Source organism: Arvicanthis niloticus, chromosome 1, assembly GCF_011762505.2.
Source record: "Arvicanthis niloticus isolate mArvNil1 chromosome 1, mArvNil1.pat.X, whole genome shotgun sequence".
Lineage (NCBI taxonomy): Eukaryota > Metazoa > Chordata > Mammalia > Rodentia > Muridae > Arvicanthis > Arvicanthis niloticus.
In genome coordinates, this window is record NC_047658.1 from 147,927,673 (window position 1) to 148,397,159 (window position 469,487).

Here is a 469,487-nt window from a genome sequence, read left to right on the forward strand (position 1 = left end):
GCAAAGACAGCCTGGAACTTCTGTTTCACTCCATCTGGAGTAATTTAGGACAAGGCACAGCCCCATCTCAACAATGTGGTTTTTGTTTTTTGTTTGTTTCTGAGACAGGGTCTTACTATGTAGATCTGCCTGCCTCTGCCGGCTCCCGGCCATCACACCCTGGTTTTCAACAGTGAATTTAAGAGTTTAATTTCTTCCATATTCTTTTTCTGTTTTCCCTAAATTCTCTAGTTTTTTTAGAAATGCCTGCTGCCTCCTCACTTGGGCCCAGGTGGTATGTAAAAGCAGAAGGAAGACACCTCTGCCCACGTCCTTTCCTTCACTCGGGCAGAGGGACAGGAAGCAGACATTGTAATTGGCCTTTCCTCGAATCATCTTGGATTCCAAGAACTCTGGGCAAGGAGACCACCCCTAGATAAGGCAGGGTCACACCCAGGAGCAGAAGTTCTTATTTCCTGATAACTTCTCACTTGAATCAGTGAGGACTTTTTGGGACCTTGCTGGGTTGTATCTGGGACAGCAATCAGAAAGACAACAACCAGACAATGACAGTTTAAGTTTGTATTTGTCTAAGCTTAAGTCTAGTTTGTTCCTCCTTACAACATGTCCCTGTTGAAGAACTTGCTCTCTGCTCTTCACCATTTCTTATCTCTTTAGCTGGCCGGCTGGGGATGGTGCCTGGGTCTAGCCTGTTGGGGCTTTTGACATTAAAGCTCTCATTATGGGATGGCAAGGTAGCTCAGTGGGCAAGCCTGACTGCCTGAGTTCTGTTTCTGGATTCCGCAGTGAAAAGAGAAAATAGACTCCCAATAGTCGTCCTCTGCCAGAGTGTTATCCTCTGGGGTCTCTGGTATAGACTTTCATTCATCTTCCAGTCCAGGTGACTAACAGGCTTACCTGGATTAACTTTGGTTTTGTTTTGCTTGAGACAGGTCTCACTGTGTTGCCATGGCTGGCTTAGAACTTGCTATGAAGACCAAGATGGCCTAGAATTCACAGAAATCCACCTGCTTCTGGCTCCCGTGTTGGGATTAAATTGTTTACACGGCACCCAGCTTGGATTAACTCGTAAAGGAGAGGACAACAGTTCCTATTATTATTTCATTATGAGAGAACCTATCTGCAATGGCCTCCAAACCTACTAAAATCTAGCTAACTACCTAACACTAGGAACAATGGGATTTATGCTACAGCCTAGGTGTGGAGTAGGCTATATCCCTCAGGTCTGTGTTAAATATTTTACCATAATTGCACAAGGAATAAGTCACCTAAAAGACATATTTCTTAATGCTTTTTTAATGTGTTAGAGTGATTTGCTTACATGTATATATGTGCACCAGCATGCCAAGGAAGATAGAAGAAGATAATGGGTTTTCCAGGAACTGGATTAATGGGAGTGCTGGGAATTCATCCTGAGTCTTTTGCAAGATCCACAAGTGTTCTTGATAATCTTGGAAGATAAAGAGTTTCTCTGACTTCATCCTGGAATCTTGCCCAATATAGAAAGACAGACTAAGTATTCCTCTGCCACAATAATTCTCAGACTATAAAAAAAAATGTTTCAGTGTGTGTGTGTGTGTGTGTGTGTGTGTGTGTGTGTGTGTGTACAAGTGCTTCTGGGTGTCAGAGGTGTTGGATTTCCCTAAAGATGGAGTTATGAGCAGTTGAAAGCCACCTAATGCTGATAATTGGACTTGGGTCCTCTGGAAAAACAATATACCTTCTTAACTGCTGCGCCATCTCTCCAACCTTAGTTCTCAGGTTTAAGCTAAAGAAAAAAGTTTTGCCAGGCGTTGGTGGCTCACGCCTTTAATCCCAGCACTTGGGAGGCAGAGGCAGGCAGATTTCTGAGTTCGAGGCCAGCCTGGTCTACAGAGTGAGTTCCAGGATAGCTAGGACTACACAGAGAAACCCTGTCTCGAAAAAAACCAAAAAAAAAAAAAAAAAAAAAAAAAAAAAAAAGAAGAAGAAATAAGATGTGTATGGGTGTTTCCCTGTATGTCCAAATATATACCACACATACCTGGTGACAACAGAAGCCAAAAGAGGGCGTCAGAAGCCATGGAGCTGAAGTAACAGCTGGTTGTGAGCTGCCCTGTGGGTACTGGAAACAGACCCTGGGTCCTCTGCAAGAGCACTAAGTAGTCTTAATCTCACCAGGCCCCAAATGAGAGAGAGGTCTTGGTTTTGAGACAGGAGTCTTGCTAGTGTAGCCCTAGCTGGCCTGCAATTCTTAGAGTACAGGGTTCAGAGATATGTGCCATTGTGTCTGACACTTTAAGGATTTGATGAGTTCAAGATATATATATGGGGGCTGGAGAGATTGTTCAGTGGTTATGAGCACTGGATGCTCTTCCAGAGGTCCTGAGTTCAAATCCTAGCAACCACATGATGGCTCATAACCATCTGTAATGGGATCTGATGTCCTTTTCTGGTGTGTCTGTAGATAGCTACATTGTACTCATAAATAAAAGAAATAAATCTTTGCCTAATATCCATTATCGGTGAGTACATACCATGTGTGTTCTTTTTTTTTTTTTTTTTTGACTGAGTTACCTCACTCAGGATGATATTTTCCATTTGCCTGTGAATTTCATGAAGTTGCTGTTTTTAATAGCTGAGTAGTATTCCATTGTATAAATGTACCACATTTTCTGTATCCATTCCTCTGTTGAGGGACATCTGGGTTGTTTCCAGCTTCTGGTTATTATAAATAAGGCTGCTATGAACACAGTGGAGCATGTGTCCTTGTTATATGTTGGAGCATCTTCTAGGTATATGCCCAGGAGAGGTATAGCTGGGTCCTCAGGTAATACTATGTCCAATTTCCTGAGAAACCACCAGTCTGATTTCCAGAGTGATTGTACCAGCTTGCAATCCCACCAGCAATGAAGGAGTGTTCCTCTTTCTCCACATCCTTGCCAGCATCTGCTGTCACCTGAGTTTTTAATATTAGCTATTCTGACTGGTGTGAGGTGGAATCTTAGGATCCTTTTGATATGCATTTCCCTGATAACTAAGGATGTTAAGTGATAAGTGGATATTAGGCAAAGAGTGTGGAATACCCATGATACAACTCATGGACCACACGAAGCTCAAGAGGAAGGAAGACCAAAGAGTGGATGCTTCAGGCCTACTTAAAAGGGGGAACAAAATAATCAAGGGAAGTAAAGGATGGGAGGGACTTGAGAGGAAGAGAGGAGGGGGAGGGGAAAAAGAGGAGCAGAAGCAGGTATGGGAGAAGATGGAAGAGATGTACAGTGTGTAGCAATGGGGGACAGGGAACTGGGGATAGCAACCAGAAAGTCCCAGATGCCAGGAAAGCAAAAGGCTCCCAGGACCCCACAGGCATGATATTAGCTGAAATACTCCACAAAGGGGAGGGAGAACCTGTCCAGGCCATATCCAGAGGTTAGGCATGGCCCCCTGGTTGAGGGTTGGGGCCACCCGCCCATCTTCAAAATTTTAACCCAGAATTGCTCCTGTCTAAGGGAAATACAGAGACAAAGAGTGGAGCAGAGACTGAAGGAAAGGCCATCCAGAGACTGCCCCATGCAGTCTGGGGATCCATCCCACATGCAGACACCAAACCCAGACACTATTGGTGATGCTAAGAAGTACTTGCTGACAGGAGCCTGATACAGCTGTCTCCTGAGAGGCTCTGCCAGATCCTGACCAATACAGATGAGGATGCTTGCAGCTAATCATCGGACTGAGCACAGGAACCCCAATGGAGGAGTTAGGGAAAGGACTGAAAGAGCTGAAGGGGTCTTTCTTATCTGGCATCAATGGGAGGGGAGGCCCTTGGCCCTGTGAAGGCTTGATACCCCAGTGTAGAGGAATGCTAGGGTGGTGAGGCAGAAATGGTGGGTGGGTGGGAGAGCACCCTCATAGAAGCAGGGTAAGAGGAGATGGGATAGGGGGTTTGCAGAGGGGAAACTGGGAAAGGAAATAACATTTGAAATATAAATAAATAAAATATCCAATAAAAAGGAAATAAATCTTTTAAAAGGAATGAATATATATATATATATATATATATATATATATATATATATATATTTTTTTTTTTTCCTACTCCCAACCCCAGACATTCAGACCTTTTTTTTCTCATTCATAACTTTTTAAAGATCTCAGGGTGCTCTCTCTCTGTATAGCCAGAAGAGAGGAGCCCTGCAGGTCTCACTCCTGTAAAGCACCTTCACTTGCCTTCCTTCGCAGTGTAGTAAGGGGGCCATGGGTGCTGGCATGAAACTTTAATCCTAGCACTCTGAGGCCGAGGAGGGAGCTAGCTCAGTTGGTAAGGCGCATGCTCTGCCCTGAGCTTGCCCCCCTGTTTGCTGTGGCCACTGTACTTAGAAAAGGTTCCTCTAAGCTGGTTAAATAGTGGCAGGTCCCACCCCCTAACCCCCACACACCCTAAAAACCACAGTAATTAGCATTCCAGACTTGTTTTCCTAAATTCCTGCCCCAGTCCCCTATAGACCCTCTGACAATGGCTGGCCACAGGAGAGGTCTGCAATCACCTGGCTGGCATTCTTTCCTTTGCTAGTCACCACTGTTTGGTCACTCCTAGCAATGAACAATGTCCACCTTTTACAAAGAAATTTCTCCCAACCCCCTTCTGTCTTCTGCCTGCTCCAGCCTGTAAACAGATGATGGGTGGACTCTGCTTCTTAAAGTGACCCTGTCTGCAGGATTTTCCCAAATAAACTATCTTAAGTCATCATTTCTTTGTCTGTCTTTCTTTCTTGCTGGCCTTGGAATTCCAGAATTCATATAAAAATAACCAGGCATGGTAGGTTGTACTTATGATTCCAGTGCTGGGGTGGTAGAGAGGGGTAGATTACGATGGCTCTCTGACTGGCTAGCATGGCATATTTGGTAAGGTCCAGACCAGTGAGAGCTCTATCTTAACAAACAGGGTGAATGGTGCCTGGGGAAGAACAACCAGCTTTGTCCTCTGTCCTCCACATACACACATGTACCAGCACACATATGTGCACCTGCAAACACATGAACATGTACACAGAGAGAGGGAAAATAAAGTATATTGAAGATTCTGCTCACTCACCTAGAGCAGGGTGTGCAACACAATCTTGCTTAGCTAATTAGTTCAGCCTGGACTCTGAGTCTTTAGGAAAGGTATTTAAAGGGTCAGGGCCAATTAAAAATTGTTCATCAAATAGCCGTGGTACTGAGAGTCTGGGACTCCGGGACATGGTAGCTTACTACAGAGTGTGTGTGTGTGTGTGTGTGTGTGTGTGTGTACATGCACTTGGGCATTGAGTAAGAAGTATGTGCGTGGTTGTGTCTTTTCCCCCCTAGAAGCAAAGCTAGCTTTTCTAGATACTATATGACTCCGTTTATATGAGGTACTAGAACAGTTAATTCAGAGACAGAGAATGAAATAAAAATCACCACAGGCTGGGAGAATGGAGAGCTGGAAGGCAGTGTTTATAATGAGCACGGGGCTTTCGTTTGGGTTAATGGAGAGCTTGTAGAGATGAATAGAAGTGATGTTTACTGAGCCTTGGGAACCTGAGTCGAACTGAACTGCATCGCATGCTTAACAAGGCAGCGTGCCTGGTGAGGTGTTGCTTGCCTTTAATTCTGAAGCTCAGAAGGCAGAGGTGGGTGGATCTGAGAGTTCCAAGTCACCCTGGTCTATGTGGTGAGACCCTGTCTCAAAACAAACAACAAAAAGGAAAATGGTTTTAGACCATTTGGCTAGGGTAGGCCAAGTCTACAAGTTAACCCTAACACTGCTGTACTGGCTAGTTTTATGTCAACTTGACACAAGGTGCAGTCATCTGAGAGGAGGGACCCTCAATTAAGAAAATGCCTCCATAAGATCCAGTTGTAGGGTATTTTCTTAATTACTGCTTTGTTGGGAGCCGACTTTTAGCAGAAAGCGGCTATCAGCTTTGCAGCCATCTTGAGCCATATAACCTGACATGAGACTTGTTTTTCAACAGCCTACAACAGCTGAAGCACATTCTGATATCCCACATATTTTGTTTTGCTGTTTACTGCCCCAGCTGTAAGGCACACGTGGTAGCCACGCCTGCAAGGCATGCAGTTCACATGCTGTCCACATGCTATCCACGTGCTATCCACGCCATACATGCCTGTAAGGCACACGTGGTATCCAAGCCTGCAAGGCACACGGTGCACGTGCTATCTACACTATAGACGCCTGTAAGGCTTACATCATATCAACACCTGTAAGGCACGTGATATCCACACGCCTACAAGGCACGAGGCAAAAGCCTATAAATACCCCAGATTTCCCTTCAATAAGAGAGACTTGATCAGAACCTCTGTCTTGTCTCCATTCTTTGCGTCTCTTCCCCTTAATCCTCTCTCTCTCTCTCTCTCTCTCTCTCTCTCTCTCTCTCTCTCTCTCGACCCTGACCCACAGACCGGAGCGGCAGCTTTGGCCGGGAAACAGTGGCCGCCAAGCATGGAGTGGAGAGGGCCAAAACACTGCTTGATAAGGGAGGACCCAGCCCATTGTATGTGGGGCCTCCCCTGGGCTGATGGTTCTGGGTTCTATAAGAAGACAGGCTGAGCAAGCCATGGGGAACAAGCCAGTAAGCAGCACCCTCCATGGCCTCTGCATCAGCTCTAGCCTCCAGGTTCCTGCCCTGCTTGAATGCCTGTCCTGACTTCCCTTGTAGAGTGAAAAATTATAAAGGCCATTTTATGAAATATGTGTAGATTTTTCGCCTTACAGAACTAGGAACTGAAAATAAGATTTCAGGCCTTCACATTCCAGGTGAAGGACACTTGCTAGATTACATTCCCCAAGCCTCGCCCAAGGCAGGAAGGCATTCCTGACTACAGATAAAGATGCTACCACCTAGGTGGGGCCATAGCCCTATAGCCGGAAAAAGTAAAGATAGTAATCTGAAATGGCAGGATAGGACACAATAGCATGGTGAAAACCACATTTTTGAGAAGAATGAGTGTGCAGAGTGATCTCACATGACTCTAAATCATTTGGGCTAGATTCTCTGAAATGTTCCACTGTTCTTGGTTACCCCTCCCTTGGTCTTCCCAGTGCTATGTTCAAAATTTGTAAAACAACCAATCATGTGTAACTGCGCGAAAATGCAACCATTCATGTGTAAGCTTGCGAAAATGCCTTCCTCCCCCCACCCCATGCTATAAAAGCCCCTTTAACCCACCACTCGGGGCCAAAACCCTGCTCTTGGAGCTAAAGAGCTTGTCGTTTTGACCACCGGCTCCTCCCCTAATAAACCTCTGCTGATTGCATCCAGGTATGGTTTCTTGTGATTTTTGGGTGGCCGCAATGTCCTAAGACTTGAGGAAGGGTCTCTGGAGTTTGGAGCTCTTCACCCTCAGTGATGAACAGTGATATGGAAGTATAAACTGAATGAACCCTGTCCTCCCAACTTGCTTTTGGCCACGGTGCAATAGAAACCCTGACTAAGACAAGTTGGTACCGGGAGAAGTTGAGGCTTAACACGATGAAGAGAGCCTATGAGAGGCTATTGGTGAAAAGACAGCCCAGTTGCCGCAGAAGACCCCAGAGTTTTGGAGATGTAAGTACCATTGAATGACCACCAAGAATAGTGTCGGCAGTAGGGAGTGCAGCGGACTGGAGCCTAGAAGACAAGGTGTGAGTATTGCAAAGGGTGGAGACAGAGAAGTGGCTAACACACCCTTGGAGGAGCACAAAATATCACGAGTGAATCCCAGACACTAGACGTTGGGTTATTTATACTTCTGGAGTCTTGATCTGTTTGTGACTGTGCCCTGAGTTTTCCCTCTTGAGGTAATAACTTATTTATTTTGATTTTACAGGAGCCCACAGTTGAGAGATTTTGAATTTTAAAGATTTTGGATTTTTTTTTAAAAATGCCTATTTTAAAGAAACTGAAAGTTTTAAGTGTTTGATTTTTTTTTCTTTGTTTGTTTTTTATTTTGTTAGATGGGGTTTCTTTGTGAAGTCCTGGCCATCCTGAAACTTGCTCTGTAGACCAGGCTGGCCTCAAATTCACAGAGATCCTCCTGCCTCTGACTTCCTAGTGCTGGGATTAAAGGCACATACCACCACCTTTTCTACATTAGCTGTTGATGGGGGAAGGCTCAGCCCATTGTGGGTGGGGCCACCCCTGGCCTGAGTTCTATAAAGCAGCTAAGTAAGCCATGACAAGAAAGCCTGTAAGCAGCACCCTCAGTGGTCCCTGCATCAGCACCTGCCTCCAGGTTCCTGCTCTGTGTGAGCTTCTGTCCTCACTGCTATTGATGATAAACTGCTATATTGACGTTTTTCCTCCCCAACTTGTTTTTGGTCATGGTGTTTCATCACAGCAATGGTAAAAACTAAAACAAAAAATATAAGATTTTTTTTTAATTATTATTTTCTCCACATGGATGTTTTGCCTGTGTGTATGTGTGTCTCATGCCTGCCTAGTACTGTTGGAGACCAGAAGAGGATGTCGAGTCCCCAGGAACTGGCATCACAGATGGTTGTAAGCTGCCATGTGGTTGCTGGCAATTTGACTCAGATCCTATAGAAGTCCAACTGGTGCTCTTAACCACTGGCGACATCTCTCCAGACCCAGTGAGCATAAGTTTTAACTTGAACGCTCTGTGCAAACATTTTGATGGACAAAGATTCTCTAGGATGAGTGCTTAAAAGAGGAACTTCATGAATGTTTCCTGATTGCTTAACTCAGTTTATCTTCATTTTTGTCTTAAGTCATGATTTTCTTCTATCTTTCTAACAATTGTTTATTAGGGAGTATAGCAGTGTTCAAGGGGTAGTGATACACCTGTGACAAGATGCTTGTGTCTGTTGCCCTGGTAACTAAGGTTGAAGTCTGCCTTTGTCTGGACACTCTTCTGAGCACCAAGAAAAATGAGAGACTCCTTTTACCAGCAAAGCCTCTCCTACTCTGACCCCATCTACCTATGGAATGTCTGGTAGCCTTGGTTAGCCAGCTTTCTTTCTCCTGACAAGAACCTGATTACCAGCACCTGAGGTTCCTGGAGTGGCTCCCCATGCTAATGAGGCATCTCAATACCTTGGCGCCTTCAGCCAATGACTTTGCCCACTCTGGATATCCCTATCTCCTAACCCCAAAACTATATAACCCTTGATTCACCCAGAGGGTGAATTGATCCTTCTCCCCAAATCTGATCCTGGGGTGCCATTATTGTTTGTACTCAGGCTGTCTGAAACCCTGTTCATCTACTCTGCCCGCTTTGTCCTCATGGGCCTGTGGCCAATGACCCCAGGGAGAAGGGAGACCCACATTTGTCTTAGTTACAGGCTTTTAGGCATCATTACAGAACCATGGTTTCTCTCAGAATCCTTCTTCCATGTAACTGTAGGCCTTTCTAAACCTGCCCCAACCCCCGAATAAGGACAGGAAGACTTGTTTGTTTGTGTATTTATTTATTTATGCCTAGGCCTTGTGCTAGGCTTGTTTTCAACTATCTCATATCTTATTATTCCATTTATGCTAATCTAAGTTCTGTCACATGGATGCTTAGTTAATTCTCCTCAGTTTCATACATCTGACTTATTCCAAGTTTGAGTGGCAAATCTTCCCTTGTCTAACTCTTTCCCAGGGTTCCTCTATCCAGATGTCCTGCTTTACCTATTATGCCTTATGCTATAGGCCATAGGCTTTTTTTTTTTTTTTTTTTTTTTTTTTAATCAATCAGAAGATGCCTTAGTTAGGCAAAGAAGGACAGAGACACATCTTCACATGGTGTTTAAAAACATCACTCTAACACTTCCATCTGCCCTTGAAATCCAAGATGTGCTGAGGGTTAGATTGTAAGCTTTAAAATTTCAAAACCTAATTTTAATGGTGATTCTTAAATGCTTTAACCTCCCTTTTAGCCCACCACCCACCAGAGGTAGTAGAAAAGAAAAGATACAGGGGAAATAGACCCGTTTACAAATGGTTCTTTGGAACAAACCCCGTGTGTGTTGTCAGGAAATCAGCAGTTCAGTTCACAGGTCAGCAGTGGCAGCTCGATCCACCCGAAAATACTTCACAAATACACCAGCAGTCCAGTTTGGTAGAGACAGGATAACAAACATGAATCAGCAGTAGTGGCATGACCTAGCAGAGACAGCCAGGCCTCAGAGTCAGCATGAGTCAGCAGGAGGGATTGGGACCCGCAGGGAAGCTAGGAAAAGTTCTCAATTGTGTCTCTCTCAAGGAAGTGAAGATCAGCGGAGACAGGAGACCAGTAAGCATTGCAGAGCTAGCTCTAGCTCTATCAGCAAGCCCCTCTCACAGTCCCTTGAGTCCTATTTATACTCTCTCCAAATATCACATGTCCTTCACAGGTCTTGCCTCAGCACATGAGTCTGTATCAGCTGACATCACAGAAGTGGCAAGAAGCCGCAGCACACCAGAATCCTTCTGGTTTTTTTTGGTGTGTTTCTCTCCATGGAGTCCCAACAAATGGAACTCAACTACAAAACGTAAGGCAGACCAATACATGTGCGTTGTTAGCGAAATAAGAATCCTTCACCACAAGTTCTTTGACATCTGCCTTAGCAAAACATCCTTTCACCTGTGTCTGCTTCAGCAAAACACCCCTTCATGTGTTTGCCCCAGCAAGACACCATTCAACACAAACGACTTTCCAAACACCCTTAAGTTTTCACTCCATTTGATGGTCACAATCTAACTGCTGGCCATTCTCTGCTTACTGATAGATGAGCACCTTCACATCCTTGTTCTAGAGAATGTCCCATCTCTAGCCTCAAGGAGACTTTGGTCCTAAACCTAACTTGGAGCAACACTGGAGGCCCTGGGAGGCCTGGAGGGCTACACAGAATTTAAGGATGGATAGTGAAAAATACCCCTTTCCATACATACTGTGGTGGTTTGAATATGCTTGGCCCAGGCAGGGAGTGGCACTATTAAGTGTGGCCTTGCTGTAGTAGGTGTGGCTTTGTTGGAGGAAGTGTGTCACTGTGGGGCTGGAAGACTTTGAGCCCCTCCTCCTAATTGCCTAAAGACAGTCTTCAAGATGTAGAACTCTCAGCTCCTTCTCCAACACCGAGTCTGCCTGGATGCTCTCATGCTTCCTGCTTTGATGATAATGGACTGAACCTCTGAACCTGTAAGACAGACCCAATTAAATGTTGTCCTTTATAAGAGTTGTTTTGGCCATGGTGTTGAAAGATATTGAAAACTTATGAAAAATATAGAAAGTTTTTATGACCCCCTAGACCTGAGCAAAAGAATGTGGGTTCACTAGTTCCAAGAATGCGGAACTAGATATAAGATTTTAGGCCTTCAGTGCCCCGGGATACATTCCACATTCCGGGAGGAGTACATTATCCCTGAGTCAGAGGACACTTGCTTAATTAACATTCAAGAGAGGAAGGGAAGGACTAATTAACATTCCTTAGACCTCAGGAAAGAGAACCCACCTGCAGGTGGGAAAGGCCCAAAGCAGGAAGACACATTCCCAACCACAAAGAAAGATGCAAGTCATCTGGGTGGTTCCAGGAACTGACTTTCCACTGTTTTTATGTTATGTTTCCTTGGTTACCCCTTCACTTCCCCCGTTTGTGGGTTCACCTATATAAGACTGCCCCTGACCAGGCTGTCTTGTCAATTCCTCTGCCCCTGCATGGGTTATGAATTGACCATCAGTCAACTGATCCTGAAATATACCTCATGCTGTTGCATCAAGAATGGTGTCTTGTGAGTTATTGGGTGGCCACGAATTCCTGAGGCTTGAGGGAGGTCCTTCCTTCGTGTGTGTGTGTGTGTGTGGGGGGGGGTGTCTTACAGTGTCTCTTTCATGGCAATGGAAACCCTAAGACACACAGTTTTCATTGGCCCAACAACCAGGCTCCTGGACGTGTTTCATCAGGGTTTGTTGAATGAATGCAGTGTTATTCATCTGGCTCTCTAGTTCCAGTTCTATTAGCCCCGTTCTTTCCTACTGAGCTCTGGGGGAGGCCAAGCAACAGGGAAAGGATGAGCACAGGATTTGTAGGTCTCTCTAGGGCTCTACAGCTCTATCTACTACTTGCAGATGCAAGTTCTGACCCCACCCAGCACATAGGATTTGGCAAGAAGTTGAAAATTTCCCAGGATGTCAGGTCCTATATTTCCTTTGCCATTTTAGGATTAAGGTTTTATGCCAGGCAGGTACTATGCTAAGTGCTTCATTTCCTCTTTTTCTTTTTAAAAACATGCATTTTATCTATGGGAGTTAGAGGCACTGTGTGCATCTAGAGTTCAGAGGACAACTTGTGGGAGTTAGTGCTCTTCTTCCAGAGATCCAGTGGATCCAGAGATCAAACTCAGGTCACCAGGCTTGGTGGCACGTGGTGTTACCCACTGAGCCGTCTCAGTATCCATGCTGAGTATTTCATTTTATAACACTATTTAACCCTTCCCTCAAGCTATAAAATAGAACATCTCATAAACTGAAAGCCAGATGATTTAAATCCCCGGCTACCTATACTTATTTACCTATAAATGGCAGTATAAGAAATTAAAATTTGGTCTAATGTGCTTTATTAAACAAATATTTTAACTGTACAATAGCAAAGATGATATAGAATGTTTCCTATAATATTCTCCTAGTTTTCCTTTTCTCTAAATACCAAGCCAACCTTGATGCATTGTTATTAACTCAACTCCAGACTACTTTAAATAGCTTCAACCATAAGCAGCCGGACTTCCAGATTAGAATTCACCGTCTCACCGAACTGCTAATTTACTTGTTAAATCCAGGATTCAATCTGGGGTGTCACATTACACCAAAGGGCTAACTGTTGTTGTGGTTGTCCTTCTGGGTAGCCCTGGCTGTCCTGGAACTCACTCTAGAGACCAGGCTAGCCTCAAACTCAGAGATCCATCTGCCTCTGCTTACCAAGTGTTGGCACTAAAAGTGTATACCCCCACCCACTGTTGTGTTTTATAGACTGGCGGAGGTGGATTGCGGTGGGAGGGAGCATTTCAGCCACCCTGCCAAGGTGTCTTCCTGAACAATCAAGCCATGCCACAGGCCTAGTATGGAGAAGGTTTATTGATGGGAAGGGATAAAGGCAGAGAAAGGGGGACAGAGAAGGACAGAAGGAGTGAGGAGAGAAAGGAGAAGAGGGCAGCTGAGAACATAGGGGAGTGGTGGGTGAGGGGCGTTAAGGATTGGTCTTCTAGTATGCCTGGCTTCTAGCTAGTACCTGGCAGGCGGAGATACAAGCTGTTGCTAGGTGACTGTTGGGCGGAGCCTAAAGGAATTGCCCACCACCACCACCACCGCGCTCTAATAACTCTAATAGGCTTTTAAGCACTGCACAAACCTGCTTTCTCTATTTGCTGCTTTATCCTTGTGCCTCCTTTGCACCACACAGAAAGGATAAGAAATCTAGATCCCAGAAGGAGCAGCTGTAAACGGCAACTCTTTCGAACCCTCTCTGTAGTGCATTTTCCAGGGCTAGTTTAGCAGGGCAGCACTGTTACTCTAATGAACAGACTGCTTGCTAGATCAATATAGTTTCCCTTTGTGTGTGTGCGCTAGATGCCAAATCCCTTCTTAAAGAGCCAAGACACCCACCAAGACAAAATTCTGAAACAAATAAAGAGTTAAATTTTCTTTAGCATACCATTCCCCAAATTTCAGTCATCTGTGTCCCATCTTCATGTTTTTATCATTTCTGTAGACAATTTGTACTGATATTCAGCCTTTTATTCTTTAAGTCTGTTCACCTTTAAAAAGACACCTTAAAGGACATTTATGTCATAACAGTAATGGAAGATCAAACTCATGTTCCAAAATTGACAATTTGAAAATTAAAAGCATTATTTAGCCTCAACCCAGAACTTTCTAAATTTGCCTTGGTCAACTCCAGTGGTGAACATTTGAGAGTTTGGGAAATATGGGTTCACAGAAGCTCATTTTCATTATAGCTGTTTATGTCCTGGGGATATTTTGAGAACACTGGTCTAGTTGGCTCACCAGAAGACTGGAGGATAAGGAAGAATGCCTGAGGTTACTAAAGGCAGTAAGAGTAAATGATAGGCAGGCAGGATTTGCAGGTCTCTTGCTTGTGTGTTGGACACTCCTTTTTATATTATCTCATTTAATCTCAGAACAACTCTGTGAGGAGAAATGTGTGTGAGTGTGTGTGTGTGTGTGTGTGTGTGTGTGTGTAAGCGATGTGAATGTGCTAAGGGGAGACCATAGAAGCCAGGAAAGGGTATCAGATCCCTGGAACTGTGCTTATAGAAAGTTATGAGCTGTTCAAGTTAGGTCTAAGTATGAGAGCTAAAGTTATGTTTTAGGTTTAAATGGTTTTGCTTAAGGGATCTATGAAACAAACAAATGCCTCTGACCTGTAAGCCCCACTTGCCCCAGGATAGATAACTTCCTGGAATGCTGATGGCTGTGTTTCCTGTAAGATACTAGGTCATATGTCTTAACTCTATAAATAAGGTTACTTGCCACAACTGCATAGGATGTGCTTGATCACACATGGATGGGAGCTAGACAGGCAGGAAGTGTTTCAGGATTTATGCTTACACCCCATTGGACAAAAGCAGGAAGTTCGTAGCCTTGTGGATTTTGCCTTTATAACCCCTTGGATAATGTGGTTATTTGTTCAGCCTGCCATTCTATAGGTATCCCAGGTATAGACCTGGCCAATGTCTATCTTCCTAGCCAGTATTTAATAAAGCTGTCTTCAGGGGCTGGAGGGATGGCTCAGAGGTTAAGAGCACCGACTGCTCTTCCAGAGGTCTTGAGTTCAATTCTCAGCAACCACATGGTGGCTCACAACTATCTATGATAAGTTCTGATGCCCTTACCTGGGATGAAGGTGTACATGCAGATAGAGGAAGCATATATAAAATAAATTTAAAACTAAGAAAGAAAAGAAAAGTTTAAAATAAAAATAAAGTTGTCTTCAAATTTGGCTCAAAAATTGTGGTAGTGTTTTTAATCTTGCCTGATGAGATGAACATCAAGAACTGACCATGGGTCCCCTGGAACAGCAGCAAACATTTTTTTTTTTCTTTCTGGTTTTACAAGACAGGGTTTCTCTGTATAGTCCTGGCTGTCCTGGGCCATCATCTCTTCAGTCTCAAACTTTGTTGTCTTCCTGGGGGAAAATTAAGTTAGTATTTTTCTTTTCTTCTCTTTTTTTTTCTTTTCTTTTCTTTTCCCCAAGCAGTAACTAGTTCAGAGCGGTTTTTTAATATTTTATTTATTTATTTATTTATTTATTTATATGACAAATACACTGTAGTTGTCTTCAGATGCACCAGAAGAGGGCATCAGATTACATTGCAGATGGTTATGAGCCATCATGTGGTTGCTGAGAATTGAACTCAGGACCTTCGGAAGAGCAGTCAGTACTCTTAACTGCTGAGCCATCTCTCCAGCCCTCAGAGCAGTTTTATCTTGCCATAATTTTGGCTTTTACTTTTTAAAGGGGCTAATCTAAAATTCCCTTAAATTACAACTAAAACAACCCCATCTCTCAGGTGTGAAAGTGTGGACACCTAAGCTCAGTGTCCAAGCAGACCAAGGCCTCTTCACAGGCAAGGTGCTTGCACATCTGTAACACCAGCACAAGGACACAGAGCCAAGAGGATTGAGAATTCAAGATCATCCTGATTTACCTAGAAAAACCCTATAGCAAAAGACCCAAATCAAGAAATAAATACAATCGTTCTCAACCTTCTTCATGCTGCAACCCTTTAATACAGTTTCTCATGTTGTGGTGACCCCACACCCGTAAAATTATTTTTGTTGCTACTTCATAACTGTAAGTTTGCTACTGTTAAGAATGGTGTTGGTATTGAGCTGGAACCCAGTGGCATCATATCTAGGCAACCCCCACATCATTGCCAAAGCAACTGCCAGACATTCCCAAAATCCACCTGGCTACCTCACCTTTACCTGGGAGAGGCTACATCACTGCCCATATAAAACAGGCAGATCCCCCTGACCTCGCTCTCTTCTTACATCTTCTTCTTCTTACATCTTCTCCCCCTACCTTTGCCCTATCTCCTGAATAAACCCCCACCTTGGAACTGTTTGATCTGGTGTGGTCTGTTCTAAGCTGCGAGTGGACATCTAACACTGGTGCATTGGACACATCAAATGGTAATGTAAATATTGGTGTTTTCCAATACTCTCAGGCAACCGCTGTGAAAGGGTCATTTGACCCCAAAGGGGTCTTGATCCACAGGTTGAGAACCACTGCTCAATCTCCCGGTGACCCCCAGGGGTCTGGTTTGCACAGAACTCATCAGTAGCTGTTTCCTTCTATATTCAGTCAAAGAATAAAAGGCTCTTTGCATATTTCCTGAGATCTTTTTCTATTCAGAACAGGCCTATACCAATAAAAATACCAGAACAAGTAACCAATAAAAATCTTGAAGAAAAATACCTGACCTGGCTGTAAGACCTATTATAAAGGTATAGAAATAAGAAACTGTGTACTGGTGCTAAGAAAGACAAATGGATCAGTGAAATATAAACAAAATATGTGTATACACACAGAGACACACATAGCCACACACATATGTGTATATACATACATATATATCATATGATATATATGATAATATATGATATATATGATCATATAAGATAATCTGATTTACTATATTGGTGACCCTTCAGTGCAGTTGGAAAAGGATAACATTGAGTAAACAGTGTTTAGGTAATTGATTGACAGAATAAGAAATATTTGATCTTGACTCTTACGTCATATTACACACACACACATGCACAAACACACAATTAATTGAGGTGGATTATAACTGTAAATGTGGAAAAAGAAGCAATAACATTTTTACAATATATACTTTATTTTGAAGTAAACAAAACATAAAAACTAAAGTCCTTAAACGCTAATGCTAAAACCAAAAAAGAATAAATTAAACTATCTTAAAATTAGGAACAGCTATATTTTATAAAGAGAGGGGGCTGGAAAGATGGTTCAGTGGTTAAGAGCACTGGTTGGTCTTCCAGAGGATCTGGATCCAATTTCCAGCACACACATGGTGATTAACAGGCATCTGTAAGTCCAGTTCTGGGGTATTTACCCTCTTGTGACCTCCATGGGCACCAGGCATGTGATGCATAGAGATATACATACAGGCAAGACACCCATATACATAAAATAATAACAATAATAATAATAACAATAATAATAATAACAACAATAATAGCAACAACAATAAAGCAACATCACAGGAATGAAAAGGTGAGCTACGGACTATAAGAAGATAGTCCAAGTACATGCATCTTTTTTTTTTTAAGACTTATTTATTATGTATACAGTGTTGCACTTACATGTATGCCTGCAGGCCAGAAGAGGGCACCAGACCTCATTATAGATGGTTATGAGCCACTATGTGGTTGCTGGGAATTGAACTCAGGACCTCTGGGAAAGCATCTCTCCAGCCTGAGTACATATGTTTTACTGGAGACTCATAGCCAGGACTGTGGTGGTTTTAATAGGAATGGCCCCCATAGGCTCCTGTGTTTGAATACCTAGTCCTCAGGGCATGGAACTATTTGAGAAGGATTAGAAAAATTGAGAGGCGTGGCTTTGTTGAGGGAAGCTTGACTGGGTATAGGCTTTGAGGTTTCAAAAGCTCACGCCAGGCTCAGCCGTTCTCTCTGCCTCTCTGCCTGTGCACCAGGATGTAGCTCTAAGTTACTTCTCAAGAACCACACCTGCCTATTCGCCATCCTCCCTGCCTTAGTGATAATGGACTAAGACTCTGAAATTGTAAGCAAACCCCAAAGTAAATGTTTTCTGAAAGTTGCCTTGGTCATGTTGTCTCTTTACAGCAATAACACAGTGACAGGATCTGTATTGAAAAACAGAGGAATGCCAGGCAGTGGTAGCGCACGCCTTTAATCCCAGCACTTGGGAGGCAGAGACAGGTGGATTTATGAGTTTGAGGCCAGCCTGGTCTACAGAGTGAGTTCCAGGACAGCCAGGACTATACAGAGAAACCCTGTCTCAAAAAAACAAAAGCAAAAACAAAACACCCCGAAAAACAGAGGAATAAGGAATATATCATGAAATCAAAGACAATTAAATATGATGACAGGCAAAAGATGAGTAGATACCACACCCTAAATAGCTTAAAGAGAAAAGACAAGAAAAGCTTCTGACTCATCACCAGAATGGCTTTAAAATGAAACAAAAGCACGCACAACACCATGCTAACTGTTGACGCTTCCAGAACATGCCTACGTGTTGGCGAAAGGATGGTTTGACACAACATCTGGAAAAACATTCAACCAATCAGCTTAAGCAAAATCTATGCACAGTGTAAGATGGTGCAGTTCTACATTTGGAACTACACTTAGCAGAAGTATGTGTGCTTCATCAAAGGTTTTTACTAGAATATTCACTGGAGCACTGTTTGTATGCTCCGACAGTAGAAACTACCTAAGTGCCCTTTACAGTAAAGAGAGATCAAACTGAGTGCACAATCGGGAGATGGTACCATTTTTTTTTCTGTCTTACGTGTGTGTCTCACCATGGTGGTAATGGAGTAAACTCCTGAATCATAAGTCACCCCAGTTAAATGTGTCCTTATAAGAGTTGCCATGGTCATGGTGAGGAGAGTCACTGGAGCCTCATCTGAGTGTCCAACCTCTCCTCTAGCCAGTTGTTTAAAATTCTGCCCAATCACATGTGGCCTCACACTATACAGGCTGGGAAAGTCTCTGTGGAGGGTGTGGGGGTCAGGGGCAGGATACCGCCACTTATGCAGCTATGGAAAACCACTCTACACACAGGATAAAGACTTTCCAGTGAGGCTGTTTTTGAGTGGCCACATACAGTCAGTAACCCACACCTGTTTTCAGTACATGGCAATCCCAGTTAATTTATTGGTTCTCTAATAAAATTGTCTTCAGTTTGTCACTGGGACTCTATGAAGAGAGGACAGACTTATGGCTTAGTCCCTCCACCGCCCAGGAATATATTTCTTACAATATTATAGCAAATTCTTTTGTTAATGTCATTATGTCTTGTGGTATCAAGAAAGGAAACCAGTAAATTAGATGTTAGAAGGACATATACATGTGGATTGCTGTCTATATGCAGGTGAGGGCAGGCAGAAGATAAGGTGAGAGCCTGTGATTGGACAGGGAAAAGGATGGCAGACTGAGAAGTTTAGAGATGAGTACAGAGGAGAGAGACGGAAAGGAGAGGAAGAGATAAGATCAAACTTATGGGAGAAGAAGAGGATCCAGAACCACCCAGTCCTGGGAGCCATACATACTGGGGATTTCGTAGATAGATGATTAAATAATAAGCAGGGTGCCTTTGCCCCATCTAGGGGTGTAGCTTGTGTTTATATCAATTGAGTTTTGAGTTCATTGTGTGGGCGTTTTGTGGTTTGAGAATTTACTAATATAAATCTGGCTGATAAATTACAAGCCTCTAGAGTTTTGATTTTACTGGGTTACTGGGATTTGTGACCGCTAACCACAGGGGGCAGATGGTTGAGAATGTGAGCAGAATCAGCAGCAAGAGAACTGTGAGATGGACCTAGTCACGCAAGGGTCTAGTCATGAAGGTGGTGAGCTCGCCGGGGCCAGAGAGTTGCTGGTGCTAGTGTGGGTTCGTGTCTTTTATATATTTCACGCAACATATACATGGCTATTGTTTTAGTAAAAAGTGATTTATTATATATGAAGATTAAGATGGCTGGATGATTCCAGAATGAGAAAGAAGACTGGAAATCACTTGCAAGTAATGAAGATGTGAGTGAGCTCCTCAAGGTACAAAAAGGATGAGACTTAGAGATGATGGTATTAAGGTTTCTAATGCCATTGATTAACAATATCAAGGACTGGCTAAGATCTATAAAATCTATGTCTAAAGTTTATTTAGAACTTGTCTGGTTTTTTAAAACAATATATAGTAGTGAAAAGTTCCAGACAACTGATCTTAGTGCAACTGATCTTCTGCGTGGTTAATAACCAACCATAGCTGGGGGTTATTCTAATGTGTTCACCCAACACTCCAAACTCTGCTGAAAGAAGCCAGACCAGTTATCGCCTCGATCCTGTGATGCCATTTGGGTTTTACATCTTTAGAAGGAGGGAGATGGTACGAACAGGAGATAGAAATCTGTTAGGCAATTTAGGGTAAAAAGACCTCAAAGAAAGCCAACCAGTTCCTTTCTTGACTGAAAACCAGAAACATCCTTAGGATTCTTGGTAGTTTCATCCTTCACAGAGGCAAAGATGCCAAAAGATTTAGGGACTTATTTTTTATTTTATTACCATAACTTTAATTGGAACTGTTTTATCCATACAATATATCATGGTCACAGTTTCATCTGTCTCATCTCCTCCCAGATCCTCCCACCTAGCTATGATCTTTGATTTGGGTCCTAGATGATCTGGGGTTATCTCTTTAGTGATGAAAAAGTAGCAATGAAGGCTTCTTAAGAGGAAATTCCTGGTCAAGAAAGCAGAATCTCTGGCCTGGGTGTAGACTCAACATTCCAGTGGGGCCCTTCCAATCTCCTGGCCAAAGAACCAGCCTCAGGGAGGTGGGCTCACCTTAAACCATAATAATGAAATAGATGCAATAATTCATTTTTGTACTAGGAGACTAACTCAGGCTTAGCATTTCAACTGTTACTAAACAGGTATATTCCTGCCATATTGCACTTTCGATTCCAAGGTAGAACAAAGGGAAAAAAGGCAATATCTAAAAGTGTTTGAAGATAAGAACGTTTAGAAATAAAAGGAGGGGGCTGGAGAGATGGTTCAGTGGTTAAGAGCACTGACTGCTCTTCCAGTATATATATATATATATATATATATATATATATATATATATATATATATAATAAATCTTAAAAAAACAAAAAGCATTTTAAACATTTTTTAAAAATGAAAGGAGGGATTTGTATGAAACATTAAGTATGAGTCTTTCCTATCAAATATTACAAAACTGGTGTTTAAGATACAGAATTCAAATCTTATTATCTCCTGCACCTTTTAAGCCTTCTAATATGAATGTCTCAATTCTTCCCACCACCCAGCAAAAACCTTTGTTTGTGCAAAGGGACTAGGACATGCTGATTAAAGAGGCTGAATGGTTTGTTTCCCCTTCCCTTCCTAGGTTCCAAGTCTTTTAGGACCAGTCATACACTAAGGCTGTGAGGTCACAGACCCCAGCCAATGGGGATAAAGACACTGGCGCCACCTAAGTTAGGATAAAAATGAAGTGCACCTCCTTTTTCCGTGTTCACTCTTCTGAGTGAGCCCGATTGATCAAGCATAAAGCTTCTCTTGTCTAAACACTTGGTGCAGTGGTGATGTCTTTCTTGGAGACCCTAAACATATTTCTGACATCATCTCCTTCTTGAGATGAGGTCTCATTCTATAAACTGGCCTGGCCTCAAACTGGCTATCACCTGCCTTCACCTCCTGGGATTACAGACACATGCAACCAAGACCAACTTTATAATGTCTTCTTGGAGAGAACATAATGCAGGTTTACCCATAGTGGTGAATGCCTGACCAAGACTCTCTGTATCCAGTCTCCAGGAGGCCAGCCGACAGACCACTGCATAAGACAACAACCCATGTGCCTTCCACGCCCAGCTCTATCTATCTGTCTGTCTTTCACCTTGAAGTTTCTGGAAATTTCTGACAGCTTCTGTGTCTTGCCTCTTTGGACCCATGAAAATAACCTGATCACAGAATAAATGAAGCTTGTTTTCATCTTTGTTTAATAAGGAGGCACTTTAAAAAAAGATTTATTTTTTTATTTATATGAGTACACTGCAGCTGTCTTCAGACACACACTAGAAGAGTGTATCAGATCCCATTACAGATGGTTGTGAACCACCATATGGTTGCTGGGAATTGAACTCAGGACCTCTGGAAGAGTAGTCAGTGCTCTTAACCGATGAGCTATCTCTCCAGCCCAAAGGAGGCACTTTTTATTTTTTTTTCATTCTATCTATCTATCTATCTATCTATCTATCTATCTATCTATCTATCTATCCAATCCATCCTTCTATTTTTTTGTTTGTTTGTTTGTTTGTTTGTTTGTTTGAGACAGGGTCTTTCTATGTGATCCTGGCTGTCCTGGAATTCTCTATGTAGACCAGGCTAGCCTTGAACTCACAGGGATCCACTGGCTTCTCAAGTGCTGAGATTAAAGGTATACATTGTTAACTTCTAAAGGAAACTCAAATTTCTCAAATTCCAAAGGCAGTCCAAATATTCAGAAATGAGGATTTTTGGCACTTAGACAAAAGCCAGCATTCTTCAGGAACTTGTGAAACTGGTTCCCATCCACGGAAAAAAGAGTTATTTCCCTTACCTCTGAAGAAGGGACCTAGCGATCAGTGGCAACTATTAACATATCAAAGTTCATGGTGGTCTCCTGGCTCCCTCAGTACCTCAAGTAACACATAGACCACTCACACATTTCAAAGTCTACACCCTAGCCCTTCTTACCTCCTCTCTACCTTCCCTCCAGCTCCTCCTGGGTTTCTCCCCACCGGCTACTCATGCTCTTTATAATCCTGCTATTCTGTATTCTCTCTCTCTCTCTCTCTCTCTCTCTCTCTCTCTCTCTCTCTCTCTCTCCCATCTCTGCTCTCACTGTGTATTCTCTGTTCTCTCTCCCCTCCTGCTCTTCCCATTTCTTGCAGATAGCCCTAGCCATGTCAAATACGAGGCCATGTTCAGTCTACAGTTCTTTTTCTCTCTGCTCTGGATTCTTCTAGATACCTCTGGCTGTTCTCTCTCATACCTACAATAAAAATCTTCCCTTTAACTATACCATACAATGGCCATGTCATTAGTTTATACATATACCACTATGCCTTGCCCAAGAAGTTGCTTTTATTAGAAAAAAAATGAAAGTTTTGAAATGTACATTTTACTGAGGTTCAGTGAAGACATTTAAGTATTTTCTGTGATTTTTACCAAACTTTCCTTTTCTTTTTTAAAATAGAATTATTTTTGAAGATATCTTTGTTGTTAGATGCTTCCATTCTGCCTAACTCAGGTGCACTTTAGAGGCTCTCAGATATAACAATTGTAACAGAAATTTTCCATGGAAACAGCTTTTGATTGCTTCTGAGCTATAAATAGCTCTTTCCCGGTTATTCTTTTAAAAGGTATTCCTTTCAGTCATCTGACACAGACTATAGTTTGTTTGTTTTCCCTAAAGGCTAAAAGAAAATACCGTGTATTCAGGCAAATATAGGATTCTAAGGGTTTGTGAAAAAAATATGGTTCTTATAAAGACTTAGAAAATAAGGCACATTTTATTTTTTACTTCAAAAAAAATTAATAGTAATACATAGATAGAACTGGGGGAAGAGTAATATGCCATTAACAGAAAGAAAACCATCTCACTGCATTACTGGTATTATTATTGTTGTTACTGTTATCATTATTATTTTTTAAAAGTTAGTAACTATTAAAAATAGGAGAGTTATTACCAGAATTTAGGAAGGAGAGAGAATAAGAGTTATATAGAGGGAAATAACATTTACTAAAAAGAATGAGAAAGAGCCAGAGACTAGAACAGATTGCTAGAGTTATTTTGACACCAAGCAGAGCAAGCCAGTCAGAAGTGAGAGAGGCCTGTTTGAATCAGTCAGCCTGGACAGGAGTTTGGGACAGAACAGTTGAGTTGAACCAGCCAACAAGAATTCAGAAAAATCCAGAAAGGGTGAGCTTATTCAACAGTAAGTCTGAGAGGCTAAAACCATCTAGATTAGATTGTATGGAAGCTAGAAGCTTCCAGGACTAGGTCTAGGTTAGCTGACTGAGGTAGTAAGCCTTGGAAAGAGTTTCTACAGAAGAATAAGAGTTACTGTTACATATGTATAACTTGACCATCTACTAAGATGAAAGAAAATTTACATACTGGTAAGTATGCTTATTAATTTCTTACATGAAGACTCAAATCTGAGCTGATTATTAATACTGTAGGATGTAGTTCATCTCAAAGTTTCTATAGTTGATCATAGTTTGATTTTATAATCATGAGCACTGAGAGTCTCACTTTACATAAATATTAATAGTAGAAAATGGCAGGTGTATGTGTATGTTTAGAACTATTTCAGAAGTTGTTGGAAATTTTCAAGTAATGATTTTAAGCCTTGTGAAGCCCTGGCTATCCTGGAACTCACTCTGTAGATTAGGCTGGCCTCCAATTCAGATATCTGCCTCAGTCTACCTCCTGAGTGCTGGGATTAAAGGTGTGTACTATCAACTCCTGGCTCATCATGTTTTTATAAGAGCAAAAAACATTTTCACAAATATTTAATTTCACATACATGTATGTGTTTGTGTGTCTGCTGTGCTGGCTGAGCTGAAGAGATGACATCAGATCCCTCTGTTGTTGGAGTTACAGGAGTCATGAGTTTCCTGGTGTGGGTGCTGGGAGCCAAATCACTGAGATCTCTCCAGCCCAGAGAGCAGAAAACTTTTTATGTGCAGTAAAAATAAGGCAATTCACAGAGAATCTGACTGAGGTGTTACACGTTTGCTGACACTGTGTGACATCATGTCATGGAATGCAAAGTGCACATGTGACCTTGCTTTAGGGAAGCTGAGTGATGCAAGATGGCTGAACACTGCTAGAAACAGCTCAGATTTTTACCTTTTGGTATGAGCTTTGTTGCTCCCAAAGTTTGTGTGATATTGTCACTGAATATGGATTCAGTGACAATATCCTGTGTGAGACCCCAGACTACAGTTTAAAACCCAGGAGCTAAGACACAGGTTAGTCAACACAGTGAAACATTTTGAACCAATACTGACAGCCAGTGTGTCCTACATTAGACCGAAATGGCCAGGCCTACACTTAGTCATTGCATCTTAGTGTCTCAGGAAAGGCATGTTCTTGGACAGGTTGGGCCACATTTCCTATAGTAGATGGCGTGTTCTCCCCTGAGGAGGATCTAGGTCGCTTACCTCTGTGTCTAAAACACTGTTATTTGCTTCTGTCCTCTCCTTCTTCAAACCAGCATATTTGTTTATGGATCTTCTCCTATTGAGTTCTCTAAGATCTGTTGAGTTCCTGCTGGGATTCTGATTAGGCTGCCCTAGAATATGTTATCATTCAGTACGGAAGAACTGACATCTACTGAGCAGTGGTTTGGATGATGACCCAAAAGGCTGCACTTTTGAAAAGGAGCTCCAGGCTGCCTAAAGTTAAAAGATTGTTACACATTGAATGAATCAAGTAGATGTGCATATTAGACTTTATGCTGTTGTGGACATTGTCACTAGAGATGTGTGTCTGCATATTGTGTATATGTCTGGCTTTTCACTTACAGTAGGAGGACTTACAAATGTAGATGAGGGAAAGCTTTGCAAGTATCTAGAACTAGAGGGGGATTGATTTCATCACTATAAACTCACGGTTTTAATTACATTTAAAGACAGATGTAGAAATACACACATATGGTACCTATGCACCTATGTATTTGAAAGTTTCAAGAGCTAAGCAGATCTGGCAACAGTGAGCCCTCAGTAGCAATGAACACACCACGAGCCAAGATCCTGACTTCTACATTCTATCCTTCGGCTTCTTGGGGAATTGCTTATTCTTGAGCCAAGGGAAGGTGTTGTGTTTTATAAAACGGCAGTGGCAGTGGTGAGGCAGGAGGGGCTGCCAAGGTGTCCCTCTGAACAATCAAGCCATGTGACAGACCTAGTGTGAAGAAGGTTTATTGGTGGGAAAGGAAGAAGATCTGGAGAAGAAATAGAGGCAGAGAACAGGGGACAGAGAAGAACAGAGAGAGGAAAGAGAAAGGAAAAGGAAGAGAGAGTCCAGGGACATGTAGGAAAAGAGGGAGAGAGTAAATGGAGAGAAATAGAGAGAGAGAGAGAGAGAGAGAGAGAGAGAGAGAGAGAGAGAGAGAGATCCTTCTTAACTCATACCTGGCTGTTGCTAGGTAACTGTTGGGTGGAACCTAGAGGAAACGCTAATAGAAGGGAACATAGAAGGTGAACTTATGTATGCTAGGAAGTAAGGAAACGCTTACAGAATTATGTGTACATACCACAGGGATCCAAAGTTTGTCCTTAAAAGATCTCCCATCGGCCACATACATCTAGGACAAGTTCAAGTATGAAAATAAAGAACCATAGTAACATACTGCAACCCATTGGGAAAAAAAAATAGAAATCTGTTTGAGTCCAGGTTGCAGGCTTGGAGTCAGAGATCTTAGTTAAGGCTCTGGTTCTGGTACTTGGTAGGATGAGATCTCGAACAAGTATTGTGCTAACATTTCCTGGGCAAGAGGAGAACACATGTCTATTTACTCCAGGGTATAATTCTACCAAAGTCCAACTTGGTGAAACAATAAGTTTATTGAGCTTGCTTACAGAGTCTGGGTGAGGGATGACATATAGTAGTGTAGGTAATCCCCAAACAGCTCCATCACTACAAAGTCCCACCCCACTGTGGACGATGACCTCACAGAAGCTGCATCATGGAGTCCCCCCTGTCAGTTATCCCTCTACTTCCCATATATGAATGAACTCCAGCATCTCTCAAGATGGAATCCTAGGTGAAGATCTTGTGATTTTCCCCGCCGTGCCCAATCACCCATCCCTTTACTGGGGAACGCAAACTGCTCATTTCCATTTCTGTAGCTGTGTCTAACACTGTATTGTTCTGTTTATTACTAGCCGTGGTGACCAGGCCAGGTTAATCTCTATAACCAGACTTTCTTGTCCACCAGCAGATGAGTAATGACAGAGACTAATTTTATTATAGCTTAGGCCTTAGCGTAGGCTACCTCCCAGCTAGCTCATCTAACTTAATTACCATGACTACTTCAGTCCAAGTCCTGCCACATGGCCCATTACCTCTTCGTGTCCTGCTGGTACATCCTCTCCCTCCTGATTCTCATTCTCCCAGAGTCTCTTTCTCTGCCTTCCCTTTCCCACCTAGCTATTGGTGTCAGCTCTTGATTAGGCCAATCAGTGAGTAAAGAAGGTGTATGCTGACAAAATACTGAGGCAGGAGATGAGCCATAAGAATAATAATACCCAATTTGGCCGGTACTCACATCTCTGCCTGTACAGAATTAAAAATTGAATAATACAAAGATAATCTTTACACACTGCACCCCAACAACTCTCTACTCCCAAATAGCTTCATTCTAAGAGGAAACAATGTCTTCTAACAAGTCTGCTTAACTCCTGAGTTAAACTAATACTCCTGTACTAGTTCCTTTGCTTGTTGCTCTGACAGAAGCAGCTTGAAAAGAGGAAGAGTTTATCATGGCTCATGGTTCAGAGGATAAAGTTCACTGTGAGGAATGCAGGAAGGTGGGAACAGCTCACAGCTGTGGCAGCAGAAGTATGAGATGGCTGATTACATCACCTCAGTAGCCAGGAAGTGGCAAACTCCTACCCCTCCAGGGTCAGCCTATATGCCTTAAGGCTCACTTCACCCATCTAAACCCAACTTCCTAAAAAAAAACACGCAGCCTGGAAAATCAGCACTACCACAAGTAGTAGTGTGGTAGTGGGGTGGGGAGGTGGGAGGGGGAGTGGAGGGGGTAAGGGAGGGGAAGGCAGGTGTTCAAACACACAAGCCAGTAGGGGGACATTTCTGTTCCTGGTCCCAAAGGCATCGTATAGTCTAACATGTATTAAGTCTAACACCAAAAGTCCTCCTAGTCTTACAGTTCCAACACTTAAATGTCAAAGGCCTCTTCTCAAATTCAAGGCTGTGAGCCCCTGTAGTCCAAAAAGCAAATTACATACATCCACTATTCAATGGCACAGAGAAAACATTTTGATTCCAAGAGAGACGGTTAGGAAGGTAGTATTTTAGTTGGGTTTTTATTGCTGTGATAAAGACCATGCCCCAAAGCAGCCTGGGGACAAACAGGTTTATTTCAGCTTACAGCTTGCAGGCCATTGAGAAGAGAAGTCAGTGCAGGCATGGGGAGGTAGACCTTAAACAGAAGTCATGGAGAACTGCTGCTACCTACCTGACTTGCTTCTCAGGACTCTCAAAGCTTGCCTTTTTTATACCATCTAGGATTGCCTGCCTGCCTAGGGAGTGGCTTGCCTCCGTACTTTGCTGCCCTACAGGGGAGTCTGACAAAGGCATTCATTCAATTGAGTTTTTTTGTTTTTTTGTTTTTTTCCTTGTCAGAGGACCCTAAGTTGTGTCGAACTGACAAAAATTTAACCAGCACAGATAGCAAGATGGAAAGTCTGAACCAAAGAAAGACCATAAAACCCTGAATCTTAGCTGGATATGGTGAAACATGCCTTTAATTCTACCACTCAGGAGGACGGAGGTAAGTTGCTAAGGACTGCCTCAGCTTGTCAAACACCAACCTCATCCAGGTTCCCGAATGAGGGGTGTTTGGGAGCAGTAAAAATGAATCCTGGGTCCAATCTCTCTCTCTCTCTCTTTCTCTCTCTCTCTCTCTCTCTCTCTCTCTCTCTCTCTCTCTCTCTCTCACACACACACACACACACACACACTCTCTCTCTCTCTCTTTGCCCCTCCCCCTCTCCCCTTCTGTGTTTGTGTGTGTTATGCTCTGCTCTAGACAGCTTTTTCTTGCTATTCTAAACACTCTCTGGTCGAGACAGCTCTCTCTGCTAGTAAAAATTTCAAAAGCTATCTGGATAGCTCATGGGTTTTCTGATCAAAGTTAGAATGCCAGAAGAAATTCTAAAAGAGCTGTGTTCACTCTTCAAACAGCCCTCTCCAGATAGCTGCTAGAAAACATTCTAAAAGAACTGTGTCAGCTCTCTAAGTAATTCTTGGGATTTGGAAATACTGTTAGAAAAATTCTTGAAGAGCTATTTTCACCCTCCAGACAGCTCGGTTCTCAGGAGCAAAAACCTAACTCTCTGGAAGGACTGCTACAGCTTTCTGCTAGCTCATCTCAAACAGACCAAACACACAGGTTTTTTTTTTTATTTACATACCAATTTAGTTATTGATTCCAGGTACTCTTTGATTATCCTATGAATCAGAAGTCTGTGAACCCAGCCCCTTAATTCTAAGGAGACAATAAGCACACATTTCCTTTTAACTTTGTAAAAGAATTCAGAGATCTACCTGTTTCATTTAAGCACAGAGGATAAGATATCTGGGTGGGACCCCATCAGGAAATTACAACATCTACACCTGGGCCTGGACTAGTTATGTCCCAGACTGACCTTGAACTCAGGAATCTGCCTGCATTTGAACTTTCCTGTCTTTGTATCTTTCTGATAAATTGGCTCATAGTATAGCTGAATCTGTTCCATTAGATCAGTGAAGCTCCTTATGCAATTTGTATTGCATCTTTATATTTTTTCGTTATTTAGAAATGATATAATTTTTGAACTCATGTTTTTAGAGTTTCCACAGCCTTAAGGGCTGTCCTGAAGGTCCCTGCCTTTGCCATTTTGTTGAGACATCAGCCACAACTTTGCTTTCTGGACTCATGCTGTTTCTGATTATCAAGGAGTCATTCCTGGGAGGAATGTGAAAATATGTACCTTATTGTACAAACAAGCCTGTTTCAGGGGCAGGAACCAAGTCAGTTTGTCCTCACTAAGTCCATGCTCACTGGCAGTAAGTGAACTGAGCTCCAGGCTAGCCTGGTCTACAGAGAAAGTTCTAGGACAGCTAGGATTACAAAGAGAAACCTTGTTTGGGAAATAAACTAACAATTCACAAAACCAAAACCTTGCAGCTTTGGATTGGGCATCTGCAGCTTGTGGTGGTATCACCTGGGTCCCTAAGGGTTTGGGTACCCCCACCTCTCTGGCATGTTCAACATCCTGGGGGCTGCACTGCACCTCAGGTCTCAGCCTTGTAGCTTTATACACGGCGTGCACTGGAGCTCCATGCAGGGAACCTTACCCTAGAGCACATTGCCTGGCCTCAGCAGCTTCCTAGAGACTTGGTGCAAGCCTCCACGACCCTGTCATTAGGTCTAAAGGAGACTCCAACCCCCCAAACTCCAAAAGGCAGTCCAAATATCTAGAAAGAGGCTCAACATGGACGACTGCACTATTGGAGGATTTCTTAGATAAAAGCCATCATTCCTGAGGAACTGAAAAGCTGGTTCCTCTTCTACCAGAAGTCATTTCTTTAACTTCTGGCAGAAAGGACAAATGGCTACCTGTAGTACCTTTTAGAATACCAAAGTATAAGCTGGCCTCCAGGTACCCTTAGTGTCACAATCGTGTGTTACATGAAGTCCATGCTAACACCCTAGCTCTTCTGACCTCCTTCCCTACCCTAAATTCCTTCCAGCTCATGGGCTTCTCTCACCCTAACCCCCAGCTACTCATTCTCCTGGTAAGCCTGCTGTTTTAGCTATTCCTTTGCTCTCTGTGTGTCTTAGTTTGGGTTTTTATCATTGTGAAGAGACACAATGGCTAAGGTAACTTTTATAAAGGAAAACACGTAATTGGAGCTAGGTTTCAGTTCATGGTGGGAAACACGGTGGCACGCAAGCAGACATGGTGATGGGGAAGGAGGTCAGAGTTCTACAACTTGTTCTGCCAGCAGCAGAAGCTACACTGGGTGTAGCTTGAGCATATAAGGCCTTAGAGCCCGCCTCCACGGTGACAGGCTTCCTCCAACAAGGCCCCACTTCTTAATAGTTCCACTCTTTACAGCCAAGCATTGAACCACAGCAGTCTATGGAGGTCATTCCTATTCAAACCACCACACTGTCTCCTTCCTCCCTCCCTCTCTTTCTCTGCTCTACTCCTGCTTCTCTCGGGGCCAGATCTGGTCTGCTGCCCAAGTTCAGTCTACTTTCTCTGCTCTGGACTCTGACAGTTGTGTCCAGCTGTTCTATCTCTCATATCTACAATAAAAAACCTTCCCTTCAACATGACCATGGAGTGGTCATGTTGTCAGTTTATATACCTGTAACTTTGGTATTCTATAGGTTTGCACCATTACTACTGTGCAGACAGCTGGCTCCCTGGGACTACAGTTGAGCAGCCTCTCTGTGCTTGAGAGGTTAGACTTGGGAAAATGTTTTCTTAGATGGTGCTATTGGAGCAAGGCATCCTGGAGCCTCCAATGGGTGGAGGCTACCCTATTATTGAACATTCCTGTGTTCCTGGACAGGGTTGTAGGCTTCCATGTCAGTGTACAATTAAAATTTAACTTGACAACGATCTTCACTCTGCAGATGCTCTCTTTGTTGTTTACAACCAATCAAACCCTGTCCCAATCAAAAGGCACACTCCCACATCTTTCTCCCGAGGATTCTCACCATGAACCTGGCTACTGGAAGTGAGCAATAACTGTGCCACAGACTGATTTAGATGTTGTCTTGAGTTTCCTTTCATCAAACAAATTAGTCCAATATTTTAAATCTGAGCATTTCTCAAATTTTCAGGGTGTAGGCAGATACAGCCAGATTCTTTGCCAGACTATAACACAAATAGCTTCTGGTCCATTTCCCAAAAGAACCCTTATTTTTCTCTGAAACTTCATGGGCAGAGTGAACACTGTAGAGCCACATGGCTCTAGCTTTTCTAGATTGTTTCTTTCATTGCTGTGATGGAGTATGTGACCCAACAACTTAAGAGAAGGTTTATTCTGCTCACAATTAGAGAGAAGAGCACATGACGTACAGTACATCATGGGAAGGAAGGCATGCTGGGAGTATCTCTGTGAGGGCAGATGTTCACGGCAGCTACTTAGTTCGTGGCACCCACGAGGAAGCACAGGGTTCAGGGCAGAAGCTGGGTCAGATTGTAGTCCTCCAGACATGTTGCTATAGCCCTAGATCTGTCAGCTAGGGTATACATCCAAAAGCTTCTACAACATCTCAAACCAGGGCCACCAGCTGAGGACCAAGTGTTCAAACACATGAAGTCTGTGGGAGACATTCACACTCAAACCATAATAATCCATATACTGGAAAGGGTAAAACAAGACCTACTTCACATTCTGAAGAGGCAAGTACTAAACAAACCTCTATTATCATGTTTACAACCAATATTATGGAAACCCACCATATTGTCTTTCAAAAAAAAAAGCACCATGAAGAGTCAATTATAGGTTAGTTCCCAACTTTAAATAAATGAAGTAGAAACAGATTCACAGTGGAGTAGTGGACGTAGCATTATGTTGGGAATTGGAAACGTGTCTCTGGACTAGTGCCTGCTTTTCTTGACCCCACACCTTCTGCTATGCAATCTTACTTGTCTGGGCTTCTGGCTGAAATGAAAGAATGCTTGTTTCAACTTTGAATTAATCTCCAAGAGCCCTTAGAATTCTCTGAATCTGTATGGTTGAGACTTCAAGGGTTCTTGACTTGTGGGCTGTAACCCTGTTGGCCAGCCTCTATCTCCAAAAATATTTAAATTATGATTCATAACAGTGGCAAAATTAGTTATGAAGTAGCAACAACAATAATTTTATGGTTGGGGGTCACCACAGCCTGAGGAACTGTACTAAAGGTTTGCAGCATTAGGAAGGTTGAGAATCACTAAGAGGTTATATTGAGAAACTATTACCTTTGACTTGTTTTAAAACATATGGATGGTGACTTAAAAAATATATATATTTGTGTATATATAAATATACAATATTATATATACAATATAATTTATACATTATATATACTATCTATCTATCTATCTATCTATATATCTATATATAGTATATATGTGTGTGTGTGTGTGTGTGTGTGTGTGTGTTTGTTTGTTTGTTTTTCCGAGACAGGGTTTCTCTGTATAGCCCTGGCTGTCCTGGAACTCACTCTGTAGACCAGGCTGGCCTCGAACTCAGAAATCTGCCTGCCTCTGCCTCCCAGGTGCTGGAATTAAAGGCGTGCACCACCACTACTTTTAAATGGTACATTGCTCACTTATTAAAAACAACAAAAAATTTTATGAAACACCTTCCTCCCAACCACCTCAAAAGTTGCTTAAAATCTACAAGATTGAAACCCACCACCTAGTGGTGACGAAAGGAATTTCATGCTAGCGATAGGGAACCGGATGGTTTCTCACAGCTAGCGTTCATTTCACTTTGATTTTCTCCCCACCTAACCCAGGGTAGTGTTAACCACACCGAAACTCAATTCTGACCTAAGGCTTTATTTAACAGGGGTCTCATTATGTTGCCCAGGCTGGCCTGGAATTTGCAATCCTGCCTCTCAGCCCTCCCAACTGTTGCCATTACCAGGTGTGCACCACCATGCACGACTGATGGTGTAGCTTTAAAGCAATGAAACTGTGGGCTTTGAGAATTGCGGTAATCTAATTGGCTTCGGGGGAAGGTACTCCTATCAAGAGACCCACCTAGTCATTCTCAGGGGCAGTTACACCAGTTCGCATGGCCCAGAGTGCCCTCCCTTCACAGACCCAGAACCTTTGACTTGATACACATCATGGAATCTTTGAGGTAAAGTGATGATTTTGTTTTACCTACAAAAATAATTACTTACATTTAAATATTTAGTAGGAATGCACTCTCCTTAAATTCTAAGGGCGGGAAAGAGGCCGAAGTCGTAGATAACTAGCTTGTATTGGTAGTCATTTCCGTTTTTTCGTTTCCTATTTCCTCCTTGCTCTTTCCCCTCTCTTTCAAATAAATCATGTAATTAATAGTGTTATGTTTAAACAAAACATGGCTCCCTGTGCAAGGTGGTTTTAATTACCCCAGAAGGCACCTGGAAATCTTTTTCTCGTCAAAATGTTGAGTTCTTTCCTGAACTACGGATCTCAGGTATTTTTCAACATATTCTTAAGCTGTCGTTAGAAATTCATTTTCTATTAGCATATTTTTCTCAATTCTCTTAAAACTTTCAACTATGATCCGTCTTGCTAGTAGAGACCCACTAGGCTTTTTATTTGACCTACAACCATTTTCTTGTTTTTTTTTTTTTTTTTGTTTGTTTGTTTTGTTTTTAAATTGGGGCTTATACGAATCCCGGCGAAGTATTCGGATAACTTAAAGCCGAATTATCCACTTCACCTTTGAAAACCTCGGGGCTCAGTGCCTCCAAGGGCATCCGGGCATTTATTCCTATTTCTGCTCCTCCTCGGCGCCCCCAGGAGGGGCGGTTTCGACCGAGAAGTTGCGAGAAGCAAGGGTGCGGAACTTGCAACAGTTGGTGCCGGGCGATAGGCAGGTAGGAAGTGATAGATGGGACTAGTTTAAAACCCAAAAGCCCGGGGGAGGGCCGGGGCCGCCGTGGCTTTGCTGGAGAGCGAGGGCGGCGCCGGAGCGGGCGCCGGCGTAGGAAGGCGCAGTTCCGGGGCTGCCGGGACGTGGGACGCTGGGCTGGAGCGCGGCGACGCCGGGCGGGAGGGGGGAGGAGCGGGCCGCCCCGGGGCCACGGGGAGGTGAGCGCAGCCTTGCCCCCGCGCCGCCCCCGGCGGGAGGCGCGACGCCTAGGCCACGGGTGCGTGCGCGGCCCCGGGCGACGCGGCTGGGCGTGCGCGGGGCCGCGGCGGAGGCAGGGCCGGGCGGGCGGCAGAAGATGGCGAGGGTGTGTAGGCGGCAGCAATGCTCCGTTGAGAGACGCGGCTTTCGGCAAGAACTGGACTCGTGGCGCCACAAGCTCATCCACTGTGTAGGTGAGGCTCTCCACCGGTGCCGGAGCCACTCGGCCGCCGGCCGCCCGTGCGTGGGAGGGAACAGGGCAGCGTCCGCCGCGCTCCGGCCCCGCGCGCCCTCCCGGGCTCGGCCCCCCTCCCCCACCCCCCGGAGCGCGAGCGCGCCGCCGCGGCGCCCCTCCCCTCGGCTCGCGGGGCGGGCTCGGACGCGCGGCCTCTCCTCAGCGGGCGCATTGTGGACGCCCGGGCCGCCGCCGCCGCCAGCGCGCCGGGACGCACGGGGTCGCCCCCACCTGCCCTCAGCCCGCGCCCCTCCCCCACGCCGGCGGCGCGCCCCCGTGCCCGCGGGCACGCGCGGCGGCGCTCGGGCGTGTGCGAGGCGTGAGGTGGAGATGGGGGCGGAGGGAGCCGGAGCTGTCACAGGCCCCGCGTCCGCCTGAGCGAGCCAAGTGGGGTGTCATGGCCGCGGGGGGCAGCGGCTGCACTTCCTCTGCTGGCAGCGGCGGCTGGGGAGTTAGTCCTCGACGCACGGGTCGGTGTGTGCGGATTTGTGTTTGGCTTGCGCGCGGCGGGGAGGCGGGGGTGAGAAGCCGGGCGGGGGTCGCCGCCACCGGCGCGCTTCCCCGGGCGGCGGGAGCGTGGACCGGGGGCGCCCGGGAGGGGCCGGGCGGCGAGCTGCACCTCTCACACTGTGTGTTTTGTCTGTTTTCTCTCCCAAGGTCCCGTTTCCCTCTGTGTGACGGCCGGCGGGACCATAAGGGCTTAACTCACATATTTAACCCCCCTCCAAAAAGTAAGTGGCCCGTGTGGTGTCTGCTCCACCCGCCGCCCCCTTGCCTCTGTCCATCCTTGTGTCTGACTCTAATGTCCCCAGCATTGTTATTTCCCGGTCTCTGCTTCGGTGCGACTGATGTGTGGGGAAATGCCCTCTCGTCGTCCTCTGTCCCCCACGCCCAGTCCTCGGGGAGGCCCGGAATTCCGGCCCCCCATGTCGATGGGGCGAGTTCTAGGGAATCAGGTCTTCCTCAGACGGACCTGGGAGAATCTGTCGGTCCGCTTGGGCCTCAGGTCCCCTGTTTCCCGATGGGGTTTTCGTTGGAAGGAATTATGCAAATCCTGCTTTCTGGTGTCCATTCAGCGGCAATTTCATGCGGTGAGAAGTTCTCTTTGTTGTGCGAGGGGGAGAACAGACACTGATTTAATAGACATATCTGTTGGGGGGGGGAAGGGTGGAGGGGGTGTGGAGAGCCTCAGTTTGGAAGAATTACAGCACTTGGTTAGCTCAGTCTTTGTGTTTGAGCCTTCTGGCTTGACAGGAAGCTCTGCCCTTTACAATGTCCCATAAGGGATGTTTTTGTAATAGATGAAAAAGCAAAACTAAAACTTTAAACAAGTGAAAAATAAGGTAACATTTACTTAGAGCAAATGAGCACTGCCATTTTTGCAGTATTTCATTATGAAAATGTGTATTGCGAATTTATTAAAGACTTACACCGTAATACCAAATGTAATTAATGCAGGCAACAATGCGGTAAGATATTCGATACCACTTTGGTTGTCCAAAGGTTAAAAGTATATATTTTTAAATGTATACTTGAGTAAATAATAAAGATCTGAGCAGTTTTTTTGGAAGGGGTGATGTACCTTTTGAATACAGGTTAAAATTTCCCTCTGGCCAGCAGACCCCTGCCCTGCCCGCCAGGAAGCAGGCTTTCGGCTCTAGCTGTCTTTGCTCTTCTGCTTGTTCTGTTTTTCATGACCTGTCACACATTTGCTACAATGTGACATGGGCTTAAGCACTTAGGAATTATGTTATTTGTCATCGTCAAGTGAAAGTGTACATGGCAGCTTTTGGGAAACATCAAATTGAGGCGTTTTCTGGATTCTTAGTTAATACAAAAGACTGAAACTATTTAGAAGGGTTTTCAGTTTTTTTGTAGTGTTTTACTCTTAGTGATTGATTGTGTCCTGGGGGGCATTTTACTGTTTAAAACACTGTGGAATTGAGAAATGAAACCCTGTAAATTTCCTGTGTGGATATAGCTTTTGTTTAAATTATTTCAGTGCTATTTGCTTTAAAATCCTTGCGTTCTGTGACCTCCGCTTTCTTTTCATTAATTGTATTAGTGGTTGATAACTGCTTCTGGACAAAATGTTTTGTTTTGTGCCTAATAAAATCCTCCTGTAAGCACCCCAATTGACTCTCAAAGTCAGATGCATTCTTTGGAGAATGTTATTGAGTTGGTGATTGATTTTTCTGAGAGTATATTTGGAACTCCAGATTTCCATTTTTAGGTGGTGGTTGGGAGCTTTTAGAATCCCAACTACAGATGGTATTTTAAGTACTAATACTTATTGATAATTGCTCAGCTAAAGTCACTTGGGCATCATATTTTCTCTTTTGTTATATATAATTTTGCTCTCTAAGGGGGAGTGTTTTAAGTGGTGTTATAAGATTTGTGTTATAAAGGGCTGGCAGACTAGTTTAAAAGGAGCTATGCTGTTTGCTATCAGATGCAGTAGCTCTTATTTTACTAGGATTGGTTCTATGTAGGTAACCTTCTGATTCTCTTGGTTGATTATCTTAATATTCTAGGGGTGTTTGGTTTCTAAGTGAAACTTAATTTATAGCAGTCATTGGGTTAAAAATGAAGTTTCAGACATGTCCAGGATTTAATTTTCCTTTTTACTGTTTTTGGCAAGGAGGGAGTAAGGGGTCAGTGGTGTCTGAAGACAAGTTTACTTGAGTCAATATAGATTATCTCTTTAAAGTGCTTGAGGTCAAAAAGTGTTTGACAGTTCTGTTTTTGAAATTTTGGAATGTTTGCAAGGATTTTACTGACTGATCATCCATAATCTAAAAACCTGAAATCCCAGCTGCTCCAAACCCAAACCATTTTGAGCACTTTGGATTAGAACAGACCCTATACTGAGTTCAGACAGAGAACTTGGGAGTGGGTGCTTGTTTACTTTGGCGGTTGTGGAGGGAGTTCACCCAGGTTCCAGGCAATCCCTTCACTCTGTCTGATGTGATACTGCCTATTGGTTGGCTGCACTTAACCTCACTGTATTCTCAAGCTCTTCCTAGTACGGGAAAGGTGTGATTTTTAGCTAGTTCTAGTTTGGCTAAAAAAGAAAAAGGATCAATCTCTTTGATTCATGGGAAAGTATTTCAAGTGACTGTGATTCTGTGAAATGTGTTTACAGCTACAACAATTCTAGAAATGCTAGATATTGCCAGTTTTTAAACCTAATGAGTTAAACAGGATGGCCTTGAATTTTCTAATAGTGAGAATTGATTATTTCGTGTCTATGGGCATTTCTGAGTGAGTACCTGTCTAGTCCCTTAGCACCTGGAGTTTCGTGCTGTTGCTAGGAATGAAGGGCAAAGGAAAGTGATTAATTCACTTAAGGATGTATTGAGCAAACTGCCTTAATAAAAACAGACATTGTGCACAAAAATTGAAGGGGGACTGTTCTGAATTTCAGGAGCTTTTCGTGGAATTTAGCTTTCGGTGCTGTCCTTGCCTGTAATATTAGCACTGGGGGAGCAGAGGCTGTCAGATGAATCTCCCAGATTGAGGACAGTCTGGTATAAAGAATATGACTCTGCCTTTTTCATTTTGATTTGTGTTTTATTTCTTGAGTCGGGGTTTCACTGTGTAGGTCTTACTGTCCTGGAATTCAGGTTAGTCTCAAACTCAGAGATTCACCTGCCTCTGATCCTGTTGTGCTGGAATTAAAGTTGTGACTGGCCACACCTAGCCCTAAAGCTGTTATTTTTGTTAAGAGACTGGTTTTCATGTAACCTAGGCTAGTTTCAGACTTACTGTGTTGCCAAGGCTAACCTTAAATTTCTGATTCTCTTTGCTTCAGTTTTCCAAGTGCTGTGATTACAGCCACCACACCTGCCTTTTTATTTACATGTTTATTTACTTTCAAGTTAAACATCCCTGCTATACATCTTATAACTTGTCTACAAATACCCTCCCACAGGCCCCGCCCCCTTTTTCTGTTCTGTGTACTTGCACGTTGCTTTGGGCATAATTCCATTATAAACCCTTAGCTCATTTTCACATGTTGACATAGGAAGGTACCCCAAGTCCATGTCCTGAGATCGTAAACTGAAATAGAAATCCCATGCAATAAGTTCTCTGTCTGTCTATCTATTTACTTATTTATCTATTTTTGAGACAGGATCTCATATAGTCCAGGCTAGTCTCAAAGTCTGTAGCCTCAAAGTCCTAATCTTCCTGCCTCTATCTCTAGAAAGCCAGGCTTATTGGTGTGTGCTTATGGCAAAATTGACCTTTTTCAAAATGTATAGTTTCTGCTTTCTAACTACTCACAAAGTTGTGTACATACCACCGTTAATTCCAAAATATTTTCACTTCCATAAAGAAACTCTATGCTTATAGTCCCAGCTCTTCTTTGGCTTACATTTTGGCAGCTTCTAATCTGCTTTCTGTTTCTGTGGGTTTGTCTAGCTACGTTTCTTACAGTTGAAATAATGTTCTCTATGGCCTTTATATCTGACTTCTTTTACATACCCTAGAGCTTTTAAGTTTCATCCGGGTTGTAACATGCATCCACAGTTGTATTCCTTTTATGGCCAAACAATAATACTACCTTATAAGGACAGATACATTTTGTGTGGACATTTAGCATGGTTTTTTTGGTTTTGGTTATTACTGTTACAGTACTATGAGAATTTGTGTACAAGTTTTTCTGTGAATATGCATTTTTAGTTTACTTGAGTATGTACATAGGTATAATCGATGGCTCATATGGTGACTATGCTTTAACTTTTTGAGTTTACCATTTTTCAAAGTGTTTGGGGATATTTTACATTCCTGCAACCATCATTCTTTAAATGTTGCAATATTTTTCTAAGTGCACATAACATTTTTTAATTGTTTGGTTTTTTTCCATTCATCTTTTTTCTCCTTAATTTTTTTTTTTTTTAATTTTTGGCTATCCTACTGAGTGTGAATTAGTATTTACATTAGACATTTAGTTAATGTCTAGATGATATTAGACATCTTTTATTTTGTTTATTGGCCATTTGTCTGTCTTTGGGAAAAAGTTTGTTTAGGTCTGTTACTCACTTAGCAGTTTGGTTGTTACTATTGCATTTTAAGAGTTCTTTATGAATTCTGAGTACTAGACCCATGTTAGAATATGTCTTAGAAGTAATTTTTTTTCTCAAAATTATAGGTTAGCATGGAAACAGATGCAGTGTAGTGAAAGCTAATCATGTCTTGTGAGAAGCAGAATGGGTTCAAGCAGTGGACTGACCACGCAGTGAGATGGAAGCGTCCAGTAAGGGAGTGCTTAGATAGTTTTCTGTGAAACAGTAAGATGATTGGTTACTTTATGACATTTTATAACATACAGGTATATATTGCTATCTTAATCTTCTAAATTCCTTCCTTTTTCCCCCAGTGATTGATTTATTTTTATTTTATCTGCATTGGTCATTTGCTTGCATATATGTGTGTCAGAGTGTTGGATCCCCTGGAACTAGAGTTGCAGGTAGTTGTGAGCTGCCATGTGGGTGCTGGGGATGAAGTACTGTCCTTTGGAAGAGCAGTCAGTGTTCTTAGCTGCCGAGCCTTCTCTCCAGCCCTTACTTTCTGCCTTTTAAACGTTAAAACACCACAGACAATATGCTATGCCATGTTATTCAACCACATTGTTCACAGTTGTTTTATTCTTGAGTTTTGGATCAAAAAGTGCCATAAAATTTTGTCTTAACGATACGATACTCTATTTGAGTTTAGTGAGAAAATTCTATATACTCCCCTCCCCCCATTTGTTCTTGTTTTTTTTTTCTTTTCTTTTTTCTTTCTTTTCTTTTCTTTTCTTTTCTTTTCTTTTCTTTTCTTTTCTTTTTAGATGAGATTGCACAGTGTAACTCTGGCTGGCTTCTGTGAGCTCCAGCTCCTGCCTGCCTCCCTAATACAAGGATTAAAGATTTGTAATGCTAGGCCTGGCTCATGCTTTAGAATTTTAATATGTTTTCAATTCTTATTTTATGAAACCAGAACCCTGACTATTTAAATAGTTTATAGGAAATTATGATTATTATTTTTCTGCTAAACTGTTTTTAAAGGATTAAAAATTATGTTGTAACTTAGTTTCTCTGAGAAAAAAAATTATATACTTTTATTGTATGGCTATAGGTGTTTACCTGCATATATGTCTGCATCATATGTGTACAATGCCTATGGAAAGGAGAAGAGAGAGTCAAGACAATACTTGGAATTGAACCCAGGTTCTTTGAAAGAGCAGCCAGGGTTCTCAGCCACCGAGCTATCTTTTCAGCTCCCAGTTTCTCTGATGTTTTAATTAGGTAGCTACAAAGTGCCAGGGGAAATAGTGTTCTCTTGTTCTACTCATAGTGAGACCTTGTCTCAGGTATCTAGTGCTGCAGTTTTTGAGCTTCTAGCAGTCTTCCTGTCTTACCCTCTGGAATGCTGGGATTTTAGTAGGGAACCCTCAGTGCACATGCTCAGCTCATAGCGAGGCCTTAAAGCTGGAGTTGTGCATTGGATGAGGTATGCACCAGAGTTAGACAATATAGATCCTTTGCTTAATGGATTGTGAGGAGCAAGTTAAAAAGGCTAGATAGTAGTGATTGACAGCTTCTAATGATTTTTGTCTTGTTTTTATTTCCTTTGTTTCACATTTCATCTATTTTGTTGAAGAGAAGTACCCACATAGTAGCTCACAAGTGTCTGTGACTGCAATTCCAGAGGTCTGATGCACAGCCAGCTCCTACATGCATGTGGGCCACATCAGCTCACACAGCCCACCCCAGAAATATAATAATAATAATAATAATAATAATAATAATAATAATAATAATGAAAACCATTCTAAAAAGTGGTTAGTGGTTAGGAAACATTTAGTAATATATCTTGCTTTTAGCTTAGCATAAGTACTTGCCTTGTATCTGTTGAAACAATATGTTGTATACTTTTCTTTTTGGTTTTTAAAATAGTCTCACTATGTAGCTTAGGCTGGTCTGGAACTCATTGTGTAGCCCAGGCTTACCTTAACTTAATCCTCTTGTCTCTCCTGCTTCCTATAACAAGAGTAAATCACACCTACCTGGTGTGTGTGTTTTGTGTGTGTGTGTGTGTGTGTGTGTGTGTGTGTGTGTGTGTAATGTGCATTGGTGTATTGCTGCATGTATGTCTGTGAGGGTACCAGATTCATGTGGGTGCTGGGAATTGAACCCCGGTCCTTTGGAAGAAAAAACTATGCTCTTAACTGCTGACCCTCTCTTTAGCCCTCTGGCTAATGTTTTCTTTAATATTAGAATTCTCTAAAGTTAATTTAGCATCTCAGATTTAAGTAAAATAGAACCAAATTCTTTTCAAAGCACTCTTTTTTAATTAACTTGCTTTCATTGTCGTTTGAAACTAATTGCTTTTACTTGTATTTTTGAGGCAAGATTTTGCTGTGTAGCCCAGGCTAGCCTGGAACTCATGATCCTACTGCCTTAACTTTGCTTGTGCTTTGGTCATAGACTTATACCACTATATCTGGTGATTTTTTTTTGTTTAGTTTTTTTTCCTTAAAGGTAATGAATGTGGCACACAGATACACGTGCAGGCAAAAAAAAAAAAAAAAAAAAAAAAAAAAAAAAACATATAAAGTAAAAATTAATTTAAAACATAAAAAACTTATTGCATAATGGGAAGCCATGCTTGATAGGGTATTTGTGTGGAGGTCAGAGGACAACGTGGTGGAGTTGGTTCTCTTTCAACCTTTACATGGGTTCTAGAGATTGAACTCAGGATGCCAGCCTGCTCCACAAGTGACTTTACCTGCTAATTATCTGACTGGTCCAAAAAGCAGGTTTTTATTACCATATTGATGCTGTATAGTAATTGATTCATTTTGTCATTTGTATGTGTAGGTATTGTGCCTGAATGTATATCTGTGCACTGTTTGTGTGTGTGTTACGTGAAGAGGCCAGAAGAAGGTGTCTGATCCCCTGGAACTGTTACAGTTGGATGTGAGCTTCTTATGTGGGTTCTGGGAATTGAACTTGGATCATGCAGAAGAGCTGCCAGCTTTCTTAATCACTGAGCTGTCTCTCTAGTTCCACACTGTGTATATAAAGTAAATTTTTATTTTTTGGGTTTACATCATTAAAAAGCTGACTTAAGTTTAAAGTGTTAAATAATTATTTTATTTAGAGAGAGAGAGAGAGACAGAGACAGAGAGAGAGAGAGAGAGAGAGAGAGAGAGAGAGAGAGAGAGAATGTGTTTATATGTGTCAATGCCACATGTTTATAGCTTCCAGCAGAAGAAGCCTTTGAAGGAAGCTGAGGCTGGAGGATGTTCTACAAGTTTGGGAATGATCACAAAATTAGTTTTTAAGACAAAATAAGTGTTATTTCTTAAGAAGGAAATGGGTATAGTAGACAAAAATCTATAGATAAATTTAAATGTGACTCCAGATCTCCCGATGGATTTGGAGTATACTTTGCTGGGGTTGCAGCTCCTTAGAAGCTGTTGCCTGCCCTAGTGCTGAGACTCATGGCCTGTTTGGATCTCTTCTCTGATTCTAATTCAGTTAAGATGAGGAAATACTTGATGAAGGCTGACTCTGATACTAAAATTGCTATTGCTGTCTTTTTAAAAAGTCAGGAATTTGGATAGAGAGGGAAGACAAATAGACTGAAGTGGAATTTGACTGCACAGTCCCCAGGATGCCAGCGTTTACTGGCAGCCACTACAAACTAGAAAGGAACAGAGAAGAGTCTTGAGAGGGAGCATACCCTCGGCACCTCATCACCAAGTTGTATTCTAGCTTCTGTCATTGCATGTGGAGCTGTTTGTCAGAGCACTTTTCCAGTGGGCACTCTACACCCAACCTATATCCCTAGCCAGTTTAAATTTTCTTCAAAGTCCATTTGTTTGGAATAATAATATTGACAAAGTTCATTCAGTGACTATGTCTTACATTTTTAAGTGTTTTATGGGAATTTTCAATGCCTTTGCAATTTATAGGTTTGACATTTCCAAACGTAGAATATTGGATTTAAACTTCCCCTCCCATAGTAATGTGATTAATCGATTGCATTTATTAAACCCTATACTTCAGAGTTTAAGTTACAGTTTAACTGAAGTTTGTTCTCAGACTTTGACTCCAAAAGAGTATAGCTACTTGTGAACCATCACTGACACAAATGAGGCTCCTACAGTAAATGTGAGCCAAAAGCCAGAGTGTAAAAAAACCAAAAAGGATGTATCTAGGCATTTGGTTGTTGAAATGGTAGTATTTTGGTAAGACTGAGCAGAAAAACTAAAGGCAGCTTAAATAATATTTTTCGGTTTATGTTCATTTTCTGCAGAGAGTTGGTTAATATCTTTAAGGGTGACTGATCCTTAAAAAACCATGCATCTCATGATAAATCCAAGTTTCTAATTTATACATGTATATATGTTTGTTTCTTGATGACAGTGTTTTGCTACATAGTTCAAGTGGAACACAAATTTGTATTTCTCTTGTACCGGCCAGCTTAAAAGTGGGTATTTTCTGTAGCTACTATGATACTTAAAAACTCTGTGGTGTATATATTCGCTTTAAAGTGAACTTAAGGCTTTATTGGAAAGATGGAGTTTGGGGATGTGTCAAAACCCTCCCCAAACCCCACCACTAGGCTCGGTGGTGCAAGACCTTAATCCCAGAGCTCAGGAAACAGAGGCAGATGGGTTTTTGTGACTTCTAAAGCAGCCTACATAATGAGACCCTGCCTCCCCACCCCACTTCCCAATTCTTTTTCCAAATTCACTAGAAGAAAATAATTGTTTCTGTCTTAGATTAGTAATAATGAATTTGATAAAGTTGTTATTCATCTGTACATGCTTGACACTGACACTTTAAGAATTTTAGTGCGCACGCCTTTAATCCCAGCACTTGGGAGGCAGAGGCAGGCGGATTTCTGAGTTCGAGGCCAGCCTGGTCTACAGAGTGAGTTCCAGGACAGCCCGGGCTACACAGAGAAACCCTGTCTCGAAAAACCAAAAAAAAAAAAAAAAAAATTTTAGTAATACGTTTTCAGTTCAAAACCCAAAACTGAAGAACATGTTGAAAAGCCTGTTTCTATCCCCTGTGACTACCAATCCCCGAGACCAACTAGAGTAATATAGTGAGATCCTGTCTTTAGAAAAAATCATGAGAAGAAAAAAATGAAAAGAAACAATTAAGTCTCCTGGGCACTGTCCCTCCAGTTTTTTAGTAGGTGATAGATTCTGAAAGCTGGATCCCTTGATGCTACTGTGGGAAGCCTGAAACATGCTTGTTGGAACATGATCACCCAGGTTGGGTTTTTTTTGAGACGTAAGTTTCAAGAAAGTATGGTCATCCTTGTGTGGTCCCTTTAGGCCACCATGCCTTGCCATGCCTGTGGTCTCAGTTCTAAGGGGAGGCCAAGGTAGGAAGAGCATGAGCTCAGGGTTACAAAGCAAGACCCTGTTTCCACAGAACAAAGCAATGAATTCTTTAGACTGTGTCTGAAAGCTTAGCCATATGTTTACCTGATATTTACTTAATTAGGGTAGTGACTTTTACTTAATGTAGAAGTTGATTTTGTTAGATGGCTTTGCTTTTTATTTAGTGTGTTCTAGTAAGTTGGGTGCCATCTTTGGGGAAGTTTGTTTTTCCTTCTCTAACTAACTAACTAACTCTAACACTATTATTTAACTCTCTTCTATCTGATGTCTGGAAACCACAGGAGAAGTTTAGAGTAAAAATATACAGCAGGAATTAATAATAAGTGTTCCCAGTTAAGAAAGAAGCAGCAGAAAGAAGAGTAGTGACACAGAGGTCAGTACTGTATTTAGAGACCTGGGTTGACAAGGAAGTACCAATTCAGTGACTCACAGGTACTCACCCAAATGTTTCTGTCAACTAAAGGCACTCTGATTCATTAGGGAGTGCTTAAGTAAGGAAGAACATCGTTTGTTTACCTTGGGATCACTAGTTTAGAAGATGATTTGGTTGGATTATGTTTTAATGTAGTCATTGAGCCAAATATTTTATGAGCACCTGTTTACAGGGGTATGGTAATGGTGGCTGAGGGGACAGAGAAAACTGCCAATACTACACAGACTGTAATAAGAGAAATGGGACATTACAAGTGTTCTGAAACAAGACATTCTCTTTGTGTGTATATTATGGGGGTAGATTTATAAAAAGTTTCAGAAAACTGTAATTTGCCAATTAAAAGAGCAGGAGGAGTTGAGTAAACAGGGAGGAGAGGAGGAAGAGGAGAGAAAAGGTATCGAGTAGAAAAATAGTCTTCTAGATAGGCTTTTAGATTACAAAATAAAAAGGAGACCTTGATTTTCATTTTTTTCACTATTTATTGCACTTAAACATGCTTTGAAAAGACTAAACTTCATAAGATTTTTTTAAAAAAAACTGTCTATCTACCTATCAGTCAATCTATCTGAAACGGATTTTTATTGTGTAGCCCTGGTTAGCCTGCAGCTCACTTTGTGAAACAGACTATATACACTCCTATGACCTTCATTCTAGACAAGATACAGTCCGTTTCCAGCCTCATCATAGAAGCTGCCTAGTGTCCTTTTCTAATCCAACCTCTGCTCTCAAAGTGATTGACTCTTGTCAATAGCAGTCTAGCCTGCATTTGTTTTTCTATGAAGTAAATGAAGCAATATGTAATTTTTGGTATGTGTAAGGCCTCTTTTATTTAAATATAATGGTGCTGTTCAGTTTCTTGGTGCAGCCCTGGTTGTCCTAGAAACTGCTTTACAGACCAGGCTGGCTCTTGAACTCGAGATCTGCCTGCTTCTGCCTCCCAAGTGCTGAGATTAAAGGCTAAACATAATGCTTGCATATGATTTGTTTGTTAGTAGTTCATCCACTTTTCTTCAGTGATTTGAACTATAATTCAGATGACATATAATTGTTCTATTTGAAGTATCCAATTCAGTGATTCAGTTGTACAACTATTGCCATAGACATTTTAGGATAGTCATTCTTCCTCCTATATCCCCAACAAGCTGGAAATTACTAATTTTACTTTGTACAGATTCAACTGTTCTGGAGTTTTGTTTTGTGCTTCTCCTACAGAGTACTAGGATTATAAACAAGAGCCACCCCGTCTTACTTAGTTTCTTTTTAATGGTCGACTAGTGCTTCATTGTATAGTTATGTCCGTTTACCCATTCCTATGCTGCTAAATCATTGGGTTGTTGGATGCTGTTGTAAATAAGACTGCTTTAAATATTTCTGTGCAAGTCTCTGTAATCTTAACCTTGGGTAAATACCTAGAAATGAAATTGCTGGGTCAGAGGAAAGAAAGAGGTGATGCCTGTTTTTAAATGAAACATAATAGTTCTTTGTAGAAACCAGAAATTTCCACTTCAGTTCTCTGAGTAGGTTATGTTACTACCTTACATTCTCACTTGGTACTCTTCCTAATTTGAACATACTAATCATTGTGAAAAGTTTTTTGAGCTAAAGTTTTAACTTTCCCATGGCCAATGATAGTTTTATATGCCTTTTGAGCTTTTTAAAATAGAAGTTTCCCACCCCCAAGTTTGTTTTTTGGTTTTGTTTCTGTTTTTGAGAAAATAGCTGGTTAGTCTTTTTGTTTTTCTATTTCAGATCTTTATATAAAGTAGAATCTTAAATGTTGCAGCATTGCTACTTTGTAAAGTTTGCCCCAAAATAATATGTATTACATATAAATTTTGCAGTCATATTTGTCACCAAAGTAGCCCACTGGGATTTTAGTAGACAATTGTATCTGTACTGATTTAGTGTATTAATTTAGGATAGATAATTTTAATACTGAGTTTTCCAACATGATATGGTATAAGAAATGATTGCCTTTAAAAAGCCATTTCTATCTATCTGCCTCTCTCCATCCATTCATCATCCATTTGTCCATCTATCCATCCATCCATGTATTTATTATAGGGTCTCACTATGTAACCCTGGCTGGTATGAAATTTAGCCATGTAGACAAGACTGGCCTCAGAACTCAAGAGATCCCCCTGTCCCTGTCTCCTGAGGGTTGGGTTTAAAGGCATGAACTCCCAGTGGTCAGTTAAGAGTCATTAAATTCTTAATAGGTTGTAGTTTTAGGTAGTACAGAGGCCCTTTGTATTAAGTCAAACTCTACTAAATATAGTTTGCGTTTAGAATTTTTATAGATTTGGTTTTTTTTAAATTTTGTTTTGATGGTGGAAATTGAATTTAGGGCTTGGCATATTCACATTCTAACAGCTGTACTCCAGCCTCAGTTTTTTTTAAATGTATTTATAACTGTATGATTGTATATGATATCAACCTTTTTGATGTAAGGATTTCTGTTTGCTGTATTTAGCATTGTAGTTTTACTTGAAAACAAGTCTGGCATGTAGTGAGTGTTCAGTAAGTACTTGTTCCATAGATAGTTTTTAAATGGATAGAAGTGAGTGTCTCAGTCCTTAAGCAGAAATTCAGATGACATTAAACTGTAAGTTTCATTGAAGGCTAGAGACTTATCTATGCTGTTTATTATTAAGTCTCAGTTAGTGAGTGGTGGGTATCTTATTTAAATCCAGACAGGTTCTTACTAACTTGATTTCAGTGCCTGAATTCCTAAACATTAAAATTTGACTTTGTACCAGAAGTGGGAATAATTAAAAGAAAACATTTATAACTGTAATAAAATTACCTCAGAACCCCCCCCCCCAGAGCTATTTACATATGCTGTAAACCCATTGCATATAAAGACTAAATCACATCTTACAGACTACTCATATCTCAACTATTTTCAATTAAGTGCTATTTGAAATTGTTCTGTCTTCAAATATTAAACTTATTTCAGCTTTTCCCTCTAAAGTAAATTAATTCACTAAAACAATACTATTTCCTTGTCTTTCCTCTAGTTTTTCCACAGTCATTTTTAAAATTGTGTGTGTGTGCGTGTGTTTTGCCTGTAAGTATGTATGTATACCACATCCTGGTGCATAGAGAGGTAAAAGGAGGGTTTCAGAATATCTAGAACCAGAGCTTTGGATGGTTGTGAGCCACCAAATGGGTGCTAAAACTGAACCAGGGTCCTCTCTGAGAACAGCAAGTACTCTTGACTGCTGAGCCATCTCTTAAGCTTTCATTCTATTTAGAGCTAAGGTACCAATGTCTTTTAAGAATCAGGGCAATGAAAACCCTGGCTAGAAATCTGTAAAAGGTTTTGACAGTAGTTTATCTTGTTCTGCTCTCATTGGAAGTACTTTGGAACCAAACCTGGTGCCATAGAGCTAATATCCATGTCTGGGTAGAATAAGATAAGGTTGAGATTTCAAGGCTAGTCTGTGCTACATGTTATATACACCATGCCTTAAAAATTGACCAAACAAAAAACAGAAGTACTGTGAGTTACTGGGAAAAAAATCCTGGATTGAAAGACAAAGCTTTTCATCTGATAGCACATCAGTCAATAATTTGGTTTGCTTTAGAGCCTATTATGACAGTCTTCTTAGAAAACATATAAATTAGGTGACCCTTTTGTTTTCTAATAATGACTTACATAGAAACAAACAGATTGGAACCAAGCTCAGAAACCCTTGAATTTTGCCCTAAGGCAAGTGGCATGAATGAAATCACCATAGTTTGTAGAGAGGGCATATTACTTTCTAGGAGTATGTAATATGCAGGGATAGTTACAGTTTTATCTTTCTCAATTATCAATTTCATTCCATAGTTAAAAAATTAAACCTTTTTAAACGTTTTCATTTTTCAGAATAAGTTCAACTGTTTTTGTTGAGCTGTTGTAGACTGTACCTTGGAATTAGCAGGTGCATTGGTAGCTTCTATCTTGTCATCAGCAATAATTCTGAAGGAAGAGCTGCGATAACATCTTGAGAAATGTAGGCAGGCACTTAACCATATATTTGCTCTCATATAAAAACAGGTGCCAAAAAAGGTTAGTTGTGTTAAGGGATTAAGGCATTTGCATTTCCATGTGAAGGACAGACAAGGATCTGTAAACTACTGTGGCTTTTGTTTGTTTGTTTTTTTTTTGTTTTGTATATTCTTATAAAGATCATCTTATTTAGGCCTATTCTAAGGAGATTTCTATAGTAGGTTACTGATTTTGATCTTGGTTATGAATATCATAATGAATACCATATATAGGTACTGTAGGCTGGGAAGATAATAAGCAAGTATAAGGTAATACCTTACAAACAACAAATGCAATTCTGTTGCCTTCCCAAGTTGCAGCACTCCACAAATACCAAGATAGAATTATGGTTCTCATTATAGATGGTTATGAGCCATCATATGGTTGCTGGGAATTGAACTCTGGACCTCTGGAAGAGCAGTTAGTGCTCTTAATCCCTGAGCCATCTCTCCAGCCCCGAATTACGGTTCTCAATTCATGTCTTTCTCTCTGAAATTTTTAAACATCTAGTTGGATTCTAGATGGACCCAAGTAGTCCTTGCCATGTAGAACCAGCTCCTCTGACAAATAAACCTGAGATGAGAACTGCCTACATTAACTCCATAACTTTCATTCTATAAGTTAAGCAGTCTATAGCTACCTCTTGTGTATCTGTGCCTTGATAAGCAGCCATAACTGAGAGTACATATAGATTTAGATGTGAACTCTATGGGGAGGGCATGTGTGTCACAATTACTGCACTGAGTGTAAAACATTGCTATGCATGCAGAAATTTTGGAGGTGCCTGGTCAGTGTGCCACCAGTATGTAGTGTAGTCTTTGTTACTCTCAGGTTTTAAGTATGTCCAAAGGCTGGGTGCTGTGGCACATACCTGTCTTCCAGCATGTCATCCCATAACCAGGGAGGCTGAAGCAGGAGGGTCACATGTCCAAAACTAGCACAGACTACATAGGGAGACCCTTCTCAAATACGAATGTTCAAAGAATCAAGGTAACATTAAATTGAGGAAAGATTTGAGTAGGGTACAAAGGCAGTAATCTTTGTAAACGAAGGAAAATTGCCACTAATGGCCAAAGGAAATTACTGTAAAACCATAATGGATATGTTGTAGTGAAGGTATTCTAACAGTAATAGCATTAAGAATTACAATGGAGCTGGGTGGTGGTGGTACATGCCTTTAATCTTAGAATTCAGGAGGCAGAGGCAGGCAGATCTCTGAGTTTAAGGCCAGCCTGGGTTACATAGAGAGATCGGAGGCAACTGGGGCCTGTAACAAAAACTGAAGAAAGAAAAAGTTTTAAGCAAAAAAAAAAAAAAAAAACCAAAAACCCTATGGGTTTGTTTGTTTTGTGTGTTTATTTTGAGTTGGTGTCTTTTATTATATAGCTCTGGCTATCTTGAAACTTGTTATGTAAATCAGACTGGCCTCAAACTTAGGTCTGTCTGCCTCACAAGTGCTGAGATTAAAAGCAGGCACCACCACATCCAGTCCTGTTTTTTATTTTTTAAAAAATTATTACTATTGGGTAGTATAAGATGACAATAAGCCCACCACAAATTCCATATATAGAAGTAAGTACTGTTGTTACCATTCTGAACCTAAACCTGGAAGAGTAAACAGGAACAAGGATATATGTAAAGGAATGGTGGGTAGCTTATGAGAAAGATCAGCAGTGATTTTAATAAAAATGGAAATGCATTTAAAAGTACTGTTTGCACTTTTAAAGCAAGTCATAATTTGTATAAATTTAAGAGGAAGGGAAATTGAAAACATTGTTACCTTTTAGTGTTAGTTTACAAGCAATACTGTGTTTGGCCTCTAAGAATATCAGAGTTTGTAAGGAAAAAAATTCTGAGAAAAAAATTCAAGTCAAGTCATTGTGATTTTCTTTGTATGTGAGTGTTTTGCTTATCTTAGTTACTGTTCTCTTGCTATGAGGAGACATTGTGACCAAGGCAACTCTTAAAAAAGAAAGCATTTAATTAGGGACATGCTTACAGTTTAGAGGGTTAGTTGGTGATCATTGTGGCAAGAAGCAGACGTGGCTCTGGAAGCGGAGAGCTACATCCTGATCTGCAGGTAGCAGATACAGACAGACAGACAGACAGACAGACAGACAGACACACACACACACACACACACACACACACGGCTTGGTGCAGGCTTTTGAAACCTCAAAGCCCACTTCCAGTGAGTGATACCGCCTCATCAAGGCCAAATCTCCTTCCCAGATAATTCCACTAATTGATGACCAAGCATTCAGATATAAGAGCCTATGGGCCCCATGTTTATTCAAACCACCACAGCCTGCATGTATGTTCATTATGTTCATGCCCAGTGCCTGTTGGGTCAAAAGAGGACATTGGATCCCCCAGAATTGGAGTTAATAGATGACTGTGAACTACCATGTGGATGCTAATCAGATGTTTTTGTAAGAGCAGCAGCAGGTACTCTTAACTCTCCAGCCTGTGATTTTTTTTTTTTAAATAACTTTGATGTTGGACATTTACCTTGCTATTTACCCTAGGCTGGGTTCCAACTACTGTTGTTCTTGTCTCATCCTGCTTTGTGCTGGGATTCCAGGTGTGTTACACCAGGCACAAGTAACTGATACTTTTTACTTAAAAAATTATGTATGTATGTATGTATGTATGTATGTATGTATTTTGACATCTTGGGAATTGAGCCTATATCATGGTACATACTAAACATACGGTGTGCTACTTCCTAAGCTACATCCCAGCCCAACTTTCTTTTCTTTTCTTTTCCTTTCTTTCTTTCTTTCTTTCTTTCTTTCTTTCTTTCTTTCTTTCTTTCTTTCTTGTTTTTTTGTTTTTTTGTTTTGTTTTTGTTTTTTGAGATAGTTTTCTCTGAGTATCTCTGGCTGTCCTGGAACTCACTCTTGTAGACCAGGCTGGCCTCGAACTCAGAAGTCCGCCTGCCTCTGCCTCCCAAGTGCTAGGACTAAAGGCATGCGCCACCACAACCCGGCCCAACCTCAACTTTCAAGTACAATGCCTGCTTGTTTTCATTATTTCTCCCAACTTACTGAGTTGGTAATGTACCTTAGTCCTATCCATTAAGTGTACTTAGTGCTAAATAAATTGTCCTGACATTTCTGTAGTAAACAATGACTAAAGCATCCTTACGGGTTAAAGGTGGAGAAAGCAATGACACAGTGGAGCCACTAGAAAATGTCCTTATGATTGCTGGTTGGGGGTTTATAAAACTTCTGCTTTCTTGCTGTGAAGAAGAAGGCATAAGCTGTTGCCTAACTCTGGAAGACTTTTGTTGAAATACTTTACTAGATGTGGGCATGACAGGCAGGAGGAATATTTGGAGGGAAGTATGTTGAGACAAAGTCTCAGTGTGTAGCTTTAGCTGATCTAGAATTCACTATGTAGACCAGGTTGGCCTCAAATTCATAGAAATCCACTTGCCTCTATCCCCTAAATGCTGGGATTAAAGACGTGTAACACCGTACTTGGCAAGACCAGGACTATTTACTAGAGACTTGTAGCTTATGTGCTTTAAGACCCTTAGAAGTTTGTTATCTTTAGGGCTGAAGGGTATGATCCGCTCTTAAAAGCACTTGTTACTCTTCTAGAAGACCCAGGTTCAATTTCCAGCACACACATGGTAGCTTACAAGCATCTTTATCTTCTAACCTCTTTGGGCATACATACATACATACATACATACAGGAAAAACACTCTTAATAAAATTTGGTGTCTTTCAGTAGTGATCAGTATGATAAGAGATCTTGCAAGATCTTTGCAGATCCTCAATTTTATAAAACGTTTTTGTCACTTTGTGTACATCATCATTAAAGATTCTTTGTGGTTCCTGCCTATTTTGTTCAGTCTCATCTTTGACACTGACATTATATGTCAGAAATTCTTCATTAGATCCTCTTAATCTTCATGATAAAAATCTAAGCTTTCAGGAATATTTTAGTTTCCTGTTGACTGTTTAATTTATCTGCATGTCTAAATAATCAGTTATAATAGCCCCTAACATTCATATAACCTTTTTAAAGTTCAAAGTTGTCATTTTTTTAAGAAGAGGAAGACTTAGTGGCATTTAAAGGAGGTAAGTTATGAGTATTTGCCATATAGGTGTCCACTGAGTTTATTACTATATGTAAGAAGCAAGGGTGTGAGTAAAGGGGCGTGGATGAAGTGTTCCTTCATTGCTGTCTTACAATGTTCGGTAACCATTTGAGTTTTTACTCTATCCCCCAAGATTGTTAGTGGGTAGCGTTTGTTTTGATTTTTTTTTCCCCATTTACTCTAGGTGTATATAACATCCACTCTGTGTTGGTTATTCCACCATAATGTTCAGATAACAATTTATTCAGTCCTCATAAAAACCTTATAAAATACGTATATTATACTCATACCTGTCTTACATGAAGCATAAAGTAATAAAGAACTTACCTAAGGTCCTACATGTTGAAAATGCAGAGCTCAGAGTTTCAAACCCATGTTGTTTGATTTCAGAAATCAGGTCATTAGTTAGGTCATCCATCCATCCATCCATCCATCCATCCATCTATTGACACATGGTTTTTCGGTTCTGGAACATGCTCTGTAGACCAGGCTGGCCTCAAAGTCTGAAATCCACTTGCTTCTGCCTCCTGAATGTTGGGGTTAAAGGCATATATTTGTCTTTCATAATTTTTTCTGTTTTATCTTCTCATGATATTTTCTTGCTTTTACTACTTTATTATTATGTATTTGCTTGTGTATTTTTGAGAGGAAGGGCATTGAGATCAGAGAACAACATGTAGGAGTCAGTTTTCTATTTCCATCATACAGGTCTTCCTGAATCACCTGACTGGCCTAGTTTAATGTTTATCTTAATTATTTTAGGTAATGAAAATGTTATGTATTTAAGGTGTACAGCATAATGTCTTAAAGGATGTCTGCATTGTGGAATGGCTTAATTTAGAGGTTAATAAATGTGAAATCTGGAGTGGAAATGTAACTCAGTAGAACACTTGACTACCTGCATATAATCACTAAAAAGGAAACTTTCTTTAGCACTTAATCATATAACTCACTTATACAACACTATTTCATACATGGTTGTATGCATCATAGTATTTTTAAAATGTTTACATGTAATACAAGAGCAGAAGTTTTTGTCCCTACATATATAGTGTGAGGTAAGCTAGGGATTCGTGAGCCTGCCTCAAATAAACACACGGATTAAAGGAAGATCAATAGGAAGAGGTTAGATAATGAAATTTATTTGGAAAAATCCACATAGCTCAGCAGCAGATGCTTTACAGATAACCAGTGGTTGATGTAAAACCTGAACAATAGAACAATTGTTAACAACAGTTAAACATTTAGGAAATGTTTAACTTTTAAAATTAAGATACAGAAAAATAAGTAATTCTTTGTGGATAGTTCTGGGACTTTTACTGCATATAAATAAAATCTTTTTTTTAAGGTTTTATTTATTTTATATATATGATGAGTATGCCATAGCTGTCTTCAGACATACCACAAGAGGGCATCAGATTTCATTACAGATGGTTGTGAGCCACCATGTGGTTGCTGGGAATTGAACTCAGGACCTCTGAAAGAGCAGCCAGTGCTCTTAACCGATGAGCCATCTCTCCAGCCCATAAATAAATTCTTGTGTACCAGAGTTAAGATATATAGTAGTATAGGGGCTATATATAGTTGTATAGGTCAGTGATAGAACCCTTGCCTAGTGCCCCCACCCCCAAAGGGTCTTGTGTTTGTAGTTCAGTTTGGCCTGGAACTTCTTTATCCTCCTGCCTCCATCTGTGTACTCAGAGGCATTCTTTTTCAAACAACCCTCTAGCATTTGTTCTAGATCTGTTCTTCATTACTGTAGTTTTATCTTTTTGAGATGTTGTGTAGATAGTATTATTCTATATGTAACTACCTGAAATTTTTTATTGGTTCTATCCATACTTACTCCCAATTCTTTGAAAATTAATGTAGAATTCACCAATTGAATAATTTTCAATTAGATAACCTAGTGGCTTTTAAAAGTATATTCACAGTTATACACAGCGACTGCCACTGTCTATTTGCAAGGTATTTTCTCATTCCCAGAAGATACTCTATACTTATTTTATAGTCATTACCATTTTAATTCCCTGGCATCCACTAGCATCTTTTTTTGTCTATGGATCTGCCTGGTTTGGATGTTACATACAAATGGGATAATGATGATAGGCTGTTTTGTCAGCCGTGTCTGGCTTCCTTGTGTTAAGCACAGTGTTGTTAGAAGTTTGTCTAGGCTGTGTTGTGTTTCACTTTCTTTGTGTGATTTAAGCAGCTTGGGTTACCCGAGGAAAGAGCATTGGCAGGGTGGTTTCAAGGACAGGTATTTATTTCCACACAGTTCTAAGATCATAGTTCAGAAGTGTTAGTTCCTCTTGGAGGCTCTCTCTGTTTCCTCATTGTTTATTACATGGAGTCTTTTCTTTGGCAGAGAGAACAAGGTTGATACATGTGTGCATTTTACCAGGTATCTCTTCTGATGACTTGAATTCTGTTTGGTATAGGGCCTCATCCTTATGACTTAATTTTCATTGCTCCTTTAGAGTTTCCATCTCCAAATATAACGAGAATAAAACTATGGCTTTTACATATGAGTGGGTAGTGGTGGTACTTTTAGTCTTTAACAATTACTTTTATATCTGTGTATAACATTACATTGTGAGGTTATCTTTTATCTGATAGACATCTGAGGGTTTCTACTTTCAACTTATGAATATTTCTGTGAACATTCATATTTAAGTTTCAGTTTGATTTTCTTTTGAGTGTTTACTTCAGTGTAGAATACTGAATCATGTGGTAATATTGTTTCACTTTTGAAAGATAACAACATTTTATATTTATTTGTGTAGGTAGGATATGGGGTGAATGGATGTTTGTGGGTCAGGTGCCACTGTGGGCATGTGAAGTTCAGAGGACAATCCATGGAAATTAGTACTTCTACCCTGTGGGTTCCAGAATCAAATTAAACAGCAGGCTCTTTGACTCACTGAGTCATCTCACTGACCCTGCTATATAGTTATCTGTGTGTATAATGAGCATGTATTTTATCACATCCTCACCTTTCTAACACCCTTCCTCCATTCCTCCTCCTTAATATTCTCCCCTCCTAATTTAATGTCTTTAAAAATCTTGATTTATTTTTATTTATATGTATGTTCATATGTCTGTGTGTATATGCTGCATGTGTGTGGGTGCCCACAGAGATCAGGAGGGTGTTGGATCCCCTGGAACTAGAATTATAGGTGGATGGTTGTGAACTGCCTAACCAATATTGGGTGTTGGGAACCAAATTCTGGTTTTCTGGAAGATCAGAAAACACTCTTAGCTTTGTCATTCCTGCAGCTCCCATAATTTTAGCTTTTTGAGATACCTCTGACACTGATTTTCATAGTGGTTGTACCAATTTACACCTTAGCCAATACTGAATTGAGAGTCCTTGTTACCACAAGCTCTCCCAGCATTTATTGTCCTTTTTTTTTTTTTTTTTTTTTTTTTTTCTTAAGGTTTTTTGAGACAGGGTTTCTCTGTGTAGCCCTGGCTGTCCTGGAACTCACTCTGTAGACCAGGCTGGCCTCGAACTCAGAAATCTGCCTGCCTCTGCCTCCCAAGTGCTGGGATTAAAGACGTGCACCACCACTGCCTGGCTGTCATTTGTTTCTTAATAGTGGCAGTTCTGACAAGGATGAAGTAGAATCTCATAGTAGTTTTAATTTGTACTTCCCCTGATGGCTAATGATGTCAAACACTATAAAATGTTTATTATTTATTTGCATTTCTTTTGAGAACTCTCTGTTCTGGTCCATAGCCTAGTTTTTGATTGGGTTGTTTGTTTTCCTGCTGTTTAGTTTCTGGAGTTTCTTTTATATTCTAGACACTAATCCTCTGTCAGATGTGTAGCTGGCAAGAGTTTCTCCCATCCTGGTGGCTACTTCTTTACTATATTGACAGTCTCCTTAGTTGTGTAGAACCTTTTGATTTTTGAGGGCCATTTACTGATTATTGGCTTTATTTCCTCAGTAGTTACATTTGGAAAGTTCTTGCATATGCTTGTATCTCTTTATTTTGAGGCAAGGTCTCATTGTGTAGCTTTAGTGGACTGCAAACTTACTATGAACATCAAGTGGGCCTTGAACTAACATTGACCCACTTGCCTCTGCTTATCAAAGATTAAAGGTGTGCACCACCATGTCCAGCTTTTTAAAAAATTGTTTATTTTATGTATATGAGTATACTGTAGCTGTCTTCAGATATACCAGAAGAGGGCAACTGATTTCATTACAGATGGTTGTGAGCCACCTTGCAGTTGCTGGGAATTCATCTCTCCAGCCCTGCTAGGTCTGTGTTTGGAAGTGTGTTTCCTACTCTTTCCTCTAGAAGTTTCAGCTTTTATGTTGAGATTCTTAATACATCTGTAGTTGATTTTTGGAGAGTGAGAAAGATCTATTTTCATTCTTTTACATGTAGATTCCAGTTTTCCCAGCATCATTTGTTGAAGATTCTGTTTTTTCTCCAATTTGTATTTTTTTGGCATTCTTGTAAAAAATCAGATAGTTTTGAGCTTAGTGGTTAAAGTACTTACTGCTTGTATGGAGGATTTAAATTTGGTTTTCAACACTCACATCAGATGGCTCACAGCTTCCAGTAACTCCATTCCCTTGGAATCTGACTCCTGACCTCTGTGACGCACATATATTCACATAGGCATATTGATTTTTTCTGAATTTCACTGCTGTTATAATGCTTCCTTTTTATATTTAATTTTATTAATTTAGGTCTTCTCTTTCTTTTAGTTAGTTTGGCTAAGAGTTTGTCTACCATGTTTATCTGTACAAAGAACCCAATTTTCAGGTGGCTGGAGAAATGGCTTAGTGGATAAGAGCATTGCAGAGGATCTGGGTTTGATTTCAAGCACCTATATGGTGACTTGCAACCAAACATAACTCCATCAATGGAAATCAGCTCTTTCTGACCTCCTGGTTACCAGGCATCCACATGGTGCATATACATACATGATGCAAAACCACTCGTGTGTGTGGTGTGTGTGTGTGTGTGTGTGTGTCTTAAAAATAAGAGCCAACTTCGTTTTGTCTATAGACTTGGGACTGCTTTCATTGTATTCCTTAAGTTTTGGTATGTTGTGTTTTCATTTTGTTTGATTCTTAGAATGTTTGTTATTTCCTTCATTTCTTCAGATTGATTCATTATTCAGTAGTATGTTTAATCTTTTTGAGTTTTGTATATATTATATCTAGCATATATCTTTCTGTTGGTTTGTTGTCTTATTCTATTATAATCAAATAGAATACAAGGAATTATTTCTGTTTCCCTGTATTAGTTAAGGTGTATTATGTCCTAATATATGATCTGATTTCCGTTGACTGTTAAGAAAAATGTGTATTTTGCGTGTTTGGATGTAATATTCTGTAGATTTGAACTCCCTTTTGATTTATGACGTTAATGCGGACATTTCTTGGTTTCTTTTTTGTTGAATTGACATGAATCAATGAAAATGAGGTTTTGAAGTCACCTACTGCTGTTGTGTTGGGGTTAATCTGTGACTATATCTAGTAGTATTTGTTTTATGAAATTGGAAACACCTGTGTTTAGGACATATATTTAGAATTATAATGTTCTCTTGATGGATTGTTCCTTTAATATTAACAAAGTGACTTTCTTTGTCTTTTCTCAGTAGTCTTTGTTTGAACTCTATTTTGTCAGATACTAGGATAGCAACCCTTGCTAGTTTTCTAGACTGTTTTTTTCCTCCCTCCCTCCCTCCCTCCCTTTTAAAGATTTATTTATTTATTTTATATATGTGACTACACTGTAACTGCCTTCAGACACACCAGAAGAGGGCATCAGATCCCATTATAGATGGTTGTGAGCCACCATATAGTTGCTGGGAATTGAACTCAGGACCCCTGGAAGAGCACTGTGCCCTTAACCGCTGAGCCATCTCTCTGGCCTTGAACCCATTTTCTTGGAATGCCTTTTCCAGCCCTTCACTCTGTGGTAGTCTGGTTTCTGTGATAAGATTTGTTTCATGGAGACAAAAACAAGTGGATCCTGCTTTTTAAGTATATTCTACTAGCCTATACCTTTAGATTGGGAAATTAACATCATAAACATTCAGTTATTATTGAAAAGTATGTATTGATTTTTTTTTTTTGGTTTTTTTTTTTGGTTTTTTTTTGTTTGTTTGTTTTTGTTTTTTGTTTGTTTGTTTGTTTGTTTGTTTGTTTTTCAAGACAGGGTTTCTCTGTGTAGTCCTGGCTGTCCTGGAACTCACTTTGTAGACCAGGCTGGCCTGGAACTCAGAAATCTGCCTGCCTCTGCCTCCCAAGTGATAGGATTAAAGGCGTGCGCCACCACCGCCCGGCATACTGATTTCTTCTAGTTTGTTGGGGTTCATATTTGATGTTTGTATTTTCTTTCTTCCTCTTGTTTTTAAGTACTATTTAGGCATGATTTGTTCTTTCCTCTAGTCTAGTAAATGGATTTTTTTCCCTCTTCAGTCTGAAGGTTCCTTAAAGTATTTTTTGTAGAGTCAGCTTCATAGACATAATTTTTTAAGCGTATTTTTATCATGAAAAAATGGCATTTCTACTTCTGTGTATCATCCAGTGGTTCTCAACCTTCCTAATGCTGGGACCCTTTAATGCAGTTCCTCATGTTGTAATCCTCCAACCATAAAATTATTTTTGTTGCTACTTCAGTGCTGTAATTCTGCTGTATAGAGAGACCTTGTCTTTACAAACAAACAAACAAACAAACAATCTGGTAGTCCCTAGAAAAATTAAACTTAGGAAGTAGGCAAGAAAGCTGCAAATCAAAGCTAAGCTGTGAGTTCCAGGACAGCTGGAGCTATGTAGAGATACCCTGTCTTTAAATAATCTAGAGGTCCCTAGAAGAGTTAGAGTTAAGAAGCAGACAGGAAAACTGAGAATCAAAGCTGAGCTAGACGTCCTCTCCAGTGGGCCTCCAGTTAGCCTCAAACAAAGCTGTTGAGGAGAGAGTAAAAAATGACTAGGGAAGTGCCATTCTTCATACACCACGCATCTAGGACCAAGAGAGGCCGTGGTGGGGTGCAGGTCAATGGACTACTAGGAAAAGAGTCACAGTGCTCATCCCACACACCACAATCACCAAAGCTGAAGAAACCAATGGTTCCGGCTATCCACTCCGCTACACAGCACCATGTACAACCTCCTGGGTAAGGGGGATAGAAGAACCCCATTTTTCAACTCCACACAGTTGTGCCAGCAATTCACTCCAGAAGTAGTAGTCTTTTGATTTATTTTCTATTACTTAATATTTATTCTTGAATTTATGTCTAATGATGGTTTTGCTTCTCTTTCTGCCGTGTTCAGTTAGATGTTAGGGCTGTTGTGTGTATTTCTCAAGCCCACTTTACTGTAAGGCCTTCTTTGTTGTACTCTGCATCCTTATCTCTCGGACTCTCCCATTCATTTCTACAGTATTTTTTTTTTCTGTATTTCCTTTCCTTTCTTTCTTTTTTTATTGGTTATTTTATTTGTTTACATTTTAAATGTTATCCCCCGGTTTCTTCTTCACAAACCCCTTATTCCATCCCCCTCCCCCTGCTATGAGGGAGCTCCCCTGCCCACCCACCCACTCCCACCCCCTCTCCCTAGCAATTGGCGTTGGCACCTTGGTCCTATGGAAACTATTTCCTTTTCTAAAACTGTATTCTAACTATAACAGTTTTCCCTCCTAGGTATCTCACCCACCTGTTTTCTCTTCTTTTTGAAGATCCAATACTTTATCCTGTATCCTGAAACTATGGACCAGGGCGTTGATAGATTATGTGATGTTAGGGCCTAAGATTTGGGTTCTAAGGTCAGAATGGTGCCTCTAACATGTCATTTGAGCTAGGGTCTCAGGCCTGTTAATAGTATTTATTTTTTTCTTTTTTTTTTTTAAGTTTTAAAAGATGGATTATGTTAAGACATTGGGGACTCTTGGATATTAATTTTCAATATGTATTTTCTAAAAAATGTAGATGTCCACACATAAAACTTCTGAAAACTTTTGACTGCATATAAGCTTTTGATGCTGTATTCTGTGTGTATTCTTGTTCTCATTGCATACTTTTATGGCTACTTGATGTACTAACTTGTTGATTAAGAATGTGTTAATTTTTACTTTTGTCAATTTTTTCTGTTAATCTTTAATTTCATTGCATTATAGTTGAAGAAGATACTTTATATGGTATATGACGTACGTCTTTTTTTCAAATTTATTGAGTTGTTTGTTTTGAAGAATGTTCCTGTACACTTGAGAAGAATATATATTTGGCTGGTTTTTGTTGATGATGTCCGTGCTTTTCTTTGAGGTCTAGTTGATTAAGAGTGACACTGTGGAGTTCGTGTGTATCTTTTTTGCTTAATTGAAAGTGAGACATTGAAGTTATTAGCTGTTTTATTGAGCCACTTCTCCCTTCTGTTTTGTGAAATTTTCCTTCTTATATGCTTCCTCCTTCCTTCTCTCTCTTCTTCCTTTGTGAGACAGGTCTCCCTATGTAGCCCTGGGTAGCCTGGAGCTCACTGTTATGGACCAGGCTGTCCTCAAACACAACAGAGATCTGCCTGCTTCTTTCTCCAAATGTTGGGATTAAAAGTGTGCACTACCATACCTAGCTTTAAGACAAACAAACAAACAAAAAACCTAGATCTATTCATTTAAAAAAAATTTATTCTCTCATATATTACATCCCAACTGCAGTTTCCCCTCTTCCCCAGAACCTTCCCTCCCCATCTCCTAGACAAGAACAGGCCTCCCAGGGACATCAATCAAACATGGCATAATAAGCTACAATAAAATCAGGTATATATAACCATCACATCAAGGCTGGGCAAGACAACCCAGCAGGAGGAATAGGGTCCCACAAGTAGGTAAAAGAGTCAAACAGCCCCTGCTCCCATTGTTAGGAATCTCACAAGAACCCCAGTAACATGCAGAGGACCTAGGTCAGATCATGATAGGCACCCTGAACTCTGAGCTCCTGTGAGTCTGGTTAGTTGATTCTGTGGGTTGAGAAAAACCCTAGCAAAGATCCCTAGTAATGGGGACGTGGAACCTGAACTGGCCATCTTCTGTAACCATGCAAGGCCTCAAGTGGAGGGATTGGGACACCAACCCAGTCACAAAACCTGCAACCTGCAATTTGTCCAGTCTGCAGAGTGTTCTGGGACTGGACCCTAGTATAATCATTATCAGAGAGACCAAAGGGACTTCATCCAGCAGCTGATGGAAGCTGGTACAGAGTCTTATGCCAAACATAAGGGGACCTTGGGGAGCCCTCCTCTCATCCTTTGTAGGTCTCTTATTCTGCCCCCCTTCCTGCCAAAACTCTATATACTATTTCTCTATCATACAGATGTGTAACTACTGTTTTATTTAGTTGCTTTTTAAATTACGGCAAACAGAAGAGGAATACAAAATGCAAATCCTGTTTTATTTGTTAAATACTTTGAATATAGTATTTCTAATATACTTTCAGATTCTGCTTTGGATAATTTACAAATATTTAAGCTATAGAATTTAAGAATATATTTAGTTACCTTACAAATAATATGGAGCTGAGTATATGAATAGTTTTGAAATACCCTAGAGTTATTCTAAAATTAAATGAAATCTCTAATAGTATAAGGCTCCATGTTAGGACTAGAAAGTGAACATTCTTTCTTCTAGTAATGTGAAAGTTTAATATTTACCTCTGTACTTTCAGTCAGGTAGATTCTCATTTTTATTAAAATGAAGGAAATAACTAGCTTGTAGTTCTGTTCTAGTTAACTCCATTACTTCCCAAGAATCATGAGGACTCCTTTTCAACTTGTGCCTGCCTGTTATGTTGTAATTTATACTTCTGGTATCTTTAAGAACAGTTACCCCCCCACACACACACACAATTTATATTTCTGGTATCCTTAAGAAAAATGACTACACATACACCCATATACAGAGAGAAAGAGAGAATGTGAGAGAATATGAGAGCAGGGAAGGAAGGGCTAATGTATGTATGCATGCACACTTTACTATATAAATGGCATTCATATGAATTTCTTGACCTTATATGACTGAGGTCCTCTAAGGGATTGAGACCCATAGATTGTCAACTCCTGGTGTAATTGACTCACCCTTAATCAACTTCAGATTTACATTTAAATGGCTTCTTTCTAAGAATAATTACCAAAGTCAGATATAACATATATTAACAGAACAAATGACTCAGCTGCACTTTAATTTCTAAAGACCTACATTTCTAGCTCCTAGCTATTGAGTATCTGATATTTTGGTCACTTAATACATAGGAATCTCATTCATGGCTCTATATGTAAACTTACAAATATAATTATAAAAATTATTTTGGAAATGTTCTAGCTGCTAAATATATAGTCCTTTTCTCTTGAATTTATTAATAGCACTGTTTTTATTGACCCTTGTTTTTCCTAGTTTGTTTTTAGGTTTATTGTGATCACATTTATTGTATAAAATGTATAGTAGTAAATTGTATAAAAAGAAGTTCTGTTTAAAAAAAAACCTTTCACTTCTAGTTTTGGTTTATAGGAGACTAGGTTGGCCTGGACTAGAAAGACATCTTTCTCCATCAGATATCAGTTGCCCTTTCTGTTCTGTTTACTATTACTTCAAGTCTTCATGCCACATACACAAAATAGAATTGTTATTGTAAAGTTTTATTGTAAAACTTCTTGAGCCACTCAAAACAAATATAAGGATTTAGGTATTAGAGTGAATGGATATATTTGTATTCATTTAATGTATGCATTTATTTGTTAAATGCTTATTGAGAGACGGTAGTTTAATTAGGCAGGTTGATGCTAAGATGTGAATAAGCTTCATTTTCTTTGTTCTTAATCGAATGGCTTAAATACCAATAATAATTTAAAGTGTAGTTCATTGTGCTGGCAAGTTTTATGTCAACTTGACATATCCATTTGGAAAAAAGAAACCTCAGTTGAGAAAGTACTCCCATCAGATTGGCCTGTGGGCAAGTCTGTGGGGGGATTTTATGATTAATGTTGATATGGAGTGCCTAGGTTACTATGGGCAGTGCTAACCCTAGGCAGCTGGTCCTAGATTGTATAAGACAGCGAACTGGATAAGCCATGAAAAGCAAGTCTGTTCCTCAGTGGCATTTGCATCATTTTCTGCCTCCAGGTTCTATCCTTTCCTTCAGTGGTAGACTGTGATTTGAAAGAGTAAGTGAAATGAACCCTTCTTCACCAAGTTGGTTTTGGTTGTGATAATTTAACACAGCAATAGAAACCCTAGACATTCGTTACATATAGAACAAAATCAACATTGGTGAGGATGTTTTAAATTTTGCCCTGGGCCTTGTAAGGTAAGAGTATGATGTAAATAACTAGATTGAAGGAAGAATTTTCTAATCAGAGGACAGAACATGTTTCAGAAGCTGTGGAAGCACTGATGTGTGTGGTGGTGTGAATCAGTGCTGTCCAAGCATAGTTCATGTGTAGACTGAAAGTGATGGTGGCAGGGTCAGATCACAAGTAGCAGGGGCAGACCCAAGATTTTGCAGGTTGTTCAGAAACCTGAAGTTTTCAGTATCAACAGTGGAAAGTCTAGAAAGAATGAAAAGTTTAATCACAGTGTGGTTCAATTCTAGTAGAGAAATAGTAAGACACTAAACTAGGAGTGGTGGCACATACCCTTAATTCTAGCATTTGGGAAGCAGAGGCAGGCTGGCCAGAACTATAAAGTGAGATCCTATATAAAAAACAAGAGATGTTGAAATGGATAGACTGAAAAGGACATGTTTTGCTGTTTTGATTTCAGTTTTCTTTACCTGTCCTAGGTAGTAATAATAGTACTTGTTTCAAATATTCCTCAGAAGATTCTGTTCTGATGGATAATGAAGTAGTTTGAAGCAGTTTGCATTAGACTAGTGGTTCTCAACTTGTGGGTCAAGACCCCTGTGGATCACATATCAGATATCTTACATGTCAGATATCTTACATGTCAGATATTTACATTATGATTCACAACTAGCAGAAATATAGTTATGAAGTAGTAACAAAATAATTTTATAGTTGGGGGTCTGCACAACATAAGGAACTGTGTTAGAGGGTCACAGCATTAGGAAGGTTGAGAACCACTGCATTAGATCAAGTAAGAAAAGAATTAATGATAACTGCTGTTATGGATGGCATTTTAGTTGTTAGGAAAAGGGATAGTAACAGACAAGTCAGGGATGGGAAAGAAAAAATGAATTAGAACTATCTATTAATATTATCATCTTTTTTGGTATGTGTATGTTTGAGTACAGACGTATGCCTGCAATGGCATACACACGGTAATCAAAGAACAGCTTTATTTTCTTCAATTGTGGGGTTTAAAGGGCTGCATGCAGCTAGCAAGTATCTTTTACTATCTTGAAAAAGTGGATTTGAAATAAGATGAATAGAATTCTTAATGTTTGTTTTGGTTTTTCAAGACAGGGTTTCTCTGTGTAGCCCTGGCTGTCCTGGAACTCCTTCTGTAGACCAGGCTGCCTACTACCTAGTGCTGGGATTAAAGGTGCACGCTACCACTGCTGGACTTTGACTGACATTTCTAACCAGTGTGACCTTACAGGGGCATTCATGATGCCATTTTTATACTAAGGAAGAAAGGAAGAGTTGCTAGTGAAGAAAAGGGAAAGATAGTAGAATATTGAGCTTTTTGAGGTATTAAGACAGTTCTCAAGCTTCTTAGTGCTATAACCCGTTAATAAAGTTCCTCATGCTATGGTGACCACCAACCATAACATTATTTTCATTGCTACTTTATAACTGTAATTTTGCTACTGTTTTGAATCATAATATAAATAACTGATATGCAAGATATCTGATATTCTCTCTCTCTCTCTCTCTCTCTCTCTCTCTCTCTCACACACACACACACACACACACACACACACACACACACACACACACACAAAGGGGTCATGACCCATAGGTTGAAAACCACTGAATTATGATATCTTGGTACACAGTATACAGTGGGCTATTGGAAACAAGATCTAGAGCAAGATTCTGAGATTGGTGAGTTGTCAGTATATACACAATAGCTGAAATCTTAATTTTGACTCCTTGATTGTGGTTTTAGGGTTTTGTTTGTTTTTAAACACTGAGTCTGTGAACTCAGGTTGCAATCCTTAGTGGCAAGCCCTTTTACCAGTTGAGCCATCTGGCCACCAAATTTAAAGTATTTTAATGGCAAGGCATATATTTTATTTTTCAAATAATTATTTTACTTTATATGTATGGGTATTTTACCTGCATGTTTGTATGTGTACCACATGTGTGCCAGGTGCCTGAGGAGGTCAGGAAAAAGAGATGAATCCCCTAGAACTGGAGTTACAGGTAGTTTTGAGCTACCACTTGGTACTAGGAACCAGGGTCCTCTGCAAGAATGTGTGTTCTTAACAGATGAGCCAGCTCTCCAGACCCAGTATTTTATTTTTAATATGATGTAATTTTTAAAAAAATATTTGGTAATAACTTTAAGTTTATGTGTATGGTGTTTTGTTTTGCCTGCATATATGCCCAGGCACTTCTTTCTTGCCTGGTGCCTGTGGAGGCTAAAAGAGAGTATTGCATCCCTTGGGACTGGGGTTACAGATGTTTGTGGGTTTTGGGAATCGGACTGGGTCCTCTAGAAGAATAGTCAATGTTGTTAGCCCCTGAACTCTCTCTCCAGCACTATTTTTTTTATTGCTAAGATTAGCACACAAAGTAACAGGCTTCATTGTGGCATTTTATGTAATTATTTGTTCCCATTGTTCTTCCCTATATACCTGTCTTTCATCTTTCCACTCTCAGTCATCCTCCCCTTTCTGTTTTCACATTCTATGTATTCTCTTGATCGACTTCTTCCCTCCCTCTCTCTGTCTTTCCCTCCCGATTCCCTCCCGCTTCCCTCCCTCCATTCTTTCCCCCTATCTCTTCTGCTTTTTTTTGGTCCCTTTTCTAGGTTCACATCCTTTACTAATGTATGTGTGCACCAACTAGGGTCCATATATGAGAAAAACCATGTATTATTTGCCTTTCTGAACCTGGACTAACTCACTTATTTGCAGATTCATCCTACAAGTTTCACAATTTCATTTTTCTTTGCAGGTAAAAAAAAATTTTTTTTCTTGGGCTACATTTCATCCATTTATCAGTGGATGGATATCTAGACTGATTGCATTTTTTTCTTCTTTTATTGTGAATAGAACCACAGTGAACATGGCCATGCAGGCATCTCTGGTAGGATGTAGGCTCCTGGGGGCGTATGTCTGGTTAAGGTAGTTTTATGTTTTGTTGTTTGAAAAACCTCTGTACTGATTTTCATAGATGTTATACCTATTTATTCTCCCATCCCAGGAGTGAATATGGTTCTTTTTTTTTCTGTTAACCTTCTCAGGTTTTTGTTTTTCTTTTTGTTGTTGTTGTTTGGTTTGTTTTGTTTTCTTGTGTTTTTACTTTATTTTTTTAGTATAGCTATTCTCAGTGTAGTGAGATGGAATTTTAGCATTTCAGTTTGCAGAGAATGAACAGTTCATTCTTCTAATTAGTTAGTGGTTGACAGTTTGGTTTGTTTATGTGTGTATGTGTCTTTTAATTTTTGCAGCTCGTTTTATATTCTAGATATTAAGTCCCTGTCTGAAACGTAGCTGGTAGAGTCTGTTCATTTTGTTGATATTTTCTGTGCTATGCAAAACCTTTTTAGTTTTATATAATTTTACTTGTCAAATCTTGAGAGTATTTTCTTGTGCTCCATATAGTATTGGAGTCCTGTGCAGAAAGGTCTTGCCTATGCTTATATTTGAATTATTTTTCCCTAAAAGTTTCAGAATTTGAGGCTTTAAATTAAAGTGTTGAATCCATTTTGAATTAATTTTTGTATACAGATAAAAGCCTTATTTCACTCTGGTATTGAATATGATTTTTTTTTATCAAGTATATATTTTGATACTTTTGTCAAAAAGTAGGTGGCCACAGCTGTGTCATGTTATTTCTGGGACCTCTGTTCTGTTCCAGGTCTATGTGCCTGTTTTTGTACTAGTATATTGTCTTTGTCAGTTAAGGTTGGGTATTGTGATACTCCAGTAGTGTTCTTTCTGGTTAGGATTACATTGGCTATATGTGCTCTTTCTTGCTTCCTTGAGAATTTTTTGACCTTTTTCTCCTTATTTTGTGAACATCGTTGGAATTTTGATGGGGATTGCATTGAATATGTAGATTAGTTTGATACTATAACATAACATATATATTAAGATTTTATTTATGTGTATATTATTTTGTCTGCATGTATCTTAAGTATATTACATGTGTACCTGGTGTATCATATCTTCTGAAACTAAAATCAAATAGATTCAGTCAAATAATTTTAAGCCTCAATGTGAGTGCCAGGAACTGAATCTGGGTCCTCTATAAGAGCATCAAGTACTTCTAACTACTGACCTATCTTTCCAGCACCATTACAGAAACATTCCATGAAGGAATATTTGTATAATCTTACATTTTAATAAAAACCAACCTCATTTATATTGTTGAGAGGTGTTAGATCTTCTGGCTCTTATTATTTAATAGAATATTTTCAAGATTAGTATTTATTTAAAAGGAAACAAGCTGACCTTAATTGGCTATGTATTTGATATGTTCTTACCATCTTATTTTTTTATAATCTACTATTATCCTTTGAAAATAAAGAGATGGTAGAGATTGTGAGATTGTGATTCAGATCAAAGGGAGGCATTTGTGGGAAATTCTAATCTGTCGTGTTTTTTAGAATTATTTGAGGAAATCAGAGCCTAAAAATGAAGCTTGTGAACCTATAGTGTAAGAACCTTGTAGGAAATGGGAAGGCTTCTTTTTAGGCCTTTGGAACATTAACTGTAGTTGGAGAGAAAGATGCAAACATGTGAAAAGAAAGACCAACACACAAGATTTAGGTAGTGCACAACAGTTTTATTTTATAAAATACTTCTGCAGTGCTTGTACATATGACAGAAAAGAGAGAAGTTTGGCATTTTGCTTTTCTGTTTAAAAGGGGCAAGGATCTGAGTTACCTGAGGATGAGGAAGTGGAAGCCAAAGCTCCAGGAAAGCGGTTGATGCCTTGTCGTCTCGCTGTTGCTGCTCAGGTTCTACCTTGGTCCACTGGAGGGTCTCAGTTAATATATTTTGGTTAAGGAAATAAATATTTATTGAGCTGATTAAAGAATACGTTGAAGGAGATTGATACTTTTATTTGGACAAATGTGAGATACAAAGACTTGTTGAAAAAATAGTAGCAAAGAAAAATGGTTATTGAACACAGTGGAAAAACAGAAACAAAACAATCTGAGTGGAATAGTGTTGAGAAAAACCCTACAAAAGGAGATCATTTCAGATTATAAGATGATTTTATTGTTGGACATGGGATTGCAGGGAGGACTTGTTTGTTCTTACACAGTGTAAACTTTAAAGAGGTAATGAAGTACTGTCCTGGTGTTCTAAATCTGTAGACACTGCAAGCTGTAGTGAAGAGACTTGGAGACTGGGTTTAAGACCAGTTGTGATGCTGATTAGAACTTCTTTGCAAGTAGTCAAGTCCACTGAGACAGGTTTTAAAATGTAAGGGTCTACATAAAGTACTTTAAAATCCTAGTGATTGACTGATGGCATTACTAGCCTATTCAGTATTCTTTTTTTTTTTTTCAGTAGCATAAACAAAAGTTTATTGATAGTACAGTAAACATAACTTCAGTCAGCCTTTTCAAGTCCACAGAGTAAAATCTGAAGTACAATTTATATTTTGCGTCAAGTATTACAAACTCTGTCTGTATCAGCTTTGGAATGTTAATTCTGTGTGCTGCTTGTAAGAATAAACTGATTAGTGACCAAATTCTTAATTTTTGTTATTCATCCATTTTTCTTGAGTTTTCTTTCTAATGCTGCCAAAATTTTCAGACTGTTCAGTGGATCTGTAATAAGCTTCCAAAATGAAGGGAAATTCTGTCTTACTCATTGCCTGCAATCTTGGCTTGAGTTCATCTTTTTTAAACCAAAAATAAGGTCCTTAGACACCCACAAGTTCAGTTGCTAAATCCTTTTGAAGATTCCTTGCCAGTGTGTTAGAGTTATCCTGAGGCTAGTGCATGTGCACAGTTGGAGTGAACAGTATTCATGTTTCCAGATTTTTCTTTTTTTCTTTTCCTTTTTTAAAAAAGAAGCTCTGGCAAAGTTCTATTAAAGGAAAACTTTCCCGATTTATTTTTTATTAGTCTGTTCTAGCAGGTTTCTAATTATAAATAACCAGAATCACCTGGAGTCACCTGGGTCAATGACAGCCATTATGCATTCTTTGTAGTATTTTCTTCATGCTGTGCCCAATTCAATATTACTGCCACTGTAGTGAAGGTCACTAGTTTTAGCCAACATGGCAGAGTAGTCTGTTTAAGGTTTCATTAAAGCTGGGCAGTTATCTTGGATAACCAGTTTCAGTCTGCCCTGGCTATCATCCGCAGTATTTATTTCTATTCAAGCATACACTTCCCACTTTCCATAACAAGATGGAGCCTAGCATTGATTGACTCCAGAGACTTTTTTCATCTTCTTTGTAGCCGTCACCTTCCTGCCTTAGGTATGAGATGGTCCCCAATCAAGATCAGCCACTGCGATGCTGGGGAGTGCAGTATTTATTCATTATGGTACTTTGTTGTCATTCTTCCTAGCTTTTCTATGAAATCTTGGTATGAATTTTTTAGTGTCTTTGTTCTTACTTGCCTTTTGTTAATGTCAAGCATAGCATGTGAGGAAATTCAGTGTTGCTATGCAACTGCTAAATTCAATATTTATTGTTAGTAAAACTGAATAGAGTTAATATCCATTGAACAAAGAATAGCAAAATAAGGATTTACAGTGTGCAGTGCATATGTGTAAGGTTCAGTGTGTTGTGGCAAGTGAACAGAAGAGAAATGACTTGTATATATGGTTATTTTTTAGAACACAATTAGTTGAGGCAAAATCTTTTATGACTAAATTGGTTGTGTTGTTGGCTGCTTGTTTATTTTTGTCTGAGTTCATACTCCCCTCCCCCTAATAAAGGCCTTTAGTCGGTAACCTAGTCTGGTGTGAAACTTGCTGTGTAGCATAGTCCTGTGTGGCAGTCCTCTATGTAGCTTCTTGAATGCTGGTTATAAGCATGTATCATATCCAGCAAGCATTCCTCTGCACCCCTCCACCCCTCTACCCTGCTTTTTTTTGTTTGTTTTTGTTTTTTGTTTTGAGACAAGTGTTTCTCTGTGTAGCCCTGGCTGTCCTATATATAGTTCCCTCTGGCCTCACCCAGAGATCTGCCTGCCTTCTGCTTGCAGAGTGCTGGGCCACTCTGTTTTTTGTTCTGTAATTTTTTTCCCTAATGATTATGTATTCCTGAATTTCTTTCTCAATTAACCTATTTCAGATTTTGTCCTTTGTAAGTTTTGAATTATTGTTCCCCAAGCTGTTGCTTCCTTTCCCTCTTTCCACTTTACTAGTATTTCTTGCTGTGTTTACATTTTTCCTTTTTGGAAATTGAGGACAGCCATGGCATGGTGGTACACAGTTGTAACCATTGCACTCTGGAGACTGAGATAAGAGGACCAGAGGATATTATCCTGGGCTGTTTATAGAAACCTGTCTCAAAAATAAGATTTGGCTTACTATGGGAATTTGGAATTTGTTATAATTTTATATAAGCACAAATGAAAATATTAGATTGATCTTTCATATAAGAACTATCAAACCAGCTGGATTTTTAGTTATTTAATGCCTTCTAAGATACTCAAATGCTTTCTGTCATATTATAAAAATAATTCCTTTCTGGAAAATAAGGGGCCTCAAGAGTTGGAGACTTTTTTGAGATTTACTTAAAAGAGCAGAGGTTAGCTGTTACTGAGAATGTATAGTCTCCAGGGTCAGAGATAGATAGTATCTAGCCATTAATTCTGATTATTGCACCACTGCCACCTCTACCTCCACAACTCCTAACTCAAGGCCTTTCTTCCTTTCTAGTGTTTGAAAGAGCAAGAGGACACAGTAACTAATTACATTAGGTAAATAACAAGCAGCTATTTGATTAATGAGTAATTTAATTTTGTTAATACCTTTAGAATAATTTGATGTGAAGAAATAAAATTGAAAAATAATTGCTTTCTAATGATAAATCAAAAAGTTACAGTTTAAAAATAATATAAAAATCAACTCTAATTACAATACAAACTTCAGCAACTACTGTATTGAAAATTAGAGGTTTATAGGAAGTAGGGCTAAGACATTTTAATTACAATATTATTTTTATTATCAGTTTAGCAAGATAGTACTGTTTCCGAAGTCTGTTTTTTACTTTTAATTTTAATTGTATATGTATTTTGCCTACTTCTGTGTCTGTGTACCATGTTCATGCACTGCCTTTGGAGGCCAAAAAGGACATTGGATCCCCTGGGACTGGTGTTACTAAGAGACAATTAAGAGCCTACCTACAGATGCCAGGAATTAAACTCTGGTCCTCTGGAAGAGAAGCTGAGCCATCTCTCTAGCCCCTTAAAGGCCATCTTTTCTGTCCTCTTTTGCTTTCTAAATTCGTTGATATTTCTATGCGTTTGAAAAGTAATAATGTGTAGCAAATGTGCATGACATTAATTCTTTCTAAAGGTCATAGTTAAAGTACATATGGATTCTCAGATCATTTGTAATAAGTATTTGAACTTTATAGTGAAGTCCTTGACATTTTTTTTCTTTTCTTTTTTTTTTTTTTAAAGCCACTGTAGATTTCACTATTCTCGCTTAGGGTTTTTCTCTTTCTTTCATAACAATACACACCAGCAAGACATTTAAACTGTCTTTCATTAAGTACATAACAGTATTTGATGTAATCAATCAGTCAGAACACCTTGTTTTCTTTTTCTTTCACATTGGTAAAGAAAACAGTGTTTTTGAACAGTTTTGTACAGCTATGTGAATTTTTTTCCTCATTTTTCTGTGTACCTAGTGAGTCTTACCTTTAAAAATGGACCAAGTAGTTAATATTTTGTTGTGAAATAATACACAATTTTCCTTCTAAAATATTGTGAGAGGTGAAAAACTGCTCTTGAGAATTTTCTTTAGAAAACTATTAACTTGAGAGAAATTTATGTATCAACTGTTATGCAGAAAAAAAGGGGACTGTTGAGATTATTCTAGAAAGTTTATGGACTTTCCGAAGCATGACACTTCATTGGGAAGGCACTTTTTCAGAATCTAATTTCTGTAAAGTTTTGTAGAAGTAGATACTGTGAACCTCTATTCTTTCATTGGTTGTTTCTAGTTTCTGTTTTGTCTCATGCTTGAATGTACTTTGAATCTTTGTTGTGTTAATCATTTGCAAAAATGCAGATACCCCTTTTAGATTTCTCAGGGACTGTTTCCTGAGCATCCCTTCAGTATTATAACCAGTGATTCTGAGAACCAGATGACAGTATTCAGTGAATATTGTGATGATGGATTTTATTTATTCATTTTTTTTATCCTTTCAGGATTTGAAAGTATTCTTGAAGGGCTGTTTGGATCTGCATTATTAAAAGACCTCAGTTTATTTAAAGGTATTGAAAATATTTCTGGTATTTTATGATCTTTGTGGTTAAACCTTGGTGATTTAGGTCTCTTACTCAGTTTTGTAAGTGTTAAAACTGCGTTCAGAGCCACATGTTTGTGTTTAGTTTATACTGTTAGTATATGAATAGTTAGCACAATTAACTGTGAGCAGCTAGGAATTGAGTGAAGACTTTTCTTTTTAGAGTTTTAAGACAGAAGTGGCCTGGAGGGCATAGTGGAAACAATCTCAGGCTGTGACTGTGAAGGTAGAACACACATTTTTGCATGTGTGAGAAACTGAGTTTCATTAGAATACAAGAATTTAAAGATAAATGTGAAATACCTACTTTTTAATGAGGTTTTCATGAACTATATAATAGTTTTGAAGTTAGCTCTGATTCATTTTCTGAAAAATTGTGTTTATGACTATTAAAACTTGTTTTTCTAACTTTTGCAGAGTGTGAACCTGAAAGCGTTTCTGATTGGGCTTTTGATGAAAATTGTCTGTTCTGTTGCTTGAGAAGAGATAAGGTAAAGGTAACCAAGACGCTTAGGAACATTGTCTAGTTCAGTATTTTAGTTTCTTTAAAAAAAAGTTTTTGAATCATTTTATTGGAGGATTTACAGGAAAAGGAAAATTTGGTTGCTTGTTTATAAAATATTTGATAGTAGCTGGCTTTTCAGTTTAAACTGTTTTTAGTGTGTTGATTAACCTACTAAGAAATCTTATATCCCAACATACATTGTCTTATATATATTTAGGCAGAAGAATTAACTGGGTCTCAAACTGTTATGTTTATCTTAAATATAAAGTGTATGGTAATTCAAGAAATAATCATTTGTGGTACAAAAAGTTAGTAGTTAGTAATTGTGTAGACTTAAGACTTAGTTTCTGTTTTTAAATGTTTCTTTATAATAACTGGCCATGAGTGCTGTTTATCTTCAATTAGAAATTAGCTCAACCTTTGTGTTTTAGTGTTACTACCTTTAGAGAACAAAACAAATTTTTCTTTGGAAACATTTCAGTTACTGAAAACTCAGTGGGTTTACCACCCTACCTTGCTTTCATGGCATCCTGTTTCCCACCATTTCCTGCTGCAAAGTCTAGGAAACATTCTGATTTCTTCTTTCTGCTATAAAATAACTTCAGTTCATTGGCAAACTTGTATCAGTTACTCCTATTGCATTTTTTTTTTTTTTTATCCCCACAGACATCACTGTAGTCTATACCTCTAGAATTATTTCTGGACTCCTGAGATGATTTGTATTGACATGATTTGTATTGAACAAAAAGCCTTTTCCTTTTTTTAATCTTAGGAGTATGTTCCTAAGTACCTCTTCTGTAGCTTGAAAATCTCTTGCTTTTTTTATGCCTATGAATGGTGCACACAAGCTCCTAGTGCTGTTTTCTTTCATACTATTGAAATAAATGTAATTTATACAGTTATTTGTCAGTTGGTAGTATGCCTTGTTTTCTCCCTTTTCTGAAAGTTTTGAGTTCTTGCTTTTATTCCAGTTGCTGAAGGTAGTCATTCTTATCTCTTCTTTGTCTCTCTCTGTGCTACTGTTGTACTGGTTATTGTCAAAAAGTAGCTTTTGGTATCTGAATGCTATCATGTGATAGTTTAAGAACTTCTCACATATATTAGTGGCATCTCTCTCTTTTTGGTTTTTCGAGACAGAGTTTCTCTGTGTATAGCCCTGGCTGTCCTGGAACTCATTCTGTAGACCAGGCTGGCCTGGAACTCAGAAATCCGCCTACTTCTGCCTCTCAAGTGTTGGGATTAAAGGCGTGTGTGCGCCACCACTGCCCGGCTCTTAGTGGCATCTTTTTCTTGTTTTCCCCATGAAAATCGTTCTTACTAATATCCACAATGATATATTTTGTTAAATCAATGAAAAGATTGTTTTGAGATGTATTGGCTTTGAAAGAATACAGAATATTCTTGCCTTCTTGCTCTTGCTCTGTCCTTTGGCTCTCTTCCCCACCTCCTCTCCATGTGCTCTTCTCTCCTCCCCTTCCCTCCCTTCCCACCTTTCCCCCTCCCCTTCTCTCCCTTCCCCTCTTCTCCTCTCCCTCTGCCTCCCTCTCCTCTTCCTCTCCTCCCCTCCCCCTCTCTCTACCTCTACTACCCTTCTAACCCCCCTCCCCATGCCATGAATAAACTATTCTATATTTTTTTTAAAAAGTACAGAACAAAGCAACATTGTCAAGAGTAGCCTGTAAATGGAATGGATGTTTGTTTAAATTTTGTGTGTTTGCATTTATGTGTGTCTATATGGGATGCTAGTTGTTAAGCAAATCATTTAATAGGAATTGTGGTAGAAGAGAAGGAGACACGGTAGTTTTCCTTTTATATTAGAATTGGGAAGAGCCATTCTCTGCTGAGTGATGGATCAGTATGTTACTATAATATGACTGAGAGTTTTCTGTTGATGTATAAGGACAAAATACTGTGTTAATATTCTTAGGAGAAAACAAATAAGACATGAAATAATGTGTCATTTAAAATAACTGTTTTTGTTCATTGTAGTTTTGCAGTTTTTAGTTGAGTTTTTAACTGGAAATTTTTTTTGTGGGGAGGATGATGTATGTATGAGAGTACACATGTGTGCAGGTTTACTCACCTATGCTGTGTACGCATATGGAGACCCAGAGGCCTGACTTTGAATGCCTTACTCTATTACTCTCCATTTTATAATTTGAAAGGTCTCACTGAACCTAGATGTCACTGCTGTCACCCAGATCAGCTGGCCAGTGAGCTTGGACTCCACCTATGTCCCATTGTTTCCTTCCTCAGTGCAGCTGTCTCAGGTGTGCACTGGCCATGCCTGGCTTTTTCATGGGTTCTGGGGATCTGAACTTACTGAGTTATCTCCCCAGATGGAGAACATGGTGCTTGTTTGACAGCTCAGCTGGTTCTAAGAGTCTCATTTCTTCATTGGACACCATTCAGTCTCTTTGATTTTTTTTTTTTTTTTCAAGAGAGTACCAGAAGACATAACCTTTGTTGAATTATATTGAAAATGATTATGCTCTGGGACTCTTTGCAAGCATTTGTAACATCTTTTCTGAAAAAAGATTAGAGTTGAGAAATAACCCCTCTGCTTTGAAACTAACATCTGTAGAATAGAAAAAAATGAAAAGAAAAAAGTGAAAATATGATAATCCTCAACGTGTAACAGTGTCTTGCTTGTTACTGGAGTCTTGAGTTTAGGGTTAGTGATGAGACAATGTAGGCTATGTCTGGAAAAGCAAAGCAATGGCCATTTGAGAAAGAGGTGGATATTTTGTGTTTTGTTTTTTAATTTGAACTAACAGAAATTTTAGTGAATAATAAGGGTAGTAGAATGGATAACAAATACAACTTTTATACTTATATGTAGATAAAAAAATCACAGAGAAGATAGCTATCTTTGGGAAATAGAACTGATAATTCACCTGTAGTTTACAGTGGTCCTTCTTTCTGGAGGAATGTATTCTAAGACCTCTGGTGAATGCCTAAAATCACTGCTGGTATTGAGTCTTGTATGTACACTGTTTCTCCTTCTTCTCCTCCCCCTCCCCCTCCCCCTCCCTTCCCTCTTCTCCCTCTCCCTCTCCTCTTCCTCCTATTCCTCCTCTTCCTCCTTCTCCCTCCTCTTCTTCTTCTCCCTCCTCCTCTTCCTCTTATCCTCTTCCTCCTTCTCCCTCTCTTCTTCTTCCTCCTCCCCCCTTCTTCCTCTCTTCCTTCTTCCTCTCTTCCTCTTCTTCCTCTTCCTCCTTCTCCCTTCTCTTCTTCTTCCTCCTCCTCCTCCCCCTTCCTTCTTCCTCTCTTCCTTCTTCCTCTCTTCCTCCTCTTCTTCCTTCTCCTCCTTCTCCTCCCCCTCTTCCTCCTTCCCCTCTTCCTCCTTCCCCTCTTCCTCCTTCCCCTCTTCTTCCTTCCCCTCTTCTTCCTTCCCCTCTTCTTCCTCTTCTTCCTCCTCCTCTCTCCTCCTCCTCCTCCTTCTTTTGTTGTTGTTTTTTGTTTTGTGTGTGTGTGTGTATGTGTGTGTGTGTATAAAAGCCTATAGTTTATAATTTTGCACAGTAAAAAGTTAACAATAGTAACCAAACTTGTAACAATCAGAACGCTTCCTGTTCATGGCTTCTAGTCATCAATGTAATGCCTTTCCTGCCTCAACTAAATATTCTGATGTGTCATGGCAAAACTAACATACATTTTATTTTTCCTTACAGTTTCACAGATTAACCCGTTACTCTATTGAATTTTTAAAAATTTTTATTCTTTTAAGATTGATTTATTTCATTTTCATATATATCAATGTTTTTACCTGTATGCATATATCAGTGTTTTACTCACATATTTGTCTATGCATCATGTTCATGCCTGGTGCCTGCTAGGGTCAGAAGAGGGCATTGGATTGTCTAAAACTGGAGTTATGGATGGTTGTGAGCTGTCATATGGGTGCTGGGAATTGAACCCAGATCTTCTTGCAAGAGCAAGTGCTCCTAACCACTGCACCGTCTCTCCAGCTACTATTGGTTTCTTAGCAGCCTCAGCATACAATTTTTTAAATTATTATTTTTATTTATTTTAAACTCCAGATTTTACCACCCCCCCCCACCTCCTACTGTTCCATATAGTGTACCTCCTCCCCGTCCCCTTGTCTCCACGAGGATGTTCCCATCCCACCAGACCTCTAAACTCCCTGGGACCTCCAGTCTCTTGAGGGTTAGGTGCATCTTCTCTGACTGAACCCAGATCTGGCAGTCCTCTGCTGTATATGTGTTGGGGGTCTCGTATCAGTTGGTGTATGCTGCATGGTTGGTGGTCCAGTGTCTGAGAGAACTCGGGGGTTCAGGTTAATTGAGTCTGCTGGTCCTCCTACAAGGTCACCCTCCTCAGCTTCTTCCAGTTTCCCCCTAATTCAACCATAAGAGTCAGCAGCTTTTATCCATTGGTTGGGTGCAAATATCTGCATCTGACTCTTTCAGCTGCTTGTTGGGTCTTTTGGAGGGCAGTCATGATAGGTCCCTTTTGTGAGCACTCCACAGCCTCAATAACAGTGTTAAGCCTTGTGCCATCCCCTTGAGCTGGATCCCACTTTGGTCTTGTCACTGCACCTTTTCTTCCTCAGGCTCCTCTCCATTTCCATCCCTGCAGTTCTTTCAGATAGGAACAATTATTGGTCAGAGATTTGACTGTGGGATGGCAACCTCATCCCTCACTTGGTGCCCTGTCTTTCTGCTGGAGATGGGCACTACACGTTCCCTCTCCCCAATGTAGGGCATTTCATCTAAGGTTCTTCCCTTTAAGTCCTGAGAATCTCTCACCTCCCAAGTCTCTGGTACATTCTGGAGGGTCCTCCCCAACCTCCTACCTCCTAATGTTGCTTGTTTCTATTCTTTCTGCTGGCCCTCAGGGCTTCCGTCCTTTATTTAAAGAATAATGTGTATATGTGTGTGTTTGGCATTGGCAGTTGAAACCAGAAGCATTGGCTCTCCTAGAGCTGGAATTACAGGCAGTTGTTAGTCACCTGATTTAGGTGCTAGGAATTGAATTTGAGTACTTCTGAGAAGAGTAATACATATTCTTTACCTTTGGGCCATTTCTCCAGCCCAGCATATGAGTTTTTTATTCTTATTATGACAAGAACTTTGACCTCTTCACTTATATGAAGGATTTCATGGCATATTGGAATTTCTAGCCTCGCTCAATGTTTAGGGGACATTATTTAGTAAAAACAGGCTACCTTTAAACATCACTTTGATAGTATGGCGGTTTATTTGGTAACTAACAGCCATTGTGTGTAGCTTGTATGCTCTGCACCACAGTGAGACAGCTTGAGATTTTACTATACTACCTATAACAGCACACACTTAAAACCTGTGAATTATTCCTCGAATTTTGCAGTTCATTGTTTTGGACTACAATTGACCCTGGATAACTCAAACTGTAGAAAGTAAAACCACCAGTAAGAGAAACTACTTGAGTAAAATACCATAGACATTAGAGAATATTATTTATAGGTGAAGATAGACATCTTTTCAGCATCCTCTTTGCCAGTACCTTTTTGTATGTTACAGTTTAATCCTCAAAAGAGTCCTTTGACTTTGTTTAAAGATATTCAATATTGCAAATAAGAAAATGAAAAGGGTCAGAGATTGTTATAGGCAAAGTTACATAGTTGATATTTTACCTTTGTTTTTGGCATTAACCCAGTTTGTTAACAAAAATAACAATGGAAATAATGATAGTGAGAGGAAGAATTAAGTGGGACTTGGAATTACTTGGGAAGAGGAAGAAAGTAAGAGTAAAAGAGCTGGATGCTGTTTGAAATGACAGTTGTAGCTTTGCTGGACCAGTGAATCGTTAACTTCCTGGCATGTTTGCATCTTTCCCCTTTCTCTGTTTTATCATCACTATTAACTGTGAGGGTGGCTTGCACCCTATATTTATCTTTCATACTTTTTTTGTTGTTGTTGTTTTGTTTTGTTTTGTTTTGTTTTTCTGAGACAGGGTTTCTGTGTGTAGTCCTGGCTGTCCTGGAACTCACTCTGTAGACCAGGCTGGCCTTGAACTCAGAAATTCGCCTGCCTCTGCCTCCCAAGTGCTGGGACTAAAGGCGTGCGCCACCACCACCCAGCCACATACTTTCTAATAGAATCTACTTGTATAATGGAAGAAAATTGTCTACAGCAAATGTTGAGTTGCTATATATTTTGAATACTGCATTAAAACTCAATTTCTGTATAGTTCTTTTGAGAGGTTCTAAAAGGTAGTTGCCTACAGAATGATTCATTTTCTTTCAGATGCCATTGTCTTTCAGTTTATGAGTTTGCAGGTCTGTTTCATTAGGAAGCTCAGAGAACAGGGTGTGTGTGTGTGTGTGTGTGTGTGTGTGTGTGTGTGTGTGTGTGTGGTGGGAAGGGGATACTGGAAGAGTTACCAGTTTTGATAGATAGGGACTGTATTAAACATTTAGATTGTTTGTGGAAATATTAACATCTTTATACTTCGGTATTTGACATACTTCCAGTAGTAAAAATCAACAACTGTACATTGCAGTCATTACACAAAAGTACCAGCTAATGGAAGATAAAGGTATTGAGTAATAATACTCAGTCATGGATCTAATATTCATATGAGGAAGCCGTGAGCAGCTGCCTGAACGTCTCTATTTTAATACTAATGGCAATAATCTTAGAAGTCTTTACAGGTGTTCTAGGGGCTTCTATGAGATTGTTGAGTTTTCAATATACTTTTAAAAATGTTTATATTAATGGCTCTCCATCTCTGAAACCCAGTTCTTGTGGTGTCACTAGTGTTGTACCATTACTTCTTGTGTTTCAGACTTCACATGCTCACTTTTCAGTTGGATTAAACAATCTCTCCCAAATTAAAAAAAGTTCCAGCATCTTTCAGCCTATAAATGTAGTTAACGTACTCAACTTGGTAGTTTACTTAGTCAAACTGAAGATATCATTTATAGCAAAAAAAATTGCATTGAGCACAGTTTATACTTTGTTTATATAAAGAGCAAAAAAGTAAGATTCTCTGTTAGATGATTGACCTTAAAGTATATGAGCATTTAAAGTGGTGGCACCATTTTCTCTAAGACTTACTGGCATTTAAATCAATGAATCCCATCTTGTCCGCTGTTCTAAGCTCATTGCTAGAAATGTCAGGAAGCCATAGTATAGGTAACAGGCAAGGTGGTATAGCTATAGTCTCATGACTCTGGAAGACTTTTCTAACATCATTACTACAAAACTTGTGTGTATACACTTGCTTTTAGTTCCTGTGGTATCAATTTATAACAATTGTAACTACTAAATTTAGATAATCAAGGAGCATAGTAAGCAGGAGTAGCTTTCAGTGTCATCCTTTTATTTTTGAATTACACTTGGGAAACCTGGGCTACTTTATTCTTCCTTGGGAAGAAACTTGTCCTTTGATTTTTTTTTTTTTTCCCATTTCCTTTTCTTACATTCCCTCAACAGAAAATAAGCAGACACTTAAGCCTCCTCCTCCAGCCTTAACTCCCCAGTTGTAGGGTGACAAATGTTAGACTTAAAAAAGAAACACTAAGAAATGTTTGGCCTTACTATTTAAAATTTAACTTCATTAACAGTTTATTGCTGGGAGGATTAGCTTCCATGATGATATAAGATTGTTCCATTGTTTATTTAGTGACATCTTTGCTATTTCAGGAACCTGTGGAGCTATGGTCTGGGAGAAGTTTAACATTTCTATCAGGTCAGCAAAATATGCCCTGACTAAGCCTTACTCACAGGCTACTTTTTAAGTACCATCAAGTTAAAGAGGTAGGCAGCAGAATTTGCATGTGGCTTCTAAGACCTTAAAGTATTTACTATATTATCCTTAATAGAATACATCTAATACGTCTTACTCTTTACTCTTAGTGACACATTTGGAACCCTGAAACTAATTTCAGTAGTTTCAAAATTTTACTAGTTTCAAAACTGAGGTAATGTTTGTATATAATAAAACTAATTCAAAGCATAGGGTTAGTTGACTTTTAGTAAATACTTTCAGTTATATATACATAACCATCAGCATAGTGATGGTTGCTTACCCTGATGTTTCCCACCCCTACCCCCTACTCCCTGTTCCTTTGTAGTTAGTCTTTTCCGCAGACCTCCAGGCTTATGCAATCACTAGAGTTTTCCCTTTCCTAGAATTATATAACCCTGCAATATTCAATCTTATGTTTGACTGGTTTTGGTTAAGATGCGTTTTTAAGATGCCTATTTGTTTTTATGTATAATCTTTTGTTCCTTTATTTTCTTTGTAATTGCATAGATATGCCACAGTTTAGCCATTCATTTTATTAAAAATTATTTTATGTATATGAGTGTCTGCATATGTGTGTATGCCACATATGTGCCTAGTGCCTGTAGAGTCAAAAGAAAGCATCAGATATTTTAGAACTGAAGTTACAGACTGAGCCACAATATGATGCTTGGAACTCAACCTCCACTCTCTGCAAGAACAGCGAGTGCTCTTAACCACTGAGCCATCACTGGCTTCAAGCTGTTCATTTGAATTGTTGTTAGATTATGACTATTGTGACAGTCTTTTTGACTTATAAGTCTATCTTCACGCTGAGTAGTATTGTGTGTTATTGATGTAACTCATTTTTGACACCATATAAGAAAACACCAGTGTTCCACATCTTGCCAGTGTTGGTGTTGTCAATTTTGACATTATCCAGTGGTTATGTAAAGATATTTATCCATTAGTTTTACTTTTTATTTCTTAGATGACCATTTATGCTGATATTTCATTCATATTCTTCATCTCTTCCTGCTTTCTTTCCATTCCTCTCTGTTTATACAGACATACCCTTATATGTATGTATGGTAAAATATTTCTTTGACCTGTTTGCCATTTAAAGAAATTCACTAAGTTCTTTAATGCATTCTTTATAATAAACCTTTTAGTTGAATGTGATATACAGCTATTTTCTCTTAATCTGTAGCTTCTTCTCCCTCCCTCCCTCTTAAAGATTTACTTACTTATTTACCTGTTTACTATGGGAATCAAAATCAGGTCTCCAGGGGTATGTGGAAAGTGCCTTTACCCACTCATTCATCTCCTCAGCCTCCTCAGATATTTTCTAATAGCGACACAACATAGACTTAGATACATTCTATATTTGAAAATATCTTTTGGAGGTTTTTATTGCCATACCACTCCAAAAGCAGTAAAGTATAATATTAGGTGACATATTTTCAAAGATTTCTGTTTTTATTTTTATGTATAGGGGCATCTTGCCTGTATGTGTGCAGTAACCAAGTAGATTAGAAGAGGTCATTAGGTACCCCTGGCCCTGTAGTTACAGACAGTTGTAAACTGTCATGTGGGTGCTGGGAGTCAAACCTGTGTTATCTGGAAGAGTAGCCAATGCTCTTAACTGCTGAGTCATCTCTCCAACCCCCAGTGAAGTTTTTAGTAAAGAGCTTGATGTCTTACTGGACAAGATCTCAGCTGTTCACCGTTTCTTCTTAGCACTACTGCAGCTTCTTGGATGAATGTAAAACAATTGTTGAAAGAGAAGGCAGCGTTTTCCTGAATAGCATAGTGGTTCTATTCCGTCAAAAGCAGATCTATGGGAGCTGATAAAGGTGGATAGGAGGAGAGTTCACTGTGATTTGAAATGAAGTTGAGAGACTAAAACTGTAATGGCCAGGCAGTGTTAAAAACAGAAACATTAAATGAGGATTTGTATTACAGATACCAACTTTATATAACAATATAGTTTTTAAAAGATACAATAATAAATCAATAAAAATGAAACAATGCCTTAATAACTGTGCTCTTAACATTAGTTGGCAATTAAGGATTATTTTATAAATAGACTAAGATTACTGGTTGATCATTTTTGCCTTCAGTAAGTTTATAATATGCAAAATTTAATGCTCCTTACTCAAAGTGGCTGAAATAAAAATTGTTTCTATCTAAATTATTTTAGATTTGTTATTCATTCATTGTTTTTTTTTTAATGTATATGTTTTGCCTGCTTGTGTGTGTGTGTGAATGTGTACCGTTTTCATGCTTGTTACTGGAAGGATCAGAAGACATTGGATACCTTGAAATGAGGGCTATGCATGTTTGTTAATCACCACACAGGTGTTGGAAACTGAACCCAGACCTTTAGAATAGCAACAAATGCTCTTAACCATTGAGCCATCTCTCCAGGTCCCTTTCTCAATTTTTTTAAATTTTATAATTGTAAGCTATGTTACAGCAAAAAACAAGCTGCTTCTGTTGATTCATTTATTTTGATAATCTGTTATAAAGAAATACTACAAATGTGGAACATATTCATTGAAACATTTTCTAAAAATGTTTATATGAAGATTTATTCAGACATTTTCATTATCTAATATAGATTTTATATATTATCCTGATAATAAATCCTAAATTGTCACACTCAGATCACAATGTTTAATACAAAGCAGCCTTGGTTGTTTTTCTAGTATGAGGGAGGCAGAGTCAGGCAAATTTAGTTTAAGATGAGTCTGAGCTACAAAATATTTTACCTGCTTTATAAAAATAAGTATGCCTAGATTTCCAGTACTGATTAGTCTTACCTAACTCATGAAGGAATCTATTTTCAAGTGATTTTGGAGTCATTGTACAATATTAAAATTTCCAGTGGTTCATAATTTTTTTTCTGTGTTCTTAGGAAAAGTAACTGTTATAGTCATCTTACCAAATGTCATGGCTTTCGCAAGATTTCATTTTATGTGTGATAATTCTTTAATGTAAAAAATCATAACCCTTAAAATAGAACAGTAATAGAGTTCACAGACACATTTTTCTGTTTTGGAATTCTGCATGAGAATTCCATTAAGTAAGCAGCTGTAGACACATTAACACAGTAAGGAAAGCCTGCAGGTAAGCATACCATCATTCTAACAAAGAAGCAGTTTTATGTAAACATAGTTTTAAACTTTTTATTGCCGCTGAAGAGATGGCTCAGTGGTTAAGAGCACTGGTTGCTTGGCCAGTGGTCCTGAGTTCAATTCCCAGCAACCACATGGTGACTCACAACCATCTGTAATGGGATCTGATGCCTTCTTCTAGTGTGTATCTGAAGACAGCCACAATGTACTTGTAAATAAAAGTAAATAAATCTTTTTTTAAAACTTTTTATTGAATTTTGGTGAATTTCATATCATGCACCCCAATTTTCCCATTTCTCCATATCCACCCTCCACCTTGCAGCCTCCTCCCAAAAGTAAAATAAAAATAAATATTAAAAAGAAGGAAAGAAAGCCATTCAGCTGTAGAAGCTGAGGGTTTTTGCTCCAACAGCTTTACTTGCAAGTGAGTCATTGGTCTGGTTTGAGGCCTCTGGCTTCTGCTACACTTTCAACAATGGATCCTCACTTTCAATAAGGGACTCCTCTTACCCTGTTAATGCCCTGTGTCGAGGAGATCCTGCAGCTTTGGTTATGCAGGACCAGCCCCTTCATCCATTCCAGCTGTTCCTAGGTGGGGTAGATGTTGCTATAGGCTAACTCAAAGCTGTGTCTCTGGGCCTGGATGGTGTCTGAGCTGTTCAGCCTGCTAGCTCTTCTGCACCTGCTCCACCAGGGCCCGCTCTCCTGCAGTGACAGTACATCAACTATTCATGCTTGCAAAACCCAGAGTTATTACAGCAGTGACGTATGGTTAATTACTCAGTAGTATGTCGTTATGACAACCTAGTGGATTTTGGAGACATAATTAACTGTAGATATGAGCTCACTTACCAGCTTATATCCTAAAGCAAATAACTCCTAGAAGATAGAAATTCTAGTTTAGGCCTTCAGCTTTATTCCTATTTGGTTTTGGCCAAAAGCTTCTTTTTTATATTGAAGTAACCAATGTCTCTTAGTTATTTATAGAACACTATCATGTTTTTTTATTACATTTTGCCATACCGTATATAATGCATGTATTTAAAATACAGATGTGGTAGAGGAATGATAATGGAATGTTTGTTGATTTCCTGTCACCTGGGTATTTAGTTGCATAAACTTTCTTGTTTTTTTTTTTGTGTGTGTGTGTGTGTGTGATGTGTATGTATATACAGCAAGGGACAGTAAGCCATGGTTTATTGTGCATCATTGCTGTAAAAGATGTTTGTTTTTCTACAACTCAGAGATGAGTTTGCCACCTTCTGAGTGCTGGGATTAGAGGCATGCACCAGCACACCTGGCTTGCTGTACATTGTAGACAGGCTGTTTAATCACAGTTGATAACATGTATGATTAAAGTAGAAAACAAAGCAAAATGTATGGTTTTGTTCTACTTTTAATCTTTAGTTATTGTTCTGGATAAAGCAAGTGAAACAACTATTTAAGAATGAAAGTCATTTGTATATGTACTATATGTATGCACACAGTTAGATTTGGAAATGTATATTCATTCACATGTGGGTAGAATAGGTTAATGGAGGTATCTTTTTATTTCCTTCGATACTAAATTTTTTGAGACAGTTTCACTGAAATTGAAGTTCACCATTCTGTTGGATTGGACAGTCTACCAGTAAGCTCTAGGTATCCTCTCTAGTTATGACATTGTGGATCATACATGTCTGGCTTCTTCCTGAGTCCTAAGACTCTAGACTGAGGTCCTTGTGCTTGCATGTCAATCATTTTACTGATTGGACCATCTCCCCACTTCTTACACAGAGACTCAGTTGTTCTTCTAACATAGACCTCAAGAATAGGGAACTCTATAACTCTTCATAGGTATATATGTTACAGTGAAACTTAAAGATACCTAAACCCATTATTAAAAAGCAAAATCTTTTTTGGCAAACAATTCAGGGGAGGCTGATAACTCCTTTTTAGTATCAATTGAAAAAAAAAATAGGTTAAAAAGTTAATGTTAGGCTGGGCAGTGGTGGCATACACCCTTAATCTTAACATTCAGGAGGCAGAGGCAGGCTGATCTCTGAGTTTGAGGTCAGCCTGGTTTACAAAGTGAGAGTTCTAGGACTGCCAGAGCTACACAGAGAAACCCTGACTGGAAAACAAAACCAAAAAACCAAAAAGATTTAAAAAAAAAAAAAAAAAAAAAAAAAAACCTTTCCTGAAATCTAAGTTTCAAATATTAGTAACAGTTTACCCCTGCAAAAGCACCTCATTATTGTTGCAACAGATTTAGCAATTTATGCCCCAGTATGTAGCAAAAACAGGAGAGGAGTCAACTAAGAGCCACTGGAGGAGAACAGACTGATGTGTGGCATAAATGCAGGCAGAGAACAGGTAAGTGGAAGAGAGCCAGACTGGATAGAGATACTGCATAGTCATAACATAGTCATCTAAGAAATGGCACCAGAACCTACTTACCTAAATTGGATGACATGATTTACTCTTGCAATTTCAACACTTTGGAGGTGAAAGAAGGAGAATCATATGTTGGGGGGGGGGGGAGCCTGGGTAAATACTGAGCCCCTGCTTCATCCGTGGGGAAAACCAGAATGTTATGAGTCATTTAGACCGAGCAAACATAATATATATCAAGCCACATTCATTACTCGTGCTTCCTAGGTACTTTGATGTTCTTCACGTGCTAAATAGAGTTAACATAGTGATCTAGAAATTATCTCTTAACTGTGTAGCTAAGAAAATGAAAATAGACATCCATACAGAAACTTGGGCAGTTAATTCTCTTGTTCTTCATGTGATAGTGGAAGAATAGAAATTGTCCAAATAGTTGTCCACTCTTAAATGAGTGGTGTAGCCATAAAATGGAATGTTCATTTAGCAATAAAAGAAAATACCTCGCCGGCCATGATATAGATGAACCTTATATTCTAGGGGAAAATGTCACACCCTTCCCCCGAAAAAATATATGGCTTCATTTAGATGAAAGATCACAGTATGCATATCTTCAGAGGTAAAATAAAGTATAACTGGCTGTTTAGGGCCAGGTGCAGGCAGTGGAATGGAGGCTTGAGTGTTAATGGGATACAAATATTCACATTGTGATGTTAACAATTTATAGATGTGAATAAAATCTATCAGGTTTTACATTTGGTGGGTGAGTTATACCTGGTGAAAGTATTGGTTGAAACAAATAGAAATGATGAGTAATTACACTGGGAAAATCATAGAATGTGGTTGTAAACAGTGGGTATACTTTAAGTCTTTGAAATGTGTGGGTTATAATGTGCTCTCAATTCTTATGTACATTTTATTTTGCAAAGCATGACCTACTGTCTTGTTTAGAAAGTTTTTATAAGTAGACTGTGGTATATTAAATGCCTGAGTTTATACACTACAGTGATGTGGAGGACATGTGAGCACGGGCCTTAAAGGATGCTTAGAAAGTGTACTGTGCATTCTGTGGTGCCCATCATTGTTCCAGCCTCCTGTTTATCTGTGAGAGGGAAGGATAAAAATAAGTGCAGAACATATCATCTAACCGCAGTGCACTCCTGCAGACCGGAAGTGAGGTTGGAGGCTTCTGGGATGAGTTAATTGCAGCAGTGGAAACTTTTATTCTCTGTCTTACTCTGTGTATATGTATATTCAAGCACAGACACTGTAACTAAAAATACTGAAGTGTTCTTGGAACAGGAGGTATGTGGTTTCAGTTCATTCTCATAGTGCCAGCTTTGACTTACTTATCAATATAATAATCCAGTAAAGATCTGAGAGCCACCATTACAGTACAGTTACCTAGAAACAGAATTTAAGTTTTAAATATTTAAACCAATTTTAAAAATTTAAGTATAAATATATTATACTAGTTTGTTCTTTTGGCTCATATGACTTGCCTTTATGCATCTGTGCTTTGGATTTTTGGATTGGGAGAGGTTTCTGTACAAACATTTTACACAATATTTTTGCAGGGACATTTAGTCGGTCTGGATGAGCCAGCTTCCGGAGCTGGGCAAGAAGCTTTGCTTAAACAAGAGCACGCAAAAGTCACTCGACTCCAGAGACAAGCAGAAGAGTTCCTCAATGCAGTCTTTTATAGAAAAGGTTGGTTTCAGCGGCAAACAACACAGTGTCTGCTTGTCATATATTAATCTCCTTAATTTCAATGTCATTTTAAGTTACTTTTCAAATATTTTTGTCTTCTTTTATCACATTAAATTGGGAATAATGTTAAGATAGCCCATTGTCCTCTTTAATTCTAAACTGGGGCTGAGTTTAGTTAAATAGTTCAGAGATTTATTTTGAAACTTTGCAGTTCATTAGATACATTTTAGATATATAAAATGCTACTTAATAACTATAAGAATTAAATCCTTAATAACTATAAAACCAGCTCAGTAAATTGAAACTTTGACCTGTAATTTTATTTGAAGTGAAAATGTAGTTGAATCTTATAGTTGTATTTGTTTTTGTAAGCATTGATATCTTTTAAAATATATTTATTTTTATTTTATATGTGTATTTTGCTTGCATGTATATATGTGCACCATGTATCAGATCCACTGCAACTGGAATTAGGGTAGGTGTGAGCCATCATGTGGGTGCTGGGAAAATCCAGCCCATTGACATAAATTCATTTCTGAAATTTTTAAAACTTATTTCATAGAAAACTGTACACTAAAATAAACTTTCTTGTTTACATTTTGTGTCAAATTTAATAGTTCCCTCTAGGATTTCCAACACATCATTTTCCTTAAAGAAAGCTTGTTTTATATTGGTTTTAAAAAGCTAAAAGATCTCTCTACCAGTCTTGACCAACCAGTGGTTCTCAAACCAAACCATGTAGCCAAGGATAGCTATGAATGTGGTCTTAACACAAAATTGCTTAGGACATTATGATATTTTTTTAAATGTTTGCAATTGACATGATAACATTATGTTGCAATGCCAGAAAGAAGCATGCATCTTGAGGCTTAGGGATTCTTCTTAGGGACAGCTAATTTTCTGTTTTCATTTTATTTTACATGTGAATGTTTTTTTGGCGTGCGTGCATGCATGCATGCGTGTGTTTGTCTGCATAGTGCTCTTGAAGGTTAGATGAGGGTATTGGATACCCTGGAAATGGAGTTATAGATACTTGTGAGCTACCATGTGGATTCTGGAAAATCCCAGTCCCTTGAGTCTTAACCACTGAGCCGTCTTTCCATCTCTTCCCCACCTCCTTTCTTTGTTGTTGTTGTTATTGTCATCATTCTTGCCCATCCCTACCCCCACTCCCACACAAGGTGATGTACCTCTGGCTGTCCTGAAACTCACAAAGATCCTCTTGCTTCTGCCTCCCAAGTGCTGGGATTAAAGGCAGGCATCACTGTACCCCACTTCAATTCTTTTCTTTATCCACATAACCTCTTTATGATCTTGTTTTAATTAGTAAAGAGTCTATCTATCTATCTATCTATATCTAATCTATCATCTATCCACCCACCCACTCACCCACCTGATTTGTTTGTCATTTGAGATAGGGTCTTGCTTTGTAGCACACTGGGTAACCTAGATTTACAGGAGATCCTCTTCCCTCTGCCTCCCAAATGCTGAGATTAAAAGCTGTGTGATGACTATGTTAATAAATTCTTCCTGAATGAATTTCTGTTCCTTAATTACACATTTCCCTCTTCTGCTAGGGTAGAAGCAATTATGATAATTTCTAAAAACATTTCCTATAAGTTAGGCATAGTAGTACACACTTGTAATGCATGCAGTTGGGAAGCAGGGATGGGCGGTTCTGAAAGGAATAAAAGGAGTTACTTATACTACTGATGATTGGTATAGGTAACCTTCAGCCAACTCAGAAGAGCCCCTTTCCTGCACTGTACCACACTTCCAATGCCTTCATACCATTCATTCCCCAAGATGCCCTTGTTCCCTCTCAAGGTTGACAATATACCAGAAGTGGAATAAGATTCTAATGTTTGAAAAAAATTAAATAATTTTTATTTTAAAAATTTAAAAAGGCTGGGCAGTGGTGGCACACTCCTTTGATCCCAGCACTTGGGAGGCAGAGGCAGGCAGATTTCTGAGTTCAGGGCCAGCCTGGTCTACATAGTGAGTTCCAGGACAGCCAGGACTACACACAGAAACCCTGTCTCGAAAAACAAAAAACAAACAAACAAACAAAAAGATTCTAATGTTTGGTTACTATTGGATATCAGCTGTGTGATCAATGTTTTCAGAACATTAGTGAGGTGAGATGTCTTGTAAACTTATGGTATTCCTTAACCAAGTTTGTTGTTTGAGGGAAAACACATGCTTTTGTATTTTCAATGGTTTTTTTTTTTATTCATTAGATCCCTAGGAAAATCAGATTTCTAAGTGTACCAGCACTTCCCTTTAGTACTCATTGGCATGCTAACCTATATCTTCCAGATGAGTCTTTCAGATTTACTTTATCAGAGTAAGTGCCTGGAATTACAACATTATGTATTATAAAAAGGTGATCTCATGAGATTTGTGAATATTTGATTATTTTCATAAAGGATTTCACATGGCTGGGTGTGGCATCACACTTCTCTAATCTCTTAGTTCTGCCAGCCTCAGCAGCATAATGAGTTCCCTGCCAGGCAAGGCTACATAGTTGAGACCCGGTCTGAAAAAATGGTGGGGGGGGTTGACATTTAAGACACTACCTAGGACCTCATTACCCAGAACATGGACAGTTGGTCTCCACCAGCATATAGACAGACAGTGTCCTTGGTCTGTGTGTTGTCTTAGTAAACTTTTAAACTAATGCTAGGAACTAGCCTTCTCTCCTGTACATTTTCTACCTGCTCTTTGGTTAGGGTATTGATGGTCAAGCACAGCCGGTTCTCTCAGTGACGGTCTAGCCTACTTAGCTCCATGCCTTTGTCCTAGAAGACATACTTGTGTTACAATTCATATTCTCTCTCTCTCTCTCTCTCTCTCTCTCTCTCTCTCTCTCTCTCTCTCTCTTTCTCTTTCTCTTTCTCTTTTTAAGATTTTTTTATTTCATTTATATGAGTACACTGTGGCTGTCTTCAGACACACCAGAAGAGGGCATCAGATCTCATTACAGATGGTTGTGAACCACCATGTGGTGGCCGGCAAATGAATTCAGGACCTCTGGAAGAGCAAGCAGCCTGTGCTCTTAACCACTGAGCCATCTCTTCAGCCCCTGTGTTACAGTTCTTACATGCTGTTGGGTTCATAATGTTTACAGTAGGAATTCTTACCTTAAAATTGGTTGCAGGATTTCAAGAGATTGGATTTGTATGCTACTTGAGTTTGTATATTGGTTGTACAGTGGTGAGAGGTTGCTTTGGAATTTAAAGTTCTTTCTCTTTGCTTTATATCTCAATATTGTTACTTTATAGGTGTTTTATTAATCTTGATGAAAATATCTCTGAAGTAGACATTTGTGTGCTGTAATGCCAAAAGCAGGCAGTATCCAGGGAGATGATACAAAGTTTTTCTGAAGAGAGAGTTGTCTGTATAACTGAGGTTAGTTTTCTCTGTCCTAAATGCTAAACAGTGTGAAAGTGTTTGAGGTTTCACGTTTTGGAATCTTTGTGTGGACTTTACCAATTGAGAGCCCTAATCTGACAATTCAGAATTCAAACATTTTGGAGTCTTGTATCAATACTTGAAAGATTGGAATTTCAGAGCACTTTGGTTTCAGATTTTCACATTTGGTGTGTGTAGCTTTTAATTCCAGTGCTTGGATATAGTTTGTCCAAGGGTTGTAAATTTTAAATAATAAGGTTGTGTATTTTAAATAATTATGTGGAGTTTGGTACAACTAAGTAGATACATGTCATAAAAGCAGACTTTGTGATTGGGCCTATGTAACAAGTTCTTACTAAAAAGAGCACTATTCCTCTCACAGACATAATCACACTCTTTCTCAGTCTGCTTTGCTACCTGTGTTAAAAGTGGGGTAATTCTGCCATTAATCCCAGCATTTGGGAGACAAAGGCAAGTGGATCTCTGTGTGTTCCAAGCCAGGCTGGTTTACATAGGTAGCTTCAGGGCACACAGGGCTAAATAGAGAGAGAGAGAGAGAGAAATGAGGCGTTGGGGGTCTCTCAAAGATTTATTTAATAATTTCTTAAATAGTATTTGCATTTTGAAATATATCACTGGCTGTGCTCTAAAAGTTGGGTTGGTTGGTTGGTTTTTTTCCCCTTCCCCTTTTCCTTTCGAGACAGGGTCTTAAAGTTCACTACATAGACCAGTGTGGCCTCCAATTTTCAGAGAACTGCTTGCCTCTAACTCAGCTACTGTGATAAAAGGTGTGCCTCCACATTCAGTTGTGCTGTGCTGTAACGGTTACATGTTTTTCTATATGCTCTCTCTCTCCCAGCTGCATCTTATAATAATTGCTTTTACTTGACCCAGTTGAGAATTTTTCCCTAGACATGACCATGATTACAGATTTTTTAAAGTAAATCAAACAATGAATGCATTCAAGAAACTCTTAGAAGATAGAGAACTTTAAATGGCAGCAACAGCAGTCATACACATTGAATATTTTGTCTCATGATTGTGGTGTTCATTTAATAAAAGAAACAAGATACAATACTGACTTTTAAACCTCCAAGGTAGAACTTAATAGTTCTTATTACTCATCACAAAGCTCTTTAAACACAGACTCCCATAAATTACTGTATTTTGCTACAGATTTGGAAACTTTCAAATTTTTATTACGCATTCTTCTGCTTTCCAGGAGGTAAAAACATACCATTAATATATTTAAGTTTTATGTATTTTTCCATATGGAGATTATATGTTATGTAGGAGAAATAGGTCTTTCTATAACTATATTAAAACTGTAAAGAAAATTCAGAACCAGATATGATGGTACATGCCTTTAATTCTGGATGCTATAAGTAGGAAGATGACTGAGTTCCAGACCATCTTGGTTTACACAATGAGTTTCAGGCCAACCAAGGCTAAATAGTGAAACTCTGTTTCAAAAAACAAACAAACAAATAAGATTACCAGTGTAGGGGAGGGGCTGGAGAGAGGGCTTAGCAGTTAAGAGCACTGGCTGCTTCTGCAGAGGAATTGTGCTTAGATCTTGGCATATTCATAGCCACTCACAAATACTTGTAACTCCAGTTCCAGGAGACCTGCTGCTTTCTCTGACCTACACAGACACCAGGCATGGGTAGTAATTTAAATTACACAAATTTATATTTGTATTAATGTCCATTTAACATGCACATATGTAGGTACTTCCACACATTAAATGAGAGTCAGAAAGGCTGTCTAAGTGGTGTAATAGGTAAGGGCACATTTGCCATTGAGCCTGACAACCCAGGTTGAATCCCCAGGACTCTCATGATGAAAGGAGAGAAGTGACTCTTGCAGGTTGTCCTCTGACCTCCAAATGTAACATAACACCAGCAGGCACACACATGAAAATTGAGTGGATAAAAGTATTTTAAAAGGCACTCTATGGCTCAAATTTTATTAAAACATGAAAAACATTGCAGTTGGTTATACAAATCTTTCTCTTTATTAAATATCTTTAAAAAAAAAAAAACCCTAATTGCAACACTGAGTCTGTATTTATAGAGGAAATGTAGAGTTATATTTCCAAATTATTATGAACATTTATTTGCTTTTTCTAGCTAATTTTAACAAATAAGGAAACTAAAGCCGTTTGAGAACTCTTATAAAGGCCTTTGAGAGGCCTTGGAGAATTAAATGTACCAATAGAACATTAAGGTCAGGAGCAGAGTTACAAAGAAGTTTTATTAGTAATTACCTGTACAAATTTAGGTCACATTTCTCTTGTTTTAAAGGTATTAGTTGGTAATTGATTTGATTGTTGTATTTATTACTCAAATAAATTGGACAGACACTTTACACCAGACAAGATTTAGGAATATAGTAATCAACAGATGCAATCTCTAGGTAATTATAGAAATGTGAAGATAACAGGTTTACACAGATCCTTTCCCTTTCATCCTAACTCTATTTTAACTTATCCTTTGCAGTTCTGAGTCAGTGGTTTCCTGTATTCTTTGTTTTGAATGAACATTGTTTAGATGTTGATTACTTAGGTGTTTATTTCACTAATTTCCTAGCTGTTCTCTAAAGGTTGGCAGGTTATATTTAAAGAACTCATGGAAAATACGTGGTCTTGAGCTTTGGAAATGTGGTGTTTAAACTCTTAGCTATGAGTTCTAAAACTGATTCACAAACCAATAGTGGCTAACACCATTTCTCAAGGCCACCCTCAAGCTGCTCAGTCTGAAACTCTGGGGACAATACCCAACAATCTGTCTTTACATGGATCTTGAAATTAAATCCTGGATCCTAAAGTTAAATGTCTTTTCATAAATGTCTTTCATGCCTTGCTATTCCTTTACTCATTAACAAGAAGTAAATTAAGCAGTCATAAATTCAGTAACCCGTACTTGAGGAATGTAAGGACTAGTTAAGGGGAAATCAAGGGAAAACTTGACGTTTTCTACACATGTTGACAGTATCTGTTTGCTAAGAGAAGGCTTAGGTATTTCCATATCAGGTAAGTGATTTTACCCATAAAATACCATTCTATATCCTTTTATTTAATTTTGTAATCCTAGCGGGTAAATTGTTTAGAAATACATGAACATTTTATTTTCAGTATCTACAATTGCTTACCAATTAAGACTATAAATCAAATGAGGAACGAATGCAGTTGTTAGGATACTAGATTTTTAAGGAAAACTAAATTTTATGTTTTCTTAAAAGCTGTCTTTTTTTCTTTTCCTTAGTTTATTGTCCCACTTTAAAAGTAAATAAATCTTTGTTTACAGACAGTCCCTGGGGCTCCGACCCCAATATTCCCTTAGTGGCCCGTGAGATCATGCAGCGAATGATCCAACAATTTGCTGCTGAATATACCTCAAAAAATAGCTCTACTCAGGACCCCAGCCAGCCCAATAGCACAAAGAACCAAAGCCTGCCGAAAGCATCTCCAGTCACCACCTCTCCCACGGCTGCAACTACTCAGAACCCTGTGCTCAGCAAACTGCTCATGGCTGACCAAGACTCACCTCTGGACCTTACTGTCAGAAAGTCTCAGTCAGAACCTAGCGAACAAGGTATGGTTGATGTCATGGTCTTCTCTACCCAATCAGAAGACTTTAATTTGGGGAGGAAAAGTAGGGAACCAACAACAAGAATAGGCTAGAAAACAATGTGGTTCTAGCTGGTCATGATTATATGCTCTTGTGTGTCCCAACTGCATGAGCCGAGACAGGTGGATCACTTGGGGTCAAGGCCAACCTGGGCAATGTATCGAGGCCTATCTCTTAAAAATAAAAATCACATCTTTCTTAAATTGTTCTGACTATTGAGTGATAGAGAAATAATTAGTACATAGCAGTTGTGATAGATACACTGTACAGGAAAGTTAGGGAAAATTACTAAACTTTAACATGAGGGCAGTATAAAGCTGTTTCACTTTCTAAAATAATATGTCAGATTCTTAAAACTGTAAAAGGCAAGTTTCTCCATTTATCATAAACATTCTACTATTAATTAGCACCTATCTGAGAAATACTCTTTGCATGGAAGGTACAAATGAGATAAGTAAAAATAGGTATTATAATTTCAAAAAAGTATTAGGCCAGGTGCAGTGGTGCACACCTTTAATCCCAGCATTTGGGAGGCACAGGCAGGCAGATCTCTGAGTTTAAGACCAGCCTCGTCTACTAGGCCAGCAAGGGCTACATAATGAGACCTATGTTTAAAAATCAAAGTAAATAATATTATAAATAAAAAACAACATTGTTTAGGTTGTTGGGTGTAATAAATATACATGTACTAAATTAAGGAAATAACTTGAAGATGTTTCTAAGATAAGTATTATTGAGGATCCAAGTCAGTGGAAGCATTAAGAGGTTATGAATTTTGTTCAGATGTTTCTTGAGTCTCTGAAGTGTATTTTAAACAGATTAAGTCCCTGCTGCTTTGTGTTCGCACAAAGTGCTGTCAGCATTTTTGCAACTGAGGCACTTTTGAACTTCTACAAGTGATTATAATTGGTGGTGTCTTAGGGAAAGACTATTGTTTGTCTTCAAAACTTAAGAATATGCTATGTATGGGTTTATTGGTAAGAAATAAATTTTGATGAACTAAATTTTTAAAAATAATTTCTTCAAAAGAACCTCTTTCTTCTTTCAAGTAATGAATGAAGATGTCCCTATGTATGAAGGTGTATTTGAGTATGCTTTCTCCCTTTTCACATACTGGAGGCCTCTTACCCTTCTCTCTGTTGATACTGGCAGTGCACCTTTGGTTACTGTATTTACAAAGTTGTATCTTCTTGTTTTGTTTGTTTGTTTGTTTGTTTGATTCTTTGTTTTGGAGACAGGGTTTCTCTGAGTAGCCCAGGCAGTTAGAACTCACTCTGTAGACCAGGCTGGGATTATAGGCATGTGCTACCACTGCCCAGCATTTTGCTGTTTTATTGAGGATTTTGTTGTTGTTTTTACTACATAATGGCATTTTTCACTAAAAACCTCTTGGCTCTAGATACTGTATCAAAAGCTTCAGATTTATAAAAGAGTAGCAATGTAGAAGTGTATGCATAGTGTTAGTAATGGAGTTAGATAATTTATAGTGACTGTCTTGGGTTAGAAATAGTCTAAGCATTTACTTTTTAGATCTCCAGTTGGGTATTAGATGTCTAATAGGTTGCTACTTGGTTCTTTAAACAACAATTGGGTTTATAGACATTTTAATGACTTCTAAAAACAAAACTTTACATGAAGCTAGGTCTTTAATTTTACATGTTTAGCTACATATTTACTTGTAACACCTAGAAATGGGAAGTTGCAGTGTCCTCAGATGTACATTGTAAGTAGATTCTGTCCAGGATTTATTTTTGGCATAGACACTAAGACCTTCATGCTGCTCAATTAGAAATCAAATCAGAAGCTCTTAGTTATCTTTCTTCACTCTATGGAATGGAAGCTTTGAAAATTGTCACTTATAGCTATCTATAAAGGGAAATTAACTTTGAAAACAAGAAAATCTTTAATTTTAGACAGTAATAACACAAGTTTGTGATTCATCTCATTTTTGGGCTATACGTCTATGCTTTTATAATACTAAGATGTTTCCCACTAAATTGAAACACTGTTTTTAAAATATTTTAATTTTTTAAAAAGCCTTTTTCTTAAACAAAATTTAACAATTGAAATTTAAATTTTTAGGATCTTAAGAGACTTAATTCAAGCATATATATTTTTGATATCAAAAGAATAGTTAAAGTACAAACAAATTAGCCTTCAGATTATCTTGTATATACATGAAATGTAATCAGATCATTTAAAAACAATTTTCTGATTATAAATTTTCCATATTAAAGTTTCATGTGCTTTGAAGTTTTAAATTTGTTTATATATGTTTTTAAAAATATATTCATACATTTGAATAAAGGATTAGGAAATGAAGTATAATAATTCTAGTACAGAACTCATGTTATATAACTGGTGTTTCCAATGTCTCAATATATCTTAGCATCTTCTAAAATGTTTTACCTTTCTTTTGACCTGTTAAGAAGAAATTTTGCCCTGAGAAATACATGTATATTACATGTAAAACATTACAATATGCTTTGCTAAATTTATGTTTCTTTGGGAGAAATCTACTTTGATTATTTTGAATTTAATACTTTAATGATATAAATATTGCTTAGGCTTATTTCCTAATTTTTAGTATATCTGGTTCACATTTGTTTCAGTTCTTAAGTTCTCAGGTATTTCTTTGTGTCTCTACAGACGGTGTACTTGATTTATCTACTAAGAAAAGTCCATGTGCTAGCAGCACTTCCCTGAGCCATTCTCCAGGCTGCTCCAGTACTCAAGGGAACGGGTAAGGGAAAACATTTACAGACTTCCACAGTTTTATATAAATAACTCATCAAAGGCTAATCAGCCAATTCCCTTGAGTATTTTAAAAATTTACCATTTAGATTAACAGTCTTACAGGTGAGTCATTCATAAAATGGCTCAGTCCATCAGTGATGGAGAAGTGTATTTTTGCAGTCTAAAATTGGCTAGTATAGATCAATCCTGCCAGTTCAGTCAGCACATGTAGTAAAATTCATGAGTGTCACGAGAACACATCTTGGGGCCTTTCGTCAGTGTTTTGGAGTGTGGAACCTGTGCTACACAATTACAGTGTGTAAAAGTGAGGACTGTAGTCTCTGTGTTCAAGTTGTTGAATGAAAAGTGGGCTCTGGTGTTCCATTTGGTATTTCTAGTAAGGGGTGTGTTATGTGTGTTTATTTTTGTTTGTTTGGGTTTGGTTTTTGGCTTTATTGGCTGTCGATTTGAACTGCAGTTGTAATTCCATGGCAGTTCAGAAAATATAATTGTGGGGGGTTTTTTGTTGTTATTGTTTTTAATAGAATATTATGGGTAGATGAATAAAACCATTTTATGCTGTCAAACATTATATACTCAGTCTGATAACTCTTAACCCCACAGTGAGTTCTTGACCAGTTACTTTATAGTGTAAGAATTACCTAATTCTCATGACATGTATCTAGTAACCATTTTGATAAAGCAGATCTCAATAAATATTTAGCACCATATTAGAAACCTGCAACATCACCTGATACGAAAGATTATTTTGAGCTTAAATTTGTTAATAGTGTATTCCTTTAACTTTCTAAGACTGTTGATATGGGGAGGTTTTTAAACACTAAAGAAATAAATGGGCACTAAGTGGACTAATTCTTTCACCCTAATCTTAATTATCTTCAAATTGAAGGATTCTTTTTCTGACTTCTTTAAAAGGTTCCCTTTATTTTCCCCTAAATCCCATTGTTTTCTTCCCTTCTCACACTATTCAGTTTAAAAACATTAACTTGTTTTCTCATTGTTAAATATAAACTCTTCTCAGGATTTTATTGTGTATATATTAAATATAAGCCAGCATGATCCCACGTTATTTGGGTCCCTTTAGTTTACATAAATGATTCCCATGTTTAAGATTCACCTTAAACCTGGCTGCCAGATCATGTTCTATATTGTTTAAACTGCTGTGTGCCTTCCTCTGAATGGAAAGTGTTTTCTACTTGGTTTTGTTTTATGGAAGATAAATTCATCAGCAGTACTGCCCGTCTTTCAGTTGAGTATTCAGTGTTACTGTGTTAATGGTGGCAATAGTCTGTAAAATCTGGGGGAATATAGTTTGTTGATCATTTATTTGTGTAAAATTACACTTTGGGGCCTGACTGATAGAATTATTTCTCTTGGGAATGCTTTGCCAGCTACCAATCTTAAGATCAATAACCTTTCTCTTATAAAAATTAAAACTTTATGAATTAGGGTCTGGGGAGATGACTCAGCTGCTGAAGAGTCTGCCACACATGCATGAAGACCTGAGTTTGGATTCCCATCACCCACAGGTGGCAGGGCTGCCAACTATGTCTATAATCCCATAGCGGGTGGTAGTGGGCAGAAACAGAAGGATCCCTGGTGGTCCTTGGTCATCCTGCCTATCAAATCTGTGAGCTCCAGGTTCACTAAGAAAAAAGTCTCCCCCATACACCGGGAAGAACAAAAAGGACAAAATGACCAAGGAAGGAAGACATCTGATATACACAGTACCCCCAAAAACAACAGCAAAATCTTAATGAGTAACTATAAGTAACTGACTTCAAACATTATTTCAACATAAACATACGGTATTTTAAGGAGAAAGATTTTTCTTAAAGAAGACTGACTACCAAGTTATTTATACGTCTGGTTATATGACTTTGAGTATAACTTAACAAAATTTGGGGGAAAATAAAAAGTTACTTGGAGGAATTGTGGTATCTGTGTCTCCGCCTACAACCAGTAGGGTTTTAATGAAGAAGTGTGGTAAGTTACAATGCAGTGGATTTTGATTCCTCTTTGATTTCTTTCCCCTTCTCGGGACTGGTTGCCATATCTAAGCTTTTCCCAAGCATACATGAAATGTTACTTGGAGTTGTTTAAGTTTTAAAGATAAACATGAACTTGTCTGTGGGTTACATGAGCGATCATTGGGGTGTCACCAGTGTGAATGCTGCCAGCTTCTTAGATAGTTATGTGTGTTGAATGCATTGCATTAAAAGAAATAATTTGGCTTACTCTTTTATTACTGTGCTTGTTTAGTGGTAACGTCACATTGGTCAACAATTCTGTATAGATAATGGAGACACTAATGATTACTTTGTAATTAATGGTTAAGGTGCTATTTTCAAACAGTTGCGCGAAACTTTTTCTCCGAAAATTTGTGAACCCAACCAGAGACTGCCAACAGGTTTAATTTTTCTTTGCCCCCCCCCAAAAAAAAAAAAAAACTCATGGGTTTTTTTTTTGTTTGTTTTGTTTTGATTTTTCCTTTTTCTCCCTTTTTTCTTTTTGTGATCAAGTTTTTAAACTAACTGCTGAGACCATGTGTTTTTTTTTTAATTTTAGAGAAAAATAAATAAATAACACAAAGTGATGTTACCCAAGCAAGGCCTTCTAATAAAGGAGTGGTCCCCTCACCCGCCCCTCCCTTCCTGTGCAAGTCCTGCTCACATCAGTTTCCTTCCATCCAATTAGGCGACCTGGGAGACCCAGCCAGTACCGCCCAGATGGACTTCGGAGTGGTGATGGGGTACCTCCAAGAAGCTTACAGGATGGAACCAGGGAAGGTTTTGGACACTCCACATCACTCAAAGTTCCACTGGCTCGATCCCTGCAAATTAGTGAAGAACTACTGAGCAGAAACCAATTGTCCACAGCTGCCAGCCTTGGTCCTTCTGGATTACAGAATCATGGACAGCACTTAATATTATCCAGGGAAGCCTCTTGGGCAAAACCTCATTATGAATTCAACCTCAACCGTATGAAGTTCAGGGGAAATGGTGCACTCAGCAACATCAGTGACCTGCCTTTTCTTGCAGAAAATTCTGCCTTTCCAAAAATGGCACATCAAACAAAACAAGATGGAAAAAGGGACATGAGCCATTCGTCTCCTGTAGATTTAAAGATACCACAAGTTCGAGGAATGGATCTTTCTTGGGAGTCTCGCACTGGTGATCAATATAGCTATAGCTCTTTGGTAATGGGTTCACAAACGGAGAGCGCGCTTAGTAAAAAATTAAGGGCTATTCTTCCAAAACAAAATAGAAAAAGCATGTTAGATGCTGGACCTGATTCTTGGGGCTCAGATGCTGAGCAGTCTACCTCTGGACAGCCATATCCCACATCGGATCAAGAAGGAGACCCTGGCTCCAAGCAGCCTCGGAAGAAGAGAGGGCGTTACAGACAGTACAACAGTGAGATACTGGAGGAAGCCATCTCGGTGGTTATGAGTGGAAAAATGAGTGTTTCCAAAGCTCAGAGTATTTATGGGATTCCCCACAGTACACTGGAGTACAAAGTAAAGGAGAGGCTGGGCACTTTGAAAAACCCTCCAAAGAAAAAGATGAAATTAATGAGGTCGGAGGGGCCAGATGTTTCTGTAAAGATTGAATTAGATCCCCAGGGAGAGGCAGCACAAAGTGCAAATGAATCAAAAACTGAGTAGGAATATTGTAGAGTGCCAATTACTGTACAAACTGGGTGAGCACTACTGCATCATTGTTAGCTGTCCCTGCTGCACCTGACTTCATTACTGTGACACTTGCTTCTTTGCAGGTTTTGCATTGACTTGTTCACAGAGGTGAAAGGTGCATTCTGAATTTGCATATTTTAAATTTCCATGTGCAGTATGGCTCGGAATATTGTTTGGCCTTTTGCATGTTTCTCTACACAGAGAATTGAGTTACCTCACAAAGATCAGATACATGGAAGTGGACTCCTTGCCTGTAGAGCCTGCATGCTTTCCTTTATTCTCTTTCTCTCTCTCTCTCTCTCTCTCTTTTTTTTTTTAAGTTATGTTTGCCTTTACTTTAAAAAAAAAAAAAGTAAGGAGAAGGGGAAAAAACCCTGTTTGGAATTCACCTCTGTCATTGGGAGCTTTATCGTTACAAATTGAAAAGCCATCTTACAAAAATGTTGACATTATTCTTACATGATTCAACTAATTGAAGGGTTAAACTAAAAAAAAAAAAGGTGAACCTTTGAGTTTAAGATATTTGGTTACTTGATAAATATTTGGGTCATTTATAATTATGCTTTATCATTTTCTTTTCATTATTAAATTTATCTACTAAATTAGCAATGTCTTAGTGCTCACCCAGAGGCGAGGCGTGGAGATGTGCACACACTACCTTCAAAATGTTTCAGTTCATTGCTTGGAACACTACCTTTGCTGTAATTTCATTTGAGATTTTCTAAGGGTAGAATTTGCTCTCACCAACAAGTGAGATTATAGCCTTATCTCATGGAGGACGGGCTCCCTTCTTACTCAGGAGCAGTCAGGGTACATTTCATAAACAATGGAGGATGCCTCATTTTAGCAAGCTTCGGTTTCTTTATATTTTTCAGTGGTTTTATAGAAGTGGTCATATATTAACCAACAACTGAGTATTGTTTCAGCCATTAGTTCTAAGGAATCTAAGCTGTGCTTCCTGGGAGTCAGAGCACAGAGAGCAATGTGCATTAGTAATGTGGTGTGGCTAAAATGCTGCTTACACTTCAGCCTTGAGAATTTCTATATAGATGAAGGATCTATGCTTTTGTTAAGAAGAAAAATCGCAATCCCAAGGTGACCTAATATGATTAGGTTGCATATTGATTCTGTTAATAGTTCAGTTGGTAGTTTAGCTTGCTTGAGTTTCTGTTTAACTAATTCAGATACTGCTACAAGATTGGGAGAGGTTGGATTTTAGATTTTAGTTCATTTTGTTTAGCTGAACTCTCCCACCCTTCCCCCACTCCCCCTTATTCTTATGGCATCCTACATAATCTCCCCTTCCTGGCCTTTTCTGGTTGTTTAGCACACATTTCAGGCCCTTTCTGATCATGTTTGTGTAAGCACTCCTTAAAGAACATCTTACGCTTTGTTTGAGATGGGCACATGAAGTTGCAGTGATTTAAGTTTGGAAGATTTGTTTTTGACAGATAATTGCAAGAATTCCTGATAAGTAAAGCCAGTGGAATTTAATCTTTACAATGATCAGATTAAAATGACTATTTTGTGCAAAGCAAAACCCACACCACTTGAACCCTATATGCTAATCTTCTGAGAAAGGAGATTAGGCCCTTCTAAATGCTTAGCCAAACCCCCAAATCATTGCCATTTCTGAGTAAAATAAAATGAGCAGCCACTGTTCCTTAGGCTAAAATTGGTGATTTCAGGAGAGTACTAACAACTTGGGATATGTCCATATAGTCCGCAGGCACAAGTTCCTGACTGAAAACTTTGAACCCATTAATTCAGTTAGGTAAAAGACAGATTTTACTTACAGCCTCTGTGTTCAAAGGTTAGGCACACCATTGCTGCTGTTAAAATTAAGGCACTACTCATTTTTGACATAGGTTGGGTGTGGATTCCTCTTTTGATTTGGTTATTTTGTAAAGCAATTTAATCAGTGGATGACTGCCTGTTTCTTGGCTTTTTAGTCTCAACAGACAAAGAGTTTGGTAATATTAATATGACTGCAATATTTCCTAGCCTAGCTGGAAGTTGCAATAAAAACACAATATGAGATGCATGATTTTCATCTGCAGTTGAAGGAAGTTGTGTGAGGCTTGCTGAAAGCAAAAGGCTAAGCTTATGAAGGAAAACCTCCTTTGTTCCCTCTCAGTTTGTTAGCACACAGTTCATTGCAGGCATGGTTCCTTTTTGTGCAGTGCTTGGGACACTCAGTAGCCCAAAATTGCTGCAAAAAGATCCTTTGAGAAGTTAATTCGTGCTTTTATTCCCTCTCAGAAAGACATCATTAAAGGCCCATCTAAAAAAAGAATCTGGCCCTAAAGGTTGAACTTTTGTACTTTTACTCTTCAGAGAGGTTTAATCCTTGTGGTAGTTTGTAGTGGTGTATGAGTTGAGTTATGTAACTTTTGTCATTGTAGTGTAATGGGAGTGACCATTTTACTAACATAACTATTTTCTATGTGTGTTTCAGTGGATGACAATCGAGCAGCAGAAGAATGGTGTGCCTACCCTTTAATGCTGCAGTTTAAATAAGAGAACTTGTATTGTGTCATTTCAGACTGTAGGCTGAGTTGTAAATAGTGAAAATTGAGTACTTCTATTATTTGTTTTGGTTAGAAAGTGAATTTTAAAAACAAACCAAACTCTAAACTTCTCAGATTAAAGTCCTGAGACCTGAAGATTGTAATATTCATGTCTGTGAAGCTTTTTAACATTACACTTGAGATCAGTCATGACTTGATATTCAGGTAAATTTTCTTTTCCAAGAAGCTTTTGAATAAGCATATTTTCTCCAAAGGTTGGTTGGTTGGCTGGTTTCTCTCTTTCCTTCTCTCTTTTTTTCTTTTCTTTCTTTTGCCATTGTGTTATTTTGTTTGAGTATAGATTGTTTTAAAGCACTAATTGCATTACATTGGTAACTGCAATATAAAATAGCCATTATTGTTTTGTGAAGCATGGTTGAAATTAGATAGTGGCCCCTTTTAAAATTCATGAGCCTCTCAAAAAAACTAAAAAAAAATACAAAAGCTGCTGAATATTTCAAAAGATATATATTTTACCTTATTGTAGGTTTGTAAAGTTAGTTTGTAATATTCAGGTGCACTTTTAATGTTAAACTTTGTGTTCAGAGTTCCATTATACTGCATATTTCTTGGAGGTGGCTATCAGTCTTCATACCACAGTGATCCCTTAATATTTGATTTCTCTCTTGATTTGCCACTATGCTGTATGGCACTTTCAGTGTAGATATTCTAGTTTGGAGGCGTCCTCATAAATGTGTGATGGAGATTGGTCTACTTGCATGCTTAATTTCTGCTAATCAGAGTTTTGCATGGCCCAGACAACAGTTGACCATTTTTATGGTATGGGAAAGTATAGTTCATAACTGCCTGTCACAAAAGCCGTTTTTCTCATATTTTCCAGTAAGGCGAATGATGACATTATTCAAATTACATAACATTATTTGAATTAATAGTAGGAAATAATATATTTATAATAAATCCTTGCTTTTTAGTGAGAGAACATTAACATCACGCAGTAGATAAGCTACAGTACTGTGAAATCAAAAAACTCTAGACAGTTCTAGGTGAGATACAGTTGGGATGGTATTTTATTAGCATTCTTATTTCTGAAAGAGCAGAATCAGCAGGCATGATCCAATATAGTGTATTACTTTGCTTTGTTCAGTAGGTTTTCACAGGACTGAATTGTATTGTGTTGAGCTGTACACTTTTACTCTGCTCCCTAAGTACCATGAAGGACAAGTTCTCTCTTTCAGGAAAAAATATTTATATTTGTGTATAATACTTTTTAATATAAGTTTGTTGTTATTCTGAAGTTTAGATGTTGCTTGGTAAAACTTTGCTACAGCAGATCATGAATATGAGCAAGGCTTTGTGTATAGTAAGGTCCTATGTGAGTTAACTACTGTTCAGTTCTGGTGAGCAAGCTCAGAGGTGTGAAGTGTGTATTAGCTTTATTTGGTACAGTTTTACTTTACAACATTGAAGTGCTTTAGAACTCTGGTTATCTTATATACATCATTACCTCAACCAGTTGGCATTTCTATTCCCCAGTGTTTTACCTTAGCTGTAATATGAGCTGTATGGGATCAGATAGCAAATGTTATGTGGCACAAGGAGGTGTTTGGTTCCCAATTTTCTGGAGAGAACTCTTAAGTCAGACTTAAAATGACTACCTGCTACAACCCGTATCCTAACTCGTTCTGTCATTAGGCAGCCTCTGAGCTGCTAGTGTGCTCCCTGCCTGCCCTAAGTTAAGCACATGTTGCCAGACCTGGTTCCAAGGCTTTCTGATCCTTTTACATTTTATTGCCCCTGATGGTGAAGCTTAGACTTATTTGGTTATATTCATAAAACAAATTGTCAGGTCAGTGTCAGAACCTGAAATTATTTTGAGCTGTCAAAGCATATGTATGTATGACAATTAGTGTTACATTAACAGCTATTATATCCTAGTAGCTTTCATTTTGAGGCAAATTTCTAAATCTGTAATTGTTTATTTAACCAAATGCTTGAGGTTGTTTTCACATCTCCATTCTTGTATTTATTCAGGTTGCTGTCATTGGAGATAGAATATAGGTTGGATAGGTTGGATGGCCACTTGATATTCTACTAGCTGATCAAAAGTTATAGACTAAATGTTGGCCTTCAGGAAGATGGAAGATATCACAGATTGTTTTTCTCATTCCCATTCCATTAGAATTTTCATTAATATGCTGGTCAATCCAATATTATTCAGACCTTGATGGCTTTAGCCAAATAGTTCATTTAGGAGACTATTGAACAATATTAATTTTTTTTTGTTGGTTGGTTGTTTTTTTTTTAAGTCTACTGAAAAATACACACACACACACACACTTGTGGTACAAGACATACAGACCTCCATACTCCTTATTTTGGAGTAATTCTGTTCTTGAGACTTGATTTGTAAACATGATGACAAGGGAAAATGGAGGAGATGCTCTCCATACCTCTTTTACTCTAGTTTGTACACTCACTTTTTAGAGAAGCAAACTTAGCCCTATGGCATTAACACTGTGGCTGAGTTTTCTGTTACAAAGGATTTTGGAGCAGGGGATAGAACATAGCATCCTATGTTATAAACAGGTATAAACTTTAGAGAAAAGGATAAAGATCAGTTGCTCCCAGCTGTATTAAATAAACCAAGAGTGAGTCTCAAGACACTGTATTAAAATTTGATCATGTGCATTTGATAGGACAATTTTTTACATTTTTTAAAATGAGAATTAAATCTAATGTTTATTTGGCAGACAGTAAACAAGAGTTAATTTTACAATTATTTGGGAGGTAATTTTAAGATTTCCAGTTCATTTAGAGCTGTATCTATAAAAAAAGCATGAAAAGCAAGCACTTTTAGTAAACCATAGATTTATTGGATGTAGCAAATATTCATAATATTTAACCTTTATTGTTTGAATGTGAAAATGAACTCTTTACTCCTTGAACTGTCATTGAACAGACTCAAGATATTTTCAACACTGGAAATGACCCTACACACATACCAAATAAATAATCTAAAGCAGTGAGACATTGAAGATTCATACCTCTTAAACTTAGATTTGTCTTGAAAAACAGTTTGTGAACCTGTAACCAGTATTAGTGCAGGCTTGGGTTCCTTGTTCTGCATAATTGCACCCTTTCTCAGGTATGTCCTGAAAACATAAATTTTTAAATCTCTTTGGAGATTAGATTCTCAGTGGATAGTGTGTAAGGGGTGGGGGTGGGGGGCTGGGAGTAGGTTGGACACAGGATACTGACACAGTAGAGCAGGGATTTTTAACATTCAGTAGCCAAATAGAATTTCAGTCTAGAATATTTTTACCCCCACAGAATGAACAAAACAGTTCCTATTTGATAAGCAACCAGTGCTACACTCCTGAGTCTTTGATTCGGTGACTTTCCTGCTTGATGGAAGGGTATATGTATAGCAAACCTCACTACGGTTCGGAAAGCACTTCCCCCCACTCCTGCAGTTCTACAGAAGGGATAAGTCAGCACTTTTCTGTTAAAACACTAAAGTCTTAATTTACCTTCAGAGTCTTAGGTACTGTAAGTTTTACGATGATTATTTTAAAAACCGTAGCTACATGATATGGGGTCAAATCACATTTATATAAATAATTGTTATTTTAACAAAGGACAATAGCATTTTGTATCTTTCTAGTACTTCTAAGTAGTTGCCTCACTTTCCCCGGTTCATTTAAGCACTTCTGGCTTAGGAATTTGGAATCTGAGAGGAAGCGAGGGGGAAATTCCCCAAATGAAACATGTTATCAGACCATTTTAGAAATGTAAATCACTAAGGAAATGGGTAGAGATTCTCTCCCTTCTAAGTCTTCAGGGAATGAGCAGTATTTAGAGTCTTTGGCTGAAATTCAAGCCTTTTTACTGTGTAGATTTTTAATACTAATTCACTGACACGCTTTTTACATCAGAGGACTGATACGGATGGATCTTATGGTTTTAAGTTGTGGAAGGGTATATTTCTAAAACCAAGGGGGGGGGTTGATTAACTAGGTTAGTATTACCAGCATTAGTGAGTTTAAGAAATCTTAGTATGTAATAGCGAAGTGTTTGATTAAAAGTCTAATCCTATATTGATAGTCAAAATTAGTTACATTCTCATATCTAGGAAAGATAGTCATTGGATATTGATATGCTGTGCTGTCAGGAAAAAAAAAAAAAACAGAAGAAACCTTTATCTGACTCCCACGTGTGCGTGTTCTGATGGGATGTATACTTAATAGTGGCTTGTTGCTGCTTTGGGGGAAAACGCATAAACTACATGGAGCGTCCGAGTATAATTCTCTATGACCTCCACTTTAAACTGTCAGACATTGGTATTTTATCAGTCCACACTGTTAAATAAAGCTAATGTTCTTAGAAAATCAACTTGTACACACTGTTGAAAAACCCTCAGGGACAGTTTTCACACTTTCCTCACTCAATTCAGGTACTTTGATGCTACTCTTAAACCTAACAGTGACTTGTATTTTTCTGTTTTGCTTTATTTCAACGTGCTGGTAGCACATCTTTGATGAATGTCAACTTAAAAACTCAGTTCAGGTATCCAGGTATAACTCAGCCAAACAGATTTTAAAGCTGCGTATCTTTCCAGCACACGGTGCCTCACACTCTTATAGTGGCATTCTATAGATTCAGTTATAACTACTGAGCAGATAACATGGGGGTTCCTGTTAACAGTGTATTTTTTTAAACATGCATACATGTATAGCCACCACACACACACTTAGACTATATATTTTTAAATGCCACTAATAGCCAGCACAATGAAAATAAGTGACATTCCTAGCTGCTTCTGTAAACTGTAACAGATGCAGTTCCTTCTTAATGTGGCTCTTGTTTCTTCATCATAACTACTACTAAATTCAAGCACTGGTCCTTGGGTGTCTGACCTCTACATTCTATTTATGCAATGTCTTCAGAGAATCTGTGCACTGGCCACTGTGATGGAACCATTGGGCCATAAGTGCTTTGAGTTTATCAGTAGTGAACCTGCCAAAGTTGGTATTTTAACATGAAGTATGTAAAATGTCAAAAAAAAAAAAAAAAAAAAAAAGAGCAGAGGTCTAGGTCTGCATACAGCAGGAAGTTTTATCTCAGTGTATTTTACAGCCTCAGAGACCTCAGTGACAAATTCCTTCTGATGGGGACTTGTCTTTTAAACACTTGTTTTCCACAGTGCTACCTGTGGTTAACAAAATAACTCACCCCTCTGCTTTACTATTTGATATCTTACATCCAAAAGAAACTCTAAAACCCATAGCCTTTGAAGACATGGAAAATGGCATTTTTCAGATTTCTAGAAGTTCAGTGTCATGCAACAAAACAGGAACCCCCAGTACTCTATGGACCTCATTTCAATATACTGTTTACAGTTTGACGGAATTGTATAATTTAATATTTCTCTTGTACTGTAGTTAATATTTATTTACAGATTTTTTTGTACTGTGTGATTTGAAGTTTTTGTTCTTGCTATAATCATTTGTTTATGTAGTAGAGCACTTATGATCACAATAAGTTTTTGGGTTTGATTGCACTACATTAAATTTTTTTAATGCAGTTCTGATTTTGACTGGACTAAAATAAGCTGTGTCTTAATGTATGTGATGAGTACTTAAATTTTAATCCATGTGGTTCCCCTTCCTTTTTTTTTTAAATTTTTTCTTTTTTTGCATTGTATGTCAGAAGCACTACTTCTTTTGTGCATGTGTAAGACTTAATGGTTCCATTGTATTATTTGACCATGACATTTTGGAGAAACATTCCCAGCTGTAATGTTGTGTATGGTAGTTCTCACTGGATGCTAGACTTTAAAAACCACTATTCTTCTAATAAATTTTGTTGTGAAAACCTGTTTTTAAAGTTTGGTTTCTGCTGCTTAAGATTTCAGTGCTTTAAACAGTTTACAGAAAGGGTAAAGTACTGTGAGGTGCACATGGCAGTCCGAGTCTGACGCTTTCCAGATGAAGCTTTTCATTTAGATCAACTGGAGATGCTGCTGCAGAATTCTAGGTTATTATTCTAATGCAAACACTACCTTGCCCCTCAAGTGCTTACTGGCTTGATACTATCCCTGGACTGTATACTCATTTTATTGAATTGTTTACTTAAAATTAATCTTTTCAGCTAACCAAGGTATCACAATGCCATCTTCTGCTTAAAAGTCAGTTTTTCATAATTAAAGTAAAACTACTTAGTAGGATTGGTTACCATAACAGAAATACTTGATAACTTCTGTTTGCTCTTAAGGCACAAATAGTAAAGCATCCTTGTCAACTGGTAAAGTTTGTTACGGTACTTCTGATTGTCGGGAGGCTGCTGCTGGACATGCTGTGGTGTGTGGAAGCTGGGGGTGGAAAGCCGTATGCTATATAGTCTTGTTGTAAAGTAGAAGAGCTGGATTATTTATTCTAAAGATTAGAAATGGGAGCGAAATATTCTAGGAAGCTTTTTTTCAACCTCATGTTGAATATAAGCAAAAAATTTACATTCGTAGATGATGATGTCTACAGTTATTTATTTTGTCTGAGACAGATTGGCTATATAGCTATGTCTTTTCAGTTAGGCGTTTGTGAAAATAAGGTTTCTGGTTGATAATGCAGGTGTCTGTTGTCTTCATTTTTCCTGTTCACTTATGTGTTTGTAGAATATTCTTCTGGAAACTAATTATTCATAAATTTCAGGGCTTGTTTCTTGTCATTTCTTGCTACTACCCACTGTAAACTGGCCCAATCAATGTGACAAGACTTTAGACAGCTCATGTGTAAACTTGTGCCTCAGTAGCCTGTCTTCAAGCTTGTGTTTGGCTTTTGAACTTTGGTGGCCCGGGTTTTAAAACTTTCTTTTAAACCAGAATTTCTTTGATTGTGCTTATGTTTGAGGGTAGTTTGGCAACCTGGTGTCTTAACAGGGACAGGAAGCAGAGAAACTCTAATAGCAGAACAGGAGTTGCGTAGGGGAAGTGCAGTGGAAGCAGTGTGTGGCATATCCCGAGTTGTATTTTCTTAAGGCTGAATTTTATTCTTCAAACATTTTCAAATATAAAAACATGCCTAGGTCATGTAATTCCAGACCTTGTAATGAGTGAGGTGTAGTAGATAAGTGCTCTTGTTAATAGTCATTATTTGCTTCCAAAGTAAGCACTGTAACAGCTTACAGGCTGTTGCATTTCCTGTAGTGTATGCTTGAGTGGAGTGGGCAGTGAACTTCAGATAGTGTTTACAGCTGAAGTAAGAGTTTAGAGATCAGTGAGACATAGACAGCAGAAAATGTAAAGAAAAAAGAAAGTGTACCACAGCGTAAGCCACTGTTTGATCAGTGTTCACATAGGATCCAGAAAGTCAGCAAATGAGAGAACTCTGTACTGGTAGGGCTGGGCTTGTGGTGAGCCTTTGCATCCTGTAACTCGGCCCTCAGTTGATTTGTGTAAGTTAAAAGAAGCCCCTGAGTTTTAGATCCCAAGTCTGAGGGTTTTATAAACATCTAAGAATTTTATAGTGCTTACCAATTACTATTTCATTTAAATGTTCAACCACGTTTTACCAGAAACATACTTGTATTTTTATCTGTGAGATGAAGATGTTTGAAAGGCTTTTAGGCCTTTTTTTTCAACCTTGAATCTTGTACAAAATTTTAATTACATGCCAAATAATTAGTTTGAGTATTGAGAAATAAGTAGCAACCCTTTATAGAGTAATTAGGCCTTAGAAACTAGTTACATCATTGCAGTATTTTCTAAATGAAAATAAATATTAAAATAGATTTCAATGTCTCATGTTCAGAACTAATCCACTGTGTTAAGTGTTTGTTGTGTAGTATAAGTGAATGAGATAGTTCTTTTGCAAGAATAATCAGACACTCTCTTTTTTTATTCTAAGTTGTTACTTAAGTTGTTATTTAAGTTGTTTTATTCCAGTTTTTTTGCTGGGTGCTGGTTAATTCTGCCTTCAATATTCAGATATAACATAGACCGGGGATGGGGGTGGGTTCATAGGTAATATTCAATTTTAGTCAATTAACTTCTTAAGAATATATAGAATTGAGTCCTACACCAGACTACTGTGAAAATTTATACATGTAAAATTTAAGTATATTCTGTTTTCAAAGTGTCTTGCAGGAGCCCTCATTCCCCCACCCCTACCCCCATGCTCCCACCCCCACTACCCTTGTAATTGTAATTCAAAAGTTTAAGCTGGTGTGGTAGCATAGTCTTTAACTCCAGTACTTAGGAGGCAAGAGGATCATGAATTCAAAGCTAGTTGGGACTACAAAATTAGACTATCTCAAAATGTGGGAAATTTGTCATCCTATCTATTTTCTTTTCCATTTTATTTATGTGTGTGGGTGTTCATTTTGCCTGCCTGATGCTATAGAAGCCAGAAGAGGGCATCCAGTCTCCTAAAACTAGAATTAGGGTTCCAAACTGCTGTGTAGGAGCTGGGAAATGAACCCAAGGTCTTCTGGGAAAGCAATCAATGCCCTTAACCATCCTTGCTTTCTTCCTTTCTATTCTTTTCTTTCTTTTGTGTGTTTTGGTTCAGTGATGTTTTAATTGCATGTATGTCTGTGGGGGGATCAAATCCTCCCCTGGAACTGGCATTACAGACAGTTGCGAGTTGCCATTGGGGTAGTGGGGATTGAACCCTGGTCCTCTGAAAGAACAGCCAATGCTTCTTAACTGTTGGGCCATCTGTCCAGCCCCCTTTTAACCATTTTTCAAGTGTGTAGTTTTGTACAGTTAAGTAAGACAATTATACAACCACAAGAGGCTTGGTTAACTTACTGACTAAATGGGACTCTTGGTACCATTCTAATCTTTCATTCTTGAAAACGTGACTGTTGCAAAATTTAAGGGATTTAGCCTTGTTTATGCCCTTAATCCAATTCCAAGTCAGTTCACTTAACATACTCTGGCAGCATGACTCACAATCTAAGATTCTCAATAATGAAGGGTTTTACCATTAGATTCGGCTAAACTAAATCTCAATATCGGCTTGACTCAAGAAAACATATCAGTTTAGGAAGTCAATAACTCTGATTATTAAAACATAGAACTTGGATGCAGAATAAAGATTAAAAATGGAAGCCTTTTAAAGGCCTGATAAACCTAATTAGATAGAACAAAGTGTGGAGGTATCCCAAGTCTAAGAAACAAGTTGATGGGCTGGCCCAGTTTTAAAGTCCTAGCCTTCTCTTCTATTGCTATATGGTTCTAATAAGTTAGCAAGTCTCTGTTTCCATCCTCTGTAAAAAGGGCTGTAGTACCTGGCATATGTAGTTGCTGTGGAGCCTAAACTAGACACTTCAGGTAAAGTAGCACCAAGGTCAGTTAGTTCTTACTGGGCACATGCCAGTGCCCAGTAAATTACAAGTAAATCCTTAGGAGGTGTCATAATTTACTGTAAACTTAGAAAATCAGATTGTTGTGTCCCGTGACGGTCATTAAAGGTTTGAAGATGGACAATCTTATTTTAACCCTAATTGACTACAGCTGAAACCTGAAAAAGTGCTTTTCTGCATTTTGTGGTCATGTGTAAGGAAAATTAATGAAACCAACCATTCCTTGTTTGTTCATTTACTTGTTTGCTTTAACTAAATCAAAATAGAGCAAGTGTCAAAGTAGAAGACTACAGTTTAAAATTTAAGTATAGAGAACTAGAAAGAAAGGTCATCAGTTAAGAGCACTGGCTGATCTTCTAGAGGACCAGGGTTCAATTCTTAGCACCCACATAGCAGCTCAAAACATCTCTAACTCCAGTCTCAGGATCCAGTGCCCTCTTCTGGCCCCTGAAGGCACCAAGCACACACATGTGCACATACATAACATATTTTCAGGCAAGTACGCATAAACTAATAATTTTTTTAATATTAAGCATATTGTCTCTGTTCTATTGCTATGAAAAGACACTATTACCATGTCAACTCTTATTTAAAAAGCATTTAATTGAGCCCTGGTTACAATTTCAGAGGTTAAGTCCATTATCAGCATGGCAGGAAACATGGTGGCATGCAGGCAGATGTGCTAGAGAGGTATCTAAGACTCCTACATCTAGATTGGCAGGCAGCAGGAAGAGAGTGAGACAGACAGACAGTAGAACTGGATTGGGCTTTTGAAAGCCCATGCCCAGTGATACACTTCCCCCAACAAGGTCACACCTCTTAATCCCTCTCAAGTAGTGCCACTCCATTTAAAGCCTGTGGGAACCATTTTTATTCAAACTATCATACATATATAAAATTAAACTATATTTAAATATATAAAAATGTACCTCTTTTCAAGGCTAAAATTTCATATACTTTGGATCTAAGTTTTTTTTTTTTTTAAGTAGGTAGTAGTGTAACTAACACTCTTAAGAACTGTGTGGGAGTGTCCATTTAATAATCAAAACGAGTTTTCTCACAGGCACGGTGGTGTAAGTCTCCACAGGGCTAGAGATTTGGATGCAGGTGCATCACAAGTTCAAACTGTTGTGGGTTACAGAGCAGACTACCCCTTCCCCCAAATAAAAAACAAAACCTTTAATCTTTTCAGTGGAAGAATTTTGTGGGGTTTGCTGCCTAGTTAATGTGACTATAGTTAACTTTTTAATTATATGGCGGTTCTGTGTATTGCAAACTGACAAATGGCTTAACAGTATACACTACATTACCTGTTAGGTTGGCTTAAGATACCGTGATAAAAGCTGGCAGTGTAGCTTTTGTAAAGAGATACAGATTTAAAGGAAAGTAACCGTGAGAACTGATGGTTTGATGTTAAGAACTGGGCCATCTGTGCAAATTAGAGTGTTTAAAACTAGATGTTGTCGCATTAGCCTCTTGCAGACTGGTTGTATATATATCCTTGTCTGTCTGCCTGCCTGCCTGCCTGCCTGCCTGCCTGCCTGCCTGCCTGCCTGCCTGCCTGCCTGCGTGTGGAGGTGAGAGGGGGCAGGTATTAGGGGTCATGAAACTGATATTTCATACATATCTGTGTGAGCGGACTTGGATACTGGTGTCTTAGTATAGTATCTCTGTCTTGGCTTAACATAGAGATCCTGTACTGGCTTTAAAATCATCACATGCCTCTGCTTTCAAACCAGTGCACTAGCATGCACCCATGTGCTTTGTCAGAGACTTCAGAATGTCCTCTTTCACAGGTTTTTATACGTTTTTCTATAACGTTGAGGTGTGAAAACTATATATTTTACATTATATGAAGTTATTTGATAAATGTTTATATTATATAATATTCAAATAGGGTAAGCATATACATCTCAAACATGATTCCTTTTAGAAAACACTCTAAATCTTTTCTCTCTCTTTCTAATATGAGTATATTTTATGGTCTATATTTACCCTACTGTGCAATAAGATGCCTGAATTTATTTCCCGTATTTCTTGTAATTAAAACCCCTTTCTTCTGTTGGGTTGATTGAATATATTTTCATTGAAAGCTCCTTCTTGATCTTTCTGATTGTCTGTCAAAAGTGTTTTTTCTTCCCCTTTGAGTTTTGTTGGGAAATACATTAGGAAAATCATTTTCGCTACATGGTCAACTTAATTTTGTTAGTTTATTCATTGCTTCATGCATGCAGTGGGTTTCCCTAGACTATAATCAGTGAAGTTACCAAGTTAGAATAGATCTTGACCTACAAAAGCCTTATAGTCCAGGAGGTGGAAATGGGTTGAAGACTGTTAGCTCACAGGACCAGTGCTTTTCAATAAAAGGTGGAGACAAGGTGAGTGAAGAGCTGCAATCACTCTGACAGGGAGATGGGCTGAAGGGTAGAGAGTAAAGCAATGGAAGTTGGCAGAAATTCACTGACAAACATGACAAGACCTGGTTTGGGCTTTAGAACACATGTGCAGAATAGGAAGTGGTGCCTAAAATAAACTGATGGCACAGAGATGGCAGGGGGTCTCCCAAGAAAGCCAACCTACAAAACAGAACTCAGTAGTGTGTTGGAAGCAAGGGAATTGATAGCAGTACTGATAGATGTTTAGTAAGGTCTCTTCAGCTTTATGTCTGCATGGGAATGTGTACATTTAGTTATGTTTATGCCTTCCACTGTTTCTAAGTAAGAACAAGTGTGAATCTACTTAGCTCACCCCACCATGACATCCTTACACACTTTACACCACCCCTCAGCACTGGGCTTGGGTGTTTCTGAATAAAGGCTGGTGCAGAATAGTAATTACAGGAAGACCCCAGAGGAGAAAAAGTAGATGTAAAACCACACTGGCTTTGTGAAGTGTCACTAGCCTGCAATCCACCTACTCAGACAGGTGGGAGTCCTCCAGCCCAAGCAAGGGCAACATAGCAAGTCTCCATCTCTTAAGGAAGCAAAATATGGGCTTGAAGCAATGGTTCAGTTAAGAATACTGGCTACTCTCCCAGAGGAGAGTTCCTCTCTCCTCTCCCAGAGGAGAACACCTATATAACTTGTCATAACTTCTTTTAAGTACATTCCCACCAAATCTGACACCCTCTTCGGGCCTCTGTGGGCACCAGGCATGCACTTGCTGTTTAGACATATGTGCAGACAAAACACCCATATTCATAAAATAAGCTTTTTAAAAATTGATTATCTCTATTCCATTTTGTACCTAAACATTTCCTTTTTCCTTCTCTAACATCCATGAAGTAAACAATTGAGAATATTAAATCTTAAGCATCTTTAAGTAATTACTTAGGCATTGTGTATTATGTGCATCTTAAGTAACTTACTGTCTGCCATCAAAGGCATTAAGCTTTAGGATCCACCACAGACATGTGTTCTAAAATTTAAAATTTCAGTGGTAGAAACTTAACCTCAAGGGAACATGAGAAAGTTAAGAAATAAGAGGTTTCATAGGAACCATGGCAAAGGTCAGGATGTCATACAGTCATTTGATTTGGTGTATCATCGGGTATTGTCAGAAGCATAGCAGTTCATTTCTTGAGCAGAAACAGTTATGTTACAGAGATTTCATGGAGACTGATGCTCTTTGTTTCTGTCAGCTCCTCTCAGCTATTTCAGTGTGGCCATCCTTCTGCCCATGCTGCCCTGCAAATCAGTGATTTTCTTTTAACCTTGAGATTATGATTATCACAAATGAAGTACATACCTAATCGTTGCCCTGTGTCTGATAGTGGACTTCTTTGCTTGGGCCATTCCAGGTCTTTGAACAGTTGTCTAATGTTTATCACTCTTAAAGGAGCAGGCGGTATTCTAAGGTTGGTTCTCCTTCCCTTGGAGAAGGGAGAAGTTCTTCCCGTGTCTGTATTTTGCCTAAGATGACTTAAACTAAAGGGCAGTTCCCTAAAGAACAATTTGATTTTCACTTCAGAAGAAGAAAGGCGAGGTAGAAAGTGCTTTAGCCTCTCTGGCTCATCCTGTTCTCTCTCTCTCTCTCCTGCCATGGTGACCTTACCCCCCAGAGTTCCAGCTCTGTAGGGCTCAGGATGTATGACGATTCTCAGCTCAAGTCTGCCCTGGCCAGAGGTCTGTCTGTGCCTGAAATGTAAACTGGATGATTTCCTAATGTCTGCTTCAGAGTTCCTCAGGAGTTCTTATAGTGAGAGCTTAGTTGGTGTTCTTAACCAAGTTAGTGTTCAGTTCCAGCACCCAGTGCTGTAACTTCCAGGAGCTGTTTTAAATTTATGCTACCCAGTCTAAAATTTCATCCTTTGCATCCTTTGAATTTCCTTTTGTCTAATGAACACCAAGTATAGTATGTTTGATCTCGAGATGTCTTGCCTGGGATGATTGAGTGACAAGCAAAAGTGAGTTTGGCAGGGAGGCCTTGAGAATTGGTTGGGATGTCCAGTTTGGGAGGCCATCACACTGCTGGGGAAAAGGTTGGCCCTTTCACTGTGCTACCATGGCTCGTACCTTTTGTTCACCATGTGCCAAATAAGCCAAAGCATAAAGAGTAAATTTGAATCTTATTTGTAGTTGTATTTTATTATAATGTAATAAATCAGACTTGTCAAAATTTAGAAAACATGTAAAAACAAACAGGAAAAGCAGGGGTTGAGTATATGTGCCTCAAAATTACTGCCTATCATTTGAGATCTGTTCTGAACCCAACCTCATAGCGAGGATATACAGCCCTGAAATACAGGAGGGCCGACGCAGTGCTTCATGTCTAGCACTAGCCCCTCCCCTTTGTCGCATTAATTCATATAACAGGTGACATTTTCTCTTCCCTGCCTTGAGCACATTTGGCTAAGAACCCAGTCAATGGAGACGGTGGCCTCTCGATTGGTATCACTGATGTCAGCCATTGCTCTCTGGGGTTGCCATTACCAGTGGTGACTCCCAGAGAATTGCTCCCACGGTGGGCAGAGATCTGCCCTAGATTGGTCACCCACCATACACAATCACCACCCTTCATGAGTCTGTCCCAAGAAGGGGTTAGTTAATTTTCCAATCTTTAGTATTCTCTTCCTCTAAAATTTTGTCTAAATTGAGATCCTTTGGCTTTCAGCCACCTAGAAAACATGGATTAAGCTGCTTTCCTTGTCATTTTCTGTCACTTTTACATGTACTTTGGGTTATGGGGTGGTGGAATGTGTCATGCACAGAACTCTGTAGTGGGTCTTCTCTACTGCTATTCATTTTGATTTTTGAAATTCAGCCTCTCAAACCTAGAACTCACCAATTTGACTAGAACAGTGTTTCTCAACCTCCTTAATCCTGTCACTCTTTAATGCAGTTCCTTCTGTTGTGGCAATCCCTGACCGTAATGTTATTTTGTTGCTACTTCATAACTATAGCTTTGCTACTGTAATGAATTGTAATGTTAATATTTTATACTCAGGATATCCGATATGTAGCCTCTAAAAGGGTCACGACCCACAGGTCAAGAACCACTGGACTAGACTGTCTGTTCAGTTTGCCCCACGGGTCCTTTTGTTCTTACCTCCCCAGACTGAGATTGTAAGAACTTCCATGTTCCGCTTCTTTATGAGGAGCTGGGGATCGAATTCATGCCCTCACACTTCCCTGGCAAACACTTGACTGGCTGAGCTAGCTCCCCAGTTCCGCTTCCATTATTTCTGCTAGCCAGTTCTATGGAGAGGAAACTTGAGTGTTAATGACTTGGAGGTGCAACTGTGCACAGTTTGGTTGTATGAAGAAACATTTGCATGTCCATGCTCACTTTTACTAGACAAAGTTCTGTCATACCCTTTGAGTCATTCCTTCGTTAGAGATTGATAAATTCGAGATAATCGTGAGAAGATAATGCTTTCCTTCAAGTGCCATGAAACTTGAAAGGTCACTCAGGCCCATCACAGCTCAGGGGTCTCTGGGACCTGTTCCTGAGGTACATGGTTTCTTCAGCAATAAGGACTTGCTCTGAGGAGCAACCAAGGACAACAGCAATAGGCTGTATGATTTGGGAGTCTCCTGGACAGCCCTAGCCACTGTTCAAAAGAGGGGTTCTCATGGGTATTGTGGTTTTTTTTTTAAGGTGGTCCTTGACTCTTATAGGCAGCACCATTGACCCAGTGAGAAAAGTTCATTAATATTATATATGTATAAAATTGTGTGTATTATAGTTTTTTTAAAAGATAGTTAAATTTCTTGCAACTTTTTCAGGCATCCTTATTACTTTACCCTTCCCCCTCTGCATTTACTTCCCTCCCCTAAGAGCCACTCTTCCATCCCCCTCTCAGATTGTTCATACCCTCCTAAGCCCCTCTCTATTGCTCCCAGCCTCCCAACCTGTCAGCAGGCTCACTATATCCTGAAAAAGATCTAGACCAGGAATGATTCTTTCCAGTTACCACCTAGCAAGTGTACAACCCGTACATCTTGATAGGGGACTAAGCATTCGGTTTTATATTTTGTTTAAAGAAACAAGCCAAATTGAATACTCTAGCCATAGTCTGCTTTGTCTAAAGCCTTCCTTCTCCTCTATATTCTCAAACTAACTTTTGCTGCTCCTAACATTAGCTGCCTTGTGCTTACTGTTGGTCTTGTTCTTTCAAGAAAAACATATTTTGGTCATCAATGATACTAATTTGCCTGGGCAGCAGTCTTTGGATGGTTACACACTAACTGCTGGAGAAAGAACCTGGATCTGTTACTCCTCAATTCTAGATTCTTACACTTGACATTTAGCTTCCTGCTGCATTTTGATCTGGTTTTGTTTTGTTTTGTTTTGTTTTTTAGTGGAAAATAACCTGAGCATTGACTGGCCACCATTTATATTAGCCACAGGAATGTAAGTATTGCAGTATTGACTAAATAGGAGAGTTCAGCTATGCCTAACCTCTGATCTGGAAAACATTGAGTAAATCATTAAAGATAGGGTTGTGAAGCAACCCATTGCTTTTAAACTGGGCCTTTTACAGTTTTTATGAATATTATCTTATCCTTTACCACACCCTTCTGAATAAGGCATTGAGCTAAAGGTAGAAAGACTGTGATCAAGGTCACATAGACCATTTCTCACCAAGGAGATAAACCCAGGACCAATTCCAAGAGCTGCAAGTCAGGCTCCCCTCTTTTATAGCCTCTCTCCAGTTTACCAATCCCTGTGATCTTACTGTGCTTTGGTGGTGGTATTCTGCTTGCTAAATGATTCACTTACCTATTCCAGGGAGGCCTCCTGTTGAGCAGACGTAATGTGATTTCGCCATAATATGAAGTCAGATAGGATTACAAAGTCTGCAGTATAGTTTCTTGTAAAGATTCTATTTAGTCAGGTGTCCAGAACATATATGATATAGACTAATCACTGAGCTAAAATGCCAGGCTCTTCAGAGTCAGAGTGAGGAGATTCTCTGCAAGACAGAATCTCTGTTCTGTTCAATTAGCAAATTGCCTAGGAATAACCAGAGTTCGTGCTAGTGCTATATTTGGGCTCTGTCAAAGATGCAGGGAAACTCATGCCAAGCAAAAGTACATCTTCGTAGCCATTTAAATCTGACTGACACCATTTTTTAAAGCCAAATATGAAAATGCAGCAATATAATTAAATACCAGGATGTTTAACTCTAAACGTTAAATAGCTGAATGGTAAGAAATTTAAAAATCATCTAAATTAGGTTTCTCTTTAAAACCTTTTTGAGTGTGGGGAGTAAGTAGTAATTTGGAGTCGCAGCCAAAAGTAGTTTTATAGCTGTAATTGTAAAGTTAGCTATTTAATGATAGCTGGGCAAAGGTTAGTGTTAATGTGCAGTCCCACGGCCCCGAGGACGCTACTTATGCCAGGCTCCTGCCTATGCATCCAAATTGCCTGCAGAGCATGTCAGGTTCGGAGCTTTGAAGCATCTCCACTAAGAACACATCATTCGCTATCCCCACCATCATCTGTGTCCTGATGGGGATGCAACGCTGGAAAATGAGTAGTACTCAAGCCTAGCCTCAGTATACAGAAAGTTTCCAGTCACTCTGAGAAACAAACAGAAACCTTGACTGCTTTCGCCAGAGTGTGCTCCCACATTCATGATTCGAGCACAGTAGAGGCAGAGGCAGCCTTGCTGCTGTGGCATTGGGTGAGCTAGCTGGGCAGTGCCACAGCTTACCCTGGTAGTATGGGTGAGGGAGAGCTAGTAGGCTGACCAACACAGCTGCCACCTAGGCCCAGCTCCAGGGCTTTGAGTTGGCCCACTTCAATGTCCACCCCAGCTATGAACTGCTGAAGCATGTGAAGGGGTCAGCCCTGCAGATCCAGAGCTGCAGGATCTCCCTGACACAGACAACAGGGTACCCGAGAGGCGCCCTGGTGAGGATGGAGCATTGATTGAGTAGCAGAAGCCAGAGGTCTTGAACCAGACCAGTGACTCGCTGCAGTGAACATTTGCAAGTAAAGATGTGTAGACAGAGGGTGTACTGTGGAACACACTGTGACATACTGCAACTTCTGCAATGGGATTTTTGTTTTCTTGGGGAAGGGGAGGTTGTAAGGATAGATGATAGATACAAAGAGGCAGGGAGATGAGTGGGATTGGAGTGTATGGTGTGAAATTCAAAAAGAATAAAAAGTTAAAAAAAAAAAAAAAAAAAAAGGCAGAAGCAGGCAGATCAGAGAGGATGGACGCAAGTTCAGCCTAGCCAGGACTACACAGTGAGACTCTGTCTCAGAAAACAAAAACCTTCCACATTAGAAACACAGAAACCAAAACTGTTTAGGCCCTGCTTTTGTGTAGACTCTCAATATTACTGCCACTCAGTCTCAGTGTACAGGTGAAACTAAGGTTCTGAGAGATTGGTTAACTTTCTGATTATCCTATTCATGTCAGAATAGGAGTCGAATCAGATGTCTCCTTTCCCAGCTCCTGTGTCCTTTACTGTAACTCTACCACCAGTGGGAGGTGGAAAGACAGGTGACACAGGCCATCTGTGGCAAGCCTTTCTATAAAGACATGTCCTGGCTGTGAGATAAAAGTCAAAGAGGGAAGAGTAAGCCGGAAGACTTATCAATACTTGCTCAGCACACATGAAGCTATCGTCTGTGTTCTGTCATGTTTCACATACCATCAAATAATAGTCTCCTAAAGGTCTGTAAACCAGAGGGGCTGAGAAGAGTGTGTATGTGAGAAGTTGTATCAAACACTGGGCTCTTTTCATGTTGGCTCGGTAAATGCATCTAGAAGGACTGAGCAACCCATGAGATCCCTGCAGGCAATGCGTGTGCTCTGCCTTAAATCTAGTATTGGTCTCTCCCACTCCTTGACTTTGTGACTTAAACTCCAACAAAGCTTCACAATGTGGAGATAGCTTGCATGCAGAGCAGCTTATGTAACTGTGAAATGTTTCCTGGTAATATTCTGGGGGAGCTTGTGGTGGGCTAGTGTGAGGATGTTTCTGCCTTGCACTGATAGTCCGCCACTGTGAAAATCCTTTCTGTTTGTGTCCTGTTCTGGAGCACCGTTGGTGGCTCTCCAGCCAATTGTTCTTTCTGAGGAATTGTCTTAAAGTCATTGAGTTCTCTGAGTACTTCTAATTTGATGTCTGATGTCTGGAACGCAGTTGTGTGAATTTTTGTCATGTTATAAACTGAAACTAGTGGTGGTTTTAACACTGTTGCCTAGACCTAAACTAAAGGACAGGTTGAACACCCCTGATCCAAAATCCTTGGGAGAAGACATGTTTTGAATTTTGGCTTTCTTCAGATTTTGAAATGTTTGCATATATTTAATGATGTCTCTATCTCAGGAATGAGGCCCAGGTCTGATGTCAGAAGTCATTTATGGTCCAGGCCCACTGTGTCCATACAGTCTAAAAGTAATCTTGCATAGTATCTTCAGTAATCTTGCACTTAACAGTGGCATGGTGTGTGATTTTCTACTTGTGACACCATGACACTTGAAAAGTTTCACATTTTGGGGCGTTACAGATTTTTGAATAAAGGATTACTCCGTACTGACCATACGGAGTTAATAATGTGGCAAAATTTGATTTTCAGTGTTTCTTCTAAAATAATTATTTCTGAGTTTTTTAAGTGTAAGAAGTATGAAGTAGGGTTTGGAATATAGCTCAGTAGTAGTGTACTTCCCTAGCCTGTGCCAGGCCCTTTTTGATTTCTTTGCACCATAAACATAAAAACATAGGAGAGATACCAAATTTTTAAGAATATTATAGGCTGGCTTTGCAATCTAATTATATATTCTTTGTTGAACTAAAGCATATAACAGACTTGAAAGTAAATGACAGTTTTCACCAGCATGCCCTCTCTTTACAATATAAATAGCATCTGATACAGTTCAGTTCATACTATAGAAACAGTTCATTGGAAATGCACATACTAATGTCTTCTTTTTTCTGTTTTTGTCTAGAGAGGATTCAACAGAAGCACCCGTAGTTGATTCTAATCATCAGTCAAAATCTCCACTGGAGAAGTTTATGGTCAAGCTGTGCACTCATCATCAGAAGCAATTCATCCGCATCCTGAGTGATCTGTACACTGAATCTCAGCCAGGTTCTGAGGTCCTGCAGCCTTTGGATTCCACAGTGATGGATGTCTCCGCTTGCAATTCGGGTTGTGCCCAGCTGAGTGGCAGAGAAAATGAAAAGGATGATGCGTGTCTCGAAGGGGGTTCTCCTGCTTCTGTAAAGTTGTTCTTAGACTCATCAAGTTCTCCTAGCTCCCTGAATGTGACTGAAGAAACCATGAAGGAACCACCTCCTGAGACAGACTGTGTAGATGGGAGAGAGAATGCCCTAAGCACTGTCCAGAAAGATTCCTCTGAACCTCCAGACGCTCAACATAACCCCACAGGCTCTACAGACAGTTCCACCTTAGGATGCCTCAGTACATTGGGTTCTTCCTCTTCTAACTCCCCCCATGGTTCTAAAAGCTTAGAGGGGCAAACCACTGGCCAGGAGCAAGACACAAGCATGCAACCCTGTGAGGATGCTGAAGACAGTGCCCCAGTGTCAGTTCAAAGTCTGGCTGCAGTGGAGGTGGTGCCTGAGAATACTGAAGAGGGTGGTAGCTGTATTGTTGCTCAAAGAAACTCATTCAAAGCTTTATCAGAAGAGACGTGGGACTCAGGGTTTATGGGAAACTCATCTAGTACTGCAGACAAAGAGAATGCTTTACAGTGTAGCTCAAAAACATCCTTACACCAGGATTTAGAGACAGATGAACAAGATGCAAGGCCAAAGCAAGAGAACCATCTTCATTCACTAGGTAGAAACAAAGTGGGTTTCCAGACATACCCCAGAGACAAGGGCCATTTTGATCATTCCAAAGGTGATTGGTTAGCTCCCAGCCCCGTGCCAACTGTACACAGAGCATCCAATGGTCACTCACAAAGCAAGATGATATCGACCTCCATCAAGACCGCTCGGAAAAGTAAGAGGGCATCGGGGTTGAGGATAAACGATTATGACAACCAGTGTGACGTTGTTTATATCAGTCAACCAATAACAGAATGCCACTTCGAGAATCAAAGATCCATGCTGTCTTCTCGGAAAACAGCCCGAAAGAGTACCCGGGGATACTTTTTCAATGGTGATTGCTGTGAGCTGCCAACTGTTCGCACACTGGCCAGAAATGTATGTGCCCAAGAAAAAGGAAGCTGCTCACTGATAGCATCAGAGGCAGTGGTGACTCCGAAGCAGACTCTTACAGTTCCCACCTCAAAGGACACAGTAGGTGTGCAGCTTCCCTCAGTAGGCTTGCAGCTTCCCACAGTAGGTTCACAACTTCCTACAGCAGATGTCCAGCTTCCCACAGTAGGTGCACAACTTCCTACAGCAGATATGCAGCTTCCCACAGTAGGTTCACAACTTCCTACAGCAGATGTCCAGCTTCCCTCAGTAGGTGCACAACTTCCTACAGCAGATGTTCAACTTCCCACAGTAGGTTCACAACTTCCTACAGCAGATGTCCAGCTTCCCTCAGTAGATGAACAACTTCCTATAGTAGATGTCCAGCTTCCCACAGTAGGTTCACAACTTTGTACAGTGGATGTCCAGCTTCCCACAGTGGGTGCACAACTTCCTACAGTGGATGTCCAGCTTCCCACAGTGGGTGCACAACTTCCTACAGTGGATGTCCAGCTTCCCACAGTGGATGTGCACCTTCCCAAAGTAGGTGAGCAACTTCTGGAGGAAGATACCTGTGACAATTCTAGGAAAGAAAGAACCTCCCTTGAGGAAGGGGACGAAGACACATCATCAGCGAAGGAGCATCAGGAGCCAGAGGTTTGCCTCACCATGAGTGAACAGGATCCTGGTAGCTCCCCTAGACCAGGAGAGACCACAGCCTCTAGCCCAGCACATCTTCTGCCTGCTCTCCTCCCTAATGAGGATGTATCTGATGTGCCAGAAGGCAGCATTGTGGCCTCACCTCCCACAGAAAGTGAACTATCTTTCCATGAGCAAGACCAGCCACCAGCCTTGCAGCTAGGTCCAGAGGAAATGCAGACACAGGAGTGCCACCTGGTTCTGACAGCTGGAAGCATCCCCTTTACCTCCAGGGAGGACAGTAAAGACCTCCTCTGTAGACCTCAGTCTTCTCCTGAAGCAGCCATCAGAGAGGAGAGTTCTCCATGCTCAGAAGATGAAAGTCTTGCTGCAGCCTTAGATCCTCCCCTAGGTCTAGAACTGTCTGAGCATGACCACAGCACCAGCACTGAGGCTGAGACCGGAGACGTCCCTGGGGAGACACTGTTGCTAGATGATTCACTGCCCCTCCTGGAGAGCAGCATTGTTGCTAATGAGAACCCAAGCGAGATGGAAGGAGGTGAGGCAGCAAGTGGGATAGGACACCTGGAGGCCCATGACAACAATATGCAATACTCAACAGAAAATGATCCGAGTGAGCCAAACTCTGACTCACCTGAAGAGAATGTGGATAAGAAGAAAAAGGCTAAAAAGCTCCCCGCGGCCTCTGACAGGTGCCTAAGAAGTCAGCTTGTAGATTCTTCCTCTGCTGACAGGTACCCAGGAAGCCAGGGTTTGGATTCATCCGCTGCTTGTTCTGAAATTAAGGTTTCTAAAAATCCTGCTGTAAAGCATTCTAAAAGAGAAGGGGACTCTGGTGGAGTGATATCCGAGGGTCCAGTGATTGACAGCATCCATACAGACAATCTGGAGGACACTGAAGACCCTGATGTTGGTGAACATTCCTCTGATGAAGAGACCAAGCAGGAGGCTGAAGGAGTTGGCGTCATTACAAGGCAGACTGTTAAAAACATGCTGGCAAAGGAAGTTAAAAGGGAAGAGGGAGGGACTTCCCCACACAGTGGCCCAGCCACTGTTGGCCAGCCATTGCTTGGGAACAACCTGGAAGCTCATGTCTGGTCCAAAACAGACGAGAAAGATGCCCATGTTCCCTCAGAAGGCATTCCTTGCAAGAGGGACCCAGAGCAGGTAAAAGAGAGCCCAGGACACATTGCCACACAGGACAGGGAGGCCGTGGGGAGTGAGGTAGACACTGAGGATACCCACCGTAAAGATGATGCTGGTCTTGCTCCATGTAGCTCAGCTGGGATATCATCCAGTCAGGGTAGTGATGCTGCTGGGCCACCGAAATGTGTTACAAGGCCTAAAAGACTGCCTTCTTCTACCTACAACCTGAGACACACTCACTGTGTGGATGCCTTGGACACTATGAAACCGACTTCAGAAAAGCAAGTCACACAAGTAAACCCAGCACCAAAGGAAAGCGGAGCTTCTGAGCGTGCAGAGCCCTTAGATGAGGAAGAGTCAGACGTGGTGGAGGAGCAGCCCAAGTTCGTGGGATGGTGTGCAGAGGAAGAGACCCAAGAGCTGATCGCCAGCTTCAACGCCCAGTACCTGAGAGTTCAGAAGGGCTGGATCCAGTTGGAGAAAGAAGCTCAGCCAACAGCAAGGGCAAGGAGCAAGTCTGACAAGCTGAAGGAGATTTGGAAGAGCAAGAAGAGGTCCCGGAAGTGTAGAGGGCCACTGGAGGTACAGAAGTTCTCTCCTGTTCAGATGCTGTTTATGACAAACTTCAAGCTGTCTAACATCTGTAAGTGGTTCCTAGAGACCACAGAGACTCGATCTCTGGTCATTGTGAAGAAACTGAATACCCGTCTTCCAGGAGACATCCCCCTTGTTAAACACCCTCTTCAGAAGTACCCTCCTTCCACCATGTACCCTAGTTCACTACAGGCAGAGCGCTTGAAAAAACACTTAAAGAAATTCCCTGGAGCCATTCCTGCTAAGAATAATTGGAAGACACAAAAGCTATGGGCTAAATTACAAGAGAATCCTGACCAGGTAGACCCAGAGGCTGGCAGTGACATCAGCCTTGGCCCTAACAGTGAAGGCAGTGTGGAGGAAGTCAGGGAAAGTAGACATAGCCATCCTCCCACCAACTTGCCTACTCCAGCCAGCACCCGGATCCTTAGAAAGTATTCCAATATTCGAGGAAAGCTCAGAGCACAGCGCCTGGACAGCTCACTGGGTGGGGCTTCTGAAATTAAGCAGGGCCGCAAGAGTGTGTGCATCAACCCGCTAATGTCCCCCAAGCTCGCCCTCCAGGTGGGTGCAGATGGGTTTCCTGTCAACCCCAAGAGGGCTGAAAGAAGCAAGGGGAGAAGAGGGAAGCAGATGCAGGAAACTTTGCTTAAAATAGAAGGTCAGAACAAGCGCAAAAGAGCAGAAGGCTCCGGTACTCAAGATGGTAAGGACAAGGGGCCGGCAACAAAAGCCAGCAGAGGCCTTTCTGCCAAGAAGCTAGCTGCAAAGGACAGAGCCAACCAACTACCCAAGAAGATGACCTTGAAAGAAAATAAAGTGAGAATCTATAGAAAGGGTCCTGGGAGGAGCTGCCCATCATCCAGGAAAGAAAAGGAGAATGCGAACAGAAGACCTGGCCATCCCACAGCAGCCTCCGAAGCTCTGACCAGGCCTTCGAAACAAAGGGGTGCAAAAGAAGCCTCTACAAAGACCCCAAAGGCCGGGAGGAGAAACCGAAAGCTGAGCAGTGGGAGGGGCCGAGCCAGACCTTTGGCAAAAAGTCCAGAGAACCGGACTGCCCCGAGAAAAAGAAAGCTCAAGACCAAACTGGACTCTTCCCTGGGCAAACGGAGGCGGTTAGAAGCCAAGTGATGGCTGGGTAGCCACTGAGAGGAACGAGCCCAGGAAACCAACCTTTCATTGTGCATTAACAGAATCTGTTTTTATAAGCTTATCAAGCCTTTTTCGTAGTTATGGGGAATGCCAGTTTGAGATGTCAGAAAATGCATCTTAGCTGGAGAAGGGAACTTGTAGAGTTCTTCTCTGGGGCTAAGGAAGTTGTATGTTATTTTCTGGTTGTTCCTTGGGTTTTAAACTTGGAACCAAGCAGTTTTTGTTTTAAGAAGTACAGTGCCTTATTTATCCTTTAAGTTTAAAAATTTACAAAAGCTAAGAAGCTGATGTATGTGACTAAAGGCTTGTATTTTATACTTGACGCACAAGCACTTGTTCTGTCACTGAGGAGGCTGCCACCACACTTGCACCAGCGAGCCAGTGAGCGAGCAAGCGAGCAGGAAGCCGTCAGCAGCTGCCTGTGCGCCCTGGACAGGTGCAGACCGCAGCACAACTCCCTCTCTGTCTTGTTTGGGTTTTATTTGATTGATATTTGAAAGCTGAACCAAATCATTTCTATGGTATGTGGAAAATGCAGGGGATTTATAATTATTATATTTCTGTTACTTTTCTTCCAAAACTCATATTGTTGATCACCCCTTCATCTTTTTATTTTTTAAATCATTTCAGATCATGTTCTTAAATTTGTGTGCCCATGGGTCAAAGATATGCTACAGTTTCTTTTGTTGTTTTTTTTTTTGTTTTGTTTTGTTGTTTTGTTGTCCCAAACTATGTTACTACTAACATGCCGGTAGTTTGACCATTAGGATGAGTGACTCTTGTTTTCTTTCTTACACAAAGTATCCCTGCTCATTGGAAGTTGAGATGTTCTTTCTGGCAGTGGAAAAGCTTAGCCATGTGCATATGCATCTTACATGTACTTGGTCGCTACCCACAAGTGTCTTCTGGTACTAGTTTCACAGTAAAGCTCTTCCTTCTCCACGCATTGTATCAGTGAGCTGAGTAGTTAGCAATGGTCAGAATGTTTGAAGGTCATTCAGAGTCTCCATGCGCATTTCTAATCAGACTTCCACATCAGACTTGAGAGAGGTGTGAGCAGTAGCCTGGAAACCAGGCACACAGGCAACTGAAAGAAGCTGCCCAAAATCTTAGTGGAGCCACTCCCCACACACAGACGAGTGAAGTTCAGTGGGACTCTCTGATGTCAGTGCCTGGAGTAGGTGTCTATTCAAATTGATAGTTCCATTTTCGTGGCTAAACACTTGCAGAGTTACCCCTCCCCCTACCATGTCATTCTGTCCCATGGCTCAGAAATGAGGACTGCAATAATTCAAAGTGATGTTTGCCTTTCCTTGGTGGAGCCCGACATGGCCCCTTTGGCTTTACTTGGTGCCTACAGCATTGCTCCATGGTAACAGTGTGTATGACATTTCCATTGGGCCAGTCAGCAAGCCCTGGGGCGCTAAAGCCTCAGTCAGCTTTGATGTGTTCTCTCACCAAAATAGGCTGCTGTGGGACAGCTGCTGCCCTGTTCTTATTATTAAAAGTTTCTAGATTGTTTTAAACTTTTTAGATCAACCCAGATGGGCTCCTTTTATATGCAAATCATAATAAAACAGGCCTTCTATCTATTTTGCTATTGTTAAAGGTTTGCTGCAGATAACGGAAACTTCTGATAATTTTATAGGACTGGAGCATTTGATTCATGAGAAGTTGAGAATGATGTTGAATTTCACAGATAATGAAAGTCATCAGTTTTTATTTTAATGTCACCTCTGTGTCCCATGCGCTTCCTCCTCCCCCTCCCTTTCCCCATTCCCTGTTTTATTATTATTATTATATTATATTATTATTATATTTGACCTTGACCATTTGAAAGCTACCTATTGTGATGAGACTGCTGTGTGTGCTGCCAACTCTCTCTCAGCATTGGGTTGCACAGAAGCATTAACATGTTTTGAATAGGTTCATTGAATCTTAAAAGATGGTTTTAAGACTTAAAAGAACTTTTGCTGTAGTTGTCACTGGATATTGTTGTTGTAGTGACTTACACAGCCGAGGCTTACTAATGTCAGGTGTACCAATACTTGTATACATGAGGTGCCCTTGGCTGCCTGGAGAGTCCTTTTAAGGTACTTGGGTTAGGTTAGGGGAGGGGTGAGTGCTAAGTTGGTGGGCTGCTTTCAGTTCCAAGTTTATAATTGCTTTCCTGATGGTGTTTTTAGTTTTAAAAGTTTACTTTGAGATAGGCTGCATTTGAAGAAGCTGTGTGGAAGTGTTTATTATATAATCACCTAACTATGATGTAAGCATCTTGAAAATCAGCTTACACTTGATAATAGTAACTGCATTTATTTATATTTATACAGTCTACAAAATTAGCACATTCAAGTTAAGTACTCTCATTTTTGCTGATCTGGTTAATTTTGTTAATAGAAGAAAGGAAACCAAAGCAAAAGCGACAGCAGCTCTAGGCCTTTACACCCAGAGCATGCTGGGATATTATCCCCTCAGCATCTCCAGGTTTGGCCTTGACTCCAGTCTCTTTGTTTTCCTCCCTTCCTGTAGCCATTTTCTAATATGACTTGCCACCATTTGCAGTGCACTCTGTCCCACAGTTTTGATGCTAAGTCTGAAAGGCATTCTGCTTCTGGCCCTCCCTACACTCAGTAAAGTGGCTGTCATAAGGCTGGAGCTGGGGTTGATCCCAGAGGACTGGTTCCCTCTGTTTAGAACCTGGAAGATGCCCCAGAAACTATCTGAGAAGCTCTGTGTAGCTTCCCTAGAACTCAGCCTTCTTTGGGAGATCCATTTTATTTCTTATTGGGTTCCTTGGGATGGGCCTGCTCTCTTGATGGGGGTTCAGAGTTTTATTCTGACACTTCCTCAGATATGTTACAATCTTTCAGTGTGCTCTGAAGGCCCCAAACCTTTCTCTGTTCTGGGAACTTCCTGCACAGGAATGTTACCTGAGTCTATTGATCCACAGTTGCTAGTCCTGGGATTCCCTGGGTCTTGCTGGTCTTGTTTTTTGTTTGGGTGGGGTTCTTAATTGAAGATTTTCCATTGTCCTCTCTTATCCACAGTTGAATTGTGGGGTTTATGCCTCATCATTCTGTAATGGCTTAGAGAGAAGAGTTATTCATCCCTTTCCCCAGGGACCCAGTGCATCACCCAGCACAGGTGAATTTCCCACCATGCACCTAAGTCATCAAGTATCACTGCAAGACAGACACTGTGAGCCAACATTTGGCCTGTTTCCAGCCTTATGACAGCCTCTGCAGTGAAGGCACAGCTGCCAATCATTGATTAGTGACCTAAGAGTCCCATAGGAAGTGACAGCGTGCTGCATGATGCAAACCAGAGATGCCACGGTGTTGCCATCAGCAAGTCTGTGCTTGTCACAATACCAGAAACAGACTGAACAATCCAAGAAGCTGCCCCGTAGCCAAGGGGCCACCTCCATCCCTGTGGCTTCAGATCAGCTAGTTCAGGCCTCCTCTTAGCTTAAACAAGCAGTCACAGACATGCAAACTGGGCTGTCTACTCCTGGGTATAAATTAAGTTTTGTTGGCACATACCATGCTCTTTTGCTTACGGGTTGTCTGTGAAGTAGATAGACTAAATACCTGGAGAAGGGGCCATGAAGCCCACAAAGCCTGAAATAACTAAATTTACATCTTTGAAATGACCTCTGCTTGAGAAAATAACTGCTTTTAGGGATAAATCTTCATTCTTCTTCTGTTTCCTGGCTCCCATATCAGTTCTGTCCTATGCACATGCTGTGTGCTTTTGCTGTAAAAGGCATGTCATTGAGACAGCTCCCAAGTGAGCTCTGAACAAGAAGTGCATCTCCTTTTAAATCCTTCACCTCAGGCCCACCATGAGGCACCATAGCCTGTAGACCAGAACCCCTGAGCAAGATGTCCCTGGATTTCTAAGATTCTGTGGCCTGGCCCCTGTCCTACTCCCACAGTTTATAATCGTAGAACTGCCTCTGGTTTTACTCCTTTACTAAAATAAGCCAAGACTATCTCTGATGAGACTAGCTGGGGGTACTTCTAGTGGGCATTTAGTTGTGGGGAAGTCACACAGCATGGAAGCAGAAGTCTTGTGACAACCAAAGCACTGTTTGTAATGTGTTACCATTGATCTGTTTTCAGTCACACACTTTCAAAGTAATTTTATTAGAGGCAAGCTAACAAATTAGTAGTTTTTGAACTGCTTTAGAAAAGAAAGAAATGTTTCACCTGAGTATGACTAGGGAGTTAGAGATTATATCTGTGTATCAGAGTATGTCAGCTTCCAAGGTGTGAGTCCTCCCCAACCCCAAACTCAAATGTAAATTTCTATTCTGCATTCCAGAATGAGGTGAGTGTCATGTCAAAAATTTAAAAGTGGGGACCTTGTACTCTAATTAGTAGAGAGTGCTGAATACTGAACTCTGGGCCTGATGTAAGTGAGGGAAACATTCTGTCCCTGAGCTGTCCCCTGCCCAAAATCTTGCCTATTGTTCTATATCTTCTAATGGCTGGTTATCCGCTGAGATGTTGGGATGCCTGAACTATGAAGTGTCTATACCCAGAGCAGTCCTTGTATTCACACAGCAGGTACTTTCACCTACGTCTGCTCCCAGATCCATCTCAAGGAAAAGATATTTTTAAAAGCTTAAACACAGCAGAACTGGGGAACTAGCCTTTTGACACCACTTTCAAAAATAATCCAACCTTGAAAATTCTGAAGACTCCTGTCATGTACAAGGGATGCATTGCAGGGCTAGTTACCTTATAGCACCCCATTGTTCTGCACCCAAGGGTCCACCAAAGGGACAGTGTGCAAAGGCTGTCCTCAGTCATGCTTTTGTCCTTGGATTTGAGCCAGTGGCGGGTTAGTTTCTGGCAGTACCTTCTCCCCACCCAGTTCCAGTTGTCCTTTCCCAGGCTTTCAGTGTGTTGGCCTCAGCTTGTCACCTGACTTGCAGATTGGCAGCTGCACAGTCACAAGGAGACCCTGAAGCTTTCACACCCAATAGGCCCATCCTGTCTGATGGGGTGCAGTTTAAACCACCCGAAAGCGTAAACCACCTGCCTGAAGCAGCGACCCAGTGCACATGGTATGAGAGTACACCAGAGGTTGGACAAGTGGCTTTTCACTATTTGAACTGGATAAGCAGAAGTAACAGAACCACTAACAGACAATGATCCACGCTGCCTAGAATGCTTACTGCCTGACCTTTTAGGTCAGTGTACTGATCTTTCCAAAAGCCATTATGAAATTGTGTGGACAGTTAGGCACACTGGTTTTTTTTTTCCCCCACCTAGGCCAGCATTGCAACAGTCCTTAATGGGTTTGTGGCATCTTGCATGTCTGTCTCAACACACAGTAGCCATTGTACATCATTCCTGATAGTGCTTGTAAGGAAGAAAAAGATGTCTTTGCTCATTAGACACTTGCTGATGAGTTGTGGATATACCATATCAGCTAGGGTATAGTTTAAAGTGTAGCTTTGTAACCTAAGAATGCAATCAGTCATTGTTCTTACAAGTCACCTCGAACTTGACTGACAGAGACATTCCACCAGCAGTGTGTGACAGACACATGCTGATCTCCAGTGAACGAGCAGCCTCCAGCCGTGCCTCTCTCAAAGCACAGGAACTGGTAGTGTTTCACACTGATAGCCCTCCGTTCTCTCCTGTACATGTGATGTGTGCAGGTTTACAGTTCTAAGATTTGGTCGGCATCTGTGGACAAAAGTGACTGATCTTTGTGTGTTTGAACCCTGAGTCCAGGCCATGCTTTTATTATATGTTGTCCATGCACCAGCAGCTTTAGGCCCGGCAAGTCCAGGGCCCTCTTGCCTGCCAGGGAAGGCCAGGCTTGTTCAGGCCTGAAGCAGCTCCTCATCTGGGGAGCCATTCTTGGTACATTGCCTTTCTTCTCCCCTCCTGCCTATGCCACTGGCCCCCTTCCAGGTGGCATCTTCTCTGGGACACCCCCCCGCCCCCTTGCAAAGTGCTTCGCTGAACATATCGTATGAGAAGAATTTCTCTCTTCATTACTAGATTCTCACAGTGTTTAGTGGGCTGGGTCTGAATGCCATTCAGTGCTCGCCTTTTCCCCACTTCAGTTGGTACCATGATGTACATCTCGGGTTGTGTTGTAGTTAGAGCTGTGTGTTGTGCTTGGAAGCATTTGTAGTAAAGATACTACAGAAATAAGATTTGCATAATTTTGTATATTTATACCACAGGTAGGAATTACTGCTAGAGCCACTGTATCTTAGGGTAATTGATTTCACTTTGTGGCTTCTGCCTTCTTAGTAGTTCTAGGAGACTGTATTAGTGAGTGGTTTCAAATATATAGAGTACATATTTATACACACCACTGTAGAGTTTATTTTACTGTGTAAATAGTGGTATTTTCCTGTTCAAATGCTTCTATACAAAGTATTTATTTTAACAAAAGTAGTTAACTGTCAAAAGGGCTTTCCAAAAACTGTTCTTGCCATCTCTTCCCCCAGCTCCCATGCTCAGCTATCAAACACCTAAACATCCCAGTAAAGGCAGGAGGCTGTAACCTTAAAACCCTTGGGTAGACACAACATGGACTGGGAATCTTAATGCTGCTCCAAATGGTCCATCCCAGACCAAAGTGGAGCTTGAAGGGGTGTGGCTCTGCTCAGCCCAGGATACCAGTGTCCCCCATAGCCACTCACCTATGCACCTATGCACCATTGATCTCTTCAGCCCTTCACTTCTATGGTTGTAGTCCTGTGGCCAGCAGCCTTATGCCTATGCAATGAGGAGAAGCCATGATGGTTGCCAGTATGAGCTTCTCGCCTGGCCCGGCCCTCAGGATTTATGAGAGTCACAACCTTGACACACCCAGAAGAGTCACCTGTCACCTCCTGCATATTGACAAAACTTGGGAACACCTTGGCTTTCCTCCTCTCCCTTTCTCATCAAGCATCTGTGCAGATGTGGCCCCTCCCACCCATCTGTAACCCATGGTTCAAAATGCATTCAGCTTTGTTCTCAGGAGTCCTGGTCTGCAATCCAGAGCACCCTTGATGTCATAAAGCCAATGCTCTGTGGTCATGCATGGCCCTTTCCCCCTGTGCTTCATCCCTGGGGCACCCCATCTGTCACTATGTCACTCTTCTGGAATGGCTGGGTTGGCCTGCAGCTTCAGGACTCTAGGGTACTTGGAGACCAGGTATGTAGGGATTACTGTCATTGATTTGAACTGTAGTTTGCATATTTCCTTATGGCCTCCCTTCGTTTTTTCTGGACAAGGAAAGCACGTCTGTAGTAATGCTGGAGAATGTTTTCTAAGATGTTGTTTGTAAGCAAATCTGATTCTGAGACGAAATGTGAATGGGTAACTGGATGCCAGGGAATTTAGCACTGAACTAGACAGTCAAAACTTTTTAACCTTTGCAGAAAGTAGATTCTGTTCTCATCGAAATGTTCACAAGATGTAATGCTGTAAATAATTTTCTAAAAAAATATTTATTACATGTTCTGTATACAAACTCACATTCTGAGTGATGTTGGTTTGCATTGTATTGTAGATTATATTTTGAGTAGTGGACTTCTTTCATAACACAGTTAGTTCACTCATGGAGAAAGAAACAAAACCAGTAGGTTGAGATCTGTTTGGGGCATTTGATCTGTAGTGGACCATCCAATCCAAGCTTTAACCGCCCCTCTTCTCCCCTGGTTGTGTTCTATATATTATATATATACAGGTGTACAGTACAGGTCAGTGCTTGGGTCTGCAGCGCAGATTTCCAGGTGTTCTTTCTGATGTGTTCCCATAGCAATATGACCCCAGGTGCTGACCAGTCCTGTCATCTCAGAGGATCGGGTCGGGGGACAGCTCTTGCGATGCCTCTTGCCTTTCCTAAGAGGCTGCTTTACTTGAACTGATGCTTCTGTTTCTTCTGCATGCTCCCATGTCACAAAACTATAGCAGTGTGTGGAAGCTCTCCCAGCACCAGACACATCACAAGTGGACATGCCAATCAAAGGTTAATGACTTCCCAGGAATTTTACCTTCCAGAACAGACGGAGCAAAGCTCAATTGGCCGTAGAATAAGTGTAAGGAGTTTTTACCAGAGAAACATATGTGGCCTCCTGTATTCGCTCCTCCCCCTGCTCTGTCTGACTCACCTTCGGAAGCCAGCCTATATCCTGCCTTCTGCCTCTATGCCTAGGCTCAAGATGTCCATGGCCCCTAGAGTCTGGCTAGGTTCTTAATGTGCCCAACTCTGTTGAGCAGCCTTTCCTGTGACCGTCCTAAGCTTACGGAAAAGGAAGACCCCACACCCAGGTACCCACCGTAGAAGTGATGTAGTTTTTTAGGCTTTTGGAATATGTCTTTTTTTGTATTTCTGATGGTGTTTGGAATTTTTCACTAGTGTTTTTTAGATTGAAGTGGGCGCATTAAGGTAAACTTTCCACTGCTGAGCCCAAAAGCGTGCAGAGGAGAGAACTTGCCCTGCACTGTGTTGCTGGGGAGGTGACTACTTACGGTGAGAGGGTGGGGGGAGGGTTTTGTAGATGATATGGGGTTGAAATAGAAATTCTGGCCAGAGGTTTCCTAAGCCTTTGATATTTTGTAATGAAAATCCTCCATGTTAACCTTGCTTAATCTCGATGTAAGCCTGCTGTTTACCCTCAGGGAACAAGTGGTTTTCAAAATTGAGCTCCTCCAAGGTCCTAGACCAGTACCTGTGTGTGCTGGTCATCCCTGTGATCTCATGGCATTATTTTCCCGTATGCATTATGATATTAAGAAGTTCAGCCCCACCCTGTATGAAAAGCACAGCCCAGTGCCCTAATTTAGGCTTGTGTCGTTGCCTGTGAGGGGCCTGGGGGCGGTCCTAGGAGGCCCGTGCCGTTTAACTGAAGCTCAGGTGTGCATTGGATTGTGCTTCTATTTGGCCACAACCCTTCAGAATGAGTTTGGGGAAGGGGGAGCTGAGTCTCCACCGTTCCTGAAGTTTTTACCAGTCCCTCCTGGTGGTGTTGCCGAGGTCAATCTTGTAGGTGTTTGGATGTGCTCCTTTTTGCTGTCTTGTGAGTCGTAGCCAGTGCTCCAGATGCCCAAGGGTGGGGCCTCTGGAGGGTTCAGCCCTCCCGGACCCCAGCACCTTTCAAACTAGTGAGAAGAATCTGCAAGTGGCCACCTGGCAGGACAGCACGTGCCACTTGGGCCTGGATTCCACTGTTAGTGAGTGTAGGAAAATACTGTGTCTTTAATGGATGAAAATTCAATGTATGCTGTGAATTTGTTGGTTTGAAACATTGAAAATTTTTCATTAGACAATGTTTACATACCTCACCTGAAGAACCTTTGAGAGTGTATATATGAAATTTTAAAATATATTAAGTTGCTTTAAAACAGTATGTATAGCTATAAAAGTTGGAGTTATTTTAACTTTGAGTAAGTACCAAGTCTCTTAAATATTGAAATCTCGTAGACTTTCTGGCTTCTGTGTTTTGCTTTTCCTGTTGGACCACATAGATAACTGTGTTTTTGTTCTTGATAAAGGGGGCCCACACCGCGAAGTCCAGGCTTGGAAGGATTTTTCTGGTTTGGGTTTGAGGGAATGGGGTGTGAAGCTAGAGGGTGTGGGGGGAGGGATTTCTCTAACGTTGACATCTGTTCTGTGAGCTTTCTCAAGGCGCTTATTTTATTGCAGCATATTAAAGTTCTTTGATATTAAAGTGTGTTTGCGTAGTCACTGGAGAGGGGGAGGGGACAATACAGCACAACCTCCTGCCCCACTAATGTGCAGCTGAAAGCAGACTGGGCCAGCCATGGGGCTGGGCACTACCCTAAATGATGAGTGATACTTTAAGTTATGCCTTATTACTTCAGGGGACAGAAAATATAATGGAAGCATTGTGGGATTCACTGGACAGGACAGGAAAGGTGTCAGTGTTCATCCTGAGGGTAAGGAACAAGCCAGCCCAGCCAAGTGCTATCCAGTTCTGTGACCCCAGCTAGAATGCGACAGAAAACAAACCTTGCATTTGCCAGGGCTGCTTCTGTGATCTAACTTGTTGGATCTACTGGAAATGGGTCTGTTCAAAGTCATGGTTGACCCATGAGACCCAAGGAGCCAGTCCATCTCATGGCTGTGTATAACAATAGAGACTTTCCAGCAGCCCCAGGGTTGCTTTAACACTGAAGTTGTGAATTTCCCATCTACAGATGTGCTTATTTAGCTCAGGATTTAAAAAAAAAAAAAAAAAAAAAAAAAAAAAGTTTAAAGCTATAAGTTTTTCATTACAAAGTTTAGAGTTTCTAGTTTTGCGGGTGGAGGGGGGTTGTTTGTTTTGTTTTTGGTTTGTGATGGTGTTTTGCTTGAAGCTAACAAATTTAGGTCATGGTGAAAACCAGCTGGTACAGATAGACTGCAAAGTGTTCTTTAGGTGCCACCTTTTCTAGCAGTGAGAGTTTCCGATTGCCCCTGTTGGCACTTACTGCTTTAATTAGAAGTGACAATAGAAATGTTGGGCCAAGGAGCACTGACCACTGGCTTACCTCCTTCCCAGACACTTAAGCCTATGACCCTGCTGGCTTTCACTTTCTCTACCCTCCTCTGCCCCACTCTCTAACATGCCCTTCCTCTCCAAACCCCAGCTGTTGTGAAGGCACCAAAGTTACCATCCTTGTCCCCTTTCAGGGTGGCCATGCACTCTTAGAATGGGGCGTTGTGACATCACTACATCCTTATGTGAGATCAGGTCATGGCCCTGGCATCAGTGGAGGGCTTGTCACTTCCTTTTACCTTTGGTGACCTGTGGGGGCTGGGGGAATCTTAGAAATATAGATCCTGTTATTCATCTCTTATGTGCAGTGTTCTGGTCTAGTGTATGTTTCCCCCTTCCTCCACTGGCCTGGGTACAGGGGCTTTCTAGGATTGATTATCTGAGACTGCATGCTACTTTGTAATCTGTCACCTGGATGCTCCAAGACCCTTGGAGTCTGATTAAATGTGTGAGTGACTCTCTAGGCAAATACTCAAAACATTATCGTCACTTAAACCCTTGGCAGGAGAAGAGAGTGGGCCTCCCCAGTTTGTCACACACCCCTTTCCTTCAGCATGAACAAGCCTTGCCACATCAGGGTTAGCAGACATCCTGGCTGTGAGGACTGCGGCCAGTGTGGTAGTCCTGGTGGCAGCAGGCTTGTTTTAATGAAGAAAGAGACCAGGCAGGCAGAAAGTCCATGAATCAATGTCATGTTCACATGGAAGACAGCAGACAATACTGACATATTCTAAAACAATACTTCCAGGGGAAAGGACAGGTACAGCTCCCTCAGGGACTGTTTGAAGCCAGTTTCTAAGAGTTGACCCAAACAAGACTACAGAAACCCCAAACAAAAGGTCACAACCACATAGCATCTGAAAATCAAAACAGGACACTGGAAGTTGACTTTAACATATAAAAATACTATAACAAAATGAAATACAAATATATATTAGAATCTGTAAGTATTCTGTATAAAGAGATACTTTCATGGTTAGGCTAACAGCAGGCAAAGAGAAAACAAAGATGGCCTTTTCCATTTCTTAGCATGGTCACAGGGCCTGGAGTAGTGCTGCCCATGTAGCAGTTCCTTGAGGACTTGCCCTGTTGGGTCTCTGCTGTGCATGTCTAATGGAAATAGCCAGTGATGACCACAAAGCAAACTGAAGATCTTTACCAAAAGGGAACACAATGTGGAGATGAGTTCTAAGGGGGCTGGTCTCAGAGTCACCCTCTTACCTGACCTTACAAGTCCGAGTGTGGCCAGGTGATGGGAGTCATAGACCAGGCCCTTGGCTTGCAAGGTACTGACTAAGTCACAGGTAAAGTTGAGCCTGGGGCTCATGGCTCTCTGGGAGCCATCAAATTAGCCTCTCACCTCCCATCCCAAGGCCTTAGGGAAAGGTGGCATCACCTGCTAGTCCATGCCTGTCAAGCCCAGGAATTGGCTTCTCCAGGCCAATAGGGGGTGATGGTGTCTGGGGAAGGAAACTTGCACAGAGCTAAAGGAGGCCAGAACACCTTTACTTCTAGAAAGGAATGTCATGCTACATGTCTAAGCTTTTCTGCCCTCTGCAGACCAGTGCAGCTGCTTACCAGGGTACCACAGTGACCTGGAAGCCTGGAGTAAGAGAAAGATGCTGTGCAGAGTTGTTTAAAGCCCTTAGAGGTTTGGGCCACTGTCCTCTTAGAGAGCTGTGGTCTGTGTGCTATGGCCCTAGCTGAGGGCCATAAGAAAATGGAGTCCTAGCCCTGACAAGGAGTGTATACCCAGTCATGACAGTTAACCAGTCGATTAGGGCTGGGCTCTCTTTCTATCCCAAAGTCTCAGTGACTGAGAGCCATTGTGATAGGAGATGGCAAGTTCTCAAGTCACAGGAGGCGTATGCCCTCACCAGCACCAGAGGCTCCTCCTGGTGTCCACATAGGCAGTGACAGGCCTAAGGCCACCCTCTGTACGTACATTCCCAGTTAGAAGCAGTGGAGCAGGGGACATGCTCACACCTATGGCCCACAAAGATATCCCCCTCTGTCTACACACCCAGACCAGGGCTACAGCCTCTCCAGGAGGAGTGAGAAAGTTCTCCCTTCAGAAACTCCATTAGACGCAAACCTCATCTTTCTATACTTGGCCCTACATGGAAGAGAAGTATCGGGTATCCATGTCTCTGTCGGCTTCAAACAGCCTTCACTGCAAATCCCCAGAGTGAGCCTGGGCCATCCTGATGAACATCCATGATGTTCAGCAATTAGTTCACATTGGGGCTGCACACCCACAGAACCCACTCCAGGTTAGGTACATAAAATACCTGCTAATGAAGTTAATGGAAACGGATCTCCTAACGCTTCAGGCCTCCCCTCCTGAGACCAGAGTGGCAGTCTACTATGGTTCCTATCTACCTTTCTGCTTCACTGCTGCAGACCTAAGACCTGAAATGAGCAGAGTCACATGCAGGGACTCAGCATCTGTGTTGTCTGGCCTCTTCTGTATCCTATGGCCTCACTACAATGCTCCAAACCAGGCCTAAGTTGAGACTGCCCTGGGCTTGCCCAGCTCCTCCTCAGACCCCATCCCTCCTCTACCAGAGGTACCAGCAGCTTTTCTCTGGGAAACCTGGGTCCAATGCCCCTTTTGTGGCCAGTGATGTCTATTCAGCTGGAGTCAAGATCCTCTGCCCTCTTTGGTGGGGCCTGCCACCCCAAGTGCAAGAACCCTCTCATAGGAGCTATTGTCATCCTATACTTCAAGATTTAGAGGCCTGGCCCTATGCAAACCCCACCCCACCCCAACTTTTTTCACAGGCTGTGGGAGCAATGGGTCACAAGACTTGAGGAAGGAGCAGTCCCTTCTTCATGACAGGAGGCCTTACCCTAGAGAGTGACCTGGTGCCAGTAGACATGGCTGCAGAAGCTAGGCCGGCACCTCCTGGATATGCTTGTCCTCGGAGGAGCCAGAGGCTCCTGGGACATAAACTGTTTCAGGTCAGCCAGAGTCACAGGCCAAAGGAGAAGCAAGTGGAAACAGGGTTAGCATCTCCCCCTCCTTCAGTCCCAAGTAGCTGGCTGAGGAGTGCCACCATCCTGCCACAGTTTGTGGCCTGACCTCACACACACATTCATTCAACAAATATTTATTAAGCGCCTAGCTGTGCAAGGCACTTTGAGAGAGGGCACGGCAGCCTGGGCCTTGCTCCTCTGCCCCGGCAGTGCAGTCCGCTGGAAAGGCAGCTCAGAGTCCCCGTGCCCACCAGGACCCAGGCGCTATCCTGGTGATGCCCGCCCCAGCCCAGATGCTAGTGTGCCACCCGCACGTTACTCGCACCGGGCACAGCCGCACTTGGTGGGCTTCTCCACCTCCTCAGCAAACGAGGTCCCATCGCTGCACTCGAAGGTGAGCTTCCTCCGCTTCAGCCGCAAGCCCTGGCAGCAGCCCTGGCCCGGGCACGCGCCCCGGCATTCCACCCATGACAGTGGGCGCGTGGTCTGGCAGATGGCATAGCCCCTCTGGACCCGGTGAAAGTCCCGGACAGGGTCCCCCCGGCACTCGGACTCTGGATGGGACAAACACCAAGACACAGCCTCAGGGCACACCGTGGGAAGCAGGCTGGGGGGACAGGGCAGCATCCTAGGAGGGCTCCTCTGGGAGGGCTCTCTCATCCCTCTGTCCTCCCCCTCTCTGCATGCACTTGTGCTGTGCTTCCTCCCGGAACTACAGTGTGATTGGGGAAGAAGGAAGCAGCTAGCTGCCCAGGCCCTCCAGGCCAGAATTGCTGCCAAATGAGGTGATTCCCACCGTGCAGATGTGCAAGAGCTGAGGCCTGGGGGCGATAGCATTGTGGAAGTATTCCTCTATGAAGAGGGTGACCCACTGACCCTATGGTACCCAAGGCTGAATTTCTCCAGCTTCCCTCTTCTCAGCCTCTGCAGTCTGGAGTCTAACCAAAGCATCTTGGTGAAGGGGCCCAGAGAAAGCCTGGGAAGAAATCCCTCATCTTCAGACATCCTGCTACACCCGGGTCCAATGCTGATAGGACAAGATGCTCAAACCTGGCCAGGAGCTGTTACTGGGCATACCTGGACGTTCTCCTCAATAGGGAGACCTCAGCCAACAAGGGAACTGCAAGGCAGGCTGGGCCCAGGAGATAGAAAATGTGAAGCTCTGTTCATAGAGGGCAGGGGCACCAAAAGCCCGGTGGTCCCACAAGTACCAGAGGGGAGAGGAGGGGGATGAGGATGAGAAGGCTTGCTGGGGTTCGAGGATGATAACATGAAGCTGCTATGGCAGAATGGTGGGGAGGGACCCTGCAGAGGGCAATCAGGAGGGGGCTCCCTGACCTTGCTCACATCGCTCGCCTGAAAAGCCTGGGCTGCACACACAGTGTGCCCCTTTGGTGGCCGAGGCCTGGCAGTGACCATGCAGGCACTGCAAGCCACCACAGGGCTCTGTCACAGCCCCGACCTGGTTGCACAGAGCCCCCGAGTACCCATCCTGGCACTGGCAGCTGTAGGCAAGAGCATCGAGGGGCACGCATTTCCCATGGACACACCTGGAAGTGACAGAGAAGAGAACCGTGAGGACAGGCTAGCCCATGAGCCAGCCAGAGGAGGTCCCACCCCTTCTAGCCTTGCACTTGATTCTGTTCCCAAGATTTAAAGGCGCAAGGCAAAAATATGACTCTATGCTTGTCCTTTTCTAGTTGATCAAAGCTTAAAGCCAAATAATAATAATAGTAGCAGTAGTAACAGTAGTAATACTGCCACCATTATTCATTATAAACAATTATTACTAGTAATTAATAATCAATGAATTATCAGTAATAAAATTAATAATTTAATTTTATAATAATTTTATAATAAATATGATATTTTATAATATTATAAATTATTATAATATTTTATAATAAATATAATATTAATTTTATATAAAATTAATTATTAATGATTAACTAATGTCAGTCCACACACTCCAATTTAAAGATTTAAAGATATGCCTGGTGAGGCAGTGCTTGCCATAAGTAAGTAGGACTTTCAGAAAAAGGACAGATGGGTGAAGGGGATGGCTCTCTTGGTCCATCCCAGGCTTACTTGTGGCCATGGCAGGGGCCATCCACTGGCTGGTCACAGTGCAGGCCCCCCCAGCCAGCCTCACAGTGGCACACAGGCCCTGGGGTGGCATTGGGCTGGCAAATGCCATGTAGGCAGTAGAGCTTGCGGCAGGGCTCACAGCCTGGCACCACGCCCGGCTTCATCTGCGTCTTGGTAAAGTCCTGCAGTTCATTGTTGATGTACAGGTTCCGGATGCAACCGTGGAAGCTGGTGCCGTTAAGGATCTGCCACAGGCGGAAGGCAGCTGAATTCACGTCCACGGGCATCCCTGAGGTGAAAGGAAGAAACAGTAGGCTAAGTTGGGACTAGACCACGACTGTTGGACAGATCTGCAGTGTCTCCTCTTGCCCTTTGAGCTCTATGCTATCTCTGTGGAGACCCTTTGCCACCCTGGAGTACCAGACTCCTTTCCAGGAAGACATGGGAAGTCTACTTCCTCTGTGACCAGAGCTGGGAGTGAGGCTAGGCGTAGCCAGTTGAGCCACAAGACTCTCGGATGCTTTTTCCCAGTGTCTAGCTCTCTTCCCTTGGGATTCCTTCCTTTCCTCTGAGGCATTTGTTTTCATTCCTGGAGACCCCCAACCGAAACAAAAAACTTTGCCACCCACTTTCAAGCTAGTGGCTTTGTAGCAGCCCTGTGGCAGAGGTTGCCTGCCCCTGACACGCTCAGCAGCTCATCTGAAAAGACTCAATTGATAGGAACAGAATTGGGATCTCAGAGGGGGCCTGGAACTTCCCAGGCTGAGACAATGTGAGAATGATCACAGGTGGTGAACAGGGGTTTCCTGGCCTTCAGCATCTGTAGGGACTCTGTGCTGAGTCTCTCAAAGTGTTTCTGGCCCTTGACTAGACTAGAAATGGAATAAGACACAAGAAATTCCTTCTGGGCCAGAGCCACGAAGGATACCTGTGGTATGGAAGACAGCTAGAAAGACTGATCCCCCCATCCCAGGCCTGTTGAGCATCCTTCTTGGTTAATCTGGATTATCCAGAATGCAGCTAGACCCCAGCCAAGGCAGCAGAATCTACCAAAGTAACCATTCAGTAGGACCACCTCATCCTTTGGCATCTCCCTGACCCTAGCACCAGCTCTCCTGGTCAGCCTCTGACCATAAAGGACAGGCAGTCCCTGCCTGGGGACGCTATCACCACAGCTCAGTGGAGAGGCTTGAAGAGGGATATATGGCAGGTCCTCACCTCCCACATAGAGGGGGGCCTCGCTGTTGAGCGTGTAGTGCTTGCCAAAGTTGTCCATGGTCATGGGGCTGCCGCCATCGATGGAGAGGTTCACCATCTGGTCAAAGGTGACCAGCTCAACCGTGTGGAACTGCCCGTCGTTGATTGTTTCAGCACTGGAAGGAGATAGGAGGGGGGATCCCCGACCCCAGGGAGTGGGCCTCAGGAAGACCCCTAGCTAAGCACATCTCAGAAGCATCATCAACCTGGTCACTGCTTCCCAAGGAGACAAACCTTCAGGAAGAAAACCTATGGTCTGATGCTTCCTACTGCCCCTTCCTGAGGCCCAGGGAAGGCTGAAACATTTGGAGAGAGCTTCTTCTCCAGTGAGGGGATGCCTCTCAGATGAGGTAGGGTGGGGAAAGATGGTGCCAAGAAGCCTCAACTCCGAGTGGGCTGGACTCAGGAAACCAAGTGGCCTTTCTCCTTGGTCAGCCAAGTTTCTGTAGTTCCAACAACTTCTTGGTCCAGGAGCCCCATCTTGGAATACCCAAACAAGGAAGGCTGACAGCCTGAGAAATCCTTACCTGTAGATAGCAGAGCTGGGGTAGCTGCCTGGGTCATAGCTAACACGGACATGACCCTGGTACAGCTCGACTGCAATGTGGTCATTATCCCCATTGTAGAGCAGGATCCCATTGTCCTCTGCTGTGGAGACCTGGGAGGCAAAGGCATGTTCTCTCCCATGCCACCCCTCACAGAGGCAGCACAGTTAGGTGAGTGAACAGAGAGGACTCATGGTTGGAAGGGTGATGTCATATGAAAAGCATGCCCTCCCCCTCTCTCTGTCTGACCAGCCTCCCAGAGACCCCAGTCTCCAAGAGACGTAGGCCAGCAGCTCCAGGCTCACTTGTCATTCACTACAGATTGACCAGCACCAGGCAGCAAAGCAGACAGGCTAGCTGGACCTGGAGAGCATTTGCCCAACAATAGGTAAAAGACCAGTTGCCCAGTGGGAAAGAGACAGTGCACGGCCACCACAGTCTATAACAACCACCTCCTTGATGTGGGAGCACCCTCTGGTCCTCAAGGAACTGGCTACAAAGGGAGGGGACCGTAGAGGGGACCTTCATGGGAAGGTTCCCCCTGCTAGAGCTATGCAATGCTGGAAGGAGCTGTATGGGAAACAGGGACTGGGGGTGGTTGAAGATTCAGGTATTTGGGAGGGAGGTCCCCGTGGCTATAGGAAAGACAGTTGCTTCTTTCTAACTAGCTCCTGCTCCCTGTATTCTTCTGGTAAATATCCCAATTCCACTCTGTAGAGTGCGCCCATAGGTCAAGGCTAGACAAAGCACACTAGCTTATTCCCTTGGACTCAGTGATTGGTCAAGATTCAAATAGGTATACAACAAAAACATGGTCAATCAGAGAGCTTCCCCTGAGACCATTGGATGTTGAATTAGAATTCAGGCAAAGAAAAGTCTTTTAAGGGATGACAATGACTCCTTCTGAAGATGTTAGAATAGCCTGAGCTGTGACTGGGACTGGGGCTGGGACCTGGGCTGGGGCCGGGGCTGGGGCTGGGCGAGCTTTGCCTTGCTGAGTGGATAGGCTGCCTGCTCTCTTGCTGAGGGCAGTGTGAGAGAAGAGAACTGAGCTTGTCTGAGAAGCTGGGGAAGAGAGGGAACAAAGGGAAGGAGAGGTGATTGGGTGTTTGTGGCCAAGAATGGAATTTGAGGCAGAGGGGTCAAGAGTTTACACTGTCTACTGGATGAAATACTGTAAAATCTGATTCCCTATTCCTCTGACACACAGTCAGCAAAACAGCCAGATTTTCATCATTTGTTGACGTAGAACCTGAGTTTTCCCCCTCAACATCATGATGTTCTGAGATGATACCAAAGTTACAAAATGGGCATTTAAGGGACCCCAAAACTGTTGGTTAGAGACAAGCTCAGAATTCCCTCTGACCACATGAAGCAATCCTGTCTGTGGCACTAGAGGCCAGAGCTGAGCAGAAGGTATGGTAAAGCCTGTGGTCAAGGCCTCTGGCAGGTTTTCTGGATCCTGTCACTCTGCAGTTGTCCCAGAGATGACTGAGAGACCTTTACAAGTCATTCTTCAGACTCACTCATCCTAATCCCAGGACCATAGCGACTCACATGGGTTCCTTGGGGTTCCCATGGACAGGGGTGACATTCTGACTTGAACAGGGGTGGCCTGCACCCTGACTGCCCATGAGTAACCAGGTCCCAAGGCACACACCTGAAGAGTGATGTTGGCCCGAGGCCAGTTCTGCAGGTCAGTGAATTGCAGGTAAGTGTCGCGGTCCACAAAGTTGACACTAAGCAGCTTCTCACATTCAGGACCACCGAAGCCTGGCAGGCACTGGCATACGGGTCGGCTGCCCTGGTCTACACAGTTGGCTCCATTCTGACACTCTGTCCCCTCACAGGAGCTCCTGGGGGCAGGCGGGATCTCACAGAGCTGGCCACTGAGAGGAAAAGACCCAGGTCAGAGAGGACAGAGCCAAATGAAGCAGAGGGAATCTCTCCCCAGTGTGATTCAGAGTTGCACTAACCACCCCAGGAAAATGATCCATTAAAGTGACAGAAGATGGCTTCTGTGAATGTTGCTGTCCAAAGGAGCTGATTCCAGCAGGACCCCCTGGTGTAGCAGCTGAGGTACCACCCGGGCACTTCCCAGAAAAGGAAGTCCCGCCTCGGCCACTTTTTAACAAGACCTTAGATGATTGGCATGCACATTGAAACTGAAGATACACTCCCTTTTCATGCCAACAACTCTTCAAGGCAGCTTTTACAATATAGACAAAAAAAATAAAAACCCAAAACCAAAACAAACAAACAAACAAAAAACCTCTAACTTAAACAGCGGTGGTGGTGAGATCCTGAATTGACAGATATAAAAACAATTAACTGGGGGTGTGGCTGGAAGATAGAGCATTTGTTCAGTGCACATGGCCATGGGCTCTAACAATGCCCAACACAAGAGGCAGGGGACAGTTAGAAGAAGAAATATGAACAACTGTGTGTCAGCTTATAGCTGAAATTGACTCACTGACTCAAGAATATAAATATAAGTGCTAACAAACATGTAAGGAAATTGAACTAGTGACCAGAAAGTTGCCCAGGCCAAAGGGTTTCACTAATGAATTCTATCAAACATTTAAAAGAATAATTAATACTCATTTTCTCCCACAAACTCTTCTTAGAAGTAGACAATAAAGGAATACTTCCTCATTCTGAGACCCTGGCACCTAAGTTAGACAAGAACACTGCAAGAAAAAAAAAAATATGCCAAAGCACTTAGGAACACAGGCAAAAGGTCCTCAACAAACTAGCAGCCAATCAAATGGATAATAACCATTACTGTATAACGTAACCATTTAAGTTTGACCTCTGGAGTGCAGAGTTGGTTTAACACCTGAAGCCAATCAATGTACAACATTATAGTAACATGTTAAAGATCAGAGTTAACGAATTAAAAATAGAAGGGAGGTCTGTCAGCTTAATGAAGAACAGCCAGAAACACACACAACCAACATCACTCTTAATGGCCAAGGTTGGGTGTTGCCCTGTATAATCAGAAGGAAGCCAAGAATATCTGCTCTCACAAAGCTTCATTTAGCAGTACCCTGGAGGGTCTGTCCAGAGCAGTTAGGAGAAAAAGGGAGAAAATATGTACCTAGATTAAAACAGAAGAAGAAAAGTACTCTACACATTCTCCTGTAGAAAAAAAAAATCCTTAAAAACCGACTGAAACACTCTTGGAACTAATAAAGAATTCAGCAAGATTCAAAACTGATGCATACACAACAAATGAAATGATGGAGGACTGAAGAAATGGCTCAGTGGTTAAAGGCACGTGTTGCTATCGCAGGGGACCTGAGTTCAACTCCCAGCACCCACATGGTTGCTCACGACCACTTACACCTACACAGTTCCAGGGGATCTGATGCCCTCTTCTGGCCTCTGTGGCCACTGCGTGCATGTGATGTACACATATATGCAGGTAAACACTTGTACATGTAAATAAAATAAAAAACTTTTTCAAAAACCAATTCTATTAACAATATTATTTAAAAATTAAAATTAGGAAATCATTAAGTGTGGGTAGCTAGAGACATGGCTCAGTGGTTTAAGGGCACTGGATGCTCTTCCAGAAGACCCAGGCTGGATTCTCAGCACACACAAGGCGGCTCACAATCACCTGTAACTCCAGTCCCAGGGGCTCTAACACCTCTCTGGCCTCTGAGAGCACATACTTGGTGCATAGACATATTTGCAGGCAAAACATGCATACATATAAAATAATAATGAAAAAGTGTTTCAAAATAAGTGTGAAACATGTATTTTAAAGACAACACACACAAAAAGATGAAAGAAGTTATAGTAGTCTTCATATGCAGAACGGCAATTCAGGGTCAAGGCTGGGGGAATGGGGAAATCCGGTACTGCTTTGTTAAAATGCCACTGCTTCCCGAACTGCTCTGTAGAGTCAAAAGCACTCCTACCAAGATCCCAAATTATTTCTTTTATTCAAAAATTGACTAGCTAACCCCAAAATTCATATAAATTCAACGAACCCAGAATAGCCAAAACAACCTTGAAACATGACAACCCAGGAGAGCTTACATCTTCCAATTTTAAAACTCATCATGAGACTACAGTAATAAAGACTGGGTGCCGCTGGCAAACTGATGGCCATACAGGACCCGTACCCTGACAAGGAAGCCATCGAGTTTTCACAAGATAGCCAAGACAATTAAATGAGATAGGGAGGAGGGAAGAGACTTTTCAACGGACAGTGCGGAGACAAACTCCTTCCTCCCCGTCCTTCAACAAGCAGGTCTGGAGCCCTGGTTCTAAGTGGTTGTTTAACTCTCCCATGTTTGTGTAGTTGAGCCTGGTTGACTCACACCTATAACTCCAGCACTTAGCTCCCAGAATGGGACTGTCACTCACCCAAGCGCTAGAGGGACCCTTGCCAATCCCACCCAAGGCAGGGGAGTTGCTCACGGTGAGGCAAGGGGCTCACCTGTAGCCCTCAGCACAGAGGCAGGTGTAGCTGTTGATTCCATCCACACACTGGGCCCCGTTCTGACACTGGTGGTCCTTGCAGTCATCCTGATTTTCGCTGCAGTTGTCACCCGTGTAACCTGGCACACACTCACACCTATGGTGGACAGGGAGCGGGATCAGTTCACGCTAGAACTCAGTGGCCAGGGCCATGCCGCCTGTACATTTGACAGAGAACCCCTGCAGTCTTTTCTATCATGAGCCGAGGAGAGCTGTATGGATGTGGGGGAACCTGGGCTGGGAGAGAAACGCCTGGCAGCAAGAAGAAAGTGGGAATCTTGTCTTGGATGTCCACCATCACTTCCAGCTACACATCTGAGGTCAGCCTCTGGCCTGTTCTTGACTTGCCCTGCTCTGTTGTCTCCTAGGACCCACCCACAGCACGCAGCCTCATGTCGCAGATCTGGCTATTCTTCTATGTTCAGCCTCTGCAACTCTGCTGGGCCCAGATTCCCACCATTTAGCAAGATCCACCCTCAAAGAAGATCTTGACACAGACAAGCCTTAAACTTCCAGGCTCTCACTGAGCCTCAAGGCCAAGCCTCTGACTAACTATAAAGCACACATCATCCAGCCCCTTCTCACCCCTACAACATTGTCTGTTCTCTTCACACCAAGCTAATCCCATCAGGGAACAACTCTGCCTTTACTCCTGTTCATTCTAGAACACCTTTGCTCTCCCCCTGAGTGGTTCAGCAAGGCCAATTCCTTCCCTTTCCCCAGGAAACACTCTAGCCCTTACCAACTCCAACCCCCAGGTAAGCAGACCGTGCTCTTGCCTGGAGTTCTCATTTCAAACCTAGTGTTTCTTAGGCTGGAAGAAATATCACTCAGCCCAATATACATATGCACATAGACAGAACTAAGTTTCATATTACAATGTTTGTCCCAACCACATAAAACAGCACACTGCTCTTTGTGATATTTTCCTCTCTCTCTCTCTCTCTCTCTCTCTCTCTCTCTCTCGATTGATTTGTTTTATGTATGTGAGTATAATGCCACTCTCTTCAAACACAACAGAGGACAGCATCAGATCCCATTACAGATGGTTGTGAGCCACAATGTGGTTGCTGGGAATTGAACTCAGGACCTCTGGAAGAGCAGTCAGTGCTCTTAACCACTGAGCCATCTCTCTAGCCCCTCTGTTTTCTCTTTTAATGTTAATCTTGACCTACCCCACAGATGGGTCCTGAGTTTCAACATGAAAGAATGCTGTGGTAATCAAGCCTATTAAACATGCCTGTTCCCTCTCTTATTCAAGGTCCTCCTACCAAATGCTCGGGTCCAGCACAAACGCCAGGCACAGCTGGGTATCCCTCTCTTCCATCCTTCCACCAGTACAGGGAATTGAGAGTGTAGGTATCACACAGCCTGTGGGCTATAGCGGGACCCAGGGCTGAACGTTCTGCCCGTCTTCTGAGGATGAGGGATAGCACAGCAATTCCTTACTAGCCAGTACAAGCCTGCCTCATCTTGCTGTCTAAGCGTCCTCACCTCAGAGGATGGTCTCTTGCAGCCAGCGTCCCACCCTTCCCTGGTTAGTCTTGCTACCCCCACTCCTATCCCTGTGACCTACTGAGGTGTACTTTACCTCTCCTGTTTTCACAGAGGCCTTGCTACAGTCTAGTGCCCAAGTGTAGCTGGGCCCCAACAGTCCACTGATACTACTGGCTACACAGCAGGCTTCTTTCCAGTCTCTACCCATGGCCTTAGCCCCAATCCTAGCTTAGGAAGCCTTACCCTGACTTTGTTTGACTCTTTGTTGACTTTCACAAGTGGGAGGAGGGCTGTTCTAGGAATGAAACTGTATTTAAGGGAATGGCATTTTCAAAAGCCCATGTAACCTTCATGCAGCGGCTTCTATGTGACAAGTTAATACAGTTAATACAGTGGTTCCTTGCTCTGGAGCTGGATGGGTATTGGAATTCGGAGCTTTGTGGCCACAAGTAGGCCATAGTCTACATATGGAAGTTGAGACAGCCTAGTAAACAAGTCCACACTCTACCCGTATCCACCCTTTGAAGGCTGGCGAGTGTGAGCAGCCTCCCATCAGCCTTTCTTTCAGGTGAGGTGTTGTTCTGGAAGCGCTCTCTAGTTTTGTGAGCTTTGTGAATTTTGTGATGGGGTGAGAGGTTGTGAACCAGGCATGACTGGCTGTGGGTGGGACACGGCTCTCAAGCTCAGTACCTTCCAATTAAGCACCTTCTCATTTATCCTCACCAGCACCTCGAGAGGATGCTAGAGCCACACCCAGTTCACAATGAGAAAAATGGGCTCGGTCCAGCCATCGTCTGCTCAGGGCCAAGCTGTAGCAAGTCTCAATCCCAGGACTACATGACCAGAGCTGTGCCAACAGCCACCCTCTGATGGCTCTCAGGAATCCAGAATGCCAGGGCCACAACCACCAACAGATGAGGGGTAGGAAAGAAGAGAGGATGCCAAGACTAGGCTGGGGTCCCTGGCAGTGGGCAGACTGACCTGGGCCCATCCGGAGTGCCAACACATTGGGCCTCATGCTGACACGGGTTCAGATCCGGGGAGCAGAAGTCCACCAGCTGCTCACAGGCCCTTCCTAGGGGAAGAAGGAGCAAGAGGCAGGAGATGCCAAGCTCCATGGAGCCCATGCAGACACTGGCATGCCTGAAGGATTGGGACTACCTTGAACCCCAAAATCCTTACCTGTGTACTGCAGGGGGCACCGACATGTGTAATTCCCCATGCCATCGACACAGACACCTCCGTTGACACAGGCATGCTTCACACAGTCATCTGTGTTCACTCCACAGGTCGGCCCTTCAAAGCCAGAAGGACAGGAGCACCTGTGGTAGGGGACAGAGGATGGAGCGGAACTGGAAAAGCCTAAGGCCACTGGTCAGAATCCTGATTCCACACAGTTTGAGGTTTGAGTTTCTGCTCTAGACCAGGCCCTTGCCAGAGGGCGAACAGGTTAGAGGGTAACAAGACCAGCCCTGCCCTCAAGGAATCCTCTGGCTTGCAGTCTGGTGGGGGAGACAAATAGAAGAAGTGTAATCATGATGGTGGAGGCTCTGAAGCCAGGCATGGGCGAAGACCACCTAACCCCTCCTCACCAGGGCATGGTCAGGCAGGCTTCCTGGCGGAGGTGATTGGCTACCCTCAGCAAGCGTCCCAACAGGGGAGGGGAGGCATCGGGCACAGAGGGATGGGTGAAGTCTGAAGTGAGAAGGTAGGTCCTGCTCACTTACACCGCTCAAGTCTTTGAGGACACAGACTTCAGGGACAGAGAAAGAATGGAGCTGGGCTGAGTAGTCGCTGGGTTGTAGAAGGTTCTTGAAGTTGGTGATTTACAAACCAGGGGTAGTCATTAGCTTAAGACATGTGAGGTTTCCCAAGGGTCAGAGAGAATGAGCTGAGGAACTTCCAGCCAGCTCTTCAAATGCCTGTAAACCTCCTCAAACATCTCCAGGACTTGGAGACAGCAGGGTAGCTGCTCTCCTGTCATGCTCAGGTACCACTCTGCCTAAGCAGGAGGAGGGGCTGTGTCTCCAGGTGCCAAGGAAGGCAGCAAGTAGACAATTAAAAATAATTGACAGGAGACTCGGGGAACTGAGTCTCTCTAACTGAACAGAAACACTGCTGCCACCTGCTCACTCTGGAGATTTTGTCCTATAAACTGGAAGGGTTTCCAATAGCTGAGTGGCAGGTCTATGATGAATCTACTAATCCTGACAGTGGAGTTATGCGAACAGACCTCCCCAGAATAAAATATATATGCAAACAAAACAGCAGAGCAGCTGCTGTCTCCTGTCATACTCAGACCATCTGCGGACACAGGGATCAGCTGACAAAGAATACAGTCACACACCCATAAAAAAGTTCATTCTCAGAACACGTTACCTTACAGGTACTAACTGTTAAATTTACAACAGTTACATTGTTTTGTATGTCATTAGTCATCTTACTGATAAGTGAGATACAAGAAACTTTTTTTGTAATTATATTTATTTGGTTGGTTTTGTGTGTAAGGGTGTTTTGTCTGTATGTCTGTATATGTACCAGATACAAGCCTGGTTCCCTTTGAGGCTAGAAAAAAACATACGGTCCCCTGAGACTGGAGTCATAGATGGTTGTGAGCCACCATGTGGGTGGTGGAACTCAAACCCAGGTCCTCTGAAGAGCAGCCAGTGTTCTTACCCACCGAGCCATCTCTCTATGCTCCAAAGTAATTTTAATAAAATAAAATCTGTGAGATAGGCTCTCCCTATTTAGCTCAAGCTGGCTTCAAATTCACAATCTTTCTGCCTCAGACTCCTGCACCAAATCTAGCCAAAAGAAACTTCTAATTAGGAGCTAATGGTGACAAGAAATGGGGAAGGACATTAAACTTTAGCCATTAAGCTCTTGTTGGTGGCAGATGCTCCTGACATACAGTCATTTCATTGCTATGGAGGAGCTTGCCGGTGGCATCTTAAAAAGGCACGCAAAGTGCAGTATCAGAGGCTGTAATCGAAGCACTCGGGAGGCCAAAGGGAAGCATAGCTGAGAACTCCAGGACAGCCTTGGCTATACAATAGATCCTGTCTCCAAAAAAATATAATGAGTAAAAAATAAAACGGCACATCATTGCTATGGTCAACAGATACCACTGGAGGATGGGGATAGCTTGGTTAACCTAGTTGTTTTACTTTAAAATGGCAATAATATTTATGATATCTATGATACTGTCTCCTTTACATGAAAAAATAAACTTACAGTAAAAAAAAAAAAAAAATGTAGCTGTTGGCCTAAGGTTTGTGCAGGTGGTATTTATATCTTTTCTGGAGGGTGAGGCGAGTGAAGAGGCCTGAAGGTTATGACACAACCATCTTCTGGAGTTTGTTTTTAAGCTAGGGTGACAGGATATTTATGCAGAAAGTCCCAACTGGCCAAACCTAAAGGCAAAAGGCAGGTACAAAGGAGGTCTCCCCTTCTACCTGATGCTATAGGCTGCCTGGCTGCTAGGGCCACACCACCTGTCCCCTTTGCCCTGAAGGGACATCCCAGCCCTGTGCAGGAGCTGAGGAATGGACCAGGGAGGAAGCTTAGCTGCCTGGCCCTGAGGAGGGCCTGCCTATTGTAAGGATGCGTTTCCAAGGCAACGCTGGAGGAGAGGCACTTAGCGCTTTATTTTTTACATCTGGTAATTTGGGTCTGCAGAGGCAGGTTTGGCCATTTCCGCCCATAGATTCAACATCATTTTCTGAAGAGCCAATTTGTTCGGTAGGCAATTTATCTCCAGCAACTAAGTACTGTGTTCCTCAGAAAAGCTCTGGGAGCCCAGGGATGGGGGCTGGGGCTTCCTGGGTAAAGCAGGCTAGTGGGGGGGGGGGATATGACATCTGCTCTGGAGGGATTCAGAAATGCTCCATGGTGAGTGAAGCTATACCCAGAGCATGGAAAATGCCGCTCATGGTGGGATCCCTCCCTACGGTGGTCAGAGTGACCAGGATGTGGCTTCACCTTTGGTCATCTCAGAGCTGGAACACAGGGCTGGCTAAGGCCTGTGTGGGTCCTGGCACAGTCTCTAGAGACTTGTTCAGCTTAAAGTGGGGGCTCAGGAGGGTGTGTGGAAGTTTAAAGGAGTCTTAGCTGTTTCTAACCATTTCCTGGCACTACCATGGCATGTATATATACTCTTGGCTGTAGGTTCCCAGCACACAGAAAGACACTCCTGGTACCTTCACCAGGAGGCAGCCTCTAGCTCAGGCTCTCTCCTGAGAACCTGTGCCGTCTGGTGCCTGCTGTCCTCCGGGGGTTCTGCTCTCACCTCTTCCAGATGAGAGGGAGCTTAGAGAACCGGTGACCATAATTTAGAGCACAGGTCTGTTCCATCTGTCTACCCTCATCTCCAGCATGAGGAAGCTTGGCTGCTGGGCCCAGCAGTGGTCCCCAACCCCACCTCAGGCTCCTGGAACTCACGTGAAGCCAGCATCCTCGCCCTCCTGAGCATGGCAGGTTCCCCCATTTCCACATGGGTTGCTGGAACAGCTGTCCAGGGACACCTCACAGTTTCGGCCCTGAAGGGAAAGTCAGCGATGAGGACTCCAGGGAGAGCCTAGGAGGTTAGCATGATCTAAGACAACGACTTCAGCGGCTCTGCTTGTCTGCCACGGGGCTGCCTGTTCCTTCTTTCATTCACTCATCCATCCATCAATATGCCCATCTGTCTACAGGCTGGCTTGCCAGTGATAGGTCCACTCACACATCAGTTCTGAGCCAGGCCTGAAAACAACAGACCCAGCCATGCCAGGCCTGCCTCACAGCAGAGAGAACCCTGTCCCTCCAGCTGCAGCCTCCACTTACCTTGTAGCCACTGGGACAGGTACACCTGTATACCTCAAGAGGGTCATTGCGGCAGGTGCCCTGATTCTGGCAAGGGCTGGACAAGCAGGGATCACACTTGGCCTGAACTGCCAGACTGGGGGGACCTATGGGAACATGGAGAAAATTATCAGAGAAAGGATATGTGTGCAAGTGTGAGGTGCTACCCTGAGAGGTCCAGTCCTATGGAGGAATACCCTCCCAGGAGACAGGCCTCACCATGAGTTTGCAAGGGTATCATGCTACATCTCCCAGCCCAGTCCAGCTTTCTGGCTGCAGAGCCTAGTTTACTAAAGGGTGACTGGAAGCCCCTGGCTCACATATAGCTATGAGAACCATATGAACGGGTATGCAGGGCTCAGTAGGTGGAAACTGTACACCCTGGTTAGGGCCAGCCTAAGAGGCAGAGAGTAGCAAAACCATGATTGTTCACTGTTCCTGACTCTGCCCTTCTTCACGCCCTCAGAGGTGGTCACTCCAGCCTGCAGCCTACTCAGCAGACAGGGCTCTATGTGCCTGGGTTTAGCTCTGCAGGAAGCCTATGGGGATGGAGTCTACATGCCTTGAGGTTCTAAAGAGAAGTCTAAAGTCTAAGTCTAAAGAGAAGAGAACCTTCCCAGTTAACCTTCTAAGCCACACAGGCTCCTCTCCAGACCTCAGTCACTAGAAAGAATAGAGCAGCCTAGCAGCAATGAGACCTGGGTGTCAACAGTGAGGGACATCAAGGTTTTGTAAGAATGAATAGGGAAACTTGGTCACTCAATTCAGGTTCCCCCTGAAACCTCCTTCTAGAAGAGGTAACATATCAGTTCTGCTGACGAGGCATTCACTTGAATAGAAAACCAAAACCAAGACAAAACAAAAATGCTTTGCATGGAGCAGAAGGCTTCTGGACAGATTTCCAGGCACAGAGGTGTCTGTTTCTTAACCCAGCTCTAGTATGTGAGTGAACTCAGTTAGTGAACATGCATCAGTCTCTTCCCTCATGTTTGTGTACCTTTCCAGATGTTGTCATATTTCGGTTAAAAGGTACATAAAAAATACATCTCAGCTCCACCCTGCCAACTAGTAAATGCCATTCACGCACTGGCATAGATCGGTTAGCTCCTAGTAGCTGCTACAGAGTGGGCCCTTGGAACTATTGCTGTTGTGGCAGCTTCCTGCACACAGGGTGGCCTGGGCCTCCTCATTAACCTACAGCTGTCAGTTTCATTTCCTATGGCAGTCTCTGGGCTTGCAGAGGGCAAGGGCCATGCCCTGAGGTCCCTAGGGTCCTCCCCTAGCTTCCCCTGCAAACAAAGCTGAGCCCAGGCAGCCGCTCAGCTGCCAGTCTTTGCTTCACAAGGTGCTGCAGGGCCTCAGGGGCTTGTTCTGTCAATCAGTCAGTCAATCAGTCCATAAACAAGTCTCTGTAGATGCTGGAGGCAGGGAGCCTCAGTGCAGACCACCAATCACACCCTGATTCTGTGTGCTGCAAATGTCCGGGAAGCGGGAAGCACCAGCTGGTCCTGTGGCCCCACCAGGGACAGAGGAGTGTTCCAGCTGTTTGTCCAGCACCGTGCCTATCTTAGGGGAAGTCTGGATGCCTGTATCGCCAGGAGCCTGGGAGCCTCAAAACTGCTATTTTGATTTTTCTTACATAACCACGGGGAAGAGTCTAAGCCTTAAAGGCCTGGGATTTTTCTGCCTAGTTTTTTTGTTTGTTTGTTTGTTTGTTTGTCCAACGTCAAGACTGGTAGGCAGCCATCCTAATCAGCAGAGCCTCAAATCTATCATCTGACTCTCCTAGCAATGGGATCTAGGGACCCAGGAGTTTCTTGAAGACCCTACTGGGTGAGTCCTGTGGTCCCTGATACCCACCACCCCTTCTCTCATGCCCCTGGGCTCACCTTGGCATTCAAATTTCTTGGCAGGTGTGGTGAGCAACAATTTGCCCTCCATCTCTGGGGGTCCAGCACAGCGGGCGATGCCAGGTTCCTTGTAGCCAGTCTTCACCCAGCTGGAGAGCCATCGGAGGTGACAGTCGCAGTACAGGGGGTTGGCACCGATGGCCCTGGGACAGGCAGCAGAGAAAAGCAGGCATTCCGATTTCAGAGGCTTTGAGTCACTGAGGATGCAGGTCCCAGGTCACCTTCTAGCCCCATTTTAAGCCCTTTGTGTGCCTTGACTTACCTAGTCCTCACTATGCCCTGTCTCCATGTCTGCATACAGAGAGACTTAGGAAGACTGAGCAACCCGCTTAGGTCAAAGGAAGGGGGAAATTTAGGTTTGGAGCCATGCTGTCAGTGGCAGAGGCTCTATACTCAGAGACTCCACAGGCATGGGGGAGGAGTAGCCAGCATCTACCCCTGCCCAGAAATGGCCGCTGCTCCTGCCTTTGCACATCCAATGCTGTCATTGGACACAATGACACGCAAGCTTCTTGAAATTTTAAGATAGTGGAACTGAGCATCTCATAGAATATGTAATTTCCCTGGGGCCACACAGCGGCAAAGAGCAGCCTCTGGGTCTAACCCCTGAACTGCCTGACCTGGATGCCCATCCACTTTTGTTTTTCTTTTCCTTTTCAGTTAAGCAAAGACTGTGTGCACACATTCTTATTTGCAAGGTCCCTTTCAAATGCTGCAGGTCACTTTGAATGATAAGTGCCATAGAAACATGCTAGCGAGTGAGCAAGTGCGAGTACACACACACACACACACACACACACACACACACACGTACACACTGGTTTTTGTTTGGTTTGGGTTTTGGTTTTTGGAGAAAATGTTTCACTATGTAGTCTTGGCTGTCCTGAAACTTGTGTAGAATCTGCTCCTGCATCCCAAGTGCAAAGATTAAAGCGGAGCCACTGAGCTAACTCAAGTTTTGGGTTTGTTTGTTTTTCAGGGCATAGTGCAGTGTTACTGCAGGGAGGGGAAACTGGTATAACTCTAATTCAGATGTTTTAGGCCCAGAAATAGTTTCTGGAAGTTTCTCCCACAGATACATCTACAGATGCATATACAGACACGTGTGATGGTGTGGTTTGTCAAAGAAAGCCTGGTGGTCTGAACACTCCCAAAACGCATGTTGAGATTCTTCATCTAAAACAGGTTAAGTTCAGGAGGGCACTGGGCTTATTCCCCCAGAAGTGGGCCACCTGTGGCAAGAGTGAATGCCTGGTGCCTCACTGACACACACGGGTGTCACGTGACCGCTCAGTGCTGCCTCTGCCACGTTGTCACACGTGTGTCTGGACTCGCAGTCTGCAGAAGCAGGGTTGAAACAAACTCTTCCCACAGTCGTTTTTCCAGTCTGCAGCTGCAGACAATGAACCAGGACCTGGCAACTGCAGCTGTTCGTCATCAAGTAACTGCTTAAATAAACTAAGCCATGTTCACAGTATGCAAGCATCCTCCACAGAGGGACACAGGTGGCACAGTTACCAAATTCGTGTGTGCGTGTGGCCTTCCAGCCCTTCCCACATGGATGCATATGGTTCCTATCTACCGTGCATCACACGAAAGCAGCTTGCTTCTTGTCAGCAGACAGCAGGGCTTGGAAACCTTCCAGGCCAGCATAGAGGAATCTGCCTCATTTTGCCAAAGTGCTTCACAGCATCTCTGGGAAAAACAGACACCCTGTGATTTAATGAGTGTTTCCCCTGTTGCCGGACACTCTGGCCGTTGAGACGGCTGTGAACACTCTTTTACCCACGGCTTTGTGAGGTGTGAGCATTCCTCTAGAACAGATGCTTATGAAGGGGATCCAGGTGACAAGAGTGGATGTCACATGACTGGGCTGCCCCAGCAGGCTGTGTCAGCTTCCATGGGCCAGCATCCAGGGTCACGCCTGGGCCCTCACATCTATACCTACCTGAGTACTGCCAGCCCTGTACCAATCCTATGGCAAGCTCAGACTCATTCCCCGTTCGCACAAGAGGCATAAAGACAGGATGTGAGTGTAAGGGAAAGAGGGGGCTAGAGAGTTCTTCCTTTCAATAAACAGGTCAGCTCCTGCAGCACCATCAGTATCAACCGATTAAAAAAACCCCAAGGTTGTGTGAGGTTAACAAGAAGGGAGGGGTGTGTTCATCAGGTCACTGGATACCCAGCCGCTTCCCACCTGTTCTTGACTGCAGAGTAAGTGAACCCCAAGACGGGTACAGCCCAATAGAAGTGGTTATGGCTCTGGATGGGAATCTCCCAAAATAGCGCAGCTGACACCGTGTGCTCTTATAAAACAGGCTGAGCAAGACTTGGACTTCAGCCTACCACAGCTGCTCCCTGCCCGGGTGACCTTGGGCAGCTCCCTTAGCATCTCACTTTATGATTCAATAAAGAGCCTGCGATCAAGAGGGGAAGAGAGACAAGCGCCGATAACCTAGAATGGGTGCCAAGGGAATCGGTACAGCTCGAGGAAGGAGGGCAGGTGCAACCTTGATGTGTATTTAATTTTCTATCCTCGTGTGCTGACAGCATCCATCCTGGCTAATGGGCCGAGCAAGACACAACCCCCTTCCCATATCAGTGCCAGCACTGACACAGAGGAAGGTCGGAGGCAAACTTCAGTGTGTAAAAACAGACTCCTTAAGATTACAGGAAGTATATATTACAGATATAATAGTCTATTTGAAATATTTATATTTGCCATATTATTTTTCAAGTTGCTAAAAAGTACAGTATATCATAATCATGCCATTTAAAGGCTGAATATAGAACCTATAGTGAACTCTAAGGAGTACAAGTCAGCCATAAACAGGGTCGTGGTAGAAAAAGCGCTCAAAGCATCTGAGGTCATCCAGAGCATAGGGCCCTTGATGTGACTCAGAGCCTCAAAAACAGACCACAAACACCAGCAGAGCTGCACCCAGGATGTAAATGTCCTTTCCCAGTTCATTCCCCCAAACCACAGGGCCAAAGTCTCCCACAAGCCACTCAGAAGCACCCTGGCTTATCTCACACGTGGTTACTTGTTTCTGTCCTGAGCAGAGGTCAGTACCTCACTCAACATTTTAAGCTTCCATTTGCCCAAGGCTGGGTCTTCCCAGTTGAGGACCACCACCCCCTAGTAGCTCCTACACCTCCCTTTCTCCTGGGAACCATCTTGCCCAATGGAAGCCAATGTGAACCACGACTTATACGTTTTTTTTCTTTTCCTTCCTTCATTCTTTCTTTCTGTTTTTTGTTTTTGTTGTTGTTGTTTGAGACAGGGTTTCTTTGTGTGGCCCTGGCTGTCCTGGAACTCACTCTGTAGACCAGGCTAGCCTCAAACTCAGAGATCCACCTGCCTCTGTCTCCTGAATTCTAGGATTAAAGGCACATTCCAGCATGCCTGGCATAACTTACACATTTTAATCAAAAGCTTTTTAAAAAAATAAAAAATAAAATCAGAAGGCTGTAGTAGGAAGACCATAGATTTCAAGTCAGTCTGGCTATGTTGTATGATCCAGTCTTAAAATATTAACTAATTAGTTAAACTTTTTTTTTTACAAAGTAAAGACAACTAAGAATTTATTGGGAAGTGGAGAGCTGGTAGGACCAAGGGAGACATAGCTGGGAGGCAGGGGGTTGGGGTGGGGGGGAGCAGCCAGGTTCTCTTCCAGCTCAAAGAACTGTGGGTTGGGAACACACTCTGGTGAGATTATAAATAGCCCGTGTTGTTGGTCTTTGGTGCAACTTGGGTATACTGAAACATTAGCTGTCTGGTCTACTTATGCCAACTCTATTAATGGCGCCTACCCTGAAACAGCCTTTCCTGTCTGAAGCCAGGATCATTCTCAAGCCATGAAACCCTCTACCTGCCCAACCTGCTCATGCGTTTGTTTCTATGTGTGCAGTGCTGTCTTCATTCCATGCACCCAGAGGCTGCAAAAGCGGTTCCTTTGAAACGGGAGCCATTAACTCCAGAGCTAGACCAGACACTAGCCAGCCAAAGCACTAGCTGGGTCAGTCGGCATTAACTGAGTGAGGCCTGCCAAGCCCACGAGAAGGGCACAAACCTTCAGCGCAAAGGAATGCCGGAAGAAAGCTATCATCCACCCTAAAATAGAATTAACTTCATTTGAGTATATTCCCTTCCAGCCTGCCTGCCTTCCTTCCTTCCTTCCTTCCTTACTCCATCCTTCCCTCCCTCTCTCCTTCCTTTCTTCCTTCCTCTTCCTTCTCTCCTTCCTTCCTTCCTTCCTTCCTTCCTTCCTTCCTTCCTTCCTTCCTTCTTTCCATTGAGACAAGCTCCCATTAGGTAGCCCCAGTTGACATGTAACTTGCTGGGAGTACAGGTGTACTATGCATAGCCCCACCAATTTTTATGTTCATATTTGCATCACATTAATTATTCTGCATGTCATCGAATATAGATGACAGTGTCATACGGTCATTAACTACTCACTGTTGTTTCATATGGGCATGGTGTGGTGTAATAAATCATTTCTGCTGGATTTCCATGCCCACTTCTCAATGAACACTGAAATACAGCTTTCTGTTCTGTAGCAGAGTAAAGGCAGCAAAATGCAGGGTTGTAGCAATGAAGGATAGCATTGAGGAACTATGGCATGAGTCACAACAGAGACATCAGTCTGCAGGTTAGACACATAAGCTGGCACATGTCTTCTGATGGATACATGGGAGATGCTATAGTCTGGACCCTGGCCTCGCCTCTTCCTTTCTTCCCAATTATCATGAGGTCAAAAACTTCCTCATCCACATGTTACCAACATGGTGTGCAACCTTACTTACCACAGGCCCAAAAGCAACATAGCTCACCAAGTAGGAACTGAATTCTCTAGAGCTGTGAGGCAAAATGAATATTTCTTATTTCAAAGTTGATTGTCTCAGGCATGTTGCTATGGTAATAGAGAGCTGACTAACATTAGTGGATGGGCCGCTAACAGATGAATGACCTGAACTGATTTCTTATGGAATAGACCTGGCCTCAGGTTTGATAGCACCTCCCCCCACCCCCAAAGACACCTATAGGATCAATGTTGGTTTTTACAGCTTCAGGTTTGTTCGTTAGGACATGTGCTATCTGAACCTGGAAGAGAAAGTAGGGGGCAGCCTTGAACTCATTGGCACTGGAGAAGACTTCCTGAACAGAACACTGTTAGCACAGGCACTGAGATCAACAGTTAACACATGGGACCTGAAAAGCTTCTGTAAGGCAATGAACACCAGCATCCGGACAAAGTGGCAACCCACAAAATGGAAAGAGAGTGTCACCAACTACACATCTGATAGAAGGCTAATATGCAAAATATACAAAGAACCAAAATAAACCAACTCAATTAAAAAATGGAGTGCAGATCTTAACAGAGAATTCCCAATAAAGGAATTGCAAATGGCCGAGAAACACTTAAAGAAATGTTCAGCATCCTGAGTCATCCAGTAAATGCCAATCAAAACGATTTGAGATTCCATCTTACACCTGTCAGAATGGCTAAGATCAATAAAACAACTGACAGCTCCTGCTGGCGAGGATGTGGAGCAAGGGGACCACTGCTGGTGGGAATGGAAACTCGTACAGCCGCTGTGAGATCAATACGGCAGTTCCTCAAGAAGATGGAAATCAATATACCTCAAGATCCACCTATACCACTCTTGGGCATGTGCTGAAAGGACCACTCATCCCACCACAAGGGCACTTGCTCAACTATGTCCACTGCTGCTCTATTCTTAACAGCCAGGAAGTGGAAACAACCTAGATGCCCCTCAACAGATGAAAGGATTAGGAAAATGTAGTAAATTTACACAGTAATATATTATTCAGCCATTCGAAAGAATGAAATAAGATCATGAAATTTGCTGGGAAATGGGTGGAACTAGAAAAAAAAATCATTTTGAGTGAGGTAACCCAGACCCAGAAAGACAAATATGGTATGTATTTTCTTATGTGTGCCTAATAGCTGTTCAGCCAAAGAGAAACAAACTGCAATCCACAGAACCACAGAGATTACGGATAGTGTAGGGACTAGGAGAAGACAGACAGATCTCCCTAGGAAATGGAAATAGAATATGTAGTTATGGATAGGGGGACAGAGACTACAACAAGAGGATCAAGTTGGGACAGGGAAGAACTGGGGACATCTAAGATGGTTGAGGGGACACTGATCTAAGTATGCTGCCCGCTCAAGCCCTGGGTGTGGAATGGGCTCAGAGATAAAGAGCCAAAGCAATCCAGCCACAGTCCGTGTGCATGCCACAGCCAAAGGTACCAAGAAGTACTAGGAAGGTGTCTTTTCTGCACAGACCCAATCTCTAGGGTGAGGACAACCCTCCTCAGCCCTGGACTTATCTATTTCTTCATTGTTTTATATATAATACATAAAAATAAGCACCCGGTCATTTTTAATGTATTTGTTCCCAGCCCCAGGTAACCGTCTCCGCTACCCATTTCCAAAGTGTTTGTATCACTTCAAACAGAAACTCTGCACTCCGGGACATTAATTCTCTTTCTAGTCCTGTGTGATGTGTGCGAGTATATGCATGTGTGCGCCTCTGAGTGTTTGTATGCACATCTGTGTGTGCATGTGCATCTGGAGGCCAGAGAACACCCTGTGTGTTGTTTCTCAGGTCCACACACTTTTCCTTTGAGGCAGGGCCTCTCACTGGCCTGGAATTCACCAAGCAGACAAGGCTGGCCAGCTGGCTAGTGAGCCCCAGGGATCTGCTTATCTCTGCCTCTCAGCTATAGGATCACAAGTACATCCTTCCAGGTCCAGATTGTTACGTGAGTTCTGGGCGTCAAACTGTGGTCCTCACGCTAGCACAGCAAACACTTTACTGACTGAGCCATCTCGCCAACCATATACTTTTAAAGAATCATCATGGCACTTCCAGCTGTAGGGCTTTGGGAAGCAACTCTATGCTATTCTATGCTCTTTGGGAGATACAGTTCTGGTGCTCATCCCCGTGGGCTGAGGTGAGACATGTGATGTGAGGATAGTCTAAAGCATGGGCACTGGGGGGAGCCACCCCCTCACCAGTCGGGAAGCTTCAGGCAAACATCTCCCTTCCTGTCTCTAGCCCTAGTTCCTCGTGTGTAAAACAAGGAAATACTGCTGGGGGTTGTGGGGTCATTATGGGGCAGGGGGTGTCACACTGGCAGGTGACAGCTCAAGCAACCAATTAAATGTTTGCTATCACCTCTAAGGTCCTATTCTCCCTCAGAGTCCTGTGGACTACTGAGGGTATAAGAGGTCAAGCAGGTACCTGGGCAAAGCTCCCAAACTCAATATCAGGATAAAGGCAACACGTTCTGGTGGTTTGAGAAGCGGGGTCTCCTTTAGACTCCAGGTTCTGCTTAAATTCAACAAGGCTCAGAGAACTGGGATGGCAGTACTTACAGGTGAGACAGAGATGTCACGTCTGCAAAGATGCCCTCTTGGAGGGTGGAGACATCATTGCCGTGCAAAGACCTGAGGAGAGAAGATGCTACTGAATGCGGGTCCAGGGACAGAGTGGGGTGCCTGAAGAAGGACCATCCTAGCCCCTGCTGAATGGACATAAGTGTCTGCTTGTGGGGAGACAGTCCCCAGCCCAACAACCCTACTCTGCTGCCCCAGAGGTGGAAAAGGAGTCCTCAGAGTCCAGGTAGGCTGTGCTAGGCCCCTGTACTTTGGGAAGACTGATTTTTCCATTTAAATAGTTCAAGTACTGAGTTTATATCATAAATAAGACATGTAGGCATATAGGCCCTCTCTTAGCCTGGAGACAGAGGCAGGATAGGCTGTTTGTAAGATTAACATAGCCATCTACAAATTAGGACTGGAGCCATCATAACAGACACAACAGAATGTTTTGGTCAAAACTTCACTGTGAGAACTCATAGAAGAGGTTCACAGATCTCTGGAAACAAACATTTTAAATCTGAACGGAAGTCTCTTGTGCAAACAAAAGACTCCTGTATCTTAGGCACCCCTCCCCTATCATAAACAGTTACACAAATTCATCTCAGGGTGATGGTCGCCTCTTGGCTCATTTCTCACTCATGGCATGGCTTTTTATAAAGGATCTGAATGAATATTCTCAGTTCTCATTATTGGATATAGCTGGCCCTGCTGGGGCTCCAGACCTGGGACTATTTCTGCTCACCAGGGGCGTGGGGTAGGTAGGTCTTGGGTAATGAGGTAGGTCTCCGAGAAGAGTGAGTTGGGGGAGACTTACAACAGGCGCAGTGAACGGAGTCCTTGGAAGGCCAGAGGAGGGATGCACTGGAGGGTGTTGTAGCTGAGGATCCTGCAGGGAGAAAGGAGGCAGCTAGGGCAGAGATGAAGGACCATTCCTAACCCATTTTATGGGGTGAGCAAGCTGAGACCTTGAGGCCTAGATCATGTTATTAAGTTAATTAACACACAGTATTTGTATTAGGGTGGTGTTTCTAGAGCCCACATGCTAACCCACAAAAGATTCTACATAAATGAACCCGCCAAGGACAGACAGGCAGGTTGGTGAGGGAGCTGATTCTGTGACAGATGTGCAGACTGGATAGCACACCATTGGCAGCAGGGGAAGGAACCACCAACATGTGGAAGGAGCTCAGAGTAACTGTGCCGACTCACCAAAGTGAGTCTCTTTATATGAAACTCTGGCCACAAAGCCTACCCTGGGGCCAGCCGAGGGCAGAGGAGGGGGTGGGTCCTCAGAGCTTCAGGTTGAGGTGAGGGCTTCCTGGTGCTGTGGTTGTGGAAAAGTTGCCAAACTCTATACCCTTTTTGAGACAGGGTCTTGCTATGCAGTCCTAGCTAGCCTTGAACTTGTGGCAATCTCCTTGCCTCAGTGCTGGGATTATGGGTCATCACTACTGGCTATCAATGACCATGCTTTAATATCAGATGTTTGTTGCATATTAAATATACCTAAATAGAGTTATTTTTAAAAGTCCAAGTGAAGGGAACTGTCCAGTGCAGAGGAAAGAACACCATATTCCTCGTGGCTGCTGAGATAGCTTAGTCTAGTTTATCAAGCTCAGCACTGTGGGCAGCTCCAGGCCGTGAGGCTTTTCCAGGTGCTGAGGAAGGGCTGTGGTCCTCCCAACCTCTGGCCACTCCGTGCTAGCACCATCCTACCTCTGCAGCACAACAACTTCATATCTTCTGATGTTGCCAAACACCCCTGGAAGAGCTTGGGAACTAGGGCTTGAAACACCACGGTAGGCGGAGGTGGCCTTCACAACCAGGCTCACGGAAGCCCATTCACAGTTAACTCTTTCCAGAGAAGAATGGGTAAGTTATCAGATTGTCATGAAGATGAAGATGGGCATGAGCTGATCCATAGATGCAAGCAGGAAACCCAGCTCGGTCCTTCCTGATCTCTGCTCATACGCTGTTCTTAAAAGCTGGCTAAGCCGGGCCCTTTCCTTACTGGCCCTCAGGTTGGATCTAAGTCTTAACTGGGAAAAGCCTCAGGTACCAGCATAAGATGTGTAACTCAAGGAGTTGGATCATTTGGGTGAGACTTTTACTTTTGCCTTGTTTTCCCTAAAGTTCCTCTGTCCTTATGATCAGTTCCTGTGGTGACAACTGGGATTCTAGCCATGTCCATGCCTACGTACTGTTCCCTGTAAGCCTGAACTGCACACTCCCTACCCACTTTACTATTGATGGCTGTGAGGGTTGTGTTCAGCTCGGACTGTTGTGAGATCAGACCCTCTGAGAATGCTGTGCCTGTGTCCTAAGACACCCATGCTGGCTATTATAATGTCCCAAGCCACTGGTCACAGGCATTAACCAGCATCACGTATATTACCGTATGTGTGTTGTATTTTTGTTTTTACATTTGACAATGGCCAAGAGCTGGGTGTTATTTAGTCTGTAGGCTCTCAGGGCCCTCTCTGGTGGGAAAGGGTATCTGCATGTGATCCCAGGGATGCCAGCACAGCCTAATGCCATATCCACGTGCCCACCCGACCCTCCCGGCACTCACAATGTGGTCAGCTGGCTCATGTTGGTGAAGGAAGAATTGCTTAAGGAGCTGATCTTGTTGTTGCTCAAGTCCCTGGAAAGAAGCAAGAACATCGGTATTTGTAAAGAAAAAAGGCCCTGCTCCTGGTGCCTCCTAGCCTCTCCTCTCCCCCCTACTCCACCCTACCCTGGCAGACAGGGCAAGGCTCCCTGTCTGGTGAGGATGTGGGAACACACCGGATTTGCAGTTGACTACTGAGCTCCCTTCTGTTCCTTCTCTGCCTCCCACCTTCCCTCTGTAGGTGCAGATGGTTCCTGACCCTTTCTGCAATAGCAGTGCCCTCTGAGGGCACTGACCAACGTCCAGCCAAAACTAGCAGCCTCTTCTCTAGGAAGCACCCTCCCCTGTGGTTAGAACACTAGCCACCAAATTTATGAGACAGTGTGAAATCCCATTTTACATATGAAGAGGTGGAGTCTTCAGGCTCCCACAGGGCCACCCAGCTGGCCAGAGGAGGGCTAGGCCCTACCCATCACTGAATTTCTCCTACAGGGAATGGCTATGTTAGGTACAGAGGCCATATGCATGTCTCCAGCTACCCCGACTATGTCTGTATCATCTTCCCCTGGGGCCCCATCTTCTAATCCCTGGTAGGCACAAGCCTCAGGACCGGAAGCTCTCAGCTTTGCACTCCTTCAGTCCACTCTGGGTATCCTTAGTGATGTCTCTGACTGCCCTCGCTGTCTTGAGCTGATGGTGCCACCCCTAGGACCCTAGACTGTTCCTTCTCAGAGCACTGTTCCACCTGGTGCCTACCTCAGCGGAGCTTGGCCTGTGCTTCCTCAGCGGTGCAGCCTGAGACTGGGCTTGTTGCTGCCTTCCACCCCTGGGGTTGTGGCCTGGCCCCAGTCACCTTCCCCATCTACCCCCCTCCCTAAGTTCCTGCCTGTATCAGGCCAGCATCCACATGTGCTCTCTCTTCCTTCCAGCTTTCAGCCCCGGCTCACCACACCCTCCTTCCATCCGAGGAAGCCTTCATCTTCAGCTGCCTGTGTTGAACCTTGCTGTGCCCTGCAACTTAGGGAGCCCCTGACCCCTTTCTATACCCTCCATAGACCATCTAAGGGAGATTTATGACCTTGGGGCCTCCTGATCTGCCCACTACACCTGCTGCATGCAGCTCTTGCCTCTGAAAAGGTATTAACAGTGTGCCTTTCCTTCAGCACCCAGGAAGCCGTCCTTTACAGAATCCCAACTCTTCTTCCTATTTCTAGAGCCCCACTTCCTTCCTAGTGATGGGGAGGTGGAGTCTTTCATGCTGGTGGGGCAGCCTAACAGGAGCAGCTATTTTGACGTTCCTGCTCTGTCCTTCTGTCCTTCCTTCTTCATGTAGATCTGGGCTACTGGCAAAGGTCAGGCCACAAGAAAGACGGAGGAACATGGAGAATGACGTCTCTTTCTTGATACCAGCCACTACTTCATCCCCACTCCACTGAAATGTTCAAAGCTCAGTGGTCATCGGGCACAGACAGACTAGTTGGAGCATCACAATGCTGTAAGCCAGTGCTGTGCGAAGTGGCCAGGCCTCAAACTGAATGTGGCCAGCCCGTAGCAACCCAGATTTCATAGCAAAGCTTTTTCAAGGAAGGAAGCACTATGCCAACTTCTACCCTTGCTCCACATCTAAGAACAAACCCGCCAACAACAGGTCTTGGTTGACACTGAGAGTAAACTCATTAAAAGCAGTTCTCAGACCGACAGTGACCCACCCGCTGCACTTGGCCAGAGCTCTGTGCCAAGACACACTATGACGGAGTGTTCTCTGGACTTCTTTGATAGACTCTGGCTAATACACAGACAAAAACAATGGGAGGGAGGTACTAATTACACTGGGAAGCTAAGAGGAGTTGACCTTATTATCCAGGGGCTTTATTTCCAGTACTCCCACAGGGCAGAAAGACAGTAACAACAAAGCAGGTTTTTCTCTAAGAAAAAATAGTATGTGGACTGGATAGTAGCTACTTTGTTTCATATTTGGTTTGGGGACACGGGTTGAACTGAGAAGCTCCGCATCATCCTCTATTCATCCCTGGATCCTTGCAGGGACCACCCAGAACAACAATAATTACCACACCCAGAGCAACAATAATTACCAGCCTACAGAGTGGTTTGGGGAGATGCGGGCAGAGCAGCCCGTCCAGCCCATGGGGGAGGGAGCAGGGGGTCAGAAAAGATGCAATTCCTAGATTGGCCACCAGATGGCAAAACAGCTCTTGGGTAGAGGAGTTCCCTGAAGACTGGGGGAACAGGCAGGATTCATTAACAGCATCTGCCCACAAATGGGAGATTCCTGGAAAGGTGGGGCTTCAGTGGTTAGGTGCCAATGATCCTCCTAGCCTCTGAGGCAGGCCTGGGATCCTCCAGGCCTCTGGATACTCACACGAGCTGCAGATACTTGAAGGTAGACAGCTGTCCTGGAACCAATGTGAACTGGTTTCCATCCAAATAGCTGAGGAGAGAACACACAAGTATCTGTCACATGCATTCACACCCACGAGCACCCAGGAGCTCAGACACTGTGAGCCATGAACCTGTGCAGCGCAATGCTGAGTGTTGGTGCAGGGGAGGAGAGGGCCAGGCCACCTCACACCCAGCTGGTATGAGGGTGAAAAGAAAAGGCATAGCTTTTCCTGAGAGGCTAATAGACAAAGGCAGCAAGAGTCCTATGTGCCCGGTGCTTCTGGAGGAGAAGTTTCACTTCAGGGGTGTATACTAAGGATTTGTCGTGGAGACCACAGTTGATCAGGTGACAGACATTGTGTCTATAGACATCAACAATGTCTTCCCGACAAACATTGCGAAGTGGGGGAAAAGCAATGTTATACTTTATTTTAAAAGCAGAGCCCTTACCATGACTTTGTCATAAGGTAACTATGGAGAGAAAACCAAGGCAGTGGTTCTCAACCTGGGGGGTCATGACCCCTTTATGGGTCAAAACAGGGCTTGTGTATCAAACAAATATCCTGAATATCAGATATTTACATCACGAGTCATAACAACAGCAAAATGACAGTTATGAAGTAGCAACAGAGATAATTTTATGGTTGGACGTCACCACAACACAGGGAACTGTATTAAAAGGTCACAGCATTAGGAAGGTTGAGAACCACTGGACTGGAGAAAGGTTGTCTCCTTTCCAGAGCTTTCCAGGCTAACCCTCTTTCCAGTCAGCTAACACCCACTTTTCAGTGTCTCCTCCCACTACCAGGTCCCACTGGTCCTGACTCACAAGCTAACAGAGTGTAAGCCTGGGCTACTTACAGTTCCGTGACATTCTTGGGGATGCCCTTGGGCAGAGCCTGGAGATGCTTGTTGCTGCACCGGACCACGGTGTCCAGGCAGGCACACTCCTGGGGGCACTGTGGGCGGGGTAGGCAGCCCACCTCCTCCTGGCCTAGGGAGGAAGATACAACATGCTGGTCAGTCAGGGACTTGGTTTCATTAGGAAAGTCTCTGGGACCCTCAGAGCAGCGGCTCTTCCCTGACACAGCCTTGGCCACCAGCACAGCTTCTTTTTACTTTACGCCATTGACTAACACCAACAGGAACGAAGACTTCTGGAGCGGTTTCCAGATTAAAACAGATCTGAGGTGGCCAATCCTGCCTCAGAGCCAAGGTGGACCCAGGCAGAGGAGGACACAGCTACCACTTTTTTTTTTTACTACAATACTGTGTCAAGCTGCTCCCCTTGGCAACGCTGCCACCCCTTGGCATACACTGGCAAAGCTGAGCACTCCGTGTAGTGCCTGGCCCATTTCAAGCCTCTGGTGGATAAAGAGGCAAATGGTGTTCACTGAGATCTGGACAGGTGAGTGACGTGTCCTCATGCTGATGAGGTGTCCTGGGGCTGAGACCCAAGCCTGGCTGATGCAGACCAATGACCCCCTTCATTCATCTTTGGCTTCTTCAGTGAGGAGCCCTCTGTGCGCCTACCTTACTTATAATGGGGTGTAGTAGAGTCAATGGTCAAAGCTGTTGAGACCATGAAAAGACAGCAGGAACCCTCTGCTGACAGTGACTCAGGTAAACTGGCTGTATTTAGTCACTGTATTGGAAGAACTTACAAGTCCTCAAAAGACCCCTATGCAGATGTACTACAATGGACCCCTTTTAAAGACGGTGGAACTAAATCCAGGGTGGTCAAGTAACTACGCAAAGTTCCCCAGCCTTGAAGGAAGCACAGGGATGAGGCTGCAGGCAGACAGCCTCTGGAAGCTGGTCTCCTGCTATTGATGCTGGGACATCTCACGCTGTCTTAGCAGCAAAAGCTCAAAGAAATGCTCACACCTTTTCTGTTCTAGGAAGTTGTTCTAAAGGGAACATCACTCTTAACCAGAAGGAGTTATCTATGTCGGGGTTCCTGGTAGCATGGTGCAAAATCATCCCTGGGGACGTTTGTTAAATACCAAGCTACCAGGGCTGGCTCAGTGTTGCCCTCTAGACCAGGATGGGTTGTGATGAAAGGAGTTTGCAGAGGACCCGGAAAGTCCTGGGTGTGTCCTCACATGCAAACACACAACAGGGATCTGGAAAACTGTACTGCAGAATCACGGAGGCTGCCCGGTGCTGGGAATCTGGGATGCAGGAGTGCAGGGGTGATTTTTCTAACTCCTGGATCATTCTTTCTTGTTCTTAAGGAATAGTAGTAGTGCATTGTCTTTGAATGAAAAGGAGACTACCACATGTATTCGTGTGTGTGTGTGTGTGTGTGTGTGTACACATGCCTGTTTGGTGTGGGGGCACACATGTGGAAGAAAATGACCTTGGGTGTCATTTCTAGAACTTTCTAAGAGCTTAGTCTGGCTGGCAGTGAGCCCCAGGGAGCCTCCCATCTCTGTGTCTCAGCACTGGTATTATAATCACACACCACCATGGCTATTTTAGAAAAAAACAAAAAACAAAACCAAAAACCATTGGTTCTGGGGATAAAAGTCAGGTCTTTGTGTTTGCAAGGCAAATACTTCCCAGCCCCAAAGAAACTGTTTAAGTAAAACAATGTTTTCAAAAGCCAGTCAATGGCAGGAGAATATGATCAAGATGCTGTATTTTCATTCTTAAAAGTAAGAATTAACAACAATAAAAAATTAAACCAGAAAATGTGTATGTGAACAGTATGATGAAAATAAAAACCATATGGTGGTTTCTGTCCATCCTTCCTTCCTTCCGTCTTTTTTTTAGGGGGTAGGGGCAGGGTCCTACTATTGAACTCTGGCTGGCCTTGAACTCTCAATTCTCCTGTCTCAGCCTACATGGTCCCATGTCTGGCTTGAGGGTTGTTTTTTTGTTGTTGTTGTTGTTTTGGTTTTTTTTAAATTTTAAAAGCAGAAAATAAAAATCTTCTTAGAAAAAAATGCATAGATTTTCTTTAGAAAAATGCCTTAGTTGTCTTTCTTGGTGTGATAGTTGGGACCCTCTCTGGCCTCTCCCTCCTCTTCCCACGGCCTCACTAGGGTGATTTCAGAGCAGGGGTGTGCTCTGGAATGGCAGGAGGAGCAAGGACGTACAGACTAGAGACACGTACACAGCATCCAGCAGCAGAGGAATCTGAGGGCTAACATCAGCCCGAGAAAGGCTCCTGTGGCAGCAGACATGCTGAGAAACACTTCAGAGCAGGAACAACTGAGGTACATACTTGTATGCTACCTCAGGAAAAGTCTACTTCCGTCAGGAAGCTCAGTGTGACCCTTGCAAGAACTGAAGGAGAGGCTACATCCTGCTAGAAGGGCAAGATGGCAGTGGGCACAGAGAGGGGTGAGGGGCTCAGAGGAACAGGACACTAGAACACAGATGATCAAGATGAACAAGTGGGGAATGGGACTCAGGGGACTCCCACTGTGTCTGAAAGACATGGTGGCTCCCCAGAGTCCAGAGCAGGATTTTGGGTTAAACATATCTCTATAAGGAAAAAACACTGAGTATTTTTCTCTCTGTGATGAACTAAGAGGTCATGTTTATTTTATTTCTCTATCCATGTTTTCCATATGTGTGTGTATGTGTGTATGCATGTATATGTGTATATATGTGTATATATGTGTATACACATGCATATGTATATTATATACATATATGTATATATGCAAATATACATATACCACTACACAGAGGCAGCTCCAAGCAAGAGTGTCTCCTATTTACTCCCCAGGGCCTACAAGGGTGTTGCCTGCCCAGACCCTTGGGCAAGCCCCATCCTATCCCTGCTGCATAGCCCACAAGTTACCTTCCTCACACCTGAAGTCAGGGAAGGCCACATCTTGCAGAGGAATCTGCCGCAGGAAGTCTGGGTTCTGACATCGAGGGTTCCCTGTCACAATCTTCCTCTTCCGAAGCCAGTCACCCAGCCAGGCCAGCTGGCAGTTACAGTTGAATGGGTTGGCCAGGAGGTTTCTAGAAGGGGCAGGGTGTGTGGTCATGAAGGCACTTTTCTATTCTCAGTAGCCTGACAGGGTTCTCTTCTGACCACACAGCCCCGACAGCGAATAATCTCCTAAGTGACCAACTTCTAGGACCAGAGAAAGAACTAGCAGTGGAAAGAACCAGAAGGACCCATGATTCCCCTGAAGGCACTCTTCAAAAGTTAGACCCAAGAAGTCCCTCCTGCTGCTGGGGTAGTAGATAGGCATCCTGCAACCTGAGCCACCAGCCCACCTGCCCTCCAAGGCTGAGACTTACAGTGTGGACAGGGCCTGGAGGGTGTCAAAGGCTCCAGGGGAGATAGTGGTGATGTGGTTGTCGTAGAGAGACAGGAGCCGCACGTTGCGCAGCCCGGTGAAGCTGTCATTGTGGATGCAGCTGATACGGTTGTTCCTCAGCATCCTGGGGAGGGGGGTGATGAGAGAAGAGGCAGAGCCCCTCAATGACCCACTGAAGTCTCCCTCAGTGGTTTGGAAGCCACTGTCCAGCTTAAAAACCATCGGTGGCTTCCAAACAGCTGTGAGAGGGTGTCCCTAGCCCCGGGACATTTCCTAAGACCGACACCTGCTAGGACCCCTGTGTTCAAGGTACAGCCATAGCTAGTGCTGCTCAGATGTCTTTCTCGTCTCTATTTGGAGCAATACATTGGCCCCATTACTCACCCTCCAAGACCCCTTTAATTCCCACTCTCAGAAAAAAAAAAAAAAAAAATGGAAAGCAGAAACCAAGCCAGCACAGGGTAGGTGATTCCAAGACACATTTAAATGGACTGTGAACATGCATGAGGCATGTCAGACTGATTAGCCATTAATTAAGGACACCTAAATAACACCCAGTTTCTGCCTGTCAAACTGGAGAAGAAATTAAAACATAATCATCGTAATACCAGCCTAGGCCACAGCAGGGAGATGGGCACACACGGTTGGCAAGACAACAAGGGAGGCCTCTGGGGAAGACCTGCCCCAGACTGTCCACAAGGGCACTTTCTGTTTCCATTGGCTGGTCCTCCTTCAGGACTTCACTGCCTGACTACTCAGGGATGTGCAGAATTTGGAATAATGGTCATAACGGCAGCATTTTTCTAAACAGGATTTAAAACAGCCTAAGCATCTAGTAATTACATGTATTTATGTTTTAGAGACATTCTGTGACATATGCTTCCTTTCATATGGAAGGAAAAGGCAGGTTATCAAACAAAATTTATTACAAGGTCTTATTAAAATATATCTGGGAGCTGGGCACAGTGGCATAAGCCTCTGATCACAGACCTTGGGAGACTGAAGGAGGATGACCACAAACTCAAGATTAACTGTGTTACATGGAGAACACATGAAGAAGAAAAGGAAGAGGAGGGAAGGTGTTATATATTTTCTTATATTTATTTTTATTTATTATTTATATCTATATATGTGTATATATGTGTGCGTTTAATATATATGTATATGTGTGCGTGCACACACACACACACACAAAATAGTGCCTAAAAACTCCAGTGTGGTGTAGTGTCTTTAACAAACAACACTATATTATATACTTAAAATTTTGCTATTGTATCTTATGTTAGATAATCTTTTTAAAAAATTGTGTGTATATGTGTTTGCTGGCATTTGTGCTACATGCGTGCACCTGTCCAAAGAAGCCAGAAGAGGGCACTGGTTCTCCCAGAATTGGAGCTGTGCTTTTGAGACTGGGTTTCTCTGTGCAACCCTGGCTGTTCTGAAACTCACTCTGTAGACCAGGCTGGCTTTGAACTCATAGAGATCTACCTGCCTCTGCCTCTAGAGTGCTGGAATTAAAGGTGTGTGCCACCACTGTCCCCCAGCTGATTAGATGTGATGATGATGATGATGATAATGATGATGATGATGATGATGATGATGATGATGATGATGATGATAGAGAGGACAGTAAGGATTTTGGGGGAAACTGGTTATGTGTATGGCATAGACTGTGCTGACAGTTATACAGGTGCATCTAGTGATCTGTATGTATGTGTATGTGTGTATTATATGTTTGTAAGTATAAAGCTATATGTAGATAAAGCATCAGAGGGCCACTATCAACATCGACCATGACTCTGGGTAACCCTGAGGTTCTAGACACTTCACAGTCCCTCCTGGGTTTTTGCTGCCTCTGTCCCCACACTGACCCTTCCCATGTCCCTCTTCTCCTCACTGACCTTCCACAGAAGAACACACGTAACCCAAGGGGGACTGGGCAGATGTAAGAGGGAGGGGACCAGGACCAGCTAAACAGGACCAGACTGGAAATGCGGCCACGCTCTGCTCACAGGGAAAGACTGAGCTGAGGAACAGTGCCTGATTGGATGCCCATTCACCAAACTCCTCAGGAGTCCCACACATTACAAACTTCAGATGACAAAATCTACTATGCTGCGTGTCTGGGACTTAAACCCAGGCAGGTGGCTCCGAGGGCTGCATTTCCTGAGTGGCAGTCACTGCCCATCTGCAGCCATCTACACTAAAATGAGTCTAGATGAAGTGCGCCCCACAGCCACAGGTGGCTCTGGGCTGGGCACATAGACAGGGAACATCTGTGGAGACCAACAGGACGTAGCCCCTTTTCCTGGACACTGAAGATCCAGTGCTGGCTGAGTGGACAGAGGTCTGCGGTGGTCATGGAGGAATGATGACTATAAGATTCCAATGGATTCCCAAGGCCTGGTGTGCTCTGGCTGGCTCCAAGCCACAGAGTCCAGAATTTCTAGGAACATCTCTGCTCTGACATCTACACAAACAGGGTCCCCTCAGAGCCAGCCACCCTCTTGTGGTTGTTCTGGTCACTTCTAAGCATATAGCACCTGTATCCCAGCAGCCTTGATCACAGGGAACTGATGAGGTCCAACCTCTTTCCCCCCTCACCATGGGCCAGTCCACATCCAAAGGACGTGAGGATTGGATTCAGTTACAAACATGAGATCGTCTGTCCTACTAGACAGGCTCCTCAGGGTTCCCACCCTTCTGCCAGTGAAGACTGGGGGTGATCTCATGCTGTGGTTTATCTGTGTGCCCCTAGCCCCACTCACGTACAGGGTCCGCAAGCCGTCTAGACCCCGGAACATGCCGCTTCTGATGGACTCCAGCTGGTTGGCGGTCAGGTGCAGTTCGCTGACAGAGGCGGCGCCCTCAAACGTCCCATCTTCAATCTCAGACACCTTGTTGTTGCTCAGGTTTCTGGGGGAGGAGAGAGGGGAGGATTGTGAGTCCTCTGTACCTAGGAGTTCCCCCCTCACTGAACTCATCACCTCCATACACAGGACCCCCACCCCTGCTCCCAGTGGGTGCTCTGCACACTACCCACTCCTTTCCATCCCGCACCAGTGTCTTGACTGGCTCCTTCCCACAATGGGAAACTCACATTTTCTTCAGATGTGAGAGTTTCTTAAACAACCCAGTGGCCTCTAGGATAGAAATCTCATTGTTGTTCAATCGTCTGTGAAAGGCAAGGAACAGAACAAATACATACATATGTGGTCAACCTAAACACGCTTTTCACATAGAGATGATGGGATGCAAACAGAAGGCCAACTGAGCCCATTTCAAAGGAAAGCTGGACCTGGCACTGGGCAAAAAGGGGGTGGTGGTGGTAAATGAGATTTTGTTTTAATTTAAAAATGTAATGAAGGGACAGCCAGCTGTTTTAGTAAAGATGCCTGCTGCCTACTTGAGTTCTCTCCTCTTCTACATGGAGGAAAGAGAGAACAGACTCACAAAAGGTGACTTCTGATCATACATGCACCATGACATGAGAACACACATGCACACACACATACATATGCACACATGTACACACACATACACATGCATGTACACACATTCACACACTCATGCACACACTCATGCACACATGCACACACACATAGACACATGCATGCACACACTAAATAATGAATACTCATTTAAAAAGTAACGAAAACTTGCATACAGAGAAGAGAAATGTGTGTGGAATTTTGCATATGCAGACACAGGCACACAAATTCAAACTTTTAGATAAAGAAAATCAGTAGTTAAGGGGTGACTTAAACCCCAGCTTGAGATTATAGATTCCTATCTCCCTAAAGAACGATCCTTAAGGAAAGCCAGTCATGGTTCAGGCTGGTGACCAGTCCTAGATACCTAAGATTTCTCAAAGGAGGAAGGGAAGGAGGAGGAGAGGCCACAGATGAGGGCTGTATCTTGCCACCAAAACTCTGAGCTGGTGTGCTCCAGCCAGGGTCTCTCATGATCCCCCACACAGAGCTAGCTGGGAAGGGGAGCCCTAAAGAGACGAAGGTAGGTTAATGGGTGTCAGGCACAGGGGGAGGGTGGGCAGCTCAGAGCTTACAGCTCAGTGGTGGACTGGGGGACTCGCTCCGGGATCTTAGAGAGCTTCAGGCCAGAGCACTCCACCACACTGGCTTCACAGCGGCACTTGTGGGGACAGGCTACATCACTGGTACACTCGCTGTTCAGGCGGTAATCCTCTGTCCCTGGAGTGAGAGTGTGGCAGAGTTGAGGGCCTGAGCAGGCTCCGAGCAGCTGAGGGCTCCCAAGCTCTCCCTTACCCCAATATCCCCTTCCCTGTATTTTGGTCATATCCACCCCTACCCCACAGCTGGCCTCAGTCCCCCATGCTCCTTACCTGGAATGAAGTACTGCTCTTTGGCTGGAGAAAAAAAAAATAAAACACACCAGGTTATAGGAACAGCCAGGGCAGGCCCATGCCCCGTGGAAGGCACCCCAGGAAGGTACCCCAGGAAAGCAGCTGGGACACTGCATGAGACCGGCTCTCTCCTGTCCATCTTTATGTGTAGAAGGTCTTACTCCAGAGCACTCATGTCCCGGGGCCAACTAAAGCTCTCGTTTGCACAGCACAGGCAGGTGCTGTGCTGACTTATGGACAGGGTTAAGGCAGGGGTGACACTAGGCTCCTGGGCCAAATAGCCAGGTGCAGAAGTTGACCAAAACTGCCCAAGGCCAGATGCCAAACGGGCTGCATGTGCCCAGGCCACTTCTCCAACTTGGTTTCTAGAAGGGTCTCCTACTCTCTGAGATGCTTCCTACGCCTTGAACACAGTGACACACCGAAGAGCTGGCCTGGAGCAGAGGGATGGGACGCTCTCCCTTCCACAGCTTCACTGAGCCAACCATGCCAAGGCCATAGTGAAGTGAGGGGCAAGACAGACAAACCATCCCATCCAAGTTGAATGCAGGGCCCACATCACCCCTAGGAGGTTCCAAAGTGCCCAAGGACATCTTTGTTAAGAACACCAAGACATATTCCTGGTCCCCAGGCCCACTGGAGATTTGAAGCTGGCCCTTACCTGAGCACCGGAACTTCTTGCTTTTGATCTGCCCGATACGCTTGTTAGCGAGGCGCCGAGGACTGGCACAGCGGGCCCCAGTTGTCTCGATGGGGTTAGTACGTAAGAAGTCTGCCAGCCACTTGAGGTTACAATCACAGATGAAAGGGTTCTGGGCCAGATGGCTGTCCAAAGAAACAAATGGGCTGTTAGAGACCAGGGTTGCTGATCTATACCTGACAAGACTTTATAGCCATCTAAGGCTAAGTCAGTGCTTATGACCTTAAGGAAGACAGAGCTAGCCGTGGGAATTATCAGTGTACACCCCTCTGTCTTTGTCTAGCCCTTCACAGAGGAAGTGGAGAATGGCAGCTTTCTGAAGAGCCAGCCTTACTCCACTCCAAGTCCCCCTGTCCCTTCTGCCAACTCCCTTCCCGTCCTTTGACTTGAAAATTTCATGAGCATGAATGAGGTGAGGAGGGGCGGAGAGTCTGACAGACCAGACCAGCTCCTTCCTGATGAAGAAGCTAAGGGGACAGAACACCAAACCAGACAGGGCCTCTAGGCCTCCCCATGTGGTCTTGGTTTCTTTCCCTCCTACAGCCTCAGGCAGCCCATCCCTACAGCTGCCATCCTGAAAAAGCAATGGGACCAGGGTAGGGAGCCTGGGTCTGTCTGCATCCCAGGTCCACCTAGAGCCACCATTCCTAGCCCAGGCAACATCTGTGCCCCTCCATGGCGAGTTTCTAGCAGTCTTTCACCCCAGGAAAGATCAGCAAATAGGTAGCTACTGCAGAGGCCCATTCAGTTCCTGCCAGCTTCCTGCTTCAGGAGAGGAAGCAAAGGTATGACGAGCAGCTAACGGTTGTAGCCGCTACCCTTCATACCACCCCAGCAAAGCAACCACCAGTTCCTTTTTTTTTTTTTTAGATTTGTTTTATTGTTAATTGTATGTACATGTATGTCTGTACACATATGTGCACATGTGTGCAGGTGCCTGAGGTCAGAGGTGGTGGTGGTCGCCCGGTGTGGGATGATGAAAACGCAACTCCTCTGTGGGAACAGTAATCACTCTTAATCACTGAGTTAGCTCTCTGTCAAGCCCAGACCCACCACTTTTGAAACATCCCATCAGCAGGACTACAGACCTATATCTGGGTACTGTCCCACTGAGCATGTCTGGCAAAGAGGGTTGTCAGAATGAAGATAGCCAGGGAATAGTATCTCCTGTCCCTGTCCCAGCTGCCACCCTTGAGCTGGAATTTGGACACACAATATGGAACTAGGTGTGGGGGGTCATGGGGTTGTGGCAGGGCTACTTCTCCAGCTGAAAGCCATCATCCAAGCTATAACGCTTATTAAGCCCAGCACAGTGCCCTGCTAGGAACTACAGTGCTCTCAAAGCCTAGGTGTGCCCCTGGCCCAGGGTCTGTGCCCAGCTCAGTCTAGACTTTAGACACCCTTTCTCCCATCCATCACCTCCTCTGCCCAGTCTTTCAGCCCTGGCTTGGGATGCTGAACAGGGTCCGTACTGACCCAGATTTCTCTCTCCTTGCCTGTCTGAATCTTCTCAGTTTTCCTCTCTTCTTATCTCCAGGTCCCTCCCCTGCCTCTTCATCCCACTCAGTGGGCAAGAGGATGTGATGTCAACGTGCCAGGCAGACTAAACCCTTTGAAACATGGAAGGATTTGGGGGCTGCTAAGGGGACATTCCCAGCTTCCCCTCACCCCAATCTGTGCCCTAGTGCCCTGCTAGTGCTGGACTGATGACCTGGGCAGACAATGCTTTCCAGTCAATGTGACAGGCTAGGAGTGCAGCAGAACGTGAGGTTTTGGAGAATGAGAACTGCCCATAGGTCAAGTGGTCTCAGTGCAAACTTGAGAGTTTTGACAAGAGTTGGATTTGTGTGTATCTGAGTGTGCTCTGCTGGAGAATTAATACAGGGCTTTGTGGAAGGCTCTACCACTGAACACCATGCCATCCTTAAATTGGATGTTTTTAACAATTTCAAGGGGCATGCAGTTGGGAAGAACAGAAGGACATTCTCCAGTATTAAAAACACACCTGGATATATGTGCCCCTGTGGCTTCACACTGACTGCAGCAGACACTCTGACAGTGGAAAGAGACAGATCTGAGTCTCCTCACATGTAAGCAATGACAGGGAGAAGCCCCTGGCAATAGACACTCTAATGGACAATATCAATCATTAAGGAAATGCTGGCTTTGAAGCCACAGGGAGACCCCACAGCATGATTACAGTCAGACAATTTTAAAAGACAGTGCAGAGTGTTGATGAGGTTGGGATGCCTCTGGACATGGTGCAACACTGCAGTGGAGAGAGTGTGCTGTGCTATAGACCCTGGCAGCGTCTTGACTAACGGTAAGCTCATTCTGTGACCCAGTGACTCTGGGAGAGAGGGAAACACTGATCTACAGTGAACTGTAAGCCAGCACGGGCAGCAACAGTGTTCTCTGCAGCTATACCTGGAAATGACCCGAAAGTTTTTCATCCGGGTGGGATGAATGACACTTGGCTACGCTAATACCCTTGACTATTATTTGTTAACAACAAAAGACCCTCTTCTGTCTCTGTTTTCTTACAAGTCAGATCAAGCATGAAATGTTCAAGATTCAAAACCCCCCCAAAATTACACAACACAAAAGAAGTCAGTTACTGAAAGTAGCCGGTTGCATGACTCTGCTTTATAAAATAGCCAGAAAAAGGCAGTCCCCAGATGAGACTCTGTAACACAGCCCAGAGACTGCCTGGGGCTGAGCTGGAAACTTTCCAACCCTGAACTGTGAACAGCTTCGTGGATTTACTGAGTCACTGAGTTGCTCTCTTAGAAGAGAGAAACTTTATGTGTGTGAGTTACACCTTGGCACAGCTATATTGGTTTGTTTAAATTGTTAGTTTGAATTGTGAGTCAACACCTTCATTTGTTGCCCACGCTGAGTTTGAACTCTTGGTCTCCAGTGATCAGCCTCATGAAGAGCTGGGACGATAGGCACTCATTGCTTTGCTTGACTTTATATGGCCGGGTCAGCAAAACTGCAGCAAACCCAGAATTGCAGCTCTGTAGCTCGTGAGCCTTGGTGCTGTGGGTGAATCAAGCAACTCACAGGGTGGTGCGCTTGCCTCTGCACTCAGCCAAGGCTCTGAACCGCTCCATAGCTATAGGAAGAGGGGCTGGGCAGTAGCTCAGGTTCGTATGTCTTCTGCTCTGGTTCCAAATTATAATTCTGTTGTTAATATGAGCAGGTATTTATGGAAATCCAATTTTGCTTTACAGCCATAGAGAAGTCTGTTCTACAGCCTTAGAGAAGTCTGCTCTACAGTTGAGGAAATCAGCCATTTTTAAATGGTGAGACCTTGTGGGGGAATCCGCTGTTGTTAAGCAAGGCAGTGCACTCAAAGAACCTGAGTCCCTGCATCCCACCCCCACCCCAAGGCTTCCTGTGTACCAGTTCAGGTCATTGCACCTTTTTAGCATGCCTCTGCCAGCTACTGTAAACAACCGGCTTCCCCACCTCTCTCCATAACCTCTAACTCCACATGCTCGGTGAGGTTCCCCATGGACAGCTTACTCCTCTCACTGCCTGTGAGTAAATTAATTAGCAGGAGTCAGGCTGCAGGTGCACGTGTGGGCTTAATGAGTTTGTCCTTGTGGCTGACATCCACGGCTCTGCAGAGTCCCCAGGGAGTGGGTGTCACACGTTTAACTCAACCTGTTCAGCCTCACACAGATGTTGTCTAGCGCTGAGGAGCACCGTCAGGGACCGCTCTGACCACAGAGACCGTGGGAGGAGATCAACAGTACCCGTTTTGCACAGGCCCACATCAACACATCCAGACAGACCCTGGTGAGCAGAGGGAGGGGCCAGAGGACCTGAGTTTAAGCAGCTAGGGGGTGAACATCTCTGAGTGGGGAAGTACTCCAGCCATGGCCTAAGGACTCTCAATTAATGATCAACCCACAGCAGCAGCAGCGAATGCACTTCCTGGCTTCCAGAATCATCACCTCAGGACCCTGATCCATCAATGGGCATTGAGGCTGTCTATAGTTAGTGGCTCTTCCTCCAGACAAAAGCAACCAGAGAAAGGAAGGACTTGTTTTTGTCCCCCTGCTTTGGGTTTAAGAAGGATAACTTCCACACTGGTGAGACAGTATGGCAGTGGAAGAGAAAGAGAAAGTCGGGGTCACCAGAAGTCAGGAAGCAAAGAGAAAATGTCACCCACATTCAGGGTGGGGCTTCCCACCTCAGTTTTGTAACCATTCTGGAAACACCTTCATAGACATATCCTGCCGTGTGTTTCCATGGTGATTATAAATCCAGTCAGGTGACAATGAACTTAACCACCGTGGAGGTTAATGGTTGTTTCATAAAAAAAAAGGCAACCAGACAGACATCTCACGCTTCAGAAAACCTCTTGCCAAGAAGCAATCTATTGACAGTCAATCAAACACAAAACCAACCAAGCTCCTAGATCCAATATTCACTCTAGAAGGACATACAGAGGCCAGGGGGATTTGTGACAAGGTGACATATTTCAAATGCTGGAGTGTCACCTATGAATGAATGACAGGGGATGAAGGCAATGGAGGCCCCTTGATATGTCCCCATGGGAAGTGTTCCCAGGCTGTGCTGAAGTCTTGGCTCCGATGTTTGGGGAGGAGGCCATGTCAGCTGGTGGAGAGTCGCTGGTGACCGTCTCCTGGGGATATCTGCTTATTTTAGAACTGATTTATTTGGAGGGACACATGTGTCATGGCGTGTTTGTAGAGGTCAAAGGACAACCAGTGGGAGTCAGTCCTCTTCCCACCACGTGGGTCATGGGGACTGAACTTAGGACATCAGTTTTGGCGGCAAGTGCTTTCCTTACTGCACCATTCCACTAACTTCCTAGGGTTCTCTCTCTCTCTCTCTCTCTCTCTCTCTCTCTCTCTCTCTCTCTCTCTCTCTCTCTCTTGCTCTCACTCTCTCTCTCTCTCTCTTCCTCCTCCCCATCCCTCCCTCCCTCTTTCTCCATCCTGAAGTGAAGAAGCTCCTCTGCCTTACACTCCCATCTCCATGAAGCTCTGCCCAAGAACCCAGTGCCCATGGTCTGACCCATCTGAAACAGTGAGCCAGCATAAGCCTTCCCTCCTCAGTCGCTTATGTGGAGCCTTTCCTGCCACATCAAGGAGGAAAGAAACTGACTCATGTCTAGAGATGAAGAATGGCTCTAGAAACACATCAGTCCTGTTGCATAGGCCACATCAAATCTAGATTCCAACAGAGAATGAAAATTTGTCTGACACACACGAGACAGACAGAAGTTCAAACGCTGACTTAAATGTCTGATGGTATCAAAGAACCGGTTATTAAGCTTTTAGACACGCCAAACAGTCTTGCAGGTTCTGCTCATTTTGTGGTGCTGAGAGTAGAACCCAGACCCCATGCATGCAAGCCAAGCTCTCCGACCCTTAGCTATATCCCCAGTCTGTGTGGCTGCATTGCTTAAGAATCTGTGCCTTGCAGGGATTCAGAGGCCAGAGACAGAGGACAGACAATGACAGGCATTTGCTTCCAACCAATTTGTGGTTGGAAAAGGTGGATGGAGACAAGCCAGACTAGGCTGGAGTTAAAGCTGGTAATGAGCCATGTGGGGCTTTACTCTACCACTTCTGCTATGATTCTAAGTCTCTGTGACAAGGGAGCACAGCTCTTCACAGTCAGGAGCACTGATCTCTACAGCGAGGGAGCACAACATTCCGTAGCAAGGGAGTACAGCATCACACAGCAGAGGAACACAGCTCTCCACAGCGAGGGAGTACAGATCTCCATGGAGAGGGAGCACAGCTCTCCATGGCAAGGGAGCACTGCATTCCATGGCAAGGGGGCACTGCATTCCATGGCAAGGGAGCACAGCTCTCCATGGCAAGGGAGCACTGCGTTCCACAGCAAGGGAGCACTGCATTCCATGGCAAGGGAGCACTGCATTCCACGGCAAGGGAGCACTGCATTCCATGGCAAGGGAGCACTGCATTCCATGGCAAGGGAGCACTGCATTCCACGGTAAGGGAGCACTGTGTTCCACAGCAAGGGAGCACAGATCTCCACAGTGAAGAGGACTAGGTTCAGTGCTCTCTGATTTCTCTGTTTCCCATCAGACTCAGCATTACCACTCTCCAGATGCACTATTACTTAATGAACTTCCAAGAAAAGAACGTGTTGCTGATTGAATGAAATGCCATCCCTGAGAACACAGAACTGTTAATGTGGAAACGCGGCTTAGAATCCAGAGACCGCTGTTAACATTGCCATTAGTAAACTCCAGCTGGCATTTCACTGATCCGTGACCCAGGGTCTTTCCTCAGTGGGAGGACACCTCGCTGTACACAGTAGCCCAGGAGAGGCCGCTACTTGAACCCCAATGTTGTAACCACACTAGGCCCACCTGCCGGAGGGAGAGAGAAATAGGAAGGGGGGAGCTTACAGTGTCTGGATGGCCCGCAGGGAAGTGAAGGTGCCCTTGGCAAGACTCTGGATCTTGTTGTCATACAGGGAGAGCAGAGAGAGGTTCTGCAGGTCCTGGAAGGCATCAGGCCGGATGCAGTTGATCTTGTTGGCATTCAGAAGCCTGTAGGCAGAGCCAGGCTGGGAGGTAAGAGAGAGGCAAGCCTGACCCTTCACATGCCCTGCGCCATCCTGGCCATGGACACTGGTGCCCTCAGGCCACTCCACAGTGCCTTCTCCATCTCTGTCCACATGCTGGGTCTCCAGGTTGACTGCAGGACAGTACAAGGGCAGAGAGGTTCCTCCTTCCCAGGATCCTGCAGGGTCCCCATGCACACAGGGGTGTTTCAATATAGCATTGCCTAGGTCTAGATTCCTGGCCTGAATTCTCTTGGCTCCAGGAGGCAGAGCTGACCTAAGGACCCTTGCCAGAGACATCCCTGTCCCCAAAGAACACAGGTCGCAACTCATGAGCCTCTGGGTCCTGATGTCCAGCAAAGAGCTCTGAGCCCACCTCTATCTCCACATACGGCTGCATAGCCTTCCTGGGACAGACTGTCTTCATGTTCCTGTCTCCAGTGAGAGTCTTGTGTCCCAAGTATGTTGTGAACTGAAGGTCCCAGAAAAGTCACACCCATGTTAAAGATCCTACAAGGCTGGTGGCCTGACCAGGACCTCATGATTGAGTATAGTTGGAATATTGACTATCCAGAGACAAATTCCCATGGACTGTTCCTGCCTCAGTACCTGACCTGACACACCTGAGTACTACCAGGTCAAACTTTTGGGCTATATTAGCAGACCCTTAGCTTCTACCAACTCCAAAGCTAAGAATATCATCAGACAGCATCTGAAACCTATGGCAGAGAACAGAGAGACGAGGGGAGGAGTGTGGGGGGTGTCTCTGGGAAGCCAGAGAGGTGTGGGCCCAAGGATACCCTAGAATTGTTCCTTACAGCAGCTGGAGGGTGTACAGGCCTCCAAATACACCTCGGGGAAGGTCTGTGATCTTGTTGCCGTAGAGGACCCTGGAGAAAAGGCAACAGAAAGGGAGGTCACAGGGCAGCTTTGCCAAACCCCAGCAGGGCTCTGCAGACCACAGGCAACCTCTCCACCAATACGGTTATTATAGCATCTTGCCAGCAGGGGGCAATAATGAGTCTTCAAGCGTCCCAGCTCCAGGAGGCAGGAAGGTACCCTCCCTATAGGCTAGATTTCTGCAGCTGGGGTGTAACTTTGTTCCTGTGTTCACCCCTCTGCCCTTCCCAACCCCAGCGAACCCCACGGAAGTCTGCAGAGGCGCCCTTCCACAGGAAGCCCATGAGAAAGTAATTCAATCTCAGACCCAAAGGAGAAACAGTCTCAGTGCAGGAAGGATGAACATATTTTCAGAGAGACATGGGGAGGAAAAAATAGAAAGGCAGACAGCACGTGTGATAGGTGGTGGGATTGCAAGTGGTGTATTTTTACACTTTGATATTTCCAAAGCTTTCCACACTGAGCATGAATGAATCCTATGTATAATGAGAGGGTGGGGTGGGGGAAGAGCACAGTATAAAGAATCAGGCAGAATGAGGAGCGTGTATTTTACTCCTGGAGTAATGGGTCAGTGTGAAAACCCTGCATGTTGTCTCCTCAGATATGGCTTGGAGATCCTTCCCAGAGGTGGGCATGGCAGGGTAAAGGTCCTGTGGTAAGGACCGTGTGGGACCACGTGAGAAGGAGACTTGAATGGTGGAGGGAACTAGACGGCAGCTTACAGGAAGACAACCAGACTCAAGACTTGGTCGGATGCCTGTCCCTGAGCGGTGCTGGGAGCTGCAGGGTAGAGATGGAGTAGAAAAAGAAACTGGGCAGAAAGACAAGGTCAGGGCTGGCTATGGTGGAAATAGGACAACATGAGATTCATGCTTGATCCCAGCATGCAGTTTCCTAGAGAGTAGGACGTTGGTCTTGTCCCCAGGGAGTGACAGAGATCCGTTGAATGGACCTTTGGTCTCTTCTAAACTGACTTGGTCCAATGTAAGGTAACTATATTCATATCTCACAGGAGGGAAAAAAAATACCCTACAGGCCACCCAAGGTCTAATCATCTCTCGGCTGTGCCAGCCAGTGCTCAAGCTGCCATGCACAGTTGTGGGGCTGCATACTGCACAGCTTCAAGGCACCATTCACACCTGGCGTTGAGCTCTCCTCCAAAATGAGGCACGCATAGAAGCAGGGAGCCGACAGCCTCCCGTCTTCCCTAGCAGGGAGATGTCCATTCCATTGTGCTTGGCGGGCCGCTAGGCCATTCAATCGTGTGTGTCTGTGCTGCCCAGTGCCTGAGAGCATCGCAGGGCTCTGAACCATCGGGAGCCATCGAGAGCTTGACTGGCTACAGAGCCCAGCAGACCTGGGTGTTCTACTCACAAGGAATTCAAGGAGCGGAGGCCTTGGAAGGCGTCAGGTGCGATCTCAGCAATCTGGTTGTTGCTCAGGTCTCTGCAAGGGAAGCAGAGAAAAGGTAGCTGCCCTCCAAGGCTGCAAACCTGGTCTCGATACCTCCCAACCACATGGCGGCTAGGGGTCTTTAAAAATAAAAAGGCCAGCTGCCCACTCAGGCAAATACCCACAGCCTAAGTCTTTCTCTGTCCCTCCTGCTCAGGAAGGGACATTCTGCCTGGGGTCCTAAGGCCTTTTTACTGCTCCACTGGCTTCCCACTGTCACGATAAAGTGACAAGCAGCTTCAGACATGGGCCAGGATTGAACTTGGTTCCACCGGCCTCACGGCCACTCCTGCCACCTCATATCCCAGACAACAACCCTGACACAGGAAGGCCAGGCCGGGTCTGAGTCAAGGTCTGCGACTATGCTGAGAGACAAGTCTGGCCCAGACTCTTCCTCCCAACAGCAGGAGTCTGCCAGGGAAGGCTCGTACTCACATCCTGCGCAGCTTTCTGTAGGGAGAGAAGGCTCCTGGTGGGATGGATTTGATACCGTTCAGCTCCAGTCGGCTGCAGGGAATGGCAGAAGGCTGAGGCTCAGTCACCCTTAGTAACAAACTGTTGGTCCCTGGGACCCCTTCCCCCGTGGGCCAATGTTGGTCAGGGAGATGGACACATGCTGTGATCTGAGCCCCCAAATCCCGGCCTTCTGTGGCTGAAGGTGATGTGGTGATGCTACATTAAGAAACCTACACTGACAGCCCCATCGGACTGGGTTAGGTGTGGACATCGAAGGGATACCCTCTCCTCAGTGCTTGGGACCTTCCCAGTCTTGTACAGAGAGCTCAGCTTGCTCAAGACAGCAGTTGCCATATTTGCCAGTTGAGAAACCCCGGGGAAACTCGGAGTGGTACCACTCCCGACTCTTCATTGGTGGACAGAGCTTGACGGAACAGCAGAAGCTACGTCCCCCCTGGAGCCTGCTTAGCTCTGGACTCACATCTCGGTCATGGTCTCAGGAAGGTTGGCAGGGATAGCAGTGAGGCCTTTGCCACGGCAGTCCACGATGCCACTGCTACAGCTACACATGGCTGGGCAGGAACCGGAAGAGAGGGTGCAGGCAGGTACTCGTGCAGTATCCCCCTGGCCTGCAGAGACAGTGGGTGTGATGTCAGAGAGCCTCGCATTGCTGCTCCCCCTCCAGATCTGCTGCTGGGAGTGCGCAGGGACAGTCTGTGGAGGAGGTTCATGCACAGGAGCTCCCCAGGGGTACGAGGACAAGGGAGTATAACGATGTGCTTGGGGTCCCTGCAACTAGCTGAACAGAGCTGACTGCTCTTGAAACTGATTCAAGATCAGCTAGAAAATTCTAATCTAGAATTCTGAAGCTCGAAATCACCCAGCCTTCAGGATCCAGGACCCCCATATCCACAGGCTCTGTGCTCACACCAAAAGTCTCACATGAACCCTCTTGCACCTCCCCTGGAGGAGCGTTCTATCATCGCCTGTGCCTGTGTCACCCATTACCTGAGAAATTGACAAGGCTCAATGACTAAGTGTCAAACCCGGGACCACGCCCACTGTGTGATGTCAGAGCTCATGCTTTTAAACACAGGCATAATAAGTTACATGAAGCTCACTGTTTTAAATGCTCGGCTGATTGATACACTACCCAGACACACTTCTAGCCCCAGGAAGGTCCCCCTCACCCCTTCCTACTAATCGCTGAACAGCATTCCACTTTGTGACGATGGATACCATCGTTAGTATCTTCACTCCCCATAGGGATGGAGTTCTGATGTCCCAGGCTGAAAGCCAAGGGCAGCAATCCCTAACATGGCTGTGGTGGAGCAGTGGGTTGGGGGTGGCACTAGGAGGGGAACGAGGAAGGGGAGGAAAGGGAGTCATTGGTATATGGAGCAGGAGAAGGCATGGGGTGGAAGCAGAGGAACAGAAGGGGACAGAGAGTGGAGGGACAGAGGGCATGGGGATAGACTGGGGAAGAAGAAAACAAAATAGATGGATGAGAACAGAGGGGGAGCCGGGCGGTGGTGGCGCATGCCTTTAATCCCAACACTTGGGAGGCAGAGACAGGAGGATTTCTGAGTTTGAGGCCAGCCTGGTCTACAGAGTGAGTTCCAGGATAGCCAGGACTACACAAAGAAACCCTGTCTCGAAAAAAAAAGAGAGAGAGAGAGAGAACAGAGGGGGAAATGTGGGTGGGGGAGGGGAAGGTGACACAGACTAAAGGTGGTGGCAGAGAAAGGAGGTGACAGGACACAGACGGTGAATAGATATCAGTGAGTGGTTGCAGGTGCTCCTCGTAGACAAGGGGGAGGGGCAGAAGGAAGCAGCAGTCGGAAGGAGCCAGCAAACGAAGGCCAAGGATGCAGCACCCACCTGGGCAGCTGAACTCGCTCTTTTGCACTTCTGCCACATTAAGGCCCCGAAGGCTGGCGGGTCCAGAGCACTGGGTGAAGAGCCCAATGGTGGGCCTCTGTCTCAGCCACTGTGAGAGCCAGCCCAGGTGACAGTCACAGAACAGATGGTTGGAGTGCAGGCGGCTAGAGGAGGAGAGCGGCTCACAGCAACAGAGCCCCACAGATCCATTAGCCAACGCCTCCCTTCCCAGGGCAGAAGGCCTCTGTGCTTGACTCAGTCCTAACTCAGGACTGCCCCCTTCTTGGCTCCCTTCTCTCCCCGCTTGCTCTATGGCCTGGCTTCAGCTCTTAGAGTTCACTCGGTCCTTTGCCCAGATCACCCACCTCAACTTCAAGGACAAAACCAAATCATTTGCTGTCCAAGGAAAAAAACCAAGCACAAGGGACTTTGGGTGCCTTTCAATTTCAAATCCCTGGCTACCCTGGCTGCCCCCCTGGGCTGTGGAGTGCAGCCCCACTCACCCCCACACCCTCTTCCCAATGTCCAGGTGACTCACAAGGTCCGAAGCTTGGGCATATGGTTGAAACTGGACACAGGGATGGTGGTGATGTTGTTGTTGTTGAGCGTCCTGAAGGGGACAGATGGACATTTAACACCTGCCCAGCAGGGATTTACAGAGACTTGTCTGCTCATATACAGTCTCTCGTGTCAACTGTGACATTTTACCTAGAGGACTACCAGCCCTGCTCTGGGTATGGAGGTAGAGGGACAGCCCAGAGCTAAGCAGATGACTGCACTCTTTCTAAGTCTTGGAGGACGGGGAACTAGAGCTGAGAAAGGCCATAGAAGAAAGGCCAGTTTACACACACCCAGGAGAGCCACTTCTTAGCCTCCATGGTGGGAAACCACCCGAACCTCCTGTTTGGGAGGATTTTACACAGCAGCTGAGGTGTGACCCTGAGCTTGACCTCCTGCACCAGCTCCCCACCCATGGCCTGCCCTGGGTTTTACTCACAGAACCTCCAGTCCCCGAAGGGCACGGAAGGCCCCTTCCTCAATGCAGCTGATCTGGTTCTTGTCCAGCTGTCTGTAAAGCAGAGGGGAGCTGTAAGGAAGGGAAGCGTTGCCCAGAGCAGGGCCTGAACATTTTGACAGAACACTCCATTATTTTCAAAGAAGAGAGTAATAGTGTCAGTCCAGAGGAACTATTAATAAAAGCCGATTTCCTCTTATTTTCAGTTAAAACAATAAATTGAAATAAAAGTCCTATTACATTCCTCTACCCAGCACTGTATCTCCCTTGGGAAGCAGGCATCTCTCCCTCACATTTTGGAGACCACCTAGAGTGTGTTGGCAGCTGACAAATGAGAGTCACCCAGGAGGAGTGGCAGCAGGGGCTGGCACACAGAGTTCTGTTGAATGCCAAGTGAGATTGGCTAGCCCTGGCTACCTGGAGCGCTGCTGTCAAGGCAAATGGAAGCTGCGATCTGAGTTCAGTGGGAAAGAATGTGCTGATCGATTACCAATGTCTGCCACAGGCATGGGAGGGGTGTGTGTGACAAGCATGCCAGGCATTTGCCGGTTCTGTTTGTAGCCAGACCTCAGGAGGTGGTAAGCCTGGACCAGAATAAATTTGAATACTAATAAACTCTTGCATTTAAACAGTACTCGACAGAGGATATGCATTTCCTCATCTCATTTCAACCTCAGAATAAGCTTGTGGGGGGCACATTGTTTTCTCAAACAATATCTGAAGGCTCTGTAATGTTAACAGACTTGCAGCAGCTTGTGCAGTATAACTAGAGGAGACTGAAACCAGCTGCTAACCTAAAAAAGCCAGAGGACACTGGAGAACTAGCGGCTGGGAAGACAGCCTGACACTCCATGGTTCATACTCCCCTCAACCCAGTCCCTAGAGCATACCCTCTGAGCACATACTGGGCTGTCACACAGAGTCCCAGTCAAGGCATGGTACTGCCTATTCCCTCTAAGGTGGCTTTTAGAACACATGGTACAGATAAGGATGTGCCAGGGTGACCATTCCAAGCCTCTACTCACAGATTTTTGAGGTCTGTGGCTCCCCGGAAAGCCTTTCTGGGCACAGCCTGGAGAGAATTCTCACTCAGGTCCCTGGGGGACAAACAAAGAAAGAGAGGGTGCCAGTCAGGGGAGTCATGGTAAGAAGAGAGGTCACTGGCCTCGTCAGTGACCCCACTCCAGAGTCTGGATGGGCTCTGGTTGCTTTGTCAACTGTGGCTGAATGAATAAATGGAAATTAAAGAGGAGCTCTCTGTCCTGACAGACACTGGGACACTGTCCCCAGTCACCTCCCCTCTGGGCAGAGGATAGTTAGAGAGAAGCTCCCAGGAGCAGTGATCAGCACTGGCAGGCCTCATGGTTGGTTGAACCCCAACTGCATAGGAGGGAGCTCCCCATGGCCCTCAGTGGCTCTGGCTTCCCCTCTTTTGCTGGTAAAGAAGCTGTGACTGTTGGAGGAGACAGAACCAAGTGGCTCACCCAGTCTTGAGCTAGATTGGCTCTGATTCCAAGTCTACTCTGGGGGATTGCAGATGGCAGAGCAAAAGAAAGCCTGGGACCCTTAGGGACGGCGCCACAAACCAAGGCTCTATGCTCACTTCCTTCAGACTGCATTCCCAGCTAGCTCCCTGCTGACCCCAGCAACTGCAGGAGAAGCCCAGGCTAGAACCCCAACTATTTCAGAACACAGATCAACTCTCTTTTTTCTCTTGTTTGTTTGTTTGTTTGTTTGTTTGTTTGTTTGTTTATGAGGCAACTTATGATACAACCATCACTGGGCAGTTGAAGGATGCTCAAGGGAATGCCAGCAGGTAGTGAGAGCCTTGTGAAAAGGAGAGACAGGACCCACCAACACTGAATGTTCGTAAACCTAGTGTTAGACCCTCGGCTACACTGTTTCCCCTGTTCTCATGTGTGAAACGCATAGGCTGGACCAAATGCTTTCTAAGCATCCCACCAGTGGGAGTCCCCACGTGTGAGGGCTCAGAGACACATGTTGAATGGAGAACCCCATCCGTTCCTGTGTTGGCGCCTAGTTACAGAAATAACGGTGCTGGGAGGTGGGGCCTGCAGGAGAGGGTGTACCAGGCACAAGCTCTCAGGAACAGGATTGGAGTCTAATAGAAAGAAGTCCCTGAGAGCTGGTGTGAAGGCCAAGCTCCTAAGGGCACTCAACCACCGGCACCTGATGAAAGGGACTCACATAGTGGACGGAGAGAACTGACTCCTGCAAATTGTCTTCTGACCTCCATGTTGTGTGCCATGGCACCAGGTACCTCTCCTCCAACACACACAGAGACACAGACATAGAGACACACAGATACACACAAATCACACACACACAGACCACCCCCACAGACATACACACAGACATACACACGGACACACACAGAGACATATACAGAGATACATAGACACACACACAGACACACACAGAGATATACACACACAGACACATAGACACACACACAGACCACCCCCACATACACACAGACACACAGATACACACAGATCACACATACAGACACATACACACACAGACATACACAGAGATACATACAGACACACACAGAGACACACACAGACACACAGAGATATACACACACAGACACATAGATACACACGCACATACAGACACACACACAGACATACACAGATACAGACAGACACACACACAGACACACAGAGATATACACACACAGACACACACAGATACACACGCACATACAGACACACAGAGAGACACACAGACACACACAGATACACACACAGACACACATAGACACAGACACATACACAGAAAGACAGACAGACACAGACACACACAGTAAATAAGTTAATGCAATGGAAAAATTGTAAAAACAAAGATGCCTCACACAGTTGCCGGCCCCACTGCTGTAAGAGGACACAATGATGTCTGATTTCTATGAATCAGAAAGCAGGCTCTTCTCACACACCAAATTTTGAATCTTGACACTGAGAACCATGAGAAATAAATTTCTGTCGTTAATAAGCCATCCAGCCTGCGGTATTTCATTACAGTAAAGTGAATAGATTCAGACATATGTTCGGTGAGGGGCTTGGCTCTTTGAGGCCCTTGAGATCCCTGAAAGGATGAACCAATGTTAACAGAGGCATCTGGGAGCTGGATAAGAAGATATGGTCAAGCCACTAGCCACTTTTGATCCACGGGAAAGCAGGGAGATAAAAAAAAGTCCGTTGTTCAGAAAAGATAAAGGCAGGAAGTTGGTGCCCTAGAGAATGTGGGGGTACGCAGGGAGGCAGCAACTCCAGGCACCCCTCAGCACAGCACAGCAAGCAGCTCACACACACACACACACACACACACACACACACACACACTCCCCCCATCCCCCAGCCTGAGAGAGAATCCCAGGCTGTTCCTCACCCCACTATCCTCTTAATCCTCTCCTCAGCCCTGCAAGAAAGGTTTGTTATGTGTATTGATTAGCCAATCAATTGAGCCCAGGCCTGTTCCAAGCAGACTTTACAGTAGCTTGCAGGGATTTACAGATCAGCAAGAGAGCAGGCGGGAGGGCTCAGCAGAGAAGAAAAACCCGCAAGGGCAGGCGCTCCTGGGATTCACAGGCATAGCAGCCAGGGCAGAAGAGGGGCTCAGTGCTTCCTGAGAGGTAAGGACGGGGGATCAGCAGCACACGTGATCTACATGTCGTCTAAATGGGTCTTAATGTCAGGAGTTCAGCTATTTGGGCACTCAACTAAGACAAGAATTCTCCCAGGAGTCTTTATAAAACAAAACAAAACAAAACAAAACAAAAAAACCCCAAAACAACAACAACAACAAAAACCTGGCATCACGGCCTCAGCAGTAACACTGAATCCTTATAATAAATGGGTTTTAAATGCTTCTTATCACAGCATTGAGTCAAAGTGTGTCTCGGGAAATCAATTCTGCAAGCACTTATACCAGGAACTCATCAGGGAAGGAGGGCAAGGAGCAGCTGGGAGGCCTGGCACAGCCTGGAACAACTGGGTCAAAGCAGAGCCTGCTAAGACTGGCCAGAGAGGTTGATGACCCAAACTTTGTGGACACTGCCCTCCAACTGAAGCTCCCATAGTACAGAGCAGAGTGGGACACTCAGAACTCTGGGATAGATGGGGAGATAACTCTGGTTGGGAAGCCCAGAGTAGTCCTGGCCACTCATTCTACAACAGCAAGTAACTCTCCTGTTTAAATGACCAAATGGGACAGTTTTCAAACCCAGAAGAAGCAGCATGAAGGCCAGCAGGAACGGCAAGTTTTAGCCAATCTCAAAAAACAAAGATTGCTGACACCAAAGGAAGGGGTGGGAAGACTTCAGGGTTCAACTGCTTCAGCTGTGCACCAGCCGTGGGCCCAGAGAACCCAAGAGGGCTTTGTAGAATGGCCGTCGTCTGCCGTGCAGGGACTGGTGAGGTCCTGTGAGTGCATGGTTTAACATTTAAACATCATTTCCATTAATCAATATTCAGGAAACGGCTTTTGTCCCTCCTTTCTCCACACAGCTTCACAGTTGTTTCCAGAATGGCCACTAGGGTGCGCCAGAAGCCTTCCCTGTATTTGATATACAGCTGCAGCGGTCCGTCTAAGCCAGGCGGTCTCACTTTTTGCTACATTTGACTTGCCTTGTGATACTTCTCTCATCTTTGTCATGTGGAAATCCCCTCAGCACAGCCTGGACCTTTCCCAGCCTTTAGCCTTCTGTCCTCAAACTCAGAGCACCCAGCCTCCCTCCATGGTGTTATCACAGGACCCTCAAAATGAGAACAACCAGACATGTATCTGAAGGATAAGAGGACCCCTGGGAGAGCAGTGCATGGTCTGGAAATTCCAACCAGAAAAGACCACATGTGCACCGGAAAGAGAAGAGAACACATGAGCAGGATGCTCATCACTGGCAGGGAGGAGAACAGAACTTGACCAGGCCAGGAAGAGGTCTCTGATAAGGGGGTCAGAGGGCACCACAAATGCTAGGAAGCCAAGGTATAGTGGAAAACACCCCCAGTGGATGCCCCTGGTGAAACATCCAGCAAGCGCTAGCTGGGCCACCTGCATTATGAGGCGTTGGGCATCCGTGCACCTAGAAAACCCTTCAGCTTTCTTATCTCTGTCTATAGACCTTTCCCCTAGTTCCCAGCTGTTCTCTCTCCTATAGATTCCTGTCTATATGCACACACACACACACACACACACACACACACACACGAGTTTCCTTTTCAGCACCAAAACACTTTTCAGTATTCAACATAGCAAAGACAAGTGTATTGGGTTGGCGTATGGATAATTAGTTACCACCCATCTATCCGTAATCCTCCAACGGCAGACATCGTTCTTGCTCCCAGTGTACTTTGGGACTGGTGTACTGCAAAGGCTTTGTAACCATAACTGAACTGAACTGATGAGGAAACACAATGACCCTCCCACGTCCTGGCCAGAGCAAGGGATCGGCACAGGATACAGCTCCAGGGAGGCAGACATGGGGCAGGTAGGAGTCTCTGCACTCCTGGAGCCTCCAGTGTCTGTTCTGATCTGTCATGCAGATGCCTCCTAAAAGGCAAAGCAGCACTGAACAAGAAGCTGGTCTTGTGGATGATGTCATCTTGACTCTGCTTCGCTTCCCATATCCAGATGGAACACTGTGCATCTAGCAAGGGGTCTGGGCAGCCGCTGGTGGATGTAAGAGTCTATCCTAGGAACCTTTAGAGAATCTGTTCTAAGAAGTATCCCACCCACAAGGGCCAAGGACTCTGAGGATGCAGATTTCTACCCCAGTCATTCTCCAGTGGGTATAGGATCCCTTCTGCCTGTCCCTGACTTAGGCACTCTCCCCAAGTGCCTGTTACAGCCATATCCCACACTCTGACAAGCAGGGGAGCCAAGGTCAGGACCCCATGTTCTTACTGCTAATCCCCATTACGCTCTAACCTCTAACTGGTCTCAGCAGGCACACTGCCTCTGAGGGGATTAGTGGGGCCCAGTTGAGGCAAGGCGTTGGGCACCAGCCAAGGCCATGCTGGGCTCTGACATGGATCTGCTGCCCCACTGCAAAGCTCTTTCAAGCCGCAGGGAGGTTCAGCACAGCACAGTGTTCCAGGGCACCTTATCCGTGGCTTTCTGGTCATCAGACTGCTGGACCGTAGACCTGGGCCTGAAGTACAGCAAGCCAGCCCTGCATGCACTGAGCTCCTTGTGCAAGTATTTGATCCCAGGAGTGTGTAGGGGGTTGATTGGCCTCTTCTTCAGAAAGCACGAGTGGCTGTTATCCTGTTATCGTCGGAGCAGAGGCATGGGAGCGCTCAGCCAACTCTGTTATTAGGTCATGGTCTGTGGGGCTCTGTGAGAAGAGCATGGAGCCCCGGGTTTGGGGATCACCGAGGGCTCCAGGTGGCTTCCTACTAGTTTGACCTGGACTCCAGTCAAGACCCACAAGGAAGTTTTCAGTGTCTGTGGGTGTGTGCCACTCACTCAGCCAGCCACGGTTCCTGCATACAGCATCATCTCACACTGTTACATGGAGGCGATCAACTACCAGGAACCCAGAGCAATGGCTACACAGGCTGCCCCTGGTACCTGGGCCTTTGTGTCCCTGGACAGATAGGGTTTTGCCTTTAGCAAGGTCTGTAGCAAACTAGAGCAGATTAGAGTTGAAGAACTACATCTGGTAAAGAAGTACAAATGCTCTGATGTCCCCACCTAGTGATGAAGCAGACTGCAGCTACTGTGCCCAGACATCACTTCAAAGCAGCCGGGTTCCAACACCTCTGCTTTAGTGAGGGAGAAAGAAAAACAGCTCCGGACTTCTCTCCTGAGGCACAGGCTGCTGTGCAGGAATAGGAGAGACTCACAGAGATTCACAGAGATTCACCAGCTTCTTCATTCACTCTGCAGGCCTTTCCTGTAATGCAGCTGGGGTTGGGAGCAGGGGAGACACAGCCCAGCTCTGTTTAGCACAAGCCCACCTTTGGGTGTCTGGAGGTACAGGCCACACACTCACTACTCACCAAGGAACTTGTTCTTACAATGGGAGGGAGCCCCAACCTATAGAATTGTGCATGTAGTCACGGGCATTCCAAACGCCAAGCTCCTGGGGTAGTTTGGACATCGACACCATAGAGTAGCTGGTTTGAGTCTTTCTTCTTGTTCCCTCCTGTTTTCTGAGGGCCCAATGGGCTCAGACACTAGCATCAGCAGAAACCTCCATCCCTGCCCCACCCCCTGGGGCCACCAGCTCTCCTGTGCAGCTTTCAGGCATATCTGCCCACCCCACCCAACTATCAATTCTGCAAAAACCTCACCAAACAAAGGACTCAGTGGCCTGGTTAGTTATACCATAAACCATCCTGTGACACTGACTTGACATTGGGTTGTTTGCTGGGCAGCTGTGAACATCAACTTCCACAAAAGAAAACACTCTAAAAGACACACACACACACACACACACACACACACAGAGCAGCAGCAGCAGCAGCAGCAGCAGCTTTCTCTCATAAGCTAACTGGCTCAGTCAAGGCAAGGTGGCTCTGAGGTTGGAGTCCCACTCAACTGAAGGAAACCCAGGACACAAAACTGCTTCATCCTATAATTCTGTTGACAGAAAGTGGCAAGCTTGGGTCCCAACCATATGGTGAGAGCACAGTTCCAGGAGTTGAGGGTGGATGATAAGGTGGCTGGGAGAGACAGGACATCTCCATCGGGATTGGTCAAGGCTACTCTACCAGATGGGGAAAGGCTGAACTGGGAAGTGGGTGCCGAGGTCAGTGGCACGAGATGGGTTTCTGCTATCAAACTCCATAGTTAGGTTCCTCAGTATCCTGAAGAATGGGCACCATGCTGGGCTCCAGGCATGTGACCTCCCAGTCACACAGGAGGATAGGAACTCGGCACAGGGACCTCAGAAAATCAAGGCCAAGGGAAGAGAGGGTGGGGGTGAGAATGGGACCCTCTGGCTGAAGTCTGCCTGCCTTTCTCACCGTGTTTCAGGAGGGAATGAAGACGGCCTCTGGGTTGTGTTATGAAGTAAGAGGAAATCAGAAGAAAGGCTTTAAAAATGAAGACAGGGTAAACTATCAAATAAGGGAACACAGGCCAGGCACGGAGGCACACACCTTTGACCCTAGCACTTGGGAGGCAGAGGCAGGTACAACTCTATAAGTTTGAGGCTAGCCTGGTCTATATAGCCAGATCCAGGGCAAGGCTACATAGTAAGATCCTGTCTCCAAAAAGGGTGGGAGACACCTGCTCTGCATGGGCCCTGGGGTTGTTATAGTCAAGCATTGAGTGAGGTCAAGCATTGGTTGGTTCTGAAACTAAGCTAATAGTCTGTCCATTCACCCATCTGTCACCCCCCTAACCCCACTCTGCGGTCTCCACAAAGAGAAGGCTGTAATGAGGAGGAGCAAGGCTCTCACCTGTATCCTCAGAGGAGTCTGGAGGACACAGGTCACCTCTCCAAGGCCAAGTCCCAGATCAGCCAGTCAAGGGACCAATACCTTTCTTTGTTGTCTTTAACACTGATTTGTTGTTGTTGTTTGGTTTGGTTTGGTTTTTTGTTTTATTTTAACATTGTTAAACAAGAGCTGTTCCCCTTGTCATGTGGCCTAGGGACTCCTGGTTGCTTGCCCTAGCGCCCTATAGCTACAGTGGTAAGCTGGAGGCAGGTTCATCTTAGTCCAAACACCAAGAGCTGGGGCAGAGAGCAACAAAGCTGGACTTCAATACTGTGAGAAACACAAGCCAGGAGACGCCCAGAGAGTTAAAGAAAGCAGTCAGTTTGACGAATCGATCTTTGGACAAATCAGCCAACCCAAGAATTGCCTTTGGCAAATTGGCTTTTAGCAAAATGACATTTGGTAGATTGTTCTGTTTCTGACACATCGATGCTTTTACAGGGCAATTATGCGCACACTCCCAGCCTGGCACCAGGGCACAGAAACCGTTCTGCAGATGGTCGACCCACCCACCTCACACACTGCTCAGTGCTTAGATGAGCTGAGCCAATGTGGGGGGTTTTGAAAATGGAAGAAGGCTCACACTGTCCAGCCTGCAGACCCCTTCCTGTTCCCTCTTCCTTCACTCAGCCCATTTTGACAGAGAGAGCAGATTCTTTGGATGGCACCGGGGCGGGGAAGCAGGGGTTAATGCAGTTTTTGAAGAAAGCCAAGGGAAGGAGCAACCGGGCTCAGTAAGGAGAAACTACGCTGTGCTGAGGGAGGAGACTCTGCACCAGGCAGGTGGCCAAGCTGCAGCAGCTGACAGTCTGCGCTTCTTCGGGAAGAAGTTGGGACTCTGGCCAGTGTGGCGGGGCAGCCAACGCCAGCCAGGACAGATGTCGTGGAAGGAACAGCCTACCAGGGAGGCCGGTGAGCACCACTGAGCTCTGAAGCATTTATATTTCTCTCATCCTGCTTACCCTTAGTATGTTTATTTAAAGCCATGCCCCACTGCTCCCTGCTCCTGTAGAAGAGCAGAGTCCCTAACAGAACCTTGACGTCAGGAGCATCTCAGGCAGAAAGTTGGACCTGCAATTGTAACCCTGATCCCCTCAACATGACACCGAAGGGAACCCTTGGAGAAGGAAAACACCTAGCCATCACCAGGTGACACACAACCATCCCACCACAGGAGCAAATATCTGCCCTCTAAAACCCAGAGTGACCAGGAGAGCTCCAGCGGGCTGTGCGGGGAGCTGTCCCTGGTCCTGAACCCCAGAGCGTCCTCTGCTTACACGCCTTGGATCTCAGCCACTCTCAACCTTCCATGTCTAGTCCAGACCCAGTTCAATCAGCACTTGTTCTTTTCCCCAAACCCACAGAGATTCCAGCTCGTAACATGCACTAGGCGTCTGGGAAGTGCTAGGTGACCCTGAGTCTCAGGACAGACATGTGTGGAACACAATCCACATCACTATTTCTTTTAGGGGCGGGGTGCAACTCTGACCTGGGCCTCCGCCATTGAGGCTAGATCTTCCCGCTTGTCTGTCCAGATGCAGGCAGTGCAAGCAGGTGGTGAGATGGTATCTGGCATGCTCCAGACATGGAGGACCTTGCTCATGGTCATGGCTGTCCCCCCTTCTGTCAGTGCCGATGATGATAACTGTGTCACCTGTGGCTTCTATTATGTGTCTGGGACTGTGCCACATGGTTCATGTTTTATAGACACATCCTTTTTAATTCTTGGAATGTTTTACAAAAACATCCCCCTCACGACTCTATGGGATTTGAGAGTGAGTGAGAATGTGCAGGCTGTGGGAAATCGCTCATTCCTTCCCCCTGGGGTTGTAACTGGAATCTCATGTAGGCTGCACTTTATTTTGCTTTTTTGGTTTGGGGAATCCAATCCATAAGCACACAAAGCAAGAATTTTGATACTGAGATAAACACACAGACCTAACAGTGGTGTTTTAGTTAATTAATTAATTTTTGTTTTCTATTTGGTTTGGTTTGTTTAGAGACAGTGTCTCTCTCTGTCTTAAGCTAGCCCCAATCCCATGATCCTCAGCTTTGATTTCCTGGGTGCTAGAACTACAGACATGTGTTACAACAATGGTTTAAAATATTTTTAAGGACTAGTACATGTAGTTCAGGTTGGTCTTGAACTTCTGACCCTCCTGACTGCTAAGATCACAGACTTGTACTGCCAGCCTAGTTTATCCAGTGCTGTGACCAACCCAGAGGACATTGTGAATACTAAGTGAGCAGTCTACCAACTGAGCTATGCCCCCAGCACCTTAAAGTTTATTTACTTTACTTTTTAGGTTTTTGAGACAGGTCTCTCTATGTGGTCCTAAAGCTCACTATGTAAATCAGGATGACCTCAAACTCACAGAGATCCTCCTGCTCTGCCTCTCGGGTGCTGGGATTAAAGGCATGCCCAGGCTTTAAAGTTTATTTTTTAAAAAGGGTATTGGCACCATGTCTATTTTCCAGGTACTGTAATAGAGACATGGAAACCTTTCCAGGCTGTCTGACTGCACTGTCTACAAGCTAACTCACTCTATGATACTGGCTCAGCACACTAGAATCATCAGAGTGATGGACAGGAGTGTGGGGAAGCTTACACACACACACACACACACACACACATACACACACACACACACACACACACACACACACACACGTCAGTGGTGACAGATGAACTTGGAGGTAGGAGGTGAAACCCAAGGTCGTCATAACGTTGACACTAAGCCATCAGCACAAGGTCACATTGTACTCAAGACCCCCTGTTTTATAACCTGGGTAATTATATAATACACTTTAGACATATTCTTATCAAAAAAAAAAAATGGCATGAGAATCACTAAGCAACTGTGCCAACCGAGAGCAGAGTGTTAGTCACTACTTAGAATGAGCATCGTCTAGGGACTTCTTGCTGCCCCGGATCTGTCACTCCTTCTAAACCCCTGTGGGTTTTAAAGACTAAGAGGTAAGCTGTGGTAAAGGTTTCTGGGGTAAAGGGCTTCAGCTGACAGCCTGTTTCAGACACATAACCACACTCTTAGCATGAACACGTGATAGGGAAGTGTCCAGGGTGATGCACAGCTGCCAGTCACTACTTTCTCTGAGTCTCTGGCCCCGTACCTCAATTCAAGACACTACTTCAGAGGCCCCCACAGAATAAATGACACCAGGGCTCCTGTGTCCGGTCCCCATGAGTTGTGCAAATGATGGTTACCTCTGGGAAAGCTTAACAGAGTGGACCCCTAACCTTCTAGAGATGGCTAGTTTTGATTGACAACTCAATTAGATTAAGAAGCAGGCAAGGCCAGGTATCCTCTTATTCTCATGCTGAACCATGGGAGTAGCTAAGAGGCCAAAGTAAAGTTTGGCACAGGACCAGTAAGTAAACCCCAAACTGAACCCAGAGTCCCAGGCCAGAATCCCCCAGTTATCAGACAGAACGGCAGGAAATGATGGCTGCAGCCGTGGGGAACAGTATCCACTCATGCATGGCATGTACAGATGCCTTCCTGTGTGAGAAGCCAAAGAAACACAGAAAGACAGAGGGAGATGGGGACAAAGGTGGGGGGGACGTTATAGTTTGGATCTGAACACTCCCTAGGGCTGTGTAAAAGGCTTTGCCATTAGCTGACAGGCCACTGAGAAGCTGAGTGTCTGACGGGTGGGTGGAGGGTGTCCTTGGAAGACACACTGGGATCTTGACTCCCCCCTCATTGTTTCCTGGCCTCCATGAGACAAGCATATCTGCTTCATGATGCCACCCCTGCCACAGGCACAGAGCCATGGGGCCATGTGACCCATCGACTGAAACCAAGAGCCCAAACAAATGCTTTTTAATTTCTTAAGCTATTTTGTCACGGTGATGGAAAGCTGACCGACAGAAAATTGGATGGAAAAGAGTGAAGACGGAGAGGAAGCTGGGAGAGAGAGGAGCCTGATGAGAGATGTCTGAGAGAGACCCCCAGAGTCCCCTCCAACCCCACCCCTGGAGTTGGAGATGAGGAACCACAGATGTGCAAATGAAAACCACAGCGTGTGGCTGCTAAGCCCTGGGCTTACTCTGGCTCACTCGGGATGGGAGGGTTGCATCCCAGACTCCTCTGGGCCTGCCAGGCTGAAGGGGATAATTTGCCTGTGGCCAGAGGTGTCAGGCTCTGGTGATGAGTGTGAAGCCTGCGGCTGATCTGCCTCTTGCTCAAGCAGAGGTGGGAATGAGAATTGGCCTTGAGCTCCTCTCAGAATCAACTCTCCACCAGGGTCATCTTATCCCCACTCACTGGTAAGGGACACCTCCAGAATGAGGAGCAGTGGCCTGAGGGGCTGTGGACAGTGAGGGGGCTGGAGCCCAAAGGGACAACCCATTCTCATGGCGATGGGAGGCTCTGGGGACAAAGCTCCCATTATCCTGCATACCACAAACCCAACAAGGTTATGTCTCAGGCTGAATCCTGGCTCTGCTCCTTGCCAGCTCAGTGGTTCTGTACCTCCCGTTCTTATCTAAAATGGGAATAACAAGTAATCAGGGACCATTAAGCATACGTGGTGAGTGTGTGCGTGAAAGCATGCTCACCCAGCCTGCCAGCTCAACAATGCTGTCCTTGCTGTTGCTGATCGCATCCAAATGTTAGCGTGGCCAGGCCAGGGAAGGTGGTAACCCAAGTAATGGGCAATGGTTCAGTCTGGGGAAAACCAAAAACCATCAAGATGTCAGAAATGCATGTATACCAATCAGGAAGCAGAGCAAGGTAGTGCCACAGAAAGAGACAGGGAAGGACAGTTACTGTCATCAGAGTGACTTGGGAGGGGGTTCCAGATCTGTGTGAGGAAGAAGGAGCCTCACAGAGAACCAGGAGAAAACAGAGGGTGGGGAGTTCAGGAAGCAGAAACTGGGACTGAGCAAAGGAAGAGAGGACTGGAGCCTGGTACAAGGGCTAAGTCTCAGAGCCCAGGGTTTGCACTAGGTGGGTTGGAGTGCCTACCATCTGTGAAGCAGGAACTGTTTGACTCAGAATTGGCTACTGGCAGGTAGCTACCCTGTGTTGTGGTCAGTCAGTCACACCCTCTTAACTAGAAAGTGCATGTTTATGGTAGGGAAACTGAGGCACAGAGCTGTTGCAGGGTGGGTGATTGCAGGGGCAGCTATGCCAGCAGTCCTCACAGAGGCTAATTCGTGTGCTCAGCAGGTGTGTGCATGCTCTCTCTGTGTCTCTCTGTCTCTCTCTGTGTCTCTCTGTGTCTCTCTGTGTCTCTGTCTCTGTCTCTGTCTCTCTCTCTCTCTCTCTCTCTGTGTGTGTGTGTGTGTGTGTGTGTGTGTGTGTGTGTGATCTTTCTACAAGGGCTGAGTGGCAAACCCAGGCCATCTAGCTGGAGTTAGATGAAGCCAGCCCCAAGCACATTCCCTGTCTACCAAGGCACCCAGGTTTGACTGGGGCTGCAGAGCTGCTCCAGGACCAACCCCAGTGACAGGCTTCTCAGATGGAGACTCCCTGAGAGAGGAAAGGATTCCGTCAAGTCCAAAGAGTCACTGGGGAAAACAACCTGATGACCTTCAAGGTCATACCCATATATCCCGAGGACACCCTCTTGTTCCACCAAAGCTGGCTGCGGCTTGTTGTAACTGGTATCTCTCCCATAACACAGACACATCCCTTGCAGAAAAATGAACCAGGGGTTCAGAACATGGATTTATTCTTTCCTACTTCTTGTGACCTTGAAATTCCCTCAGCAATCCCCCTGTGGGGCTTGTTCAGACATGCCCTGTGAGTCCTTCCTGCTATCTCCTCCCCTGGACAGACAAAGCCAGAAACCCTCATGGGTCCTCTTTCTTCTGTCCTGCCAACAATGCCGGAGTTCCTTGATGTTATACAGGGTGTGGCAGGGCAGAACGAAGGCAGTGTCTGATGGGAAACTACTTCCTGGGTGAGTTTTTCTCTGCAGTGAGCCAGCTTCACACTCTCACCGAACACTGTTTCTGGGCTCCTGATGGTTCTCAGGTGAGAGCTCTCAGCTTCCATATTCTGCGTGGTGTGTGTGTGTGTGTGTGTGTGTGTGTGTGTGTGTGTGTGTGTGTGTATGTGTGTGTGTGTTGCTTCTCTCCCGTGGCTTCCTCAGAGTGGGTTAAGCCAGCCTTTGGTATGTGATCCTTTCTATTTGTGCTCCTGGCTTTTTGGCAAAGGCACACCAATAGTGCCTTCCCCTCCATTCACAGGAGGGAGGGTGCAGGGCAGAAAGGGCCAAGGTAGAGAGCCGACTGCAGCCAGGCAGACTTAGCTCCAGCCCAAGGCAAGGCCCACAGCCTAACACTCCTGCATTCTGTCCTTTCCTCACAGGAAGTCTGCAGTGCCCAGAAGGCATCCGTCATTTACCCAGTGAAAGGCCAGGACCCCAAAAGATACCCCCTGTAAGGGGATTCAAGTATCAAGTTCTGGGAGAACAGCTGGGGCCAGTACCTCCAGGACCACTCCCAGGATGAACGGGGCATGTGAGAGTCAGAGAACGCTGGCCTTCAGTGTGTAAAATCCACAACTCTGAGGAACATGGTGTCCCCAAGAAGGGACATTTTGGGTAATTTATAGCCTATGAAACTGTACATGGGGCCCTGTATTGCTACATGTCCCTGCCACATGCCTGCATAAACATGGTTCTCATAGCTTTACTCTCCTGAGGATATCCCAGTCTCATGAAGTGATGACTTGAGGCCGTGTCCACCGTGGGAGTTGCAAGCTATCAGAGCATTCAATGCAGAGTTTGGTCTCCTGGCTCACAGGTCCTTAACTGAGAAGCCACTGTTGTGGACCCATGACAGTAGCACCCGTGCCAGAGATCGTCATGCATCGCACCCCAGAAAGACCCAAAGACAAAACACGTGAGGTGCGAATATGTTGAATTTTATTATAATTAATTAAACCACATTGTGTCATTCTATTGTTTATTTCTTTTCCTTAGACAGAAGGAAAAGCTTTTTATTTGATAGAATTATTTTAAATACATAAATGCAAATGAACATAATCTTGTTTTAAGTAATTCCAATGATAACTTCCTACCCTCACCCCTGTGCTCTCACTATTAAGAGAAACGGGAGAGAGGATAAAGTTCACTTGATTGAGTGCTCACCTAGCGTGTGTGAGGCTTTGGGATTAATTCGCAGCACCTCATAAACCAGCATGGTCACACAATCTCTAATCACTGCATTCAGGAGGAGGAAGAAGCAAGGGACCAGAAATTCAAGGTTATCCTCAGCTAACTAGTCGGTCTGCACTACAAAACCTACCTGAGACAGACAGAGAGAAGAGAGAAGGCTGGCTCAATGCACGTTTGCTTTCGGCCATGAGTCCTTCCTAACACAGTCACACTGTCTATGCCGTCTACGCCTTGTGCAATCTCACATCTTCAGATACCAACCCTGAGATGCTGTGTCCTAAGTGAAGGGGAGACGGATCTACTCAGGCACGGGATCTTGAGTCCCACCTACCCCAGACAGCCCTGCTGCTCCAGGTCCAATGGTCAGTAGAACATATATACAGCACACAAATACATCATATGCACACCCACTCTCACACACACACACTCAAGAACACACATGCACACCCGTACTCACACACATGCTTTTGTGCGCGCACACATACGCACATGCACACACACACACATCTCATACACACTCATACACACTCAACACAGTCACATGCACACACCTCACACACACCTCACACACACTCATACACACACTCATGTGCACACACTCATACTCATGCACACTCAAACACACACACATACACACGCATGGACTCTCACACATACACACGCTCACGCACACATGCACACATTCTCTTTCTCACACACACACCACCACGGGGTGCCAGACCCACTCTGTTTTCTCAGCCTTGCTGGACCCACTCTAAGGTCGGGCTCCTTTAGCATCTCAGCCCAGCAGATAAGCAACCCAACAGTGGATCAAGAGCCCAGCCAGCTGCATCCTCGCTCTTCCCTTTCCAAACAAAAACTGAGATACCACGTATTTTTCCTTGAATCACAGAAAAGCTGAGAAAAGAAAACAAGCATTTCCTCCCCTCCCTCTGCCTCCCCCACACTTGTGGCAGCCTGGTTCCCAGCATCCCTCAGCTCTCCCCGCCCCTCCCGCTGTCTAAGCTCACCTTGTGCAGGCCAGTCCTGCTACTTATTTCCCACAGCTCTGATTGAAGCTGGGATCCCGCTGACATTTACACTCCCTCGTCATCAGCTTGAAGCTTCCAGCAGCCAAGCTGAAAAGGCTTTGAGAGAGGAGCACAAGAGGGCCAGGAGAGTCAGTGCTTATACCCCTACCTCTGCTTCCTCTAGAGACACAGGGCACATCCCCAGCCTGATCACCCAGAGAATAAACACCCTTCTCTCCCAGGAACCCCAGGCCTCAGCTGTTATCTGTATCTCAAGACAGAAGCTTCTCTCCCAGAACCAGGCACCCACGTGGTGTTGGTTCAGAAAAACGCAGATGTGAACAGACCCAGAGAAGCAGGAGAATTCCATCCATTTACTTTTGTACTGAGCACGAGCTGCCAACCAACCCTTTCCTCTTCATTCGGATAAATTCAAACCACACAACCATTCATCAGTTGATCTTGCAGCCTTCCTGCTCCTCATTGGGACCAGCCCCACCCAAAGCACAGGCTCATTTGTTCCCAAGGATGCTGGGGTAGGGGACACTCAGCAAGATGCAGCCCATACCCCATCCCTGTGGAGCTGCAGAGGAATCCCCACAGAGACTGCAAGGCCCAGGCTAGCCTTGCCCCACAGGACAAGTATACCCCACACCCACTCAGGCATCAAAGGCCATGACTGTCATGACCACAGCCCCTCCTTCCTGCCCCTGCATCGATGGGCCTGAGGAAGAGCAGCCCCCAGACACTGTGCTGTTTCCATAGAAATTCCTGGTGGTGTTTCATGTCTGCCCAACAAGGGCAGAGGTCATGGGAATACATCTGGCACATTTTGAAACTCCAGTTGCAAAGGTCTCGGTCACCACTAAATAATTCACTGTTCAGTCACACGGGCAATGGCTATCCCAGAGAAAGTCCCACCAGGACAACAAACGGCAGGGTCAGTTCATTAAGACTGGGGCAGTTAAAGGCGAGAAAAAATTGTTCTTGGAAGGGGACATTTGCTGTTAGGAGCTCAGAAAGGTCACCCGCTATTTGGATTTCTTTTCTCTTTGCTTGTCAAAATGGCTTGCATTCCTTAAACAGCTATGAATACAGAAACAAAGGACCCGAAAACAAAACAACACAACACACAGCACATCCTGTCCATCTTGAGGAGACCCCGGCCAGGAAGTCTGCCGGACCTACCCCACCCTGGCCACTCACATACTTGTTGATGCCCTGTGGTATAGTTCGCAGCGCTCCTGGGTTGCCGGGACATGCTGCAGGGCAGCCATGGAGTCTGTGCCTTCTCATTTATTCCCTATTATAATGAGAGGGGAATCTGGTTTGCTCAGTGGAGTGCCTGCTACGTCCACACACAGAGTCTGCTGACCTTGTTGGGGTTATCTCTGTATTACCATTTCAAGCACCTCGGGCAGTTTTCAGTCCCATATGCAAATTCTCATCACAAATCAGCAGCCAAATGTGGAATCCAACAGCTGGATCACCACAGCTGGAGCAGCCAGCCTTGGGACCTTCCACAAAGCAGGTAGCAGCCAGAGTATATGTGGGGTACACACAGGCTCAGTCCTGTCCACAGTGCGGGGTTCTAGCCCAATCCTGGGGGGTATAGACAGAGCAGATCCCAATAGCTGTGTTCTGGAGCTCATCATGTCTCCCCTTCACAAAAGCCCAGGGGAGAACGGAGGAGGAACCTAAGACTAAGAGGTCCCCATCACTGGAGACCACATGAACAGGACAGGTCCCCACCACCTGCCTCTGTGGTTATGGGAGGCAGAGAAAAAGCTGCACCCAGGCTGAAGAGACCAGGAGATCAGGAGAAGTCAAAGATGGTACTGGGGGACACAATCTGAAGAAGGAAGAAAGGCTACCCTGAGGGAGAAGCCACCTGGCCTGGGACAGTGGTGACAACCTGCTATCTACACAGTACAGAGAACAAGCAGGAACACACGAGGCATCCTAGCCAAGGAGCCTTTCGGGGCCAGTTAGAGCCAGTGACCTTGACAACAGCTGTGGTTTTCCGGAATACTTTTTAAAGCCAAGAAAGACTGTGAAGGGTAGAGGGGAGGGGAGGGTGTGACCACCTAGGAATCTACAGCATACTCTCAACATCCATGGTGGATGGGGTTTCCAGCTTAGAGAGCAGCAGGGCCCTCAGATCCCTGAGCGAGCACTGTCAGGGGAGGAAGAGTGGAATATCCAAGGGGCAACAGATAGGGGCACTGGAGCCTGCCTGGAGTGACAAGTAGGACACCCCCTTGTTTGCTGAGCAGAAGTTCGAGGTACTAGTTCCCCAGCATGGGGTCTCTAAGGACCAAGCTGACCTGTGTAAAATGCTTAGCTCCTGCCTGGCTCTCTGTAGCCCTTGGCCACCATTAGACACCATGCTAGTGTGATCACAAACAGGGAGGCTGGGTGGGCACCTTGTCCTGGCAAGTGTTGCGTATAGGAGACACTGCGGCTTCCCCTCAGACCTTGGCCTGGGAGCCAGAGGCCAGGGGAAGAGCCGAGATTGGGGTCATGCTCATTTCTAGGAGGAGAAGCTGCAGTAGAGAGCAGGGGCAGCGTGAGGAAGGGGTCGGGCGTCAGGAAGGGTCCCAAGGCCTGTGGATGTGGAGCCTGCCGCCATTTCCCTGCATCCTACTGTTCCTATTGGAACAGCATGGCCAAGAACAGGTGAACTCAGCTGGTCATTGTCTCCTGAGAATTTACAAAAGCTAACTTGCAAAACAGAACATTGCTCTTTGGAGTGGAGGCCAGGAGACGTTACTAGAGATGTCCTATGTCTAGCAGGATGTCTGTCTGTTCGTCCATCCACCGGTCCATCTGTCTGTCTATCTGTCTTAGGCTGCCACCTCTCTGTTCCCATCCCTGTCTGTGGTCCATGCCTAGCCTGCTTTTTCTTTCCATGTGTGAGGGGCAGAGGAAGGGAAGGAACTTTCATGGTTATGCAAGGATAGCTCCCTAAGGAGAGGGCCGCTCAGGCAACCTCTTGCCTGGGGGAAGCGGGAGACACAGCAGGGCTCTGGAGTGCCTGCTGGCTGAGAAGTAGAATTCATACATGAAAATCAGGAGAAGCCAGCCCCGGGCGCCACAGCCATGGCTCTGACAGACTGACAGCTAATTAGAAAGCTCAGCTTGAACCTCACATTGAAAGCCATTTAATAATTAAATGTCTTATCTGTATTTAAAACCCCGTGACAATGTATATTTAGAGTGTGGCCAGAGAACCAATTTTCTCACTTCCAACCCCCTAAGAGACACAATATTTGAATCCCGGCATCGCCCTACATTGACAGTAAGTGACGTCGTGTCGTGTGATTTGAACTGGGAAGTGTGTTCCAGCATCAGGGGATTCTTCCTAGCACTTGGACTGAAGCAGCACAGAGACTCCCCCAACTCAGAGACATGCTTCACAAGTCACTGGGCTGGGATCTAGCAACTAGGGAGCCAGTGGAGCCCCAGCCAGGAAGTGGGGTGCAGAGGACAGTTCTCCTGGGTTCAGCTGATAAGTGTGTTGTCTGTAGAGTAGTAAATGATATGTTCACTCAGTCATTAAATAATAATACAATAACAATAATAACAATAAAGTGATACAAGCTATAATCAAAGCTAACCTGCTTTTCACTACTACTGTGTGCTGGCAATTTTAGAGAATGTCAGTCTTTAAAATATTGGTCCTACTAAGGACGCTCTGGTAACCACCTCACCTCCATGTATTTCCTCCCAGACCTCAGGTAACGCCCAGTGCACATGGCCTGGACGATCTGAGGCTCTATGCTGCTAGAGAGAAAAGCCTGGCTGAGCCGGGCCTGGAGTAGGCTTGTGAGTGTTGTGAAGGGGTGGGTGCAGTCTGTTCGTGCCAGGCACACAATATGCCTGCCAATGGGAACAGGACACAGTGAGAGAAGGGAGCTCTGGGTGCCCCAGGGGGCTGTTCATGGCTGCTGAGTCCTCAGCAGTGAGGCAGGACAGGGCTCCAGGGAGGGCCTGGCTGGGAAATGCCCATTAGAATCAGTTTCTCTTCTGGGACCACGTAGGGCATTGCTCTCCCTAGAGCCCAAGCCACCTCCTGGGCAGCCAAAGGCTGCTTCCATCTCCCTTCCTAGGTGCTAAGCTCCTCGTTTCTCTTGCTACCCAGACTTAATTGCACTTCAGAAATGAAAATCATATTCAAGGAAATAAGGCCTAGAAGGGAATTTAAATACGGCCTAGCTCGTCTCTTTTGGAAAATGCGCAGAACCCAGAGTGGTCAAGTGATGTTCCTGGTCTCCTCCAGCTGACGAGGCAGTATTCTTTCCATGCCCCACCAGCCATGTCTCTGGAAAGAGGCATCACAGCTGGGCCGTTGGGGCTTCAGCTCCAGCCCCTCCCTTTTTGGTTGGGAGGCCAAACACTCTGCAGATTCTAACAGTAACAGAACTGATGTCTGGGCTGACAGCGAACAGTGATGTCATTGTCTCAGTGCCAGGAAGCACCAGCCTTGCTTTGGGATGGGTGTGAGTTTGCATTTCTGGGGTGCTGAGTCACACCTAGTGTCTCTCCTCTTGGCTGATCACAGTGCGAGGTAGTCCAATCAGCATTTAGTGAAGAGGACATCAGGGCTGGGAACACATTCCTGCAAGGGACTCAGATAACATCCTGTGCGCAAGCCCCTCCCCTCTGCTCAACTGCTGTCATTCAAAAGGAGAGTACCAGCAGGCCAGTATCTCGGCGTTTACTGGACAGCAGAACCAGGGGCTCTGGGCCTGCAGTACAAGAATTCCAGGAGACACGGTACACAGGAAAGTTCTAGGCACTGTGGAGACAACCAAAAGGTGAGCTTGGGGGCAGGTCAATCCAGATAAATGAGTTGTATATGGTCACTGACAGACATACTTGACTGTATAAACTCATGCACACATTCAAATATATGTGCTCCCTGATACATGTGTGTCAATGTACATACTTACACAGACAAGAGTGTACATGTGAATGTACTCACTGACACGCCTATGTGAGTGTATATGCTCACTTGCATCCCCCATGTGTGTTCATGAGTGGACATCTCACTCACATACATATAAACATAAAGGCTCACCCACACACCCGTGTGAGCGTACGTGTTCACTCGCAGACCCATATGAATGCACAGGCTCCTTCATACACCTGTGGGAATGAATACACATGTTCACTTACACAGTTGATTATGTATGTTCATATACACAGGTAAAGATACTTACACATATATGCAAATGTACACGTTCACACATACATATGAATGTGCATTCTTACTCAAAGCCCTCAGTGAAACACCTCTACCTTGGAGGAGGAGCTTCCTTAATTGTTTCCCTAATTGTTGATTGGCTAAATAAAGACAGCAGAAGCTAATCGTTGGGTGAAAGAGAAGGTGGGATTTCTGGGCAGGACAGGAAAAGGAAGGCAGAGGGAATGGGGAGTCCGACCAGGCAGTGGACAGACAAGAAGCTGCAGACATGTAGGTCTCTCGGGGCACCAATAGTTTGTAGCCTCTGCAGGCGACTGCAGAGGTCAAGGAAGATGGAGCAGGTTATTTTTCACCCAGCCTTTGAGTTATCTGGTCAGTTTTAAAATATAAAGGTCTCTAGTGTTTTCCTTCTACGGGGCTAAAGGGAGCTGGTAGAATGACCATTGCTGGCACCAGGCAGGGAACAACCAGAGACTGGAGCAGCTTTGATAGGCTAACCATGGGAGCTGGGTGGGACAGCAAGGATGAGAGACCAGAGGAGCGTAGCTGTGAGGAAAAAAAAAATTAGCTAGCAGGCGGGCAGCTGCTGGTCCCAGAGCCTAGCCGGAAGTAGCATGGTTTTCTAAAATTACACACAACACTACCAGCTGAAGTCTCCCAGACCCCTCATGGGGTCATGGGTTCTTTATAAGGAGCAAAGCCCCACCCACCTTCTGGTTGTCACCAGCACAGGGCCCACTTCAGTTCAATTCTCCCCAAACCCACACTTGATCTCCTTTGCTTCACCTATGAGGTTGCTCTGGTGCCTTCTAAGGTCCTACCCAGTGTCACAGACCCTCTAGAGAGCATCTCTCCACAAATGCTAACCCCACAACCCGGAGGCATGGAATGCCTCAACTGTTAGCACATGGAGGCATCGCAGCTAGACATCCGGTCATGTTCAAGCTTTTGCCTGTGGAGAAACGGTGCCTGTCACACATAAAGGGACACATAAGAGAGGAGAGGAAACAGACTCCAGGGCACTCTCTGCAAAGCCAGTGCCGAGGCAAACTCAGCTCTTCACAGGCTGTGTCGTCAGGAGAGCAGGCGCGTAAATCACCTGTCTACAGAGAAAACACTGCCGAGTGGCTCGCTTGCTCACTCACTCCCACTCAATTTCCTGGCGGAGGCAGAAGAGACAAGATCGAACAGGGGTCAGAATCTTTCAGTTGACTGCCCAATCAGAGGCAGATAAATCACAGGACGTGGAGCATCTGCAGAGGGTCCCTGAGTGAGGAGCTCTGGGTAAACCAGACAAAGACACTGGAACTACAATTCTCACAGGCCTTTTTAGACTCTCTCTCTCTCTCTCTCTCTCTCTCTCTCTCTCTCTCTCTCTCTCTCTCTCTCTGTGTGTGTGTGTGTGTGTGTGTGTGTGTGTGTGTGTGTGTATGTGTGTGTGAGAGAGAGAGAGATCATTTCACCGGGTTGCCCCCAGCAGTCCCTGCCCAATACCAGAACACCAGCATCCAGCGATTCTGTTCTAGAGACTTCTGCCAAAAGCAGGAACCAACAGGGTGAGCAAAGCAGAAAGCCAGCATCACAAAAGCAGACACCCAGGGAGACAGGTGCCACTGATGTCACTGGCCAAGGGTGCTCCTGGGTTTGGTTTGTTTACCCTGTTCCATCAGTTCTGATTTAGGAATCCCTTCTTCCTGCTCTCTTGGCTAGGAGGAAGGCTGCCTCTCCTTCCAAGACCAGTCCATCCTCCTGATCAGCTGATCTCAGCAGAGTGCAGGATTCCAGTCCCCTCCCCAGACTGATATGATGACACAAAACATTTAGGACAGAGCTGTGTTCAGTCCCAGGATCTCCCCTGAAATGATGTCAGCTAGAGTTGCTGCAACCATCTGGAACATGAAGGGACGGATCATAGAGGATTGAGCAGTGCAAAGGAAACTGGGGAGAATGGAGGAGAAAACAGGATGGACAGGAGAATGAACCATGAACAAACAGATGAATGAAAGTAGGCCCAAGCATCATCATCTGGGCTCTGCCCAGTTCTCTGCAGTGTTTAGTGCTAATGTCCCTGCCTTTGATCTCAGCAGCAGCCGGATGAGCTCATTACTTCATCTTCCAACCTGCTCAGGACCAGAGCTAGGCCTTAGAAACCAGCATGCCCCCAGGCCATATGATACGCCTCCACTCTGCCCTTTAAGCTCCTAGAAGAGCCCTGGGCTGCTTGCTTCCCACTCTGACGAGGTAACATTCTGACAAAAGCCTCAGCCCATGGGCTGGTGGGGCGCGAGACTCTGGGATAGAAATGCCAAGTCTGCGGGCATGTGTTTCAGAACTCAGAGCTCTGAAGCCAGCAGAAGAACATCAAGAGGTGACAGTGTGCAGGGCAGCACTGGGCAATCCATGCAGGATGATGCTGACCTAAACTTCCCACACAGCAGTGATGCCAAGGTACTACTGGGAAGGTGTCCTGGGAGTCCTTAAGATATCTGTTTGTTTCCCTTTGACATTGGACCCATTTGCACAGGGCCGCTTCCTGCTCTCAGAGACACTATTCTCCAGACCTGGGAGATGCTAAGGAGACAAGACAGGAAGCAGCGAGAAAATGCCCGGGCACTTCCTCTGAGGCCTTCGAGTGGGAGCGCGCAGGCCCCACCCACCTGCTGCCATCCCAGTAAATGGGAGGCAGCAAAGTGACGCAGGAGTTGGCCTGAAATAGGGAGGTGGCATCCCACGGCTGCCACCATCACTAGATGCCCACTTACTCCAAGGAAGAGGAAGAGCCCAAAGCTCATAGAAGCAGCTGTGTGGGGTCCTTCCTGCCTCCTGCATGCATCCCAACCCTTCTCCCTCTATCAGGAAAGCCCCGATCCTCCCCCCACCCCTGCCTCCACTAAGTCCTCCTCCTCCACTCTGCCCATCCACTTCCTGACCCTGGCTGGACCTACCTTCCCTCCCAGAGCAATATCAGCACTGCACATGCCTGAAGCCCTCTCCTGGGAGAGAGCAAGCAGGAGAAGCCGGCTGTGGTGGCACATGGCTTTAATCTAGCACTCGGGGGCAGAGGCAGGCAGATCAGGGCTTCCAGATCCTGTCTCGAAAATAACGAATAAATAAATAAAAATTAAAAAACAAAACCAAGGGAAGTGAGAGTTGGGTGCAGAGCCACCTACCCTGCCTGCCTGAGTTTTTGTCCTTGCTCTGCCACCTCCTTCATTACTCTGACCCACCTTTCTACTTCTCCACTGCTCAGGTCCCGGTTTTCTCATCTGTAAAATGAGAAAACAACAGAACTAAGGGTGGCCAAAACAGCTCACCTGGCCCAGCCTGCAGTGACTGTAACAAACCTGAGTTTTCATGGTTCTGTTTTGTGTTTTTCAGAGAGGGTTTTACTACATAACCCTGGCAGGCTTGGAAATGGCTATGCAGACCAGGTGTATACTGAGTTTAAAACATGTACCACCACACCCAGCCACTTTTCCTGTCTTTAATTCATTCTTTTCTTCCACCAAATTCAAAGTCCAGGCTCTGAGTCTCACCCCTGACCATGTCCCTAGCCTGTGACTCAAAACTATCTTCTAAGTGCCACAGGGGGACAACCACCCGACAGGACTCTCTAAAGGACTGAAGCACCCTTGGGGGTTCTGGGGGTGCGAAGCAGTGCACTGAGCCCTGTGGTCCTGGATTCCAGTGTGGTCCAAAATCAAGTGGGGAACCATGGACAAGTTTCTCTACCTTCCTGGGGCTCACTGTCTGAAAAGTGGAGTTGACAATATTAAACTCACAGGCACACTTCAAGGAATCGGGGAAGGGGAGGAGGTCTTTAAAGAGCTGACACATGGCAATCTCCAGAGGGACAAGCTGACCTGTTTCAAGGCTCGGAGGCCGGCTTTGCTGCCAGTAACAGCTCCTGTACTTTGAAGCCACTTGTAGCCTCATCTGCTCCCTGAGGGTAGAAAGAAGAAAGCAGGCCAGAAGACAGAAGTGCCTCCCTCCTACTTGGCTCAACAGAAGGAGGTTCTAGAAACATCCCTGCAGGAAACCTCCCAGCGAGGTGATGGCCCCACAGCCTCATGTTCCCAGATCTCAGAGCTACCGACTCCCACTCCGACTGTGTCCCGCTCACCCTGTCAGGCAGAGAGGGCGGGATGAAAGGATGGAGCTGAGACATTAACATTTCAAAGTAAATATTGGATGCCTGCAGCCCTCTGCTTCCAGGCTGGCTGGTGTGTGGAGCCCACACGGAGGGTGGGGGTAGATCAGCATGTGCCACCCCGAGGCTTTTGTGCTTGATCAATCAGCTCTCGGTTCCCTTCTGCCACACGTTAAAGAGAAACATCGCTGACAAGCCCCTCTGTTTCCCCAGTCTGGCTGCCTGGTATCAGCCAAGCCAGGATCAGGCCTGGTTTGGTGCCCCTTGCTTTACAGGCACCACAGGGAACTTCAGCTCCCTCCAATCTGACTCACCTGCCTACCCAAGCAGGACTAAGGACAGACTGTAGCCTCCCAGGAGTCCCGGAAGAAGGGAGGAAAATACGTTCATTGCTTCACTGTGCCCATAACCTGCCCGGATTCTCATCTAGACCCCCCTCTGCCAGATGCCACTGAGTTAGATTTTACTTTTAAAATATTCATTTTTATTGGCTCCCTTTCTGCCTGCCAGGAACCACTCCTGACAATTCTCCATATGCACAAAGAATTCCATAGCCAGTGACCACCCAGAGGGGCCAGCCTGGCACAGGATGCTCAGAGGAAACAGAGACCATGACAGACACTCGTTTTAGCCCCAACACCACGGGAAAGGATTTGCTAAGATGCTCCAAGCACGCAGACACCCTTGCCCATACCCTACCCATATTCTCATTTAGTTCTTCCGCCAAACACTCCAGGCGTAGAGGCAGAGACATTCTCAAAACAACTGTCTACAGTCAGGAAGTCTTCGAACTGTCAACAAGCATCCAAGGGGGAAATGGAAATTTTGTATCATTCCTACATTCGGGTAGGAATAACGCAGCAGCCCGTGTCCAAATAACCAAGCTTCAAAGAACTCTGCTGGCTAGCAGGCTCAACCTCTCGGGGGGATAGGACCAACCACTGCAATAAGCCTGTCACGGCGCTGACGGCACCATCTGATCCCAAGCCTTGCAAAGCATGATGAGACTCTTTAGTGCCAGGCTTTATGTTATACTACTTAAAATATTCTAGAAGAATCTACCTGTGGGGACAGTTTCCAAGCGGAAGAAAATATTACAATATAGGATGCTGTGGTAGTTTGAATGAAAATGGCCCCCACAGGCCCACAGAGAGTGGCACTATTAGGAGGTGTGGCCTTGTTCGAGTAGGTGTGGCCTTGCTGGAGGAAGTGTATCATTGGGGGTGGGCTTCGAGGGTTCAATTGCTCAAGCCAGGCCCAGTTTCCCTCTCTTCCTGCTGCCTCTCCAGCACCATGTCTGCCTGTGTGGTGCCATGCTTTTCCGCCATGATGACAACTGACTAAGCCTTTGAACAGTTAAACCAGTTCCAATTAAATATAGTAATATTTTTATAAAAGAATGTTTCCCTTTATAAAAGTTGCTGTGGCCATGGTGTCTCTTCACAGCAATAGAAACCTTAACTAAGACAAATATGTTATAAGAAAACACCACAAAGCCACATTGAATTCCAAAAAAAAAAAAAAAAAGAAAAAGAAAAAAGAAAAAAAAAAAAAAAAGAAAAAATAAATAAATTGCTTTCCAAGGAAATGTGCCGGATTTGGTTTCTTTTATTTAAAACTTTGAGAATAAGTAATTCGGGCCAGAGAGATGGCTCAACCAAGCCTATCTGAATGCAATCCCAGATCCCGCACTGTGGAGAGAACCTTCCCTTGCACACAGGCTGTGGCACACACATACTCATGGAATAAATTAAAATGTAAGGAAAAAATTTAAAGAGAAAAAGCACAATTTAAGCTAATATTACACACACATATGTGGCAATATTACAGAAGCGATGGAGAGAGAGCATTATAACCACAGACCTTGTGGGCTCTCACTGCTGAGCCTGGGGCATAGGCAGACAGGCACTGGGCCTTCCACCAGAATCATAACATATTGGATTCACAGTTACTCATTTTATCATTATCATTCCATTAACATATGCCTCAAGACACAATATAAAATATCTTTTATATTATCAGATTTTCACTTATCTTGATGCTGGGGATACAGCTCAGTGGCCAACGCTAGCCTGGTACATTCACGGTCCAGGGACTCATCGCTGCACCACACATGCAAAATAAAAAATTATTTTCAAGAATGTGCGTCATAATATTGGTAAGGACATTTGCAGGCAGAAAGGGGCTGGCACTCTGGGGACTGCTGAAGCCAAGTGGCTCTGCCAACTGAGAGTCGTCTGGGTTATTGAAAACCGGAGACAAACGAGCAACAATAACCACGCACGGCATTGCCCATCATGCCATTGGCACACGCTGGCTCTACGTGGACGGCTCTAAAGCTCACAACCTCTGTGCAAGGTGAGTATCATTGTAGCCATAGAGACCACAGCTCTGGGGCTGGGGACACGGCAAGGCCAGGGTCACCAAGCTGATCCCCCTGAGGATGAGGAATCAATCACAGACCGTCTGTCCACACAAGCAAAGCAGCCAAGCAGTCTCTCAAATATTTATAGACATAAATGGTGAATGAACCAAAGCGCAATTCAATCCAACACATATTTATAAATATTTATAACCAAATGTTTGGCTTTGATAAGGCCTATTCTCTGAAGTGCCTAGCATCAGACAAACAGGGCCCTTTCTACCAGAACAGGCTGTGGCTCACCTGGGAATGGTGGCTCATCTCCCTTCACACACTTCTGTCTGTGAATACATCCAAACCCAGGTGGCCCACTAGCCTGGTACCCAGCATCGTCAGTTTAACACACCGTGAAAATAAGACCAGGCTGCGTGGGAAGCTCAGGAATCTGCCTGTCGCAGCCTCAGCTCTACAGAAGCGCCCTAGCACCCTCAAAATACAACGCAAGGCGGTGAACAGAGAAACCCCAAGCTTATCTTCCTTGTTGCTCACAGTCTGCTCTGAGCAAGTTTTCCAGGACACCATGATCCTGCCCAACAGCCAACCTCTGTCTGCATCCGCTGGCCCTTCCCGCTCCACTTCTTCTCTGGCCTAGGCAGTGCTGCTAAGCTCTCCAGGACCCCAAGGGGATGCCTCCTCCCATAGGAAAGCCTCATCTGTTCAAACCTTTCTGCATTCACAGGCAGCAAGCTGCGAGATGGGATTCAGAGCTTGCAATATGCAAATGTACACATCCACTGAGCCTCGAGCCTCGTGACCTAGGGCCACATCAAACAAGGACATGCTGAACAGAAAGCTACACACACTGCAGGCCCAGGACCCGTGCTGTCTCATGGTATTATCTGCTTCCCTCTCCTGAGCACACCATGGGCCACTGCTGTCCCATTTCACAGGTGAAGAAAATAGATCTTTTAAGGGTCTGATTCGCACAGCCCGGCCCTATACTCTTTAATTTCAAGGGTTATGATCGACCACTAGTAGTTTTGTTTTGAAACAGGAACTTGTGTGGCCCTGCTGGCCTCAAACCATTATTTAATGGAAAATGACTTTGAACTTTTGAGCCTCCTGCCTCCACCTTCCAAGAGCTGGAATTGCAGGCAGCCTCCCTACATTTCCGGTTTTCTTGGTGCCAGGGAGCAAGCTCAGGACCCCGTGGATGCTCGGCGAGCATCTGTACACTGAGTGCATCCCAGGCTTCACCTCCTGTTAGTTTTGGAGTCAACAATTAAACAACATCAGAAGTCACAACTAAGGGACAACTAAAATGGACCAAAGAGCATCTTGGGAAGGATCACTTTCAGTCACTTCTGCCCAAGATTGCAAATATGCATTGAGGACTCTCTCTCTCTCTCTCTCTCTCTCTCTCTCTCCTCTCTCTCTCTCTCTCCTCTCTCTCTCTCTCTCTCCCTCTCTCTCTCCCTCCTTCTCTCTCTCTATCCTTCCCTCCCTCTCTTCATCTCCCTCCCCCTCTCTCTCTGACTCTCTGTCCCTCTGTCTCTCATTGTCTGTCTCTGTTTCTGTCTCTGTCTCTCCAGGATGACCTCAAACTCAGAAATCCACCTGCCCCTGCTTCTCGAGTGCTGGGATCAAAGGCAAGCACCACCTTGAATCTTCTAGAGTCCCTGGAAGTGTCGAGGGCTTTCTATTCCAATGAACTCTTCTGAAAGCTTTCCTTCAAGACTTAGGTTTATGATGTGATGCCCCAAAGGTGACCTGAGATTCCCGAGATTCTCTTCTAGTACAGAGGGAATGCCTGAAGATGTGGGAAGGGCTTCATTAGACCCAGGCAGGGCAGAGAGACGGAGGACATCCCCAACTACACCACACTGTCTAAAGCCACACCTGCCTTTCCCAGGCACCAGTTACCAGGAACTAGGCAGGAAGTGGGGACAAGGGGTGCTGCAGAGGAAGTATCTACTGGACTTCTGGCAACCTCACAATGGACCATCCATGATGGCAATGTGACATGCCAGGGACCAAAGGGACCAGTAACAGGAAATTCCCCCAGCTCCCAGGTCAACTCAAGGGGCTCTCACAGAAGGCCAGGACAGCAGTCTGCAGAACCATGGGTCGCTAGGCATGCCTGCACACACTCGGGTCTTCTGCCAAGATTGGCACAAGCAGGACTTGAGCGAAGGCCTCGATTCTTAGATCTGTGTGACTCTGGAGTCTTGCCTCAGTTCAGGAAGAATCCTGAGTCCCAGAAAGACTCAGCCTCCCAAGCTCCTTGAACCAAAACACATTAAAAATCTGAGCTCTTTTCAGCTGTGTGATCTCAGGTACATCCTTGACCACCCTGAACCTAAGTTTTCTACTCTCCCAATTGGAGTTAGTGGGCTGGTGTGGTGGTGAAAACCTGTAACCTCAGCTCTCAAGGCTGGGAAAAGAGCGGTTACTTCTTCTCTTCCAGCCTGAGATTCATAGCAAGTTTTTGTCTCAAGTAAGTGAATGAGCAAATGAGTAACTCCTCAGCATCAGGCCATGTCTGACAGGAGGCACCTTGCTCTGCCCCTTGGCTTTGGCTACTTGCATTCTGGCTACATGTGAGATTCTTGGCTGCCTCGGGACAGAGCTTACATCTGCTTGTCATCAGAGCCTAGTCACAGAGGTGTTCAGCAAGCCACAGAGAACTGAAGAACCAAGGGGCCCTGGCCCCAGAACATGTAAGGCCATGGGGTTCTGGGGCTCAGGAGTCCCTCCAGCCTTCTTGGCTGGCTGGCTATGGTATAGCTGGCATATCCACCCCAGGCTCTACATGAGCCTCCAAGGAACAGCTCCTTCTGTTGCTAGAGGCCAGGGCCGACTTAGCAACTCTGTCTGAGAGTGGCCTTCAGGTTCCACTGGTGAAAGGGTCTCTCTGCTTTCTCTGCAGTCTGCAGCCTGAGTCCCCATGCTCCACACGCCCACACCCACCTTTTAATGTTCGGGTGCTTCCTTGGCTGAAGCCAGCCCCTCCCTATTTCTTCAGAAGCCCTTATGGATCTAGGTGGATTTGGGGGTTCCTGGGCTTGGTAGACATGCTCTAGAAGTGGGTAGTGTGGCACATCTGGATCCCTGCTGACCCTCAGGGACCCCAGTGTCAGGCTTGAAAAACACTTGGGCATTCTGTCCCCTGGGGATCATGTTTCTTTGCAAGTGTGAGGTTCACTGTCACTCTGGTCATTGCTGATGGGACCAGAAATAAGCCTGTCATTGAGCACCTGGGTGTATTGGATCCTTATGTAAAATTTAATCTATGAAGCTCCTGACCTTATTGCTTTATGTAAAATTCATCCCTGCTCCCTCTTGTCCAACCAGAAGCTTAGTCACAGGCCAAGGCCTCCAGAAGTGAAGAAACACTCCTCCTGTGAGGACCAGGGGTAGATGGCATACAGAAGGCCTTCCCATAATGCTCTGTCAGATGGGGTGCAGGATGTGTGGGCCTAGTGGACAGGGTACAAGCCAGTGTGTGTGTGTGTGTGTGTGTGTGTGTGTGTGTGTGTGTGTGTGTGCGCGCGCGCGCGCGCGTGCGCGTGCATGCACGGGGAACAGCTCCCCTGCTGTGTGCCCTTGGATAAGTTGACCTGCCTTTCTGAGGCGTAATGTAAAAGAGGGATCAACACTTGGGGGCTGTGGTGAGATTACAGTCCTTAGCTGGTCTGGGTTAGGACCAGCACAGAATAACAGGATTCAGCTATGAGGAAGGACTAAGGATGCGGAAGAGAAACAGAGGGAAGAATAGCATTGAATCATTGTATCCCTGCCTCCTGATCTCCTGATGCCCTCAGCCTAGCTAATGAGAACGCCCTTCCTCACTTCCTGGAAAGGTCCCAGGCCTCTTCCTCATGGCCTGTCCAGGGGTCGTGGGGTCAGTATAACCTTTCTCAGCCTTCCTAGACAAGAGGTACCCACTGTACATGGCCCATCTGCCCCACACCTCATAGCCCCAGCTGATAACCTGGCCCGCCTTATGAACCTGGTGGCCATAAGGCTCCTCCCTGATCTAGCTCCTTCTGTAGCAGGGGGTGTCAGGGTCTGGGCACCCTGCCCAATTAACACCCTAGAGGGTGCCAGCAAGCAGCTGCCTCGGCAGCCAGGCTCCCTAGGGAGAGAGGCCCAGGTGTTCTTGCCTCCTCTTCTGGCAGGCTGGTGGCAGGAGTGTTGAGGACCTGCCAAGGCCTGGCCCTCATCCTAGGGCATCCGAGCTTCCTGTAGGATGGAGGGGCAGCTCACCCCTCCATGCCTGCACACCATACAGATTGGAAAAGCCTCATTCATACCTGGTCCCAGCTTAATGCCCATCTACAAGCAGTTGGTGGACTCTACCTTGCATGGTTGCTAGGTTACAGGAGTGTGTGTGGCTTGGGATTTGGTCCCAGTAGGTACCCAAAAGTGTCCTGGTTTTCTCTCTCCACCTCCCACCCTTACATAAGTGGCCGATCCTTTCCCTCTTGGAAAGCAAGGGCAAAAGCAGTCATTTCACGTCTGTGCTTCTGAGAGATGAGAACTTAGTGAGCACTTGGTAGAGAGGAAAATTAAAGATGATGTGACAAGGAGAAGCCTCCCCTGAGCAAGCAGAGAGCACAGGAAGCAGAAATACAGAAGTGAGGCAGACGTTCGTGCAAAGAGCGCTTATCTACTAAAAAAAAACGCCACAAGGACGGGGAACATCTTGTTACCAAAGCTTATTCACACCTACACTTTCACCTGAATATTCTCAGTATATGATATTTGTTTATGTCTAACCAGTTTGACAGCCAGTTACCCTCACTTCTAGAAAGGATGTAAGTCTTCAGCTTTTAAAAGCACAGTGTAGATTCGCAGATACAACCCCCAGACTCTGTAACACTGCCCCCTAGTGACACTGTACCAATTGGAGGACCAAACACTGGGGGCAGATCCCTGGTTGATGTGTAAAGAAAGTTTTGACCTTCACGTGACCTTCAGCCTTGACCTTCACATGACCACACGTGTAGGTCACGCCTCAGCCACCAGTAAACTTTTTTGAAATATCTGTGAACTAGGGGGACAACCTGGGTAAGAGGAATCGGAAGGGTCATTTCTGAGTTGTAATCTGAGCCTGGTTCTCTGTCTACGAAAGGAAGGGTGAATCCTAGAAGGCCTCTGAGACCCTGGGCGGATAGCTCTGGTTTTCCAGAACTCTTGGAATGCAGCTCATGGTGAGCACTTGGTAAATGTATTAGAATCCCTGGGAACCTTCAGAAATACAGGCTTCTGGTTCCACCCTCAGAGTCTAAACTGGAATACTAAGTGGAGGGTTATGAGGCGGCTCCCAAAGACCCAAACCTTTATGTCCCTGTGTCTGAGAAGGAATTTTCCACAGTTCAAGATGCACTGATGTCAAGCCTGTAATTATGGCACTCCAGAAGCAGGTGGAGGCAGGGAGTTGGAAATTTCTGGGGCCAGCTTGGGCTACATAGTGAGATGTTTTTTCTTGGTTATGAATGTAGAAGTTTTGAGGCATCCGGCTCTATCATACAACCTGCCATTTCTAGTAGGTTAAAGGGAAACTCTCCCTTTAGGCCCATTTGACCTGATAGGAAAACTGAGGTCAGAGAGGTAACATGAGAAACTCAAGGTCATCAGGAGGTGGTAGGCTGAGCCCTTACCTTTGGAGTGCCCTCCCACTTCCTAGGGGAAGTAGAACCTTCCTGACTGTGCCTTCCATCTTGTGCGCAGGGAGCTGGGCTCTGTCTAAGCCTCAAAACCCAGAGCCCCAGCGCATCCAGCCCTCAGCAGACCAGCGAGCTTTGTCCTCCTAGGACACTGTTACATTTGCTGCTGAAATTCCCTTCACATTTTGAACACTTGGAGCCCAGCTGCTGGCATTATTTGGGAGAGAAACCTTCAGGAGTCCCTGAGGGCATTTCTCTGGTGCCGCCTTCTCGCTTTTCTTGGCCTTTTGCCCAGATCCCCACGGTCACCACCCATCCCACTGCCTGGCTGCTTCTGCTCTTGTTCCCAGGGGACCCTGGGCTGGAACCTGTGAAATCATGAAACAGAAGGAGTCTTTCTCCCTTCACACCACCCTCATGTGTTTGCCACAGTAACTAGAAACCTGACACCAGAGCCACCTCCAGCCTACTCCTCCATGCCCCGAATGCTCAGCCTGGGTTTTGACACTGGAATGAGACAGGTGTAGTAGCTATGATCAAAACTTGCCCTTGCCTCGTCCGCTCTGGGGAGTGTCTAAAATGAGGGTCATGAGCGTGGAACATCCCTTCCTGCCCTTGGTATTTCCATTAAAATTATGGTAACACATTCATGACGCCTGGCTTAGGGGAGACTGGAAACAAGGCCCTGGCCTGCCCTGGCCTGCCCTGGCCTGCCCTGGCCTGCCCTGGCCTGCCCTGGCCTGCCCTGGCCTGCCCTGGCCTGCCCTGGCCTACCTGGCCTGCCCTGGCCTGCCCTGGCCTACCTGGCCTGCCCTGGCCACTTCTTCCAAGCATGCATGACTGAAAGCCAGGAAGTCCCCCAGGCCCCACAATGCTCACTGGAGTTTGGTTAGACATTGTGCTTGACACCAGCTACCCTGAGGGGCAACTTCCAGACTAGGCAGAGGGGACTCTTTGGCTTAAGTCTAATGGCCTGGACCACCCTCTGGTCCGGCCAAGGGAGGCTCCCCAAGCTGCATAGCCACACGCAGCAGGCAAGGCTTCCTCTGTGTCCTCCCAGTCAAACTTGGTCTCTCCTCTTCCGGCAGGATGTGGAGGACTCCGAGCCACCCAGCCAGCTCTCTGTTGCTTCTGTGTTCTTCAATTACAGTGACAAAATGGTTTGCCGCAGGAACCGAGCCGACATCTGGGTCTCAGTTAGCAGCTGACACGGGGCTTGCTAATTAATCTGGAAGCGTGAGTTGACAATGGCTCGGATCCCGGCACAGTCAGGAAGAAAGTGGCTGACAGGGCCGAGAACAGAAGGTGACGGTGGTGGAGGGCCAGAGAGGGGTGCCAAGGTCACCAGGAACGACCGAGAGTCCAGAGGACAGGGGAGGACGGGAGAGATGGCCAGGCTTCGCTGTCCCCCTGGCTTTGTCATCTGCTGCCCAGAGACCAGTAGGAGGTGGCACCGCAGCAGCTGGGAGGGTCCAGCTGATACCAGCTCAGTGTCCAGAGCCAGGGAGGAAGACAAAGGGACACACACACTTCACTGACTTATCTTAGTCCCTTCTGTCCCTCAGATCTGAGGCCCGTGTGCTGTTTCATGACTTGCCTAAGGCTGGACTCCTCTTCAAAACAGTGAAACTTTATAAAGGACAACACATAGAGTTTCAAGGGAATATGCGTGTATTTTTAAGGTGTTTATTCTTTCAGTCAGCATCGATTAGCCAGCCAGCTCTTAACCTAGCCCCTACAGCACTGGTTCTCAACCTTCCTGACGCTGCAGCCCTTGAATACAGTCCCTCCTGTTGTGGTGACACCTCCAACCATAAAATTATTTTATTGTTACTTTGTAATTGTAATTTCACTACTGTTACGAATCGCAATGTAAATATCTGATAGGCAGATGGTTTGGGGCGACCCCCGTGAAAGGGTCATTCAACCCCACAAAAGGGTCATGACCCACAGGTTGAGAACCGATGCCCTACATGGTCCCACAGACAGAGACACGAGCTTTATGTACGTGGCCATAGGTAATCCTTATATCAACCAAGGAAATTCTAGCTTCATTTACAGTAGCGAAAACAGGTTCAGAGAGGTTAAGTAATTGCCTAGAATTGCACAGCCAGTAAGTACAGGACCAGACTCCACACAGAACTGATTAAAAAAAAAATAGTATGCCTGCCCCAACTCTAGGCACCTGTAGCCCCCCATAAACTCTCTGTATCCCTCTCTGCCATCAATTCAATGTGACATTGGGGGACGGGTTATAAAATCTCCAGCCACAAAGGCTGAGGAAGCCCTAGGAACTTGGTTCCCTGCTGTCCAGTGTGTCACACAAGGGCTCTGCCACTCAGTGAAAAAGAAATCAGGCCTGGGGGGAGGGGCTGCTACCAGCACACAAGGCTCACTGCCTGCCTCAACATCTGCTGCCAGACATTGTGTTTTCAGGAATCCTGAATCCTGCAGTCTGTGCCCTCCTAACTCAAACTCACCGGACTCCAGTCTGATGCAGAGATGCGGTAGAGAACTGGGCCTGACACCCAGGGTCCCATGCTCACCTGCAGGCATTCAGCAGGCAGCTCTGAGCATCTTTGTTACAGAGTCAGCGTCCCTCTGCTTCTGCCTCTGCTTCTGCCTCTGCCTCAGTGCTTGCAGCAGTGAGTGGTGCCACCTGGAGAGCCATTCTGCAGGACACCGGGCTGGGGGTGCTGAAACTGTAGCATTTTCTGGGCTCAAGTCTCTATCAGACTGAGATGAAGACTCCATCAGCCACTGGATTCACCCCTTCAGGGATGCTATCTCCCCATCCCTGATTTGATCCCTGGTTGATTTGGCCAGCACTGTCACCACAGCATGTGCTGCCTGGCAGCCTCGCTGGCCATGTCAGCTTGGGTCCAGCCTGGAAATGGCACCCGCACGCACCTCACTCTGGCTGGCAGTTGGCCTTGCTTTGCTCTCACCTTCTGTGGATCTATTCATCACTCCCAGGCTTCCTTTGGCTTCTGAAAATTAATTATCAGTGATTTGTTAAGTTCATTAGTTCTGCCTCTCAATGGCATGGAAGACCCGCCATCTGGACGCACATTTTCATTTCCATGTGTGCTGTTTTGTAATTACACGGTAAGCATTGTGGCCCTGCAAAGCCGTGTCAAAGCACTCAACTCACCCTTGCTCTCTTTAGACCTGAAGCTTCCCCACCAGTATGTGTGGGTTTGTCCCCAAGGGTCTCAGGGGTTGTCATGCCTCAATCACATGCAAATTCCACTGGCTTTCCCTTCCTGGGGCTTACAAAGTTCCCTGAGAGTCAAATCCTGGGTAGATGCTGGTCACGCCCATCTCTTATTTAAGCCTTCACAGCTCTGTGAGGTCATTATTATCAACGCAGTCTGCAGAAGCAGAAACTGAAACTCATACAGGGAAAAAACTTATCTAAAATCATAAAGCAACTGTAAGGAACACAGCAAGATTTGTGCTTAAGTCCTGAATGCACACCAGAAGATTTTCAGGCTAAGTTCAGTGTGCTGTAGCAAGGTCTCCATGATGGGGCCCTCCAAGTGTGGGTCTTACTCAAGTTCCATTTCCTGCCTGGCCCTTGAAATACAGGTAGACCCCAGAGCTGTCCTGCCTGCTCAGTACGTGGAAGTTAGCTATCTGACGACCAATAGATACCTAGATTGTCACCCCTGACTCCAAGAAAGGTCTCCCAAGGCAGGTGCCTACAGGACTTACCACACTCACTTTGTTAGACGACAGCTGATACAGAGTGGCTGAACCACAGCCCAAGATCACCTGGTTAGGAAGGTCAAGAGGCACATAGTGGAGGGACACCATCTAACTCAGAAATGGATGAAAGAAGAATTTATGTTTTAACTGAGACCTACAGGACAAAGAAGTGGCCCAGAGGAGTGTGTGTGTGTGTGTGTGTGTGTGTGTGTGTGTGTGTGTGAGAGAGAGAGAGAGAGAGAGAGAGAGAGAGAGAGAGAGAGTCAGTGTGTAAGAAAGAGTGTGTGTGAGAGAGACAGAGAAAGAGAGAGAAGGAGAGGGAGGGAAGGAGAGAGAGAAAGAGAGAGAGAGAGAGAGAGAGAGAGAGAGAGAGAGAGAGAGAGAGAGAGAGAGAAATTGCACGCACAAGTGCATGTTCCCAAGACAGGAGAGCTTGTGCAAACCTAGAACTGAGTACAAAGATACACGAGGAATTCAGAGACATTGGTGTCTCTGGACATTCTCAGAGCCGTCCATTAGCTCCACCATTTGCTAAGGGCCAACAATGACCTCATGGTGTCCTTGCCTACGAGCTGCTCTGGCTGAGGAGGGCGGTCCGAGAGCAGCCCTGACTCTGCTTCCTCTGACCATCTTCATGTCTGTGGTGGCCATTCCCTCTCTCCTAGAATCTATGTCATCCATCTCTGCTTCAAGGACTGCCCCTCCAGCATCTCCTGGCACCTCACCTCTGTCCTTGTGGTACATGCAACAGCCATTAGTCCAAGAAGGAGATGGGGCTCTATCGGTTGAGGCCAGTTCTGCACCACAACTTTGCTTGCCCTTTGAAGAACGCAAATACACTCTGATGCAAGTGTTCTGTTCTTACTTCAGAAATGAAGACTTGGAGACACAGGGAACTGTAGACTATTCCACATGGCAGAGTTGCTCTCCCCAAACCCCCCACTTCTTCCTTCCCAAAGAACCCAGCCGAGGAGCCAAGTCCCACCCTCACTGAAAGGAGCCTGAAGCAGCCTCTCCCTCCACCTGTCACCCCCAGCAGCTAGCCACTATCAAATAGGTCTCCCCCAAAGAGCTCAGAGTCCATCCACAGCAGAGGGAAGGGCAGTCACCACTAACACTTGTCACTTGGTAGTGTGGTCCAGGATAAGGTACCTAGGCAACATCCTGACTACTCACTCACCATGCCCTGTTCCAGACACACTGTGAGGCAGAGCAGCTCAGTGAGGAATCCATACTCCTCTGGAGGCAGCACAAGTCATCAAAGTCAAAGTCAAAGACACAGATATCTGATTCCAGCCAGAGATCCCTGTCCCGTGGTCTCAGGGCAGGATGAAACCCAGAGGGTCTCAGGACCTCTGCCAGCAGATTCTGTGGCGGTGGTGGTGGCGGCGGCGGCGGCGGAGGCTGCTGCTGCTGCTGCTGCTGCTGCTGCTGCTGCTGCTGCCTGAGTCAACAGAAAGCCTCTCACACAAGCAGACTCCCGGGAGACTGATGCAAACTCTCAGCAAAGCTCCACCTCAGTGGACCTTGGGAGGCATCCACAGGGCCTGGCTTCCCATTGCTGCCCGCTGGCACAGCTGGCTCCCTGATGCGTACACACAACCTTTATCAATTTTTAAATACCCTAAACAAAAAGACATGGCGTTCAACGGAAGCTTCTGTCCCGAAGAGCTTAAAGGGCGTGAAACACACCCAACGCCCAATGATGAGCAGGCAGGGCGGGGCAGGTGGGAGCAGGCCTAGGACATCTGTGTACATCCTGGAGGTTCTGTGGCTTTGAAAGACGGGGCTCCAGAAATGGGGCTCTGTCAGCCTGGTCCCTTCCTCAGGCCTTGCTACTCCAAGATTGAGAACTTCATGTCTTCTTAGTGATTCACAGGTACAAAGTATGACCTCAGGATATTCTTGGGTGGGCAGGGATTGGGAGGGACAGTCCCAATAATGGAAGACTTCTATTTACATCGCACAATGTCTCAAAAACAAGTCCTAGAGGCATTTTTTTAGCTTCTGTGTATGTGGGGGGGGGGCACATGGGTGGATGCACATGTTGAGGGCTGGGGTTGATATCAGGAATCTTCAATTCCTTTTTAATTTTCATTGAGACAGTGAAACCCAGAGTTTACCAATATGTCTAATCTTGCTAACCAACTGAGCCATTCCTCCAGCCCTGTGACCAGAAAGTACTTTCAATACCAAGTTGCAACCCAAGAGAACCTGAGCTTTGGAGACATTTTTCAAAGACATCTTTCTCATTCTCCTCAGGACCACTGGCATTCCCAGCATATGGCCCCTCACCTTTCAGGAGCACGAGGCCGGCCCCTTCCAGCCTGTGGGGTGGGCATACAGGGAGATCACTAGAGAGGGAGTGACAGAGGTGGGTTCTAGTCCCAGCTCTGCCACTTACCTCCTGCATGATCTAAGATCACTGGTTCACCTTCTCTGAGCTTCAGAAAGAAATGACATGTCAAGACTTGGGTTAGACCCTCTCAGGAATGTCCTAGTTCATTTCAGGTGAAAGAGTGATCCCTTAGAAACTCACACACAAACCAGTGGCTCAAGAAAGATGCTGTCTCCACTCTTCCTCAGGAGGCAAGCCAAGGAGGCCCTCGGAGAATCATACACAGTGGACTAACAACTTTCGGCTTCTCTGGGCATCTGTTCCCATCTATCATGTGATCAGTTTCTCTCCCCTCCAGCTCTCTCAGGTATAACAGTGGCAGCCTGGTACTCCCCTTTCATCCCTGGTCCGTATTACCCTTTCATCAGGCTCTGCCCACCCCTCAAAGTAAAGCCTCGCCAGAGAGACCCAGGGGGGCTCTTCATGCATTGGAGAAACAAACCTTTTGAGCAAATGTGTGTAATCACGAAGATGGGCCCAGCGGGAAAAGCACAACTGTTATCACTCACCTGGCATGCAGCCCTGCTCCCCACCACCCCCTCCAATCAGTTTCCTCTTCAGTAAAGAGCCAGGCATATGTCCACCAGAGGACACCCCACACACTCTCTTCTTCTGCCTGCTCCTCCTTCGTCCAGGTCCAGAGCTAATATGCCCTCCTGTCTCGTGCCCACAACACACATTATGTATGTAGCATTCACAGAAAGGCACTCCCAGAGCCCGGAGCCCAAAGCCCAGAGCCGTGGCTGGCGGCAGTTGCTAAGAGACAGAAGATGCCCAGCTGGAATCTGGAGGGAGGCTTCTAGCTTGTACAGAGGCAAGATGGAGAGGAAAGGCGAGGACAGGTTTGTAGAGATAAATGTCGGCTCCACCAGCTCCTGCCTGAGGGTGAATAGCACTGGCTTGGGATTACACCCAGCAGTGGCTAATCTCTCCAGCCTTCTGACAGCAGGAAGAGCTATAAATCGCATTTCGTCCCTGCTCCTGAAATATGTGCCCTGAAACGAAGAGGGGGAAAAACTCCCAAGAGAAAGGATAAAAGTTAGCCGTTTATTTTGTAAGGCGCTCTGCTGAGGAGGATAATCCGAGGGCCTGGGCTGCAGCCATGAGTCCTCAGTCCTGGCTTTTCTACTTATGCTGACGCCCTTGGGACACAGAGAAACCAATACAAGTTCCTTACAGGGTGTTGTGAGGACCGAGGTTAGTAATTCCCTGGTGTACTAAGTGTAGCACCTGGTTCCCAATCAGTTCCCACAGATGCCCATGTTCCCTAGCTGTGGGCAGTGGGAATGAGCCAGGTGACCATGTGGTTTGCCCTGAAAAGTGATGTACCTAAAGGGCAGCCTGCGGTCACGCGCAACAGTCCTTCGAGTAGCTGACACTTGCTGAAGGAAAACAGGGTCCCAGCGAGACCACCCACCATCTGTCTGTCCTTCCTTTGTCCCAAGATCATCACCACAACACTGCCCTGCTGTTTTTATTCCATCCCTAGCTCACGGGTCCTGAGTGACATTATCTGCCCACATCTTGTCAGGTATGAGGCAGGAAGTGTGGCCGTTCTAAGCTTACAATAGATAAAACCTTCACTGCAGAAACAGACCCAGCTCCCATCTGTGCCCTGATAAATCTCTTGTCAGAAACTAGATAGCTCTGTCCCCAGAACCCCGGACTCTTCCATGCCCTGCTCTACAGGCATGGCTCCTGGATTCCAAGTGGGACACACACAGAAGGAAGGTAACAGGCTTTCTGCACACCATCATATGCCAGTTGACAGAGAAGGAGTCAGTTGGGATAATGCCCCGAGTGGGCCGGGGAGGGACATTTCTAAATTCTATAATGTATTTGTATAAAAAGTCTGGCGCATGAAGAAGAAAGTGTCTGGCACAGTCTGGCAGTTGGTTCCTCAGAACTTAAACATAGAATTGGCATATGATCCAGCAACTTCGCTTCTGGTATACACTCAAAAGAAGGGAAACAGACTCAGGAAGCCACTTGCTTACCCATGTCCATAGCAACAGTTCATACCAACCACAGGATGAACAAAACCCAGGCTCCACTCGTGACTGGATAGAATACTATTTATCCTTTAAGACAAGAAAATTCCAACAGGGCTGGAGAGATGGCTCAGTGGTTAAGAGCACTGACTGCTCTTCCAGAGGTCCTGAGTTCAATTCCCAGCAACCACATGGTGGCTCACAACCATCTGTAATGAGATCTGATGCCCTCTTTCTGATGTGTCTGAAGACAGATACAATGTATTCATATAAATAAAATAAATCTTTAGGAAGAAAGAAAGAAAGAAAGAAAGAAAGAAAGAAAGAAAGAAAGAAAATTCCAACAGATATAGCAACAAGAACCTAGAGCCTGTCAGAGTGAAGCGAGTCAAAAGCCAAGTGACAAACGCTGTAGGTCCCCACTTGTTCACAGCGCCCTGTCACAACATAGACAGGAGGCAGCCGGTGGTCACCATGGGCTGGTGAAGGGAGACAAAGAGGTATTCTCCAGCAGGTACAGGTACAGCAGGTCTGGGGAGACGAGTGTTCTGTGGACAGACAGTGGGTGGTTGCACAGGAGTGGGAAGCTGCCTGTGCCTTTAGCTGTGGAGTTGAAAGGCTTAGGATGGTGGAGCCAGGTGGAGCTTGGAGCTCAGAGGCATAGCATGAACATCTTCACACACACTATATACATGCATATGCACCTGGAAAGGGCTGAGATAATGGCTATCAGAAACACTACAACATCCTGAAGAGTGAATATGGACAGGATCTGAGATGGAAACTTCCAGAAGACGTCTGCGTTATCCCAAGGTACTACCCATGCCTCTCGATAAAGAGCCTTCTGTGGTCTCTCCCCCCCACCCCCTTCTCCTATGTTGTTTTTCTGGCTCCACACACTTGGGAATAAGAGACTTGGGTGTGACTGGATGCTCTGGGAGGTTCTCTCAGATGTTTCTGGAAGTGTCCACTTCCCAGGGATGTGGTTCTTGGGAACTGAACTATGTCTGAAACCTTATCTCAAAAGGGAAGGGAAGCCATGCTGGGTTTCACCCCACGTGGCCAAGACACTGAAGCGGGTTGACGAGGACCAGAGCAAGGACCATAGAAACCCCTCCCTTCCCAGTCAGTACTTTCATCTACCCCAGTGGGCCTTCCAGCTAGAGAAGCCTTTACTTTCCCGTGGCCACCTCAGCCAGAGAAGCCTTTACATACCCTACCAACAGCTTTTACCAGTCTCTTATCTCAAAATAGGCTGCCTGGAGAAGCTAATTCAAACCCATTCCACAGGAAACCAGCAGTTTGGGGGCCTAAGAGGATGTAGCCAAGACCTTGCAGAAGGCCCACCACCCTACCATGGACCAGCAGTTTCAGACATGCCAGTCCACGCTTCTGCCAACCATAATGGGCAGTCAATGTTGTATGCACCAGTTTGCCTAAGTACTGTCACCACGCTACCAGGAACCACATGCTATTGAGAGTCTGCCCTATGGAAGATGTGACTTTTCCCAAGTTCCCAAGTTCTCCAAAGGGTAGAGGGACAGGAGAGCAGCCTCTCCAGCACAGAGCTTCTCGGATGTCTCTGCTGTTCCATCTAAAACATCCTAGCCAATTTGTTACCATATCCTGTCACTTCCTATGCTTCTTACCGATGAGCAGTGTGTGAAGCAGAAACCACTACTGGCATCTTTATATTCTGGGTGAGCACACTGAGGCAAAAAGAGGGTAGGAAACGTACTCAAGGTTGTAACATCTTGCAATACGGCAGAGTTGGGACCAGGACCCAGCATGGTCGCTTGTACATATCTTTAATTGCCACACAAAGATGGGATGCTGTTTTTAATCATGTTGCTGTCCACCTTCCCCAACTCTCAGGGTTCAGTGAAGCTCTGGCCGGGGCTTGGCTTCAGTTAGCTCCATGGCTGCAGGCTGCATGTTTGCAGGGCAAACAGTCAAACTTATTTTCCTCCAAGTTCAGTCTCCTGGCACTATCAACTGAGGTGTCAGTCTGCCAGCCTCAGCACCCTGAACACTGAAAATGCAGGTGAGCCCAGTTTCCAGGCAAAACTAGTGAGGCTCCCTAGCAGCTTGGTTCCAGACCCCACCCCCATCCCCACCCCCACACCAATGTGGTAAAAGCATTTTAATATAAGAGACACTGCTTCTCCAGACAGAACCACAGCTCCCGCCTGTGAGTCCTCAGGGTTCTGTGAACTTCAGGTCAGAGCTGCACCATGGCAGGCACCCCTGTCACCGTCTTATAGCAGAGGTCTGCGTCTGCTTCATCTAACCAAGTGCCACTTTGACTCCATGCAGCTTAGGACCTGGGGGAGGGAGGGGGCAGCCATTCATTCCCACCCATTTCGCTCCTCGATTCATCCCTGAAGCCTAAACTACCACTTGCCAGACTGAAATGTCCATGTCAGTGTCCTTCATTGCATTTCCAAGCCCACCTTCCTCCTTCCACACACACACACACACCCCTGTTCGTCATGGTACATCCCACCACCTCCTGGATGCCCCTCACCTCTAAGCCTGCCAGCGCCATCTGCCTGAGCACACTGGGAGTCCTGTGCCTCTGAGATGCTGAGCTCCGTTAAGCTGCCCAAGCCTCCAGCACCAGCTGGACCAGCACACTCAGTTCCTCACCCACCCCCCTTCCCAGCCTAAATTAAGATCTCCAGAGAACAGCCAGCTGCCACGCAGAAGGAAGCAGATGAAAAGAGCGTCTTTGCTAGGCACAAAATGAGTCACTCTGTCCGCCTCCGGGCCAAGTCCCTCAAGAGCTCAGATGAGGAGCAAAGATAACCCACATAGCTCATGTCTGGGGTCAGAAAGTAAGTCCCAGTGAGCCTGGAAATGGGCTGAGACATGCACCATCACCCCCAAGAGCTGCAGGGTAGAAGCCAACCCGTGCCCAACACAGATCAACAGGTACACAGTGTATACTCTGCCAGTGAAGGGACATTGCTCAACCCATAGAAAGGAAGAGAGAGATCTGACGCGTTACATACAGTGAGGGGCCCTGGAGAGGGCTGTGCAAAGGGAAGGAGGGAGGGAGGGGCCGGGGAGGAACACTACTTGATTCCATTCACCTGCAGTCCTAAAGTAGTCAGTTTACAGACAGCTGTTGCCAGGGGTGGAGGAAGAGAGGGTGGGAGAGTTGCTGCTTGGCAGGGGTTGGGGGGGGGGGTGCAGTTTTGTGAAGTGAAAAACCTGTAGAGCTCGGTGGCATAACAGTATGAAGACACCTACCACTGCAGCTCTGTATATTTTAAGTGGCTTGGTCGGTAATGTTTATCATATGTTATCGTGATATAAAAATTCTAAAACATAGTATGAGTGGAGAGAGGGCTATTTTGCAAACCGTGGCACAGGTCTACAAGCTCAGAGTCATATCTATAAGGCACCATGATGGAGGCTGAGAAGGAAGGCTCTCTGCACTTCCTGGGCCAGCAAAAAATGTGACACCCCTCCCTCCCCCAGCACCTGCCCAGGTTTTCTGAACCCCTTTCCTGGTGCTCAGCCCCCTGATGGCTCTGATCTGCCATCATCCTTGTTATAGTCAAATTAAAGGATTTTGTTTTTGTTTTTACTCTGACTGTGCCCTTGGGCTGCCTGGCCAACTGTGGAGTATCCTAGGAAGTGGTTCAATTCTTCCTGGAGCTTCATTGTCCTGTGTCTAGAACACTCTCAACCCTAGCTTCCAATGGCCATCCTGACCTTTGGTCAGAGCCAGGCTTCTGGCGCCGAGATATTGGGGCGGCCTCACTTCCTGTTTTCTAAGAGTTATGTTTGTTCTACTCCAGGGGGAGGACCATTAGCCAGCCCCATCTCGTGCCCCTCAGCCCACCAGCCCCCGCCTACCTCCTCCCTCATCCTCTAGGTCCACACAGTCATTGGGAACCAGAACTGTGTGACAAATGACTGAGGAGGTCCTGGGGATACCATCTCATTCTACAGCCATTATTGTGCCTGACCTAAACCCAAATACCCAGGCCCTAGTCTCCAGGGTGACACCTGAAGGCCCTGGTCTCCTGGCAACCAAGAACAATGGCCCCTGGGAAAAGCACACAGAGTTTGGGAAAGGGCAGCCTTTTCTCTATGCCCCTGGGTAGGACGGGGGCCTTCCACCATGCAGGCAGGGTCTAGAGTAGAATGCAAGCCACCGACGAGGCACAGGGGCCCAGTCACCTCCTCATCATTGCCACATCCCAGCCCAGAGTCGCAGAACTCCCTCCACCTGGGGCTATGTCAGCTGCCTCTTTGCTGAATGAAGGTCCCCTTGCCCTGACTCACAGCCTCTCTCGTCCCTAACAGACATCCCTCCACCAAGACTCCAGTTGTTACTTTCCCTCAGAGACTCAAGGAATGCACTCCTCTTCCAGTGGCATATGTGGTCACCTTTGGCCACTGCCATCCTTGTTGCCTTTGGTTCTCTGGGCTTCTCAGTTTGGTGATGTGGTCCTGGAGATGAGGAAGGAAACAGGTTTCGGCCACTCTCTCACCATCAGTGATGTTCTCACTGTAAGCTCTGGACAAGTCATCACTCTGGCATCTGTACACACACACACACACACACACACACACACACACACCCCTATAGATGGGGATAACGGCCTCTCCAAACCTGCTGGGAAGGTTAACCGAAACCATGTGCACCCCAGACCTCAGTGAGCAGAGCACCGATCAACATTGGGGTAACACTCCCATCCTTGGCAAGGCCAAGACCAAGGAGGTTCCCAAGCTGCCTGCGCCTTTCATCATAAATCTTCACACTATGGAGTCCACGAAGGCTGAACTTCATGTGAGTGTGAGTCCCAGCTCCCAGGTCCCCATAAAGGACCCTGCATAGGATCGGCAGAGGTGACGGAACAGTAACACACCATGAACACTGCTATTGGTGGGATGACTCCTGCCTACCTGCATGTGGAATTCTGTGGTTGTTCCATTGGTCCTGGAATCGACCCTGGGACCTCAAACACACTTAGCGATTTCTCTCTCTCTCTCTCTCTCTCTCTCTCTCTCTCTCTCTCTCTCTCTCTCTTTCTCTCTCTCTCTCTCTCTGAGCCTCACCTATAGCCCTGGCTTCTGCTTTTTTAAATCCACCCAAGTCCAAGTCCTGCATATCTTTAAAAAAAAATACACAAAAAAATTTCTAAAACACTGTTCAGTCACTGAATTTTTAAGCAATATTTGTTTTCTTTAACCTGGAACTCCATGTCTCTCCCCATCACCAACCAAGGATGAAGGAAAGAAGGGTGTGGCTGGTATTCTAAAGATGCTGGGTCACTGGAGATCCTCAAGGTCAAGGTCATAGAGAGACTGTTTCCCTGCTGAGAAGGGGACAGGATCTGAGGCTGAAATGGACAGATGGTACCCAGTCCAAAAGAACAAACCCAATTTAAATCATACACATAGACAATGGCCAGCACAAAGACGGTAGCCAGAAGATGCCAGCATGCCAAGGGTGCCGCAAAACAGGGGACAAAACTCAGCTGTCACCAATCTGACTTAGCAGTAATCAGAGCAGAGGTGGCCCTCAAGGAGTCCCCTACCCTGAGTGCTTCACTCCCAGAACTAGCTAAGCTTAGCTTCAGTGCTGACTATGAAGGGTATGTGTGCCCCCTCTGCTCCTGCTGAGGCGATGAAGCCCTGTGCGAGTCACCACCCAAAGTTCAAATAAAACTCTCCTGCTTCAGTAGCTTCTGACCCAAATTCTCTATCAACTCAGGAAAGCCGAGACAGGAATCTTCCCTCCATCACTAAACCCCAAGATGTGGGTGAGGCAGCTGTAGAAATAACTGAAAGTCTTGTTGCAAATGAAGTGTGAGGTCTGGGGATGTAGGGGTGGGGCAGAGCCTCTGCTGAGCATGTGCAAGACATTGGGTTCCATCCCTGGCACTGAAGAAAAGCAGAGAAAGAGGAGGAGAAGATAGAGGAAGAGGAAGGAAGATCAGACCTGAGGGGAGGAACAGAGCGAGGGAGCAAGAGAGAATGAATGAATGAACAAATGAATGAATGAATGCAGAGTCACTCTGCCTGGACTGAAGGCTTGCAGTTCCGGGACTGTCCTTGCGCATGCATCCAGGAGCCGGTACACCTGCTGCCTGCCCCACCAGCTCTGACTCTGCTCTTGTTTCGTCATCTGATTCTGAGCAGATTGGCAGGTTTTTCTAGTCCTCTCCACCTCTGGTTTGAGCTCCTCTCATTTTACTTCTGAGGAAATAGCTTGGGAGGCTTAGGGGTTTGGTGTAAAGTCAATGACTAGACAAAGCAGCTGAAGACTTGGACACAAAAAGCCACCAATCACAGGTCTAAAAGCGTCTGTTCCAGAAGGAGACAGAGTGCCCTGAGGAGGCTGAATACCATGAGACCTATCAAAGTTGAGCGCAGTGACCTGCGGCCTCAGAAACTGAGCCTGCAGACAGAACATCCAGTGGGCAGAGTAAGCAGTAAAGGCCCCAGACCTGTACCATAAGCAGAAGGTTCAAGGGAGTGGCAGCAGGACCAAGCTAGGAAGCACCTGTGTTCCCACAGAAGGACACAAAACCATCCACCCACCTCCCAAAACACTCACTGAGCCCAGACCTGGGGTGGTGGAGTGTGTGTTCCCAGCAGAAGCAGAGCATTCTAAAGGTTTTCCTATACCTAAAGAAGACAGGGCAGTTGGGTGGGCTCCAGAGGTATCTGGTCACAACTCTCAAATTCAAGAAAGTATTGAAGTAATGGGTGAGTTGGTAGTGGAATGGAGCTATCCTGGAACTCACTATATAGCTTAGGCTATATAAGGAACTTGTGATAATCCTATCCCCAATCACCTAATACTGAGATTACAAGTGTGAGCCACCATTTCAAACTCAATTCAATATGCTCTATCCTTACTTTAAAGATTTCTATAATCGGATTGAAGTCTTGGTGAAATCCATACCTCACACTGTTGTCTGTCGAAGACCTGTGACTGGAGAGGTCATGAGGCCCAGGATAGGGCCTCCTACTATTCCTCTGCTGAGTGGACACACTCCTAAACTAAATCCTGGTGACTGACCATTACAGCCACAGGTTAGCATCTCTCAGGCTTCATCAGAGAAGCCTCCATGGGTAGTAGATGTTGATGAACACAGAGACGCACACGGTGCAGAGGAAAGAGACTTTGAGAACGCTCAGCACCAAGTGGAACAGCTATATCAAGCCTCCTCCTTCCAAGGCTCAGGAATCAGGGGAGAGGGGGCAAAGAGTGTGAGAGCCAAGGTGATGGAGGTCTACAAGGAAATGGGGTCTTCATCCAGAGCCAAGGTGATGGAGGTCTACAAGGAAATGGGGTCTTCATCCAGAGCCAAGGTGATGGAGGTCTACAAGGAAATGGGGTCTTCATCCAGAGCCAAGGTGATGGAGGTCTACAAGGAAATGAGGTCTTCATCCAGAGCAAAGAAAGCTAAACAGAAGCTCTCCCCTCTCTCTCTGTCTCTCTGTCTCTATCTCTGTCTCTCTGTCCCTCTCTCTGTCTCTCTGTCTGTCTCTCTCTGTCTCTCTCTGTCTCTCTATCTGTCTCTCTCTCTGTCTCTATCTCTGTCTCTCTCTGCCTCTCTGTCTGTCTCTATCTCTGTCTCTCTCTATCTCTCTCTGTGTGTGTCTCTCTCTGTTTTTCTGTCTCTGTCTCTATCTCTGTCTCTCTGTCCCTCTCTCTGTCTCTCTGTATCTCTGTCTCTCTGTCTGTCTCTATCTCTGTCTCTCTCTGTCTCTCTCTGTCTCTCTCTGTCTCTCTCTGTCTCTCTCTGCCTGTCTCTATCTCTGTCTCTCTCTGTCTTTCTGTCTCTCTCTGTGTCTCTCTGTGTCTCTCTCTGCTTCTCTCTCTGTGTCTCTCTCTCTTTCTCTCTCTCTCTCTCTCTCTCTCTCTCTCTCTCTCTCTCTCTCTCTGTGTGTGTGTGTGTGTGTGTGTGTGTGTGTGTGTATAAAACCCTTTAAATGAAAATAAAGACAAACCATCCCTCTCCTGGGCTTTTTACAGAGCACACCATGATATGGTCCCCACAGCAAGTCTGCAAAATCAGAGAAATCTTTCCACTGAACAAGTCCCTAACTCCAGAGTGTGAGAGACACACTGTGGAGCAGGCGGTGGGGCACAGGGGGTGCTTCTCAACCTCTGCTCCCTATAGGTAAGAGTTGACAGTAACAATGGGGACTGGGTTGGAGCAGATTGAGCTGGGATAAGTCTTCCATGTTAGCGTCAAAGCAGATAACTGCCAAGCCCTCCCCCTCAACAAAGACTGATGCTGTGGGTGATGAGCCAGACAGCCCGGCATCCTTCCACTTGGACCTCAACCCAGTCGCTCCGCAGTTAGATCAAATGGAGAGAAAAAAAGGACCCTTTGCTGATTTAGGTTCAGCCCTCTTGTCAGCACAAAAAAAGCACTTACTTTTACATTTTAATTTCTCTGAAAGTAATGCTTTCCAGGGCTGGGGGTATAGCTCAGTTGGCACAGTGCTTGCCTCAAAGGTACCAAGCCCTGGGTTCCACCCTCAGCACAGGATAAAAGCAGCTGCCTAAGAGGCAAAGGCAGGAGGATCTGAAGTTAAAGGCTAGCCTCATCTGCATTGAAGATGTGAATGTCCTGCATCCTCATCTGTTTGAAGCCAGCCTGGGCTGCAGAACACTATGTCTCCAACTGATGCTGGTGGTGGTGGTGATGATGATGAGGAGGAGGAGGATGAAGAGGAGGATGAGGATGGTGATGGAGTGAGGGATGAGCATGGTGATGATGGTGGTGAGAGGAGGAGGGACAAAGGGGAGAAAGGAGGAGGGAGGAAGAGGTTAGTAATACAATGATTTTATCCTAATGATGGAAAAAAAAAAACAAGTCTTCCTGTAATCTCCAGTCAAGAACATAAGATCCAAACTGGACCACTTTGGAAAGGGACATTTTGTGCCCCATTTTTCTCTTACTGAGAACAATCATTACACTTAATAGCCAGACTGAATTCCTGCAATCTTAGCCAAGGCATTAAAATTCCTTGGTTCTATCCGTTTAAAAAAAAAAAAAACTTGTAAATCATAAAGATGTTTTTGGAAAAGTTTGCTCAGCATTAGTAATTGGATAACAGAAAATTAACTTCTCTTTTCACATGTGTGTGCGTGTGTCTGTGTGTGTGTGCGCGCGCATGTGTGTGTGTGTGTATGTGTGTGCGTGTGTGTGTGTGTGTGCGTGCGTGTGTGTGCGTGTGTGTATGTGTGTGCATATGTGTGTGTATGTGTGTGTGTATGTGTGTGTGTGTGTGTGTGTGTGCGTGTGTGTGCGCGCGCATGTGTGTGTGCGTGCGCGTGTGCACGCGCGCGCGTTTGTGTGTGTGTGTGTGTGTGTGTGTGTGTGTGTGTGTGTGGTCTTCCATATATAGATAGAAGAACTTGAACTAAACACCAGGAAAAACATAAGCTTAGTATTTCTCACATGGTCGTGTTGCCGTCATCATCTTAGGGAACTGGACTAGGATTACCAAAACCTTTAACCCTTTATCCAGACGGAAATGTAGTCTCTGGCTGGGAAGGTGGCCCATTGGGTAAAGTGATTGGTGAACAAGCATAGGGACCTGAGTCTGGGTCCCCAGAACACATGTAAAAGCTGGGTACTTTACTAACTGTGGGGCACAGTCTGTCATCCCACCCTCTTATAGTGAGATGGGAGGCACATGGGACAGTCCTGCAGACTTAAGGACCAGCGAGCCTGAGATGCCAAGAAGGAAGAAGAGAGTGTGTTCAAACAGGTGAAAGGTTCAAAGTATGAAAGGAAAAGGGAGACGATATCAAGGACGCAGAAAGGGAAAAGAAGAAAGAAGATTGTGGGTATATATGTATGTATGTGTGTGTATGTGCACACGCATGCACATACATACGCACTTATGTATATACAAATGTACATACATACACACTTGTGTACATACATATATACATACACATTTGTGTGCATACATACTTGTGTATATACATACATACATGCATACCCGCAAACACAGACATGTGCATGGAAAGGTCATAAACCCTTTTCCTTTGTATCATCTTCAAAAACAGTGCAAAGCAAAGGTGGATGACAAGGACTCAGGTTCAAGATTATCCTCCAAGCTCCGTTCTTGAGTTGACACACATACCCACACACAGACACACACACAAAACACACAAAGGTTTTTAAAAGCAAAGAAAACCAAGTTTGAGATTTTGCCCCAGGTTAAGTGGAGGAGCAGCTGACTCCAGGGCCCAGAGTCTTAATTCCCATATTAACGTTATTTCAGCAATGCCAGAGAAGACAGCGTTCAAATGGAAAAGGCTGCCCCGTGGCTTCACTGTGTAAATGGCTCACTCATTCCTCTAGAAACACACTTCACACTTTACCTTTACCTCCTCTGCAAAAGACACACTGGCGGAAGCCCAGGGGACAGTCACTAAGGTCTGTGGCGAGTGTTCAAATGACCAGTTACCCACTGCCGCCCCTGAGGGAACAAGTGAGGCTGTTTCCATGCTAAGTCCTGCTGGCTGTGGAGGATGCCATTAAAAACCATCAATAAATGGGTTCCAGCTCTCGTTTAGACCGTTTACCGTAAGAACCTGCCCCAAAATGATTTCTCGTCCTTTGTTTCCTGTAAATGAAGGTGTGACTTGTAGGAAATTGGCTCCTGTTTTCCTGTCGCCTCTCAGGCAGTGAAACATCCAGGTCCTCAGGTGCTGAAACCAAAATTCAATATGTCCCAGTCAGGGAAAGATGGATGGCGGTGGGGGACGCTGGCACAGCTGTGTGGCCAATGTGTAAGCGTCTGTCCCTGTGAAATACGGCTGTTCACGATTACTCATTTTCCTTCAGATTCCCCCGACTCCGGCCCCATTTCATGGGTACTGGGAGGGGAAAGGCTGGCTATAAACCAGCCATGAAACCCTCACTGCTTAAACCACCCCCTTGAGGAATGAGCAGCAGTGGGAAAGCTCTACCAGTAACTCCGCCTAAACCCAAGGCCATGCCTAATCCTTCCTCACACCCCCGCTCGCTCCACTCGACAAATGACTGCACGAGGCAGGCTGGTAACAAGTTAGCTGGGTGAGTGAATCCACCATCCATCCAGAGGCAGAGGCCGGACTGCCTCTCAGCCAGCAGCAGGCTGGGGGTAGGCTCCAGAATTCCCATCACCAACGCCTTCCAGCTAAGATTAGGCAGGGAATTCCCATGGCCTTTCTGAGGGATGTTCACCATGGGAAACTGGAAGTCCTCAGGGGTCTAAGGCCAGCTGCTACTTTGCAAACACCAACTGAGGGTCGCATTAAGGATTCACGCCATGGCCCAGAGCCTTGGAGGAGGGGTCCACAGTGTCCCCATCAGTTGTGTGTATATGTGGGGGGAAGGAGGAAATCTGTCTCTTCTTTCTTAAACATTCCTAAGGGCTCTGAAGAAGACAGATAAATGAACAAAGACAAATAAATAAAAAGTTCCTTTCTCTTGTTGTTGTTGTTGTTGTTTTTAAAGAGTATTATTAACTTGATCAAAAAACAGTTGGTGTATAACAGACAGAACCCAAGCTTTCACTGACAAGCACGCTCACTGTTCTGGACTCCAGGACGCCTCGGGTTGTCTGGGGAACCCCACGGAAGCCATAAAAGTCCAAATACAAACTGTGAAATGGCTTCCTCCAAAAGCCCCCAGGCAATAAATACTGTCCCCCTTTGGGGAGGTGACATGTTCAAAGGGTCTTTGTGGAAATGGCATGCAGAGCTCCTGGGCTTCCCCATCTTCAGGCTCCTATTCTAGGAGCACAGTGTGAGTTCCTGTGGGTACACACAGGGACACCCCAGATTAGCACAGCCTCTCAGCAGCGAGCTTCTGCCCTGCATCTTTACCTTTGTGGCAGGCATTCATCCTGAGCCTCTGCTCACTCTCATTCCTTAAGCACTGCAAAGCAGCATGGATTCTCACCCTCTAGTCATCGCTCATCCTGGCCACATCTCCAGGAGCCATGACATCTCTGGCTTTGGCCTTGGGGAGGGTGACAGTGGTGCCTGTCTCCTTGCCAAGGAGGATGTCACACCACCAAAATTTATGCACAAGTCTTCCTTGTACCAGCTTTTCCCAGGTTACCTCCCCGCCCATTACTACCCCATTAGTTGCCATGTGTTTCCCCCTAACTGTCGCCAGCCCACACTGTCTCTTTGTTGGCCTGGCAGCACCCGGCCAGCCCCTCCCGGGCCAGAGATGCAACTTAAACTTCTCATTGTAAGATAGTCCCTCCTTACATCCCATCCTCCCTCCTGAAGCAGGCCAGGGAACCTGTCAAAAAGCAAACCCCCTGAAGGAACTCTGCTCTGTTTAGACAGTATAAGTGGGCCCCAGATTTGCCTGAAGGCCCTGGTTGTGTAGGAACACTCTTCCTTATTGGTATTCTGTCAATAGCTTTCTTTCCTAACCCTTTCCTGCTTGGCCTCCGAGGTCTGCCCACAGAAGCTTCTTTGTTAGAAGATCCCAGGGTGCAGAAACCAGCCTCCTAAAGCAAGGGTGTCAACTTCAAAGGGGCAGAGAGACAAGTGGGAGGAGCCAGGCAACTGAGCACTACTCCTGAGGAGGGCTGTGGCAAAGCCACACCCCCTGTCCTGTTCTCAACTGGATTTGTTGGTATTGTTGTATCAACTCTGACTCTCAAACGTGAGACAGAATCCAGGGTCCGATAAACATTTTCGTTCAACAGTTCGTTAGAGCCACTTTGCGGGAGGGCGGCTTCCAACTCAGAGTCTTGGGTCAGGGGAATTTCACGCTTGGTTCACCTGCCAGTTTCACAGCATGATCAGAGGGAGGCCAAGCTCGGTTCTCAAATGTGCCCCTTGCTAACCGGCTGTGCTGTGAACACCCCAAAGCTGCCACACCTGGGCTTCCAGTCCTTCACACACATCCCGACAGAAATGAACAAAGCTGCTGCTTGATCTCTTCCAGGGAAGAGGGAGGAGTGGACAGCCCAGCACCCATTGTCAGGCAGCGCCCTCAGGGTTCAGGAAACCAGCTCCATGCCGGACAGAACACAAAACGCTTGCCCATACCTCCTGCCCACTGTGCTCGGCTTCCAGAACAAATCGGTTCCCTCATCCTCGGAACAACTCTTCACAAGGCTTCAAAATTGCTCACAGCTTCATCTGCATTTCCTTCTCATCATTCCAAACATCCCTGGGCCTAAGAGGATACCCCACATGACATGCTTTCCAGATGGGTCCCCATGTTTGCCACCCTGCTCCAGAACACAAACATAACAAAACACAGATCCAGGTGCCTGGCACTGTCCTCTGGGTGTGTTGGCTTCAGTTCCTTTAATGTCTGACAAAATGGACTTCAAGGAAAAACTAGTCAGGAGAGATAAAGAAAGTCATTTCATGCTGATTGAGGAATGATCCACTGGGACATTGCAGGGCCAAACATATGCACACAGCACTGGTGAATCCTGTTTCATAAAACAAGCCTGTCAAGAAGAAAGTCACAGATCAACCCTAACCTGGTCATCATGGGGGCAGCACAGCAACAAAACAGAGACACATGGCACTAATGACGTCCTATCAAATGAACTTAGCAGATGAGCCCAGCCCAGCAGAGCACGCATTCTTCTCAGAAGCTCCGTGCTTTCTCTAAAGCAACTCATGCATCAGGACACAAAACAAGTCTCAAAAACACAGGAAAAACGAAATCACTTCTTGCATTCTACCGACCATGAAATCAACAGCAAGCAAAACCAGAAGAATAATCCACAAACTCATGGAGATCAAACAACACACCACTGAATGAAGAAATCCTAGAATTAAAAGAAAATGAAGATACAACATACCAAAAACTATGGGAAACAACGGAAGCCGCCTAGAAGGGAAGGAAGCTCAGACCTACAAATGCATACAATAAAAGACTGGCGGCTCAGTGGTAAAGGTGCTTGCTGCCAAACCTTATTACCTGAGTTTAATCCCCAGGCCTGAAACAACTGCCAAAAGTTGGCCCTCTGACCTCCACACACATGCAACAGCATTCGTGCACTAACAGACACATACACACAGACAAACAGACAGAGACAGACACACACACAGACACACAGACACAGATACAGACAGACACACAGAGACACAGGTACAGACAGACACATATACACACAGACAAACAGACAGAGACAGACACACACACAGACACACAGACACAGATACAGACAGACACACAGAAACACAGGTACAGACAGACACATACACACAGACAAACACACAGACACAGACAGACAGACACACAGACACACAGACACACACAGACAGACAGAGACAGACAGACAGACACACACAGGTGCACATACATACACAAAATGAAAATAAACTTTTTAAATGTATTAAAATGAAAAGATTGAAAATAAACAACTTAATAATGACCTTATAGCTTTGGAAAACTAAGCACAAGCAAAAGCCAGGGACATCAGCCATGAATAATTAAGGGACAAATAGAAATTGTTGAAGTAGAAACCAAAAAAAAAAAAAAAAAAAAAAAAAAATTAAAAATAAACAATGAAACCATTAGGCAAATTGAGCAAACGAGAAATAGAGAACAAAAAGATTAATAAAATAAGAAATGAAAATGTTAGATTACAACAGACACCAAAAAACTCAAAACATCATAAGGACATGCCTTAAAATTATATCCCATTAAAATAAAAGAAAGGAAGGAAGGAAGGAAGGAAGGAAGGAAAGAAAAAGACACTTTGCCAGTGTATAGGACCTGACAACGTTAAGCCAAGATGGGATTTTTAAAAAATTTTAAACAGGTCTATAACAAGCCAACCATATTGAAGCAGTAATTAAAAATCTCCCAACTAAAAATGTCAACAGGACCGGGCAGTGGTGGCGCACGCCTTTAATCCCAGCACTTGGGAGGCAGAGGCAGGCGGATTTCTGAGTTTAAGGCCAGCCTGGTCTACAGAGTGAGTTCCAGGACAGCCAGGGCTACACAGAGAAACCCTGTCTTGAAAAACAAAAACAAAAACAAAACAAAACAAAAAAAAAACCCAAAAAATGTCAACGGGGCCTAGGAGATGACTCACCAAATAGTGCTTGTTAATACAAGTACAAGGACCAGAGTTCAAATCCACAGGGTGCATGCAAAAGTCAGACATGACAGCACATGTCTGTAACCCCTGTTCCTGTAAGACAACAGGAAATGAAGTCACACAAGACACCCTGCCACAACAAAGTAGGAAGCATGGGTGACACCATGATTGTCCTCTCACAACACAGACTAATAAAAGCATTTTTACGGTGTATGCACGCTTGCAGTCACAAGTATGAACATATACAGCACACACACCACACCCACAACACACCACACACAACACAACACACCACACACAACACAATTTTGTAAGCAAAATAAAGTATGTAAACCTCTGCTCAGAAAGCTTCAGTGTGGAATTCTATCAAGGCTTTAAAAAAAAAGAATTAGCACCAATTCTTTTCAAATTATTCCAAAAACTAGACACAGAAGGAATGCTTCTAAACTCAGTTTACATACCTAGTCATTACCCTGATACTCAAACTAGAGAGACACACAAAAAAAATTATATAATAATTGCTCTAATAAACATAGATTGAAAATTCTCAATAAAATATTTGCAAGCTGAATTCATGACCATATTTGTTTAAAAGACTTAAAAACAGAAGCGGGGCTGGCTAAGGAGAACACGGAACTAGCAGGAGTGGGCGGGGGCAAACCAGGATAAGGGCAGCGGGCTGTGAAGATGATCAAAATACATTATGTGTATTATGAAAATGTCATAATGAAACCCATCATTATGTATAATTGATGTATGCTAATAAAAACATTCCTAAAGCACAGGCAGATCTTAACCAGGGAAGGAAAGCAAATGCAGTTGATGTCCTTGAAGAAAACCGTGGCTCCAGGTCCATTAAACTGTGACAAGGCACCATGGGAAAACTGGCTCACAGCCACCATCAGCTCACAAGACTCATGAATACTAACAAGCTACAAATTGTCTCATTAAATGTGAAGGAAAAAAAAATGCTAGACGTAGCATCACCCGCTACATCCCGGTGCTAGGAACACTAAGCAGGAGGATCGTGAGTTTGAGGCCAGCCTCCGCTACTCAAGGAGACCCTGTTTCAAGAAAGAAAAGCTGAGGTGCGAGAGATGCCGGCACGTGTAGGAACCCTAAAAGTGCTCCCTGGGCTGCACAAATTTGAGAACCTAAGTTCAATTCCCAGAAGCATGCAGAAGGAGAAAACTGACTCCTTAGTTGTCCCTGAACTCCACACAATAATGCACTATGAGGATGCGCACACGTGCACACACACACACACACACCATCACCATCACCACCAAAAAGATAATACTTTTTTTTTTAAATAAAGAAAACTTACAGCTCATATCAAAGTCTGACAGTTCTGCTAGGAAGCTGTTACCGAGTCATCTCAGCAGGCTGCTGTCGCCTAACAGGCTCTGGTAACTCTAGTTTAGCTCGCTAAAAAAACAGCTCTGACCCAATCTGACCTGTAAAGTCCACTCTTGTGCCTTGGGTATGTGTGAGGGTCAGCTCCAGCTAGCCCACTCTGTCAGGGTTCTGGAAAAGATAGTACAAAAGAACCAGGGACTTCGGAGAGACTTGAGGGTGTCTGAACTAGTTTTTACTGCTCCTTTCCCCAACAGGCACCTTCAAGACTACTTTTAAGAATTGGGACATTCTGAACTCCCTGGGACCAAGACTAGGCTTCTGCTGGTTCCTCATTAACGCTGGAGATGAAGCCAGACAGGAATGAGGTGGATGGACATCCAGGAGTCCCCACCATGAGACAGAACATTGGATGCAAGAGTTGGGGCAGGAACAGCTAACACAACAGTGGTTCCCAGCCAGAAAAGATATATATACACATACAGACACACAGACACACACACACACATACACACACACACACACCACATATCATATATATATATATATATATATATATATATATATATATATATATAATTTAACTTTCCTCACCACACACTCAAACCCAGCAGTTGAAAGAACTGGGTTGTTAAAATATCTGCATCAATCATGTATCCCCTCAAATCAATCAGCTGCCAGGCAGGGCTTCTCACCCCGCAGGCTGACTACAGAGTCTGCCCACACTGCTCGGCTCAACAAACTAAGAGCACACCGTAGTAACACACCGAATCCCAGCACAGACTGGGAGCTGCCTGAGGAACTCCACCAGCTGTCCTTTGAGCTCCTAAGATCCCCAAGCAGGAAATGGAATCACCTGAGCTACAGTGTCTCCATTAAAGGAGGGACTGAAGGGGCACCAGGAGGTCACCATCAAAACTAGAGTCTCCAGGCTACAAAGCTAGTCTCTGTCTCTGTCTCTGTCTCTGTCTCTGTCTCTGTCTCTGTCTCTGTCTCTCTCTTTCACACACACACACACACACACACACACACACTCTACACAGGGATCATCAGACCCTTCTTACATGTGCAAGTGACTGTCACAGCTCCCAAGTCCTTCTTCACAGGAACCCCTACCCACCTCCTCCAACTGCTAGGAGCACGCTTTTTCCTCAAACACTGGATCTGTACTTCTCTCACTCCTAGAAACACGGCTCATGTCCAGGTCTTTCTGTGACTGCCCTCAAGGTAGGGCCCAGACAACTCTTCCTCACAGCACTTAACATGCCAGCAGTTGATGCTTTCAGCCTGCACACCAGCACCAAGCCCTGAACAACCAGCATCGTGTCTGTTGGCCACAGGCCAAGGCCGAACCCAAGTCGTGTGGAACCGAGTCCACTAAATGGGAGGCCAACCCAGACTCACAGCGTGGATCCCAGAATCATCGAGGAAGGCAGGAAAAGCCTGATACTCTCCACCCACAGCCTCTGAACAGTTGGCCAGCAGGAACGTGACAAGGCTCACCAGGCTGACAAACCCACTTATGCCAAAGAAAGCAAGGCAACCCCAACCCTGTGTGAGATTCTTCAGCCAGTGAGGAAAGGAGGGCTCTGGATTATAAAGAATACAAACGGGCTGTAACTGAGGTCCCAATGATTGCTAAGACGGCAAAGATGGGCAATGCAAGCCAAGGACCATCTGCAGCTGGATGGATAAAGGGAAGACAGCATATCCAAGTGGTGGAGTGTTATCTAGTCAGTAAAATGAAGAAATTTTGGTACAACAATGCTGTTAAGTCCATTTACATGGCACAGGATAGGCAAGTCCTTGAGGACAGAAAGCAGAACAGGGAGGCAGAGCCACTGTTTAAAGGAGACAGGTTTGGGGAGACTACATCTGGATGTGGGTAGTAGTGATGGGGCACAGTTAATGCCACTGGAGAGTAAGTAGCATTCTCTTACTCTTAATTCTCATTCTCTTAATCGTCTTAACGACCGATTGCTGTATAGACTTTACCACAGTAAGTGTTCTAAAGGACAAGGGGACACTGAGGAGGCAATATCCAGTTCTCCCTATGAGAGAGGGGGCAGTTCAGGCCACCAAGGGAGAGGCCTGTGGGGCCGAGCTGCCGGCTAATGGCCCTCCCACCCTGTCTCAGGTACAGGAAGCCAGAGAGAAGAGGTCTTACATGAAGGGTTTAAGACTCACATCACTCTCCAAGAACACTGTGACTCCTGTTGCCTGTCAACAACTCCAGATTCCTCCTTCTAGATTTTAAGTCTGAATCCATCTCCACTTGTTTCCAGGGGACCTCTACATAACACTCTGAGCAGTGGGGGCCCTGCTCATGGGGCAGCTGGATTCCCCATCTTCTGTGTCCACGGACACCTTTTCCACACCCCCCCCCCCGTGCACTCCTCAGGACTTAAACCCACCTTCCTAAGAAACCTTGGGAGCAACCTCTTCTTGACAACTCTAGTTTTCAAGATTTTCTGTGACAAAGCCGTGTGGCCTGGTGAGCCATGTGCCCAACATGTTCCCTGCTTTCACAGACAGATCTGCCAACAGTTGGCCATGCCACACTTGTGCTTAGCCCACTGGGCCTCAGTTCCCCCCACCCTCCCACCGTAAGTCACCGGGTTGCATGGAACTGTAACAGCTGAAAGCAGAACCGGAGTTGGAAGTGTCTGGCATGGAAGACCGAACAGATGGTTATATAACAACTCAATGTTGCAATGAGATTAAACTTAATTTTTTGAAAGCATTTCTATGTGTGTATTGGAGAGATGACTCAGTCGATAAAACACCTGCCACATGCATTTGAGGACCTGAACTCAGATTCCCCAATACTCTCTTAAAAAGCCAGGAACAGCAGTGCAGTCTGTAGCTGCAGCACTGGGGAAAGGGTTGAAAAGGGGCACAGAGACTGGAAGATGCCTAGAACTCATTGACCAGCCAGTCTAGATGATGAGTGAGCTCTAGATTCAATGAAAAACACTGCGCCAACCACTGAAGGAGAGGAGGACAGTGAGAAAGATGCTGGACACACACGTCTACATGCACACACCCCTGCATACACATATATGCACATGTGCATCTGCACACGCATGCCCGCACATACTCACACACCCAAACACTCATAAGCAAATTTGAACACTAAGCCAGGCATACTATTACACACCTGCAGTCCCAGCACCCGTGAGACACAAGCAGGAGACTAGTTCGTGAGTTCAAGACCAGTGTGGTCTATAGAATCAGTTCTAAGCCAGCTATGGCTACACAGTGAGATTAGTGAGACCCTGTCCTTTCTTTTTTCTTTTTCTTTTTTTGCTGTTAAGTTTGCGTTTATTTGCCTCAAAGTAGTAGATAACCTTAGCATCCTAGGTTCTCATGTACCAATATGGATAACTGTTTTTCCAACTTACTCAATCATGGTTTTTTCAGTGTTAAATCTCCACAGAATATGCTTGTTAATTAACGCATGCTCCTTTTAACATTTTTTTTCTTTTATTTTTTTCTTGCATATTACATCCTGACCACAGTCTCCCCTCCCTCCACTCTTCCCAGTTCCTATCTCCTCCACCTCTCCTCTTCCACAGATCCACTCCTCTGTGTCCCTTCAGAAAAGAGCAGGCCTCGTGGGGGTATCTACTGAACATAGCATAACAAGTTACCAGAAGAGTAAGCACAAACCCTCATATCAAGGCTGGATGAGGCAACCCAGTGGGAAGAAAAGGGTCCCTAGAGCAGACAAAAGAGTCAGAGACACCCGACTCCCACTGTTAGAAAATCCCACAAGAACCCCCAGCAGCTACACGACCATAACGCATACGCAGAGAACCTTGAGACCCTTTCTTAACAGCAATCCCACACACACCAATTTCTTTTTAAATAAAAAGTAAAACTATTTCCATGCTAGCTGAAACTTGGTTAAACGCCTTGGTGGAACAACTAAATGCCTTGTTCGTTAATTTTCCAAAGTACAATACCCTAGCAAAATCATTTGTGTAGACTTCAAAATATAAGAAAAAAAAAAAAAACCCTCACTCCCTACCGTCTTCCCAAACAGCCCCCACCTGCAGTGCACCTCCCTACTTTGTCTTCTCTGGCTTAAGAATTCAGTCTGCCTTATCCTGTTCTGTCCAGTGCTATAGTTATGCCAGTACAGCGCCCTGGGACCACCATGAAGCCCTTTTGCAGGGGTACCCTGGCTGTTCATAACTGTGAAGACCAGCATGGTTCTGAGTCTGTTTGGGGCTGGGCTGGGTCCAAAAGCGTGGGGCAGATCTATGTGGACGTCCACCCATGCTGAGCACAGAGGCTCGCTGGGCGTCCAGCTGTCAGCGCGAGGCCAGCCGCCCTGCCCTTTTCTCTGAGGCTCCTGAGCCAGCCCAGTGGGATGCTGGCCTTTTCTCTCCCGTCTTGACAGCAGGCACAGATTTAATGATGGGAAGGCACTTTGCGAATCCACGGCACTCAGTAATTGCTAACTCATTCTCCCAGACTGTGCTCTGAGGGCTACAGAGGTGATCATCTGCTCTTAGGGTTGGCGCCCCGGGCGCCCACACTCCAGCCGGAGTGGGCAGAAGTAAATACCCAACAGGGGTCTCCACTTAAGCCCTCCCCCAGCACAGAGGGGGAGCAAGACCTTCCTAAACAGGAACCAAAGAAAGAGAGTGTGATGCTGCTGCTAATATGGGCTCTTCCACCCCAGCTAACTCAGGATCCAGGACAACCTTGACCCTGAAAATCTTTATAAACACACACACACACACACACACACACACACACACACACACACATGCATATGCACATGCGCGTGCACGCACTCACGCAAACACATATACACACATGCACACACATGCCTCACCCTAGTTTAGACACAGATTAGCCATAAGACCATGGCTTTGGGGTCAGACGGGCCTGAATTCTAACCTAGACTGTCATGATTCTTGTCTGAGACTAACTTAACTCTAAGCCCAGAAGGTATTAAAACAGATTCCCTGAAAAGAAAATAATAATAACTTTGTAAAGAAGGAAACAGGTTTGGGAGATGGGACCACCTAGAGCTCCCTGAAGTTGAAGTGGCATGTGGAAATCACATTTTCATGGACGTCTATAGGGCTCAGGGGCTAGAAGGACATGTTTGAATTCTGATAACTTCTCTATAGTAGCCAATCCCAGTCTTCACAGATACGTGGGGCCAGGTGCTTGTCTGTGCTCCAGCCTGTCTCCTCAGCTCTGACAAACAAGAAGTTTTTCTCTGGCTTGTTTGGGTTTTTATTGGTAATAGATTTTGTTGGTAGTAGACAGGATTTAACTATGTAGCCCTGGCTGTCCTGAAACTCTCTATGTAGACCAAGCTGGCCTTGAAATCACAGAGATCCATCTGCCTCTGCCTAGAAAGTGTTAAGATTAAAGGCGTGTACCACTCACTATTCCTGGCTTGGAGTATTTTGGGTCTTTTGTTTTCTTAATTCTGTTTTGGTTTTTATTGTGTCTGCATATGCTATGCATGAGTACAGGCTCATGTCATGACATCCATGTGGAGATCAGAGGACCACTCTTGGGAGTCAGTTCTCTCCAACATCGTGTTCCAGGTCAGATTGATTGTCCAGTTTGCATAGACAAGCACCCTTACCTGCTGAGCCACCTTTCAGCCACTCTCCAGAGCTTTGTGGCACATGAGAATGTGCTAGAAGCAGAGAAGTCCCTTAGAGATGCTCCTGCTTGGGCCAGCTTGTCCTGTCACCATTTAAGCAAGGCCACTTTTATTGTTAACACCTTGAGCCTCTCACAGGCTTCCTGTCTCTGGACAAAGCTCAAGAACTTTCTGGAAAGTGGGATCTTAAGAAATGATGGACACCTAGCAAGACTCCTGAGGGACAGCAGAGACGGGAAGGAGGCTGCATCAGAGCTGGGGGCCACCTGGGAGTCCCATTTCCCACACAGCCGTCTGCATCTTCTCAGAAGCTGGACAGACTTAGCAGCTCTGCCTCCTGGCCTGGACGTGTGGCAATAGCGAGGTCACCTTCTGCTTCGGGTAATTTCCCTCGGAGGCGAGACAGATCCATTCTGTACAGCTATTTGTTTCAGTGGAGAAGCCTCCTGCCTTTGATGGGGGCTGGGTCCTGGCGGGAAGAGATGCTTTGTTCTTCTGACCAGTGCTGACAGTTTAATTAAACCCAGCTTGAGACGGGGTCGTGGGGGTCAGTCATTCTTCCACAGAGCTGCACAGGCTCCCCAGCCTGGCTCCCACCACCAGGGCCTTGTTAATGAGTTATCGTAGTCCTTATGACAGGGATATATACACACATGGGAAGTAGCTGGGCTGCTTCAATCACTACCTACCCCGCCCAAACCTGCAGAAATCTGCAGAGACCAAGAAGTCAATCTGGGGCGGATGCAGAAGGGCTTCAAGGCTGAGCAGAAGCCCAGAGAACCTGAGTGTCCAAAGCAATTTGAAGATGAGTAAAGGGTGTAGCCGGCCCAGAGAGCTTCTTGTCTGTCAGAGCTGGGGAGACAAGCTAAGGCACGGACAAGCACCTGGCCCCACCTAGCCAAGGGAAGTGTGGGACTGGCTGCTGTAGAGAAGTTCTCAGAATTCAAACATGTCTGTCAACCCCAAACCTGAGCCCTGTGGAAGTCCATGAAAATGACATTTCTACACCCTCTGAGAATTGAGTGACAAGTGAAAAGTTGGTCCAAACCGAGGTAACCTGCTGCCAGGTTCAGCCTCCCCAACAGGAGACTCAGGTGTGGCACAGCCCTCAGACAGCAACTGTGGTGGACTGTCACCCCCTGGACAGATGGACATGTTGAATCCATAAGGCTGTCCAAGTCCGACCAGCCCTGCTGGTCGCAGCCACAGACAGAGCAGGTTCAAATTTGGCTGAGCCCTTAGACATGTCTCAAAGTCTCTGACCTTGCATATTTTCGTCTATAAAAAGGGGACATGCAGGCTGGCTAGCTGGACTAACCAAAGCCAACTGATGAGCTCTGGGTTCAGCAAGAGAGCCTGGCTCGACACAAAAGATGAAAAATAATTGAGGGAAATGCCCAGCATCAACTTCCGGCATCCCCAGCCATGTGCACATGTGCACCCCAATACATGAGCACACACACGTGTGCACACAAGCCACACATACATTCACAAATTTAAAAAATAATGATAATAAAATAAAGAAGAGAGGTACAGGCCCCCTCAGTCGGAGAATAAAGACTTTACCTACAGTCTGAGGATGCTAAGGACCGTGACCTGTGCAATACCACCCAGGTGGTCTCTGCTGGCTTCCCTTCCACTGCTCAAGAATGTAATCAAAAAGACAGTCAAAAGCCACACTTCAGTCTTTCTGCTGGCCAGTAACCCAGTCTCCCTCCATGGCCTTTCTGGGTATTTCTGCAGGGGTATCTAAATCCTTCTTTAAAAAAGTAAAATTAACTTGAGTGAAGCAAAAGCTGAGGACAGGTCCTTGGGCAGTGAAGAGAGGATGCTAAGATTCTAAGCTAAGGAGGAGAACTCTGGACCAGGCTGAGTCTGCAGAGACAGAGAAGCCAATACTGATGCTGAGCTACATCAAGGGTGGGGTCACTCTGAGGTGAGAGGTGTAGGAGTTAGGTTGTTCCTCCCAGAACAATCCCGGCACGGATGTCCCTGATACCTGCCACGTGCCACAGCTAATGATGCTGAGACACAAATGTGTTCATCTTTCGTCAACCTCGCAACAGCCCTGGGACACAGACATTATTTTGGTTCCACAAAAGAGCAGCTGGATCCACAGGGCTAAATGAAGCCACACCATGCCTCTGGGACTCGTTGTTTTTGGGGAGTTTATGGCATTGAGCCTTCTCGTGTGCGAGGCGAGCACCGTACCACTGCCCTGCCTCCCTGCCCACCAGCGTTAGTTTTAACTCAGACACAGGGGCTTTCCATTAGTGTTCAAAGCTGGCAGGTTTCCTACCATAAATACAATACGTCCTTCTTAAAGAACATCTGGGAAATACAAAAGAAAAAAATCACCCGCAGTCAATCCCCGCTAGAATTCTGAAGTCATTTTCCATGTATTATTTAGAGTAATTCAGGGATCAATACAACTCTGGCTTTTGATATCACAAACATCTGCATGATTTGACATCTCCCACGAAGGCCATTTCTGATGACTGCTTAAGTACACCATCAAGCAAATACGCTGGAATTTGTCTAACCACTCCCCTGATGTGGGGCATTAAGGTTATTTCCACATTCTCTTCAGTATTCTAAATATGGCTGCAGCGTGCATACTTATGCTGGGGCTTTATCTCCCTGGGGTGGACACTCAGTGGTGAAATTTCCTAGTCCTGGTTTAAGCCCATTTTCAGGTTCATTATGTACCCTCAGAGTCCCAGTGTCTACTTCCAGTCCTTACATTCCACTGCTCTCTGATCCAAGGCACAGCACCTCTCTGGGACATCCATTGTGCATTTGGAAGGAATCGACAAGCTATCCCAACACCAGGGGGATTGCTAGTATAGAACACATAGTAGATTTCTGGGAGCTGCACAGACAAGATCAACTGGACCGTCCCACCTGAACACCCTGGCCACACCCTCTCCAGCACATTTGGTTCCTCTCAAGTCTACTGCCACACTGATCAGCAGAGCATCTGCATGAAAGTCTTTAATTTTCTCCAGATGTAAAGGCTTAGTAACAGATCCCTCCAAAGCAAAGGAAAAGTCAACAGAGGGACCAGAAACACAGTACCGATGCTGGTCTTAGCATGCCTTCTTAAGGGATGCCAGGGACCTGCAGCTGAGGAGCCAGTTCCAGAGAGATCGATACATCAGCTGACTACACACACACACACACACACACACACACACACACACACACACCCACCACCATTGGGCCTAAGATGGACTAATAACATCCCTATCCCCAAATCTCCAGAGATAGGACCCAAGACCCTACAGAGATCTGATCTGTGTGGTTACAAGTAGGAAGAGGGTTAACACTGTGGTTGATGCAAATGGTTGGGGCACTAAAGTCACCGTTGACAAGGAGCGTCCTGGGGTCCTCGGTGGTACAGAAAGGAGCAAGACAGCAAGGTGAACTGAAAGAACTAGAAACATCCTTGCATCTCGGTAGGTGTGGGGGATAGCTACACCGTGGTTCCTCTCCTGGGGAGTCTAGGAACTTGATGGTCATGCTTTACACACCCACCCCCACCGTCACCCCTACCAGTCCTCAGGATAGCATGCCCAAGAGCTTTGTGATTAGGAACTTAGAATCAGATGTTTATGTCACCAGAACATGATGGGGATGAAGCAAAGAATCGCAGCAAGGAAACCTTTAAACACTCCCTTGTCTGTCCCCATACAGTCACCGCCATGGTGCCTGGGTAAGCCCCGGCAGAGGAGCAAGGACTCTGCCAATAAGACTTTGCTCAGCCACCTCCCAAGAAGGTGCCCTTTCCAAGATGGCTCCTGCTGGAGGTGCACAGAATGCACGGGCACTGACATGATTTCAAGTCTTTGGTGGATGTGGGTGGAACACGCTAACAGGCATTCTCTGCTGAATCCTGCTGGCTCCTATGTCTTGCTTACAGAGGGGATTTAGAGATATGGAGAGGCTGGGGCACAGCTTCACAGTAGAATGTGCATTCAGCACTCAGGAGGCCCAGGGTTCCATCTCCGGCACCAAAGCAAAGAGTGAAGAAGGGCTTGAGACAGACCTGAAGAAAACAATCTCTCTTCGCCCAGAGCCAGCTACGGGCTATAGCCCTACACAAAAATGTCCTCCTGCCAAATGCAAGGGAGCAGATGCCCAGAGAGTACGTCAGGAAGCATTCAGATGTACAGGCTTTCTGAGAGCTTGGAAATACCATCCCACCCCTGCTAGAGCTTGAGGCCACTGCCTCCCTTGGCTCCCAGCCCAGGGGATTGCCAAGAGCAGGTGTCCTCTTCCTCAGGCTCCTCCCTCCTTGAGTGGATTTCCATATGCCAGTTTGGTTACAAAGTCTGGCTACTTAATATTTGTTAAAGTGTGGAAGACCTTTGCTCCAAAAATTCCTGTTGAAATATGAAACATGAAGAGCGTGGGGCTAGGAGTCAGGGTTGCTCACGTGACTCCATGGATATTATTTTGCCTCTCCAATCTTGTCTCCGCCATGGTAAAGCAATGAGACACTCTCTGACACAGTCACATGTACCAGGTGCAGGAGTTCCTTGCAGGGGAACCTGCATTATCAGGGCCATGACAGACATTCATGGCTGGCCACCCAGCAAGCATGGCTGCATACCCCAGCTCAGCTGGTAGCGTACAAAATTCAAGAAGAAATGCTGGCTTCCAAAACAGTTACACTGAGAAAACCCAAAGCCACCTGACCTTGGATGGACTGTTTCCCAGTCTGTCTCCCATTCCCTGCAGAGTCCCCACCCCAGGCTATCAAGACTGTTGATAACCACCGTTAAGAGGACTCAAAAATCTCCCAACTCAAAATTTTAAAATCCTCTAAAAAACTAACAATAGGGCATGGTTGTGCTAAGTAGTTATAAAGCAAAAAATTAAGAAAAACAGGTTATTATAGAGCAAATGGGAGGTCCAGAGTTAAGAATGTCCTGATATGCAAGACAGTAGTCTGATAATGAGCTCCCCACCACAAAGGTAGCCAAAGGCTCGGTGTAGGCTGAGGAGCTCACCAGAGCCTCCTTATAAGTCTCAAAGGCCCCCATCCAACCCCAGATCCCACAAAACAGAATAGACAGTAGAACAACTCAAAACCATGGAGAACCACGGTGCGACAATTAGCAAGTATCCTTTGTACTTGGAAGAAGCACACTGGCAGCCAATAAAACGACGGCTCTGCAGCTGATAAAAAAAATGACAGCTTGACACCATTGATACTGAATCCAGTCCCAGAGCACATGATTCTAAAGGTAGACAGAGCTGAAAATAGAAATAGCTTCACGAGGGTTTAGTGGAACGAATGAAGGTTCAACCTAAGACGGGCATGCAAAGGCAGCGACAAGGGCATCAGAGTGTCCACAACAGACTGTGAGCGAAGTTGCAGACATGCCTTCCTCCATGACCTTGCCACCTGCAGCAGCGTGTGCACTAGGATTCTTTCAAGCTCTTGCCTGGAGAAGTTCGTACACAGACTCCTGTAGAAAGGTCTGGCCTGTGATGCCTAGATCCTTTCCTGCCGATAGGTAGCATGAGGCCAAGGTCTGAGTGAGAGCCACTGACTCCATCCCCCCCCACACACACACCCCACCGCACCCCCCTATGCACACACACAGGGTCCCATACCCCCCACAGGGTGGGTAGTAACCCACGTGTGTCACTCACAGTCTGGATAGAGCCTGGTTGTTCTGGAACAGTAGTTCAGGCAATACTTGAAGCTGGTTGCGGTTCAGTCGTCTGGAAAAGGTAAGAGGAGAGAGTCACCTAAGCGTCAGGTGGTGGCAGAAGACACTCAGAAAGCACTGCATTTCAAGTCATTAGGACCTTGATGGAGTCCCAGGAGGACCTGAATGGAGCCCCCACGCCCTGCCACCAGGGGAAGCACCTTCTCTAAGGCACTGTTTCTCTAAGCAAGGCTCACCTGTGAGTGACCACTCAGCCATACATCACCGAGGAGGATGAGACCTCCTACACAGCTACGGTCTCCCTTCTCCTTTGTTTCCTATCATCCCTTTCATGACCCACCAAGATCTGATCCCAAGACAATTCCAGCTGTGAATTGAATCCTTGATCTTATAAAATGTGAGCTAGGTCCCAATGAGGTAGGGCAGCTCAACATCCCGGGACCTAAATGCTTCATCCATGCTTGGAGATTGATGGATTGGCTGGTTGGGTTTTTCTTTTGGTTTTGTTGTTGTTGTTTTTATTTTGTATTTTGTTGTTTGTTCTGGTTCTTTTTCAATAAAAATAACGTCTATTAAAAATGAATGCTTTCAGATAAGCATGGGGATACATGCCTTTAACCCCAGAACGTAGGATGCTGAAGCAGGAGGATCATTCTGAGCCTGAAGATGGGCAAGCCTACATAATGAGTTCCAAGACAACCTGAGACAGGCTGAGACCATATCTCAAAAGTAGGGGAATTTAGATAGATGAATAGATAGGTAGATAGACAGATGATAGATAAATAGATAGATGATAGATAGATAGATAGATAGATAGATAGATAGATAGATAGATAGATAGACAGATGGATAGATGGATAGACAATAGATGATAGATAATGATAGACATATAAATAGATGATAGATGATATAGATAAATATTATAGATGGATGGATGGATAGATAGATGATAGATTATAGACAGATATAGATAGATGATAAATGACAGATGGATAGATAGATACATAGATAGATACATAGACAGATACATGGATAGATGGATAGATAGATCAATAATGGATGTTTTAAAAAAAATAAAACTCAGGCACTGGAAGTGGTAGCACAGACATCATTCAATCCCAGCACCCTGGAGGTAGAAACAGACAAATCTCTACGAGTTCGAGGTCATCCTGGTCTATCTACATAGATTGTTCCTGGATAGCCAAGGCTATACAGAAAGATCCTATCTCAACAGCAAGTAAATACATAGGTAAATCAAAATAGGGGGAAAAAATTAAATAAAAAGGAAAACACACTCAAACACCAGCATGTCCCTTTCCAGGAAGCTTTTTTCCTGACCAAACAATAGAGATTTTATTTCAGGGCTGAGAAGTAAACCCAGACTTCATGCCCTTGAAGAAAGTGCTAGAAAACTGAGCTGTACCCTCGCCATGCCTTTATTTCTAATACCTAAGTGGTGCTCTGAAAGTTATTTTTCTTCTAGGACAGTGTTTCTCAACCTCCTAATGCTGTGACCCTTTAATGCAGTTCCTCATGTCCTGGTGCCGCCCAACTGTACAATTACACTGTTGCTACTTCACAACTGTAAGTTCGCTACTGTTATGAATCACAATGTAAATGTCTGATATGCAGGATATCTGATATACAAGGGCCGGTCATCCCCAAAGAGGTCACGGCCCACAGGCTGAGAACAGCTATTCTGGGGCACATAAGAGGATCACCCTGCACACGGGCAGGAGCCAGAAGTCTGGGTCTGGAATCTGCCTGGCAGGAAGACAGAGCACAGAAAGGATCCACACCTGCTGTGGGAAGATTGCTTGTTACTTCTGAGAAATTATAGCAAATAATAGTAAATAAATATTTAGAGAAAGAGAGAGAAAGAGAGAGAGAAAGAGAGAGAGAAAGGAGACTTCTGCAAAAGTCTCCCGCAACACGTCAGCACTGTGTGCTACACACAGGCCACTCAGGTTTTCTTTCACTGACTGGGAGTTAGCTCAGAAAACAAAACAACAACAACAACAAAACAACAACAACTTCTTCTGGTGGGAGAGAAGAGACGGAAGGAACTCCACGCAGCATGCAGGAGCTCATGGGTGGTTAGCTCCTCTGAGGTCGTCTTGCATCTGATATGTGAGAATGGTCTTGTCACCGCACTGGGGACCATCATGTTCCAGTGCAGGACAGAACCAGATTTACAGCTTTAGGAGACCAATTGGAAGAAATTGACTTTGAAGGGCAGGTTCCTAGGGAACCACAACATTGCCTTGGAAGAAAAGGGACCACTGATGTAGCCTTAAAGCAACAAGAGCAGACATCGGATCTCTCCCAGTCCCTTATCCCCAGGCCAATAAATTAATCCTGTATTTACACTGCCTGGTAATTGCTAGGTTTAGGTTTGTTTTGTTTTCCCCCAAGACTTTCTCATTTTTCTGCCTTCAATTTTTGAAAACATTCAGAAGGGGGAAGGGAAGGAAATTCAATGACTAAAGTGGAAAATCGAAAAACGCTCAAGGAGTGAGCCTTGTCACAAGAGACACAAGGATATCTCAGAATGAAAAGAGCAGCCGAGGGCCCCTGCCGTTCTTTGCCTTTCTCAACTTTGTGTACCAAGACAGATGCTTCTAGACATCACCTCATAGGATGGAAGCAGAGTAAAAAGCGGGCTTCCTCCTCTCAAATGATGCTCTCATCTGCGCACACACCTCCCTCCCTGCAGCAGTAAATGTTTAATGCTGTCATCTTTCCATAGAGCTTGCCTCTTACCAGGTGCCCAAGACTAGCTTGCTGACATCGTGAAGTTGCCCTCTTGAGAGTTGAGGCAGACTGTGATGCCAAGAGGGAAAGCGGCTAACCTGAGCTAAGCTGTGTAGGCTTCTGAAGCTTGCCCTTTTGCCACTCCCATCCCAGCTCATGTCCCCCATAATTGACTGCCCAGGCAACTGAGCATGCTCCATGACCTCTGCGCAGCAGGCTAGCCCTGGCTACGGCTTAGACTTCATGACCTGCAGGGCTTCACACTCCTGCTTCTATATCTGCTTTTCCTAACTGCTTGTGAGAACCAGCTATGTCTGCTCTCAACCTTGTTTACAGCACAGGTACTTAGAAATAGGGTTACACAATTCAATCACGTTCATTCACAAATAAATGTAATGCCACTGGGAAGAGAGTCATCTATATGAAAATTATGTTGGCTGCTTTGGAGAGATCTTAGAGAGAGAAAAAAAAAAAGGAAACCTGCCAATTGAAGAGCTGTTGAATTCAGTAAAAAGATTTAATTCTTCACCCAAATTGCTTCCAAGGTGCTGAAAGAAATCTCATTCTACCTTCAAGAAACCAAAACCAGAAACACACACACACACACACACACACACACTCACACACACACACACACACACACACACACACACACACACACACACACACGGTTTATGTGTGTGGTTTGGATGAATACAGCCATACAGAACCCCAGTCACTGTCTCATACCAAAAGGAATAGAGGAATTCTTGGGGGTGAGGCTGGGAAAGAGGCCAATAAATGTACATTTCCATTTTAATTGAAAACGCTATATCCACAGACTGAGTGTTTCTATTCTGACTCCGCACTCCCACCGGCTTTCACAAACCGATCCCCCTGGTCTCCCACAAACCAGAGCAGATGGCCACTGCACTGGCTGCTCACGGAAGGGGTTCACAGTGCATATCTGACACCCCCAGGTGACCCAGCCCAGGGAAAGGAGCTGAAAGGGGACAGAAGGGATAAGGTCTGCAGAGACCAGTTGTGACTGAGAAAGGAAGCCCCTGCCAAGTCTCAGGTAGCCCCAGCAGGTACAAGGGGCCACGCCTCCTCTACTCCAAGGCCTGGCAAAACCAGAGGGGAGGTGGAATGGAGTGGATCCAAGTCAGTCAGTCCCACAGAGCCAGGTATCTTATTGTAAGAGTTTTAAAGAAAGCAGACACAGAAATGAACATCTGGCCTAGCACTGGATGGCTGGCTGCTCAGTTTAAGGCCTGGGGGGGAGGGGGAAGGTTTCTGAGCTGCAAGAAGACAATGAGACAAACATGTCCCTTTCCATTGGGTTAATGCTTTGTTTTCTTTAACATAAAAATGAAAGGAGAGAGATTAATTAGGTCTGACTTGTTAATAGTCTAAGCCTTGAAGACAAAACAATCTAATCTCCTCTTCTGCACTTGTGGTTTAGCTTCTAGACACCTAGGTGTCTCATCTGTGGAATGACACTTGCAGCAGAGTTATCTGAGGATTAGGTGACATACCACAGGGCCAAGGGCTTCACATGACACCTGGCAGTGGCAGACCTCAGTACTAGCTGTAATTGCTATAGAAATTCATTGTGCCAACATGGGGGGGGCAGAGAGAGGGAAAGAGGGAGAGAGGGAGAGAGGGAGAGAGGGAGAGAGGGAGAGAGGAAGAGAGAGAGAGAGAGAGAGAGAGAGAGAGAGAGAGAGAGAGAGAGAGAGAGAGAACAAAGCTGAATTGGTCCATTGCTTCACCTTTTGGTATGTGTAAGCTAATGGTCTCACCTGTTTTCTCCTCGATACTCTGTCTAGGTCCATCTAGGTCCATCTGGGTCTTCCTGTCTCTCTCTGTCTCTATCTCTTTTCTGTGTTTCTGTCTCTGTCTGTCTATCTATCTGTCTACACATATACACACACACACAGAGTCTTCACTTCCTGTCTTTCCTGCCTCATTCGTGCTGTGAGCACACCCCAGTGGTGTTGATGGTGTTTCAATCTTGACTGTAACTTATCTCCAACCAAATGGGTATTTCTAAGGTTTTGGTAATTTGCAAAGGACATACAGAAATATGAATTTCTAGCCATTATTCTGGTCAGTTCCTTAATATGAAATGACCTTTCTGGTCAAAGAACATGAACTTTGGGACTCTCCCACTTAATACCTGCATCCAAACCATTTTTGCAGGACCAGATGGGTGACCACCATAAAGAGACATGAGCTAACCCCTGTCCTCACCCACCAGGCCTCTTCCTTTTCATGGTCACCAAGGTGAAATGTAGACAGTTCACCAAGACCCAGTTTCAAAACTGAAAGCTTCACTCAGGAGCAAGCCACACAGACCCTGCGCTCTGAGTGTCCCTCCACTTCCTCATTGCTATGCTGTGGTCCTGTACCTAAGACAGCAAGCCTGGGGGGGGGTGCTCCCCAGGGGCAATGACTCCTTTAGGAACACACCAATCAGTGAATGGCAGCCACACCCCAGGAGAGGCGGATGGAAGGAATTCCAGTTGTGTGACCTCCGCTGCCTCCGAGTGTTCTTAGAGACAAACAGCGGGCCTGCCTGGAGGGTGGATGTCGGTTTTCATTTTTCTCTTGATTACCATCTCACAGTGCACTATCAGACAGGGTGAAGCTGGGGTCGCCTTCCCTAAGCACCCCAGATCTTATGTCAACCCTGTACCCTCCCCATACTCACAGCCGCTCCAGTTCCTTCATGTCATCAAAAGCTCCGCGTTCCACAGCTCCAATCTGGTTCTCCATCAGCTGCCTGGGAGGCAGAGACAGATTAGTTACAGAATGCTAAACAAGGGTTCCTAGGAATCGCTGGAAAGGAGAAGAAGCCCAACGATCTTTGTCAGGGCAATGTAGGCTGGGGTGGTGGTGAGGGGGCAGAGGGAGCCACTCCCAGGCCCTTCGTAGATCGAGATGAAGTGGTCACAACTTCACAAAGTCCCCAACTCAGGTTCCTCACCAAGCCCTGCCTTGCAGAGTGGCACAGTGCCAGCATCCACAGCTATGCTTGAAGAAGATGCTAGGCTTCTGGGTACACACTGTCCTTTGGTCCAGAGCATGCATCTAAGAGACTCAGCCAGCATGGCAGCGGAAATCCACACCAGCTGGGCAGAGTCTATGTATATATGCCACAGTGGCCAGACAACACCCCCACTGTCTGCACCATATTCTGGATAGGCTTGTCTGCTGAAGAAAGGAATGGGATGCCCAGGCCAACCAATCACCTGGCTCTATGGGACTCTGCATCTTCCCCCATCCCCCTATTCTCTGCTTCATAGGATCTGACTGGAGGGCACCACCAAGAGATGGGATGCTGCATGGTCATTCTGGAGACACTGAAGCACTTTCCTCATGTGGTCTCCCCTCTCCACACCCAAGCAGATGGGTTGCATGTTCCTGCCCAGGCTTCAGGCAGGGTTTAAGCAGGGTGGTCTGCCCCCTAACCTCAATGAGGATTATCCACAAGGTCCCCCCATTCCTTCAAAGACCCTCCCCCCAGAACTGTGAAGTCTATAATTCTGAAAGAATTATGGCCCAATACCCTTGTACTACCCAGACAGTGGAAGGTGAGGGACTCTGGATATCTGATGATGGGCTTCCTGCCCACTGGATGGGACAGAGCCTCCAAATTCAACTGAGGTATTGAGGCCAGATGCCTGTTTGCCAAGGCTGCCTCTGCTTCCCAAGAGCAGCAGAGCATAGAGGGATAGGGGAATGGGGGTCCAACATGAACACCTCATCTTTGCCTGGTAGGTACAGCAGATAGCCCGTTGCTGGCCAGCCACCTCAATCAACAGGGCTGTGTCTACCACTTCCAGGACCTCCATCCTCAGACACCTGAGTAAAGTCACATCTGTCTTCTACTGTCCCCCTTCCCTGTCACCCTCTGAACCAGGGCCTGAGGAGACCAATTGAGGAAAAGCCTTGCTGAGGAGGAGCCCTGCTGAGGAGGAGCCCTGCTGAGGAGGAGCCCTGCTGAGGAGGAGCCCTGCTGAGGAGGAGCACTGCTGAGGAGGAGCACTGCTGAGGAGGAGCCCTGCTGAGGAGGAGCACTGCTGAGGAGGAGCCCTGCTGAGGAGGAGCACTGCTGAGGAGGAGCCCTGCTGAGGAGGAGCACTGCTGAGGAGGAGCCCTGCTGAGGAGGAGCACTGCTGAGGAGGAGCCCTGCTGAGGAGGAGCCCTGCTGAGGAGGAGCACTGCTGAGGAGGAGCCCTGCTGAGGAGGAGCCCTGCTGAGGAGGAGCCCTGCTGAGGAGGAGCACTGCTGAGGAGGAGCCCTGCTGAAGAGGAGTCCACTAGAGATGGTAGACTGTAGTGTGTTTCCCACCCTTCCATCCGGTATGTTAACTCTAATGTCCTGTATGATGTGTTTGGAGGCAGGGTTGTTAGGGACAGGGCTAAAGTGATGTGGTAATCCGGGGTCGGGGTCAGTTTGATACCCAGGGACCAGTGAGTCCTTTCTGTATGCTCACAGAGCCAGGCCATGTAAGGTCACAGTGCACAGATGCCTGATCAGGAACCAACCTGCAACACCTTGATCCAGGATCTCAGCCTCCAGAGCCTGATGGAAGCCTAGCTGTGATTTAGGTCCCGCCTGTGGTGTCCCACCAGAGAAGGCACAACTGAGCAGAGACCTATAGACCCTCCATGCCACCTGCTCTTCCTTCCGGAGAGAGAAATGACCAAGAGTGTTCATCCAAGTCCTCTGTCCCCATTCTTCTCAGCCACACAGGAGGCAGTAAGTTCTCCGGGTCGGGACACTCAACATCACCCACTTCACCCACTCGGGAGACCCTTGACTCCACATAGAAGGCCTGTGCTAGCTTATGGCTCTCAGACTCCCATCCAGAACTCCAGAGCCAAAGCTGGCATCAGGTAGAGGCAGAGCATGATGGGAACTCGTACTTACAACACTCGAAGCTGCTTGAGCCCAGCAAAGTCATTCTTATGGATCCGAGTGATGTTGTTGCCGTTGAGCTCTCTGGAAGAGAAGCAGAGAAAGGAAACAGTGAAAGGAGTGGTCTGGGCCCCCCAGGCTCAGCTCAGACTCCCCTCCTCCCAGCTCAGCTCAAGCCATTTGCCTCACCAGTGAGGTGAAGCCCAGCATATATCCCCTCTCCCTGCACCCCACCACCCACCAAGAAGCCCAACAGGCAGGGGCATTTGAGTATCCCATGCTCCTGCAGTAGGACAATACTCATGGCTCATTGTTGAGGTGTGCAGAAACTCCAAACATGGTTCTACCCCGGGGACTCAGCCTAGGTGACAGGTCACAGAGCAAAGAACCTGGAAATAGGCCATGGGGGCCATTCAGGGGTATCCTAGCCAAACCTCAGAATCCCCAACCATAAAATGAAGGGCACCAGTTCTGACAGCCTCATAGTGTTACACCAACATACACAGGTAAGGACCATGGCTGCCCTTGGGGACAACCGCAGTATTATCATGGGTGACAGTGGTTCATATTCTGACAGGAGAAGCAGAGGAGAGCCATGCAGTTCAGGAGTCCTGATGAAATGAGACTCAAGCTGAGGACCAAAAGACAAGGAAGAGCAAACTCAAGCAGGAGCCCACTGAGTCGACCTGAGTGTCTGAGGGGAGTGAGAGACTGAGGGTCCAAGCAAACCCAGTGCAAGCAGACAAAAAGCAAGGAGCCAGTGACGGTCTCACACAGGGACCCATGGACCTTCCTGGGGTGGCTAACTGGATGATATGGCCAAATAGAGAAGGCTGAACCTGCGCTCCATCCCCAGGAGTCAGACCTACTGATGCTATGGCTTCTCCCACACTGTCCTGGGCATCAGCCCTGTCTTCACTTCCAAGGTCAATTCTGCCCTTCCCTTGGCCCACCTCCAGAAACTAGAACAGATCCTGGGCTCACGTCTCAATCCTCATTGGCAAAGACACAGACCCCACCTCAGAGGCCGTATGGCCCCTTCCCCCTCAGCCTCCTAGTGCTTGCTCAGTCTCTATTCAGAAATCCCTCTTCCCAAAGGCCCTGCTCAGCCTCGGGAAGTCAGGCCTCTCCGAGGGGGAAGTTCTCAGAAAACTTCATTACCAGCAAGTTCTTGTACTGTCTTAGCCACTACAGTACACACTCAGACCCTATCTGTCCCCTCCAACCAGCATCTAACCCATCCCTGGGACAGGAGCCACACTGACTCCTCTTCCCTACCACTGTCGCTGTCAACTGCGTGCTTTTCATCAACCTAAATGCCCCACCTCAACACACACGTGTACATGTGCATGTCCATGCACGCACACACACACACACACACACACACACACACACACACACACACACAAATGTTCACTGTAAGCCTTTCTTCTCACTTAGTCAAACAGTGGTCAAAAGTTCCAGGTATGACCATGAACTCAAACCAAGTCTCCTTTGTTCTGGAGTGTGCTGAGATATATGTGGTCCAGACAATGTTCTACAGTTGCATCCCCTAAGAACTAAGTGTATTATTTGCTTCCACGTGTCTCAAAAACCTAGGTCCTCACCTAAGTTGCTATCATGACCATCTAACAGATGAGGGAACAGCAGTTCTCAGATTCTGGATGCTCTCTCAAAGACAACAGCTGAGAGATGACAGAAGCCATCATCATTGTGACCCATAAGGCCCAGGTTGTTATTCAAAGCTGACAAGGCAGTAGTTCATTTGACTCATGCCGTATGACTGAGACTCTCTGTCCTCATCCCTTTTATAGTAGGATCTGAGGGGCTTCAGTGGTGCTCCAAGTTGCCAGACCATCAGCAAGTGCCCCAGACCCAGACCCAGACCCAGACCCAGACCCAGACCCAGACCCAGACCCAGACCCAGACCCAGACCCTTCCTCATCTTAACTGCAGTGAGAACATCTTCTCCATGAGATAACAGGCCTTGTTGATTTGCTGATTAAAACATTTCTTCCTAGAATGGCCACCTATCTGTACCTTCTTCAACGCAACTTTCCTTCAAACCCTAGAATCATCTTCAGGAACCCTTGCTAACTGGCTCCTGAAGGTAGTACTTCAGCCTTCCTAGGAGCCATCATGATAAAACTTTCCGTTGCAGACCCTACAGCACAAGGTAGGTTTGTTTGGTGGTTTTGTCTTTCTTATTATACAAGTATATATCTGTTGGTTATAAGGACAAAAGATGTTTAAACAACTGTAGTAAGGTTAAAATGTGACACATAGGCTCAGGGTTTTGAACACTCAGTTTCCAGTGGGTGGCACTATTTGGGTAGTTATGGAACCTTTCGAGGATGCAGCTTTGCTGGAGGAAGTGGATCATTGGGGGTGGCTTTAAGAGTTTATCCCCTCCAGGCAGTGGTGGTGCACGCCTCCGAGCACTTTCGAGGCAGAGGCAGGTGGATTTCTGAGTGGATTTCGAGGCCACCCTGGTCTACAGAATGAGTTCTAGGACAGCACCAGGGCTATACAGAGAAACCCTGTCTTGAAAAAAAAGCAAAACAAAACCAAACAAACAAAAAAAAGAGTTCATCACCGTGCTCCACTTTGACTCTTCTCCATCCGTGTGGATGGAGATGTGATCTCTCAGCTTCCTTCTCCAACCACCTGCTGTCATGCCTTCCCTCCCATTATGGATGCCTCTGGGTTCCTAAACCAAAGTAAATTCTCCTATAAGTTCCTCTGCATCATGCTACTTCATCATAGCAACAGAGAAGTAAACAAAACTCAAATGGTCAACTAGAACCAACGCTTGATTGAATTTCAGAAAACCAAATGCACACTGTGAACTACAAACCTGCCTGATGACAGAGAGCTGCCACCACACAGAATGTAGAGGCAGGTCAAAAGACAGTCTGTATCCCATGAGAGCCACTACATGTACATTCACACACATGCACAGACCTGTGCACAGGAGAGCTGAGCCAGGGAACACACGTTTGTTAACAGTTATAACTGATAAGTGCTAAGATATAAGGTGACTTTAGTAGCTTTTCAGTTTACTTTCTGCACTTTAAGTTTTGTAAGCCAATGCAGTATCCAAATTATTTCATTTAAAAGTGTTATTACATTTTTAAATAAAAATATTTAATTAAAAAATAAAAATCAGTGACACGTGAACTTTAAATCCTGGAAAAGAAAGAAAAATTTAAAACTGTGTATTACTAAGAATAATCACTAGGGATAACCCCCTTGGGCATTCTAGAATATTTTCTCTCAATTGGATATGAGTGTGTGTGTGTGTGTGTGTGTGTGTGTGTGTGTGTGTGTGTGTGTATGTGTGTGTGTGTGTGTGTGTGTGTGTGTATTCACAAGTATTTCTGGAAGACTTCCTAGGGCCATTTTATAAGGCAACTGACTATAGTATATTCCCAGCACACCACTGACAGAGCAATGACAAACCTTAGAACCTGCCTACTCAAGACAGGGCCAACATGGAACTCAGGAATCCCCAAGCACAGAATTCCCATGAAAGCAGCTGGAGGTGGGCAGGCGGGCAGGAACCTCTGATTACGTCTGGCACCTACATGTCTCACTTCTCACTGAGATGCTGAGGACACTGGTACACATACGTCAGCCAGCCCCTCCTCCTCCCTTCCTACCCATCACCCTCTCCATGTTGAAAGAGACTGGACAGCAAGGCAAGGCACAATGGCAAGACCGGCCTCTTTCACAAGAGTCCCTACTGGTGGTTTTCTGTCCCAGCCCCTCATTCTCCATGGCCATAGCTAGGTGCCCCCTTTCTAGGGAGAACCCCTCTCCCTACCAGGTCTGAGGGCAGTGGCAACTTAGAAACATCATATAGGCCTTACCTGAGGCATGACCTTCCCATGGTTGTAAAGCCCTTGTCATAGCAGGATAACCATGGCCTTTTGCTAGAATACACAGCAGCAGAGCCTCTATTCCTCCAACAGGTAATCCCAGAGATTACTATGCCATGTAGCCATGGAGACCCTCTCCCAACAGACATGCTGCTGGGATACACACACACCCAAGACCACCGCAGCCAGAGTAGCCAGTGTGCCCACGAGGACAGCTCCCAGCCTCAGAACTCAGAGGAATTCAGGGGTGGGGCTCCCTGTTGCTTCACCACTGAGCCTCACCCCTGCCACTCCTTACTGGTTCCTACAGTGGCACAGAATAGTGAAGCAACTTGCCCAGTGGTGCGCAGCCAATAGATGGTGGGGCAAGGATGGAGCCAGGCTGAGGTTCTACCTTGATGCCAAGAAGCCTGAAGTTTCTAGCCTTCTCCTGTCTCATCACTCTGTCCCCTCAGCCAGTACAATAAGACCTTAGACAGAGCTAAGGTCACTTTTGAGCTCTGGAGTCCTGTGGTAAGACTCAGAGCTTTGCCTAAGCAATAGTAAGCAATAGTATCAGGAGGCTCCCTGCCCACCCAGCTAAGCGGAAGGACTTGGGCCCTGCCACCGCACTAGCTATGCATCCTTGGGCATTGAGCTTAACTGTTCTGTGCCTCAGTTTCCCTATCTGTAAAATGAGGATGATAATAATATTCCTCTCCTAGAGGTAGGGTGGAGTTTAAATGACTTCATGTTTCAAGTCTAAAACACCAAGAACAATGAATGGCCAGCCCACCGCTTGCTCTCTCTATCTGAGGTTAGCCAGCTGTGACTTTTTTTACTATGGTATTATTGTTTTCCTCCAGGATCATGGGTGGAGTCCCCAGGCCAAGCTGGTACTGATTGTCAAGCTCAATCAAAGCAGAAGGAACCAGAGCTCACATCTCAACCCCCAGGCTAAACACCAGAGCATACCTCTCTCTTCTAAGAGTAATGAGCTTACCCTTATCATTCCTCAAAGAAGGTGGCACACCCTGGTCACAAATGTCCCCACTTTGGCCAGTTCCTATGGGGCCATAGACCAAAATAAAAACCTGAATGGCAAAAAGATTTTGGAGAAAATTCTCCAAAGCACAGCTATGTAGGGAAAACCAAACCAGAAGGATTTCTTGACCCTTAACCCATCCCTCTCAGGAAGCAGTCGGGATCCTTGGGTAGCTTAGACTTCAGGAGGCTCAGCCCAGTCTTGAGCTTCCATAATTCCTCACCACTCTGGAGGTCCAGCTGTCCCTGTTCTCTAGGGACCAGAACACTCCCATAGTGACCCAAGCCTGCACTGGTGATGGAACGCTCTCACTAGGAATGATGTAAGGTCCCTGGGTTGCTTGTGGCTCCTAGCTCTTCCCTGGGTGGACAATCAGGTACTGCTGTGGGGGAGGGAGTACTTAGGAAAGGCTGGGGGGAGGGGAGTACTTAGGGAAGGTTGACCCTCCTTAGCACTACCCAGAGTCCTGAGGCCCATACAGCCTGGCAAGACACCTGTGAGTGGGTCTAGCTGCCTGCAAGGCCCACCTCAGGCCTTTACCCTTGTCCCAACTCCCTTTAGAGATGTCCATGGGCTCCTCACATTCACCCTGGGGCTCCTCTAGTCTATTCAAAGAGCCACAGCCAGGGGAGTCTTTACAAGCTGCCAATCTGATCCTCATGTAAGTCCTGGAATTACTCTTGACCCCCACCTCCATCCCATTGCTGTTGGAATCAAGGCAAAACCTCTTTACCATGCACTATGAGCTCCCCACTGCCTTCCCTGAGGGATTCTCAACTCCTAGCCCCACCAGACTTCAAGGCCTGTGGCACAGCCTTGGAGCCTGACATCCACTATGCCTGGGAGGTCCTGCCCTTCCATTGGCCTAACTCACTCCAACGTTCCCTTCCTCGTCCAGAGCCATAGAGCCATCCTCGACTCCACATCCCAAATCAGGGACAACTTTACAGGGATTTGAAGGAGTCTTGAACTGATGTTACAACCTCACTACCCTCTACCCGGCCCCAGGACCAGAAAGAAGCTTCTGAAAACATGGGCCTAGTTGTTTTATTGGTTTGATTTTGTTGATTTGTTTTGATTTGATTTGATTTGATCTGATCTGATCTGATCTGATCTGATTTCCTCAGCTCTTCCAGGGTCTAACACAGCACACAACACATGTTTCAATCGGCTTTCTGAAATGCAGCAGTAGATCTGCCTTAATTTGACATGTTTCCAGGAGTACTGGCTTCAGTGGATTCTGTTTCCCTGGTCCCTCTACCCTACAACCCACCCCCAACCCACTTGATATATATGCATTCCCCAGATAGACATATCCTCAAAATTCCATGTGCCTCTTAACAAGAATCTTTTCTCTTCCAGCGCCTTCTGTTCTCCTGGGTGAGCCCTAGGTGAGCAAAGAAATCCTGCTAGTGAAAGCAGCCAGCCACAGAGGTCCTCCAAGCGCATGGGCTGCAAGATGTGCAGGAGAGCCTTCCATCGAAGGCTGAATGATATGTTCTTGTTGTGTATTTATCGCTTGTACCTCCATTAGCCTCTGGCCATTGGGAATAGTGGTGCTATGAACCCGGATGTGAGTGTACAAAATAGCTCTTCGGGGTTTCTGCTCTCGATTCTTTTTTTTTTTTTTTTTTTTTTTTTTTTTTTTTTTTTTTTTTTTTTTTGGTTTTTTGAGACAGGGTTTCTCTGTGTAGCCCTGGCTGTCCTGGAACTCACTCTGTAGACCAGGCTGGCCTCGAACTCAGAAATCCGCCTGCCTCTGCCTCCCAAGTGCTGGGATTAAAGGCGTGCGCCACCACCGCCCGGCTCTGCTCTCGATTCTTTTGGGTCATGAAGTATATTAGTTTGCTTTCTACGGCTATGACAGAATACCATGATCAAGGCTACTCACAGGGGGAAGAGTTTGTTTGTCTTACAGTTCCATCTCATGAGCATCAGACATAGGCACAGAAACCAGATGCCGAGAACACACATCTCAAACCACAAGAACAAAGAGGGAGAGCAAAGTAGAGATAGGGATTTGAGTTCTCAAAGCCCACTTCCAGTGACTGTATCCCCCATCAGTGCCACCAACTGGGGATCAATTGCTGGATTATGTGAGCATATGGGGTACTTTCTCATTCAAATCACTACGTGCAGTATTTCCTTTCTTTTCTCTTCTCTTCTTTTCTTTTTTTAAGACAGGGTCTCGTTATGTAGCTCTGGCTATCCTGGAACTTGCTATATAGACCAGACTGGCCTTGAACTCACAGAGACCCACCAGCCTCTGCCTCCTGAATGCTGGGATTAAAGGCATGTTCCACTGTGCCCGGCCAGTAATTCTATTTTTAATTTTGTGAGAAAGTGTCATCCTGTTTGGTTCAGCAGCAGCTTCCTTTGATGTCCTCACCAACAGGTGTTAATTTCTGTCTGGGAATTTTTTTTTTTTTTTTTAATGGAAGCAACCCCAGTAGAAGTGAGGGAATCAAACCTAACTTGGTTCCAATTCCATGTCATTTTCTGTAAGAGTCAAACTTCACCTGGTCCCTTCATCACTGATGCCTGGCCTTGCTCCTGCTAAGTTAATGCCCTTCTCTGACCTGGGACCTGTCCCACATAAACATTCTGCATCAGGATCTTCCCAAATAGCCACTCCACACTCACAGCCACTGACTCCCTGGCTGACCTCCACCTGTAATCTACCTCCCTGCATCCCACCAACTCTCCTCACCTCCCTCCACCTGTGGACCAGATGCCCCCTCCCTGTGCCAGCTGGCTCCCTGGGTCTACCCTAAATGTGCACAGGCCAGGATCAACGGTTGAGCTGAACAAGGCAACCAGGTGGCCTCAAGGCCCCAGTGCAAGGCCCTGACAGGTGCTCTGCAGTGCTGAGTGAGTGAAAGGCCCGGCCTTATTAACATCTGAAGAACAGCGGGCTCTAGTCAAATTTAAAAGCTGCACACAAACAGTCTCCCAGGCTCATGACTCAGGGACTCTCGGCCAACCACTGAGCAGCCAGCTGTCCTGTCCCCATCGCAGATGGCTCCACCTCTCTGCAAAGCTGGTTTAACATCTTCTCCCAGGACTGCTGAGTAAGACCAAGAGTGTAGATTAAACTGTTAGGCATTTTTGCCCTAAGTCTGACGTGAGGGGTGTAAATGGGGACCACAGGCGCCACTGAGGTGCAGCTCTGTGTCCACCTTTCTCTGAACTGTTGCCTGCCCTCCCCGACCCCATCACTCAATGGCCCTTCCCCCACCATTGCTGTAAAACAAGCAAGCAACTCTCTGGGACTGCTCACCTGAGTTTCTCCGTGCTGCCCTCTCTGCCCTAAACTTCCCACCATCCACCAACAACCCTTGCCTCAACCCTCATCCTCAGAGTTGATGGCCCTGCCTTCCTCACCCTCCTCCCCAACTCCACCCAGTGCTCCCTCCCCAGAGCATAGCTCCTCCCATGTGTGCCATCTTTCCTTGCCACCAGCTCATCCCCTACCTCTTCTGAGTGCAGGCTAGAGTTACACGCAATCCTGTGGCCTCAAGGGGTACACTTTTTCACTAGGAGACCCCAACAGCAAGTATTGCTCCCAGATCTCATTCTGTGCACCCCAAATCTGAATCCCCTGAAATTGCCAGTATCAAAGACTACAGAATCAGAATCTCTGGGATATGTCTAGGAGTGTGCATTTTGTGCTAGCTTGTGTGTAGTCACTCTCCCAGGCTGGGCCTGTGGGTCTTTCCATGCATAGCCTCAACTCCTGAAGAAATTCTATGGTAATTGTGGTATGTGAAGGCTAGGGACAACGAGCCACATGGAGGCGCAGGCCACAGAGCACTCAGAGGACACATCACGCCTCCTCCCCCCACCCCATGACATTCTTGCCAAAAATGCAGGAACTCAACCAAACCATGAAAAAGAAAAAAAAAAAAAAAAAAAAAAACTATGCAAGGCAGGAGGGCACCCTTTAAATCCCAGCTCTCAGGAGACAGAGGTAAGTAAGTGATCTCTGTGGGTTTGGGGCCAGCCGGATCTACATAGTAAGTTCCAGGCCAGCCAGGAAAACAGTAAAATTCTGTCTCAAAAACTAGACAGACAGCTAAACAACCAAATCAATAAACTTTAGACAAAATAACTTGCGAATGACCTTTCCAAAGAGTCGAGGTTATGAAAAAGCCAAAAGAGATAAAACACCTTGGCAACTGAAGGGGGCTGAGGGAAGACGTAACTAAATACAATGTGGATCCTGGGATTCAGGGGGCAATTTGTGGGTGAAAGAAGGGGAAAAGCCCATGACTTAGTTAATAATATCATAACCATGCTAATGCCTCCACTGGCTAACTGCACTGTGCTTATAAAGTTAGCATGGGGGGAAGCTGGTTGAAGCGTAAGTGGGATCTATCTGAATTTCTAATTCATTCAACTCTTTTATGAATTATCCAACTAAAACCATTTCAGGAGAAAAGGGGCTTTTAGTTAAAATAAAAAAATAGAATAAAACTATAGCAAAGACAACAAATCTTAGTCACAGAAATCACATAATTGACTTTCTCCCCACTGCCGGCTGCTAGCCTCTAACACCACTCCACCACACCAGAGCCAGGCAGAAGAATTCCTAAAAACCATCATTCATACTCATCCCTCTTGGGCCCAAACCCCTAAGGCTGATGCTCAAAAGAGCCTATCAACAGGACATCAGATGAGCTAGCCTGGGCTCTCACCTGTCAAGTCTGAGATACTCATCGAATTGTAATGATAACATCAAATAGTAATGATAACAAGCTAGAATCTGGCACATAAAACAGTAAGGCACAAGTCTGTTAAAAATGGACAAACAGATGGAAAAGAAGGCAAGATCCTTTAACCAGTAAACAGGGAAGAAAAGATGAGACCAAGAATCAGCCATTGGATCTGAAGCCCCAGGGCAAGGTTCTGAAGAACAGGTTACACACACAACTTCAATATGTCTCCCAGAAATTACTTAGCAACACAGAAGAAAACAGACAACCCTAGACATCTATGTACCTAGGGATCAAAGCTAAAATCACCAATGCCAGAACAAACTGACATTGTGTGTCTTCTCGTGGGACACAAAAAAGGAAACAATGTGATTTATTTAGAATTCTAAGAACAAAGCCAGAAGAGGCACCCCGATTAAAGACCCGAGAGTCATGACTTCTAAATGCTATCTGGGGTCTTAGGTCAGATTCTGAACCTGGGAAAAGTATTGGTAAGACACACAACAGCTGGTGGAAACTGAACATGAGGGGCAGACTAGGTAACAGTATCATGTCATTGCATGTTCTGACTTTGGAAGATATGTTGCTCTTAGAAAACACACAAATACTTAAAAATTTACAGGGCCTCCAGCCTATTCTTAAATGTTTCGGGATGGAGGGTGGGATTATGAAGCTAAGTGTGGTACTACATGTCCCCCACCACAGTCCTTGGGAGGGCAAGATTCTGGGATCTTAAGTTCAAAGCCAGCCTGAGCTGCCAATTGAGACCCTGCGTCAAAAAGCAGAAAACTATACTTGAGCATGTGTGTCTAAGTGTGAGCACAGGAGGCCTACAGGAAGGAACCAGAATGACAGGAGCAGCTGACTCGCTCTGGGGAAAGGAGACACAACTGACTCCCCACCCCGTTTGTTGCAACTTTTCTAACAAAACGAACAAATTATAGTGAGCACAGGAACTCCTTGTGAGCACCGTAGCAGTTTCTCCTTTTCCTCAGCCTCCTGGCCTGATGCTCTCCTAGAATTCACCCATGAAATTCTTCACTCCTCAGATGGATCTGCTCCCCACCCTCAAATCCATGGCACTCTCCTCTGTGTGCCCTCAAATATGCTTACCCCTCTTCCCTTCCCCTCCACCTGCCTTCCAGATTCAGACTCTTAAGTTGGCTCCAGCCCCGCCTCCATTTCTCTCAGCCCCGCCCCCTCTGTGCCACTACTAAATGCCTCAGACTCCCATCAATCAATCAACAGTCATCTCAGTGGTTCCAGGCTGCACAGTAGGCTCAGCCCTTTACCTGTATTGTTTCCTTCCAACAGCCCTGCAAGCTAAATGGTCTCAGGAAATCGAGTCACTGCTGAGCTGCCCAAAGTCTCCCAGGTGGCTGCTGATGGAGCCAGGACTCAAACTAGGCCATTGTCACACCAATGCCTGCCTGTGCTGGTAGCTACTGTGCTCCGGGTCCCTACAGATGTCCTTACATACTTATTCTTTCTCTCCCACTCTGCCGCAAGCTCCCAGAGGAACCAGCCCATTCCCGGACCTCTCTTGATGTGATGCACACACGGCAGGTGCCCAACAGCTGTTTGTTGGCCACGGGCTGGGTTCCAGAAAGGAGAGGAGGGGTGGCAAGCTCCATCAAAAACAGGAGCCAATTCTCCACCTCCAGCACAGCCCAGCTCCCTGGCTACTGCCCAAGGCCCGGCCGTCATCTGCTCTGGGTAATAAGTATTTGTATGGCGATAATTACAGCATTTGGGAAGAAAATCCCATTAAGCAAGAGCCCTGCCGAGCTGCTAATGCCGGCACAGAACTGGAGGCGGCAACTCCGCCAAATGCCCTCCCGGCTGCTCCTGATAAAGGATAACGCAGGGGGCTGCCTGTCCCCAACGCCCCACAAGGGGCCCCAAGAGAGCATGGCAACCTTGGGCAGTATGGGCCACCTCCTGGCGTGACCTTTAGAAGGGGTTGCAGAGAAAGGACAGCATACTCATATTCTGATGTGATCCAGGGCTCCTCACCACTGCCTGGTGAGAGACCAGGGTACAGATTGCCAGGATCCAGCACTGAGTGGTCTCTGAATCGTTTTATGTCCCTGGAGCTCTCTGTCACCTTAATAGCAATGATAATCGCCCCATTTGTTGGGCACTTGCTGTCTACCAGGCTCGGTGAGACACACAGCACCTCTCTGCCTATTACAGAGTTCAATGCTCATGCCCAGCCTTTGAAGCAGGTTCCCCCCACTTTATGGGCAAAAAAAGCCCGAGATTTGAGGGAGTGCACTCTTCCTAAGCACTTATCTCAATTTGCAATTATGTGTTTATCCTTCTATCAGGCCATTCTTCTTCCTCCCCTGCTGGACAGGAACTCCTTGGGAAGAGGCAGTTTCTCCCCGTCCACTCCGCACAATGCAGAGAGCTCAATAGACAGCAGCTATCTGTTGAATGAGGGAATGCATCCCTGCAGCCCCGCAGGATGCCCCAGCTGCCAAGAGGCAGAGCAAGACGAACAAAAACGCCAGACAGGCGTTACCAGGGCAGTACCGTTGCAACCCTCCACCCTGCAGAGCCCCTTCACCCTGTGCCCAAATTGCAGGGGAGAGAGGAAAAGATGCCCAGGTACAATGGTCAAGTGCTTCGAGCCCAGGAAGAGCAGCCTGCAGCATGGCCAAGCCTCGGCAAGTACCTCCCAGGCCACCTGAACATTGTAGCCTTTAGCATGGGCTTCTCACAGTATTAGCACCCGACATCCAAATTATGAAGCATTTTCGTAAACACAGTATGAATGAATCCTTGTGAAGTTCTGATGGTGTGGGGGCATTATTCTCAGGCCAAAGGAAGATAGAACATCACCCACATGCCACTGGACCCCAGAATATTTCCTGCAAAACTGTCCCCTTTATATGTGGGAAACAGAGTCTCAAGGAGGAGAAGGACCACCCCTGGGTCTCTGTACCTGTTACTCACTCAGTGAGCACAGCACAGTGCCTGTGAGAGCCAGAGACTCACCCCACCCTCGCCCCACCCTGACCCTGCTGCCAGGCCAACTCCCCTGCTCAGAAAAACTCTCTGCTATAGGACCCCATGGTGGCTCACCTAGCCAGGCCTTGGTGACAGATATGGTTTCAGCCCCTGGCCTCAATTCCATCATAATATGGATTCCAAATGGGCTCACCAAACCATGAATGTGACCATCCAGCCCTACTGAACGCAGCTTCGGGGCAAGCCATGGATCTTGGCAGCGTGCATGCAGCTCGGGTGGGGTAGACCAACCAGCAAAGGGGTACAAGAACATACACAAAGGCAAGAAAGCAAGTCTCAGAGCCTGACAAGAGACAGAATATGATACACCTGGGGAGGGATGGCAATCAGCATCCTGATGTTCTGAGGGCTCTGTCCCACCTCTCTCCATCCTTGGATGACTTGATGGTAGGTCTGGCAGGTGTCTTTCCCTTTCTGCACCCTAAAATACAAGTGTCAGGTAGTAGGGAAGACCAGTGTCCACACAAACTAAAACTGCTTCTCACATTCCTGGATGCTCTGGTGCAAACATTGAAAGTGAAGATCCTTGGGTGGAAGAGGGAATGTTAGCATTTGGCCACCATGTCTGGACCCTCTGAGCCTGGGCCCTACAAACATGAATTTTCCAGGGTCTTGCCAGCAGGCCTCCTCTGTCCTTGCTTTTACTAAGTGTTCCATTACAGTGAATTATTTAGCCTTCCTTCTCCGTCCATCCACCCAGCCCTTGGCCTCTGTGGCTGGACCAATTTCCTTAGCAGCGCTAGGCCTCACACAAGATCTTCCCAGAGGTCTCCACAGAAAACCAGAGCAATGCCTTCCCACTTGGGAGAACAGGTCTGAACCCAGCATTACAAAAGATATAGTCATAAAGTTGCTGGTTTCCCTGAACAACCACCAGAGATGCCCAGAGAACAGAAGGTAAGCACACAGCCTACAGAAATTTCCAGCCTGGGGGACTGCTGACCAGTCTCTGACCAGCATACCTTTCTAGCTCCCCCAAGATGCTCACCATGGTCTCCTATCCAGACATCTTCAAGGGGAATGTGAAGCTAAAGAAAGGCCTTTCTGGCCCTTCCCAATCTCTCTTTACAACCCCAGGTTCCTCTCATCTCTGGACACAGCATGATTCTGCCCCCGGGGAAAATCTGAACTGCTGGCCACACCAGTCACGGCCAGTCGGAGGCATTGTGTTCAGGCAGTCACTCCTGCCTGTGTCGCCCAGACTCTACTTGGCAAAACCCACCAACCCTAACAACACACTCCACCTTCTAAGAAGTCCCCTCACGCCCAAAATGGGCTTCTTGGCCTAGTGTTCTCAAGCCCCCTCACATGGCTAGCCAGGCCCCTCCCTACATCTTCCCTCTAAAGATGCCCTGTCCAGCCCTTCACACCATTCGTCCTTTGAAGGCAAAGAGAAGTTTATTCTCTTCAGGGTTTCAGAACTGAGGAAGGCACTGGCTTGATAAACGAGACTTGTCTCCCTGTGATACCATAATAGCACCTTACAGAGCGAGCGCCAGAACCCCAGCTTCTTCCAAACATTACCTTCCATTGCCACAAGAACCAGAAACCTGAGGTAGCCCAAACTCCATTTCCTAATAGGAAGCAACTAAGGCTCAGGGAAGTCTAGTAACATGTCCAAAGTCACACAGCCCATAATTCACAGAGCTGAGCTTCTAGCCCAGGTACTCTGGCTCCCGGGGCTACCCCCAGCTCTGCTCTGTCCCAGGATTCACTTCCATCTCACTGACTAGAGAAGACTAAAGAATCATGAAAGGCAAACCAGAGCCTATCATAAACATTCGAGGTAGTAGGATAGTACGGAAGCAAGAATGCAGAATAGTCAAGGTGCCAAAGCAAAGGAAAGCGGCTCAAATGTCTCACGTGTGGGCTGCTGCCAGGGTAACAGCCACAGGGAAAAAAACACCACTGGTAAAGCAGGGGACAGAAATTTCATCCAGAAAAGAACAGGCCAAGGTGACCTCAGAGATCTCCAAACAGACGTGCTGGTTCTAAATTCTTCTCCGGGTCCTTGAGGTTGCCTCTAGGAAACTCAGTTCCGTGCCACCCCAATTTCTACACACACACACACACACACACACACACACACACACACACGCACGAGCGCCAATTCCCAACTAGATTGCATGCAGATTGCAAATTCTCTGAAACTGTCACGGGAATGTCTCAAACCCAGCTAAGAAGAGTCTGGGCAAGCGAGTACTCACTAATTGCTGGCCTTGGTACAGAAGTTCAGAGTTGGATGCAGGCAACAGCTCTCCTGGGGCTTGCCTCTGACCAGCTGAGACTCATGAAAATATGCTCCAAAGTTATCAAAATATGTGTGCCTTTTCTGACGCTCACTGGATTATGGGCAGAAAGAGGAAAGCAGCTTCAAAGAAACCACTAACCTTCCCCACAGTATCAAACAAATCTCCCAGTGCGATTACCTCTGAGAGTGGACAAAGGCCCTGTGTGTGACTAAAAATCCACTCGCACAACCCGCAGACCCGTGGCCTCACACTACTGTGACGTCCTTAGATGCTGGAATTTCACACAGACCCCATTTGACAGGAAAAGAGAAAACACATCACACACACTCTACCGTGTTCAGGAGGCAGGTCTAGAAAGGGTGGAGTTTCCTCAAAATCCAGAAGTACAGGAGAACAAGAGAAGAGGAAGGGTGGTTTTTATGACTTGTCACCGTCAATGTCTTCAGCCTTGCGTCCCAGACCCAGACCCTCACCTCTAGCATCATTCCTGAGCTTGCAGCCCAGGACTCATCTCACCCTGTGGGTTAGGATGTCACATTCCCCAAAACCCAAACCAAAGGCCCTCAGGTCCCATTGTCTGTCTGCATGGGCTGGGGACGGGAACTGGAGGAGAGGGTAGGTTGCTTACACCTTTAAGGGAAGAATTATGAAGACTCTGGGGCCAAACAATGGGTAGAATAGGCGTCCAGAAACTTCTGCTCCGTGGCACTAAACAACGAGCCCTTGGAACCCGAATTCACCTGCCCACTCAGAACCCAGCCAAGCTCCATGTGTCCAAAAGAAGACACCGTGCCTGGCGTCTGCGGGAAGCTTTTCTCCTAGGTGCCAGGAAGGCTCCAGGTACCCTAGAGGAATAAAGTGCTGTGCAGTAGGAAGGACCTGTCACAGTGGAGAGCGCAAGGGGCAGGCGTGAGGATGGGCTGACAGGCGTCCAGGGCCCTTTGAATCTGGCACCTGCAAACGCGCTCCTGGTTTCTGGCTTCCTAAAAACCTACTAAGGCACTGACTCCTCTACCGGCGACGGAGCCCAACAGTCTAGCGCCCCCCATCTCACCCCACCCGATTCCAGTCCCTCGGCTCCGTCAGGGTGAGAGAGCAACCAGGGGTCGAGGGGATAGAGGGAGTCCCAGTGGACGGGCGGAGCCGTACTCACAGGCGCTCGGTGTTCCGTGGGATGTTCTTGGGGATAGCCTGCAAACCCGTGCCGTGGCAGTCCACAGTAGTGCCGGTGCAGGTGCAGAGGGCGGGGCACGCTGTGGCCCCCAGGCGCCACGCGGCTGCCCACAGCAGCAGCCACAGCTCCGGTCGGCTCAACCCCGAAGAGGACCCGCGCTGGGGCGTTAGCGCCATGGTGCCCTCGCCGTGTCCCGTTCGCGTGCCAGACAGTCGCAGCCGCTGACCATCCCCGTCCGGGGCTATCTCCAGGTGCTATCCCCACCGAGGGACCGAAGAGCCGCGGGGATTGTACGATGCGCCCTTGTGGTTCGAGTGGCACCGAGATGCTCCCAGGGACGGCGTCTGTGCGTGGACCTAGGAAAGGCGTCTTAAGCGGAGGGCGCTCAGCTCAGCTCCTCTCCCGGTGCTCGCTGCCGGCGTCTCCCTCTCCCTCCAGCTCCCAACTGACTGCTGTGAAGAGGAAAATGGGCAGGCCCCGCGCGCGCACTTCTCGCGCGCGCGCGCGCGCAGACACACACACACATACACACTCACACCCGCACGCTCGCTCACACCCGGCAGCCATCCATCAATCGAAAAGCACACTTCCAGGGCCAGACTCCTTCCCGCCCTCCCCCCTAAGCACCGACCACCGCCCGCCTCCTCCCCACCACTCCTCTGCTGCAGCAGAGGCCCTGCCGCTGGCATACAGTTTCAAAGGTGCAACCTCCCAGGCGCCAAGGGCTGCGGGGGCCCAGGGAAGGGGGGTTACAGGCTGGACCTGCTATGTGGGCTCTAGACACACAGACATTTAGACTAGTCACTTCAGTACCCTCAGCTGCTAGCACAGAGGAGCAAAGAGATTTTTTTCCCCTACACTTTCCCTGGGACGGCAGACTTTCCCAATGGCTGAAGAAGTCACCAGGCCCCACCAACTTCCTTTGTCAATTGTTAGTGAGGTTTCTGGTCCCAGGTAGTCTCTCCAAGCTGCCTTTCCTTGCCCAGCCTGGGATCTTGAGGGAAGAGGCTTGAGAGAATATAAAAGCCCCAGGCCAGGTTAGTCTTCTTCCTCAACATACACTCTCCCCAATGGCAGAACCCAACTTCTTCTGGGAACAGAAGCCAGCCAGCTGGGAGGACAGGAGTCCTGACAGGACTTTGTATGTGACAGGGAAGGTGTTTTCAACACAAGCCTCTTTACTGGTATACCATTGGGGAGCCACCTTGGAAATCCAGCAAATATCCTCTCCACATCTGGCTGGTGGAAATAGAAGAAAAGGAATATTTGGTCCCCTCAAAGGGCCACAGAGTGGAGAGAACACACAGCCTGTTTAGAAGAAAAAGCACCACCCAGTCAACTGCCACCTGTATAGGACCCTGGGCCTCACAGTTGTATGGGCAAGGAATTTTCTTATTCTGACAGAGTTGGGGATGTGGGTGTGAATAGGAAATCCAGTGAGGGACAGAATTCCCTCCAACCCCAGAAAAGACAAAGCACCTCCCCCAAACAGAGGACAGCTGTGGCTTGCTGGGGCTCTAAAGAGCTGCTCTCCGGATGTGAGGGAGATCTGGCTGAGACATCTGTCATCCCATTGATCAACAGGGTTGATCTGGTGATCTGAGTGTCTCTGTGGGTGTCCCTTTTTCCTATACCACTCCATGTGCGTCACTTCCAAAGCTTTGCACTCAAGGAGAAAGACTTTTCCCAATAAAGATGGCTCTGTCAAGCATTCCTCTGTTGGACCCTCTGCACAAGTTTTGTAGCCGATAGTGAGCAGAGCTCCGTGAGTCAGGGCCCTGTTTGAGGATAACACATCCGGGCACCAGGAGGTAACTCAGACGGTCATGAATCAAACGATCCCTAGTAGAGCTGCTGCAGAGTGGGAAAGCAAAAAGAGGCAAGCCCTGAGAAAGCAGAGCCTAAGCCCAGCATGACAGCAGTTTTTCCCCGTCATAGTGGTAAGATACTGAAGTCACCACAGGATTAGAGGTGTGAGACCTGCAAGGAACAGGAATGTGCTGGATGGTTGGTTGTTTTCCATCTGGATCAGACTTTTACAGTTACTCTACTATCTGATGCATAAGGCACTGTGGTCAGAATATCACACTGGAATGGCTGATCTGTCGAGCTCTGGGTCACACTGGATCAGAGCATGCCCTCTCCAGCTCAGCTCTAACTCTTGAAGACAAATTTGGTGACTCGGGGAGGGAGCTTTCTCTCGGGTCCTTACAGTGCGATATCAAGAACTTCGACCACCTGGGTCTGAGTGCAAAAGGGCCACTCTCTCCTCTTTTCCAAGAAAGCCAGCCTAACCTCTAAGGAAGTTGGCCCCGCCCCCAGCCTCCAGCACATGAGATCCTCATGCTAAGTGTTTGAATTGTTTATTCCTCAATAGCTGTTCACACTTGTGTTCCTTCCCTGACACCCCAGTAGCTAAGTGCTACCCCTATCCACCCCCTTTGCTTCCTCTCTTCCTCCTCTGGCATCTACCCCAGCATCTGGCACTTAGTAGGCCCATCACAGACAGTGCCCAAACTACTGAAGAAGCCTCCAACCTTCTGTTCCAGTGGTGTTCCACTCCCCCAATCCCATCATCTCAGAGGCTCCTAGAAGCCAGGACCCATGTGGGGAAGGGGAGAGTGTTGATTAACTGGGCGATATGCCCTGAGTCCTCAGAGTGGCAGGGAGAACGGGGATGGGGAGGGGTGAGAAGAGGTGGGCGGGATGCAAGATCAACCTTGCTTATGGCTCTTGAGAGCTAGGCCCTACACTAGAAGCTTCCAGACCAGCCTGGCCAGTTAGTTCCAAGCAGGCCCTAAGCCAAGTTGTCAACGCCTGGCAAGGCCTGGCCTCTCCTTTGAAGGGAGGGAAGGAAGGAGGGCAACTCAGGCCCAGGACAAAGACTCCCCTGCCAGCCCATCATGGGAGGCCCTGCCCCAGTAGCCAGGCAGCTCCCCAAGTTGGCTCCTATCCCTGGTTCTTCCTCCTCAGAGCCTGGCGGGCTCCCCGCTCCTAGAGGCTGCCTACCATGAATGAACACAGCTCATTAGTGCTCCCGGCACATTTACTCATTAAACAACCGCTTGGCCAGCCACATACCCCAAGCCACCCCCTCCCTACTTTGCTTTTTCAATTTCCTCTCCTATGCCCCTCCCTCTGGGGGTCTCCCTACCCGCTCCCTGCAGCCCAGGCCACCTGCTCCCTCTGCACGGATTAGGAGGAGCTGGTACATTGCTTCTGGCAGGCGTGCTCCACCAAGCCAGCTCTGCCTGCCGTCCACTTGCAGGCAACCCCCATAGGAAAACACAGGGTCACATCTCCTTATCCCGGTGGGATGAGCCATGCGTGTACTGAGGCCCCCTCACTATGACAGTTGAGGGCCTTTGCCTTCTAGATAACTTCAGAAAGAGTTCCTTCCTTCCAGCTTTTATACAAAAGATCTGCCCTTCCCCAGCCACCAGGATGGGGAACCCAAACTGCAAAACCAGTGACAGCATGCCTGCTGCCCAGGGCTCCATCATCATTACTTATGAATATTGATGGCTCCAGGCAGCCCTGGGACTGGATCGTTCATCAGTGAACCTGGTCCTCTGATAGCCACAGTCAGAAGAGAGCAAAGGAGCAAGAAAGTGTGGGTGTGGTAAACTTAGAGGTGGAGAAAGGGCTGCGGAGGACCAGAGGGACAGGCACAGAGGACTGAAGGCTCCCTACAGGGCAAAGCACTTCAGAAGGTCTCAGAGGACAAGGAGATATTGGTTGGACAGCAACAGAGCGTGACTAACCTCTTAGCACACACAGCAGCTGGGACAAGACCCCAGCAGAGGGACTGTTCCTCAGTATAAATGCACAGTGGTGACCTTTCTTCTTGCTGTGCAGAAATACCTGACAAGATCAACTTAAGTCCGGGAGTAGGCGTGGCGGTGTGTGTTTTTAATCAGGTACCCCTGAATCAAAAGTGGGCAAATCTGTGAGTTCAAGGCCTGATCTCCACAGCAAGTTCCAGGTCAGCCAGGGCTACCTAGTAAGACCCTGTCCAAAAGGAAAAGAAAAGAAGGGTTTGTATTGGCTTGAGGTTTGAGGGAACGGGTTGTAACAGGCCAGGCATGGTGGCAAGAGCATAAGGAACTGATCCTGTTTTGTCAGCAATCAAGAAGCCGAGAGATAAATGCTGAGGCTTTGCCTGCCCTCCTCTTTACTCAGTCTGGGACCACAGCCCGTGGAACTGATGCTGCCCTATTCACAGTGAATCCTCCCTCCTCAGCCAAACCGCTCTGGGAACATCTTCACAGACATACCCAGAGGTTTCTCTTCAAGGCGATTCTAAATCCTGTCAAGTTGGTTTTGCTGACATCACAAGGATCTGGAAGAGATGAGTCACAACCCAGAGGCCCAGCCATTCTCTGGTTCTGTACAGTTGTCTGTGTCACCTGGCCCTGTTCTCATGCTGAAACGCACGTCTGAATATGTATGTGCTTAGACATGCACTGCCTCTGGAATATGTTTGCTTTTAGGGAAGGGACTCAGGTGGCAACAGGACAATGTCCACATCCACTTACTTTCTGCTCTTTGGAGAGTTTATTCCATATAGTGTGATGTAACTACCATCACACATGTACTTTTTGAAGAATCATTTGGGGTGCCCATTACCCATGCTGACTCCTGGGACCTAAGCCAGGCCTTCACACTCAGAATTTTAGCTTGGAACAGAGAAAGGTAGTGTAGGTCTGCTGTGTGGGTTTCCATAATACATGGTCTATGAGCCAAGGTCTGGTGTGCTGAGGTAAGGAGTTTGAACAATGTCGTGGTCTGAATAGGAATGGCCCCTACACACTTGTGTGTTTGAATGCTTGGCCCAGAGGAAGTGACTTTGTTGGAGTAGGTGTGGCCTTGTTGGAGGACCTGTGTCACTGTGGAGTCGGCCTTTGAGGTCTCATGTGCTCAAGCTACACCCAATGTGAGACACAGTCTCCTTCTGCTGCCTTCAGATCAAGATGTAGAACTCCCAGCCCCTTCTCCAGCACCATGTCTGACTCCACGCTACCACGCTTCTCACCATGGCAATAATGGACTAAACCTCTGAAACTGCAAGCCAGCCCCAACTCAATGTTTCCCTTTATAACATTGTGGTCGTCTTGGTGTCTCTTTGCAGCAATAGAAACCCTAACTAAGACAGACATGTACCTGAAAACTCTAGGGAGCCACTGAACGAAGCCTTCTGGCCCTGACAAAGGAGCTGAGACCTGCCTGCTTCTGCCTCTCCATGAGCAAAGAAGAGGCATCAGACGAGAAAGTCCAGAATAGATCCAGAAACTGAGATGAGTGCTGGAGGGAACATCTAGAATGCACTAAATCTTGGACTGGCAAAATGGCTTGCTGGGTCAAGACGCCACTGCCAGGCATTGCTGTCACCCAATATTCTCAAAATTAACACACAAATGTAAAAAAAAAAAATGTTAAAGAAAGTACCAAATCGAATCATTATGGTACAGTTAGTGGCCCAGTGGAGGGAAGAAACTAGCTGACCTCCTGTGTCAGAGAAGTCGCAGAACAGAACTGTGAACGGTGCTGGAGCTGGCTCTGTTGGTCCATACACTGAGGGGCAACAGGGGCAGGAGTCCTGGGAGGCTGGCAGCTGCAAAACTTAGGATTTTGTTTTCTTTTTTGAGACATGGTTTCTCTGTCTGTCTTGGCTGCCCTGGAACTCAGAGATCCACCTGCCTCTGTCTCCTGAGTGCTGGGATTAAAGGCGTGTGTCGTCACTACCCTAGTTTAACTTAAGCTTCGGAATCCCCAGACATGCTCAGACTCCCAGAAGGCTGAAGGGCCTGAGGCACACAGTTACAAAGACAAGAGCAATGGCGGGCTCCTCAGCCCTAAGATGAAGTGTCTTCCAGCTCAGAGTCACCCGGTGTGATCAGGATAACACTGGCCTATGAAGCAAGAGACAAGCAACTAGAGGAGAGGAAAGAAGAGAACAGAGCCGCCAAGTCCAGTGTGCCACCGTGTGCTCAGTTGCTACCCAGATGCTGAGTGTGAGCCAGATGCTGACTGAGTGTGAGCCAACTCGGAGCCATGCACCAGGAGTGCGGGGGCTTCTAGGTGTGCGGATCTCACCAGGCTCTGCACTCCTGACTATAGTTCTTCTCAAATTTGAAAGAGTTTTCACCATTATTTCTTCACATTTTTTTCTGCTCCCCTCCCCCGATCCAGAACCCCGTATCCACAAAGATCAGGCCTCTTGGAGCTGTCTCCCAGCTCACTGATGCTCGGCCCACAGTTTTATACCCGGCTTCTGTTTTGTTTTAATGAGTTTCTGCTACTGTGTTCTTACATACAGTCTTTCTTCTTCCAGCGTCTAACCCGTCATCAAAACCATCTAGTACTATTTCCCAAACACTGCAGGTTTTTACCTCAGGTTACCACATTGAGGACAGAAACTAAGGCCTTCCACAAGCCCAGGCAAGCTCCCTACCACCGAACTCTTTGTTTGATTTTTGAGATGTGAGCTCCTTAAGTCACGCAAGTCACCAATGACTTACAACTCATTCTGTAGCCTGGGTAGGCGTTGGACCTGGAGTCCTCCTGCCTCAGCCTTCTGAGTGGCTGAAAGTCCATGCTCACACCAGCAGCTCCAGTACCACGTCTTTACTTTTATTTATTTTATGTGTTTGGGTATTTTGACTGCGTGCTTGTTAGTTTGTTTGTACATCACATGTATACCTGGCACCTGAGGAGACCAAAAGAGGACATCTGACCCCTTGGAACTGCAGTTACAGATGGTTGTAAGGTACATGTGGATTCTGGGGATTCCTCTGCAAGAGTAGAAGGTGACCTTAACCACTGAACCATCTCTCCAGTCCTGCCCCCCCACCCCCACTTGTCTAATATATTTGCTTCCCTCTACTTTCTGTACATGTGGAATATAGTTCTAATTTATTGATTTTTGTCATCTGTGTTTCCAGGCCAGCTTTGACTGATTGATTTTTCTCTTCATTATGGTCCAATTTTTCTATTATTTTCAATCTCAGTAGCTGTTAATTGGTATGAGGCTGTGTGTGTGGAGGGGGGTGTATGTGTATGAGACTCTGTGTGTATGTGTGTGAGACTCTGTGTGTGTGCGCGCATACGTGTGTGTATGTGTGTGTATAAGAGTGTGTGTGTGTGTGAGTGTGCATGTGTATGTGTGTGTATGTGTGTGTATGAGTGTGTATATGTGTGTGAGACTCTGTGTGTGTGTGCGCGTGTGTGTGTATATGAGTGTGTGTGAGTGTGCGTGTGTATGTGTGTGTATGAATGTGTATGTGAATGTGCGTGTGTATATGTGTGTGTATGTGAGTGTGTGTGTGTGTGTGTGTGACTTGCTGTCATTGTTTTGTTGTTACTGTTTTGTCTTGTTGTTTGTTTTGCCTTTGTTGTCAAAGATGATCGTAAACTTCTGGATACAACATCCTCTTCTTTCACCGTGCAGAGTAGTTGGGGCTTGTATTAGCTATGTTTCTTGTTACATCTTGAGGAGAGATGTTTATCTGGGCTCGTTTTTAAGGCTGTATTCTTTCCTGACTGAAGCCAGGGGCCTGACTTGTTCACATCTTAGTAGATAGGATAGCAAAGCCCAGGCCAGGCTGAAACAGGTTACAAAAGCCCATCCCCAGTGACCTGCCTCTCCAGCCAGGCCCCATAGCCCCCAAAGGGTCACCATCATCTGGGGCACAGGTGTTCAAACCCACGAGTTTGTGGGGAACACTTCGGATTCAAACCATCACAGGGCTACAGGTGTGGACACTGTGCCTGACTTCTTCTGATATTATTGAAGAATATTTTTGAGCTTTTCTCTGGAATAAAGTCAAGTTGCTTGGAAAGGGTCTTATCCTTTCAAAGCATGTTTTTTTAGGCTCTCATAAGAGCAGAAGTTGCCCTTTAGTCTAGAACTACCTCCAGAAGCAATGCCTGCCGTAGGCTTCCTGGGTGTCCCGTGAAGCCTGCTTTTCTGACTGGCAAGACACCAACTGCTGTCTGTTGGAGCTGCAAGGCTCCTATCGTCCGATCCATCAAGTTGAAACTGTGTCTTCACGTAGCTCTCGCGGTGGTGCTGACGGTCCTCGGCAGAACCAAAGAGCCATCTGCAAAGCCCTCGCTGCTGCTCTGCACTGCAACCTCCGTTCCTTCTTCCCCGAGATGACAGCCGGGTTGGCCTCTTGCACTCATCCCCACCCCTGTGCTCAGACTGATGATGGGGCCCCCCAGACTTCCTCTTTGCCTGGGAACTCTCCCCAGACTACAAATCTGGCCATGGCAGGGCTCAGCACATTGCTTTCCGTCTGTTAGGAATCACCAACCTGCATCACCTACTAAGTACTTAGTGTCTGAGGGTAGCTCTGTTGTTCACATCCCCTGTTCTTTTTTCATCTAAGGCAGAGTGGTAAATCTGACCCACCATAACATCCTGACGAGAAATGAAATTTTTCTGAGAAGTGGTTCTGCTTGGTTGGTTTTGTTTCAGGTTTGCTCACTGAGCTCCAGAACGTTTGAAGATCTCATCCTCAGACAGCCAAGGCCTAGAGTAACAGACAGAGAACCCAGGGCGAGCACTTGTTCCCCAGGGGCTGCAGCCCTAGGGCACCAAAGGGAACAGTGCTAGGGGGTTTCCCTGCAGAGAAAGAAGGGTGAGGGCAAATGATTTGAATCGGGCTGGTGATGCCATCTGGACCTGCCTGTGGGTGGGGGTGTTTGCTGAGGGGGCTCAGCACAAAGGGGCCCATGAGAGCCTGCCTATGGACAAAGGGGATGGAGGGGATAAAGACCCTGGGAGGGCTCTGGCACCATCTGTGAAGGGGTAAGCACAGACCTGCCTCTTTTCCCTGGACCAGCTCTGCAACCCACATCCAGTTCTCCATCTACCCTGTCCTCAGTTTCCCTCGTCGGGGACAGAGGAATACACTTCAGTTCAGCACAGCTGAATGCGTCACAGGATGTCAGAGAAGCATCCACAAGCCTCACACCAGATAAGGGAAGCAGAGTCCCTAGAGTGGTGACTTACCAAGAGGCATGGAGCAAAGTCCCCACTCCGCACACCTTGCGTATTGAACTTCACCTTTCGGTGTCTGCCTGCCATCTACAGGTAAGCGTCCACGATATTCCTGACCCAGGACCAGCTAATCAGTGTGTGGAACTGAAATAAACTGGGATGGAAACAGAAAACCAGGCCCTCTATCAGTGAGAAAATACAGATTTCAGACATCTAGGCAATCCTGGGACAAGGATGGATGTATCTCTGGGTACAGAAGTTGCCTGGTATGTGCAGAGCCATGGGTCTGATCTCCAGCACTATGAAAGGAAGAAAAGGAGGAGGGAGAGAAGAAAAGACTGGACTGGAGTGGAGGGAAAGAGGAAAATGAGAGGGGGGAAGGCATGACCCAGGAACACTAACAAGTATTCAAAACAGAGCAGAAAAAACTAGACAAGCAAACCCAACGAAGGCCCTGCCCAGGGAGTTCAATCTCCTGCAGAGAAAATAAGAGCTGTCCCTCCCTCTCCCACCACCTCACTCTTTCTTTCTGTCAAGGCTCAGGATAGGGAGATTCCAAAGGTCTTGCTTTAAAGTCTCAGTGCGAGGGCTAGAGAGATGGCTCCTGGCTAAGAGCCTAAACCGTTCTTGCAGAGGACCCGAGTCCAGTTCCAGCACTGTCCCTCTCACCCCAGGGTAGCTGACCCCAGGGCCCTTTTCTGGCCTCCACAGGCACCTACACACATATACACATACACACACACACACACACACACACACACACACACACACATAATCAAAAAATTAAATAAAAATCTACCATCTTTGGGCAGAGGGGCAGGGACCAGGGTGTATGCCAGATAACAGAGTGTTTGCCTAGCATATAAGAGGCCCAGGGTGCCATCCACAGCAGGTGAGGCATATCTGTAAACCCAGCTCTCGGGAGCTGGAGGCAGGAGGATCTGTCATCCTTGTCTACATGGTAAGTTCTAGACAAGACTGGGCTGAGGGGGACTTAAGACTAGAACTTAAAGACTAGAACACTCCAGCATTCCTAGCTACACTCTGTGTGGGGTTGTTGGCTCATGCATGAGCTCAGGTGTGGATCCTGTTAGGTGGTTGTGGTTCCCAAGTGTCTTCCACCCCAGGTGGCTCAGGAAGGTGTGGCTCCGGCTCTGGGGAGAAGCAGAAGCACAGGATATTTGACTGAGTTCACTCTGCAGAGCCTGGCGTATGCTGCGGGGCTCTGCCCAAGAGTGGGGAGTTCTCACTCAGTCTGAAGTTCCACAGGGGTGCGGGCAGGGCTCTTGAGTGGACCCAGAGGCCGGTGGTCTCCATTCGGGGCTCCCAGATGCCACTGGGGGGCCACGGATGAACAGAGATTCAAGAGGAATGAGGGGAAAAAGAGAGGCCCCGACAGCACCTGCAGGAAGCACTCACTTGGCTTGATCAAGGCTCTGATAGTTTGGTTGAATTGGCAGTCCCCGTGGCTGGAACGCAGAGAAGTCCTCCACGGGAGATCAGACAACAGCTCGATGATAGTTGAGACCTTCTCCAGTTCCTCATGGCTGGTCCCCAAAAGACACGAAGAAGTCCATGGTTTTGCAAGATTTATTGTCATAGTGGAAGGTAGATGAATCTGGCTGTACCCCCATGAAACTCAGGGCAGACCTGAGTTACATAGGGAGGGAGGAGGGAGAAGGGTCTAAGAAAGAATGCTTAATTGGCTATGCCCTCTGGCCTTTAGGTATCTCATTAATATGGAAATCTCTTGAGGCTAAAGCCTGTAGTCACACCCTCTACCTATGCTGGGTGACACAAACTTCTTTGGGAGGGGCTGCATTGCCCTATGTGACTACAAGGTGCTGATCAATGGAGCCTGGAGTCTGGGAGCATGGTGAGAGAGGTGCCGTCCCTCACAGGCATGGACACCTGTTGGGTCTCTGGCTATCTCCAGCCAGTGCTCTACCAGACACCAAGCCATTCTTTCACGGTCCCACAGCTCTGTGTAACATTTTCTTGATTTATTTGTACTTAACTGTGCATCCACCATGAGCAAGCCCCGGGTAGCTAAAATGAGAAGTATGAACCTTGTGAAAATAAAAGACAAGTTTACCATCAGGCGTCCCACAGGGAGTCAGCACAAGCCATGAATAAAGAAGATATTAGTTCCAAAGGTCCAGGGCAAAGGTCACTGTTCAAGAACAACATTACCCTTCTGCACCTTCTAGGCACAAAGAACGGATCAGTGGACCAGGAGGTGGTCCAAGCCTTTTCTATTGAGTATAGATGGTCGATTTTGAGATGGCTACAGAAAACAGTAGAAGATTGGACATGGGTAGAATAAGACTGAGCAAACCCCAGAAAAGTCAAAGAAGAATTGAGGGATTAAAGAGTTAATTCAACTCTAAAAGAAACTAATGTCTGATAAAGTCACTGAAAAGAGAAAGGCTTCAGTGGGGGCATAGCTCAGAGGTGTATTTGTCTTCGAGATCCTGGGTTCCATCCTCAGCTGAGACTAGGGTCAGGGAGGGAGGGGGAGAAAGGGAAGAGGTAGGAGAAGGGAGGGATGGAGGAATGCTAGACAATGAGGTGCATGGTTATATTAGGTGTTCGATAGCCTACCTCAGAAGCAAAGTGCTCCTGGACAGCTCCATGTTTGCCTGGATCCCAGCATAATGATTGACGTATGTCAGAGACTGTTCAATTTGATGTAACCCGGGGTATGATGAGCAAGACTCACTTACCCCACTAGCCAAATTCACCCACCCTTGGTCTCAGCAAGTCCCTCTCCTGCAGTGCATCGGTAGGTGTGATTAAGTCCACCAAAGGATATGTAAAAGACTATTTATAGCAGCTTCACTCATTATCGCTCAAACTTGGGAGCAACCCACACGATCCACAGGACGACGTAAGTAAGCTGTGTTTCTGCCATACAGTGGAACAATGAGGGAAAACAAACCACCCTGCCACGTGAGTTAATTGCCCGGGCGTTAATTCGGAATGGGAAGCCAGAAACCAGTGCACATGCAGCTTTGTTCCATTTATATGAAATCTATGATATAAACATCGAGGGAAATGAATCTCATACCTGGAGTCTCACGGCTAGAGAAACTTAGGAAAAAGGAGGAGGACAGCCTGAGCTGTACAGTGAGTTCCAGGTTAGCCTGGACTATATGGAGTGAGGTTTTTTTTTTTTTTTTTTTTTTTTTTTTTTTTTTCCTCAAAAATAAAATAGAACAAAACAAGAACAGAGATAACAATTGCCTTTGAGATAAGGTGACTAAAGGAAGGGTGCAGGCGAGCATCTTGGGACTGGAAATGGCCAGGATTTATGAATACAGATGGATGTGCATACACGCACACATACACATTTACATATGGAAGTGTATATCAACTTATACATTTAAATGAGTGTACTTTATGAAGTTGTAAGAAGAGAATTATTTCTGTCCATGATGACAAACACAGAGCGAGGAAAGCCCCCACACCCCAGCCCACAGCGTCCCTAATTAATCAGCCTACCTCCATTGTGGAACTCAACCTCAGAATCAATTCAACCATCACTCCAAGCAGCTGTGCCTGGAGAAAGACCCGGCTGGCTTTCCCTTGTACATACCCAGCATGTGTATGGCATAACGACTCTCCAATGGACAGACTGCACATAAGGGAGGGTACCAGATTACACCAGGTGGCGACATCCTAGCCATCCCAGTTTGTACACTCTGATTTCACACAACAGAATCACTTGTCAATGCCTTTCTCTGAATGTGTCCTGTCAGTAAGCAACATGTGCCTGCGCCTTCCTCCATTAAGAAGTTTAACAGCAGGGTGCACTGTTGGCCTTGTTTATTTGGCTGCATTTTGAGGAGGCCCAGAATCCACTCCCTGACTCCTGAAAGCTTCCCTGAAATCCAGATTCAGGCCCCAGGAGGAAATGGCCTCTCAAGTGCAGCTTGGGAAGTAACACAGTAAGATCCTCGGAACACTGACCAGGAGGTAACTCAGCCCACAGGGATCCATGAGTCCAGAGCAGCACAGTTAGACTAGGCCGAGTCCACCCTGGACAAAGCAGGTTTGCTCCCCTGGTGGGGAGTGGAGAAGGGAGAGAGGGAAAGAGTGCCAAACTCTGTACAGGGACTGACACTTATTACCTGCCCAAGGTCTGCTGGTGTCCCTAATGCAACTGTGAGCAGAGCCACCAGCTTCTGGAGTGTTCTCAGTTCTGGTTAGAGGTCCTTCAGCTCACCCTTTACCTCTCAAGCTCTCCCACATTCACGGCCTCACAACAGCAAGGTCTGTGCAAGCCGGGAGATTTTCACTTTTCTTTGCTTTGGGTAAAGTCTCCAGCCTAGGCTGGCCTCAAACTCTCCACATAGCTGAGGTTGATCTTGAACTGCTAATCTCTTGCCTCTACCTCTTAGGTGCTGTTCAGGCAAGCACTACGACACCATTTATGCCACGCTGGTGAGAGAACCCAAGGTTTCAGGCACACTAGACAATGCTCTACTGGCTGGGCTACATCCCAAGCTTGTCCCATGTGCTCAGAAGGCACCCAGAAACATACCCTCTGTTACCACATGGTGATATTCAGGGGTTGGGGAGGCACCACGACAATGAGAAAGTCTATGGTGGAAAGTTGGGAGAGAAAGAGAAGAGGAATGGTCTGAGCTATGAAGAGAGCAGGAGCTAGAAACTCAAGGTTAGTTAAGGATGCCTGCAATGCTACCTGAGGCCACACTGAGGTCTAAGCCACCAAGGGCCATGTCTGAACCTGTGGCCCTGAAACAACAGGGGTCTGTCTCAATGCCCATGGCCCATGTTACCACCAAAAGCCATGCGGACGTCCCTGGTCTAGGCTGGTCTCCTGGTGCCATCTTGATGTCCCACAGAGTTAGCCTCTCCCCTCACTGGCTGAAGCATTTGGGAGAGCTGGCCCTGCACCTTGCCTGGGCAGCATGATAGAGCTTGCCTTGGTGGTGTGGGCGAGGGTGAATACCCTCTCCTGAGCGTGAGCTCAGGAGAGCTGGCCTGGAGAAAGAGAGTGGGTGGGGTGACCTGGCCCCAAGAGGGCATGCATGTGGGAGAGCCATTCTCATCCCTTGCCAGCTGCCCCAAGCAGGAGAACTGGCACTGCCACTCACCTGGGCAAAACAGGAGAGCTGGCCCCAAAGGTGTTGGAGCAGGAAAGCTGGTGGGTTGAACAAAACAGCCACCACCCAGGCCCAGACCCAGGGCTTTGTTTGGGTTGTTCCACCCTAACATCTGCCCCATCTATGAACTGCTAGGGCATGTGAAGGGGCCGGTCCTGTAGAAACCAAAGCTGCAGGACCTCCATGACTCTGGGCAACAACAGGCTATCTGAGAGGAGTCCCCGGTGAGCATCCAGTATTGATAGAGTAGCAGAAGCCAGAGGCCTCAAAACACACCAATAACTCACTGCAACGAACATTTGCAAGTAAAGCTGTTTGGGCAAAAGGGTACGGTGTGGCATACCATGACACACTGCAGCTTCCACAGAGACATGTTTTTAAATTTATTTTGTTGTTGTTCTTTGGTTTTGTTTTTTTTTTGGGGGGGGGGGAGTTGCAAGGGCCAAGAGTGCATATGGAGGAATAGGGAGTCAAGAGGGAGTGGGGTACATGATGTGAAATTTACAAAGAATCAAGAAAACGTTTTTTTAAAAGATGTTTTCTGTATTTTTATATTATACTATCATTTTTTTTAATTTTATTTATTTTATGTATGTGAGTACACTGTTGCTGTCTTTAGACATTACTAAAAAAGGGCATTGGATCCCATTACAGATGGTTGTGAGCCACCATGTGGTTGCTGGGAATTTAACTCAGGACCTCTGGAAGAGCAGTCAGTGCTCTTAACCACTGAGCCATCTCTCCAGCCCATTCCATAAGCATCTTAAGGATGAAAGGAGGTTGAGGATTTGAATCCACCACCATCCCCCTGGTAATCAAGTGGAAAGGTGACATAGACACTCCCAGATGCTGGAGAGCAGACTTCTTCTATACCTTTCTCAAGAACTCTTAATAGGTTCCCAGTCCTTTGTAACTTACTGGGAACAGTCCCTGTGGGCCCTCTGCTGTTTGACCACCTTTGCAGGTCCTTGACCTTCATAAAATCATTTTTGTTGCCCAGGTATGATGGTGTGGCCTTTGATTCCAGCACCGGGGAGTCAGAGGCAGGTGGATCTCTATGAATTCAAGGCCAGGTAGTCTACACAGCAAGTTTCCGGACAGCCAGAACTATAGAGAGAGACCCTGTCCATCAAAAAAAAAAAAAAATCATTTTATTGCCATTTACTAGGACTTCAAGAGAGTAAAGGTAGATTACCTCAACCAGCTACCATTATCCATAAGATTTGGGCTCTTCTATGTATTTTTATAAGCAATGGCTGTTTTAAGTAATATCATCTCGCCGGGCGGTGGTGGCGCACGCCTTTAATCCCAGCACTTGGGAGGCAGAGGCAGGAGGATTTCTGAGTTCGAGGCCAGCCTGGTCTACAGAGTGAGTTCCAGGACAGCCAGAACTACACAGAGAAACCCTGTCTCGAAAAACCCAAAAAAAAAAAAAAAAAAAAAAAAAAAGTAATATCATCTCATATAAAACTCATATATTCATATATATATATATATATATATATATATATATATATATATATATATCACAAGATAGGCCCCAGGTGGTGGGGGCATGTGTCTTTAATCCTAGTACTCAAGAGGCAGAGGCAGGGAGATGTTTTTGAGTTCTAGGCTACCCTAATCTACAAAGCCAGTTCCAAGACAGCCAGGGCTACACAGAGAAACCTTGTCTGGATACAAAACAAAACACCCCATAGCTAGGCACTGTGACACACAGTTGAGATCATAGTAGGCTGAGGCAAAGGGTGACAAGTTTCAAGCCATTGTGGACTATATAATGAAACCTGATTTAAAATACACACATGGGGCTGGAGAGATGACTCAGCAGTTAAAAGCATTGATTCCTCTTCCAGAGGTCCTGAGTTCAATTCCCAACAAGCACATGGTGGCTCACAATTGTCTGTAATGAGATCCGATGCCATCTCATCTCATCTCTTTAAAAAAAATAAAATGCACACCCAGAGAAAAACAGAGATATATCAATCACAAAATTTAGGATCCAGAGCAGGGAGGTGGCTCAGTGAATAAAAGTGTCTGATACACAAGTATAAAGACCTGAGTTCAAATCCTTAGCATCCACACAAGGATCCAGGTACGGAGACATTCAGCTGGGAGCTCAATGCCCACCAGTCTAGATGATGTGATAAGCCTCAGGGTCAGTGAGAGACTTTGGTGAAAGAGAATAAGGTAAAGAAGTGATTAAAGAAGACATCCCAACACCCTCTGGCCTCCACATGGATGGGCAAGCACACCCCATACATTACCCAGGCATATATGTACACACACGCAAGCTGGGGTGCCTTGGTTGGAACATGGCTTCTCTCCAATGGCCAATTGTCAAAGATCTTTTTGAAGCTAATTAACAAAAAGGGAATGATCAATTAGAACAACACTGTTTTGAAACCACCACTTAATTACTGAAGTATTAGCAACTGTGGCATCCCTCCTCTATCCCGCCACACACAGTAATAACACATGTCCCTCTTGATGAATGTCACCACCTCAAGTTGCAAAAAAAAAAAAAAAAATCAAAACCTGATTCCAATGAAGCCTCTGAAAATACGGGCAGAGGACATGCAGAGATCTCCATTAGAAACATTCATGATCAGGGGACGGCTACCAGCTGAAAGGCCCTGTGTTCTCCAACCTGCACTGAAGGGAGGCAGATCTGTGCATTAAGAAAGGCTTAAAAGACACATAAACTTAAAAGTGTGTAAATGCACAGCCACGTTCATAGCCGTGTCCTTTACAAGAGCCCAAGGAAGAAGCCTAGTGCCCAGAACGGATAAATGAAGCGTGGGATGCACGTGGTACAGCATGATGGACGTCCTGGCACATGGTACAGCATGGATGGACTCTTAAGGACATTGCACCAAGTGAAACAGCCACACAACAGCAAATAGAGTCACACGTGACAGCTCACACCGGCAACCACAGTGCTCGGGAGGTGGCTCTCTGTGAGTTCAAGGCCAACCTGGTCTATGTAACGAGTTTCAATCTGACAAGGTTACATAGTCTCGATTACACTGTCACTCTCCTTCTCTCCTTGCTAAGCAACCAACTTTGTTCAGTCCCCTCCCTAGCATCTTTCTCTTTTTTTTAATGATGTATCTTACTGTTATTTTTAATGTGTATGAGTGTTTTACTCAGTGTCTGCTGGATCACCATGTGCGTGTCTGGCACTCTTGGAGATCAGAAGAGCCCACTGGATTCCATGGAACTGAGGTTATGGACAGTTATAGGCTGCCACCATGTGGTTGTCGGGAATTGAACCTGGGTCCTCTGTCAGAACAAATGCTCCTGGCTGCTGAGCCATCTCTCCAGCCCCTGACATCTTTCTTGATTACTCTAAGCCAACCATGGTACTTCATTCTCCCACAATGCTCTCTGTTTAGGAAAGGGTGTGTGTGACTGTTCTAGACTTCGAGCCAGGTTTCCATGACTGCTGTAGACTAAAGCTTTCCTCACTCTTACTGTGGGACACAGGAACAAACCCTCCTCCTCAGGCTCACAGCAAGTCACATAACGATGCCCCAGAGAGCTGGGGCAGTCCTCTCATGACCCTGAGAAAGTGAATGGCATTCTGAGTGCCACAGAGCTGAAGACGAGGAAGCTGGGGGTTGGTGAGATGGTTCAGCAGGTAAAAGCACTTGATGCCAAGTCTGACAACCTGAGTTCCATGCCTGGAACCCATATCGGGACATAGCTGTCCTCTGACCCTACCCATGCTGTAGCTTGGACACACACTAACTCCTGCACAAAATAATAATCTTAAAAAAACAAGCTAAGACCCCAGTGACACTACCAAGTTTATAAATTCACTATCCTGTACCTGGGCCACCTCTGGCCTCTTGGGGCAGTGTGTAAAAACTTCATTTTTTAAAGCCCACCTGAGTGTCCTATTACTGATGACCAAAAGCCACCTACAAAACCAGGTGCTGAGCACTGTGAGATGCCAGACACCTGTCAGTCTCAGACCTTAGTGCCTTCCCATTACTCCCCAGCCCCCAGCCCAAGAGCTGGGAGGAAGTTCTCCGTGGGTTGAGGGTGGGGCATATGAGACCTGCAGGTGAAAAAGACTTGCCCTCACATACCAGGAATACAATGCAACAGGAGATAAAACTATGGCTTCTGGCCCTCTTTCTCCTTCACCAATAGCATGGGTATATGTGCCCACTGCCCATCACTTCTCAGACACAAGGTAAGGGCTCTCTGTGATTTCAAACCACAGAGCTCAGGGGATGAGTGTATCCAGGTACTTAGGCTCAGACAACCCTCCACTTCCCTCCAGGAACTCAGGCTCAGTCAACCCTCCACTTCCCCATCCAGGAATTCAGGCTCAGTCAATCCTCCACTTCCCATTTATCTTTGACTCTTTTCTTCTTTCTATAATGTGACTTTATGTTCTCAGCCAGCTGCCCCAGGAAGAAAGAATAATGGCCACCAGAAGCTCTGGTCTCATCACCAAGAGCCAAAAAGAACAGGGATTTCCTTCTTTTCCCCCATCTTGAGGTCCACTGGCTAAGCCTGGATCCTATACTGCCACCTCCGGCTAAGCATTGTGAGACAGAACCCAGAGTGTTGCTTCTGGGCTCTGTGGCCTAGGCAATGCAGCCTCCCTGTGATCCCTTGTGCCTAACCCCATGAGAAAGTCATAGGGACCATAGTTCTACTTCACTGGTTCCTTGAGATCATTCACTTATTCAGATAACACCTTAGTGCATACTTACTATACGCTGAGCATCAGTTACAGAACAGAACTAAGAGGCCACTTCCTGACCTTGTGAAGTGTTCAGTCTGGCTCTAATAAGATAGACAGACATTACACAAACAAGCATGAGGTGAAGAGAGAGAAAGAGACAGAGAGAGACAGAGAGAATAAAATAGCCATGGTGACTTATACCTACTAGTCCCAATACTCCAGGAGAGTCTAAGAGTTTAGGGACAGCCTGGGCTACATAGTGAGACTTTATCTAAAACAAACAAACAAAAAAAAGAGATATGTACAGCTACAGCACGTGTTGTGAAGGGAAAGTAAGATACCGACTGGAGAGGAAGGAGACCAGTTACAATGAGGAACACTACTGGGCTCTGTACCACATCAGCTCCAGCCAATGGTCTACCTTAGAGAGTGGTTGAAAGTGTGATGAACATACTCCTTGAGACAGCAGACATTTAGCCCATCAGAAAGCCCACATTGGCCCCAGAACCTTCCCGGGCTCAGAGTCAAGCCCTAAAAGAAAGAGAGTTATGTGCTGGGCAGTGGTGGTGCACGCCTTTAATTCTGGCACTTGGGAGGCAGAGGCAGGCGGATTTCTGAGTTCGAGGCTAGCCTGGTCTACAAAGCAAGTTCCAGGACAGCCAGGACTACACAGAGAAACCCTGTCTCAAAAAAGAAAAAAAAAAAAAAAAAGAAAAGAAAAAAAGAAAGAGAGTTGTGTGCTGGGCAGTGGTGGTGCACGCCTTTAATTCTGGCACTGGGGGCGGGGGGTGTTTGGGGACCCAGGTTGATCTCTGAATTTAAGACTAGGCTGGATAGACAGGATAGCCAGGGCTACACAGAGAAACCCTGTCTCAAAAATCGGGGGTGGGGGTGGGGGGTGGGGACCAGACAGAGAGACAGAGAGATAGAGAGACAGACAGAGACCAACAGAGACAGATAGAGATGGGCAGGCAGATGAACAGAGACAGAGAGATGGGAAATATTCAGTACCAAACAACTTTTCGTACTTTCTGTTTGCCTTTGCCAAGATCCCTTCTTGGCCAAAGATCCCCAAACATAAAGGGCAGCACCAGCCCAGCCCCTGGTGGCCAGACTTCATCACTTCCTGGTGACTAACTCTGGAGGGGCCATTTGCAAAACTCTCAGAAGCCAGCATGTAGCAGCATCTCTACCTACCAGAGGCCTCCCTGGCTCTCTTACACAGGTATACTGTTTTTTCTTCAGGGAAGAGGAACCAGTGAGGATCCTTTACCTGGAGGAGTGACCTTCTGCCACCAGTGGCTCATCCTCAGCTCTGCTCTCTAGCTGCAGTCTTCTCACCTCCTGCCACTGCTGTGGAAACGCTAAACAGAGCCCACCGTTGCTAAGCTCTCTCTCCTGAGTGTACAGGGTAGTCTGTCCTGAGTCTAACAGTGTCAACGGAAATGTGTGTGTCCCTATAGTCACCTTCCCCATCAGGACGAGAGCCACAAGACAGCAGAGCTGCAGTCAACCCCAAGAATGAGATAGTAACTTAACAGTGAGGGGAGCCCTCCTGAATCCAGCCTTCAGTTTCTGTGGCTGGAACAGTGAGGCCTCAGGTCCATGCGGTAGCCTGTAAAACAGCTCTGATTTCCCCGGCCAACCAGTGCCACCACTCCAGCAGCCAGTTTCACGGCACCCTCAAGGCTGCTTCTAGGATAGGGTCAAATTAGTAAATTTGCATAAGCACCAGATCTGTTGCTGACTGTGGGTGACTCTGAGATGAGATCCCTGGTCAGAAACATGTTGTGTGGGACAGCATGTTGGTGACACAGGCGTACCATGAACACACAGATGGGCTGGCAGAAGTATTTCAGAAGGGATGGTAAATAAACACCTCTCACTAGGACAAATCATGCTCCCTCCATGGTGGAAGGGGTCCAGTGTGACCAACCTGCCAGCAGATGGCTGGCTGAGTGGTCCCCCTCCCCAGAACCACCTGTGAGGCATTTTCCTCCCTCCAGTCATTCAGCACTCTTCTGATGCCTCCTCTGGCCCAGCAGCAACAGATATGTCTTCAACCTAGAACGGGCACAGCCAGAGCCAGGTGCTCAGGCTCAGAAGTTTGTCTGCACACTGAGCTGGCTGTGACTGCCACCACCTCAAGAGACAGTGCTGTGAGAAAGCACTGGACGCCGAGGCTGAGCGACCAGCCTCCACACTTAGGCCCACCACCAGCACTCCTGCAACAGAAAGGACTTTCCCTCTGCAGAATGTTTCCTCGTTCTTGATATAAAATGGAAATATGAGGGTGGCAGGGGCCAGCGAGGACTCGCAATCTGATGGGAGGGCCGCTTCCCTCCAGAATGGGTAACAAGAAAGGCTCTCTCAAACATTCAGCTCATAGCCGAGGCTCCTTCACAGCATCGCAGGCCTTTATTTCTTTAACTGAAGAAAATGTCCGTCACAAGAAACGCTTTTCACTTGCTAAGTTCTAAAAAGGTATTAGTTATGATCCAGCAAGACGGACGGCTCAGCAGGTCAAGGTGCTCGCTGCCAAGGGGACGACCTCCGGTCACTCCCCATCCACAGGGCGGAAGGAGACAACTGGCTCCACCAGGCTGTCCTCTGGACATCCACATACATGTCAAGGTGTGGTGTGCATGCACCCGCACGAACACTCACAAGCACTCACTTACACACGCGCATGCGTTCGCACACGCACACACATATAAAGAAATATAATTTGAAAATGGCTAGTTACTGTGTGGAGGACAGCAGGTTTCACTGTGACGTTTACACACACACATATCCTTATACTCTGTTCATGCTTGCCCTCCCTCACCGCTCCCCCCCTCCCCGTTAGTCACCTCAGTTGGTTCCTTTGCTCCCCTAAAACAACTCCCCTTGTGTTCTCTACTGTGAAAGCTTTAAATGTGAACATTTAATTTGTTACCTTTTAGTAAAGTGACTTCTACATGGGGATTCGCCTGTAGGACAGTAGGAAACTGATGTGAGTTTTTATCAGAGTGTGTGTGTGTGTATATGTGTGTGTGTGTGTCCCATGTGGAGGTCAGAGGACAACTTGTAGGACTGAGTCCCCTCCTTCACCTGGTATGACAACTCATCTGCTCTAGACTAAATTTTTATCCAACTCACTTCACTTCTGTGTAAAATAAGCCAAAGACGGGAAGATTTAAGGGCCACCTCCACCCTTTCTACACCTTACTGCCTAATGCGTTGAGTGGAAGGTCACTTCCGCCACCTAGTGGCCAAAATGGTGATTACAGGCACACTGGACCACTTTCTGCCTGAAGGCAACATGTAGTTAGTTAGTTGAGTGGACACTAGAAATTAAATATGGGCTTTCTGACTTAAGATATAATGTCTGTGCAAATGTATGTTATGTCTTGAAGACTTGGTGTGTGGAAAAAAGTTAAAAACATCTAACACAACAAGTTCTGCTGACTTTTGACAATGGGAGGCGGAGGAAGTATCGGAGACCATAAGAAGGCAGGCCAGGACGGACTGCACCAGAGGTCTGCCTGGGTGAGAAGTTCTCAGTGTAGCACCCTCACTGTGTGATGTACGATGTAAAACAAAGTGGGTGCTCCTCCCCGTCAAGGCTAAGGGCTAGCATGGTCTGCCGTACCCGTTCTCTTCTTTCCTTCTTTACTAAGCACCAATTGGTCAGAATCCCTCATAGTGGGAGACTGGCTCAATTCAGGCCTCCTGCTCATAACTCCTCTATGCCAACTGTGCTTAGGGCACATGGCACAGCTCACAGCTAGACTTCCTCAGTGGCCCCCATGTCACCCTACCCACACTCTTCCTCCCAGAGAGCCTTCTTTCCCTCAGATAGCCTTCAATCAGCCCTGCCACAGGATACAAAGCTGCCACCCCTGCATCCACATGTGAGGATAGCATCTTCTGTGGAGGCCAGAGGAGGGCTCAGTTCACCTGGAACTGGAGTTACAGACAGTTGTGAAGTGCCATGTGGGTGCTAGGAATGGAACCACCACCATGCCTGGCCATCAGTTATTATTAGCATGCTAGAGTTCACATGTCCAGCATGAATGAAAATGAAAAGAGGTTTGCTTCATATAATGTATAATGGATTTGACACCAGTACAATGCAGAGTTTATTCTGGTCCTCAATGACCCATAAATTCAAACATAATACACAAGCCATGTCCTGCACTATACATTGTATGAAACAAACCTCTTTTCTAAGATGTTAAAAATTGGCTGGGCATGGTGGTGCACACCTTTAATCCCAGCATTCAGAAGGCAGAGGCAGGTGGAGCTCTGTGAGTTCAAGGCCAGCCTGGTCCACATAGCAAGTTCTAGGACAGCTGGGACTACATAGAGACTCTGTCTCAGAGAGAGAGAGACAGAGACAGAGACAGAGAGACAGAGAGACAGAGAGAGAGAGAAGCAGCTGAATGAGACCTCTAACCTTCCTTCTAGAAGCTTCTGAGGCTGAGGACTGTAAGCATGAGGAGCAGATTCCTGCACAGCCCTTTACACAGACTGAAGCAAATCAAAGGATTTCCTTCATGGAGCACAGACTCTTACTCTCAGGTTGATATTCCCTCACAGCAGCAACTGCTCATGGGTATAGCAAAACCATGTGAAGACCAAACTGGACAGATCCGAAGAAAATGCTGTTTCCACAGTGGACTTCTGCAGTCCCACCAACAGGTCAGGTCACAGGACACATACAGAGAGCATCCATAGACCTGAAGCATCCTGAAAGCCCATCAGGATCTCTCTAGCTTACTGTGTACACAGAGGCTGGACATCTGCATCCTGCTTGAACAAGCTTCACTCTGCCCCTGTGAGACAGGGCTCTCACAGAGCCTGGAACACACCATTTTTCCAGCAAGATCCACCTGTCTGCCTATCCCACCTCAGCACTGAGATTACAAGTTCCCAAGTCCACAGCAGCTTTTTCGTAGGTGCAGGGGATCTGAACTCAGTGCCTGCTGTTTGCCCAGTAAGCATTCTTACGCACCGGCCCTCACCCCTGACCCCTACCTCCTGCTTCCATCTGCTCCTCTGATGCTTACAGTTAAGGTACTTACATTTGTGACTCATTTTTTAACATACAATATCATGCTTGTAATATATGCAGCTATGGGCAATGAATGTTTCAAATAAGAGACTGTGTAACATAAAAGTGTCACAGAGCTGAAACTGCCAGGGCCTAGGGAAGTCATAACTGTTATCCACAGAGTAGTATGTTATTTATGAATTACTGCTGATGCTGGTAGAAAACAATCTACTTTGCCACCAGCCGTACAAAAGGGTAACCCACACAATTATGAACAGTACACACTGGCCCTGGTTGTAAACAGCCATGTTACTGAGTTACTGTTCACCACGCTATACTTTTTATCATTATTTTAGGGAGGACTCCTCTACTATTAAAAAAAAAATTTTTTTTTCTGCAAAGCAGCATGGTACACTAAGCCAGGCGCATGCTCACATTCTATCTCCTGTGCCTCCTGAGACCACATGTGTAAGTACACTCTATGAAGCCACACAACAGCAAGACTGTATAATGGTGCACTTCTCAGAACAAATTCTTATTTTGGTTTTGGTTTGCTTGGCTTGGTTTTTTTCCAATACAGGGTTTCTCTGTGTAGTCTTGGTTGTCCAAGAACTACCTCTGTACACCAGACTGGCCTCAAACTCACAAAGATTAGCCAGCCTCTGCCTCCCTGCCACCCAGCTCTCAGAATGTACTCTTGTCAATAAACAATGCATGCCTATTTCATATAATATTTTTATCTCAGGTTATTTCTGCCCCCTCTGAGCCACTGCCACAGATACGGATCATAAAATGTGATGACTTCGACTGTCTCAAGTACAGACTTAAGTCTGCAATTGCCATGGCCGCTATGTGTCCAGAGTGCCCCGGTTGTGACCATGTGAACAACTGAAGTCTTCCGAGTTACTCTGAAGCTCTTTTACAGCACACTGGCTGTGGACTCTTCACTCTTCTGGCCTGTGATGGCTTCCTTTCTTTCTCTTTTGCCCACAGATGTGGTTTAACTGAATTAATCATTCCTTAATACCAACCCACAAAGAGTAAAGACAACCTAAAAGAGAGTTGGGTGTCCTTTGTAAAACAGAGTCTTTTGGGGGCACACAGCCCAAGTGCCACCTCCACACAATATGGAATAACTCAGAACAAGGCAGCAACTTAGACAACCTGCACTCCTCAAGGAATGGGGCCACCTATCCCAAGGCTCAAAGTTGTTGTTTTAGATGTGTTTGTTTTGGTTTAGAGAGACAAGTCCTGGCTGTCCTGGAACTCACTATGTAGACCAGCCTGACCTCAACCTCACATAGATTCACCTACCTCTGCTTCCCAAGTGCTAGGATTAAAGGTGTGTGCTATCATGCCCAGCCTCAGCCTTGTTTTGTTTTGAAAGGATCTTGTTTATGTAGTCTAGACTGGCCTCAACTCACCCCTAGTACTCTGCCTCCCAAGTACTAGAATTAGAAATGTGCTATGGTGGATTTCTGAGTTTGAGGCCAGCCTGGTCTACAGAGTGAGTTCCAAGACAGCCAGGACTACACAGAGAAACCCTGTCTTGAAAAAGAAAGAAAGAAAGAAAGAAAGAAAGAAAGAAAGAAAGAAAGAAAGAAAGAAAGAAAGGAAGGAAGGAAGGGAGTGCTATCTCATCTAAATTTCCATCAGTCAAAGTCCCACTCATCCTGAACCCACCCACATACCCTCCCCCATTAGACAATAAACCAGTGAAGAGCCCTTGGCAGAGTGTCACATTCCTTAGGACAAGACACTACCTCTCTTCAAAGCAACATGAGCCAAGAGACCAGTCAGAAACCACAAATATGAAACAGAAAAAATTTAATTTCAGAGTATTACATGAATATAAAAAACAATATTGTTTCTTTACAATTACATATATATATATATATATATGCAAAATAATAAAAAATAACAAATAGGTACAACCTTCTCCTAAGAAACCTTTTGGGGGTCGAGTGAGTGAGCGAGTGAGCCTTGCTGAAAGGCCTTAGGTGAGAGAACTCCTTCTCTAAAGCACACTGGACCAAGCATGTCAGGGGCATGCTCAAAAGCTCTTCAGCACGGGCTATGGCCTCACGAACTCCAGTTTCCATGGTGACAAAGCACTCAAGCTATTATTTCTCTTCCATCTCCTCACTGGCCTACCTCCATCAACTGCACACAGCTCTCACGTTCCCCGGGAGTCTGCCCTCAGGCTGCCAGGCACTAAGGTCACTCAAAAGCTCCATCTTAGGAAGTCACATCCTCTCCAAATTCTAGGACACTCCTGTTGGTTTAGCTCTGGATCCTCACTCACTTCAGACTACAGACTCCGGGGTGTAGGAGAGCAGGAATGATGCTGTCTCCAGGGGAAAACGATGTCACAGAGAACAGACCTCAGTGCACAGCCTGTCAGTCAGCATCTTGTGCTGCCTCATCTCCAGGGTGCTTTTTCAGCAATCCTGACTCTAGGAGGACCTTCAGAGTATAGCACGTTCTGTGTGAATGGACAACTGTGGGCTCCCTCGGGACCCATCAGCTGTACTTCTACAATGTTCTGGCACTCAGGTACAAGCAATGCTGCCTCCCAACTGTTCCCTACACAGTGCATGTGTGATGAGGAATGTGGGCAGGAGGACAGGTGGGGACGGGTTCACACCTGATCACTGATCTCAGTGAGAAAATCCACTTCTGTGAAATGTCAGAGAAATGGCCCACAGCCTCTATCCATTTACCTAGTGCAGATAGCTGTCTCTTCAGACTTGGGACCCTCTGGCAACAATAACCACTCGACACTTTGACACATCATCAAAGCCTATGACAACCCCAGAAAGAAAAGAAAGGTTCTGTCAAAGAGATTGCTCCAACATGGAAAATAAATACAATAAACATCCTTTAAGACACAGGTCAGCTGGACAGTGGCCACTCATGTCTTTAATCCCAACTCTGGGGAGGCAGAGACAGGAAAACTCTGAATTCAAGGCCAGCCTGGTCTACAGAGTGAGTTTCAGGACAGTCAGGGCTACACAGAAAAACCTCTGTCTCAAACAAAAGGTTAAAAACATTTGTTAAATACTGGCTCAAAAACAGCAACTGTACTCCTTGTCAGAAGGGCAACACAACAGCAACACCTGTCACCTTCTGTGACAGTGGTGGAGCTTTTGTCTGAGTTTCCCAGAAGATACCACAGGTTAGAACAGCCACATATTACAAGACACGGAAGGTTATGCTTTTCCTCAAGTTTATTCTGCACTGGATCACAGCTTCTATAAGAAAAAAATGACCTAAAATACCCTTAAAGCAAGTAATGACTATCCAATAAATAAATAAAATATACATTCCCAAATACAGGTGGTAACTAACTGCCCAAGAGGCCAGCTAGAGAGAGCACATGCACAGGGCACTCCTCTCTCACCACCCTCGACCAGACCACCCCTGGGCATTGCTTCCATTTGCCCACACTCGCCTCCTCAGTCCCACTCTCTCTCTCTCTCTTTCTCTCTCGCTCGCTCAGAGTATAGAGCTCCTGGATGCGTCAAGGCACTGCTTGGCTAGCTCTGCATAGTGCTACATTACAGCATGGTGGAACACTGAAAGCAAGCTCCATGCTGAGGACAGCGTCTCTGATTTGCTATTACAAAAGGGATTTCTGTTTGACCTCACTATATACCTGGCACGAGAAATTTATTTTAAAAAGAAAAGAACCTTTTTCTTAGTAACAACACCACCAGAAAGAGTCAAAAACCTAGACAAATGAATTTGCTAATAAAGACCCTTAAGGATGACCTACAACTGCTTTAGAGAAAGAAACTTAAAAGTCATTATAGATTGCATACCTCCATGCTCCCAAATTATCCAGCTAGAAGGGCAAATATCACATTCTCCTTCAGCATGGCTGTGAGGACAACAAGACAGTGTAGTATGGAGAGAGGGCAGACAGACAGACAGACAGATAACTTCAGCCTTCATCTTAGCAATGACACTGTTCAACTGTCTATCATCAGCCTGGAACCGTATTTTGCTGGGTAGCTGGTTCCCCACAGGAGGGTGAGCATGGTTGCACATTTCCACAGATCCAGGCCCACACCTCGACATCTTCAACTGCCACCTGCGGCTCACTAGACAGTGGCTCAACATACTTCATCACTTCCTGTACCCATCCGGACAAGGAGATGAGCAGGGACACACCACAAGTGCTTCCTGTGGAAAGGACCCTGCAGAGACTGTCACACATGCCTTTCCTGATTCCAAGCTGCTCTCAGGAGACAGGTGAGCAGCACATTTGATCCCTAGGAACCTGTGACAGGATCGTGACAGGATCCTACCGAAGCCAACCAGCCCCTCCTGGGCCAACTTCAGTTTCCACTATATGCACACTGCAGCAAGCTCTATGAAGCACATCACAAACAACATTTGCCAAGTGACAGTAACCAAGCACAGAGTGTTGCAGTGGCACCAGCCAGGTTCTAGGTGAAAGGATGATAATGAAGGAAGCAAGGTAACAACCGCACAGCCATCTCACATCATAAGGGGAAGACAGAGGTATGGGGTGCAGCTTAGTAACTGAGATCTGTTAAATACACTGTACTGAACTCTTTCTCATTGGCAGGTCAAATCCTCTATATTAGACACAAGAATAATAGATTGTCTAGGAAAGCTGTAAATTCTTTGAACACAAAAATAAAGAGATTTCTCAAGCTCAAAATAAAAATGGGTCAAAGGAATTTAACTTGTAATTTGCTTAATTATCCATCAAAATAATGGCTTTTAAAACAAGTAAATAACCAAGCAGTTACTCAATACTAACAACACAGAGGAAAGCCTCAAATACCAGTTAATAATAATAACAATCCACTAAGACCTACAGTACTTTTAAAAAATATTACTAGCAATTAAACACAAAATCTTCTATTTGAAGAAACAGAACTGACCTGAGCACATTGAGTAAGAGCAGCTGGCCCTGCCTACCTGCTGCACTGTGTAAGCTGCTCAGGCAGCTAGTGGCTTCCTGACATTAAAAACAAACACAGAGTGTAGCACTTGCTCAGAGGCACAGTGTCAGAGACATCCAGTGAGTGGGTTAGAGGTATTAGTCGTGTCAGGGTTTGAGTTGGCTTTCACAAGTCAAAATGCAGCAAGCAAGCTGCAAGTCCAAATTTCACTGAAAACAGAAATAACACTTGTCCCACCGAAGAGAAACTTCACTGTGAAGAGCAGAAGTAAGTAGAGCCTTCAAAAGAATCCTAGGTTAAAAGAGAAACAAGACAATTAGACATGCTTTAAAACATTCTTTTTTTTTTTAAATACCCACCTAAAAGCTACAGAATCTACACTTAGTGTTCTCTCCAAATTTATGATTAAATAATTTGAGAGTGTGACCCTCTACCAAATAAACATCATCTACACTGTTTTGTTAACTCTTCTTACTGTCCGTAACAGTCTCCACTTTGTTACCCCAGGTCCTTGTGTATATTTTCTCATCTATCCTACACGGGAGGTAGTATGCTGTCACGTCACAGATTTGGAATGTGTAGCCCACAGAAGTTCACCTGGCCCAGCAGCTACTGCACACTAAAATGGAGAACTGACCCAAGCTTAAGGGAATAGAGAGCTCGTGCTGTTAGCAGCACTACCCTTTACTAAAACCAAGCCGCTAACAAAGAGAAAGCAAAAGGGATGTAGGTGGGTGGGTGTGCAAGTGTGTGTTGGAGGGACTAGGGTTGTAGGTGGGTGGTGGGTGTGCAAATGTGTGTTGGCGGGACTAGGGACTGAACCCAGGGCACTGCATATGCTAGGCAAGTACTGGAACACTGATATGATTTGTTCCTAACCAGGACATCTTGCTTTGCCTCCTAGAACCAGATGCAGGGAAACAACAACACAGATGAAGTAAATAACATAAATCATAGTCAAGGTCCAGACTTCAGTAGTGTTGACAAGAGTTCAACAGAAACTTATTGTCTGGCTGTGTTAGGCAGACAAGGCTTCAGGGTGCGGGGGGAAGGGGGGGCCAGCCAGACTTTAAAGAATTAGGAAGATCTGACTGCTGAAAATAATGCCCCTTGATGAGGAGGTGCTCCGTCATGTGTTCTCATCTCAGGTGATTTTGCCCTGAATCCTCCAGGGACACTGGTACACCTGGAGGAACTCTCAGATGTCACAATTGAGGGAAGGATGCTAGTGGCATCTGCTGGGTCAAAGCTGCTAGACATTATATAATGTACAGGACAGCTCCACACAGAGAATTCTAAGGAGCCTGTGCTGAGCATATGTCTCCACCATGCTACTGATGGTGACGGGACACTGCACTATCTTCTCCTGAGAGTATTTTCAACATCAGTGTTGAGAATAGCCAGGAGTCCATCCACTGTCCTGTAAGAGAGGCAGCCAGGCTCTGAGCTGCATGCCTGGAGGCTAGAGAGTTCAGAGCTGAAGGTGCCATTTGGGAGTGATCTGTGGAGGCAGAACAAGGTGCTGAGAGGGTGAAATACAGGAGAGAAGAGTAGTGAACTTAAACTCCATCAGCCAGAAACAAGCCAGCTATGGCAATCCCACACAATGCCTAAAACCTCAGCTACTCAGGAGGCAAAAGTGAAAAGACTGAAAGCTTAATGCCAATCTGAAAACCTGAGAGAATTCATGTCTCAAAAAAGAAAGGAAGTTAACAAAGCCTTTTTAAGAAAGGAGGGGTCTGCCTCAGAGTGTAGCTCAATCTAGAGCCTTTGTGAAGTACTGAATCAATCCCCATCACCACAAAAATAAAAGTAAACAGAAGAGAGGGAGGGAGGCAGGCAGGGAGGAAGGAAAGGAGGGAGGGAGGGAGGGAGGGACTGGCAGACACAAACCCAGAGTAAAACAGGAAAGACGGAAGAGGAAGACAAGAGCGGCATGTCCTCAGGACAGGACAGGTGGAGGAGGGGTGTTCTGACACAGACAGGATGCCATCCTCATCCACCAGAAGGTGTTGCACTGCAGCAAGCCTCTACTCTCCTGAAGAAATCTGCTTCTTTCTTTCCAAGCAGAGTTGACAAAACGGAGAGACATGATTTTCTGCTTCTCTTTAAAGATGAATGTAACAAAAGTCTAACAATACAAAACAGATATTCTTCAAAAAATAAATAAACCTCATACTTTGCGTTTAAAAAGAAATTTTCAAAAGTGTTTTTTAAAAAACATTTAAAAAGAAACCTTTGGATAGGAATAACTCACATACCGGGCTTGCTGCAATAGCACAACTCTGTGCAAACGAAAGCAGGAAGAGAAGGGAGTGTGATCATTCATCAAAGTAAAAAGAAAGAAACCACACGATAGCCTAATTTTCTGGAAGAGAAGACAGACTCATCACAATGACCTTGCTGTCCCTGGGAGGGACCCAAGGCCACACAAGTGTGCTCTACCACTGAGCTGCACGTCTACATGAGCCCTTTCCACTGCGGACACACAGAATAGCAACTGAACTTGCAGAGACCCTCCTGCCGTCCGTCCCTCCTGAGAGCTGGGATTTCAGTTGAGCGGACCCACGGCTGCTCACAGCGGCTTTTTAACAGAAAAGCTCAGAACAACCCATGATAACAATCCTCTGAACTAAATAGCTTCAAAACTATGCAGACATGATCCCCAGCGTCTTCTACGACTACTCAAGCCTGCAGAGAAGAGAAACATGACTTTCCTGAGTGTCTTCTCAGCATGGACTTTCTCAGGCTCACATTTGTACCTGTGCCATCTTGTTTAACATTGTTCTTAAGACAGTTGATATGTGGTGGGTTCTGTCTGTCCACAGCAGGAGTCAGTGAGTGTTTGGAACTCTGTCTCTCGGCACCTGAAGGCAGTGCTAAGTAGACTAATAAGCATCCAAATCTCCATGACTACAAGTATACCACCTTGGACATCGCAAATGGGAAAACTGCTGACCAAGACACAGGATAGAAGCCCGGGCAGTTCAGGGCAGAAGTGGCTCCAATGAGTACCTTTTCTTCCCTCTTTCTTCGCCTCAGACCATTTCAATCTCATTGGTGTCACTGTGACAGCTGGAGAGCCAGAGAAGAACTGCAACGAGAAAACTGTATGGTGGCTTAGATGGTCAGACGTAAGTGTTCCTTTACTGACAGAGGTCATGCCTCCATGCTAACTGGCTATGGGCAGCTTAATGCAGTAACCTAGCATACTTTGAAGGACTGTCCACAGGTAATACAGAGCCAGGGAGGGCTGGCTTAAATGCTAACCTGCCCTATGACATTTCTGCAGCATTTGTTGACAGCTATCGGGCTGTACTTGTAACTAGCTTTGCTGGCTAGAGTCATCTGGGGAGAGGGACCCTCAATTGAGATAATGTCTCCATCAGCCTGGCCTGCAGGCAAGCGTGTAGGGCATAGTCTTGATTAAAGACTGATTCGGGAGGACACAGGCACTGTAAGGGTGCCTCCCGGGCAGACAGCCTTAGGTTCTACAACACAAAAACAAACAAACCCAAGCTTAGAGTCGTGGGGAGCACGTCAGTAAGCAGTGCTCTCCAGGCCTCCGCTTCACAATGACTTCCCTCCATAAGGAACTGTAAGCTGTAAGGAAATAAACCCTTTCCTTCCTGAGTTGTGCCCAGTGTTTATCACAGCAACAGAAGCAAACCAATCCACATGCTTCATCTTTCCTGAACTCAAAACATGCTGGATGGTCTGTGTAAACCTACTGAAAGGGCTATGAGCACTGCTGACTGACCCAGACAATCAGAGCAGAGCAAGTGCCGGTCTGTCGGCCTCCTTCCCAGACAGACAGACAGACAAATGTATGCTCTTACCAAGTTCGTATTTTCTTTGCTGGCTTTCTTCAGTTCCCCCATGGCCACAGACTCTGGAGCAGGAGAACTGTTTTTCTTTTCTGAAGTCATCTGACTGCCCAGGACTTTGCGCTGATTTAGGAACAGAAAATATTTTTTAAGAGCATTTATTATTTTGTAGGTGTCTGGCTTTCAAAACTATGACTTCCTCAGTTAGGAAAAAAAAAAAAAAAAAAAAACTCAGCAGCATCCTGATAACTTCTGTATAGACTGAAACCATGTCATGTAAGGGAGGAGAAGGCATATAGCAAACACCAAGAATGACTGTTTCTCTGGGTGATTTAAACTACCTAATATTAGCTAATAAAAACAGTACATCTGTGAGCAGGAAGGATCCCCATCACTCTTGAGGGTTGGGCTTTTTTGGAAGATGTGGGGAGCCGACAGAAGGCGGCTATCATCCTTGCAGCCATCTTGAGCCGTATACCTTGAAAAGAGACTTGATTACATCAGCCTGCAACAGCTGAGCACACTCTGATAACATCTTGTTTTAGATACCCAGGGTCTTCCCTTGGATGTGTGAGACTTAAAGGTGTGTGACTTAAGGGCGTGACTTAGAGATCAGATTTAGAGACAAAGCCTAAGGGCATGACTTAAAGGTGTGGCTTAGAGGCGTGGCTTAAAAGTGAGACATATAAAAGGCGAGAGGCAGACAGAAGAAAGCAACAGATTATTAGGCACTCAGAAGTACAACTTGGAACTAGGAATTAGGTTAGAGAGTACAACTTGGAGTACAACTTGGAGTTAGTTATTAGGCATTAGGTAGCAGGCACTTGGAGAAAGAACTTGGATTAGACATTAGGCACTTAGCACTTGGAGAAAGAACTTGGAACTTGGAGGCACTAGGGACTAGGAACTCAAGACTTGGGACTTGGAGAGAAGAGAGACTGAAGAATAAACAGGATTGAATCACACTCTGTCTGGTCTCCATTCTTCGAGTCCATCCTCACTCTCTCTCTTGCTGAACCCTGACCGGCAGACTGGAGCAGCTTGGGGCAGTGGGAGCTTTAACAGTTTAGCCCCCAAGGCTTTTGGCAGTGCGGGTTCCAACATTGATAGAGCAGTCTGAGACATTTTGGACCCCAAACGTGGGGTAGAGCAGTTCTCAACATTTCTGGCCCCCAAGTGTGGGGCAGCTCGGCTCGCAACAGGAAGAATGGGTGTGGTTTCTCTGCCAGCTGTTAAGGGTCCTTCTCCTCCTCACTAAGGGAACCACAGACTGGGTCTCCTCTGGGATTCTGTTTCTCTGTCCTTCCTCACACAGGACTAATAAATGTGCAGAAACTAAGAGTTCCTAATACAGCTACAAAAGGCCCCAGGCCTTCCCAGGATGGTCACATGACCACAGACACACAGAGCATGACTACAAGGCCTTCTGAAGAGCCAGATGATGATGTGAGCCGCTGCAGCAGAGGACAGTGATGGCTCCATCTTAGAGAAGCCTCCCTTTCCCTGCAGAATAAGTCTGAAACAAGAACACTGTCAAAAATAAAACACCAAAAAAATTAAGCAGAACTAAAGACCTAAAGCATTAACCTCTGCATTATAACTAACAACAGCAGGGCCAGGTATTTACATGACACACTCTAGAAGAAAACCATCTTCCCAAACAAGAGGTCAATGCAGGACCCACTGTAAGACACCCTCTGTAAAACTGGGGGAAAGCAAATCTCTAAAGGTTTCTTTTTTAAGATTTTTTTTTTATTTAGTGTGTGTGTGTATGCACATGTGTGTGTGTGTGTGTGTGTGTGTGTGTGAGAGAGAGAGAGAGAGAGAGAGAGAGAGAGAGAGAAAAGAGAGAGAGAGAAAAGAGAGAGAGAGAAAAGAGAGAGAAAGAATATGAGTATAGGTACCTACAGAGGACAGCAGCATCAGATCCCCTGGACTGAAGTTACAGGCCATTGTAAGATGCCAAATATGGGTGCTGGGAACTAAACTCTGGTCCTCTATATAAAAACTGCTGAGCCATGTCTCTACCTCCCAAAAGTTTTAATTTTTAAAAGACCTAAAAATCAAATAGATTTTTTTAAAAGAAGCCAAATAGCTAAAACACACACACAAAAATGCTAGAAAAATAAGGCCTGTATATCCCCCCTTCAGGAGGCAGGAATCACTTGAGAATGCTGAACTGGGAATGCCAGAAATCGTGGTGATTAACTATAAAGCTTCCAGCAAATTTTTCTTTTCTTTTTTTTTTTTTTTTTTTTTTTTTTTTTTGGTTTCTCTGTGTAGCCCTGGCTGTCCTGGAACTCACTCAGTAGACCAGGCTGGCCTCGAACTCAGAAATCCGCCTGCCTCTGCCTCCGAAGTGCTGGGATTAAAGGCGTGCACCACCACTGCCCGGCTTCCAGCAAATTTTCAAAAGGGCATTCTGAGTTAGACCTGGCATGCACAAAGCCCCAGAACCACTAACAAATAAAAACAGTACTGAACTACTTCACTGCAGAGCTACTGAGCGAAGGGCCTATATCCTCTATCAGTGCAAACATCCCATTTACAATGAAACTGCCTTGCCCCTATGCTTTTATAAGTTTGCTCTTACAGCATCTGTGTTTGGAGCTGTTCTGGGCTTGGAATGTGGCTTGATGGCAGAGTGCCTGCTCACATTTATGAGGCCCTGTGTTCAGCTGATAGTGACATAAAAAAAGAAAAATATACCATTGTAAAATGTTCTATCCTTATAACTTCTGAAGTTCTAGGTATCCCCTTAGTGAAGAGGTGAGTGATAGCCAAACAAACAGCAACCTACATTTCAAGCACTACCTGCCAATCCACCTCAAAGCACAACAGAGAACCACACGCATCCAAGAACAATTAAAAAGAAACAGAGATCCTGTCTCAAAAAAAAAAAAAAAAAAAGCAATTACAATCATGCTTAGCACCTTATCCACTTCAGTATCCACTTCAGTGGCTTTGCTAAAGTGCCAGAGTCATCACTGAAGCAGCTCACCCATCCACTGCTCCTCCTAAACAAGAGATGATGCCCTCCCCATTCCCTCCGCATTCCCTCCGTACACCTGGCCACTGCTCATCACTAGTGACTTTAACCACTTTAGTTCCTCAAATGAGCAGAACTGTACGACATTTACCTTTGTGACTGACTTTAGATTGAATTTAGCATGTTCTTCAGGGCCCGCTGTGATGAGGAGTATGTTAGACTTTCCTTCCTTTTTAAGGATAGGAAATCCTCCTCTCTCGCAACACTTCTCGTATGCAATCCTTCAACGGGCAGCTAGACTCCTTCAACCTTTAGACTGCTCACTGTAAATAATGCTTCCATGGACACCCTTCAGATAACTTGCTGTGAGGAGCCTCTAGGCAGCCCGAGCAGGTAAGCATGGCTCTAGCAGGCCTTGCCCTTCTCTCTCATCCCCTTTGCCTTGTTAAAACCATTAGATCACATTCCTAAAACTAGTCACTAAGGTCTGTTTCCTTACTTGGTCACTTCTTCCCCTTGAGGCTGACTACCAAGGTCCAGCTATCAAAGTATTGAAACAATCAAAAGCCCCCTTTTCTCACCTAATTAAGATGCCCAATTAAAATTAAACGCCTCGTCCTCATACAGGGTTTCCCATTTTCCCTCTATGAACCACCATCTTCCTACGTGCCATGTCCGTCTCCTCTCTATCTAGAGGCAGTAGTCCTTTGTCCCCCAAGACAAATGTCCTTCCTCCTTCCCTTGTTCCATTCCCCTTCTCCTTCATCCTCTATCTCCCATCTTTGCCTCTTATTCCCTGTCTTCAGTCCCTCTGGGGTAAATAAATCTCCTTTATGCTGAGAACTTGGTCTTGGGGACCTGAGCCAATACTTTTCCTTTCACCGTGAGACCCTGCTTTCAATTCGTTGGCATATACACAGAATGGAAATTGGTGGGACATAAAGTAATTCTATTGTTGATTTTCTGAGAGATGGTCATACTGTTTTCCCCAACAGCTTTGCCATTTTATATTCCCAGCAGTAGTGTATAGGGTTTTCTGGTTTGTGGATAGAGTCATCAGAGGGTGTGAGGTGACATGGTGCTATGGGTTCCTAATGATGAGTAATGATGAACACCTCTCTGTCTTTTTCTTGGTCTTGAGAAAACTGTCTATTCAGGTTACTTCCTGTTTTATAATGAGCTTGGATTCTGAGCACTATTGAGCCACATAAATTCCTTCTGTCTTCCAGACATTGTCTCCTAACCAGATACATGACTTACAAATATCCTCTCCTGCTCCTCAAGGCACTTGTTTATTCCACTGTGGATAGCAAACCAAACACTTCTGCAAGCACCATGTCCCAAAGGCCACTAGCCCCATTCGTGAGGATAGAGACTGGATTCCAGACCTCTACAAAGTAGAAAAAAGATCAAAATTGCCAGGTAGTGGTGGTGCAATGCCTTTAATCCCAACACTCTGGGAGGCAGAAGCAGGTGGATATCTGTGAGTTCAAGGCCAGTCTGGTCTACAGAGCAAGTTCTAGGATAGCCAAGGCTACACAGAGAAACCATGGCTCAAACAAACAAACAGATCAAAATTAAAGCTAAATGAAATTGCAACTGCTAATGACTTCAGCATAAAGGGGAGAAAATTAAAAATTGTGCAAAATAACTTTAAATTTTTAGTCAAAAGGATCCTTAATATTTGTAGACTTACATATTTTAATAATGTTAAAACAATTTCTTCTTCTTCTTTTTTTTTTTTTTTTTTTTTTTGGTTCTTAAATCCACCTGCCTCTGCCTCCCAAGTGCTGGGATTAAAGGCGTGCACCACCACTGCCCAGTGTTAAAACAATTTCTAAAATAAAAATAGAACTCAGAATAGAGTTAACCTCTCTGGATTAGCTTGCCATAGTTTAGGCATTGAAATAAACTTGAGGCCCAAGCCACAAGAGGGAGCCCACGCCTGATACTACCTGGCTAACTAGGAACCAGAGGCAGGGCAGCCCAGAAACCCAGGATAGCACCAAAAAAAAAAAAAAAAAAAAAAAAAAAAAGCAATGAAATGATTCCTAACAATATTCTGCTATACTCATAGACTGGTGCATACCCTAACTGACATCAGAGAGACTTCATCCAGCAACTGACAGAAACAGATGCAAAGACTCACAGCAAAACATCAATTAGGTAGAGTCAGGGAGCCCTGCAGAAACGAAGGAAGGATTGTAGAATCTGAGGGTTTGAGAATACAGGCCACAGAATCAACTAAGCAAGGCTCATAGGGGCTCATGAAGACTGAAGCAACAAACAGACCCTACATGGTCTGAGCTTGGTCTTCTGTGTACACTCTGTGGTTGTGTAGCTTGGTGTTCTTGCAGGACCCCTAATAGTGGAATCGGTGGAGTCTCTGACTCTTTTGCCTGTTTGGGACCCTTTTGCTCCTACTTGGTTGCCTCATCCAGCCTTGATATGAAGGAGGTGCCAGGTCTTATTTTAACATGTTATGCCATGTTCAGTGGATATCCTTGAGAAACCTGCTGTCCTGTATCTGGGGAGGAGGGGAGGTGGGAAGTTGGGGGAAGAGACTGGGAGGATAGAAGGAGGGAAAATGGAGGTAGGGATGTAATGTATGAGAGAATAAAAAGAAAGAAATGTGAACCCTGTGACCTACTGCCACCTGATGGCAGCTCTCACTAACTGCACTAATGTTCAGCAGTCTGCACACTTAGTGTCAGCAGCAACAACAACACAGAAACATATTTTCAATTTGCTCTAAAAACAAGATTTCTAGACATTTTGAAACATGGAAAGAAACAACAGTGAAAATATTAAATTCACCAAAAATAAAAGACACCAAAATCTACTGGGGCATTAGAAAGTCCAATGTCCAACAACATCCCCCGTCCTCAGCTTACTCACTTCTCCACAGATGTAGCAAGCCTCAGAGAGCAGCCTGTATAGTAAAGCAGGAAGCAAGAGAAACTGCTGTCCTCAGACATGGGGAGGAGAGAAGACCAGTGCTGCTTTCACACTCACAACAGATGAGTTACAACCATCTGTAATGAGATCTGATGACCTCTTCTGGTGTCTGAAGACAGCAATGGTGTACTCATATACATAAAATAAATCTTTAATTAAAAAAGAAAAAAAAATGAAGGCCTTTTCCAAACTCTGTCCCCTTACCAATTAACTCTTTCTAGGACTCCAAGGAACAGAATTAAGTTGTTCATGCACAAGAAAATAAGATGTCAATTTCCTGAGAACTGATGTGGGCAGCAGGAGCACAGGCTTACCTTGATAAGCCCACTGAAGGAGCGTGAGCGGGCTCTCTTCTGGACCCTGGGAGTAGAAGGTTCTCTCCCTGGCGTTTGAGTCAAAGACTGCTTATGGAACTACAAAAAAATACAGAGAACACTGTATTAATATTGTGCCATCAAGAAATGGCAGTTTAGGACAAATAATACAAGAGTGTAGATACTCAGAAAGTCAAAGACTCTGCTGATGTATGGGATAGACTGACAGGGCAATCACAAAAGCAGAGGGGACATTAAAAAACAAAAAGTACTCAATTACTCGGAGAAGTCCCGAGACTCAGATTCTCTGACTAAGGGATCCCTATCCCTGCCTTACAGAGAGGAAACCACGATCCGAGTGGTTGGGCTTGTCTAAGGTCTGCTAGGAAACCAGAATTATTTTTGCATCAAGTACCTGGGAAGCAGAGCGTTAGTAGCATAAGCCACAATAGTCCTCAACTTAACAAACTATATGCCAGGATTTATTTTAAGATAGAGTCTCATGTAGCACAGGCTGGCCTCAACTCTCTATATGGCCAAGAATGACCTTTAACTCCTAATCTTCCTGCCTCCATCTTCCAAGTCCTGACATTATAAACCTAGATGGCCATACCCAGTTTATGAGGTGTCAGGAATCCAGCCTAGGGTGCATGAATGTAATACAAGCCCTCTGAGCTGCCTCCCCGAGCTCCTCAGCCAGAGGCCCCTCAGGCACTGAAGCTCTCTAACTAGAGCTCACAACACTGCTAGGAAGGGAAAGGGACTGAATGGAAACATTGAATGCTGTCAGCTCTTTGTATACAAAGACAGCTCCAGTTGATAAAAAAAGCAGGGGGGAGGGGGGAGCAGGCACTGTATAGTCTTTGACCAGTGCTCTTATTTGTTCTCGTTCTCTCTCTCTCTCTCTCTCTCTCTCTCTCTCTCTCTCTGTGTGTGTGTGTGTGTGTGTGTGTGTGTGTGTGTGTGTGTGTGTGTGTGTGGTTTTGTGACAAGGTCTCATTGGGTAGCTCTGATCGTCCTAGAACTCATTATAGAGCAGACTACCTGAACTCAGAGCTCTGCTTGTCTACTGCTGGGATTACAAATGTCTGACACACACTTGACTTCTGCCACTCCTAAACCATCTCTATGATCATGACAAAACACTTGTAGGGGACTTTGTCCATTGCTGGAAACAGCTCAGTTCCCAACAGTGTCTGACACTTTTTTTTATCTTGCCTTATGCTAGACACACACACACACACATACACACACACACACACACACACACACACACACACACCAAAATAAAGGCAATCTTTTCCCAAAGAAGGTACAACCTGAATAAGAAATGAAGAGCTGTCTGCTGCAGTTCAATCTACAATGTCCTCCAAAGCCGGGGTGGTGATTGGGGGGTGGTCTATCCTACTGCACTACTAAGAGATGGAAGGGCCTATTGGAGGCCTTAGTTCACTGGGGGAATGCCCTCCAAGGGGTACTATGGCTCCTGGTCATGAAGTACACTGCTTTACCCTGCTCATGCTGATGCCTTAATGTCAGACCTCCCACAGGGCCACTTAGTCAAGGACAGAAATTTCTACACCTGTGTGCCAAGCACAATAACCCATGAGTCTGCACAGGAAGTGATGAGTGACACACAGGCCTTGCCTGTACAGCTACAAATCAAAAGGACTGAGACAAATCTCCCGAGAGACTCCCAACTAGTAAGAACCCACTCAAATCACACTGAGTCCTCAAAATGGCAAATGAAAGATCTAATCTTACCTCCAAACCCCAAAACAAGCAATCACAGACACCAGAATTCCTGTTTAATACACTTGGACCCTGCTTTAGGCTATTTTCTAACCACAAACAACTCCATTAGGAAGAGCTGCCTCTTCTGTTCTGCGCATCCTCTCCTCCTATACAAGCATGACATATGCATGTTACTATATGGTTTCACAAAGCTGGAAACTGAAATTCAGAAATTATATCCCTGGAAAATATACAGCACTTAAGTTCTGGAATACACTGGATCTACTGGTTCTCTCCAAACAAACCTTGGAGAGATTTTGTTAAGTGGCTAGAGTTATAGTTGTTCTAAGCAGAGTGTCTAAGCAGAGTTAACTGCAGAGAGCCAAGCCCTCCTCCACCTCTCTCCAGGACAGGAATACACTGCAGTTCCATAGACTATCCAAAGCTTGTTCCAAAAGACAGTGAAACTTAAATGTGGTCCTGAGTGGTGCTCTCCAGTGACTCCTAGTGCCCAGCTACGTCCCTGCATCCAGCACCTGTCTGATAAGTTGTTTCTTCTTTGCTGAGTCTGGCAAGTTATGAACATGTTGGAAGAGCTCTCTCAGTGCCTCTTCTGTGTGTTGCTGGGTCTCCTCCTGCTGGGAATAAGAATCTACCCTGTTCTGTTTCTGAGATCTTGCCAGCTGGAAGGACATGGCATGACATGAGGTTGTCAGATCAAGATCATCCTAAAGGAAAATGTATAAAAAGTCAATTAATACATGTTTCTGATTTTGTTTGATTCCCACAATTACTCTGATCAAAAGAAGGAAGAGTGGAAATATGACATACTACTACATCCGGGAACAATGAAAATGAGAATACAATTACCAGATGAACAAAAATCTATTAATAAAGGGTTCTGAATGGTCCACTTCCATGATCTGCCTAGACTTCCATGATCTGTCCCTAGACTCTTTATGAGTCTAGGGACAGTTTGGTTTACAGAATTAGTCCCAGGACAACCAGAGCTACATAGTGATACCCTGTCTCAAAACACCAAAGAATATTGCCATAGACAATTGTAGCTGTTTGAGTTCCATTTTCAAAACACTTTTTAATTTCAAGCAATACTTTTTGCTATCCAGTAAGCTCTTAACAATTGAGCCACCTCTCCTGCCCATGGGCTCAAATATCTTAACTATTTGACAGTTTAATCACACCAACAAACTTGAATAAGAATTAATTATCTAGGGCTGGATATGGGTGGATATCTGGCCTCTGTTGGCACCTGTACTCACACGTACACGCCCATACTCACATATATACACTTAAATAAAAATAAACATTTTGGGGAATGGGTTTGAGACAGGGTTTCTTTGTGCAGCCCTGGGCACATATGGTGGTGACTCATATAGCTGCTTCAACTCCGGCTCTGGAGGATCCAACAGCACCTTCTGACTTCCATAGGCTACTGCACACAAGTGGTGAACTTAAAACACTCAGTCACACACACATACACATAAAATAATTATTTTAATTAAATTAAAATTTTAAAAAAGGATAAGTTACATAGGACTGAACTTTTGTTACTATAATGAATGTTGCTTAGATCATGGGCTAATAAAATACATACAGGTTTTATGAAACCTTTACCATATAATCTGTGCATGACACACATGTGGAGGACATCGTCCGCCGGTGAGGATCTGAAAGCAAGTGAGCATATGCTACATGGGGCATTGTTGTCTCAACAACTCCCTTCTCAGTCTGTGTCCCTGCTGAAACACATGACTAGATAAATCGGGGCGCTAACACTAAAAGCACTAGCTTAAGGATAATGTTATACTTTGTTTTAAAACTTCACTAGTCTGAATTCTTCCCTTGTTTAGAGACCAGTTTCCTGTTCTTACCTTCGACACGTGAGTTCTGGAGCCCAAATAGTACAACCTGGCGCATTCCCGAATATAAGCAGGAGCCTGGGCACGACAGAAAAGGAAACCAGGGCTCAGTGGCTATTAGGACCTAAAAATCTTTCAGGCCACAGAAAGAGAATCATAACATTATGGGTAGATTACTCTGAAAAACCAAACACTTTCCAAAAATACCATATTTGACCAAATAGACACCTCTACAGATCTGATAGGAAACTGTAGGAAGGCACCGCTGTAGCTGCTACTGTTTTAAAAACAAAGGTAGCATGAGGCACTCACAAGCCAAAATAAAAATACAGACGGTTCCCAGAGTCTCTGCCTCCTGATCGCTCAGCTATCCCTGCTGCCACCCCTCTGCTCTGGCATCCTGGGCTCTAACTTTCTACAACTGTAAGCCTCAATTAAAATTCTTCTTTTATAAGTTGCCTTGGTTAGCCATGTTTGGTAGTGCACACCTTCAATCCCAGTATTTGGTAGGCAGAGGCAAGTGGATCTCTGTGAGTTCAAGGCTAGCCTGGTCTACATAATGAGTTTTACAATAGCCAGGGCTATTTAGAGAGACCCTGTCTCAAACAAATAAAACAAAATAAACAAGTTTCCTTGGCCATTGTGTCCTGTCACAGTAATAGCACATAACCAAGACACATGAAAATATGTTCTACATCACTCATCTCTGCAGACATCAGAACCACAGTGAGACTCATCCTGCCCCCATTAGGATGACAACCATGAGAAAATAACCATCAGACAGAAGGAGGAATGGTAAGGACATGGATCCCACTCTACTATTAGGAGATACGGAAAACAGTACAGGTGCTGCAGACAACAACAGTGTGGCAGTTTCTTGGGAACATTTAAAAAGTATTACCATATAATCTAGGAATATACCAAAAAGAATAAAGGCAGGGCTGTAAGGAATGTTTGCACATCCATGTTCACAACAGCATTACAACAGTTTAACCATAGACACAGTCTGAACATTTATTCACATATGAATAGATTAGCAGTATGTAGAGTGTACACACAGAAAACTACTATGCAGCCTTCAGAAAGGAAATGCTACCACATGTTACTCTGTGGAGAAATTTGAAGACATAAAAGGTAAAAAAAAAAAAAGTCATAAAAGGTAAAAAAAAAAAAAAAAAAAAAAAAAAAAAAAAAAAAAAAAAAACCCTAAAAAATTAGAAACAGAGAGACTCATTCTATTTCTATGTCTAGCCCTCCCCACCATCCATTCTGCCCTACAATCCCACACAGTGCCTCCCTCTCCTCCAGGGTCCTGCCCTGCCCATCTTCCTGGTCCTATTACCAACCAAAAGTCATCCCTTACCTACCTTAAAAAGTTTCTGAGAGTGTTTGATCATAAAAGCCATCCCTGTGTTTAACTTTGTGATATTCTCCTGAAGGTCATTTGCAGTGACCTAGTCAGTGGAAAGAGACCAAACAAAGGGCATTAAGAACTGGGAAGTGCTCACCAGTGCATGTCACTGAAAGGCTTTGGGCTAGCAGGTTTCCACTTAAAATGACATAAAAGCACAGACATGTGTCCCTAAAATGACCAGGAAATCCTTGAGCTTTCTTCACTTCCTACTTCTGCTCATAGACACCTAAGCCTAGGATTCAAACCACAGATAGCAGAAAGGCAGTCAAGGGCCCTGGCTCTGTGGAGAATGGGAAGTTCATCCACAGAACTGTCCATTAATGCTACTAGAGCTGACATCGTTCCACAACACAGTCAAACTGCAATGATCCCTTGTCCTGTTTCTCTTGCCTCTTTTATGAAGAAGACTCACTGTATGGGAGTAAAACTGTTAGCACAGGTTAGACTGCTCTGTTGGCTTGGAACATTATCCCACAGGATCACACTGATCTATTCCAAACCTTTAAAAATTAATTTGCATTAATCCTTCAATTATTAAAAATCAATTGAATTTACCAAGGAGCATTCTTATTGAGAGTGGAGTCACCTTGTCTGGCTTCTTTAGCAGCTACAGGGATGGCGTCCAGAACGGGTCCCAGCAGGATTAGTAGAGCCTGACTTACAGAGAGGTTCCAGGAGCCAGGCCCCTCAGTTTTGATAACTCCTAAACTCCTAACCTCATAATGAAGGCTGGCCCTTGGATAACCTCACCAGTGTGCACCCACAGGGGGAGCCCAGCCAGAAAATCAAGCCCTAAAGATCTTCCCCTCAATACTAACATTTTTGGGCCACAGGACATGGGGTGCAAACATAAGAGCAAGGTTATGGGCGGACATCTTATTCTTGTCTTGCTTCTTTGCCGTTTGATACAGGAGATCAAGCAGTAACTTCAGCAAGTTCCGATTGGCTGGAGGGAGGATTAGGAAGAGCAGCTGCAGGGCCTCAATCTGCCGCTCCTTGTCTGGTATGTTGGTCTTATTTCCTTTATCATCAAACTGCATCAGATCTTGAAAACAAAACAAAATATTATTGGAAAGGAAGGAATAAACCAGCCCAAAAAAGTCAATGCTATTTTGATTATTATTTTCCCCTCACTCCCACCAAAGAAAGAGAAAGAATAAAAAAATCAATCATAAAGCAAATTCAAAACTGCTAATACCTTAGGAAGGGCCTAGATTAAAATACCAACACTATTAAAAAATAATAAAATAAAATAGGCAACTAATGGGCTTTGCAAGGTACTTCCTGTGTGACTATGAACCCGAAGCATAAGCCCTGGCATCACAAGAAAGCCAAAGCAAAACATAAGAAGTAATGTCAATTTAATTCAACAACTAAAGACAACCCAATTAATTTTAAAATGTGGGAAAGCTTTAAGTAGACAGTTAGGTGTGGTAATACACAGGCTGTGTACCTAGCATCAAGGAGGATAAGAGGCAGCCTGAGTCACCTTATCTGAAAACAAAAAAGAAAAAAAAAAAGAAAACAAACAAACTAAATAGACATCAAAGAAAATAGTATACACAAACCAGGCAGGGTGACAGACACCTATGTATGGTTCTAACTACTTAGGAGGCAAAGGTAGGATTGTGAGTTTGAGGCCAGCATAGGTAATTTAACAAGGCCTGTCAATTTAAAGAAAAGGGGAAGAGAGAATGGAGAGGAAAGAATAGATGTCCTAAGAGTGGTCAGTAAAGTTGAGTATGCTGGATGTCGACTATCAATAAAATATCAATAAAATAGTCACGCTGACTAGGATAACCTGAATAAAAGCATTGGCAATACAAATGCTGGCATGGAGAGCATGAAGCCTTCTACTATTGGTGAGAGCACTAAATGGTGTAACCACTTTGGATCTTTTTTTAAGTTTGTTTGGGTCTTTTGCTTCCATGTATGTGTGCAACACGTGTGTGCACTGCCCACTGAGAGTATCAGATCCCCTGAAACTGGAGTTACAAACAGTTGTGAAGCACAAAGTAGGTGCTGGGAATTGAACCGGGGTCCTCTTAACCACTGAGCCATCTCTCCAGCCCTAGTGTAACCACTTTGGAAAATATGTGTGCCTCAAAATGTTAGTTACAGTTAAGTCCCAGCAATACCCAAAAGAAGGAAAATCAGGTCCATGGGCACCTCTGATGATGTCAGCCCTCTGCTCTTCCCTACTCACTTACGCTGTGGCTAAAGGGTAAGTCAGAGGGAGCCATGCACAGGATGACTCCAAGCAGCTCCTCTCCAACTGTGCCTCCGGTCATACGTTCTCAAGAACAGGAAGTCACCAGGAAGTCCAATGGATATGTCTGATACTACACCAAACATGGTAGAGAGAGAACTGACTCCTATAAATTGTCCACTGACCTCCATATGCATGCTATGTCAATGTGCACAGAACATACAAAATAAATATAATTTTAAAAAATGTTTAAAAGGGGGAACAATGAAGAGAAAGAAGATGACAACTGATCAACTCAAACTTAACTGACAGATCTGTAAGGAGGCCAGTAGGATCCTGACGCCTGAGCCAACATCAGAGCACTTTAGAGAGTAAGAAGCACGGACTGGAGAGATGGCTCAGTCAGTTAAGAGCACTGACTGCTCTTCCAGAGGTCCTGAGTTCAATTCCCAGCAACCACATGGTGGCTTACAACCACCCTGTAATAGAATTTGATACCCTTTTCTGGTGCTCTGAAGACAGCTACAGAATACTCATATACATTAAATAAATCTTTAAAAAAAAAAGAGAGAGAGAGAGTAACAAGCAACAGGACATCACAAAGCACATCACTAAATTGAAAAACATATTTTAATCTCTTTCTTTATACTCACCAGCAATTTTGAGGTGCACATGAAAATGTTTATGAGTCAGCAGGGGCTCTGGTAACTCCCCTAGAAACATCTTCAGCAGCGTGGCAACATCATTTGAGTGAAACTCTCCTGAATCCAAGTCAATATCGGTCCCATTATTGAGAGCATCCCTCAAAAGCTGCTGTCGGACACTGTTGCCTGGTACTCTAAACAAGCCCTCTACTCGCAAGTCTGCTCAGCACGGGCAGGCCAAAGGAAACAGAAGAAAATCATGATTAATGTACACAGAATAAAACATCTTTCTCTTCAAAAACATTTCACAAAACCCTTTCTAAAGGAGGCTTTGCCAATATTTCTAGGGAAGCATGAAACCTTTTGGGGCCCCTGAGCATCTGAAGATGACTGAGGTACCACTAGATACTAAATTTAACATAATCAATGGCAGAGAAAAAAAAAACAAAAAACCTTAAAAAGTAAAGAGAGGCCGGGCGGTGGTGGCACTCGCCTTTAATCCCAGCACTTGGGAGGCAGAGACAGGCAGATTTCTGAGTTCGAGGCCAGCCTGGTCTACAGAGTGAGTTCCAGGACAGCCAGTACTACACAGAGAAACCCTGTCTCGAAAAACCAAAAAAAAAAAAAGTAAAGAGAAAGAAAACCCAGATCTCAAGACCCCTTATCCTTGTTCCTCACAAACTCTCAAGGAGCAGAGTTCACCTATGGAAATCTGTGGTGCCTGTAAACTGTTTGTCTTCATCTCTGCATTGCTGTAGGATTCTAATCTATCACCCTGCAGCTAAGAGACTCCCAAAAGCTTAGAGTCATTCCAAATAGGCTGTTCCCATCTAGCTAGTTCTTAAAAAGAAAGGTAGAAAGACACACAGTTTTGGTTTGATCTGAAAGAAGCTTCTCCATGTTTTCATCTTTGGGTGTCCCCCCAATTCCAGGGTCTGAGTTCCATGACCAAGGTACCAGGCAAGTGATAGCAAAGGAATGAATGGGACCCACAACAAACTGGAAAACATACCCCTGGGCTCCAGCAGATCCTATCCACATAGCAGCTGGGCTGAAGGATGCCAGGTATTCTCATCACTCAAACAACCTGAAAGCCTGGATTCTCCTCATCTTAAATCCCTGATGGCTTGTTATGGTTTTAATACATCTTGGGCCAACAACAACTAACCAAAAAACCCCACAAATCCAGATGCCTCAAAAGCCATTTTCTTAAAATAATTTATTTTTATTTTATGTACATTGTTTTGCCTGCATGTATGTCTGTGTGAGGGTGTTGGGTCCCCTGGAACTGGAATTACAGACAGTTGTGAGTAACCATGTGGGTGCTAGAAATTGATCCCAAGTCCTCTGGAAGAACAGAGCCATCTCTCCAGCTCCTGCTGCAAACCCTTTTAAGATGTGAGTCTGCAGCCTCTGCTGTAGTATATCAAGTTGGGCTCTTAGAACAACAACCCAAAGGCTTACTAAGAACTAAAATGAGACTGATATGTTAGCCACAGAGTCCTAAAGATGAAAGTATCATGCTTTCTTGAATCCATGTCATAATTCTTTAGGAACAAGGAGTTGTTGCAGAACTGTCTGAGTTAAAAGGGAATTATGATTTCATAGATGTTATCTAATCTATCTACATCTTTGAAAACAAGGCAAATCAATAACAGACATGAAATTCAAAGGGAAATAATATTTTTAAAAAAATCTACCACCTGAAATTATCAGTAGTTCTTTTTGTTGTTGTTGATGGATAGTTGGCACATACTAATCCATTAGTCAACTGTCAAAGGAAAACTGGTAATTCATTCAACACAGAACATTGAAGCTTTGAGTAGTCTTACTTTTGTGCAGATATTCAATCAGTTGATATATCTGGGCAATGCCTTCCTCCGTCAATGGAGATCCAAATACCACTCCTTTTTCTGGAAAAAAAAATGTCATAGGACAAGGCTGTATTACATCAACAGTATAAGGCTATCAACACAATGATACATCAACAGTATAAGGCTATCAATACAATGATTTTTATGTGTATTTATTTATTCAGGGGCAAGACACACGTATGGTGGTTAGATGACAACATATGGAAGGGGTTCTTTCCTTTCACCATGTGGGTGCTGGGTCATCCGGCTAGCATCAGATGCCTATATTTGAGAGCCATCTCACCAGCAAAAACACCACCATTCTAAAATCATTCAAGCTTCCTATCATTTCACAAGATAGGCAAACAAAAATCTAAAAAGAATTTAAAACTAAAGACTACGACTATACCCACAAAATGCAGTCAGGGCAACTGTCCAGTCAATTCTCTCCATATTGAACATCAGATCATGAATTCCTAGAGGCATAAACTTTTCTTATTTAAGCACATTGATATTTAATTTAAAAACAAGAACCTGAACATGATTGTCAACTCATGACAATTATCACTAGGGTTGGTATAGGATATAATCTTTTTATATATATTTTTAAATTTTTATTTATTTACATGTATATATGTGCAGGTACATATATGTGGTGGGTGCATATTATGAGGATATGATCTTTTAATGTTTAAATATTTCATCCTGCCTAATGATTTCCTTATATTTAATAAAATAAAACAGGGCCCTTTAATATCTTATCAAAAGTCAAAAGCAGTACTCCACACTTCCTGGTTGGCTCTGCAGCCTGTTCCACAGGAGGGAATCTATACCTAACACTGTCAGCCTGATCAAAAGCCCATGGCTAGGGAGGCCCACAGACCTTCAGGAGCAACCTACTATTGTTTTGTTAAATTATCAAGCTGTCAAACTGTCTTCTAAATATTTATGCTACAGATGGGAGCTGCTTTCAACCTCAGCCAGAAAGCTGCCTTTTTAAAGTGAGCATCAGTTAATGTAGAAACTCGTAATGGTTACAGTGCTCGGAATAGCGGATTGTGAGTACTCCGCCCTAAACAGTACATCAGTATCAACATTCTCCCCAGAAGATTCAAGGAACTTGGACAAAAAACATAGGAGCCAGTGATTGTGGTGGAATGCTGGGAAGTGCTTTCCTCTGGAGATGACATGCAGCCACACTTACAGCCTCACAGCAGCTGTGGCTGCCTGCACAAGGCCAAGCCAGTCAGTCAGCATCTCAGCAGGATAGGGGGGGTCCAAAGGCGCCACAACTAGCTGTGGACTGCGGCAGCTGATGGCTGCTGGGGAAGTGAGGCAGTTCTTCTCTGGAGGGGTAGCCACATGTGAACTCATGCTCCCACAGCCCCATGCATGCAGACATCACAAATTAGACTCTGGGTTTAAAAAAAAAAAAGCTGGGCAAGATGGCACACACCTTGAATCTCAACAGAGACAGGGAGCTCTCTGGGGAGTTCAAAGCCACCCTAGTCTATACAGCATGCTCCTGACCAGCAAGAACAATATAATGAGATCCTATCTAAAAATAAACAAGCTTGGGAAGGAAGGAAGGAAGGAAGGAAGGAAGGAAGGAAGGAAGGAAGGAAGGAAGGACATGAAGCTCAGATGGGAATACACAAAAGGCGTCAGAGGGAAAGAGGCAACAGGATCAAAAAACATTGTATACACAAATGAAATTCTCAAAGAATACACTATATATAACATGTATGTGTATATACATATATATATATATACACACCACCTCTCTCTCTCTCTCTCTCTCTCTCTCTCTCACACACACACACACACACACACACACACACACACACAAAATGGTGCTACAACTTCTAGAAAAGCTTGTTTTTGAGGTGATATAAGAACTAACTTTATCTAAGCAGTCCATAGAATGAAAATGTTTACAAACTACTGTAGTATTTATTTATTTATTTTGATTTTTGAGACGATGTCTTTTTATGTAATCCTGCCTGTAGTAGGGCTTCCTATGTAGACCAGGCTAGCCTCAAACTCACCAAGCTCCTTCTGCCTCTGCCTTCTGAGTGTTGGGACTAAAGGTGTATAGTACCACAACCAGCTCTTGTCTTTTTGTCCTTTTTTGTGGGGGGTGTGGTAGGGGTTAAGTATGCATGTGATTCAGTGGTAGAAAGATTACTAGTATGGATGTAGTCCTGAGCTCATCCTCAGTAGAACAACAACTATTCAGCATCCTTGACTGTCTTCTCCTGCTAGGTAACTTTACTCTGTCTAGTGTCATTTTAACTGAATGAAGCAGTTCATTCTGTAGTCCCAGCTATTCTAAAGACTGAGGGTAAGACAGTCACTTGAGCCTGGGCAACAGAGTGAGATACCATAAAGAAAGAAAAGACGGAAGGGACTGAAGGAAGGAAGGAAGAAAAGATACCTGAAAAACGTTATTTTAGTGTAATACTCTTAGGGCATGAAAACTGAGATGTCCTTGATAAGCCTAAACTAATCACAGCCATCTCTCAGGACTGAATGTATTTTCTATCTTCTCTTTCTATGTTCCCTTTTCTTCACCTCCCCTTCCCTTTTCTCCTCTCCTCCTCCTTTTCTTCTTCCCTGTCTCTTGAACAGGGTTTCACAATGTGTCCACGCTCCACTCAAACTTCAGATGATTTTCATCACCATTAAAGTTCTACTAACAAAAATGAAGTCAAAACACCAAAAGTGCTTTAGGATAATTACAAGTTCTCAGTGAGGGTGTGGAGGATAAAGCCCCGCCCACACTGGGAGGAAGAGTCAACAGCTAAAAGCACTTGTTACTCTAGCAGGGGACCTGGCATGGCACCTCACACCTGCCTGGACTCCAGTTCCCAGGGATCTGATGCCCTCTCTGGTTTCCATGGGCACTTACATATAACTGGTACACATACAAACAGGCACAAACATATCACATTTAAAAACACATAATTTTTTTCAAATCGAGAGTAAAGGTCAATCAGCAGCTAAGACCCACTGCCCTTCATTGGCGGAAGACCTACCCTTCCTCTTGAGAGACATTAGAGACCTGAAGAATCCTGCCGCTGGGCCAGCCCCACCAGGCAACTTAAGGTCCACTTCACCCATCAGCTGAGCCAACTCAGTTCCAGGCAAATCAATAAGTCTTGTGATATTGCTGACCACCAATTCAGTGAACACCTCTGGTTTCTCATGTCGGAGTTTCTCCACAAAAAAGTCAGGATTGAAGATAACAGGCCGACCTCGAAGGGGAGTGTCATTGCAAATGACAAAATTGCAGATGGCATCACTGGAAAAAAAAAAAAAATCAAACAGAAGTTTCTTTGAGGAGTCATTTTCGTGTTTCTCACTTCCTAGCCCAGGGTTCAGCAGTTCCCGAGTATACACACAGCAGAGGGTTCCTAACAGGCAGCTTCCTCCAGTAAAAGTAGCTGACCTTGGAGTCTGCTCTTCATAGCCAAAAGGCATTCACAGAATGGAAGAGGCTTACAGCTACATAAAGATAGACATTAATTCAGCTTTGCCGAGGCCCACGGACAGACAGGTTTTAGCTGCGTCCTCGTTTAGTGAGTGGTTCTTTGTACATGCTAGTCAAGTGCTCTATGACACTGTGCTACTAGATCTAAACCCGTTTTTACTTTTAAATCTTTCACTCTGCGTGCCTCTGACGCATAAGTCATTATGGAAGTCTAACTCTTGGTCAGAAAGGTTCTTCTCCACAAGGCTCTGATCTTCATATTTAAGAACTCAATCGCTGAGCCAGGAAGACAGCCAAGCCCGATGACCTGAGTTTGATACCTGACTCCCACCAGCTGTCCTCTGCTCCCCACATCACGCTGTGGTGCATACTCTCACAACAACATGCAAAATAAATATGTGTCAAAATGGTTTTAAGTATAAAATTTCTAAAAATAACTCTACCGTTGTGCATGGCAGCACATGACTGTAATTTCAGCATTCTTCATGAGGCAGAGGTGGGAAGATTGGGAGTCGAAGAGCAGCCTATATAATGAGACCCTGACCCAAACAGTAGTTAAGTGGTTAAAGAGATGGCTCAGCACTTAAGAACACTTGCTGCTCTCCCAGAAACCTGAGTTTGGTCACCAGCACCCATGTCAGAGAGCTCACCAGTAACTGCCAGTATCTATCACTCCAGGGGATCTGAGAACTTTTTTTTACAAAACTTCTAAAAAATGATCCTTATTACTAAATTAAATTGAATAAAAATAAGAAAGTACTACTCCACCTCCTGTATCATACACATCGCTTGCACTCACCATCGATGATCCCTAACGTTGGTTCTAATCCTTATCATATATACACAGTCATCAGTTATATAGCAGATGAATACACAGAACACATCACAAAGGACTATTTATCATGTCTCAGTAAAGCAAAGTTAAATTCACCTGACTCATACAAACACTTTCACAATAAAATATCCAGGGCACCCAGGCTATCAAGTACTGTTCCAGGAAAAGTAATGCCTCTAAATATTAAACAGATCTAATCAGCAGCACATCTGCTAACCCAACATGACCTTCCCTCACAGTGCTGGGCTTCCTGCATGTTAGGCACTCTTCATAGCAATATCCCAACCTTGATTGGTTGGGTTGGGTTGGGTTGGTTTGTTGTTTTTTGAGAGACAAGATCACTCACACTACAGCCAAAGCCAGCCTGCAATTCATTCTCTAGCCCTACTGCCTCAACCTCCCAAATATTGGGATTATAGATATAAACTACCATACCCAGTTAATAATTTGTATTTGTGGTACTGGGGGTTAAACCCAGGACCAAATCCATGCTAGGCAACTGCTCTCCCAGAGCCACATCCTCAGAAGCTGATAATTTTTAATAACAGTATAATGAAAAATTCATGAAAGTTAATTGGTACTTCCTTGAAAATAAGTGATTGTGTAATCTTTTATTAATCTTTTGTTAAAATAATGTTAGATACATTAATATATATAAAGCACATTATGTCCTAGTCCTGAAGTATTAACTTGTATACATGTAAAAGCCTACAGACTTGCATTATTTTAACATCCAGAGCATGACTGGTTAAGACTGAGATTTTTGCCACTGCTATCCCTTCCAGTCCTAAACTGGATCAAACTTGAAAAGGAACAAGAAACACAAAGCCCGCCTTCCTACCAGCCATCATCCAAAAATATGCTTTCTCCTAAACAGCTTGAGCAGGTTCAAGGCTGCCATAAGGAAAACAGATGCACTGGACGCCCTAATGTGCACGGTTCAGCACAAACCACCTCATCGACTTCCCCTCTGTGCCCCAACCTACTCTGCCCAAGTTCATTCACTCTTACGATGCCACACTTTCTCCTTAAGCAAATTATTTTTTAACGTCTTCACTTTTTCAGAGTAGAGCACCTGGTATGAGGACTTGTGAGACAGAAATAATTTAAAGTAAGATGATAAGAGAGGGAAAATAGTTAAGAGAGGTTTTCTTTTGAAGTTCCCCCATATTACAAAGCCCTTCCTAAAGAACATACACTTCCACAACACAAAGCTAGCAATATCTTTGACTGTGTATAACAAAAGACATTTCTAGGACTAAAAGAAATAACATCCTATTCTTCAAGATTATAAAACTAAGTTTGCTCAAGTTCAAGAAAAATTAAACTTCTTACATAAACGCCGAAAGCTTCTGATGAGGCATTGCTAAGTGCGAGAGACAGGACAAAGCTTTCTCCTGCTGTAACAAAGGACTCTCCTTTCTGGCCCCTGTGCAACCTACACAAATTCCAGGCATGTAGGAGGCACAAGGACATATTATGGGGCCTGAAAGGCAGTACTTACTAAGCTCTGAGGACTCTTCTGCACGGAGGAACAAAACAGAAGTAAAAAACTAGACTAGCTAATCGTACTTGCTAGTCTCTGAGTGAGACTCAGCAGCAGGCTCCTTCACCACTACACTGCAGGCTATAGAAAATGAAACATCGCTAATGGAAGCACACAGGATGGAAACCTTCATAATATAGAGGAAGGATGGTCTCTACAGAATTCACAAAAAATAAATTCCAGCTTCCATATTTTGTTTTAGATTTTTTATGTGTGTGTGTGACTATGTGAGCAGGTGCCCACAGGAGCCAGAAGTAATCAGATCCCTAGAACTTAAGTTATAGGTGGCTGTGTGCCACCTGACATGGGTACTAGGAACCAAGCCAGAGTCCTCTGCAAAAGCAGTAAGCATTCTTAACTGTTGAGCCATTTTTCTAGTCCAGCTCAGGTTGTGAAATGAAAATTCCAGTGCCAAATATGGGATACTTCCCACTGGTCAGGGCTCCAAAACAAAGCTATTGTTAATAGATCATATTGGTAGACACCACACAGTTTGGTTGAAGGATCAGGCTGGAATTGAGCTAGACAATTCCTCCCTACAGCTAGATTTCAAACTGCCTGGAAGGTGCAATGCAGACTGATAGGAACCAACATTTTAACAATGGACCCTGCCTGCTATAATACTCAGATGCCAGGCAAGATATTCCACAGGGAAAATAATCCCATGACTTTATGGGGGCAGACAACTGCCTTCTGACTGGATTTGAACTCTACTCCATATTGGAGGTCACAGGCCCTAGCAGGAACCCACTGTTGCTGTTTTGCTAATGAACAAGTTGTGAAATTGCCTTCTGTTTATTCCATAGATTATGTTACTCTCGGCCTTGGGAAGTGGATCCTTTTGCAGTGGACACCAGTTGTTCAGTGTTATAGCCATAAATTGCCTATGTTCCAATAAATTAACCCTCATCATGCTCATGCTAACTACCCTAATTAAACTCAGTGAGTTACAGAGGAAGGTGAAGAAAAGTGAGGAAGGTTTGTGGGACAAAGAAGGGTTTGGGGTGAATGGGATAAAAGAGGGGACTAGGGCCGGGCGGTGGTGGCGCACACCTTTAATCCCAGCACTTGGGAGGCAGAGGCAGGCAGATTTCTGAGTTCGAGGACAGCCTGGTCTACAGAGTGAGTTCCAGGACAGCCAAGGCTAACAGAGAAACCCTGTCTCGAAAAACAAACAAACAACAACAACAACAAAAAAAAGGGACTAGGGATAGAGATGATCAAATACACTATACAAATGTATGCAGTGGTCAAAGAATACTATTTTTAATTCAAAACAATATGGATCTAAACATGGAACAAGAAACATTAAGAAAAACTTCAAACAAGGTGTTTTGTTTGGGGAGACGTTATCTGTAGGGGAGGTGTTCGATAGTGTTTCTTTTGTTCTGTGTTTAACCTTGCTACAAATAGAGTCCAAGGCTTCACGCGTGCTAAGAGAACACTCTGCAACTAAGCTATATCCCTAAAAAGCACAAAGACCCAGTGACCAAGGCCCAGCAGTGATTTGTGGAGGGGTCAAGGAAATCAAAAGTGGTCCTTGTTTAATTTTATATGCAGATGAGAACTTACTGGGTAAAGGCTCCTGCTGTCAAACCAGACAACCTGAATTCAATCCTTGGAAACTATAAAAGTGATCAATGTAGTTACACACACTTATAATCCCAGTACTGAAGAGGCAAAGACAGGAGGATCCCTGGGGCTCACTAACCAATCTAGCTTAAGTCATAAGATATAAAAGCATAACCCACAAAGAAAATGTTGAATATTTACCTACATTAAAATTTTTCAGCCAGTGATATGGCTCAGCAGGTAATGGTAATTGCTATGTACGCCAGGCAATTCAAATTACAATCCCTACAAAGAGTGAAAGGAGAGAGCTGACTCCAAAACATTCTCCTCTTGACCTCTACATAGGCTCTGCAGCACATGTGCCCACACATGCATCATGTGCATGCACACACATGCACACACACACACACACACCATATAGACTCTCCATAATGAAATCACATGCCTCCACAGGAGTGCAAAGACCTTACTCATGAGGCTCTATTAGATAGTTGCTTGTTGCTTTGAAGTACTGGTGTTACCTTAGTTGTTAGGATCACAGCCTGGGCCTTGGCAGCCCTGTCTTCAATAGGCCAACTAAACAAACAACAAGTAGTGAAAATCAAAGGGAAATCTATTCACCATGGCCAAGAGAAAGAGGAAAAGAGATTCTCTCTCTTTCTCTGTCTCTGTCTGTCTCTGTCTGTCTCTCTCTGTCTGTCTCTCTGTGTCTCTGTCTCTCTCTCTCTCATACATACACACACACACACACACACGCACACGCACACGCACACGCACACGCACACGCACACGCACACGCACACACACACACCTGTTCTGGAACTTGCTCTGTAGACCAGGCTGGCCTCAAACTCACAGAGATCTGCCTGCCTCTGCCTCCCAAATGCTGGGATTAAAGGTGTGTGTTACCACCAGCCATCAAGGTTAAGGTTTAAATAGAAGGCAAGTGGGCAAGTGATATGCACAGTTAAGCAGTCCAAGATCAAGTGGTCTGACAAGTTGACAGAACTTTGTGAACTCTCTTTCCAGAAAACAAGTTCCCCCTCTGGCCTGCACCATGGCCCCAGCACTTGCCTTCTTTCCAATTTTCCTAAAAAAAATCTAATTTCCTGTTGTCCATTTTTGTTTCAGTAGTCTGGCAGCTAAAGGGAGAGGAATGGTTTTGTCTTAGTCAGTGTTCTATTACTGTGAAAGATACTATGACCAAGGCAACTCTCAGCAAAAGAAAGCATTTAATTGGGAGTTTGTTTACAGTTTTAGAGAATTAGTTCATTATCTTCATGACAAGAAGCAGACAAGCATAGACTAGCTAGTTTTACATAGATGAGAGTTTTACATCCTTATCCACAGGTAGCAGGCAGAAAAAGAGACACTGGGCCTTGCATGGGTGGCTTTTGAAACCCCAAAGCCCACTCCCAGTGGCAAGACCTCCTCCAATAAGGCTGTACCTACTTGAACAAGACCACACTCCTAATCCTTCCCTAAACATTCTACCAGCTAGGGATGAGATATTCAAATATATGAGCCTTTGGGGGCTAGTCTCACTCAAACCACCAACATCTTCATTCTGTCAAGACCTGGCACTCAAACCAGGGGCCCACACATGCTAGGGAAGCAGTCTACGAACCTGCATGCACACTCTTTCAGTTTTATGGTGCACGCATACATGTGTGTACAGTGCACCCATCACAAAAATGAAATGGCCCTATGTTAGAAAGAGGTCTGAGACAGTCAGGGCTACTCTGTCTCAACAAAACAAAACAACAACAAAACAAAACTAACAAAAAATAAAATAAAATAAATAAAAGCTGTAAAAGGTTGGGCAAGGAAAGGGGTGGGAAGTTGCTTGCCTCACAAGCATGAATTCAATACCCAGCTACGTGTAAAGCATGGTGGTGTGGCCATGGGTTACAATCCCAGAGCTGGGATGGGAGACAAAGATTCTAGATGCTCAGGGCCAGTCAGCCTAGTTAAGTGGGCAACTCCCAGGTCTTAGTGAGAGATCCTATCTCAAAAACCAGAGTGGCTAGCTCCTAAGGAACAACCACCCAAGGTTGACCTCTGCCCCCTCTACAGATGTGCACACACACATGGGCACCCACACACACATACAAACACATACTCACACACACACTCTCTCACTCACAATTTAGGGCTAGGAATTGGCACAGGGTAGAGTACTTGCCTGGTACACTCAGAGCCCTTGGTCTAGGTCTAATTCCCGTACCAAAAATAAATAAATAAAAGGACAGGTATGTCAGAAGCAGGAAATGGGAAAATGAGTAATTAGGTGTGTAGGTAAGCAGATAAGCAGCTATCTCCAAGGATGGCAGAGGCCAGAGTCATTTTACAACCTGGCTGCAGTCTACAGTGATTTCTCTTACCACTAGATGGTACTCTGCATGTAAAGTGATATGCTTGCAGAATGGGCTAGAAACAGGATCTACCTTTGAAAAATCAATTAAAGAAAAATGAAATGCAAGTGCTTCTGAGTGCACTAAAGCCCTGAACCTGCACAGCTCCGGGGAGCAAGCCCAGCATCCTGCAGATGGATCTTTTGGCTGACTCTATCCAAACTAGAAACCCACAAAACTAAATGTTTCCTCCCTGGTGAATTGCTTAACTTGATTTGTTCTCCAAGAACCACAACCTTGGCAACTTTTCTCAAAATATGAGCTATATTTAAAGTTGTCTAAACCTGACTTACCACCCATAAGAAGTATTCACTCTCTTGCTGTATTTTTCAACCCTAAGAAACTCTGAAATGTGGTGTCAAGTATGTCCCTTTATTGGGGGGCCTATTAGAAAAGGAATAACATGCCAAATAAAACTAATATATTCTCCCTTTTCCTGCATTCTCCATAGCAAGTTTTAGTTAGATCATAAAAGCTGTGCATAGAGAAGGCAAAACAGGTCTGTGCCCAGCTTTCAGGCTTTATAGCTACAACAAACAGTCCCCAGCAGTACACAGCACCACATGGTTTTACAGCACAGTACCCACTTCCTCACATAATCCTGTACAGCATTTAGACCTTAAAGTCTGCCCTTAAAAGGCACTGTCCTGCCAAGGTTCTGTAATGTGACCTGATCTCCCACATGCCAACCATCTCCAGAATGTATTCAGCCCCTATATTTGATCTCAACTTAAACTAACTGAAGCCACAAGAACAACTTGACATGAAGTGACTAACCAGAGGTGAAGGGAGCCTTGGCTAAGCTGACCTCCTTACCCATACACTGGAACCTATTGGAAGACTGTGCTCTCCAGAATGACAATGTAATGCTCTCAATCAAGACACTGAGTTACACTTCTCAGTGTCCATGACGCTACTTTATTGGCTTATTGGTAATGCTTATCCTTTTGAGCGTCAAAAGAATTGGCATTGTGATTGACTCCTCCCATAATTTCCTTCCTCCAAACAATGTACAATGAGAAGGAAGCTAATTGCAGTAGGAAAGTAACACCACTGGGCTTGTGAAATGGCTCAGTGGATAAAACACTTCCTGCCAAGCCTGAGACCTGCGACCCCTCGAACCTATGGTGAAAAGAGAACCAAATAACTCTTGAAAGCTATCTGCTGACCTCCAAAATATGCCATGACACAACACACGATAATGGGAGTAAGGGATGTTGTTCTTTTAAACATGAAGGAGGGCCAGGCGGTGAGGCATGTGCCTTTAATCCCAGCACTTGGGAGGCAGAGGCTGCTGGATCTCTGCAAGTTCAAGACCAGCCTGGTCTACAGAGTGAATTTCAGGATAGCCAGGGCTAGACAGCCAGGGCTATCTCAAAAACTTTTAAAAAGAAAGAAAGAAAGAAAGAAAGAAAGAGAGAGAGAGAGGAGAGGAGAGGAGAGGAGAGGAGAGGAGAGGAGAGGAGAGGAGAGGAGAGGAGAGGAGAGGAGAGGAGAGGAGAGGAGAGGAGAGGAGAGGAGAGGAGAGGAGAGGAGAGGAGAGGAGAGGAGAGGAGAGGAGAGGAGGGGTGAGGGGCGGGCAGGACAGCTCAGTGATTAAGAGTGCTTGCTGAGCTTCCAGAGGACCAGGAGAAGTTCTCAGCACACACATCAAGCAGCTTAAAACCACCTGTAACTCCAGCTCCAGTGGACCCGACACTGTCTCCTGGTCTATAGGGGCAGCTGCACACATGTGGTACACACAGGCATACACATATACATAAAAATAAGTTTTAAAAGTAAGATCAAAATTCCCTATTTGGGGATGTTCTATAGAGTATCTCACTAACAAGGTCTCTCTCACTCCTCAAATAAGTAAAGTCAAAGTCTCGGAAGATGATTTTCTAGACTTGAAATGGCAAGAATCCCAGGCAATTAGTACTGGAAGCAACTCTACACTACATCTGTGTTCCAAGTCCAAAATGATGAATACTCTTCAAGAATAAGCCACTGCTTTTGCTTTAGAGGATCTTATTGAAAATTCACTACTTTGGGGAATTTTTGCTTGTTTTTGTTTTGTTTTGTCTCACGACAGGGTTTCTCTGTGTAGCCCTGGCTGTCCTGGAACTCACTCTGGAGACCAGGCTGGCCTCGAACTCAGAGATTCATCTACCTCTGCCTCCCAAGAGCAGAGTGCACCACCACCACCCAGCCTTTCTGTTTTGTTTTTTGATGTCTTGTTTTTTTGAGACAGGTCTCACTACTGTAGCCCAAGTTGGTCTTAAAGTCACCAGCCTAGAGCCTCAATAACCAGAGTGCTGAGATTTACAGACATGTGCTCAGATCTGATCTTCAATTCTTTAAACTTTTATTATTGTTAGCATATAATCATTATACAGAAAAAAATTATATAACATATATTCATTGTCCAAGATGATGGATTTTGGTTTTGGTTATGGTTTTTGAGACAGGGTCTCATGTAGCCCAGGCTGGCTTCAAGTACTCTACAAGATGTGGCTAACCTTGAACTCCTCCCTGATCCTCCTGTCCCTGTATCACTAGTGCTGTTTGCTGTTCAAAACCACATCTAGTGATTTTGACTTTAAAGCAAAAACAAAACAAAACAAAGGTTGGTGCTACAGTTCAGTGACAGATGCCTCCCAGGCACCACAAAAGACAAAGGAAGAGAGCAACACCCATGGGAGGAGCCGGGGCACAGGGAGAACACACAGGTAGGCTCCAGTTATGGTGACAGCAGAGGTCTCGGGAGGAGCGCTTTATGCTGTGCTCTGTCATGGCTTGTAGCTATCAGTTTTCTTATGTGAAAACTACCAAACAGGGTATTTGGTATTAACCTATTATCTACCTAATAGGTTAAAAAGAGGAAATAAAAAGGACAAGGAAAATAGAGAGCCCAGAAACATACTCACAGAGTGAGGCCTGAAACATTCATAAACACTATCAACTACTTCACAAATATTAATGAAATATCTATCAGGTTCCATAAAAAATATATATATATAACAATTTTCTTTTAATGGCCCCTACCAACCAAACAACAAACTACACTCCAAAAATGAGGTTTTAATTCCAGTCTCTTCTAAATTAAATGGAATCAGCAAAATCCCATTTTGGGGCTTCAGTTAATAAAAGAACATTCAACCTTCTACATCAACTTGTCTCTTTTATAAATCTCCAAATCCCAGAACATAGATATAATTTTATACATAGATATTTTTAAAGTTTTTAAAATAACAGCACTTTAAAAATTCAAATGTTTGTATTATAGTATTTACTAAACAGACCATTAAATCATCACTATTTGAAAAAGGAACACAGATTAAAGGAGACTTTAGATCCGTATCTGTTCTTAATGCGTTTGCTCAGTGAGCACGGAGCTCAACTTCCCCAGATCACGACAGTGAGGAGAATCCAATGCAGGGCAGGTGCCCGACTCGAGACAGGACTACCAAGGCTCAGTGTGAGGAATCCTGCCAAGCAATCCTCAACACATCATCCCTCCCTGTCACTCTCCTTTCCCTAGGGTTTCTTCCTAGACCAAGCCCTGTCAGTCCCCAAAGATATTAATTATATACAGTACTGCCCAGTACTGAATCTATAGCTGTTTCTATGACCACTGATGCAAGACACTGATCTCACAGAAGCTTTTCCCATAGAGTGAATGTCTCCTCAGAACAAGCTTGAGATGCCAAAAACAGAGTCATGCAGCACATCTGTACATGCTAGGCTACACACCTCGCCAGTGAGATGACTCAGTGAATAAAGGCACCCACTGCTAAGACTCACAACACAAGAGTGATCCTCAAAGCCACTTGGTGGAAGAAGAAAACTGAGTTACCTTCTGCCCTCCTGGGCATGTACTGTGGTACTTAAGTATGCACAAGCACGCACAAGTTTGATAAATAATAGATTTTAAAATTGTCAGTCCCATTAATTAAATGGGGCTGGGGATGCAGCTCAGTAGAAGAAGCTCAGTAGAAGGCTTGTCTAGCATGCATGAAGTCCAGCACCACATAAAACAGGGCTTGGTGGCATATGCCTATAATTCTCACTCTTGGGAGATAGAGGAAGGAGGTTCAGAAGCCCAATATTGGGGTCCCCTGGATTATATGAGAGGCTCTGTTTAAAAAAAAAAAAAGTAAATAAATAAATAAGCCTCACAAGAACCCCAAACTAAACTCCTGTATATGCAATTGACAAGTATACCAGAAGCTGAAACAGGATTGTGAGTTCCAATCCAGCCTAGCTATTTAGCAAGAACCTGTCTCAATAACAGCAATGGAAAGCTTCAGATTCAGATAAAACTGTGTTGATCATTCATTTAACAGTTTCAAACTTTACATTCAGTTGGCAGTTGCCTCAAGGAAGAATGCAAAGTCCTCTTGCTGTAGAACAGTATTTCATTTGTCCTCATTTTCATTACAATTCAGGATTTTCAAGTTGGATGAGGGATAATCTAATGACATTTACCAACCCGTGGGCACAGTTCCCAGGAGAAAAAAGGTCAACCATTTATGGGTAGGTCAAAGAGTGGAAAACTCCTCCATACAAAACAGTAACATACCCAAACAAGCCCATCGGGGCCCAGGAAGAATTGGGCTCACAAACTCGGTTTCCCAAAAGTCTTGGATCTTCTGTTCTGTACTAACTCCATATCAAAGCATAGCATTGACTATACTCTCAGACAATGTAAATAATCTCATTCTATTGGAGTGTACCAGTCCTCAATGTTTGTAATCAGTTAAGACGGCCTCGGCCTTATGACAGGGACAGTACCCATTCAAGAAAGAAGAAATGAGGTCACAACTTCAAGGAAACATAAAATCTATCGTATTTTGAATAATATTTGCCAGGGTGGGTGCTATGTGCTTTAAGCAGGTTGTGTCATTCCGTCCACGTTCTGAAATAAGTATCGCTATGCTCATTTACAGACGAAAGGCTGAACCCGAGAGAGGTCAGCCAGCTTGGGGACAACAATCCCTTTTAACCATCACGCAATTGGCAACTCTGACTGAAGCGCAGAGGCTGTCACGAAGGACTTTTAAAGCTCCCGGGACGATGTGGGGATTCTCTAAACCGCTCTGGGCTTCAGTTTCCATTCAAAACGCTCGGCGCCAGGGCAGACACTGCGGCCGCGGCCCCGGGGTCTGCAGCCAGAGCGCCGGGAGAGCTCCACGCACGGCCGCGGGAAGCACAGACCGCAGCGACGCGCCCCAGCCCCCGCAGGCGCGTCGGCGTAGACACCACGGGAGCGAGAAACAAAGCCCGGCCCTGTGGACCACGGTGACTCAAGGGCAGGGCGGCGACATCGCTAGCCCACAGTCCCGTCTCCTAGGCAGCAGGACGGAAAACTTGGCTCACCTCCGGCCGGAGTCGCAGACCGGCGCCTCCCCTCCACTCAGCGCCTCAGCCGCCATCTTCCGCGGCAGCTTGGTCTGCGGCCCCGCCTCAGGCTCCGCCCCTTAGCCCTTAGATTGGCTAGGATGTTTTTCTAAGTCCTGTACGATTGGATTGCACTATAGCCCCGCCTAAGTAAGAACAATTCCATGCTACTATTGGTCTATTCAAATATCTACCTGTCATTGGTAGCAGAAAACCAAAGAAAGGGTGGAAGAGACACGATCCCAAGGCCTGCCGGGAAATGTAGTTTCTCGTTTTGATTAACCCGTGTAATCCGCGGATCAAGCCAGAAATTCCAGTCTACTCTCCCCTCCCCGCTAGGTAAATCTCTGAGTTACAGAACTGTAGATTTTGAAAGTGACTTTAGGAGTCACTTGAAGAGGAAAGGCTCGTGAGGCCCCGCCCATCCCCGAGTTTGGCAGCAGTTAACGGTTGCTAGGGAAAAGGACTCATCATCCCTCACCCACTTAAGCCCCCTTCACCCTATCCCCAGGATCCATAGGCTTAGTAAAAGGGAAGAAAAGGCATTGTCTTCAATGATATATATAGTCAGTGGTAAATTGCATACATTCCTGTAAGCAACCTTAAGTAAACTCATTGAGACACACACACACCCAATATATACAGATTTCTAAAAAAGATTTTATATATATATATATGTATATGTATATGTATATGTATATGTATATGTATATGTATATGTATATGTATATGTATATGTATATGTATATGTATATGTATGTATGTATACGTAAGTACACTTGCTGTCTTCAGACACACAAGAAAAGAGCAATGAATTCCATCACAGATATCACAGATGGTTGGTTGTAAGCCACCATGTAGTTGCTGGGAATTCAACTCAGAGTCTCTGGAAGAGCAATCAGTACTCTTAACCACTGAGCCATCTCTCCAGCCCCAGAACACAGATTTGAAGAAAAAAAAAAAAAAAAGTACAAGAGCACCAAAAGCACTGGCTGGAATAGAGAGGCAAATTCTGGGCCAACCAGCCAAGCCTCCTTGGGTGATTTCAGGCCAATGAGAAAATGTGATTAAAAGACTTTGTAGCCAGGCAGTGGTGGCCCACGCCTTTAATCCCAGCACTTGGGAGGCAGAGGCAGGCAGATTTCTGAGTTTGAGGCCAGCCTGGTCTACAGAGTGAGTTCCAGGACAGCCAGGGCTACACAGAGAAACCCTGTCTTGAAAAACAAAAACAAAAAAAACAAAAACAAACAAACAAAAAATAAAATAAAATAAATAGGGCTGGAGAGATGGCTCAGTGGTTAAGAGCACTGACCGCTCTTCCAAAGGTCCTGAGTTCAATTCCCAGCAACCACATGGTGGCTCACAACCATCTGTAATGAAATCTGATGCCCTCTTCTGGTGTGCCTGAAGACAGAGACAGGATAGTGTACTCACATACATAAAATAAATAAATAAATCTTTTAAATAAATAAATAAATAAACAAAAAGAATGTTAAACTTTAATCCCAGCACTTGGGAGGCAGAGGCAGGCAGATTTCTGAGTTTGAGGCCAGCCTGGTCTACAGAGTGAGTTCCAGGACAGCCAGGGCTACACAGAGAAACCCTGTCTTGAAAAAAAAAAATAATAATAAAATAAAATAAAATAAACAAAAAGAATGTTAAACTTTAATCCCAGCACTTGGGAGGCAGAGGCAGGCGGATTTCTGAGTTCGAGGCCAGCCTGGTCTACAGAGTGAGTTCCAGGACAGCCAGGACTACACAGAGAAACCCTGTCACAAAAAAACAAATAAATGAATAAATAAATAAATAAATAAAATATTCTTTAACAATAAGGGGTAGCTAGAGATAGTTCAGTGGTTCTAAGAACACTTGCTGCTTTTTCTGAGGACTAGAGTTTGGTTTCCTGCACTGAGAGGTTCACGAGGGCCAGTAAATCCAACTCCAAAGGATTGATTGCCCTCCTAGAGCCTCCAGAGCCAGCCTCCATGGCATGTGCGCACAGATGGACAGAGACACAAAATCTTTTTCAAAAGTAAAACATGTAGGTGGGATAGAGTAAAAAGTGAAGGGAAAGAACATTGTGACCCTGACTTAACTCCCAGACCAGGGCCAAGGGGAAAGAACCTTAACCCTAACTTGACCCCGAGCTCAAAACCAGGGCCAAGAAACAGCATCTCACCAATCCCTGAGCACAAAATCCCACCAATCCCTAAGCTTGCCCCAAGAACAGGCCACGAAAATCCCACCAATCCCAGGCTCGGTCTGCCTCTCCTGCCCCGCCCCACCAAGAAACCCTATATAAAACCTGTCTTCTGCTGTGTTCCCCCTGCTTTTCACCGTAGTGGAGGCCGCCACCTTGCTGCAGTTTTCCCTTCCAATAAATTTCCTGTGTGAGGTTTGTTGTGTGCTCGGACATTGTGGTATTCGTTGGCTCAGGATTGCCAGGATATCTCCGAGCAGAGCAGTAACACTTTCATTGGGGAAATATCCTGCTGGAGCAGAGCTGTTGTTACACTTGCATTGGGGGGACCAATCCTCATTCCCGTCCCACCCCCAACCACAACCAGAGCTCTAACTCTCCTGAAGGGGAAGCCTTTCCCTTCAAAGCTACAAAGAATCTGGAGAATGAATCACAAGATTATGCTCTGGCTGCCAGGCGTGTACTCACATTCATGTGTACACTCACGAATAGGCCTGCACACATGCACAATAATGAAATAAATTACTCTCTGAAACGCGAGACTGAGGTAAGGCAGAGAATGTCAGCCAAGGAGAGCTGGTCCTGTGTCTTAAGTCAACATCATATCTAAAACTTTCAGGAGAGAAGTTGGGAGGGTCTCTGGAATGCATACAGAACAAGTAGGTTTTAAGCAAAAACGATGTCTCATTTCGGGTTACTATTGCTGTGACGAAACACCATGACCATCTTGGGGATGATGTTTTGGCTTACAGTTCCACATCACTGTTCATCATTGAAGGATATCTGGACAGGACCTCAAACAGAGAAGAAACCTGGAGCTAGGAGCTGATGCAGAGGCCATGGAGGGGTGCTGCTTACTGGGTTGATCTCCATGCCTTGCTCAGCCTGCTTTCTTATAGAATCCAGGACTACCAGCCTAGGGGTGGCACCATCCATAACAGCCTAGGTCCTTCCACATCAATCACTAAATAAGAAAATGCCTTTCAGGCCTTGAAGTCCTCCTTAATGACTCTAACTTGTCAAGTTAACATAAAACAAGTGACCACAAATTATTTCATTCTATACGAGGGACTTGAACATCAGGGATCTGGGTATCCATGAGGTGCCAGTCCCTGATCAGTCATGGATACCCAGGAACAGCTGCACTCACTGTACAGTGTGTCTCATGCCTCCTTGCTCAGTCACACAGCCTAGCAGAGGGTCACTTCTGTTCCATTCCACCTGCTCCCTTCCCTCTTCCCAGAGATGGTGTCGACAGCAACAGTGTAGATCTTGGAAATTTGCATGACTCTGTCCCTATCTGAACCTTAATCTTTCATGGTAGAAACAGTCAGAAGGCTCCTGCTCTCAAAGGCAAGTACTAGCACTGAGGCGGCTACATGAGAGGCAATGTAAGATTGGTTTTTTAATTTGTTGTTGTTGTTGTTTTGTGGTTTTTTTTGTTGTTGTTGTTGTTTTTGGTTTTCGAGACAGGGTTTCTCTGTGTAGCCCTGGCTGTCCTGGAACTCACTCTGTAGACCAGGCTGGCCTTGAACTCAGAAATCCGCCTGCCTCTATCTCCCAAGTGCTGGGGATTAAAGGCATGCGACACCACCGCCCGATGGTTTTTTAATTTCCTTAAACCAGATTTGTCTAGGAATTTTTCTGTCATTTCTTCTAATGACTTCATCTAAGTTGAGATTGATCTCTCACTCACATTTGCTTGCTCTCAATCTCTCTCTCTCTCTCTCTCTCTCTCTCTCTCTCTCTCTCTCTCTGTGTGTGTGTGTGTGTGTGTGTGTGTGTGTGTGTGTGTTTGGGAGCTTGATTTGGTATCTATTTTGGACCCAGGGTCTCACTCTGTGAAAACAGGCCTTGAATTCTCTGGTTAACTCATGCTGGCCTCAAACTCACTGTCCTTTTGCCTCAGGCCCCTAAATGGTGGGATTGGAGACACGGGCAACCATGTCTGGCTCTAGTCCTCTCATTCAAGAAGCTCTGCCCACACAGCTCAGTGTCTCAATAAGCTCTGCCCTACTTCAGGGCTCCCACACAGATTGCTTTTCTGATTGGCCCCCCATTTTCCTTTTCCATCTTTCAAGTCTCTGCTTAAATGTCTATGGCATCACCTAGGGAAAGGAAGCAGTGAAGGCAGGATTAGCTAGAGCAGTACTGGTGCTGCTTCAGCCAGGCATCATAGCACAAGACCACAGCACCTGGAGAGCAAGGGGATTACAGCTATACTGTTTCCAAAAAAAAAAAATCAATGGTGCTTAAGGAACAGAAGGTTGGTGTAGGCACACCTCTACAGACACATGGGACTGCACACACAGAAACACATACATACATACACACACACATACTCACATACACACACATATGCACACATATACACACACATACACACACATAAATAAATAAATAAATAAATAAATAAATAAAGGAAGGAAGTAATTTTAGTATAGCCACTGATAAGTTGTCCATACTCCAATTTTAAAAAAAGGAAGGAAGGAAGGAAAAAGGAAGGAAGGAAGGAAGGAAGAAAAAGGAAAGAAAGGGAGAAAACCATTCACCCAAGCTCAGCAATCAACCCTGATTAAAATCAGTAAGTGAGTGTTACTGTGTTGGGAGCCGACTTTAGTAGAAAGCGGCTAGATCAACGTTGCAGCCATCTGGAACCATATACCCTGATGAAAGATTTGGTTTTCAAAAGCCTATAACAGCTGAAGCACACTCTGATAAGTATATTGTTTATCCCACATAGCTTATTTTGCTGTTTAGTGACCTCAGCTGTATGGTGCGTGTGGCATGAGTTCATGGGCTCCTGGCAGGGTTTATAAGCTGTGCCTGGGAAGAGCTCGGGGGCTGGCCATCTTGACTACCGACTGCTAAGCATCCTGTAAACTGCTGTGAGAAGGAACCGGTTGTTCCGTGTCTTAATTCCTGCTGGTCAGGGTTGGCGCTGCGCATTTGGTGGCCCGGTACAGGGACGTTAAGGTCCTGGGGTTCCAGAATTCTCAGCGGACAGGGCGGTCGACCGAGACCTTATCAACAAAGTGTTGAGGCAGAGTGTGGGCCTCAACATTACTGAGAGGTGGTGGCATACACCTTTAATCCCAGCACTTGGGAGGCAGAGGCAGGAAAATTTCTGAGTTTAAGGCTAGCCTGATCTACAGAGTGAGTTCCAGAACAACCAGGGCTATACAGAGAAACCCTGTCTGAAGAGGGGCAAAATAAAATCAGTGGATGCGGTAGGTTTGGATGAGATATCTCCCACAGTCGTGAGCATTTAAACACTCAATCACCACTGGATGGCACTGTTTGGGAGGGTTAGGAGGTGTGGTCTTGTTGGAAAAAGTGTGTCACTGAAGGATTTCAGGATTCAAGGACTTGTACCATTTCAACTTCACTGTTTTATGCTCATGGAGTAAGACATTAGCCCTCAACTTTCTGTCCCTGCTGCCATACCTCTGCTCTGCCATCATTCACTCTAACCCCCTGGGACATATGCTGAAACACACTATTAGTTGCCTTGGACTTTATAAAGACTATGGTGTTTTATTGCAGCAATAAGAAAGTAACTAATACAGGCCACCGAAAGAGAGATGGACATTGGAAGGCTTGTTGGAAAGAGGGGTTCGGCAAGGATGGGAGGAGAATGAGACCGTACAGAAGGGGGGCATGATCACAGCACATAAGATGAATGAAATTGACAAAGATTAAAAAATACTCTGTTAAAAGAAAAAGGGAATAAAATATTAAAAACAAAACAAACAAACAAAAAACCTGTCTTAGTACATCACTTCCATAAAACCCTTTGACCAAAGCAATAGAGAAGAAAGGGTTTATTCGGCTTCTGCTTCCACATCACAAGTTTATCATCAAAGAACATCAGGATGAGAACTCAACCAAGACAGGAGCCTAAGGCAGGAGCTGATGCAGAGGCCATGGAGAGTTGCTCCTTACTGGCCTGGATCCCATGGCTTGGTCCCCATGGCTTGCCCAGCCAGCTTTCTTATAGAACCCAGGGCCACTAGCCCAGGGATGGCACCGCCCACAATGGGCTGGGCCCTCCCCCGACCAATCACTAATTAAGAAAATGCCTTACGCTGGGCAGTGGTGGTGACGGCGGCAGCGCACGCCTTTAATCCCAGCACTTGGGAGGCAGAGGCAGGTGGATTTCTGAGTTCGAGGCCAGCCTGGTCTACAGAGTGAGTTCCAGAACAGCCAGGGCTACACAGAGAAACCCTGTCTCAAAAAACAAAAACAAAACAAAACAAAAGAATATACATGAAAGAAAATTAAAATATCATGTATCAGTAACATCATGTTTCTCACTGTGCTGGGACTCAAATGTGGGGTTTGAATATACTAATAAGTGTTCTAGCTCTGAGCTACACAGTTAACCTGCTGATGAAATTGTCCACTGAAACTCTAGGACATATGAATCACTATCTACACACATGAGGAATATGAAGGCTTAACTTCTGCCCATAACCCAAAGTGGGAACCTGTATTTTAAAATTATTTTTAGATTTTTTTTAACGTGTATGAGTATTTTTCATGTGCCATATACATGCTTGGTACTCTAGGAGGTCAGAGGAGGACCACAGATCCCATTACTGGAGCCACCATGAGGGTTCTGGGAATCAAACTGGGGTTCTCTTCAAAAGCAATAAATGCTTTAAACTTCTGAGCCAACTCTCCAGCCCACCATTTCTGATTGACTTGCTCAATGAACATTGTTGGTTCACCAACATGACCCTGAGGCAAATGTGCATGATAGTTAAATGCTTGGGCTCTCATCAGGTGTGATGGCGCACACCGTTGATCCCAGCACCTGGAAGCAGAGACAGGTGGATCTCTGAGTTCAAGGCCAGCCTGGTCTACTGAGCAAGTTCTAGGGCAGCCAGGGCTACACCGAAACACCTTCTCAGAAAAAATAAACAAACAAACAAACAACATAGACTCTGGAGCCAGAGTCAAACGCACGTTTATGCCTCAGTTCCATCACTTCCACCTCTGTGCCCCTGGAGTAGGTGGTTGGGTTTCAAATCCCATTTCCTCTTTTGTAAAGTAAGAATAATAAGGGTTCTCACAGGGCTATTTCCAAGATTTAACACTAAGATCCTGAAAAGTTGTTTAGCGACACTGTGTCTAGCACACAGTGCGACTAGATCAGTGTTTGAAATGACCCAAGGAATATTGAGAATGCTGGCCTGCCTTCCAAGAGAGCACATTTCTTGCCCTGCAGGGAGGACCATGCGTTATGCCACAACTACAGCTGCACCTGTTACCCTGGAGAGCGGTGAGTTTCTCCTCAAAAACCAACTATTCCGCTCCCATGATTTCTGATTCAAAGTAAATATCACCGCTGAGTGCTTTGGTCCGCACTTAGCTGATAGCCCGTCAGCTACGAGACCATCCTTATTCAATATGGTGATAAGTATGCTTGTCCAACAGCAGATTTGTGATAGCTTATACAAGCATCTGAGCTGAACAAAAGACCATTAATGTCCTCAGCCGTCAATGAGTTTACAATATGGAAAGACAGAATGAACACTTAAAAGTCACACACAGTGCGAAGAGAAATGGCTCAGGTAATAAAGTGCAAACATGAGGGTTTCAGAACCCATGTCAATGCCACACAGAAAGGTAGACCACCTGTCATCCCAGCACCAGGGAAGAGAGACTGAAGGATTCCCGAGGTTTGCTGGCCAGCAGCCAGCCTAGCCAAATTGGTGAACTCCAAGCCAATGAGAGATCCTTTTTAAAAAAACAAAATGGATGACTCGAGGAAGGACACCTGAAGCTGTCGTTTGGCCTACACATGCAGACACGCGCACTCATACCCACACACATGCACACATACATGTACTCACTCATTCACATGCATACACATGTGCATTCACATATACACTTGCAAATACCCATGCACGCACCCATCCACACTTACACACATGCACACGCACACAGACACACACACATCCATGCACACATGCATGCATACATGTGCACACTCATGCACTCACACACAGGTATTCACACATATGTCTACATGCATTCATTCACACATGCATATGTGCATTCACACACACTTTCATACACACATGCCTGCTCTCATGTTTAAACACATGTACGCATAAACACATGTTTAAACACATGCACTCCCACACAGACACACACATGCATACATGTGCACACACACATTCACACACATGTGCACACACACATGCATTCACACACATGTACACATATGCATACTTGTGCACACACACACACAAACACTCACACACAACACTCACAGAGCACCACACATAACAGAATGTGCTCAGAACTGTGCATCAGTAAATATCAAAACAGATTTCTAGAAGTGCAAAAAATGTGAAGAGGGGAAGCCCAACCTGTGGGGGAGGAGCCTGCAGGGGCCTGGCCTTGAGTCTGCCTGAATGTCTTTGCTGGTCCACCTGCCTCCCTTCAGACTATTCTGCCAGCAAAAGTGGTGTTCTGGGTCTCTCGATGGAGAGGAGACCGGAAGGAAGTAGAAGGATTGAGCTAACGAGGAGCTGCCCTTGATTCCACCTCTGTTTTCACCTTCAAAAGGCAACCAACGAGTCTTCCTATCTTACATCTTCTTTTTTGTTTGTTTGGGTTTTTTTTTTTGTTTTTTTTTTTTTGTTGTTGTTGTTGTTGTTTTGTTTTTTTCGAGACAGGGTTTCTCTGTGTAGTCCTGGCTGTCCTGGAACTCACTATGTAGACCAGGCTGGCCTCGAACTCAGAAATCCACCTGCCTCTGCCTCCCAAGTTCTGGGATTAAAGGCGTGCGCCACCACCCGGCTATCTTACATCTTCTACTGTGGTTTGAACGCGCGCAAGAGACACGCGCCCTCTGCGGGCGGGCGCCTTAAGTTCCGAGCCACCAGCAGTTCGCTGTTGTTTTGTTTTAAAACAGTCTCTTGTATACACCAGGCTGGTTTAGAACTCACACCTCTCCTGCCTCGGTGAGTTGAGTGTTGGGATTACAACGCTGCCTCAAAAACAAAAAGCAATGAAATGTTGTTTTTACCTTTAGAGAGCATTGTCGTTATCTCGTCCGTGTGTCTTACAGACCAAACATGACGAGTCAGAAGGGAAAAGAGGCAATCCTTCACAACTAAAAATGGCTAAAACCAGGGCTGGAGCAGCAGCACATCCTGTCAGGGGACATTTTCTTACCACAGCCGGGAACAGCCAGGTCCTAGGCAAAAGCCAACAGAAATGACATCTAGGAGGACTCTGCACATCCCAGGACTGAGCTCAGACTTGAGAGTAGGAGCCGAGTGAGCCCTGCCCCTTGCTCCAGAAAGCTCACACACTGACCCCAAGCTGGGGCAGCATGCCATTAGGGCTGCCTCAGCAGAGGGACAAGCTAAGTTCTAAAATCCAGAGCTCTGCCAGGCACCCAGGCCTGGCACAGCAGCCGGGTCTGAGGGAGTGTGGGGGATGGGCACTGTCCTAGATCGCTTTCTATTGCTATGATAAAGACCATCGCCAAAAGCAACTTGAGGATGAAAACTTTATTTGGCTTATGTGTCTGAGGCCACAGTCCATTGAGAGAATCCAGTGCAGGAACTGAAGCAGAAACCACAGGGCAACCCTGCTTACTGCCTGGTTCCTCAGGTTCAAGATTAGCTGTGTTTCTTTTAAACCCCAGAACCCCTGCCCAGGTGTGGCTCCACTGGGTTCTCCCACATCAATCAGTGATCAAGAAAATGCCCATAGACTTGATATGAGGAAGACATTTTCTCAGCTAAGGTTTTGACAAGACAAAAACAAAACAAAAAGACTAGTAACACAGTACTGTTCAGTGGCTGCAAAAAGCCTACAAATAGACTAGACTCTTTAAATTGGATGTCCACATTCAAAATTCCCATCAAAAGCAGTCAGGAGGCCCTGCATGTTGTTAGTGAACTCCACTGTAGCAATACACACTCCAGGTTCAGGGATGGACTGGGCTGTGGTGAAGTCACTGGAGGTGTGCCTTAGAAAGGTACATCTTGTCCCAGACCTTTCTTCCCTCCCCTAACCCCTTCCTCTCCCTCCCTCCCTGTTTCCTATCAACCACCTTGCTCTACCATCTACTCTCTGCCTCAACTGCCTGCTCCACCCCAGGTCCAGAAGCAACAGAGCTTAACAATTGTGAACTTTGATATTTGGGACTATGAGCCAAAATCCAGCCCTTTCCCTTTAAGTCCATTTGCTCCGTGTCTTATCTGCAATGAACAGTGACGAGCTCGGTGGGAGTGAGTGTCTTAGTTACTACTGTCCTGTTGCTGTTTAGAGACACCATGACCAGGGCAACTTATGAAAAGAAGCATTTGATTTGGAGGGTTTGTTTACAGTTTTAGGGGATTAGAATTTATGATCATCGAAGCAGGGAGCTGGCAGCAGGCAGGCAGGCGGGGCTACAGTGTTGGAGCAATAGTTGTTGTGAACACACATCTGATCCATAAATTGCAGGCAGAGAGTGAGGGAGAAAGAAGGAGAGAGAAAAAGAGAGAGAGAGAGAGAGAGAGAGAGAGAGAGAGAGAGAGAGAGAGAGAGAAAGGAAGGAGAAGGAGAAGGAGAAGGAGAAGGAGAAGGAGAAGGAGAAGGAGAAGGAGAAGGAGAAGGAGAAGGAGAAGGAGAAGGAGAAGGAGAAGAAGAGAGGGAGCAAGGGAGGGAGGGAAGGAGGGAGAGAGGGACAGACTAGGCCTGGTGAGGGCTTTTGAAATCTCAAAGCCCACCTCTGTAGTGGGATACCCCCACACACATTTGCAATAGAGCTCAGTGATTGGGCAGTATGAAAGGTAGGCGGAGTGAGGAAGGGGAGGAGAGAAGGAGAGAAAGGGGAAGAGAAAAAAGTAAGCTAGCAGCCATGGAGGAGGACAGATGGTGGAAAGCAGTCCTGGGTAGCAACTTATATCAAAAGGTTAGATATTAGGTAACTATTCTAATTATGTGGGCATCTGGTTAATTGAGCATTTCCAAATATATAAATCCATTGGATAATCTTTAAGCATTAAGAGTCTTCATTCTACTGGGTACCATGAAGATGGCGGGTATTGTCAGGAGCTCAGCCAAGCTTTGTGGAGACAGCGTGGTGGATTGGCAGAACCAGACATCACGTTGGCGTCTCGTGGGTGCCAGGGCCAGTGTTTCTAGATAGCCGGGGCCTCAGTCAGAGCAGGAGCAGTGGAAAAATGACAGCTGCCTGGTAATATTCTAAATATTACCCGAACCTCTCCAACAAGGCCACACCCACTAATCCTTCCTAAACAGTTTCCACCAACTGGAAACCAAACAGTCAAATGTATGAGCCAATAGAGGCCATTCTCATTCAAACGTTGCATAGCATGAAGTAGGCCTTGGGTTTGATCTTCCAACATCACAAAAAGAAGGGAAAGGGAAGGGAGAGATGGGGAGGTGGCCCAGTGGGTAAGAGTGGTTGCCACAAAAGAGAGTCTGAACTGAAATCCCCAGCACAGCCACATCTCCAGTGTTAAGGGACAAAGAAAGGCAGATTCGGGGAGCTCAGTGGCTAGCCAGCTTCGCTATAATGCTGACCTTCAGGGTCAACAAGAAACCCTGTTTCAAAAAACAAGGTGAGGAGCCGGAGAGATGGCTCAGTGGTTAAGAGCACTCACTGCCTTTCTGAAGATCCTAAGTTCAATTTCCAGAACCCACTTTGTTATGATCTAAGCAATGGATGCCATAAAGTCATACCACGAGGCAGGTGTCATGTGAGAGGTTTATTGTGGGTATACAGTGGTGCCTCTGGGCAGGGGAAAAAGAGAGTGAAGACAGGAGAGACAGGGTTTTTATAAGGGGATTCAGTGCTTGCACAGGGAGAGGGTATGTATGTGACTGCTGTCAACAGTAGGAATGTGTCGAACCTTGGCAGCTAGTGATGACTTACCCTGCTGTCTCTGGTTCTTTGGGGCAGGGGGTGAAGATGGTCAATTGCTAACACGCGTGGAAGCTCACAACTGTCTGATGCTGTCTTCTGGTATGCAGATGTACATGCAGATAAAGTACCGGTCTACATACAGTACAAAAATAAATATAGCTTTAAAGAAACATACCTGACTTATTTATTGCTTTGGCCTTTGCATGCAAGCATACACACACACATACCATGCATGCATGCACACACACAGAGACATACATACAGAGAGACATACACCATGCACACACACACATCCACATACAGACATACACACACACCCTGCATGCACACATACACACACCATGCACACACACACACTTTTTAAAAGGAAGAGAGGGGAAGGGGAAAGCAGGGGGCTAACACACCATCCTGCTTCATGCTCACACACTGGGAGATTGCCTCAGACTTATATATCCTCATCCCGTGGGATTTATCTTCTTTCAAAGTGGTAACAAGAGAGCAGCCTTACTGATTCCTTTACACTTCAGGGTAAATTAGTCCAAAAGTCCCTCCTCTGGAACATGTGAATTCAAAGGAGGCTCCTAACTATGAAGTGAAAACCTTGTCCCAATCACAGTAATTCCACACAGTCCTTCCCGCTAGGAAACACCATCACTCTCTAGAGACTCCGTCCTTGAGTGCCAGGTTTCATTTTACATTTGCTGCCCTTCTAGATCTGTTTATATTTTTGTCTGACTGATGGCAGCATCTCCCTAGGTTAAAGGCCAAGTTGTGTTCGGCTTACTCCGCCATTTAATTGATCAAACAAGTGAATCAAATCAAAGGACTTAAATGTTAGCAATGGAGCTCAAAGTGAAAGCCAAGCGTTCGTGAGACTCTGGGTTGCATCTCCAGCATTGAAAGAAAAAAGTTGGCAAAACGAAACAATGTTTTCACGTATGGAAAAAGCACGTCCCATCCCCCATACTAGACCTGGTTCTGTTTACACCCGCCATCTTTTTAGGGGTCTCTGCTCTTATAACCTCAATCCACCGTGCTCTGGATGGGAACAAAGCCATTGACTCAAGCTGAACCAATCACAAGGCTAACCCTGAACTGAAGGATCCTACAGGCTAGCAGAGCCCAAGTCACTAGGCAAATAAAGTGAGCCCAGAGAAGTAAGTTGAGTGGGGGGAAGGGGGCCAAGGCGGGGAGAAGAGAGGTCCGGGAAATGATTGGTTGTTGGCAAGAGCAGAACCAGCTTCACGGAGAACTTGTAGCTGGAATGGGTAGGATTTCATTCTCTGGAGACTGGGCGAAGGCATTTTCAACACAAGGAACAAGGCCATGCACAGAGGGACAGGAACATGTGAACCACATTTGGAAGCTGGCATGGGCCCAGGATGACCGGAGCAAAGGGATTGTGTGAGAAGAGAAGAGAAGATAAAGCTATGGATGCCAAGCGAACAGGCTAAGGGAGCTCAGGCAACAGTCTGAACCTGCCCTGCATGGGAGCATAGGTAACCTGAGCAGGCCTGGACAGCTTGAGCCGATCTGTCAAGAGCGGATTAAAAGAAGGAGTCTGGGCTTGGACACAAATGGCACAAGGCTGGCCAAGGAAATGCAAAGGGCATAGGCAATGGGACAGAAATAGGGCAGGACTGTTGGCCAGGGCACTGGAGGAAACCGCCCTCGGGCCTTGGAGAATAAGACCGAGGCAGCAGGCTCTGCCCAGGGTGTGAGACTCTGGGTTGGAATCTCCACAGAAGGAAAGAAGGGAGGGGGAGGGGGAGGGGAACAGAAGATCAAGCAAGCTTCAGAGCTTTTTGGCATCTGGTACCCAGAACCCAGGTTACAGCATCTGGGTTCTGGGTAGCAGTTTGAGAAGGCCCGGGTTTGATGCTGGTTCAAGTTTAAGCTGAGCATGAGGGCACACATCTGTCCCTGCAGTCACAGGGACTGATGTGGAAAGCAGACGGATCCTGTCAAGGTCATCTTCAAGCACACAGTTCAAGGCCTGCCTAAATGATGTGAGACTGTTAAAAAATAAATAAACATTTTAGTAAACTATATGCACTGGTCCATACCCAGAGCCCCTGCTACTCAAAAAACTAAGGCAGGACCAGCCTGGGAAACACAGCAAAATTCACCTCTTAAAAAAAAATAAAATAAAATAAAGCCGGACGGTGGTGGTGAAAGCCTTTAATCCCAGCACTTGGGGGGCAGAGGCAGGCAGATTTCTGAGTTCGAGGCCAGCCTGGTCTACAGAGTGAGCTCCAGGACAGCCAGGGCTACACAGAAAAACCCTGTCTCAAAACAAAACAAAACAAAACAAAACAAACAAACAAACAAAACCAAATAAATAAAAGATTGCAGTGGTGGTGCCCAGCTTTAATCCCAGCACTCAAGAGGCAGAGGCAGACTGATCTCTAAGTTTGAGGCCAGCCTGGAATACAGAGCAAGTTCCAGCATGACCAAGGTGACATAGAGAAATAAAATAAATAAATATAAATAGGACTGGAGAGATGGCTCAGCGATGAAGAGCACTTACTGCTCTTCCAGAGGTCCTAGATGCAATTCCCAGCACCCACATGGTGGCTCACAACTTTCTATAACTCCAGTTCCAAGATCCTATCTTCCGGCCTCTATGGGCACCACACACATACTTGGTGCACAGACATACAAACAGGCAAAATACTCATATACATTAACTAAATAAAAATGTAAAAGGTACATATATAAAATAAAATACAATGTGATTCTGGATCCAGGCTCCAGCATTAGGAGTTTGTGTAGGGATGAGAAAGATGGCTCGGTGGTTCTAAGAACACTTATAGTTCTTGCAGAGGACTTGGGTTTGGTTTTCAGCCATAATATGGTGGTTTACACCCATCCATAACTCCATTTCCAGGGGATTTGGTTCCCAGCACCCACACTGGGCAGTTCATAATTCGATTGTAACACCAGCTCCGGAGGAACCAATGGACTCCTTACACATCTGTCTTATTCATAAACACACACATCCATACACAACTTTAAAAACATTAATCTTACAGAAAAGGGAAGAAAAAGAGATAGATAACAGTACCAAACTCAAAGGTTACTCGAAGACTAAGGAAATGATTAAGGCAAAGCATGTTCCAGGGTGTATGTGTGGGGGGGGAATAAATACAGAATGTAGATAAATGGGTAAAAAGTTTCCTTTGGGGGAAATGCAAATGTCCTAAAATTAGGTTATGGTAATGGGTATACACCTGTAAATATTTAACAGCCACCAGACTGCAGACTTTAAGTAGGGGAATTTCTAGCATGTAAATTATATCTTAAGAAATGTACTAAAGAATGCCGGGCAGTGGTGGCACACATCTTTAATCCCAGCACTTGGGGGGCAGAGGCAGGCGGATTTCTGAGTTCGAGGCCAGCCTGGTCTACCGAGTGAGTTCCAGGACAGCCAAGGCTATACAGAGAAACCCTGTCTCAAAAAACAAAAACAAAAACAAAAAAAGAAAAAGAAAAGAAAAAAGAAATGTACTAAAGGGCTGGAGAGATGGCTCAGTGGGTAATAGCACTTGAATGCTCTTCCAGAGGTCCTGAGTTCAAGTCCCAGCAACCACATGGTGCCTCACAACCATTTATAACTGATTCTGATTGCCTCTTTTGGTGTGCATGAAGTCAGAGCACTCATACGTAAAATACATTAATAATTCAAATTTTTAAAAAATGTACTAAAATAATCAGTGTTTGGTAGTAACAATTATTGTCTGTTTCCTATTCTGGCACTTTGCAGATGATTTCAAACCACCTTTCGGAGTCCCTGATATTATCTTTTAAAAGGTCCTGGTTGGCTTGAAGCAAGATAGGTTGCTTCTTTCTCACATAAAAGAGACTCCTAAGTCAGTGTACACATTATTTGTGGCTTTGAGACTTCGTTACATTCATCACCTTTCATCTGGGAGCCGCAGAGTTCAACGTGACCTCCAAAGCTTATCATGTCTACATTCCAGTCAACAAAACGAAAGAAGAAAGTCGGGTGTGGCGGTGAGCCCTGTAATTCCATTTACTCAGAGAGGAAGACAGGGGGGTGCAAAGTTCAACGCCAGCCTGAGCCATTCACTGAGACGCTGTCTTAAAAGAAAATCAAACAATCAGAAAGGGAAACAAACAAGAGAAAAGCCTGCCCTTTCCCCAAAGGGAGATGTCCCTAAGGGACAACATGATACTTTTACTTATATCTCATTGTCTAGAATTTAATCACATGGCTACACCTGTTTGCAAAAGGAATTGATATATGAAGTCTTTTTCCTTTTAAGGTTTTTTTTTTGTTTGAAAGGTTTTATTTTATGTATATGAATACTGTGTGTATGTGCAGCACTTGCGTGTGGTGCCCACACAGGCCAAAAATAGTTATTGGATCTCCTAGAACTGAAGTTACAAACAGTTGTGAGAACCCAGGTCCCCTGAAAAAGCAGCCAGTGTTCTTAACCATGTAGCTGTCTCTCCAGCCCTGATGCATGCAGTCTTGTAGCTCAGACGGGACCACAATTCAGCGCTCACTAAAGGCAGAACTGGTTATTGAAGAGAAACAGCAGCCCTACTATGGCTGCTACCTGTCTGACATGAAGCGGGACGATGTAAATAAATAAACACAAAAATAAATAAGTGAGTGAACAAAGCTCATTAAACATCTTTGAAAGACACAGGCTACAAATACTTCAGTTGGTCTTTTGAGTCATATTGCTATCTATTCTAAATATTATCCATTTACATTATTGAAACAGGAGTTTCAAAGCAGATACTAAACTATGATGACTGTGTGTTTACAGCCAGCCGGGGCATCCAGACCAAGCACCAACCCTCTGCACACGCAGGCCAGCTTCAACAGTGCCAGCCAGTCATACTGCACATCACAGTCTTGGCCTCATGGCAATCTCATGCACTTCAGCCTGCCTGTCATCCTTGTCATCCTGGAGACAGGATCCTCACAGGATCAGAGATTTGCTGAACCTTTGTCTTCCCATCTCTTCATCCTGATCCCTGTTCTGAGGAGGGAGACCTGATAGGCCTGGTGTGATCCAATACCCACTATAAAGGCTGTGGAACCCTGAGTAGCTGATCCAAGTTGTAGATTTGAAAATAAACTAGTGTCTGGGGGTTGGTCCTCTTTCTATAAGCATGCCAGTCAGAGTAGCAGGGCCCACATTCACCGGTTTGAAGGTCAAATGTACGACGTCCTAGTTTTTAGGTATTAGGAGAGACACTATCCAATCCAGTCCACCCTGGACAGTCCCACCCTGGACAGCATCCGTCTGGACCTCCCTAAGTGCCTTCTCCTTCAAATGCTCTACACCAATGTGGCTTGCCAGCCCAAAGCCATCTGGCCATTTTAACCTCTAGGTTCTAGATCCAGGGGCTCAGACACCCTGTTTGCCCAGTAGCTTCTCTTCTCCCCACCCTCATCAGCAGCTTCAAGAGGTCAGGACTGCAACCTTCAATAGCTTCCTCAGCAGCTCCACTGTGAAGGTATCTAAAACCTCCTTCAGACCTCTTAGCAACTCAGTTTGAATCCCCTGATCTCATAAATTCTCATCTTTGTACAAATCCCTGTTCCTCAGTGCTGGCTCTTGCTGGTGTCTCTGCCAGGGTAGCTGGTAGGCCACTAAGGGATCATCAAAGGCCAACCTTTGTCTGTCTTGTTGCTTCTCTTGAAATCCAGGGGCCCTGCTGGCTTTTGTAACAGTCTCACCACATCTTCTGGTGTGATCACTCACAGCAGGGAAGAATTTGGTCAATGCACAGCAGCAGAGTCCAAGGGAATCCTTTCATCCGTGGAATGCAAACTCACACAGTTCCCCTGAAGTGTTCTGCCAACCTCTTAGGAGGTGTTTGACTCCCTGTCCCCTCTGCTCCCTTCCCCCAACCTCATCCCTGCTCCCGCCTGCACTGGACTCACAAGTCTCTCCCCTTTTCTGAGACTGGCTCATCCTAAAGTTCTTAACAGCCAATAAAACTGAAAGATTTGACAGTAAACAATACCCTTTTATCCTATAACTACATTTTACCCTTAACATTTAATATAGCTTTTTTTCCTTTTCTTTTTCTTTTTTTCTTCCTCTCTCTCTCCTCTCTCTCTCTCCTCTCTCTCTCTCTCTCTCTCTCTCTCTCTCTCTCTCTCTCTCTCTCTCTCTCCCTTTCTCTCTCTCTCTTTCTCTCCCTTTCTCTCTCTCTCTAAAAAATCTTTTCACTATATAGCCCAGACTGGCCTGGAACTCACAGCTCAGCCTGCCTCTGTCTTTCAAATGCTTTAAATTTTGAGATTGAGGCTGGGTCTACATTAGAACTTGTCTAACACATAGCATAAGCAAGACCTTGGAGTCTAGTAGCAGCAACAAAAGTAAAGATAGAAAGGAGACAGCATGTGAGAAAGAAACTGACTTCCCATATTATAAAATCCACTATTTGGGGGCTGGATAATGGTGGTGCACACCTTTAGTCCCAGTATTCAGGAGACAGAAGCAGAGGCTACACTACTATAAAGTGTGCACTTCAGTGTTTTCTAGGGTTCTGTTCACTTAATTTATTCTGAAGATGGAACCCCGGGTTTTCTGCATGCTAGACAAGCCCTTTGCCAACTGAGTCACGTCCCTAGCCCCACACCCCTCTTTTTGCTACTTTGTTGTTTGGGTTTTGTGTTCTTTTTTGGAACAGGATCTTATGTATCCCAGGCTGGCCTTAAATTCACTATGTGACTGCAGAGAACTGTGAACTCATACCTCCACCTCCCAAGTTCCGGAATTGTAGGTATGTAACACCATGCCCAGTTATTCAGTGATTTTTAGTGTATTACATTGTGCAAATATCACCACTAACTCCAGAACATTCTCCTCACCTGATTAGTCCTGTTTCCCTTCTCTTCACTTTCCCTGGCAGTAGTCACTCACTTACCCACTGTGTCTCTATGGAGTTTTCAATTCAGACTTTTTAATTTAATTTAGTTTTTTGACAGAGTCTCACCATGTTACTGTGACTGGTCTGGAACTCCATATGTAGACCAGGACCAGGCTGCCCTCAAATTCAAGAGATCTTCCTGCCTTTGCTTCCAGAGAGCTGGAATTACAGTAAATTCCTCTGTGCCCAGCCCCCCCCAGCTTCTTTTACTTAACATAAGGTTTTCAAGTTTCGCTGTGTCATATCAACACATCACTCTTTACAGTAGGTAACCATCCATAGTATATAGACACATTTCATTCATCAGTTGACAAACACTCAAGTTGTGCTGCTACTAATGCTTGTGTACACATTTTTGTGTGGACATAATTTTTTCATGACATTAGGTACACACCTAAGAGCATGTCACCCACATGTGGGTCATAGAGTGGCTAACATTTTCTGTAGGTATTTTATCGTATATCTACTTGTCTCGCCACCCTTCTACCTTACATTAATCCATCTCAAGATTTAGTGCACTGTAGAGAGAACCTCTTATAAGCATTACTTGTCAATAAAAAAAGCTTAATGGCCAATGAGCTGAGACAGGAAATAGGAGGTGGGACATCCAGTAGGGATAGAGAGACTTCTGGGAAATAGTGACAGTTGTTGAGAGATTCAAGCTGGAAAGCTGAAGAGACAAATGTAAACTAGGAGGTAGCTGAATTCAGGATAAAGTAAAGGGGAGATTCGTCCCTGGAACTCTGAGGAGATGGATGTAAGAGGACAAAGAGAGGAAACCAGCCACATAGCTGGACCCAGGTTAGAATAAAAGGCACAATAAGTTAAGAGGAAGTCAGAGAACAAGACAAAGCTTATGGCCTAGGTATTTATTAATAAATGATTAGTCTCAGAGTCATCATTCCAAGAGCAGGGGTTAGGAGGAGAAAATGGATTTTTTTTACAGTGCACTGAAGAATAAATCACCAGCACCAGTGACTTTACCTCTGAACTCATCAACATGCCTGTTAGTAACCAGACTTTAGTATTTTTTGTAGTTTTTGCCCTTTGCATTTGTTGAACAGAAGCCTACCTATACCTGTGAGATCCAGAACAAAGAGAAAGAGCATCACCCCTCCCTCCAAGGTTCCCGCATGCCTCCTCAGAACCTTTCAAATGATACAAGTCCTCCCGTTTGTTCTGATTGAAAATTACATTGTCTGCTGGGCATGGTGATACACACCGCTTATCCTAGCACTTGGGAGGCAAAGGCAGTCAGATCTCTGAGTTTGAGGCTAACCTGGTCTACAGAGTGAGTTCCAGGACAGCCAGGGCTATATAGTCAGACCCTGTCTCAAAAAAGGGGAAGTAAATGACTTACCACTCACTATGGCATGGACTCTTTTCGGGTTCCTTTCACTTAGCACATGGTTTGGAAACATCATTCTGCTACCATTGTGAGGAGGATGTACCTTAGGTTGGTTTGTGGTTTCCTGTAAAGGATCACTTGGGTAGATCCAGTTTGGGACTGTGAGAAATAAGGCTGCTATGATTGACCTTGATGTGGTCTGTGTGTTTGTTTCTCTTGGGTGAAAACTGATTAGAACTGAGCTACATGTCTGTGTGTTTTGCTTGTACTAAAAAACTGACAGCCAAACTTTCCCCCAAAATCTCTGTACCATTGTTTTCATTTTCCATACCTACAGTAATGCATCAGGCTTATACATTTAATATATATATATATATATATATATATATATATATATATATATTAGAATATATATATACATTCTATTATATGTGTGGCTGTTTTCATCTTCATGGATGTACATACACCACATGCATGCATCCATGCATCCATGTACGTGCATGCTTGGTGCCCGTGGAAGTCAAAAGGAGACATAGGATCCCCTGGAGCTGGAGTTACAGATGGAGTGAACCACTATGTCAGTGCTGGGAAGTGAACCCTGGTCCTCTGAAGGAGCAACACAGATTCTTAACCACTTAGTATTTTATTCAACCTTGTGGGCTTAAATATTTTGAGCTGAAAAAAAAAACATAAATTATAAACTGCTATTATTTAAATTATTTCACGTTCCCTGTCCCATCTTTTGATGTTGTTGTTTTAAATTTTGGCCTCAACCTTTATTATTATTATTATTATTATTATTATTATTATTTATTTATTTATTTTTATTATATGTGCATTGATATTTACCAGAATGTCTGTGTGAGAGTCTCAGATTTCATGGAACTGGAGTTACAGTTATGAGCTGCAATGTGGGGTGCTGGGAATTGAACCCAGGTCCTCTGGAAGCACAGCCACTGTTCTTAAAACTGCTGAGCAATCTCTCCAGCCTCCTTACTTTTATTTTTTGAGGCAGGATCTCATATAGTCCAGGCTGATCCCTGACTTGATCTGTAACAGAGGCTGGGCTTGAACTCCCGACCCTTTTACCTCTGCCTTCTAGGTTCTGGGACTATGACTATGTGCACCATACCTGGTTCCCTATCTCACCTTAACTTTAAATAATCAGGTTGAATAATATAGCTGACAAGAGCTACGTTGACCATGCTCTCATATGAACGAGTCAAAGTGAGGAGAAAATGTGTCAAGTAAACTAATTAAATAAATGACTCTTCCATGATTAAAACCAATTTTCAACACACCAGGAATACAAAGGCATATCTTCAGCTTATAAAAGCCATCAGTTCAAAACCCACAGCTAATGTCAAAGATACTGATTTCCTGATCATAAAGATGAACATAGCTGTTCTCACCACTTCTATCCAATCTTTTTATAGAGATTCTAAGTAGGGCAATAAATAAATACATAAAATAAATGGCATCTAAATTACAAAGAAAAAAATTCTTGGAGCAATGTCAAATGCTTGCAACCCCAACACTTAAGGAAACTAAGGAGAATTATCAGAAACTCTAGGATAGTCTGGACTACAGCGTGAGATCATGTGGGGGTGGGGAGCAGATTCTTTATCTGCCAAGGATAGACGTTATAATACCACAGAAGTGCAGATTACCTAGATTTAGAAGTTCGATTACTTTCTTCAAACTTGCTCTGTTACAGGGAGGCAGCTGTCGAAAGAGCCTGGAACCCCAACACTTGGGAGGTAGAGGCAAGATGACCATGAGTTCAAGGCCATCTTCAGTTACAGAGTGAATTCCAGGCCAACTGGGCACACAGGCAACCTTGTCTCAAAAACTGAAGAGAAAAAGAGAAGGAGGAAGAAAAAAATGGCTTTTCCTCTGTCCTGACATTCTTTTCTCTATTCTTGAAAAAAAAAAAATTGAACCCAACTCTCCTTTTAAATGTTTAAAGTTGCATTTATTTAGTTAGGGGAGGGTGTTGAAATCCAAGGATAACTGGTAGGAGTCTTTTCTTTCTTTCCACCAAGGGTCCTGGGGACTGGACTCAGGCAGCCAATCTCCATGGAAAACATCTTTTCTCTTAGGTATCTTACAGGCTACCCAACTCATTTTTAAAAATGTTTAAATGCGTATGAGTGTTTTGCCTGCATTTATACCTATGCACCGCCTGTGTCGCTGTGCACATGGAGGGGTTAATATCCTCTGAATGTGGAGTTACAAGTGGTTGTTAGCCTCTGGGAGTGCTGGGAAACCAAGCCCTGGTCCACCAGAAGAGCAGCCAGTGCTCTTAACTCATGAGCCATCTCTCTCATTATTTACTTACTTTCGAATTCACTCTCACTATTTTGTCCCAAACTAATCCAGAACTCTTGGATTTGAGCAATCTTCCCAACTCTGCCTCCCCAGCCAAGGGTAAGCCCTGGCTGCTGTACTCTCAGCTCCTGCTCAGTACTAGAAAGAAACTGCCTGCACACTGTCTGACTCTTCACTGGTTTTGGTGTGTCTGTGTGTAAATGCTTTATGACTAGTTTTAAAACAACTTTATATTGTACAATTTACATGTTACAAAATTCACTTGTTTACTCTCTCTCTCTCTCTCTCTCTCTGTGTGTGTCTGTGTGTGTGTGTGTGTGTGTGTGTGTGTATGTGTGTGTGGAATAGAAACTAGGCCACAAAGTTCTGTGTATCAGGCTGGCCTCAAATTTGCTATGCCAGGCATTCCTTAAGATCCTCCTGCCTCCACTTCCCTAGTATTGGGACTACAGATGTGTGTGACCACACAGGGGTCTGTTGAAGTCCATTTGAAAAAGGTCATCAAATTACTATTAGCTCAGAAGTAAAGCACTCCTACCGTGGGTAAGGCCCTGGAAGTAATCCCCAACACTTTAAATCATTAAATAAACAGACTTGACCTAGTGGCTCCCAACTGTAAGCAAGAGGATGAAGAGTCCAAGGTTATCCTCAGTTACACAGCCAATCCAAAAGCATACTCAAGGCCCTGTCACGAAATAAATATTAAAAAAAAAAAAAACTAATAAAGATTTGGTTAACCATTAATTCAACAATGCTATCTGGAACAGTTAAGATGGCCGAGGCTCTGTTTTCATATAACCGGCTCACCATCGCTACCCTTTATAGGTGACTAGTCTTCATTTGACTGGTGAATTCCGTTAACACACATTCACTTTCTATATTACAGGTACTTGCAAAAGGCCAGTAGTCGATGCAACCCCTAAATGGCCTGGGGGCCCCAGTCAAGAAACACTAATCTGTGGCCCTTTTGCTCCAACTCAGCCATCCACATCAGACAACAAGGTCCCCATCCTCTTTTCCGTCTTTGGCAACATCATTTTCCTAATCGCCACTCCAATCCCTAGCATCACTCCCTCTCCTTTCCATCCTCGTCTGACTCTGGCACCCAAACCTTAAAAAAAAAAAAAAAAAAAAGCCACCGCCTAAACCAAACCACTTGACTGAGGGGAGTGTGTAGAGGTGTAAGTGTGTGGAAGTGACTGTGTGTGGAAGAAACCAATCGGGTCCCCCAAGGTGTCCATCTTGTGGAATGCCAATTAGGCCCGGCTGAGCGAACCAGAATCAACTTCCCAGTGCATCCCGGCACACAGTAGGGACGCGGATGAGGCTAGGGAACAGCCAGGCTCTACTCTGTCCCCTGGCCCTACAGGATCCCTACTGCCAAGGAGACAGCACCCCCCGGCCCCGCGCGGTGGTAGGAGCCGCGCGACGTCACCCATTGTTTACAAATCAACCCGAGCCGGCAGCGTTCCGGCTCCCGCGGCTCTAAGGCGCGCGGTGCCACTGTCCGGTGGTCCCGGCTTCCGCGTCCCAGGCTCGGCCCCCGCCCAGCCCGGCCCGGGCCTCCGCCTCGCTCCCGCCCCAGCCGCGGCCCACCGAGCCCGCGGCCAACCGAGCCCACAGCGACGCCCGCACAGCCGCGGGGGCCCGGGCGGGGGGCCATGCCGTGCCGGAGGGAGGAGGAGGAGGAAGCCGGCGACGAGGCGGAGGGGGAGGAGGACGACGACAGCTTCCTCCTGCTGCAGCAGTCGGTGACTCTGGGCGGCTCGGCGGACGTGGACCGGCTCATCGCCCAGATCGGCGAGACGCTGCAGCTGGACACGGCGCACGACGGCCCGGCCTCGCCGTGTGGCGCCCCGGGCCCCCCGCCCGCGCCCCCGCGGGTCCTGGCGGCGCTGCCGGCAGACAAGGCCGGGACCCCAGCGAGACGGCTGCTGCGGCCGGCGGGGTCAGCGGAGGCCGAGGACCCTGCGCCCCCGGGGGCCGTGCGCTGCGTGCTGGGGGAGCGCGGGCGCGTGCGGGGCCGGGCTGCGCCCTACTGCGTGGCGGAGATCGCCCCGGGCGCCAGCGCGCTGCCCCAGCAGCCTGGCCTTGAGGGACCCCCGGGGACCGGCAAACTAAGCACCCCACAGCCACTGTCGGGCCCGTGCCGGCGGGGTTGGCTCAGGAACGCAGCCGCGTCCCGCCGCCTGCAACAGCGACGCGGATCTCAGCCGGAGACCCGCACCGGTGACGACGACCCGCACCGGCTCCTGCAGCAGCTGGTGCTCTCGGGAAACCTCATCAAGGAGGCGGTGCGGAGACTTCATTCGCGACGGCTACAGCTACACGCAAAGCTTCCCGCACACCCGTTCCTCGGGCCTCTGTCAGCCCCGGTGCATGAGCCGCCTTCGCCCGGGAGCCCTCGCGCGGCCTGCAGCGACCCTGGCGCTTGCATGAGGAGGGCGCAGCTCAGAACTGGGGACGACTTTCTTGTCCCTGGCAGCTAACAACCTAGGTGGCCACAGCGCCAGCCTGTAGCCGGGGACCAAGAGATTCACCCCAGGGCTTCATCCACCCGGAGCTGGTGGAGGACTCGAGCATTTGGAAACGGGGAAATAAGCTAAGGAAGACAGCCGAAAAATCTCAGATATTTTCATGGATAACTGAAGTTGAGAGTCCCAAACTGTTTGAAACCCAGGACTTAGGTTTGTTTAAAGCAGATTCTATAGAGCGCACCCCAGGCTGTCAGCAGGGCTCCTTTTTTGGCTTGATCCAACCTGGTCGCTGCAATTCCGCGTAGACTCTCCTGGCCAACCGGGCGACCACGGTGCATGCTCTCAGGATCGGCTCAGCCAGCTGTGGAACGAAGGACGATAATCCCGTTACTTGCTGTACTTTTCAGGGCTGGTTCCTGATCCACTTTGGGGGAGGGGGAAAACGAGTGGACTTAATTTCGGGGAGCACCCCGAAATACCACACTTGAACATTTAACGACAGTTAAAAGACCATCTCATCGTTTGTGGTGCTGGTTTCAATGTAAAATATGCGGTACCACTAGAGAACCCTCTTGGGGCTGAATAGAAGTAACCGGGTTTTTTTTGTTGTTTTTGTTTTGTTTTTTTTTTTGTCTGTTCCCTTTTTTTCAACGGGTTGCTGTTAGCAGAGTGTTAAGGGAAAGCTGTACCCCACGAGGGTAGGGTGGGAGGCGGCAGTGAGCTGTGTCCGGTGATGGAAGGGTATGGCGAGGCACGGAGTAAACCCTCCTGCCTTCCCAAAGTGCGTTTTTAAAGGAGACCAATCCCTCTTTGGGTTCAAGGTCACTGTTTCCTGGGTTTGCACCGGGTCGTGGGACTCCCGCACCGAAACTAACCGAATTGCCTTGCTGGGAGAAGAGCACACTGTTTTGCAAATACAGGAGTCCTCTAAGGACGCTCCCGCCACCTCCCAGAGGGAGTGGGGTGTCGGGTGCTGAGTGTCTGTGCTTCCCGCCTGAGGCCACCGCCCCGCCCCTCCTCCCGGCCCGCAAACAAACTGCCTTGAGACGGTGCCTGAGTACCACCTTTCCCCTTGGTTCTGCTGCCCTACTCGAGCGGGGCGGCGCTCCTGATGCTAGGGGTCTGGGGAGGTTCCACTTAATGGGCACTCCAGGGACACAGCTTGGGACAGTCTCACACAGCCTCTTCTAATGGGCTCTCGGCCATTTGTAATAACAGCTGCACTTCCCTGGATAGACAAGAGTTGATTTCCTCCTCCTGTCCCTCCCCCAGCTTGCCTTTGTAAAGGAAGGAGACCTAGTAGAAAATGTGACCCTCCAAATGGGAAAGCTGCAGGCTTTTTGCTATCGTGACTGTGAAGTGCTTGGAAATACTGTTCACTCTGAGCGACCGTTTAGTTTTATGGAGTCAATGGCTTGTTCAGCATCCAGATGTGGCTATTGACATATCTACACTTCGAACCGGAGTGACTGGAATCGTGGCTGTCCTGATTATAGGATTTTAACTTAACTGAAATAACTTTTTGAATAAATGTGTTGGGTCCCCCCACCCCCCGATTTTATTTTGTACTTGCCTCCAGTGAGAAAGATGTAGAGAACACATTTCTCTGATCTCCATAAACATGAAAACACTTGAAATCTCTGTCAGCCTGGCTCGAGGCTGGTAATTAGAGGCCTTTGTGTCTGAGCAGCTCAGTAGTTAGACGAGGTCTGTGCAGCTGGGTGTGTGTCGGTGCTGGCATGAAATTAAATGAAAGTGAGGTCAGGTTTTGGACCAATCCCATTCAGCAAACCTCAGAGCCTTTTGGGTGTCAGGGAGGACATCAGAGCAGCAGTCTGGGAGGCTTACATGAGCTCCACCTACTCGGGCCCTAATGGAGCTGTTAGCCAGGTGCTACTCAAGATACAAACCCAATGGTAGCAACACTGATTGAGATCTTGTTAAACGATGCCTCCCGCTTTGCCCTTCCTACATTTTCTAACATCCTGTCCCAGCGATGACACAATCTCCCGATTCTGCCCTTTCCTGAAATACTATAGTCTGTTCCCTCAAGGAAGGAGCTGAGTTGGATAACAAAGGGTGAAGTGGGGAAGGGGCCTTGGAGAAGTATCCTGGTTTTTCCATCTCCTTACCTGTGTCACGCAGATAGTGAGATACAACCGGTGTGGTGGCTGCCTGGCATGTACCAGAGAGAGAATGGTTGGTGGTCCCTAGCCCTTCCTTTCCAGAACTGGCTCTAAGTAGCCAGGTGATTGGGGTCCTTGCTTTTTCATTCAACAGAAACCCACCCATTGGAAGCATTCTCTGTCTTGTGTAGTAGATGTCAATTCTTTTGATTCAATGTACCATTGCATCTTAAACCCATCAGACACAGTCTGAGCTGAGGGGAAGATTCAGAATACCTCCAGCAGGTCATTTCCCATGACCTGCCCAGCAAGGGGAGGACAATTATGGGGACTCAACAGACAAGGAGCCTCTGCAGTGTGGTGCCAAGCTTGTGTGAATGGCAGTCAGAGGCTCTGGTGTGGGCATAGTCCTGAGTTTTTAGTTTTTGAGGGACTTCTCAGAGGTCTAGGTCTGAGCAATCCAGGGAATTTCTCTCCATCAGCAAACTATCCATTATCTAGTGCTGATGCACTGAAGAACTGGATTCTGGGAAGCATGGTAGTTCACGTTTATATCCCAGCACTCGGGGAGCTGAGGCGAAGGATTGGTACAAGTTCCAGGCCAGCCTAGGCTACAGAATGAGAGCATGACTATAAATAAATAAGCAGCCAGAGCTCACCCAGTACAGGCCTCCCTGTAAAGATGAAACAGAAACCAGGCTTGGTACATGCTCATAATCCCAGCACTTGGGAGGCACGGACAGGACAATCAGGAATTCAGGGTTATCTTTAGTTGCATATTAGAGCCAGCTTGAACAACATAAGACTTTTTCTTTCTAAAGCAGCAGGGGCAGGGAAGGAGGGATGAGAAAACTAATAGACACTATGCATGGAGATACTATGTAGTCGGAATGGAGTACAGTTCTATAAACGTTTTAAAAAAATCCTGGCAAGGGCTGAGGACCTAACAATAGTCAAGCTCCTGCCTAGAATATATATGGCCTAGGATTACACACACACACAACTTCTGCCAAGGTAAGTTAAGCATAATGGCATGCATATAGTTCCATCTACTCAGGAGGCTGAAGCAGAAGGGGTGGATCAATCCTAAGGTTGGTTGGTTTGTATTTTTTTTTTTTTTTTTTTTTTTTTTTTTTGGTTTTTCAAGACAGGGTTTCTCTGTATAGCCTTGGCTGTCCTGGAACTCGCTCTGTAGACCAGGCTGGCCTCCAACTCAGAAATCTGCCTGCCTCTGCCTCCCAAGTGCTGGGATTAAAGGCGTGCTCCACCACTGCCTGGCTTGTTTGTATTTTTTAAGATTTATTTTATTTTATATAGATAAGTATTTGCCCAAATGTATACATGTGTACCATATCTATGCCCAGTGTTCTGAGGTCAAAACTGGGGTTCAGATCTCCTGAAACTGGAATTACAGATGGTTATGAGCCGCTATGTATGCGCTGAGGACTGATTTCAGGTCCTCTGTAGGTGCAACACTTAACCACTGAGACATCTCTCCAATCCCTAGCCCTGGAGTTTGAAACTAGCCTGGGCAATATTTCTCTCTAAGAAATATTCTAAGATATTTCAAAGATATTTCAAAGAGTACTTATATCTTAGAATATTTCTCTCTAAGAAATATTCTCTCTAAGAAATATTCTAAGATATTTCAGAGTACTTATACTTAATAAAAGTATAAATAAATAACATAAATAAAAAATGAAAAATCTTGCCAAGTTCTACTACTCACCCTTAAATCCCTTTTTTTAGAATAGAATAAGTCAGAATTTATATCAATGATTAATGTTATTAGAACTGTATATGCTGCTGGGCGGTGGTGGCGCATGCCTTTAATCCCAGCACTTAGGAGGCAGAAGCAGGCGGATTTCTGAGTTCGAGGCCAGCCTGGTCTACAGAGTGAGTTCCAGGACAGCCAGGGCTACACAGAGAAACCCTGTCTCGAAAAACCAAAAAAAAAAAAAAAAACCTGTATATGCCTGCATGCACTCAGCCAGTGAGTTGAACACCAGAGTTTCATGAAAACTGAACAAGACATATCAGACTATTCTATAGATGGTCTTTAGCCGGAGAACATAGGCAGGACAGAGTGATTTTCTGAAGTCAGTGTGAAATCTATCAGTCTAGAAGCCAGATTTTTTTGGGATTCCAGTTCAGGCCTCTTTCCAAGTGCTCCATACTATTATAAAAGGTCCAATTTTGTCCACTAGGCAAACCTGCAAGTAAGTGGCACCTCCGTGGTTGCCCAAATTGGTGACCTTGACATCAGAACACTTGAAAATGCTGTCCCAACTACCCAGATTCCCGGTGAGCCAGGTATGCTGTAACAATCTTGATTTTCTGATATAGGATCTCACATAGCCCAGACTTGTTTTATAGCAGAGGGTAACCTTGAACTTCTGACCATCCTATCTCAACTTCTCAAGTACTGGGATTACAGGTGTTATTAAGTCCTGGGGATTGAACCCAGGGCTTCTTGCAAGCTAGGCAAGCATTCTTCCAACAGGACAACCTCCCTTGCCTACTGTCACCATTTTCTTACAAATCATTCTGCACAGTACAAAGATGCCTGAGTGAGATAAAAGACCAAAGCTACAAATGGAATGAAACAACTAAAATTAATCAATTAGCAAGTAAGTGATTTGGATAAAAGAAGGGTGCATGGAACATTCCAAAGCCTGCCACCCTGGATCATTCTAAACCAGACTTAAATGCTCTGAACTCAGTTTTTATCCCCCCCCCCCATTTTTTTCTAGTTCTTTTTCCAGCTTAGAAGCAGGAACATGGAGTGAAGATCAGACAACACTTTCCTATCCAGCAAAGTCTGTGTTGAACCCTGTGATCCTTTCCTCCCAATCAGAAAGGAGTTGCCTTGGCAACCAAATTACTAACTCACTCAATTAGTGCCCCCTTCCCTCTCCAGCAATGCTCCGTAATCACAGAATGTCAGCCCAGAGAGCTTGCAGGCTGGGGCTCCTGCCTCATCCAGGGATGGATGCACTCTGCATGATGCTGTGGAAGCTGGTACAGGCACAGAAGAACTCTCCTGGGCAGGGCTCCCATGCCTATCTGAAGGGAGTGCACATGAGCTGCCTTTGTGCCTCCCATACACAGGGATCAAGAGCTGGGCACTGCAGGCAGCCCTCTGAGGCTAGTTGTGTGCAGGGTCTACAAGCTCATTATGTCAAAAATTCATCTGCAAAATGGGATAAGTACAGAGCCTACCTTGCAGAATTGTAGGAGATTTTATAATCCATATGAAGCAAATGGAAAAACAAACCATCACCCCTGTAAGCTCCTTTGCTTGCTTTCCTTCTCCACCCCTCTCTCCCTCCCTGTCTCTCTCTCTCTCTCCCTCCCTCTCTCCCTATTTTCCTCCCTCCTTCCCTCCTTCCCTCCCCCACTCTCTGTGATAGGGTCTTGTTACCCCAGTTTGACCCTCACTTGCTGCAGTCACCCCTCCCTTTGAATTTCTGATCCTTTTGCCTTTGCCCCCAAATGCTGGGATTATAAGCATTTACCATTACTTCGGGCTCAGGAAACTGTTATATAAAAGTATAACTTCAGCCGGGCAGTGGTGGCGCACACTTTTAATCCCAGCACTTGGGAGGCAGAGGCAGGTGGATTTCTTTCTGAGTTCGAGGCCAGCCTGGTCTACAGAATGAGTTTCAGGATAGCCAGGACTACACAGAGAAACCCTGTCTCAAAAAAAAAAAAAAAAAAAAAAAAAAAAAAAAGTACAACTTCAAGCTGGGGTGGTGGTGGCGCCTTTAATCCAGGCACTTGGGAGGCAGAGACAGGCGGAGTAAATTCCAGGACAGCCTGGGCTATACAGAGAAACCCTGTCTCAAAAAACAAAACAGTACAACTTCAGACAGACAGAAAGTGGTGGTACACACCTTTAATCCAAGGACTTGGGAGGCAGAGACAGGTGGATCTCTGAGTTTGAGGCCAGCCTGGTCTACAGAGTGTAATCATTGATTACAAAACAAGATTAAGGGCAGCTGGGGTTGTGTGAGAGCCTGTTTCAAATCACAAACCAAAAAAGGCACAGAGACTGGGGATCTAGCCCAGGGGTAACGTGCACAAGGCCCTGGGCCTGACCTCCATCACTTCAAACCCGTCTCCTCTGAGGTCAGATCACTGCCCTGGGCCTGACCTCCATCACTTCAAACCCGTCTCCTCTGAGGTCAGATCACTGGGTCTCAAACCCTGTTGCAGTTTCACAGGAAAGTGTTAAAAAGGTAGCTGAGCTAAAGACAGTATCCAGATGTTCAGTAAATAAGGGGCAGAGGTCACCTTCTAGGCAAGCAAGGGAAGCAACTCCATTTAGAACTTGTGGAGCCAGGGCAGTAGTATTATCACCAATGAAGGGTAGGGTGTACAGTGAAAGGAGTCTGGGGCCCAGCTCTTAAGATCCCCTCCTTGTTAGAAAACCCACCCTCTTCTAATTCAATTTCTGTGCTCAGCTAAAGTATGGTTTGCCTACCTTCTGCACTTCTGTCTATAATTTGTGCTGAAAAAAAAAAAAAATCATGCAATTGTGTCCCAGGAATTATGTCCCAGTTCTTTCCATTCCCTGCTTCATCTTCTCGACTGTCATTACAGAGTTATCTCAGGGACTCATGTGTGCATGCCTCCTTCCCAAAGAGATTATATATTCTTTGATGGCAGCGGGATGACAAAATGAAGAGTGTCTTAGGCAGATAGTTGAGCCACGTGGCACAGGGAATGAACTGAGGCTGAGGGGGACGATTTATGGTCACCCAGATCCATGGCTGGCAACCAGACACCAGGTGATAAAGGCCCAGGATGGGTAGGGAGAGGAAAAGACAAGAGACAATTTCGAAAAGAAAACTCACAGTACAGTAGTACCACGTAGCCATAAAATGCTGTGTTGGAGCCAGACTGCCTGGCTCCTTCCTGTAACCCTGAGTAGATTTCTTCACTTCTCTAGTAATAACAAGAGTTCCCACCTGATAAGATTGTTGTGGTACTAGTAAAACCACTCAGGCCCCCACCCAAAACATGGCTGCACTAAATGCTACCACTTGGGTATTGGTGTTCAGTAAATATTTGCAGAGCAAACAAATGGGGGTGGTTTCAACAGCATGGCGCAAGCTAAGGGGGCCAGGAAGGAGATAATGAGCTGAGTTGCCTAGAAGTCTGAAGTCGGAAAAGGAGGGACAGAGACTGAAAGGGAAAAAAGAAGAGCTCAGAAATGCGGCCAAGGGGTATCGTGATTGTCCAGTAAATGCATGGCGCTGAGTTTAATACCTGGCAACGTAGAACAAAAATCACAAAGAGAAAATGTTTAGAAAGGATTCGTCAGCCAAGAGAAAAATCCACGCTTAATTGAAGCTAAGTAGAGGACAGGGAGCAATTGAAGGGAGCTTCTCCTAGGGACCAGGCTCCTGGCAGAGGAAGGAAGAATGGGGTTCCTATTGTGGGCGGGGCTCAAGGGGAGGAATTACGTGTGAGTGGTTCATAGGACAGCACCCTGGGTTACAAACTGACCTGACCATAGAGAATCCCAGGATCTAACCAGGGGTTAAATCAACTTTCTCTGTAACCTTTTAGCCTGGGAAAGCCCAGTGTTTCTGTGAATGAATTGCCTGTAGCGAATGCTACAAAAGAGTACAAACTAAAACTGATAGCAAGGAGTTTAGTAACTGTTTCTCCTTATCAGCTGCGGACTGACTCACAGGAGGTAAGTGTGGAATCCCAGCTGATAGGCTGCCCAGGCCGTTTATTTGATTTATTGATTTGGGTGTGTTATAGGGCACAAGCAGGTTATCTTCCCGCTACCTTTGCCCTGCCTCTGCTTGGCCCTGTTTAACTGTCAAAATTAGATCTCACAGCCTAATATTGAAAAGGGCTTCCTTGAAAACTCTTTCCCAGGCGTGGAAGTCATAGTCACAAGCACTTCTTCCTTCTCTTTCTTTTGTTTTTCCTTTAAAAAATAAATTTGCTTTATTTTATGTAAGCAATACAATCCCTTTCCTCCAAATGCACCTTAAATAGTACTTTTTTTCCCACCTGGGATGAGTATGGGAGGAACTACTGGAGCCTTCAAGGTTGATAAAGACCCTTGTTGCCAAGCCTGACAATATGAATACAATCCTGGGACCCCCATGGTGGAAGGAAAGAACTTTATATGTTGTTCTGACTCCCATACATGCACATGCACACACATGCACATGCATGTGCATATACACATACACAAATGAATAAATGTAACGAAAAAATTTCTGAGACAGGGTTTCTCTGTGTATTCCTGGGCTGTCCTGGAACTTGCTCTGTAGATCAGGCTGACCTCAAACCACCTGTCTCTGCCTCCCAAGTGCTGGGATTGAAGGTGTGTGCCACCACCACATGGCTGAAAAAAATTTTTTTTAAAAAGAAGCTGGTGAGATGGCTCAGCAGGTAAAGGTGCCTACTGCCAAGCTTGACTGTGTCTGATTCCTGAAATTCCCATGGCAGAAGAAGAACACTAACTTGTTCAACTTTTCTTCTGACACACACACGCACACACACTGCTTAGCTGGCTGTAATGGTATATACCTATATTCCCAATACTTGGGAGGTAAAAGCAAGGGGGATCAAGAATCAAAGACTGGTCGGGCAGTGGTGGCGCACGCCTTTAATCCTAGCACTTGGGAGGCAGAGGCAGGTAGATTTCTGAGTTCGAGGCCAGCCTGTCGAATTCCAGGACAGCCAGTGCTACACAGAGAAACCCTGTCTTGGGAGAAAAAAAAAAAAAAAAAGAGTCAAAGATTGGGACTGAAGAGAAGGCTCAATGGTTAAAAGCACCTGTTGCTTTTGCAGAGGACCCAGGTTCAAGTCCCAGCACCCACCTGGTAGCTCACTAACATCTTGAACTCCAGTTCTGGGGGAGTCAATGTCCTCTTCTGATCATTGTGGGCACCAGATTCACACATAGCACACAGACATACATGCTAGCAAAACACTCATACATATAAAATAAAAAATAAGGGGATGGAGAGATGGCTCAGTAGTTGAGAGCACTGACTGCTCTTCCAGAGGTCTTGAGTTCAATTCCCAGCAACCACATGGTGGCTCATGACTGTCTGTAATAGGATCTGACGCCCTCTTCCAGTGCGTCTGAAGAGAACGACAGTGTACTCACATACATAAAATAAATAAATCTTTAAAAATAATTAACTAATCTAAAAAGGAAAGTTCAAGATTATGTTCAAAACTAGCCAGGTGGTGGTGGTATACACCTTTAATCCCAGCACTCAGCAGATCTCTGAGTTTGAGGTCAGCCTGGTCTATAGAGCTTCCATGGCAGAAAAAAAAATTTCTTTTTTTGAAAAGATTTTTTGAAAAAAAAAAGTTCAAAATAAATGAATAAAAAGATACTACTTAATGGTGCTGATAAAGGGAAAATGAGCTATCGACCCCCAGTCACTGACCAAGATCCAGTCCATGTGCCCTGGACATTCTGGGGCCTGAGGGCTCTTGAATACAGGCACCGTGAATGCAGCTGCCCAGCCATTGTGATCCTATCTGCAGCAGTTCACCCATCAGCATCCTTGGCTTCCCAGCCTTGGTTCTGTCAGCTTCTGGGTGGATTCTCATCTTTCTCCCAGAAACCTGATGGCCTGGTCTTTTTAAGGTGCTTAGGACGGAGCCGGGCTCTTGGTAAGCTAGATGCATTAGCCAGTGTTTTTACTGTTCTTCCTGAGACCATTTCCCAAGTTTTTAGCCTTAACTGCCAAATCCTTATCACCAACCCTTATCACTGAAGTCCTAGCCAGTTGTGACTCTGGGCTGCTGTCCCTGGAACTTCTTTCATGAGTCTCCTAACCAACCCTCCCCACCAACAACCCAAGTCACCTGACAGGACTCAGCTTCTCCTGGTCAGTTCCCTACAGCTGTAACCCTGGCTCAGTATTACGGAACCTTATCAGGGGAGCTTAGGCACCAGTCCTTTCAGAAGATAGGAGCCATTTCAACCCTGTCTCTCCACACCATTCTGCAGCGATCAGTCGGTCGTTCTCAAGGACCCAGTGTCCCAGCCAAAGTCACTCCTGGGCTGAGTACTAGGAATGGACCATCCCAAGATACAGTATTTTTAGAAATGGCCTTTGCTTCCTCCGGTGACTTCACTGAGACACTTTCAGGACCTGAGCTGGGCCTTGGCATTCTCTAGCTTCTACAAATGACGAGATCAGTACCTGGAGAACTCAGGTCAAGGCCCAAGCAGCCATAAAGACCAACAATAAGCAATGTCATTAAACCCAGTGCAGTCCAAGGGGTTTCCTGGGGGAAGACATCACTCTGAGGAGAAGGGACTTCCTCCTTAGTCCAAAATCCATGCAGGCTTTTTTTTTTTTTTTTAACTATTTTATGTATATGAGCACACTGTCTTCACACACCATAACAGATCATCAGATCCCATTACAGATGGTTGTGAGCCACCATGTAGGTGCTGGGGATTGAACTCAGGACCGTTGGAAGAGTAGCCAGTGCTCTTAATCACCGAGCCATCTCTCCAGTCCCTCATGCAGGCCTTTGAAGGCCTTCTTGAACACATACCAACCTTAGAGACCATCTTTTCTATGCTGGTTTTGTGAAACCCATCTGGTGTAGTGAAACCCATGTTCCTGTCACAGTCTGGGACAGACTGAATGTGGGAAGACAGGCTGAAGGGTGTTTCAGGGAAAGCAACCCTCTGGACTCCAAGCCTGGAACCATCTGGGAGGACTTTTGTATCCAAGTTGGCAGGACACTATTCACGACATGTGTCATATCGAAAAAGACTGGCTTGTGAGAGCTATGTTCGGGATGACACGTAACAGGAGGGTGACTGTCATCCTTTCCCCATTTCCCCTCCTGCCATTGTGGAGGATCAGCCTAGTAAACCTAATTACTTCTAGAAAGTCCTTGGAATCTGGAAGGAAATTACTGAAGCCATGAGTGTGTCCCTGAACAGTGTTACATGGTTTCATTTTTAAAATATTTTAGTTAGGCATAGTGGTCCATGCCCTTAATCCCAGCATGCAGGAAATAGACCTCTGTGAAGCCATCCTGGTCTACATAGCAAGTTCCAGGTCAACCAGAGATACACAGACTCAGTCTCAAATAAAACAAAAAAACAAAACCAAATTATCTCCTCCTTGCTTTGCCCCATCACCACCACTGCAAAAGCCATCTGGGCAGGCTCTGGCCTGAGGCAAGACATCAACTTAAAAAGTCTGAAGCTTCGATTCTGCCCTCCCACTGTAGGTTACAAAAGGTGCCCACCAGGGTTCTGTGCCCACACAGAGCTCAGTTCCCATTTCCTCTTAAGTTTGTTGGAGCCTGTAGATGTATGTTGTTGGCAGAAGTCATCATTTCGACTTCACTGCTACAGCCGGTCCAGCCAGGCTGCTGTCCCCTAGGATGTTTGTACCCTGCTCTTCTGTGAGTCCAGACTCATCTTACTGGAGAACCTGGAAATCGGAATGAAGAGGCTGTTTGTTGTGTGCCTCCTAGGCCAACTCCAAGTCCCTTTGTAGCAGGCCTCAGCCCTCAGACTCCAGCTCACCTTCCATCCCCAGCAACCTGCATCTGATGAACAAAGCCTGAGAGAATGGGGGTGCTCTTGTGAATGCTTGGTGAGCCAAGGTTTGTAGGATTTTTCTTAAAAACTTTGTTAAATCCAAGTGCGAAGGATATGGTCTCAAGGGAGTCTCACATGGTCTGGGTGTGTGCCTGGAATCCCAGACACCTTGGAGGATGAGGCAGGATGGCAAATTCAGTCAGATTAGGTGGGGGATGGGGGGGATGGAGCTAGAGGGACTGACACCGACTCCGCAGGTGAAGTGCTTGTACTTGCTATACAGCTGTGGGGAACTGAGTTTGCATTCTAGGTACTCACACTTTAAACAAACAAACAAACAAAAAAAGCTGGGCACAGTACTGCGTACCTTTAATCGTACCACTCAGGAGGCAGAAGCAGGGGGATCTCTGTTTAAGGCCAGCATGGTCTACACAGTGACTCCTAGGAGAGCCAGAGCTACATAGTAGTCAGTCCTGTCTTGAATCAATGAATGAGCTGGGCAGTGGCGCATGCCTTTAATCCCAGCACTTGAGAGGCAGAGGCAGGCGGATTTCTGAGTTCGAGGCCAGCCTGGTCAACAGAGTGAGTTCCAGGACAGCCAGGACTACACAGAGAAACCCTGTCTCGAAAAACAAAAGAAAACAGAAAAAAAAAAAGAAAGAATGAATGAATGAATGAATAGCTCATTTTAAAAGAAAGGGCACACAGTGGATGGGGTGGGCAGCACACACTTCCACACAATACCTAAGTACTTGGGAGGCTGAGCTAGAAGGATCCTGGGAGGCTGCTGGCCCTCCAGTACAGCTGAGTTAGTGAGCTCCAGCTTCAAAGACAGACTGTCAATCCCCAAAATACGGTGGAGGGTGAAGAAGGAAGACATGTTGATCTCTGACCTCCATGCGAATGAATATATGTGCACACACAGGAACAAAAAAAAATATTAATATGAAAGGGGATAAGAAAAGCGCTTAGTGGAAGAGCTTGCCTGGCTTCTGTGAAGCCTGGTTTAATCTACAGTGACACACAGTCACAACTCCAAGCACAATGTTTAATGGTCTAGACCCTCAGCATCCTTATCTTTATAGAGTGCGCCTACCACTTGGCATATATAAATCCATACGGTACTGCCCAGAATGAGCAGTTTTGTTTTGTATACTTCACTCTCCTAACCATTTAAGCACGACTGCTTTACCTGCTTTACCTGTGAGAGAAGGGGAACACGGGGAGGGGGTGAGGGATGGGACAGTGACTTACTCATCAGAACAAAGCTAGGATACAGCAGTAAACTGGAGGTAGCAAGTGAGGAGAGGTGCAGCAGAGGTTGGCTGTGCCAAAAAGTTACTTTATACAGGTATAAATACATAATCCTAGCATGGGGAAAGCTGAGGTAGGATTGTTACAAATTTGAGGCCAGCCTGAGTTACAGAGTGAGATTGTCTCAAACTCAAACAGAATCTCCCCAAAAAATTAGGTATGATAGCACAAACCTGTAATCCCAGCACTGAGGGAGGAGTGTAAAGACCGAACCACCCATGTTCAAGGCAAACCTGGGATGCAGACAGAGAGCCTATCTCAAAAGGGAAGAATATTTGGAAAGTGGTGGTACGGACCTTGAATCCCAGCATTCAGGAGGTGGAGTCAAGCAGATCTCCGAGTTCAAGGCCAGTCTAGTCTACAGACTGAGTTCTAGGACAGCCAGGGCTACACAGAAAAACCCTGTCTCAGAAGAAAAACAAGGTCAGACAGGAAGCAATGAGGAGCCCTGCCCAGGGAATATGAGGCTGAGAATGGACAGATCTGTCAAGAACTTCAATCTAATCCCCTTGACTATCCCAAACCATTCAACTACCAAAGAAATGGGTCCACCTTGGGTTTTGCCAGGTCTCATGGCCTTTAATCCTAACACCTGGCACTCAGAAGGCAGAGGCAGGGGGATAAGAACAGCCTGGTCTTCATAGCAAGCTTCAGGACAATCAGAACTACACAGATCCTGTTTCAAAACAATTTTTCTCTCTCTAGACTACAGCTGAAGGCTGGGCAATCCCAGACTTTGTGCACTCCCTTCTTACAAAACCTCTCCCTCCCTGCAGACTGCCTCCTTGTCCTCAAGCCCTAAAGCTTTCTTAGGATGTTGATCAATGGGAGCCCAAGGAGCAGCTTCCAAAAATCTCACAGGATTTTGGCCACCGAGCCAGACTATTCAAATTTGGTATCTAGGACCCAAGTAGTAGAAGGGGAGAATCTGCCACAACTGTCATCGGATTTTCATAGGCTTTCCTAATACATATGTATTAGGAAACACACTGAACAAAGAAATGGACAAATGTACAAATAGCTGGGTGAAGTGAGCACTGTTTTCATCCCTGTAATCCCAGCACACAGGAAGTAGAGATAGGGGGAAATTTCTGAGTTTGAGGCTAGCCTGATCTACACATAGCGAGCTCTAGGCCAGTAAGAACCTATCTCAAAATGTATGTGTGCACAATAAAATATAGTCAGATACTCAAACATACCACATCCAGGAGTTAAACATGGCTCTAGCTCCAGCCCCCTAGTTACAAGTAGACACCCTACATGGTCTTCTTTCCCCCTCCTACCTCCAATCAAAACAACAAAGACCATTTTCCAAAACAAAAAAAAAAAAAAAACAAATTTATTCAGCAGACATTTAAATTATGAATCCTATAAATCAGGACCACCACGATTTCAGACACTCCGTTGCGAAGTGGACATCAATAGCCACATCTGGAGGATGAACCAGCCATTGAATCTTAAAAAAAAAAAAAGGAAAAGGTTTAGCTACCTTAAAGTTTGGGGGTGGCACCTCAGGAAGGGTGCCCTCGGGTTTCACAAGGGGAAAAGCATTTTCTCCTCCCAGAGTCACATTTTAAAAAACAGTTTCACTCACCACCAAGAAATGGCAGGTGAGGAAGATGGAGGGGCCACCACCAACTCTGCAGAGGGCCAAAAGAGCAGGAAGTGTGCTCACTGCTTTCACCCCACACCACACACACATCACAAACACAATGGCCGCAGGGAGGTCAGGAGGTTACTTATGGCCATTTCTGAGAAAGCTGGTGCTAAGGCCAAGAGTAGCCTATCAGGAGGAGGAGTTCTGGAAAAGAAAAGCGCAGAAAACACAAAATAACTCCCTACACAGCACCGTTGGCCTGCGTGTCCTCGGGAGACTCCAAGCGGTGGCAAAGAGACACTCTGGTCTGTGCATGGATCCAGAAAAAGACACTGGGGTTAACGCTCCCAAGAATCCCACAACACCGGACTCAACCAACCTGACCTTGAGTCCAAGTTGGCAAGGTCAAGTCATTTGCATGTCCCCACTTAAGCTCAGCTCTTCCCACCTTTGAGAATTCACCAACTAGGTCCCATCGCCCACCTTCACAATCACAAACTAAGCAGAAGAAAGCGTCTCCAAGCCACTCATTTGCCAACTTTATGTTCTTCACCCTAGAACCTCTCCGCTCTGCAACTGTAGCACCATATGCAGAAAGCTTCTCTACCCGAAAATAACAAGATCATATATGTCTACTATTGGTTTTCAAGTATTGTTAGAAACCCTCCCGATTCCCGCCCATGCGAGCCACATCTATAAACAATCCAAGCACACGATGCCCTAGGGCTAAGTCAAGCCCAAGTGGATCAAGTAGCTGCCACAGTTCTCCCGGTAGATCGCAGGTCCTCGGCTGCCGGTGCTGCTTAGTCGAGTCCGTTTTCTGTAACAGCCTCTCGCAACCGGTAACTTTGAGGCTGTAACCAGAGGGATGGACGACAGCTTCAGCTCCGCACTGTCCCCGGCAAGACATTGTTGGATCCGCATGGCCGCGTCCTCTTTCTCCCCCCGGGTCAGAGCCAGGAGCCCGAGGGCTGCAGGGTGACTGAGTCCGGGCCGCTTCGGCCACCCCCGGACCCCGGCGCGCTCGCGGGGTTCGTGGTCGTAACCGCGGCGACCGCTCGCTGAAGCCTGCGCACTGCCTCCTTGATGAGGTTTCCCGAGAGTACGAGCTGCTGTAGGAGCCGGTGTGAGTCGTCGTCGGCCGCGCGCGCTCCGCCTGCGGTCCACCGCCGCTGCTGGATTCGCCGAGAAGCCACAGCGCCTGGAAGCCACCCTCGCCGCCCCGGCCCGGGAAGCGCGCTGGCGCCCGGGGCGATCTCCGCCACGCAGTAGGGCGCAGCCCGGCCCCGCACGCGCCCGCGCTCCCCCAGCACGCAGCGCACGGCCCCCGGGGGCGCAGGGTCCTCGGCCTCCGCTGACCCCGCCGGCCGCAGCAGCCGTCTCGCTGGGGTCCCGGCCTTGTCTGCCGGCAGCGCCGCCAGGACCCGCGGGGGCGCGGGCGGGGGGCCCGGGGCGCCACACGGCGAGGCCGGGCCGTCGTGCGCCGTGTCCAGCTGCAGCGTCTCGCCGATCTGGGCGATGAGCCGGTCCACGTCCGCCGAGCCGCCCAGAGTCACCGACTGCTGCAGCAGGAGGAAGCTGTCGTCGTCCTCCTCCCCCTCCGCCTCGTCGCCGGCTTCCTCCTCCTCCTCCCTCCGGCACGGCATGGCCCCCCGCCCGGGCCCCCGCGGCTGTGCGGGCGTCGCTGTGGGCTCGGTTGGCCGCGGGCTCGGTGGGCCGCGGCTGGGGCGGGAGCGAGGCGGAGGCCCGGGCCGGGCTGGGCGGGGGCCGAGCCTGGGACGCGGAAGCCGGGACCACCGGACAGTGGCACCGCGCGCCTTAGAGCCGCGGGAGCCGGAACGCTGCCGGCTCGGGTTGATTTGTAAACAATGGGTGACGTCGCGCGGCTCCTACCACCGCGCGCGGCCGTAGGGAGAGACGTTCTCTAGAAGGCTTAGGGGCGCGGGACAGCGGCACCCTGCGAGACCGCTGCCCCCGCTTTCGGCTCTGCGCTACTTTATATGCCTGCGAGCAACTCCCGCGCCGCGGCACCGCCTTCGCCGAACCCAGGTCCTAGGACCTGTGGGAAAAGAGGTACCCTCGGAGACTGCCAATTAGCTTCTCCCACTCGCAGACACACCCCCAGCACACCCAACTCCTCCTCCGTAGCGCGGGCTCCATCCCCACGTGTGGGCAACGCCTGCGCCGGCCCGGGGGAGGGGCGGCCCCGATGGTAGGGGCAGGGGGAGGAGAAGGAACCGACGGTGCTGGGGAGCGGACCCTGTGGTCTGGTCAGAGCTTGCCGGGCTTCCTCCCGTCCCTTCCATTCTCCGAGCTACGTCGTTGCAGGAGTTGACTTTTTTTTTTGTAGTTCAAAGGAAAATGTTCTCCTAACCATAAGATTCAAACGAGATTAACAGACTTTCCCCCTCCCCCCCCTTCAGCCTTTTCACTGTACATTATACAGCCACACACAAAAAACATTTCAGTTGCATTAAATTATAAACGCTTTTTCCGGTGATTGCACGCGCTTTGAAAACACTGTAAGGATTACGTAAGTTTCCATTAAGTGCTTGTAATTGTTTAAATTCCTTCAGCGGTTGCTGCTTCTCCTGTTTCTCCGTTGTAATAAGTGTGTGACTAATGCCTTTTCCCATAAAACTTTTCCAAATTTATGATTCATTTTTCAGAGTACATTTCTAAGAGTGGAGTTTTAGGTCAGAGGATCAGAGTGTTTTTGAGTTTGACCTTTTTATTTTTTGTAAATACGTGGAAAAACCTAGAACTGGATGAATGTACTCTTCTTATTAATATGTGATGTGTCATTCATTGAAACCACTAGATTTTAGTCATTATTGAAAATCTTATATATGTGTGTCACTTTACAGGTGAAATTGACATTTTTCAGTTTGTCCTTTTTATTTTTTGTTTTGTTTTGGTTATGGTTATGAATAACCGTGTGTGTGTGTGTGTGTGTGTGTGTGTGTGTATTTGGGGAGGGGGGAACAGCATTTCTCTGAGTGGCCCTGCTGTCCTGGAACTCACCGTGTATTCCTGGCTGGCCTCAAACTCAGGTCTACCTGCCTCTGCTTCCCACATACTGGGACTAAATAAAGGCATGGACCCACCAGCTTCCTTTGAGACTTCTAACAATGGTAGATCTAGTCTCCCTGCCTTGTTGCTGTTATTTGGAAGTTTTTGTTTGTTTCTCAAATCCTTTGGGGGTTTTGTTTTGTTTTTTGGTGTTTGGTTCAGGAAGATGAGATGAAATTAATTCCTTCCTCTCCCTTCCCTCTCAGCTTGCCAACTAGGGCTACCCTTCCTGGCTGAGACAGGAGTGTAGTCATTACACAGAGGCTGTGTCCTGAGTTCCCAGGTACTGGGTACTGGTGGTTATGAGGGATGGGTGGGGCTGGGAATATTCTAATCAGTTTAGTGGGAGCCAAAAGAGCCCCAAACCGGCTGTACAAAAGCCCAGATTCAAGCCTCACCCCTACTACAAGCAGGGTGTGGGACTCCTGGCCAATCAGTTTACCAGTGTTTTCACTTGTTAAATGGAAAAAAGAATAATCCCTGCCCCACCTCCTTTGGAGATTGTCTTCTGGATCAAATGGGAGCAGGCTTTGTCAGGCATTACACAAATGTACTGTGGGATTAGCCCCAGTGGTTTACTGACAGCCTCTGGGCACTCTTCCAGCAATTCCCTGGGGAGAGAGCTAATATCTTAATAATAAAGGTTATCCTCTGAGCCCACTAAGTAATGCAGACCCTGAAGGCAACATGTCCTATGTTCAGACTGGCCCTTAGAATTCTACCTGCTGTAGACTTTGCCTTGGGATGGGTTAGGGCCTTCCTGAAAGCACTCTCCCAAATTTCAAGGTGTGTCAAACTACAGCAGTTCATTCCCCAGGTTTGGGTGAGGGCACCTTCCCATCTGGCAGCTCCTGCCTCCAGCCTCCATCACCGAGTCTCTTAACATACTCTGCTGTTGAAGACCGGAAGCTGTTCTCCCTGGAGATAAAGTCTCATTTTCATTCTGATGGTACTTACTGGAGAATTTCAAGGAGGATGAAAATTACGAGAGGGCTTATGGATTTCAGCAGAGTTAAAACGGCAATTCCCCCCCCCCCCCCACACACACACTGTAAGACGACGACTGGCTGTAAATAGAGAAAAGCAGTTTTATGCTCCATTGACTTTAAACATTAATGGGTCTGGCAAAGCTATTGTTTCTAACCCAGCATCCCTGGAAGTTGTTTTGTCTTCCTGTCAGAGTAATTCCAACAGTGTTCTTACTACTGTAGGAAATGGAGCCTTGAGGTGGCATTAAAAAAAGGAAGAAGAAAGAAAGGGAGGGTAGGGAAGCCTTCACTTTGTAATGTTGCTTTTGTGTGGAGATTGCTATGTAAATATACTGGGATGCAGTTAGACTGTCCATTACAGAGATGAATGCCTTTCTGGAGCCCTGCTCCATTTTCTCGGGGGCACTTCTCTGGAGAGCTTGGAAAGAGAAGTGCTGTGCTGGGCTGGTGGGAGGTGGAGAGGAATACCCTGGGTTAGGAAGCAAAATACAAGATGTGAGAAAGACCCAGATGCAATTAAAAAGTAATGAGAAGGTTTCCAAAGGGGAAGCAATGAGAGCCGTGTGCCCGGCACCCTGGCTACCAGCCTAGAAAGAGAGTCATTGTAAGCATTCAGAAACATCCTGGGAGGAACACCTGACTCTGGGGCTTCAGCATTCATTCAGGCCACATAGAAGCCCTCCCCAATGAGTTTGGCTACCTCACGGGGGCTCAGTTTTACATACCTGCCCCCAGAGACACCAGCTAGGGCAATGGGGAATCCCACAGGGTGAGGTCACTTCGGGTCCTTTTGTGCCTCTGATGGCCAATCTGTAAGATAGGGGATGCTGTCTTCTGGAAGGCTGCGTAAAGTGCTAGAGTGGAGTTATACCCTAGGGAGCAGCAATACTTTTAGGGATGTTAATGTGCGAAAAGGCAGTGGTGCCGTGGCCGTCTGTAGATGAGTGGATAAACAAACTGTGATGTACATGGAAACGAAGGAAGCAGGAACTCTGTTCCTGGTTAGAGATTCGATCCAGAGCCTCCCCTTTTTAAACAAAAACTCATGCTACTGATGAGGTTAAAAGGAACTAGAAGGGCTTAGGGATAGCTCAGTGGGAAAAATGCTTGCCCGTGCAAGCATTTAGGACCAGAGTTCTCGGATCCCCTCCATCCACTTAAAAGTTAAGCATAGTCATGCACACCCTATGTGGGAAGGCAGACAGAAGTGGATCCCAAAGAGTTCTCTGGCCAATCAGTGTGTTCCGGGTTCACTGAGAGATCCTGTCTTAAAAAATAAGGTGAAAATGGATGAGGAACATACCCAGTATGTCCTCTGGCTTCCACACATGCATGCATGCATGGGTACATACCTGTACATACATATATATGTGTGTATACATACATAAAAGACACAGACAAATTATAAAGAATGATATACTGACACATGCTATAACATGAGTGTCAGTAAAAAGACAAAGGTCACACTGCATGGTTTAACTGCCTACCACAGAGAAACCTTGTCTCAAAAGAATAACCAACCAAACAAACAAACATTACATGATATATCTGGCATTTGGTTCCCATCTTTATTCTTATTTGGAGCCACAGTCTATCTGCTGACAGGAAATAATCTCATTGCCATTTTCCAACCCATGCAAGGCTGTTCTTCAGTGTTGAGGGCACACTGAAAGCGACACATAGAAACTGCCATCTAAAGGCCAGCTTGACAGGTCAGCGGGTAAGAGTGCTTGCAGACAGGCCTGACAACCTGCGTTCAATCCCCAGGGCCCAAATGACAGAAGGAGAGAAAGGACTCTGACATTCACATATGGGCTATTGTACGCTCACACATGGATAAGTGGGGCTACAAAGATGGCTGAGGATGAGAACATTGGCTGCTCTTCCCGAGGACCCTGGTTCAATCCCCAGCACCCACAGGGCAGCAAACAACTGTCTCACTCCAGTCCTAGGGAATCTGATGCCCTCTTCTGACCTCTGAGGGCATTGGGCACACACATGTGCACATACAGACAGGCTGAACATTCATACACATAAAACAAGATATAGAGCCGGGCGGTGGTGGCGCACACCTTTGATCCCAGCACTTGGGAGGCAGAGACAGGTGGATTTCTGAGTTCGAGGCCAGCCTGGTCTACAGAGTGAGTTCCAGGACAGCCAGGGCTACACAGAGAAACCCTGTCTCGAAAAACCAAAAAAAAAAAAAAAAAAAAAACCAAGATATAGAATGCAGAAAATAACAGCTGCTTTCAAGAAGGTAGAGAGAGCTGGAACCCTTACCCATCCTCAGAGGGCACATGAAATGATGCTTCTAGTTTCAGAAATGCTTTGGAAGTAGCAGTTTCTCTACTGCTATAAACTCCCCATGTGACCCAGTGAGTCCACTTTCAAGGTGCCACCCAAAGTGCCACCCAAAGGAATTGGAAACCTGTCCACACAGACAGGCACATGAATGTTCACAGCAGGTATTAATCAGAGGTTTGAAGCTGAAAACAATCCAAATATCCTTCAAACAGTGGGTAGATAAACAAACAAAAACGTGTGTGTGTGTGTGTGTGTGTGTGTGTGTGTACAATGGAGTATTATTTAGCAGTGTGAGAAAATAAATGGCCAGCCAGGTACGGTAATGCATGCCTGTAATCCTAGCATCCAGAAGGCTAAAATGGAAAGATTGGCTTAAGGCTAGCACAGGCTACATAGTGAGGCCTTGAGGCTAGCACAGGCTACACAGTGAGGCCTGTTTCAAAATGAAAACAAAGCAGGCACGAGGAAACCTTTCTGGGATGCTCACAATGTTCTTTAACTGCAAGCTGGTAGTGATTACACTAAAAGCTGCAGAATTACATCCGATGAGCGACTTTTATGGCATGTACATCATACATAATAAAACTTAACTCTTGTTAAAAGGGAATTCAGTGCTTCAATAAAGGAAGAGGCGAGAGATAGAGTGTCCACTTGTAAGCCGTCAGCTCTAAGCACTGTTGAGCATTTGAAACACAGCTCGTCTGAATCGAGATAACACATTAAATTTAAATGTAAACTAGGGGTGCTGGAGAGGTGGCTCAGCAGTTGAGAGCACTGGCTGTTCTTCCAGAAGTCCTGGGTTCAATTCCCAGCAACCACATGGTGGCTCACAATTGTCTGTAACTCCAGTTCCAGGGGGGCCCAACACCCTCACACAGACATAGATACAGGCAAAGCACCAATGTTCATAAAAATAAACAAGTTATATAAAATTGTAGCAGAATTTTTCTCTGATTAATTGGGTAATAAAGATGACAAGAAGCGCCAATCACTGGGCAAGGAGGAGGCTGGTCTTCCAGGTCCGAGAGATGAAGAGGGAGTGCAGGAGAAAGGAACTTCCTTTTTAACAGAGGGGGCAAAGGCAGGCAAAATGTAGGCCGGGGACTGTTAGATCTGGTGGTGGAATCCACCCCCAGGAGATTTCTAACAGAATAGTTGGTGAGTTTAGGACTCTGGATTCTGAGCCCAGAGGTTGTGCTATCTGTTGATTCTAAACTAAGATTGTCTGGTGTTTTCCATGTCACTGTGACTCAACTGAGCTCCAGGGGAAAGGTAATCTTGGCAGAGCGTGGGTTTGCCAGAGTGAGACCCCAGCTAGCTGCGGAAATTTGGGAGTGCTGATCAGTTTGGCAGCAGCTAGCCACAGGGATTGGCCATTCAACTGCAATTGAACCTCAGAAATTTGGGCAAGCCGCCACATGGAGGTAGCCATGGGAATGGAGAGACCACTGTGGTCAGAGAGTAGCCAGGGATAGGGTAGACTTTTTTTTTTTTTGAGACAGGGTTTTTCTGTATAGCCCTGGCTGTCCTGGAACTCACTCTGTAGACCAGGCTGGCTTTGAACTCAGAAATCCACGTGCCTCTGCCTCTCAAGTGCTGGGATTAAAGGCGTGCGCCACCACCGATGGCCAGGCCAACTTCAAACTCACTATGTAGCAAGAATGACCTTAGCTTTCTGATCCTCCTGGCTCCAACTGCAGAGTTGAGTTGTGGCCTGAGGATTGAGGCTTTTTATTAGGCAAGTACTCTATGAACTGCACCGCCCACATAGGCCCCTCCCCATTTAGTTAGTGGTTATTGAGACAGGACGTAGCTCAGGCTGTCCTGGAGCTCACTATGTAGACCAAGCTGGACCAAACACAGAGATCTGCTGGCCTCTGCCTTCAGAGTTTAAAGGCATTTTTACTTTAATAAACTGGGATTAAAAGCATGTACCATCACATCCAGCTGTGCTTCACTGTTTTTAACTAGACTCTAATGTGGATATTTAATAGTTTATTTATTTATTTATTTTTGGTTTTTCGAGACAGGGTTTCTCTGTGTAGCCCTGGCTGTCCTGGAACTAACTCTGTAGATCAGGTTGGCCTCGAACTCAGAAATCCGCCTGCCTCTGCCTCCCAAGTGCTGGGATCAAAGGCGTGCGCCACCACCGCCGGCTAATAGTTTATTTTTAACTTGGGAGCCAGAATGCTGCTGTTATCCTCCACAGAGAGTCTTTGTCTCTGTGGTACACAGGGTGACCCTTGGCCTGGTGAAGCCGCCACGTGTACTTTGAGTCTCAGATCTGATACTGCCTATATGGTATTGCTACTCAGGCCAAGGGTGTGTTTCTGTGGGGCTCATCTCCATGGGTCCTGTTTGCATCTTGGCATCCCTCAGATAGTACCTCACTAACCTGTTCTGTTTTTATTGTTTTTAGTGTTTCTAAGGCTGGAGAGATGGCTCAGCAGCTCGGTGTGTGTACTGCTCTCACAGAGGACCCAAGTTCGATTTCTTGTGCCCACATTGGGCAGCTCACAACTGCTCATAACTCCTGATTCCCAGAGAGATCTGATCCACTGGCCTCCATGGGCACCGGCACCATACTCCCCCCCTCCCCTCCCCTCCCCTTCCCTCTCCTCTTCTCTCTCTCTCTCTCTCTGTCTCTCTCTCTCTCTCTCTCTCTCTCTCACACACACACACACACACACACAACCTGCACCATACTCTCCCTCCCCTCTTCTCTCTCTCTCTCTGTCTCTCTCTCTCTCTCTCTCTCTCTCTCTCTCTCTCTCTCACACACACACACTGAGTTGGCTTAAAAATTAAGAGCCCTGGCTGCTCTTGCAGAGGAGTGAGATACCATTCCCAGCACCCACACGGTGTGGCTCACAACCCTCTGTAATTCTAGTTCCAGGGTATCTTATGTCCTCTTGTCCTCTTCTGACCTCTATGACCCAGGGCCTTGTGTCTCCTAGGCAACAGTTTTACTACTGAGCCACATGGTCAACATTAAGCTTTTGTTTAAGTTTTCCTTTTAGTCAGTTTAGCCTGAAGTGCTAAGTACACAGATTTCCCTAATTTTTTATACCCCATCTTTCTGACCTCTAGCAGGCTACTGACAACCTTCTCCTCTTAATGTAACCTTCACTTAGCCTCCAGGTGTTCTGGTTTGTGGCACTATTAGAAGGTGTGGCCCTGTTGGAGTAGGTGTGGCCTTGATGGAGTAGGTGTGTCATTGTGGGTGTGGCTTTAAGACCCTCATCCTAGCTGCCTGGAAGTCAGTCTTCCACTAGCAGCCTTCAGATGAAGATGTAGAACTCTCAGCTCCTCCTGCACCATGCCTGCCTGGATGCTGTCATGTGGTGCCTTGAACCTCTAAACCTGTAAGCCAGCCCCAATTAAATGTTGTCCTTTTTAAGAATTGCCTTGGTCATGGTGTCCGTTCACAGCAGTAAAACCCTAAGAGACCAAGGTACCATGCTCTCCTGGCTGAGTTTTCCCTCCTCACCCCTTTCTTTCTTTTTCTAAATAAAAGGTTTTTTTTTTTTTGTTTTTTTTTTTTTTCATTTTTTCCCCAAGACAGGGTTTCTCTGTAATAGCCCTGGTTGTTCTGGAACTCACTCTGTAGACCAGGCTGGCCTCCAACTCAGAAATCCACCTGCCTCTGCTTCCCAAGTGCTGGGATTAAAGGTATGCACCATCATCCCGTGTTATATTTATTACTATGTTTGTTTGGTTGGTTTGGTTTTTCAAGACAGGGTTTCTCTGTAGCCCTGGCAGCCCTGGAACTTACTCTATAGACCAGGCTAGCCTCAAACTCAGATTTACCTACCTCTGCCTCCTGAATGCTGGGATTAAAGGTATGTGCTACTATACCCAGCTTATATTTTATTATCATTATTATTATTGTTTTGTGTTTAGAGACAAGGTTACTATGTGTAACAGCCATGGCTATTCTGGAACTGGTTTTATAGACCAGGCTGGCCTCATATCTACTTGCTTCTGCTAGAATTAAAGATGTGGGTCACCATGTCCACCATTGTGTTCATAATTTTATATAATATTTTTATCATATAAAATATAAAAACTTTATAGTATGTGTGGGGAGGTGTCTGTCCTTGGAGACCAGAGATGTTGATTCCCCTATAACTAGAGTTACAGAAGGTTGTAAACTGCCCAATGTAGGTGCTGAGAACAAAATTAGAATTCTTTAAAAGAATGGTGCTCACCCTTAACCACTGAACCATCTCTTCAGGGCCTTGGGTTTTCTGCCTCAGTAGTTGTTCCTCTTCTAGTTCTCATTTTGGGGCACCCTAACCTCAAGCCTTAGAGGTGATGACTCTATCACTCACTTGTTGATATTCCAGTCTCTCTCTCTCCCTCCCTTGCCCCGATTTTGAGATTTTGATAGCTCCTCCCCTAGCCTTGAGTCTCCATACAGTTGCACCCAGAAGTTGCTGGTAGCAGTTCTCACAGGATTCCAGGATTCTCTCAACTTTAACTGGGAGCAGGTACACCATCAAATCTATTATCTTTTTTTTTTTTTTTTTTTTTTTTGATTTTTCAAGACAGGGTTTCTTTGTATAGCCTTGGCTGTCCTGGAACTCACTGGCACCTATCTTTAATCCCAGCACTTGAGAGGCAGAGGCAGGTGGATTTCTGAGTTTGAAGCCAGCCTGGTCTACAGAGTGAGTTCCAGGACAGCCAGGGCCACACAGAGAAACCCTGTCTCAACAAACCAAGAAAGATTATTGGCTTGGGAGGCAGAGGCAGGCGGATTTCTGAGTTCGAGGCCAGCCTGGTCTACAAAGTGAGTTCCAGGACAGCCAGGGCTATACAGAGAAACCCTGTCTCGAAAAAAAACAACAACAAAAAAAAAAAAAACAAAAAAAAAAAAACAAAAAAAGATTATTGGCTATTGCAAGGATGGTGGTCTGGAATAGGATAAGAAGATGGGACAATGATGGCCCTCACTGCCCCCCTCTTCATTGCTCCTTTGGTTGGGCAATCTTGACCTCCAGTCAGTTACTAGAAAAGGCCAAATTTCTGCTTCAAGGGGTCATATGCTATTCTTCAGTCTAGGTCATTTTTTTTCTCTCCAACTTTACCTGTAGCCACGTGACCCCAAAGGGGAAGAACTGTCTACTCCCCGACCACACCGACAGTGAGCCTGAGAGTAAAAGGCTTAGAGACAGGTCCACTGGTTAGCCACGGTCAGGCTTGGACACCTGGGAACACTAGACCCTCTCAGCCCTCAGGAGGCCCTCCCACTTCAGCCTCGAATTGAGTCAGTCCCCTCAAAGCATTCATGCCGTCCTCCACAGCAGTTTTCCAGTCATGTTTACTGTTTTGTTTGTATACATTATTTTATGCATATGGATGTTTTAGCTGCATAGATGTCTGTGCAGCATGTTGGTGCCTGATGCCCTAAGAGGCCAGAGGGCAGCTGGCATTATAGATGGCTGTAGGTTGCCGTGTGGGGCGCTGAGAATCAAGCACAAGTCCTCTGGAGAAGGAGCCACTATCGGGAAACACCTCCCTGCCCCATCTCTTTCTCTCTCTTTTCCTTAGATTTATTTTATATGTATGTGAGTCTTCACCTGTATTTCTGTCCGTATGTCTGTGCACCATGTGCATGCCAGGCCATAAGTAGGTGCAGGATACCAATGAATTAGAATTATGGATGGTTATGTGGGTACTGGGACTTGAACCCAGGTCCTCTGAAGAGCAACAAGTGCCCTAAACCACTGAGCCATCCCTCCAGCACCTTTCCTTGGTTTTTGTTTTATTTTGTTTTTTGATCTACCTCCATCTCAACTGCTTTTATTTATGTATGTATTTGGGTGTTTTGTTTGCATGTACGTCTGCACATCAGAAGAGAGCATCAGATCCCATGAGACAACAATTAGATAGTTGTGAGTTACCATGTGGGTGCTGGGAATTAAACTCTGGACCTCCAGTGCTCTTAACCACTGAGCCATCTCTTCAGCCCCCACCTCCTCAACTTTATGACAGCAGGGGTCCTGCCTGCATAGCTTACCACTATGCCCCACTGCCTCCAAACTTTTGTTGGAAGTGCTTCACTCTGAACAAGTGCAGAAGTATCTATGGAAGTAGGGAGATGAATGGAGAGGGGAAAAAATGTGAAAGAGAAGAAATAAAATGAAGACCGACCTGCAGGTCTGCCTCCCAGAAAGTAGAAGGGAAAGGAACACTCAGTCCTGCCCTGCCCTTCACCTCAGCCAAGGCAGCCCCACCTCCTCACCTAGACCAGTCCTGTAGTTGGTTCTTGTGCTAGAGCTGCATTTGGAGAGTAAAGAGCCCCCAGGTTAAGAACGGGGAAGACAGATACTGGTGTGGCAACCGAACATGGCATCTGCAAATTTACAGCCCAAGCTCTTGGTGCCACCACGTCCTCTGTCCTCTCCAGGGCTGAGTGTAGCAGGTTGTGGGGAGATCAATTGAACTTCCCGTAGGTCCTCAAACCATGAGTCCACCCAGACTTTGGTGGTGGGAGGTAGTATTTGAGAAGGATGGGGCTTAAGTAAACTGCCAGGTAGGAATCCGAAACCACAGTCAGAATGCAATCTACCATGGTAGGAGTCACAGACATGGAGGGTGGTGTGACTGCCCCAGGTAAAAGCTGTACCAGCCTGGGCTGCAACTGCTGCTGCTGGCCCCCATGTAGGAGTTTCAGATCCAGCCCCAGTGATCAGGTGTGCCCGGTTGTACATCCAGGGCTCTGTGTGAAGTGCTAAGAAAGGGAACACATGTGGCCCATGTGACAGTCCTCATCTTGGCAGGGAATTGTCTTCAGAATACCGCATGTCAGAGTCACCACTTGCTGATTATGGTGTATGCTTTGGGTGTGCCCCACCTCCCCATAAGGAGCAGTACTTGCAGTTGGAATGATTAAGAGGGCATGTTTAGATAAGAATTATTGTACTGTGATGCAATCAATAGACGCTCTGTATAAAATCTGCTCGGGATGATAACGATCCCTTGTCATTTTACAAGCTTACTTGTTCTGTGGCCTCAAGTCCAAGAGCTCTGTTGTAGTAGCAGTTCTGGTTAACATCCAGGCTTCAAAGGCTCACACAACCTGCTCAGGAGCTGTAGAGATGCAGAGGTCACCCCTGGATCCATTCACAAATCCGTCTGCCTGGTGCCTGGGCTGCCCATGCTTTTTTGGAATTGTGATTTTCAACAATAAGGTCTAGAGGGTACCTGAAGGTCTTTAGGGTGACATCACAAAAATAGAAAAACCAAGCTGCCCTTTGGACATTACCCTACAGGATGGAGGATCAGTTGTCCGCACCAGACCCTAGAAGCAGCTGACGTTCTCCTTTCCAAGAGCCAGAAGAGCTGGGTTTAGAAATTTGATCCAGGCATGCCATGTGTGAAGGAGCTGGGCCTAATTAAATCTCAGAAACACTTTGCTGTAGCAGGGAACAGACCCAGTCTGGTTCACACAGGAGAGAATGATCTTTCCTGCTCTCTGTGGGTATTGGGCCACAGCAGGCTGCTGGGGTGAGGGAATAGGCCACAATCCACAGGCATGTCCCACTACAAGGATACTACCAACCTGTCATTTATGGGGTCCCCTCTGTTTCTTAGTTGCTTTAACCACTAATTTTGACTTACTGCAAAAGGAGAGTATGTTCTGGCTAATCACTGTATCTTGGGATCATTACATTTCTCATGACAAATTAATAATTAATAATACATTTTTCTGGGTGTGGTGGCACACGCCTTTAATCCCAGCACTTGGGAAACAGAGGTAGGCAGATGTCTGTGAATTCAAGGCCTGCCTGGTCTACAGAATGAATTCCAGGACAGCCAGGGCTACAAAGGGAAACCCATTTTCAAAAACCAAAAAAGACAGAAAAGAAAGAAATTACACTTTTGACTCGACTCATTCCTGAGCCCAGATTTTCTCTTGAACTTGTTTAACTCTGATTTGAGATTTGCAAAGCTGACCACACAAACCCAGCTCTGGTATGAGACTATAACACCAACCTACAGTTCTAATTAGATTTTATTATTTGGGGGTGGGGACGGGGACGGGGACGACTGGTCCCATTAGGCATCTCACGCTTACTTCAAACTCACAGAAGTCTGCCTGCCTCTGTCTCCAGAGTGCCTGGTTAAAGGCGTGCACTGTCGTGCTCAGCCTGTAGGTCTTAGCGAGTGTTCTGTTGCTGTGAAGAGACGGCCGTGACAAAGGCAATCCTTGTAAAGAAAGCATCTAATTAGGGCTGGCTTATAGTTTCCGAGGTTTTGTCCATTATCATCATGCCTGCACAGCAGGCAGACATGGTGCTGGAGAAGTTGAGAGTTCTACATCCAGACCAATAGGCAGGAGAAGAGAGGCACTGGGTCTGGCTTGAGCTTTTGAAACCTCAAAGCCTACCCACCAATGACACACTTTCTCCAACAAAGCCACACCTCCTAGTTCTTCAAATAGTACCATTCCCTAAGCATTTAAATCTATGAACCTATGGGTCCATTCTTACTCAAACCATCACACTATATGTTCCTGACTTCGCTGGTGACTGACCCCAGCCTTGAAATCTGTTCTAGAAGGCTGAGCAGGCTCACTTGACAGAACTTGTTTAGCATGAACAAAACCCTGGGTTTGATACCCAACACCTCATAGAATGGCTATAATCCCCACAAGAGGATTAGAAATTTAAGGTCATCCTTGGATATACACCAAGTTCAAGGCCAGCCTGGGCTACATGAGACCCTTTGGAAAAGAAAAAACAAAACAACCCACTGCTGAGTATGGTGATTTTAATCCCAGCCCTGAGAGAAACAGAAGCAGGAAGACCCCTATGAGTTCAAGCCAGCCTGGGCTATTTATTCCAGGCCAGCCACCATTACATACTGAGGCTGTCTCAACAAAGCAGACGGGCTGGGTTTGGGGTAGAGGTTAAGAATGCTTGTTCTTGAAGAGGACCCGCTGAGCATTTCCATGGCAATCAATGGGATGGGGTGGGAGGAAGCAACCTTCTGCCTGCAGCCTCGGCCTTCAGTGACTTGCTGTCAGCTAACAGCTTCGTAAATGTTTCTAATGACAGTAGCTACATTAAGCATAATTTCAGGAAATGGCAAACCAGCTTACATTGTCCCAAATCAGGGTTATTTTCTAGAGTACAGTCATCTATCCAATCATAATAATGTATATCAAAAATAGAACAAAGAGCATTCATCATGTCATCTTCTAAATATTACGCACAATCTAGCATCAAGTGGTGGCTGTAAACAATGAGCAGCATACTTAAGCGCTCCAAAAGCCTTCATAAATAAACTGAGCTTCGTCCACTGGGCAGATGTTCTAAACTGGGCCACTGAAATACTTCTGAAGTAGTTACTCAGGTAGGGTGAAAACTTTGTTATAAGTCAAGTGCAAATATATAATAATTGCTTATATTTAAAAATGGTTTCTTTGGATTTGGAGAGATGGCTCAGAGGTTAAGAGCACTTGTTGCTCTTACAGAGGACACAGGTTCAGTTCCCAGCACCCACAGTGACTCACAACCATCTGTAACTTTACTTCCAGGGGATTCTAAACCTTCTTCTGACCTCCACAGGCACAGGTCACCTACATTGTGCACATACACATATGCAAAACACTCATACACATAAATCTTAAAAAAAAAAAAAAAGCCAAATAATTTAAAGAGGAACAAAACAAAAACTTGTTTTAGCTGGAAATAGTGCTTTGACTGCAGACCCAGGATTCAAGTGCCAGAGGCAGGAGGACTGTGAGTTTGAGGCTGGTTTAGACTTACATAAGGAGACTGTCTTCAAAATAATAAAGCAGCCACAAGTGGTTCTGCATACCTGCAATCCCAGCATTTAGGAGACAGAGGCAGGCGGGTTGCCTTGAATTCAGGGACATCCTGCCAGGATTACAGTGAGGACTTGTCTCAAACAAACAAACAAACAACAAAACCAAGTATGAGGGATGGGGATACAGCTGCCTAGTAAAGCTCTAGCCTACCATGCATTGTCCGGCTTTGCTCCAAGCACTACCAAGTACTATATTCTGTCAAAAGAAAAGCAGGCTGAGTGCACTAAAGAACAAAGTGGGCCTCAGTTCCTTCTGAAGGGTTACATACTTCAAACCTCTGCTTTTACTTTTCTGTTGTTTCCCAAATGTTCTGTGAATCTTTCCTTCATAATGAAATACAAAATATATTTAAATTTGGATTATACTCTTTGAAAGAACGCAACCAAAAAAAAAAAAAAAAAAAAAAACAGTGGGGGAAAAGACTCAAGACTGAAGACAGAGGCTATTAGAATACCATCAACATTTTCTCACGTTGCAAACCAAACTAACCTTTCCACGGTGGATCAGACTGTAAAGCAGACTACTCTGCTGGCAGTGAACTACCAAGACAGTCACCACCAAGCCTTTGCCACAATCATGAGGAAAACAAGGACTACCTATCCCGATTCTTTTTTTTTTTTTGGTTTTTTTTTTTTTTTTTTTTTTTTTGAGACAGGGTTTCTCTGTGTAGTCCTGGCTATCCTGGAACTCACTCTGTAGACCAGGCTGGCCTCGAACTCAGAAATCTGCCTGCCTCTGCCTCCCGAGTGCTGGGATTAAACATGCGTCACCACCGCCCGGCCGCCTATCCCGATTCTTGACTACATTACTTTGTAAGGCCCAATGCTCAAGCACACTCCGTGGAAGAGATGCCTTTGGGTAGGATGTAGTACGGTGGGGGAGGGTAGAGATTTTCCTTCAGTTTATGAAAATGAACGGAGGATGGATTCAGCAGAGAAAGCCTAGAAACAACTCAGATTCCACCATCAACAGAAACCAAAGGCGCTAAGCTGTAAATGCAGATCTTGGATGAAGCTTACAGGTTTTCTGGAATGACTCCTGGGTGTGGAATGCTGCTGTGGTCTTATACTACATGTCCCCTGTGGACAGAAAAACAGTACCACCTTCCATAACATCTTTCAAGCACCTGAGTTCCTAGGGCAGAAGACCAATACATGCCCCTGCACCAAAGCCCAAACCGCAAAGCCTACCTCTCAAAACAGAGTTCAACAACTCAAATCAACCTTCCCGGGTCAACCCTCCTTGAAAGGAAACAGAGCTCCTTGGGAGATGCTATAAGCAGGCCAGCCAGCTTCAGGCTTCTTTTTAAAGAATCAATTCTGGGTGATTGGCTCAGACCCATCATCCTCTTTGACAGGAGGCTTCCTAATACATATGGTTCCATTTCCTAGAGAGGAGGAGCCAGGAAAGACCTGGGCTGAGATAAACGTGAAGCTGAGTGGTAATAATGGGGGTTATGATTGGGTAACCTTTATAAATAAATCTTCTGGCTACCTCTCTAGCTTGATCTCCCATTCTAGGGTTCTGTGAGGCATGTAAACAGTGCCACCTCTTGGTAACCTGGTTCCTCTCAGGTTCTCAGCCCAAGATCATGGGTGAAAATGCCCTAGCATGGAAACACTGACTCCAGAATGGTTTGGGTCCTCTTGGAAAGTGGAAGAAAGACTATCAAGAATAGTGCCGAATCTGCCAGAAGCATCATTAGTGCTGAAGGAATTAAACCAAAACAGAAACTCCTTACGAACATGTATGTTGTAGCTGAGTGGTGGTATCACACACCTTCTATCTCAGCACTCGGAACTCAGCAGGTGGACCTCTGAGTTCGAGCACAGTCTGGTCGACAGCATGAGTTCCAGCCAGGCCCACCATGGCTGTACAGAAAAACGTTTTCCTTGAGGGAAAAACGCGTATGTTGGTCTCCTCTCACAATAAAAAACAGGAGCCAGAGCTCACTATCACGACGAAGCATACTCCATGTACTAGAGGATGGAGACAGCACTAGGGTCCTCTACTTCTGGGCTGATGGGTCAAGTGACTTTGGGGCACTGCAAAGGGCCAGTGGGAATTACAGGGCACAGCTTGATCTACAAAAAGGAATGAGGGAAGACAGGTGTGCTGGCCAGGTTTTTGTCTACTTGACACAGCTTGAGTCATCAGGAGTGGCCTGCACTCTGTAGGGCATTTTCTCAATTATTGACTGCCGTAGGAGGGCTACCCCTGGGCAGGTGGTCCTGGGAGGTATAAGAACACAAGCTGGGCAAGCAAGGGAGCCGCATTCTATGTTCTCTGCTTGGTTCCTCGATGACTGCTGGAGCCAGGAAGGGCTCAGTAACTCTGCTGAGTCACTGGACAGAGATGCTGATAGAGGCTTGTGAACAGGGGCAGCTTAAGATGCGGCTCTGAGAGCAGCCAGCCATGGTCTCCACCGTGTGATCCAGCAACCAGCCATGGAGCATTCACTGCCCCTTCCACCTCCTAATGCCACTTTCTGACTCAGGGAGCTCTCCTGACACAGATTAAAGCTATGGGCTAGACAGACAACTGGGAGTTAGACAGGATGGGGTCAAGCCACTCTGTTCATATCCCTGGAGGGGCAAAGATAAAACTCTTGTTTTCAGGTTGTTGCATGGTCATGCACATTTATTCTATGCCTGGTTACAGCAGGTCTTACACACGCAGACCACGGTCATCTCTGCTCTCATGGCCACGTTGGGCAGAAAGCAGAGCACCACTCAAGGCCTTCTCAGAGGTAGCAATGTCACGTTTCTGCTCCTAGATGTTGACAATGTTTCTAAAGGACATTAGTTTCCAAAGTCCTGGGCATCTCTCTTGGAACTGAGTCCTGCTTCCAGTGAGTCTTCAGGACCCTGGTTCCAATGAGTCATCCTCTGTCCAGGTTCAGCAAGGCGCACACCTGGAGTCGGTGTTAAACACCATGGGAGCTAGAAAGGGGCCCTGGACTGCAGCAAAGAACAGCTCCATTCAGGAGTCGAAGGATTCAGGGCCGACGATCCTTTCTGCGGAGTTTGTGCCCCACCTGGGATCCCCGCTGGGCAGCTTTCACCAAACCTTTAAACTGTCCCTGTAGCTTCACCTTTTTCCTGCAGGAAAAAAAGAAGAAACTGAGAATAGGCAGTTCTTTCTCCTTATGATGCTGATCTGTGGGGGTGCAGGGCTGTGATCCCAGCTTGTGGAAGGCTGACAATGGCAAGTTCAATGCCAGTCTGAGATCATGCATAGGAAATAATCAATCAAATGACACAGACCCTGGCATAGATAAGGGTGAAACAGGCAGACCCTGTATGTCCTTACCTGGTCACTGTACACATTCCCTGAAGAAAGCCCTTCTCCATTTTTCCTCTAATGAACTAAGATAAGGTTAGGACCGCTCTATCCAACCATCCTTCTTGCTAAAGGCCCATCTGCAGACACCTTCCTGTAACTTCTATTTGGAACTCATTTTCCTAGGAACATAACATTTGCAAGCACTCCTACACACCTCCTGTGGTCCCCAAACCTATACCAAAAAGCACCAATCAATGATTAAAGTGAAACAAACACTCAACAGAGGAAGATCAGAAAAGCAAATTATGAAAACTATTACAGCTATGGGAACCAGAGAGATGGCTCAGAAGTTAAGAGCACTAGCTGCTCTTCCAGAGGACCTGAGTTCAATTCCCAGCAACCACATGGTGGCTCACAACCATCTGTAATGGGATCCAATGTCCTCTTCTGTTGTGTCTGAAGATAGCTGCAGTATACTCACATACATAAAACAAGTAACTCTTAAAACAACAACAAAACCCCAAAACAACAAAAAAAGATAGTGACTATGCAGAATGCATATATTCTAGAATCTCTATGTGATCTAAGATCAAGAATTATTTTATCTTTAAGGGAGAATGAAAAACTCGTAAGAGGGAAAAGGTTTCCAAGGAAGGAATATCTGATGAGTTTTTAGGTTTTTAAAATATGTCTATCTTCAGAATTTATTATTTTATGTGTTTGAGTGTTTTGTTTGCATGTGTGTATATACCATGTACATGTTTGGTGCTCCAGACACCAGAAGAAGGCATCAGAACTCTAAGAACTAGAGTTACAAATGGCTCTGAGCTGCCTGGGTCCTGTGCAAGAGCAACAAGTGTTCCTAATAAGCCAACTTCCATCCCCATGACTAGGGTTTAAATGATAGTTCAAACAAAGCATAGTGCCTCGCTCCCGTGATCAGGAAGATCAACAAGGGTTCAAGGTCAGAGCTGTAGAGATGGCTCAAGGGTCAAGAACATACACTGCTCTTAGAGAGGACCCAGTTCAATTCACAACGTCTACCTTTAGTGGTTCACAACTACCTGTCTCCAAAAATCCAATAAATGAATAAATATAAATAAAATAAAATAAAATAAAATAAAATAAAAATAAGGATGCTGGCGCAATGGCTCAGCCGGTAAATGCACTTGCAGCCAAGCTTGATAACCTGAGTTTAATCCCTGGAAGATTTAATCCCTGGGAGGAGAGAACGGGCTCAAGTGTCTTTCACATACACAAAATAAATGAATATAAACATAAAGTAAAGGGCTGGAGAGATGGCTCAGTGGTTAAGAGCATTGGCTGCTCTTCCAGAGGTCCTGAGTTCAATTCCCAGCAACCACATGGTGGCTCACAACCATCTGCAATGGGATCCAATTTACTCTTTTGGTGTGTCCGAAGACAGCTACAGTATTCACATAAAATGAAAACAGGGTTGGGCAGTGTCTGGCCAGTACAGTGCTACTGTACAAGACGGGCCCTCAGCACCCGTATAAAACACCAGGTTTAGTGACACACGATGTGGGGCTGTGAAAGGTGGCCTGGTTCCCAGTTGAGCTAGGGCTGGAAACCCCAGAGACCCTGAAGGGAGAGCAGGACTTCTGCTGGTTCCCAGGCACCAGACCCCTGTCACTGGTCGCAGCCCTCCATAGATTTGCAATCTCGGGGGATGCTGGAGACCTGACGTTTGCCAGGTTAGACAGTCAGGGAGCTCTATCTCAACAAGGAAACATGAAGACCAATAGAAGACATCCATCTGATGGCTGACTTAGACTTCACATTCACACACACAGAGGCACAGGCACTCACAGGCACATACAATAAAAAGTAGCCAGAAGAACCCCCCCGCCCGCCCAGAGGAGCCTGTACGCCCTCATACCTGCGGTTGAGCTTGGTTCTGTTGAGTGGGATGTAAGCATAGGGGTCCAGGCGGCCCTTCCTCTTCACATCACCCTTTGCCTTCTGTTCATCCAGAGAAACAGCAAAGGCAAAAACAAACAAAGGCAAAGCCTGAGTCAGAGTGAGCCAGAGTGTGGAGTTCTTTTTCTGCCCCTGACTTCAGCTAGCCTTTAATTTTCTGTGGCTCTGTGTCAAGGCCTCCAACTTCAAATGCCATGACCTCAGTACCCCCTTTTCTTTTCTGGTCTGTCTGTATCTACCCAGGGTGGTGACGGTGATGGCACAGGTCCTCCTTGCCCTCCATTATCCTCCGCCCACAGCTCTCACCTTGGCCTTGTATTCAGCTCCAGGTGCAGCCTTCTTAGCCACAGGGCGATGGATGCCAGAGCCTCCAGCTATAAAGAAGCAGAGACCATGAGTTAGGCAGAGTCTCAGTGGTCCCCCTCAGGAAGGCAAGAGGCACTTCTCAAAGGACCTCTAGGAAGATGATGGACAAAGGACTAGGAACTTGGTTCCATACCCTGGCAATGACTTCTAGGAACAAATATACTTGGCACTGACACAAAGGACCCACATTTTCCAAAGTGACACTCCTATCCCCTGCCTGTGGACAGGGCATTTCCCATGTCCCATGCTGTTCCCACTCTGGTACATAAGCAGCTTTTACTCCACCCTGTAGGTGGGAACTGGACCTTACTGAGGCAAGACAACTTCAAAAGTCCTAGGTGGAGCCCGGCAGTGGTGGTCCATGCCTTTAATCCCAGCACTTGGGAGGCAGAAGCAGGCAGATTTCTGAGTTCGCCAGCCTGGTCTACAGAGTGAGTTCCAGGACAGCCAAGGCTATACAGAGAAACCCTGTCTCACGCGACCCCCCCCCCCCCCCCCCGCCTCCAAAAAAAAAGTCCTAGGTGGAACCCTGCAATGCCAACTCAGAAAGCCTCTCTGAGAAGACACTGCAGCTCTCTGAGGGGCAGTGTGAGGGAACAAGATGACGCGCTAAGGAACAGCTGGCCAAGGTGTCCTGAGCCCAGGATTCTCCCTGTCCCGTGAATTATAAGGATTTTTAGCCACAATATTATCTTAGTGCAGGAGGGAGCCAGGCTCTGAATGCAGAGGCATAAGTCAAGCCATAGTTAGTTCCTGCAGCAGGGTTAGGATGACATGGGGTCTGGAGAACACACTGCTACCAGATCAGAGACTGCCTTGGCAGCTCTGGACCTCCAGATGCACTGTGAGCAGAACAGGCAGACCCTGTGGTATCCCTCAGGAGGAAGGAAACAGAGAAGCCACCCTGCAGCTTCCAATGTGGAGAGGAACCCTCTGACCAGGGTCTAATCTTGGAATACTCCAAAGAGGCTAACATTTCACAAGGGCTACTTACAAGCCTCATGGAAGGATGGCTGGGTAGGAAGGAGCTGAATTAAGGGGCTTGCCAAAGAGGCTAGATTTACCATGGACAAACCTAACCCTTAGGTTCTCTGGGGCTAGTATCTCCTTGTCCCTCAGTCTAGTCCTGACTCACAGACTGATCAGCCAATCTGTGGAGTTGTCAACTGAGTGCAACTTCATGGTTCTGCCTTCCTCTCTGTAACTCCCAGCCTGATGCAGAGGGGGATTTGTTTCCCGAGGACAGACAGGATGCCTTACCTTGGTACCGAGGTGGGATCTCCAGCTCATCCTCCTCATCGTCCCTCTGCCGCTTAAGTTTCTTTTTCTATAGAAAGATGCAACAAGCAGGGAGGGAGGCAGTGAGCAAAGGGCCAAGATCACACCACTAATGAGGGTGGGAGCAGGGGCAGGGACAGAAGCAATGACCTGTGTTGATGACAAAGGCCCTCTGCCGGGCTCTCACCCCCACTGCAAGCCCACAACAGGAAAGTGATGATCTCATATCACACATTTGGGGCATGGACAGGGCTCTCCCCTGCATTCTGACAACTGGATTTCCCTCCTCATACCCCAAAGCTATTGAAGGAAGCTGGAAACCTGACATTAGCCAGGTGGCCTTCCTACAGGCAAGGCAGGTTCCACATCTTTCCCTCATCAGGAAGACCCTGGCCAGGCCATTCATGACAGTCCCTCAATGGACAACAGGTTCACAGAAGTTATAAGTCAATGGGATGCATGGACAAGTATGACATAACACATGCCAATAAGCACCTACTGCAAGCCTCGTGTCATTGTGAGAAATGCATGGGAAAAGCAGAGGACCTGTCACAGGGCAGCCACAGGGATATTTGGGCTTAGGTATTAGCAATCAAGCAAAGACACTACACAATGGGTAGAGGTGGGGTGGGTCATCCAGGGGTGACATAGCTCCCAAGGCTAGCTCCTATCCTGTGGTCTGTGACACCAGCCTGGAAGTCTTCTGAGTCTGTAGGCGAGGTGAGGGCTAGAGGAACCAGGCCAAAGGATCAGGCTGAACATGTGTCTGGTAATATGGACCAGAAACTAGAGATGTGGGACTCAGGCTGTACAACAGAGGATGATGGCCAAACTTAGCCAAGGCTAGCCCACTAACTGGTCTCTCACCAAGGATGTCTTGACCCCTAGTATCTTTTTTGTTTGTTTGTTTTTGTTTTTTTTTTTTGAGACAGGGTTTCTCTGTGTAGTCCTGGCTGTCCTGGAACTCACTCTGTAGACCAGGCTGGCCTCGAACTCAGAAATCCGCCTGCCTCTGCCTCCCAAGTGCTGGGATTAAAGGTGTGTGCCACCACTGCCTGGCTGACCCCTAGCATCCTATGCTCCCAGAACCATGTACACAGGAGGACTCAGCAACTGCCACAGAGAACTTTGGGATGTTGGTGGTAGGAGCTGCTTATAGACCCAGCCACTGATGTGGTCATCACTAGTGCTCTTGCTGCCTTGAGGGAAGATATCTGATCTTTCTATCTCTAAGCTGAGATTCATCTACAGAGAACTGTGGTCAGTCCCTGCTGGCCAGGAATAAGAGGCAGCTGCCAAGAGATCACCAGGACCCCTATGAAGGTTCTAGAAAATCCAGGGAGGCCTCAACCAGAATAATGTCCGGGGAATATGTCCAATGATAAAGAACAGGTACAACTCAGTCAGCACCACTAAGTACCAAGCTCTCTACATGCCAAAGACTACCCAGAACCCTGGACTGGAGCCCACGGAGCCTGGGTACAGTGGCAGGATCATTCACAGCTTTCAGCAAGGTGAGGCTAAAGCAAGAGTAGGAAGAGTAGAATCCAGACCAGGCAAAGAGCCCTAGTAAGCAGAGCTGGGCCACACGGGATGGCCGGTGGAAGGGAGGTATTGCACAGGTGGGCAACGGACGCCACACATGACTCCCCTGGGGCATCCTTGTGAAGCTTCTTGCTTCTCACTTTCTTCACTCTGTATGGCTTTCATACATGGTTTTCACTTAGTCTCCAAGTAGAATCCCTCCCAATACATTCTTTTTTCATAGATAGATAGATAGATAGATAGATAGATAGATAGATAGATTAAACTTTGTTCATTATTTGCATGTATGTTTGAGTTCTACATGTGTGCCTGGTGACCATGGTGGCTAGAAAAGATTATCAGATCTCCTGGCACTGAAGTTATGGATAGTTGTAAGCCAACATCTGGGTGCTAGAAACTGAACCCTGGTCATCTATAAGAGGGAGAAGCACTCTTAATCCCTGAGTCACCTCTCCAGCCCACTGATACCCTAACCCTAACCCCTGAGCCACCTCTCCAGCCTTCTGAAATGTTCTTAATACATTAGCTCTCAGGGCCTGGTTTGCCAGAAGGCAACATGGAGTAGTTTATTACATGCCTGCTCTACGCTGATTCACTTTACATACGCATTCACACTGTCCCCGTAATCTTGAACACTGAGGGAGAAGGTTAGAGGCATGTTTGTGTGTGCATGGGGATTGAGGCATGGGCGCTCTGGGCCAGGATGAGGCCATAATTACTCACACTTCTGACACTGGCATCTTCCATCACATCGGTCATCTCTTCATCTTCCCCTGGAGTCAGAGGGCAGATAGGCTCATGAGCATGTGGGCATCCCTAACCACCCTTATCCCGTGTCCTCTCTTTAGCAGAAAGACAAGACATTAACTGCAGTCCCAGAAAACTGTCCTCTCCAGACCTGTGTCCTTTTTCCATGGGAAACCAAACTGCTGTCCCTCCTCTATTCCAACCATTCGACCTCTTCAAGACGTCAGTGATTTGGAGAGAGTCAGCCCCATCCCATACACACCCTCACTTAGCAAAATGACAACTTTACTCTCCTACTCAAAACGCTTTTTTGTTCACTCTGTGTACTGGCACCGTGTGGGAATAATAGAAAAATATGAAGCTGACCATCTGGAGGGAAGAGATTCCAGCAAAGCAAAGCAAAGCAACAGCCAGAAGACAATAAGGACAGCATGTGTAGGGACTGGGAATATAGCTCAGTGGAGCACTGTCCTAGCATGTACCAAGTGCTGGGTTCAGTCCCCAGCACTGCAAGAAAATAAAGCAGCCTATGACTAAAGATGTACAGAAGAATGACAACTGGCACGTGGGCGTTCTGTGTGGGATGAGGCCTAGTGGCTAAGGGACCCTAGAGACAACACAAAGGGACGGTGTGGGATCTTAAGGAGCAGAAGGGCTCCCCAGCCATAGGAACTGTGGGTACCAAGTCTATAGGAGCCTGAGGAGCACAAGGGGTGGGAGGGAAGCAGAGAAGGGACGGTCTAAGGAACAGCACAGATGGGAGGCAGCAGACAAGCAGCTGGCCAGTGAGGGGCAAGGGAGCCTATGTGAGGAAGTCAGGAAAGCAGGTGAATCAAAGACCCACAGCTCAACAGAGAGAGCCGGAGCCAGAAGGCAGACACTTGGCCCACTGCACACATCCCGGGCAATGCTCTGTTACTGAGTGGTCCAGTGTCTGGAAGGACGACGCTCTTTTAGAAGACACGGCTCTACCTGTCACTAAATCTGATTAAGGTTCAGCTGGTTTCCATTAAAAACCAAACTGAACAACAGGAAAGGAATAAGGAAAAAGAAGCAGAAGAGATGCTCACACCATGAAGAGATGCTCACACCATGAAGAGATGCTCACACCATGCACAGTGAGGGGAGTTTCCCCCAAGTTTTGTTTAAATTGTTGTATGTATACTGCATTAAAAAAAAATGTCATGGCAAGCTGGGCAGTGGTGGCACATGCCTATAATCCCAGCACTCAGGAAACAGAGGCAGGAGTATCTCTGAGTTCAAGGCTGGCCTACTACTCTACAGAGTTTCAAGACAGCCAGGGTTACACAAAAGAACCCTGTCTCAAAAAGCAAAACAAAACAAAACAAAAATCACAGGTAAATTAGTAAGTATAGAGAATATATGAAATAAAAATATGTTTAGTGTGCTTAGAAAAATCTAAGGAGTCAGAATGCTGAGGGGTGGCTTATGGGTAAGCTTCTCAGATCTATTTCTATGCTTCTTCAATAAATGGTCACTATGTGAACAGGCCTAGAGTCCTCAAGTGAGTAAACGAGCATCAAGCCAGCAGAGCCCTGGCCCCTGCTGCCAGAGCAACTGCTCCTCTGTGGAGACCCCTACCTTTAGTGCCACCTTCTTCCTCCACCTTGTCTCCATCTTCCTCCTCCCGTATGATCAGCCGGCCATCAGCGCTCAACTTGAAGCCATGATCCTTTTTCTTGCCCCGCCCGGGCCCAGGCTGGGTGGCTGTGAAATAGTTTGTCATGAGGTGAGATAGGTCAATCCTAACCAACTCATACCTTCTAACCTTTCTGCCTCAGAGTCTCCCCAACACCAAAGCTCCCAAGTAGGGAACTTTTAGTCCTTGCCCACAAGCCACCCACAGAAGCCAACCCCTGCTACCACCCATGCACCCAGCAACAGGGCCAGTCTACTCTGGGTTCCTAGGTCAGCTGCTCTTGCTCACCAAGGACTCGATGGGCCACCTTGGGATCCAGGAAGTTGAGGGGCTCATCACCACCGCCTTCCTTCAGCCATGCTCGGCTCCTCTGTCGTGCCAACTTCCGATGCTCCTTGCCCTGGCCTCTTTCTTCTTCTTCATCTTCATCTTCAGAGTCAGCCAAAATCTCCTCAATGCTAAATTAGAGAAGTCTAACTTCAATGCACTCCTGGAATAGGGGGACCTAAGGCATTGCCAGGACAGGTTTTGGGTGGGGTAGACTAAGGCCTTGGGGCTGTACCATGATCTTACCTGTCACCTTTGCTCTGGATGGGCTCTTCTTCCTCTTCCTCCTCTTCCTCCTCCTCTGTAGTAGCCTGGCTCAGGGCACGATGCTTCTTGGCTCGGGTTTCAGCTTTTCTGATGTTTATCAGGACTTTGTGGTATTCTGCAGGTAGCAGACCCTTCACCAACTCGAATCTGAGTGAGACAGAGAAGGGTTATCTAAAGGTACTGGCCAGGGATCCCTACCTATGGGCAGGAACTATTCAGGAACCAGTAACCTCCCTTGTGGCCCCCTAGGAGACCAAGAATCCCATACCCTGACCCTACCCCATTATCCCATTCAAGTGCACAGACCCAAACTTGCGGATGAACTTGATGAACAGGTTCCGAAGCTTCATGCGGAAGTGTCGTCGCATGTCATCTGACAACTTCCCGATGGCTTCCATCTAGCAGACAGAGTACCAGGGTGTCAGAGGGAGAAAGCACAGTGCCTTCCACTCTGCCTGTTTTTTCTTGCTGTGCAGACTAGTGTATAGTACAGCTGGGCTGAGCTAAGAGGGGAGGTACTGGCTGCCCTGTTCTTGGGCCACCCCTTCCTTGGCTCAACTACGCTTCCTTACTCTGGAATCCCATCTTTCCTCTATGGTCTCTTTCATAGCACAACTGTGATTATCCTTCCAAGGTGACAACTAAACACTTTCCATATGTTCTTCCAATGGTTCTTTTATAGCAACTCGACGGGACAGAAACCTGATTGCCAAGTGGCCATAAAGGTACCACTTCATCCACTCATTCTACTTTGCCAGATACTACCCAACATCCTGAAGTCTCATGCTTTCTTTCTATCATGCAATCATGCTCATCCAGCCTCAGATGGATGACACATGTGGGTGGCAAACCTTATCAGTAAGGTCTCCAGTGGGGCCAGAAAACAAGGTCCCCACATAACCTTTAACGGGATTCAGGAAGTTCTAGCCATGTCTTAAACCTTTGGCTCCCAGTTAGGCTGAAGGTTTCTGGAGAACATCTATCCTTGCTTCCTTCCTTGAAGCTAAGGTTTGACTCAAAAAGGATCCGCAAGAGCGATCTGAAGTGCCATATGACTCAACCAGCTGGAAGTGGAAAACGTTAGCAAATTATTCCAGCTTGCAGGGGGCGTGGCTTAGACGTCCAGACACCCAACCCTAAGGGACTTTTCAGATCCTCTGTGCCCTGGCAGGGATGGGAAGAGTGACCCTACAGAGAACAGTGCAGTCTGAGACTTGAAACTAGACCTTGAAAATAAGTACTTGGCCTGCTTCTCTATCTGCACAACATGGGAGAAGTCCTGTCCCTTGGTCTTTGGTCTGGCCTGTGGAGGGGACAGAGGGTAATAAGAACACTATGGGCATTGATTGTGCCTTCTTTGTCAGTCTCCTACAAGCCCCTCCAGGGCTCCTCAATGTCGCCTGCTGCTCAGGGCAGTAATGAAAATGATCGGAACTAAGGTGACCAGAGTCCCGTGCAGTTCCCACTTGCCCGTCAGGAGCACCTATCACCCAGTGAAGGAAATGGAATCTCACCACTAACTGCACATGCTTAGCAAGGTGCACCACGTCCATGACCACCACAGCCACCTTGATGAAGCCTAGTGCAGATTTGACCACATCACGGGTTCGAGAGGCCAGCAGCAGGCACACGTTCTCCAGGAGCTGCTCCACTGTGCTTGTCCCCATCAGCCCTGTGCACATGAGCTGCTGTCAGATATAAGAACCCCTCAAACCCAAGACCCACCCACGGGTCAGATGTTATCAGGGCCTTTCTGTGGGTCTAACGGTTTGAATACCACCCATGGAGTGTCCACATGTCTTCCACCTCAGAGATGAGCAGAGGTTCTAAGAGGTTAGTAAAGCTGCTCTAAGGTTTAGGTGGTTGGGAAGAAGAGGGACTAGAACTAAGACACGGGGACAAGCCAACCCTCTTTCTGACCAATCTGACAAAAGTCCCAGGACACTGTGGTCTACAGCTGCTGGGTGGTGCGAGTGTAAGGATGGAGGGAGAACTTTGTGGGAAGAGACTGGGAAGCAGACAGGACTGGGTTCTGGGTCTGTTTGCTGCATCCTGATGCTTTTCCCCATTCTGGGGTCACCCTGTTCTGACTTAGGGGGCACTCTTTACTATGACAGCACCCCAGGCCTTCAGGTAAACACTTACCTTTGAACTCAAACAAGAGGTGGGTCAGAGCCAAAATGCTGCAACTGACTGTGGTAACCGCACCCAGAAGGCCAGGGTAGATCAGGACCAAGTATCGCTGCAGAGCCTCTGATGACAGAGAGTGGGACAGTTACTCGAAGATAGCATTTCAGGGATGGCCACTATAGGCCTACAGCGCAGTCCACCCAAAGCCACAGCCAGGACAGTCTAAGTCGTTCCCTCCACCTTTTCCCTAAGAGAGGGCCTGTAAGACTCTTCCCCCAGCCTGAAGCTGTTTGTCCTCCCTAGTTTTCATCCCACAGGCTCACCTTCCTGGCTGGAGCCAAATCGCAGGAAAGCGTGGCCCATCTCCACCAGCAGGGTGAACGCATTCTTCCTTGCACCCACTGACACCTCCTTGGTGCACAGGATCACCTGGCCAAACAGCCTTGTGAGAACATGATACTGAGGGGCAGCCTGGGTGAGCTACACGTCTACACACTCACTAGGCAGTGGATGGAGCATGTGCTCAGCACTGTTCCTTCCAGCTCTCACTTCACGGCCATCTCTTAGAAAGCACACTAAGAAATCACAAACACGCACCCTGCCCTCGAGCCCTCACCTCTGGGATGAGGGCAGCGATGAACTCCTCATGCTCAGCTGACAGCTTTTTCACAATGTGTGTGAGGCACTTCAGACGGGGCTGTGGGCACAACAACATTGGAGCCACCAGTGTCACCCACCCCTGGGTCTAGGTGTTGACACCCTTCCTCCTTGCAGACTAGGCAGCCCAGAGCCCTCACCCTTTTAGCAGGCGAGGAAGTGCTCCGGAGTGAGTCCAGCAGAGTCTTTTTCAGATCGTCCAGGTGGCTCTGCACGAAACGGGCCGCAGGGCCTTGAGAACTGGCACACACCTCCTCCAGCACACGATAGGCCTTCTTCTGTACCCCATGGACCTTGCTCTGAGAGGGGCAAATAAGACACAGATAATAAGGAAGGTGACTGGATTCTACTTCATCCTGTGACATTCCCTAAGCATCTACTAGAGGGGATTCAGAGAGAAGCTGGTCTGGAAACAGGAGCCATAGCTTCAGGGACAAAGGCAGACTGGTTGTCCACGCCACTCTTCTTACCACCACTAAATAACAGGTAAGGGGCTGAGGCGAGGGTTCTGGGATTCAAAGCACTTGTTCTTTCAAAGGACCCAGGTTGATTCTCAGCACCCACGTGGCATCTCACAACTGTCTGTAACGCCACTTTCCAATCACAACCTTCGGGGAATCTGCTGCCCTCTTCTCATCTAAGTGCCACCAGGCACACAACGAAGGCAAAACATATACATAAAACAGAAACAAATCTAAAAACATAAAAGTAATAAATAGCAGATACTCAAGCCTGGGCTGATGGTACCAGAATTTGCTAGGGGTGATATACCTGGTACTCTCTGATAGAGCATTCTCCTCTCTACCCCACTGATTCTTTGTAATTCTGAAGGAATCCCAGCACTCTCCCACTTATCCCAGCCTGCCCTGGACATGTGTCCACCTGCACATTCTTCCTCTAGCTACGAGACAAACTGGCGGGGAACAGCGGAACTGGTCCTCAGGAGGGCACTTCTGGGCTGAACTCTGAACACTGTAAGCCACACCGTGAGCATTTTAGACAGGGCCAGCATGAGCAAAGGCATAGGCAGGACAGTGCTATACACAACCTTGAGAGTGTGGCTAACAATGCATACCTAGCATCCACGAGAACCTGGATCTATCCAGAAAAAAAAAAAAAAAAAAAGAAAAAGAAAAAAAAAAAAAAAAAAAAAAAAAAGCAGCAGCAGAACGGCTCAGCAGGTAAGTGAGCTTATTACCTGATGGTGTGAGCCTGACAACCTCAGCAAAGTCTGTGGAACCCGCAGAAGGTGCAAGGAGAGAACCCATTCTACAAAACTGTCCTCAGACTTTCACCCACCCTCATAACACACAAATAATAAATGAAATAAAACTTTTAAAAAGAGATAAAAGTAAAGGACTTATGTAGGACTCTAACTCTCTACTAAAGGCTAAGTGTGGAGGTGTAACTTGTAATCACAGCGCTTGGGAGATAGCGGTAGGAGGATGAGGAGTTCCAGGCCAGCTTTCAATACATAGGAAGTTCGAGGCCTGTTTGAGATACGTGGGCATCTGTCTCAAAGAACAGCCTAATGAGGCTACAGTTGGTCAAAGGTGGAAGAAGGCAGAGTGGGAGGGCTGAAAGCGGGGACAGGCCTAGAATGGCAACAGGAAGAGTGTGGCCTTTGTTCAACAAGACACACCTTGGCCAGGCTAGAGCATAGCTGTACATCTTAGTGACAAATGGACAGGGAAGAACCAGGGAAGCCACTGTGGGAGTAGCCAGGGCGAGATCTGGGTAAGTAGCAAGGATAAGGAGAGCTCACCTCCAGGTAGGGCCGGATGGTAGAGTATAGCTTACTGATGGCAGCTTCATCCGAGTAAGGAGCCAAAGCCACAACCAGGTCCAGGACAGACAGTCTGCCAGAGGGAGAAACAGGAAGGGGCTTAGAGGACTAGAGACGGGCAGAAGCTGTTTCCACTCAGGGTTGGACCTTTGTGAATGGTAAGCAAGCGAGGGAGCACTGCACTCAGGGAGCACTCAGAGCACCTGGTGCTCTACATAGCTAATTCTCTGTCCTCAAAGAGCCACACTACAGGGACTACTATCACACCCACTGTACAGATGAGGGCTTACAGGCAGAGTATGTAACTGGTCTAAAGGCACGAGAGCTAGAAAGGGGTGGAGTTGGGATTGAACCCATGGATCTTTAGGACACATCCTCTTTCCATTCATTCTTCAGTAGCAATGAACTAATCAGACTTCTCAGAGCAGCTAGGGCATTTGATATCTTAAGACTTCTAGAGGGAACCCAAAGGTTCTGCTAGGTACCCTCTGGCTACCAAGCTCAACTGAGGAAACCCGGAACACTTTACCTGGTAAAATCAGAGCTGGCAGGATCGAGAACCTTCTCGGTGGCTTTTTCCAGGAAGCCATTCACCAACTAACAGCCCCAATGGAGAGAGAAACAGAGTGACGATATAGCAGCAGGTTCCTGAGTTGGTCCCCAGCCCAGCCACAACTGCTGTGTAAAGTCCCCTGTCCTCCAGTGTCTGGAGGTGGAATCTTGACTTTTCCAACACCCAACAGCACCCCTCCCCTCCCCAGCACTCACCTGAGACTCAGTTATGGTGAGGTAAGTTTTGATGGTTTCCAGCACAGCACGGCGAGGAGCTGCTGCCTCTCCAGCTGCAACAGGCTGCCCATACAGGTTGAAGAGGATTGGCAGGAAATTTTTGGCAAAGCGGCTCACTTCAGCACGGTCAGCCTCTGGCAAGAGGACCCAAGTTTGCATTGAGAGGACAGAGCTAACAGTGACTCAGTGGTCACACCCTTTTAGAGGACCCCGTGGCAGGATTGAAAAGCCACAAGAATGGACCTTCTGCCAGCAGAAGCTGAGACTAGGGCACAGAGAAGAACAAGAAGCCTCCAAGTTCAGCACTGACTGCACAATTCACAGGAGCTCACCCTTCAGTGAGAAGGATGGGGCAAGGACTAATGTTAGCCTCCTGGAGCCCAGCAGCAGCAGCAGCAGCAGCAGCAGCAGCAGCAATAGTAACAGTGCAGACAGCTGCCTAGCAGTGTAAGCAGGCCAGCCCCTCAGGTCATCTTCTCAGTAGCTCCCACATTTACCTGCTTCACAGCCCTTCGTGATAAGGGTACGCAGGGCCTGGCACACAGTTACCCTCAGGTCTGGGCGTTCATTGATAGCTGTGCCCAGAGTCCGTGCCAGGCCTTTGAAGGAGGCAGCCACATCTGTGGGCCTTGTACAGAACCCAGGCAGGAGGGTCCAGATCTGGGAGGGAAATTTAATTTGGAAATTAAAATATGACGACTTGTACCCTGCATGCTGCTTCCCGAGTCCGTCCCCAGCTGAGGCTCACCTGCCACTGGAGTGTATCATATATCTTCGACTCCACTGTACTGCCTGCCTGAGCCAGGTCCATTGCTGAAGGGGGTGACAAAGACATGGTGTGACCCCAGAAATCCTCTTGGCCAACTGGCCTCACTTTACCAAAACCAAAAGCCCTACAATAAGGATACAAATATAGGTAATACCCCCACAAATTAATAGTAACACTAACTATTCTAACAATGAAAACAAATCTATGAATGCAGGCATTACAGTTCACTCCTATAATCCCAGCACTCAGGAGGCTCAGGAATTCAAAGTTATCCTCAACTACTTATCTAATTCAAGGCTAAATGAGAGCCTGTCTCGAAAAAACAAACCAACATCCCAGTGCTTACAGATATCCACCGTTACTTGCCAATAAGGAGACTTTATTCCTGGGTTTTTGAGACAGAGTTTCTCTGTGTAGCCCTCCCTTGACTGACTTGGAACTCACTCTGTAGACCAGACTGGCCTCAAACTCAGAGATCCACCTGCCTCTGTCTCCTGAGTGCTGGGATTAAACGCATGTACCACTACTGCATGGCTGATAATTTCTTATTAACAAAGAGAAAACCATTTTACAGTACTGAGGATTGAACTCAGAGTCTCACACAAACCAGCGCACACCATAACACCGAGCCACATCCCCAGCCCTAAGAAAGGGCTTTAAGTAAAATTACTAACACATGAGTTATTATTCTTTCTGTTTAAATGCTTCCTGCATATTCTTTTCTTTTTTAAATTTTTTTTCTTTTAAGATTTAAGGGTGACTGAAAAACTATAGGCAAAATGAGCATTGGACTAGGCAGAGGGACTAATGGCTGCAATCCTAGTACTCAGGACGATGAAGCAGTACAACTAACTACCTTGGGAATGAGGCCAGCATGGACTACTTGAAACAAAACAAAATACCATTAGGAAATAAATTATTAATAAACTTTCGTTTTTGTTTTGTTTTTGTTTTTCAAGACAGGATTTCTTTGTGTAGCCCTGGCTGTCCTGGAACTTATTCCATAGACCAGGCTGGCCTCGAACTCATAGAGTTCCATCTGCCTCTGCCTCCTAAGTGCTGGGATTAAAGACATGTGCTACTATCTCCTGGCAATAATCATTTTAATATCCTTAAAAATCTTGTTTGTAAGCCGGGCGGTGGTGGCGCACGCCTTTAATCCCAGCACTTGGGAGGCAGAGGCAGGCGGATTTCTTTCTGAGTTCGAGGCCAGCCTGGTCTACAGAGTGAGTTCCAGGACATCCAGGGCTACACAGAGAAACCCTGTCTCGAAAAACCAAAAACCAAAAACCAAAAAAAAAAAAAATCTTGTTTGTAAACCAAAGATGTAGCAGGGCATAGTGGTGCATGCCTCCAGTCTCAGCACTCAGGAGGTAAGGGCAGGCAGATCTCCATGAGTTTGAACCCATGTACACAAACATACACACCTGTAAATGCATCTCTATCAGATTTATCAGTCTATACAGCATTTCCTCAGTATCCGTGTGGGACTGGCTGTAGGATCCCCATAGAAATGAAACTCCAAATGGTTAAGTCTCTTGTATAGAAAAATGGTACACACACTCATTCCCCTATTCATTAAATCGCTTCCAGATATCTATCTAATACCATGTGAAGGACTGTTAAAGTATTTAGGGATTCATCTCTGTAGCTGACTGAATCTGTAACACAGAACCTTAGGATACAGATGCCAGCTATATACATACAAACCATAAAATTAAAAAAAAAAATTAAAATCTACCTCAAGGGCTACCTTGACAAAGAAGAACTGAACTTTTTCCTTTGACTCAAGAAGGAAAAACAAGGGCTGGAAAGATGGCTCAAGGGTTAAGAGCACTGACTGCTCTTCCAGAGGTCCTGAGTTCAATTCCCAGCAACCACATGGTGGCTCACAATCATCTGTAATGGGATCTGATGTCCTCTTCTGGTGTGTCTGAATACAGCTACAGTGTACTCATATAAATAAAAATAAAATTTTTTTTTTTTTTAAAAAGAAGGAAGAACAAGACCCAGGGGGTGGAGGCTCCCTAGGGAGCCCTTGCTGGCCAGTTCCACACATCTCAGAGGAGTGAGGCCAAATGTGTACGCTAGACTTGGTCTTTCTGACCTGTTCAACTGGGACTCCTAGATGTGGGGAGAAGGGGGCTCAGACTGCACCCAGCCAAGGGCTCCATACCTTTTCTTTTAAGAGTGGTGGCCAAGGGCAAGAAGTAAGTGGTGAAGAAACCAAGTCGTGTTTCCCGAACATGATCCCGGATGACAGGCAGCAGCCAGCTCCGTGGGAAATCCAGAGTCTCCCTGTGGGAAGGAAGGACTCAGTGAGAGGAGGTGGCAGAACCAAACTGAACACCCCTCTGTGTAGAACATTCAGTCGATGCCCTTCCTGGAATGAAGCAAGCTGCAGGTGTCTCCTGGGCTCCTGAAGACAAGCAGGCTCACACTTACTCAGAGCCGTCGATTTCCAATGGCACGGCCTGCAGCACCACCTCAGGTCCCATGCTGGTCACTGCAGCCCCCACGGCCTGGTCTAGGGCTGCTGTGTGGGGGAAGTGAGGGGAGAGGCGCAGGTCACACAGGGACTGGAGGCACTGGAACAAGGAGAGGATACAGAGACGTGATGGCAGGGCCAGGGTGTAAGGCTCAGAGCAATTGTCTAGCACAGGCGAGGTCTGCGAGCAAGCTCCAGCATACGAGAAACAACAAAATACAATTTTTCTGCTGACCAGGGAACGGTAGCTGACTTATCAAAAGGCTCCTTACTCTGTAATGGTTTTATTATACACCCAAGTTTCAAAGAAGGGACCAAGGTCTAGACCAGGCTACACGTCTTTCCAAAGGATAAGCCAGATTTTGGACACAGATGAAGCCCACAGAGATACATACTAATGATCCAACTGACTGAATGGTTGTGTCCAATCCTTTTCTAAGGCTCAGGCCACGGCTGGCCTACAGCCGACTATGAGCTTGTACTGAGGAGTCAGAGGCGCATTCTCCAGCTCCCGTCAGTACCAACCAGCCTTGCTTCTTGTAGCCTTGCCCGGTTTGCCAATCCTCTAGCCCCAACCTGGCTGAATGGTCTTTTACCCAGACAGCAATGAGAAGAAGCAATGAGAAAGACCTAGGAGCTAATCCACCAGCTGCAACTTGACTTGGGATCTACTCAGGATTCTCAGGCCTTAGATATTTCACCCTGGGCTGGAGAAACCCTGAGACCTAAGGCTGTTTAAAATATCAACACTATACTCTCTGGTTACACAGCATTTAGAGAATTAAAATTTGAGGCTGGAGAAATGGCTCAGCAGTTAAGAGCACTGGTGCTCTTGCGGAGGGCTGGGGTTTAGCTCTCAGCACTAACCTGGTGGCTCACAACCATCTGTAGTTGAGTTCCAAGGAATCTAAGACCCCCTTTCTCACCTCCCAGGGCACCAGGCACATGTGTGTGTGTGCATGTGTGTGTGTGTGTGTGTGTGTATATGTATGTATATATATATATGTGTGTGTGTGTGTGTGTGTGTGTATATATGTATATATATATATATATACATACATACACACACACACACACACACATATATACATACATACATACACACACATGAAGATCAAAACTCTCATAAATAAATAAACCTTTAAAAAGTTGAAAAGGAGGGCTGGAGAAATGGCTCAGCAGTCAAAAACATGGCTGCTTTCCCAGAGGACAGGGTTCAATTCTTAGCACCCACATAGCAGCTCACGACTGACTGTAACTCCAGTTTCAGGGGATCTGACACACTCATACATGCAAACAAAACACCAATGCACATGATAGATTGATAGATAGATAGATATATAGATAGATAGATAGATTGATTGATTGATTTGAAAAAAATTAAAAGAGCCAGGGTGCCACAGGATTCTAAATCAATTTTAACCAAGGTCATGGGCTGGTGTGGTTGTTACCATGCACCCTCCTTGCTTTTCCCACACTGGTCGCCTGCAACCATGGTACCAGGCACCTGCTGTGGGCACTGTCAACACTGGGCTGGTGTAGAGTGTGGACATGTTCTTCCTGGCTAGCAGTCCTCAGACCAAGGATCCAAGTGCCACCAGTTCCCTGGCCCCAGGAGCCCCCAGCTCACCTTCTTCATCACAGGATGGGCCTGCTTTCCACAAGCTTCAAAGAAGACACCCAGTAGCTGCAGCACAGAGTTCCAGGCCGCATGAAATTTGTATGTCAGGCCCTCTTCCACTGCCCTGCAAAGGAGCAACACAGTCAGGGCCACAGTCCCACCATCCCAGGAAATAACAGGAGATGGTACTGTGAGCCGCAAACCCCACTAACTTGTAAAGTGGAGGGGGCCCAGGAGGACAAAGTGGAGAGCTAATGCATAGAAAGTGCTCACACTTTTAGTTACATACTCTTGACTGAAGAGAAATGCATGATGTAGTAATATGTCCCATCTTCAGATGAGGAAACCAAGGCTCAGAGACATGAAACCACCTGCCAGTCACTGCACTGGGCTCCTCAGCCTGGGTACTATGCTGGCCTATGTTTTCTCTGCCTGACCTGAAGGGGGAGGATGGCAGGGAACAGGCAGCTGGTCCCATCTCCCCCACAGTATCTGAGGCCCTGGGGACTTTAGGTAGAAAGGGCCAACAAGGAGCAGTGTTTGGGCCAGGAGTAGCTGACGCCAGGAGTCTTACTCTTTGAGGGCTCTTCATACCTCATGCCAGCTATACAAGAACAGTACCACCCTCTGTCCCTATCTATTAGTCACCAGAGCACCAGATAGAACAGACAGACCCAAGAGATACACCTAGGACCCTCCCCTTTCCAGGGACTGCTTAGCACACCGTGGCCATGTCTGTGAATGGCTCCTCACAGATGTGGAGGACAAGCCAGCAGACTCCATGGTCAGCCTTTTACGATCAAGATGACTTCTCTTCCCAAAATAAGAGGCATTCATACAGTCTCCTAGCACAAGGGTCAGCAGTTTCTGTTTCCCGAATGCCTATCTACATGCCTGGTGGTGCTCTCCCACTGAGGAAGACTCAAAGGCATCAAAAGGTAGAGGAGATTGCTCCAGATACCTGGGGTTTGCAAGTAATAGAGCTGGATTCAAAGCCAGCTCCAGGGTCCAGAAGCTCAGAGGCAGGGATCCAGGCCTCATAGTATGGCACCTCTAAGTGCCTCTGAAACACAGCAACACACCCAACTGGCAGAGCTGCTCACTCAGGCAGATGTTTGGTACTTACCCCAACTCTATGGCGCACCTGGTACTAGGTGCACTATCTAAAGTGGTGAATGGAGCTCAGGTCATCATACAGAACTCCCAACAAGGTTCCCTTTGCCCTCGCCTAATGGGGACACCACATTCTCACCTGAACATCTTAGCAATGTACTGGGGAGGACCTGAGGCTGAAGAGGTCACAGAGCCAATGTCAGCAATGTGTGGAGCCACACACTCCTTCAGGATCTCCTACAAAGAGACACCCAGGCTGTCTAGTCCAAGAATATACGCCCAGTCCCACTCACCCTCCCAGACAGGGCCCTTTTGAAGTTCCAAAAGCCTGTCTCCCATTGTGAGAAGCTCCCCCAGGGCATCTATGGTGGCCTGGGAGACAAAACAGCAGGCAGCACCTCTTATGCTAAAGCGGGGTTCAGCAGGCTGAAGTACCTTGAGAGTCTGGGTAGCAGCTGCCACCACTTGTGAATGAGGAGAGAGAAGACAGGTTACTGCAGTTCCAAAAAATCGAGCAAGATGGCCTAGCCCCAGGTCTCGATGCAACCTGTCAAGATAAAAAGTTTCTGTGGAACCTGGCTCTGAGCCTCAGAGACCTGAGCCACCAGAACTCAGGTGAAAACATCTATTGGCCTGGACTATCAAAAAAGCACTGTCCTTGAAGTAACAATACATGGGGTTTAAGTTTACTTAAACTGCCTTTAAGTAGCTTAGCACACAGAGTGAGACCTTGTCTTCGTTAACACCTCCTTCTTCCCTGCCCCTTACACTTTCCAGAGTCAAATCAAAAGTTTTTACCGTAATATACAGACAAAAAGATACAGATAAAGACTGCTAACGTGTTCATGATGCTCCACACCAACTGACTTAACAGTAGACACTTCACTCCAACCTTGCAGCAGTTACTAAGTCAAATTCCTACTCTGCAGGGCTGGTGAGATGGCTCAGTGGTTAAGAGCACTGACTGCTCTTCCAGAGGTCATGAGTTCAAATCCCAGCAACCACATGGTGGCTCACAACCATCCATAATGAGATGTGATGCCCTCATATGGGTGTCTGAAGACAGCTACAGTGTACTTACATAAAATAAAAAAAAATAAATAAAATAAATAAAAAATTCCTACTCTGCAGATGACAAAACTGAGACACATAAGGCCACATAGTGGGGCAGAGTGAGACTTACACACCCAGGCAATCTGAACCCAAAACATAAAAACAAAAAGCATCACACTTGAGGGTCAGCAAGATCGCTCCATGGTAAGGGCTCCCCCCAACCTGGGCCACTAAGCCTGAGGAGTGATCTCTGGAATCCATCCAGTAAAGGAGACACCCACTCCTGAGTCACCTCCTGATTTAGACATGAATACAATGGCACACGCATACCACAAACACACACACACCATAAAATAACACCCGGGCTGTGGAGTGGCTCAGTGGGCTACCTGCCGTCTGAGCATGAGGATCTGGGTTTCAAACTCTCACAAAGCTGATCCCAGCGCATCTACAGCAAGACAGCAGTTTTCTTAGGACCTCCACAAGTGGGCTTACTGTGTCATGTGGGTACCAGTAACTCAACACCTAGGAACTCACACACATCATACTCGCACATAAACATGCAAAAAACACATCAAAATAAACAAATAAAGATCACACCAAGACTAGCCATGATGGCTTACAATTGTAATACTCAAAGTTAGGAAGCTGAACCAGGCCAGGCCAGGCATGTTAGCACATGTCAGGAGGCAGAGGGATATAGATATCTGAGTTCAAGACAATCTTGTCTATATAGCCAGTCAGGGCTATGTAATGAGTGAGACCCCATCTTCCACAAACAAAAACAACTAAACAAAACAAAGTATCCCACTGAGATGGCTCAGTGGGTACAGGCACTTGCTCCAGGTCAGATGACCTGAGCTCAATGCCTGGAATCCACATGATGGAAGGAGAGAACTGACTCCCAAGGGTCTCCTTACACAAAAAAGGAAACAATATCCCCTTCACCAAAAAGCACAGAGCAAGCTGAAAAGCTGAGACTCAGGCTGTAAGCTGCCTCCAGCCCAGAAGGCGCTGTCCTCTGTGTCTTGTTCGCAGCTGCCTAGTCGCTGCTCCAGTGAGGAAGGAACTGTACAGAAGAATGGCCATGCTGCCCGCCCTTGCTGTCCTAACATAAGAGCAGGTCCTCACCCACACAGCACAGGCCTTGGTACTGAATGGCCTCTCCAGCTCTGGCTCATGACCCCCACATCTGCATCAATAATAGGTAACCTAAAAGGAGACCCTAGACTGACTTCCACCATCCCTACCTGACCAGGTTGATGTGGGCTTTCTCCATGACCTTAAGCCAGGCCAGCAGGGGCTGTAAATCATTCTCACTGGGAACGTAGTCATACAATGCCTAGAGGTGAGACAGAAATGAGCGGAGAGTCTCCGTCAGCAGGAGCCCCAAGGATGTTGGTTGGCCCTTTCCTAGAATCTTGACAAAAGCACTGTGATGACTGGTCAGAAGTCACAGCCACCTGGCCTCCCCTGCTCCACGCAACCCTTCCAGGTCTGATATTCCAGGAACGAAAGGCTCTAGGAGTGGAAGTGAGGTGCCTCGCACACCTCCTGTGAATCACTGAAGTAGAGCCTTCTCTGAGGAAATGCCACTTCAGTGTATATTTTGCAAACAATTTGAGGAAGATGTACGTCTCCCTCTGAAAGTCTACTCACAGATACCTGAGGTTAGAAGCCCTCCCAAGCTGAATAATTTAAAGTGTTAACTAGATCAGGAGTCAGTGCCCATTTCCCATGACCACTGATGCAATTTCAGTGGTCTCTCTCCTGTCTGCAAGCTTGGCTATTCTCCATTGGGGCAGCTTATCCCAAGCAACCTCACCACTGAAGTAAGGCAGCAGAGCTGGCACCCCAGCTATGAAGTCTACCCTACCCCAACACCAGGCCTCACCGTGATGATCTGGGCGTTGAGTTCTGCTGACAGGGTGCTGGAGCTGGGCTTGGCATGGAAGAGGTTATGGAAGACCTGCATGGCACAGGCTGTCACAAGCTGCAGGAGACACACAGACTCAGCAAGGAAATACAAAGTCCACAGCTGTCCTGGGGCTTTCCAACTCCTGTTCCATTACATGAGCTACATGGAGTCTACAGGTCCCCTAGACTCCCAGACACCCTGAAGATTGTCACTCTAGTAAGCCATGGCCACCAACAAAAAAACTTCAAATGATGTAGGGACTGAGACACAGTTCAGTGCTAGAGCCTTATCTAATGCTCAGAGGCCCCACGTTCAAGCCCAAGAACACTTAAAACAAAGTTAGGGCTCAACAGGTAAAGTGCTTGCTGCCCAGGCCTGATGGCCTGAGCTTAGTCTCTTAAAACCCGTGTAAAATGGAAGAGAGAGTCAACTCCCTAAAGCAGTTCTCTGACCAGCATACACAGACAAAGAGGAATCTGAAGTCAGCTTCCACACAGCCTTAAGATGAGCCAGCCCACTCTGATAGCATGGATGCTGCAGTGTCTTTGGCTTATGGTGAAAACAGGGTCAGGACAGAGAACCTTGGCCTCTTAGCAGCGGGGATCACAGACCCATCAGGAAAACTGACTGAGTTCCCATTCTTCCCGTGTCTAGCCCTTACCACGTGGTTCAAGGTCATGACCCGAAGCAGAGTCTCACTGCAGCTCTTCACCAAGCCTTCCGGGAAGCAGGGCAGCATGTCCTTCAGCAGTGTTAGCATGTGCAGTGTGGTGGTGGCCTCTTTGGAGCCTGGCAGACAAAAGGGAGTTTTACTCCTAATCCTCCTGTATCCCACTTGACTTTCCCTCTACCTGCCCTGGGCCTAGCTACCTCACCTCCAGACTTCTCAATCTCCTGGATGCAGAACTTGGCAGTGGAGACAGCAGCAGGATGATGGGCGGGCGCGTTTTCACCAAACATGAAGTCACTGCCCTTGAGAACTGAGCACACTCCGTGCTGAGCAGCCTTACGGATCTGATGGAAACAAGGGTAGATCCACACTGGATACTTGGCACAACCGCCACTAGCAGCCTGATGGAACACCTACTGTATAATACCCATTGCTATACCAGGATCATACACTACAGAATCTTAAGCTTGCTAACTAGCCAAACGGCTCTGAGGCAGACCAGAGACCCAATCTCTGAGCAACAGGGTCTTCATCTTCAGACAGGGATATAGTTATTTAATTACCCAGCAACACCAGGACCACTACTCTAAGTGTTAACCAAGTGCCAGTAAGCAGAAGACAATAGTTGCCTGAAGCAAAAAAAAAAAAAAGAAAATATAGAGCAGAAAATAAAAGATACTTGCAGGTACTGGGGAGATAGTTCAGAAGTTAAAAACACTAGCTACTCTTGAGGAGAATCAGAGTTTAGTATCTAGGACCCACGTAGAGACTTACAACCACCTGTAACTCCAGTTTCTGGGCATCTGGTGTTCTAGTCTGGCCTCCATAGGCACCAGGCATGCATGTAATACACATACATACATACATACATACATACATACAGGCAAAACACCCACATAGCTCTGGGTAATGGCATATATTTATTTTTATATTTATTTTATGTGCATTGGTGTTCTAACTGCATGTATGTCTGTGTGAGGGTGTTGGATCCCCTGGAACTAGAGTTAAAGATGATTGTGGTTGCTGGCAATTGAACCCTAGCACCTTGGAAGAGCAGTCAGTGCTCTTAACTGCTGAGCCGTATCTTCAGCCCCAACAGTCTACTCCTTTAATCTCAGCACTAAGGAGGCAAGGGCAGGTACATCACTGTGAGTTCTGAGGTCAGCCAGGGCTACATAGTGAGACCCTGTCACCGAAACAAACAAACAAATGACACCCATACACAAATAAAAACTTTTTTTTAAAAGACAGTTTGCTGACAAAGTGTCACTCTAATGAAGTGAAATTGTAACAACGACCTAAAGAAAGTGTGTTAATGATCACATGAATACACAAGGAAGGAGGCAGGAGACGCCTTGGGTTATAAGCACTTCACATGGGCATCATCATACGTTCCTGAGGAAGTATAGTAATTTCTGAGGAAGCAGCATAGACCCTCCTGCTGAGTGCCTGCTATAAAGCAGGGACTGCCCCAGACCTGAGACTCCACACAACTCTGCTGCAAGACTGGAACTGTCCCTTAGTTAGGAGGCCCAGGCTTACAGACATTAAGTAATTTGCTCAAGATGAACTAAGAACCCAACTCAGAGCTGGAATTGGTGATAGGCCTGTAATTCCAACTGCTGGGGAGGCTGAGAAGGGCAAGTGAAAGTTCAAGGCCTGCATAGACTAGACTACAGAGTGAGTGCACAGCCAATCTGGGTAGCTTAGTAAGATCCTTTCTCAGAACAACAGAGCAGGAATGCAGCTGGAAAGACAGCTCCGTGGCTGTTCTTGTCTAGTATGTACGGGGCCCTAAGTTCAATGTTCAATATCACTCAATACTATGACAACAAAAATGAAGGAGGGAGGGGGAGTAAGTCTGTATGACACCAGATGCCCTGCCAAATACCCCATCAAGACTGCCATTTCCCCGCCAAGGAAGACTGGAGGACCAAGGAGGCTGAGAGAGACTAAGAAGCACTAGGCTGTGACTGTCCTGCAGGAGAAGGGGTGCTCTTCGTTTTCTGGACACAGCCTCAGAAGCAGGGAGCAAGAATCTCAGGCAAAACCTCAGGACTTGGGCTGGGAATGGTGGTAAGCCTTTAATCCCAAGCAAGTGGATCTCTGAGCTCAAAGCCAGCCTGGTCTATATAGCAAATTCTAAGTCATCCAGGGGCTATAAAGTGAGACCTTGTCTCAAATAACAAAAACAACAAATTGCAAAACCTCAGGACTTGGGGTTAGGAAGAAGGCTTAGCACATAAGTGTGTTTGTGTAAATATGAGGTTGAATTCAAATCCTCAGAACCACACAGAAAACAGAAAGGGGGCTGGAGAGATGGCCCAATGGTTATCTAGAGGATACAGGTTTGGTTTCTAGGGCCCACATCAGGTGGCTCACAACTGTCTATAACCACAGATGCAGAGGATTCAACACCCTCTTGTGGCCTCTGTAAGCATATGTACAAAGGTATCACACACACTAACACAAACACAAATAAATCTAAAATAAATAAATAAATAAATAAATAAATAAATAAATAAACGTCAGGCATAGGTTACAGAATGCACTTGCAAAACCTGAAACCATACAGGGTGCAGACAGGAGCATCACCAGGGCTTACCAGCCTCCAGCCTTGCTCCAAGCTTAATGAGACTCTGGGAATGAAGGAATAAGGCTGAGAATGGTAAGGGCAGGACACTTCTGTGTGCACATGTGACTGTGCATGTACACACGTGAATACATGACACACACACGCACACACAAAACCAAGAAAAAAAACAAACCAAGAGTGTAAGCCCTAAGTCTTTTCCAACCCCGCTCAGCCAGAGCCTCACCTTTGGCTTGGCATGCACGGTGAAGCTCAGCAGTCCATGGTACACCTGAAGGGTGATAGGATAGCCCCAGGCCTCCAGGTCTTGCTTCCGAAGAAGGATGGCCAGGCAGGAGAGGACCTTAAAGAAAAATGTAGAAAGTCCCTCAGCTCTACCAGCCACAGGGAAAAGAGTCCAGGGTCTCACCAATCCTGGAAAAGCCCAAAGAGATCTGTTTAAGGATCCATGGAGTACCACCAACACCACCGCCAAGGAAGGGCCTATGCTTTAACCACACCCACTGAATGCAGGAATCTGCAAGCACTGACCCATCGGAGTGCAGAGGTGGAGCCACTGCTCGCCTGGGCAGACATGATGTCCATAAAGGCTTTGGAGGTATCAGAGAACTTCTTCATGAGCACAGGACTTGGCACACTGTGGGGAAAATACAGAGTCAATCCAGAGCGGCTGAAGAAAAGCAACTGAGACAGGCCCTAGTGTTAAAGGACGAGCCCTCTGGCCAGCCATTCAGCAAGTCACCAATAAGAACAGGAGCTCATCTGCCTGCCACTCAGGTGAGTGTGCGCTCCATGCTGCCTGCCACTCAGGTGAGTGTGCGCTCCATGAGTGAGCTCTAGGTCCATGTACTCTTAACTGCTGAGCTGTCTCTCCTGCCCAAAGATTTTCATCTTAAAAACCCAGTATGAGGGCTAGAGAGACATATTCTCATTCTCTCTCTCTCTCTCTCAAATACACACACACACACACACACACACACACACACACACACACACACACACACGCAGGCAGGCAGGCAGGCAGGCAGGCAGAGACAGACACACACACACGCACAGGCACATGCACACACTCTAGTGTCTGTCAAGCCCCAATTGGACTCACCGCTTCAGGACAAGGTTCAGTAGGTACGCAACGGCAGCCAGTGACTCTGGGGACTCCACTGCTTCCATTGTTGTCATCTGAGGGCCACAGTAAGGGGTATAGACAGGTGAGTAACACAATGCACACACAAGAATGAGTGTGTGGCAGGTGGAACCCACATGCTGTGCTCAGAGTTATGATCAAGAACCCTCTTCAAGGTATATAAGGTTCAAATCTGAGCTCTGTCACTGTGTACTTTTGGCCTAGTAACCTAATATTTCTTACTTTATTCATTTATTCTTTGAGACTACAATGTATCACCATGTAGCCCTGGCTGGCCTTAAACTCAGTCTCCCAAGTGCCCCAGTAACATCTGTGGCTCAGTTTTCTTCTTATAAAATAAGGATAAGAATATTTTATCTTGCTTGGCACAGTGGTAGCATTTTCCATTAGAATGAACAATCAACCTATCTCAGAAAGAAAAAAGGAAGAAAGAAAAGAAGAAAGACTATCATCTTGTGTCAGCTAAGGATGCAGTTGAGTTACTGAAAGCTAACTTTCAGTAACTGGGTGAAGTTACTGAAAGTCCTGGGTGCAATTCCTAATACTGCAAAACAAACAAACAAACAAACAAACAAACAAACCCATAGCAGAGATAATGCCGTACATGGAATCACAGCACTTGGGAGGCTAAGGCAGGAAGACTGACATCAGCTCAAGAGCAGCATGAGTTACAGTGAAAACCTTTTCTAAACATAACTCCCCCAAATTATTCTCCATTATCAGGTAACCTCTGGAAAACTCTATGGTACATTCATAAGACTAAAAATAGTAAACTGTTATTATACGGAAGTAATCTTGTCCTGTTTGCCCCTAAAAGGACCATAAGGACCCCTAGATCACACCTTGGATCTTCCAGTTCTAACTTGTCTTCATAAGATAGTGAACTTTTGTCTTACAAGGCTGAGACAGTAAATGCAACCAGCCTTACCCACAATCCACCAGAGAACAGGAGCACTTTTACCCACTGGAGGTTGCCCTGCCCCCACAGGCCAGAGGGCATCTGTTTTTTCTTGATAGCCTGACTGACCTGCTGTTCTGAACACGACACACACACTCACCAGAGCAGCAAAGTACTCAGTCTCCGTCTCCTTGCCTCCCTGGGATCGAATCACCTCTGTAACAGCAGCCAGCACAGCACAGATCTGCACAGGAGGAGAAAGCAGCCGTGATGTATCAAATGCAACCCTGGCCTGGGTGGCCCCTTTCCCTTTTTCCTTCACAAACTGATGTCCTGACTTAGGGCTTCTAAGTCAGACAAGATTGGAGCAGCTGGAGTACACACCACAGGGCCTAGTAAACAAGAGGCCCAAGAGCATGACTGCTCCAACGCCACCTCAAGGACACCGTTTCTTATAGAAACACCTCAGTGAACGTGCACACCGCACACTGCAGCCACAAACTGGAACACCGTCAGCAACAGCAAACTGATAACATACTATTACTATTACAAGGACCAGAGAGGGGTTAGAGGGAAGGGACTTGGAGGAGAGGGCGGAGAGGGAACAGCAGTCAGAATGCAGTAGTGGTGGTTAATAATATCATTATCACGCTGTTACTATTTTAGACTTGATAGGCTTTTTTGTTGTTTTTGTTTTGGTTTTGTCTTGTTTTTGAGATAGAGTCTGGCTATGTAACCCAGGCTGGCTTCAAATTGACAGCAATTCTTCTGCCTCAGCTTTCCACATACTGCGATTACAGCAGGCATGTACTACCATGCCCAGAAAATGAGATTTAAATGTTTTGACTACTGAAAAACAACAACAAAACCAACAGTGTGAGAACAATTAGATACAATAACTTGCCGGGCAGTGGTGGCGCACGCCTTTAATCCCAGCACTTGGGAGGCAGAGGCAGGCGGATTTCTGAGTTCGAGGCCAGCCTGGTCTACAGCGTGAGTTCCAGGACAGCCAGGACTACACAGAGAAACCCTGTCTCGAAAAACCAAAACACACACACACACACACAAAAAACAACAACAACAAAAAAAAACCCCAATAACTTAGAAATACTGTTTTGTCAGTGACACAGTTAGAGAGAATGGATATAAAACATAACTATATTTTTAGTAAACCTTAGTAAACATACAAAACATAGGTATGGTGGTGCACACCTATAATCCCAGCATTCAAAAGACTGAGGCAAGAGAATTGTTTGAGGTTAACATGAGCCACAAAGTGCGATCCAGGCCAACCTGAGCTAGACTAAAAAACTCTGTCATCAGGCAGTGGCACACACCTTTAATCTCATCACTTGAGAAACAGAGACTTACAGATCTCTTGAGTTCAAGGCTAGCCTGGTCTAAACATCAAGTTTCAGGCCAGCCAGGGGTACAGAGTGAGACCCACTACAAATCCTGACTGATGAGACTGCACATCTACATGGTTCAGCGGTTAGAAATTCTTGCTGATCTTGTACAGGACTGGAGTTGGTTCCTAGCACTCATACTGAGTAGCTCACAACCACCTCAAAGTCCAGCTCCAGGAGATAAGACTTCCATGGGCACATGTGCATGCATACACACACACACATTTCAACTGAAATAAATAAATAAATAACATAACATAAAAAACAGAGTGTAAAGAAATAATACAAAAATTAACTAAATGTGTTGAAATGCTAGTATTTTATATATACTGGTCAAATACATTAATTTCACCTATTTCTTTTTACTTTATAAATGTAGCTTCTAAAAATTCAAAATTATACATGTGGTCCACTTTACAGTTCTACTGGGCAGTGCTAGTCTAGAAATACACACAGTGACCCATTAACAATACTCACTGGAGGGACTCAAACTGGAGACTAGTTGTAACAGTTTAATCTATTTATATATCTTTGTATATTGCAGCACTTTATCTATATTTATTATATTTATTTATATTCTTCATTTAAATAATGAAAAATATAAACATATTAACTTTGAAATGTAAATTAAGTAAAACATTCCTTGTTAAACAAAACAAATCCTAACCACAGTTATTTACCATGAACTTAAACACTGGCGTCCCTGAAAATACATGGGAAAATTCCTGTGTGAAGTGCAGTTGGGGAGACAAATGTTGAAACCATTTCTACACTCAAGGATTTTAGTCAGCAGAGACATTCTTTAAAAAGTGGACTGGGGGGTGGGGGTGGGGGGCACTAGAGAGATGGCTCAGTGGTTAAGAGCACTGACTGCTCTTCCAGAGGTCCTGAGTTCAATTCCCAGCAACCACATGGTGCCTCACAACCATCTGTAATGGAATTGGGTGCCCTCTTCTGGTGTGTCTGAAGACAGCTACAGTGTACCCATATAAATAAAATAAATAAATCTTAAAAAAAAAAAAGTGGACTCTGGGGCAACCCACACGGCTCAGCCAGTAAAGGAATTTGCTTCTGAACCTGCCAAGCTGAATCTGATCCTGGAACCCTGCACGGTGGAAGGAAGAGAAAGGTCTCCCTAAAGTTGTCTTCTGACCTTCATGCCCATGCCATGGCACACACAATAAAAATAAATATGCTTTGTTGAGCATGATGACACAAACCATTAACCCTAGCACTTGAGAGGCAAAGGCAGATTGATCTCTACGAATTTGAAGCCAGACTGGTCTACATAAGAAAGCCTTGTCTCAAAAAAAAAAAAAAAACAAAAAAACAAGAATTTTAAAATATATATGCACATTACCACACACATTTTTAAAGGGGACTCTACCCAAGGAGGGTATATGTAAAGGGTACAAAGGGCAAGAGAGAGGTGACACATCATCCAGAAATACCAGCTGCTGTCACCAGAGCTGTATGTAAGAAGTCTTGAATGTGCCCCGCCTACTGCCCTACAAACTCTGCAACCAATCTCTTACCTCTTTGTGAGCAGCTGAGTTGGATTCCCAGAAGCGCTGCACTTTGCTGAAGGTGACGTTTGTACAGTCAGACAAGCCACTCAGAAACGTGCCCGAGGACTTCTCAGTGAAAGCCACCTCCGGGTCTTGGTCCATGGTCGTCTCAGGGGCTTGGCTTTTGCCCAGGCTCAGGGTCCCCGACTGCAGCTCATTATGCAACTTCACAGCATCAACTGTCAGGTCACTCTTTCCTGAGAACCAGAGTAAAAAGGTAATGGCCCCATTTCCACCCAAACTTCCTTTGGCTGAAAGAACAGAACCCCTAAGAAAGAGGGTTTAGACCCCCAATCCCAGTGGCTGGATTTCGAACCCGGCTTGCCTGCAAAGCCCTGTGTACCTTTGTGACTTTCAAAGCCAAGAGAAAGGAACCCCAGATCTGCTTCTGCTTCTCTCTACTACAGGTACAGCGACATCCAGAGCCAGGGTCGTATACTGTACAGACACCCGAAGGCTGAAGATGTGGGTTAGTAGATGAGTGTTTAGTTAGCATGCACAAGGTCCTGGGTTCGATCCCTAAGACTCCCTCAACACAAACACAACTCTAACGAGCCACCCAAGGGTAGTGAAGGCTACATATGTCAACCCTGAGGCCGCAGTATCCTAGACAACTCATTTCCCTTCAGAGGATAGCTTCCGCATCTGTCAAACTCGAGGGGCGGGTCTTCACTGTGAGCCCCAGGGCTGGCATTCTAATGTGGCAGGCCGAATGCCACAGACGCTGCCCAAGGAATCCCACGGCCGGGCTACCTGACGGGCGGCTGAAGAAGCGGCTGCGAGCGGCCTGGCGATGGCGGCAAGTGGCGGGGTTGCTGTCGCTGCTGTGGCCTTTCTTCCAGCGCTTCAGCTTGGCCGAGACACCGGAGGGCAATTTCCCCGAGCGACCCATGTTGACCAAACGGTGGCTCGGACTCGCTAGAAAACTCGCGTCCAGACACACCGAAAAGACAGCAGAACTCACGGCAGAACCCACGTGTCTGCCCGGAGCCGGCTTCGCCTCCTTTTCCTCTGATGTCACTTCCTGTCTCCAGTCTGTTGCCACGGCAAGACCAATCAACATCCGGTCTGGGGCTCCTAGTTACTCTGAGATCTTACTCTAGGAAATGAGTTCCTCTATTTCGGATGCTATGGGCTCCTGCTGCACGGCCACAATTCATGGCCGTGGAGAAAGTCTTATTAAACGAGAATTTCTTTGGAATTAAAAGACAATTTTATATTACTCTCAAAAAATCGGGTCAGGCTATATAGAGAAACCCTGTCTCGAAAAAGCAAACAAAACAACAACAACAAAATCGGTTGGCCAGCAAACTGGAGGATTGCCGTGATGTTTAAAGCCATCCTAGTTTACCACACTGCAAGACGCAAAATCCTATCTAAATCCCAGCGCCTAGACAACAGAGGTAGGTTGATCTCCGTGATTTCAAGGCAAGCCTGGTCTATATATTGATATAGCGAACTCCAAGACTTTCAGGACTACACGAGAACCTATCTCAAAAAACAAAAACGAACAAACAAAACACATAATAAAGTTAAGAAAAAAAACCAAAACCCAAAAGTCAGAAACTATGGAGGTATATAAAAAAAGAAAACATCTTGGCCTCAGGAGAAAAAAAAAGCAACAAGACGTGCTTTGCAAATTGAAACCACAGGGAATATCCGTCTGAAAGGCAAAACTGAAGGAGCAGCCCTGCTGTCTCCGTGTGCTGCTGTTGGAATGAAAGGTTGATATGGGCACTTTGGAAAACTGCTAGTGCTATTTTTCTTAAATTATGTGTACATCTATGTGATGGTATGAATTCAGGTGCCCGTGGAGGCCAGAAGCATCAGATTATCCCCTGGCGCTGGAGTTACCAGCAGTTATGAGCTGTCTGCTAGAAACTGATCTCAGCTCTTCCGCAAGAACGGTAGCAGTATGAATTCTTTTTTTTTTTTTTTTCTTCTTCTTCTTCTTTTTTTTTTTTGTTTGTTTGTTTGTTTTTGTTTTTCAAGACAGGGTTTCTCTGTGTAGCCCTGGCTATCTTGGGACTCACTCTGTAGACCAAGCGGGCCTCAAACTCAGAAATTCGCCTGCCTCTGCCTCCTAAGTGCTGGGATTAAAGGCTTGTGCCACCACTGCCCGGCAATTCTTTTTCTTTAAAGAAAGATTTATTTATTTTTATGTATGTAAGAACTGGGTTCCATTCCAGATAGTTGTGAGCCACCATGTGGTTGCTGGGAATTAAACTTGGGACCTCTGGAAGAGCAGTCAGTGCTCTTAACCGCTGAGCCATCTCTTCAGCCCCTACTTCTTGTTTGTATTTTGAAACAAGGACTCTTTTTTTTTGTTGTTGTTGTTTTTGGTTTTTTTTTTTATTGTTTTTGTTTTTGTTTTTTTAGAGACAGGGTTTCTCTGTGTAGCCCCGGCTGTCCTGGAACTAACTCTGTAGACCAGGCTAGCCTCGAACTCAGAAATCCGCCTGCCTCTGCCTCCCAAGTGCTGGGATTAAAGGCGTGCGCCACCACCGCCCGGCTGAAACAAGGTCTCATGTGACCCATGTTGGCCTTAAACTCACAGCAATTCTTCTGCCTCCACTTCCTAAGTGATGGGGTTACAGGCATGAGCCGTAACATCTGGCTTGGTCTAGTAGTATCTACTAAAAAATGTCTATTACTCTACCCAGAAATCCATTCCCAGATACACACCCAACAGAGGTGATCACTTGCTAAAAGGAGAGATGATTGAGTACTAGAAATGAGCAAACTCCCATCAACAGAATAGATCAGATCCACTGTTACCTGATTAATGATATGTAATGAAATATTTCATCATTTATAAACAGCAGCTTCTGCGTAGTATACACAGAAATCTGCTATGTGAAAGTATGAGTCAAGCCAGGCAGTGGTGGTGCATGCCTTTAATCCCAGCACTTGGGAGGCAGAGGCAGGTGGATTTCTGAGCTCGAGGCCAGCTTGGTCTACAGAGTGAGTTCCAGGACAGCCAGGGCTACACAGAGAAACCCTGTCTTGAAAAACAAAACAAAACAAAACAAAAAACAACAACAAAAAAAGAAAGTATGAGTCAGGTTGAATGAAAGACTCCAGACATAAAAGAATGTGTATCATGTGGTTCTATTTAATTTAAAAAACAAAAGGACCCCAGAATATTGAAATCTGGTAACAGCTAAGAGTAAGGACAAGACATGTAGTTATATTCTAATATTTTAAAGGTTTATATGGATGTATTCACTGAGTGTTATTGTGTAGTTATATACTTACCTGCATGTATCTTTAAAAATAGAGGGACTGAAGGGATGGCTCATACTCTTGTTTTCTTTTCTATTGTTTTTATTTTATTTTATCTTATCATTTGCAGGGAGAAGGAATGGGGCAATCAGGTTCTTGCCATGTAATATGTAAGGCCCTCACGAATGGAGGACCTCACCCAAACCTCGGGAATTCGAGGCCACCCCAATAACTGCAAGACACCAAACTTGATGTAATCAGCAAGAGGCATATTTTAATCAGTATATTAAGGTCAAGACCTGTAGCCCATGCAGGGGCAATGGGGTCTGACACCGGGGCTTTGGAGACAGAGAGAATTTAAAGCCCAAAACCACAACTCAGGGGGGAACCACAACCCAGGGGGAGTAAAGGAGGGCTATTGGAAAGTCCCAGCCCATTATTCAGTTTGTGACAGGGCACAAGGAACTGGCTATTCTCTAAGAGCCTATACGTAATCAGCCAAGTTCCTGGTATCCAGGATGTATGGCCACGCTGAGAACTCCCAACTCAAACTCTCCTGGTATCCAGGGTGCACAGGAACGGTAACTTGAACTCTCAGCTCAAACCCTATTCAATCTATCTTATGGTCAGTTTTTAGTTCCTGGTACCCATAGCTCTTGATCACGATATCTTGAACTCCCAGCTCTGAACTCTATTCAATCTATCATTTATTTTGTCTTGTGGATAGCTAGTTTCCTAGGACTCAGAACGCAGAACAAGCTGATGTGCACTCTTGACTCCATCTGTGGAAGGTTTAAAAAATTTTAACTCTTTCAAACACATTCTTGTTTGGGACTCATGGCAATCCTCCTGCCTCAGTATGTAAAGTGCTTGAATTACAGACGTACACTACAATGTTCAGCTCATACTGTATTTTTTTTTTTTTATGTTTTATACAATACTAAACCCACTGAGACATCATTTGGAGTCCATGTGAAAATGGCTGTCCATTAGTGACTTTTCTCACTGCCGGGACAAAGTGTCCAACAAAGCTATTTAAAAAGGAATTTATTTTGTGTCACAGAAGGTAGTAGAAGTAGAAGGTGGTAGGGAAAGCAAGGTGCTATTTAAAACAAAGCTATTTAAAAAGGAATTTATTTTGTGTCACAGAAGGTAGAAGAAGTAGAAGGTGGTAGGGAAAGCAAGGTGCTAGGAGTGTTAGGCAGCTGCACATTGTGCTTGCATTCAGGAAGCACAGACAGACAGACAGACAGACAGACAGACAGACAGACAAAGGCCGATTGTACTCACTTCTTATTCTAGGACCCTGGCCCATTGAATGTTGCTGTCCACATATGGGTAGGTCTCTCCCACCTCTGTTAAACATTTCTGGAAATGCCATTAGGTACACCACACACACTACACCAGAAATATGCCTTTTATTTGATTATAAATCCTATCAAGTTGACAATTAAAATTAACACAAAAATAAAAGAAACAAAAACCAGTTCATGGTACTTTGCATGAGTGTAGAGTCGCATCATCACCACAAGAGGGAGCAGTTCAAGCAACCTGGGCTATACCCATACGGAAAGGCTAAAATGTTAGCTCAACTAGGATTTTGCAGTTTGAGATTGAGAGGCCCACTCTTCTTGCCCTTTAGGGAACAACAGAAACCTCCTCACCTCCAAACTGTGTGCACAAGAAGCACACCTCTGCCCTCCACTGCAGGGCTCACCTCTTGGTGAAGTATCAACTTCCCTACCACAAATTCTATAGCTGGCTTCTGTCAAGAGGCTCTATCAAGTCCAGGATTCCTCACACTACATAAACCACAGACACCACCCATAGGATACACGCTACTCTTTTTTTTTTGGGGGGGGGGTTGTTTTGAGTCAGGGTTTCCCTGTATAGCCCTGGCTGTCCTGGAACTCACTCTGTAGACCAGATTGTCCTCAAACTCAGAAATCCACCTGCCTCTGCCTCCAAGTGCTGAGATAAAAGGCGTGTGCCACCACTGCCTGGCTCACACTACTCTTAAACCATGAACCAGGACCCGTGTCACCACTTGCTATGTATAACCTTGAGCAAATTACCTTATTCTCTGTGATAGCTGTTCTTGGTTGTCAACCTGACTACATCTGGAATGAACCAGAATCCAAATGGTTAAGCACCCTTGTGAGGCATTTTTTTCTTTAAAAAAAAAAAAAAATTAGAAGTGGGAGGGTTCACTTCTAATCTAATCTTTGTTTTGGTTTTGGTTTGACTTTTGGTTTGTTTGGTTTGGAAGGGTTTTTTTTGGCTATTGTTTTTTGGGTTTTGTTGTTGTTTGTTTGTTCTTGTTTTCTGCATCTTTTTTGAGACAGGGTTTCTCTGCATAGTCCTGACTGTTCTGGAACTGACTCTGTAGACCAGGCTGGCCTTGAACTCACAGAGATCTGCCTGCCTCTGCCTCCTGAGTGCTTGGATTAAAAGTGTGCACCAGCACCATTGGGCCCCTAATCTGGATCTCTGAGGTGAGAAGATGCACCTTTGATCTTGGCCACACCTTCTTCTGGCAGCCTATAAGGAAGCTTGCTCCTTCTTCCTTGCTAGTGAGTGAGTCCATTCCTTCACTGGCATCAGAACCTACATCTTTGGCGTTCTGGTGTAAACTAAAGAACAGCTAAGACATCCAGCTGCATGCGTACTCAACAACTACTGGATTCTTAGATCTTCCATTGTTAGATAGCCATCGTTGGACTGGCTGAACCACAGCCAGAAACCCATTCTAATAATCCCTCATATATGTTATATAAATAAAGATTTATGTAGATTTATTATAAATGTATTAGGGAACAGAATTTATAGAACGAATAATAAATAAATCTCCCAGCCTCAGAATTTTTTAATCTATAAAATGGGCATGATAAAATAAGAATGCTTGCTCATAGGGTTCACAAACATTAATAGGAGTATGCAAGCAAGCAAGGTGCTGACCACAGGGGACATGGTGAGCAGGTGAGGAGTGTGAAGTGTCGCTGCTGTCTACGAAACTAGCCTCGAGTTCCAGAACCTGTTTATGATTCAAGTTTAGGAGAGAGAGCACAGCCAGCCTCCCCATTTCACAAACGGAAAAACCTGGTCTCAGAGGGTTCAGTGACTCCCCAAGGGCACACGAGCCGGCTGGGCAAAGCTGGGAGAGACATCTGTCGGCAGGCATATCTATAAAAAACCACCTGTGTGGCTCCAAGGGAGAGAACAGAACTACTGTACCCAGAGAGCTACGGGCAGAAAGAACAGGAAGGTCCTCCTTAGGTCAGTGGTTTTGTAATCTGTTAGGACACCAGGCAGTAGGAAGGGGAAATTAAAGGTTAGCCTCTTGTCCCAAACAAAGAGGAAGTCTGTGGCTTGGGTGTGTAATTTAGAGCTCTAGCTAGCCCGAGGGATGGAGAGAGCCTCTATTGTCCTAAGAGGCTCATCAGGACTAGCTGACTGGGACACAGTTACTACTGAGTACTAAGATGCCTGGGTTTGAAGCCACATCCTGCTATGTGACATGGGACAGGTGACTGAATTTCAAAGTTTCAGTGTCTGAAAATCTGTTTGCTGTTATGTGGCTATGGCAAGGCAATTCGTGCAAGGTGTTTAGCATCCCTTTCCACCCGGTCCCTGCGGGGTAGACGGGCAGAACTGAAATAAAAGCCCAAGGGAGGCAGAACCACACCTCTCAAATTCAGCAGCTTCATGGAGCAGGGAAGTGAGCTTCAAGCAGAGGATGAGGAAAAATGAGGCTAGCCCATGTCACCTGTGGGGAAGAGTTAGTCACTGGTTAGTCAACTGCTGGGGGTGGGCAATGTGTTGTTAGTAGTAGCCAGAGAGCAAACTGCCCTTGTTCAACTACCCAGAGGGGAATTGTCTTTGATTAAGTCCTTTAAAATTTGTAAAGCCAGCACTTGTCAGGCAGAGGCAAGTGGATCTCTGTGAGCTCAATGCTAGCCTGGTCTACAAGGGGAGTTTCAGGACAGACAGGGCTACACAGAAAATCCTGTCTCAAAAACAAACAAACAAAAAACAAATGTGTAAAGGTAATTTTTTTTTTTTTTTTTTTTGGTCACGGGAAAAGAACAGTCTTTCCCAGTGGATCCTCTCCCTTTTTTCTTTTTCTTTCTTTCCTTCTTTCTTTCTTTCTTTTTTCTTTTTTTTTCTTTCTTTTTTTTTTTTTGTTGTTGTTATTGTTTTTAGAGACAAGGTTTCTAGCCGGGCGGTGGTGGCGCATGCCTTTAATTCCAGCACTTGGGAGGCAGAGGCAGGCGGATTTCTGAGTTTGAGGCCAGCCTGGTCTACAGAGTGAGTTCCAGGACAGCCAGAACTACACAGAGAAACCCTGTCTCGAAAAACCAAAAGAGAGAGAGAGAGAGAGAGAGAGAGAGAGAGAGAGAGAGAGAGAGAGAGTTATACAGAGAAACCCTGTCTTGAAAAACCAAAAAAAAAAAAAAAGTGAGAAGTCAGGCCCACAGAGGGCCAGTGGGCATCCTTCTTATAGGCCTCTGAAGAAGGCTAAAAGTTTCAGAGCAGGAGCAAGCAGCCAGGCTCTTCAAGTCCCTAGCAAGCTGCCAGAAAGGGGTGGGCAGTCACCCAGTAACTTTGATGTGGCTGAGCTTGCAAACTCACTTCCCCAACTGAGAAATCCAGGCCCCTGGAAGTTTGCTTGCTAGAGATTCATAAACAGTGCTCTGGGTAGGGTGCCTGCCAGTCTAAGGACGAGCCGGGCTGTAACTGTGGCTGAGCAGCAGCTAGGTCTAGATTCTGATAACTAAGGATGGTTCTAGTCTTTGTTCTCCTTTGTCCCTCTTTCTGTCTCTAGCTCTTCAAGAACCTTGTGTTTTCATCCCTGTGAAAACACAACACCCCTGTGAGAATCCTGAGCTAGAGCTCCGTGGTCCAGGACCCCTAAATGGAGGCTTGTCTTCCTAGCAGATAGCCATCATCTTGGGCTCCCAGAACCACTGCCTACTTTTCCTCCCAAGAGCAAGGGCTCTTGTGGGTGGTGTCCCCCATCCCTTTAATAACTGTTTACAACTTTCTAAAAACAGCTTTGAGATATGAGATACACTTTAAGTAAAATACACTTCAATCACGTAAAGTATATAATTCATTAGTTTGTTGGGTTGATTTTCATGAGACAGGCTTTTGCTACAGAGCTTTGGCTGGCCTGATGCTCACTGTGAAGCAAACTGGACTTGAGTCTGAGGGACAGCCTTAGATGTCACACTTGATAAACCAGCCTGCCTCCATTTTAGGCTTGAGAGCCATCTTATAGTAAACACAAACTTGGTTCATTTCCTATTTATGAATAAATCTGTTTCTCAAGTACTGGGCTATGCCCTACCTGTAACCTTAACTACAGGCTCTGTACTGCCTGTTCCAGGAAATGGCAACCCTGCCTTTGTTTCAAAAAGTTGTTATGAGAGATGGCTCACTGGTTAAGAGCACTGACTGCTCTTCCAGAGGTCCTGAGTTCAATTCCCAGCAACCACATGATGGCTTATAACCATCTGTAATGAGATCCTAGGCCCTCTTCTGGTATGTCTGAAGAAAGGTACAGTGCACTCATATAAATAAAAGTTTAAAAAATATAATAATAATAATACAAATTCTATTTCTTTCTGAGTTGATAGTGCTCCTGCCAGCATGGTGAATGTTCCTAAAACCCACTGGACATCCTGCAAGAAATGTGGGAAGCACCAACCCCATGAAGTGTGACCCAGTACAAGAAGGGCAAGGATTCCTTGTATGCCCAGGGAAAGCTTGTTATGAGAGGAAATGCAGTGGCTATGGTGGGCAGACTAAGCCTGTTTTCTGCCAAAAGTCTAAAACTACAAAGAAGATTGTGCTAAGAGTTGAATGTGCTGAGCCCAACTGCAGACCTAGGAGGATGCTGGTTCCTAAGAGATGTGAGCATTTTGAGCTGGGAGGCGACAAGAAGAAAAAGGGTCAAGTGATACAGATAAGTTGATTTTGTTATGAAGACAATAAAATCTTGAACTTTCAAAAAAAAAAAAAAAAGTAGTTGTGACCACCTTGCAAGCATGTGTTTGTTTCAGGAAGTTGCTATGAGCTTCTTCTGCTTCTGTAACCTCACCTATTTGACTGTCAGATCCCCCATTTGGAAACCCTTACTCCTGAACTTTAAAAACTATCTTCCCCATGTCCAGTGCTGATCTCTTGAACCCTGCCTTAGGGAGAAACAGCCTATGTACAATTAATTTGGCCACGATTTATGTCAGTGGTCTTTCCCCTTGAATTTTCAGAAATAACACACTGTTGTGTTTTATAAAAAAGAAAGGGAAGAACCAGCAATATGTTTGGTGTGGAGGAAGGGGTGCCTCTGTGGGCCAATGGTGAGGCATCCCTTCCCCATGAGAGAGAAGAGGAGTAGAGGCTGGCTAGGAACAGGTGGAGAGAGAGGGGGCAGGGGAATTGGGGGAGAAGGGACAGAGAGGGAAGAGAGGAAAAAAGTAAGAGATTGAAGAGGGGGCAAGCAGTTCCATTTATAGTGAGTTAGTTAGGCATGCCAGGTAACTGTGGAGTGGTGCCTAGAAGAAAACTCTTTTGGCCTCTGACTCCTAAATGCTGGGATTAAAGGTTTGTGCAATCACAGACGGCTTTCTTTCTTTATTTTATTTTATTTTATTTTATTTTATTTTTTAAGATTTATTTATTTATTTTATGTATATGAGTGCACTGTAGCTGTCTTCAGATACACCAGAAGAGGGCATCGGATCCCATTACAGATGGCTATGAGCCACCATGTGGTTGTTGGGAATTGAACTCAGGACCTCTGGAAGAGCAGTCAGTGCTCTTAACCACTAGCCATCTCTCCAGCCCCACAGCTGGCTTTCAAAGTTTGGGTATTTTCATAGGCAATGCCACAATGACCCCAGTTCCATTTGAAGACATTTGCACCCCTCAAAACATCTGAGTTTCTTATTTATACCTACAACCCTCCTGGGTTTAAACAACCATCTTTGCCTACACTGAACACACAATGTAGTTGGAATCATATTAATGTTACTATCTAGGTTCTTGATAGGGTTTGTTTTTCTTCTCCCGGTTAAAGAATTGAAAGGTATCTGGGCAGAGGTGGTACATGCCTTTAATCCCAGCCCTCAGAGGGAAGAGGCAGGTAGATCTCTGAGTTCAAGGCTAGCTTGTTCTACAGAGTGAGTTCCAGGACAGCCAGGGCTACAAGAAGAAATCCTATTTTGAAGAGGAAAACAATCAAACAGTCAAACAAACAATAAGTAGCAGAGAAAATATTAGACATAGCAAACTGAATCAATGGGTGAAAAAATACTTTTAATATGAGTGATTTGAGGCCAGGCTGAAAGACATATTGAGTTCCAGGCCAGCCAAGACTACACAGAGATACCTTGTCTCAAGAAAACCAAATAGATAGGTGGCTCAGCGGTTAAGAGCACTGACTGCTCTTCCAGAGGTCCTGAGTTCAAATCCCAGCAACGACATGGTGGCTCACAATCATCTATAATGAGATCTGATGCCCTCTTATGGGGTGTCTGAAGACATACATATAATAAACAAACAAACAAACAAACCTTTGGGCCAGAGTGAGCAGGACCAGATCAAGAGGGGGAGGGGAATAGATAAACACACACACACACACACACACACACACACACACACACACACACACACACATACCCCAAAACACAACCACCAAAAGCCCTGGCTTCAACCTGCCATGCTTGCCCAGGCTTTGGGACAAGCCCTCACCTTGATTTGGATTTATCAGTACTAGATCCTCTGCTACTGGGCCATGTGTGAACCTTCAATGATAACAATATTCAAAGCATAGTAGTATACAAACTCTTCTCCAATCACAGCTCACAGAGCTGTGTGCTTTTGCCTCCTAAATGCTAGGATTAAAGACATGCACCACCGTGTCTGGCTGAAGCCAAGAGGGAGCCCTCAGGAAGCTTTTCTTCTTCTTCTGGTAGTGCCAGCTCAGCTTTGGTCCTGTTGAATGATGACACATTTTAAGGGCAGGAATCCAAGCTTCGTTTTGCAGGGAAGCGCAGCTCCTTCACCTAGAAGCTCGGAGGCAGTAAGCAGCAGCCTGGCTCATTCCCTGCCTCCCACCCTATGGCAGAAGTTTTCTCCCAGCCGGCGCTGAGCTGAACATTTGGAGATGAATGTGAGAGATGGTTCTACAGGCAAAGACATGTGTTGTCTTCACAGGGAGTCCTTGGGGGCTGAATGGCAGCCACCCCTTTCACACCTCACATATCTTGCTCCACCCCACTCCTTCTAAATCAGGCCCTCTTGAATGTTCAGTACTTGATAAGGCACTGTTTGGGGGGGGGGGGAGGGGAAGATGTCGAAGGCTGGCTGAAGGAGGCTCCACGTACCACAGGGACAATAGAGCCTAATGGGGCTGTGGATAGTACTTATCCTCTCTGGATTTTTCCAGTTCCACAGGCTCATTGTTTGAAAGCTGTTAGAGCCTCCAGGAAGTCCTCTCCGTCCCCCCTCCATCCCCCACCCCCACCCCCCAGCCTAAGGAATCAAACATTGCTATAGAAGAGGAGCTTTGGGTTCTTAGAGTCCAGAATTTCAAGTCTGGCTGGAGTTCAACCAGGTCATTATTCCTTAGACAGCATTCCTAGATCTGGGATGAGGGCAAAGAATACAAGCCCGGACCCTGAAGGGTCCTCCCCACAGAAAGGTAACTGGGAAGTCAGACCTGCCTGAGAATGACTTAAACAGGGGTGGGGGAATGGGAGTGGCAGGTGGGGGTGGGGTGGTTTGGTTCAGTGTCAGTCTAAAGCTCACACAGCACAGTCATGGCAGCAAGAGCTTGCCTTATGGTGGTCAGGAAGCAGAGGAAGTGTGAAGAAAAGGTCTTGGGAGACGCTAATTCTTTCCAGGGCATGCTCCCTCCGAGTGATTTGCTTATCACAAATAAGTTTCACCTTCTATAGATCTTCTACTCCCCCCCCCCCCCCCCCCGCCTTCTCTTTAGCTCTTTTCTTTAATTCTTTTCTATTTAAATTTTAAATCCATCTTTGGACTGCATTGAAAGAGGCAGAACCCTCACTATCCAAAGACCTCTCCAAACCCCTCCTTCCAACGTTGTCATAAGAGGATCCTTCAAAACAGATCCTTTCGGGTGTGGGGGGGACACTTTCCATCCAAACAATAGCAGGACCCTGTTTGGTCCTGATGCTGCCTTTAGGGTGGAAGGGCAGGCAGTGCCCTAAGAGAAGCTTTGCTGGATCCCGAGGACCTTGTAGGAATGGACATGAGGGATAAGGTCATATTACACCTAAGCTATGACCAGTGGCCTTCTCCCTGCTTCATTCTCAAACCTGTAAATGCTTCTCTGCTCCTGACCTGGGCTTTGGAGGGCAGAATAGTTAGCCAAGACACATTTTTGTGTCTTGTGTTCATTAGAGATAAATTGTGTTTTGTTTTTTTGTTTTTTAAAAGCACTGAAGGAAGATACATGGGTCTATTCTTACTTTTCTCTGGAGTCTAAGAACTCTTCCTGATTTGGGCTTCAGGGATTAAGAGCACTTGCTGCTCCTGAAGAAGACTCTGGTTCAGTTGCCAGCACCCACATGGTACCTTATAATTTTCTATACCCCAGTTCCAGGATATTGAATGCCGTTTTCTGGACTCTGAGGGTACCAGACATGCATCAGTGTGTGCACATACACACGGGCAAAATATTCATGCAAATAAAAAATAAAGGTACATAGCTAAGGAAGAAGAGGAGGAGGATGAGAAAAAGAAGAAAAGGAGAAGGAAGAGGAGGAGGAAGAAGAGAAGGAGGAAGAGGAAAAAGAGAAGGAAGAGGAGGAAGAAGATTGCTAATCCTGTCCCAGATGGGCGGTACAGGTACCTTTGGCCTACTGCCCAAAGAATCCTAGCTGCCTGTGCTGGAGAAGTCCATTTGTATGTACTCAAACAATATCACAACTCAGGAAGCTAAAGCAGAAAGAGTAAGAATTTCAATCTGACACAGGCTACACACACACACAAACACACAAACACACACACACACAAATACACACACACACACACACACAAACACACACACACACACACAAACACACACACACAGAGAGAACAAAATATATTCTAGTTGTTTGCTTAACTTTCATCCCACCAAAGGGGCCTCCCTTACTAGGTAGCCTGCTGGGAGGTAAGCTTGGCAGAGTGCTCCCAGGTGTCCTCATTAACCTTTTCTCTTTCGTGGCCACACTGTTAATAATATTTAGGAGCACAATGTTGTACACATTTCTCATACTTAGGACTGATTGCAGGAGACAACACTGAGCCCGTCACATGGGTCATCGGGTCACCTCATTTATTTCTCCATAGAGCTATGTGCAGGTGCACACGTGATTATTGTCTTAGTTCCTAGATGGGGAAAGGGAAGAAGAGAAGGGGAGTTACACTTTGTAAGTCCCTGAGCAACCAAACCAGGCTTCCAAGGGCACCTTCTTTTTACACTTCTTACTTGTTGTGGAATGGAGGACTAGGTAAGAGCACAGAAATCTTGAATTTTGTGAGGCAGGAGGAGAATCTGGTAGGAGTCACAAGAGGGGACACAGATTAGGGCCAAGACAAAGGAGCTAAAGGACAATGATTTTAGAATAGAAGCCTGGCATTAGGTGAGGAGACTGCTGACAGGAATCCACAGGACAGGGTCCTGGAGGGTGAGGTGGACCATGGAAGGACAGGGATGAGAAATAAGAAGACAGATAGCTGGGCCAGGAAGTCTGCATAAACTCATCACTTATGCCAAGCAAGTTTATTAAAAAGTTCATTGTCTTACATGTTTTTTTTTGGGGGGGGGGGAGGGGGGAAATGAGCCAAGGTCAGCAGAAAGCTAAGTCAAGCAGTGTTAGCAGGGGACATAGGATATCTCAGACACAGTTAGTTGTTATAGGACTGATGACTTCTGGGGAGAAAGAAAGGTTCCCAGGAACCAAACCCTTAACTCTTAGGAGGACCAGGACTGGACCTTGCCAAGTCTGCTTCTGGATATGGACACAGAACTAAAGTTCCCTTTGTTCTTTTTGTTGGGACCTCTGACGACAAAGCCTTGGATTGCTCTGGTTCCTGACAGACTGTAACAGGAAGAGAAAGAAAACCTCTGTAGAAACTTTTGTCTGTGCCCTCTTTGTGGAGGCTGTGTCCAGACCACTCTTAAAGGGTGGTCCTAGCTGTGAACTATGAACTCCTCTGTGCAGATTTGCTCCAAACTCAATTCCATCTTTTCCCAGCGGCAGGAAGGAGGTGGTGGGTGCTAGTTAGAGCACAGGGGAGAACCCTGAAGAGTTTGCCTTTGTGTCCTGGTTTCTCATCTATAGTTTTGGGGGGCAGAGACAGGAAATCTTGTAGCCAGCTAAAGCTGTCCTTGAACTCCTGATCCTCTCGCCTAAGTGGCTGGGACCACTGCATCTCTATCTATTGTGCACATGCTCATTTTAAAAGATGAGGCTGAGAGATTGCAGTTTGATTGAAGGCTACGAAGTAGAAGATTGGCTGGCCCGAACCTTTAACCCCAGCACTAGGACCAAAGCAGCTGCAGGAGGAGCTCTATGAGTTTGAGGCTGGCCTTGTCTATATGCAGTAAGTTTCAGGTCTACATAGTGAGTTCCAGGACAGCCAAGAGCTACATAGTAAAATCTTGAAGAAAAAAAAAGTTAGCCGGGCAGTGGTGCTGCATGCCTTTAATCCCAGCACTTGGGAGGCAGAGAGAGAGGCAGGTGGATTTTTGAGTTCCAGGACAGCCAGGCCATATAGAGAAACCCTGTCTCAAAAAACCAACCCCCCCCCAAAAAAAAAAGTTGTGAATCAAATTCTACCCCAACTTTAGGGTTAACAGATGCCTAATATGCAGTTAAGGCTGTGGCACCACAGAAGGTATAAGAGCTCAGCCCTGGAGCCAGCTGGTCACTGTTGAACTCGGTTCCTGTAACCTCAGTGGGACTGTCTATCCTGCTTTCTCAGCTGTACTCTAAGTGGGGCAAAAGTGCCTGCTTCAAAGGTTATTATGAAACTAGAAAAGCTGGTCATGGAGGCACAAGCCTTTGATCCCAATACTCAGGAGGTAGAGACAGGTACATTTCTGAGTTCGATGCTAGCCTGATCTATACAGCAAGTTTCAGCACAGCCAGGGCTGCACAGAGAAACCCTGCCTCAAAAAACAAAACAAACAAAAACAAAACAGACCACCACCACCACCACCACAACAAAAGGAAACAGGAAACAAGGAAGGAGCTAATATTCATAAAGCATGAAGACACTAAGATCACTAATAAGTCTGTTTAACCCATAGTAGGTACTTGGCCACTTCATGTTAAAACTTTCCTTGGCTCTCTGTCAAAAGTACAGAAAGTGGTTCAGTTCTGTTGTCAATTGTTTAAATGCGGGTTTTGCTCTCCACTAAAAGGACAGGAATTCATGACACTAGCCCATTCTTAGTAATAGGCCACTGTCTGGCTAATGTTAAATGCGCGTGAAGAGATTTAATGGAAATAAACTAAGAGACCACAGCCTGGGCAGGAGAAACTGGTCCTGACAACTGGATACTACTAACTGGGGTAAGGAGACAGACATTCCTTTCTGTAATGTTCTAAGGGCCTAACATTTGCTTCTTTTTAGGACATGAGCCTGTGGACCTAGACAGGAGGAGCTTCGACACTCTCAGATACAGAATCAGCACTAGGATTCTTTACCAGAAGAAAAGAATTATAAAAAACTGTGCTCTGACTGTCGTAATGAACCACGTCTTTAATCTAGCACATTTTTAAAAAATAGTATATTATAGAGTTTATTGAAGGCATGGGGGAGTTAAGAGGGTAGTAGAGGCAGAGAGAGTAGAGAAGTAGAGGAGTAGAGGCCGGCCATGAGCACGTGGAAAGAGGGGGGGAAGGGACTAGGAAGAGGGGAGGAAGGGGAGAGGGGACAGAGTGGGAGCAAGCAGGCCAAGAGGGTAAGTAAGCCAGGTACCACTTTTACAAGTGAGGCTGAGAGGTTTTGTGACCTGTCGGAAGTACAAATTAAAAGAGAAAGGGTGTATATTGGAACTGCGCAGGGATGGGACTGTGGCCTGGTAGGGCTGAAGAACTGTTCAAAGGATAAGTGATCATTCCTAAAGAGGAAGCAGAGAGTGGCCGGCCGGCGCCCCGGGACGCAAGCTGGCTACCAGGATCCTCCGCCCTCCCTGCTTACGTGCGCTCCGTGACTGCCGGGTAGCACGCGGGTACCGCTACGTACGACACATGCGCACTGCAGCCGCGGTGCACTACACCCCCCCCACAGCAGGCCGCAGAATTTGCCTGAGACGCATGCGCATACGGGGCGGGCGGAGGTCTGCGGAGCGAGTGGAAAGATTTCGGGGAGAAAGAGCGCGGGAGCGGGGCGGGAGAGTGCAAGCGCGCAGGCGCGAGCGGGGGGCGGGCTGCGAAGAGAATCACAGCGATCCTCAGTTGCTGCCGCATCCTCTACCTGTCGCCATGGCTGCTTACAAGCTGGTGCTGATCCGGCACGGCGAGAGCGCCTGGAACCTGGAGAACCGCTTCAGCGGCTGGTACGACGCCGACCTGAGCCCAGCGGGCCACGAGGAGGCGAAGCGCGGCGGGCAGGCGTTGCGAGGTACGAGCTAGACGAGCGCGGTGTGGCGTAAGGGGCCGCACCGGCCTAGGGGCCGCCTGAGCCCCCGCGCCCTCTCCAGAGGCGGGCACCTCTGGCGGCCTCTCCAGTTGAGTTTTCATCTGGGGAGGTGAACGCAGGATGGGGAGCCCGCTTGTCAAGGTCACCCCGTTAAGTGTGAGAGGCTATACCAGAAAGACGGTGCAGACGCCGCTGGGCGAAAATCTATCCTTCCGGTCTGAGCAGCCCCACCTGTGGCGGCCAGAACCCTTTAGGGTACCACGAGGGCCTGGGGCGCCTGGCGGAGGATTCCCCGAGACCTCAGTGGCTGTACCCGCGTTTACTTGAATGGCCTGCCGATCATGGCGAAGCGACAGGTCACGGGCTCGTCCTGGGTAGTGAGGAATGTTAGGTGGAGATTTCTAATGGCCTTCGAGGCACCCGGAAACCGCGTGCTTCTGAGAGCTTTGTAGCTCAGCAGCAAAGCACAAAAACGAATCCTGAAATGTGAGTGGGTGATTTCAGTTGATGCTCTCTATAGCCCCATAAAGCAGTCAGATTTAATTTCCCTCCCTTTTACCTCTCTCTGTCCCTTTAATAGTTTAGAAAAGTGACTGGAAAGACTTGTCCAAGGTCATAACTACTTAGGTCTAATCCAGTGTCCTTGCCCCATTTCTGGGTGGAGTAACAAGTGTGAGGAACTGGCGGGCTGGTGGCCAAGGACAGAGGCTGGGCAAAGGGTGGAAGCGTCCTGGAGATAAAAGCTTGCCTTTGCCTATCCGTGCTGGGCACTCCGCACCACCCACAGTTCTCTGTGATTTTGGAGATGCTAATAAGGAAGCAAACTCCCTGCAACAGAGAGAATCCCCGTAGTGAAGAGGCGCTTCTCTTGGTGATTAGGGCACATCCTAACTTGGACATGGCGGCAACTGAAGGGTTGCTGATGGCTGCTTGAAGTCATATTGTGTGTCTTGGTTGCCCTCCCTAGCTTCTTCTTGTACATCTTTTTCAGATGAAGGAAGACTTTGAACATGAAATCCTGATGCAAGGAAACGAGCATACGTTGAGATGTATGACCTATGTAGGAGAGGCTAGAAAAAGGAAAGTGGTTAAGGAAGCCATTTTCTTTAGCACTGTGCCATGAAACACTGTATAGGCCTGTGGTAGTTTGCTGATGCCTAGCTCAGGACAAAGTTCTCTGTTCTCTGGGTAAGATGATGATTATATGTTGAACTGGAAAATAATAAGACCCATTTCAGCCTTAAATATTGTAGCAGTAAGTTTTAGAAAATCACATATAAGATCGCACATGGTGCTGCATACCTGTAATTTTTTTCAGCACCCAGGAGCTGAGATGGGAGGATCTAGAGCTTGGGCCAACTTGGACTACAGAGCTAGACTGTCTTTAAAAAGCTGATGTAAGTTTAGCATCTCCCAAAAAGATATCACAGATGATTAAAGGATGGAAGATTAAAAGCAAAAACCGACTGAGGGCTACTGTGGATAATTCAGTAACAGAAGATCCAAGGTGCATACTGTTCCACCAGAGCTCTTGAGGATTTCAGAAGGAAACTAGTGAGGCTTCCATGCAGTCTTAGGCTGAGGAAGGAAGGGATCCCTGGGGGATAGGGGGGAGTAGGAGTCCATGTCGTATCCATTGTACCCATGGCTGTACTTTGGGTTAAATGGAAGTGTCTTTGTGCTCCTGATCCTGTGGCATTCTTGCCAGAATCCTCAGGGGGTACCACTTTGGCCTTGGGGACTATTTGGAAATACTTGGAGCGAGACAGCTCGTAGCATGTAATCCTGGGAGCTGAGGCTTGTTCTGTGGGTATTCTCGGTGGGTGACTCAGCGCTTTGTCGGGGAACATTCCTCATCTTCTGGTTAAGGAGATGGTAAAGGATGTGATGGCTGTCAGCCTCATCACCTTGTGCAGAGGCTCGGGTGAGATCTGTCTTCCCTCATGGGTGGTGGTGGTTTTCCTGGTGTTAATCTTCCCTCCCCACTAGTTGGTCTCAGTGGCCTCACTGTCAGTTGAATGACTAGCAGGAAATTTTACTTCACTTTTTTTTTTTTTTTTATAACTGTTGCTAGTCTCTCTCAATATGAAGCAATGCCCAGAAAGGTTTGTGGTTAATCTTGAAGAGGGCCTTGTGTACTGGAGAACGCAGGAGTGTGTCTTGGCATAAGAAAAGTGACAGCTCCTTAATTCAAAAATACAAAGACAAGCCCAGCTAGCTAGCCTTGAACTCAAGATCATCCTGGCTCCCGACTGAGCTGGGATTAAAAACATGCCACCATGTCTAGCACCTCTCTTTATTTTTTTCATCTGCTAAAAATGGGTTGAGAAGATTGTAACATCATAGGATTCTAGTGAAGACTAAATCAGTTTGGTATGGGGGCAGTGATGAGCCCTTTAGAAAAGTTAGCTATAGGGCTGGAGAGATGGCTCAGTGATTAAGAGCACTGACTGCTCTTCCAGAGGTCCTGAGTTCAATTCCTAGAACCACATGGTGGCTCACAACCATCTGTAATGGGATCCGATGCCGAGACGGCTACAGCATACTCACATATTTAAAATAAATAAATAAATCTTTAAAAAAAGCTAGTTATGACTTAAGAGCTCATATGTTTTATTTTTTTCCTTCGAGACAGGGTTTCTCTGTGTAGCTCTGGCTGTTCTGGAACTTACTCTGTAGACCAGGTTGGTCTCAAACTCAAGAAATCTGCCTGCCTCTGCCTTCCAAGTGTTGGGATTAAAGGCGTGTGCCACCACTGCCTGAGTTCACATGTTTTAAAGATTTATTTATTTTATGTATATGAGTACACTGTTCTCTTCAGAAGAGGGCATCAGATCCCACTACACACTTGGTTGTGAGCCACCATGTGGTTGCTGGGAGTTTAACTTAGGACCTCTGGAAGAACAGTCAGTGCTTTTAACCACAGAGCCATCTCTCCAGTCCCAGAGTTCACACTTTTATGATCCATTTTCATTAAAACAAAATTAAACCCATTCATCTATTTTGTATAAACATAGGTCTTTACCCATGTGCATGCCTTGGGGTGCATGTCGTGGGAAGGACGACTTGTGGTAGGCACTCCTTCCACTGTGTGGGTTCTGGGGATTGAACGTAGGTTCAGTGAAAATACTCACTGAAATGTTCAGGTGTAATATTCTAGGGGTTAGAGTGAGATGTATAGGCCTCAGGTTAGTTGGCTAACAGTATATTATTGAAATTATTGGAGCCAATAGGAAGTGTGCTGTTGGCTATAATGTAAGTCAACACATTTTCCCTTAAAGGCTGCAACTATGACAAATACTTTGCCAAATAGTTTCTCTTTTCTGTCTTCTCTTTTTCTTTCTTTTGATACAGTTCCACTATCCCTGAGTGGTCTGCAACTAAGTAGACTGGGCTGTAACTAACTCACAGATCCCCTGCCTCTGCCTCCTTCATACTGGGGTTAAAGGTGTGTGCCACTATATCTTGCCCAAGCAGTTTTTGTTTAGACTACCTGTATAAGACACTTCGGTATAAAACACTTGTAGCTCATGTTAGGCCTTGCTAGCTTCTTACTTGGCACTTTTTTTCTTTGAGACAAGGACTCTTTGTAGCCTGGGCTGTCCTGGAACTTGCCATGGAGGCCAGATTGACCTTGAATTCACAAAGACCTGCTCTGTCTCCCTAGTACCAGGATTAAAGGCATGTGCCACCAAACCTGGCTCATTTGCACTTCTTAATTTGTAGATGCTGGCTATGAATTTGACATCTGCTTCACCTCTGTGCAGAAGAGAGCAATCCGGACCCTCTGGACAGTCCTGGATGCCATTGACCAGATGTGGTTGCCAGTGGTCAGGACTTGGCGTCTCAATGAGCGACACTATGGGGGTCTAACAGGTCTCAATAAAGCAGAAACTGCAGCTAAGCATGGTGAGGCACAGGTAAAGATCTGGAGACGGTCTTACGATGTCCCACCACCTCCCATGGAGCCTGATCATCCCTTCTACAGCAACATCAGCAAGGTATGGATGTATGCAGGTGTGGTCACTTCGTCAGCATTGGGCTAGCACAAGGGCCTCACTCCAAGTTATTTTCATCTTCCGAGTCTATGTGTATGGGTGTTTTGCCTGTATATACTTATGTGCACACATGCGTGCCTGGTGCCTTTGGAGGTCATAAGAGATCAGATGCTGTGGAGCTAGAGGTGGTTGTGAACCTCTATGGCAAACCTGGGTCCTCTGGAAGAGCGGCAAATGTTCTCTTTTAACAGTTGAGCCATCTCTCCAGCCCCAGGCCTCTTTTGTGTGTCTACCTCTTGTCATTAACCTTATGAATTATAATAATTAACGTAACCTCCCACTGCTAAGTAATGACCTTCACTTGTTACAGGGTTTAGTTGGAAGTTAGTGTTGTATCTGAGAGGGTGCCTTCTTTCCATATCTACTGCCATATTTTATAAAGCCATCACTAGCCCTCCTAAGCCAGCAGCAAACTAAAGGGGATTGGGAAACATTGTTTCCTTTGTTAAGCCTCCTTCCTGGATTTCTAAGTTATGTATGTTTTGGACTGGGAAATGAGGATGCAGGACAATGACTACTGATCCTCTTCAAGTTCTGAGCTGCAGTTTGGACCCTTGAGAGCTCCTCATCACTTAATCCCTTAGGGTTGCAGCTAGGCAGAGTGGATACGCATGAGATGCAACTTGGAATAACTGGCAACCTTGGAATCCTTACTGTTTAGGATCGCAGGTACGCAGACCTTACTGAGGACCAGCTACCCTCCTGTGAGAGCCTGAAGGATACTATTGCCAGAGCACTGCCCTTCTGGAATGAAGAAATTGTCCCCCAGATCAAGGAGGGGAAAAGGGTCTTGATTGCCGCCCATGGCAACAGCCTTCGGGGCATCGTCAAGCATCTGGAGGGTATGTGCATCTTCTTACAGGAGTCCTTAAGGATGATACAGCAGAACTATCAGCATCAGATTGATTTTGTAACAAGGAGGCCTCTGGGGAAAATTTGACAGTGTAGATGGACTTTCTTCCTTTCTCAACTGTGGTCTGCCAGCAGGATGTGGTGGCTTACACCAGTGAGGCTGAAGCAAGAGAATCACTTAGAGTTCCAGGTCAGCCAGGGTTATATAGTGAGATCCTTGATTCCAAGGCAGCAGGAAGTGTGTCAGAGAATAGTGACAGTGGGCCTCTGACACTCTGCTATGTGTAGGATGATATTCAGTTCAGAACTGTCACATGCTAAGTGACTCTGTGATTAAAGTTGTACATGCTTACTTGCTCTAGGAGTGCCTGAACTGCACTCACCACGTGATTGAAACTGCAATCACAATGTGACTCAGGTCTGAGAAGCCCTGAGGACCTAGCGATCTAGATGGCTAGGCTATAGGATGTCTGAGGAGAACAGAGGCCTTCGTTTCTACATCTACTTTTGTAGGGATATCTGTAGTGCTACTTTCTGCAGTTTGTTGGTGGTTCATCTTAGAATCTCATACCTTCTTGTTCTTTCTAATGCTATTGAGAGGCCTGGAAAGTTATATTTGGGGGCTGTTCCATGGTACGTACACTAGATCCACTATTACAGTAGATCAGAAAGAACGTCTTGTTTGTTCCTTCTTAAGTGCTTTGCCATTGGTAGGTAAAGAGTGAATCTGAAGAGGATGTGGGCTCACAATTGTCTAGTGGCTGAGAATGGTGGCTCTTTCAGGTCTCTCAGAAGAGGCCATCATGGAGCTGAACCTGCCCACGGGTATTCCCATCGTCTATGAATTGGACAAGAACTTGAAGCCCATCAAGCCCATGCAGTTCCTGGGGGATGAGGAGACCGTGCGTAAAGCCATGGAAGCTGTGGCTGCTCAGGGCAAGGTGAAGAAGTGAACCAAGGAGGCAGACTCCTCTCCCGACACCCTCCCTGCCTGTTCTGCCTCTTGTACCCTCCCCAGCACCCATCACACTGACTACATCTTTAGGATCTTAAGTTGTAGCTGCAGATGGGGACCTGTGGCTCCCATTTTCATTTTAGTATTTTATCCTCTGCACCCACTCCCTTCATAGAGTCTAGTCAGGATAACACCTCTGGGGGTGCAGGTTCTTGGTCCACATCCAGGGACGGCTCCCTGTACAAGGAGAGTTGAGAGACAGTAATTATAGTTTTTCTTAGCTCTTTGTTTACTAAGGGTCTGCTTAGGAAGAAGTCAGGGAGGAACTGTGCTGTGGTATGACCAATGAGGAGAAGCTGCAGTCCAGTTTTGTCCCTGTCCCTGTCCTGCACTTACTGCAATTAGGTAACTGGGGGCATAGTCATTCCAGTGGAGAGCGAAAGTAACCTCATGGTGATTTAAAAGACCCTACTTTCTCTCTGACCCTAAAGGAGCTGCTGGCCCTAGAAGGTTGGGATCAATCTTATCAAGTCTATGTGTTACATTTACTTTTACAAAAAATAAAGTATATATACATTATATCAGCACACAAAAGCAACTCTGAGGTTGCTAGTGGCAGTTGAAACAGTCCTATGTGGTCACCAGAAAATAAGCCATTCCTCATATGAAATGGGATTAACTCCTTGAACCTCTTGCTATGTTTGGATCCCTTTGCCTTGTTTTGTAGAGGTGAAGTGCCCCGTGATCATGTCCAGATTTTTGTCTTTCACTGTCTGAATCATGTTCCAGCTGCTTGACCCTACTGTGTGGGTTCAGAACTCGTTTGGGCATAACAACTAAGTCTCTTTCCAAATCAGTATAATAAAGGAGTGATGTGCAATACTTACTGTTTGTTGTATCTGTGGTTTGAGAAAACAGCATTCAGTTTGAGATGTATACTAAGTTCTTGCTTGTCAGATGAAGGAGTTTAGAACATTAAAGGTGCTGGAGAGGTGGCTCTGAAGATGAAAAGCACTGGCTACTCTGAGTTATCCAACACCCTCTTCTGGCCTTGGACACAGCACACAAACATACACTCAGGGGAAACACCCATACACATAAGTCTTACTAGCATTAAATACACTGATGTAAATAAAATCCCAGCCCTTTAAGTTGGGAAAGGAAACCAGTAACTGTTGGATGTCCAACATGGCTTCCCAGAATCTCCTGTAGCGTTAATGAAGGATGAGGGGTGGCTCAGTGGTTAAGAGGGTATGTTGCTCTTGTATATATGCTTTTGTGTGCAACAAAGTCAAACCACGTGGATTTGATTTCCAGCACACACCTCCATGGTGCACATATAATACATACGGATAAAACAGTAAGTTAAGCATCAGGAGGGCTGGCAAATGACTCAGTAAACAGGCGAGAAGCACTTGCCATTTAAACTCATGTAAAGGTGGAAGGAAGGTAAGAACTGACTCCAAAGTTGTGCCACTATGGCACACACACAGCACAACACCACAGTATTTGGTCTGAAGTTGGTGGCCTTGGAGGTGTGTCACTGGGCGTGTATAGCTTTAATCCCAGGACTAGGGAGGGAGGCCTATCAATTTGAAGCTAACCTGGAATACAAGAGATTCTGTCTCAAAGAGTAGATAACAGTGGTAGGTAAGTCACAGTAGATGATCATAAGAACTTTGTAGACTATCTTTGCAGTCTACTAGGGATTGAAACTGCACAACCAGTGTTCAACCGAGCTGCACCCCAGCCAGTTGTCTATCCTGATTTTTGTCCACACACTTGGTGCTGAGGATTGAACCTACAAAGCCTGAATTCCCAGGCCTGCTTTTTCTTTATGATGGCTTTTCTAAAATGACTAGAGTCCCTGCTTCACACCACCTGTCCTTCTCCACTAGAATGAAGTGCCTCGAGGCTAGGATTGACTCCTGCAGGTACTTACACCCCAGCTTCCTGAAACTGGAAGGAGGCTTGCTCCATGTGTGCCTATGGAATGAGTAATGTCCAGGTAGCGCTCATGGGCTGTCTTCAGCCCCTTAGCCCAGGGGAAGGAGGAGTTTTTTAAGATCTACAGCAAGATGTGATTTTGAATGCTATGCTTTTGTATGATAGTTGTATGACTTGGGAAAGTAGGTTTTTTTTTTTGTTTTGTTTTGTTTTTTAAATTTTGTTCTTTGAGACAGGGTTTCTCTGTGTAGCCTTGTCTATCCTGGAACTCCCTCCATAGACCAGGCTGGCCTTGAACCCAGAGATTGCCTGCTTCCTAATGCTGGGATTAAAAACTCACACCACTACCACCACTTGACATAAATTGATTATTATAATCCTTGATTTATACTTCTTTAAAATATGGTAATAACCGATACATTCAAGGTTCACTGAAGTAAGGAAATAAATGAAAATGTAAAACTGCTGCCAAGAAATTTCATTCCCAGCATATCTCTAGGTGATATTAGGAAAAAAATTCAATCAAAATTGAAGATGTTTTTTAATTAAAAAAAGACAGGAATATTTTTCCCTTAAGAACTGATGTTTTATTTGGTATGAAGCCTGATATTTTGTATATACCTGACTGAATCAGATATATAGCAAATACATATTAGCATGCTCTGAGCAATCTTATGTATTCCTTCCTCAAAATAATCCCAAGGTCCTGATGAGAAAACACTGATGTCTACCAATAACACTGACTGTTACACTCTGAGACAGATTTTTATGTCATTCAAGGCTGGCCCAGATTTTACTTTGTATCCAAAGATCTTAATATCTTTGGATATAAGATATCTTTATCTTGTATCCAAAGATAAACCTAAACGCCTGGCCTTTTTTCTACTCCCATTATCTGCCTGTCTCTGTCTCTTGAGTGCTGAGATTAAAGCCTTGTACCATAATTTTTTTTTCTTTCCTTCCTTATTAACCACTGGGCCTCCAGCTAAATACAACTCTGCAAGTGTCACCAATGTTGGAAACTAGATCAAAGGTACAAGAGATCTTTCCATTTTTAGTGCTGGTCTTGAATCCTAGGACTTGAATGTGTTGGGTCAAGCCCAGCAGCAAAGCATTAGCTTAGTATGTGCTCAGGCCTGAATTTGACCCTCAGCACAGCAAACAAACCACAGATAGGGCCTGCTTGTGGCCCTGTCCTGGCTAGTTTTATGTCAACTTGATATAGTTATCTGAAAGGAGTGAACCTCAATTGAGACAATTCCTTCCTAAGATCCAGATATATAGCATTTTCCTAGTCATAATTTTCTTAATAGGGGTGGGCTCAGCCCATTGTGAGTGGTTTCATCCCGGGGCTGGTGGTCCTGGGTTCTGTAAGAAAGCAGACTGAGCAAGCAAGTCAGTGAGTGGCACCCCTTCATAGCCTCTGCATTAGTCCTTGCCTCCAGGTTCCAGCCCTGACTTCCTTTAAGGATGACCAGTGCTGTGGAACTGTAAGCTGAGTAAGTCCTTTCTTCTCCAACTGGCTTTTGGTCATGGTGTTTTGCCACAGCAATAGAAACTCTAAGTAGGACAGGCCCCATAGTTTAACTCACTAAAAGATGTTTTGAGATGATTTTGCTAGTGTAGCCTAGATTGGCCTTACCCCGTGTTTCTCCTGCTTAAGCCTCCTGAATGTTAGAACTGCAAGTGTGCCACATTGGGCATAATACAACTTTCAATGAAGGAGACAAAAATGGGCTGGTGAGATGGCTCAGCAGGTAGAGTGGTGCTTGCCGTGCAAGGCTGGTGACAGAGGTTGATCTCTGGAACTTACAGAAAGGTGGAAGGAGAGAAAGGACTCCACAAGGTTGTCCTTCCAAACACATGATGTGTCACATGTGTGCTATGGCACAGACTTGTGCACACAATTATACAATTTTAATTACACAATTTTTAAAAGTGGCCATCTAATAAAAAAACCAAAAACCCAAGGTTAGCTAAGAACTGATTCCCAAAAGCTGTCCTCTGATCTTCACACACATCCACCTACAATTAGACACATGACATACACGCAAACACACTAAATCATTTAGCAACCCAGGCAGGCTGAACCCAGAGCTCACCTCCAGCATGGACAAGGCACACTGAACTCACAGGCCTCATGGCAACAAGAGCCATTCCTGTATTCTTCCTGCTTCCACTGAACTCACAGGCCTGGATTTCCAATCTCCGCGCAGGAACCTTCCCGCTTACCCAGTGCCTTCACAATTCTTTGGGTCTTGTCATCAGTCCTTCCTTGGCCATCTCACATGGCAGGATCCTGCCTCTCCTGTCAATTCTGAGTCAACAGCTCAGGGATACCTACTCTGTCCCAGTAACATTTTCAGAACCACTCACATGCTGCTTGAATCACCCACAGGCACAACAGTTCTCACTAAATATACTGTATGTTAATGAGAAGTTATTACATAGTACTCAGACCTTGTCTAAACAAACAAACAAACAAACAAACAAACAAAGTGGGTGAGATCAATGGCTGAGAGTAGTTGGAGCTTAGACCTTGTAACTCCAGTTCCGGGGATCTAATGTCCTCTTCTGGCCTCCAGAGGCACTACACACATCAAGGGAAGCAGGCATACATCAGACACACAAAACACAAAAGGATGGGTTGGTGATCAGGGCTCATTAGTGAGGGACACTAGGTAAGCACACCTGAGCCAAGGGTCATGACACGACTTACTCGATTCTTCTCTCTGCTA

General features: G+C 45.4%; 7 protein-coding genes and 2 pseudogenes across 12 annotated transcripts; 4 read left to right on the plus strand and 5 right to left on the minus strand.

The window, feature by feature from the left end:
- Positions 1-34,538: 34,538 nt before the first annotated feature.
- Positions 34,539-139,969, plus strand: Lcor (ligand dependent nuclear receptor corepressor). Of its 4 annotated transcripts, none has more exons than XM_034505193.2 (8): positions 34,539-34,596; positions 35,295-35,368; positions 74,139-74,204; positions 74,654-74,727; positions 89,563-89,695; positions 96,418-96,705; positions 99,391-99,484; positions 125,501-139,969. In XM_034505193.2, the coding sequence occupies exons 6-8, from the start codon at positions 96,468-96,470 to the stop codon at positions 130,251-130,253; spliced, it is 5,085 nt and encodes a 1,694-aa protein (XP_034361084.1). In that variant the 5' UTR covers positions 34,539-34,596; positions 35,295-35,368; positions 74,139-74,204; positions 74,654-74,727; positions 89,563-89,695; positions 96,418-96,467; the 3' UTR covers positions 130,254-139,969. The 4 variants fall into 4 exon arrangements, with proteins under 4 accessions (XP_034361084.1, XP_076777191.1, XP_076777217.1 ...); XM_076921076.1 differs by lacking the exon at positions 34,539-34,596 and adding an exon at positions 34,845-35,111; XM_076921102.1 differs by lacking the exons at positions 34,539-34,596; positions 125,501-139,969 and adding exons at positions 34,858-35,111; positions 102,196-111,601.
- Positions 70,855-79,205, minus strand: LOC117710438 (large ribosomal subunit protein eL30-like; annotated as a pseudogene).
- Positions 139,970-141,476: 1,507 nt separating the features above from the next.
- On the minus strand, positions 141,477-288,616 carry Slit1 (slit guidance ligand 1). Of its 2 annotated transcripts, XM_034504193.2 has the most exons (37): positions 288,118-288,616; positions 272,069-272,140; positions 269,844-269,915; positions 264,375-264,446; positions 195,529-195,600; positions 194,486-194,557; positions 194,027-194,098; positions 193,489-193,652; positions 192,089-192,236; positions 191,587-191,658; positions 191,074-191,145; positions 189,618-189,689; positions 188,642-188,785; positions 182,179-182,342; positions 181,497-181,520; positions 181,200-181,344; positions 180,234-180,308; positions 179,906-180,049; positions 177,114-177,257; positions 176,662-176,828; positions 173,706-173,838; positions 172,825-172,893; positions 170,406-170,477; positions 168,648-168,719; positions 167,828-167,899; positions 160,392-160,555; positions 158,485-158,609; positions 158,101-158,198; positions 154,843-154,982; positions 154,642-154,735; positions 152,123-152,260; positions 149,330-149,558; positions 147,652-147,782; positions 147,086-147,240; positions 145,868-146,156; positions 145,118-145,329; positions 141,477-144,333 (listed from the first exon to the last, which is right to left on the minus strand). In XM_034504193.2, exons 1-37 carry the CDS (start codon positions 288,312-288,314, stop codon positions 144,095-144,097), a joined length of 4,596 nt encoding a protein of 1,531 aa, XP_034360084.1. In that variant the 5' UTR covers positions 288,315-288,616; the 3' UTR covers positions 141,477-144,094. The 2 variants fall into 2 exon arrangements, with proteins under 2 accessions (XP_034360084.1, XP_076777248.1); XM_076921133.1 differs by lacking the exons at positions 264,375-264,446; positions 269,844-269,915; positions 272,069-272,140; positions 288,118-288,616 and adding an exon at positions 233,424-236,901.
- A 25,214-nt stretch (positions 288,617-313,830) lies between these two features.
- On the minus strand, positions 313,831-352,090 carry Arhgap19 (Rho GTPase activating protein 19). 2 transcript variants are annotated; one of them, XM_034504206.2, is made up of 12 exons: positions 352,004-352,090; positions 339,821-340,086; positions 336,762-336,842; positions 334,939-335,148; positions 332,895-333,121; positions 332,030-332,116; positions 330,675-330,740; positions 329,319-329,510; positions 327,049-327,147; positions 320,800-320,910; positions 319,976-320,054; positions 313,831-317,251 (listed from the first exon to the last, which is right to left on the minus strand). In XM_034504206.2, exons 1-12 carry the CDS (start codon positions 352,057-352,059, stop codon positions 317,241-317,243), a joined length of 1,485 nt encoding a protein of 494 aa, XP_034360097.1. In that variant the 5' UTR covers positions 352,060-352,090; the 3' UTR covers positions 313,831-317,240. The 2 variants fall into 2 exon arrangements, with proteins under 2 accessions (XP_034360097.1, XP_076777271.1); XM_076921156.1 differs by lacking the exon at positions 352,004-352,090 and adding an exon at positions 342,446-342,516 and having other exon boundaries at positions 315,233-317,251.
- A 24,095-nt stretch (positions 352,091-376,185) lies between these two features.
- Positions 376,186-378,759, plus strand: Frat1 (FRAT regulator of Wnt signaling pathway 1). The gene has a single exon (XM_034490097.2). It carries the CDS (start codon positions 376,396-376,398, stop codon positions 377,221-377,223), a length of 828 nt encoding a protein of 275 aa, XP_034345988.1. The 5' UTR covers positions 376,186-376,395; the 3' UTR covers positions 377,224-378,759.
- Positions 378,760-392,610: 13,851 nt separating this feature from the next.
- Positions 392,611-393,671, minus strand: Frat2 (FRAT regulator of Wnt signaling pathway 2). Its single transcript, XM_034490122.2, has one exon. It carries the CDS (start codon positions 393,460-393,462, stop codon positions 392,767-392,769), a length of 696 nt encoding a protein of 231 aa, XP_034346013.1. The 5' UTR covers positions 393,463-393,671; the 3' UTR covers positions 392,611-392,766.
- Positions 393,672-410,641: 16,970 nt separating this feature from the next.
- On the minus strand, positions 410,642-443,055 carry Rrp12 (ribosomal RNA processing 12 homolog). The gene is made up of 34 exons (XM_034486285.2): positions 442,795-443,055; positions 442,009-442,238; positions 439,228-439,311; positions 438,128-438,204; positions 437,557-437,662; positions 437,252-437,368; positions 434,638-434,776; positions 434,424-434,551; positions 433,739-433,837; positions 433,095-433,186; positions 431,227-431,338; positions 430,931-431,028; positions 429,688-429,802; positions 428,015-428,157; positions 427,746-427,867; positions 425,549-425,613; positions 425,298-425,460; positions 424,780-424,934; positions 424,541-424,608; positions 423,991-424,084; positions 422,366-422,524; positions 422,185-422,265; positions 421,892-421,997; positions 421,584-421,691; positions 420,953-421,110; positions 419,745-419,836; positions 419,418-419,585; positions 419,133-419,302; positions 418,787-418,912; positions 417,161-417,210; positions 414,875-414,941; positions 413,555-413,622; positions 413,208-413,290; positions 410,642-411,123 (listed from the first exon to the last, which is right to left on the minus strand). Exons 1-34 carry the CDS (start codon positions 442,931-442,933, stop codon positions 411,021-411,023), a joined length of 3,885 nt encoding a protein of 1,294 aa, XP_034342176.1. The 5' UTR covers positions 442,934-443,055; the 3' UTR covers positions 410,642-411,020.
- Positions 443,056-450,913: 7,858 nt separating this feature from the next.
- LOC117696436 (large ribosomal subunit protein eL42-like) lies at positions 450,914-451,378 on the plus strand (annotated as a pseudogene).
- Positions 451,379-458,666: 7,288 nt separating this feature from the next.
- Pgam1 (phosphoglycerate mutase 1) lies at positions 458,667-465,684 on the plus strand. Its single transcript, XM_034512156.2, has 4 exons — positions 458,667-458,919; positions 462,664-462,938; positions 463,657-463,837; positions 464,631-465,684. The coding sequence occupies exons 1-4, from the start codon at positions 458,781-458,783 to the stop codon at positions 464,798-464,800; spliced, it is 765 nt and encodes a 254-aa protein (XP_034368047.1). The 5' UTR covers positions 458,667-458,780; the 3' UTR covers positions 464,801-465,684.
- Positions 465,685-469,487: the final 3,803 nt, after the last annotated feature.

What these genes read in the sequence shown, in the direction of transcription:
- Lcor (XM_076921076.1), top strand. Translation starts at nt 35,035, where the DNA reads ATGGCCGCGGGGGGCAGCGGCTGCACTTCCTCTGCTGGCAGCGGCGGC. An exon ending in TGCAGTCTTTTATAGAAAAG is followed by an intron (nt 89,696 to 96,417) that starts GTTGGTTTCAGC and finishes CTTTGTTTACAG; the next exon opens with ACAGTCCCTGGGGCTCCGAC. An exon ending in TCCAGTACTCAAGGGAACGG is followed by an intron (nt 99,485 to 125,500) that starts GTAAGGGAAAAC and finishes GTTTTTGTCTAG; the next exon opens with AGAGGATTCAACAGAAGCAC.
- Slit1 (XM_034504193.2), bottom strand. Translation starts at nt 288,314, where the DNA reads ATGGCGCTAACGCCCCAGCGCGGGTCCTCTTCGGGGTTGAGCCGACCG. An exon ending in CTTCGGGGACTGGAGGTTCT is followed by an intron (nt 194,099 to 194,485) that starts GTGAGTAAAACC and finishes TGTCCCCTTCAG; the next exon opens with GACGCTCAACAACAACAACA. An exon ending in GAGCGAGTTCAGCTGCCCAG is followed by an intron (nt 192,237 to 193,488) that starts GTGGGTGCTGCA and finishes CTGTCTCTGCAG; the next exon opens with GCCAGGGGGATACTGCACGA.
- Arhgap19 (XM_034504206.2), bottom strand. Translation starts at nt 352,059, where the DNA reads ATGGCGGCTGAGGCGCTGAGTGGAGGGGAGGCGCCGGTCTGCGACTCC. An exon ending in TGTGCACCTCAAAATTGCTG is followed by an intron (nt 333,122 to 334,938) that starts GTGAGTATAAAG and finishes TTTGTTTTCAAG; the next exon opens with ATCTGATGCAGTTTGATGAT. An exon ending in AGAAACAACTTATCAGACAG is followed by an intron (nt 327,148 to 329,318) that starts GTGCTGGATGCA and finishes ATTTTTTTGTAG; the next exon opens with TTCCATAAGCAGTCTTTGAC.
- Frat1 (XM_034490097.2), top strand. Translation starts at nt 376,396, where the DNA reads ATGCCGTGCCGGAGGGAGGAGGAGGAGGAAGCCGGCGACGAGGCGGAG.
- Frat2 (XM_034490122.2), bottom strand. Translation starts at nt 393,462, where the DNA reads ATGCCGTGCCGGAGGGAGGAGGAGGAGGAAGCCGGCGACGAGGCGGAG.
- Rrp12 (XM_034486285.2), bottom strand. Translation starts at nt 442,933, where the DNA reads ATGGGTCGCTCGGGGAAATTGCCCTCCGGTGTCTCGGCCAAGCTGAAG. An exon ending in CTTCTTCAGCCGCCCGTCAG is followed by an intron (nt 442,239 to 442,794) that starts GTAGCCCGGCCG and finishes TCTGGTTCTCAG; the next exon opens with GAAAGAGTGACCTGACAGTT. An exon ending in GCCCACATCAACCTGGTCAG is followed by an intron (nt 431,339 to 433,094) that starts GTAGGGATGGTG and finishes TTATCTTGACAG; the next exon opens with GTTGCATCGAGACCTGGGGC.
- Pgam1 (XM_034512156.2), top strand. Translation starts at nt 458,781, where the DNA reads ATGGCTGCTTACAAGCTGGTGCTGATCCGGCACGGCGAGAGCGCCTGG. An exon ending in TCTACAGCAACATCAGCAAG is followed by an intron (nt 462,939 to 463,656) that starts GTATGGATGTAT and finishes CTTACTGTTTAG; the next exon opens with GATCGCAGGTACGCAGACCT. An exon ending in CATCGTCAAGCATCTGGAGG is followed by an intron (nt 463,838 to 464,630) that starts GTATGTGCATCT and finishes TGGCTCTTTCAG; the next exon opens with GTCTCTCAGAAGAGGCCATC.